General features: G+C 41.2%; 6 protein-coding genes, 5 long non-coding RNA genes, 3 other non-coding genes and 1 pseudogene across 57 annotated transcripts; 8 read left to right on the top strand and 7 right to left on the bottom strand.

Moving 5' to 3' along the window:
- The first annotated feature begins 24,981 nt into the window (after positions 1–24,981).
- PRIMA1 (proline rich membrane anchor 1) lies at positions 24,982–84,986 on the top strand. 3 transcript variants are annotated; one of them, XR_013386785.1, is made up of 6 exons: positions 25,131–25,264; positions 25,950–26,075; positions 33,348–33,483; positions 69,712–69,841; positions 78,975–79,143; positions 81,970–84,986. XR_013386785.1 is itself a non-coding variant. In XM_077910416.1 (5 exons), exons 2-5 carry the CDS (start codon positions 25,983–25,985, stop codon positions 82,070–82,072), a joined length of 462 nt encoding a protein of 153 aa, XP_077766542.1. In that variant the 5' UTR covers positions 24,982–25,111; positions 25,950–25,982; the 3' UTR covers positions 82,073–84,986. The 3 variants fall into 3 exon arrangements, 2 of the variants coding, with proteins under 2 accessions (XP_077766542.1, XP_077766541.1); XM_077910416.1 differs by lacking the exons at positions 25,131–25,264; positions 78,975–79,143 and adding an exon at positions 24,982–25,111; XM_077910415.1 differs by lacking the exon at positions 78,975–79,143.
- Positions 84,987–89,935: 4,949 nt separating this feature from the next.
- LOC144321063 (uncharacterized) lies at positions 89,936–91,206 on the bottom strand. The gene is made up of 2 exons (XR_013386782.1): positions 90,848–91,206; positions 89,936–90,768 (listed from the first exon to the last, which is right to left on the bottom strand). It is a non-coding gene; the product is annotated as an uncharacterized LOC144321063 (long non-coding RNA).
- Positions 91,207–95,909: 4,703 nt separating this feature from the next.
- UNC79 (unc-79 subunit of NALCN channel complex) lies at positions 95,910–334,574 on the bottom strand. 12 transcript variants are annotated; one of them, XM_077910403.1, is made up of 52 exons: positions 334,224–334,574; positions 297,100–297,220; positions 289,606–289,910; positions 286,264–286,434; positions 278,087–278,179; positions 271,081–271,136; positions 270,276–270,405; positions 243,946–244,010; positions 239,025–239,113; positions 238,353–238,393; positions 236,126–236,154; positions 230,656–230,885; positions 228,634–228,805; positions 227,076–227,306; positions 219,217–219,407; positions 218,509–218,632; positions 216,177–216,317; positions 213,836–214,057; positions 211,555–211,782; positions 207,462–207,603; positions 204,393–204,472; positions 204,157–204,305; positions 200,514–200,671; positions 196,366–196,547; positions 194,451–194,652; positions 193,634–193,813; positions 192,083–192,148; positions 183,870–184,156; positions 181,606–181,788; positions 180,843–181,005; positions 178,221–178,370; positions 176,456–177,640; positions 163,330–163,437; positions 159,651–159,767; positions 156,972–157,055; positions 153,337–153,439; positions 151,152–151,292; positions 148,268–148,306; positions 142,365–142,477; positions 142,191–142,276; positions 141,110–141,283; positions 138,087–138,155; positions 135,014–135,124; positions 126,670–126,774; positions 118,557–118,634; positions 113,059–113,148; positions 111,043–111,218; positions 109,998–110,184; positions 108,324–108,521; positions 106,318–106,395; positions 98,260–98,301; positions 95,910–97,091 (listed from the first exon to the last, which is right to left on the bottom strand). In XM_077910403.1, the coding sequence occupies exons 3-52, from the start codon at positions 289,850–289,852 to the stop codon at positions 96,891–96,893; spliced, it is 7,887 nt and encodes a 2,628-aa protein (XP_077766529.1). In that variant the 5' UTR covers positions 289,853–289,910; positions 297,100–297,220; positions 334,224–334,574; the 3' UTR covers positions 95,910–96,890. The 12 variants fall into 12 exon arrangements, with proteins under 12 accessions (XP_077766529.1, XP_077766522.1, XP_077766528.1 ...); XM_077910396.1 differs by lacking the exon at positions 334,224–334,574 and adding an exon at positions 334,039–334,167; XM_077910402.1 differs by lacking the exon at positions 334,224–334,574 and adding an exon at positions 334,039–334,167 and having other exon boundaries at positions 289,606–289,751.
- Positions 240,277–240,382, bottom strand: LOC144321390 (U6 spliceosomal RNA). Its single transcript, XR_013387054.1, has one exon. It is a non-coding gene; the product is annotated as a U6 spliceosomal RNA (small nuclear RNA).
- Positions 334,203–375,468, top strand: LOC144321064 (uncharacterized). Of its 2 annotated transcripts, none has more exons than XR_013386784.1 (3): positions 334,203–334,592; positions 335,512–335,577; positions 375,107–375,468. It is a non-coding gene; the product is annotated as an uncharacterized LOC144321064 (long non-coding RNA). The 2 variants fall into 2 exon arrangements; XR_013386783.1 differs by lacking the exon at positions 375,107–375,468 and adding an exon at positions 368,851–369,314.
- LOC144321062 (uncharacterized) lies at positions 351,738–381,252 on the bottom strand. Of its 15 annotated transcripts, none has more exons than XR_013386769.1 (5): positions 381,212–381,252; positions 380,246–380,706; positions 363,141–363,196; positions 355,052–355,305; positions 351,738–353,739 (listed from the first exon to the last, which is right to left on the bottom strand). It is a non-coding gene; the product is annotated as an uncharacterized LOC144321062 (long non-coding RNA). The 15 variants fall into 15 exon arrangements; XR_013386778.1 differs by having other exon boundaries at positions 351,739–353,739; positions 380,246–380,406; XR_013386775.1 differs by lacking the exon at positions 381,212–381,252 and having other exon boundaries at positions 351,739–353,739; positions 380,246–380,406; positions 380,496–381,020.
- Positions 380,734–492,014, top strand: BTBD7 (BTB domain containing 7). 9 transcript variants are annotated; one of them, XM_077910410.1, is made up of 12 exons: positions 380,738–380,972; positions 382,449–382,517; positions 437,854–438,041; positions 438,716–439,795; positions 468,766–468,974; positions 470,680–470,755; positions 474,497–474,657; positions 478,552–478,695; positions 480,227–480,416; positions 482,684–482,862; positions 484,461–484,907; positions 486,660–492,014. In XM_077910410.1, exons 3-12 carry the CDS (start codon positions 437,960–437,962, stop codon positions 487,470–487,472), a joined length of 3,381 nt encoding a protein of 1,126 aa, XP_077766536.1. In that variant the 5' UTR covers positions 380,738–380,972; positions 382,449–382,517; positions 437,854–437,959; the 3' UTR covers positions 487,473–492,014. The 9 variants fall into 9 exon arrangements, 8 of the variants coding, with proteins under 8 accessions (XP_077766539.1, XP_077766538.1, XP_077766536.1 ...); XM_077910406.1 differs by having other exon boundaries at positions 380,738–380,984; XM_077910408.1 differs by lacking the exon at positions 380,738–380,972 and adding an exon at positions 381,255–381,698.
- Positions 399,479–406,646, bottom strand: LOC144321059 (uncharacterized). 2 transcript variants are annotated; one of them, XR_013386765.1, is made up of 3 exons: positions 405,466–406,642; positions 404,197–404,335; positions 399,479–402,393 (listed from the first exon to the last, which is right to left on the bottom strand). It is a non-coding gene; the product is annotated as an uncharacterized LOC144321059 (long non-coding RNA). The 2 variants fall into 2 exon arrangements; XR_013386764.1 differs by lacking the exon at positions 399,479–402,393 and having other exon boundaries at positions 403,826–404,335; positions 405,466–406,646.
- On the top strand, positions 410,828–410,934 carry LOC144321509 (U6 spliceosomal RNA). The gene has a single exon (XR_013387152.1). It is a non-coding gene; the product is annotated as a U6 spliceosomal RNA (small nuclear RNA).
- Positions 492,015–501,373: 9,359 nt separating the features above from the next.
- UBR7 (ubiquitin protein ligase E3 component n-recognin 7) lies at positions 501,374–519,354 on the bottom strand. Its single transcript, XM_077910384.1, has 11 exons — positions 519,041–519,354; positions 517,133–517,266; positions 516,409–516,469; positions 515,288–515,383; positions 513,127–513,180; positions 512,804–512,909; positions 510,347–510,555; positions 510,018–510,167; positions 508,955–509,117; positions 507,798–507,859; positions 501,374–503,599 (listed from the first exon to the last, which is right to left on the bottom strand). Exons 1-11 carry the CDS (start codon positions 519,188–519,190, stop codon positions 503,507–503,509), a joined length of 1,278 nt encoding a protein of 425 aa, XP_077766510.1. The 5' UTR covers positions 519,191–519,354; the 3' UTR covers positions 501,374–503,506.
- Positions 503,801–505,059, top strand: LOC144321305 (mitochondrial import inner membrane translocase subunit TIM16 pseudogene; annotated as a pseudogene).
- LOC144321058 (uncharacterized) lies at positions 518,271–518,708 on the top strand. The gene is made up of 2 exons (XR_013386763.1): positions 518,271–518,346; positions 518,677–518,708. It is a non-coding gene; the product is annotated as an uncharacterized LOC144321058 (long non-coding RNA).
- Positions 519,355–519,378: 24 nt separating the features above from the next.
- On the top strand, positions 519,379–540,118 carry GON7 (GON7 subunit of KEOPS complex). 3 transcript variants are annotated; one of them, XR_013386761.1, is made up of 4 exons: positions 519,379–519,657; positions 524,211–524,297; positions 534,618–534,799; positions 539,414–540,118. XR_013386761.1 is itself a non-coding variant. In XM_077910391.1 (2 exons), exons 1-2 carry the CDS (start codon positions 519,450–519,452, stop codon positions 522,412–522,414), a joined length of 303 nt encoding a protein of 100 aa, XP_077766517.1. In that variant the 5' UTR covers positions 519,387–519,449; the 3' UTR covers positions 522,415–523,185. The 3 variants fall into 3 exon arrangements, 1 of the variants encoding a protein (XP_077766517.1); XM_077910391.1 differs by lacking the exons at positions 524,211–524,297; positions 534,618–534,799; positions 539,414–540,118 and adding an exon at positions 522,320–523,185 and having other exon boundaries at positions 519,387–519,657; XR_013386762.1 differs by lacking the exons at positions 524,211–524,297; positions 534,618–534,799; positions 539,414–540,118 and adding an exon at positions 522,320–523,185 and having other exon boundaries at positions 519,515–519,672.
- On the bottom strand, positions 532,940–535,734 carry LYSET (lysosomal enzyme trafficking factor). Of its 5 annotated transcripts, none has more exons than XM_077910390.1 (2): positions 535,710–535,734; positions 532,940–534,398 (listed from the first exon to the last, which is right to left on the bottom strand). In XM_077910390.1, exon 2 carries the CDS (start codon positions 534,380–534,382, stop codon positions 533,987–533,989), a length of 396 nt encoding a protein of 131 aa, XP_077766516.1. In that variant the 5' UTR covers positions 534,383–534,398; positions 535,710–535,734; the 3' UTR covers positions 532,940–533,986. The 5 variants fall into 5 exon arrangements, with proteins under 5 accessions (XP_077766516.1, XP_077766512.1, XP_077766513.1 ...); XM_077910386.1 differs by lacking the exon at positions 535,710–535,734 and adding an exon at positions 535,285–535,366; XM_077910387.1 differs by lacking the exon at positions 535,710–535,734 and adding an exon at positions 535,250–535,334.
- A 24,644-nt stretch (positions 540,119–564,762) lies between the features above and the next one.
- On the top strand, positions 564,763–564,869 carry LOC144321512 (U6 spliceosomal RNA). Its single transcript, XR_013387154.1, has one exon. It is a non-coding gene; the product is annotated as a U6 spliceosomal RNA (small nuclear RNA).
- The last annotated feature ends 11,847 nt before the right edge of the window (positions 564,870–576,716 follow it).

The raw sequence follows: 576,716 nt of genomic DNA, 5'->3' as shown, positions 1-576,716 counted from the left end.
TAACTAGACCACGTGTAAGAGGTCACCCCAAGTGTGCCTGAGGATTTGGAGAAATGGGAACTCTGGTGCATTGCTGGTGGGAACGTAAAACGATGTAGCTGCTGCAGAAAAATAGTTTTGCGGAGCCTCAGAAGGTTAACAGAGAATTCCATGTGACCCAGCAGCTCCATTCTTAGGTTTACGCCAGAAAGGATGCAAACGAGACTCTAGCAAGCGTGAATACACACATGTTCTCTGCACCTGGGCAGTTAGCTACAGACTCCTGATTTCAGCTCAGGTCATGACCTCAGGGTCATGAGATGGAGCTGAGTCAGGTTCACAGGGAGTCGGCTTGGGACTCTTTCTCCCTCTGCTCCTCCTCTGACACACACATTCTTTCTCTAAAGGAAATAAATACACCTTTAAAAAAACCCAAATACACACATGTTCATAGCAGCACTAGTCATGACAGCTAAAAGGTGGAGACAGCCCGGATGTCCACAGATGGATAAATGGGTAAAGAAACTGTGGTCTATCCATACATAGAACATTAATTAGCCAAAAAAGGGGTGAAATACGGGTGCCTGCTACAACGCCATGAACTTTGGAAACTGACTGGAAAAGATCAGGCACCAAAGGTCACATATGGTATGATTCTACTTATATGAAATACTCGAAATGGGCCAGTCCGTGGAGAGAACAGATTGGTGGCTGCCTGGAGCTGGGGAGAGGGCAGGAGGGAGAGTGACTGCTTTATGAGTTTGGGGCTTTATGTGGGGTGAGAAAAATGCTTTAGAACTAGGTTGTGGTGCAATATTGGAAGTCAGCTAAATAGCTCCAAATTTTTCACTTGAAAAAGTAGATTTTAGGTTGTGTGAATTTCTCCTCATTAAAAACAAACAGCGTTTGGCACGCAACGTGCCTGACTTGGTGGCGTCAGACACTTGACTTCAGGGCCTGGGTCAATCAAGCTTTTCAGAACTTTCTGCCCCTGAAGAGGAACAGAGAAATGGGTGTCCCCTGGAGGGGATGTGAGGTCAGAGGGGGACATTTTAAAGCTTGGCGATGCTCGCAAAGTCCTGGACAGGTGAGAGGGCAGGGGACCCAGCACACGACAGGGGCCCTTGCTTTGTGGTCACTGGCGGGAAGGTAAAGAGATTGGGTCCAGTGAGCACAGCTGGGCTGCTCAGAGGGCAAGGTGGTGATGGCGTTTGTGTCTCCTTGATTGCTGGGTGAGGCAAGTCCACCCACTGAGCGAGAGAACCGGGGGAAAATACGTGGGGCAGAGGGCAAGTGTGACATTGTTGACTCAGCCTGGAGGAGGGTGGGAGGATCTGGGGTGGAGGAACCAGGACACCCAGAGGCTAGGATGAGCAGCCAGGTTGCGGATCACTAGCCTTGGCTGGGTGAATATCCTTGCACACGAAGACATTTCATATTGCATGCACTAGTTTCTCAGAACTGAGTCCTCCCAGGGGATGTGGATGGAGACACAGGAACGTGTTAAAATGACACCAGAAGCATATTGTGAACTTGCTTTCCCCAAACAGTTGATCCAGCTCTTGCCACCCCAACAACCTGAAAGAGGGTTTTTATCCCCATGCACCATTCCAGAATGCTGGCATGTCATTAAAAAAAAAAAAAATCCTTCCTAATTTGATAGGGAAGAGGAGTATTTCGTTATTGTGCTTAGAGCTTTTCCATTCCTTTGATTCATGTTGGAATGAACCCTGTTTTCATAAGCTTATTAGCTATTTGTCTTTTCTCTTATACAGATTGCCCTTTCGTGGCATATTTAAAGAGTCTCCAAGGTAAATCTCAGTGAAACAATGGCCACACAGCCCATCAGGAGTGAAGCCAGGAGCAAAGCTTGCAGAGGGAGCAAGTTTGTGGTTTTTCCTTTCCCGGCAGCTGCGACAGCGTGAAGAAACAAAAAGTCAGTAAACTGAGTCAGGGCCCTAAAGCAGCATATTTTAAAGCTAATTTAGAATCAAAGGCTTTGTTTAAATTGTCGCCTCTTCCCTTCTGACATACACACAGACAAACACAAACACATACCAACAACAGTGAGGAATTATTTACAGGGTTCTATCTCAGCTGAGCTTTTTGTGATGACTTTTATTAATTATTGAATAATTCAATAAATAATTCATGATTTTCCTGCTGGGGAAAACATGATCAAAAACTACTCAGGAGTACAAGTCAAGTTAACCCACGGTTTCCCTGAAGCTCAGATAAACCCTGGTTGTATTTCCATGTATGTGTGAATGAGCTTGTGAGCATGGGTGTATGTTTGTGTGTGCGTGTACATGCCTGTGTGTGTGCACACATCTGTGCATATGCCAACGGGAGTGGAAGCCTGCGTGTAAACAAGTGGGTGAGTGAGTGTGCATAGGAATGTATGCAAGTGTATGAGGGGAAGCGTATATCCAGGAAAGAGTGAGCAGGAAAGATATTCCTCTGCTGGCTTCATATTCTGCACATTGTTCTAATTTCTTTGGTCTCTGGTGGTGGGACTGTAAGTTCTTTCTTCATTATCTGCACAGATGATTCTTAATAAAAATATCCAGAATTCAGATTAAAATAAAAAATAGGCATGCATTGGAGACCAGTAAGGAGCAGGGCAGGGGACAATATGGGAGAAGATAAGGAATATCACTTCCTTTTTTCCCTTTATTTCCCAAACTGGGTTTCTTAGTGCTGGGTGCATAATGTTACTGGATCAAATCATTGAAGAAAACAAAAGATAAAGGGGAGAAGCAGTTCCTTTGAAAAGGAAGGCTAAGCAGGCCATTCACCTTGACCTCCTCAGCATCAGCAGGGTTTCTTTCTGACCCCTTTGGGGAAGGGGCCTGGGGTGCAGCCCAAGAATGTGATGGCTATCCTGATAAATTTGAATACCCTGTGTCCTGCAGTTATTCCTTACTTAATGTTTCTGGGCTTCTACTTATAAAATCTTTAGTAAGTCCCTGCCTGGCCATCACTGGGGGCCATGATTAGAGCTTTGAAGATAAGTGAGTGTTGTGGGTCCAGGGTCCCCAGAACATCACAGGAGGTAGAAAGAATAGGAGATAAGGGATAGATCTAAGTTCCTATCAGGTCTCTATTTCTCCCTGGCTGTACAAAGGGGTGCAGTTGCCTTGTTTCTACTAGGTACAGTTTCCTCAAGTGGAAGTGGGACACTATTAATTATGAGGGAAGAACACATGAACTAGCAGGATCTCGGGGAGAATTCAATGGGCTGACCCTGACCCAGTACCTGGTACCCAGTACCTGGTACCCAGTGCCTGGTACCACTAAACCATAATGGTTTACTCATCCCCTGCTCATCTGAAGGGGCAGCACCTAGACATCCCCCAGGTCCCCCAGTGCCACAGATTGGCATCTGGTTGTATTACCAGTTACTGAGAAACACATGTTAAAATCTCCAACTCTGCAGATACAACACTTCTCCATTTAGTTCTCCGTACTGGCTTCATGCATTATGCAGCCACCATGTGCTAGCACATTTATGATTGCTCTATCTTTCTGTTGTATAGCCCACTTTATCATTATGAAATGTCGCTCTTTCTCCCAAATAATGTGCTTTGCTCTGAAATTTATTTTGTCTAATATTAAGATAGTCATGTATCAGCTTTCCTTAGATTAACATCTATGAGGTGCATATTTTCCATTCCTTTAACTTTTAACCTATGTTTCTATAGTTAAAGTGAATTTCTTATAGATAGCATGTAGTTGGGGCTTACTGCTCTGCCCAGCCTGACAATCTCTGCTTTTTAATTCAAGTGTCTGATCCATTTACATTTAGTATAATTTTTGTTATGGTTGAGTCTAAGCCTATGATTTTGCTACTTTTTCTGTTTATCTCAACAGTTTTTTACTTTTCTGTTTCTCTTGTACTGCTTTCTTTTGCGTTGATTTTATTTATTGACATTCTCTTTTAATTCTTCTACTGCATTTTTAGCTATCCTTCTTGTCTTTATTGTTAATGGCCATTCTGTGAATTCTAATATTCAATTTTTACTTACCACAATCCACTTAGAATCAATATTCCATCACTTCATCTTTCACTCTTCACATTTCTCAAATTTAAAATCATTACAAGAGTCCACTTATATTTACTTTTCTTTTATATTATTGCCATATACTTTGACATAGATAAACTTGATATTACAAAGATATTATTTTTGCCTAAATTGTGATGTGTCTTTTTTATAAAAAAAAAAAAAAGATTTTATTTATTTGAGAGAGAGAGAGTGCACGAGCACAGGAGAGGGATGGGCAGAGGGAGAAGCAGACTCCCTTGCAGAGCAGAAAGTCCAACATAGACTCAATCCTAGGACTCTAAGATCATGACCTGAGCTGAAGGCAGACATTTAACTGACTGAGTTAACCAGGGACTCCACTGTGATACGTCTTTTAAAAAATTAACAGAAGTAAAAGCTAGTATATTATATTTGCCTACATCTTATTTCTTTTAATATTTTATTTATTTATTTGAGAGAGAGACAGCTGGGGGGAGGGGCAGAGGGAGAAAGATTCTTAAGTAGACTCTGTGCTGATCCCGTGACCCTGAGATCATGACAGAAGCTGAAGCCAAGAGTCAGCCACTCAACAAACTGCACCTCCCAGGCACCCCTACCTCTCTGTCATTTCTGATGCTCACATCCCTATCTTCAGATCCAAGTTTTCCTGTAGATTCATTTCCATTCAGCCTGAAGAACTTCCTCTAGTATTTCTTGTAGCACAGGTCTGGTGGTGACAAACTCTCAGCTTTCATTTATCTGAAAATATCTTTATTTTCCCCTTTTTTAAAAAAACAATTTTATTGATATTTAATTCACATATCACAGGACTCACCCATTTAAAGTGTACAGTGTTTTTTGGTCTATTACAGTATTGATTTTTAAAACTCTGATCAATAATTAAAAACATAGAACTTTCCATTTTGGCCATTTTGAGTGTACAATTCAGTGGCATTAATTACATCCACAACGTTGTGCAACTATCACCACTATTTCTAGAACTTTCTCATCACCCCAAATAAAAAGTGTAACCATTAAGCAATAATTGCCTATTTCTTCCATGGTCTGCCAGTTTCCCCAGTTTACTTTCTGTCTCTGAATTTACCTAGTCTAGGTACCTCATGTAAGTGAAGCTGTACAGTATTTGTCTTTTTCTGTATGCCTTATTTTACTTAGCATGTATTTTCAAAGATCATCTTTGTCATAGCAGGTATAGTACTTCATTCCTTTTTAAGGCTGAATAATATATTCCATTGTCTGGATATAGCACATTGTGTGCCTCCATTCATTCCTAATGGACACTTGGGTTTTTTCCACCTTTTGGCTATTATGAATAATGCTGCTGTGAACATGAGTATACAAATATCTATTTGAGTCCCTGCTTTCAATTACTTTCAGTTCATCCGTCTTTTGGAAAGATACAGAGTTCTATGTTGACACTTTTTTTCTTTCTCTTCCTTAAGGATCTTATTCCATTTTCCTTTAGGTCTCCATTGTTTCTAATGAGAAGTCAGCCTTGATTTTTGTTGTTCCTCTGTGTGTAATGTGTCTTTGATTGTCAAAAGTTTGACTAAGATGTTTCTAGGTGTGGTTTTCAGAGGCTTGCTGCACTTCTTGCATCTGTTAATTCATGTTTTTCATCAAATTTGGGAATTTTCAACTATTAATTTCTTCAAATACTTTTCTGCCTTAGTTTCTCTCTCCATGCCTTCTGGAACTCTACATAGATGTTTGTTACCTTAATTGATACTGGCTCAGAGGTCATTGAGGTACTGTTCATTTGTCTAAAATTTTTCCCCTTTGTTTTTCAAATAGGATAATTTTTGTGGGCTGACTTCAAGCTCACTGACTCTGATCTGATGATAGAGAGTGAATATGAATGTGTCATATCACTTCCAACTGTATTTTTCAGTTCTAAAACATTCATATGTTTCTTTCATTTCCATGTCTGCTGAGATTTCTCCTCTGTTTACTAAATCAGACCATCTTTTCCTTTTAGTCTTTGAAAATATTTATAATAGATTCTCTAATGTATTTGTCTGCTAATTCTAACATCTGGGTATCTCTGGGTCTATTCCTACTTAGTTCTTTTTTTTTTCTTAATTATTCAACACACAGGGAATCAAATCACATCTCCTCCACTTTTGATCTGTGGGACCAGGAATGAATCAAGCAGAGAAGGAGGCAGAAGAAAAATCTAGGCCTAGGGATAAGGATTAGCAGGCCCATTGGGCAGCTGCAAATTAATCAATATCTCTGGACCTTAGTTCTTTCATCTGTAAAATGGGAATAATAACTCCCCCCCTCCCCCCCAGGATGGCTGTGAGGACTGAGAGGAGATGATATAGGCCAGTTGCTCAGCATGTGCTTTGGCTCCAACTGGTCCTCAACAAGTGACATCTTTCATTACCATTCTCATGTGGGTCAGCTCTCATTCCCTCCAGATAACCCGGGTTACCCCACCTGCCATATTTATCCACTCTTATCAAAGATGGTCACATTCCTTTTAAAAATAGCACTGCTAAGAGCTTTATGAACCCTAACACTTTGGTGTGACTGGTTGGGTCAGATATGTGCACTTGTCCATGGGGTCAGAGACAGCTGAGCACCATGAACAATCAGCTGAAAGAAGCCCTAGGCAAAGAGTCAGCAAGACTGGGCTTTCCTATGACCTTAGGCAAGTCCATCATTTCCCTAAATCCCCAGAGTCCTCTTCTGCTAAATGAGAACAGCGACACCTACCTCTGGGGTGATAAAGATTAAACAGAATAACATGCATAGTGTCTAGAGCAAATAATAATCCCTCAGTTCATTAACTTTAGTCTTCCTCATCTTGTTTATCATCTTAACCATCACTGATATCTGTCTCCAAGTTCATTGAAAAGAACAGTGGACCAGGAGTCATTCATGTATGTGAGTTAGAAGTGGGGGAGACGATTGGGAATGATTTCAGATAAGCGAGTGCCACATGGGGAGAAAAGCCTCCTGCATATACCAGGTATTTACAATCTTTACAATCTTGTGGCAGAAGCAGTGAGTCATAATGAGACATTGATGCCATAAAAATGGAATGTCAGTGGCATATTATAGGCAGAGTGCAATTGCACTTCCACAAGGCCTGATACAAGTAATGCTTAATGCAGCATGAGCTTCAATTATGGTTCTACAGGACTAGCGGCACAGGGGACCCCAGGTTTGCTGCCTGGGGGAGTTCCTGGAGCATTGCAACTTCCTCCTACATGCTACAAAGGGTAATAAGTTGTACAGACTATATAACTGCTGCTGGCTTCACAGAGAAGGGCTGCTTCTGTTGAGTGCAATGGATGTGCATTGGGGATCTACTGTGAGCCAGGGACACAGTAACGAACACAAGCTGTCCCTACTTTGAAGGATTCACAAGCTAGCAGGGGAATCTGGGATGAGCAGATATTGCAATAACGTGCAGTTGAGAGGTAAGCCCAAGATATTGAGGGCACAGAGAAGGGGCAACCAACTCCAGATGACATTATCAGAAAGAGCTTCTTGTGAGAGAGAGATCTTATGAGCCTAAGTGTCACCCTTCATTAAACACCCACTGTGTGCCAGGCTCTTTATATGCTTATTTGATCCATATGACAATCCTACAGAGTAACTGTTACCATTCTCTTTATATGGAAGGGAAACCAACTTTATAAGTGTTGTTAACTTGTTTTACATGGGTAAATAAGATTATATTTATATTTATATGACTGATCTCTACATGAGTTTGGGGAGTAGGACCTGGTCCTAGAAAACCAGTTCCTTTGGTGGAGGCCCTGAGACCCCTACTCTAGATGGTATAACCATCATTAACAGAACACTTGGGATCTTATCCAACTTGCCTTTCAGAACTGAGTTGTCAATTTCCCAGGTCCATCCACCAAGCTGAATTCTCTTAGGCATGGACACTGGCCCATATGGCATCCAGGTGCATTCTAATACCTGGATACTGAGTGTGGCTTGTAGGATCTGTCCTTGGGGCCAGTCCAGCAGGCCAAAGCAGGTTTATCATTATCCCTTTCCCCAAGTTTATGCCCAAGTCCCCCGACTCTGCTTTCAGGGGAACCCAAACCAAGACAGTCAGTTCACCTCATATCCTTGTAGGTCCCATTTTCTAAATTTAGAATGTTCTCTGCTGCTTTTCCCATTCATCAGACACTTTTTAAGCATTTGGTCTGCACCAGGCTCTGGGACTCAAAGGAAAAGCAGACATGATGTCAGCCCTGAAAGACCTCAGCCTCATGCACGGCAGTAGACAGAGGAATGGAAGATTGGGGTACTGACCTAGTGTCCCAGGCAAGGACCTGGTGATTCAGGATGTGATAGGAGCCCAGAAGAGGGGTCTCTAAATCAGACAGGGGCCTGGGAAGTCTTCTCAGATAATTTATATTTGAGCTGAGAAGTACAGAGGATGAAAAGTCTTTAGTGATGCAAAGCAATGGGTGAGGTTGGTTGAGGCCAAGGGAAGGGCTTGAGAGAAATACAAGGGAACAGCATTGTCAAGGCACTACTTCTCAAGCTCTTAGTTGTTGTTTGAACCCTTTCAGAGAGTTCTTCCAAATGCCCAGTCCTCCATGGATTATTTTATGTAATCTTCATTACAACTTTGTGTCCATATGCATAACTAACCCCATTTCATAGGCGAAAAAATGTAGGTAAGGGTTAAGTAGCTCTACCATGGTTATCCAGCTAGTAAATGGCACAACTACAGTTCAAATGCAGGTCAATAGGACTCTGGATCCCAAGGTCTTTTTTTTTTTTTTAAGATTTTATTTATTTATTCATGAGAGACACACACACAGAGAGAGAGAGAGAGAAAGAGGCAGAGACACAGGGAGAGGGAGAAGCAGGCTCCATGCAGGGAGCCTGACGTGGGACTTGATCCCGGGACTCCAGGATCACGCCCAGGACCGAAGGCAGGCGCCAAACCGCTGAGCCACCCAGGGATCCCCTGGATCCCAAGGTCTTAAGCTCAGAGTGCATCTGCCTCTCCAGGCAGTGGTGGATGTGGAGAGGGACGGGGGTGGTGGTGGCAGAGGTTGGGAGGAAGGAGGGAAGGCGAATAAAGCTGGAAGAGTAAGGGCTAGATCATAGACAGTAGCAGACTCTGAGAGTTTTAATGAGGGAGTGACGAGATCCTATTTGGGATGTTCCAAAGATAATTCTGGGCATTGCTAGAATATTCCATCCCATGTTCCAAAGTATGAGGGCAAAGCCCTTGTTTGTACTGGGCCTAGAGGAGCAAGGGGCAAGCAGCACCCCTAGGGGTTGGAGTAGGGTGGCATCGGCTATTGACATGGCTCCCCTCCCGAACCGGCGCTACTTGCTCCCAGCAAGGCTAAGCAACAGCCCCCCCTGCCTCAAGCAACTGCCTTCTCCCATATTAACCTTCCAGGGTCTAGGATTTTTATTAAGGACAATGACATTTTCTTTCAGGTTTATCCTTCTTGAAAGCGTAACAAGCATCACCTAATGAGCAACGAGGGCCTCCAGGGTGCAATGATATACACTATGACTATTTTTGACTCACTCTGCTCTTTTCCAGAACAATCTTAATTAAGTGGAAGGCGCCAGTAGCTCTAAAAGAATTTACCAACTGCCTCTCAAAGTAACTCTGATTAATAGCAAAGGCACAAAAGTGTCGCCATAACCAGGTCACATGACATAATACAAATGACTGTCTGTTGCTATTTTTAAGTAATGTTTATTAGAATCCCTTGGCGCATAATAAATTTAATTTACGGCCGCTCGCAGCCTGACTTACACATGGCCTCCTGTGGCTTAGCTCATTAACACACTCAGGGAAGAAATGAGTTTTCTCTTCAATTCTCCCATTCTACTTCTCCTTTGTAATAAGGCCAGATTGTGAAACTCTTCGGGAGAGAATTTCTCCATCGTCCCCAGTAAAAATCGTCTTAAATGCTCAAATTTTTTAATTATCACAGAGGCACACAGCACAAATTCATGTTAGATGGCTCAGGGCGGAGCTGGAGAAAGAGTGAATCATCCATGCCACGTGAGTGAGTGTGAACCCTTGGGAGGGAGGGCCAGAGTGGGAGGCCTGGAGAAGCCTGTGAGTCCCAGGAACGTTCCAGCTGGAGAGGTGGAGGCCTGTAAACAAATGCAACTCTTGTCATTGGCTTCTCTAGAGAGCAGTAGGAGAGCTCAGGGCGAGGAGACCAGAGACCCAGAGTCTGATTCTGTTTCTGAGTTTGGATTAGAAGCCCTAGGAGAGCCTTTTGTGCTATTAACAGTGTGCTTCCTTCTGTTTCTTGAGGACCAAATTCAAAGATCAAACATCACTGCCAAACTATCATACAGAACAGGAGTCAAGAAACTCGTTTTGTAAAGAACCAGGTAGTAAATATTTTGGGCTTTGCAGGCCAAGAGGTTAACATCAAGGATGTAATATAGATATTTACTTAGTAAGAGGAAACACATTTTCACAAATTATTACTGATGGAATACAAAGTATAAGAATTAAATACCGTATTTTGTAATTTAGGTCTATTCAGGAGAAGGATGGAATTCCTTTTACGGGATAGCGTTTGTTCAATTGGGGTTCAAAGGTAACGTTACCTATCATCACACTAATTGAAAATATTCCTCTGTAATAACCATTCTTAGCACACAGGCTGCACAAAACAGGTGGAGGACTGGATCTGGCCATAGTCTGCCGACAACTGGCATAGAACAGTATCTCAGAGCGTAAGGTCCTCAGTCAAACTACCTGGGTTCAACTGATGGCCGTTCCGGTGATTAGTTGGGAAGTTACGTCATCTCTTGTACCTGCTATCTACCATTATAAGAAGGCCACTCAACTTCAGTGGCGGACACTGCAAAGTATTTGTTTAGCTCCTGAATCTATGGGACTCCTTGATCTGGACCAGGCTTTGCGGATCTAGGTGGGCTTGCAGGCAGCTGTAGATCTGTAGATCCATGAAGGAGCTTTGTTGATCTTGGCTGGGCTCGCCCACAGGCCTGAGGTTATTGGATTTTGGCTGAAGCAAGGATGGCCTCAGCTGGAATGGCTTGAGCAACTTGCCTCCACTCCACAGGTCTTCTACCTTGCAGCAGGCTGGGCAGGGCATGTTCTTCACATAGCCATAGGGAGAGAAACTAAAGCAAGCAGACCCCGTTACGTAGCGCCCTCTAAGCTTCAGCTTGCAGCACACTCTCCAGCAAAGAGAGCATCCAGAGCAGGGCCCAGGGGCCGAGACTCAGAGAGGGAGGGCAGTGCCAAAGTTCCAGGGCAGCGGGTATGGGCGCAATGAGGGGTGGAATCATGGATACTGACTCACCATTCTTCACCTGTTTCCTTGTTCATAAAATGGTGACAACAGCAGTAGCTACCTTCTAAGGTAGGGAAGAAGGGATCTTCCCCCTACATGAGGTTGTAATGACGACTCTCCCCCCGTCCCCCGCATGGACTATAATGAGAAGTCTGTAACCCTGAAGAGAGCTCTCAGAAGCTGACCACGCTGGTACTATGATCCTGGACTTTCTACCTCCAGAACGTTTACCAGATGACAAATGGCTCCGGCCTGACACGAGTCTTATACCACACAAATTGCTATGTGATGTCCCCAGGATGGTCCTTCATGCATCAAAAACATGTTGAAATGTTAGGACTTCCAGAAAGCAACAGATCCATCACTTTTCAGTTTCCAAAAGGTTTCCTCGGGACGAACGATCTGCTTTGGGATATGGGGGGGACACCTGTATGTGAAAACAGTGAGTCTCCCCATGGAGAAAGCATACATGATGTAGAGGAAAGCAGAGGTGAGGAGTGGAGAGAGTCCTCATTTTAACCCAGGAGCCAACCACACCCGGAGGGTTTTTATTTCTTTGAGTCAATAGATTCCCCTTTTGGCTTAAACCAATACGTTAAGGTTTCTGAAATAATTCTAATTTTAGAAAATGTCCAGAAGCTGAATGGTATTATCAAATTGCTTTCTCCAGAAGCTGTATCAAATGCCCCACCACCATCAAAGATGTTTAAGTGCTTCTTTCATTGCATTTCTAGCATTAAATGTTGTTACTTCGAAAAAATTAGTAAGATTGCCATGAGGATATAAGGAAGAAATATTGTTAGGTCTTCAGAACAGAGCCTGGCACTTAGTAAACAACCAACATGTCATTTTTATTGCCTGGTTTACCTGCACTTGGTACCAGCAGCTTGATTCTAATATCTTGGTAGCATGCATGCATTCTAAGGATCTAAGGATAAAAGTGCCTGAAAGAATGATTTACTCTGGGCTCTTTCAAAATAGTCTCTATCTTCAGTTAAGTATGAACCATGGGTGCTAGAGGAGGTCCAGTGGTAGCTGGTTGCAGTTCCCTGCTCCACTCATAAAGGAAGTGCAGAGGGGCTGAGCAGGGATCTGGTCTTCCGAGGACACATCCCTGTGCAGTCTAGGTAGTCTGGCCCTACGCCATCTGCATGGGCTGGCTGCCTCTTGTTTAGAGTCCTCTTTCCCACTCTTAAAGCTCAGTCTTCATCGGTCATTTGTAGGAAAGGTTTGCTTCTCTACCAACTGTCCACCTGGCCAGCTGCTGCCATGGGGCACTCAGCCCCCTGCCTCCCTGGCCTGAGGCTGTTGTTCTCTATAGTGTTCATCATGATTATATCAATGCAAGGGGGCTTCTCAAGCCTCCCCTAAGGAGGTAAATGTCTCTTTCTGCTTGGAATATGACCCCAAAAAGGGCCCACATCATGGGAGGAAAGGGAAAACTTTGAACTTCTGTCTTTCTTTTTTATATTTTTTAGATTATTTATTTATGTATTCGTGAGAGTCAGAGACAGAGACATAGGCAGAGGGAGAAGTAGGCTCCTTGCAGGGAGCCTGATGCGAGACTTGATCCCAGGACCCCGGGATCATGACCTGAGCTGAAGGCAGACACTCAACCACTAAGTCACCCAGGTGCCCTGCCTTTGAGCCTCTTATGTAACATAATTAAGCATCCTTCCTGCAACATTACTTCTGGGGTTGCTGCTTCTTGTTCAATGTCCTGTGGGTGATGCATATTCCGCTTCTGAGAAATCTAGCTTATCAAACTCTATCGTGCAAATCATTAAAAAGATGTGAAATTGTTCTTTGTCTAGTTGTTCCCCAATATTAAAATGTTTGTTAATCATTCATAAGGGAATTTCTGATTTTTAGCTGGGCATGTGGCTGCTGTAAATAAGAAATGTGTTTTCCAGCTTCCCTTACAGCTAGGTGTGATCATGTGATTATGTCCAGGTCAGTAGGATATAAGAAGTCTCTTTTGATATTTCCGGAAGGTGCTCTCAAATGGAGGAGAATACCCTTCTTCTTTTTCTCTGCCTTTTTCCTGCTGGCCGGAATGTGAATCTGATGGTTGGAGTTTGAGCAACCACACTAGACCATGAGGTAAAAAGAAATCTATGTGCTGAAAATGGCAGATCAACCAGCTAGAGAAAGCCTGGACCCTGTTTTGTGGGGCAGCATATTGGCTCCAGACATCCTTTTACCAGAAACAAACTTCTATCATGTTTAAGCCTCTTCTGACTATTGATCAGTTTTAAGCCTTGCATGGCACTTTAGAGTTGATGAAACCCATTCCCTTATATAATAGTCTCTTGTGATCTTCCCAAGCAAAGAAGAAATATTATTCTTCCCATTTTACAGATGAGGAAAATGAGGCTCAGAGATTGTAGATGATTGCCCAGGATCATACAGCTAGGCAAAGCTGCTATTCAAATGTCAGACTGGTGACTCTAGGTGTAGGCTCTCAGCCCACCCTTGGCTTGCCTGCCTTCCATCTGCCCATCCCATACCCACGTCCCTCTTCCCAATGTTGCATGCATATGCACAGCGCCATTCTCTTGCTTTAAAACCATTCCGTGCTTCCCACTGCCCCCAGAGTGAATCCCAAATGTCTCAGCAGGGCTCACAAGTCCCACTACGGTTAGAGCCCTTCCCTTCTACAACCTCGTGTCTTGTTCTCTCCCCTCTCCCACCAGCCAGGCCTGAGAACATAGCCAGGAAACAACAGTCCTGAGATTCCAACCCAGCTCTGTTTGATTCCAGAGTCAGTATGTTTTCCTCCTAAATCATAACCCTCCCTGTTACTCATTACTCACCCAAGAGGTAAAAGGGCAGCTCTACAGACCCTTATAATGCAGACTACAGACAGCACAGAGGATGGGTGAGCTCAGTGGGAGTTGACACAGGGGAGGGGATGTTCCTTGGGCAAAGTGACATCAGCTGGGATCTGAAGGGTGAGGAGGATTTTGCCAGGAAGGCAGAGGGAAAGCTTCCAGACAGAGGAAACTACTCTTGCAAAGGCAAGGAGACGTAAACAGCAAATGTGTGCAGAACACAGGGTTGGTGAATCTGAAGCAGAAAGTAGAATTGTACCGAGACACTGATGCACAAGTCTGCAAATCTGCAGCCTACGCTTCCCTCCAGCACAGGTCTTCCCGTACCACGTCTGCCATCACCTCTACCTCCCCACCGGCCTGGGGCTCCTGGAGGGAAGACAAGGACTCTGTCTTGGGCAATTCTGATGTCCAGTACCCAAACCTGGCACATCATCTGCATTCGTGTTGGATGAGTGCCCGAAGAGGCACAGATTCTCTCAACCCTCAACCACATTTCAGGGACTATCCCCCAAATCAATCCCCCTACACCATTCTGTGAGGTAGGCATGCTCTTAGAAAAGTTACAACGAGGAGCTGAGTGCTGGGCTGGTCAGCTCAGGTGTTAGCAGGAGCTCCTCTAGCTCCCCGGACGGCTTCTGACATTTCTGACTAAAGTAAATGGCAAAATCCTCATTCCCTGAAAAATCTACAAAGCTCAAAGACAGACAGGTTTCCGGTCAGAAGCCACTCAGTGAAAATCCTAGTGTAAACACCCAGAAGCAGAGTTTCAGCAAGCTCTCCCCGTGATGAAAAGTCACCCAAATATTTCATCCTAAGACAAGACCCAAAATATAAAACTTTGTAAATCGTTTCTCTTTCATTCACTCACTCACTCAACAAATACGTACCAGGCCAGAGGTCACTCGCCGTTTCTTAATTGGGGTTCCCGCCAAAGCAGAGCATGGGATGAAGGACTCACACAGGTGATCGGTTTGGGAGGTGAGCCCAGAATGAGGGAGGAGCTGGTTAAGCTGTTAACCGAGACAGTCACTCTGTGGGTGATGGGGCCTCATCCCCTGGGGACCCCCTGGACATCAAACAGAATGAGCCTTAGAACTGTCTCCAAAGGGGCAGCCCTGGTGGCTCAGCAGTTTAGCGCCTGCCTTCAGCCCAGGGCCTGATCCTGGAAACCCGGGATCGAGTCCCATGTCGGGCTCCCTGCATGGAGCCTGTTTCTGTCTGCCTGTGTCTCTGCCTCTCTCTCTCTCTCTGTGTCTCTCATGAATAAATAAATAAAATCCTTAAAAAAATAAAAATTAAAAAAAAGAAGCAGCAGTGACTCCTAGGGAGAAAAAATAAGGAAGGGGAACGAGTAGAGCCAGCAGGCATGGGATAAAATTTTACGCAGGGTGGTCATAGTGGGTCTTGTTAAAAAAGTGACATGTGAGCAAAGACTTGAAAGGGGTGGGCCCTGCTGATGTGGGGAAAGAGTATTCCAGGCTGCAGGAACAGCCAGGCCAAGGCCCTGGAGCAGCTTAGAGCTGAAGGCTTGAGAAATAGCGAAGCCGGAGGAAGGGAGGACAAAGGAGAAATGAGAAGGTAAGGCTCCAGAAGTGAGGGGGGACCCTTCCCGTGAGGCCCAGGGGCACATGGTTTGTGCAGTTACTCTCAAATATTAATGGAGTTCCTTTGACATGTGGCATGCTGTGAACTCAAAGATGACTAGAACAGAGCCCCTGCCCCTGACAGTGCACAGAATGAGGAGAGGAGACAGCCTCAGCTAGATGGGGTTCCTGTGAGGCCTGCCCACAGCGGCCTGGGACCAAAGCTCTACATACTTTATTTCTAGGATTCCCCACTACAGCCCAGCAAGGCCAGAGCAGCATCCTTGCTTTAGAGTCAGGGAAGCTGAGGCTCAGCGAGGTTAAGGGAACTTTCCAGATTTGATCCAGATTCAAGTGACACCAAAGTCAGAGTTCTTTCCATGAAGCCCATCCCTGATTGCATGTGTCCTAATAGAGTCCAGTAGGATGGGTCCCATGATGGAGGGATACATAAGACGGAGAGAAGGGAGACAGGGGTGATGGTGTGGATATTAGCCAAGCAGACCAGAGGGGAGGGGTTCTGGGGAGACAAAACAGCGTGGTGAGCAGGGCAGGGAGATGTGAAACAGCAGAGTGGGTCCCAGGGAGCTGCAAAGACAAAGTACACAGGGGTGAAAGAGTGGGGGTGGGTTGCAGGAAGAGCCAGGGGCTAGGGGTGGTTAGGTGCTGTGTTAGGGACTCTTCTAGGGAGTTTTAAGCAGGCAGGAGAGATTCCCCCTACTTGTAGTTAGAAGACATGTATATTCCTCCTCCCTCTAACACAACGTGAGACCTTGGACAATAGGACCTCTCTCCTTCATTCTGTTGGCTCCTGCACAGCCCAGCATAGGTTGGTGCTCAGCTGAATTGAAGAGATGGAGTCAGCTTTCCTGGCTGGGCTGGCATTTCGATTTGACCAGCCTGACCAAAGGGGACGCCCACCAAACCATTCCAGTCAGATGTTATCTTGAGTCCTCTCAGTTTAGAACCTCTGTTGACACAGGGAAATGGCACCAGCGCAGGCTGTGCTTCCAAGCATCTCTAATCTCGATAATTTTTTCCAAAAATTTAGTCCTTTCTTAGGGTTTAAGAAAAGATGACAAGGGAGAGGAGATGCAGGTGGTTTTCAAAGTTTAAAATCTGGGCTTCTTTCTAACTCTCCTCCATGTCCAAACAACTGGCTTTAAGGGATTTGGACAAAAATATTCTTGGGGAATTCAAACTGAGTTCACTCAGAGTTTGGGGCAAGGCAAATCTGCCCACCTAGCCCGAATAATAAATCTTGCTCAGCTACGAAGTGACTGGGTAGGGCGTGGGACCAACCTCAGAAGGCCCAGTGAGGTCTTGGACAAAGTCTAGGAGAGACTGGGTTTCCCCCTCCCCCAGTGGTCAATCAGGAAAACATCCTTTCTGGACAGAGTCACAGCTGACCCATAAAACCTGACCCTGACAATTACATATTTAATTCAAGCTGAAGTAATGAATAATTTGGACAATCCCAATGTCTTTTTTCAATAATTGTGTGTTTATCTGCAGCTTTTCAAAACATAATTAGCCTGCGTGATTTCATGTTCGGTAATGAGTACTCGTAAAGCATTTCCTTTGCTTTCTTTGTGTTTTACTCAAAAAAAGATCCCTGATGTCAATGAGCACTCTTGGCAATGGGGCAGCATCTTTGCCCCTCTATCCTTCAAAATAATTAGAGATGGCCTTTTCTGAGCAGTTACTATGTGCCAGGCTCAGTGTTTCTATGAATTATCTCAGTTAATTCTTCCAAGAGCCCTGCAAGCTAATTAGAGTTGACCCTTGGACAACATGGTTTGAACTGCATGGACCCACCTACACACGGATTTTTTTCAATAAATACAGTACTAGTACTGTAGCTTTGCTCTAGCTTACGTCATTGTAAGAATATAATGCATAGAGCATATAACACATGAAGTATATGCTAATTGACAGTTTATGTTATTGGTAAGGCTTCTGGTCCACAGTGGGTTATTAGAAGTTAAGTTTTGGGGATTTTTGGCTGCATAGGGGTTGGCACCCTTAACCCTCCTGGTGCTCAAGGGTCAACTGTATATCTGAATGATATTATAATTCCTAAAAGACAAGGGAAAAGAGTGAGCTTTAAGAGTTAGGAAATACTCTAAGGGGCATCTGGGTGGCTCAGTGGGTTAAGTGGGTCTAGCTCTTGGATTCAGCTTAGGTCTTGATCTCAGGGTTGTGAGTTCATCCCCATATTGGGTTCCATGCTGGGTATGGGATCTACTTTTAAAAAATAGTAATAATAATAATAGACAAATAAAAGTTAGGGAATCCTTCAAAGATCAGACGGCTACAGAGAATCAGGCAGTCTGACTCCAGAGCTGGTGCCGTTGGCTGCCACCAGGCCCTTCCCACCTAGAATGTGCCTATATTTGTAGGAGAACAGTGACCTGAGGAAACTCATTTGCTTGTTTAAGGAACCACCCTTTCTAATTCCCTGCATTTCTATAGATGTTCCAGGTAGAAAATATCCTGATTGCCACGGCATGCTGCTTCATTTGATACATGCGGCCACAACTTCCAGAGACCTAGGCCTAGGTACCCCAAAAAGAAGGGATTGAAGCAAAGAGTATATAATAATACATTTGGGGGGGGGTGTCACCCCAAGTCAGAAACAGTGAAGCAGGCAGGCAGGCAGGCAGGGAGGGAAGGAAAGGAGATCGAATGAGCTGTGTTCACTCAGCCGGCCACAGCTTTGCCAGGGAATACAGCCAACTGCTCAGTCATACAAGATAAATTTGAGTGGGCCATATGGAACCAGGGACGGGGAAAGGGAGGTAGATTATCTACCAGGTTTTTCCAGACCCTTGTCTCTCATTGATCAAAGTCATACCACAGGAAGTTAACTCTACCACATGTGTAGGTCGTGTGCCTGGGTGTCTCCTGACGGCTGCTGGGGGCATCAGGTCCCACTCCTCACTGTGTGGAGCTTCATCTGAGTATAGGACTGGAGGTAGGAGTGAAACCTCCATGAGTCTGGTCAGGCTGGGCTTGGCCTCCACCGCTGCTGCCCCCCCCCCCCCCCCCGGCCAGGTGAGCATGGTGGAGGCCATACTGCAGCTCAGCTCTACCTTGATGGAGGCTGACATAGAGGGTGTTAGGACATGGGCCATTGGTAGCAATGGCCACCTTCTCCACTGAGCAGCATGATGAGACAGGTGGAGCCAAGCAAATACTATATAAACAGGATCCGATACAGTCTGCTCCTCGTGTTATTCGGAGTTGCTCATATATTCCTATGATACTTGGATCTAACCTGAGAACAAAATGCCATCAGTCTGAGAGTGAAGGTACAAGTTCAAGTTTTGAAGTGGTTAATTGTAATGTCCTTAAAGACACAAAGGATTAGCAAACCAAGCTATAGTCCCACTGCTGGAGCTGGTCTTAGGGCCATAATTGACATTCATCATCTCCCCCCATCCACACTTCCCATTTCAGATGTCTATGGACAACTCTTCAGCTGGTCTGGTGTTCTTCCCTGATGGTCATCTCTGAGTAGAGAAACCTCAGTAAGTACCAGCTTGGGCTGCCGAAACAAAAGATCAGAGTCTGGGTAGCTTAAAGAACAGAAATTAATTTTCTCACAGTTCTGAAGGCCGGAAGTCCCAAGATACAGGTCCAGCAGAGTTGGTTTCTGGCAAGAGCTCTCTTCCTCACTTGTAGACGGCTGCCTTATCCTCACATGGCCTTTCCTCTGAACAGGGCAAGAGAGAGAAAGAGAGAGCGTTTGCACCCTCTGATTTCCTCTTCTTATAAGGACATGAATCCTATTGGATTAGGGCCCCATCCTTATGTTCTCATTTAAACTTAATTTTCTCCCAAAAGCCGTATCTCCAAATATAGTCATATGGAGGATGGGGCTTCAAGATATGAATTTGGAATCAGTCCATAGCACTGGTCAAACTCTGCCCTTGTGCCCACCATGTAACCACAAGCTTAGATCCTCATGACAATCAAAGACAACCAGCCTACCAGTACAGCAACCCCTCTCTGACTGCTGCCTACAGGTGCGAGGAGCCCAAGGTGCTTTGTAGTAGTTACAGCTTCTGGTCTAGTGGAACCCTTACTGTGTTCAGTGCAGGAATAGAAGCACAGAGTGGTAGTTGGGCTCAGAGGGGCCAATCTTACTCCAGCTCCCAAATTTCTATGTTCTAGGTATTGGAGGCACGTCTACAGACTCACATTTCATCCAGGAGAATAATGCCCCAACCCAGCAAGCCACTGTCTCCAAGGTGATACCATGGCTGAACCTTCAGCAGACCATGTCGTCATTTGGGAAACACTAGGCTGGCCAGAGAGAGAGGCTGGTTGACCTCCACAGCATGTGTCATCCTGTCCAACTAATTGCCGAGAGCCTCCTTGGTAAATACTCTCTGGTGAGTATTAATATAGGGCAGACACATCCATACCCCTTGTGTCTACTCCCATGCGTTTATGCCTTTATTGTTTACCTGCGCTCTATGCCCTTGGATTTCTCTCATTCTTTCCTTAATCATAAACACTTACCCCAGTGTAGGATCCAGATGTATATCTGAACTTCCGGCCCCCTCTCCTTCCACCCTGGAAAGGGGATGTAATGCAACAGTGCTATTTCCAATGAGCACCAACAGAGTGTGTTGACCTGTGTGTAGATGAGAAACTGGTCCTTTTCTTCCTCTAGCAGACTGGCATATGAAAGCCCCCTTTGAGATTCTAGATACAAATTATGGAAGAAGAACTTAAATAGAAGTGGGTGAGAGGAGGATCTAGGGCACCTGTTTAGATAATTTACCAGTTCCTTCTGGACCTGTTGGAGCCTGGTCCTCCATGTACCATACCTTTCACAAGTCAAATCACCACTGGTGGTGACTGATCTTAGGACTCATTGGCATTGCATGCCCTTCAGAGGAACCCAGCCTCCCTTTCAATCAATGGGCTCTGCCTCGTGAAAAAAACTCAGATAATTTTCCACTGCAGTAGCTGATGTCATCTTTTTGCTCTAACGCTTTTGATTATTTTAAGGAAAATTCATACACATCGAACAATAACCTTGTCAGCTCTCTATCGATCTCATCCCTAGCGACACCATGACCTACTAGCCATTGACATAGACACCTATGGCTCAAGGCACCCTAATTGCCACTCCAGCTTTGCTTTCCACTGGGTAATTGCATCCCCTTTGCCTCTTGTGACAAAGTAGACCAGCTAGCTTTTGGTACTAGTGAATCTATGTCGCCACCTTGTCCCAGACACGGCCTTCAGAGGATTGCCACCACTGAGCTTCTCAAAGATGTTGGTTCTTCCCCTACTCCCACCAGGGCTTTTCTTTCTGGCACAATAAAGGGAATGCCCTCAGGGCCATCCCAGGAAACATAGCCAACTGGTAGGCTCTTGGGTCTGATGATTCTAATATTCCCAGCTCTCTGTGCCTTCTGTTCCTTTTTTAATTGTGTGCCAAAGAAGTTCTGGCATCTCACCTTATTTCCCATAGGCTATTGTCATGAGAACAAGCACCATGTTGCAAGGCACCTGCTACAAATTAGGTCATTGCTTGCTCTCTAGGCCAAGAGGAGCTGCTTTATTCTGACAAAGAAGGAAAGAGGTTCTTCTACCAGCCAACAGATTTAGGGACTTTTGTAGGTCCAAGATTTTCAGGGCTTGTCACCCAAATGTCTCTATTCCAGATCACAGGATCCAACTTTTTCCCTATCAGAGTCCTGACGTGGACATAGGACATGTCCTGTGTGGCTGCAAGCTGAGTTTTGCTTTTCAGCTCTGCCACCATACAATCAGATCCAGCCTGATTTTCAGCACAGTCTGTTTTGTGGCTGTCAAGAGCTAAGAGTGACCTTAAAGAGTTCACAAGCATGCCTTCAGTTGGCCAATGGTTTCCATGAACCTGTCCTTGTCTCTCCAGAAAACCTCCAGTACTGTCAGAAGCCATCAAACCCCACAATCCTTATGATGATCATCTCCCTCACACTGATCATGTGTGGCAGCCACATGACCTTCCAAAGTCTTGCCTTCTACTTGCCTCTCATTCCAAGTAGCCATGGGGGAAGCTTTAGAAATCGTAATATTCCTATATGCCATGTATGACCCTGGTTTTCATGAGTAATGGGGCCCCTATTGCTTTTAGAGAGACAGGAAACCCAGCTCCCACATCCCATCCTGAAAATCTGCTTCTTGGAGCCACTTGTGGTATCACTTGTCTGTAGTTCATGGGGACACAGAGCATGAAGCAATAATGCTTGCCCATTGACATTTTATTGAGGGTGACAAAAATAAGGGGGAAAGGGGAGGGAAGCAGGCCAGGTGGGAAGGAAACACAAGGTTGTGCACTTTTGAGCAGGCCATGTCTTCAGAAGGAAACACTGCCAGTTGCTTTGTCATGCCTATAGCCCATAAGGCCAGATGGGACCACTATGATCCAGATACCAGGTGTGTCCTCTCGTCTTTCATTGGTCAAAATTTACTCCGAGGTTTAACTCCCCTGCATATCTGAGTAGAGTTACCTGGCCCCCTGTAAGCAGATCCCAGGTCCTGTGGTGTGGGTGGCCATCTGAGTCCAGAAACGGTGGGAAGAGCCACAGCCTCCCACCGTCCTGCCAGGGCTTGAGGGGGCCCATGACAGAGCCTAGTCTTCACCATAATGCTGTGACATTCCACTTTGTTAGGAGGGCCAGGAGGCTATGGGACCAGGTGACACTCCAGAGGTACACAGATTGGATCCAGTACAGGAGTACTGAAGGCCAGAATGTTTAATGCAGGCTTTTCAACATATAAAATCTGCGTAGGTCCTCCCAAAGACGTGAACGGCTGTCTGGGGGTCAGTACCTCTGAATCCCAGGTGAGCAGCTGTGTGATCCTGGGCAAGTTCCTCACGTCTCCCAACCTGTCAAGTGGAGCAATTACCTTTGGCTCACAGAGTTGTGAGAATTGCGTTAAAATGTGATATAAAGAACATTTTTAAAAAAGATCTTTTAAAAAAAAAAAAAAGATCTTTTGGAGGGCACCTGGATGGCTCAATGGTTGAGCATCTGCCTTGGGCTCAGGTTGTGATTCTGGGGTCCTGGGATCGAGTCTCCCCACAGGGAGCCTGTTTCTCCCTCTGCCTATGTCCCTATCTCTCTCTGTGTGTCTCTCATAAATAAATAAGTAAAATCTTTAAGAAAAAAAATTTTTTAAGAGAAAAAGAGAATGGGGAGGGGCAGAGGGAGAGAAAGGATCTCAAGCAGACTCCCCATGGAGTGGGGAGCCCAACTCAGACCTTGTTCTCACCACCCTGATACGACCTGAACTGAAATCAAGAGTCGGGTGCTTAACCACCGAGCTACCCAGGAATCCCGAGGACATTTTTTAAGTGGTAAAGAGCTCCATATAGAAACATGACAGGTGTCGCCACATGGAAAGATTGATATCGTGAACTGAACAAAATACCCTGACTTGCTTAAGTAGAAAGGCATTACAATAATCAGTGTTATTTTGACCTCAGCTGACAAAACAGTGGCTCAATTTTGTGACTCATTCAACTGCTTCAAGCTAGTGGTAAAAAAAATTCCCCCGGGGAGTCCCATCTCCAGCATTTTCTTCCCATGCGTCCTCCCTCCATGCTGGCCCCTGCAGGCAGCACCAACATCTCACTTGTCCTCTGTTGTATACCCAGCCTCAAATGCTCTGTCTGGCCCTTAGTAGGTGCTCACGGATACTATGCATGGAATGAATGAATGAATGAATGAATGAATGAACAAGTATCACCACATCTCTTTTTTAAAAAGATTTTATTTATTTATTTATTTATTTATTTATTTATTTATTTATCTATTTATTTACAAGAGACACACAGAGGCAGAGACATAGTTAGAGGGAGAAGCAGGCTCCTTCCTGGGGAGCCTGATTCTGGACTCAATCCCAGGACCCGGGGATCACCACCTGAGCCAAAGGCAGACACTCAACCACTGAGCCACCCCGGTGCCCCTATCTCCACGTCTTTGCCCAAGAGTTGACATGGAGAACAACAGTCTTGGGGCAGCACTCTGCAGGAGAGAGGTCCCTAGGAAACCGGTCTGCAAACTGTTCTGCAGGGTAATTCATACTTAGAGTGTGCGTTTATGTGGGGTGACCTGGGTGCCCACAGACACTGAGAACAGGACTAAATAAATGTTTCTTTAGGAAATTAGCTACGGTGTCTGACTCTCCACTCCTGGTCCGGGGGCTCCTGGTTCCTTCCCTCGCTCAACCTAAAAATAGGATTGCCCATGCCTTGGGGGCCTTCTGGAAGGCCAGTCCACCAGTCCAAGCGCTTCCCAAGCGCTTCCATCCAGGGCAGCTGCGCGCACCTGCGCTGCGGGCTGGGAGGCCGGGGGCAGCGGGTTTCAAAGAAACGTGACAGGCCACTTCTCGACGACTTGTTGATAATCTTGCGTCCAACAGAGGAGTCGGAGAGGGGAGAGGGAGAGGTCCTCCCCGGGGCCACGGGCAACTCCCTCCAAGACGCAGCGAGTGGTCGGAGAGGTCCCCGTGCTGGGAGTCAGGAGGGACGGCAAGGGCCCTCGCCCCGGGTGGGGCGCCTCGCACCTTCCCGCCCCGGCACCCAGGGGAGCCTGCCGGTCCGCATGGGCGGGGGAGGGGAGGCAGTCCGCGCGCCCCGAGCGCAGAAAGGGGTCTCCTCGAGTCGGTCCCGGCCCCCTTCCCGCCGCCGCGGAGAACCTGGGGGCAGGGCAGGCCCGGAGCAAGTCCCCCGGGAGCCGGGAGTCTTCTTCCTCGCGGGTGAATAAATAAATTATTAAGCGCCCAGTACACAATAGCCTCGCTAGATGGAGACGAGGAATCACTGCAGCGGCGCTGGCGGCGGCGGCGGGGAGCGCGGGCGGGAGCGCAGCCCGGGGCGGGAGGCGGGCGAGGCTCCGGCGGGGCTCACGTCTGTTTTCCTTTTTCGTGCATTATTTATTTCGCCTCCGCCCGCAGCCCTGCTGCCCCAGCGGGCGCCCCGGGGCAGCGCCTCTCGCGGGCCAGCGCGGCCGGAGAGGGGAGCTCGGGCACCCCCGCGCCCCGGGCAGCCGCGCGGCGCCACCGGGAAGGGCGGGGACCCGGGGAGGCTCGCGCCGCCGGCTCCGGGCGGCTCGGAGGAGACTTTCCCCGCCCCCCGCCCCCCCCCCCCGGCTCGGCCGCCCCCCCGCCCGGGCCCCGGGCGCGGCCGGGAGCCTCCGCGAGCCGCCGCGCCCCGCGCCCCGCGCCCCGCGCCCCGTGCGGGCGCACAGCTCCCGGCCCCCGCTGGGCAGCCCGCGAGGCCCCAGCCGCGCGCAAACTTTTGCTCCGGTGCCCGGCGCTCCTCCCGGCGTGTGAAGCCCCCGGGCGCCCGCGCAGCCGCCAGGGTGAGGACCGAGGCCCCGCCTAGAGGGCGGGGGACCGGGGAGGCGGCTGGCTTTAAATGGGGGCCGTCCGGCGGCTCGGGAGCAGTCCGCCGCGGGGGGAGCGTGGACCTCCCTTCCCCGCGCCGAGGAGCGGCGGGGCCGCCGCCAGGCAAGGTGGCGTGAGGCCCTGGAGCGGCGCGGGCGGGGACGGAGACCGGGGGGAGGCTCGCGCCCCGGAGCGGGAGGCCGGGGAGAGCGCGCGAGGGCAACCGGGGTGCGCACGGAGGTGCCCATGTTGCAGTGTGCGCAGTGAGGGCCGGCGGGGCAGAGAGGGTGCACGCAGCGTGTGGTTTCCCGGGGCCGTGCATGCAGGGTCCGCGAGCGTGCGGGCGGGAGCCGGGGGGTGTGCACGGCCGTTCCTGTGGGTGTGCAGGCAGGGTGAGAGGTGCCCGCCCCGGGTTTGAAGTGTGCTCACCGTAGGAGTGAGTTGTGCATGACTGGGGAGGTTTCTGGGAGAAATGCACCGGGCTCGGTGAAGAGTGCCTGGCTGTTTCTGGAGGTGTGCACGGAACCAAAATGTGCACGCAGGATTCTGGGGGTGTGCACGGGGCCGAGGTATACACATAAGGTTCTGGGGGGTGTGCACCAGGGTTGAGTGTTCTGGGATGCATGGCTTCTGTGAATGTGCCCGAAGGGTCAGCCAGTGTGCAAGCTGGATTGAAGGGGCAGCTGGATTTACGAGGGTGCCCCAGGGTGCGGGGCGTGCCGGCGCACCTCCGACTGCTGCGTGTGCGGGTGCTCGCGCCGGCGATGGTGCCCGCGCGGCGCCCGCCTCACCCGGGCTTTGCTCCCCTGACAGTTCGCCCCGGGAGCGCTGGTGCCACGGGCCGAGATGCTTCTCCGGGACTTGGTGCTGCGCCGTGGCTGCTGCTGGCCTTCACTGCTGCTGCACTGCGCGCTCCACCCGCTCTGGGGCTTCGTGCAGGTGAGCGGCGGCGGGGCGGTGTGGGCTGACTTCACGGCTGGAGGATCTCCTCCGGGGCAGGACCTGGGGGAGGGGTGCCCTTCACTCCCACGACCCTGGCTTCCTGCAGCCGCCCCTCTGATTGCTCCTGGGGAGAGTTTACCAAAGAAAAGGTGCATGCCCTCCCACTATCCCTAGGCACCCCCTCCCCCAATACTGGGCCCTGAAAAGATGCGGGAAAAGTCCAAGGTAAAGCTCAGCCCTGGCCTGCTACGGCCTACAGGACAGGGCCTTGGAACAGTGCCGTCTTGGTAATAACATTCTGTTGCAGAAATGGGGGGAAAGAAACCTTAGAGCTTTTACAAACTTAAAAAGAAAATGATCCCAAGAAGGATAACATTCTTTATTTGCCACCAGCATCACTAGTAAACTTCCACTTGGCGTTCTCAAACTGGACTTACCATACCTAGGGCTGTGCTTCCTGCAGGCAGTGGAGTTGGGGACGTGGACAGATGGTGCATGGTGGCCACTCGTGGGGAAGTAGGAAGAAATCGTCCATCTGTAAGGACTGCCTGGGGCTGGAGCCGGGGAGACCCCGGGGCACAGGCCAGGGGGCCACCAATTGGGGTTACTTCTGTTAGGGTCAGAGAGAGGGTCAGACAGCATGGCCCCTGGCACCTCCTAGAATGTCCATGATCAGTGGTGCCATGGAGTGGTGAAGTGGACTTTGGTGTCAGCTTTGCATCTTGAGCCCCAGCTCTACCCCTCACCGGCTCAGGGCTTCAGGCAATGCCTCTCTGGGCCCTGGTTTCTCGGTCCTCACAGTGCTGTCGTTAAGCCCCCCAAGGGAGTAAAGATTGCTTAGTGTAGCGCCTGGACCATTATGAATACTAGTGGTGGCTGTGGCTGCCATTATCTATGGAGTAATTGTCACGCTGCTCTTCCATCTGGGTGGCCAGGTACTCTCTTGATCACTACACAGTCTGTTGGACATTTTTGAATTTTCAGCGGTTCCGCAGGCACTGGAGGACATTTTTACTGTTTGAGCATTGAAATCCCCAACTCTGGGGGTTTTGCGGCTTTGCGTTCTTCTGGTGGCATTTGCCAAGGGGGTGGGCGTTGGGGATCTTTCGCATGGTTGCCCTGAGTAGGGAGTGATACACCAAAGAAGGGGGGGTAGGATGAGACCACTTGCCGGTCTGCTGAGTCCTTGAGCTGCCCCAGACGATGGGGCCCCGCTGGGAACCAGCTGTCCGTCCTGCGCCCTGCTCTGATGTTCCGATGGTGACTGGGGTGACCATCCGGGAGCACCGGGAGCTCTCATGCTGGAAGCAGGATGTCGGTTGAGTGGGTGGGTCAGCCAGGAGTCCCCACTCCCAGCCCCAGCGCCCGGCTTCATCCTCAGCTCTCATCCCTGGCTTGCCTCTGTCTCCCTCACGATTGTTTTCCTTCCGTAATTGACAGCTTTGTTTAATGTGTGAAACGGCAGTTATTAAACTCAGCTGTGCCTCCTCAGGATTCCAGATTTTGTCACTTCTAAACACTTGGGCGGCTTGGGACCAGCTTCCCTTGTGCAAGTTTTTGTTGAGCCTCAAATGTTAAGTTCACTTCATTTTTCGTATATGTGCTGCTGAAGCGAGCACAAGTTCACTTCATTTTTATATTCATCTGTTTACAGTTTTCCCTAACACTCTTAGGGAGCAGCATGATGCTGTTGTCAGCCTCCAAGGCTGAAATTCTGTGGTATGGACTAGCAGGATTCAAACAGCTGACCCGCTACCTCCCCACCGTCGCCACCAAAAGAAATAATGTCATGAAAGCAGCTCAGTTTTTTAACAATGTCCTTCAGCCAGGCAGTGCTTACCCAAGTGTGTGTGTGTGTGTGTGTGTGTGTGTGTGTGTATGTGTTTCAGATGCTGTTACTCAATACAAATCAATTTTCGTGAAAATCAATTAGAAAAGGAGTCCTCCAGACAAGTAAAATGGGCAAAATGTTGGCAGGAGGCTCTGGAAAAATTAATCTACAAATGATAAGACACTGAGAAAGCCAAGGGCAGAGGGGCTCTCGAATGGATGGGTCTGGTTTTTAAGCAAAAGAGCTGAATCCAGTGGAACCAACGTGAGTAGAGAAAGCTACAAGTGCATGAAGCCATGTATTTCCCTCTAAGCGGAGAGACTGAAATCTGTCACATCCTAGGAATTTCTTGAATATAGAGAAAGAACTCGGAGCTCTCTGTGCTTTCATAAGCATTTTGCCAGAAGACTCCCCCAAGTTGTAAACATTTGCAAGAGTGAGACCAACATTTGCAAAGAGCTGTAATTAATAGGATAATTGGTGAAGCAAGAGACCTGTGGTCAGGTCCCCCCCCCGCCCCCCCACCCCCACCCCTCCCAGCAAAGCACCAGGTTCCCACCTTGGAATCAGCCTGAAGCCCCTGGCTGCTGCCCAGAGGATAAGAAACGTAATCATTAAAGTCAGATGACATTTAAATCGCCGCAAGGTTGGTGGGGGCATTCCTTAGCCTTTCCCTTTTCTTCTTTAATATGTCTAGAATTGAGATTCTAAGCTTTTGTGATTTGGGGTTCTTGTAAGTTCACTTCCAGATGATTCCTTTTTTTTGCAAGCAAAGAGGATGACAGGCTGGCAAATTTATTAGGTGTGACAGGAGTGTGTCTCATCAAGTTACTGTGGTGCTGGCCTGTCTCCATAAAAGATACCAGGAGCCGTCATCTTTGTGGACTTCCTCTAGGGAGACAGGCTCTGACCCCGGCCTATAGGTCTCTGTGCTGAAGAGGAGCCACCAGCAATGCTGAACTCCTCCTATGATCAGTCACTACAGCTTGGGTTATCTTGTCAGTGGCGTTTATTGGTCACCTGCTGTTTGCCAGGCCCTGTGTTAAGTGCAGAGGACCTAGTGGTCCCTGCCCTCATGGCACCGACAGTCTGATGCTGGAGAGATAATTAAGTAATTATAGGTAAGAGAACTCAACAGGAGCAGATGGCTTGGGGAGAGATCTTGTGGAAGAGTCCGAGAAGCCTCACAGATGTAGTGCTTTGGCTGAAGCATAGACAAGGACAAGACAGGAGTATGGTCAGCATAAATGAAGTGTCCACAGGAGCGAATGGGGCATTGGAAGAACCACGGAGGCGGAAAGTCCCAGATAAGGCCACTGTTATAAACCACTAACATTGTGCCTTACATCCTGGACTTGATCCTGAGGCCTATGGGAGCCATGGAAGGTTTTAAGCAAGAAATGACTCAGACTCAGGCTGGCATTTTCGAAATCTCGGTCTAGGCCCAGGGAAAAGACGGATTGGGGGAGGTGGGAGTGAGGCAAGGGGCAAAGACGCTAGGGAGGGGAAGGTTGCCAGATCTAGCAGGTAAAAATACAGGGCAGTTAAAATTGACTTTCAAATAAACAGCTCATGCTTTAGTGTAAGTATAGCCCATCCAATATTTGGGATATACTTACACTAAAAATTGTTGTTCAGTCTAAAATTTAACAAGGTGTCCTATATTTTATCTCGTGGTTCTGTGTGAGAGGCTGCTGCTGCCCAGTGGGAGAAAGGATGGCATCCTGGTTTAGGATGGTGGTGGTGGGAATGGGGAGAAATTGATGATGGATGCAGGGAGGTAACATCCCCTGAACCAGAAAGTTGGGTGGACTGGCCAGGAGTGAGTGGGAACTGATGGCCATGGAGCAGCAGGGTGACTGCGAGACTTACCTGTGCCTCAGCCCCCTCTCCATGATTGCAGCATTGACAAGATCCTGGTGCCAGGGAGATGCTACAGAGCAGGGACAGGAAGGCAGGGGACAGCAGGACTAGAACAAAAGCGGTCGCGGGAAGTAATGATGCCACCTTTGGTTCTGTGGGCCTTCGGCAAGTCATCGACCTCTCTGAGCCTCTGCTCCTGCTTAGCCACGTCCAGCCAAGAGCTGGTGGCTTCAGGGAAAGTTCCTTCTCCTTGTGGGACTCCCCAAGATGCAAACCAAGCAAGCCAGGTGTTGAGACAAGCTTTCAATGCTGAGGTCTCCCCACTACTGGTCTAAATACAACACCACCCATCCACAGAACCCCCAAGTGGACCCAGAGTTGGGGAGCAGAATAGATCCTGTGTTTCTCCACTGATGGGCAGACCATCCCCCAACACAGCTTTTCATTATGTACCAACTGAATGCAGGGCCCTGTGAAATCTTGGTACATGACTTAGCCTCTCAGGGCCTGGCCTCCCCCTGTCCCCCTGTAAGCCTCCATGATACCACTTGCCTCTCTCAGTTATCCTTGCCAGGAAACCAGAACCCCGTTCCCATGGCTGACGCCTAGCAGGGCTCAGGAAGGCGCACCTGATAGGACTAAGGAAACACAGGCCTACCCACCTGCCTGCCCCAAGAGGCTCCCTGGCTCAGTGTGGGGAACAGACATTACGAAACAGTGAGCAGAGCGCCACCCAGAGATTACAAGGTGAAGCAGCAGCCCTGGGCAGGTGGATCTAATGGGAAGGATGGGAGTGCGGAACATGGGGTTCGGGAAGTTGGCAAGTAGATAAAGGTCAGTGTAACCTACTGTCAGTTAAGAGCGGCTCAGTGGCCACAGGCTTGCGCTGGACCAAACTCCGGTGAACAGCCCCAAGTGGGGCCTGCCGCTCAGAGAGAAGTTCAGACACCCCAAACTGGACACTTTTGTGAGGGCCATTGGCTAAGCAGTTGTGTTTGCTCCCATTTCACTGGGGCCATTTTCCGAGAGACCAAGGAACCATAGATTGGTTTAAATGCCATGTGCTCCTTTGTTGTCATGCCTCCCCCTTCAGCCTTGAAACTTGGCCCCGGCTTCCCTGCAGCTAATTTTGTCACATTAAACTCTTGTACACATCTGCACCCTTGTACCCTCTCACAAAAATGGGTCATCGTGTTGGGCCAGGTTAAGCAGATGTGCTCCTCATGAACTCTCGCATAAATTGCCCCTCGGAGAGTGGAGGACCCCTTGTTTTGGCGGTGGCATTGCGCGATGTTTACATACTGGTAGAGTCCAGCAGAGAAGAGACTTAGAGGCCGGCATTGGCAGAATGGAGCCTTCGAGCAACCCCCAAGGTCTCAGAAGGTCGGAACCAAGAGGAGGGAGGCTCGATGAGCACGGGAGAACTGACAGGTGCCTTGGTGAGAAGCCAGTGGGGGTGCCTCTGCCATGTAGGGAGTTAGGCATCCCCGGTAACTAACTAGCAGAGGCTCACCATCCAAGGATCTGCTCTTCCCAATGGGAGATGAGATCACCTTTGGAGTTTGAAACACAGTCCAAGGCCCTCTAAGAACACTAAAAGGTGGTGAGCAGCAGCTTCTTGGTCTCCTAGAAATTAAGATAAGGCTGTAAATCAGCCCACCTCCAGCCGCCATCACCCAGTGGTCATCACCCAGCCTGTTTGCATTGGAGCCCCAGGGGCACTCTCTGCCGGCCCAGGACACTTGAGGTGGAAGGGCTGCCTTGACCTCCAAAGGCAGTCTATGGAATGCCCTTCCCGGCAGGCCACAGGTAGCTGGTTGCGGAGAAACTGGGATTCTGGGTTTCTACTCCCCGGAGATGAGCCAGAGAAGTTACTAGGGACTTCACTGAGGTTGGTGATGCCCACCAACTCTTTCCTTCATGCCTTTAAATCCGCTTGGTCCCTGGGACAGGCACACAACCCTAGGCTCATGGGTTAGGGCACTCTGCCCTCGGGAGGGGTGCTGGTGGTTCATCTAAACCAGCAGTGCTCACACTGGCTGTACAGCAGAAGTCTAACCTGGGAAAATGAAACAAAATAGCCATGCCCAGCTCCACCTGCAGAAATTCTGATTTAATTGGTCTTGGGAAAGGATCAAGCATGAGTATTTTTTAAGCTGCCTGGGAGATTCTCATGTGTGGTCAGGGTTGGGAACTGCTGGTCAAGCATAGCCCCATCCTTATTTACAGGTGAAGGACTAAAGACTGGTGTCGAAAAAAAAACACCAGATCGGGAGTCAAGAGGCATGGATTCTGGGCCAGGTTTTAATATTCATTCATTCACCAAATATTTATTGGATGCCAGGCATTCTCTTAGTGAGAGAAAAAAAAAAAAAAAAGGCGGGGCGCCTTCCTCCATAGAGCTTCTGATCCAATGGTGAAGACAGGTAGGAAAGAGATAATCACCCAAATGTCGATTTTTGCCCCACAGAGTACACACGGGTGCCAGGAGAGCCTATAAAGGGAGATCTGAGCTGCTCAGAGATGCTTCCCTGAGGAGCTTGTAGCCAGTAATAGAAGAAGTCAGAGAAGGGTGTGAGGAGAATGTTGTGGGATACTGGAGAAGCATATGCAAAGGAGGGGTGCTGTGGCCGGGGTCCAGGGCCTGGAAGGAGGGCGTTGAAGGCAGAACAGAAGCTGAGAGCATGGCCTCCTTGTGGCTCAGTCAGCTAAGTGTCTGCCTTTGGCTCAGGACATGATCTCAGGGTTCTGGGATCCAGTCCTGAATCAAGCTCCCCGCTCAGCAGGGAGCCTGCTTCTCCCTCTCCCTCTGCACCCAACTTGTGCGCGCTCTCTCTCAAATGAATAAATAAATAAATAAATAAATAAATAAATAAATAAATAAATAAAATCTTAAAAAAAAAGAAGCTAAGAGCATGGGTGAGGTGGGGCTGGAAATGTTGCCAGGGGCCTCTCAAGCACGGCCTCATGGCCACGTGAGCTCCGGAGCTGTGGGCAAGCGCCCAGGGATTATTGGGAGGATGTGGACGGTGCGGTCGGGTGTGTTTCCCACAAGACCACTTGGGCCACCTTTGCTCACTTAGCCTGGCTGGGCAAGCTTCCTCCCTCAGGTTGGGGGTGCCTTGGCCCTGTGTGGACACAGGAAGGCTTTCGGGAGCTGTGGGCGGAGAAGAGGGGCGTGCTTGGCCTTGCGCTGTAGCCCTGAGGCCTGCAGGAATGGCTGATTCAGGTTACAGAGGAGTCAGAATAGGCATCCTGTCGCCACCTGGGCGTGGGAACCTCGGGCAGCCACTCCTCTTGCCCCGTCTCCCTCTTAAAAGCCAAGTCACTTGCCGCCGTCTCATAGCAGGTCCCTGGTAGAGCTGGGGATAAGACGTGGGTCTCTAAACCTGCTAGGCCAGCCTCGCACACCATTATTCCCCTTTGAGCCACCCCGACTCCTGCCTTCCTCCATCAAGGGTCTGGGGGGCAGGACCCACAGTTGCAGCCTGGCTGGGTGTGTCGGGGTGGGTGGGCCTGTTTCTGCTCCAGTGGCCTCACTGTCATCTCTTGCGCACCTGCACCCATTTCTGCAGGTGACGCACGGTGAGCCGCAGAAGTCCTGCTCCAAGGTGGCCGACAGCTGTCCACACATCTGCCAGTGCCGACCCCCTCCCTTGCTGCCCCCGCCGCCGCCACCCCCACCGCCTCCCAGACTCCTCTCAGCCCCAGGTAAGGAAAGGCTCGCTCCGTCTCTGGGGTTTGCTTTGTCGCGGGGTTCTCTTTGTGTTTTCTGGGCCCGGGAAGGACCCGGGAGCAGAGCAGAGGACAGCCTCGCTTCCTTTGTATTTTTCCACTGGCCGAGCAGGAGGGAAGCCAAGGCCCAACTTTCCCTGCAGACTGCAAAACGCCTTTCCCACAGAATGTTCCTGCGAGATGGAGGAGGATGTTTCTCCATCGGTTAATCAGATAAAAGTCAATCTCCATTTGATGAGTGACTCGGCCTGGATGGTTCTGAAGGCCAGAGCTTGGAAGGGGAGGGGGAGCAGCCAGCGGACTGGTCTTAAAGACCCCACGCGTGCACATGCTTTCACTTCTCTATTTTAACTCACGCCTGAGGAAGGCGGTTGGTAATGACCTGACCCAACTTGGAGGCTCTGGGAGTGAACTCATGCAGATGCCTCACATCCATTTGCAGCGAGTTCTGCTCGAAACCTCCCTCTCACTGGTCTGCCTTGATTTCATCTATGAGCAATTTGATTTCCTGGTCATTCGAACAAAGGAGGGTTTCTTTGGCCAGAAATGGCCTCCTCCTTACTCCTGACTCGGAGGGGTTAAGTTGCCGCATGCTGACAATTGCGAGTTGAGAAGGTCTCTCTGAACAAGAGATCCTGTATCTTGGATGGGTCCCTCCGGGTTCGGCCTGTACGCTGCCTGTGGTAGTGCGTGGCTCTATCTCATTAAACACCTCTCCTTTGAATTATTTTGGGCATATTTTAAATAACGCTGACAATGCTCATTCTCTGGTAGACTGTGTCTTCAGGCTCTCGGGGTCCAGACAGTGATGCAATGTTCTGGAGGATCTTTGCCATTCAGATGCATTTCTGCACTTTGTCTGTAGGGCCCTTACCTGTCTCCATTTGTCGCTGACCCCTGTGGCCCTGTGCTTCTCCGAGTGTGGCCCTCAGTGTCACAGGAGCCATTTCTTTTAAAGTGTGGCTTAGGAATTGGCATGATAAGTTCAAAGATGATCCAAAGGCAAGTTAAAGTCAAGAAGCTTGGCCTACCCGGCCCTCTGCTCCTGGCCTCTGCAGGACCCTGTAGCCCGGGATGCTCACCTCCTCCTCTCTCCTGAGGGAATCCCCAGGCTGTGCCATGGGGCCCAGCCCCAGGCACCTGCCTCTGGAGATCACTCCCTTTCTTTAGAAATCTTCCCCTTCCCTCTGTTTGGGCTCTGGGCTTGTGCTGTCTGCAGGTGTGCTTGCATCTGATGGGCCCATATCCCCCCAGTGGGAGTCCCTTCTACAACCTGTGCTAACTGAGCTTCTGCACCAGACGTGGAGAGGAAAGACCATTCTGGTCTTCTGGGATCTCTCTGTCTCGAAGGGAAGGCCTTAGTGCCCGCAACTGGCAAAAAAGTGGCCCGAGAGAGCACAGGTGGTCTCGAGACCTTTGAGTACTTGGGCCACAGAAAACAGTACCATTCATCTGGCCCAGAAGGAATAAGTAGGATTATTCTAGGTTGATGAGAAGGGTATGAGAAAAGGACATCAGGCAGAAGGAACGGCATGGGCAGAGGCTCGGAGGTATGACTTTGTGAGACTCATCATGGGAGTCACAAGCCCCTCGGTGGGTTTGAAGGAGTGATCAAGGGGCGGACTGTGAGGGGCCTCGTGTGCCGAGCTATCACCTTTTCATCCTGTGAATCTGTTTGCCAAACGTGATTCACCCATATCCAAATACATCCTGTTCTTTGCCTTGGTTTTTCTTTAAATAGACTCACCTTTGTGTTTATACAAATTCATTTCCAAAGAAAACTTTATAGAACTACTGTCAGTGAAGAACGGGTATCATTTGCATAGTAGAAGGTGACCATAAAAACAAATGCAGCAAACACCAAACAATGTCTCAAAGCTCTAGCTTGTTGTAGAGGGTTCCAGGCTCAAGGCTTCCCCTCTTTTTGTTAAAAGGGATAGAAGCCAGTGGTAGACCGTTGTCAGAGCCCTCGTGGGACCACGTGGAGATTTTTCTCTATAAAGAAATCAGAAGGCTCGTGAGAGAACCCAAAGGGGCCCAAGTTTCTTGTTCTGTCTCAGTGTGTTAGCGTGCAGAGTCCATGTGCCATCTGCAATCAGCTCACTTGACTGCAGGGACAAGCACCCCATGCTTTAGGAATCTGCTACGGATAGCTGCAAGCCCGCAGAGGCGTTAAGCGGGGGAACTGGCATGATTTTGTGTTGTCTTCTTCAGAAAGATCAACTTCCCTGACAATGTGGAGAATGGGCTTGGGCTGAGCTGCCAGACTGGAGTTGAGCGGGGAACTCAGTGTCAGACCACCCACAAGGGCTTGGCGCCAGGCTGGGTGCTACAGAGAAGGGGAAGCGGGCAGGGAGTGCCTCTGGTGAGGGGACAGAAGCCTCCTGTTGGGCTTTGGGGCTGAGGGCTTCTGGGGCTTGACCCTATGGCAGGGCTTCTTCAGTTACACGGAGCAGAAACGCCTCTTGAAGTGGCTGAAGCCATGCTAAAACCAGGGCGAGAGATGTTAGTTCCTTGGCTCATGTGTCAGGATTTCCCAGCAGCAGACCTCGTATGATGGTGATACTAGATTTCTGTCTCTGCCTCTCTCTCTTCTGGTTTCTCCTGGGTTGCCTCTTCTCTCAGGCTGGCGTGGTCCCTGGGGCTCCAGGCTCCAGGACTCCATCACCCTTACTGTCAGTAATCTTCCCACAAAGGGAGCTTCCCTTTCTGGATCTCTCAGCCAAAGTCCTGGGGCTGACTTTAACTGGACCAGCTTGGGTCACATGTCTGTCCTTGGATCAGTGGTGGTGGCGGCCTACGGGAGGGAAGAAGCTGATTGGTCAGGCCTGGGCCACATGACCCCCTTTGGCCTTGGCCCACATGGAGGGAGGTCAGAGGAGGAGAGGTGGCTCTCCAAGGGAAGAGCCGGATGGAGCAGCGATAGCTCAAGGATGAGGACGTGGACACTTGGCAGGGATAGGACAGAGGATGCCGCCCTCAGCTGTGACCTACCTGCAGACATGGGAGGCAGATTAAACCAGTGGCAGAGAAAAGATTTTGTATATTCTTTCCATCCTGCTTGAGCTCAGCCTCACCCCTGCACACGAGCAGTACCCAATAAATATCAGAAAGAGATAGAGCCACATCCACAACCTCAGAGTGTTCTACAGTCCCCAAAGAACTAGCCCCCCACCCCCCAGCAGGCACTGGGCTTTGGTGCAGTGAAACCCCCCTGTGGTCACTTCATTCAGAAGGTGTGCACAGAGCTCGGCAGGTGCCGCGCACTGTGCCAAGGGCTAGGAATCAGCACTGAGCAAGAGAGGGGGAGCCCTCATGAACTTCAGTTTGCAGAGGGAGTTTGCAAGAGTGTCCTTTCCTGCCATCTTTCCGGAGATGCTGTTTCTAGGTGCGTGTCAGCCTTTTGCCCATTTGTTCCATGGATGTGCTTTGCACCCCTTCTGCTCACAAGGGCCTCTCCTTTGCTGGCCAGTGTGTGCCCAGCGTCTGCCTCGGGCACGCTGGAGGCACACAGAGGTGCACAGGGACGTGTCCTCCCCAGCGGGGGCTGGAGGGGAGGACCTGGGAAGGCGTGAAAGAACTCTCCAGTAGATGCTGGACGGGCTGGAGCAGAGGGAGGCTGGCCGGCAGGTGGAAGAGAGGGAGCAGCTGAAGCAAAGCTCAGAGTTTGGAGCCCAAGGATCAAGCGGAAGTCTCCCTGCTGAAGGAGTGTCCGTCTGCCGGAGTGTGGGCTTCTTTAAATAGACTCACCTTTGCGTGTATACAAATTTATTTCCAAAGAAAACTATAGAACTACTGTCAGTGAAGAACCGGTATCATCTGCCTAGTAGACGGTGACCATAAAAACAAATGCAGCAAACACCAAACAATGCTTCAAAGTTCTAGCCTGTTGTGGAAGGTTCCAGGCTCAAGGCTTTCCCTCTTGGGTCTAGGATAGAGGAAGAAAAGAGGAGAGAAAGCTCTGTGCATCTTTATGCAGACCTGTATGGCCTCCCATAAAAGTGACCCTTAGAAATTGTTGGGTGTTCTCCACATGGCCAGGCGGGCAGGCCTCCCTCCGCCTCCAAACAGCACGCTGCTGCTCGAGGTACCCAACTTGTCATGTTTTGCCCAGTGCTGAGCGTCCTGCAGCCTCACCAGGACAGTGGGTCTCCTTTTGGCTGGGCCACTCTTCTTCTGGCAAAGGCGAGGGTGGTTTGGGGGTGTTGATTTATTTGGTTTTGGTGTGTTTGTTTTGTTTTGTTGTGTCATGAGACTTTCAGGGACACTGGCACCCCAGTTTCCAGCTGGAACTCATGGCTCACAGGGGCAGCTCCGCGATGTGTTCCTGGGGGGTGGGGGTGGGTCCGGGCCGTTCCTCCCAGCCCCCCTGGGAAGTGTAGCGAGACAGCCGTGCCTGAGTCCCATCTGCCACTGGGAGGGAGCTTGGAAGAGCATCTCCACTCTCTGCTCTTTGTTTCTCAAGCTCTGCCCACAACCCTTGGCACTTAAAATGAAGTGTCATCTGCACTTTGTAAACCTGTGCAAGCTGTGGGCCGTCGGGAGACACATGACCAGGGGTTCTCAAATGTGAGCGCGGTCACAATCCCGTGGAGGGCTTGTTTCAACACAGGTTGCTGGACCCGATCCCCTGAATTCTTGCTTCAGTAGGTCTGGGTGGAGCCTGACGATTTGCATTTCTCACACATTCTCAGCTGCTGCTGCTGGCGAGGGGTACACACTTTGAGAACCAGTGTCCTAGCGAATGACAATCAGGTCAGGGGACTCTAGAGGCAGACCCGGCCCTTCCACTCCTAGCTCTGTGACGCTGGGCACATCACATTCCCTTTTAGGGCCTCAGTTCTCTCATCTGTATAGTGGGGCTGGTGGTACCCACTGGAGAAGGGATTGCTGGGAAGACTGGAGATGACACAGGCTGCATGTGGCAGAAACGACATGTTTGCAAAACCCTGTGGCTCCCCAGTGCCTCCCAGCTGGGCTCTCCTGCCCTCCTGAGCTGGTGGCAAATCTTGCTCACTAGCTAAGTGATTTGGTCAAGGTATCCTTAACTGCTTGGGAACCTCAGTTTCTGCATCTGTAAAAATGGGGCTAATGATAACACCGGCTGCATGTATGAGGGATCCGGGGGGATTCAGTGCCACAAAGTTAACACAGTGCAGAACCCAGAGCCCAAGCCACATGCAATAAATGGCCCCTAATAAATAATATTCACAATCCACAGTAACAGTAGTGATAATAAAAGGTCCCTGGCCTCTAGTTTGGGAGTGACTTAAACACGGTGCTGGCCCCTGTCTGCTGACAAAGGAGCATCAGGTTAGAAACTTGAGGATCAAGTTGGCTCTTTAAGGATTTGTAGGCTCTCCTAGGTTTTTTGCACGTACAGGAGGTTTGCAGAGAGTACCCCACCACCACCCCGGGACCCTTCTGGGGCCTCCCTCGCCAGGCTTATAGTCAAATCGGGGTCCCCCAGGCCCAGGTATTTCTGGCAGGTGTGGGCAGGGGTGAATCCTGGCAAAGGCAAAGCAAAGGCACCCTCAAGGGCCCCAGGAGAAAGCCCACGACAGCCTGCAGCGCTCAGGACCTGGGCTCACTTGGTAAATGTCAGAGATGCCCACTCGTCCCTGCGTGTGACTCAGACACGGCTCCTTCTCCGTGGAAGGAGACATGTACCAGCCCTCCGGGAAAAGCATGCACACCCCTCCATGAGACCTGCTTCTGAGGCTGATTGGTCCCAAAATAGCTGTAGCAGAACAGAGGCGTGAGCCTGCATTTCCATAGTGCCTGTCTTTACAGAGTCAAGTCACTGATTGAGATTTTATTTTTGCATTTGTTTTATTCTTAGAAAAGCCAGGAAAGGGGTTAAGTGATTTCCCAAAGGTCACACAGCAGTGGTAGAGCTGGGATGGGGTCACCTGGCTCCCCATCCCATGTGCCAAGGGCCAGGTTTTAACACAGAAACAAATGGGGCTGTGGAAGTTCTAGAATGCTTTTTTTTTTTTTTTCACTCACCCAGAACGCTGAAAGGAAAATGCTATTAGTTCCCAGTACTGAGGTGGAAGTTTTGCTTTCCTCAGCTCATTTAATCCTTAAACACGCCTCTGTAGTAAGTGGTATGATCTGCAATTTCTATGGGGAGCCTGGGGCTCAGAAAGGGTGAGTTACTTGGCCCAGGCTACCCAGCTGGTAAGAAGGGGTGGTCATTCCTGCTTCCTGCTGCATCCTTTGCCTGCCTCTGCCCCTCCACTGCGGACAGACAGCGTCAGGGCTCTCCCCTCCTTTCCTTGAATGGCCTGTGCTCCTTCCCATCTCAGAGCCTTCACACTTATGAGCCCTCCTGGGTGCCAGGCTCCCCCTCAAAATAGTTGACTTTAACTCACGCTTCGAATATCCTCCAGGAAAACCCTCCCTGACTCCCACGGAGGTCACACCATTCCTAGTTCTATCTACGGGTAAGGAATGAATCACTGCAAAAGTTAGTGGTTAGTAACGCATGGGTGCACTCGTGGGTGTGGGCTTGACAGGTTCCACCAAGAGGCTCTTCCTTGCAGTCTTTCCTGCCTTTGCAATCAGTTGGCTGGACCTGGATCCACCTTGAAGGCTTCCCTGCTCGCCTCTGATGGTTGGTGCTGGCTGTTGGTTGGGTCCCCAGCCGACTGTGTCCACCAAGCACACGAGATGACTCCCTGTGGCTTGGGCTTCCCCGCAGCGTAAGCATGGTGGCTGCGTGCCAAGCCCAAGAAGCAGGTGGAACATAGCTGAGGGCATCATGTAACACCGCTTCTACTGCATTTGTTCCTTGGAATCGAGTGACCAAAGCTGCTCACATTTAGGGAGTGGGGCCCAGCTCCCACCTCTTGATAGAGGAGTGTCAGAGAATTTGCCTACATTTGAAAAGCACACCACCCTCGATCTTCACGCACACACTCTTTGCACTATCTTTACTATCTTTTTCCCTTATAGCAATCATCCAACCCTTTAAATATCAAATCTGATCATTAGCAATTCATTAATTAACTGATCGACTAATGCCTGGATCCTTTGCTAGATAGAGCAAAGTTCCTTATTCCGTGCCTGGCATATCACAGGTCCTCAGTAGCTTCTAATCCGTGTCTTTTGCAAATAATTTTGACTATCTGCTATGGACAGGCCCTGTGCTAGGTTCTGGGATGCAGCGGTGAACTTGACAGAAGGACCTCTGCAATCATGGAGTTTACATTTTACCACGTGTGTGCTCCGGCGGGGCAGGGGGCGCTGGGAGAGAAAATAAATCAAAAACATCAAAGATAGAAACGCGTTAACTACAGAGGTCGTTAGAATCCTGTGATCTCGGTGATCACTTAGATTGCATGGTCTGAGGACAGGAGGTGATATTTCAGTGAAAGCTGATAGAAGTGAAGTAGTCAGGGCAGGAGAACCCAGGCGAGGAAGATTCTCAGGTAAGGGAACAGCGAATGCATGCAGGGCGGCGCTTGGGGTGTGTGAAGAGCCAGGGTGGCTTCTGGCTGCTGGGTAAAGGAAGGCAGGAGGAGGCGAGGCCCAGAGGGAGGCAGCACCCAGACCATGCAGAATCCCTGAGGCTAGGGAGGGGGGTTGGTTTGATCTCAAGTGCACCTAGAAGCCTCTGGACAGTTTGGAGCAGAGGTGTGGTGTGGCCTCATTTACACATTACAGAGACCAGTTCCCCAGTCAAGAGGCTGTCACTTCAGTCCAGGCCACAGATGGTGGTGGGGGAGCCAGTGGTGTGGCCTGGTTGGGGACAAGGGAGAGGTGACGGTGTCAGACCCCTGTCCGATTTAAGATGGTTTTGGAGGCAGGGTGATGGGACTCAGTGGTGGCTGTGGTTGTAGGGGAGGGTCGGGAGGCAGGGATGCCACTGGGTTTTGGGGGATAAAGGAGCAGAGAATCCATGAGATGTCACCCACACTGCTCTTCTCCTTGGTCCTCAGGATGCTGGTGATCTCACCAGTGGGGTGGTCAGGCTGACTCGGATGGCGCCATGAAGGGGTCTGCAGACGCTCTGATGTCCGGCAGTTTGAGCAGCTGCTATTTTAAGGACACAACCTCTGGGGCTTTAGAAATCCAAAGTTTAGCAACACTTCATTGCATCACCGAAGCCAACTAGATTTTCTTCCAGATTGTGAGGAGTTTGGGACCAGCAGAGGAGGAGACCCTTACAGACCTCTAAAGCTGAGGATGAGTGCAGGGGGTAAGGCCGACCCCGGGACCGGCCTTCTCCGTAGGGCATCGGGCTCCTTGGGAAGTGCGTGACTGCCATGGCACTGTCCTGGCCAAGGTGAGACCCGAGGAGGGACTCTAGGCATCAAACAGGAGCCGTGTCGCTTTGCCCGTTCCCGGCTTCAGGGGCTGCATTGGTGTAGCTGGTCTTCACTGTCACTATGGTTTGGACCTTGGGGTAGTAGACGTTCATCATTTGTAGGACACAGTTTCCATCCTGTCATCTTTGAGCTCCTTGCAGGAGAACCTGAGGTCTGGGCCCGGCTCTGGCCCTTGGCAGCTGTGCACCGGTCACTGCACCTGTCTGAACTTCCGATTGCTCGTCTGCCAAAGGCGAAGGATGATGCTGTCCTCTGAAGGGGGGGGGGGTGTGGGAGTAGAAAGAGTATGTAAGGGCTTGCCTAGCATGTGGTACACTCCCCACTCTCAGTACCCAGGGTCTCTCGTCCACGTAATCCTGGCTCGAGCAAATCTCTTATCCAAATTGGCCTCAGCTCCCCCATCCACAAAATGGGCTGGCTCTGCCTCGCCTTGTACTCCATACCAAGCACAGTGCGTGCGTGAGCATAACTTTTGTCTCTGGACTTGAATGCTCTAGCAGTTGTTGGCTCTTTCTTTTAAGTGATTTTATTTATTTTTTTAAGTACTGAATTTTCTTTTCCCAATTGAATAAATGGAATTGTTAGTCTGCCATTTATTTGCTTGTATCCGGCAAATAAAAGATTACACATTTATGTAGACTCTAATTTGCTCAACCAACCTTTATTTGTTGATTTACTGAGCAAACATGTGCCAAGAGGTTGTGCCTTGGCAGGTTCCGGGGCTGCAGAGATGAATTGTACACAGCCCCGGGCCTCTACGTGGATGCCTGAGCTCTGGCTGCTGGGAAGTGTTGGCATCACCTGGGACTTTTAAAGATGACCCATACTCAGGCCTACCCTGCAGGAAGATGATTCTTGCCGAATCAAGGTTGAGACCCTCGGCTGTCACTGGAGGCGCGAGGCAGGAAGGGGTCTGTGCTGCAAGAAGATGAACAGCTGTGTGCACTTGAGGCCAAAAGGCCAGTGAGACTTGCACGCCAGTGAGTGACATCCCGGTGCCACCACGAGCACAGGGAAGTACCCAGAGTCAGGACCCTGATCCTCCAAGAATCCAGAATCTGGGGAGGCATCTGGACTCAGCCCAGAGTTGGAGACGGGGAAACATGCATGTTGGCCGGAGCACACACCCAGCCCTGACGTCTACTTCCTGGGTGCTCTAAATCCATATAGTATAAAGTTCACCTTTTTGAAGTATACAGTTCAGTGCTGGTTCTAGTACCTTCACAATGTCACACAACTGTCACTCCCTGACCTAATCGCAGAGCATTTTCATCATCCCAAAAGGAAACCCCATTCGTCCTAAGACATTCCCTCTCGTGGTCCCTATTTGGGACATTTCACATAAACCTGGGTGTTCTTAGGTAGTGCGAGCCTCAGTTTCCACCTAGCGGGGATGAAGCCTCTTCCCTCAGTGTGGCTGTGTGGAGGAATCCGGACATCGCGTGCAGGCTCAGCCTGCCGCCCAGGGCAGGTGCTCGGAGAAGGTGGCTCCCATAGCAGAAAGGGACAGTGCATGGTGGGGAACATGATCCTGGCTGAAAGGCCCCTGCCTGTTGCATTGGGATCAAGAGCTGGTTCTGGCACCCCATAACTCTGGACCTCATTTCCCTCCTGGAGCTGTAGAGTGGGTCAGACAGGCTTGTGCTTAGAACAGTGCCCGCCCAGGGTGATCAGCCTGTCAATGTTAGCAATTTCACATTATTGCCGAATTCATATAGGATGCCCTGCTTGTGCCTGGGACGAAGCAGCTGGTCTGTCCTATTAAGTTTCTGATCTGATCCCTAAGGACTAGGACTACTGATTGATCTTTGTCCCCAGAGACAGCTCGGAGACACGCAGAAGGTGCATGCTGAGTGTTTGAATAAATGCATGACTTACAGGGAAGACAGGCTATAAGCTCTCCATGAGCAAGGGGGCGAGGAAGGTCTAATAGTTTTGAGCCTGCCATTTCCCAGGGGGCATCTGGGCCCATGACTGTTTGGCCTCCAGAAATGGATACTGAGATAAGACTTCAGGTACAGGTGGCTATTTGGGAGTTGACCTCAGAAAACACCAACAAGAAGTGGGTGTGGGAGACAGGGCAAGGCATGACGTCAAGCCAGTAATGCCTGTGGGGAGCTCTGGGAAATGGTGGAGGACAGCACCCGAGAGTCACCCGACCTGCGGGCCGAAGGGGCTGGGGTCACAGTGCTGGTCCCAGGGGGAGTGGGGCATCCACTTCCCCAGCAGTTGGCAGCCGAGCCAGTGAGCCCTGACAGGACACCAGCTACAGGCCACGGGCGCTGTCCCCTTATTCCACTGGGATTGCCGTGGGTGACCTCACACTCCTGGTCAGACCCAGATGGATCGACACCTTCCGAGAGTCCCCACCCCTCTTTCCCACTCAAGGAAGCACATCAGCTCTCGTGCGAGTGTTCTCCTATCATTGGGATTCCTGGTTTATATATTTAAAGAGCCGTAAACCATTCACAGACATTTACTCATTCAAAAATATGTGTAGATCTCTCCATTGGGGTCAGAGGCCAAGGACTTCACAGTGGGTAGGGCGGGGACAACCCACAGGGAAGGCTCACGGGGGAAGGTCGGGGTTCTGGTTTTTCTCATGTGGAGTTTGGGATGCGTGTGGACAGCTGGGAGAGGCAGGACACAGGAACAGCGGACTAAACAGCACCAGGAGTCCCCAGTCAGCTGAGTGGAGAGTGTCTGACCCAGGGCAGGTGCCCTGCAGGAGGCGATGGGGAGCTGAGGGGGAAAGATTCTCTGGGTGAGGGCTGGGAGTGCAAGTGGGGAGGGGGCATGCTCCTGGCAGGAAGTACGGCAGGGGCTAAGGGCTGGAGGCCACAGAGCGTCTGTCCTTCCCAGGACTGCAAGTGCACGAGCGGCACGAGAGCTGAGCCAGAGGAGCACGGGCGAGGCACAGCATGCACGAGTCCTGGACTTGAACCCCAGGCAGGGCAGAGCGTTGGAGGGTCTGCGTGGAGAGCTACCAGCTACGTTGTGGTCAGACAGCCCTGGTTAGGGGCTACGTGGCAGGAGGCAGAAGGCAGACAGCAGGAGAGGGTGGTGGACCAGGGGAGAGAATGGTGGTCTGGGCCAGGTGGCAGGTGTGAGCAAGGGGGTCGTGGGCTAGAGAACCTTCTGGACTCAGTGGCCAACCCCTGTCAGGGGAGAGCACCAAGGAGGACTCCCAGACAACAGTGTCTGATCCGATGCTCTTGTGGAAACAGGACACACAGGGAGAGTGCTCCAAGCGCTCAGAAGTTCAAGGTTTTGTCACATGGTGTTGGACGTGACATGCGATGAGGGGGCGGTCAGCCGGTGGGTCTGGAGTTGAGGGCAGAGGCCTGAGCTGGATGTAAGCCGGGGGTGGGGTGGGTAGTCGGCAGTGATAGCGATGATGCCAAAGCCACCAGAGGGTGGGGAAGACAAGCCCGAGGTTCTAGAGGAAGAGGATCCTGAGAAAGAGGGAAAGAGGACAACCAGAGACCTGACCTGGGAGGAGGGAGGCAGCTGAGGGCTGGCCAGAGTTCACAGGGTTAGTAACCAGGCACTGGTGTCCACCCTCCTGATCCACTCACCTGTGCCTCCAGAGTGGAGAGTGAAGGAGGATAGGTACTTAGAGCTGGGACGGGTGGGTGGCTCCCGCTTAGGGACCGTGGGAAGGCAGGTGGGGATATACACTGGTATCCTCGAGGGGGGCCCCAGGAAGGAGGCAGAGCTCACTGTGGGCCTGGAAGGCGGGGAGAGGTACAGCTGGCCTCCCAGGGTGGGGAAGCCCTGAGGAACGAAGGGGAGCTGGCTGCACGTGACTGGGAGCAACCAAGGGCCCCCGGGGAGCGTGCATTGCACAGGCGTGTGTGCGGCTGGCGGGTCAGAGGCAGAGTTCCTAGGACGCTGAGTGCAGCTGGGAGAGCCATGGCAGGGCAGGCAGCCCTTGGTTCATTCAGACATCTCTGGAGCATCCCTCCGTTCTAGGAGTTTGGGATACACCATGGAACAAAGGGATGCAGAGCGGACATCTCGGCAGGGGGGACATCAGAGGGAAGTGATCGGGATGCTCCTGGGAGCTGTGCTAGGAACAGCAGGTGCTGGGGGTGTGGGGAGTGAAGTGGAGCAAGTGGGGTGGGCCGGGCGGCAGCCTGAAGGCAGCGCGGCCTTGGAGCAAAGGCTCGTGGTCGGTGAGGGAGCAAAGCTGGCTGGCACCTGGGAGACTGTTCTGGGTGGAGAGCAGAGCTGGGCTGGGGTCAGGGACAGGCCGGGGGAGGCTGAGGAGCAGCCAGGGGCCCGTGTGGCCAAGCAGGGTATAGAGGAGGGGGCATCAGGGGACTTGTTCCTGATGGGATCGCTCTGGCTGTTGTGTAGACCAGCCCCTGGGGATTGGCGCAGAAGCAGGGAGACCGGTTGGGAGCCGATTGTGGCGAGCCAGGTGAGAGGCGATGGCCCCTGGAGCAGATGGCACCAACTGGGTGGTGAAACCGGCCAGACTCCAGGTGGGAGCCCAGGGCACGTCTGAATAAGCCAGGTTCCGAAGGGCAGTGTCGTGGGGTGCCAGGACGAGGAGCGGAGAGGGATGGTGGGACCCTGTGGTGGTTCCAAAGCCAGCAGCAATGGTGGTGTCTTCCCTGGAGCGGCCCCAGGGATGGTGGGGCTGGGGTTGTCCCGGAGCTAGGACAGAGCCATTTGGTTCATGTCCCAGACTCTCTGTGACAACTCTGATTCCCACAGGGTTCTGATGAGGTGGCCTCGCAAGTGGCCTGGTGTTGGTCTAATTAAAAGGAGAAATGAGCTCTGCATCTGATGGGTTGGGGAGGGAAATCCGCCACCTGGTCCTTCCAGGTGGGAAGCCCAGAGTCCTTCATCGCTGTCCTGAGTGCTGGGATCTGGCTGTGCAGCCTGGATCTGCTCCACATCTGCCCCCCGGCCCCCCAGTACTGGTGTTCCCAAAGCTGGCCTAGGGCAGAGGCCCATCGTGGAGGGACCGTCACGGGAGGTTTTTTTCTGTGGCTACTGGAAGAGAGTCAAAGTCTGTAAGACACATAGGGAAGGTTTCTCTAAAGTAAGTCAATGCTGAAAAATGAACATAACAATAAAGAGGCTACATATGCTCAGAAGCAAGCAGCCATTCTTGGTTTCGGCTAAAAAAAAAAAATCACAACACAGGGGCACCTGGGTGGCTCAGTCGGTTCAGCGTTCAACTCTTGATCTCAGCTCAGGTCTTGATCTCAGGGTCGTGAGTTCAAGCCTGCATCAGGCTTCACGCTGGGTGTGGAGCCTACTAAAAAAAAAAACAGAAAAAAGAAAAAGTTCACAACACAAAACTCTTCTAACTTTGTTAGTTAAGAAGCAAATGAAGCTAAAATCAGGATGCCCAGAGGGAGGCCGTTGCAGGTGTTCAAGAGGATCAGTCTCTCACTCATGCACTCTTCATTCAGCAAACACCTACTGAACATTTCTTCTGGGCCAGATGCTGTGGCAGGAGCTGGGATGTGAGCTGTACCAGTGGTTCTAGGCAGAAGTGGGGCCACAGGAGGGCTCCGCCTTGGACGGAGTGACCTTTCAGGCTGCCTGATACTTGAAGGAGGAGCCTTGTGCAGACGGGGGACAGCATTCCGTGGAGAAGGTACAGCATGTACAAAGGCCCTGTGGTGGGACAGCTATGCTGGGCACAGCAATCCAGAAGCAGCATGAGGAGGGTAGTACCAAAATCATGCAGGGCCTTATAAATCATATCTGTACTGTGGAAAGTTGATATGATATATATCCCTAAAGCCATGGGAAACCATTGAAACAGCTTGAGTCATGGATTTTTTTTTTTTTTTTTTTTAGACAGTCATTGGGGCAGCCCCGGTGGCGCAGCAGTTTAGCGCCGCCTGCAGCCGGGGATGGGATCCTGGAGACCTGGGAACGAGTCCCACGTTGGGCTCCCTGCATGGAGCCTGCTTCTCCCTCTGCCTGTGTCTCTCCCCGCCACCCCCCGTGTCTCTATGAATAAATAAATAAAATCTTTAAAAAAAAATAAGACAGTCATTGCTGGCCAAGAGGAGGATGGGTTGGAGGAGCAAGAGGATTGTGGGGAAGACTAGTTAGGAAGCTACAGCAGTTGTCCAGGTGATAGAAGATAGGGGCCTGGGCTGGGACAGTGGGGAGCCAGCAGGGATGGAGGAGGATAGAGAAGGAAAGGAAGGAGTCGAAGGGAGGAGGTCCGAAGATGATGAGTTGATGCCAACCAATGTCTGCCAAGAGCTTTGTGGCCCTGGGATCATCTGCTGAGCAAGGACGCTGATTTACCCAGCTAGCGTGGACTGAGCACCTCCTCCGTCCTGGGCTCTGTCTGGCTCGTGTAACCCAGAGATGAGTAAGAACTCCTCCAGGCCCTGGCTGAGCTCACCCGTCAGGGGAGGGGGAATGAGATGTTCTCATCCAGCACAGAGTGCATCGGAGGCAAAGTGCTGCAAAAGCATAGAGACAGCGAGCCCTGAGCCATCAGGGATGACTGCTTGGAGGAGGTGGCATTGAACTGCCTCAGAGAGCAGTTGGGATTTTGAAGAGCAGATGCAGGGAAGGATATAAAGGTGGATGAAAGAGGTGCTCCAGGGGAAAGGAATGGCCTGAGCAAAGGTGGGGCATTGGGAAGGTCCAAGGCCTTTTGGGAAACTGTTATTATCCCTTTTAGGAGTATAGGGTACCAGGGAGGGTAATGGGAGTGGAGGGGTCTCTGGGTGGGTGACCCAAGGAGTTTGGATAGAATAGCTGAAGGTGAGCAGCTGAGTTAAGCAACCTAGGTGGGGCTTGAAGACTATAAACCCTACAGAGATGGGAAGGAGGCTGGTTCCACTGCACATTTGTGTGTCTCTTTGGGTCCTGGCTGTGGCAACCATCTCTTTCTAAGATGGCGCCAGGACATTGGCCTTGTTTTCTTTCCCTTCACAGATCAATTTATGGGGACTCATATAGGTTGCCTCTCTGTCCCATTTCTCTCTCTAAATATGGTTAGGTTGCAAATGGGGATGGGGTCTGTCCTCCAGCATGGGCCTTCCTGCAGTCTATCAAGACTGGCTGTGACCTGGCAGTGGCATCTCTGCTGCCCTTTGCCCTTCAGCCTCTGGAGAAGGAATTCAGTAGAAGCTCAAGGTGTCTTGGACCAGCCTGTGTGGGAAGCTGCCAGTGTGTTCATGCTGGGGCCTCCGCCCACCTCAGGGCAGGGTGATGACACCTAGCCCTTCTTGGTTGCTGTTCTTCCGGAAGGGTTCCCCTCCCTGGCGTGTGGACGTTGAGATTATGAATGGGGCTGCAGTTGGCGTGTTGGGCTGCTGGGGATCAGAGCGGCTGCTTCCCTTCTTACTCCATCCACTTCCACCAGCAGAATGACTGAGTTTAGGAGGTTCTAAACTCTGTGCTGGAAATGCAAAGCTACCTTGAATACACTGAGAGTGTTTTAACTCCTCCCCTTCCTCCCCTCTGATGCCTTCCGTCGTACTTCAGGTTCGCACTTTGCCAAAGTCAGATGAATCTCCTGCATCCAACACACATGCACACCACACACGCTGGCAGGGAAACAAAAGGAAGGGATGAGGGGGATGAGGGGGGTGCTGCACTCAAGAAGACTTCAGGTCGCAGAGCTGTCATCATGGTGGGTTTGTTGCACTGTTCGAGATGGCGTCAGTCTGGTCCACACACTCTTTCCCTCTCTCACCTTGAGCTGACTTTTATCCTACCTGTGTCCCTAGAGTACATTTGGAAATGTGGGGGTATTCATTTTTTGTTGCTGTAGTGACTGGGGAGGTGAGTGCTACCTACACTTTGTGGGCAAGGGCCAGGATGATGAATGTCCCGCAAGGGACCATTTTACACAGTGAAGTCCCTCCCCTTTGTACAGATTGCAATCCTGCTGAGAATCTGCTTAGCCATTAAGCCTTGTTTCGAACCAGCCAGCTTGCAAACCCTAACCTGATATCTGGAGGAGAACAGATTCTTTCCATTTTTGGAAAACTCAGGGACCCACTTGGCTACTGTGGAAGACAGTTACTGTTTCTCTGGATGATTCTGTTTGACTCTCGTATGATGTCGTTGGACTAGTCCACATTAATTTTTATTTTTTATTTTTTTTAAAGATTTTATTTGTTTATTCATGAGAGACACACAGAGAGAGAGAGAGGCAGAGACACAGGCAGAGGGAGAAGCCAGCTCCATGCAGGGAGCCTGACATGGGACTCGATCCCGGGTCTCCAGGATCATGCCCTGGGCTGAAGGCGGCACTAAACCGCTGCGCCACCAGGGCTGCCCCCCACATTAATTTTTAAAGCATTTATGAAACACCTTGCCAACAACCAAGAAGCAAAATATCTAAGACCTGGGCCAGTCCTCAGAGGGCTTGTGCTTTGCCTCGCTGAATGGCGAGTCATCTTTGAGGACCCACTAACTTGCAGGCCCCTGGGAGTCAGAAAATGGGTCCACTCCATCCCTGCATCCACCCCATTGGAGCCTACCGCATGGTGTCTTGCTCACAGAATACTCAATAAATTTGGGTGTGTTAAACTGACCCAAGGGCTCCAGTCATAGCTGTTGACATTCTGGTTGGCTGAAGGACAGGGCTTTTGGTGTCTGTCACCAGGGCTCTTGTTCTACTCAATGCTTTTGAATGTTGATACATAAATTCAACTTTCACACGTAGTCTTATGAGATCAGGTACTTTGTTGGGCTACATCTCTACAGACTTCATGTTTTTCTTGATTTTCCTTAGTCATCCTGTCTTAGATTGGGTGCCCTGGAAGCAGAGCCTGAGGCAGGGGTTCAGGCGTGTGTTATCACAGAAGGACTGCTTTCAGGAGGAAGTGGCAGGGAAGTGAGGGGAGCAGCCAGCAAAGGGGAAGGAGCCCAGTAAGGGTATGACTTCCGTTGGAAGCTACCTTCAGGAGAACCCATAGGGAGTGCTGGATTGTGAACAGCTCCAATGAGGAAGCCTTGAGGTGCGGGGCAGCTGTTGATGCCTCCATATCAGTGAATCCTTGACCACTGACTGCACCAGGGGCCTGCAGGGTTGGGGGGCCAACAAGCAACTACTGCACACCCCTCTTAGATGTGAGGAGAGCCTCCATCCAGCTCGATCCTGTACCAGGTGCTCTAAATTTCTTGGCTCTGCTGCGGCACCATCCATCACTATAAAGACCTACCAAATTTCATCTTCCTCCTTTTGAGATGTCAACTTCTCCCCCATCTCGTTCCTTTTATTCCCTCCTTGCCCCATTGCCGCTGAACTCATCATGCTCCCCCCAAGCCAGAGCCCAACGCCCCTGAAGTGCCCTGGAGAGCCAGAAAGGCACCCTGTGGAGGGGGAGGTTGGGTCGGGCCGTGGCTGGTTTTGGTTTGCAGAGCCCAGCTGCTCCCTGCCCCTGCCCCCACCACCTCCGGGCTGGAACCCTGCATTCCGGCAGAAATACACAAAGGATTTCAGTCTCATCTCTGAGAACATTCTGGGCCTTATAACCAGCAAAGCAGTTTATCTCCTTACTCAACCCTAAGATGCTTTCTGCCGGGCCACTTAAAGCCTTGTGGGATTAGCTGGCTCTGACGTGTGCACCCAGCCGGCTCCTCTTTCCGGGACACCCAGCAGGAGTGAGAGCCCAGGCGCTGGCGGCTGATGTTTATCAAGTGCTGGGGCCTCCGAGGTATAGCCACTAAGTAAGACAACTAATTCCTTTTCTTACTTGCTTTTTTTTTTTTTTTTTTTTTTGCCTCTCTCTCTCTCTGTCTCTCTCTCTAACACACATCCCACAACTTATCCATCCTCCCTTTGGAAGTTATCCCACTGAGTGCTGGCCCCTGGCAGTTGTGTCACTGCCTGGAAAGTTTCTAGATTCTTCCCTACAAGGGTTTGAACCGGCCAAAATGGGGAGTGAAGTTTAGCAAAGACTGTGGTGAAAAGATGGGATTCTATTCTACATTTGGTAAGAAACTGGTGAAGGGGATCGAGCAGGAATATAATATGATCTGACTTACATTGTACAGAGAACCTTCTGGCAGTGATGGTGCCAATGGTGCTGAGTGTGGGTTGGGGGCAGGGAGAGCACAGCCAGGATGCTCTTGCCAGGGGTGGGAGTGAAGGTGGTGGACAAAGGGACAGGGCCAGGACCAAATCTGAAGGCCTAACGGACGGGACACGTTTGCTTGGACAGAGGGGTCCATGTGAGAGGTTGTCCGGAAGGACCCCTCATCTCTGAGTCAAGCCACGGGGTAAATGGGTGACTGGGAGGGAAAAGCAAGGAGTTCCGTTCGGGGCAGCCTGCGGACCATCCAGGTGGAGACACTGAGTCATAGTTGAATCTACAAATCAGCAGCTCGGGGGAGGTGCTAGAGCTGACGCTCTAAATATGGGAGCTGTTGGCATCTGGCTGGTCTTTGAAGCCAGGGGACTGAAGAGATCTTCTGGAGAAAGAGTATAGACAGAGGTGGGGGCCCGGGGACTGCAGCTGCAGGACCTTTGCCCCCACCACCTTCCGGGAAGAAGCTAAGGTAGGCCAGGTCAAGGCCAACCACAATCTCAGGACCTAAGAACACTGCATGCGCTCTTCTTCCCATTTTTCTAGATGACAGCTTCCTTTTCCTCCTTTATTCCCCAAGAGATAGATTAAAGCTGATCCCTTACCCGGGTCACTGCCCCCAGCCCGCCCGAGACGTAGGGGAACGGCAACCAGAGTGGATACCGCACCAGTGGGCTGGGACCGCAACCAGGGTTTGAAAAGAAAAGAAAGAAACAATATTTAACCATCAAAGATACTCCACATTTTGAAAATCCTGACTTCTGTATTCTCTTTTAAAAAATCAGCATCTTGAAATGCTGTTGAAGGGGAAGGCTGAGCCAACTCAGAGGGGAGTTCCTCAAGGTGACAGGGAGAGTCTGGGGCAGTGTCGGGTCAGGGAGGGGAGGAGCGAGGAGGGTGGCCTTTGGAGGCAGGGGAGGGGGACAGGGTGCCTGGAGACGGTTTCTGTTCTCTGGTTTGCTTGGTGGTCCTGTCCTTGCGTTGCCCCCAGGATACCTTCAGCAAATGCCTGGTTCTCATCACTGCAGATTGGCTGTGGGGCAGGGGGGCGGGCGGGTAGGAGGGATGCTGAGTTGGCCCAAGGATACATTTGGTTCCAGGACCCCATCACCTCTGGTTTACCTCACCTCCGTTCAACAGAAGTACTAGAAAAGCCCCATGCCCACCAGAAACTTGGAGCTAGGTGTGTTTGAGAAATCGGAATGCTTCAGATTCTAGAAAAGCAGTGTCACATACATCTACGGATTAACACTGCCAGCAGCCCAGCACCCAGTGATGTTTCTGCAGCGACATGTGTGGGGGTCACATTGAGACCATCATCTCACATCAAGAACATAGAAAGCCTCCCTTCCTTGCAGCTCAGGTTTTGCTACCAAACTACTTTGGGCAACAGCAGACTACCTTTGGGGTTTAGAAGTGACAAATAAAAGGTTGAGCTCCTTGCATTTGAAAAACAGCGTCTCCTGAACTAGCTAGATAAATCATGGAACAGCCATACAGTGGCATTCCATTCAGCTCTTAAAAAAAAAAAAAGAAAAAAGAAAAGAAAAGAAAAAGAAAAGAAAGAAAAGGGGGAAAAAAAAGCAGCTCAATTCATACCAATGTGAAAGCTTTGCCAAAATATACTAAGTGGAATATATATTCTAGGTCAGTAATGACAGCCTCCCTGGTGTGGGGGTGTGTGTGGAGGGGTGGGGTGCTGGTCTTAGTCTAGGAGGGTTGCTATAACAAAATATCGTAGACTGGGGGGCTTATAAACAACAGCAATTTAATTGTCACAGATCTGGAGGCCAGGAAGTCCACGATCAAGGCACAGGCAGGTTTGGTGTCTGGTGAGGGTGCCTCTCCTGGTTCATAGACGATATCTTATTATGGCATCCTCCTACGGCAGAAGGGGCGAGATCGCTCGGAGGTCTCTTTATGAGGTCACTAATCCCGTTGGTGAGAGCTCCACCCTCATGAACTCATCACCTCTCAAAGACCCCACATCCTCATCACTGTAGGGGTTAGGTTTTAACATATGAATTTAGGGGTGGGGGGGCATTAGAGGGGCTCTCACTTGGAATATATAAAAAAAACACTCTCAAAGGATACATCAGCAATTGGTTAGGGTAGTGCTGGCCTCTCTGGAGGGGAACTGGGTACCTGAGCTAACCCCTGGGCCTCCTTTCCCTTCACTGACCAGTTTCTGGATGTCTTGAGAACCCTCGGGGTTATCGATCATATTTTACAGTTCAGAAGATTCCTCAGAATTGGGGAATGTCTGCATCAGAAGAGCTTTTGAGGCTTCACCCTGTCTGTGTGAGGCGGTCCTCACCCCCAAGGCCCCATTAATGTCCCTGTCAAAGGAAGATGATGGGACGGTGGATTATGGTGACCTGTCTGGCCAGCTGTCAGGAAAAATAAAGAGCAGGAAGCAGCAGCGGGGTTCTTAAGATGCTCCATGTCCATTGGATTTGAGAACAGTGTGTCCAGGGAGCTCGTGACTATAAGGAATCCAAGGAGGGGAGAATTCATCCTGTATGTGATACAGAAAAAATTACTCCCTAATTTCTCTTGTGTGGGGAATTTTACTCCCCTTTCTCATCACTCATGGGTCCAAGGTGGGCATGAAGCAAATTTTGTGCTCCTAGGTCTTTGCCTCAACTCTTTCATCAAGTCGTGCCCTCTGCCCTCAAGAGGAGCGAGTAAAGGGCTGAAGGAGGCTGAGAGTTTGGCTAGGGACACCGTCGTGGAGGTCAGAGGTCATAGCATCTGCAGGCAATGTGAGAATCTGTTCTTCCAGCTGGATCAAGGTGCTGTGCCAGAAAAAAAAAATCTGGTCTTTATCAGATCAGTAATGGAATGTGGTAGAAAGATGGACTTTGGCATCAGATTGTCCTGGAATGCTGGGTTCTCTGTTGACTTTTCTGCTCACAGAGTCTGTCCCCACTTCTGTAAATGGGGACAGTGACACTCCCATCTCCCGATGGATCAGGAGACTTGACTCGGGTGGTATGCATGCATGCCGTGCGGCTGAACAAGTGCTCAGCAAGGGGGCTGCTGTCAAGACCATTATATTCTTACTAAGCTGCTTGAAATATTTTGAAAATATAAAGATATTCCTCCAGAGAATTTTCTGAAACCTCAGGCAATGGCTTGTCTGCCAGCAGATGACAAATAGTAAATACTAGTTTGAAGGCCCAGAAGGAGCCTGGCATGGGGCACCTGGGTGGCTCAGTGGGTTAAGCATCTGCCTTTGGCTCAGGCCCTGATTCCAGGGTCTGGGGATCAAGCCCTGTGTCAGATTCCCTGCTTAGCAGGAAGTCTGCTTCTCCCCCTCCCCCTGCCTGTGCTCTTGCTCTCTCTCTCAAATAAATAAATAAAGTCTTTAAAAGAAAGGAGGAGTCTGGCAGGCCCAGGCCAGAGGTTTGGCATTTTACACGAACAAGGGTGACAGCGGCACGATTGTGTAGGTGGCAATCATAGCATCTTTTTACGACAGCAAGGTGTTCCAGGCTCGCATTATGGGACTTAATGCTTCATGACATTTGGTATCCCACGCTCGGATTTGGGCCGGGTCAGAGAAGCCATGCTCCAAAGTGCTTTCCATTTATCAAGGGAAAGGAGGAAAGAGGGTAGGATCATTCCTCCAGTTAGGCAGAGGTGGCTTCCAGTGGCCTTTGAGAAGGACCCCTATGGCTGGGCCCTCCCCCTGGGAAAGACGATGAAGTTCTGCGGGTCAGGGAGGAACAGCCTCTGGCGTATGGTCCCTTCTTCCACCAGAGCAAACAAGACAAAAGAGCAGCGCCTCTTCCCAGCTTGCAAGTTGCTGTGTCGCCCTTGCCAGCCACCCAGGCCAAAGGCCACCATTTCCTGGAAGAGATGATGGCCTGCCCCCTGCCCCTCCGCAGAGTAAATGGGCTCCTTGTTCTCAGATCTAGAATGAACTGGCCTGTGGGTGGCAAAGGCACATTGTCTCCTGTGTTGGCAGAGAGAATTATGGATGCCTTGGAAAATAAGGCGTTCGACTCTTTTGGACTCTGTTATGGGCAGTTCCGCTGTGGAGCCTCTGAGTAGCGGGAGGTCATCGTGGAGGCAACTGGCTCTGGATCCCAGGTTCCAGCTGGAAAGCCATCAAGTTCGACTCCTCGCATCGCTGCCTGGGCTCGGCGAGGTGCACCCTGGGAGGCTGAGTCAGGTCTGCGCTGCCGGCCGTGGCCCCGTGGAAGGCATCCGGCTCTGCACCAAGAGTAGGAGCCAGGGAAGAGCCCTGGACACCTGCCAGGCCCCCAGTTTTCAACTGGGAGCTTTTGTTCCCTGGGGAACATTTGGGCATCGCAGTAGGGAGAGGGGAGCTACTGGCATCTAGTGGGTAGAAGCCAGGAATGCTGCTAAACCCCCCACGGTGCCCAGGGCTCCTGCCCGCCCAGGAACCATCCAGCCCAGGAGGTCAGGAGTGCCTCTGGGCCGAGGCTGGCACTCGGGTTGGGCAGATGGCCATTTGAGGTCCAGACTGATGAAGCGCTTGCAAAAGTCCAAAGGGTTTCCGGGACAGTGCCAGATGCCATGTTAGGTGGCTCCTTGGAGTGAGCCGCTTGTGCAGAAAGACAAGGAAAAAAATCCCGGGAAGGAGCTTGCTGTCAGTCAGGACCTTCAGGCCCATCCCTTGGACAGGCCAGTGTCCCAGAAGTTGTCCAGGGATAGTGCGATCGTGGGGTGTCTGGGCCGCAGGCTGGGCCTGTTTCACCGCAGTGCCGCACACTCATCACAGAGGGGCGACCAGGCCCGGCCTCCTGCTCTGTTAGCACCTCAAGAAGTGTCCGTCTACTCCCCAAGCTTTGGGGTTATTAAACGAGTGAGCCTGCGTGCCAAGCATGGCCTTAGAATCTGCACCCCACGCTTGGGGACCCTCCCAGCAGTGGCTTCGGAAGCTCTGTCACTTTCTTAGCAGCTCCGCAACTTTGCCTCTTTGGCCCTTAGGAATCCTCAGCATTCTTACCTATGAAGTGGTATTAATAATCCCTGCCTAGCAGCCTATTTCTGCAGGAGAAGATATGAGAATAAAAGAATATAACAAGAGGGGCGCCTGGGAGGTGCAATTGGTTGAGTGTCCGACACTTGGTCTTGGCTCAGGTCATGATCTTAGGGTTGTGAGATCGAGCCCTGTGTCAGGCTCCGCACTCCGTGCTCGGTGCAGAACCTGCTTGAGAATCTCCCTCTCCCTCTCCTCCCTCCCCTCAACTAAATAAATCTTAAAGAGAATGTGAGAAGGAAGTGCTTTGGAAACAGCTGTGTCAGCACTTATGTGATTCTTCCTTCCCTTTCAGAGGGGCACGAAACTGCTCTTGCTGCCCTTTTGGAAAGGGAAGCAGAGCATCTCACCTCTCATCACCCTGGACCAGTGCCATCCAAGAAACTTCCTGAGATCATGGAAATGATCTATGTCTGTGCTGTCCGGTGTGGTAGCCATTAGCCACGTGCGGCTATTGGATTTTTTAAAATTAATTTTGTTTTAATTCATTTAAGTTTAAGTAGTCACATGTTATATATATAATATCAGAGTGCAGCCATGAACCATTGGCATGGGTGGTTTTTTTTCCCCTCTTTAATACTACTGTGGTTTTATCCCAAAGCCACAGACATTTCAGACATTCCTTTTTTTTTTTTTTTTTTTTTTTTTTTTAACAAAGAGCAACTAAACAGTACTGGGTTTTCTCAGCTGTGTCACCAGCCCTTTGTAACACCTGGACCAAGATCATTCTTAGCTCATGCCAACAGGGACCTTTAAACAAGACTTAGGCTTTGTCTAGAGAACTAGCAAAGGGTGATTCTGGGAAGGAATCTGGAACATAGAAAGCTCCCATGAATCTCATTGGGATGTAATGTCATCTATCTGATGCTTGGGAAGGCAGGCCAGGACCTTTCACGTTTGGTGACCTGATGTCTGGGGTCACTGACATGGCACCTGTTCTCAGAGCCAGAGACAAGAATTCTTAAAGGAACTGTACCCAGGGGAGACTGGAAGGCAACACAAGAGGTGGGACTGGGAAGAAGAGAAAGCCAAGTGAGCATCCAGGAGGCCTGGGCCCCATCCTGTGGGGGGATTCTGGAGGATTCCTTATGTCCTACCAGTGGTCCCAGCTGGCAGCAGGGGGCTAGACTGTCCAGCCTAGCTGCTGTCGGTCACTGGTCAAGGACTCTCCTAGGTGTAGGGGAATAAATTTCCAGGCTCCCCACTGCATGTGTATCCACTCCAGCAGCCTGAGGCAGTCTTCCCAAGAAGGGCTCTAGGTGCCTGAGAAGGTCGTAATGTGGCTTCATATCCCCTGTACCCCAGCACAGGTGGAGAGGACCATACCTTCTAGTGCTCACCTCCATAGCCAAGACAGAGGCGGGTGGCTGCAGAAGCTGATGTTTGAGTGCCAAACAAACAAAAAGACCCCAAGATGTACTGAGGGGGATCGAGAGGAGGAAGGAGGGGCCAGTGGCTCTCCCGTGTGCTTGAAACTGCAGGATGAGGGATGGGATGGAACTGCCTGTCCTTCCTCACAGCTAAGCCAAGGGTAAGCTTGTCATCAGATTGGGAGCCAGAAAGAGCCTTGGAGGCTGCCGCCAAAGTGGCGGGCTGTACCTGCCTTAGAAACCAGCCTGTTCCATTGTTGGACAGTTAAAGGGTGTAGACAGTTCTTAGAGATGTTAGTCCTAAATCTACCCAAATGTCGTTGCTTCTGCTGTTGGGAGAACCACTGAACACATTGTTGTGGTGACTGCCAGGATGATACTTGACACGTTATCATGGCTGAGCCCCTCCATGGCTGAACCCCAATCTTCCAGGGAAGGGTTGAGGAGCTTGTATCGTTTCAGTGCACCATCCAGGGTCACTTCGCACATGTGATACGCGCAGGGCAATATCCAAACTCCGGTCAGTCCTCTGCGCTTTCGCCGTGTCATCACACTGTCATTGTTAAAATTCACAGGCCAGACAGAGCCTGAGCCCCATGCCTAGAGACCTCCCATCAAGGTATTGGTGTAACATTTGGAGTGAAGCACCCTTCCAAGAAATAATATAAGAGTGGAATGGTTACTAGCAAAATGAAAATTGGGGCTATAATTTCAGGATGCTCTTGGATCACTCTCCTAAGTTTGTCAAACAGTCTCAGGTTAAGACCACCCCAAGTTAGGTAGGGATAGACAAACCTTTTTTTTTTTTTTTTTAAGATTTTATTTATTTATTCATGAGCCACACAGAAAGAGAAGAAGGGACACAGGCAGAGGGAGAAGCAGGCTCCCTGAGAGGAGCCTGTGCAGGACTCAATCCCGAGACCCTGGGATCACGACCCTGAGCCGAAGGCAGACCCTCAACCACTGAGCCACCCGGGTGTCCCGGCAAATTCTTTCTGTCAAAGGCCAGATGGTAAACAGTTCAGGCCTTGCAGGGCCATACTGTCTCTGTTGCAGTTATTCAGCTTGGCTGATGCAGCCAGAAAGCAGTCACGACCATATGTGAACAAGTGGGTTTTCCAATAAAACTTTATTTCCAAAAACAGGTGGTGGGCCACATTTGGCCTAGGGATCAGGGTTTGTCAACCATTGGTCCAAGGTGATCGTGAACCCCTCTTCAACATGATTACAACTGTGTAGACGGAGCAGATTCTATCAGAGGGGGCATTCATGAGACCCCATCATGTATTACTCGCTGGGTGGGAGGGAAGAAAGCAATTCAACATCTGTTCAGTATCAACTAGGTAACTGGGGCTCTGCTGAGCATTTAATATATTCTCTTGGGAGCATTTTCCCACCCCAAGGTCATGAGCGTCTCACAAGTAAAGACAGGCTCATTATTCTCGATCAACCATGTTCAGGGCATTATTGTTTTTTGCTTTTTGGTTTCCCGCTGTTTGAACCTAAGGCATGTGGGCAACCGAGTGTCTCGGGGAGACCGGAATCAGCAGGCATCGGTCTGGGGGTTCCTGAATTTCTGTCCATTCTCTAGTGGACCTGAGCATCATGAGGGCAGGCCCCTTTCTGTTTCGCTGACCCTCCCATCCCCAGGACCTGGCACGGGGCGTGCACGGCACAGAGTAGCAGGCTCTTAGCAGACACGAGCGAGGGAATGGATTAGCACGGGAATGAGGAGTTGTCAGGGCCACGAGGGTGGGCTCAAGTGGTCACCCAGGGCCTTCCCCCTGTGGCATCATCTCGTCACTTCTGTGCCATTCTGAAGCTGCCAAGTGGGGACCTTCTGGGCAGTTGGGGCATCTGCAGCCCTGGGTGGCAACAGAAGGCTCAGGGCGTCCGGGGAGGGTCCCCGGGGCAAGGAACAGAGAAAGGATGGATTGCAGCTACATAAAGCGAGGAGTGCTGTTGACTAACAAGTCCTGGCCTTCAGGAGCCTCACAAAGAGGGCTGTTTGGGCGAGGAACAAGGGGAGGCGTGTTCTGCAGTGGCCACCAGAAGCATAATTAATTGCACCAGGCAGCGGCCTGCTGTTCTCAGCTCCTGCCCGGGCCTCCGCCCAGATCTTTCCCTTGCATCAGGAAAAGCCGTGGCTGCCCCCACCATGGAGACTGAAACCCAATTCATAATTTTCCTTTCCTAATTAGGCACGGGGATGATGGAGACAATTATTAATAATGTATTGGGTTGTTTTTTTTTTTAATGCCCCCCTCAGGAGCCGGGCCTGAGAACAGTGTCCTTGATGATAAGCAGCCACACCGCCACCACGCTGGGCTCCGTGCCCAGGACGCCAGGCAGAAATAAATAAATCAGAGAAGTGAGTGTCCTGTGGAGTTCGGGCAACAGGCTGGGAGTCACAGATGGAAGGGCATGGAGCCCCTCCCCAGGGCTTCAGCAGGGAGGTCCCGGACATTGGGGTCCTGGGGGGCAGCAGAGAGGCTTGGGTGCCCCCTGCCTGTGGCCCCCCTCCTTCCCCTGCTGACCTAGACCAACCCACATAGGACCTTTCCATAGGGCGGCCCCCTCTCCCCCACCCTGTAGGGCTCAGCCTAAATACCACCTCCTCAAAGAGGCTTCCCCGATGCCCAGGTAACACCGAGGTCCCCTTTCCATGCACAGCCTCCCTCCCTCCATGGGACCCTCCTGTCTCATTTTGTCCAAGGTGTATCTTTGGGCCTGGATTTGCTTGCTTGTTTCTGGGTGGGGGTTGCAGGTTGGCCCTGGAGCCAGATGTCTGGGTTCAGATCCCAGCTCTACCACCTGCCCCAGGACGTTGGGCACCTTCACGAACTGTCTGCCGGTCCTGGTCCGGCACTGCATTCACCCCCCAGGCACACCCTCAGCACCCTCAGCCCCAGGCCACCCTCCCTTCACACAGCCTGGGGAAAGCCAGCCTGACCCTGCAGTCCCAGGCATGGGGTGAAGGCGTGTGGGGTGAAGCGGCTGGCCCTGGACCGGACTCACTTTAGGGTCCCTGCCCACCCCACCACCCTGGACACCTGTCCCATCCTCGCTCAGCTGCTGACCCTGCTTCCTGCTTCGCCGAGACAACAGAAACCATTGGAAGGAAGGAAGCGACCCCTGAGCCCGCTCTGTCACCCACCCATACACTCCTCTCTCACCTTTCCTACATACTGGGGCGCCCACCTGTGCATGGGGCCCATCCCCTCTCCTGGGTCACACCCAGCACCCGCCCACACATCTACATGCACACACATCCACACTTCCGTGAACTTGACCTTCCAGATGTATCCAGAATCCACCCTTTATCCACACCTCCACTGCTGAGCCCCATCTGAGCCACAATCCTGTTCATCTTAGACTATTGGCAGTGACCCTCCAGCTTCCTACACACTCCCCCACCCTGCGCCACACACACACACCACACACACACACGTCTACTCTAAACATAGAGCCATTCAGTCAATGTGAAGTCAGACCTGACCACCCCTTCTCCAATGACACCTCATTTCTCAGTGTAAAAGCTTAAGGTTTTCTCATCTCTCCTGTCCTTCTCTTGCCTGCTTCATCCCGGTCACAAGGGCCTCTTTGCTGCTCCTCAGACCTGCCACATCCCTGCTGACCTCAGGACCTTTGCTTTGGCTCTTCCTCCAGGCACCTGTGTGATGAACCCCCTTTGCTCACCTGTTGCCCCTTGAAGCACCGTGGCTGCCCTAGTTCACATTGTAACCCACCCACTCTGCACCCCAGCACCCTCAGCCCCCCAAAGCTACTTTGTTTAGGGGTAAAAAAGGACATGGTGGTGTCCACGAGGAAAAGAGGCCTTCCTATTTCCCTGCTTCTCCCTTAACAGCAAGGAGACAGTTCTGGAAGCTGCCAGCAGGCTTTTCCTCATGTCATTGGCCTGATCTGCATGATGTGCCCATGTCTGAATCAGTTAGGGTCAGAAGGACTGGAACGACCAGACCTGGCTGACACCACTGAAAACCCACCTCCTGGGTGGACACGCCTTTCCAAAGCCTGAGCCTGTGGCGGATGAGGGGACACGGGAACCTCTGGCCGTGGGGGTGGGGGGATTGGAAAGACGTATCACAGGGGGGTTCTATCCCGTCCTCAAAGCCTGAGCCAGACTCCTATTAGCAGAGAAGGGGCGAAAGCCACCCCCTGGAGGTGAAGTGCACATGCTCACTGCTTTTATCGGGCACAGGTGCCAAAGGAGACTTTTCTCTCTATATGTAGGGGCTTGTTCCAGAGGTTTGCATGGTGTCAAGGTCTGATCTTGCACTTGTGGCTGTGAAGGCTGGCCACACGCCCTGGCACCTTGGGTGGGAGATGAGCGCGTGGCCCCACCCCCGAGCTGGCCCACGGGGGAGGGTGGACGGCCCTGGCACAGGCCTCCCCGTGGATGCCCTGTGCCCGGGAATGGATGGCAGTGAGCTGAGTCGGCCCCTTGTGTGCCAGGAACAATGGGCTCTGTGTGGGGGTGGGGCACGGGGACGGAGGCGCCCCCACACCCCCTCCTTCCGCAGTGGGGCTGGGGACACCGAGGCAGAGGCAGGGAACAGGCCATCAGCCATGAAGGAGCTTGTGGGAGCCGCGTGCCCTCTGGTTCCGGGGGCCGGATGTAAGGCAGGGCAGAGATGTGAGGACGAGTCTGCTTCTCTGCGCCCCAGACCCCTCCTTTGACCACAGGAGACAGGTTGTGTCCCCACACGAACGTGTCAGCAGAGCTCCTGGACCCCACCCCATCCTCGTGTTGGGCGAACAGGCTGAGGCGGGGGCCGAGAGTTGAATGGCTCCAAAATGCTCTTCAGACTTTTGGTAACCCGGGGCGCACTTTGCCCAGATGGCTGGGTGGTGTCTTCTAGACCCTTCCTGTGGGTGGGAGGGCCCGGCACAGAAAAGGGGCTCCCCTACACCCTAAGGGCCAGCTGTGCCAGGAGGCCATCCCTGAGAGCGGGGCCGCGTGACTCCTGTGTGGTGCCCGACACACAACAGTGGCAAGTCCCTGGCGGTGTCACGAGCCCTGGGCCAGCTCCCAACGGGGGACCCCAGTATGGGGTGAACGTGTCCTCTGGTTGGGGAGCGCATTCATGGGCATCAGCCTCTTGAGGGAAGCTGGTGGCAGCTCAGGGGGCCCTCTGCGCACCTGTGCTCGGTGGCTGTGACCCATTGATGGGCCGGAGCGTGACTGCGGGGAGCTAGCAGTGCAGGGGGGCTGCAGGCTGACCGGCCTCCCGCCCGCTCAGTCAAGGCCGACTCAGTGTGCTGCCATTTCAGCTCTCGAGTCAGTCGGGAAACAGCACAGGCAACCTTGGCGTGAGTCATCAAAGACTTGGAAAGTTGGGAGAGAAGTCTAATGATTCCCCTGGGGCCGAGTGAACACCCACGGTGTCACCGGCAGTGCCTGGCGCTCAGGCTGCGCTCGAGAAATGAGGAGCCGCGGGACGCGAGTGGTTGGCCACTCAGGGTGGCCACTCAGGGTCAAAAGGCCAAACCATGGATAAATCCATAGTCTCCATCACAACGGATAAAATCATGTTAAAACAAAGGACGGGGGGGTGCGCCTGGGTGGCTCAGTAGGTTAGGCATCTGCCTTCAGCTCAGATCATGATCCCAGGGTCGTGGGATCGAGCCCTTCCTCGGGCCCCCTGCTCCAAGGGGAGTCTGCTTCTCCCTCTCCCTCTACCCCTTCCCCGGCTTGTTCTCTCTCTCCCTCTCCCCCCCCCCCTCTCTGTCCAATAAATAAATTAAAATCTTAAGAAAAAAAAAGGACAAGGCTGTAACTCCCTTCTTCTAGGAACCATTGAAAAATATCTTGCAAACCCGAATTGTTTCTCCCCTGCTGGCTGCCCCTCTGATTCATTCCTGCCCCACTGCGTACCCCGCTGCCCGTCAGGCACCTCCTGTGTAGAGCTGGCAGGCAAGGAGATGGAAGTGGCAGGTTCCTGATCACACGTAAGCATGTTGAGTTGACCATGAATGCTGTCGCAAGCACACTTGGGTTCGAATCGTGATTGTTCTGCTGACTGTGTGGTCTGTTTCCCCACTTACAAAAGGGGATTTCAGTGGGCTCTGCACTGCCATGACCAGTCGCGTGCCTTGGAATCAGTGCCCAGCAGGTGATGATGGTTGCTACTCCTGGGACCCTCAAGAACCCTGCCCCTGCTGTCTCATCTGATGGTCACCAATACCTGAGAGCGATACAGGGAAGGTGCTGGTCAGCGGGAGCACTGGGGTTGGGGGCTCCTGCCTGACCTCACAGGCTCCCCTGGGGCACTGGAGTCCCGTTGGTCTGCTCAGGCTCCTTGATACCGTTCAGATGGGCACATTCACAGCTGCTTCTTTTCTAGACACTTCCACAAGATGACCTCCTTTTCATCTCTTTCTAGCATTTGCCACTCGTGCCATTATATATTCCTTGGTAGATTTCTTTGTAGGCTGTTGGCTTCCTCCCCTCTTCTGGAAGTACCCTGGGGGGAGACCATATCCGTCGTGCTCACTCCCTGGACTCCCAGTTCCAGCTCCCCAACTTCACGCAGATGTCTGGATCCTGCTGGCTTCTCCCTTCCAGGACCGCTCTTTGCAAACTCTCGGGCAGTGATCTGGGGCAGCCCGAACTCCCCTTCTTCGTTTCTTGTACTTCAGAGATCAGTGCCTTCTGTTGCCTTGATGTCTGCTATTTTGAAAACCATTGTCGTATGTATTTGGTATATTTTGTAGATGTTTCAGATGTGTGTTTTTTTGGGGGGGGAACAAATCTGTCCCTGTTACTGTATCTTGGCTGGAAGAAGTCTCTAATATGAGGGTTTTTTTTTTTTTAAGCTGTATTTATTTATTTATTTATTTTTATTATTTATTTGTAATTTTTATTTATTTATTTTTTGCTGTATTTGTTTTAAAGAGAGAATGCAAGCTAGGGAAGAGACAGAGGAAGAGAGAGAGTCTCAAGCAGACTCTGAGCTGAGCATAGAGCCCGACTCGGTTCTGGATCCCACAACCCTGAGATCACACTACCTGAGGCGAAACCAAGGGTTGGACACCCAACCAACTGAGCCACCTGGGCACCCCCCAAATATAAGTTTAAATGATACATTTCTTGATTAGAAAGAAAGCAGCTCCTTTGATAAAGCAAAACTGAGCCCAGGTGGTTCTACGCCGAGCTCTGTGGTTGTTACTTTTATCATCTTTATAGACGTCAGGAGTGTTTAATGAATACAGTAGACAGAGCTTTATTGAGTAGAGACAGGGAGAGAGGGGGCTGCAACCCCTAGAGGTCAGGACAGCTCCTGCCTTTCTGTCAGTGTTTGCAGAATCTTGGCCACAAACAAGGGGCTGTGCCAGAGGGAGCGGAGCCCCGGCAGTCTCATGTCTGGACTTCACACCCGGCTTGTCTCAGCCTTCCCTGCCTGACCATCTGCCTCTCATGGACATCACCCTCTTCCTTGATCCTTCGCACCAAATGGCCTCCTCTCCTCAAGCCACAAATGACCTGCACCTCGCACGTTAGCAAATCTGCATGTCTCATCTCCTCTTGGAGCCTGCTGGCCCCTTGAGCAAAGGTGACCAGGTCTCAGCCAGCCCTGTGATGATCTGTGGGCAGCTGGTACCAGACCTGGTAAGGGCATGGTTTCTAGCAAATCCATCTTTGCACTCCCAGCTCCTAGCATGATGCTAGAGCATGGCAGGTGCTCAGCAAATGCCTGGTGGATGAATGAATGAATGAATGAATGAGCACCTTCATGATGCTATCTTCTCAAATGTGCACCATCAGGCTGCTCACATGCTAAGCTTATCACATCTGCAAAGGAGTCCTGGCCACACCAGTAGGAAGGAAGTTCAGGCAGGAGCAGACCTGGCCTGAAGCCCAAAGCTTGGTGTCCCGATCGCTGGCCCCTGGGAAAAGTTGCTTCTTGATCCTGGGTGTCCGTGTGTGTCCTTTTGCTGAAATGATACTTCTCAGGCTTCCTCCAGCTCCAACAGTTCCTGATGCTTCTTAATGTAAAAAGAATGACTGGAGCTAGGAGACATAAGAATGCATTGTTTGAACACAAGAGCCGTTTTCTTGGCAAAATCCAAGATTTATGCCCCCAGGCTAGATTCACAAAATACCTCCTTCTTTGCTCATGTGTTAGCTTCTTGCCTGGAGTAGCTTCCTCACATGCATGTGCTGGGCAGCACGCTGCTGAATAATATCAGGGGCCCGACACAGAAGGACCCTCTCAAACCAGTCCCCCTGCTTTCTATGTCGATTGTGTTTGGGACGAGTAAGCAAGAAGGAGATCCCCACCTCATTACCAATGAACGTAAAGAACCTCAAAAGAGACACTCTGAAATTTGGTGTCAGATACCAAAGGCGGTTTCGGATCAACCCTTCTGTTTCCCGTTGATGGTATTTCTCAACGAGGGCCTCAGTGGCTTTTTTTTGGAGGGACAGTTCAATCTTGTAGGAATATCCAGGCCCCTGTTGTTTTCTGGAGCTCCTGGGCTCACTTACTGTGACAACCAAAGACAGCCCCCCTCCCCTTATTTCCAGGGACCCTCTGGAGAAGGGCTGCCCACAGCTGCTGTGAGCCCCGGCCCCCTGTGGGTCCCCTGTGGACAGGTGTGAGGGTCCCCTTGGGCTGCAGGCATGGCCCTTGGGACTTGGCCCGGAGGTGTTACAGCCTGAGGTACAATTGACAGAAGCCAAAATTGCTTCCCTTTGTGGCAAAAACAAGGAGGCAAGCCCTTTGGGGTTGGGATCCCCCTGTATCTGGTTGCACTCCTGACTATCATGCACTGACCATTGGAGGGAAAATGGGGCCTGAATCTGTGCTGGGTCACCCCAGGAAGACTCAGCCAAGCCAAATTTGGGACATTTGGGATACACCAAAATGTGGAACTGGGGTAGGAGAGCCAGGCTTCTCGGAGGTTTGCGTTTGATATTTCACAAAAACAAAACAAAACAAAAAAACCACTGAAGAAATTCATCATGGGAAAAATGAGAATCCTCTTGGATCTCCTTTCCCTTATTTTAGAGTTTATTCCTATCTTGAATTTCATATTCTGTATCTTTTCAGTGTTGGAGTTCTTAATGGCCTGACCCGGCCCTGGCTGAGAGCAGCCATGTGGCTCGGTGACATCCCTGTCCTGGTGTCTCTCAGGAAGCATTTCTGAACCAGCTTGGTTGTGTGGTGATCTGAGCCCCAGATCTAGGGACCTGACATTTGTTAAAGGGGCTTTAGCACCTGCTCCCTGCAAAGAGCACTTAGTGGCTTGCTGGGTCTCCCCACCCAGCTGCAACAACACCACAATCTGATAACAATTTGGTAACTTGGAACTACCCTGCTCTGCTTACTCCTCTTTAATTGTTCCCGGCAGGCATATACAAGAGAAAAGGCACTTGGGGAAACAAACAGGCAGCCTCTTATAAAGTTACTCACACACACACCATAGGGCCCAGCGAGCCCAGATGTTTATCCAGGAAAAACATGAAGACAGGTCTAGGGGAGCCCTGGGTGGCTCAGCGGTTGAGCTGCCTTCGGCCCAGGGCGTGATCCTGGGGTCCCGGGATCGAGTCCCACATCGGGCTCCCTGCATGGAGCCTTCTTCTCCCTCTGCCTGTGTCTCTGCCTCTCTCCTCTCTCTCTGTCTCTCATGAATAAATAAATAAAAATCTTAAAAAAAAAAAAAAAAGATCTAGACCACGTTTGCAGATGCTTCTAGCAGGTCTATTCACAAAAGTCAAAACCTGGAAGCAGCCCAGGAGTCCACCCCACAACAGGTGAACGGATAAACAAATTGTGGTTTCTTCATATAATGGAATACCACACTCAGCAATAAAAAAAAAAAGAAGGAACTTCTGAAATTTGTGATAACGTGGATAAATCTCAAAAACATCTTGCTAAATAAAGGGAGCAAAGATATAACATACTGCATGATTCCATGTTCGGACTTTCAAGAACAGGCAAATCTAATCTTTTATTTTATTTTATTTTTAAAGATTTATTTTTATTTATTTATGATAGACATAGAGAGAGAGAGAGAGAGAGAGAGGCAGAGTCACAGGCAGAGGGAGAAGCAGGCCCCATGCCAGGAGCCCGACGTGGGACTCGATCCCGGGACTCCAGGATCGTGCCCTGGGCCAAAAGCAGGCGCGAAACCGCTGTGCCACCCAGGGATCCCCTAATCTTTGATTTTAGAGAGCAGAATAGTGTTTGCCTGCAGCGCAGGGATTGACACAGGGCAACTTCCTGGGGTGGTGGGAATATTCTGTCATGACAGAGGTGTGGCTTAGGCAGGTGAACTCATTTGTCAAAGCGGATCACATTGGACACTTCAGAGGGTTAAGAATCACCGTGTGCGGTTTACACCGTGAGGAGTCAATTCTGAGAATGACGGTAGAGACGAAAGCATCTGTGGTATCCCCGGGAAACCATTCACTTACTCCCCATGTTCTGTGGCACCCCTGAAAGTATCGATTATTAAGTGGACACAGAGTCTAGGGCATAGTTTTGATCCCTTTACATAAAGCCACAGGTCTTGAAGACTTGCCCAAAGCTAGTAGTGTCTGTATATCTGTCCATCCGTCTGTCCCTCCCTGCCCCCCTCTCTCCTCCACTCCCTCCCTCTTCTCCCTTCTTTCTCTCTTTTCTCCCCTCCACCCCTCCTATTTCTTTTGCAATTCGGGGCGCTCCTTTCCAGCTGTGTCTGGACCTTTCAGGGCCTCTGGGATGAGGCTGTGTGATGTCTCCACGGTTCTCAGAAGAGTGAACCAGCTTTGCAGCGGGCCTCGTCCACCCTGTGCTGCGGTCTGCCCCGCACAGCTGGTGCCAAGTGTGGGGGGGCGGACAGGTTCACCCCGGGTACCCCTTCCTTGGATCAAGTAATGACAAAGGGGCCCTGTGGCACAGCTCAGGTGCTGTGTCAGCGACAGACTCTGCCGGGTTTCGGCCAGTTGAGACGGCTGTAGGTACTCCCCACATGGGCCGGATCCAAGCAGGGAGACAGGCTGCCTCTTGGCTTACCAAACTGACATTGATGGGCCTCCCTTTCTGTCCTCCCTCCTGGAGCGTGCCCTGTGCACCCTGCTCCCCACCCCCACCCTCGGAGGAAGTGGATCTAATGCCTCAACTGAGAGAATGAGATGTTCTGTTATTTTTCATGGGAAATTAAACCTGACCCTGCTGTCAGTTAGCTCATGCCAAGGGAGGATGGATGGCCCGGGCCTCAGCGTTAACCCCTGCTCAGAGCACGTGTCTGGCGGGGGGCCAGGCATGACGTCACCTGCCGCTGGGGTGGGGGTGGGGACGGCGGCCCAGGTCAGGAGCCTCCATCCCGGGGGCCGGATGACGATGAGGACACTGCCGTGTCACCCGCCACGGTCCACCTCCGACGCGGCCGACACCTGCTCCTCCGGCGGAGACTCAGCCTCTTCCTGTGTCTTTCAGCCCCCAACTCTACCTCGTGCCCCGCTGAGGAAAGCTGGTGGTCGGGGCTGGTGATCATCATCGCGGTATGTTGCGCCTCCCTGGTGTTTCTCACTGTGCTTGTCATCATTTGCTATAAAGCCATCAAAAGGTGAGTGCTCGCCGGGCTCTGAGCCCCGACGGGGCTCCGCCTGGGCTGGGGCCGCTCCGCCCACCCCCATCGTGTTTTTTGAAACCATAAAAATTGTTAAGCATTTAACAAGCAGGAAGGATGTACAGTGAATGCCCATCTTCCTTCAGCCAAGCAGTGAATGAGCGCCAGTTATGTGTTGGGTCCAGGGCGGTGAGTGTGTGTGTGTGTGTGTGTGTGTGTGTGTGTGTGAACAGTATCCCTACCTGGAAGTCACAGCCTGCCATCAGGAGCTCACTAAGGCGCCTGGGAGTATGGACATAATCCTTGCAGGGTGCCACTGGATGGAGCCACCAGGAGGGCCCACGCTGGTTTGGAGTAGGAACCGGGCTTTGGGGTCAGATCTAAATACCAGTTCAAACCGTGTGACCAGGAAGAAAGCGCTTTAACCTCTTTAGCCCTCAGTTTCCCTACTTGTAAAATGGGAGGAAAGAATGGGAATGCTCCAGGGGAGTCCTTAATTATGCCAACAGCAGACTGGCTTTCACAGACACTGCTGTCCTTTCTGTACCTACCAACTCACTTTACCTTTCAAAAGTGATCACCAGGGATCCCTGGGTGGCGCAATGGTTTAGCGCCTGCCTTTGGCCCAAGGGCGCGATCCTGGAGACTCGGGATCGAATCCCACATCGGGCTCCCTGCATGGAGCCTGCTTCTCCCTCTGCCTGTGTCTCTGCCTCTCTCTCTCTCTGTGTGACTATCATAAATAAAATTTAAAAAAAAAAACAAAAAATACAAAAGTGATCACCAGTCACCGCCCCCCCCCCCCCCATGCTGAGCTGGGGGCTGCAGCGGAGTGTGGCTAGCACTGGGGTCTGAGGAGGTTCAGGTAGTGTCTGGGGCCCTCAGTCTTGCCATGTTGTGGATGGCAGCCCCCCAGAGTTACAGAGCAGCAGGCCCTGACCTCCAGGCTTCCCAGCCTCCAGAAAGCACCCCCTCACCAACACCCCTCCTTCCTTGGAGGACAGAGGCAAAAGACAAAAATGTTGCGAAACCCCTAAGGGTCCTAAGCATTGTTCATCGATTTCTAATAAAGTTTTTGAAAATTCCTGAAGGCCCCAAGTTAGGGGATATATATTAAGAACAATTGTAACAGCTCAACTATTTCACTTTAGCCTTTTAATCTGTTGTTCTTTTGGACTTCACTTTAATAATTCAAAAGCAGGAAAAGTAAAATACTGAGTTAAAAGTCCTACAACGAATGCGCGTTCAGGCATGGAGGGTGAAGGGCCAGATAAGGCAACAGCCTGGGAGTGTCCTGGTGGCTCGGCGGCAGGACACGAGGGGGACAGGGCCCGGGTACAGCAGCTCCACGCAGAGAGGCCAAGCCCTGGGGATCTACCTCCCGGCCAAGAGCCCCCTGCACCCCTTGCTCGCAGGCTCCAAGGCTGACAGACAGTGTCCAAAAACAAGAAGACCTGAAGTGTCGCCAGCTTTGTTTTAGCGGAGCTGGGGCTCTTCCAGGAAGGCGTGTGGGGGCGCCCCCTCACTTCCCCTCAGAGCAGCCCGAGGGGCCTCCTGGCTGCCCTCTGTCCTCTTCCTCAGGCTCTGAGCTCTTGGTTCCTGGGTCTGTCAGTGACCCAGAAACACACGGAACTCAAGCCACAAGGCTCAGTTGATCCCTTCCAGGGGTGTGGGCAGGTCCTGGATGTAAATGGGGCTCGTGAAGTCCTCCAGGACTAGTAAGGGGGGGGCGGTCAGCACCCCTAGGAACAGGACACGGGGAGGAAATCGTGCCACAGGAACTAGAAAACCTAGAGAGCCTGAGACTCAAAAGAGGGGCCGCTTCGCAGGAGCTGTGATTGGAACAGATGGAGATGAACCCCTAAACAAGAAAGGAAGGGGAGAAACACCCCAACCTCTCTCCACCCTCCCTAGTCCTCCTGAGGGTGCATGTCATTGGCCAAACCCAAGGAACAGGGGAGCCCAAGACATGCAGTGGAAGGCGTCAGCCTCCCGGGACACAGGGCAGGGAGAGAGGACAGGATGGAATGGGTGGGTGGCCGCAGAAATAGAGACCAGCACAGTCCCTGCGCTGCGACAGCACCATGGTCCACACTGTCCTCCGCAAGCCTTGGGGCCTGGGAAGAAGGCCCAGCCCTCTGCTCCTCCAGACCTCATAATCCAGCAAGGGCATCCCAGCCCCCAGGGCGGACAGTCCGTGACCAGAGGGGGCTCCGTTCAGGGTCCAGCAGAGTCAGAAATAGAGGCTGGCACCCCAGAACCGGCCTGGAAGGAGGCCTGTGTGGGAGGCTCAACCCCTTGGGGGACGAATGGGCAGCAGGCCGGGCTACAGCTGGTGGGAGAGCCGATGCCCCCTCCTGTTGCCCAGGCTGACCTCTGCTGGGGGCTGTAAGAGATAGCACCATGCAAGCCAGCTGTCTGTCTGCATTTTTCTCCGGAGTCAACGGAGGATGTCTTGCTCACGGCCAATTCTTTTTGGTTAATAATTCATTTGAAACATGCCTCTTCTCTCAGGAAACAAAAGCATTTCATGTCACTGTAAAACCATTAAAAGGAAAATTCAGTGATGAACCCGGGTCTTTTTTTAACTCTCACAGCCTGGAGTCCTGGGGGAGGATTTCCGAGAGATCTTTGTGAAGGGCCCCCACACAGCCTTTGGGAGCCAGCTCACCGGGTGGATGGTTCTAGAATCAGCTGGGGTAGGAAGGTGGTTCTGGAGATCCCAGGTTGGTTTGGCATCTGGGGTGCAGGCCACAGGGCCCACAGCTTCTGCAGGAGTGGGAGGAGACGGGAGCAGGTGCAGAGCGGCACCCCGCAGAGCCCCCACCGGGCCTGACCTTGGTGGGAGATGGGGTCTCATTAGCACTTTGGACTCACAGACTCAGTGAATCGAACTGCAGCCTGAGTCAAAAAATGCATCCAGAGTCCCAACTCTGTGCTACATGATATGGTGCTCGGGGGTGAGGGGCTCCAAGGGGAGGAGCCCAAGGAGGAGCACCTCCCCCAGACCCAGGGCCCCAAGAGGTTTCTAGGAAGCGGGAGGGAGTTAATCAGACCAAGGGCCTGAGGAGGGGAGCCGCTCACATTGTGACTGGCGCATGCAGTGGCCCCCAGGTCCCCTGCCAATGACCCCAACCTCTGCAGGGTCCCCAGCCCAGGAGCCCACACAGCTTGCATTTCAGTGGCCTCCTTGCCTTGAGCTTGCTGTGAGCAACTTCTTTCTTTTTTTTTAAGATTTATTTATTTACATGGGGGGAGGGTGAGAAGGGCAGGGATGGGTGTGGAGCAAAGAGGGAGAGAGTAGCAAGCAGACCCCGAGGTGAGCAGTAGCCAGGACCCTGAGATCATGACCTGAGCCAAAACCAAGAGTCATACTTAACCGATTACACCCCTCAGACACTCTCAGCAGCTTCTTTATTCACAGCTGCAGGGTGATGGAGCCCCAGAGCCCTTGTGTGCTCTGCACCCTGTGCTTCCACCCAGGGCTCCTCCCCACCCCCAGGCCTGGCATGCACATGGCACCAGACAGCCTGGAGTTGTTCCAAGAACGCAGGACTGGGAGTCCAGAGCTCTGTGCCCCATTCCCAGCTGCCCCCCCCCCCCCCAGCTCAGCAGGTGTCGCTGCCCTCCCTGGCCTGTTTCCCTTACCTGTAGGGGAATACCTAGGGCATTTCACTGCTCAGAGGCATCCCTGCAGACGGAAGTGCCTGCCAAAGTCTAGGCCAGGCGGTGGGGCCGTGCTTGGCACAGGGGCTCCTATCCTGGGTGCTTTGGGCACCGTCTCTGCCCACGGGGTACCCACCTCATGGGGGGAGGAGAGGGTGTTCCACCCTCTGAAGGGGAGTAGCCGAAGGGACTATCAAGCAGAAATAAGTTGTAAGCAGACACAATGAAAGAAGCCGTTGGTCCAGGATGGGATGGGGACCTCAAACAACAATGATCCGTGACAGTCACCGAGACAAAGCTCCAGGGTGCAAGGTGCCCAGCGCCCAGGTAGGAGGGCCAGGCCTCAGACCCCTAGCCGGCCAGGGGAAGGAAGTTCCCAGGCCCCTGGACTCTTACGGGGGTACCGTGTGCTGCAGAGAGAGGACGCATCCCCATCCCCTTGGGGGCCCCTGCCTCGAGTCGCCCCCACACCCCCGGCCCACGAAGCACACCTTTCCTCCTCCAGCTGTCCGCAGCCCAGGCCTTCACCTTCTGCCATCGATTTGCCAATTAAGCCATTTGACGGCCGCCTCATTCTGATTTAAGGGTATTGGCTGACAGACGGAAGAGGCTACAGAACGGTGTGGCCACCAGTGTGGCCGGTCCCGCACACCATTAACTGCAGACAGTGAGCAAGCGTGCTGCTCCCTGGGGGTGGGCTCAGGTGCACATGTGTGTATGTGCGCGTGTGTGCCCTGGGGCTCCCCAGCTTGCTCTACAGATACTGAGCACCTACTGTGTGCTGGGGATGAGACTAGACGGCAGGGATGTAGAGATACACGAGGTGAGCTTCTGCCCCCTCACGAGGGGGGATGTGGATTAAATACACACACACACACACACACACACAAGCAAGTTAATAAATGAGGTGCTTGGAACACCGGGGTGGCTCAGTGGTTGAGCATCTGCCTTTGGCTCAGGGTGTGATCTCAGGGTCCTGGGATCAAGCCCCATGCTGAGCGGGGAGTCTGCTTCTCCTTCTCCCCCTTCTTACCCACCACCCCCACCCAGCTCATGTCTCTCTCACTCTCTCAAAAAAAAAAAAAAAATCTTTTAAAGAAAAAAAAGGGGGCAGCCCAGGTGGCCCAGCGCTTTAGCACTGCCTTCAGTCCAGGGCGTGATCCTGGAGACCCGGGATCGAGTCCCACGTCAGGCTCCCTGCGTGGAGCCTGGTTCTCCCTCTGCCTGTGTCTCTGCCTCTCTCTCTCTGTGTCTCTCATGAATAAATAAATAAAATCTTTTTGAAAAAAGAAAGAAAGAAAGAAAGAAAGAAAGAAAGAAGAAAGCAAGCTGTTACACAAATAAATAAATAAATGCTTTTAAAAAGTGTGAGTGCTGTGAAGGAGGGGGAGGACCAGGGTGCTGGAAGGGAGAAGGAGAAGGGGTCGGGGTGCTCCTCCCACCCCAAGGCTCAGGAGTGCTCGGCCTTCCTGATGCAGCTTTATGATCAGAGAGAAAGCTTAGGGTTTTGTGCACCCACCACTGCCTTTTTTAATGGTTATTGAGGTAATGCATGCACATAGCTTGAAATGTCAAACGTGCCACAAGCCTAGTGAGAAAAGCAGAAGCCCCCTGAAGGGCCCCCCGCCCCCCCCCCAGTCACACCCTTGAGAGACAACCACTTCGGGTGTCAGCTGTCCTCGTCCTCCCTCCACGCTCTAAGCGAGGACTGTGCCCTTATGAGAATTCTCTTTCCATTTCGCACATTACCTGTTGACGTGCCAAGATCGGACAGAGCGCCGCCCCGTCCCCACCCCTGCCTACAGGTGTCCCCGGGGGGGGGTGGGGCGCTGACTCGCGTCCACCTTAGCGGGACCGCGTCCTGTCTGCTGCGGAGCCCCCTCGTAGGTGATGGACGTGCTCCCCTGGAGTCAGCAGTGCCTCTGGAAGCGGCAGGTGGCTCTGTCCCCGTCCCCGGGAACTTGCACACTCGGCCCTCCCGCCCTCCCTCTCCCCTCTTCCGTTTCTCTCTCCAGCCTGATGCTGTGGTGGGGATTTTTTTCAAGATCTCTCTTGAATCACAGACTCCACAGCAGTCAGCCAGGGAAGTAAATGTTCTTTCCAGAATTGACTTTCTCTTTGGAGCTTTGGGCGAGGGGCGGTGGCCAGGAAGGGTCGGTTCTTACAGAGTGTGGCAGGTAGAGAAGACCGGGTGGCCTGGGGCCATGGAAGGCCACCGAGGGGTGGAAATGAGTTTCCTGTGGGGTCGGAGCCAAAATGAGCCTCCAAGGTCGTGGGAGGAAACCGAGTCCTGGCTGGGGAGGAGAGCGGCTCAGGTCACAGAGGTCCCCAGCCCTCCTGGGTGCTCTGGAGCTCGCAGGGAGCTGCCTCCGGCTGAGCACTGCCAGCTGAGCCCTTCCTGCTCCTCACTCAAGCCCCAGGCCAAGCGCCGCCTCCTCTGACGGGCTTCCTGGGCTGGTTTGGATCCTTCTCCCCAGCCCAAGCCCTGGAGCTGTCACTTTGCCTGATTCCCGTCTCTGCTTTCTGCTCTAGGCAGGTTGATGTTGGTGTCTACAGGTGCATGTGCCCCCGCGTGTGTGTCAGGGACTGCGTGCACACTTGCACGCACATGCGAAGGGGGGGTGGCCATCTCGCCTTCCTCGTCCCTCTCCCTGACTGTGTCCAGCACGTAGTCACTAGTCCATGACTTTCTGTGGCTTGAGTGGAGGCTTGTTTACATAGACTTGCCAGAGTCTACTTTTTATTTATTTATTCATCTATTTATTTGATTAAAAAGTGACAGCACATACCTGCGCAGAGAGGGGAGGGGCAGAGGGCCAGAGAGAGAGAGAGAGGGAGACTCTCAAGCAGACTCTGAGCTGAGCCCAGAGCCCGACACGGGTCTCGATCCCACGACCCTGAGATCATGACTTGAGCCGAAATCAGGAATTGGGTGCTTAGCTGACTGAGCCACCCAGGCGCCCCCAGATCCTACCTTTTAAGTTAGCAAACTCAAATAAATAAATAAATAAATAAATAAATAAATAAATAAATAAATAAAAATTAAAAAAAAATAAAAATAAAAAAATAAATTAGCAAACTCTACTGAGAATCTTGGTAAACTCGGTGTTTTCTCTCCCTCCGGGTGAAGTAAAATCTGCTTTTCGGGGGGCATGTGCCCGGTTCTCGATGCCTGGCCTGTCCCAGTTGGGGCGTCCTCCACCCTCTGCCCTCCCTCCGAGCCCTAGGCTCCTCCGCCTTCTTGCTGGGCTCAAGCTGGACTGCGTGCGTGCTCAGTGACTCAGCGGCCCCCCACCTGCGCCCCGAGTGACCCGGCCTCCCTCCCGCCCGGGTGACACCCTCGGGCCCCGCCATCTGCTGCCGCCTCCTCCTGCCCAGCGCGCAGGCCACCAGCCCAGCCCTCGCCCCCGGCCTCCCGCCGACCTGCACAGTCGGGATCAGAGCTGGGCGGGAGGAGGACGAGACCGCTGGGGCCCGGGGGCTGAGGACGGGAGTGGAGCCCCGCACCCAGCCGCCTCTCGCTGAGCTTCCAGGAGCGAGACAGTCACCTTGAGTGCGCCTGGGATCCCTGGGGTCTTGAGACTGGAGCTGTCTCTGCACCAAAACCTCCTGGGCCAGGTGGGGCCCGATGCAGACACTTGAGACGCAGCCGCTCCCATCTGTCACTTTTCCCTGCTGTCCCCCTCCGTTCCTGTAACAACACCGCGCCCCCAGGCGCCAAATCCAACCTCCCCGCTGCAAGTGGAAAGCACCGCGTCTAACTGTACCGGGAGCCAGGTCAAAGCTGGGGTGCTCCGAGGAGGGACCGCCTTTGGCCGGGCCCCGAGCACCGACACATGGCCGTGGCTGCTCCGGGACCATCTTCCTTCCTTCGGGACCTCGGCTGGATTCTTGTGCTTTGCTGTAGGATCAAGCCTCAGTCTTCCAATTTCAGCACCGGTGCCCTTTTCCCCGGGGCCCAGGCAGTCCAGGGCTTGCTTTTCCTCAGTGGGGGGTCAACACACAGGCTTCTTTTGAGTCCCACATGCCACAGTATCTCTTGATTATCCCCCGCCACAGTCCTCCCTCTGAGAAGAGATTGGGCCCAGAAGGGGCAAGGGCTCTGTGTGTCCCCATCTGCCTTGGGCTGAGATGCTTATTTGGGCGCATTTATCCCCCCTGCCCTGCCCCCGACAAGGCACCCACCTGCTGTAGTGGGAGATGGAATGCCATCCTGGTGGTAGGAGGCAGGCAGGGGTGAGCGGCTTTGTCTGCCTGGCATGCCTCGAGCAGTGGAGCCACTTGGCACCGCAGGCCAGTCATTGACAGACAGACAGGCCCATTGTGGGCATGCTCAGTCCCAATGGCTGGGAGACCCAGACGGGTCCTGCTTTTGGGGGGGCCCTTTTGTCACCAGGAAGCTCCATCCCTCACTGAACTCATCTCTGTAGACAGGCTAGGTGGAGGATGTGGGGCAGGGCCAGGGCTTAGACAGGAATCCCTGATTTAAGGAGGCCTCCGATGGCTCCCCGCTGCACTCGGAATGAGATCCAAACGCCTGGCCCTGCTGGCTGGGTCCCAGGGGCGAGCAGAAGCCCATGAGACTCACGGACGCCAGCCTTCGGCTTGCTCAGCCAGAGATGCCTGAACAAGGACACCCTAGGGAGGTGGTCCAACAGTGGGCTCAGCTGGAGCGCGAGGATGCTCGTCAGCTGCATCCCTGGCTCACCTTCCCCCAGGTGAGGGAGGAAGTGGCGCCGGGTTAGAAAGGAGTCTGCTGCTTCTCACGGTCAGCGACACCCTTGGTGGCTCACACGGGCTTTTCCTGGCTTCTGACCCAGGTTTGGAGACCTCTGCAGGCCACAAAGGCAGCTCATTGTGGGTGGATGTGTGTGTGTGTGTGTGTGTGTGAGGGGGTGGCTATGGGCGAGAGTGTATGGGCACTCGTGTGTGTGTGTGTGTGTGTGTGTGTGTGTGTGTCTGTGTGAGTGGGGTGTATTTGCATGAGTGTGTGTTCTGGGGTGCGGGTGGAGGGGAGGATGAATGCTTTTGGAAGGGGGAGTCCGAGGCCTCTGAACTTTGCTGAAAACAGACCCTTCCGTGGGGCACAGGAGGCAAGAAGCGAGCCAGCAGCCCTCCCTTCTCAAGCTCCTCAGAGCTGTCCCTACCTCCAGCTCCCACAGCAGAGCAACAGGATAAGGGGGGGACTGGTCAGATCATTGTCAGTGGGACCCAAGAGGGGTGCCTGGAGCCTGCCCCCACCCAGGCCTGCCACGCCGGCAAAGGCTGCTCCTGCAGAGGCTGTGGCTGGTGCACGCGCCCCCGGAGCTGCAGGCCCAGGGCTCTGTGCAAAGAACGCGGAGGGTCCACTGCTGACCAGCCCTTGGCCAGGGCACAGGGGTCCCAGGTGGAGAAGCCACCACCTGCAGGCAGGAACCCCAGACGCGGCCAAGGAAAAGCTCACTTCCCTTTCTCTTGGTTTTAGGAACCAGGCCTTGTAGGGAGTCATCTGTGGCCATCCCTTCCTGCACCAGGGTGCAGATGCCTTTCTTTGCTTTAGCGGGATGGCCCAGGCTGGCTCAGAGCGCCGCGGAGCCACGCTGGGTCCCAGCGAGCCTCTCTGGCATTTCCGGAGCCCCACGGGTACACAGTAGGTAGGACGTCTGTGCAGACGGCAGTGGAGCGTGCCCGGGCCCGCGCCTTGCTGCCACCCCTCCGGCAGCAGTACCGGAGCTAACAGACACTTCCGGAGCACTTCCTCTATGCCAGGTGCTCGTCTGAGTGCCGACCTGCATTAACGTCCCTCCTCCTCTCAACAAGCCTATGGGACGGACACCCTTATGGTACCCATTTGACCGGTCAGGAGACTGAGGCATAGACGGGTTAAGTGGCTTGCCCAAGATCACACAGCTCGACGTGGTGGGGCCTGGGTTTACTGAGCCGTGACCTCGCAGCCCTTGGGCAGCGTCCCCCTGAAGTGCCCTGCTAGTGGAAGGACAGCGCAGGGAGGGGCCAGGTGGAGCCATCTCCCGCTGTAGATAAAACCCCAGATTCCACTGGGCCTCCGTGAATCCCAGGAGGGCTTGGGGAGTGGGCTGGGGCAGCAGCCCAGAGAGTAGAGTGGTCGGGGCCTCAGCTCTGGTGGAGGAGGCAAGCAGACCAAGTCCATTTCTCAGGAGAACCTTCGAGATAGCGTCCCCCTCTCCCCTTGCCGTGCCCAGGCTCTAGGAATGCTCCCGGCGGTGGGGGGGGGGGGGGGAGGCTGTGCCAGCCACAGGTGCCACTCTGCTGGGTGGAGCCCCTGCCCCACCCCATCCCCGTCCTGTCCTGCCTGGGAAGCTGGCTAGGACCATTGACAAGGCCCTGGGGCTGTCCCCTTGCCTTGTCCTCAGTGTCCCTCCAGCCAGGCTTGCTTCCTGCCAGGCCCTCTGTGCCAGCGTTTCCCTCCAAGGCCCCGGGGACTGCAGAAGGCTCTCCTAGCCAGCAGGCTGGCCGTGGAAATGTCACCTCTTCTCCCGCAGAAGAAATCCCGCTGATATCCTCCCCTCACCCTAAAGAGGTGGAAACTCTGTGCCCTCCATGCTTTGCCCATTTCCATGGGGTTCCAGGCCCCTTTCTTCATCTCTCCAGTATCCCTTCTGGAAGGCTCTTCAGCGTTATCTCCCCTGACCCAGACCTGCCTGCTCCGGTTGATCTTTCAGACCTGGCCCAAGACTGAACATTTATTAGGGAGAAAGCCGTGTGGGTTTGGGCTCCGAGGTTTTTCCCATTCGTGGTTCCTGGACTCCTATTTCTGATGCCCACCCTCCCCCTCGAATATTGATGACAAATGTAGGATTCTGGCTGGAGCCCATCAGCGTGGGCTCTCCCTATAAGAAAACGCACCCCCTCCCCAATTTCCCAGACCCTGCAAACTCAGAGTCGGAGATGAAACCCACCCAGCAAAGTCAGAACTGCTCGAAGCCCCTGGGAAGAGGTAGGTGGGCAGAGGGGAGCGAGGAAGGAGACCCAGGGACAAAGGCTGGTTTCCACGAGCCCATAACAAACAAGGCAACTGTCTGACCCCTACCAACCCGGGGCCTCTGGGAAGTGTCTGTGAGTATCTCCATAAATAGGGCTTGGGGGATGTGCTGGGTTAAAGCAAAACTTTTGGAACTCTCCAGGAGGAGGGTGGTGGGAGGTGATAAGATCCAGACCCCGAGCCAGGGGACAACCCTTGCTGGGGGATGCTGACTTCATGAAAAGCTGTCTGGGCAAGGATATGGTAGGAGCAGGTAGCAGTCCAGGCCCAGACACCAACCAGCTCAGGGACCTTGGGCAAGTCACCGCTCTCCCTAAGCCTCAGTTTCTCCATGAGATGAATCCCTTAACCCCAGGCCTAGCTTCTCCAGGGGACCATTGGGAGAGGGGACAAGAAAATCTGTAACGGAGAGTGCTTTGCACAAAGCGTGATGCACCGCAGGAGGAAGTGCTGGTTTGCATCTCACATTTCTAGAAGCCACCATTTTGCTCACTCGGTCTCAGAGAAACTGAGAGCACACAGTTTCTCTCTGTTTCGTGAGCTAATTCTGCTGCAAGAAAAACGGGAAGAGTTAATAGCTATGATCTCAGGGTGTCGCCTCCGAATGGGCCTGAGAATCCCACCCGTGAAACTGCTAACAACCACCCTGCAGACCCTGCCTCCCCTAAACTAATTCACCTAAGACTCTATCCCATAGGCACCAGACTCTCAAGTCTGGAATGAGCTTCAAGTGGCCCAACATCAAGTGTTCGAAAACCACTAGGGTGCACTCCTTTAGTTTGAAACTTTACTACCACCACCTCTGCCACCGTCAACCCAACACCACCACCACCGTGACTAATGCCAGCATCAGCTGCACCATTACCATAACCACCACCATCAACACAACCACAGCCACCACTATTGTCACCACTGTCGTTACCATAGCCACCACCGTCACCACCTCCACCCACATTACTATTCCCACCACCTCAAACCCCATCACTGCCACCAGCATCACCTCCTCCGCCATCTTCTTCATCACGTTTTCCACTTACCTCTGATCACACAGAGGGGGCTGCAAAATCCAATCTCTGGCACCTCTCCTCTTTTCACCCCCAAATATTCATCCTCACATCTGCTTGCTCATAATCAAAGAGAGCAAAGCCTGACTACATGTCCTACTAGGCTGACCATACGTTCTCCATTCTCATTTGTCCAGAATAGTCCCAATCCATGCCTGTTGTCCCTGCTTCATTATTAAAAGCTCCCCTGTTTCGCCCTCAACCGTGCCCTGGTGTGTATGACACTTTACGTGGTCACCCTCATTGAGACCACCTCCAGCGTCCTATTGGCCCCAAAGAGGCCCAGCAGCCCAAGGATGCTAACCTGGAACAGAACCCGGTGGGCTCACTGGAAGGACACGATACCCCCACCCCAGTCACTGGTCATTAATGGATGTCCCTGCCTCCCCTCCCAGGAAACCACTGAGAAAAGAAGAGAATGGCACCAGTGTTGCTGAGTATCCCATGACCTCCTCGCCGAGCAACAAAGGGGCCGACGTGAACAGCGCCGTGGTGTGAGTCTGCAGACTCTGGACCTGCTGGTCAGAGGGGCACATTGGTGGCTTTAGTGAACACGGGAGAGCAGGTGACAGGAGCTGAGACCGGGCTTGTCTGGGACTTCTGAAGAAGACACCATCCTCTCCCCAGCCTTGCCCCAGGTTGCCCGTCTCTTTCCTGGCTTGTATTTGATTTACCATCTCCCAGCCGCGCTCTGACGAAGCCAGGGAATCTGTCTGTCTGCTGGGCTGGGGAGGCCTCCCACTTTAGCCAAGAGAAAGGTGATCCGGGGATCCCTCCCCAGCTGGAAAACCTCTCCTCCTCCCCAGCAAGCCCGTCCGCTTCTCCATTCACCTTGTATCCCCACGGAAGCCGTCGGCACAGCCATGAGATGTCCCCTTCCAAAGGTGCTTCCCACCCATCTGTCTGTCACCCCCTCTGTGACTGTCTCCCACCCGTTCCCACCACACCCCGACCCCTGGCTCTTGACTCCTGACCCCCTGCCACGGAGGGCTGTGAGCCCAGCCTGCAAAGCCCCCTCCTGACTGAGCACGCAGAGGGGCTCTTACACCCAGACCTAGTGTCTGACCTTCCAGGGGCCAAACAACTCCCCGAACACCAGGCCGAGGCGCCAGGAAGGACAGAGGCCCCTCTGCCTGTCCTCAGACTCATTCCCACACCTGATCCTCATCGGAGCTGATGCCTCGGTGTGAGCCAGGCCCTGCCTTCCCCCGGCGGAGGCCACCCTTGTGCCAAGCCCACCGTGGGCACTCTGGGCTAGGCTGACCCGGCCTGGCACTGGGTCACCCCTACGACCCCCTGAGGCCCTGGCCGGGTACTCAGCCCCCCTCTCAAGTGCCCTCGGCCTCCCCTCACCCACCAGGCACTGGTGTTCTCTCGAATGTCTCTTCCCGAGGTCCTGTGTTCTAAAAGTGCCGAAACCTCCAGAAGGCTTGGTGGACAAAGGGAAGGAAGGAGGATGGAAGGTGAGGCCTCTCCAGGCCTGGGAATCCCAGGTGGCCCCCGGCCCCGTGGGCATGTCACTAGCCCCGTGGAGACCGTGGCCTGTGGCTTGGCCTCCCCCGGTGGATTGGGAGGACATTCCCCACCCGAGGGTTCCCTCACGTCCCATCCAGTTGCTCAGAAGGAACCAGACACATTTAACGGCTCTACCCTCCCCGCGTGGGGACTTAGCTAGGCGGACCCTGCCTGCCGCCCAGGCCACCAGTGTAGTTCCCAGGAGGTCATTTGGGCCATGGTGAGACTTGCCCATACAGGTAAGCCTGACAGCACACGAGTCCCCATGTGAGCCCAGACCTTGGAAATCCATTGTCCTGGAGCCCTTGGGCCCCTGGAGTTGCCTGTGTTCCGTTGTGTTTCAGAGAGCAGAGGGGAGAAGGTGAGTTGCTGTGACTCCAACCCAGGTCCTCTCCCCAAGGTCAGCAGGAGGAGGCTGAGGATAGGCCCAGGCCCACACCCTCGCAGAAAGGGTCTTTCTTTCCAGTTCTCCTTCTGTGCGAGGACCTGTTTGGGGTTTGAGTTTGGATTTTGCTTTCCTTGCCTACCTTAGCGTGACACTGTGCCACCGTGACCTTGGCCATTGCCCCAAGCCGGTGAGTGCTCTGTGGTCCTCTCCGTCCATGCCTTCCACTTCCCAGAGGGATGCAGAGCCAGTGACAAGAGGCTAGAGGGTGCAGGTCTGCAGCAAGGCGCCTTCCCTCACGCTGAGTCCCCAGCCGTTTCCTGAACAGATACCCAAGCAGGACCCCCGCCCTGTGCACAGGCCACCCCAGGCTCAGAAGTGAGGGGGAAAAGGGAGAACCTGGTCTAAGGGGTCATGGAGCAGTGGGCAGCCAGCCTGGAGAGACATCCAGGGAAGCAGGGCACAGGCCAGCTTTGCACAATCCCACTGGCCCCACCTTCCCTGACCCAGGCTTCAACCTAGGAGGTTTTACAATTGGCCAAATCCTTCAGGCCCTGGCAAGGCTCCCCATGAGGAACCTTGACGACCACCCACCATGCTCTGGGGCCAGCATCCCCTTCCCTGGGGCCACAGCCAAGGCTCTGGGAAAAGCAAACATTTGTGCGTAAGTTCCCCCAAATTGGGTGTGTAAAGCCTCTTGCTCAGTTAGTGAAACCAAGAGAAGAACCCAGTTTAAAAAAAGAAAAAATACCCACATGAGAATTCAACCCACCAATCCTAGAACTGGCCATTTGGAAACTCTCCCACGTGCTGCAAGAGAACTTCACCGGATTTTTGGCTTCAGTGACAAAAAGTGTCCCTAAAAAAAAAAACCCCACAGCCTGGCATTTGAGCTCAGAACTTTCATTTAAGGAATGTATCTGCAGTCCCTCGACACAGACCAATCCTCAGACTTGCCCAGACTTTGAAGCTGAGAACGAAATGCACATTTCTTCTCTGCGTTTTCTCAAATAGATATTTTTTAACTGTCTCCTAGTTGAGCCCAGCTTAGAATGGCATATAGGATCTCCCAGAGTTTTTAGGTGTTCCTTAGAAGCTTCTAAAGCAAGTTTTGGAAGACTAATAGCTGTAAAAAATATAGACCTATATATTATATATAGTTATATATATATATATATTTAAAGAGATATCTATATCTATACAAAGTTCCCGTACTCTCTGGCTCCGTACAAAGGCCGACCTCGACACCCGGGTCGCGTGCGCTGTCTAATGCATGAATGTGAATACCCTGAGGCCTGCCTTCCCGACGGTGCGCCAGGTGCACGCAGGAAGAGGCCTCTTGTCTCTAGGAGTCCCGACTCCAGGGGCGGATGTCAAGTCTGTGCGTCTTGTCCACCAGCGAGCCGCTGCTGTGGCCGGAGCAGGACCGCCAGCACTGGGGGGCCATGGACGCTACTTACAAGGACGGAAGTACCATGCCTTTTTTATTTTCAATAAAAATGTACTTACAAAGATGATGGTTGGTTGTCTTCTGGGGTGGGGGCTGGTCCTGGGCGGTGGGGGGCATGGGAAGGAGGGAGGGTGCTGAGTGTGGGGGGTGCTTCTGCCCTGAGGCCCTGCTACAAACCCAGGGCCGGGCTAGGTGACTCGCCTGCCTTATTTCCGTTCAGTTTTCTCCTACTACCGCAAGGCCGGCGTCTATGGGGACTCTAAGGTACCCAATCCTGCCCCTCTCCCCCGACCCAGCTATCTTGATCCTTGACTCCATTGAGAAGAGGGTGACCAACTGTCCCAGTTTGCCAGGACTGGGAGGTTTACCTAAAACGTGGCTCTTCCAGGGCTAAAACCAGAGAAGCGCCAGGCAAACAGGACAGGCCAGTTTCCCTGATTTGCTAGGAATCGGGCCAGGCTGGAGGGGAGATAGGTCAGGCCTGTGGCCTCCGCTGTGTCCTCCCTCTGGCCAGACTCCAGCCCCTCTCCCCCAGAGTCGGTCCGCAGCACCCCTCCCCAGAGCAGCCGTAAGCAGAGGGAGCCCGAAGGGCGCAGGCTGGCCCCGGGGTCCCCGGCCCCCTGGATGGAGTGGAGGGTGAGCAGCCTGTGAGGGCGGACTCCTTCCCAGCGCTTCTGGGAGGTCCCTGTCCGATGGGCCAGCAGCAGTGAAGAAAGCAGGGCCTCTGCAGCATCAGCGTTCCCGGTGGAGGGGTGAGGAGCCGGGTCAGAGGTGGAGTGTGACGGGCAAGGGCACTCCTACGGGCACGCCGTCAGGAAGGCGGTGGGGTTGGCGGCTGAGCACAGATAGGGATCTTTGGTAGCAGGCAAAGGATGTGACTGAGGCGGCCCCTGCCCAGACCATTCCCCTTGGTTGGGTGGTGCTGGGTGCTGCCGCCCTCGCCTGGGTTCCCCGGGGGGCAGCAGCTAGGAGGGCCCTGTGGGGTCCCCACCCCGGCCCCTAGCCCTGGGGGCAGCCGCTCCGGGCAGGCCTCTGGGGCAGGCCCAGGCAGTGGGGGAGCCATGGAGCTTCTCTCCGAGAGCCAGTAGTGCCCACCGCCAACCCGAGATTCCGTAAGTGGCCACGTGCCCAAACTTGACACGTCCCTGCGTACAGTGGGTGGCAGCCATCACTGCTCTTAAGGCCACTGTTGTCATTACTAAAAGGCTGCCATGCCATCAGGCCCCAGAGAGCTCCTCTGCCCACTGGCCACCTACGTGGGTCCTCCCTGGGAGGCCGGTGAGGATCCGGAGGGATGCCTCGGGCCCCGACCCCACTCCTGTGCACTCTCGCCTGACTGCAGCCACCGCCGAGCCCTGAGGCGCCCAGGGCAGGAGGCCAGAGTGTGACCGGGAGGCTCGGACCCCCGCGGGTACCCCGGAACAGAGCAGAACCAGCCTGGGGAAGGGCCGGAGGGGCCCTGGGAGCTGTTGGCCCCTGCTAGGGGCCACTTCCCAGCTCAGCTCGGGTCAACCATATCCGGTCCAGCCACCCACCAGCCTCATACCTGCCTCTGGGTCCCGCCCCCCCCCCCCCCCCCCGGCCTGCTGTTGCCAAGGCGGAGGCCTGAGATGCGGTGGGCTGGGCTGGTGTCTCTGTGCTGCAGTCAAGGCCCCTGGCCCCAGGGCAAGAGGGAAAGGCTCCTCCTCCTTCCTGCCCCCGCACCCTGCACCCCACCAGCGCTATGTGGGGCCCAGAAGGTGGTCCCTTGAGGAAGGGTAAGCAGCTGCACTTCCAAGTGGGGGCCTCGGCTTTGGGCAGACTCACCGGCCCACCTAGCTGGTGACTCACCCCGCTGGACCACTCACTCCCCGCCCCACCATCCCCTGCCCAGCTCTGAGGAAAGTACCAAATTCCTTGACACCACTTGACTGCAGGCTCTCCATCCCTGGCTCCAACAGTGCCCCCCAGCCCCGGCTCCAGGCACTGCTGTGACTCCTCCATCCTAGTCCTGTGTGGCCTCATCTTATCTGCTGTCTCTCAGAGGCTGCATCTTCCTTGAACACATGGGGCGTAAGCCACACATGCGCAGAGCCAGGGAGACTTCGCCTTCTCGGGGTGACTACAGCCCTGCACGTGTTGCCCTGACTTCTACCCTCTTCTAGGGAGGCTTCCACTTGCTTTCTCCTCTGGCATCTGAACCCACCAGCCCCTTGAGAGCCTGAGTCCACTCATACCCTAGGCGTTGACCCTGTGGTGTCTTGGGGATTCAGAGAAACAAGATAGGACCCTGCCCTACAGAAGCCAGTTTGGTGGTAGTGATTGGACTCAAGATGGGCACACGGACAGTGACACCAGTGTGGAGTTGGAGAACACCCGGGGCCAGTTCCCCAGAGCCTCTATACATTACCTCTTTCCACTCACTCTGAAAGCCTAGGAGGCACCTAGATTGTCCCCATTTTACAGGTAAGTAAACTGAGGTTCAAAAGGATTAAGCGACTTACTAAGGGTCAAAAAAGCAGTATGGGGCAGAGGTGATATTCAGATCCAGTTCCTTGTGGCTATAAGTTCTAGGCTTTTCCAAACCAGACAGGCCCTCAGATTTGAAATGGTCCTTTCCATCTTGATTTACATCCAATTATTTAACCCGCACATGAGAAGCAAATGGGACACTCACCCTTCCCCCATCCCTGGAAGCTGGAGGCAAAGATTCATGGATCTGACATCTGCTAAGTGCCTTCCCTTCTGAGAGCCTTGGTTTTCACTGCTATAAAATGGGCATGATAAGCCCTGGCCAGCTCCCTCCCTAGAATGTGCACATGGAAGGGACTGGAATGACCCCAGCATCGCCAGATCATCCTTCTATCTGGCCTCCAAAGAGTCTTCCTGGAATGGCTTCTCTGTAGCTACAATGGTTGGTCACTCAGAGTCATTCCCTCGCCACAAGTCCCCGGCTTCAGGACCGTGCTGCTGCCCCCATGCCACACTCCTATTTCTTCCAGCAAGTGTCCTCAGGGGTCCTTTCCTGTCGATTAACCTCAGCCATGGGCCAACTCAGGCCAACAGAGAGCTTCTTCCAATGGTGAACCCTAAAAGGAATGCGGCCCAGGCTTCATTTCTCTTCTTGCAAGAACTTCTTGAGTGAAAGCATCATCCTTTCTTTGCCAAGACAGACATCCTTTCCCCAAGGCATGGAGCATCTACCTAACTCACGGCTAAGGACGCTCAGGAATTCCTCCTAGAGCCAAGATCTGTTCCGAGGTGACTTGCTGTCTCTACCATTAAAGCTAGAAGCAACTGGGAACTTCCCTACGCTGCTCCTTGCATCTCCACCCTACACCTCTTAATTTAAAAACAAGTGTCCTCCTTTCCAGACCCTCTGGCACACAGGGATCACGACTTTCTGAACAGGGATTCCTAGAAAGGCAAGGCCCTGCTCCTAAGAGAGAGGCTTTCTGATGGTGGCCTTGCAGGCTGACAGATACTCTGCTCACATGGGAGTGCAGCCCAGCAGGGAGCCCAGCCCGAGGAAGGGCAATCCCTGCCCAGGAACACGGAGGGGTCCTCAGGGTGGTGACAACATAGCCCACCGCACAGAGCCAGCAGTGAGGCGCTTCCGAAGCTGTCTTCCAAGAGCAGGGCTGAGGAAGAGCTGGTGTATGGGGCGCTTGTTCTATGAAATTCTAGGTGAGGCTAGCTTAAATGCCGCTGACTTTTGCCTGGAGGTTTGCCCTTAACCTTTGAAACAGAACATATTCTCCAGGGCTCTCATGTTCTTTACGGGAACTTAATTTTCTATTTCACCTTTTGTGCCAAACTTCAACAAAAGAGTGTGACAAGCCTGTTCAGATTATGGGAATACATACAGAGGTTTTTCAGAGCCCACATTTGTGTTCACAGCCGGGTGATGACAAATGGCCCTGCTGCAATCAGCGTGGGGGGTGAGAGAAGCCAGCTGGGCACCACGGCTGGTTTGGCTCCCCTCTGCCAGGCCTCGGCACCCATGGTGCCTGGACTCCGCCTCCAGCAATCTCCCTCCTCTGTCTCCCACACTGTCCCGGCCCAGGGCTGCTCACCCAGGCCCAGGGCTGCAAATCCCCTCATGTATATCTGACTCCAAGTGTGTATGTCCAGCCTCAACTTCCCTACTCATCTCCACACTTGGGGGTCTCCGGCGGCTCACTTCCTGCAAACAGGTGTCTCGTCGCAGCCTAGCATGACTCCTAGCTCCCCCTCCACCACCCTGCGACACACCATCTTCCTCACCTCCACCCATGGCTTCATCGGCCACCACTGCTTCTCAGCACGAATGCTGACGGTCATGCTTTAGGTCTCGGTGCCTTGGACCAGTGGCCAGTACAGCAGCAAGGTCTACATCTCCATCTCCAAATCTCTGGAGTCCACCAGCTTAACTCAGCCTCTCCGACTCCAGTCGAAGCCACCACCACCTCCTGCCTGGACTACAGGGAGAGCCCTGGTCTCAGCCCCATTTCTACCTCTGCTGTCCCCACTATCTCTACAAAATACAAGTCAGGTCATACATGGGCTTAAGACCTGCCCATGACTTCTGCGATTGTCATAAAAGCCACACTCGTTCCCCTGGCTCACAAGGCTCTTCCTGACCTGGCCCCTGCTTCTCTCTCTGCCCCAACCCCTGACCCCTTGTGCTGTCTCCCACTCCTCTGCTCGGCCACCCTGGCCTTCCTGTGGCCCCTCATGTGCCAACTGATATCCTTACAGTCATCCTTTCCCCAGCGATCACCTTGTGGCTTTCTCGGGCCACCTAGCCATTGTCTCTTCCACTGCCTTAGTTCATCTCCATATGGAACTTCTCACCCCAGGACACATGTGCATCTACTGTCTTTCTTCTCCCATTAGAATGGGAGGTACCTGAACAGGGCCCCACTCTGGCCTTTGGTCTTGGTCATTGCCAAATCTCCAGCCCCTCAAACATTTCCTGACACAAGAAATATTTGTAGAATTAATTAATTGAGTCATTGCGGGTTATGAATTTAACACCATACACACAGCATAAAGAAAACATAGAGCACTTTATTGCACATAACTCTTCAGAGTCCCCCCCCCCCCTCACTGGGGGTGGGGGTGGGACAAGTAGAAAAACCTGGATTTGCAAATTGATGGCATTCAGGCCTCTTCTTGTTTAACTAGTGTCTTTGGGATGACCCTGTCTCCTGGATGGATGCTCAGTCTTTGAGCCATCTTTCTAGGCCAGCTCCCCTCTAGAAGGCACCCAGGCCGCCCCCCAAGCAGGTGTCTGGGGTCTCTGGTGCAGAGGGAGCCAAACTCAGATGGAGCAGTTGAGGGCCTGGCAGGTCTGGGGGCCAGGCTGCGCTGCTTCCCCAACAGGCGACTGCAGGGCTGTGTCTGGGCCCTTCTAGTCTCAAGAGGGCAAGCGGGCTGCCCCCATGGCTCTAGAGGTGAGTGTCGGGACCGCAGCAATCTCTTCTCCTGACCATGGGCTCGGCCCAGGTTTCTGCTCTGAGCCCCAGTCAGGGGACTCCGGAATCTGCATCCTCATGCAGGCAGCCGGGTGCAGGCTCCTGTCCGTGGCCACCTGCCCCACCGAGGCCGCCCATGGCTGCGGGCACTTTTCCTGAGGTGTATGCACGTTCACCGGGGATGTAGACAACACCCCCGCCCCCGTGAGAGAAGGTACACACATGTCCGCCTGGCCTCTGAGCCCAGCCCTACACGGGTCTCCCTTTTTCTTTTGCCAATGATCCAGTCGGGTCCAGAAGAGACGGGCTCTCTGCTTCCTCATCCCATCTGACCAGAACTTTCTCTACATCTGACCCTCCTCCTGGCCCACGCCGTCCATGCAGCTAGACTGGGGGATGTGGTCTCCTGGAGAAGAAGAAAGAACATACCCGTTTATTATTTTCCAAATGTTATCCCCGTTACAAAAGCAAGGATGTGTTCGTACCATGTGAAGTCCAGATGACGACAGAACCTGCCGTCGGGAGGATGTCCCGGTCGCTCATCCAGAGGCACGTGGAGGGAGCCTGGAGTCCTCAGGAGCAGCACCGCAGCTTGGGAACGGCCGCACCCAGACCTGGAGCCCCATTCCCACTGCGAACTGGTTTCAGCACCGCGGGCGTCCGAGGAGCAGCGGGCACCCCTGGAGGGTTAGCTGTCACCCTTGTTTCCGACTCCCTCTCTGCCGGGGACCAGACACTGGCTCCCTTACTCTTTACAGAAAAGGCTGGAAGAGGGGAGTTACCGTCTCCGTTTTTGCTATTGACGACACCGAGGCTTGGCCAGGTCAAGGGCTCGGAGGACGGGTCTGCGTCTGAACCCTCGGCCCGGCAGGGAGCACTGGGTCCGCCCTGCTGTCTGGAGCTGCTGGTCCGCCCTGCTGTCTGGAGACTCCCTCTGCAGAGCACCCCGGCTCCGGCCTGATTGTCCTCACCTGCCGGGTTTCGTCCTTCACGCTTGATTGCTCACTGGCTCCTTTCTCTTCCAAGTGGCCACTTGAAGGAGCGGAAATCAGGGCGTCCGCCAGGCAGCCCTGGGAGGCTCCCCTCTCCATCCGTCTGCTGGGGGGGTGGGAGCTGTCTGGGCCACATAATTAAAAAGCCAGCTCTTTGTTCTACCAAATCCGAGGTTTCGGCCAATGTCCCGTGTACCCTCCAGGGGAGAGCCGGCTCCAGGGGCTCACCAGGCACCACCGGCTGACCTCCGGTTCTCTGAGGTCGGGGCACTGGGAGGGTGGTTGACTGGGGCGACCTGCCCCAACCTGAAAGGAGGTCAAACAGATGCATGGGCCCGTGGGGGGGCGGATAGCGCCCCAGCCAGTGGCCGTGCAGGTGGGGGCAGAGAAATGATGCCGGGGGAACAAGGCCAAGAGGGCCTGAAGATCAGCCCCAAGTCCTCCTTTGCCACAGGCTTGCAGAGGGAGCCCATAAAATGAGAGGTCGGTTGTAACTGGGTGGCCAACTCACAGGCGACAGGGCAGCACAGGCTAAGTGTGAAGAAGCAAGCCAGGCCTTGCAAATCAACCTAGAGACAACAGGATTTTGCTGAGAAGCTTTTGGGGTCTTCCTGTTAGGAGACAGAGGCCAGTAGTGGGACCCATATAAAACCGGGGCCCATGCGCGCCATCAAAGAGATTTCAAACCAAAAGGTGAAATGAAAAGTTGAAGCTCATCAAGCAGAACATGCTGCAGGCCAAGTTCAACCAGGAGGCTGCCAGGTGGTGACTTTTCTACGTTATTCTACCTCTGGGTCCAGTGAATGGTGACCTGGCACTAACTATCCGACTATGTATTAGAAAGAACCAGGACTTTGGAGGCAGATGGAGCTGGATTCAAATTTTGTTCTACCTTTTTACTCAGTGATAGCCGCAAGCACTGTCTCTCTGAGCTTCAGTTTTCTCATCTGTAATATGGGGTTGATAACGGATGGGCCTTCCTCACATCATTTTGTGAGGATTAGATGAGATGCCATATCTAAAGTGCCTGACATGTAGTAAGCCCTCCTACATGGCAGCTAGGATTGTAAGTAACTGGGGCAAGTGTCTGAGTGGACTCTCCACAGGCCCCCAACCTAAGGGTTCATCATCATACTCTTCAATTCAGAAATTTTTATTATTTTCCATAAAACTATTATATCTAAAGGAAACTAAATGTGATTTAATGTGAGAGCTATAATTTCTTTTTCAAATAAATGAATTCCCAAAGCAAAGGGGGAAAAGCTCTTGTCAGATGAAGCTGATGCTGGCTTGATGAAAATTTATGATAAATGATCAGCAAATAGGAACACCAAGGTGGAGCTGCTCCCAAGAAAGCCCTCAGACTTCTCTACTCCATGCTTGGCACATGTTAGCCAAAAGAGCCCAAAACCAGATAAAGGGAAGAGACATTAACCTTTACTGAGTTCTAACACTATCACAGCCAGCTGTATGACCTTGGAGAAGTCCTGTAACCTCTGGGCCTCAGTTACTTGACCTGCAAAATGGCAATCACAGTGTAGCAGCGCTAAGAGAAGAAAAGGTAATATATGTAAAGTGCTCAGTACCTAGTAGACACTCAATACATGATGGATCTTGGGGTTTCTCTCAAACTCTATTCAAGAGACTTTCTGCTTGTTGCTCCCATCAGTGGAGTGGAGTGGCCAACGTTTTATGAATAAGACTTCAGTCAACTCCTAAAGGGATCAACTCTCATGAAAATGGGGTCTGGTACTATTCCACTGAGTTCCAACCACTCATATTACTGTTAAAACACTCAGTCTGCCCGATATACATATTTGCAAATTAATTCTACTCAAGAAGTATATGAAATGATCTGCATTGTCCAGTTACCACCAGAGGCCTTCAACCCCAGCTCAGGAAAGAGTCTTGGTAGATAAACCTGTCTTCTCCAATCCGATCCAATCCTCATTTGGCCTGCTGTAGTCTGGAAATGGGGCAGTTGCTGCAAGCACTTGACCTCAGGATGAGACCTCAGAAGAGATTGGCTGAGAACATCCTGATGAGAGGCAGAATGACCCGCTTGCAAAGACAGGATGCACAGTGGAGACCGGACATCCTTGAATAATGATCACGTATGGCTCTCGTGGCCTTGCAGGTCTTGCTTCTGAGGAACTAGCTGAAGAAAAAAACAGGTGAGTCTGCAGATGGGAGCCGTCCCCTCGAGCAGTCTTCCTAAGGTGGTACGGGTCTTCCTGGTGGTCCACAGATTCTGGCAAGCCTCCCAAGTGCCATCACAGACCTCCACTCACATGAACTTTCCATCACCCCCGGGAGATGGGTAGATAGCTCCATTCACAGAAGGAAAAATAGAGGTCCTTAAAGGCTTAATAACTTGTCCAAGGTCACCCAACTAGTAAGAGGCAGGTCCCTTGCCAACAATCATGGAGTCTGTGCATTTGCAGATTTTGGCTCCGTCTACCCTTGGGCATCTTTGAATGTTCTGTTCACACTACAAAGCCAGTAGGATTCCACAGGGATAGGGAACACTGAGTCTATGCCTTAGCTCTTCTCCAAGCCAATGATCAGTATTAGCCAAGTCTCGATCAGGTAAAAATTTCTTGGAATCTCTGTGCCCTCTGCTTGGCTGTCAGGCTGCCACATGGGGCTGGGCTGTGGTAGGAACCAACAATGGCAGTGGTTGGGAGCACGGCCGTTGAGGTTAGACAGCCAGTGGTCAAGTTCCAGCTCTGCCTCTTACTAGCCATGTGACGTTGGACAAGTAGCTTTCCTTCCCTAGGCTTTAACATGAGAAAAAGAATAGGAAGTCATAACTTTCATTGAGTGCTTACCATGTGGCAGGCATTGCTGTCTTTCCTTGCATTCTTTTATCATCTCAACAACCCTACGAAGTAGAATGTGTCATTGTCCCCATTTTACAGATGAGGAAATATTAGTAACAAAATTTCAAAAGCCTGGAGGTGGCAGGAAGCTATATCTATGCAAGGGTTAGACGCGCTTTCTCTCCGTGGCCTTCAGACAGGCTAGGTTCAGCAGACTTTTTCTATAAAGGCCCAGATGGTAAATATTTTAGGCTTTCAGAGCCATGTGTCTCTGTCCCAGCTCTTTAACTTTGCCCTTATAGCAAAAGCATCACAGACCATATGTACATGGTGGGTGTGGCTGTGATCTGATAAAGCCTTACAAAAACAGGCAGTGGGCTGACCCCTGATCTAGATGATTGGCTTCTCCTCTTAATCCTTAGGGTCAATCTTGCTCAACTTCCATCTGTCCCCTGTCTTCCTAACTCTTTTCTTCTAAGAGGCTGAGTCTGACTTGCTGGGGGTTGGGGGAGGGCAGTTGACATTAAGGCTAGAAGAAGATGAGGACACTGGGGGATGGGCCTGAGGACAGTGTAGGCCAGAGAAGCTGCTTACTAGTCTCTATAAACCAGTGAAGAGCGGGGTCCCAGCAGGGACAGTATTTGGGTCAGGTTGGCAGGAAAGCAGGTCACGGTTCTCGGGGGCAAGGAGGAAGACCTGCCCGGGGGCGAGGGGCGGGCAAGACCCCAGATAGATTGTGACTGGGGTGAAAGAAACATTCCAGAGAGTAGGAAGCTTTAGACAGGAGCCCAGTCAAGAGGACTGAGTTGAGGGCTCCTCTCCAGAAGGAGAATGCAAATACAAAGAGAAACTGAGACAGCTGTCCGTTGAAAGAACAGGGGTTGGAGAAGAGCCTGTGGAGGACTCTGGACCTTGCCTCCTGGTAGGACGGGGCTGCCTGCAGCAGGGTGGACTTGGACCCAAGCCCAGCAAAGAGCCTGGCTGCCATTGAGCCACCACGGGCGTGTCAGCCAGACCCTCGTTTCTGTTACCACCCCCTCCAGGAATCGCTCCACAGAAAGAAAATGTCACAGTTCAGCCCTTGCTAAGTCTACTGGGGAGCTCAAGAAAGACCTGCTTTCTTAATCAAATCCATCCCACTCAATAGACTCTAATGAAATGAGTGCTGCGTGCCAGGCCCTGGGGATCCGGAGACAGGACACAACCTCAGAGCTGTCACAGTGTACACGTGGGATTGGTATGAGACAGAAAGTTCTTGGAGGCCTAAGCAAGCACAACTGGGAGCACTCTAACTTGTGGAGGCCTTTCAGAAGCACTCCTTCATAAAATAGGCAAAACGATCACTTCTCTCTTCTTAATCTAGGGACCAACACGTTCCCCGCAGGCAGGGATGAAGCTGTGCCATCCTGTTTTTCTAGAACTCATGTGAAACAGTTAAACACAGGAGGACTTGCTTCTCCCTGAGAAGCATGAAGGTATCAGAATTCCCAGCAGAAAAGAGAGACCTCTTAATAATAACCAACATAAATAAATAAATAAATAAATAGCCTTGTGCCCTCGAGTTCCTTCCTGGAGAACAACTTCAGATAAATTGTGTACTTCTCTTACCAAGTGACCTGAAAGAAAGGCCTTTCTTCTCGATAACTAGACTTTAGTTTTAAGGGAAGTTAGAAGTTTTCAAAGTTTACAAGAAAGGTATAAACTGATTTTAAAAAACCCCAGGCTCACAGAGATAATAAAAAATGCATTTAATAGCATGTCAATATACAGCTTAAATGTATAGTAAGTCTTCTTGTAGTCAGTGCATTACAGGGATAGAGAAGAGAAATATCATTTGTGAATGCACAGTCAAATGCTAAGTAGAAGTGCTGATAAATCTTGGTGCTCTTACACTATTAAAATTCCATTTTATGAAACATAACTCCGGGTGCAGTGCTCTGTGCCAGCGTGGGGAATCGTCTGGTCCAGTATGCAATCTACAGTTTTAAATTGAATTGTATACAAGTGTTAACAAAAGAATAAAATTTATTATTCACAAAACTAAAGTGGTTATCATAAAGCTTACAAGAAAAGTACAGCCTAGAACTAATGAGTTGAAAAATTAGTTTTAAAAATAATAAAACTTACTGGACAGTTTTGGAAAATGATATTATAAAACAAAGAAAACAATTGGCACAGTTTAACCACCTAATTTCTAAGTGCACTTTGTAATGGTCCTTGCAAGCTGCCACTTTTTCCCAGGATAATGACAAAAAGCTTCAGTCAAGTGTCACTGGCTTATGGTGACGGGTTTTTTTTTATTGCATTGCCAAGAGTGGATTTTAAGAAAAAACACTACAAAGGTTTCAAAAACCCTATTTATTCTCTATCATCAAAAATAGCAACAGGGGGACTTATACAACTTTTCTGTGAGTACCCACCAGTCTATTTTTTTTTTCTTAAAAAAAATAGAAGTTAGTTAAAGAAAAATGATTTGGTTTTTAAAAAATAATGTAAGGAAACACTTAATCAGATAGCCCAAGGAGTCATCAGAAATATGTGTAGCAAGAAAGCTTCATTTTGGCCCTCTCCGGCCTTTGCACGTCTTTTTACTAAACTAGAAAGAGAATGTACAGTACCAATATGTTCCCCAACCTGCTTGGATCAAATTGTTTTTGTTTTGAAACCCATTATTGCTAAACCAGAGTGTTGACACTGAGAGCCGAGGAGTCCACTCATAGAGGATAAAATTGGGAGGCCGCATCTGAGGACTGGATCTCCACCTGGGCCATTTTGAACTGAGTGCACTGCAGCCACTTGCGGAGGGCTGCCAGGCCGGCGCTGCTCGGGGCCGAGCCTGGGGGCGTCCTTAGGCTGTGATGGTTCACGTTGTTCTGAATGGCCTGGAGGCGAAGCTGGAGTCCCGCAGATAAGTGCTGTTAAGGAAGGGTGAGATAGCTAGTTTAGTTTCTTGCCTTCAAATGTTCCCGGTCCACCCAGGGAGTGCCAGCCTGGGCTTCTTCCGCAGGCAGAACTCAGCTGTGTGTGGGGCCGGTGACACAGGCAAGGAACCGTGACTCTAAAGGCCCAGATCTGTCTGAGTAATGCCACTCCCATCTTGACTCGTTCAGTGCAGCGGGAATCTGGAGCTGGCACGCCGTGTGTGGGCTGACATATACTCCTGTCCTCCTGGAGCCGGTCACCACACAGGCCTGTGCTCCGCTGCCAGCGCCCCAGGTTCAGACCCTAGCTCCTCTGGGGACAATTCTGGGAATGAGGTTTTTCAGTCTGTGTTTGGATTTTCTTATGGGCAAACTGGGGAAAGTCATACTTCATGGGGTTTTTGTTTTATTACGGATATGTGAGCTAATGGAGGGTTTAAGACAGAAGTGGGCACATGAGAGTCACTCATTACATTTTAATCATGATCACAGTCTCTCTGTTCTCATGTTTATGCACATGAAGAAGCTGGGTGGTGAGCCCTGTTGGCCACAGATTTCCCTAAAGCTGGGGCAGGGGAGGGGTGGGATGGAGGAGGGACAATCTGGAAGAAGGAATGGTTTTCACAGTAAAAGAATGACATGTGGAACGAGGGAGCAGGTCCCTTCCCTTCTGGCTCGGTTGGGTCATTCGTTCAATGTTAGCCTTTCTTAATAGAATTCTTCCTGTCACAAAAAGTCCATTTTGGTCTTTCTTTAGAGTTTATTTATTACATTTATTTTAAGTAATCTCTACACCCAACGTGGGGCTTGAACTCACAACCCTGAGATCGAGTTGCAAAATCTATCCGACTGAGCCAGCCAGGTGCCCCACAAAAAGCCTATTTTAGTGGCCAGGCCTGTATTCTGAGCCTTGCTCAGACTCAGATGCCCCTCCACCCACACCCTCATCGACAGTGAATAATACGACCATGGCTTCTGCTGTCACCTGGGCCTGCAGCCTCTTCCTGGGCCCACAGAGACTCCTGCTTGATCAGCCCCCTGAGGCCAGGAGCAGGGTGACTTCACCTTTCTCCAATAGTTAGTGGAGCACCACTGAACCCTGTGAATGTTATGACCTTCTCTGGAGGTAATTCAGCTTCCAGTCCACCCAGGGACAACTTACCTTGATATTTGACTGAATCATTGGCAACCACATAGGTATCAGCTGTGTGGAGAAACACAGAAGCCTTGTTATTAGCGTTCTCCATCCCCACCCCCATAAGCGTCGCTTACTGCTCAGGAAAGCAGGGCACACAGAACCCCTTTAACATCACAAAAGGATGGGACCCTGCTGCGGAGTGATCCATTATCGGAAAAACATCTTTCTGAGGCCAAATCCCGCTGAGAAGGTGGCATTGGGAGGTTAATAAGTGCCCCCATGAGTGCTTGAAACACACACTTTACAGTAAATGACTGATTGTCTCTTGAAAGCTACCACACACGGGAAATTAAATGTGTATTTATTTAATTAAATCCTCACTTTCTTGAAACAGAATTTCCTCCACAGGATCTCTAAAATTGAGTCTCTGAGTAGGATGGTGACTCTATTGTTAAGAAAATATCACAGGGAAGTGGCTGAGATGCTTCAGGGACAGAAAAAAGCAAGCCCTGAAGGAGCCTGGCTGTGATCTGGAAGGTGGGACACAGCAAGAGAGACGGGCCAGAGGTCTGAACAGTACTGTCACACACAGGCGAGTGGAGGGGCCCTGCTCGGGCCAGAGAGCAAGGCGCTCAAACTGTGGGCATGTGGGGAGCCTTGCCCTTCTGCTGCCTCTCTGCTGTGCCCTTCCTTGGAGGTCACAAGGTGTCCGTCCATCAGCAGCTCTCCTCTCCCTGCTCTGGTCTCTCAGCCATGGTTCTACCTTCTAGAACATAACATCTCATAAATCCAGAAGTTGGGGACAAAATAGTGTTTTCCAGAGTCTGTTCCACAGCACTCCAGTTTGGTGGGTTTAAATGGGGGTGGGACGCTGGTCCAACAAGTTGGGAAATGCTAGGTTCCTTATTACAGCACTGCTCAGATCTTTAATACACTAACATGCATCATACCTCTTCACTGTATTCCTTCCAACCCTCTGCTCCTGTTCAATAGAGGAGTACAGCTGTCATGGCTCAATTGTGCCCCCTCAAAATAGACACCGTAGTCCCTACCCACGCTGCTTTAGAAGGTGACCTTATTTGGAAGAGGGATCAATACAGATGTAATTAGTCAAAATGAGGTCATTTTACGGTAGGGTGGGGTGGGCTCCTAATCCAATATGGCTGATGCTCTTATAAAAAGGGGAAAATTAGGACACAGATATGCCCACAGGGAAAGCACAAGGTAAAGATGCAGGTAGGGGTCTACAAGCCAAAGAACGTCAAATATTGCCAACCAACCCCCAGAAGTTAGGGGGGAAGGATGGAACAGATTCTCCCTCACAGCCCTCAGAAGGAACAACTCTGCTGACCCCTTAGCCACAGTCACGGACTTCTGGTTTCCAGAACTGTGGGATAAGAAGTTTCCGTTTCAGCTGCCTAGTTTGTGGTACTAACTAGTAGGGCATGACTGTCAGGGCAGCCCTAGCAAATGAATACAAGGGCACACTTCAGGAAGCAAAGTGGCAGTGTGCCAAGGGGTGAGGAGGTGGTAGGGGTTCAGGTGATACTGAAGTATGGGCTCTCAGGAGAGGGTCATGAAAAACAAGTTTAGAAAAGCAGAGGTGAGGCCCCTCGCCATCCACCCATGATGATCTGGGTTGCCACATTAGGGGATTTGGATTTATTTCCAAATCCAATAGAAGTTCTGAAGAGGGGAGCCCTGTTCACTGTGAGCCGAAATGTGCTTCAAACAAATCATAGTGGCAGCAATCTGCAAGGTAGGGTGAGGAAGGATGTGGAGAATGGAGGCTGAGGCTTGAGTAGAGGCTGCCTCGATGGTCCAGGTAAGATCAGGGGTGGCTTTGGAGAGGGAAAAGGGTGGTTGGTGCCTGCAGACACAATCTGGGAGGGTCTGAGGACCCTCTTTGGAGTGAGGAAAAGGTCAAAGCAGAAGCTGAGGCTTCTAGCTTAGGCAAACGGGAGGAGCTGTGCCATGAAGGAAATGAAAGAACTAGCAGGAGGGCTGCTGGGATGAGGGGACAGTGTACCAATGACCTCTCTGTTCACTAGTCATGGCCACGGGCTGCAGGTTCATTTAACTCATCAACACATTCACACAAGCACACACACATAGACACACACAAAACTTAGTGAATTGAGAAATTACATTTCTCTCTATGTTTTTGTTCCCAAGGTCCAATCTGGCTGCTGTTTTGCTTTGAACATTCTGCTGAGACATACAATTTGCTAATTTGATTTCCACTGATGTTGGTTCCTCAACACAGTGCTCATCCTGGAGTCATGTAGCCATGTAATACTGTCTCTAGCATGAATGTTGTGTTTGGAACAGCATATGGTGTGTACCAGATGATATAACTGGACTAAAAGTCAAAATATCAGAAAATGTAAAAAATTAAAAAAAAAATCAGGAAATGACATTTTCTCTCTGCCTCCTCCAACCACCAACCCTTATTAACAAACTGTGGGATTACAAAGATCAGTGACAGTTAAGGCTATGTTCTCTGGCCATTAGCAAGACCGGCTCATGTAAACATTCTGATTGAGAAAAAGTAAGCTAGTCTAACCACTTCTTCTCCAGTCTGTACAGAAAAAAACAAAACAAAACAAAAAAAACCCTCTAAGGGCCCTAATGCCTACAAACTTCTTTTGTTGACTTCTAATCTATTTAATATGGAGCAGACCTGTATGCCTCTTATTTAGGAAAGACCCAAACTAACCTCCTGTTAAGATCCTGAGGGACCAAGCAGAGTAGGAGGCAGGAAGCACTAAGTACTCTGACCCTGGGAGGATACCTTTCCCAGTGCTATTGGGGCTAAAGGCCTGTATGAGGCAATCAAGAGGAATAGTGAGGTTGGTTTTAGAAGGGTTTTTGCTATTAGCCCATTTATGAAACATGTGACATGTCATTCTAAAATATAACTGCAAAGGACCTTCAGATTTGTGATTTATGAATCTCATAACTTCAAGTCTTCAAGTTAAATCTCATTATTATTGATAGCATTATATAAGCCAGCAGTCATCCTATTTCAGGAATGCTAATTTGACTTATTGAATAACATTTATTTCAGTTCTCTTTTGCTAGTGGCTCCTACAAAGCTGTCAGTAAGAATTAGATGTAATTTATTCTGGGTTCTGTAATGTTATAATAAAGTTGGTTGGGGTTTTTTTCCTCTCTAGAAATGATATCCAGAAAACTGATGTATATTAAAAAAAATGGGTTGTTTTTCACCAAAGTAAAATTGATACCTTTCCTCTTATCTTGGTTTATGCTACAGGAAAAAATTAAAGACTTTCTGCCCAGTTAGACTGCATTCATTTCACTCCATGCTTGTTCTAGCTCTCAAAACTAAAATTAGGTGTGAAATTCTCTCTTTCAGGAAAGATAGAATAACAAAGACCAGATTTACCCTCCTGCCTGGAACAACTAAAATTCCATATGGAGTATATGAAATAATGATTTTCAGACCGTGGGCATCAGCAGTGCAGCACAGTGATCCCTGAGGGAGAGGAAACAAGGCAAGCCCTACAGTTATCCTAGCTCACTGCCTAGAAAGCTTCCAGGACCTGGGCAGAGACTGTTTCCCTGTGTTGAGGAAAAGGAGCTGGGAGTCTAGAGAGACCGAGGTGTGTAGTTTGTCAGGCAGAGAGTACTGGAGGTGAGAGGGCTGCACAGAAAGATCCATAACGGGTCCCCCTTGAATCTTCAGCTAACTACTGACCAGTGCATGCATGTGAGGAAACCACCCAAGGCTGAAGACAAAACAACCCAAAAAGATGAGTGGTGATCACACAGTGCCAGCAATAATTTGTGTCTCCACAAACTAGTTAGAGTGGACAATTCTTTTTTTCCTTTTTTAATTTAAGTTCTTTAACAGAATATCAAGCAGAATACTCAGAAGGCTATTACCTTAGTAGTAAAGAAATATTAGCTCTAGACAAAATGCAGCTCTGATCACCTGACAAGGCTTAAAAGCAAGTCTCAAAAGGAAAAAAATCCTTCTAAATAATTTAACTGTATCATAGAATACAGCCCAAAAATATTTATAGGGATACAAAAATATCCAGTACCCAAGAAAGTCAACTTCAAAATCTCAAGAATGTAATAAAAAATTACCAGGCATGCAAAAAAGCAGGAAAAGATGACCTATAATGAGAATAAAAATCAATCAATTGGAGGGACACCTGGGTGGCTCAGTTGGTTAAGTGTCTGCATTTGGCTTGGGTCATGATCTCAGGGTCCTGGGATCAAGCCCCACATCACACTCTCTATTTAGCAGGGAGCCTGCTTTTCTTTCTCCCTCTGCCTCTGCCCCTCCTCCCTCACTTGTGTTCTCTCTTTCTCCCTCTGCTCTCTCAAATAAATAAATAAATAAATCTTAAAAAAAAAAAAAAAGAAAAAGAAACTAGAAAAGGAAGAGGAGATTACAGCCAAAATGTAATCGTCAAAAACTCAATCCAACAGAAGGCAAAAGGAAAAAAAAAAAAAGAATAAAAGATATAAAACAGATGGGAAATATAGAAAACAAATTGCAAAGTGATAGATTTAGGCCCAACAATGGCACAAAACACATTAAATGAAGACGGTTTAAAGACTCCCAATTAAAAGGAAGGGACTGTCAGACTGGATTTAAAAGAAATGCAACATCTAGCTATCTGCTGCCTTTAAGAAATAGACTATAAACATAAAGACACAAAGAGGTTAAAAGGTAAAATGATGTTAAAAAATAGACCATCCTAACAGTAGTCAAAAGAAAACTAGACTGCCTTTATTAATGTCAAAGTACTGTTCACTTTGATTCCTCAGATGATTCCTGAGAATGAAGACAGCCACTTCAGAATCCCTTTTATTAAGAAGACATACTAATCTTAAACATTTATGCACCAAATAACAGAGATTCATAATACATGAAGCAAACACTGGTAAACCTGAAAAAAATGAATAAACAAATCCACAGTCAGTTATGGAGATATTTCAATACCCCTTTCTCAATAATTGATACAATAAGTAGACAGAAGGAAGGACACAGAAGACTTGAACAACACTACTAATAAGCTAGAACCTGGCAGCATAGGAAACTACCCCCCCAAAAAAGCAGAAGGGATATTCTTTTCCAGTGCACACAGAGCACTTACCAAGATAGACTATGTTCTGGGCCATAAAACAAATCTCAATTTAAAATAACCAAAATTATATACAGTATGTTCTCTGACCACAAATGGAACTAAAAATCCATAATAGAAAATCCCCAAATATTTGGAAAATAAATAACATATTTCTAAATAACTGAAAATGAGTTAAAATAGAAAGCAAAAGGGAAGTTAGAAAGTATTTTTTTTTTAATTTTTATTTATTTATGATAGTCACACACAGATAGAGAGAGAGAGGCAGAGACACAGGCAGAGGGAGAAGCAGGCTCCATGCACCGGGAGCCCGATGTGGGATTCGATCCCGGGTCTCCAGGATCGCGCCCTGGGCCAAAGGCAGGCGCCAAACCGCTGCGCCACCCAGGGATCCCAAGTATTTTGAACTGAATAGAAATGAGAACACAATATATCGAATTGTGGGATACTGCTAAACCAGGGCTTAGAGGTAAATTTATGATAGACAAAAAAATATACTATTTATAATAGACAAGAGTGAATTAAATCTAAAGTAATCAAAAGAAAGAATAAACAGAAATCAATGAAATAAAATGCAGAGAGAAAATCAATGAAAACAACCCAAAAGCTGGTTATTGTTGTTTTTTAATCAAAAACTGACTAAAATTGATACGCCTCTATACAGACTGACCAGGGGGAAAAAAGAAAAGTCACAAATCACCAATGTCAGGAATTACAGAGGTGGCATACTACTGATCCTACAGATATTAAAAGTATATTCTGCCAATAAAATTGACTACCTTGATGAAATGGATAAATTCTTTGAAAGACATACAGTATCCTAAAGATTACTCAAGAATAAACAGATAACTTAAATAGCCCTATAGCTATTGAAGCAATTGAATCTGTAATTTAAAACTCTTCTGCAAAGAAAATTTCAAGCCCAGGCAGTTCTACTGGTGAGTTCTATCAAATATTTAAGGGGGGGAAAAAAAACCCACCATATCTACACAAACTTTTTCAAGAAGCAGAAAAGGAAGGAATACTTCCCAAATCATTCTGAGGCCATCATTACCCTGATACCAAAACCAAAAATAGTTATCACAAGCCAAGAGATTTACAGCCCAACATTCCTCGTGAACATCAATGCAAAAAATTATTTTAAAACGTTAGCAAATAGAATTCCACAAGATATAAAAAGGATAAATAATACACAGCACAACCAAGTATGGTCTGTCTCAGGAACACAAGATTAGTTTAACATGCAAAAATCAATCCATAAAGTTTACCTTGTTAACAGTCAAAAAGAATAGTCAAATAACCATCTTAATAAATGTAGGAAAAGTATCTGAAAAGTTCTACGGTTTATTCCTGACAAAAATTTGTAGCAGACCAGGAATAGAAGGGAACCTTGCTCAGTTTGACAAAGAGTACCTATGGCAGCTAACATTTAATGAGCAAAGATGGATGCTTTCTTCCTAAGATTAGGAACAAGGCAAGGTTTCCCACTCTCATGACTTCTATTCAACTTGGACTACAGGATCTAGCCAGAGCAATACAATAAGAAAAAGAAATAAAAGGCATAAAGACTGGAAAAGAAGAAATTAAACTGCCTTTATTTACACATGACACAACTGTCTATACAGAAAAGCTGATGAAATCTACAAAAAAAAAAACTAACACTAATAAATGAGTTTAACAGTTTGCAGGGTAAAAGGTCAATATAAAATCAGTTGTATTTCTAAATACTACCAACAAACAATAAAAAATTTAAGTATAAAAAGTCCATACCACTTATAATACCATAAAACTATGATATACGTAGGGATAAATTTGACAAAACTATGCTAGTCCTACATATGGAATCTACATGATATTGCTGGAAGAAGTTAATCAAAGCTTTTAAAAAATATATAGAGATATAGTGTGTTCATGGATTGGAAGACTCAATATTGTTAAGAATCTCAATTTTCCTTGGGTTAGGCAAAGATTTTTAAAAATACAACATTAAAGCATGATCCATTAAAGAAAAATTTGATAAATGGTACTTCATCAAAATTAAGACCTTCTGCTCTTCACAAGACACTGTTAAGATAATGAAAAGACAACTGCAGAGAAAATCTTTGCAAATCTCATATCTGATAAAGGACTTCTGCCTTAAAATTCAATTAAAAGAGAAAAAGATCCATCCCAATAAAAAAAAAAAGGGCAAATAATTTTAACAGATACTTTACCAAGCAGATACATGGATGGCAAATGAGCATATGAAAAGATGTTTAATGTCATCTGTCAACAAGGAAATGCAACTTTAAAGCATGATGAGATACCAGTACACAATTTGTAGGATGCCTAAAATTAAAGATCTTTAACTAATGATCAGTAAGACGGAGAGGTGGAAGGATAGAAGAAAAGGAAGAAGGGGGGAAGAAAAAAAAAAAGAATGAGAAATTAAGTTCTTTACTCTAAATTTATCACACTAGTATGTCTCTGATGTCCTTGGACAGATGACAAATACTTAAACTTTCATACACTAAACAGTGATTTAGAGTAGTAATATTGGAAATGAAATTAATTTACCTTAGAAAAAAGTTCTAGCTACAAAATCAAACAATGAAAGATTATTTTCCTTGGTTTTCTGGATATCTTGTAAGGTGAGGTGCCACCAACCAATTTATAGGACTATAAGGTCATTTTCAGATCAACGTTCTCCAGTAATATTTTCATTAATTGTGTTAACATGCAATCACAGTCCAACATCTTTAATCCAGCTAGAGTCAGTCACAGTGGTAGAGCAAGAGCAAAAATAACATGATAACCATTTGGGGAAGGGTTGTTATGTGAGCCTGAACTCTCCAGTCCCCAAATCTGATAGTCAAAATTAAATCAGTTTTGTTTTCCTCGTCAAAGATACATTCAAAGTAAATCCACATTTGTTTTTAGCAGCAAGAAACAGTCTATAAAAATCATAAGATTTTCCTACCTTGACAAAAATTGTTGAATTGCATTCTTGCAATGCCTCCATTAAACTAATCACATGGAGACACACCATTTCTACCATCTGAAACAACAAATACGAAAATCAGTTCCACTCCCAGTGATCCGGAAGCCTTGAAACCTCTAGAATTTCAACTAGAACCTGGCTTTAAGGAGCTCCAGAGGTTTTACAATCAGTTGTGCCCTCTTTATCTGACTCAGGGCTGCCAGTGGAATTCAGGGATTAATCTCACTCATCTGCATGCAATTCCTACCAGAGGATACATGCCTTTTGCTTCACTCCTTCCAACTACAGAATTTGGCTGTAGGTTCTTTTCTCCATCTTGACCCTTTCTCCAGTTTCTTCGCCTGGAGTGGCTGTTCACTTATTACACACCTGTCTTTGTGGCTTTGTTCTCTATAGAACAAGGCAGCCACGTTGATGATGGTTCAAAATACAATGCAGAGGATGCTCCTCATCAGAAATTCCTAAGGCTGGGGGCACCTGGGTGGCTCAGTGGTTGAGTGTCTGTCTTTGGCTCAGGTCATGATCCCAGGATCCTAGGATGGAGTCCCTCATGGGGCTCCCCGCGGGGAGCCTGCTTCTCCCTCTGCCTATGTCTCTGCCTCTCTCTTTGTGTCTCTCATGAATAAATAAATAAAATAAAATAAAATAAATTCCTAAGGATGGATTTTGAACACTCCAAGAGGATTTTATCAGACTGGCATATATAGTTTAATAAGTTTTTCAGGATAAAACTCATCCAAACTCATTACTAGCATTATTTGTACAAAATTCATTTGTAACAGATTCATTTTCTAACCTTTGCATACCAAGAGATTTGGAAGAGAGGTATTAATGGTGTCTAAAAACTAATGACAGTAGAAAGACACCAAATCTCTAGTTAAGGTCCCAGTTTCATTGCCTGTAAAATTACAGAACAGAATGCTTGCTCTCTAAGTTCTTCTTCAGTCTCAGACTCTATGATCTGGGAAATGTTTATCTCAGAACCGTGTGTGCACCCTAAAACTGTCACATAAATTTCCTTTAAATTGAACTAAAATAACCTCTCTCCATACAGAATTGCCTTATAACATTTGCTTCCCCAAAGACAAGGAAGTGCTTCACTGAAGGAAATATATAATCCCCTTTCCAATTAGAGCTGAGAGAAAATGTTTCTTAGACTATTATCAATCAATCAAAAGTCATTTCCGGGATGCCTTTTGTGGACAGTGCATCGTTGGGTTTCTGGGCATAGAGGAATCATCATTACAATACACTCTTCCAGAACTCCTGTCCCTCACAGATGAGAATTCGATTGATAAAGCCCCCACAACCAAGATACTAACTCCTGCTTTCCCAGCTGAGAATCCTCCAAAGTAGCAAACTGAATCAAAGAACTTCCTTGTCACATCTCCACATATCCTCCACTCTTAACTTCATAGGAGTAATCCAAGCTTGCTCAATGATGTGGGCTCATGCTAACAATACTCCAGGTATTTTCCAGCAAGATTTAGGGCAGCCCCTTTCTTGGTGAGCCATCCAAGTTAAAACTGAACTGGATTTGAAGATTGAGGGGCTTAAGTCCTCCCAGGGCAACTCAAAGAGGGGAAACTCTTTCCAGATTTTGAGCCCTGAGTGGAATGAACATATGTGGTTGATCTGCTCTTAAATACCACAAAAGGATGACCCAATTGGCTGGGGTTTTTCCAAATTGTCTTGGAATCCAAAATCTCCTGACTTTAAGGTGTGAAACAGCTCTTAGAGGTAGAAGTTTCATATAAATTTTCTTTGGCACTAAAGAGAGTGAACAAAAGTTGTTTTTACTAAATTGACTTGCTTGCTTTGTATTTCCATCAAAATTATTATGCAAGCAGAACATCCAGTTTATAACAGAAAAATCCCCCATCCATTGGTATATTACAATTGAGATCCTTAAAGAACAGGTAATGGGAGGACTGGATGTAGGTCACGCCTTTTAGCCACAAGGAGAAACTTATTCGTGGACTCACCACTTTGTTATGGGCCATCAGCTGGAGGATGCTGGGCGTTACCCTGCTCCAAAACTCTAGCGCGGTAAGTATCGCTGTGAAGCTGAATTCATTCTGACTTTGGATGTTTGTAGCTACGGCACTTTGTTCGCAATATACGGTCCAGAGCTGAGCAAAGATAAATGCGTGGAAGAGAGAGCACATGTGGAGCACGGAGGTCTGAAAAGGAGGAGACAGGAGCCGTTACCTCTCGGCGGGCTGCAGTGCTCCACAGGGCCTGCCCCACAGGGCCTTGGCCTCCTGAGCAGCACAGCCAAAGCATGTCTACCTCCAGTGATCTGAGGCAGAGGAAGTGATCTAGAAGTTAAACTCGTGATTTACCACCTGAAGACAACCTGCTTTTCACTTGGTCAGTGGGCTTGCGTTCAGAGAAAAATGAGCATCTTTTCAAAGAGAAGGCATCTTGGTTTCAGAACACATCTACCCACCCCTTTGTCCCTTAATGACGCTGATATTCTCCTCTCTAAACTAGATTAGGAAGGATAACCATTTTACCACCTTCAGGTATTTCCTTGTCTGTAACATGGGGATAATAGGACCCTCCTGTCGTCAGGAGGAATAAGATGGTGCATCTGAACTCACTGCCAGCACTTCTCAATCACACGACTACAAGTAGGAGAAATGGCAGCAGCAAAGACAGTATTCCTACCAGGGTAAGCCCCGACTGAGTGAGCAACAACAATGCCCCAGACACCGAGCTAAATAAAGACTTTTCAAAGATCACTTCCATAATTTTCAAACCATCTCCTCATCTATTTTACACACAAAAAGACTGGAGATCAGAGAGGTTGAATGACTTTTTCAAGGTCACAAATTACAAAGTACTATTGTTAGGAATCAAATACACATCTGGCCTGCAATACTGGGAACTGACTGCCTGATTCCTTCTGTAAACATCATTCAGGCCATTTGGATGGTGCTCTAGCTTATCACAGAGTTGGCTTGCTCTGGCCTATGTCCCAGCTGCTCCCAAACCCACCATGACTTCCTGGAACTGGCCTAAGCTTTCAAAGAAGCATCCTTGACTTCTCTGAACTGATTAGTACAGTGTGTCTGCTTTGCTTTGCAGGCTCATGACTGCAAAACCCCCGCCTGGGGTTTACTTTATCCCCTTAAGCACATCATCTGTCTCTACAATTTACAAAGTTCCTCTGTGTAGGTCACTCTAGTGTGCAGATTAGTGAGTTCCCAATTGGACTTATTTTCATTTTGTATCTTTATATATCTATCTCTAGAGATGTGAGCTGAATAGATAGCACATGAAAAATGATAGCGAAAATTTGCCTCAAACTCATATTGGGTTCCAAAAACTGATCATAGGATTTTTATTATATTGCTAGCCTCTTATTTCTCTTCATTATTTTGAGACAGAAATGCCCAGGAAGTTAATTCTTGCTTGCCTCCATACTTGATCTTCATAAAAGTAAACTGAAAGACAATTTAAGGGGGAAGCAAAGATAGTGTAGGAATTTAAACAATTTTAAATAAGGCATTAGCACAAAGCTGCTTTCCTAACATCCACAGGAGGGCAAGTGATAAGATGCATTTTCTTTTCAGAAGAAACAAAATTGGCTGATAAGGGTTTCCATTAGCAATTTCGATGCCTATGGTCTTCAGCTTGCAGAAATCACTTACCTTTGATTGCTCTGGAAATCCAATCAGAATAACAATAAGATGGTCTGCGATATGAGAGCCTGCATCCAGAGGTATGGGCAGGCACGGAGAGGAGGCATTTGGACACACTGCATTATGAGTGAGGGAGCCCAAGAGAAGCCAGGACAGAAGACGGATGCGGGAGACACACTCGATGAATTCTTTTGGCCTGGGAGGTAGAAGGAAGTGTTAGAGGTGATTTTATGGTTTCTGTTTTGTTGGGTGCTCACCAACTGCTTATTGACGGAGGGCATTAAAAGTGTGGTTTTATGGACAATTACATACAATAAAACACCAAGGTGACAGAGTGCCAACAAAGTGATGTATCTGTTTTTCTGGTTTCCGGCTCTGATCCCGGACCTTAGCTGCTTGAGAAAAGAGCAGCTTCTGGTGATATGGAATTAAAAATCATCTTCCACCAACCTGGCTGCCCTTCCGACAGGCTTCTTTTTCTAAATTCTTTCCTTTTTTCTCATTGGAAGGTTTGACATCCCCACTAGAGGGGAAGGAATAGAGATGGGCACCTAACACACAGCCACCCATTTTCCAGCCTTCTTGTCATTTCTTCCTGCTGCCTTCCTGCCCTCCTCACCCCGACTGTCAGCCTCCCCTCCAGCCAGGAAGCTGATCATGCAAAATGGCAGCCTGAAACCAGCCCAGCACCCCTCTCCCTTGTGTCTCCACCACATCATCTCCTCTCTGCTACGGGTTTTGTTTCAGCTGCAATCCGACATGCTCTTTGAAGGCAGAAGCTATGTATGTGTTTAACTAGTTCGAATTAAGAGTTAAAATGGCACTTCTAAGCTCCAAGTTTTCACCATCCACCAGGATATGGCTGAGGTTTTTGTGTGAAGGCAAGTTCCTTTCATTGGCAGCATATCAGGAAGCGCTTGTGTCCAAAAGTGCTGCCAGGTCAGCAAGGATGAAGATGAGGCTCGGTTCCAGTCTTCCCAACTAATCACATCCCACTTCCATAAATCTTTGATACGTCTTCTAGCCCTTGCTGCTGAACTAATAAGGACCTTACCCTTGCTGCATTGCAGAAGGGGGATGATAGAGCCAAGGCAGATAGCGAATCACAGCTTTGTTATCTCTGTGGTTGCCCCGTGAGATTTCCATGGCTGCAATCTGAGCCAGGCCAACTTTGAGATGTCCACCAAAGGTATCTTCATGCAGAGGCTGGGAACATGTCTTCATGTGGCTCTGCAAAAGCAAATGGTATCTCATGACTTTGGCAGAATATCTGAAAACCTTCCAGGTCACTCTTTAAAAAAAAGATCAGGCTGTCATTCCCTCACCTTCTACCATGCTCCCAAGCATATAACCCAGATTTTAGCTCAAGTGTCACTTCCTCCAGGAAGCCTTCCTTGACTTCCCTGGCTAGGTCATGTCATCCTATGGGAAGTTCCTGTACTACTGTTTTACCCTTCTTCATAGCAATTATGAAAGTCACACTTTTACTTTATCTTGTATGAAATTTTCATTAAAATTGGCCCCCACTACCAGACTATAAATTAAATGAGCACAGCTACCGTGTCTTTTTGCTCACTTTTGCATCCCTACATGTCTAGAACAACACCAGGGATATTATAGGTGCTCAATATATATTTGTTGAATTAATGCAGAAAAACTCCTTTCCTCAGTGTGGCTTAGTGGAAAGACCACTGAACTGGAAATTGAGACCTATGTTCCAGCCCCAGTTCCTCCCTAATTAGTCATATGGCTTTAGTTAAGCCATTTGCCCTCTCTGATCTGCCTCCTAATCTATGTCAAATTAGAGTGTTGAATTATACCTCTAGTCCCCAACCTTTTGATCATCATGGATTCTTCTTATTGTGTTCTCTGTATTTTGAAAGTGACTATAAAACTAGCTTAAATGTTTAGGTAACAATGCTTCCTCTTCTTTATACTTTTTTTTTTCCTCTTCTTTATACTTGATATTAATGTCATTTGAGCATGGGCAACCAGACTCAGCAGTTAGTAACCAGTGCATGGTCAAGGGCCAGGGGATTTTGCTTAGGAACAATTGGGTTCAGATACTGCAAGAAGTCAGCAGTTTACATTCTGGGTCTACTTTCCACCTAGCATTTGCAAATCTATCCCTATTCCAAGAAAGATCTGGATCATCCGAGCAGAGCCTGGAAATGTAGTTGGGAGATAGAGGAACTGCATTTGTAGCTGATGACGTTCTGAGACAACTAGATCCTGTTTATCAAAAAGGCATCATTTACCGCCAGCTTGCAATCTGCTGCTGCTTGGACCATGTTTGGATTTCCTTCTGCCCTCTGTCTGGGGCCTTCCCCAGATCTCTGAGACTATCAATCTTTTAGTTCCCTAGTTGACTTCAGGCAGGGAAGTTGACTTGTATCAGCAATTCGCCCCACCCTGCAAAGCAATCAGTCAAGGAGCTCAACAACTTCACTGGGATTTTGTCCATATGCAAATCAGATTTTGTTCTAACCCTTGTCTTTAATTATTTCCTTGAAGAAGAGAGCTTTGATGCAGATCACCATGAAAGGCTAATGTTTGCATAATGTGTTATGGTTCACAAAAGTCTCTTCACATGCACAATGCCACGTCAAACCTCATAACCTTCGACAAAGGTAGATTTTAGGCTTTTCTTGCAAACTGAGGCTCAAGGTAGTTAAGTGACACTAAGTGTCATAGCGAAAAGAGAATGACTGGGGAGCCACTACAGTTTTAGGTCAACCCTGACTCCACCCATTATCGGTACAGCCACCTTGAGCAAATTACCGTATCATCCTGGGCCTCAGTTTCTAAATCTGTAAAACTGAGGCATCATGAGAACCAAATAAATGGTAGAATTAAAGCTATGCACATAACTCCTGCCATGTAAACATCCTTTCTTTCTTTTCCCTCTCTGCACAGGCTGGAAACTCAGTGCTCCAGACTCCCAAGGGTCCAGGCTGGTTAGACAGCACCCCAGCTGCTGCCCCAGGGAATAATAAATCCCATCCGGTCTGCTTAGTTCTCTAAACATCTCTGTGTCTTGTTCAGAGACGAGCTTTGGAAGCCCTCTTACCTTCAGTTTGGTGAGCGTGTGCATGTCTGCCATGAAGTCCAGCACTTCGTTGATGTACTGCCGCACACACTCCATCGCAGCCGTCCCACACTGAAACACAAGGATAGCGCTGGGGGTGCCCTCCCAAGTCATGGCCTTTCACTGTGGCCCTGCCTGCAGTCACTGTCTCGTTCTGACTTCACACGGTTTACTAATGAGTTGTGTCAGTTTCTGGGGTTCTGACTCACTCCATTCCTCTCCACAGTCTGTGACTAACTGCCTACCGCTTGGACAAAAACTGATGAAAGGCTGGAGGTGGAGAGCTAAGACACAGGGACAGCCTAGGGTAGACAGCGTTAACCTGCTTTTTCTCCACTGGGTGATCTAACTGGTTTTTGTGTGCTTGTTCTTCAACTGGACTGGATACAGAGATCAAACCTCTGTAAAGCCATTCGGATCAGAGAGTTTAAGACATGAATCACCCTACAACTAGAGTAACCCTTATCCCTCTGGGGAGTCCTTAGGTACACATCAAATATGTGCCACCTAATTCCAACACCAGAAGCTTGAATCTTTTCCCATCGAAGAAGAACAGGATATAAACAAACATCACATGTACTGAAAGAGCCCCAAATTCTTATATTCAAGTCATTTATCATTTAGCTCCTTATACACAGTAGGCGTACTATTAAATAGATAAATGTATGATTGCTGTGTTCCTGCCACGGATAAAGAGAGAGAGAAAAGAAATGATCATCTTCCCCACACACCAGCAGCATGTTTGAGAAGTTTTCAAGGAAAAGAAAGCATACTTGCATCTCCCGTTATTAAATGGCATAAGCCCGCCCAGGGCAATGCAGTGAATTTAGGATTATAAGCAAAGAAAAGGCAAATGAACAGACAGGCTGCTCCATCAAAGCTGTATGAGAGAACCCACACATCAGGCTGTGTATAATGTGGATCAAAAGCAGGCCGTCATCTTTGAAGCCATCTGAATACTATGCTAAGGCCTTTCTTAGCTTTCTTTTGGAAAATCTGGAACATTATAGACTTAACTAGCTCACCCAGTGGCTCTCATTTTCCCATATTCATGTAAATCTGCACAGCCCTGAACTATATCACCTTCTATCTCTTCTAGAATGTTACGCCTGTCAGTTCCTCTGACAGGATAACAAACAGTAAAATAAGGTCATTGGCAGTTCTGTCAGGGTGTTTTCCAAGCATTTTGTATGTTCTAAGGTTTTCTTCTTTTAATTTAAATCAAGTGAAGGAATTATAAAAGGTTATTGTGTTCCTGCTTTTGGAATATTAATCCTTTAGTGCAAGAAAGGATTTCCCCCCTATTTATTTCATTTTCTCTGACCTTTCACATGTCATGCAAATAGGAGCATACACTCTGTTCTTTAATTTCTTCAAAGGGATTTGTTTCTTTCATAGGCAATATTTTATACCATTTCAGTGAGGCAAATGTCAAGGAAAATAATTACTAGGTGCATTATTCAATATTTGTCTTTTCACTTTAACTTTCAAAAAAATGAGAGCGATGAATTTACTAATATCCAGTTACTTTGGCTCCAGAGACAGCATCTATATCTAATAAAAGCCTTCAAGTGCAGGATCATCTTAGCCATCTACCCTTATAAAACGAAGCATATCATTTCCAATCTCCCCACCCACCTTTTTTTTCTTTTTTACTTTGCAAAAACATAGGCATAACCTTAGGTGTGTTGTTTTTTAAAAAAGCAAAAAACAAAAAAAATAAATAAATAAATAAAAAAAAAATAAAAAAAAATAAAAAAATAAAAAATAAAAAAAATAAAAAAGCAAAAAACATAAAGAGTCAAGCTCCACTTGTTTCAGAATGCCCATATTCATTTCAATAGGGAAACTGATGCTAAGGTGCTGAAAAGCGATCTAAACGTAAAAACATGAATGGAAGTGACTCATACCCAATTCTTCCTTGAAACTCATATCTCATTTCAAAGTTATGTTTTTGAGATTGTAAAAGTGACACATTTTCAATTTGGAAAATAGAAATTAACAAAAGAGAGAAAAATCACTGTCCTAGTTCCTGTCTTCCATCAGTGAGACAGTCACTATCAATATTTGTTTCCAACATTTTTGAACGCATATAATATACACATATACACGTAATTTTTATAAGGCTGAGATCATTTTTCTAGCCTGCTTTAAAATTAAATCCTTCATAAGCATTTTCCAACTAATTACTCTTTGGAAACTTGATTTGGTAGCCACAAAATAATCTATTTTATGGAGGTAACTTACTTTATTTAAACAATACACTAATATTAATCAACACCAAAAAAATCTGATTAAAAAATGGGCAGAATATCTAAAAAGACATTTCTCCAAAGAAGACATACAGATGGCCAACAGACAGATGAAAAGATGCTCAACATCACTCATTACCAGGGAAATGCAAATCAAAATCACAATGATCTTTAAAAAAAGAAACAAAAAACCAAAACAAATCCGCAATGAGATATCCACCCCACACCTGTCAGAATAGCTAAAATAAAAAAAGATAAGAAATAACAAGTGTTGGCAAGGATGTGGAGCAAAAGGAACTCTTGTACAGTGTTGATGGGGATGTAAACTGGTGCAGCCACTGCAGAAACAGTATAGAGATTCCTCAAAAAAATTAAAAATAGAAACACAGAGTGATCCAAAAATTCTACTACTAGGTATTTATCCAAAGAAAACAAAAACACTAATTCTAAAAGATATACGCACCCCTATGTTTATCGCAGCATTATGTATAGTAGCCAAGATGTGAAAGTAATTCAAATGTCCACTATACTCAAAAGAGTTTTTAAAAAACAATATGCTAGGGTGCCTCGGTGGCTCAGTCAGCTAAGTGTCTGCCTTCAGCTCAGGTCATGATTCCAGGGTCCTGAAATTGAGTCCCAAGTCAGGCTCCCTTCTTAGCAGGGAGATTGTTTCTCCTTCTGTTCCTCCCCCCTGCTTGTGCTCTCTCACTCCCTAATAAATAAATAAATAAAATCTTTTAAAAAGTAAAAAATTAAAAACAACATGCTAATGTTAGATCTTAATTTTATTTTCATATTTTTACTATTTTAAATGCTACTTTAATAAATATATTCTTTATGTGTATATTAAAGTATTTTATTTTATTTATATTTATTATTAAATTATTTTCTCAAACACAGTACTAGAAATAAATTCTCAAATTGTTCTTTGGCAAGGGGGTACCATTTTTCACTACCACTAGCAGCTTAAAAGAATGCTTGTTTTACATCATCAATAAGTTTAATCATTAAGAAAGATCTGCTGATTTGCTAGCTGATTTCAATTTTTATGTTTTTAAATATTATAATACTTTGTATTAATTTATAGTTCACCAATTGTTAGTGACGGTAAAAGGCATATTTTGTCTGAATGGCTTACTGGGCACTGGAAAAGATTCTGTATATGGATCCTCTAACTTTTTGCTTTTCTGTTATAGGAATGTTTGTCTTTTACTTAATGATTTCAACAAAATTCTTATTTATTAGGTATATTATTTTTAAGCTATCATGTAGGTGGCAAATACTGAGTTTTAAAGAATTAATAAGGAAACTAGTGAGTGTGCAGCAGACTGGCTAAGTCCTTATAGAACTGCTTCTCTTCTTCCCTCCCATGCAACTAGACCAAATTTCCCACCATCTCTTGCAGTCAGGAGTGGCCATATGACAGTTCTAGCCAATGAGTGTGAGTAGAAGAAATATGCATCATTCAGACCTGGCTCATGAAAACCTTCCATGTACAATATTCTCTTCTCTTTCCCACCTACATGCAGATTGCAGAGGACTGCACATGACAGAAGGAACCTGATCCCCAAACTTTCATATGGGAGTCCTCCTCCTTCTACTAATCAGGATACCCATTTAAACTTAATATGAGCAAACAGTCAATTTTCTGTGTGTTAGGTGGCTGGAAATTCATCTCATGGCATCTTCTATCACCCTAACTACTATTAAGATCTCTTTAAAAAAACATAGTCTAGTAATTCTACTCCCAAAAATTTATTATAGTCTCAAAGATAGATGAAGACTTAAGCACAAAGATGTTTCTCACATATTAGTTATGACTGCAAAATATTGAAATTAACAAAAATATCACAAAATAATTAATGTTAATATATATAATAGGTAATGTTTACTTAGCATTTACTATATATCTGGCATCATGTTAATATGCTTTCTGTGCATTATCTCATTCAATCCCCAAACTAGACATTGGGCCCTATTATATCCCATTCTATAGATAATACAAATCAAAGAATTATAGGTTAAATAACTTTCCTGATCACACAGCTAGTAAATGGCAGACCTCAGATGCTGCTGTGAGTCTAACCCACATCCACTTAAGCACTATTCTATGGTGCATTCACAAGACGTGAGCCATCAAACTTTGGAGATAATGCTTGGGATATATGAAACCAAAGCTGCATCTATATTATAATTTAATTAGGTTTAAAAAAATATGCAGAGAAAAAGTGAAAGAAAATATATTAGTATGGTGGCAACAAAACTATCTCTGTGTTGTGATTATTATTTCTCTGTCATAAAATTTTTCCATATCAAAAAAAATTAAATAACTAGTATTTTAATAAAATAATGTTTAACATTGTAAATAAAACTGGTATACTTATAAATGTAAATTAATAAAAACTCTTTTAGAAAACAATAGGAGAGTACATAGCATTAAGACATTCCTACTTTCTAAGGAATTTATGCCAAGGATATAATTCAAAATAAACATGAGGATTGTCTTTGTAGGAATATATATATACATACACACACATACACAGTAGCAATGAAAGTGGCAGAGGGATTATAGGTGATCCTTTTTCTTTAAAAATTTCCCTACTGAAAATTTAAATAATTTAAATAATTTAAAACTTAAATACTTTTTTTTCAACTAACAATAAATATCTCTACAGTTTCTTGAGTTTCGTTGCAGTCAACTTACTCTCAATGTTATGGTGGTTTCTCATTGTTAGCTCTGTCAGTGAAAATCTTAACCTATTTTACCAAATAGTTCACTGGTTCATAATAATGGGAATTTTTTTTTAATTTTCAGAGGAAATATTACAAAGAAAACCAAAGTATCATAATGCTTATTTCTTTCTGGCAGTGGTTAAATTGAGTTGGTTAATGGGAGCCAGTAAAAGAAAATTGATTCTGGAAAAATTGAATTGTAATCAAATGTATTTTGTATGTCTGGTAATTTCTTTCCTTCCTTTAACTGGCTGCTTCAGTTTTACTGATGTCTCCTGGAATTAAAAGTTTCCAGGGACTGCGATTAACTTAAATTTTCACTAGTGCTTTCTTTCTTTCTTTCTTTCTTTCTTTTTTTTTTTTAATGTTAATATGTTCTCAGTTTTACAGTGTTTATCAAGAGTGAACCAGGACACAGACCAGAAATGCCTCTTTACTAAATGGGGAAATGAGAAGAAATATAAAACACAGATAGTTAATTCAGCCAGGACTTACTCCAGGTACAGAAGCAATCATCTGCTTGCTCAGGATTGTTGACTCCGCTAGTTTGGTTCCAGCATCTGCACAAATAAACTAATAAGAAATTGAAAGCATAATTACTTTTAAGAGCACTTGGACAGTAATAAGTTATTTATAGTTTTATTAACTTGGCTTAAATGCATTAGTGTTTACTCTTGTGACAATCTGCCCTGGATATGTGGGACTTGCTAATCACAACAGCTGGTTCCTATCAGAAATTCAGAATTGTAGAATTGAGATTGACACACAGATTCTTACTTTTACCCAGACAGCTACATGGCAGTGAAATGGTGCACTCAGTCAAAGGGGAAAGACGGCAATGCTGTCAGACTTATTCTGAAGTTATTCTGTTTATTCTTTAGTGCTTCTCGACAGTTCCTGAATTCACATAGATTTTTCCAGACTTCATCATTACATTATACATTTAAGACAAAAACAGAAAAACAATCAAATTCATTGTAAGTAATCTACCTGTTTTTTCCCCATCTGAGGACCCTCAGCTTCTGGTCTTCCCTCTCTCACTTCACCCACACCTCCCCTCTGTGCTGATAACGACCCCCACTCCCGTCCTTGCCTCTTGACACGCTTCCACTGGATAGTCACGACATGAGACTGCAGTAACCTAGGAGTCTATTTTGCAACCTGCTACAAGCTTTCTGAGGGCACAGACTCCATGCACCTGACCCCCAGCACTAGCTTCCTGCCTGACATCATCGAGGGGCTCAGCAAAACTTTGTGAAAGAATCAATTAATCACAGTTACGACAAGATCATGATGGGGGATGGATTTGCCAGGTTACTATTTAATTTGCTTCATTACAGATTTTATAAGTGTTTCCCACTTCATGCAATACCCAACTATATACTAATAGTTTCAGGAAAAATTTAAACATGAAGTCTGCAGAGTTCGCTGTGAGCTATTAGGTCCTGCTTAATTTCTCTTCCCTGGCCCCTGGCCAGTGGCCCCAACTAGTCTGGGATCCAGAGCTGCTTTTCTGCATAGTTCAGTGGCTCTGAAAGAAGCTTTGACACTGACAACTCCTCCTCCTACCTCATTCCACTCTCACACTAGAAGAGCACAGAAAAGTTAGGTAGGTCATGATGATGAGTCGTGTAAGGTAAGTCAGGACCCTGGCAGACCGGGGAAAAGTAATATGGGTTCAGATCATAGAGAAAAGCTCAAGGGAGCCTGATGAAGAATACAAACCAGCATATTGTCAGGCTAATCAGGGCTCAGAATTAGAGCATTATTAATAGGGGCAGGTTCTGGCTAACAACGCAGAGATTTCAGCCAAAGACCTTCTGAGGGCACCCTGAGACTTTTTGCTCAAGAGCTGCTCTTCAAGTGTGGTGCTCCAGGAGGAGTATTTCATTGCAGAACTGAGCTGCAGGCCAGAGGACAGCAAGCACAGTTGTCTCTGAAAGCCTCGAGGCAGGTGTAGTTCCATATCTCCATTCTCCATTCTCACACAATCATTTCCATTTGCCTCAAATACAGTTACAGAAAACTGAAGGATCTATTTGGCCATTAACTCTGAATCTGGCAAAGAAAGTACCAGCTAGTAGCATCCAGGAAATCCTAAAATGTTCCATTATTTTATTCAGAAATGCTCATGCAGCCCTCCAACTTGGACTTATTCCTAATATAAGAAAAAAATAAATAAATCAGGATTTTTTTTTTTTAAGAGAGAGCCTATAACTTTGACCAGAACCTTTCAGTAAAAAAGTAAAATATTGGCTAGAAGTACAGGGCCAAAAGAAGAAACAGTCCCAATCTCCTGGCAGATACTGCATGTTTTCCCATAAAATGTATTTTCAAAAGCTATCTGAGTCTGCAATCTCGACAAACTACTCATAACTAAGTTTCAAAACCTCTGCCAGGATACCAACACTTTAATTACTTTCTTTACAGCAGAAATGAGAGCCGAGAGCCAAGGGGTAGACAGAAGTGTATGTAAGTGTGAGGGGAGGGAAGCCCAGGCAGCAGGGATGCTCTGCGGTGGTGTCAGAGCACAGCATGTGCTTTTGTATGGCCCCCTCGTGTGTGCTTGCACAGCCTGGCTGTGTCCTTGAGAGCAACAGAAGATCTGTGGAGAAGCAAAACTTCAATGTCTCTCCTTTCAGCAGAAGTCCTCCTCACCTGCCATACTCAGAAAAGCCAAATGAGCAGCATAATGGAAGTCGGTTGTCAGCTTACTAATGTCAATTATGTGAGGCCAAATTAAAATGTCTGATTTGTGGTAACTTTTAGAAGTCAGAATTAATAAAAAAATCCACCCCAACATTTATGGAAGTACCACAGAGTCTCTGGTGTATCAAAGTAGATAGGGCCTCTAAAATTATGTATTATTTGATTTTTATCAAATACATGCATTTAAATCCAGTTTAATTTAGAAGGTGTCTGGCTGGCTCAGCTGATAGAGCATGCAACTCTTGATCTCAAGGTTGTGAGTTCAAGACCCGTATGTGGTATGGAGTTTATTTAAAATTAAAAAAAAATTTTTTTCTTAAATAAAAATACATAAATCTAGTGCAATTTTTACATAATATATACAATTAAAACCTCAATAAATACTTTTGTCTTTTTACACAGCTGCCAACCATAAACTGCAAAACCCCATTATGATTTTATAGAACTGCTCACAATATAAAGATATAACTAAAACCAGAGAAAGGATGTTTATTGCAGAAAGAAGAATTCTATACTTTGAGACAGAAATATGTCTAATGAAACACGCACTCCCGCATGAACACAAAAGAATACAAAAGAAACACGACATCCATTATGTGTCATTACTAATTTCATTATCAAAGTGAGACTCAAAATAATATCTCCATCTTTCATCCAGAGAGTGATCAGATTATTACTAACTCAACTAATAATAATAGCCCCACGTCAATAGTATCTTTAACTTAAAGACAACAGCTATTTCTTTGTCCTCCAGCCCACCACTCACCTATCTTTAAAAGAGAATCTTTCACCCACATGGTTTCTCACACTTGACTGTACAGGTGTATCCCACACAGTGGGAGTACCAGATGCAAATTAGCAGAAAGTCTACTCTTGACACATAATAGGAGCTGAGGAAATTTGTTTTGATTTGAGCTTCTATAGCTTTCACAGAGGCTCTTAGTGAGTTATCTCTATTATGAAGACTCTGCTCTAATCCAACTAGAGAACACTTACAATAACCTATCACATATAAGATATTACAGCAGGCCATCAGAAGAGAAGATATTGTGGGTGAAAGCAAAAATGTCCACATGTCTGAATTAAAAAAACATAGGGCATCTGTCCAAAGTGCAGAAGAGCTATGTCCTAATGGTTGACAACCTAGATTCTGAAGAATGGACCTTTTTACTTTTTCAATTTAGCAAATTCTTTCCTATCTCAAAGCCACATTTCTTTAAAAAGTAAAGAATCCATTTGCATGTCTAAGACTTGATAAGAAAGTTGAAACAAGTATTAGGAGTCACAGCTAGATGACCACAGTGAATAGGTGGGAAATTTCCCATGATACCAGGCCTCCAGAAAGAATTTCTAGGAATTAAAAAAAAAACAATTGGTACCTATCCTACCTTGAAACATTAAAAAAAAAAAAAAAAAAAAGAAACATTTAAAACTTGGGTGGCCCCACATCCCTTGGGAAAATGTTCCATTGTTCTTTAAGGGCAGAGTATTTGGCAAACAACAGAGGTCTCTATCTATAAGAAGACTAGCAACAGCTCCATGTCCATAAACTCATCTACCTAGTACGGGATTAGAGAAGTACTAACGGAAGTACCCTCCTGGTCCCTGTGGGAGGAAAGAATGAAGGGTAAATCCAAGGTCTGAGCAACTGACTCTCTTGTCTCTAAAGGAACCAGTGTCATTCATGACAGATCACTGGGGCATTTTTTCCTTCCAACCAATGCTTTCCTTCCCGTTTCCAAGTTGTATCTTGAGTTAAACAAAGCCACTCCCACTGCCATCAGATGATGATCACTGATACCTATGGAGGAAGGCATTGTCAGCCCCAGACATGTTATCTGTCCATACTGTGAGACTGGTCCTCCAGGTACCAGGAGCTGATGTCCATCAGTAAAGAGGAAAGCTTCTCTCGGACTCCAGACTAGATTCTCTGGCCTAAGAGAAGCTACCAGACAACAGGCTATCACCTCCGATATCTTCCAGAAAACCCTGCAGGAATACTTCAGCCAAGGGCAAGAGAAAAGGAACTAGGAAAAATCTGTAGAAAGATGTCCTATTCATGAAGAGAGATGAAAGATCCCTTTCCCTCAGCCCATGAGGAGCCCCAGGGAGGACCTCTCTCCATGGCTTAGCCAGAAACCATTGGGAATATAAAGAAACTACCTCAGGTTTTTTAAGTGTGCTTAATTTTTATTTCTCTCAGCAATGAAAACAGTTTATTCTAAGAGTACGGAGAACAAAAATATATTACTTCAAAATGGCGTAATGTTTACCATTTTCTAATTGGGGAGACTGAAATATTATTCATAAAGTCGGTTCTCATGGACATGACCTCTAAGTGTCTCCGAAATATCTCTCCAACCTAAATAATCTTACAACTTGATTCTTAAAATTTAATGATTCAATGACAAATGCATACTTGTTCTAAAAAGATGAAAATGGTATTTATTTGAAATGGTATATGAGAATCCAAAAAACCATACTCAGAACAACTTACTTTTTTTGGCTTCTTTATTCCTAAAGCTAATTTGTTTTTGTTATTTATTCACCTAGTGGTGATGCAATAATCACTGTTTTCATGGTTTCCTTAAGTACCGGGCAATTTAAACTGTCAGTGTTCTTTTGCTGTCTTGTGACAAGTGCTTATTATGGTTGACTTCACAGAAAACCAACCCCTGGCAGCAGACACTGCATGGGGTGCTAGACCCCAAGAAGATCAGCCACAGAGATCAGCTCCATTCATGACTGAGGGCAATTAAGGGAACATGGAGGCAGGAAAGCACCTGTAGGGCCTGGAAACCTACGCTGTTTTGAGGTGGCAGGTCCCCATCCGGAACACCATCGGAAGCAAGTTACTCCCAGACACTGTCAACCTGCTAGCTTAAATCCCTAAGCCCAGTTCACCTGCCCTCTTCTCCAAACCAGCGTGAATACCATTAATCCTTATGGTCAGTTGGTGTCAAAGTTGCTTATACTCAAAGGCAGTGAAACTGGGGTGCCTGAGTGGTTCCATAGGTTAAGTGTCTGCCTTTGGCTCAGGTCATGATCTCAGGATCCTGGATCAAGCCCCACATCAGGCTCACTGCTCAGTGGTGAGCCTGCTTCTCCCTCATCCTCTGTCCCTCCCTCCCACTTGTGCTCTCTCTCTCAAATAAATAAATTCTTTTTTTCTAAAGTGAAGCTGCTGAAGCTTAAGTAGGAGAGGCTGGCCAATGGAAGAGATTCAGAGTCAGCCCCTCCTTAGGAACACAGGTATTGGGCAGCCCTGGTGGCTCAGCGGTTTAGCGCCGCCTTCTGCTTGGGATGTGATCCGGGAGACCAGGGATCGAGTCCCACATCGGACTCCCTGCATGGAGCCTGCTTCTCCCTCTGCCTGTGTCTCTGCCTCTCTCTCTCTCTGTCTGTCATGAATAAATAAATAAAATCTTTAAAAAAAGGAACACAGGTATTTCCTGGCTGTGATTTTTCTTGTCTTCCTCTTGGGCTATCTAGCATTCTGGCACAACGCAAGGCCTTTCGTTCTGACTGCATCATGCCTGACATTCACTGCTGGCACTGGCCAGCAATCACTGCTCTCAGAGGGCTTCAGTGCACCCCGGAAGACTAGCCCATGGCTCACTGAAAGCACACCAACTTCTCATTAAGTTTCATGCCTTTGAGGAACATTCAATTCTGGTTCTAAGGACTAGTAGTATATGGTGGTGGAGGAGGGAGACCAGTAGTGAATATTAAAGGCTAAATGACAGCTGTTGTTCCTCGTTGTCTCCTGGGTAAACTCCTAAATTTCTGCACATACTTCAAAGTCCACACAGTCCGTCTTCCACAACCACTTCCTTACTCAGTGGGTACCGTATTGTACCCACTTCACTGTACTGGAAATGTCTCTTTACATGTCAACTTCACCTACTGCAGAATAAACTCCTGGAAGGAAAGGGCAATGGCTTATTCACTTCCCCAGCACCTGGGCCAGGTCAGGGCTCCTACTGGCTTACTGAGCCTTCTTCCATCTCCCAGGCTGAGCTGGCCACTCCCTCTGCTCTAGTATTCTACATACTAGGTACACTTCCGGTGTAGTGGTTAGCATACTATCGGGATAGGGTTAATGTCTTACATCACCGTATCTCCTCAAACCTAGCCCGAGGTAGGTAGTCTGTAACTATTTGTAGTGAGAGATAGTATTGAATAGTCAATATGGCTATTGGCCAATGGCCAGTGTGGCCAGGTGATGGAAGACCTCGTTGTTCAGGTCAGTGTGGGCTTTCGGTACAGGAAGTGATCTGATTAAAAAGCAGAGTTTGAGCAAAATTCCTTTTGTCAGCCAGAGGCCAGAAGACTGCATTTGTGTGGAGAGAGGGGAGAGCAGTGCAACAGCTAGGAGTTGAGAAGGTAAGAGGGGCAAGTGATGCTGGGAACCTGACTAGGCAGGGCTCCACACTGAGTAGACTGTGGCAGAGGTGGACACCACTTATGTCAGCTACGTGGTCTTCGGCAAGTCACTGAACCCCCACTGATAGCTTCAGTCTCTCATCTGCGATACGAACTAATACATCCCATGGTTATAAGGATTAAATGCGAGGAGGATGGAAAGCACCCAGCATAATAACAGGTGCTTATAAGGTCTCCTCCCTCATCTTTCCAAATGGCACCCATAGTACCTAAGATCCAGGGTCACTTATCTAGTTCCTTGATCTCAAGCTCCTATTTTCCCCTGGTCATTTGACCAACCTTGTAGGCCCAGACTCTGGGACTGGTCTTACCACTCATCAGGAAGAAATACAACAGCTATGACTCATTTCCTGCGCACTTTGCGCAAAGGCAGTCTGAATGACAGACAACCTGGTCTCAGCTGTAGCTCATGGCCACGTCTTTAAGTCTAGCCTCAGCCCTTGGAGTGTGAGGTGGGATCCCAGTCTACCCAATGCTGATGTCTCTAGCACAGCCAGCCTGCTTTTCTCAACTCTATCCTTAGGTGATCATCCCTAAGTTTATTCCACCTTCCTCTTGAAGTCTCCCCCCATTGCTTAGCCCCCAGTGCTAAAACCCAACCTCACAGAAAGACTTTTGCCTGCATCCACCAGTCTTTTGTGGCCCAGCTCAAATGCTACCTCCTTCATAAAGTTTTCCCTGAGTTCACATCATAAGAGATGGGATGCCTCCTGTTCTAAACTCCCCCCAGGATTTTGTTTATATATATCTCTCTCACCTGTCAAAGCCTGTCTCATGTGATAAAAAACCTGCACACTTGTCTAAGTTGCTGAGCTAAGAATGCCAGGGATGGAGGTCTTTGGTCCCTCATCAGTAACCCTACAGCCAAAAGCATTGACACTGTAAGTTCTCCAGAACCTGCCTTGTATGCATTCCAGTCCCTCTGCCTCAGGACTCCTATGGGTGCTGGTGCTTTTCACATCCACTGGCTACCCCGGTCGGACTACACACGTCCTGCCACTTGACTATATATGGTTGGGCCCACCCTCAGCTTCATTTCTGCTTCACAGAGATCTGACAACCCATCCATATGTAGGTAATTCTGCATCCAGATCTTAGCCTGGTCCCTTATTTGTGGCTTCATTAATCCCATTCCAGTTCTAGTAGCTGTTAATGATCTGCCCTCTGACCTACCCAGATGTATATTTCTTGAGGACAGAAATTACTATTCCATTCTTCTTTTAGCCCCTCACAGAACTAGTTCCACCATAGGAACAAAATAAATGCTCCTTTTTCATCTGGTTTAGCCAGTGCAAGTGCTGAGTGCATAATATTGCTTTGATTATGGCTCATATAAGATAGATTATTTCTCATTTCTGGGCAGAGTTATTTGATTTGTGCAATATCCCCACACCTTCCTTAATCTTTCCAAACATAGTGGATCTCATGGAAAGTACAACACACATAAGCCCACCTGGACAAGCAGGAGGAGGTTTGTATCTGGTAAAGGGGACTTGAGCTTCAGGGCCTGCAGGAGTTCCAGAACAACACCACGAGACAAGTAGAATTTATCCCGCTCCTAAACAGAACAAAAGAGAAGTTTTAAGCTATGTCTAAAAACTTGGTTAGAATAGATCTATGTCAAAAGAACTTCCAAAAGTTCCATAGACTGGAAATGAAACACAGTATTTGAAAATGCATAATGAACGGTCCTTAAGAAGTAAAATTAAAACTAAAAAGAAATAATTTAAAAGGCATTTTTTTGTGTGTAATGAGTTTACTGAAGGACTGAGAAAACATAATTCACAGATAAGAAAAAGACAGGATATCTCTTAAATGCCGAAACCAATAGATTTGGTCCTTATTTACAGGAAATGGTAAGTTCCAAGAAATGCAGAAATTAAACAAATCGAAGGGCATTTTTTTCCAAAAGAAAATGATTTGAGAGAAACAGCTGTCTCACATCCTCTCTAAAGAACTTACTTTTCAAATGGGCGCTTAAGCAGGCAGAAAACTAGAGATGGAATATACTGTGCACTACCACCCAAAGTGTCAAATCATAACATTTTGCTTTACTTAATATTTTTCACAATAAATAAAAGATCAGAGGGGCATCTGGGTGGCTCAGTTGGTTAAGTGTCTGATTCTTGGTTTCTGCTCAGGTCAGGATCTCAGGGTGGTGAGATTGAGCCCCATGCTGGGTGTGAAGCCTGTTTAAAATTCTCTCCTTCCTCTGTCCTCCCCCTCAACTCCTGCACATGTGCTCGTTCTCTCTCAAAAAAAAAAAAAAAAAAAAAAAAAAATCACAGAAACAGTTGAGGCATATGGTGCTCTCTTTTCTTTCTCCCTTCCTAGAGGTTGCCACTATTTGGAATCTGGTTCTTATTATTTCGTGTATATTTTTACTATATATACATGCCTTCGTCACAAGGCATAATATTATTTTTGCGTGTCTTTTTAACTTTCTATAACAGTACCATTCTGTGCATCTCTTTCTGCAACTTTTCATTTCTCACTACATTATATTTTTTAAAATTAGTCCCTATTGATACATGTAGCTCTAGTTCTTTCAACTAAACGGCTTAATAACATTTTATTATATGAACATGCCAAAGTTCATTGATCTGTTCTCCCATTAATAGAACATGAGATCATTTTCAAAGTTTTTTTTATCGCCAACTACAATACACATGAAGAAACGTACATAAAACATAAATGTGCAGATAAAATGGATTTGTATCGACTGAATGCCCAGGTCAAAGAGCAGCAGCACATCACAAGTAGCTTAGAATGTGTGTCCTTCCCTGATCATAACCAAGTAAATGGAGACCCTATGGATCTGCATCCATTTTCTTTCTCTTTATTTTTATTCATGGTATACTGCCTCCTTGAATGTCTGATTATCTTTGCATGCTGAATGCTTTCTTAAAAAATTATTTCTAGGGGATCCCCGGGTGGCTCAGGGGTTTAGTGTTTGCCTTCGGCCCAGGGCATGATCCTGGAGAGCCAGGATCAAGTCCCACGTCAGGCTCCCTGCAGGGAGCCTGATTCTCCCTCTGCCTGTGTCTCTGACTCTCTCTCTCTCTCTCTCTCTGTGTGTCTCTCATGAATAAATAAATAAATGTAAAATCTTTAAAAAAAATATATTTCTAGAAATTATTTGAGGCTTGAAATGTTCTCTTCATCCAAAAAGCTCTCTGTTCGATTTTCACCAGGTCCCTGAAGGCACTAGTCTGGTCCAGGGTTAAACACACAAGCCTTGTAATATCTTATCTTGGGCCACTGAAGGGTCTGAAATTGAGCTTGATCCATGTGAGGGCAATTTTACCTCTGGATTATCTTCACTTTGTGGTCCTGACAAACAGGGTGGGGCGGGCTGGCAGGGGTACAGTATCAGACTGAGTCCCTGCTCCTGGTAGGTCCTGCATTAACTCTGTTCACCTCCTGGATCTTTCAGAATTGCAGCTCAACCTCTCAATCACATCTCTGCACTTCTGTGGTCTCCCAGATCTTAGCCTGGTGATTCATCTATACCTGGGTTGGCATTTTGATGCACTTAAATGTTCAGAAATTATTTTGTTCACTTCTTTTTTCACTTTTTAAGTGGAAAGATAGGTACAAATGATCTAGCCTATTATTATCAGGAGAGAAGTGTAAAATTTTTATTAAAATTATACTAAATTTATAGGTTATTTGGTGAGAATTAGCTGTCCTTATTATGCTGGGTTCTCATCCACAAACATGAGAACTGTCTCCATTTATTTAACATTGTCAAATAAGACTTTCTGCTTATCTCCATAAAGTTCTTGCACATTTTTGTTAGATTTATTCTTTGTTGACACTATAGGTGACATTTTTAAAGTACACTTTATAATAATTCGTAGCTGAATATTAAAGGTGGATGAGTATTCATTTGTAGTGAGCATCCTTGCCGAGCTCTCTCACAAAAGTTATAAAGAAGTGTCTACAAGTAGATTTTCTTTGGTTCCTCTGTAATCACATCATCTATCGAAAGTGAGAGTTTTATTTTTCCTTTCCAATCCTTATACCTTTGATGGTGTTTTTCCTATCTTACTGAACTGAGTAGGCGCTCCTGGATCATAATGAATAGAACAGTGATAATGGGCATTCTTGCCTTACTTATTACTATTTTTAAGGGACTCCGTTGGCATTTCACCATTAAGTATAATGTTTCCTAGAGATTTCTGGTAGGCACCATAATAAGTTAAGGAAGTTCCCATCTTTTCCTAGTTTAACAAAAGTCATCCCAAATGGGATAGAATGCTTCTCTTTTATCTGCCGTATGATACAAATTTTTCACCTTTAACCCGCTAACATGATGACATAAATCAATGTTCTAATATTTAAACCATTCTTAGATTTCAAGAAAATCCTCACTGGGCCATAAGGCTTTATTTTTTTTTTAAGGTTTTATGTATGTATGTATGTATGTATGTATGTATGTATGTGAGAGGAGTGGGGGACACATGCAGAGAGAGAGGCAGAGGGAGAGGGATAAGCAGACTCCCCACTCAGCAGGGAGCCCAATGCGGGGCCTGATCCCAGGACCCTGAGATGATGACCTGCGCCAAAGGCAGACACTTAAGTGACTGAGCCACCAGGTGCCCCAAGGCTTTATTTTTAACACATTAATTTGCTATTATTCATTCAGAATTTTTATACCTTTGAAGTAGAATTGGCCTGTGATTTTTCCTTTTCCCACTGCCCTTGTCTGGTTGATAACAAGATGCTACTGCGTTCATAAAAGATGTTGGAAGCATTCCCTTCTTTAGATTCTTTGTATTAGTTTGCACAAAGTCGAGCTCAATCTGTTCCTTCACTGTTTAATAGAACTTATCTTTATAACTGAACAGTTTTTAATTATGGATTCCATTTTTTTAATCCTTTAGGTCTAGTCATCTTTTTTTCCTGGTTGTCATACGTTACATTTTTCTAGAAAACTGTCCCTATTGTGCAAGATTTCAAATTCACTAGCATAGAGTTGTTTCAAAATCTCTATTATGTCTGCAGTTACATTCCCTTTTTCACCACTGATACTCTTTATCTGTGCCTTTTTTCTCTGCTTCTCTTGATCAGTCATGCTAAAGTTTTGTCTTTTATTAGTCTAACCCAAGAGCCTTCTTCTGGTTGTAATGATCCTCCACTGTGGCTATGTTTTCCATTTCATTAATTCCTGCTCTTATCTTTATTATTTCCTTCCTTTAAATCCTCTGATGGTTACTTTATTACATTTATTTCACCCTGACTTGTTAGCTCATTTCATTTCTCTTTTTTTTCCAACAGAAGTATTTAAAACCATACATTTTCCTCTAAATAGCTCTGTGGCTATATATCTTAAATTTTAGAATGTAGTATTTTCATATTTGTGTAGTTCTAAATATTTTTCTAAATTCTCTTATCTCCTTTGATGAATCATTTAAAAGCATATTTCAAATTTCCAACTATATCAGGTCCTAGACACCATTAATCCATTCAGTACTTTTGTATAAATTTGAAAAAGGACACACACACAACACAAACATACATCACATTAACACATAGCTGCAGGGATCCCTGGGTGGCGCAGCGGTTTGGCGCCTGCCTTTGGCCCAGGACGCGATCTGGAGACCCGGGATCGAATCCCACATCGGGCTCCCGGTGTATGGAGCCTGCTTCTCCCTCTGCCTGTGTCTCTGCCTCTCTCTCTCTCTCTCTCTCTCTCTCTCTCTCTCTGTGTGTGACTGTCATAAATAAATAAAAAATTAAAAAAAAAAACACATAGCTGCAAACCTGTGCACATTAACCCTGGATGTGTTTGTGCACATGCCCTGTTGCCCACTCACATATATCCTCAGCACTACACAGGAATACATTCTACACACACCCCATTCCTGCAAAGTGACTGGGTCAGGGTCAGAATCTGGCAGGGAGTCAGGATTTAGACATCTGAGCAGAGGGGACTGTCAAGAGAAGAATCTCAGGCCCCTAGGTGGTAGCTAAGACAGGGCACAGCCGCCTGCACATGTGTGCCAGGAATGTGTGCATATATGCTGTTCGTGTGTTTAAGGGCCACTGAGCTGGTGTGACTTCATGTAGGGGGTGCCTATCCCAGCTGCTCTAGGATTTAACCAGGAGGCCCCAAATCTCTACACCTGCCTCAATACTCACATAAAATGTAGTATGTCTAAGATGTGAGTGGTGTCCTCTTTAATGTGGAGCCTTTCTTTAGGTCACCCTTGAACACCTATTATGTGGTTATGATTTTGTTATTGATTTATAATTTAACTGCATTGTGATTAAAGAACTTGATCTCTCTGAAATGAGTATTCCCCAGTGTATGTGTTAAGACTTTATTTGTGGCCTGGGATTCCTGGGTGGCTCAGTCAGTCAAGCATCTGACACTTGATCTCAGCTCAGGTCTTGAGTTCAAGTCCCATACTGGGCTCCACACTGGGCTTGGAACCTACTTAAAAATAAAATAAGATAAAATAAAATAAAAGACTTTACTTGTGGCCCATTACCTGGTCTACATTTATAAGTGTTATGTATATGCTTTTTCTTAAATATATTCTCAAACTGGTGGATTTTAGATTCTTTATATGTCTATTGGATTCAATCTGCTCATTTATTGTTCAAAACTAGTAAGTTTTATTCATTTTTTATCTACTTGACCTATCAATTACTGAAAGAGATGTGTCAAAATCTCCCATTAGGAGTATGAATTTGGCAACTTCTCTTTGTAATTCTATTCATTTTTGGTTTATATGAGGCTGTATTATTAACTCTACAAGTTTTAGAATTGTCACATTTTCCAAGTGAATTGTTCCTTTTATCAACAGAGGGTAACCTTCTTTATAATACTTTTTTTTAAAGATTTTATTTATTTATTCATGAGAGACAGAGAGAGAGAGAGAAAGAGAGAGAGAGAGGCAAAGGGAGAAGCAGGCTCCATGCAGGGAACCTGACATGGGACTCGATCCTGGGTCTCCAGGATCTGGCCCTGGGCTGAAGGCAGCACTAAACTGCTGAGCCACCCGGGCTGCCCTATAATAATACTTTTTAACTTAAATTCTGTTTACTGATTTCAACTTTCTTTTAATTAGTATTTGCCTGGTATATTTTTAAACTCTTTTTCCTTCATACCACAATGTCTTTACATGTGTTTTATATTTTAATTTAATTTAATTTTTTAAAGATTTTATTTATTTATTCATGAGAGACACAGAGACAGAGGCAGAGACATAGGCAGAGGGAGAAGCAGGCTCCCCAAGGGGAGCCTGATGTGGGACTTGATCCCAGGACCTCGGGATCATGACCTGAGCCGAAGGCAGATACTCAACCACTGAGCCACCCAGGCATCCCTAAAAATAGAAATATCATATGATCCAGTAATTCCACTACTGGGTATTTACCAAAGAAAACAAAAACACTAATTCAAAAAGACATATGTACCTTTATGTTTACTGAAGTATTATCTATACTAGGCAAGATATGGAGTAATCCAAGTGTCTACTGATAGATAAGTGGATAAAGAAGATGTAGTATGTGTGTGTGCACACATGCCATACATGTGCATCTGCTGGAATATTACTCAGCCATGAAAAAGAATGAAATCTTGCCATTTGAGACAATACAGACAGACCTAGAGGGTATTAAGCTAAGTGAAATAAGTCAGACAGAGAAAGAAAGTACCACATAATTTCACTTATATGGGGAGTCTGAAAAACAAAACAATAAAAAAACAGACTCTTAAATAGAGAGAACAAACTGGTGGTTGCCAGAGGGGAGAAGGGGAGAAGGGTGAGGGGACACAAGGAATAGATAAAGGAAATTGAAAGATGCAAAATCCTAGTTATGAAATTGATAATTCACAGAGATGAAAAGTACTACATTGAGAATATAGTCCATAATATTTTAATAATGTTGTATGACGACAGTGACTGCACTCACCTTATATGCTTACCACTCTGGTTCTCAATCTCCTCCACAATTTTGCCCTTTTCATTCTTAAAAAATTACCTACACATTTAAAATCACATTCATTATATTTTATCTAGCATTTCTATCATGCTAAGTGGGACAGTTTTCAATTATCTAGACTCCCAGATTGCCAAAAAGAGAAGTCTCCAAAGCCCCTGCCTTTCCATGCCTTTTCTCTTGATTGAATAAGGGAGAAGGCTCACTTAGACACTATTCTTTCTTAAGCTGTTTCCAATAGCTTCCTATTATTGATAAGGAAGGTGGGAACCCCCTAAAACTGAAGCTTTCTACAAGAAACATTTCAAGTTCAACACCTGGGAATGGGCAGATGACAACAGGAAGCAGGAGGCCACTAGAGTGATGACTGGTTTGGAAAGCATGTAATATATAATGAATGTTCAAACCTAAGAATATCTTGACTTCAAAATAGTGAAGGTCCTCTGTAATCAATCTCTGCAGTACACAGCACAGAAAGCACAAATTCATCATTATGGCCCTTACCCTAAAAAAATGTATCATTTAAACAAACCAATCATCAAGAAAATTAATAAATAAAATGATTTGTTTTCTTTGTATTTGTATGTCTTTACATTGTATCTGGTACTGTGTCCTACAGATCTATTGTTTTAACTGACCAAAAAAAAGGGAAGAATTTATTTTTCAGGAAAGATTTGAAAGAAGAAAAAAATGCTGATTATTTGGATAGTGAGAAAACATATTGTTCCAGGCAAAGTAACAGTTTGTAATCATAAAGACTAAATAGAAGATTATCATGGGACACTTAACATGGCAGAATGGATGGAAGACGGTAAGAAAAAAAGACGAGGGTGTTTTAAATAGAGTGAAAGCCTTGATATAAAATTATTTTCTGGGCACCCCCGGTGGCGCAGCGGTTTAGCGCCGCCTGCAGCCCGGGGTCTGATCCTGGAGACCCAGGATTGAGTCCCGCGTCGGGCTCCCTGCATGGAGCCCGCTTCTCCCTCTGCCTGTGTCTCTGCCTCTCAGTCTCTCTCTCTCTCTGAATAAATAAATTAAAAAAAAAAATTATTTTCTTAATGGGGAAAACAAAAGGCTTTTAGAAGTGGACAATATGAATAAAGGAATATTCTGAAGGTTCAAGAGAGAACAACAGAAACAGAGACGCCACTGAAAATAAACTTGGAACATTTGGAAATTGGAAGAGTAACACTGCACATTGTTCTTAAGGACAGAGACGCTCCCCGTGGGCCCTGCCTCTCCGTTGGGAGGGTCTCCCAGTTTCACCGAAGCTACTGGGTGCACTGGGTAAGCAGTACTTTTCCACTTCCTCTGTAGCAGGCCAGGGGAGACTAAAGATGATGCAATACAGAAACCATTATAAAGGGCAAGATGACAAAAGATGAGATTATAATCTCAGAGGCTAAGAATCCAGAAGTGGGGAGACAGACAAGTGATGAGAATTAAGGAGCACTCCACAGGATTTTACAAATGACAAGCTGATACTTTTTCTACTTTGGGTATAGCAATGACATACTGTGATGGCTTGCCCACTAAACATGGGATGGTGAAATTGAAAGGGACCATAAGAGGTCATTAAGGCCACTGGCTCATTTCATTTACAGTTATCTCTTCTCTTCTAAACCACAGAACCCTCATTTCTCCAAATGTGTATATTTAAGATACAGTTTGTATATATTGGCACAAGATGTTTCCTTCCAGGGGTAATTATTAGACTTCAGTAGAATTGCTCATGTTTAACTATATTGAAGCAATTAATGTAACAAGCATTGACACTGGTTAGAAAGAATGTCCCTGCCAGTTTTCAGTTTCCCAGAGAACAAACACGTAGGCGGGCTTACCTTTGTGAAAGCTCGGTAACACAGACCACACACCTCCACTAGGTAGGCCAGAGTGAAGACGGCATTCTGAATTACAAAGCTGAGCAGTTTTGAAAATGGCTCCAGCAGACTCTGCAATGAGATTGGGGCCAAAGAAAATCAACTGCGGATTCTTTCATTTAAAAAAAAAAGGGGGGGGGATCCCTGGGTGGCGCAGCAGGTTAGCGCCTGCCTTTGGCCCAGGGTGCGATCCTGGAGACCCGGGATCGAATCCCACATCGGGCTCTCGGTGCATGGAGCCTGCTTCTCCCTCTGCCTGTGTCTCTGCCTCTCTCTCTCTCTCTCTGTGACTATCATAAATAAATAATTAAAAAAAAAGTATTAAAGTCTTCTGATACTTTAACTAATGGGATTGTTCCTTTATTTAAAATCTGTAGCCAGGTGGCTACTGGAGCCACTCTGTTGATGTAACAAGAACAGAACTGTACCTTCAATCAATGCCTGAAAGAGTATGATTTAATCATTTTATTGTTAGAAAAGGAAATCCATTTTCCCAGGTGGCATCATTTATAAACCTTATCAACTCCAACACTGTCTTCATGTCCACCCCAGCAACCAAGACTCTGTGAGGTTTGTATTATGATTTTCCATTCTATATCTCAGAATCTGTAGGCATCTATGGGCTCACCCCTCCAGCTCCTTTGAAATCTGTCATCTTGGTTAAGTAGCACAAAGCACCGTGCATGTAAGTACAAAGCACTATTAGCTTAGATAAAACTCATCACGACCCAGCTTCTTGCCAGTGTTTATCAGGAAGGCACAGTTTTGGTGTCTCCATCTGAATCCCACCCATAAAGGGTCAGTTTAAGATCCATCTGCTCTCTAAAGTCATTTAGAAACATTTATTGAGAACCTACTAAGTATCAGGCAGTTAGGTGCTTTTACATAATTTATATTGCTCAAATTTCTTATGACAATCCCAGAGGGACAGTATGTTATAATAGTTAATGACACAAAGTATAGAATCTCACACAATTATTTTCAAACTCCAGCTCTCTGTGACCTGGAATAAGTGATTTAGTTCTGGACTTAGTTCTCTCCTCTGTAAAATAAGGATAATCGTGGTCTCCACCTCATTAGTGTTGCTGTCAGAAATTGGGGAGGTAATGTAGGTTGGCAGCAGTGAGCCCTCCGTCACTGTTAGTCGTGATCTGCATCAGAACTCTGGAACTCTGGTGTCCCTATTCTGCAGCTGAGGCTTAAGTAGGCAAGCAGCTCGCCTAAGGCCATACAGCTATTGAATGGAATTCAAATCCAAATTCCAGGGCAATTTTCCAGAGGTAGAACTGCTCTTTAGGGAAGACAGAATTTTAACGGGGCTCCAAAAGATTTTCATGCCATGATTTCCACTACTTCTCAACCTCCATAGTCCTAGTGGTCTGGATTATAAAAGTTTTATTTAATTATTATTTTATTATAAATAACATTCCAATAAACATGTTTTGTGTGAAATTTACATTTTCATTTTTCTCATTTAGAAGAGATTCCCAGAAAAGGAATAACTAAATCAAAGGATACGAGAATTTTTTAGATCCTTTTTCCTTATTGATATAAAAATGTATTTGTTACATGTTAGTCATGCCGGAGGATAGGAATTATGCCCTTTATTTGTTTATATTCCCTACAGAAACCCGTATAGCACTTTCCATATAGAAAATCTTAGAGGAACCCTTCAGAATAGTACTGTTGATTCAGTATTCTTTGCTCTGTATAAATGTTGTTGCCCTGAAATACGGATAATAGATGAACGGCAACAGGACTATATCTCCAGTTGATATATAACGCATCTTTATTCACCAAAAAAAAAAAAAAGAAAAGAAAAAAATCTGAATTCAAACCTAAATAAGAAACCTTGTTTTTTTTAATCCAGCAAAGCAGCTAGTGATGGGCCGGTAGAGTATACCAGAAAAATCAAGGAACTTGGAATCAAAGGATCTAGGTTCAAGTCTCAAACCTTCTACTAACCAGCTATATAACCTTGGCCAATCCAATTCCTCTCTTTGAGCCTGTTTCTTTATCTATAAATGATCAGATTAGACCAAATGATCTCTTTGCAACTTTTCCTGCACAAACTACTAGTTTATGAAAGCACAGTCAAGGTATAAAGTTACAGGGGATGTGGCTTCTTGGTATATTAACTAGTAGTTATAGCCATTGCTATGCAAACTACTGCATCATTCTATATAATTCAGCCCAGAAACATTGTATATAATGCAGCCCAGGAATACACAGTGAAGGAGACACAGTGTGGACTTCATGAAGCTCACAGTCTCACTGGGGAGACTTTCATACAATGTAAGTGTTGGCATAGAGAGCTCTATCAAGTACTGTGGGATCTGATATGGGAGAAAGTTGCTACAGAGAATTCCAATTCACTTTTTTAATTTAAATGGGATTCAGATTCTCATCTTGAAGAATGAGAAGGAGTTCACCTCATCAGCGAGAGAATAAAGCATTTCAGGCAGAGGAAATGGCTGAAGCCAAGGCAAGGAAGTATGAAATTAAATAAGATTATAAACATAAAAGAGTTAGCATGATGCCTGCCATATGGTAAGTGCTCAACAAACAGTGGTTGTTGTTTTGATGATAATGATGATGGTTCTGAAAGTAGGCAGGAGGCATGGGGGATGGGACAAGGAGCTGAAGCTGAAATTAGAAAGGTAGGCTGGCAAATTAATGAAGTCCCTTCTTGAATGCCACATTAAGAAATTTGGACACTATCCTAAAAGAAATGAGATGGGATCAAAGATGTTTAAGCAAGGAATCAAGGCAGTAAGATCTGTGTTTGGAAGGATCACCTAGATCACAGTGTGGAGGGCAGACTGTTGGCCATAGCCCAGAACTAAGAGGGCCAATTATAAAAAATGATATTGTGACATACTAGAACTCTTTATACTAGACACTTTCACCATGTTTGAAAGTGAAACATTCAGTATGCAATAACTACTTCAAAATTATTAATATACCTGTCTTTTTAGGTTAAAAAATAATTGAATAACCAGTGGGCTGTTTTACTGAAACATATAATACATACCCTTGTGGCATTGGTAGAGGGTATCTTCAAGAGGCAAATCATAATTCTCAAACTGGAATCTAAAGAACACTGTGAACAAATATGAAAAAAGTAAAAGTCAGTACCCTTCTTTAATATATCTTTTGCTTCATGTATTTTTTTATAAGCATTTATTTTAGGGGGAAAAAATCTCAAATGCTGCTGCCTCCTTACAGTTTTCTATGCCATATATTCATGTTGAAAAAAAAATCATTCTCAGGTTTAAAAAACTTAATCAAACCATTAATTAAATAATATTAAACAGCTAAATAATTAAGCATAGCTCCTAAACTATTTCTCAAAGATATATTTTTAAAAGTAAATCAGAGAGTGAGTTGGATAAAGAATTGAACAGATGGATGGATGGATGATGGATGGATGGATGGATGGATGAATGGACAGACTGATAGATGGGTAGGTAGATATCAAATGTGTCCAACTCTAAAGAGATAGACTAATTTGTCAAGGGTCATATTGGGGAAAAAAAAACTACTCAGATGTATTTGAAACCATTAGGCTTATTAATCCAAATAAGAACCAGTTTCATCTGCCCTTCCTCTGCTACTAAAAGACATGATAAAAACCTGCAAAAAAGCAGGAAAATTTCTACAAGAAAAAAACTATGCTTCCCAAATCTATTAGAGTTGTATTTTGGCAAGATTCCACATCAAATGTACTTTTTAAATTGAGTTTACTTGGGGGCGGGGTGTTACAACAAAAATAAGCAATATTATTTCACATTGTAAACATATCACATTAGTAGGTTACAATCCCTGCAGCTGTATACCATACTAACCTTTAGTAGAAGGGAACAAACTAAGCCAGTGGTTCCCCAAGTATAACCCCCTGAACCAGCAGCACTTTGAATTACTTAGAAATTTGTCAGAATGTAAATCCTCAGGCTGTACTCCCCCCCCCCCCCCCAGTGCCAGTGAATCAGAAACTCTTAGAATAAGGCCCAGGATATCTGCTTTTTAGCAAGCCCTGCAGGAACACTGATACACCCTGAAGATTGAGAACCACTTCTCTGAACTGATAAGATCAAACTACAGAAGGCTTTTTAACAGCTTAATATTTTCCCCAGATATTAAAAACAAAACAGAATATGATCAAAGGCAGTACCCAGATCTGATCTAGAGGGAGAGTTTTTACATAAATTCTGAAAGTGTTTTACTGGTCCCTTCTAAGGGAACTATTGGCCTAGTTCCAATATTATTGGTTTACTTTGCTAAATACCAACCGGAGTTCATGTGACATTTACATTACTTTAAACCAGAAGCTGAAGACTAGCTGTTCATCAGGTCACCATGGTGTTTTAAAAATCAGGAAATATCCTCTTCAAAACCATGGGAAGACCAACAACAGTAGGCCGGCATTCCCATGTGACAACTGGCTGGTATGCTGCAGCAGCTGGACTTGTTAGAGGGACTGGTGCTTTCCATTTCTCAAGGGTCTCAGTTCTCTGTATTATCTTATCTTACTCCACTCAATACCCTTGCAGTCAGGGTCCCTATGGGCAGGGTTGACCGTCACAAATTAGGCTTACCAGTTGTTTGCAGGTGGCAATAGTTCCAACTGGTCAGGGATGAAGTTAAATATTTTTATTATAGCATCAACTTACAGGCATCTGCATTTGCCATGCCTGACCCATCCCTTCTCTTCAATTCTGTGACCTTAAGCAAGGACTAGCCCTATATGGCTCTTGGTCCTGGAGAGATTCTATGGGACCATGTTAAAATGCATCACTTGACTTCCTACATGTGCATTTACAGTATCTATATGCACACATGGTCTCAAAGTACAATGCTAACTCTCTTTGCTTAGATTTATTCAGCAACTCCAGATTTGTGAGCAGACAGGATCATGGGCTGTGAGAGATGGTCAAGATCTCAGTATTCCCACTTCTCATACTAACTTTTAAAATCAGAGAAAACAGCACACAGCACACAGCTATAGGCCTCTGAATTATCCTTACAGACCCTATTTTGGGGCTATATATTCCAAATCTACTAATTTGGAAAAAGGCATTGTCAGGGTTGGTTTGTCTTTATAAAACACTTTCCATACAAGTGATACTTGTTTCAGAAATGGTACTGCCAACATGTAACTTCACTGGTCAGATCAACAAGTGATTTATTTTATTGTGAGTTAAATATTTCTGTGGTATGTATAAAGCACAAAAAGCTTATAGAACAAATAAGGTTCAGGGACCTAGAAATGGCCACGACCACCCACCTCCTTTCTCCCTACTAGGAGATTGAATGCCTTCAATTCACCCCTGCTTTAGAAGGACTCTAGGCATCAGTTATTGAAGAGGACACTGGACAGGAGTCAAGAGACTTGAGTTCTAATGCTCACACTGCCACCATCAAAGGGATGGTTTTTATAAGTCTCTCCCAGCTTGTACAGTTTAGAGTTCTGCTTCTACACTTAATGGGCTCATGTTGAAAATGATCCTTAGGTTATCAGATTCATAGCTAGGTAATTTGTGTGTATTCTTGGAGGAGGGTATGGTGGCTACGGGAGTGGGGGGTGTGTGGGGGGATGGTAAAGTAGCCAAACAGAAATATAATATCATCTTGGTCCTGCAAGTACTTCATTCACAAACACAATCAATCATTTCTCTTTAGATAGTTCTCTGAAACTTAGCTTTACATTGTATGTCCAGTCTCCTTTTAGGTAAAACTATATATATATTTACTTACACACTTACTTATTTACTTATACTGTAGTTCCACTCATCTCTTGAGAAAAATTTGTATATGAACATAATCTACTAATATCTTAGATGTCTAAAAATCAACTGGAAACATGAAATGACTATGTCAAAATGCCTATGGCAGATTGCTGTAAGCTTGTACATTTGGAGAGCACAATCTACATCACAGTCTGCATTTGGTGGCTAACAGAGATTCTGTATAGCACTTTATGAAACATTAAATCTCTATAAGCAGATGGCAAACTCTAAGATCATAATTGAAAATGAAATCCTGGACTCAGCTTACCTTCAGAGGCAAAACACAAGGCAGCTTGGCAAAAAATGTCTGAAACTGGTTGCTGATTGTGGTCCAGAGGCTGCTAGGAGAATCCATGGGCAAAGCTTCCATGAAGGTAGCAATGTTTTCCAAACAGCGTATCATAGCACCCCCTGCTGGTAAATTCTTTTTGTTATTTAGACCCTAAAAACACAAAAGCATAGGCAATCAACTGCTGAAACAATGTGGGGATTCAGACAGCTATTTGTCAAAGATCAGCTCTAAAAATCATATATGCACGGCTTAAACACGTGTTGTGTGCCTACTATATGGGCTATTCATTGTAATAGGCAGGAGGAACACAGAGAAGAAATGACAAATTCATAGAAACTTGGGGAAAACTGTTGACTTTAATTCAGTGAGAGAAGATGAAATGTGAGTGAGAAATAAGAAACATCTTTTAAGGATTTGCAGTTAGGGTGCTAAGAAGATACAATAAATGATTCCTGCTGGAAACTCTGCTGGCCAAAGCCTGAGCATAATAACTACAGAAGCAGCAAAGTCTCTAGGGTCATCTGCCAACCCTCCAAGCTAACTGAGAAAGCTAATCATAATAAGCAGAGGACTGGACACATGAACCCAAGCATTGTGATACAGTGAACAAGCAATGGAGGTGAGAATTGACTTCAAGTCCTATGACTGAGCAAAGAAATAGGATTTGAATCCAAACCTCATGATGCAACAAAGAAGCAGGGAAGCTGAGACTTGAATCCAAGTCTCTTGATACACTGTACACTGCTCTACCCACTGCACATTCTGAAGGCCTGAATGTTGTATGGGGATGAGTGTGCTTTACAGCTGCCCACCCACTCCTGAGTTGAGGGTGTCTAGAAACTTTAAATAGAGAGTAAATCCACACAAAACAGCAATGTCCAGCTGAAACTCTTCTATGCATTGGCAATTTTTATTTTTAATTAACTTTAACCCTTTAAGTTATTTAAGATTAACTTGACATTTTAATATTTAACTCAAATTTAACTTTTAAATTAAAGGACTGAATTAATTTCTTAGGCACGATTTCGGGAGGGGTGGGTCATCAAGTTAGGCCTACCTCCAAGAGCTGACTGAGAGCAGCAATAGAGCTCAGTTCATTGAAGTCCATCAGAGATGTGGCTAAGGTCCGTAAAAAAGTCCCATCTGGAAAGTCAACAATCAGATTTAGTAGTGCTCAGGTTTCAGCGACTGGGCACATTTGTGGTGTCTGGATTCCCTGTGGAGGAATTACCTTTGATAGTGCTCTGGAACAGCTGCGGGAAGATGCCATTGGGTGCCAGCTGATGGAAGATGCAGCGGAGGAACTGCTTGGCCACCCCTGCAGCGTTGCCAGGAACCATCATGCTGGGGTTGAATAGGGAGAGAGAAAAGACAGGGACTCAGGGAGCACCCAGCATGAATTTACATATTTCTGTACCTCCTTATTTAGAGTATTTACACATCAATTCTCTTACAGAAGACCTCACTGTCATTTGCATTAGTAAGATGAAATACTGTAGTTCCACAGAATCCCTGTTAACAATAAGTTTCTAGAAAGAGAGAACCAGGAAATGTCAGAGTGGTTCCAGTCTAACTAATTCCAGCCACCCCAAAGTACATACAGCTGAGGCTTCTGAGGCCCAGAAAGAAAAGGTAGCCTACAAAGGCTTCAAGTCCAGAACATGGCAGAGTTCAGGATGAAAACCATGATGAAATTATTAGCAAGATACTCCTAGATAGTGTCATTAGCTCATGGAAAGCTGATCTGAGAGGAAATGCAGGCAGAGAGATGTTCATAGCTATTGAGAGATAGGAGAACTTTTCTTGATCTGTGCAATTCCCCTTACATTGCACACCACCTCTACCCATCAAAAAAGGGAGCCAAGAGATGATTATGCACTCCTGAGGCCTAAGTATCAGGAAGGACATTCCCAGAGGTGATTAGGGGGTAAATTAACAGAGGAAGAAAGTAGAAATCAAAGCACCCAAATAGGTAAGTGGCAGAAAGTCCTTCTTACCTAAACCGTGTAATTATGCTGTGTCTACCCTGAAATGCTGATTCAAACTTGTAGGTCATGCAGCAATGACACCAAACTCACAGAAACTCTTTCAAAAATTAGGGAAGTAGGAAACTCTTCCCACCCTATTTTATGAGGCTAGCATAGCCCTAAAACTAACATCAGATAAAATCATTACAAAAAAAAACAAATAAAACCAAAGCAAGAAGGAACAAAAAAGAAATGAAAACAAAACAATACAAATCAGTAGTCCTTATGGACATTGAATCCAACTACAGATAAAAAGGATGATGGTTCATTACCAAATAGTTTATCCCAGAAATGTATGAAGGACTTACTTAATATTCAAAATTTCATCAATGGAATTGAATATATTAAATAATAAAGGGCAAAAACCATACAGTTATTTCAACAGATATAGAAAACTCATCTGACAAATTTAATTAATATCTGTTCATGATACATACTCTCAGGAAATTAGAAACAAAAGAGAAGTCCTCAATCCAGTAGAGAGCCCTTATGGACACCTACAGCAAACATAGCTAATGGTGAAACTAAAGGCTTTTCTGTAAATGCAAGAATAAGGCAAGGAGGCTCACTGACTTCTTTATTATTGTACTGGAGGTTCTAGCCATTGCAATAGGACAATAAAAAATAAATAAAAGGCATAAAAATCAAAGAGAAGAGAAACTGTCACAATTTACAGAAATGACATTTTTTAACATACAAATGCTTTTAGATCCTAAGAAATCTTTAAAAGCATCTACTACAACTAGTAAGTGAACCCAGCTTATTACATGTTAATGTTTATAAACTAGCAGCAGAAAGTTAGAAAATGATTTTTTTAAAAAATTCCATTTACATTGGCATTGAAACACCCAAAATTCTTGGAAATAAATTTAACAAAAGATGTGTAAGATCTCTACACTAAAAACCACAAAACCCTGCTGAAAGAAACAAAAAAGACTGAATGAAATAAGTATACCATATTCATGAATTGACAGATTCAGTATTTTTATGTTGTTAGTTATCACCAAATTAATTTATAGTCTCAGTACAATCCCAACAGGCTTTTTGTCCCCAAACTGAGAAGTTTATTCTAAAATGTATACGAAAATTTGGTAAATCTAGAATATGCAAATCAACTTTCTTGGCAAAAATGAGCAGAGTTGGAAGATTCATACTCTCGGACTTCAAGACTTATTATATAGCTACAATATTCAAGAAAGTGTGTGGTGCCAACTCAAGCATTAATGAAACAGGATAGAGTCTGGAAATAGATCGACCCTAATACTTACTATATTTAATTTTAAGAGAAAACAAAGTGATCCAGTGGAGAAAGAGAAAGTTATTATTTTTTTTAACGGTGCTGCAAAAACTGGGTTTCTACATGGATAAAAAGGAATTTCAATCCCTATCCTCACACCATTATACATAAAAATTAATTTGAGATGGATCACATAAGTGCTAAATATAAACTTTTAGAGAAAACACTGGAGAATATCTTCTTGATTTGAGGATGGGCAATGACAACAGTAAGAAATAGTCATAAATTAAAAAAAAAAAAGAAAAAAAAAGAAATAGTCATAAATTATTTAAAAATTTTAAAACATTATGGGGCACCTGGGTGGCTCAGTTGGTTAAGCATCTGCTTTGGGCTCAGGTCATGATCCCAGGGTCCTGGGATTGAGCCCCTGTGGGCTCTCTGCTCAGTGGGGAGTCTGCTTCTCCCTCTCCTTCTACCCTTCCCCACAACCTCAAGCTCAGGTCTTCTCTCTCTCATTCTCTCTCTCTTGAAGAAATAAAATCTTTAAACAAAATTTTTAAACATTAGATTTCATCTAAACTAAAAACATCTCATCAAAATATATATTAATAAAAGGAACAGATAAGCCTCAGACTGGGTGAAAATATTTAATATATTTAATAAAGGGTGGTATTCAGGCTATATAAAGAAATCCTGCAACTCAACCCAGTTAAAAATGTGTGAAAGATTTGAACACACACTTCACAAAAGATTTATAGAGGGTCTTCAAGAGCACTGAAAAAAGACTCAACAGCATTATTCTATCAGGGAAATGCAAACTATCATGTGATATTCATCAGAATGGTTAAAATTTAAAAGACCCAACACCACCAAATTTTGACAAGGATGTCAAACAACCAAAGTCTCATACATTATTGGTGGGAATATAAAATAGCACAACCACTTTAAAGAGAAGTTCTGACAGTGACTTACAAAATCAAACACACACTATCCTCTTATGCCACAATTTCATTCCTAGCTATTTATCTAACAGAAATAAAATAAAATAAAAAAAAACTTGGTTTACAAATAGGCTTGTATAAGAATGGTCATAACAGCTTTATCTATAATAGCCACAAACTGGACACAATGCAAATGTCCATCAAGAGGAGAATAAAGAAACAAACTATGGGATAGTACTCAGCTCTAAAAAGGAAACAAACTATTGATAATACGCAACAACATGGACAAATTTCAGTATCATTTCACTTATATAAAGTTCTATGGTAGAAAAAAAATCAGGCTATCATTTGCTTATGTGGGTGGAGCTGAGGAAGATACACAAAGGAACCTTCTGAGGGCGACGGTAATGCTCTGTATCTTGACAGGGATTTAGGTCATGCCAGGGTATGCATTTGTCAAAAAAACAGTGAATGTACAGTACACATAAAATAAGTGAACTCTCTAGCATGGAAATTTTGCATCAAAAGAAAAAAAGCCTAAAACAAAGTCAAACTTTAGTTAATGATAACTTGGCCAAAGAATATATGAAGTATGTTAATATCTGAAATTTACTTTGAAATGCAACCGAAACTAAAATGGATGGATGGAAAGCTAGAAGGATGGATAGATGATAAAGCAGTAAAATGTTTGCTGTAGAATCTAGGTGATAGGTATGTAAGTGTTCACTATAATGTTCTTCAAATTTTGCAGTATATTTAATTTTTAGAATAAAATATTAGGGGAAAAAGTAAAAAAAAAAAACCTCTATAAATAAGCATGAAAAGGAAGAGCAAATATTCCTAAAACCAAAAGTTACAGAAGTACAGTAACAATAGCACCATCTTATGTTTGCAGGAGCTGCTACAGTTAAGCTTCACATATACTTAATCACTTGGACCTCACAGCAAGTACCCTCTGAGGCACAAGAAGGCTATAGATAGTATCTCTCTTTTATAAATGAGAAAATTAAAGCAGAGAGATCAATGTGTCCAAAGTCCCATCCAGTACACATTCCTGCCGTCCTCTGGTCCCCTCTCCCCACTGCAGCTAAAGTAACTTTTGTACATGCTACACACACACACCTCTTGCTGCTTAAAAATCCTTCAGCAGCTTCCCAATGCTGCTAGAAAAACCCAAAATATTTCATATAATTTATAGGCCCTGTATAATCAGGAAAGCCAATCTCACATCTCTGGGCTCTAGCCACACTGGCTTTTTTATAGTTACTCCTATACAATGTCCTTACCACCTCAAGACCTGGGATATGCTTTTTCCATAGCTATTTGCATAGTTAAACCCAACTCATTTCTTTCAGATCTTAGTGTAAACACCACTTCTTCAGGGAAGCCCTTCTATCCTTCCCCCTTCCTCCTAATGCCCAGGCAACATCAGACCTGCCATCTCTCAGCTGGGCTTGCCCATCTCAGTAAATGGCCCAGCAGCCATCTACCCAGCTGTCTGGACAAAACTGGGAATCATTCCTGCCTTCTTTCTCTCAAACCCAACATCCAACCAACAGCAAATTCTGTTGGCTCAACTTTAAAAATATTTCCTGAATGTATCCTTAATGAGACCACTTCTCACTACCTTAAACCAAGTCTTTATTATCTTGCACCTACCACTGAAATGGTCTTCACACCGGCTTCCCTGCTTCTACCCCTGACCTGTTTTCCTGCATGACCTACTTTCAACACAAAAGCCGAGGGTTCTTGGCAAAACAGAAGTGAAGTCATGTTGCTCCTCACTCCCTGCTTACCTCAGTAAAAGCCCAACTCCTTACAATGACCTCCCGGGCCCTACCTGGAATGCCTTGCCCTCCCCTTGTCCGCTCTTCTCCTACCTTTTACTCTGCTCACTCTGCTCCGGCCTGCCTTAGTCTCTGGCTCCCCAAATATCCTGGGCACTTTCCTTACTTTGCATTTGCTGTTTCTTCTGCCTGGAACATTCTTTCTATAAATTGCCACATAGATTTCTCTCCTCCCTTTTCAGGTTTTGTTCAAAAACCACCTTCTCAGAGAGGCTGTCCGTGACCATTATTACACCCAGAATATCATCTCCATTTGTTCTGTATCTCCTGGACTTAACTGATTATTTTTTATAGCGTTTAGTTCTGAATGATATTAAATTACATTATCAGTTTTTCTGTTAATTTGCTTATTGTCTGCCTCCCCAGCCAGAACATAAGCTCAGGAGAGCCACGACTTGCTGTTTTGTTAACTAGTATCCTCAGTTCCTAGTGGTCACTCTATAAATACTCGCTAAATAAATGAATTTTACAGTCTCTCTATACTTGTGTCCATAGCACTAAGCACTGTTTACAATGACAAATTTGTGCAAATATTTTATCTGTGTTTGCCTCCCAGACAGACTGTAGGTTCCCATAGGGCAGGAATCATGTCACTTTTGCCCCTAATTGAAACCTATGTACTCAGCCTATTGCCTGCTACAAAGCAGGTCTAAAATAAGTATTTTGTTGTTGTTGTTTAAGTATTTATTTATTTATTTATTCATGAGAGACACAGAGAGAGAGTGAAGGGGCAGACACATAGGCAGAGGGAGAAGCGGGCTCCTCGCAGGGAGCCCAATGCAGGGCTCAATCCCGGATCCCAGGATCATGACCTGAGCCGAAGGCAAGTGCCCAACCGCTGAGCCACCCAGGTGTCCCTAAAATAAATATTTGTTGACTAAAATGAGTGAATGCATAAAAAGATTAAAAATAAAATGACTGAATGCACGCATGAATTAATGAATGACCGGAAATGTTCTCTGGAGCTGCAACTGAACCTAAAGACATTCCTTCTAGGTACACACACTGGTGTTTTAGAAACAGGACAGATATACACAGAGGACAAAAAGAAAGTGACATTTGGACCCACTTTAGGACCTTACCTTTCTGCTTGATTAGAAAAAGTAGTGCTGGATGCCAACCTAGGAGAAAGTAAACAGAGTTATATGAATATATTCAGTTTTCAGGAAGAAATGCATGAGTATTGCAGCAGGACCCACTGTGGTCCCAGCTCAGATGGGGACACAAGGAAAACCATTGACAAATTCCCTGGTTAGGGACAGGGGGCCCACTTGGTGGTCAGCCTCCGGGCGTTCAACCTAGCCCAGTTCCTGAGATCTGCTTTCTGCATCAAATCAGGTGTTTCAACGGAGACACATACAGTTAAGCTAGTTTCCTCTATCACCAGGCCAAATTTACAAACTGGCCGCTGCAGCCAAGTTAGTCAGCAGAATAGCACTTGACCCAGTCCATCTCTTTATATTTGAACTCAACTCAAAATTCATTTCTTTGTATTTCACCTTTGAAATGTAACCACAAACTGCAAAAGCCTCTGTAAGACAGTAAAATAAGGTAATAGGGGTATTTGTCAACTACTCTGTCAATGAACTGAAATGACATACTGAGAAATGTATCAAGTAATCAACATATAACATGTAATTTTTAATAATTATATGGCTCATCCACATGGAAATATTCTATATGTATTAAGAAAGAGAATGTCTAAACCTGCTAAATCAGTGGGGTTAGAAAAACTTGTCTTGATCAGTAAGCCATTGAAGAAACAAATAAGGAGAATGCTCATGTTCATTTACTTAAGACCACAAGAGTGTGCCTGGCCAGGAAGGCATTTGGAGAGGACTGGAGGGACCAGCAACCACTAACACGAGATACCATTCCCAGTTGCTTTGGTTAATGACACTACAATCAATCAATAAACATTGGCAAATGACATAGATAGTCATTAAGGGTGCAGCAAATGCAATCTTGATGGCTCTATCTGCAAAAAGGGATGAGTAAATTTTAAGAGGGATCTAAGTAGAGAGCAAACTACACAATCACAAAAGTCTTGGGTGATAAATGCTGAGATTACATATGCTTAGAATGCCCTAGAAATAGCTCCTGTGGGACTAACAAATAAACTTAAGTGTTCATAAGTCCACATGACCTCATCTGGAATTATGGCATGCAAGAAAGTCCTGAATCATTTGATTGCTGAATCCATTTCCTGGTAGGTTTGGTGATCAGGCTACTGATGGCTACTTTAAATGCCCCCCTCACACCCCCATCTCTTACCAGTCTAGCCAAATGAGATAGGGATTTAAATATATGTATATGTAAGCAGGTAAAAATATATCTGCTACTGTTTTGCCTTTACTTCTCTTCAAAGCCTTTTGCCTTTACTTATCTTCAAAGCTCACATCTTTTCATCCTGACAGCGGGCAATGCTTGAACATTTATTTATTCTCACTGATGTTAGACAAAAACAAAATAAAACCCCTCTATATGGCGGCTACAACTTAGATCAGTTCTTTTAAGGAGATGGTACAGATCTAACCAATAATTTTATCTATTCTAAATCTGAAATCTGAAAAGTATTGATAATAAAAACTCTCAATTCTACAAGCTGATACTTTTATTCCACGATTGATTGCTATGATTAGGTTAAAATCAAGGACTTAAATGAAATAATTCTTCTTTTCTTATCTCTTCATCACCCACTGTTCATCACTGCACACCGGCTATTTCTAGGTATTACAGGTGGAATAGTTATACCATCTAACCATTTAATGCTTTCCTGTTTGACTAAATTGGAAATCAGCATTTCTTCTTAAAAAAAAAAAAAGATCAACTTTTAGCTCCATTACAATTCATTATCTTTCCCTCTGTCAAATGCCAGGAATTTGCAGAATTCTGTTTTGTTTTGTTTTGTTTTGTTTTGTTTTCCCCTACCTCCTCCATGGAGATCTTCCCAAAGAAACTGTTTCCATCCTTAGCTTCTACAGCACTTACCACTCACACTACTTATTACGACTCTTAATCAAGACTGGAAACTCAGGACATTCATGTGGAATTCAGTCTGATCCTCTCCTATAAATTGTTCACACTAGGACTACAATTTGTTACTGAATTTGAGTTATACATATACCCATGAAATATATATCACTCTCTTTCTAATGTCCTATCCACTAAATGGAACCTTCCTAATGTGAAGATTCTCAAAGTATCTTAGTTTAATCTCCCCTCAGTTGAGGTAGAAGCCCTGTTCCCAAAATATGTGCAGCCTTCTATTTTCTGAGCCAAAAGTGTAAAACTATACTCCATCTCCCCCTCCCATGACAATGCCTCATGATTGCAGGACGCCTAGAGAACCCATCTTAAAACACATAAAGAGATAATACTATCTAAATCTTATAAATAATAATATCTAAACCTTGTAAACTGTCTAACTATGAACTGTGCACAGTTCTGAGTACTTATGCCCCACACAGTAGCCCAAGTAGTAACTAACACCAATAAACAGTGGAGTTTTCTTAGTGTAATTTTCTCTAGCTTCATTCTGACACTGTGACATTGTGGCTCATGACCCAACACGGCTGGGAAATTCAATCAAAAGCTTGGTCCAGGGGCCCTGAATGGCTTAGTCCATTAAGTGTCTAGCTTTGGCTTGGGTCATGATCTCAGTCAGGGTCCTGGGATTGAGCCCTGCATCTGGGTCCCTGTTTAGGGTGGAGTCTGCTTCTCCCTCTCCCTCTGCCACTCCCCTCTGCTCATGCACACTTACTTTCTCTCTCTCTCAAATAAATAAAATCTTTTTTAAAAGTTTGCTCCATTCAATTTTAAAATTAGTCTAGGTTGATCCATCCCACAAATTATCAAACATCTATAAGGTTACTGAATGTTTTACTTTTGAACTGATAGTTTCTATTTCAAGATATAGATGGAATTAGGCTCCTTCTTTCCAAACAAAACTGAAGTGATATTAACCTTCCCACAGATTGCATTATATCCAGCAACAGCGGGGCTGCCAGATCTGGGCTTAAGTGAATGAATGTGGAGAGAACCACAATGGCAAGCCCAAGGGTTTCCTCATCATATTCTTCAAGAATGGCCCCACAGTCATGGCATCTGCAAAGAAAACAGAGGAATGATGTACACGAAAGTCAACAATGGTTTCAAGATATAACAAAGTATATACAGCTATTTTTTGTGAGTCTTGAAAAAGTCCCCAAAGGAGGTCAGTGGTCCCACTTTCACAATAAACAGTTGACTCCAATGCCACCCTTACCCTAAACACAGAAACAGCACACATGGCAGAGATCAGGAAGGTTCTTTAAGTCACTGAAAACATTCAATTCACAAGTGTCTGGCCTATATGTACATGAATTATTGTTCCCTTTTACAGCAAGCGCCAGTTGAACTAACAGTTTGAAGCTTCTGATTGAGGGATTTTATGCTTGTAAAATTATTGCTAGGGATAGTCAGTAACAGATATTTTTTCATTTGTTGAAATTAAACATGAAAAATGTCTGGACACAAATGGAAACCCTCCTACGCTCTTAGATTGAAAAATGTCCTATTTGTGGGTGAGAGATGGGGTAGTTAAGCCAAGAGAACAAGAAAGCCTGGGGAGTCTGGATCACAGTCTCTTCTCTACCACTCACTTGGATCAGTCTTATGTACTCGCCATGCCTACTGAGTGTAATACGTAAAAACACAATGGCACCCGAACCTAACTTCCAACACTGCTCTTTACATTATCAAATATAGGTTCAATTTATTTTTTTTTCAAGTATAGGTTCAATTTAATTCATCTCAGCCAAAGCCCTTCAGACAACTTTACAAAGTGAAGGGAAAGTCTACTGGGAATAGTGAGTGGACTGGAGCGAAGAGCACTATTGAGAACTTTCCGTCTGGAAACTTCCTAAATACAAACTCTATATATGGAATCCCTGACAAATTGGCCTTTTTAAAAAATGTAGAATTCACATCTATAACAAAAAAAATGGGGGGGGGGGGAATGGGACACACACAAAGATTGGGACTTGGAGGAGAACACAAAATGGGGAGGTTGTACTCAAGGAGGAGACAAGAAGAGCCTCCCCCACACAGCTAGGGGCTCCCTGTGTGGACTTTCCAAGGTAGCCCTCCAAGGTGGGCAAGTCACTTCTTTAGAAATGACTGTGGCACCAGCCCTTTGCACCTCATACTCTTCTCCCTTTATCACAAGCCTACCCAGCGCTTGGGATACCAGGAAGTCTCCCCAGCCCAAAGGGATCTCTCCAAACTTGAAATCCTGCAAGTCTTATTCTTCACCATACTCATTAAATAAGCATTTGTGTGCCAGGCAATGTATAGGGAGCTTAGAGTGTAAAAGTCAGAAGAAAGGGTCCCAGTCCCTATGGAACTCACAATCTGTTGAAGAACCTGTATTTATGAACAATGAAACAATTAAAATGCATGGTAAGCGGTAGAACAGAATGGTATAGTAACTACTATGGAAACTAGGAGGATATATGACTAATTCTGCTGTGTGCTTTAAGCTGGGTCCTGAAGCATGAAAAGGAGCTCACCAGGCAGAGGAAGGACAGAGAGAAGGGTACCTATGAAGCCACAGAACAGAGAACACCTCAGGCATACTCTGGAGAAGGTGAGGGGGCTGGGGCAAGAGCTCCTGGTGAAGAGTGGTAAGGCCATATCTCCACAAATCTAGAGGGCCTTTTGTCATAAGCAAAGGCATTTGGACCTTATCCTGTATGAAATCTGGGGATACCAAAGGCTGCCAAACTGCGAGGTGCTATAACCGGTCTGAGGTGCAGAGAAAGGATTCTGCTGGCAGGATGGGACTAAGAATCAAATCTCAAACTTAGTCTCATCCTACCAATCTGAAGCTTCTAATAATCAGTAAGTGGATAGGATTTGCATTTGTCCAAACTGAAAAGGGAGCATGCTTTGGTATAAATAAAACCTGAGTGTACAATGATACCATGTTTCTAAAGTAACAAATGCACACCAACGCTTAGCTTATAACAAATGCACACCAACGCTTAGGGAGACAGCCACTTGACGAACAAGTTATGACTTAAAGCATAACACACCTCCTCTGATACTTTCTTACAAGCGTGGTGCACAAACTCAAATTCTATAAATCTGGTGAAGAGTGTGAGCTTACTTGTCTGTCATCACCGTCGGCTGTTCATCTGTGAATTCCTCGGGTGCTGGCACAAACATACTGACAATGCTGGGTGCTGACAGCAGGCTGGATTTCGTGGCGCCTGGATAAGCAGCAAGGAGACATCAGGTGAGTAAAGGTCTCTTCCTGGGGGCCAGGCAAAGGCCCATCCTCCTCTTACAAATCCTCCCAAGATCACACTCATGGGATGTGCTATGATCAAATAAACTGCATTGTGAAAAACCCTCAAAGGTAAAATGAATTCAAGAAAGATGGCTATTTGTTTCTGTTTGTGTGATTTTAAGAGCTAGACTCTTACCTCTCTCTCCCTTTGCTTCTTGACTTTGAAAAAATCAGAAAGGGTTCAGTGTGCCAACAGGAGACAAAGACAAAAGTGGAAAGGGGGGGAATCTATTCAAGAGCACCCTTAAATAAGTTCACAACTTGAATTTGCTAGGTATACATAGAAGCTGCCCTTACTATCTATGTTTCTAAAATCACAAATGCATATCAACCCGAAAATGCTGCTAATTTGAGAAGAATAAGGTCCCAGAACTCACTTAAGCAAGGGGAAGGATTTGAGCTAAGAAATATCAGAACAACTTTTTACTTTAGAAATATCATAAGCCCCAAAGCAAAAGCCTTCATTTTTTCAAACTGAAAATATTTATGAACAAAAGATTAAGTGTTTTGAAGGAACCATCCAGGGACTTTAGCCAATCAAAATCACAGAGTTTAAAACTCGGGGTTTTGATGCCTTCAGAAACATCAAAGGCAGGAACCTTGGCATATGCTCTAGCGATGAGTAAATCTGACTGTTCTCTATTAAAAAAATCACCAGTGCCAGATAGATTCTCCAGGAATGGTAGACATGAGATACTCCAAGAAAAGTCCCAGAGGGACAATCCAGGATAATACCATGTTCTACAGAGCAGTAACTGGGACTCAGAGTTTTCCAAACGGGAAAGAAGGTAGAAAAACTCAATGGTCATTAAAGAGTCTGTTTCTCATCAAGGAACTGGTAATTTAGTGCTGAAAAACAAAACAAATGATCTGTTCTTAAATAGGAGATATGATCTGTTCTTAAATAGGAGAAAGATAATGATTTGGAGAACTGGCTTTTAAAAGAAGTAACAAAAATTTTAGGAACCTAGCAAAGTAGGCAATCTGTTTCAGTGTGAGGGAGGAAAAAAAAATGGTATTGAAGCCTTTAAGGTATCAAGATGCTGCCAGACTGTACACTCCCTTGCCTGATCAAAGTCTACAAAGTGTTTTTTATGAGAAACAGGAGACCTGCAGACTCCAACAGCAAAGGAACATATCTAAAAATATCTTTATGTCACTTCCAAACATCCCAAATTGGTATCTAAATTTTACTACAATATTTATCAGCTATTTCTAACACTCTCTTCTACCTGTACCCCAGCGCATCACTAACAAGAATCTCCAATTGTTTCGTCAAGATGGTGCTTTGAGTGGAACCAACAGTATTTATTACAAGCATAACTATGAATTAATTAATAATAGAAAAGCCAAGAACTAAGCCAAGATAAAGGGAGATGACTGATTATTAAACACTAAGGTAAACAGCATGAAGTTGCTTCAAGAAACCAAAACATAGAAAGTTTAAATCTAATATTCTGTTTCTCAAACATTGACAGACCATGTCTATTTAGATGCCAAAATGCCTACACTAAAGATAGAAAAATTCAGCCCATAGGATGGTGATATGTTTACAGTCTTCCTAGAAATAAGAAATTAAAAGAAAAAAAAAACTCTCTGAGTTGTCTCTCAGAAGACTATGACCAATTACTATTAAATAGAATTCACAATTCAAGTCAAGAAAAGGGATGGAAACAAAGTCATTTGGGTGGTTTCAAGCCAATAATTACTCAATACAAATGCCAAGAAACAGGTATTTTTGACAATAATACCACTATGAAGCTGTTTATTCAAGTGACAACCCAAAATGTGTCATCCAATATTAATAGCGGTCATCTATAAAAGTTATTGGGTGCTGCCCATATAGCAAAATTAGCTAAATCATTGGATTTCTGAAAATTGCTAATAATTTGAGAGCAGAGTAAGGTAGAAGAAGAAGGTGGGAAATGCAAAGGAAGCCATGGACCTCAGCTACCTTTTGTTATGCTGAATTATAACTAAGTCTGCAAGATTAAAGGCAGTCCCATTGTCCCCCAGTTGTGGGCAACACTTCTAATGGCACCACTACCTAAAGTGTACTCTGTATGGAACTAGGAACAGAAATGGAAGGTTCTGGGGGCTCAATTGGTTAAGCATCTGCCTTTGGCTTGGGTTGTATGTAACCTCGGGGTTCTGGGATCAAGCCCCAAGTTGGGCTTCCTGTTCAGTGGGGAGTCTGCTTCTCCCTCTCCCTCTGTGTTCTCTCTCTCACTTGTGCTTAAGTAAATTAATAAGATCTTTAAAAAAATAAAAGAAATGGAAGGTTCTTAGGAACTTAAATAAAGAGGAGACCTCTTCCAAAGTCCAACTCCAAAGCTGGAGATTTTGATTGAAGCTCCTTTGGGAATTTTAGAGATAGGAGGCATTGTAAAGGTGCTGGTCTGTTCAAGGCATGTAAACACCCATCAGTCCCTCAGCTGCATCAGTGGACTTCTTCAGTTTATTGGGAAAAAGATTGTTTTTGTTCCCATTACCTTATTCCATTTTTGCTGCTACGAACTTAGTCACTGGATCGTGGATAAGCACCAAAGTTGTTTGACCACCCTGACTTTGTTCATAAAAGCTTTTCCTAGGCCCAGAAGTGAGAAGAGTCTATCAGATACAGGAGTTAAACTGCTACTCATTGCCCAATATATGTCAGCAAAAGCTGAAGATAAAGATATCCTCATTCCTAAGGAAAATAAGAAGAGTGATATGGTCCTAAATAATAGGTCTGCTTGATTTAGGGAAATAGCTAAGAGATGCAGTCATAGTTCATTTTTTGTTTTACGGCTTTTTTTTCTTTTCTTTTCTTTTTTTTTTGTTATTTACAAATGATAAATTAACCTGCTTTCTGAATTAAAAAAGAATAGAAGTAATTATTAACTAGCTATGAGATGAATTTTGAAAATACATATTCTGATGATCTTGGCACAGATTTATTCTCAGCTTACTCCTATCAGCACCATAATGCCACGTGTATATTTTCTGCAATTTCAGGTTTCATATTTCAAAGAAGTTACTCAACTATGATCTCAACATTCTAGGATGAACACAATTAAGCTGGACCATGTTGAGAGAAGATACCCAATAATATGGATGGCTGATCTGTAATAAGAGGAATACCAAAGGACCTAGGGACATGTGGTCTAAAGAAGATTGAAAGAATAAGTAATGTGTGGCTATTTTCAAATGTCTAAAAAATTATGTGAGAGACTAGACTCATTTTATGTGGCCCCAATAGTTAGAAAGTCACTGTAAAGAAGAACTTTCTGTCAATAACGTTCAAAAATGAGATGTCATGCATTCCCAGTCCCTGGGAGTGTTTGAGCAGAAGTTGGATTCACTTCATGGAGCTGCTGAAGAAGAGATTTCAGCACCTGCCGGGTGACCGGGTGATCGACAAATACAGTGTCTTTCAGCTCGCACAGACTGAGATTCACGACTCAACTAACCTCTCATTCTCAATGGCTGTCCCTCCAGGTCAGGGTTTAGGCACATTGGCACATTGCACTGGCGTTTCCCAGGCTGTATCTGTTCTGTGGATAAATAGAGCATTTCAGTCTTCAATGCAGTCAATTTAGCACAATTCACAATACAAAGAATTTAACCAATAATCTCTTGGGGCCATTTTTGGGGTCACTGTTATTACTGATTATTAATATATGTAGGGAACATCCTAGATTTTAGGGTAGGGTTGACTGGGGTTTCACTAAAAACCTGCCATTCAGGTATATGAAATGCAATTAAAAGCAGGAGAGCATCTAAAACGATCCAAAAAAGAAAAAAAAAAGTCTGGATTCTCCCCACTGAAAAAACTCAAATACCATTATCTCTTGATATGAAATGAAAAAACTGAAAGGTTAATGTCAAAGCCATGAAATAAATGTTTTATGCAAATCAGTAAATACATAAGCAATCTTTGGGGCAATGGCCAGAAAGGTCATACAGAAAACATGTGGAACTGGTAGCAAGGAAATGGCAGGTATCTCACTGAGGGCTGAGGAACAGGGATGAGGGACAGGGGAAGACACAGAGGAGTAGGGCTTCTGGAACATTTGTTTCCTATGAAAGATGAGACTAAGAGCAGCCATTAGATGTACAAGGATGGAGAAGAGGCAGGTATTCAGCGAGCAAGCAGGTGCATGCTGAGGTGACTCAATCCTAACTCGTGTTTTAGACTGCTTCTTGCGGTGTCTACATGATTAGTTTTGTCCCTTTGGAGACCAGTGAGTCACTGAATCGATACATGTGGTATAAAGTGGCATGCCACCTAACACTGACCTATGCCTACATCAACCCTCCTGTGGTCTTAGATCTAGGGAAAACTTTTTGTGGCACTAATGAAAACAAGACTATTGAGATGAAGCTCTAGTAGGGCTTGGTGACTAGAGAACCAACTTGGAGAATGGAAAACAAGCCCAGGAAAATGGGTGAAAGAAATTCAGACAGCATGTAAATGGCAAGTATTAAGTGAGAAACCAGGGTGACATGAGCGAGACTGAAGTTTGGTTGAATGTGAAAAATTCAGTTAAATGGGTTATTTGGCATCATGTAGATTCTGTTTTTAGATTAAGATTTGGATTGGAAATTGAGATCTATTTGCCTTCTTATAAATCTACTAAGTCAGTCAAACTAGGTTGCAATGGTAATCTGAATCTGAAATGGTTGGCTTCGACTGAACTACTTGCCACAGAAAATAGAAGCATGGTAAAATAATCTTCAGAGTCCCAGGTCAACCTGACAAAAGGGAGGCATTTAATTACCAGAGAACTAACCAAAGGCTCCTATTTTCACTTCCTCACATAGCTTCATCAGTAAAGAGAGAAATAGAGTCAGTCCTCTTTGGTGTGGATGGAAAGACTCCATCCAGATCCAGTAGGCTATTGAGGTGGGTTATCCTGTCTTTCTCCTTGACTCTCTTGCTGTTGGCTTTCAGCCATAACATGATTCACTACCCCTTATCACCAAAGAAAGATAAAACACGAAACCTTCAAAATGTTAAGAACCCTTATAAAGGCCAGAGAGTTGAAACTATCTGCCAAATGTAGGATTGGGTATGCTGTGTGGAACTTAAATATCTAGCTCTCCTTTTTTGGAAGAACAATTGGGTGGTTGGGGTGGGGGAGATAAGATAAAATGTGTATAAATATTATGGTTTTAGAAAAATATGTCTGTCAATATTTTGGTTTTGTGGATATTATCATTCCTGGTCATATTGAAAGATATTAAAATTAAAATAATAATCTCATATAACAACAGCCAGAGTGTACTAACCAAGAGATTAAACTAGTCTGATACAAACAAGTGTTGGCCCCCAGAGCATATCACAGGAACAAACCGTGATATTTGCATAGTGCATGCATGTTGCAAAGTGCTTCTACATCTGTAATCTTGTAACTCAAATGACCCATTTAATTAAAAAAGAAAAAAAGAAGACCCACAAATGGCAGGCACTCAAAAGAGCAAGACTGTGGCAGTACTACTGGCTTGAAAAGTAGTACGTGTGCAGCACGTGGTAACAAAGCTCAGAAGATGCACAGTGATCATGTTTAAAATAGACATGTCATGGCAATCAAGTCTTACTTTAAAATTGAGGTTAGATGCAGTTCCACCATATGAGCATGAGGGTGTGCGACTGCAACCTGGTGACCCTGCCAACTAAAACACACAACTCATATTCCCAAACCTACCAGTAGACTATAGTGTCGATAAGCTACATTTGTTATTATAAGTATATACTATTATGAGGCCCTTATTTTGGGGTACATCACAAAACAGAGAATATTGATAAATCCAGCAATTTTGTTTTGGTAATTTGCATTGTGAAATCATAGTTCCAGTCACTCCTTTATGCATTCACGTCACTCGTCCCCCAGATAGATGACCTAGTATCTAAGATCTGGGTCTTAGAGGAGAAAGAGTTGCACCAGCCTAAATGGACAAACGGCTCTAGAACACTTGGAAAGTTTATGTAGACTTACTCATTACCTTAGGGTTTTGTTTTTTTTTTTAATTACTTGAACCAAAGAACATAAGAGAAAACCTAATCCTTCACACGAGAGCAGGGAGGACACAAAGAAAGTGGCAGTAGCTAATGTGAGAGGTAAAACAAGAGAAAAAGCTTGACCCACCAGTGTCCCAGCTGCTGATGTTATGGGGGGCGCTAGACTGATGTTCCAGCTGTCGCTTCATTAACTGGCTCATTGTCAGAGCTCCCAGGGATCCCCTTTTCATCTGCCTATACTGAGCTATATGGAGGAAATTAGGACATGATTACTGGGGGGAATAAATTTCCAATGCACACAAAGGCTCTACAAATCCATATAGAATCTTAACTGAACCTTCATTGGCTATTTGTAGTTGTTTGATAAATTGTATGCTCCCATCCAAAGGAAAAACTAAGGCACACTGCTGTTCTGGGTGCCTTTCTTCCTTTACTAAAGAATGAAACAGTGCCTATGAGTATTTATCTGTATCCTGTCAATATCTGCTCCAGTTACAACAGTATGATTACTTTCATTTACTTTTTATTGATATATTTTATGTTGTTCCAAAAAGAATTTAAGGCAGATAATACTATTTTGAATTTATAGCTTAATTGTTTTTAATGGTGCTTGTGAATCCATGGTTTCAGGCTCCATTATATCCCCACCAAAATGTCCCCATGTCTGTGTGTGTGTGTGTGGTGTGTGTGTGTGTGTGTGTGTACGTATATATTTTGGAGTAAAATGACATATCAACCCCAATTTTTTGAGAGAGAAACTGAACCAAATGATATTATTTTACTTGGGAACCAACTAGCAAATGAAGTAGCCACAGAATCAAAACATGCTGACTCCAAAGTCAATACCACTTTCAATTTCCATATGAGCCTCTGCCTACTGTTTGGGAAGATGTGAATTGAATCACAGTCCATCAAGTGTGTTCTAGTATAAATCTTTGTTTTAGAGAGTAGTGGTAACATTTTTATCCTGCAATTAAGCATTGACAAATATCCCACCAATGAAATGTCAAGTTATGAGCATTTCCAAACCAGAAACCAGAATTTTAAAAAAATCACTTCTGCCAGTAGACTGTTGAGTAAAAAAGCAACCTGCCTCCTATCCTCCTATTCCTCTACCAGTGGTCCCATTAGTGCCTGCTACCAGCCCACTAAGAAAAGCAGAGAATTCGCTGCTGTGCCTTTTCTACATGATCCCATATTCCTGGACATTGGAGAGCATGTGGTTATGGTTATTCTCTTTCTTTTAGGAGGATGATTTCAACTTCTTACGTACATGCCCTATCAGGGGATGGTAGAAACTGGGATGACTGTATGGCTCCTGGAAAGCCTTAAATGTTATACATAGGTTTCACAATCACCGTACCAAGACCACAACTTGGTGAGATGTGAAATCAATTATAACATTTTTAATGTAATTAGCATGCTGTTTGATTCATGGTAGTCACGACATGGTTAGCTACAAAATGATCAGCTAGCAAACTGATCCAAAGAGGGGAGTGTGATGGGAATTCTTGTGTCTTGGAGTCCACATCAACTAAATCCACAAAAATGACTATGCAAACCAACACAGAAAATCTTTGAATCTTGTTGATTGGTAAAATTTACAATATTATGACTCATTTGAAACGTGGAACTTCAGGTAAAATGCAAAAGCTGAAATTTTTTAGAAGACTCAACCAATTTAAAAATGGGCATGCTCAAAGGAGGATTTAAGACCTCTGGTGATTTCATGATTTCTCTGATTCTCAGTTGTGTGTAAAGACAGCAGAATTCCCTGAGAGTAAAAACCCTTGGTGTTTAGCTCAGTGTGTGAGGTGCCTGGCATGACGCCTCCAAGAACACACCACCAATAGCCATCCAATACATGCTTTTAATGGAGAAGAGGAAGAAGGTGGAAATCTAATGATGAATTCTGCCGACTACAGAAAAGCTAGAGACAGTCATGACTCTAGGATCGTGAGACACGGGATACACTTATTTCATGACACATTTAACTAGCACTGAAGTTGAGCTGACTTAGTCATCCTATCTCAAATTATACCCAACTTGGAATTCTAATTAGAATTCACTATCGTGGGATACCTGGGTGGCTCAGTGGTTGAGCCTCTGCCTTCGGCTCAGGGCATGATCCTGGGATCCAGGATCGAGTCCCAGATCAGGCTCCCTGTGGGGAGCCTGCTTCTCCCTCCACCTATGTCTCTGCCTCTCTCTCTCTCTCTCTCTCTCTCTCTCTGTGTGTGTCTCATGAATAAATAAGTAAATCTTAAAAAAAAAAAAAGAATTCACTACCTTCGTCTTGTGTGTGTGGGGGGGGGGAGAGATTCATGTAAATTAGGAGAAGAAAATGTATTTTCATGATTCTAGTATTCAGGCTCAAAAATAGGTGTTCTATCATATTATTAAACAGATTTTAATGATAAAAGAATAATTAAATTCAGAACTACCTGTCCTTCTTTGCTACCAAAAGGGCAAGTAACAGTCACTTGAAAATATTTTCTTAGAATTTCTATAATCTCTATTATAAGTGATTTTGAGTTATTCCAGGGCAGTGTGTGATACCAAAAGAGAGCATGGACTTGCAAATCAAACAGAACTGCCATCAATCCCTGTCTCTATCACTCAGTAGCTATCTGACTTTAGGTAGGTGAGTCATCTAGCCTCTCTGACCTTTGTTTCCTAGTCTATAAAATGGGGTCAATAATATTTGCCATGCAGGGCTGATATCAGGACTAAGATAACCATGTGTATAACCATTTGGCACAGTGCCCAGCACATGGTAAGTGTCAAATAAATGGAAGCTATATTATTACTATTATGACTATGAACTCCTTGAACAAGGGGTATCTCTTATTTATTCACTTTTAATCCCCAGCAGCAAGCACCCAGCAGACAATAAATAGTTGCTGAATGAATGAATGCATGAATGAATGAATCATGAAGATGACGATGTTTTTCCATACTACCAGTCCAGCATTTAAGTTAAGCTCTTTTATATGGTTTTTAGGATCATCTTCATTTCAAAAGACGGTCAAATACAAATTAACTAGCTCCTCACGCAATGTCCAAATGGAGCACAAGGTAGACCAGCATGTGACAAGGGCTTGCAGGAGCCCTGTATCTCTGACTCCTGCTGAGAACCTCCTATGCTACAGTCTCTCAATGGACTCCATTGAGCCAGGTGGACACCCTTACCTTCACCTCAATGGAACTCACACTCCTCAAGGACAAAGTCTAGGACCCAACTACAGCAGGCAGTTTCAAAATAGTTCCCTCCCACAGATCCTGTAGAATTTCATGTCATTTTTATTTTCAGATCCAGAAGGGCTAAGATTCAATCATGTCTCTGGGATCATGATCTATCTGTTACATTTATTTTATGATAACCTAGATAAAATTCTGTCAATGATGGAAGTGATTCAAATTAAACAAAGGTGTTCAATGTAAACTTCTGTCATGAACAATGCTTTTCACTTGTCCCTAAACTAGTTCCATGCCTTATGCTTAGGCTAGTCATGTACAATTCTTATTTTATTGAATTATGAGATTCAGTGATTACCCCTTAACAAATTAGGATTCTTGGCCAATCAGTAATGGTACTGATTTATATTAAACATGTGAGAGGTTGACAAAACTGAGCCCTTGCATCAGGATCTCTAAGATCTTACAGCAGAGCATCACCTAGGACGCTAACACAATGTGTATAAAGAAAAAACACCAACACCAGGTGTCTGAAAATTGAAAACGGTGTAGCAAATATTGTTCCAAAATCAATGTACAGGTGAAATGATCACCAAAGGAAATCTTACTTGATATTGAGGAATGGCTGCTTGTTTCTGGCACACCTGCTTCTAATGTGGGGGCAGATGAGGATTCTCGTGGCATTTCCAAAGTTGAAAGTCCTTTAGTAGAGGGATCTACAAACAGAAATATTATTTAAAGCTCAGAACATTGATTAAAAGCAAGTTCAAGAACCTTTTCCATCTTTTCCTTCTTGTCTAATTATCCATTCAAATCATTCTATGTGTTCTGGTACTACTAATTACTTTAATGGAAATGTATATATATGTTTCAAAATTCCATGGAGAGGTGCTTCCATATGTATATATGCCTCTCAGAGATTAACAAAAGCACAGTTACAAAGCTAAAGCTCATCGTGCCCCCAGTGCATATCCTTGAGCAGGTCACATCACCCTTCCAGAACTGAATTTCTTTTCATCTATTACCTAAAGATGCTTACAGTTCATGCCACCTAACATCACTCCACCACTCCACTTCTTTCTGGTAATTTGTTACTCATTAATTACATCTCAATTATACAGACAGTTCCTCCTCCAAAAGGTCTTCAAGGAACCCTGTTCTCCCAAAAAACACCCCAAAATGGGTCATGTGATACTCTTATGTAATCCCAAACACCCTGTCCTTAACCTTCCCCAAACTTAACACACTATAATGTAATTGTCTATTTAGTTGTGTAGAACCTTTGCTAAACCATAAGTAATATAAGAGCAGGGACTGTATCCAACTTGGTATAAATAGATTTTCTATTTTATTAGGTAGGCAAGAAACAGACTATATCACTGGCTCCTTCCATTTGACAAATGTATCTAAGAGGAAATATTTTCCGCATATACTATTGTCTTACTAATCTATCAGTAATGGGAAACAAGCTGTTGCACGCTATTCTAGGTAAAGATTACCCTTTATAACTTTTGAAGAGTTTAATGGCTTATCATAGCAAAGCCCCTCAATTCTTTACAAACTTCCTTGCCATCTTAAGCAACACTATATACTGAACAGAATGAGCAGCCTGTTACCCTACAGACTTCCATGAATGGTCCATGCTATGATTTGAGGATGCCCCTCCTAATGGCTTCAAGTTCTCATGCTTCAAGACTATTCTGTCTCATTCTTTTTATATCACCAATTTTTTTCTTGTCACAGAGCAAGTCACCATACATTCATACATACATATAACTGAAGTATGCAGATGCTATTCTCTTGGATGAACACTAAATTTGTTGGGAAATAAAACTGATCCTAGGTGAGAGCCTGAGAGGAAAGTTTTCACGCACTGATGCTGGAACATCCAGTTTTGAGAGGTCTTTCTGAATAAATAAATATGGTTGCCAGGTTAATAATTTCTTGATGAAAAAAAAAAGTATAACTGTTTCCTGAAACCTCTTGAGTAAATGCAAAATAATGACCTGTTTTAAATTACCTTAGTCACTAAGATATTAGTGGTTAGGCTATTACTTTTCTCTAAGGTATTCCCCCAAACCACTAGTTCAAAATACACACAGTCCAAAAAAATTAAAAATTAAAATTAAATAAATAAAAACATGCACAATCACCTCTCTTCACCCTCATCTGCCTCTGTTTCGTATGCTGCTCCTAGGGCATAATAATCCCCCCAATATTGTAGAATGAGAAAGCTTAAAGCTCACTTTCAAGAATTTTTTGAAAGATCATTGAGACTTTTAGAGTTTTGCTATGCTTACTGAAATCTTTGCTGTATCTTTAATTTTAAAGAAATGTCATTACTATAAGGTAGCTGGTAATAATTGCTTGTATACAAAGGTTCCACAAGCCAGACAATTTTTGTTCAATCCTAAATCATTTCACAAAGCCTTTCATTTGTATACAGTTTAAGACAACAAACACTGGAGTAGACCTATATACTTAGCTTAAATTATTTTCACTCATTTTTTTATAGTGATGTGTAGAAAATGCCACAACCATTCATTCATTCATCAAACATCTGCCAAACTCTTCTAGGCACTTGAACAAACTAGGCAAGAAACCTTGCCTTTGGGAACTTTCATTTCAGTGGGGAGAGACAGACAATAATATACATAAAATTAAAATCATATAAGAGTAATTCTCTGTAGAAAAGAAACAGAGAAGAAGAGATTCCAAGATGCCAGACAAGGGTGGAAAGGTGGGGTGGGGTTCAGGCCTCACTGAGAACCTGGTGTTTGATCAAAGGATCAACAGAAGTGAGAGATGGAGCCAGGCAGACATGTGGGGAAGACAGTTTCAGGCTGAACGAGCAGCCAGTGTAAAGGCCCTTGGGTGGATTATGTGGGGACCGCTCAGAAAATGGCAGGCGGCCACTGTAGCTGGTAGAAGCAGTGTGGTGAGAGCAGTACAAAATGAAGTCAGAGAGCTAATGAGAATCGAGACCCCACATAGCACTCCAGAAATATAAAGGACCTGAGCTTTTACTATTAAAGAAATGCGGAGCCAATGGGGGGAGTTTTAATCAGAAGAATGGTATAATCTCACGTTTTAAAGGATCACTCTAACTGCTGTGTTGGGAAGGTATGAAGGCAATTAGGGTAAAAGGCAGGGGACCAGTTAGGAGGCTATAGCCACTAACCCAAGTGAGAGGTGTGGGGGCTCAGAGCAGAGTGAAAGCAGGGGACCAGATTCTGGATATATTTTGAAGGCAAATTAAGGTGACCAGACAAAATAGAAGATCCCCAGTTAAAATTTAATTTCAGATAACCAATAGATAATTTTTTATTATGAGTACATCCCATGTAAAACTTGAGAGATACAGCTCCAATTCTTTACTTCTCCCTGAATGCATGCCCTTTGCCATGTGATTTAGAAGTTCCTCCTTCATAAGAGGCAGGGTATATTTCCTCTTGACTTTGGGTTCCCTCTTGACTTTGTTTTGGCTGATGGAATGTTTGTAGGCATCACATGACCAAAGGCTTGAAAAGTGCCTGTGCATTTAGACTTGCCCTTTTGTGTCTCTGCCATCACCATGAGAAGATATTCCCAGGCTTCAAAGGTTCCAGGAAGAAACTGGCCACCTGGCCCAGCTCAGCCTAGATTAGCCAATCCACAGTGTCCAATTAAATAAATACTTATTACTTATTATTATATGTTGCTAAGATTTTATGCTTATTTGTTACACTGTATTATTCCAGCAATAGGCAACTGAGTGAGTTGCCTCAGCATTCAGACAGTATGTAAAATCATAAAGTAGATGAGATCACCCAAAGAGCGAGTGGAGTCAGAGGACTCAGACTGTAGGACACTCCCTCATTAGAGAGAAAAGGAGGAACCAGCCAAAGAGATTGAGAAGTAGGGACCACTGAACAAGCAGAAAACCGAGAAATTATGGTGTCCAAGAAGCCAACCAAAGTGGGAGGTAAGAGCTAAGAACTGACCACTGGAGGTCACTGGTCACCTCGACAAGTGACATTTGGGTGAGCCACTAGGGAGGAAAGCTTCATAGGAATGAATTCTTTTTAGAAAGAATAGAATGGGAGAAAATTAGAGATAATGATTATATAGGCAATTTTTTAAAACGTTTTGCTAAAAGGGGAGGAACAAAATGAGATAATAACTGGGAGAACTCAGATCAAGGGCGCTTTTTTTAAAAAAGAAAAAAGATTATGAGGGGAGGAGCAAGGTGGCGGAGGAGTAGGGTCTCCAAATCACCTGTCTCCACCAAACTACCTAGAAAACCTTCAAATCATCCTGAAAATCTATGAATTCGGCCTGAGATTTAAAGAGAGACCAGCTGGAATGCAACAGTGAGAAGAGTTCGCGCTTCTATCAAGGTAGGAAGTCGGGGGAAAAGAAATAAAGAAACAAAGGCCTCCAAGGGGGAGGGGCCCCGCGAGGAGCCGGGCTGAGGCCGGGGCGAGTGTCCCCAGGACAGGAGAGCCCCGTCCCGGAGACGCAGGAGCTGCACCGACCTTCCCGGGCGGAAAGGGGCTCGCGGGGAGTTGGAGCAGGACCCAGGAGGGCGGGGATGCCCTCGGGCTCCCCGGGACAGTAACAGCAACTCCGCGCCCAGGAGAGTGCGCCGAGCTCCCTAAGGGCTGCAGCGCGCACGGCGGGACCCGGAGCAGCTCGGGGGGCTCGGGCGGCGGCTCCGCGGAGGGGGCTGCGCGGCCCCGGGAGCAGCTCGGCCGGGCTCGGGCAGAGGAAGAGGCTCCGTGCAGAGGGGCCTGCGCGGTTCCAGGAGCAGCTCGGAGGGGCTCGGGCGGCGGCTCCGCGGAGGGGGCTGCGCGGCCCGGGAGCGCGAATCCACCAGCGCAGGCTCCGGAGCACAGGGCGCCGGGACACAGCCCAGGATCCCGCCTCCCCCGGGACAGGCAGAGGCCGGGAGGGCCCAGGACAGCGAGGACGCTCCTGCCCCGAGCTGAGCAGATCAGCGGCCCCGCCCCGGAGCCTCCAGGCCCTGCAGACGGAGAGCTCCGGAGCTGAATCCAGGTTTCCAGAGCTGCCCCGCCACTGGGGCTGTTCCTCCTGCGGCCTCACGGGGCAAACAACCCCCACTGAGCCCTGCACCAGGCAGGGGCACAGCAGCTCCCCCAACTGCTAACACCTGAAAATCAGCACAACAGGCCCCTCCCCCAGAACACCAGCTAGACTGACAACTTCCAGGAGAAGCCAAGGGACTTAAAGAACACAGAATCAGAAGATACTCCCCTGTGGTTCTTTTTTTTTTTTTTTTTTTGGTTTTTTTTTTTTCGTTTTTTTTTGTTTTTGTTTTGTTTTGCTTTTTGATTTGTTTCCTTCCCCCACCCCCCCTTTTTTTTCTCCTTTCTTTTTCTTTCTCTTTTTCTTCTTTTTTTTTCTTTCGTTTTTTTTCTCTTCCCTTTTTTTTCTCTTTCTCTTTTCTTTCCTTCTTTCTCTCCTCTCTTTTTCTCTTTTTCCCAATACAACTTGCTTTTGGCCACTCTGCACTGAGCAAAATGACTAGAAGGAAAACCTCACCTCAAAAGAAAGAATCAGAAACAGTCCTCTCTCCCACAGAGTTACAAAATCTGGATTACAATTCAATGTCAGAAAGCCAATTCAGAAGCACTATTATACAGCTACTGGTGGCTCTAGAAAAAAGTATAAAGGACTCAAGAGACTTCATGACTGCAGAATTTAGAGCTAATCAGGCAGAAATTAAAAATCAATTGAATGAGATGCAATCCAAACTAGAAGTCCTAACGACGAGGGTTAACGAGGTGGAAGAACGAGTGAGTGACATAGAAGACAAGTTGATAGCAAAGAGGGAAACTGAGGAAAAAAGAGACAAACAATTAAAAGACCATGAAGATAGATTAAGGGAAATAAACGACAGCCTGAGGAAGAAAAACCTACGTTTAATTGGGGTTCCCGAGGGCGCCGAAAGGGACAGAGGGACAGAATATGTATTTGAACAAATTCTAGCTGAAAACTTTCCTAATCTGGGAAGGGAAACAGGCATTCAGATCCAGGAAATAGAGAGATCCCCCCCTAAAATCAATAAAAACCGTTCAACACCTCGACATTTAATTGTGAAGCTTGCAAATTCCAAAGATAAGGAGAAGATCCTTAAAGCAGCAAGAGACAAGAAATCCCTGACTTTTATGGGGAGGAGTATTAGGGTAACAGCAGACCTCTCCACAGAGACCTGGCAGGCCAGAAAGGGCTGGCAGGATATATTCAGGGTCCTAAATGAGAAGAACATGCAACCAAGAATACTTTATCCAGCAAGGCTCTCATTCAAAATGGAAGGAGAGATAAAGAGCTTCCAAGACAGGCAGCAACTAAAAGAATATGTGACCTCCAAACCAGCTCTGCAAGAAATTTTAAGGGGGACTCTTAAAATTCCCCTTTAAGAAGAAGTTCAGTGGAACAGTCCACAAAAACAAGGACTGAATAGATATCATGATGACACTAAACTCATATCTCTCAATAGTAACTCTGAATGTGAACGGGCTTAATGACCCCATCAAAAGGCGCAGGGTTTCAGACTGGATAAAAAAGCAGGACCCATCTATTTGCTGTCTACAAGAGACTCATTTTAGACAGAAGGACACCTACAGCCTGAAAATAAAAGGTTGGAGAACCATTTACCATTCGAATGGTCCTCAAAAGAAAGCAGGGGTAGCCATCCTTATATCAGATAAACTAAAATTTACCCCAAAGACTGTAGTGAGAGATGAAGAGGGACACTATATCATACTTAAAGGATCTATTCAACAAGAGGACTTAACAATCCTCAATATATATGCTCCGAATGTGGGAGCTGCCAAATATATAAATCAATTATTAACCAAAGTGAAGAAATACTTAGATAATAATACACTTATACTTGGTGACTTCAATCTAGCTCTTTCTATACTCGATAGGTCTTCTAAGCACAACATCTCCAAAGAAACGAGAGCTTTAAATGATACACTGGACCAGATGGATTTCACAGATATCTACAGAACTTTACATCCAAACTCAACTGAATACACATTCTTCTCAAGCGCACATGGAACTTTCTCCAGAATAGACCACATACTGGGTCACAAATCGGGTCTGAACCGATACCAAAAGATTGGGATCGTCCCCTGCATATTCTCAGACCATAATGCCTTGAAATTAGAACTAAATCACAACAAGAAGTTTGGAAGGACCTCAAACACGTGGAGGTTAAGGACCATCCTGCTAAAAGATAAAAGGGTCAACCAGGAAATTAAGGAAGAATTAAAAAGATTCATGGAAACTAATGAGAATGAAGATACAACCGTTCAAAATCTTTGGGATGCAGCAAAAGCAGTCCTAAGGGGGAAATACATCGCAATACAAGCATCCATTCAAAAACTGGAAAGAACTCAAATACAAAAGCTAACCTTACACATAAAGGAGCTAGAGAAAAAACAGCAAATAGATCCTACACCCAAGAGAAGAAGGGAGTTAATAAAGATTCGAGCAGAACTCAACGAAATCGAGACCAGAAGAACTGTGGAACAGATCAACAGAACCAGGAGTTGGTTCTTTGAAAGAATTAATAAGATAGATAAACCATTAGCCAGCCTTATTAAAAAGAAGAGAGAGAAGACTCAAATTAATAAAATCATGAATGAGAAAGGAGAGATCACTACCAACACCAAGGAAATACAAACGATTTTAAAAACATATTATGAACAGCTATACGCCAATAAATTAGGCAATCTAGAAGAAATGGATGCATTCCTGGAAAGCCACAAACTACCAAAACTGGAACAGGAAGAAATAGAAAACCTGAACAGGCCAATAACCAGGGAGGAAATTGAAGCAGTCATCAAAAACCTCCCAAGACACAAGAGTCCAGGGCCAGATGGCTTCCCAGGGGAATTTTATCAAACGTTTAAAGAAGAAATCATACCTATTCTCCTAAAGCTGTTTGGAAAGATAGAAAGAGATGGAGTACTTCCAAATTCATTCTATGAAGCCAGCATCACCTTAATTCCAAAGCCAGACAAAGACCCCACCAAAAAGGAGAATTACAGACCAATATCCCTGATGAACATGGATGCAAAAATTCTCAACAAGATACTGGCCAATAGGATCCAACAGTACATTAAGAAAATTATTCACCATGACCAAGTAGGATTTATCCCTGGGACACAAGGCTGGTTCAACACCCGTAAAACAATCAATGTGATTCATCATATCAGCAAGAGAAAAACCAAGAACCATATGATCCTCTCATTGGATGCAGTGAAAGCATTTGACAAAATACAGCATCCATTCCTGATCAAAACTCTTCAGAGTGTAGGGATAGAGGGAACATTCCTCGACATCTTAAAAGCCATCTATGAAAAGCCCACAGCAAATATCATTCTCAATGGGGAAGCACTAGGAGCCTTTCCCCTAAGATCAGGAACAAGACAGGGATGTCCACTCTCACCACTGCTGTTCAACATAGTACTGGAAGTCCTAGCCTCAGCAATCAGACAACAAAAAGACATTAAAGGCATTCAAATTGGCAAAGAAGAAGTCAAACTCTCCCTCTTCGCCGATGACATGATACTCTACATAGAAAACCCAAAAGTCTCCACCCCAAGATTGCTAGAACTCATACAGCAATTCGGTAGCGTGGCAGGATACAAAATCAATGCCCAGAAGTCAGTGGCATTTCTATACACTAACAATGAGACTGAAGAAAGAGAAATTAAGGAGTCAATCCCATTTACAATTGCACCCAAAAGCATAAGATACCTAGGAATAAACCTAACCAAAGATGTAAAGGATCTATACCCTCAAAACTATAGAACACTTCTGAAAGAAATTGAGGAAGACACAAAGAGATGGAAAAATATTCCATGCTCATGGATTGGCAGAATTAATATTGTGAAAATGTCAATGTTACCCAGGGCAATATACACGTTTAATGCAATCCCTATCAAAATACCATGGACTTTCTTCAGAGAGTTAGAACAAATTATTTTAAGATTTGTGTGGAATCAGAAAAGACCCCGAATAGCCAGGGGAATTTTAAAAAAGAAAACCATATCTGGGGGCATCACAATGCCAGATTTCAGGTTGTACTACAAAGCTGTGGTCATCAAGACAGTGTGGTCCTGGCACAAAAACAGACACATAGATCAGTGGAACAGAATAGAGAATCCAGAAGTGGACCCTGAACTTTATGGTCAACTAATATTCGATAAAGGAGGAAAGACTATCCATTGGAAGAAAGACAGTCTCTTCAATAAATGGTGCTGGGAAAATTGGACATCCACATGCAGAAGAATGAAACTAGACCACTCTCTTGCACCATACACAAAGATAAACTCAAAATGGATGAAAGATCTAAATGTGAGACAAGATTCCATCAAAATCCTAGAGAAGAACACAGGCAACACCCTTTTTGAACTCGGCCATAGTAACTTCTTGCAAGATACATCCACGAAGGCAAAAGAAACAAAAGCAAAAATGAACTATTGGGACTTCATCAAGATAAGAAGCTTTTGCACAGCAAAGGATACAGTCAACAAAACTCAAAGACAACCTACAGAATGGGAGAAGATATTTGCAAATGACATATCAGATAAAGGGCTAGTTTCCAAGATCTATAAAGAACTTATTAAACTCAACACCAAAGAAACAAACAATCCAATCATGAAATGGGCAAAAGACATGAAGAGAAATCTCACAGAGGAAGACATAGACATGGCCAACATGCATATGAGAAAATGTTCTGCATCACTTGCCATCAGGGAAATACAAATCAAAACTACAATGAGATACCACCTCACACCAGTGAGAATGGGGAAAATTAACAAGGCAGGAAACAACAAATGTTGGAGAGGATGTGGAGAAAAGGGAACCCTCTTACACTGTTGGTGGGAATGTGAACTGGTGCAGCCACTCTGGAAAACTGTGTGGAGGTTCCTCAAACAGTTAAAAATATACCTGCCCTACGACCCAGCAATTGCACTGTTGGGGATTTACCCCAAAGATACAAATGCAATGAAACGCCGGGACACCTGCACCCCGATGTTTATAGCAGCAATGGCCACGATAGCCAAACTGTGGAAGGAGCCTCGGTGTCCAACGAAAGGTGAATGGATAAAGAAGATGTGGTTTATGTATACAATGGAATATTACTCAGCTATTAGAAATGACAAATACCCACCATTTGCTTCAACGTGGATGGAACTGGAGGGTATTATGCTGAGTGAAGTAAGTCAGTCGGAGAAGGACAAACATTATATGTTCTCATTCATTTGGGGAATATAAATAATAGTGAAAGGGAATATAAGAGAAGGAAGAAGAAATGTGTGGGAAATATCAGAAAGGGAGACAGAACGTAAAGACTGCTAACTCTGGGAAACGAACTACGGGTGGTAGAAGGGGAGGAGGGCGGGGGGTGGGAGTGAATGGGTGACGGGCACTGGGTGTTATTCTGTATGTTTGTAAATTGAACACCAATAAAAAATAAATTAAAAAAAAAAAAAGAAAAAAGATTATGTTCGTATATCCTAGTCAAGAATATCTTAGGGGAAAAAATAAAAAGAATATCTTAGGGGGGAAAAAAGAATATCTTAGGAAGAAAAAACTAAGGTTTGGGTGGGGGGAGAAAAAAGAGAATTTCTAGGCCAATATTCTTGAGTAGGTAAGAGAAATGGAATCTTGTTCACATGTGGAAAGGCTGGCTTTAACCAGTAAAACCAGACCCTGCCACAAAGGCCAGGTGTACAAGTACAGATGCTGGAAGGCAGGCAAATGAGGTGGTAGGAAGCTGTGGAAAGTTCTTCTGATTACGTCAAATAGGAAGATTTAAGTTTGGAAAGACAATTGAAAGTCTATAGAGTTTGGAAAGACAATTCACCATGAAATAGTCACTTGGGAGAATGGAAACGTGATTTTACCCAGGGAAATATATGATTGACAGGTATTTTAAGGCCTCATTGAGATCTATGGCCATGAACTTAAAATGAGACCTAGTCAATATTATGTGTTTTTCTCCAGTCACACTCATTGGATAGGTACGGGTGTTGGTAGATGGAAAGATGGATATGACAAGGATTGTGTTTAAGTAAGAGTCTGAAAAAGTGAAGGACAGAGAGGGTTCAGGGACGGAGAGCTATACTGATTGACCTGAGTAAGGAGGACAGAAGACATCAAGTAGGAGAGGGACATGAAAGATAGTAGGACCAACACAGGGTTGTCCAGAGAGAGAGGAAATGGAACTCAGAGGACAGGAGGCATGAGAATGACACCGTAGAAAGGCTGCAGTTGTTAGTAAAAACAAGGTCTGTGTTATGAACATGAGAACAAACAGCTGAGCTAGGGAGTAGGATAAAAACAAAATCACTATAGAAGATGAATTCAAGGAACTGAGAAACCAGAGCATCAGAAGGGTCATCTACTCTAATATTGGAATCAATAAGAATTTAGCCAGAAACAGTTTAGACAAGAGTGAAAAAAGAGACAGGGGTCAAATTGTCACCCGATTTTCAAAAAAAAAAAAAAAAAATCAAGGGTCAGTAAGATGAGGTTCAGAGTTGGTTTTGTTTGTTTGTTTGTTTGTTTTGGGTTTTTTTGAGACAAGGTAGGAATGGTCTGAAAGGGGCAGCTGTAAGCAAGGAAGGTGCTGACCTCTCACCCAAGCCCAGGGGTAGTGAGGGAAGCAGTGTCCTTGGGGGCAGAGTCGGGTTTCCTCTAGACTAGGGTGTGAAGAGAGTAGTCAGATGAGAGAGCATATAGGGACTTTGCTCATGAAGGATGGAGGAAGGGTTTCAGTAGCTAGCATAAGGTAAGACAAAAGTTCAGAACAGGAGATGTGTAGCGCCTTATGGAAATTAGAAAAGTGACCTGAGTCTGATACAAACAGAGAGAAAGTGCATGATGCAATCAGACCTGGTAGCTCAAGGCAATCAGCAGTGAGTGGCAAGGCTCTGAGTTTGGAAGGACTAGAAGCTGTAGATATCTGGGCCTCCCTCTACTGCAACTGACAGAGGCAAGAAGGTCTAGGGAAGCCTGTGTCTTACTCTGAGCCTAGGCATCCTTCCAGTACCCAGTAAGGGAGGGAGGACAGATCAGTGTGTCTGTGGCAGGTAGGACACTACACAGATATAAAACTATTATGACAGTATCACATATACATATTTAAAAAACATATTATCATAATTATTAGATGCTTTCTTCTTGTCCTGGTAACAGGCATATTAATATGAAACCAATCTCCTCCCTGGTAGCCTGGGAAACAATCTGATATAGGATGGATAAAGGAGGCAACACACACACACACTCACACACTACAACCGATATATCACACACACAGACTCTATAGACTTACATGGTTTCTTAAATATCCACTCTATAGACCTCTATAGTCTGTAGGTCAATGCTTTTTTCCATCTATATGTAGCAATTTTCCTGGCTCCAAACAATAAGAAGGTATCCCAGTTTCCCTAGAAATCTTCTTAAACTCTATTATTACAGGCTCTTATTCTTCCACCTGCCTGGCTGGAGCATAACCCTTTCCAAATATACTAACGTTCATTCAACAGATTTTTACAGAGCACCTTTGAGGTACACAGCTCTGCTCTGGGAGGTAGTGAACAGCTGGAACTCTCAGGGAATGCCGGGGCAAATCAAAGATCTGAATCCCTTGTCTTAGGAGTTGCTTTTGTGTGGAGCAGTGGGAGAGGAAGGACTAGAATCAGGACAATAGTCCTGGTACAGCTACTCCCTATCCGTGGGACCCAGGCACGTTACTTCCTCAGAGCGTCCGTCTCCTCTTACAGAAAAGGATAGATTTTACACTATAAATCTCCAAGATCTTTGACAGTTCTCAGCGGTCCACAAGTTATGAATCTATTACAATGATCATTCCTGGCCAATTTCATTTTTTCTAAAGAGTCACATTCTTTTTTTTTTTTTTTTTTTTTAAGATCAGAGCTGAGACATGAAGTGTTGCAATCAGCATTATGGTAATACTACAAAAGACTGCTTTAGAATGAAGTACACCATGAGCTTGCTGCTTTTTTCAAATTATCTTTCTTAAAAACAGTGCCTCCAAGGAGAGGCAAGAAATGACCCCTGAGGCAGGAAATCCACGTGCCATAACAACTTCACCATCAAGTGGTGCCCGTGAATGAGGGGGTAGGTTGCAAGTGGGGTTTTCAGTTCCTGAACACACACAATGTCCACCAGACTGCTGACATTTGGTTAGAGTATGTGATCCACTGTGGACCCTACATGATTATATTCCATTCTTAACCATTCTAAGCACTCTGTGCTTTATTTTAACTGTTCATGTTTGTTCCTTCTTTGGACTACGTATCAAAGCTTGCTAAAGCATGAGAAAACAAAGAAGGCAGAAAGAATTCAAATTGATGACTTTTGCAATTTGAGGAAGGCTGAGATGATATCTGAGATATCTTGCTATGAATTAACCACTTCCTCTTAGTGCCAAGGATGGTCAAGAATGGACGATAAAGTTTAGAAACAACGATTCAGAAACATTCATGGAGCCAGTAGAATCACATCTGAATCCAACATGCTTTGGGAAGCAGGAAGGATTCAGAGTGACTCCAAAGCAATTATAATGTCACTGTCTGACATTATAAGATTGAGAGTTTGATGCATACCCGGTGCTGAGACCTGAATGAGAAAGATGCACAAACCTGCATGTCGGGCTGGGAGGAAGAATAGAGACGAGCTTACCTGGATCTTTCTGCTCTCCCAGCTTGTCTAGAATGTTGAAGGAGATGTCTAGGTACTCTCTCTGGATGGCACTGACAGCGATCTTCCTCTGTTTCCTCTGCCTGGGAACAATCTGGATCTTGAACTCAGATTCCTCAGCTCCCTCCTCTTCTGCCTTCCTCTCAGGATTCTGCTCTGTGTCCGACTCGGCACTGGTGTCGGGCTTCTCACTTTCTGTTGGGTTCTCGGTATCCTCGGGGACTTTGAGAAGGACGGTTTTCGTCCCTGAACTTGGCATCAGCTCACCGGGCTTCTCCTCCCCGATGCTGGGCTCGGGGTTGTCGTCCAGGGACACCTCAGGGAGAGCATAGGACTTCTGAAGGAGGTCTCGCTTTTGTTTGAGCGTGAGTGGGCTGCCACAGGAAAGGTCCTGTGGCTCCTCCTGCTTCGAAAGTTCTTCAGAGTCCGTGGCACCTGCTGACTGGTTATTTCCTGAGTCCTTGGAAGAGAAGTCTTTGGAACAATCCTCCACACTTACTTGCACGAGCGGGGCTGTGCTGAGGCTGAGGACAGAGTGGGGGCTGGGGGCGGAAGGGGAGGAGGCAGCGTTTTGACCGGAGGCACCATCATTTCCCTGGTCCATGGTCTCCTCTTCCTCGTCGCTCTCTACAATGCGGAGAGGGGGAAGAGGCTCGAACACAAGAGAGTCGCTGTCGGACGTGGACAGCACCGAGCACTTTTCAGGTCCAGATGTTGAGTCAGAGGACAAATCTATCAGGTCTAAATCCTCTTTCGGAGCAGGTTTAAGAGGAGAATCTACTTTGACCTCAAACGTCTCCATGCAGTTTAACCTAACTTCGGGTATGACAGGCCTGCGAGTCTCTTGGAAGCTTTCCATTGCTGGGTTCTCGGGGCCTTCAGTGTCGTCAGGCCTCGTAGCCGAATTCTGCCTGGGGCGACCATGGTCATGCCTTTGCATGACATAAGCAGCATGGGCAGGAGGCTTATCTATGTCGCACCGGTCTATGCAGGACTTCCTCCGGTGCTCGTCTAATGTAAACAAGAGGGAGTCTGCATTCCCTATATCAAGAGATTTTTGTTTTAAAGAGCGCAGCTTTTTTTTCTGAATGCTTTCTTCTCTCACACAGTGTAGAATGCTGTCTTGTAATGCACCCGTTTCTCTATATTCGGCCAATTCTATTTCACCTGATTAAAACAGAAAGAGCTAGTACTATTTTACTTGGAGATGCCACCACTCTTTTCCCCTCATACTTGGGCATACAACTGGCATAAATCATAATCACAATCCCAGCTCCAACAGGAGGTAAAACTGACTTTCTGGCCAAGTTTTGTAGTTTCATTCTAATTGCAAAAACCAGAAAACTCTGGAATGAGAGAACCCGAAATGGCAGTTTAAGATCTTATTTCCAAAATAAGACTTCAGGATAATTCCTCAGCTCTATTCATTTGTGCATAGGAGAGGGGATCGCTTTTGGGCTGAGGCAGATCTGGGAAACTGTATTCAATTCGTGTGGAAGAGAAGCAAACATTTTGCAACAAATCAAATCAAGCAATGGCCCTCTAAGACGATCATGACGTTAATGATGTATCTGTCAAGTCACGTATATATATAAGTGTGGATATATATATACTGTTTGTGCATACATATATATAAAATCAACGGTATTAAAATGTGTAGTAACATAATAAAATTAAGATTTCACCCCAAACAAACGGTAGAGTACAACATTTCTGCATAAAATTACTAAGAGGAAAAAATTCATACTTCTCTGAACATTCATCTCAACCGGCTGATATTTCACCATTTTGCTGCCGCCTATCCTTTTCAATCTTGCAAAAAAAGTTTGAGACTCTTTATTGCAGGGTCCAGTAGGTGTATCATGAATATCAGATTCATCAAAAACACTATCTTCTTCTAATTGGGGAGAGAAAGTCAAAATTACACTTGGGAGGTTACTCTCTCTTAGGCTGTGTCTACACAAGCATTTCAATGAAAGGGAACAAGTCTGGGCTAATCACTACACCAGCTCAAGTTCTGGCCATTGGTATTTCATTCAGATGTCAAATTATCCAAATGTTGATTGAGCAACCTGTTACAAGGTTGCCTCTCGTTTTCCATGTGACAACTGGCAGCATTTTCAAGAGAGGCATGTCAATATTCCAATAGGGCCTTCATGGGGAAATTTTTCCACTGCTCTTAAAATCAGATAACACACACACATTTTGAGAATCTCTGACACTCCTTGAACATGCCTGCTTTGAGTGAATTTCAGACTAATTTGGCAAAAGAAAATTGAACAAAATGAGTAGATCTCGCCCTTTCCAAAAATATATAAGCCTTCCTGGGATGTGAGAACTGGCATAGACACAGCCTAACAGTACATGCACCTTATACTTTGTGAATGCAAAATACTGTACTCTACACTTGGTAATGAAACACACAACACACAGAAAAGCTTAGAAAAGCCACTGGTCATTTCAAAAGCTCCACAAATGATTATGGACTGAAAAAGTAAACAAAGGAAAAAGAAAACAAAAAATAACATTCCCCCATATTAAAGTCAGACCCTTCTCTGTGGAGTTTGCCACATGTAACTATTATGCATCCTAGAGACTCTTTGACGATACTGAGGCTCTGTAGACAAATCTGTCACTTAGAGTGCCTAGCAAAATTATTTCTGTGTACTCTTTTATCTCTATTTGGCCACTTTTAAACCAAAGGTAAAGTCATAAATACATTAATGAGGAAAGGGTTGCTATGTTGCAACCCATAGAGTTCACTTAATAATATTTCTTCTTTCATCCTTTGGAAAGGCCAAAATTTGGTACAAAGTAGAATTAAAAAAGCTACAAAAATGCACTTCATACCACAATAAATGGAATTCAAGATGAATATCATGAAGCCATAGTATTTGGCCTATTTTATATCTATCTATATGATAAAATGAGGCTCAGGTGTGTGTGATTATGACTAAGATTTCTTGAGTATTCAGGGAGTTGTATAAGAAGAGAGCCAAATTTTAAGGACTAATCCTGTCCTCAAACACAAGACTCTACAACTAAGTAAAATTTGAAGCAGCAGATGATAGATAAAATAATCATACTAATCTTTAGTCAAATAAAAAAAATGAGTGTTAATGATCAAAATGATACAAAACTCCTGGTGAACTTCTGCAAAGATGACAAAGCCTATCAAGTTCCCATGTTCCTGGGAAGATGCAACACTATAATCTGTTTTATTTCTTTATATCCTTTAAAAAATATATTCCCTTTTGAAAAATACAGTTTTTCAAGGAAGTGGTTGTGTGACTTCCATTACATGATTTTGAAATAATTCTCAAATGTCCTAAATGAGAGATGGAAGGACTTGGAGATGGCTCCTCCCCTTCAGAGAGGCTTTTCTGAGATTGGTCCAAACACTGAGCCTGGATTGAGGACAGCTATACTTTGATGCACTCTATCCAATTTTCCAGAAACTGGGACCTAAGCTGGTAGACAAGATATTCTTCAGGAAAGTTCTGAATTGCACCAGAACTTAAAGAACTTCGTTCTCACAGTTCTGTCTGTGGCCAACCTAGATTCTTGGATCTTTTAGCAATAAATGAACACTAGCTTCGATCCATCCTAGTGAGGTTATTTCTAGAGCAGTCCTACCAAGTCAGAATCTACTAAACCACAAAGGGTCATGGGGTGCTTGGCTTTCTCCCAGGATTAGATTAGATGATGCCACCTTTTATAAGAGTCTAGACACCTTGTGACTTATACTAAAGACAGTTCTCACCCGAAAAAATCCTGGTTGGGATTTTACTCTATCTAAAGTTTCATTTGACTGCCTCCTTTGCAGAAAAGCTATCAATATAAAAGGTGTTGATACTAGAAATAATTTAAACCTATGCAGAAAAAAATTTCATTATTGTTGCCTTAAACCATTTTCTTATTAAACAAGGAGGATAGGAAGAAACATTTCAGCAAATTTAAATTCCATTCAAATCTGTGAGCACAAAGTTCAGAAGCAAACTAGAGACAAGATCATGGCTCCACCGAGTACCAAGATTTACTTCACGGCCCAAAACAAGATGCTTCCAACACATAGGGCAAGGCTTACAAAGGCTCCTTAACCAAACAGCAATTTTTTTTTTTTTTTTACAAAACATTTCTCATGAAATGGGCTTCAGAAGCATATCAACTATTTCTCTTGAATGCTCATTTAAAAAATTAAAGCAGAGACATACATGAGAAAGTTGGAATATTAATGATGTAGTAGGTGATTTTTTTGATTTCAGAATGATATCTGCGGGTGCTCCACTATCTCCTAATAAAAACATTATCCAGAAATGTACTACATATACAAGCTAAGTTTGGGATAGAATTGAGATATGTAAAGTACCTTTTTCTTTTTCGCTGTATCTGCTTATGTTACTGTTGTCACTGTACAAAGGTCCTGCCGTGGCATGTGGCTTGCAGCTATGATACTGTGCATTGAGTGTATTGACTGTGATGTGAATCAGATGCAGCAGGACCTTGCTGATATCACAGTCTCGATATGGATACTGCTCAATAAAATGGAGGGAGAAAAATATAAATGGTTATTTTGAAGGGTAAGTTTTTCCACATGATCTTGCTAGATACTTTTCTTAGTACTTCTTGGAGTTAAAAAGAAATATACAGAAAAGCAAAACCAGAAATTTTTATCAGGGCCTTATTTTGACAAGGGACTGTATTCCCTTACTCTTGCACCAAACCACAGACGGCAAGGCATGCCAGTTCACAGTTACAATTTCTCTCAAGAAAATTATCTGGCATAAACGCTTGGTGTATGAATACAATTTTAAATATTTTCCTTGCTTTCTGACAGAATGATTTACACATAGATAAAATAAGAGATGCTGAGTGTGGATTGTGGATCACAATCTCTTACGCCTCATCATTTTTGTTTGTTTCAAACACTTGTAGCACGTACATTGACATGGTCTCTACTGCTGTTTGCATTCCAATGATCCTTTACTTCTCAACGCTAATTGTACACATCATGGTTTGTCCCCTGGAGGTCAAATTTCTATCCTACAAAATTCTCCATTTAGATCCCTTAAGTGTTCTCCTCTCTAAGAGAATAAAGTTCACCCTACAAAAGACTGACCATAGCAACTCACCTTGTAAAGGATGACAAGCAAGGCCTTCAACCACATCTGCCGGATATGAGGTTTTAGGGACCAGAGAGAACAACGAGGAGGCTGCTGGAAATAATGGCGCAGTTGAGGACAAGAGCAGTATTTGAGCACCTGAACCACCAGAGGGAGAAGGTGTTTTCCTAAGTTAATGTTATAGTCCATTACCTGAAACAGGAAAAATATTAAGAATTGAAGAAAAACTATAGAGAACACCCAGAAGCCAAAAGGAAAATCTGAACCATCAAACAACAGGCAAAATACTGAAAAGGCATCTCACAGAATGTTAACATAATGGCCAGTTACCACAAAGGGAGAAATTTAAAAAAAACTTATAAATTAAAATAATTTCAATCCACTTAACTACTTACTTCATGTATCTACTGCATTAGCTACTGAAAATAAAACTTTATCTATTCAAGTGTCCTTTGAAGCTATTAACTAGAATTATATTAGAATCAATGAAAACACCTACCATTGGTAAACACTGTGGGAAATGGGCATTCTTAGATGCCACTGGCAAGAGGATTACTTAACACATACTGCTAATTTCAGGAAAGCAATTTAGCAATATCTACTCAGAAGGAAGGAAAAGTACATAGCCTGCCTTTAAATGTATATATCCTAAGGAAAAAGTCAGACAACTATTCCAAAATGGATACATAAAGATATCTAGCCTTATAGTCACCCCGGATCAAAAATAACCTCCCCATTCAAAATAACCTCCATGTTCAACAATACGAGATGAAAAGTATGAAAAGTGAAAGAGTATTTGTATGACAATAGAATACTATGTAGCCATTCACTGGGATATGATGCTAATTTATTTACATGATATCAACTTCATAATCAATTTTAGGCTTAAAAAAAGGTTACATATATTTATCAATACATATAATATGATCCCCTTACTGTAGAAAATCTGTGCATACACATATACATGTATATATGTAAATATGAAAGTAATAAATTTGTAGCCAGCAATATGCATCAAAATGTTAGTTACTTATTTTGTCATGGGTTTCGTGGAGATTTGTATTTAATATTTTACTTTATTAAATAAATATGCATAATTTAAATATAGAAAGAGCAAAGTGAGGGAAGAAAGGAGGAAGACAGCGTTCAGTATCTGAAATGGTGCATCCTCTCTTCACACATCACAAACAACTGAGTATTAGTGGTGATCCATCTAGTCACCAGCATTGACAAAAGACAACTATGTACATATTGCTCCTACTTTACTTATCTGTGTTCATTATATTATAATCTATCTGAGCAAATTTATAACAGTTACTATTATAGCTCCTATCATGAAACAGGCACTGATTAAATGCTCTGCAATATGTTATCTCTAATCTTTCAAAACAAAAACTGTAACCCATGGGCAAAGAAGCAGAGGATGCCTAAGGCCACAACAGATAATAACAGTGGCAGAGTTGAAATTCATATCAATTTCTCTCCAGCCTCAAGTTCTACACCCTTTGCAGACTGCTGCAGCCATTCTGGAGAGTGAGATTTGTAGCACTGGTCAAGTTAGGTATACAGAAAAAATAATCCATTAATTCTGCTCTTGCATACATATGTCAAAGGAATTCCGTGGTGGATTAGGTGCATGTGCAAAATATTCATTGCTGAGCTGTCTGGAGTGGTAAGTAGTTGGGAGCAAGCAATATGGGTGTTCATCCCTGGGAGAATGGATAGTTAAAGCATGGCAAATGTACACCATAGTATAAAATAGCCATTAGGAGTAGCAGACAAACCTAGAAAAAGCCAATGATGATAATGTAACACAAAATAAGTTGTATGATTAACTCAACTCTCCATTTGAAGCCAAAAAGGATAAAAGATTTTTTTTTAAAAACCATACACAACAATTCTACACTCCCCTGTTGTTTAGTGGATAGAGTTTCAGTTCAGGATAAGGAAAAAATTCTGGAGATGGACAGTGGTTCCAGTTACATAATAATGTGACTCTAGTTAATGCCACTGGAAAAAAAAATGTCACTGAATTATATACTTTAAAATGGTTAAAATGGTAAATTTCATGTGTAAGGTATACTCTACTCTCACTGCCCCCCCTAAAAACAATTCCTGTTAGTCTTATTCATCTTATACTCCCTTCCACATACCCCTGCCTAATAAAGTAACTTGCACAAACCTCTACACAGAACCAATGTTGGCTAAATGGAATTTAATAATTTGTTTCTACTAAAACCCTAATGGTATGACTCCTGAAAGCTTACACTTACTTGGGCAATTCCAGCAATAAATGCATTAAAGCAAGTTGACAGGCGCATTTTTTGTGGTGCAATCATGAAGCAACCTTCCTGTTGGTCATAGCCGAGTAAGACATACAGGTGCCGCTTGACTGTGTTGAAGGCCTTCGCACTGCTGATGTCTGATTCGGCACTGCTCTCGTCCTTCGCCATGAACTTCATGAGCACTGTAATCAGCTGGTGAACTGTCTGGTGGTCAATCCCAGCATCTTCTGGGAGCAAGTCCTTGATGGTGTTGTCATTCTCAGGAGATTGTTGTCCTGTCAGTACAACAAAGGCCATCAGTGGGTGGCTCCCTCACAATAAAGTTAAGTTCACACTAAAATCTCACCTATGGATACAGCATCCTTCCTTCTGCTTCCACTGAATATTTAAAGGTTGTGTTCTGGACAAACTTAAAGGCAAAATATGTTCTACTAAGCAAAGTCCAGGGATGGAAGTTATTGTGTTCAACAACAACCAAGCAATTTGGGGGTAATAAGGGAATAGAAATAGAAATAAGGCACTATATATAGCAAGGTTCTCTTCAAATGGCAAGAAAAATATCTAAATAAACTTTGTATTTAGTGATTTTTAAAATATCTTGGCAAAGTTTTATCCTCAGTGATAAAGAGAAGTTTCTCCTCCAGCTTTGTAAAATAAGTACATAAAAATAACCACAAAAATAATATTCTGAAATCCACTGAGAACAAAAGCATCCACTGAGCTATTTTGCTTAAATTATTATCTCAATTCAGTTATGTTCATAAATCAGCTGGTGGGGGGGAAAATGTTTTCTTTTCCAAATCCTGAGATATTAGCAGTGGGTACTCTCTGAAGAATATAGTCAAAATTATAAATAGCAAATTATAAGCCCTGCTGGATGAAATGAGAAACACATAAGGGAGGGGTCAGACAGGAAGAAAGAAGCATGAGCTTTTAAAAACAGAAAAACACCACATGAAGGTGAGCTGAAAGTTTACATGAAAAGAAAAAAATACCTTAGCACTGGACTCACTCTTAACAAATAATTGTATCTGAGAATCTCCCTGACTTTGACTTTCTCTCTGTTATTGGTCAAAGTCAGAAATTATACCCTATCTCCGCTTGTTTTTCTCACTCTCCTGATCTGGTTTAGTTGAGGACTTTTGGTGAAGGAAGAATGAGATTTGCTCTTCTCTATGTTTGGGGACTTATTCAAAATACGCTTTGCATTCTTATCCCTTCTTTGACAAACAACATCAGAATTTCTAGACTGAAAATAAGGTTTTTGCTGGGAGGCTTAGGTGACACCCACCACAGTTCTCATCTCCTACCCTGCAAGGAAAATTTCTGCTAAACGACAGGCTTTGGTTATGAACCATCCTAAACCAAACCATGTTTATATCATATATCATATAATATCATATAATTATGGCAAAAAGACACAAAAAGGAAATAGGTGGTAATTTATATCCATTAACTCCTCAACTAATTTAGCAAAATCTCAATCTTTCAGGACACAGCCAAGGGAGGTAGGATAGAAGAAATGCTTCTGGAGACTGTGGGAATTAACTGTCTCAAGGTCAAACACTTTTCTCTGGAGCAGTGGCATGAAGGTAATGTTAAAAAAATGAAGGTAATGTAAATTCAGAATTTACTAGTCTAGAACTACATGTGAGGTAACAAGCTTGGTTGTCTAGTTTTCCCTCAGGTGCTCAGAATAATGTCCATCTGGCTCAAAAGTGATCTACTGAGAAGGGACCATTGATAGTGGGTGAAAAGCAACAAAATCAATTAAATCTAAGAGCCTCCCATTTAGAGGAAACCATCTGATAAACTTCAATATGACCCTAGGACATTAACATTTTCTGTCTCCTAGGGTCTGTGTATGAAAAGTAAATGTGGGTGATATATGTTAGGGAAGCTTTTATCCAAAATCATTCAAATAAATCTTAAGGACTTGTTTATTACAGCGTTCTACAGGCATCAATGACAGTGATCAGTAAATTGTTAATACCCTCATTCCATGAGGCACACATCAGCCACCAGGATAAAAAGTCAATTTTTGTGGAACACCCTATTTCATTCACCAAAAGGCCAGAAGTGTGAAGCATTGCTATGTACTATAATTAAATGTTTGGAATAAAAGATCAGACCAAATGCACTACTAATGTAAATCCCCCTAAAATAAAATAGAAAAAGTTTAGAGAACTATCTTTCCAGCACTGAGAAATATTTAATCTTGATTTCTTTCTCCTACAGAATATTTACTTTACAACTAGAAGGAGTTATTGCTTTGGGCGAGCTTGGGCCAAGAATGTGACAAGTGTGAGAATGCAGGCTCCCTGCAGGATTCAATGTTATTACAGCAGCAAGGATGGCTATTAGAATATAGCTTCACTCCTCCATTTGTTTCAGTTCTGGGGGGGTAAGGTTTAAGAGACCCTGTAGCACTGCCTGGCTCAGTCCCCTCGAAGTTCAGACTGGCTAGACTCCAAAGTCTCCATGTTAAAAATGGAGCTATGGAGCTGTAGGGGAAGGAGCTACCCCTTTGTTTTATAGCCCTGAGAATCCAGGGAGCTCCCACACAAGGCCCAACACTAAGACACTGGCTCCTTATTTGATTCTATCCTAGCTCTGGTCTAGAAAATAAGTCATTAGACTTCATCTCTAAATATTAATATTTCAAAATTCTTTTTCTCGTTGCAAGTAGACATTCATTTAAAAAGTGTGCAGCCTGAGGCCCCTGAGGGGGCTCAGTCAATTAAGCTTCTGACTCTTGATTTTGATTCAGGTCATGATCTCAAGGTCCTAAGATTGAGTCCTGCAGCAGGCTCTGCACTAAGCATGGAGCCTACTTGAGATTCTCTCTCCCTCTCTTTCTTTCTGCTGCACCCCTCCTCAAAAAAAAAAAAAAATAGTAAATTAAGATAAAATGTGCAACCTAACTTTTCCCATAAAATCATATTTTCCTAACGATTAAGTACCAACTTCATAAGTGTCCTATTTTCATTTGAAGTACGTCTTTGCTGATCTTCCGTGTTTTAGCTTTAAGTTTGCTGCTCTTTGCTTTCTCTGAACAGGCAATAATGAATGATCTTTAACAAACCATTAAATGTAGTGAAGAAAAAAAAAAGAACTAGTGGATAAAGCCTTTTGCATTAAGTGAAAAAAATCTTCATTCCAAAAATATACTCATCTAATTGAGGGCTTTGCAAGTCTATGCCTTATCTATTATCTTTCTTTAAAATAGCATAAGCTTGTCACTGGTATACTCTTCATAAAGGAAAGTTTCCTTAATCAACTAAGAAAAAATTAGCTTAGAAAAGCCAGAATTTTCTTTATTCATAAAGACAGTATTACTGCTTTAGTTATCTACAAAGGGTATGAAATTTCCATTTTAAAACTTAATGCCTACGGTATTGTCTCTAAGATAGAACATTTAAAACATTTTTGAATTCTAGTCTATGAAATTCCTATATGTAACCATAGATATTTAACTTGTTAAAATTTTTGATTTTATCATTTCTCTAAAGAAAAATGTAAGCATTTTTAGAATCATGAAGCAGTTATTCCTACTGTAACTTTATCATGGACCAGGTCCATCACAATCTGTCTACAAAGTGGCACAACTGATTGAAGCTCCAAAGTGTAATATGATTTTATTTCTTTGATGATTTGAAACCAGGCAGGATCAGGATCTGCTTTTCCAGACTTATCTCTTATTATTCCACCCCAAATGCTCAACGTTCTTACAAGCTGGGCTACTCATAGATCTCAGAACAATAGCCAACACTTTTCCACCTTTGTGTCTTTGCTTAGGGTGATCTATTCTCCCCGCACCCACACCCCTAGCCAATCTCAACCTGTGAATTCGGTCCTCAGAAGCCATTCTTACTACACATTCCCACCCTCCTCTCAGGAATTGGGTGTGATCTCTAAATTCTATAAATCACCAAAGACAAGAAAAGAGGGAGGATGAGAGAGAGAAGAACAGAGGAAAATTGCCTTTACCATTTCCTAACATGTGGCAAATTGCGAGGCAGAACTCTCAATATACTCATTTACCAATTTCCCCAAGGAGACCAAAGGCTCCTTGAAGGTGACTTGCCATGTTTTATTCATTTTTATATCCCTCACAGAATACGGGGCAGTGTCTGACATATATACTAGGTGCTTATTAAGTGTCTAAGTACACTGGATTCAAATAAACATCTCAGATAAATATTACTTCTATATATGAGAAAAACTGATGAAGTCCCCAAACAGCAAGGAAATGGGGAATATTCATCTGTGTAAGCCGACTCACACCAAGCCCTCTGTTAAACCAACAAATGCAAATTAGGTAGAGGGAGGAAACACCACTTCCATGAGCTTACTCTGCATTTGTTGCAGAGAAACCAATGAACAAGCACCATAAATGAATTTGCATTATGTTGCTAGCTCTAATTACACCACCTCACTGATCTCCCTAACCCATTAATCCAATTTAAAGCTCCACTCACAGCAGTTCTGTTGTGTGCACACACAGTAGAAGGGCTGCAAAGCTGTGGCCAGTGACTAACTCCATATTGTCCCATGCTCCTCATCCTTGCCTTTGCCTCTTCCTATCCCACAAACATTCCTTTACATCCTCCACCAGTCAAGGCCTGGCTGGAAAACCACCTCTCTACAAGACTGTCCCCGTTGCCCCCAGCTCTCTTCCCACTGTGCCTGATGTGAACCATCCCATAGCACTGTCACATTCACACAAGATGAGTTTACTCATGTTCACGCTTTATCTGCCTTCCTTGACTATATCAAGTTGAGAATATAGAGATTTCCAAGGTATTTTTGCATTCTTTATATTTCCTAGTATCAAAGGTGCCCAATAAATATCTGTTCAATAGAAATTGCCATTTCCCAAACTATTATTTCAAACAAGGGCATTCCTATTAAAATTATTATTAAACACTAGATCTGAAACTGATGATGTACTACATGTTGGCTAATTGAATTTAATTTAAAAAAATAACTGTTCTGAGTTATTGAATCTTCATGATCAATAGGTATTTTGCAAGTTACTGAAGATGTGAGTTGTTGATCACCTCTAGAAAGAAAGAGAGAGCCCAAAGAGAAGTAATTTGGAGTTTTATGCTGGGACACTAACAGGAGCAGGGTGGAGGCAGGGGGTGGGCAGGAAGGGGGCAGGAGAGGCCCATATGAGAAAGGCCCATACAAATTCAGACCAAGAGACCTTCTCAAGATTTCTCTTCAAGCTGGAACTGAGAGTATCCATGTTGTTTTAGGGAGTAGGACACTTCTAGACCAATCTGTAGGTCCTAAATGGGAAGGTCTCTTGGTGTGGACGCTCATGATCTTTAAGCACACTGTAGCAGACATGACTGCCCACATTAGCTCTAAAACCAGACTGGTGTCTTCATGTGCCACAGGACAGGAACGCCCTAATACCAAGGCATCAAGAGGTAATTATAGTGGAAAGAAAGCAAATCAAGTCTTCTAGACCCAAGCTTTAGTCAGCAGCTAGTCAGTTATATATGATCTCAAGTTATCTTAGTAGAATTAATTAATCCCTCAGGACCTCAGTTTTCCTGTCCATATGTAAAACAAAAAAAATCATAATAATACTCTACATATATCCAGAGTCATTGTGAAATCAGAATTAGATTATTTGTATTAAAAACACTCTTAAGAGATAAAGAGGTACTACACATACATCAAGTGTTGTTATTATCATTACTATATACCTACCATTATTTATTCATTTCAGGGGCTGAGGAACAAGATATAATTGAATTCCCTGTGACCACATGGAGTGGATACCAGTCTTTCAGTGTTGTGCTATGAAAACCTATCAAAACTGTTATATTATACTAAATTAATATTCAACACAGACTATTGTTATTAATAACCAATAACCTATTGATTAGGTATAATCAATAACCTATTGATTATTAATCAATAATTATTATTCTGAATCACCAAAGATAATTCCTCGTTTTCACAGAATCAGTGGAAATACACCTTATAAGTAACTATAATACCAACTTCAGATTAGCAGGTGAAACTGTATATTTCACCAATCAGGATTAAAGAAAAGTAGTGAGCTCTTATTGGCATTTACCATGCATGCCTTGCATGAGAAATCAAGATGCTTGGGCTTGAGACCCAGATCTACCACCAACAACTTTGTCAAACATGTTTCTTGTTAGGAACTTCAGTTTCCTCTTCTGTAAAATGATAACGTTAACATATCTCTAATATTCCAGCTGTAATTTCCTATGAATCTCATTCACATGAGCAAAGGTCTTTGATTTTACTCATGCAAATCATAAAGGAATGCAGCTCTTCACTAGCCTTGTGGAATATACCTTTAGATAAGTGTGCTTCTGATGCAAAATTTCTTGTAGGTAATATGTAAAAGCTATGATCAGAAAGCCAGTAGTTGTAAGTCCAATGCCAAAAAAGCTCAGCCTAAACAGCTGTTAAAATGAACTCCTGCTGTGTAACTAGAGGGAACAGGCTTTATTCCAGGCCCAATCAATAAGAGGTCCTGTCCAGAGAAGACTTAAACCAAATAAAAATATGTTTGGTGAGTATCGGGTTCTTCAGCTTCCACGTAATTACTATCTTAAACCATCCTCTATGATCTCATGATTATCCTGACATGTCTTTGTTCCCAAGTTAAAAAATTTACTGTCTAGTAAATAACATTACAAAAATAAGAAACTAGTTTGAAATGGCCTTAGAAGCTAAGCCAGTTGTTTCCAAATCTAAGCAAGGTTTTATTAGAGCGGTGGTGTGTAAATTATCTTTCTAGAAGCTTTAGCTTTATATTTTAATATAAATAACGCTGTTATCTGCCCCATTTCCATCTGGTCACATTTGGTGGGACAATTAAGAGGCCCAAAGGCTTTTTTTTTTTTAACTTCAGGAAACATATGAATACATTTTCCCACAGAGATGTGAGAGGGCTCTTTTGGATTGTGAAAATGGGTAATAATAATAATTAAAGGCTTTAATTGAATAATTAATTCAACTAAGCCTTAAAACAGAAAGATGGGGTAAAATAAAGATAATTTATGAAATTGCTTACGATGCATCTCCAAATGATCTCACTGAAGGGGAACTACATGGATTCTGCGTTGTGGCAGAGCTCAGGATCAGAAGACCTTACTTTTACTCTCTTTTTTTTAATCCCAGTACATTTGAAGCCCGACTGATACAGAAAACAAGGTAGGGAGATCAGGCCAGGGATTTGCTAATCCTTCTTTGTCAACAATTTTAAAGGAGAAAATACACTCTGGCCAACACCTGCTGTCAGCATTCATCATCTTTGGGGCTCTCTCTTCCCATCACCCTCATCCCTAATTGCCTCTCTTTCTGGCATCAGGTTTATAACATTTAGCAGACTTGATCCTAAAGGCCTCCTTCTCAGGCCATTCTGAAAAGTTTACCTTAAAACTATTTTTAGATGAAAAACCGAATGTTCTTTCTATAGCATGACATGCAGGTGGTAGTTACCAAGTTTGTTTTTGACAAATGAGCAGCTATTCAGACCCTTCACAATCTTCCCAGTGCACTGTGGCACCATTTGCATAGATAACATTCAGCCTGTAATAGTCTTGCCAGTATCCCTTCGATCCTTAAGATCCTTCATGATAAACTACAATCTTTCATGGGATATCGAATGGTAGTTACACTGTACCAAGTCAAACATGATCCTTGGGTTCTCCAAACAATCAAAATCCTCCTTTCTCTGAGAGACAGAAATGCATGTAGAGTTGCAAAGAATCAAGAATGGCTACAGGGATGAGTGAATGATGGTGGCTCAAATATATAGCCTTTTAAAATGTCAATGAAATGTATGTTTTTCCTATAGCGGATATATATGAATACAATATTTGTATGTACAAATACACATACAAATATAAGTACTATGTATAGTTCTGGTCATACTGGCTCTCTGGGGAAAAGTGCATATTCAGTTAACGTAATACCTCTTACTGGACCAAAAGTTAATGGGATCAAAAGACATCTGCCCATGTTAAGATAGAAAGAACTGCTATGTCAGGGGCTCAAATGCTTGAGCATCTGGGGTAAGACCCTTCAAGTTTGCAAATTCTAAATATAGCACTCTGGTCCAGTTAGAGACACTGCATTCTTTACCTTGTCCACCTGGGATAGACACTTGCATACAGCCCTTCCACGTCAGAAGTACCCACCTGGTGTCTGTTCAGGTGTCCCACCGAGAGCTGGAGCAGACTGCTCATGCCTGGTCAACCTCATAGCTTAAAAATCAACAACAACTCTATTTAAATAAGCATTAAAAACAACTTGAGCCTAGAAAATACACTCAGTGCTAACTCACTGGATAGTAGGGGCATGTTTTAAGTTTAGTTTTCCTATTTGTAATTAACATCTCACAAAAGATGTTTGCATCACAAAAGCTTTGTGTTTTTCTGTGAATCTCAGGAACACCTTTCAGTGTTACTTAAATTCTTAGTCTTCAAAATTGTTATGTGAATCAATTAACAAGAAAAGAACAGGAAGTTAACCTTATATCCCAAAGTGGCTGGTTAAGTTATAAAAGAACTGGGAAATTCATAGAAATTATAATTTATTTAATCTAGATATTGGCTTCGAGGATCTGATTCGGTCTTCCCTGGGGCATAGGACTACCACAGGTTATTCTTAAATGGCCACCTACTATAATCTCTGCTCCCTGATAAACTGAGTTATTGATTGCTGAAGGGCTTTCACTGACTTCTTCCAAAGTTCACAATACCACATTTTTATAGCTTGTCATAAAATAGAGAAAAATGTAATAAAAAAAATCAAATCATATTTGCGATTAAAAATGATTATGTTATATAAGGTTGTCTTCTAATACAATGCCAATGAGAAAAGCAAACCTTTCCACTTCTGACAGGATAAGAAATATGTTTTATGGTTTTGTGTAATGAATTTCATAGAAGTTATTTAAAAATTAAATCACTTGATAAAGTTTACAAGTTAGTAACATATTTAAATATACTCATTCACTAATATGGTTATTTAGTTATGAATTTTTATTTGTCACTCATGAGCCACTGCTAATCATTAGAGTTCATTTAGTCATCTGGTAATTTAGGGAAATTTTTGTTTTCTTTCAAAGCACAATATAAAGAAAGACCTTTAGAAAACAAGTATACATGGTCTTTTTTTTTTTTTAAGTTGCCTATGAAGCTTTTTTTTATTTATAAATTATCTGGTGGAGCTGCACAGAAATTCAACTTCTCAGCTGGTTTTTCCTTTTCAAAAGCAACCATTATTTTTGGTTTGTCTGGGAGCTTGTTTGGCTGTCTCCATCATATATGAAAAGCAAATCCACTCCAAATTTCCACTCTACCTCCTCAGCTGCCATGGGTCTGACCTGTCCCAAATCTTTTTCAGGAAGCTCTTAGGTTACAAGGCTGGTAGTACCTACACTTATGTCCTAGGACTCAGGAGCAGATGCTGCTTCTATGTTTCTGGCCAGGTCAGTGGATATGCTGCCTTCTGCATTTCAAAACAATCTACTGCTGGACCAGGGCTTTGCTTCACCCACAAACTGGTAAAAGCCCCCCAGGACACTGACATTCTTGGGGGTGACCCTCTAGGGAATCTGAAGCCCAAACCTATTAAAGGAGCTTAGTTTGCTAAACATGCTACTCTCTATGAACACTCAACAAGACAAGTCAGCCTCAGAAAGACATTAAACAGATTTAAAGGAAGGATGGAAGAAGATACTCAACGAATTTTGGAGGTCAAGGTCTCAGGAAGAGAGAGTGCCCTCTTGGATTCCACAGGCCCCTTCACGCTGTCTCTCAGAGAACGCACACTCTTCTGACGGTTCCTCGCAAAACGAGCCCTCTTGATCTTCCACAGTGCTGCATCACTGAGGTTAGCGACATTAGTCCTTACAGCAGTGATAGCTTTGCAAAAGGAATTAGATGTTATTTTCTTTAATGGGTCATGCAGCACAACTAGTTTAAAACAATCCCTCTTTGTGTATTTTCAAGATTAACCTCTTTCATGGACACATGAATCATTCATCTCTCTTTATAGTGAATCTTACATAAAAAGTCATCACTATTACCTATCATGACCATTGTCTATGATTTTTCCACTTAGACCATAAGATTACATTGTCTAATTTTTATTATCATTAGATAGTTGAGTGGACAATTCTTCCCATCTATTTAGAGCTGTAGGTAACCAACTTATTAATAAGCATGCAAAAGTGAATTTACAAGGTGCAAATTTATCTCACAAAATTGCTCACAAACACTGTAAACATGACAACTGAGTTAAATTTAAGAAATATACAGTCAAAAATGGTTATCAGAGGTCCTCAAGGAAATGAGCAGAGTTTCACTTTTGCAATGCCAGAAACTAGTTCATCTATTATGGATTACTACAGTTACTCAATAAATACTTGAAAAACTGAGTTCATGAAGTCAAGGCATCCTCCAGAATGGGAAATTAAGCTACATACATAGTATGGTCTGCCTAGCGAGCAGATAGAAGAGGAACTGTGACTGTTTAAACCAAGTTCTTTATTTTGCTTACTTGTAGGAAAAGGAAATTCTTTGTTACAATCCAAATGTAGCTGAGCTTCCAAAGAAAGTGTCTCAAATCTGTTGACAAAGAACTCCCAGCTCAAGGCAGGAATATCTTGCTTAAGAAAATGCAAGAGTAAAAGCTTGCTCAGTATTGTGGGTCGATCTTTAACCACAGTATCAAACTGGAAATCAAGACAGAGACACAGGCCCTGGGGCGGGTGCGGGGGGAAGAAAGGTTAAGTCAGATGTAAACGTCTAAGTTATTTCAAAGGAATTAAATACACTATGCAAAGTCAGTGAAACAAGGCAACCACCACAATTCACACATATCATGTAGAATAATCCAAATGAAATCTTTTATTACAAGTTTGGTAGAAATAAAGTGCAGAAGAGGAACTTATTCTAATTATAGAATATCTCTTGACTTTTAGTTCAGGAATCTAAACTAAATGTATGTTACTGGTTTTCAAATGCATTCATTAATAACCACTTAATCCAAATGCTCTCAAACTCATGTTTCTTTTTTCAATGTCTATAGTTTCTATTAAAAGAAGCATGCTTCCAAAGCTACATTTTAGAATATACAATACAGTTTTCTAATTCCTCTTCAATGCTAAATGCCATGGTTCTAAAAGAAAGTAAACTCATTTTGTCTTCTTGGAATGTTAGTGATACACAGTCTCAAAAAATCAAGTTTGATTGGATTGAGCATCCATTTTTCCAGTATATGAGCCTGCTTACCATTCTCATTTTTTTTCTAACTGAATGAAATTTAAAATCCATAATTCATCCAGGAAATTCTATTAATTCATGCCATTCTCACCTATTGAGTGCTTTCTACATTACAGGTCCTGGGCAGGGGTGGGACACACAACTACCTAATCTTAAGACCAACAGAGAAGGAGTATACAGAAGATAAGTGGGAATTTTTATAAGAGGGAGTGTGGGTCCACAGTCAGCATAACCACCTAATTTCTCAGATCCTGCACTTTCTTCTCGGTCTCTTTTACAGGAAGAGCGCTTATACTGGATTGGAAGCAGTGTATAGACACAGATACAGTTAAGAACATGGACATTATTATAACTCAGAACCTGAGTTTGCTCTGCCACATACTAGCCACGTGACTTTGAAAAAGTTACCTACCTCTTCCAACCTTCAGCTTCTCCATCTGTAAAATGGGAACCCACAAGATTATTGTGGGAATTAAATGAGACAATGGATAATGAGAAACTTAATACACTATCCTGGAAAGACAATACCTATTTGGCCAATTTTAGCTCTTGCCATTATTATTAGCTTTAATTACAATGATATAGTAATAAACAAGATGCCATTGTGGGAAGGCAGGAGACTAGAACGTTGGAAGTCCTAGTCTTGGTTCTTCCACTAATTCACTTTGTGTCCTTTGAAGGCTCACATTATCTCGAGATCTGGTTTCTTCAATTATAAAATAAAGGCACCAAATAAAATAAATATACGACTCTCTCCAGGTCTCATATTTCACGCTCCTTTGACTTTCCTTTTGGTAGGCATATTTGCCTTCTCAGGTCTTGCTTTGATTTATACTATAATTCATTGTGGAGATGATTTCTCTTAGTATCTAGGTTCTAATGACAAGAGCTCCCAGCCCAGGAGCTAGCTAAATAGTAGAAGATAAATCAGCCTAGTTAAAAAATCTGCCACACAAAAAAAGTTATAGAAGTATTGTATCTGTCAAAAGTGGTATCACTATATGGACAAAGACTGAAAAGAGCAGTGAGAAATAAAAACAAGAGATCTGTTAATAAGGTGTGGATTTGGGATGTTTTTCTCCATTTAAAAATTCCCACTGTTCTTGCTGTCATCATCATTAGTACTGTATGTGTTTAGTAGAGCAGAGCACCATCCACAGAGCAGATAACACACATCTGAGGGACATCACCTGCAATGCTGGCCTCTTTATGGTGTCAAGCAGGAGACCGGCCCTGGTAGCCACTGCTGGGTTGACATCTTCCACAGCTGTGAGAAAGCAGCAGAAGGCATGTGCCAAGGAATACTTCAGCAGGTGGTTTTTGGTCACTGAGTGAATGTCCAAAAATCTACAAATCACAGCCACTTTTTCCACTGCAATGTAAAAGGCAGAGGACAAAAAAAAATTGACACTTATTTAGACAAGAACTTAACCCACAGAGAAAAAGTTATCGCTGGGGCTCCCCACACCCTGTTTTGAAAAACCAAAAGGAAATTCTAATGCCACCTTCTTGAATGTCCCATTTCATCTGTTCAACAGAAAATGTTTCTACTTACTGCAGTACTTTTCTGCTGGGCAGCCTTGATTTAGCTGTGACTTGTCTTTTTTTTTTTTTTTTTAATGGTCCTCCTCATTACTTAATTCAAACTACATTTCAAAGTATTCAAAATGCCTCCATGCTCATGTCTTTGTCCATTCCAGGGCCCTTCTGTGGACCACACAGGAAGACAGGAGGTACCCACTAGGCTGACTTTGGATTCTGGACCCCTTGCTACATTCTTAGTGTATGATGATGTGAAATGATAAACAGACTTCCTAGGGCTATAGCAGTCACATGTTTGTTTGTTTGTTTGTTTGTTTGTTTTTAAGATTTTATTTATTCATGAGAGACAGAGGCGGGGAGGGAGGGAGGGAGAAACACAGGCGAGGGAGAAGCAGGCTCCATGCAGGGAGCCCGACGCAGGACTCGATCGTAGGCCTCCAGGATCACACTCTGGACTTAAGGCTGTACTAAACCGCTGAGCCACCAGGGCTGCCCTTATACACAATATATGCATGCTTACTTAATAGATTTCTTTTTTTTTAATTAAGTATTTTTTTAAGATTTTATTTGAGAGACGATAAGGTGGGGGGAGAGGGAACAAGCAGAAGGAAGGGAGGAGGGAGAAGCAGACTCCACTGAGCAAGGAGACAATGCAGGAGTCAATCCCAGGACTCGGAAGCATGACCTGAGCCAAAGGCAGATGCTTAGCCAACTGAACCACCCAGATGCCCCTAATTAAGTTTCTTATTTTAATTCCAGTATAGTTAACACTCAATGTTATATTAGATTCAGGTGTATAATACAGCGATTCAACAATTCCATACATTACTCAGTGCTCATCATGCTAGGTGCGCTCATTAATCCCCATCCCCTATTTCCCCATCCCCTACCCAACTCTGTAAGGCAGTCAGAGATGGATTTCCAATCATTCTGCAAATCTGTTAAGTGATTCCAGGTACTCTTAAAACATGGCTTTATAAAACGTTAAAGTAGCTAGGGAAGTAATCTAGTGCCATGAAAACAAAACATTTTAGTACTTTACTTAAGCTATTCCAGTAGCCTGGAATATTCTTTCTGTTTCTCTCGCTTATTGATGTTCTTACCATCCTTAAAGAACCTGCTGGTAAAATTCTATCTGTTCTGTAAAGTCTACTCTGACCTAGAGTGGCCTTTTGGTCCCATGAGCTCCTGAAAAAATACTATTTGTTTACAACCTGTTTGTTCACATAAGGCATTTGTATGTTCATATGTAGCTACAGGACATGTTTTATTTTTTGTGCTCTTGAATTATATCTTTAGTTTCTTAACCTCCTCCATGTTTATATTTGGTTTCATCAATTAAATACTTCTTTTTATTGGTTCCATAGTGCCTAGTACATGTAATATTTATTCAGTAAATTTGCCAGTTCCCTTATTTAAAAAAAATACATTTTTCTAGATATATACATATATATATATTTAAAATATATACTTAAAAAGATGTACACACACACACACATATAAAACTAAGAAACTATCCCAGTTACTTGGAGGATGGAAGTAAATAGAAAAATGAATTGTTAAGGACTCAGTGTTTGTGTTTCTTCTCCTCCTGCCACCAAAATCCTTATGTTGAAGCACTAACCCCCAAATGTGATGGCATTCAGAGGTGGGGTCTTTGGGAGATAATTAGGTTTAAATGATCTCATGAAGGTAAGACCCCCCGTGCTGGACTTTGTATTCTTTTAAGAAGAGGATGGGAATCTGAGCTCTCTAACTTTCTCTCTGCTATGTGGGGACACAGAGAAGAGAGTAACCATATGTTCCTGGCACCATGATCTTGGACTTCCCAGCCTCCAGAACTGTGTGAAATAAATGTCTGTTGTTTGAGCCCCCCATTTTATGGCACTCTGTTACAACCTGAGCAACCTATGAATCACTCCCAAGTCTTGGTGTAAAAGTTGACTAAAGAAATAAGACAGGTATGGCTATAACTGAAATGTAATATAAAAAGCTATAGATACTACTAATGGGGTATAAATAAAATGCTAGGGAGACCAAGGGACAAAGAAATCACTTTCCACCGGGGGAACTGAAAAGGTGGAACTCACTGGTGGCATGTGAAGGTAGATCCAATGGAGGTGGCATTTGAATGGACCTTGAAGAGAAGAGGATGTCAGACAGAGAGTAGAGTGGCCAAGAAAAAGGTGAGGGAAGCAGGAAGCAATGGAGAAGTTGCAACAGGGTGTCAGAAAGAGCAGGAAATGAGGCTATAAACACAGACCAGAAGATGTTTTGATTGTCCGTGTAAGTACTTTATTTTGAACTTTATTCATTCCATAGGTATTTTTGAATAGAAAAACAGCATAATCAGAGCTGTGATTCAGAATAATATAATTATTAAATTGGAATGAAAGAGCATAAATATTTATTTGCTTTACTTGTATTTAAATACCTGTAAAATGTTGCCAATACCAGGTGTCCCCAAGGCTAGGAAATGTTATTACTCTAATTCTCTACAACAGCTGATGTTATCATATAAATCAGCCCCAGGGATTCTCAGGGCATCAAAAAGTAAGAACTCTTTGAGGGGGCCAGATATTATGGAATGCATAATAGTTAACTCACCTAATGGAACTTCCATTTCTTTGCCAAATTTTGGAGACATGGAAATACACAGAGCCATTTTGATAAGGTACACCATGGCATGCGGGCCCTGTTTGCTGCTCCCAAGAATGGGAATACTAGCAGATTGGGGTGACAGTGAAGGCAGCAGATGTGAGGCTAAGAGAACACGTCCAGGTTCCTTCCTCACCATGTTCCTCTGAGAACTTGCAATTCTAAGCACCAGGAAATTATACCCATCACTGGCCCAGATTTGATCCCTGATGCTTCAGTGGAAAAGGTATAACAGCAGAGATTCTCAAACTTGAACTCAATTATCTGGAGACCTTGTTAAAGACGTAGATTCCTGTCCTTACCCCCTAAGAATCTTTTTTTTTTTTTTAAAGATTTTCATTTATGTATTTGAGAGAGAGAAGCAGACCCCCCACAGAGCAGAGCCTGACTTGGGCTTGATTCCAGGACCTGAGATCAGGACCTGAGCTGAAGGCAGACATTTAATGGACTGAGCCACCCAGATTCTAATTCAGTAGGTCTAGAAATGGTGAGTGTTTAACAAACATTCCCAGTTACTTTGACGCAAGTCACCTATTGTATCATGTCATATTATATATTATATAGACTGCATAATATCATGTATTATGATGACTGTATAATTTCTCAATCAAGCCAGGATCATTTGAGAATAAATAAGCATACAATTAATAAATACAATTGGACAACAAGCATAAACTAGGACTATCCTAGGCAAACCTAAACAGGGTCATCCTACCTGAGGGTCACTCTGCAAAATACGAGTATAAAGGAAACTCAGTTAAAGTAGAACCACCAAAGGACACTAGCAAGGAAGGCAATACTCTTTAAAAAGAAAGGGAAGGGGCACCTGGGTGGCTCAATCTGTTGAGCGTCCAACTCTTGATTTTGGCTCAGGTCAGGATTTCAGGGTCATGAGATAGAACACCACATCAAGCTCCATACTCAATGCAGAGTGGGCTTGAGATTCTCTCTCTCCCACCTCCCCACTTGCATGTGTACTCTCCCTCTCTCTAAATAAATAAATAAACAAACAAATAAAATTTTTTAAAAGTTCTAGAAAGAAAGAAGGAGAAAGGAGGGTCAACAAGAGATGTCATGACTGGACATCTGGTTTACCTTGTGACCCCCCAGAGAATTTTTAAGCTCATAACAGAGGTACCTGCTTCAAACCTCATCTTCCAGTCTTTGCTGTTGAAATTGCCATTTATGATTGTCCAGAAGATGTCAGCACCATGAGGAAGTGACAAAGCATGGAGAAGCAGAGGGACTGCCAATGAAGAAAGTTGGGAGAACTCAGATTTGACGACTCTCCACAGGCTGAGGAAGCGAGAAGCAAAGTGGTTACAGTTATGATAACCTTTCTAGAAAACAAACACAATTATCTCAGTTTAAGGGAAATGTTGCTAACAGGCAGCTGTGAGAGATGCTTTTGGTGAAATTACTCTCATCCACAAGACTATAGTCCTCTGACAAACCTTTCCTAAATCTCTGTTCTGTTCATTTTTTTAAAGAAATTACTCTTATGTAACAATGGTGCAAACACCATTTAATACTATATCTTAACATAAAAAATAAAAATTAGATATTAGATATTCAGGTATATAAATGAGCGATACAAAATTGATATTAGTTCTGTTAAGATGATGAGTGAAAAGTGATTTTTAAAAAAATTTTCTTACTGTGAACATCTGGAAAGCTTTGTTGGGTTTGCCTGACCAGCAGCCTTTTTCTCTTATTCTAGCAAAGAACAAGTCTATTTTTATTAAGAACAGCCTCTCCACCAACTGGCAAGGCTGTCAGTCAAGACCCCTTCCTATATCATAAGAGTGAACACAAAACCCAAGCTGATCAAAGTAGTTGAAGGAAGCAAACCATATGCAGCATTGCTAGAAAACTATCCCAGTAACAAAAAAGCCTGGGTTTCACCAGTCCCATATGGCTTTCCCAATTTTCTAGAGCAGCCTTGTTTGAAACCAGGAAAATAGCTTCCTTCCCCAGGTCCCTTCATTGCTCATCATAGCTTTTGTGTCAGGGTGGTACTTTGAGGAAAAAACTGGGATATGTACCCAAAGGCTGAGGCAGAGATCCCACAGCACTGGCAATCCACTTGGCCTGGATAAATGTCCTATAGAGGCTGTGTTTGTTTGTTTGTTTGTTTGTTTGTTTAGGGAGGCAACGGGTGGGACAGAGGGACACAGAGAGAGAATCTCAAGCAGACTCCATGCTCAGTTAAGAGCCTGATGTGGGGCTTGATCTCAGGATCCTGAGGATCATGACCTGAGCCAAAATCAAGAGTCAGACACTCAACCAAGTGAGCCACCCTGGTGTTCCCTGTAGAGGCTGCTTTAACAATAAAAGTTGGCCTATTTAGTATTCCCACTCCCACAGAATGAACAGAGCTTCTGCCTAACTCCCAACCCTACTCCTTTATGGCTTTTGCTTAGACTTACTCATCCATCTGTTCAGATCAGTCCTACTCTTCCCCAAATCCAGGTCAGCCAGGTCTACCCTTCCACCAGCTCCTCCCATTTCACCTGTAGAATTCCCATTTTATCATGAGGAAACTTCTGGAGACTCTTCACTTTTCCCATTCTATGCTTCTGTACTGGGCTGAACAGTGTTCCCATCCAAAGTATTCCTAATACTAAGACTTCTTTTCCCTCTTTTCCATACTCTTCTCCCAAACATCAATCCTTTTCTGATTTCATTTGCCTCCCACCTTAGACTGGATCTCAGAGTTAACTATTTCCTCACTCCAAAATTCCTCATCCCCCTGACTTCCAACATAATCCAATCACAACTCCCTACTCCTGAATAAATCCACACTGCCCCCTTTTCTCATCCATTCCCAGACCCTGAAATTAACTTGGTCCTACTAATTCCTACTAACTTGGGCAACCACAAACTAGTGCTAGCTAAGTTCAGTTTCACCCTGAAGCTGGCCATTCTTAGACTATTTTTTGTTGACACCTTATTGCTTTCCTTCATGAACTATACTTTTTCTCATGTTCCTTGAGCTCCCAACCCAATCCCTATCCTCCTCCCTTTCACTAAAGACATCAGCACCCACTACCCTTAAGGTTCAGTAATGAGCTCCCCCTGACACTTTATTTCTCTTTTCTTTAAAATATATCTCCTTTCAAAGGAAAGAGCATCCCTCCTCTTTTCTACTCACCTTTTGTTCTTGATCACATATTCTAGCCTTCCAGGGCCTGGCTCTACTCACTCTTCCCTTTCCTCTGATCCTTTGCATTGACCATACATAGTTTCAGATCTTTATCCTAAAAATCCTTAACATCCACTCCTTTTCCCCCCTCTAAATATCTGATCTCTCTCCCTTCCTTTTCTAATAAACTTTACAGAAGAATGTTCTATGTTACATCTTGACATTCCCAAAGCCACTGCAACATGCTCTTTGCATTCCCTTAAAGGTCTCTTTTTCTCCATACTCCTGTTACTAAAGTACAACTCTGACCCTGTTCATTGTTTTAAGATATCCATAGATCTCCAAACATCATCAAGTGAAACCCTTATCTTTGAGACCCTTTACACTAGGGTCCCAACCTACTTCTCCAGCTTCGTTTTCCATTACTCACCTAAAACCATATCACACAGCAAAAAAAAAACCTTGGTATCACCTAAGTATGCCCTACTCACTTCTAATTCCTTCATTCTAACTCTGCCATCTTTACTCTTAACATTCCCACTTTCCACAAAATGTCCTGCCCATCTCAAATCTCTACCTGTTAAAATTTTATCATTCTCTCAATGCCCATTCAAATCCTATCTGCTCCTGAGCCTTTTTCTAATCATCCAGACCTCTCCTACCTCTGAACTATACAAAACAGTCATCCATCACACATATTTCAGATTGACAGTGACTCACATAAACACAGGGTGACCATATATCTTAGTTTATCCAAGATCTTGGTCTACATTATACTAATTGTTTGAGGTCATTATGAAGATCATCCCTCTTTCACTCTCAAAAGTAGACCAATAGGAAGAATAAATTATGTGGTCACCTTTTGTATAAATAACATTCACCCCCTTCCAAATTAGATTGTAAATTCCCAAAGTACATAGAATAATAACATATATAGCAAGCCCCCAATATTTGTTGAATGAATGAATAAAATGAGTAAAGACAGAGAGAGCCTCAAAGTGGTTTTGTCACCAAGTTAACCTAAGCCAACATTTTCTTTTTTCTTATTATCTCATTCTCTTACATTTAAACAAGGATAGTATTTTTCTGACTTACTTCCAGGAAGACCGTAACAGTTATTTTAAGCTTTGTGGAAGAAAAACTCTACATAAAGCCTGGGCAATATTTTATTATTTTTCTCAAAATGCTTCAACAATCTCTAAAGATAGTTTATTAGATGATATGTAGAGAGATTTTTTGATGTCCACAAGCAGTTCCATTTCAAGCAAGAAATTGAATAAGTCTTTGGTATTAACATTGTACTAGATAATACTAGGTAAATAGTGACTTAATGCCTTTGACATTTTTCTACGGGACACTATACTCTTAAGCTGTCCAACAACTGATTACCAAATAGTCCTTATTTTCCCTTTTATATTTCTATAGTACCTAGCAAAGAAAATTATTATTCCTCATGTTGACTTATTTCTTTTACTGAGTCTAATGTTTATGTGTAAGTCATTCCCATAAGTGATTAGGCTCTCCTGGCTAAGAGAAATGAGCCAAATGAGTTTGTAAATCTTGTCCTAACTTTGATTTTCACAGCTAAAGCCTAAAATTTAAACAACAGCAACAAAAAACTGTTAGGAAGACCTACCTTGCAATCAACATATGATCCTGAATGTAGGCTAAAAATTGAGGGTGGTCTTTTCTAGCAATATATAAACACTCTCCATGTAGACAGAGAATCTTCAGGCAATTGAGCATATTAAAAAGAATGTCTGGCTCTTCAAACTTCGCCATTTCCTATGCAAAGAACCACGGGGTTACTACTGAGTTATCTAAAATAGCAATGTCACCACACCAAACACTTAAATATCTCAAAAAATATACCTGGAAAATGGTGTATATTAGCCTCAAAGTTACTGGAAGCTGTTGGTAGCAAAACTTTCTCTCAGTGTCATTCTTTATTGCTGTGAAGAAATAATTACACAAAGGTTAGCATAGCTCCTCCTTTTCCCCACCACTCATGACCTGATCACGACCATAAAACCAAGAGGAGTGAAAATAAATATACAAATGTTAAAAGGTATTTTGTGTCATGTTTTTATTTGCTCTCCAAGGTGGCATATACTCCTTCTATGATGCCATTGCAGGAAACCTTCTATATACAGGGATCTCAGCTTCCATGTAGCTCACAATATAGTCAAACATCCTCAGCTCCCTAAAGCAACCCCAGCCTGGCCCCATGGGCAGCAAGTTCTGCTGCTACCAGGGGCCTGGCACCTGGCCAGGTATGCCTTCCTTATTGAGAGGGAGATAAGAAGGTATTAAAGAGAGGTATTAGAGTTGCATTAGCACCTAAGGAGGAATTTATCCCATGGACTCATGCCAAAGGGAGCGTCTTAAAAAAGTTAGGCATAGTTTAATCAGAACAACTACTCATGGCTTTAATCTTCTTGTGAGTCTCTCTAATACCTTCGCCCCTACAGGTAGGATGGCAGTATATGGTACATGAGGCACGCTAGAGAAAAGAATTCACAAGTTAGCCATATGTAGAAGCTAGTGTAAAACATTTTTAAATCACCATTCTAAGTTTTGGCAATTTTTTGCCAAAAAAAATTACTGGAACTAGAGACAACAGGAGTCAAACTCTCTTGGCATATATACTGAACAGTTCATTGGTGAGCTTCCACTTTAATGTATTTCAAATATATGTCACCAGCCCTCAAATCTATTTTTTCTAGTGTGAGAGTTTTAAAGAGTATTTTTAGTGGAGGATATATCTGACTGTTATAAGAAACAGGCACCAGGCCACAAAATGCAGAAACAGGAAATACTCTCAAAGGAAGAAAGAATCACAGAACACATGCAGATAGAACACATTTGCTCTGACAGAGGTGCTCGAGACCACAGCCTGAAGGCCCACAGAACAGAAGCAGTATTGGGCTCAGAGTAGCAGGCAAGGCTGGTTTCAAAGGAAAATTAAGGGAGGCTTCCCTGAGGAGACAATTTATAACTGTGACCCTGTAAGATAGCAGAGCATAAAAGCAGGAAAATAGCCTGGAAGCAGTGACAGGAGCCCAAAGTAGTGTTTGAAGGAGACGAATAGAACAAACATTTAAGCAAGGAAAAGACTAATTTATAAAAAGAAATTGCTTAATTTTCACCACTGTTCATATAAAATGTTACAAATAAATCAAAGTGGCAGTTAATTGATTTGTGTGCCATCTGAGATCTGAAAAATATATTTGTATATAAAGAGTACAGGTTATTGGATTATAAGTGAAATCCTTGCTTCCTTTAGGCATTAATGCCTGATAGAAATAAGCCCTAGGCCCAGGTCTCAGAAAGTCATTAATTCTAAGTAAACCAAGACACCCGGATTCTTGTCTCAATCTTGCCACTAACTAGTTGTTCAATATTTGGATTTCCAATTTCCATATCTTCTCCCAGATATACTCAGAATTGGGGGTGGTGGGTGGACCTCATTCATTTTATTTTTGTTTCAACTCCTCAGATGATCCTGTTGCTCCATTATAGCCTGGGCAGCATGTAAGCATAAAGCGTAAATTAGGAATGAGAAATACAAGCTACATGACCATGGGCACATTTAATCCACCTGGGATATATTTCCCTTATCTGCAAGGTGAGAAGGCTGAATTAGATCAGCAGATTTCAAAGTTTTTTCTATGGAATACTCTGTTTAAAGAAACTCACTCAAAACTCCAACATATGAAAGAGAGCAAGTTAGAGCACTCGGAGTGAAACAGGGTGGGCAGCCTGGGCTGTTCGTTATTACTTGCCCATGCCTTCCCACCACTTGCCACCCTAAGAAGGGAAGGTCCAAAGGAAACAACACAGAGCATGTACAATTCCAAGGACATGCTGAAAACCAATGAAGTCAGTCATCCCAGGTGTTCTTTCAATTTCTAGATTTCAATGGTTCTAAAGAGAGTGATCCGAGATATTCATATCCAACTAATCATTTGTACAATTCATGCAGAAGCAGATCTGACCAAGCATTTCACACTAATGAGACTAACATCTTAATCAGACCTTGATCTGAATGAGACACCCCCAGGGCTGTAACAGATCCCACACGATAGTCACTTAATGATGTTTGCTGTTCACGGAAGGAGTGCTGGAAAGCCCATGATTCCCAAACTCTAATTCTAGGGGTGGACCACTTGGTTCAGGATGGTAGAAACAGGAAGATTAAAAAAACAAGTCTTATTTACTCAAGGTCCTGTACAAATTCCCCAAGTGATTCCCCAGAAATCAAGATCCAGAAATCAAGCTTTCCCAAAGGCATATGGGGGCCATGTCTGAAACTCCCAAAACTCCTTTAGACCATGAAGAGCTAGAATAGGATTCCAAGCCAGCCTGACTGCCATTTTGTAGTCCCCAACTAGCCCACACAGAGACTGTAAGCACTGTGGAAAGAAGCCATCCTTCCTCCAACTCTGAGTGAAGCCAACCAACCTCAGGGCACAAGTCATGCAGCTGTACACAGTGAGCCTGTCCAGAGACCTAGTCAAGCCCCTGGAACTCAGAAACTTAAGTTCCATCGGCTCTATCCCAAAACACCCTGCCTTGGCCAAATGCCCTAAGTGGCTGTCGAGAGTGCCAGCACCCTCTGTTCAGTTGTTTAGCCTTGGTTCATAGCTACTTCTCAATGAGAAGATGATACGCTGTAAGTAGGTAGGAAGGTGCTAAACATGGCAGGATTCTACTGATAAGAAGCAACTGCCACCAGAAAGAAGCTCAGTGACCTCTGCTCTACAAGAAGCACATCTCGGATCTACCTGTTTATTTCACAATCTGAGGGGAAATGGTTCATTTGCACCAGTCTCTACTAGGAATGCCAAGCCTGAACTTGCCCATGTTGACAGTAATCTAAAAAACCAGGGTTCTGAACGTCAGAACTGTGCTATCTAGGATATGCCAGAGTCGACTTACCAGCATGTTCCATGGGCTCAGTGCAGTTGCCTGGGTTCTCCCCATGCTTGGTTGCTGGATTCTCCTCCTCCTCACCTTCAGGGCCTATAATGAAGTCTGGTCTGGAAGAAAGGAGGCTATCCTCAAGACTGTCTGTGGGCTCCTAAAACAAATATGACAAACAGCCAGGTAAGCAGCCTGTTGGGGGTGTAAAGAATGGGTTTCCTCAGATCCATAAAGGATCCATCCATCAAGGACCTGGTGTGTCCCAGCCCTGTGCTGAGCACCAAAGGCAAAGGTACCTGCCTCTGAAGGTATGTGAGCTTATTTCCACAATAATTAAAGGGAATTTGGATTAGCTGTTACTAAAACATTTTCATTACCTTGAAATAAATATGGAAACGTCTCAAAAACATGATTAAATCAGTGTAGGCCTGCTTTTCCTATGATCATGTCCCACTCACAAAGTGATTCCAATCCATGCATATTTTATTCAGCAACAGTACTTAATTAGCAAGGAATAATATGGAATTCACAGCAATGTCCATCAACAGATGAACAGACAAAATGTGTTATATACAGGCAGTGAGACATCAGTCAGCCTTAAAAAGGAAGCCTGAAACCTGCTACAGTGTGAATGAACCTTTAGGACATGGTGCTAAGTGAAATAAGCCAGTTGTAAAAAGGACAATTATTGCATGATTCCAGATATATGAAGTCTCTATGGGATTCAGATTCAGAGGCACAGAGAGTAGAATGGAGGTGTCCAGGGGCTCAGGGGAGTGGGGAACAGGAAGATCTTGTTAGCATTCCGGTTTTGCAAGATGAAAAAGTTCTGGAGATTAGTTGCACAACAATGTGACTATACTTGACATGATACATTTATAGACAATACATGTCAGGTATAAAATCAGCTGCAGAAATTGCTGAAATTGGGAAGATTTTTTAAGAGAGAGAAAGAGAGCACTAGTTATGGCTGCCACTTAAAATATCCATCTCCAGTTAAGCTCCTATTCCAGCTTTTTCTTTCCTTCAAGTCCCACTTTAAATATCCTCTTTTAAAATCATACTCTGAGCTAATTGAACCAGTACACATTTTTTCCAAGAACTGTTTGACAGCCAGCTCAAGAATGATGAAGTGCCAGAAGCACAGTGGCTGGGAGAGCCCTGAAGAATATCTCTGCCAACTTCACAGTTTTTGCTAAGCCCGACCCTGTCCCTAGGTTACCCATGAGCAAGGCACTAAATCAAATAATGAACTGAGTTTCATCAAATTCGATATGGTCAAGAGTTCCCTGCTGTGTACTGACTCTTCGATAACCCATGGGTTCAGAATCATCCTCCCATGTCGCAGGGACTGGTGAACTTAAGACTCCTGCTGTCCCCTCCGCCACATCCTCACCCTCTTGTCCCCCTGCTTGTCCCAGGAAGAGAACTAAAGGGTGAAGGGGGCTGACCCGCACAGTGGAGACCATGTGTTCTAAGGCACAGCCGCCTTCTATTGATGAACATCTCTCCCATAAACCTTTGAGAGAGAACAGAATCCTTCAGCTTCACCTCCAAATGTGTTATTTTCAGCACATGACAAGTGTCCAAAGCATCATGCAGGTGGGAGGTTGTTTGGATGGCTCAGTTTTTCTATACTTATACTTACTCTTCCCTGTTTCCCAGATAGTGCTGAGAAAATGAACACAAAACAGAAAGCCTGCTGGAGACAGGGCACGGGTCAGGGCATCTGCCTCCAACCTCTTCACTCTCTCATTCTCTCCCTGAAACATAAGTCTGTACTGGACGCAGCCACATCAAAAGCTGATTCTGCTCTTAAACCACATCCCACCGGAACCCAGGGTTACTCCCAATCCCCAAGGGCACAGAGGATTCCCCCATCTCAGGAACCCCGGGGTTCCTCTCTTCCCCTGATGTGATCAGCTATTTCTACCTTTTCTAAATTGCCTCCTACCTTGGTTTTGGAGGGCTTGCTCTCCTTCGGTTTTTCCTGTGTCTGGCCTCTTCTCAATTTATTTCTAGTCTTCGCTTTCCCTGTTTGCCCTCTCAAGAGCTGATACTTCCTAGGTGCTAGGTATGGCTCTTTCTTCATTCCACACATCCCAACACAATATGCTGGCAGCTCCAAACTTTTACCTACTTCTAACCTTCCTTCTAAAAACCAGATCCACATACCTGACAGGGCATGAAGACCCCACCTGAATATCTAAAAGGCATCTCAACCTGCTATGTCTGACTGTGCCTGCATCATACCCGCTCCTGGCCCAAAATCACTTTTACTACTGTAATAATCTTCTATAAATGGCAAGGTCATCAGCTCCCAAGCCAGAAAACATAGGTTTGCCCTCAACTTTTCCATACCTCAACACCAGCTAAACACCAAGGGCTGCTGATTGTCTTTCCTAAAAATCCACCCGGTCTGCCCCTTCTCTTATCCTCACCACCATTGCTTTATTTCAGACTTCTTTTCCTCCCTTTTTCAGACCACATTAACCTAACTAGATGCCTGTCCCCAGGGTCCAAATCCCCCAAACCCTCTTTGCTCAAATTCATCAAATTATATCACCACCTCAATTAAATTCTTCAGGATTCCCTCATTCACCAAGACAAAACCCAAACTTCTGAGTCTAGCAGACTGAGCCCTTAATGAATGTGAAAATAAGACTGCGTCTGTCCTGCTTGACTCAGCCTTCACTATGTTCCCATCCTGCTGTCTAGGAACACTGAAGTGCTTGCAGTTTCCTGAATATGTATGTCATCTCCTGCTTTCCTCTGTATCACTTAAACAGGGTTTTCTGGGTCTCAAAAGTGCCTCTCCCCTAGTGTCTTCATTTCATTAATGAAACTCCTCCCAATATGAGCCCAGGAGCTCTCTCCTCCCTATCACACCTCAAAGCTGAATCTGCTCTCCCTCCTCTGCCCCCATAGCTCCCTTATTCAGAACTCTCCCAGCTTGCTCTTTACTCTAATGGTTTTTCATTTAATTAAATGTCTCCGTGATTAGACTAAGTTTCTTGATTTTGATTTGTTTTTATATCATGTAGGACTATGTTTTTTACTTAAGTACCCAACGACAATGCTGAAAGACCATAGTACAGGGATGTTATTTTGCAACACACAGGACAAACAAGTTTAGTAGGCAGAAAGGTATTCAAAAACTGAAGAAACACTTTACTGCATGTATGTTATACCTCAAAAAAAGTTTTTAAGAAGTCACTTTCTACTTTTGAGGTGCCAGGTGGTTTAGTCAGTTAAGCAGCTAATGTCAGCTCAGGTCATGATCTCCAGGTCATGGAATGGAGTCTTGCATAGTGCTCTACACTTAGCAGGGAGTCTACTTCTCCCTCTTCCTCTGCCCTTCCTCCCTGGCTCATGCTTACTCGCTCTCTCTCCCTCTCTCTCTCTCTCTCAAATAAAATCTTTAAAAAAATAAAAAAAGAAGTCACTTTCTATTTATATTAAATATTAAGGGAAAGGAAGAAATAGAGAAGATAGTAAACACATGACCAAATAATTCAGATTCACCTACTTTTAATGGTGTGAGAGTATTTTGGTGATATGTATATGTGTCTTAAATGAAAACTGGCTAAACAGAGGATAAAGTATGGAGTAGCTAATGTGTGGCATATTATTAGTTGTTCTCTATTGAAACCACTTTCTAGGAAAGCAGAAAATGAAATGAAGTCTTTATTGGTTGTTGATAAAGTCCATGGGTTTTACAGACCAGTATTACCTAGGAATTCTTGATATCTGTATCCAATCTACTTAGTATTTGATATGTATACTTTGTAATATTCATTGTTACTGAACTTTATAATAAAAGTTATTTCAAGATTACCAGTAATGCTTTGTATTTATGAAAATTATATGACTGGATGCACCACAACCGTAACTCAAGACTCAAGAATTCTGTATAATGTAGCTCCAGCTCATATCCCTTTCCAGGAGCATTAGTTGGTGGAAGAAATAGGAAAACTTTCTTTTTAACAGTCTCACATATGACCCAGCATGGAGCATAAGATGATATTGGAGGAAGACCCCATTACACCAGCTGCTATAGTCATTATCACTATCAGACATGGGACACCTCATTTCTTTGACTTCTTACCACCAGCCGGCTTTCTTCTTTAGGAGCCAGTCTCTCCAGGAGTTCACAAGCAAGCTGATAGCAGAGAATACTAGACTGACATAAGTTACACTCAATTGCTTTTTCTTCCTTCTGGCAGGTGTGGGAGCCCCCCCAGGGGGCTTGGAAGACATTGTTTATAATGGAAATAATGTCCTTTGATAAGCTGTGCTCTAAACCCATCGTGATCCCATCATCTTGCAACTCCATCTGAAAGACATCAAAATGAAGGCAAAAAAAAAAAAAAAAAAAGAAAAGAAAAGAAAGAAACAAAGAGAAAAGAAAAGAAGAAAGAAGAAGGAATTTGGTCCTTTGTCCAATATACCATTGGCATACTAATTGAGGATAATTTTTACTAACTGACAAAAATATTAAGTTATTTAAAGATAAGGATTATAGACTATGAATATCTATTGCTTTCCACAGATTCTTTTAAAAAGAATATAAACACAAGACAAGCAATGGGAATTATTTTTAAAATCACGCAGAACATTTAAAAGAGAGTTGTTTTTTAAACTTATCACTCTGTGAAATTTTACACATTTTAAAAATGCTACTCTTCACCTAGCGTCCAGATCTTAGTTTCTAAATACCGTTATCCATTATCCACTAAGAGGAACCAGGGCTCCTTGGAGAAATGGCTGATTTCAAGGTTGGGGCTAGGAAAATAGAAAATGAGCCTGGAACATCTTGTCATGCCAAAAATTAAGGAAGTGTTCAAAGAATGATGAGGAATATGTCAAAAGAACACAGGAGCTGACTGACCTGAAAGGATTCCCACTGGTCAAATATGGGACCATATGAGCATCAAAATAAAAATAATCATAGTAACAGACTTTAACTCACTGAATAAAATAAGAATTCATGAGTACATGCAGGTATAAGAAGATGAGCAAATATAGAAGTGGGAGAGAAGGGAAACTGTTTCTTCAGTAGAGTGCCAGTTAATATAAAAGATAATGAAATTAGAAAATTATCATTTGGTTACCATCATCATAACAACTGATCCAGGTAGGAATCAGCCCTGGATGCTAAAACTAGTAGGTGAAAGTCTAATGAGAAACAGGAAATCTCAGCCTGCAAGTTACTTATTAATTACAAAGGGGGAAATAGTGACTCTGGAGTACAGAAATCTGGTAGAAAATCACCTTAACCAAGTTATCATCACCAGAAAGGCAACATTATCATGTCATGTGCCTCTTGATATGATGTACTGAAAACGATATAACATCATACTAGTGGCATTACTGCCAAAAAATGCTCAACCCAAATAAATTCGTAACATCAGACAAACTCAAATTGAGAGATGTTCTACAAAATAACTGGACTGTACTCTTCAAAAATGTCAAAAACATAAAAGATGAACAAAGACTTAAGACCTGCTCTGGATTGAAGAAGAGAAATGAGACAGGACAAATATTTGCAATGAGTGAGACTAGACTGTGTTCTAGATCAAAAACATTTTTTTCCTTTACTATAAAAATATAATTATTATGTCAATTTTTAAAATGATTAACTTCTGTGAGTCAGATAATAGTATTATAACAATATTAATTTCTTGATTTTTATTGATTTCTTGATTTTGTACTTGATTATATAAGAGAATGTCCTTATTTTTTAGGAAATACATTCTGAAGTGTTTAAGGACAAAAGGGCACCATATTTGCAACTTATCCTTAAATATTTATTTTAAAAATTCTATAACTCATACATACATATACAGATTGAGAGAGGGGGAGAAAGAAATATGATAACTGTCAATATCTGGACAATCTGAGGGAGGAATATTTAGGAATTCTTTGTACTATTATTGCAACTTTTCTAATTGCAACTATTATTGCAATTGATAAGTCTTAATTATTTTGGAATAAAAAGTTAAGATGAAATGTTCTCCTAATCAAAGACTTTTATACTTCTCTTCTTCAATTACCTTCAAAAATCAATTTATGGAATATATTTAAATCAGCCTACAACTATAGAGTTGTATCTTGCTCTTCCCAACAACAGCATTACTCAGTTCACCAAATTTGTTTAACAGAACCAATTCTAATGATGCTAGAATGTTTCTAAAACTCATATCCATTCTCATATGTGAACATCATTGCAGATATTCATAGAGTATTTTTCAGACTCTTTAGGGAATCCTGAAAGGAGTTTACAAAATGTCTTGAGTGATGTTGCATCATTTCAGTAAGTATGAAGATGTCCAACACATTCCCTTACTCTTCACCTCTGAACTAAAGGAAGCTCATGCTTCAGCTACCTGCTTCAGGAGAAGATCAAACATGAGGATGAAACAATTTAGATTCATTTCATCATCTTCACAATCAAAGTCAATAGTCCTTCCGCCTGGGTGTCCAAAATTCTTGAAAGGGCTACGAAATGGACTACGCATAGGACTCCGAAATGGACTCTGGAAAGGACTATGAAATGGACTCAGCATATTGTGCTGAACTCGTCGGCCAGGATCAGAGGCAACACTCACCTAGAAGAAAGAACATCAATACCCATAAGTGAACTCACAGAAGCCAAAATGGCTAGATAAAATATCTGGGGACTCATGGAAGGTACTCCCAGCTGTCACACTGATTTCCTTCCTTAGTCAATAGCATTAATACCTCCAAATAGTATGGATCTTCTCAAAATATAAAAATAAGAAACAAAATCACTGATGCCAGGGCACATGTCTAAAAAAAAAGGAAATAAAACCATCCGAACTTTGTGACTGTCAGGTGAGTGAAACATCAGCACCCTGAAGAATTAAAGTAGCTGTCTTTGCCATTATATTGTTCACACCATCCACATTTCCAATTAAACTAAATCATCTGCATCTACCTAAAACTATAGTCTGAAAAATAAGACCTTACAAAAATAAACTATTACAAGATCAGCTTTAGGAATGATAAGCACAAAATCTCAGTTTAATGTGACTGGTTAAAGAAGAATGGCATCTGGATATTAAATTATTAACTACCGTGGAAAAATAATATATGTCAAACCTGTTGTACTGGTCATTGTCCATTTACCTAACCCAAGACCCTCACTGCCCACCTCTGCCTTGCCCTATGCTCAAGGATGCCAAGAACAGAGTGTCCCCCAGCCTTCTTGCTGACTGGCTTCTAAGTAGATTCAGTCAATGGGAGGTACCAGCAGAAACTCTACAGCTGAAGGAGAGAGAGGCAGAAGTATATGTCCCACTCCTCGCCTGATTTGAGGTTACATCTTTAGCAGTCTCTCCATCTCTCTTCCAGTCAGCCCTTCCTTAAAATTTCAGTTCTCAATGGGCTAGAACTCTTTTCCTTGTTCTTTCAGCCCTGGGGGTATAATGGCTTCCTGCTGAGCTGTTACTGGCAGTTATGTGCCTCAACAACCCTTACTGCCTTCCCCAAAACTCTACAGGCTGAGTCTCTATGAAAGTCTCCTCATTTGAACTATCTGGGATAAATTCTGTAGCAAGATGCAGACTGACATACCTGTACTGTATATCACTCTGAAATCAGATGTTTCTCTCTTAAAGATCTCTCTAACTACCAGCAAGTGCCTGTGCACCGTACTGAAGTTAAAAAAAAAAAAAAAAAAAAAGTACCCCATCAAGAATCAGAATACCTGGATATTGACAGTGTTACCTATGGCAAATCACTTCAGCCCATTGAACCTCAGATTATGTATTTGTAATATGAGGATAATGACTTCTCCAACTGGCTCACACAATTCTGTGATACTGTTCATTGTGAATACATTGCACAGTATAAGGCACCAACTAAGTCATAGAACATTAAAGATTACAGAAGAAAGAAACAAAATATAAATGTTTCCCAGCTGGTTCCTATGAGGCAGATGAGGAAAGAATGATTAAAATCAAAAGAAAGCAATGGATGCAAACCATGAGCCCATGATTCTGATGTATGTATTTCCTAATTCCTAGATATCAAGTAGGAATGACAGTAGGAAAAATGGTTTGGAGAACCTGACAAGGGAAAGTTGAGAATAGTTCCTGCCTACAATCACTTGATTGAACCTTTGAACCTTTCCAGAACTGATCCTGATCTGGGAATGTCAGCACATCAACAGAAGTTCTATCAGGTGCTCCACAGAAAAATTATCAAAAATTCCCAATAGTTTTTCTACACTTTGGACTAGACTATGTTGACTTTTTTCATTCACAAGGCACAAATAGGTCCCAAAATATGGGCTCACTTAGTCCATAGTGAAACATCACTTACAGTCACCATCAAATGATCACATCTCAAAACATCCTAACTTCTGATCCCCAAAGTGAAGCACTCATCTGCCTAGCAGCTGGCAAAGAATTCTTATTCACCAGAAGACCAAATAATATCTCAAAGCTATTCTTTTTGCTTTCATCAAGGGTAAGAGATAGCTAATAGTTATGTGCAGGAGAAAAAATTCAATAATTTATTGACCACATAGTATACAAAACATATCTTAGATCAATGTTTTCTATGATTTAATGTGTTTAAAATATTAACAGAGTGAGATGGGATGAAAATGTATTTTCAGAGAAGTTTACTATGGTATTACTTTTAGAACTGGTAGAATTGACAAAATCTTAACAAGACAAAAACAGTTGTAGCAATAATTACCCTTCGAGCTGCAAGGTTCCCTGCCAGTTCACTGACTCTTGATTTTCTTTGATTTGCCAGTTCTTTAACAGAATTAACTCCATCAGAAAACATACTTATCAATAGTTGAAGTGGAACCATGATGTCTAACTCCGATAACACCTGGGGAAAAAAAGGCATATATCCCCCCCTCAAAATACAAACTTTAAAACTCAAAACAAACAAAACCAAAAAAACCCCACCAACCCTGCATTTAACATTTTCCCCAAAGTATATGATTAAACATAAGGATGCTTAACCTTATGTATATTCTATCAGCCACCCTCAATTTTTCATACTAAAAGATAAAGTAATTATTGAACCTACCATCTTTCCCGCTCTCCACATCCCATAAATCACCATGTGATTCCTACTAAAACTTCTAAGTATCTCCTCCGTTCCATAGAATAGTGCCTTAGTTCAACACCTTCCTTTTGGAATAGTGTAACCTGCATGCAATCCTCTTTTAGTCCATCCCCCCCTCTGATCTGACTGCCCTGGCTGATTTTGCTGATACAAGTTCAGGTATCCTGCCAAAATCAAGTTACTCTCTATCTGTAATGAATTTTTAGAAATAGATGCGCCTTCCTTCAGACAGAATTAATCCATCTCTCTTCTCTGCTTCCTTAGAACTCTGTAAATACATTTAGTAGAGCAATTGTCGCTTTTCATTATAGTTGATTGTTTGATACTATCTCTCCCACTGTGAGCTCCTTGAAAAAAGGAAGTATGAAGAAAGGACTATTTCTTATCCCATTTTCATCCCACTGCCAATTACGGTGCCTCCACAGAGGAACTCTATAAATGTCTCCACATTAAATGAATCAATTCCTATCACTATACTGTTTGCTCTATTCCCCAAATAGTTAGACCAGTGGTTTAAAACCTCGTTCAACTGCAGCACCCTGTCTTCAAACCAGCACTATGGGAAAGTCCTGTCCATAAAACATGTAGCTGTCATTGTTCTAGCCATGGTGAGGACAGAGGTTTACAGCCCTGTCTGCTCACCCCTACATAACTCAGCCTAAAGGGTGTGTAACTGAGTAACAACACCTAGCCATCTGTAGAAGGACTGGCTTTTCTAAAATGAGAAATTGTCTTACTGAGTTCTACCCAGGTATGCAAAGTATCCAAAAGATAACTATTTTAAAAACCGCCCCTTTACTCTTTGTCAGTTGGAAAAGAAAAAAAAAAAAACTGTTTCTCAGTTTAGAACCCAGAAAGGCATCTTCACAATTTGAAAAGCTTTTGGTATCACATCCCTCTGTGCTTTAGCAATGTAACGATGCTCACAGTTCATCTAAACATTGACTCTATCCTCCTTTTTTGAAACTGACCAAACTTTTCGTCAGGCATTCGACTCAATTTAATAAATGTTTAGGTACATTCACTAAATAAATACAAGGCATGTGTCAGATGCTGAGAGGAAAAGATGAAGGAAGGCATGAATTCAAACATGAAAAAGGCCTGCCTGGTCCCTGCACTCCAGGCATTTGTAATCAGAAGAGACAAAAATGAACTAAATATTGACAGAATAACATCTGCACAAAGAGCTTGTATGAATACTGGGGGGAAGGAATAATGAATTCTGAAGGGAAAATGGGGGTGTGAAGCAATAATAAATTTCATAGATGAGATAATTTTTGAGTTGGGCTTTAAGAATAAACTGGAGGGACACCTGGGTGGCTCAGCAGTTGAGAGTCTGCCTTTGGCTCAGGGTGTGATCCTGGTCTCGGGATCGAGTCCCACATCGGGCTCCCTGCGAGGAGCCTGTTTTTCCCTCTACCTGTGTCTCTGCCCCTCTCTGTGTATCTCTCATGAATAAATAAATAAAACCTTGAAAAAAAAAAACCTTAAAAAAAAAAAAAAAAAGAATAAACTGGATTACAAATGCAGACCAGAGAGAAAGGTATTTATTCCAGGCTGAGGGAACAGCAGGAGCTACTCCCTATATCAATAGCTCTCAACCTTTCCATGTAAAGGACCTATTTAATATGAAAAGATTTATCAGAATCCGACAAGATAGCTACTATACTTTTAGAATCTTTTCATGGAAAAATACATAAGGATCAAAGCTATTACGAATTCAGAAATAGCACTGCATAAATCTGTGTTTTATTAAACATAACTATAGGCACATATATTTGAAATATGGTTATTCATCTGTGCAATGAATTATTAGCCTATAGACAGTCCTCAGCAAACATGGAATTTATGGACTCTTTGCAATAACTTCCCGCTCCTCTCCCCAGGGATCTCAAGTTCCCAGGCTAAGAACTATTGCCCCAAATGATTAAAAGTGTCATTTACTTACATGAAGCCACAGTAAAGCTTGCTCCTGCACAGAGGAAGGGTATCCTGTGAACCGACAACTAATAAAGCCAAACATTTCTTCCAATGAAAAAGGTAGAGGACAGAGCTCAATGTCAAACATTTTGCTAGAAAGCAGAGCAACAGAAGTAAATGACCAATGGGCATGTATCAGAGTCTACTGTTGCATTTTTAACTATATCTTATTTGGGGGAGCCAAACATTTTCAACTGGTCTGTGTTCTGAATGTTATCATCATGTTTCATTTTACTATAATAGTTTATATCATTAGAATAGATATGAAGACTTCATGCTGTTGTTAATAACATTAGCTTTCATACTCATTCTAGGCTCAACAGAAGGAACTACATTTCTAAGGAATTAGAGTTGCTCCCCAGCATCTAAGAACATTTTCCCTTTGCACGTTCCCCACTTTATCCAAATCATAATTATATTTGAAAATAAGCAAATAACATGGTGTATGTATTATTCCACAAGAACAAAACCTTTTTTGAACAATTACAAGTCATCTTAGCACAATTTATAGCAACTACTTCATTTTGCACCTTCAAATTTCTCTACAGGGTTGTTAAAAAGTAAACAAGATTATATAAAATGCTTAACAGCGCCTGGCACACATTACATGCTTAACAAACATACAAATGTCAGACATCATTATAATTACGGTGACTTCATTAAACTACTTACCCACCTTAATACTTCCCTGAATTCTTTTAACTGGTTATCTGGGACTTCTGTTCTGATGGCTTCCAGCCACTCGGGCATAATACACTCCCACACAGATTGAGTGATCACATTGTAGGGTATCAGGCAGAGGATTCGGTTGAGACCTTCCTTCAACTGAGTCACTGTGCTGCAGGATTTATCCCAGTATCCACCAACCTTTCCACAGCCACAGGGGAAAAGAGCAAAATGCACCAGTTAAGATTACACTCTAAGGACTTCCTAAAGGAAATGGGTACAAAGAAAGCCTACAATCCATTACACCTGAATCCTGGGCCAAGTAGCTGCAGAGTAAGATTTGTAAGAGCCTGTAAACCACCAGGATCCATTAGTTACAAAAAAGAGACCATAATTACAAATATACTGAATTTGAACTATTCTACTGCAGCCTTTCCAGATCACACATGAATTAAAATTCTAAAGATTTATTCCTAACAGGATAAGCATACTATTGGAGAATTATTATTTCTAAAGCTTGACAAACCCCTTACAAATATATTCAGTTATACCTGTGTTTCAGAGGAATATAGATTTCTACTACTGTACACTTTGCATTGAATATTTTTCATTAGGAAAAATACAGTGGCAGAGAGCACTGTTTCCCTATGCTGCACATTGTACCACAATTTTTTCCTTAAAAATGCTCTAAGGAGGTCAAATTTATGAACAAAAAAGACAAATTTTTATTAATTAAGGTAGTATATTAACTTTCTAGTGCAGAAAAAATTGAATCACAAATTTGGGTTCTGTTTATAATTCCAATTTTAGATGAAGAACTTATATTTTTATTAAACATATCAAAGTAACAAAGGCTCAACTTGTCCTGAATCTTTACCATGTAACACAAAATTTGTGGGAAACTACCTTATTTTAAATAAGTCCAATTTTAAATGTTTAATTATTACACCTAGAATTCTAGGGTATTCAAAACAATTAAATCAATTCCATTTAAAGCTCAAATATCTACTTGGTATCATATTGTCCAAAATCCTAGATGACTGGCTGGAGGGCAGCCCGGGTGGCTCAGCGGTTTAGCGCCGCCTTCAACCCAGGGTGTGATCCTGGAGATCCTGGATCAGGTCCCACATTGGGCTTCCAACATGGAGCCTGCTTCTCCCTCTGCCTGTGTCTCTGCATCTTTCTCTCTCTCTCTCTCTCTCTCTCTGGTGAATAAATAAATAAAATCTTAAAAAAAAAAAAGATGACTGGCTGGATATTTTCAGGAAGTAACTACATTTCTGGGATTGTCACTGTTGTCATTAGTTCCATAGACTCAGAAGAGCACTGATAATATTGACAGGGTGCTAAGTATCCTTGCTGAGGTTCCTTATAATTATTGATGACCATGTAATTTATGGTTGAGCCACATAAAGGCCTACTGGTTTTGAGTCGTATTTTGGAACAAGTATATCCTTGGTGCTCCTACACTATCAATAGCCAGACAATGGATTCTTTGATTTGGAAAAGTTGTTAACATTTAAAAGGATTTTTAGAAAGTTCTCCCCCTAAACAAATGTTCCATTACCAACATGCGGGGTTCAAATTGACAAGACAATTTGATAAGACACAAAAAAGATCATAGCCAGCCTAAAAGACTCCCGCAGCAGAATTCTAGAAGGGAAATCAGATTTAAAACAAAAATTAAAATCTGCCCCCACGGTGAACTCCCCTCTGCCACCTCCTCCTCTGAATGACCCAGTTGGAGGCCCATTTCAGAACCTGATAGGAGCTATTATAGAAGCCTTCCCTCCAAAATTTAATTGGGCTAAAGTGGATGATGTACTCAGAGGGAATGAAAACATCAAGCCTTTGTCAAATAATTTATAAAAACACTACAAAGGTCCACTACTCTAAATCTATACGCCTTAGAACATAGGAATCTTCTGTTTTCCCCCTTAGCTGGAAATCTTCTCTCATTGATATAAAGAATTCAAACAAATGCAGTTGAGCAGACAGGCCAGCTCCCTAATTAATGTTATTATCAAGACTGTCATCTCATGCTTTGGAGAATTAAAACTAACTGTCCTTGCCTTACTAATTGGATCTTTGTGAAAACATAATTGTGGTTCTAGAAGTATACCAAAGCCCACCCATGCTTCTTACCAATCCCAAAACCTCCCCTATCATCTCAAGATACCTGCAGATACTATAAAAAATCAGTACATTGGAAAAGAGGCTTCCTGCACTAAAGAAACACTTCAGTAGCAACCAGTAACCATCTCAGGCCTCTTCCTCAGGCCCACTCCTCTGAGCCCTTGTCTCCACTCAGGCCTCCACCTGGACCTGCCCAACACTTCAGACACTGCACACACAATGCTGCTCACCTCCCACACCCCTCCTGCCTTGAAATGCCTGCTCATAAAAGCTCCAAGTTACCTGGAGAATTTATTATTTGTTCCAATCAAAACCTAATAGACAAATTCAACCCCCAAACCTTCTAGGACCAGTGACACTGAAACATTAATTATTAAATATAAGTTCATCTACTTTTGGATTCTTATTTCAAGAGAGAGACTAAAGATATTTCAATCTGTTAGTAAATATGTTCTTTTTGCCATACTGAGAAATTATACTGAGAAATTATATGAAATTATATGAAGCATAGCTCTAGAAGTTATAGGTAGTTTATTCATAAAATTTGCCAATATGCTACAAAATGCTGGTAGGTGACTGGCAACTCACAATCTGTCTACCTCCTGGTTTTCTCTGAAAAGTAGGGTTACTAAGTGTTGAAAAGTATAATCAATATATATAAATGAAACTATTAGATATAACAAGAGTGGAGAAAATAACTCTGTATGAAAAGTATTCAAGGAATGTTATGATGTGTTTTTGGTAAGGACAAAAAGAGAATTCTGCCCTAACGTCATTGTTTGGAGGTTGTGTGAGGCTTTCCGGAATAAAAAAGAGTAAAGTGAAAGACAAAAACCTGAATGGAAATAAAAAGTTACAAAAGGATGAAACAGAGGGTAGGGGTGAAAGAGAGGGAGAGAAACTCTCTCTTAGCAGTCAAACTAAGATTGAATGTATTTATTATAAGGTTTTTTAAATGAGCTTTAATATTAATAGTGTACCAGTACAAAACTTGAATTTGGTTTTCTTTCTCTAAAAATGACAATGTTTCTTGGGTTACTGGTCTGGTCTTAATAAGAAATTACAAAAGGGTTTTTCTTTACCTTTTCAGTAATGTATCTAGGAAACAAAGATTCTGTGCCTTACCAAAATTTCCTGTGTTTTATGTCATCTTTATCATGTCCTCAATTATTTAAGAGAACCACGTCTTCTCAATTAAAAAGAAAAAGAACTAATTTTTTTATAATCATGTCACAAGCTATATTTGCTTTTGAAATCTTTATTGTCATTTTGGTTAAATGGATGACTATTATTTCACAGTGACCCTGTGATCCTGGTTAATCAAGTGTTTAAACCTTTTAAAATTTTTTACAACTTTTTATATTTTGCCTTCCCAAAATCAAATCCTAAATAAAGTCATGATCTCAAACTGAATTTGAGATTTCTGACAGGTCCTCTAGAAAAATCCCAAAGGATTTTTAATTTTCTATTTTAAAAAATATGTTAAACTAACTAGGTTTACTTGATGTTGAATTGCATGAAAAATATCATTAAATACAAAGAGATGCTTAACCTTCCCTAGCTTATATTTGTATAGGTAAATGTTTTTAATACAAATATTTCAGGAATTCTATGAAATTTCTAGAAATTTGGCAATGCCCTTCCTATTCATGACACATCCTCATGCTGCTTTGCCCGGTATCAGACAACAGCATAATGTGATCATAATTCCAGTTACTCTCATCAGTTCTTTGATTACAGCCATTTTAAATCTTTGATCATTTACAGATTGTTACTGTTTCATTCTGATGCTTTTTTATTTTTTAAAGATTTTATTTATTTACTCATGAAAGACACAGAGAGGCAGAGACACAGGCAGAGGGAGAAACAGGCTCCATGCAGGGAGCCTGACGTGGGACTCCAGGATCGCACCCTGGGCTGAAGGTGGCGCTAAACCGCTGAGCCACCTGGGCTGCCTTATTCTGATGCTTTCCTGAAAGCTCTTGCAATTGACACTAGCTCTTACAAAGCCACTAGACAATGCTTTGACTTCAGCAAAAAGGACTGTCTCTGCAAAGCCATGGAAAGGACTATGGCATCGCACACCACTGGCCTGAGAAAGGATTCCACAATTCTGGTGGAAAAGCTGATGGGTTCATACAACTGTTAACCTAAGACCAAGTGGGCTGAAAATTAATTACATTGGGCTGAATGACCTAAAGAAAAACTATGATCATTTTTATGTTTTTTTAGTTTGGAGCATTACTGGCTCTTTACTGTTCTATTTTCTGGATATAAGGTTTGTTTTATGCTATCTATAATTCACAACAATTTAGTAGATTACATCTTTGTAAACAATGAAACACTTGTCTTTTTTCTCCCCGTGTGTGATCCCTCCAGAATTCAGACACTCATAATGAGTGTAAGAAATCTATTCTCCTTGTAATAGAACTTAATTGGAAAAACTGGTTATATCACCAAGGCTTTGACTGGAGTGTCATATTTTAGAAGGATGTGCATAGAATCAGATATGACTAGACAGTTTTAAGGAACTATGGTTGACATGAAGAGCCAATGCTTGCAAAGCCCTCTTGGAAGAACCAGCCTGGTACCTGGCTTATGGGAATCCCAGCCTTCAAGCAAACAAAAAAATTGTCACTCTCTGGCCAGCAAAGGAAGCTTAGAATATTTAGGTGATCTCAAAAAGAGAGAAATTTACCCAAATCTACAGGTACTGTAGATGAAGCATGATGACAAGTTACTGGCTTGGCGTCCTAGCCTCTAGAGGTATATAAAACCCAATCTGAGATTCTCCATAAAAATTCCAGCAAAGAAAACATTAAAAAGGCCTATTTGGTTAATTACCATTCTTGCTGCATTTACATAAATAATTAGGCTTATTTAAGGATACTAGTCTAGTTTCTTACTTTATCTTAATCTTACTTTTGATTATCTTTGATCAAAATGGGGGTGATTAGAGAGAGATTTTTTTTTTTTAAGATTTTATTTATTTATTCATAGACACAGAGAGAGAGGCAGAGACACAGGCAGAGGGAGAGGGAAAGCAGGCTCCATGCAGGGAGCCCGACGTGGGACTCGATCCTAGGTCACCAGGATCATACCAGGCAGCGCCAAACCGCTGCGCCACCGGGGCTGCCCAGAGAGAGAGATTTTATATTTCAATGGACAACTATAACCCACCCTTGAGTTATCAGATTATAGTCCAGCTCGTTGTTTATTTGTTTTAAAGATTTTATTTATTTATTCATGAGAGATACACAGAGAGAGGCAGAGACAGGCAGAGGGAGAAGCAGGCTCTCTGCACGGAGCCCGATGCAGGACTCAATCCTGGGACTGGGATCACACTCTGAGCCAAAGGCAGATGTTCAACTGCTGAGCCACCCAGGCATCCCCTTGTTCATTGTTTTTGAGTTATTTTTCACCTCTTCATAAACTGAACACTGCTGTCTTGCATATTTTTTTAATTTTTTATTTAAATTCAATTGAATCAACATACAACATAATAATAGTTTCAAAGGTAGAATTTAGTGATTCTTAGTTGCATACAACACCCAGTGCTCCTTCCATCACGTGCCTTCCTTAAAGTCCATCACTCAGTTACCCCATCCCCTCCAGCAACCCTCAGTTTGCATCCTAGAGTTAAGAGTCTCTTATGGCTTGTCTCCTGCTCTGATTTCATCTTATTTTATTTTTCCTTCCCTTCCCCTACATTCATCTGTTTTGTTTCTTAAATTCCACATATGAGTGAAATCATATGTCTTTGTCTTATACATTGTGTCAGTAACTAATTTTTCCAATTTTTCTTCTACCCTGCTGACTTGGTGTCACTGAAAATTAAAACCTGACTGCCCAAATCCTTACTGAGACTCTATGTTGTCTTGTCCCAAAGCCTTGCAAGCTACAGCAAGACAACTTACTAAGAACTTCAAAGGACTTTTTACTAGGGCAACAGCCAAGGCCAGTCAGGAGGCTCACCAAACACCCACATCTGACATGCTCTGCTCCAGGGAAGAATCATGACTGAGATATTGAATGTCCGTACCCCATCATCTAAAGTCGAACATCTACAAATCTTGACTGACTGCTCTCTGGTCTCAGAAATAGGTTTATAGTCTACTCACACCATTAACTTTAGTTTTTTTGTTTGTTTGTTTCCTTGTCCTAATCTATGCCCTCTTCCTCCTTTGCAGATCTCTCACCTGGAAGTCCCTAACCCAAATTCACAGCAATCGACCTTGCTTTCTTTTTGCATGAAACTTCTCCTAAAGTTACAGATGGGAGAGAAATGTGGGGAACCACTCAGACCCCCAAACTTGGTATAAAGATTATTTTAATGAAAACACTTGAGCTAAAGAAGATACAGAAAGAAACCTGACCCCAACTTGCCTTGTCTAAGGCAGAGCTTCTGGAAAATATCATCTCCATTAAAGGGAATTGCCTGTGAATTCAATTCCTATGGAGACAGACTGCCCACCCAGTGCCACTAGCACCAAAAGGCCCAAGAGAACTTTCCATATCTTCTCATTCCCGCCCCAATCCCCCAAACACACCTTTTATCTCTGGCTCCTGAGGGAGTTACCCATTACTGAGTATTCAGTGATGCACTGAGTACTGAACATAAGTGTAAATAAATTTTGTCTTTTCTCTCCTGACTAGGTCTTGTTGCTGGTTAATAAGCAGGCCCTCACCCACTTGATCCATTTTAGAAGGGGAAAATTTTTCCTCCCAATATAACTATTTCCTCTTATCTTCCAAAATCAGATCAGACCAATCCTTTACTATATCAAAAGAAATAATAGAAAACATATCAACACAATCAAAGAATATCACGAAATAAGGAATTTTCATTGTGTAAAAATCCAATTTTATATGTGAGTCAGTAGGTGGCACCAAAGAAGAAAGAAGTGTATCTTGATAAATACACATAACTGCTGTGTCCTAGAAATCGTATAAAAGCTACTCCCTTAGATGGTCTACGTCTGATTCTTTTCCTGAAATGTCTTAATCAGACTGAAAAAAATGCCTCAATATCTCATTGAAAGCAAACCAAAAATCACAAATAAAATAAAATTCAGAAAATACCTTGAAAAAATTTCACATATTCCTGCCAAAAACTGATTCTGGACATCCACCTTGCTAGATTGGACACAAATCATATTGGATTTGAAAAATATAGGGTCTTACTAGCTGTAAATATGGAGCCTATAATCCACTGAGACAGAAGCAAAAGAATGAGCTCAGAGAAACTTGTCCTGTAAGCCAGAGAAAAAGGAGTAATTCAGTACTTCTTATGCCATTTTTAAAATCCCAAATGGAAGGGCAGGGATTTCTACCATTCATCTCTAGGAATACATGTGAAAACGCAGAAATTGCTGCTAGTCAAATGTAAATCTTTCCACAGACAGTTGACCAGCAAAGGACTGAGCTCTAACAGACTTAGAAACTTTTTTTTCCATTACTTAATTTTTAAAAAATTCAACAACATCAAGGAAGAATCCTCCCTTAAATTCTTAAAGATACTTCACACCTTCATCTTGCCATTCTTCCCCATCCCAAACCAACATCAAAGCAGCACATCACCTAAAATGTAGCTGCTCAACTAACCTCGTTCAGCTGTATCAACTAAAATAAGGAGAGACACTTGCCTTCCACAGACACTGATAACATGCTAAGCTGGGCAGTGCTTCCCCCAAATCCTCTTCAACAAGGTCCAAGCTGAGGGCCTCCACTTACCCTGGCGAATTCCATTGGTTTGGGAAGAAGGCACATGACCATGACATCAAAGCGAACATCACACACTGTCTTCAACCACTTGGTGACAAACTGAGGCTTCAATTTTTCCACCAAACTTCCAACTTCGTCATCCATCATATATGCTGTGGAGTGAAACCACTGAAACACCATGGCCACCAGCCTGGCCAAGCTTTCTGTAGGCGTGTTCTCACTAGGCGTGCAGAGGCTCACCTGCAAATGGACAGATTGGACTCTGCTTCAGCATCCATCGATCTTTACATAATTATTACATATTCGTTTAAAAGGGAAAAAAGTTCTCAATAATCCATTTGGAATAGGCAGTTTTATAAACGATGGAGGGTCGGTTAACCTAGAAACTGCATTCTTCACAGGAGAGACAGACTGCAACAATAATTTCCTCTCGAGATTATACCTTTCAATAGGACTTTTCCCCTACAAGAATTCTATTTTGTAACCTACACTAGATAAATGCTTTTTTAAAAGTCTGCAAAGTAAGATTTCATAAATATCGTCAATGAAAAAATAATCTACCTACATTCCCATTCTAAAGTTATCAGATTTAGCTAAGAGTTTTCTATCAGTAATAATTCTGAAAGCTTAAAGCCTCCTAATTCATTGCATTATAAATTGGCTTTTAAAAAAACCCAGCTCATCAGTTATTCATTATGCATTCTGCAATAATCTTTTATTAACCACTATAGTAGGGGTCAGGAATGTACAAAATAAACAAAATGCTACCCTTGCTTTCAAAGAGTTCATAATAGCAGTCAGTATGTCATTAGATAATAAGTTCTAGGAGCAACACATGTGAAATTAACAATTAAATATCCATTTGGCAAGACAAAACAAAGCACGACTTTTTTGGGTAAACATGTAAAAACATGAAAGAGATATGGAGACTTACTCTATGTCTTCGATGGGCAAAAACAAAAGTCTGCTTCTCTACACAACTGGCAGGTTCAGTTTACGTGGAATTTGGGAGCAGAATGTTTGATCTTTACTGGATGAATGTTGCTATTGAATAAGTCAAAAACTATCGAATTCGTGTCAATACAGCTCTAATTTTTCTCGCTGTATGCAGACTTGTCACAAATGCTTATTCAGAGTGCCACAGAGACTGAATTTTCAAGAAAAATGTCGTGTATATAGATGGGATGTGAAACATCTGTACATTACATTGACTCCACGATCTTACAACATACCCTAGCAACTTTCCCAATTGTTTTCTGTCAAAGGTGCATTTCGAACAGTCCAGGGTCTGGTCCACTGGTTTTGACACCTGGCTATTCACTAGAATCAATCAGGGAGCTTTTTTAAAAAGTTCCCAAGATTCTGGGGTGGGATCTGGGCATTGCTATTCTTTAAAAGGCTTCCCCAGGGAAATCTACTGCACCACCCAGAGTTGTCCCAGAATAGAGTCCCACTGCTCATGTTAACTTTTCATTATTTACTGTTTCCTTCTTTAAAAAAAAATACTCCTCACTGGTGCAATGTTGTGAGAAATAAAGAGCAGAGAATAGTTAAGGTATTTTCTTACTAAAAACCATATCCCAAATTGACTGAGAAGCCTCTGGTCGTGTTTATCGTCATCCTTGTTGTCAAAGTCAGTGTTATCCAGGGAATGGTGGGAAGATGAAAGGCCCAGCTGCCTACGGCGGTTCAGTTCATATTCGCGCTGCTCAGCATGGAACTCGGCTTCTTTCAACAAGCTGCCGAAGACAAGCAATGTCAAGTCAGACTCCAGAAAAACACATTCTAGGTTATGACCTATTCAGAGTAACTATTTCCTAAGTACCGACTCAAACATTCCTGATGGCTCTCCTTTCAAATGGCAGGAGTTCCTCCCATAGGCCTAATTTTGTTTCCTTCCTTGAACTCCATCCCCATTTCAAAAATGAACAAACTGAGACACAAAGAGACTGCTTTCTCCAATCAATTGGAATCAAGCAGAACGGCTGCGTTCTGGCTTCCAATTTACCAACCATCCCACTAGATGTCAATACTTCCCCTGTAACTAAATGAAATTATGTGGACATCAAATGCATGATACAAGGAGAGACCGAGGAATTTGTACCCCAATAGAACAATATTCAATATCTAATATTCAGAGATCTGAAAATGAACAATTTTTTTTTTCAATCTGCTAAACAAGTCATAATTTTTAAAAACAAAACCAAATGTTGGGGACATCTGGGTGGCTCAGCCGGTTAAGCATACGACATTGGCTCAGGTCATGAGCTCAGGGTCCTAAGATGGAGCCCTTGGCAGGACTCCCTGCTCAGCAGGGAGTCTGCTCTTCTCTCTGCCCCTCTCCTTCCATGCTTACTCTCTCTCTCAAATACATAAAATGTTTTTAAAATATTTTTTAATCAAAAAATTAAACCCAATGTTGGCAAGGGTGTATCAAAAACTAGCCATTTCATACAGTGCTGTTGGCATTATAAATTCATACACACATTCTGAAAATCAGTTTGGTAATGTATCAACAGCCATCAAAATATTCATACCCTTTGACCCAGCCAACCGTATCTGTCATCTACCATAAGAAAATAAAAAACACAAAAACAGCACTATTCATAAAAATATCTATCAGAGTAATTTATAATAGCGAAGAATGGAAGAAATCTAGAAATTTAAAGGTGGAAGGAAATAAACTAGATGACAATTGTGTTTCTGCTAAAAATGGTAAATATGGAAACTATACAATGACATGGAAAAAGAGCTAATGGCATAAGGTTTTATCAAAAAGAACTGTGGATACACTGTGATTAGAGTTACATAAATAAGAAATATATTTGAATACAACTAGAAGAACGTGTAAAACTGACCATAATGATAGCAGTATGATTTTTTTGACTTCTAAAATTTCTGTAATATTTCATTTGACAAACATTTATTGTATTTCTACATGTATTAACCAATGGAATAAGAGACACAACAGAAAAGAGTCCCTATCTGTAAAACATTCTAATACTATTTCTTTAATTTTTAAAAATCCTGACTCCGTGAATATTGTACAAAATGAGAACAAGTCTGGAAGTTATCATTTCCAAAGCTCCTTTTACTGTCACGTGATAGGACAGAAAGCCAGCAGCAGTCTATAGGACCGGACTCCTGGCTTACTGCAGAGCTGCTGGTTTACCCCAGTACCAAATTACCTAGATTTTTCCTGTACTTCACTGTGTGCAGGTTGGGCTCAGGCTCTTTCCACCCATCACTCTGATGGGTGCCTGTGCTTCATTCCCCCAACACCCTCGGCTCTGTGTTCCCAAAGTGCTTACCATAGTGGATCACAGTTCTGTGCTTCTGTTTTTATAGTCCCTGCAGGGGTAACCTGAAGGCAGAGACTACATTCTGTTCTCTCCTATCTCCCAAGTGCCTAACACATGCCTGGCATACCATTAAAAATATTGGTTGAATGAATGAATGAATGAAAATGTCACTGCATCATGGAAGGTGGGAGGCTAGGCTGGTTGAGGGCACCATCTCAGGGTACAAAGGGGGACTCAAAGCTAAGGCAGTGTTTTGGGGCGGGCCAACCAAACAAGCTGCCTGTTACCTGATCACAGCCTCCACTGCGCAAACAAGCTCCTCAGCGCCACATTCCCGAGTGTTGATTGGTGGAGGGGAGGTCTGATATAGGTGGGTCTCTGAGGCGGCCCCCACCTCATTGCTATGATGATTCGAGTGGCATCTTTTGCAGTACCGAACCGGCCTGTTTCCGTGACGGCCACAGCACCCTGCTGAAAAGCAGGTGACAACCGCTCTTCTTACGTGAGAACTGCAGTTCTAGAGGCAAAAAAAAATCGGGAAGGGGGAATCAACTAAAACTGATCAATGAAGTAAATTTGGCTAGGAATCAGAACATCAGAATGGAGAGCTAAGAAGCCAGCAGAAGAGGCCGCAAGTTTCCTAAAGATCCTACAAGACAGGTCATCTCTAATAGGTTAGATTTCAGGCATAGTTAAAAATAAAGATAAGTAGTCTCTATTAGTGTGAGTGGCAGAAACATCATAGATATGAGTGGAACCATGTTTGAAAGCCCTCTGTAAAGTTATCTCAGTCATGGGGTGGGAGTGGGAGGTAGGGTGCTTTCTGGATTCTGAATCCTCAGCAGAAAGGTAGAAAAAAAAGCCTGAAACTCTGGTCCAGAGAGAGTGCATCACAGCACATCAGAATAGGAAAGGAACAGTTTTAACCGTCAGATTAAACTTTCAAAATTACCAAATCCACCACTGAAAGAGCAGTTTTCCAGTGCAGCTCTTCTGTCCTTGCTGTGTGACAGGCAGGGGGGCATGCTGCCCTGAGCTGATGGCCCAAAGCAGGCTGCCTGCCCACTCCCACCAGCACTCTTTCCCTTGAGACCCAAAGAATATGTCAAATATGTTGACTGACACCACGGGAACATGGCAAAACACAGCAAGAACCATTCATAGAATCACCTGACATCAACTACAGGCAAGGAATCCACAAAGGAAGAGATGCCAATGAGAAAAGTAGGGGTGCGGAGAGAATTCAGAGTCCAGGGGGTGCTGCTGTCAGAGCTGCCCTGACAGGAGGCAGAGGAAAGAGGTGCACCATGCATATGAAGTCATCTAAGGAGCTGTCAGGAAATGTTCCTGACCTCCATAAAAATATGTGTCCCGGGCCTGTTAGAAATGCCACACCACATACTCAATATCTTGTGTCCTGAGAGCTTTTCAGTCTTTCAATAGAGCTTATAAAGATGTGAATACCTTCTCTAGGGGATGTCCTACCCTAAGCCATGACAACGCAGAGCTCAGTAAAGATCTGAGATCCCTCCATGACAGATCTCTTGAGGAGATAGAAGAACGAAGCAAGCATAAAACCTAACTCAAACCACTGACAACATATTGAACTGGCTATCCAAATGACTATTTCAAAGTAAGGTTTGTTTCACTTCGATTTTAGCATGAGGCTCCGTGTACTAGTGTGGGGATATCTCATTCTCTACATAGGACTCGGGCCAACAAATTATAAAAGCAAGGCTAAAGTTTCTGTAATCTTGTTCTTTTTTTTTTTTTTTAAGATTGTATTTATTTATTCTTAAGAGACACAGAGAGAGAGGCAGAGATACAGGCAGAGGGAGAAGCAGGCTCCCTGTGGGGAGCCCGATGCGGGACTCGATCCCAGGACCCCAGGATCATGCCGTGAGCCAAAGGCAGATGTTCAACCACTGACCCACCCAGGCATCCCTATAATCTTGCTTTCTATTAATACGTTTTTAAAATTTATTTGTTAAAATACAGTTGTGTTTCTTCCGCAGCTGAGGTCCAAGTCTTGTGAGCATCCAAGTCAGTCATGCCTTCTCCAAGTGGTATATTTTTCCCTGCTGTGTCTTTTCTTTCTCATATGCTAACTTTTATTCTGGAAGGACATGAATCTTTATTGGCTTAGGGCTTCTGCTCCCCAACCAAACCAATATCACACTACTAGCAGTGTGGTATATATCAGAGCACATTCTTAGTGCTTAATTTTTTCTTCTTGGTTATAATTAGTCTTTGTTCCTCTGGGATTCCCACTATTCTATAAACAAGAGGATAAGGATATGGGTTTAGTGGGTAGTTATTCACTATAATAAAGTCCTGAAGTTTAAGGCCTGAGATTAACTATCCTATCTCTGGTCCCAAACTATTTACATTCTTCCCACATGCAAATTCTTGGCTAGAGGTTTAAGGTCTTGTCATTTAAATCAAGTCCAGTTGCAGACGAGGCCCTTTGGGTTGGCATCCTTAGGTATGCATCCATTTGCCTTGAATCTAGATGAGCTCCTGGCTGCTTCAACCAAGAGAATATGGCAGATGTGATATCTATATGACTCCTGAGGCCAGATTTCAAAAGACCTGCAGCTTTCACTGGCCCTCTTGAAATGTTCTCTCCTCAGATGGTTCCTTATTGGGATACTCAGAACTCTGCCATGGTCAAGACATGTGGAGAGGCACTGTGTAAGTTTCTTGTCAATGTCACTGGCTAAGCCCAGCCTTCAAGTCATCCCCACCCAGAGCCCAAACAATGATCTTGGAAGCCTCTACATAATCCCAGTCCCCAGTTACTCAAGTGTCCCCAGATGAGGCCTTAAATATCACCAAGCAGAAACGGGTTATGGACTGTGCCCCGTCCAAATCTCTAACCAACAGAATCAAGGAACATAATTAAATGGCTGTCATCTTATGCTGCCACATTTTGAGTGATTTTTTATGCTGTTATCTGGATTTACTGCATATTCTAGCATCAGAAATATCAACAAAGAGTCAACCTGCTTTCTCACCATTGCCATCAGTTCTAAGTAATATCAGCAATAAAATACTTTGCCCCAAAATAACCTTTAGTTGATTCAAGTTCTAAACAATTGTTTTAACAATTAAAACAAAACAATTAAAACAAAAGTTTTAATAATGTATTTCCAAGCCACAGTCTTCCTCAACCCAGGTGGACTCACCTATATGCATTCATTTCAAAAGCAAACTAAAGAGACTTCCCTTAGATTCAGATTCAGCTGAGCATGGTTTCCCCAGCTACTCAGTTTCACTGCTTTGAATTTTAAACATAAAAAAGTAACTCCAATGTGTCTCATAGAATGACAGAATGGAAACAAATCGAAGTCTGTCTCTTTACCTTTACCATCTTGATTCCTATTTCAAACCTACTATTCAAATGTCAGAATCTGTCCTCCACAAGAGGGAGACACAACTGTACCCAAAGCAAGCTCAAGCAATTCTGAACTATTATGAACTTAATGAATGCTCTCCAAATATACAATATCATATTTAATAAAGGATAAGTAATAAAAATGTGCTAATTTGAAGCTTATTATTAAAAATAGTTTTGTTGTAAAAAGGAGGGCAGTGTTAAAAAAATTATTCACTCTGGATGCCAAATATGTTAGGCATATAACCAGAGCCAGGACATGCAGTTTAAAATATAAAACTGTTCCTTACCCTTGTCTCTCTGATTTATAAAAGATTCTCAAAGTAGGAAAATAGCCTCAGGATAAAAATCAAATCAAACGTATGCTGACTGGCTGCATGATCCTTTGTTAAAACTTCAGAAGGATATAAGGTAATGCCTCATTGAGCCTTTCAGCTAGAACAGGGCTTCTAATAATTTTAAGGGCAGACCAAAATGCCCGAAGTATAGAAAAGACTGCCCCCAAAAGAATTATGGATGTGCTTTGGGGGCACTGAATTTCAATGAGATTTACTAAAAATCCAGAGTTTTACAGAAAGTCTTACTAGCAAAAGCACCACCAATTTAAAATAAAGGGGGCAGACACAGTTCAATATGAATGGAAGTCTGTGGGATGGCATGAAGGGGACAAGCAAAGGGAGTCTCTCAGCTGCAACATGTACCATTTCTTCTTGGAAAAGAAAGATGCCTAAGAGTAGAGCAAAGAATTCAGGAGACCAGCAACGGATTAGGGAACAACGCCCAGGAAGTAAAACCAGATCCTAGTCAAGGACATCTGCCGTCCCTGGAGATGGAAGAACTGTTGACATGTTCGTGGCTGGAACTGTTATAAATCTGCTGACAGCGATGTACTTCCACTTCTGAACGGAGGTTCAATGCTGTTATGCTGTCCCTGTCTCATCATCATGTGTAGGGGGTGAAGGGGGCAGATATCTTGCCTTTTTAATTCACAGGTCTCTGGATCAAGAGAATTTGCACCCAAGGAGTTTCATCAGGAACTAGACCATATGCAGATCACAAGATGATGAATTGAAGCCATAAATGGATTTAAGATTTTAGGAGATTTTGTAAGGTGGTGGAAGTATTTTACATATGAGAAATGTAAGTGATTATGTCCAGAGGGTGGATTATGGTAGATTAAATATGACCACAGAATTCTTGTCACTCCTTCTCGAAAGGGGAGAAGTCTATTGCTTCTCTCCTTGAATCTGGGCTGCCCTTGGGACTTGCTTTGACCGGCAGAATGCCACAGAATTGCCATGATGCAATGTGACTTCGGAGCTTTAGTTTCAAAGGCCTTGCAACTTACTCTCTCATTCACTCAGAACACTGCTGCCTTGTGAACAAATCCAGCCTTGCCCCCTGGAGGGTGCCACCCCTGTCATCCCAAGCCTCCTAGCTGCCCCAGCTGTGGCCCTAGATGTAGGAGTGAAGTCATTTGGGACCAGCCAATCCCCTGACTACCCACCAGTTGACTACAGGCACATGAGTGAGCCTGGAGTAGTTTATAAAAAGCACTGCCTAGTTGAGCACTGTCTAGTTGACCACAGATCTGTGAGCAAATAAATATCTGCCATTACAAACCACGACTTTTTAGGATTATTATATGACAATAGATAACTGAAATAGCCCTCTAAAGGTGCTCATTCATGACCAAGTCCTAAAAAGTTTAAATGACTTGTACATGGCCTCACAGGTAGATGGGGACAGAGCTGGCCAGCAATCAAGTGTCTCAACCAACTAAGCCAGAGTTCTTTGTATGACACCACACTACCTTGTCTTGTACTTTTCAACTAGAACAAGAAAAGAGGATGGAAATAGCTTAGGGAAATTGTTATGAAAAATGGGTAAAGGAAATCTGAAGGTAAAATCTTTAACTAGAGGTATCATTCAGCTTACATATAAATGAATATTTTCAAACAGTCAGCTGGGTATGTTTGACACACATATATTGGACTATTTGCATTCCACTTCAAAACAAGAAAGACTTTGAGCATACAAGATACATCCTTTTCCAAAGTTAAGTTGCAGGTTCTGCAGGGTCATTCAAAGCTTTTTGTAATTAGAGTTACACATATGTTTTTATTTCCAATTACTTATCAAAACACTGTGCATATAAGATGGGTGAGCAAAAGCAGAAATGGAAACACACCATTGGGACACAGCGATCTTACATGCTAAGTTATTTCTTTTCCCCCTCTGCAAATACAGTGACATGTACATACTGGGAAACCAGGAGGCAGAAATGAGGCAGATGTCAATGAATGAATTTACATACACACAGCAAATCATGCCCCACTACACAGATAGTTTGCTCTTACCTTCTTCTGACATATAGCAGATATTTCAGCTGTAAGGGGGAAAGTACACAACATATCAACAAAGAAAGACAGCCCATTTTATATAAGGGCAGCCACAAAAGGGAGTAAAAACAAGCTTAGTAACACAATATCTAGAATAGGCCCAAACAGCTTCTCTCTTATCTTATTAATTGTCATCTACCTGTGTTTAATGAGGTCAGGAACTCCTGCATGCTACAAATAACTTCACCTGTTCTTACAAGAAATTCAACCTCTTCGGACATGACTTAGAATTCAGATCATGTCATCATCAAATTAAAATAACATTAATCTCATCTCATTTGACAGAACAAAATCAAGATTTGCATGACTTCTTCAGCATCACATAAGCTATCAATGATAAAGGCAGATCTAGAGATAATGTCTCTACATTCCCCATTTACTGCTCTTCCATTACACTATGACACCGAGTTGATGTGATATATTTAGAGCTTCACCATGGAGATGATTTGCTATTTCAAAACTGTAGAAAAAACTTACTAACTTGGATTACTCAGACTTGAACTATTGATTTATATCAGTCCTTAACTAGTGTAAAACCAGCTGCATGCTCATTTCAGAGAAAGTAATTTTCAAACCCACGGACTGGCCAGTTGGAGTAAGAATGTCAAACTACTGTCTACTTCGGGATTGACCTTAACAAATGGATACAAACTCTTTTCAGTGGGCATATCAATTATTTCCATGAAAAATAATGCATGAGAGTACCTGAAAATAATTTTTCCAAGAATATGTTAACACTCCCCCTGAAATATTAAGTGTTCAAAAAATGAACTAGAGCATTACTTATAGTATAGTCTAGGTTGTAATTTTTTTAAAAGATCAAAGGTAAATGTCTCCCAAACTGTCTGGAAATTATGAATTAGTGGATGCCAAGTCAAAAAAATTTATAACTCAGTTTTTAAAACTGGTTTTGTATAATTAAAGGTTATTTGCCAGTTTGATATCCAGAGTTTGTCTTAACCTGAAGTTAGTGTCACATCTCCAGATAAATAATTAGAAGTCATTATAAATTTTCTTCCAAAGATGAGTATCATCTGGAGAAGGTGACCAGAATTCAGCAACATATCCAATATTTAAAAATATTGGATAGTTTGGATCCTGACCAAACCTTAAATTATAAGGTTTGGGTAGCCTAATTTAAGGGGGGAAAATTTACTTTTACCCATACATGCCCAAATCATTTCACAGACATCTTTATACAAATTTTCAAAATGCCTTTTTGAAGGATGTAGAGGCCAACATTACTGATCCATTTTACAAATGGAGAGCACTCACTGAACTAATTTATTTCTAAAGTTGAAACTACCTAATATTAAAAGACTATAAAGAAATCGTGTAATCAGGAAAATGGCCTTAAGTTTTTTTCTAATGTTCACAGAATTTAGTTAACATAAGGTCTTTACTTTTCTTTTTAAATATGGCCTTTCACAGAAAGTCTTTTATTATCTACCGCTGAAATCATGTATCAGGTTCCTCCTATGGGCTTGATCTGTGCTCAGTGTATCCCCAGCTTTTTCCACCTTTCATCTTTCCTCTGCTTTCCTCAATACTTCCCCCAGTCACTTCAGCCTCCACTTAAGTGGCTGCAATGCCTGCATACAGAGGTGTAAAGGAATGCTCTGTCTGGGACCTGCCAACTTATCAGACTTGGCTTTCAGAATGCTAACAAACAGCGAGAATCACACATCCCATCTTTCCACTGAGATGAGTCACGTATACTTTATCCCCGTTTCACTGGGAGACTGAGTCTCAGAGCCATTAAATGACTTTCCCCCAAAACACAGAGCTAATAATAGTGGTAGGAGAAAGACCTATTATTCAGTATTCTTTCCATTCACATTCTCTATTCTCTTTCTGACCTGGCACAGCAAATATTGGCAATGCCTGTTATCTACACAGAATATCTCTCAAGACATAATTCAGCAAGGCTTTTATCATATGGAATCCTAATTCCAACATCTACTCTTAACTTAGGTTGAGATTATACCTCTTCCTTTATTATTAAATGTGTGGCTATAAACACGACATTGATATAATGTTTCGTATCAATGACTCTTCATAGCATATAATACTTTGATTACTGTCTTTGTAAAATAATACAAATAATACAGTATAAAAGGAGACAAACCAACCATGCCATTAGTCATGATTACTTCTTACTCATCCTTTCTGAAGTAAACCATACCTTGTGGCAGAAGAACATCAATCAACCATTCACTGTGGTCCCTATAAAGAAAAACAAAATTCATTTTTTAGCTTCCTTGCAACATTACCCTTCCACATGAATGTTCATAAGCTGCATGCTATTGCTAGAAGGCTTCACTAGAAAGTAAATGTAATTAAGAGCACTGTCATAATAAACTTTTTAAATGTCTAATGGATTTCAGCGAAATTATAAATTATAGGCATTTCATCATATTCAGTTAGCTTTAAAAATGATACTTTCCAGATGCTAATTAAGCAAACCAAAGTACAGCATGATTTGTACAACGCTAAGTGTGAGTCTGCAGAACTAACAAGCAAAGAGAACCCATTTGAATTGTATGTCATGTTTGAAAGCCACGATTTTCTTTTATTTTTCTCTGTGGCCTTTTTTAACAGGGTCACTTGAAAATTGGGGCTGCTTTATTACATGGAATTGCTTTCTCTTATTGCACGGGGAGAAATATTGCAATTTTTCAAAGCTGAAATCTCTCAAATGAAAGTTTGCTATATATCAAATATCTGACAAATGAACCTTTAAAAAACAAAGAGACTAGTGGGAAATGGGAGTAATGTGGCCAATTTAAGTCCAACTGATTTTTCTTATCTTCCCTTGTTGCTCTATTTCCTTTTCTTGGAGTATACTTATACCTACCCTGCGATCCTCTGGCTGCATTCTTCACAGAGATACAATGGGGGTGGTTTATCCCCCAGAGCCACTGACAGGGAAGGGTCTATACACATCTGAAACACAGGAAAAGGCAGAATGAACTTTCCTTTGCTGTTTATTACACCCCCCATATTGTGAATGCAAAGGTTTCAATTGTGACGGATTTTCAAAAGCAAATAGAATAAATATTTTTAGTAAAACCCACTTAACCTATAGATGCTTTTCCTGCACTGGCTGATGAGTCCACACTGGAGATTTAAATCCACCTACTGTGGGATTTCATTTCTCCTGTTATCTGCAATTAAGTAACAACTAGTGTCAACAAATCCACCCTCATTCCACAAGGAGGAAAAATCTTGTTCAGTGGTGGCTGGAATTGCCTCTATGTTACGGGTGCATTCATTCCTGCTTGAAAATGGGAAACAGGGCAGCCCCGGTGGAGCAGCGGTTTAGCGCCGCCTGCAGCCCGGGGTCTGATCCTGGAGACCCAGGATAGAGCCCCGCGTCAGGCTCCCTGCATGGAGCCCGCTTCTCCCTCTGCCTGTGTCTCTGCCCCTCAGTCTCTCTCTCTCTCTGAATTAAAAAAAAAAAAAAAATACTTATTAAAAAAGAAAAGAAAAGAAAAGAAAGTGGGAAACACAGCAATCTCTCTTTCGGAAAAGGAAAATATATTAAAATTTAAAAATCACAACTGATACCAAAATTCTGGCAGTGGAGAATTTTGCTTCTTAGAAGTTTCATTCAAAAAATTTCATGTGTGGCCTAACACTGAGCAATTTGCTTTTCTTACTCTGAAACGAAGTTCTATATCAACCATCCAATGTCGCACTTTTAGGTGTTTTTATCCTTCCATGCATAACCTGTAGTTCGTTTAACCCTGCTGTGCCCTGTTCAGTTTTGCATTATATATGGCTGAGTTTCCATGAGCTTAATGACACAGATGAAAAGCGTTTGTTTTACTGTTGAATCAGGGTATTTCAAATACCTGGATGTTTAAAATCAAGTGAACACAACTAGCTGAACTTTGTACTTTACATCAGGTTTAATTTCTATGACTTACCAAAGTCATTTTTAATTTTGTTCCTGTCCTACAAGAAATAATCCATGCTATAGCTGACTGTATAGTTAATATGCCTATGACACAGATCCTTCTGGAATTCTGTTCTGCCTTTTCTTTGGTTGTTTTTACTGATTAGGGAGGAAAAATGAACCAAATTTATAACCCAAGCAGCCTGTCATTTAAAATTAAAACCTGAAGAGTTTTGTGTATCATCTTTGTGCAGGGGCCAAGCAGATTTTCTCTAGATCATTCCAATTTTAATGTATGGCTGCTGAAGTGAGCACAATGACTGGGAAACCAAGAGTTGGAATTCCTAAATTTCAATTGTTATATCATCAAAATCTGTAAATTATATATTCCTTCATGCTAGAGGGCCAGTGTGAAAATTTTCATAAGTTTCACACCTCCTTTGATGCAATGAATAATTACTTTTTGGTGTGTTAAATGAAGGGTTAGCAAACTTTCCATAAATGACAAGAGAGTAAATAGTTCAGGCTTTAGGGACCATACATTATCTGTCACAACTACTCAACTCTGCTGTTGTAGCATGAAAGCAGCCATAGACAATACACAAACAAATGTGCTCCAATGAAACTTATTTACAAAAAAAAAAAAAAGAAACTTTATTTACAAAACAGCAGGCCAGATTCGGCTGTGGGCCATAGTTTGCTAACTCTCGTTTATATAATTATCTGGGCTATAAAGTATTTTATAAAGTGATCTGCAAACAAAACCAAGTAAAACCAAAAGCAGAGTGTGATATAATGAACTCTTAAGTAACATATTTTCATTTTGAATACTGTCACACCTCTTGGCTCTTGCCTAAAAAGTACATTTGGGGGGCATCTGGGTAGTTCAGTCAGTTAAGCATCTACCTTCAGCTTGGGTCATGGTCCCAGGGTCCTGAGATTGAGTCCCTAAGCAGGGAGCCCACTTCTCTCTCTCCCTCTGCCCCTCCTGCTCTTGCATTCTCTGTCTCAGTCTCTCTCTCTCAAATACATAAATAAAATCTTGGGGAAAAAAAGTATGTTTTTGCAGTGTATTGCAACAAAAACAGATAATACATTTCCATTTGGCAAATCATCACTGCCTAGTGCTAAAACTCATGAATACGGAGATAATATGCATATTGTGAGGATAAATTCATTTTCCCTGAGTCTTTACCATGTACCCAGTGTAGACCTGTTCTTCAATATACTTACTTCACTTTCATTTCCAATGAGTCATTGATACTCTTGTCAGGTAAAGACATTTTTTCATTCTGTTCAAAAGGAAAAACTCCTACATTCATAAGACCCATTTGTGGACAGTCTGAACAGGTCAGTTTACATACACATTAATATGTTCATATCTGACTGCTGCATTAAAAAATAGTTATTTTCCATTTAAAATACAATTAGGCCCAATGTAGAGGCTCAGGAAAATGGAGAAAAGAGGAAAATTTAAATAACTCATTAACCTGCCTTCTCAATGTAATCACTAATAACATTCTGATGAGCTTTACTGGTTGTTTTTCCACTATGAATATGAATATAAATATACATCTATGTGATTTTTAAATTAAATTGGCATCATACTATAAAGGATGACTTCCTTTTCATTTAATATTCTTCCCTAAGTATCTAGATGTTGGATACCCTCGACCTATATGTCACATAGTCATATATACATGGGTTTGGGGAGTGTTCATATTGCAATGAAAAAACAATACTGAGCCAGACCTGGTGTCATGCAAAAACAGCCCCAGCACAAGAGGCACTAACAAAAATGTTACCTTCCCAGGGAAGCAGAGTAAAAATACAAAAGAAAATTCTTTAGGAACACTGGAGTTCAGAAAGTAAAATTGGGGGCAGGGGGGTGAGTGATAAAAATGTTTAGGAACTAGATAAAGATGATAGTGCACAGCATTGTGAATGTGCTAAATGCCAATGAATGATTCACTTTGAGGGGGGATGTGGAGGATGGGGTAGCTGGGTGATGGGCATTAAGAAGGGCAAGCGATGTGATGAACACTGGGTGTTGTATGTAATGGATAAATCTCTGAACTATACATCTGAAACAAAGGATGTACTATATGTTGACTAATTGAATTTAAATAATAATAATAATTTGTAAAAATTGATTGAATTTATGTTATGTGAATTTCACCTCACCTAAAAATGGGACAAAGGTAGGATGGTTTTGCCTGTCCTGCATGACTAGCTATGGGGAACAGCCTGTAGGCAAAGCAAAGCTGGGCCAGAGGGGTGGACTAAGCTGTTTGTGTAGAAGAGACGGAGAAAATCTAATTCATGATGACTTCTGTGAGTGGAAAACCAAAAATCATTTACTAATAATGAAGTCAGAGAACTCCTGAGAATGCAGTATGACATAAGGTCAAGGAAAAAATAAGTGGAAAAATCAGACAAAAAGACCTCCTTTCTGTTGACGTCTGAGTGAACCAAAAGAGGGCATTTTAACACAAGCAGGAAGAGGAAACAGATAAAGAAACTAAAGTGAGGAAGCTACGCAATTCTCATCACCCAAAGAATTAAGCTGAATTCTATAAATAATACATGAACTCACAGGTATTTAGCTCAAAATGTCCTCAGACCAAAGAAAAGTACCTTTGAATCCCAAATGTCTGTGGAAGTTCAGAGGAGTACTCATAATAGAATGGGTGAGACTATACCACCATTGGTAGTTTACCCTCACTTGCTCTTCCTCAACATAAATTCATTCAATTTGCCTTTATCAAAACCAGAGATCAAGCATAATAATACAAGAACGTCCTCTGCCGGAAGATATATCTGGATGACAATGTTAGTAAGATACATCTAGATGACAATGTTATTATTGGCATTCCTGACATTTCTGGTATATGAAACACATTTTGGGGTCCATTTACATTTCTTTTCATTCCATTTATATTTTTTATATCTCATTTTAACTTTTCTCCTCTGTTTCTATAAAATGATACTATTATGTTTCTATTATTTGGTAATCTTTACAGTCTTCCTGTCTATAGAAGAAGGGAGGTAAACCCCCAGGATACTAGGTCCTAAAAAGTATCTGTGAACTCTAATGACTTGACCTAACTCCCACTCTTCATAATATAAAAGTTAATCCTTGCAAACTCAGACACAATCTCTTCAGCCAAGTATTGTATCCAACAAATATACCATAAATAATTTGGTTAAAAGGTGTGATTATTTTTCTTAACATTTAAATTCAAAGATTCAGGGTTATAACAAAACAGGGGAATTTGTGGTAGTAGAAAAAGAACAAGGCTGAGAGCCAAGGTACCCGGTTCTGGCTTAGGTAAGTGTCTTGGCCATTCTAAACCACGGTTCCCTTACCTCTAACATACCTTTCCATGTGTTTGCTGCCCAACTACCTCTCAGTCGTTCTGACTAAACATATCTGTGATCTGAGTCAAGACTTAACAATTTTATCTATTTGTGTCGTAGGACTCTTGGATTCGCAGTTATACACCAGACACTAATAATTTGAAATTAGTGAAACTGGGGCAAAGTACATCTCCCTGAGTTTATTAACTCAGATAGAAGCCAAGTAAGGACTATGTAAGTGTTTCACCAGGATTATTCTGATAATTACTCATTGCTACACAGCACTTGACCATGAACTCGTCGCCAAACATCCAGTCACCACTATTCATTGCCCCATCCTGAACCAATCCACCAAGTACAGTCAGATTGAACCTGGAGGTGCATGAGTGTACTATAGAGCACTGGCCTCTCTGCTTTACAGAGAAGGATGGAACCTACTCCATTTCATTTAGCAATTTGCTCTTGATAATCTGACCACTGACAATACAATATGGCACCAGGTCTAATAAAACAGTACCTTCACAGCTGGCTTGTTAATTGCATTGTGGCATTCAATGTGCTGGCAGTGGATAGGATTCCAAGCTGTAAAGCAAAGTATAGATGATAAATACTTCTTATTTAAGTTATTGGTGCCCTAGTAAAAGCATAGTAGATATTACACTAGGTTTCTTCTTCCTAAGTAGAACCGTCATCGAGAGGCTTCCTAAAATAAACATTTTTAAAATCTATGACAAATTTAAAACTTGAACAAAGATATCACAACTCCATCTATTTTCCCATGGGGAGAGACAAGCTAGTATAAGGTGGCATACACAGTACCATAATATTACCTCACAATGATATATCATTAATAAGTTCTCCAAGGTTTTTACCTCTATGGTTTCACTTCATCCTGCCAACAACTCTGTAGAATAGGTACAGCAGATTATTAACCTCATTTCATATATGAATAAATGAAAGTTAAAAAGGCTAAGTAGCCCACTAGGGTCACAGAGTTAGTAAATGACAAGCTAAGACTAGAACCTCTATCTCTTGGTTCTCAACATCGCACTTTTCATTTTAGTACATACTAAGCTGTACATCCTCAATTTCTGGCACCAGAAGTGTTTCAAACTGATAATAATTGAAATGAATGGTAAGTCAACCTCCACTATTCCATGTCCCACCCCATTCCCATCAAATGTGGAGAGTGGAAAGATGAGTTTCTTGCCCAAAATGAAATATATCTCTCACACACCACAGACTGTGACTCACAGACTAACCCCTGCTAGTTTGCTAATACCCACTCCTTAACACAGTATGCACAGAGAAGGAGGATATAAGAACCAAGCGATCTGGGATAGATCAGAATGAAAGTCGCAACAAGTAATTATCATCATCTAGATGATTCAGTAGTCCAAAGCACTTAGCTAACAATACTCCATCATTTAAAATGCAATAAAATTACATGTTTAGAAATAGGGCACTGTTTCTAAATTGCCATATTTAGATCTTACATATAGGATTATGATTGGCCTAATATACAAGAATTTGTAGATGAGATGATATTCTTACTTAGTTATCTATCCCATTACAATTCAAAAATGTTTATTAATAATACTCCAGACCGTATAAAGTTTTTTGTCCAGGGGTGTTCCAACTTCAAATCTTCTAGTCTGTGGTTAGACCAAGTATAAGATTATGTGCTTGAAATATAGGAAAAGAAGGTCAACAGAGCCACTGGCTTTAAAAAATACACAATGGATTGATTTATTTGAAAGAAGATAAGAAGTACAGACCAAAAACCATTACTCTAAAAACACAGCATCATACTGATTATATTTTTGGAGAGAAAGAAAGAATAAATAAATAAGGATGGATAAATGAAGAAATAATTTGAATATAGGCATTCTATAACTATAAAATGTTTTCTACATGTGGAAAAGTCAAGATGAATATAGAGAGTAGTGATAAGTATAATTAGAGAAACCTAGAAAAAAAGACTGCCTTTAACCAGTATAGGAGTTGCAAATACACAGGACAGGTCTCATTCCTTCAATCCCAAAGTCCTGACAGATACTACTAATCCATAAGATCATACCTTCCTGCTGAGTCCAGAACTGGTTTAGGAATCATTCTCAACACAGAGCTCCAGAAAGTTACCATTAATAAAACAGAGTTGGTACATAAGATAAAATCTGCTAGCCATTAATGAATTCCTATATTATGAGAATATTTGCAGACTACTTTATAAACATTAAGAAGTCTTGACATTGAGATAGAAGTAATATTCAAAATATATAACAACTGCTATGGCAAAGGTATAAGGAAATAAGAATGTACCATAGCCATAGTACTTGATCAGGGCCCTGAAGACTCATGCTTTGCCAGAAATTAATGCTTTATACGTAGATAGTGGGGATATCCAGGAGGTCCTATTCCTATAGTATTTTATTTCATTTTTATGGTGTCACTGAATTAAAAATAAATTGTGGGATACCTCATTTAGTTTACCAAAGTCATACTAGATTTACACTTACCAGAACAGGGATTCTTAGCTTTTCTTGTGTATCAAAATTCACTTGTCAAGTTTCAAAAATAAGATACCTGAAACTCATGTTAAATCTGCTGAATCAAAATCTTTAAAGGTAGAGAACAGGTATTTGTAATTGGGAAAAGAATTACAATTGATTCTGATATAGGATCAATCTACATATCTTACTATATGGCAAATATAGTCATGATAGAGCTCCCTTCATTTGAAAATAAAAAGAAAAAATATATAATATAAAAACATAGCAGACAAGAAATACGTTTCCAACCATAACAGAGTAATTGTAACTGGTATTAGACTTGCCATCCCATCGTAAACAAGTAGAAAACTGGAAAATATATACAAAACAACTGTTTTCAGAAATTGGACTACAGGTACTGTAGGACAATCATCCTTGAGACAAGAAAAACAATAAAGTCAGCCCTACCATCACCCTGGCTTTCGTCCTGGTAGCAGTTTCTTCCCAGATATGGAAGAAAGAGAAGCACAGTAAGGTGGTTTCATTGAATTGAGGGGACAAAAACTAGAGTTTAAAGAGGCAAGTGGATTTATATTTGCTGGGTAGTATAGCAAAGAAGAGGGAGTTATGCAAAGAAAGAGCTCCAGAAATCTGAGTAAGAATCCTTTTAGGGCTTTGGCTTTATAATAAGCAGAACATGTGTACGACAAAACTCCATAGGCTGCATAGAGAACAACTATAGGGGGTCTGTAGGTAGAATAACTCCTACATTTCATACAGGTCTGGGAGATATTCAAGCTCCACCCAGAGTGAAGGGAACTCAGTGGAAACCTGAGGCATTCAGTAGAGACTCTAGGAAATTATACCTTAGCAGTAGGGCTAAAATAACATTAGGAAAAAAGCTATTCCAGGCTCACCCTAACAAAGCATAAGAACAAGCCCTAGAAGGGTCAAGGTGATCCACCAGTAACTTGACAGCCAAAACAAACCTCTTGAAACATAATAATGGAAGACAACAAAATCCAGATACTCAATAACGTAATACTCATGAAGTCCAACATCCAGTAAAAAATTATTTGATATTTGAAAAAGGAAAGAAATGTTACCATTAACTGGGGAAAAAAACTGACCAATAGAAATAAACCCAGAAATCATAGAGACAAGGTGGTTAGCAAGCAAGGACTTAAAAACAGCTATTATAAACATATTCAAAAGAAAACAGAACACAATGAGGATAGAGATGAAAGATATAATAAAAGAACCAAATGGAATTTCTAAAATTAAAAATACAATATAGAACATGGAAACATCACTGAATGGGCTTAATGGCAGATTAAACAATACACAGGGAAAAAAATCAGTGAATTAGAAGACATAACCAAAGAAACTACTGAAACTGAAGCATTGGAAGAAAAATAAACAGAACTTCAGTGAGCTGTGGGAAAATATTGGGCAGTATAAAGTACTTCTGGTTAAAAGTCCAAAAGGAGCAAAAGTGGGGAGGAGGGAGATATTTGAAGAAACAATGACCAAAATTTTTCAAACTTGGCAAAAACTATAACCCCACAGATCTAAGAAGCTCAATGAATCTTAAGCAAAATAAGAGCAAAGAAAATCACAGCAAAACTCTTTATAATTAAATTAATGTAAAGCCACAATAAAGAGAAAAATCTTAAAAGCAGCCAGGAAAAAAAGACACATTACTTACAGGGGAACAAAGATAAGAATGATCGCTGATTTCTCGCCAGAAACAATGCAAGCCAGAAGACAATGGAACGACATCTTTAAAAGGCTGAAAGAAAAAAACTGTCAACCTAGAATTCTATACCCAGTGAAAATATCCTTCATAAATGAATATGAAATAAAGACTATCTGAAGACAAATACAAGATAAGAGAATTCACTGCCAGCTGAGCTCCACAACAAGAAATGTTAAAGAAAGCCTGAAGGAAAATTATACCAGATAGAAGCTAGACCTATGAAAAGACATAAAGAGTTCTACAAGTGGCAAATACAAAAGACTTTCTACCTGTATCTGCATGTTGTTAAAAGATTATTTACTGTTTCACATAATTACAGCCATGTATTGTGAGAGTAATAATTACAGAACTAAATATTTGATAAGAAGAACAAAAAGGATGGGAGTAGATAAAAGTGCATAGGGTTCTTTCATTACATGTAAACTAGTATAATATTATTTGAAGGTAGACTGTGAAGTTAAAGGTACATATTATAAACTTTAGAGTAATTCTTCTTAAAAATGATATAGCTAATAATTCAGTACAGAGGTAAAATGGAATACTAAAAACATTTAACCAAAAAGAAGACAAGATATTAAAAAGAAAAGGAACCTAGATGGGACAAATAGAAAATAACTGTAAGATGACAGACTTAAGCCCAACCATATCTGTAATTACATTAAATCTAAATAGTCTAAACAATAATTACATGGCATGTAAATGGTCTAAAAGGCAGAGATTGTCAAAAAAGGATTGAACTTTTTCAAAAAAAAATATGCCTGGGAGAAACACAATTGAAATATAAAGATAGATAAGTTAAAAGTAAACAGATAGAAGGGCACCTGGCTAGCTCAGTCAGAAAAGCACGTGAACTTGATCCCCACATTGAGTATAACGATTACTCAAATCATTTAAAAACAATTTTTTTAAGATTTTATTTATTTATTCATGAGAGACACAGAGAGAGAAAGAGGCAGGAACACAGGCAGAGGGCCCCATGCAGGGAGCCCAACGTGGGATTCGATCCCGGGTCTCCAGGATCACACCCTGGGCTGAAGGTGGCACTAAACTGCTGAGCCACCCAGGCTGCCCAATAAAAAATTTTTAAAAGAGTGAATAGAGAAAAAGTTACACCACACTAATATAATGCTAACTACAAAAAAGTTGCAGTGTCTATATAAATATCAGACAAATAGGCTCCAGAACAAAGAATATTACCAGTAATAAAGAGGGATATTTCATGATGAATCAATTCATCAAAATGACATAACAATCATGAATATGTGGGCATCTAATGATAAAGTTTCAAATTAAATGAAGCCAAACTGACAGAACTTAAAGAGAAATAAGCCCATGATTATTGTTGTAAATTTCAACAATCTTCTCTCAGTATTGAGTCAATATTCTGGTCAATAAAATAAAGTTCAAAAATTTAGATAGAATGAAATCATAGAGTAAATTTTCTGAGTACAATGAAATTAAACTAGAAATAAATAAAAAGATAACTGTAAAATCATCAAGTATTTGTACTCTTAAACAAACACGTTTCTGGGATCCCTGGGTGGCGCAGCAGTTTGGCGCCTGCCTTTGGCCCAGGGTGCGATCCTGGAGACCCGGGATCGAATCCCACATCAGGCTCCCGGTGCATGGAGCCTGCTTCTCCCTCTGCCTGTGTCTCTGCCTCTCTCTCTCTCACTGTGTGCCTACCATAAATAAATGAAAATTAAAAAAAACAAACACACTTCTAAACAATCCATAAATAAAAAGAAAAATCATAAAGAATATTAGAAAATACCCTATATTGAAATACAGTGAAATCATAGCATACCAATTTGTAGGATGAAACTAAAACAATACCTAAAAGTAAATTTATTGTTTTAAATTCTTAAACTAGATCATATAAAAGGTCCAAAATAATCAATTTATGCTTCTATCTTAGTAAGACAGAAAAAGAAGAAGTTAAACTCAATATTAATAGAAGTAATAATAAAGGTAGAAGCAGTAATCAATGAAACTAGAAATAAAAAAACCAGTAGAGAAAATCATAAAACCAAGTGCTGATTCTTTGAAAAGTTCAATAAAAATGATAAGCCCCCTGTCTGGTCTGATTTTAAAAAAAGAGAGACAGAGAGAGAGAAAAACAAATTACCAATACCAAATTACCAATACCAAAAATAGAGAGACAGAGAGAGAGAAAAACAAATTACCAAACAAATTACCTACCTTTCAAAAGTGAAAGGTAGGAGGACATCCCCACAGATCCTACAGATATGCCAAAAGTTTGGCAAGTTGAACAAAATGCATAAACTATTTATTCCTCAAAAAACAGATTATAAATATGACTGAATAAAAAGTAGAAAACCTAAATGCCCCATAACATTAAATTGAATTGATAATGTGAAATCTTCCTACAGAGAAAACTTCAAGTCCAGATAGACTCACCAGTGAATTCTATAAACTATTTAAGGAATAAATAATACAAATTTTACAAAAACTCTTTCAGAAAACAGAACATGAGGAAATTCTTCCCAACTCATTTTATGAGGCCACATTACTCTGTAAACAAAACAAGATGACAATTATAATTAAAGAAAACTAGATTAATGTCCCTCATAAATGTAGGAGTCAGAAAATTTAACAAAAACTAGCAAACTGAATCTGGCAACATAATATAGCTGACAATGTGGAACTTATCCCAGGTAATATAAGGTTGGATTCACAATGCAAAGTAAATGAATGTAATTTACCATATTAACAAAATAAAAGACAAAGTCATGTGATCATCTCAATAGAAGAAAATGTATTTGACCAAAACTGACATTTGTGCAGTATAAAACTCTGATTAAAACTCTCAGTAAACTAAAAATAGACAGGAACTTCCTTACTCTAATAAAAAGCACCTGTAAAAAGCCTACAACCAGTATCAGATTTAATGCTAAAAGTCCAAATACATGCCCCCTAGAGACTGGGGGGAGAAAACAAACATACTCACTTGTAGCACTTCTATTCAACATTGAACTGAAGAAATAAGCCAGTGCAATGAGAAAAAGAAAGAAGGAGGAGGATAGGTGGGAAAGAAGAAAAGAAGGGAGAGAGGGAGGCAGGAAGGGAGGAAAGGTAGCAGGGAGGCAAGTTAGGAGAATGTACAAATTAGGAAGGAAGAAGAAAAAATTTTATTTGCAAGAGAGTATAATCATGTACACAGAAAATCTTAAGAAACTTACAAATAAGCTACAAAAACTAATAAATGAGTTTAGCAAGATTGCTGCATATAAAATCAAAATACAAAACAATTACATGTTTATGTAATAGCAATGAACAAATAGAATATTAAATTTGTAAATACTGTTTACAATAGCATCCAAACTGATAAAGGATTTAAGAATACCTTTAACAAAATATCTATAAGGCCTACACACTGAAAACTAGCAAATATTGCTGAGAGAAATTAAACAAGGCCTAAATAAATGGTTAGATATGTCATGTTCATGGATCAGAAGACTCAATATTTAGACTTTCTCAAAATGTCAAATTCTCTTTTTCTTCCTTTTAAGTAGTTATCCTGGACTTTCTTATGATATGTACCAATAAACTTTCTTTTGTTAAGTCAGTTTTTATGTTGTGTCATTTCCAACATAAAGGTATCCTGATACCAGTTCAGAAGAGAAAAAAAATTCAGAATTCTTCCTGTCAAACTAATCTTAATTTAAAGTTTATATGGAATAATGATGTCTTGGTCTGTTAGGTCTACTGTTACAACTTACCACAGACTGGATAGCTTCCCACATTCATTACATTATAGTATGTACTACCAGTATGCATTTTTTTCATGCTGAATAAGATAAGAACTACTACTGAAAGCACTTCCACTTTCACAGAATTTCTCTCTAGTTTGAATTCACTGGTGTATAATGAGGTATGTTTTTCTACTAAAGGCTTCCTGGCAGAATTTGCATTCATAGTGTCTCTCACTCGTATGAGATCTCCTGTGTCTAGTAAAGGATGATTAATCAGTACTTTCCCCACACTCATTATATCCACAGGGATTCTCTTCAGGGTGGACATTCTGGCATCCAATTAATTACACATTCCCACATTCATAAATTTTCTTACCTGTATGAATATTTTCATGCTTGATTTGAAATTAACTATAACTGAATGATTTTTCATCCCCATTAAATTCATAAGGTGTTTTTCTTCTAAATCAAGTAAATCTAAGTTATCTTTCAAATTCCTTCCACCTAAAACATGCTCATGGAGTTTTTGTCTTGATGGAATAAATATCTTCGCAAATGAGAAGAGATGAAATATGTTTGTAAATGCTTTGTGTCCATACCCTTTCTGTTCAGTAGGTGTTTTATCATAGATGCAATTCACTTGATTCAAAAGTCTCTCTTTATATTCTTGGTGTATTTCTATTTGATTACCAATTTCCCAAACATCTCCTAGACAGGCTGGAGGTAGTGTTCCCTCCCCCACCATCCACAGCTCTTCTCCTGGCTCCAATTTGAAAATCACATTGGACATGGAAACAGGGCATCCCACTGATGTGAGGTTTCTATCTTTCTCTAGCATCACATCCCTAAAGGCAGTCCTCAATGCAGAATCAAGCTTCTGCCACTCTTCCAGAGTTAAGTCCATGGCCATATCCTCAAACATCTAAGATCCAGCACAGAGAGCGTAAGTAACTGGACAAGGTCACACAGCAAGATCATGTTGGAGCTAGGATGGAACCCATGCAGCCTGGCTCAAGTCTTTGCACATACATGGAATGAACATAGCAATCAGACCACACAAACAATCTAGTTGATAATGCAGGGGTGGCCAGTGGTCCAGTCGACTGGCCACAGCCTCCTCATTAACATGGATGAGGTTGGCTTAGGTGAAGACACATGTGTATCTGGTCTCAGAGCCCCAATACTACTTGCCTGGCTCAGGTCTCTGCACCCTCAGGGTGAAGAGATGAAAGCCAGGCACAAGATGATCCCCACTGATGGGACTTCAGTCTGGTTCAGGCTCACCTGGCTGTAACATGGGCCAAAACAGCACACCATGGGGCACAGTACAGACTCACTTGGCCACTAACAGAACCAGCAAAATTGATTTTAAAAAGAAAAAAAAAGAAGGACCAACCAATGTATACTTCAAATAAAAGAAAATATCATGTTGACACCTGAGAGAAAATATGTCTGAAAACTATCTAGTCTATGAATCAAAATATTTTAGGAAGGTATTGTAGTATCTGCGACTCGATGCAAGATCACGTGGCTTCTATAAAAACAGGAGTAGAAAGTCACAGAAATTCATGGTAAGATGGGAAGCTAACAGAATGAGATAAAAATGAATTTGGACAAAAGATATGATAAGTATAATTAAACTAAAAATAAAAGAGCAAAATTAGAAACCTGAATTCAAAGCAACAAACAGAACTGATTTGGGGGAAAAGTCAAGTAAGTTATGTAGTAAATCAATCTGAGAGGCTAAGAATATAGAAGATAAATATATGGAAAATAGTGGTTAGAATAGCTACACAGCACAGAAACAAAAATCTGACCAATGAATTATGGTATTCCTGAGAAACATACCAAAACTATTTGAAGAAAGCAATAATTTAAAATTTCACTAAAGAGAAATTTCCTTAAAAAGACTGAGAAAGGACCTGAATTTCCAGATTGAAAGCATTCCTAATGTTATAGGCAAAAGTCAATTAAAAAATACTCATATATAAAAAATATTTAAGAAAAGGGTGCTTGGGTGGCACAGTCAGTTGAGCCTCTGACACTTGGCTTCAGCTCACATCATAATCTCAGGATATCCTTGCTCAGTGTGAAGTCTGCTTGAGATTCTCCCATTCTCTCTGCCCCTTTCACTCATTCTCTCTCTCTCTTTCTCTCTCTCAAATAAATAAAGCTGTAAAAATATATGTGTTGAAGAAAAGTGTTTTTAAATACATAAATCTCCAAGAATTAAGAACCAGAAAGATATTCTGTAACAGACAAATCACAGTGGTCTATGATTTGCCTTCTATTAATTCTAAATGCCAGAAAACAATGAAGCAGTATTTACATATTTTTCACAGTGAAACAGTTTGTTTGTGTGTGTAAAGAAATAGATATTTTTATATATGCTGAACTCAAAAAATATACGACCTACATTCCACTCTTGAAAATATTACAGAAAATGAGTTTAGATTCTATTTCCCCAAAAATGACAGACAAATCAATTCAAGCTGATTGTCCTACTGAGAACAGTTAGAAAGCTGGACAAGATTAAAAGCAAAACCAACCAACCAAAACCAACCAAACAAAAAAAACAGGGAACTTTATGGGAGAATTATGGGTCCATGATCCAAAAAAAGAATGAATCATCAAAAAGTGAAACTGGTATTTGAGGCCATGCTTCCTCCTCTGCCTATTTCTCTATCTGCTAATTCCACAAGATGAGCAGATTTCAACAAACTCTTTGAAGTAGGGAAGCAAAAATTGAAATTTGGGGACAACCAAGGAATGGGAGACCTAAAAATCTCCCTAGGATATGAGCAGAGGTCCCAAAAGGCCATACCATAGAGTAAAGGGGACCAGAATTAGGCCAACCCTCAAAGGGACTGAAGACCAGCCTCAAATCATCTTAAGAATGGATCATGAGTCTTTGTTTTGAGCTGCATTAAGGTGACCTGGATTGCTAATGTCCATAACCTCAAAATTTTCAGAGGCAAAAGCAAACCTTATTTGAAGAAATGTAACTTTCTAAGCTTCAAATTAGCTCCATAGTTTTTCTATATATTGTCTTGCACGTAATATAAATATATATATACATACAAGTAATTAAGAAAATGGCAATAAAATCAGAATTTCTAGAGATTCAGAAAATTGAATTATCAGAAACAAACTTTAAGATAACTATGGGACAGCCCGGGTGGCTCAGCGGTTTACCACTGCCTTCAGCCCAGGGCCTGATCCTGGAGACCCAGGATCCAGTCCCACGTCAGGCTCCCTGCATGGAGCCTGCTTCTCCCTCTGCCTGTGTCTCTGCGCCTCTCTCTCTCTCTTTCTCTCTCTCTCCTCTCTGTGCATTCTCATAAATAAATAAATAAAATCTTTTAAAAAATAATAAAAAATAAAATAATGAAATAACCATGCTTAATATGTTCTATAAAGTAAAAGACAAGTTAGGATATATAATCAAGGAATTGGGATTTCTTTTTTACAGCACTAAATTGAAATTCTAGAACTTAAAAACATAAATAACAAAACTAAGAATACAATTGAGAAGCTAAAGAATTAGTGAATAGTAAGAGAAGTTGGAAAAAGATTCAGGATGAAGCACAGAAAGACAAAATGGAGGAGGAGAATACAAAAATTATTTATAGGCAACACGGAAGAAGTTCTACTATATGTTTCACTGGAATTCCAGAAAGAGAGATGAGAAAAGCAAAATCAACCAAACAAACAAAATGTGCGTGTGTGTGTGTGTGTGTGTAATTTAATAGACTTTTTAAAAAATATTGGGCAGAGCAGAAGAAAGGATTATTAAACTTGAAGACAGGTTAATATAAACCCAACTAAAGCACAGATAAACTTTTCTCCCCCCAAAAATCATAAGGGTGGATGGAGTACCTAAGACCTTTGAAACAAAAACAACTTTTTAAAAAATACCAAGATGAGAGAAGAAAAAGAAAGGGAGAGAATAAATACCTGGAAAGACTAACACTCAAAATTTTTCCAATGATGAAGAACATGAAACCACAGATTCAAGAAACTTGACAAACTTCAAGCAAAATAAATAAATACAAGACCATTACACTTATGTAGATCATATTATATTACTACTATTAAATACCAAAAATAAGGAGAAAATCTTTAAAAGAGGCAGATAAAAATATCATATTACACTTAGGAATAAAATCATAAGAATGGTGTCAAATTTCTGTCTGATAATTTGTTTCATTATCAGAAACAACAGCATGACATACTTTAAGTATTAAAAGAAATTCACTGATTATAGTGAATAACAGTAGAAATCAAAACAAAAAATTACTAGAACCCAAATATTTGGAAATTAAACAGCATTCTAAATAACATAGGCAAAAGAAGATCCAGTACTAAAAATGTTTAAATACTTTTAAATGAATGATAGTAAAAACACAATAAATAAAAATTTGTAAGATATAGCTAATGTAGAGCTTTACAGGAAACTGTAAACCTAAAATGGATAAATACCACCAGCATTTTTCACAGAGCTACAACAAATAATCCTAAAATTTGTATGGAACCAGAAAAGACCACAAATAGCCAAAGCAATTGTGAAAAAGAAAAGCAAAGCTGGAGGCATCACTATTCCAGACTTCAACCTGTATTACAGAGCTGCATTCATCAAGACAATATAGTACTGGCATAAAAATAGACACATAGATCAATGGAACAGAATAGAAAACCCAGAAATGGACCCACAACTATTTGATCAACTAATCCTTGACAAAGCAGGAAAGAATATCCAATGGAAAAAAAGACAATCTCCTTAACAAATAGTATTGGGAAAACTGGACAGCAACATGCAGAATAATGAAACTGGACCACTTTCTTACACCAACACAAAAATAAATTCAAAATGGATGAAAGACTTAAACGTGAGACAGAAAAACATCAAATCCTAGAGATGAACACTGTCAGCAATCTCTTTGACCTCAGCCCTAGTAACTTCTTACTAGAAATACATAACTTCTATTTTTTTTTGTCTGTTGTTTTAGTTTATCCAAATATTTGTAAAAATTTAACATCTACTTGGGATAAAAGCTCTCAGTCAACTGGAAATGAAACTGAAACTTCTTCAAACTGACCAGAAAGGATATTCACAAAATCCTAATGCTAAAACCACTTAATGGTGAAATATTCCATAAAATTAGAAACAAAGCAAAGGTGACCATTCTTACAACTTCTATTCAGCATTGTTGTGAAAAATCCTAGGCAATGAAACACACAAACATCAATAAATGGTATGAAAATTGGAAAGGAAGAAGCAAATTTGTCTTTATCTACAGATGGCACCATCGTTTATATAGCAAATCCAATGAATCAACCAACTACTAGAACTAACAACTAAATTTAGCAAAATCATGAGATAAATATGAATACACAAAAATCAACTGAATTTCTCCATACTGTCAATAAACAATTGGAAAGTAAATTTTTAAATAATACCATTTACAACAGTATCAAAAAAAACCCAAATATCTAGGAACTAATTTAACAAAAGACATAAAAACTCTATACTGAAAACTACAGAACTCTGTTGAGAGAAAATTTTAAAAGATCTATACAATGAAGAGATGTATCATATTCATGGATTAGAAAAAAATAGTTTAAAAAAATTTAAAAATAGTTTTACAATGTTAATCATTTCCAAATGGAATTATAGATTTAACACAATCCAGATCAAATCCCAGAAGAATTATTTTCTGTAGAAATGAAGCCCAATACTGAAATTTATATAGAAATGCACTAGACCTAAAATAGGCAAAGAAAAACAGCCAGACACTTGCACTATCTGACTTTAAGACTATACAGTGAAAGTATTTAAGATAGTTTGTACTGGTATTCAGATCAATGAAACAAAATACAGTCTAGAAATATGCTCACATATCTATGACCAAGAGACCAATACAGGTCAGAGGATAAACTTTTCAACAAAAAGGGTGCTGAAACAAACCACAAGGAAATAAAGGAGCCAGGGACATCTGGGTGGCTCAGCGGTTGAGTTGAGCGTCTGCCTTTGGCTCAGGGCGTGATCCCGGAATTACAGTATTGAGTCCCACATTGGGCTTCCCACATGTGTATTATACTGTTGTTGGATAGAATGTTTTGTACATGCTTATCATGTTCATTTGGTCTCTCAGCAATGGGTAGATCACCCAGGCAAAATCAATAAAGAAACAGCAGATTTGAACACTACAGACCAAATGAACGTGATAAGCATATACAGAACATCCTATCCAACAACAGTATAATACACATTTGTCTCAAGCACACTTGGAACATTTTCTAAGAGAGACCATGTTTAAAGGTCACACATATACAAATAAGCCACAAAACAAGTCTTGGCAAATTGAAGAAGACTGAAATCATACCACATATCTCCTCTAACCACAATGGCATGAAACTAGAAATCAATAACAAGAAGAAAACTAAAAAATTCACAAACACACAGAAATTCAACAACACTCTCTTGAACAATCAATTGACCACAGAAGAAATTAAAGAGGAAATAAAAACGTTTCCTGAGACATACAAAAATGGAAGCACACCTATGGGATGTGGTAAAAGCAATTCTAAGAGGGAAAGTTCATAGCAATAAATGCCTACATTAAGAAGAAAAATCCCAAATAAACAACCTACCTCCATACTATAAGGAACTAAAAAAGGAACAGACTGAGCCCAAAGTCAGGAAGAAAGAAAATAATTAAGAGTAGAGCAGAAATAAGTGAAATAAAGAACCGAAAAACAATAAAATAATTAACCAAACTAAGAGTTGGTTCTTTGAAAAGATAAACAAAATTGGCAAATCTTTATCTATACTAACCAATAAAAATAGGGAGAAGACCCAAATCAATAAAATTATAAGCGAAAAAGGAGACCTTACAACTGATGCCACAGAAATAGAAAGGATTATAAGAGGCTACTGTGAACAGCCATATGCCAACAAACTGGACAACCCTGAAGAAATGGAGTAATTTGTAGAAACATACAATTTACCAAGACCGAATCAGAAAGAAATAGAAAATCTGAATAGACTGATTATGAGTAAGGAGATGAATCGGTAATCAAAAACCTCCTAATAAACAAAAGCCCAGAACCAAATACCTTCACTGATGACTTTTCCCAAAAATTTAAAGAAGGAAACAACAATCCTTCTCAAACACTTCCAAAAAAATCAAAGAGGTTAGAATACTCTCAAACTCATTTTATGAGGCCAGCATTATCCTGAAACCAAAACCAGAAAAAGACACTATTAGAAAATTACAGGCCAATATCCCTGAATAATATAGATGCAAAAATTATCAGTATAATACTAGCAAGCCAAATTCAGCAGCACATAAAAGTATTATTCACTATGATTAAGTGGGATTTATCCCTGGGATACAAAAATCACTCAACATATGCAAATCAATTAACATAATACATCACCTTAATAGAGTGAAATTATCATATGATCATTTCAATAGACAGAAAAAGCTCTTGACAAAATTCAACATCTATTCATGATAAAAACTCAAACTAGGCATAAAAGGAACACATCTCAACATACTAAAGGCCACTATGACAAGCCCATAGTTAACATATACTCAACAATCAAAGGTTGAAAATCTTTCCTCTAAGATCAGGAACAAGACAAGAGTGCCTATTCTAACCACTCCTATTCAACACAGTACTGGAAGTCCTAAGAGAGCAATCAAGCAAGAAAATAAAAGGTATCAGAACTGGAGAGGAAGAGGTAAAATCATCTCTATTTGCCAATGACATGATTCTATATAGAAAATCCTAAAAACTTAACCAAAAATCTGTTACATCTAAGCAATGAATTCAATAAAGTTGCAGGATACAAAATTAACATACAAAAATCAGTAGCATTTCTATACACTAACAATTAATTCTCTGAAAAAGAAATTTAAAAATTGATCCCATCTACAATAACATCAAAAACAATAAAATACTTAGGAATAAATTTAACCAGAGAGGTGAAAAATCTCTACTCTGAAAACTGTTAAGACATTAATGAAAGAAATCAAAGATACAAATAAATAGAAAGGTATTACATGTTCAAAGACTAGGAGAATTAATACTATTAAAATGTCAATACTACCAAAAGCCATCTATGAGATTCAATGCAACCCCTATCAGGATCCCAAAGGCATTTGCTACAGAAGTAGAAAAAACACTTCTAAAATGTATATGGAAATAAGAAAGGAGAACAAAACAGAAGGCATCCTACTCTCTCTCTCTCTTTTTTTTTTAAGATTTTATTCATTCATTCATGAGAGACACGGGGCGGGGCGTAGGGACACAGGGAGAGGGAGAAGCAGGCTCCATGCAAGGAGCCTGATGTGAGACTGGATCCCAGGACTCCAGGATTATGCCCTGGGCCAAAGGCAGGAGCCAAACCGCTGAGCCACCCAGGGATCCCTGCATCACGCTCTCTGATTTCAAACTACACTAACTATAAAGTTATAGTAAACAAAACAGTATGGTACTGCACAGAAACAGACAAATAGAGCAATGAAACACAATCAAAAGCCAAGAAAAAACAGAAACGTATACAGCCAAGTAAATATTTGATAAGGAAGCCAAGAATACCTCAATGGAAAAAGGATAGTTTCTTCAACAAATCGTACTGATATAGTTTAATATTCATATGTAAAAGAATGAACCTGAACCACTATCTTAGCCCACTCACAAAAATTAACTCAAGTGGATTAAGGACTTAAATGTAAGATCTGAAACTGTGAAACTCTTAGAAGAAGACATAGGAATAAAGTTCCTTAAAATGGGTCCTGGTAAGGATTTTTTGGATCCAACACATAAAACAACAAAATCAAAAATAAACAAGTGGGACACGATGTTTATAGCAGCAATGGCCACGATAGCCAAACTGTGGAAGGAGCCTCGGTGTCCAACGAAAGATGAATGGATAAAGAAGATGTGGTTTATGTATACAATGGAATATTACTCAGCTATTAGAAATGACAAATACCCACCATTTGCTTCAACGTGGATGGAACTGGAGGGTATCATGCTGAGTGAAGTAAGCCAGTCGGAGAAGGACAAACATTATATGTTCTCATTCATTTGGGGAATATAAATAATAGTGAAAGGGAATATAAGGGAAGGGGGAAGAAATGTGTGGGAAATATCAGAAAGGGAGACAGAACGTAAAGACTGCTAACTCTGGGAAACGAACTAGGGGTGGTGGAAGGGGAGGAGGGCGGGGGGTGGAAGTGACGGGCACTGGGGGTTATTCTGTATGTTAGTAAATTGAACACCAATAAAAAATAAATTAAAAAATAAATAAATAAATAAACAAACAAACAAACAAGTGGGACAATATATCAAACTAAAAAGCTTCTATACAGCAAAAGAAACAACAAAATAAAAAGACAATCTATAGAATGAAAAAAAATATTTGCAAACTGTATATCTGATAAGAGATTAATATCCAAAATATATAAAGAACTCATAGAACTCTATACCAAAAACAAGAATAACCCAATTTAAAAAATGGGCAAAGAACTTGAATAGCTGAATAGACATTTTTTAAAAGCAGATATATAAAAGGCCAACAGGCACATGAAACAATGTTCAACATCTAGTCATTGGGGAAATGCAAACTAAAAAAAATAAAATAATAAAATAAAATCATGGTGAGATATCATCCCATACCTGTTAGAATGGCCATAATCAAACAAACAAGAGATAACAAATGCTAGTGTGGATGCAGAGAAAATGTATTACTTGTGCACTGCTGGTAGGATTGTAAATTGGCACAGTCACTAAGGAAAACAATATGGAGCAGCCTCAAAAAATTAAAAATAAAACTACGATAAGATCCAGCAATACTACCTCTGAGAATATATCCAAAGGAAATGAAAACATTAACTCAAAAAGATATCTGCATCCCCCAGGGGCACCTGGGTGACTCAGTTAGTTAAGTGTCTGCCTTTGGCTTAGGTCACAACCATGGCATCCTGGGATGAAGCCCGCCTCAGGCTCCCTGCTCACTGGGGAATCGGCTTCTTCCTCTGCCTCTGCCACTCCCCCCAGGTTGCGTGCACGATCTCTCTCTCTCACTCTAATACATAAATAAAATATTTTTTAAAAATATCTGCACCCTCCATGTTTACTGCAGCATTAGTTATAACAGCCAAGACATGGAAATAACTTAAGTGTACAACATGGATGAATGAATAAAGAAGTACATACATGCAATGGAATAAATGTATGCAATGGAATATTATTTAGCCATGAAAAATGAGGAAATCCTATCACTTGCAACAACATGAATGGATCTTGAAGGCATTATGCCAAGTGAAATAGGTCAGATAAAGACAAATACTGTGATCTTACTTTCAAAAAACACCTCATAGAAAAAGAAATCAGATGTAGTTACCAGAGGAAGAAGAAGATGAGGGTAGGGGGAACTGTTGGAGGAAATAAGTTATAAGACAAATAAGTACCAGGGGTGTGATGTACAACTTGATGACTACAGTTAACATCGCCATACGATATACAAGAAAGTTGTTAAGCATCCTCATCACAAGGAGAAACTTTCTCTTTTCTCTTTTCTTCTATCTTTTCTTTATATTGTATCTATATGAGATAATGGATATTACCTGAAGCTATCACAAGAATTGCAATTTATGTAGATCAAATCATCATGCTGTATGCCTTAAACTTATACAGTGATATATGTCAATTATTTCTCAATAAAACTAGAAAAAGATATTTTTAAAATTTCAGCTAAACAGGGGTGCCTGGGTGGCTCAATCGGTTAAGCATCTGCCTTCCACTTGGGTCATGGTCTCATGGTCCTATGATCGAGCCCCCATATTAGGTTCTCTGCTCACAGAGAGTCTGCTTCTCCCTTTCTCTTCTCCCTCTGTGCTCTTTCTCTCAGATAAATAAATAATGCTAACCAAATAGAAAAAAAAAAATAAAGACAAATTTCAAAATAAAAAAGGCAATTTACCTTCAAAAGGGCAACAGTGATAGCTGACTTTTTAATAGAAACAATGAAAATGAAAAGATCATGAAATACCTTCAATGTGTGAAAAGAAAATTACTGCCATAAATCTCATATACTGAGAAAATAGCTTTAAAAAAAATCAAGTCAAGGGATGCCTGGGTGGCGCAGCAGCTAAGCGTCTGCCTTTGGCTCAGGGCATGATCGCAGATCCCGGGCCTGGGGATCGAGCCCCACATCAGGCTCCCTGCAAGGAGTCTGTTTCTCCCTCTGCCTGCATCTCTGCCTCTATGTTTCTCATAAATAAAATATTTTTTTAAAAAAATCAAGTCAAAATAAAGATATTTTCAAACACTGAGAAAATTTATTCCCAGTAGAAGGGCACTAAAGGAAATATGGAAAGCTCATTATTAAGGAAAAATAAATACAGCTGATGGGAGCTTAGGAATATAAAAAGAAAAAAAAACAGAAAAAAAATTGAATATTGACTGCAAAGAACAATAATAATTACATGTTTTAAAACTGTAAAAAATAGAGCACAAAAGCATAGCATGGAAGTTTGGAGGAGCAAAAAAAAAGTTAAAATCTTCTATCATTTTATAGGAAAGGGTAAAAGTACTAATTTATAGAAGACACCGACAAGTCATGAATGCATGGTATAATCTCTAGGGTAATGATTAAGAGAGTACAGAAGACTGAGTAACTCAATAAGACAAAGAAAGAATATTTAAATATGCTCAATCAGTACAAAAGAGGCAAAAAGGAGAAGAAATAAAGAGAACACAAAAGAGGCAGGAGAAATAAAAAGCAAATAGAAAATGGCAGATTTAAAATCAAATATGCCAGTAATTACATAAAACATATAAATATAAAATATATATAATATATGATATTATATATGATAATATAATATATAAAAATATATATGTTTGGGGATCCCTGGGTGGCGCAGTGGTTTGGCGCCTGTCTTTGGCCCAGGGCGCGATCCTGGAGACCCGGGATTGAATCCCACGTCGGGCTCCCGGTGCATGGGGCCTGCTCCTCCCTCTGCCTGTGTCTCTGCCTCTCTCTCTCTCTCTCTGTGTGTGTGTGACTATCATAAATAAATAAAAATTAAAAAAAATATATATATATATATATATGTTTGAAGTGCTTCAAACATAAGGCAAAAATCATGAAAATTGAGTTTAAAATATAGAACTGTATGCTTCTTACAAGATACACATGAAATATAAGACTATAAAATAGTTGAAAATAAAAGGTGGAAAATTATACTATGCAAACACTCATAAGAGCTGGCATAGCTATATTAGTCTAAGACAAAGTAGATTTTAACACAAATAAGCATTACTAGAGATAAAGACATGCATAAAGTTTCAATTCACCAGAAAGATGTTGCATTCTAAATTTGTATGCACCTAATAATGCAGCCTTCAAATTTATACAGCAAATACTGATAGAACTACAAGCAGGAATACACAAATCCACATTCATAGATTTTAAATTCTATTCTTGGTAACTAATAGAAGAAAAAGACAAAAGTATAATAAAGATATAGAAGATCTGAGCTACACAATTAAATTTTATTTATTTGACATATATAGAACACAGTATCTAAAGACTGCCAAATACAAGTGATTTTTTTTAAGTACACGGAACTTTACAAAATGACCATAGGCTCAGCTCTAAACAAAGTGTGAAAAGTGTTAAAGGAATGAAATAATACAAAGTATGTTGTCTGGCCACAGAGGCATCAGCTATAAATCAGTACAAAACTTCACAAGGAAAATCCTCATATGTTTAGAAATTAATCATTATCCTCCTAAATGAGTCAAGAGGGAAGTTAAAACTCAGCATAGCACAGAAGATTTTTAGCCAGTGCAATAAGTCAACAGACATAAAAGACTTAAGGATTGAAAAGGAGAAAAACTATTATTCAGCAATAATATAATTGTACATATGTACACTTTCTTAAAACTTCAATAAATTATTAGAATTAAAAAGTGATGTAACAAGGTTGCTGGATACAAGACCAATATACAAGAATTAATTGCATGTCTATATACTAGCAATGAAGAGTTAGAAAATGTAATTTTTTAAAGATATATCATTGACAATAACATCAAAAAAATAAACAGGTAGGAATATACTATGTGAGATATAGGCAAGCCATCTACACACAAAAAAAACCTATAAAACAGCATTAAGGGAGCCTAAAAAATGAGATATACTTCTAGCACATGAATTAGAAGATTTAATATTATAAAGGTGTCATTTCCCAAAACTGATCTATAGATTCACAGCATTCTCAGTCAAAATCCTAATAGTTTAGGTGAGTGTTTGCGTGTGTTTAACTTAACAGACTCTTTAACTTTGCAAATAGCTTGGAATAACCTTAAAAGAGAAAGAAGAAAATCAGGAGAAGGAGAAAGAAAGGGAAGAAGAGAAAGCAGGAGTAGACAATGAAAACAATACAAGATAGAAAGACTTGTACTGAAGAATATAAAGTTTTATTATTAAACTACATTAATTCAGACAGTGTGATTTTGAGAAAAGGAAAAATACACCAATTAAACTAAATAAAGAATCCAGAGAAAGAACCATCCCTAAATAGACACTTGATTTATGACAAAAACAGTACTACAGAGCAGTAAAAAAAGGACAAGTTTTTAAATAAATGATGCTGAGTCTACTATCCATAGAGAAAAAAAAATTGACCCTTACACCTCACACCATTCAGAAAAATAAATTTCAGATACATCTAAATTTAAAGGGTAAAAAAACAAATATTCTAGAAGATAACAATATCATAACTTTGGTATAAGGGAAAAATTTTCTTAGGATATAAAAAAGATTGCTAATTTGATTACATTAAAATAAGAATTTCAGCTAATCAAAAGCCATTGATAGAGTAAAAAAATAAGAAAAGATATTTTATAACATCTGTAACTGACAAAGATTATGTAAAGAGGACATCCAAATAGTCAATAAACGTGAAAAATTGTTCAATGTCATTAATAATCAGGTAAATGCAAATTATAATCATGGTAAGATACTTCTACATACACTCAAAAATGACTAAAATTTTGAAAACAAATAAAATAAAGTATCACCCAAAAGTATCACTTTTTGGAATATAGACAAAAAGAACTTACATACATGGTAATGGGAATATAAATTAGTACAACACATCTTGGAAAACTATCTCAAATAAAATTGGATATATGCAGAGGAGAGTGTGAAGAAAAAAAATTAGATATATGCATACCCTCTGATTCAGTAATCCCACCCTAGGCATATATATCTAACAGAAATGTGTGCATGTGTGCGCCAAAAGATATGTAGAAGGATATTCACAGCAGCATTACTTGTAATAGCCAAAAGGCAGGAACAACCCAAATATCCATTAATAGTAAAATCAATACATATACCCATAGTACATTCATTTTGTAGTATATAGCAATAAAAATGAATGAAACATAGTTATGCTCAACCCATAGACAAATCATACTCACGCGCATGCACATACACACACATAAATAATGTATGATTCCATTTATATACAATTCAAAAATAAGCAAAACTAATCTTTCATGTTGGAGGTCAATTTAGTAATTACCCTTGGGATAGAAAGAGAAGGTAATCATGGTGGTAGACATGGTGGGCAATGTTCCCATTACACTTATAATTTATGTGGTTTTCCACATATGTTGTACAAATATAAAAGGTTTAAAACACCTTTTAAAAGTCATGGAGATAAAATAACAAAAAGATAAATAAGAAGTCAACAATAGAGAAGTGACAACATAAAAGGTGGACCTTCTTGCACTTGTATACAACTCAAGAATCCAACAGTACTATGTCAAGTTAGATATCTGGTAGCGTAGACTAAAGTCTAACCTTGTAGTGCTTATCTTTAGTTATTCTTTATCATGTTTCCAACAAACTCTGTCTTGGAAATGTGTATCTTGTGCCACATCTTTTGTTTCACAGTTCAGATGGAAACTATACAACAACTGGTGCTGATCTAAATTATTTACTAGTTGAGACACCATCACAAAAAAAAAAAAAAAAAGGCTAAATAATTTATTTTTCCCCACAGAAGCTGAGCTTTATAGAACAACATAATAGCTATTTCCATTGCCAAGAAATTTCCTATAATTTTTGCATCTCTAAGATTCACACTTAATGACCAAATAAATGAAGCAGTCTTTGTTCTTCATAAATAGCAAAAGAGGTAAACACTGTAGATTACCAAATCTTCACTATTTGATCTTCTTCATAGGAGCTATAATTATTCCTGTTACTATCCTTAAAAGGCAATAAACAATTTATATATACATAAATGTACAGTTAAACTAATGGTTAATTACTAATAATTATTAAATCTATTATAATAAAATAATTATTTAATCTATTAAATCTATATATATTTAATAATCTATTAAATACTAATAATATATTAAATCTAAATCTATATGAGCTATAAGTATGCTCATAAAGTTAATCTTTAAACTTTTCTGTATTTTTAAAATGTCACAACACAAGCTTGGGAAGGAAATCTTGTATAATTATATACAATATGATCTCTATTTTGTTTTAAAATATGCACCAAAAAAAACTAGAGAAAAATATACCAAAATATTAACACCAGTGATTTCTGGGCAATAGTATTTTTTCCTTCTTATATATTTCTATAATTTTTCTAAAAGCAAAGTTTCCTTTTAAAAAATTACTTGTACTTTTTAAAAAAGAAATAAATCACTCAGAAAGCATACAAAAGTTGCTGGTCCTTAACAAAGTATTTTATTTTTGTTTCCAAGCCCATAAAATTCTATACTCATATAATTTTTACTATTAAGAATAATGTATAGAGTTGAAGTGCCATCTAAATACTGAGGATACTCCTCAGTGCATCTTTCATTGTAGCAAATGTTGTCAAAAATTTCTAATGTTCCAGCTAAAGTTTAATTAAAGGACTGAATTGATAGAAGTAATGTCATACTGTTAGGACAGTAAAATGTGAATTTTCAATGAAGATAATCCAAGTTCGAATTCAACCTGTGCTCCTTTCTTCTCTGTATGAATTTAGGGATGTCATTCAAACTCTGTGTATCGCTCATCACTTGTTAACACTGAAATAAGAAAATCTACCTCTCAAGATTTTTGTGAGGATTAATTGAGAAAATGTCTATGAAACCCAGTATGATGCTTGGTCCATAATTGTGTTCAGTTGGGAGAAGGCTATAATATTAAGTGAGACAGAAGCAACTAGAACAATGCCTGACAAACAACTGCTAGATAAATAGTAACATATAAGCTGGAACGATTAATTTTTTTCCATGATCTCTTGTTTCCTACACAGAATGCCACAGCCCACTAGAACGGGGGCTCCCAGAGAGGTGCTTCCCCAGGGCCTTGGACAGTGCCTGGCAGGTAGCACACACATAATAGCACCCTGTGGGAAGAATGGAAGTGGGTGGAGGTATGATCACAGGAATGGACTGAAGGACAGAGGCCGGTAGACAGAGACATCTTGTTCAGATGAGCCCAGAGAAGATGAAAGAGTCACTCTGATCTTAGTAGGCACAGACTGAGCTATTCTGGGGAGATGGGTTTCACTGGCTCTTCTCAGTGGGTACAGGCATGGGAGTAAATGGAAGCTATTGTCAGTTTGTAAGGCTTCTGGGCTACTCTGAACAGTCAAAGCTTATCGTATGGCTTCTCCATTTTAAACCTGTCTGTGGTTTCCCTTTGCTGTTAGGATAAAATCCCAAGCCCTTCACAGGCCCTACAAGGCTTCCTGCTTATCGCTAGCAGCTCTCCTCCTGTCATTCCATTGTCTGACTGCACATAACCTGTTCCAGCTCCTACATAGGATCATGCTGTCTCTGACCCCCAAGTCTGAACCCATGCTATTTCCTTCTGCCTCAAATCTACATTTCATCCACTCATGATTCACTCTCCCTTTGACACCTAGAGTATGCATTATCTTTCAGCTATCAGCTTATCTGTCACTCACTCAAGAATGTTCCTTGACAATTTAACCCTCCCCAAACCTGCCCACCATCAGGGTAAGGTCAGAGGCCCCTGTTGCATATTTCCACAGCTCTCTATATTTGCTCTATCTTAGCACTTACTATACTATAGTGGTTTCCTGGTCTTTCCCAGAAAACTGGAATGTACACACCAAAATATTAGTGATTTTAGTCTGCTTTTTTCATCGTTTACTAGTCAGTGCCTAAACTAACACCTGGCATAGAAGGCACCTCATAAATATTTGTTGAATAAGCAAATCATTTTCCATATCCAGACTGCACTAAGCTCCATGGGGTCTGGTTCTGAGTTGGTACTTACATCATCAAGAAATAGTGCCTGGCACATAATAGCCACTCTTCAGATATTTATCAAGTAAATAAATTTCATTTGATACCAGTTCCCCATTCATATATCACGTAAGTGCTTATTCAGGGATTTCCTGAGAAGAAGTTGAATATTTCAGTCCTTTCATCTGTTTTATTAATGCTTCCAACTTTTTTCCTGTTTTTACAAATTATCCACTTAGCAACTCTTAAACATTCTCTACTATCCATGATTTAAAGCGCCAATGATACCAATTTCCATTTTTTAAAAAGGTATTTACTATTTACCTTCATTGTTTTAATTAACATTATTGCTACTACTAAAGCCAGTATTATTTGTTCTGAATTTAGAAAAAACCCACCAAAGACATGCAAAGCCCAAAAAACAGGTGTTATTATTTCTAACATTTGGCTTTAATCAGGAACATAAATGAGACACCTGAATTAAATTAAATCCCCTTAGAACCACCTCAAATCACGTTTGAAAAGACAAGTAATACCAAGAAAGAAGGAGATTCTCAGAGCATCAGTATACAATCTCACAATAACCAGAATAAAAGCTAACTTTGCCAAAATATCCACCTCCCCTATTTTCATAAAAATCTGCAGAGGTAGTGAAGAGAGAGGGTAGTCAGGGTTATCATCAGAAACTCTGTTAGCCATAGGCTCCTTCTTTGATTTTACAATATGTAAACATAAACAACACATAGGACCTGACGCTTGTTTGTTTTTTGGTAAGTATAGGTCTTTACATTCAAATTCAACATCTACTTATTGGTTATTAGTTATACAAATATTCACCAATTGTTGACTCTTCCTGCCCAACTAGGCTCACAAGGTCACTTAATTTTTATTTAGCTTATGAACTGGAAATGTGGAATATGCAAGTCTTATTCGAGCAGAATTAGCCAGTTGGGATTTTACCAAATGGTGGGCAAATCTGCAACAACACTCACAGTTCACACCTCTTTTTTTTTTTTTTGGATTAATACTTTTATTTTTTATTTATTTTTTTTATTGGAGTTCAATTTGCCAACATATAGCATATCACCCAGTGCTCTTCCCATCAAGTGCCCCCCTCAGTGCCTGTCATCCAGTCACCCCACCCACCTCCCTTTCCCCTACCCCTTGTTCGTTTCCCAGAGTTAGGAGTCTCTTATATTCTGTCATCCTCACTGATATTTTCACTCATTTTCTCTCCTTTCCCCTTTATTCCCTTTCACTAATTTTTATATTCCCCAAATAAATGAGACCATATATACAGCTCACACCTCTGATTAAGGTTAGCCACAGTCAGGACCCCAGTCCAGATGAGTGACACTGAGATTTGAGCAATTTGCTATGATGTCATAGAGGCTTTTGAAACCAATTTTCATTCATGTATTTTATACCACCCAGTTTCAGAAAGGGTTTATGACAATGTCTAAAGGCACATAATCCAGCAAGATTTTAAAAAATAAGTAGGTGAGGTAAATGTGGCATAAGAGAAATAAAATGGGGCATGACAGGGTTATTCCCTTCTTACCTGTGTACTGCAAGCCCCTGTATTCACTTATTGCCCCAGGAGGCTTTAAATTGGGCCAGTAATGGAACAGCATTTGCACAGCTGGAGGTTTCACTTGTGAAGGCCCATAGGCTATCACATACAAAAGATCCTAAAGGAAACAGGAAGTGTACTTTGATTTAGCATCATCAAATAAAGATGAGAACAGCTCATTCAATATTACCAAAGCAATGCAAATTCTAACAGAAGGGCTGGGTGGTTCATTTCCCTGGTATCTCATCATCCAGGTATGCTTCTCAGATGAGACCATATGAAAACATTATTTTTTTATTTGCTTATGGGTCCTATAAATAAGCACCTCCCCTCCCTTCCAGGTAAAGATCAAAATTACATTGTCTTTTAACAAATTCTTCTCTACTTGGGAAATGTTAAAGGAAGATTTTAGAATAGAATGAATCAGTTTGCCAAACACTGCATTTTTCAAATATTTTCCTAAAACCCATTTCTTAACAATTCACATCTCCTATTTGAAAAAAGACAGGTTCTTGAGCAACATTTCAAATGAAATAAAATTGCCATGTAATATAGTATTTGCTAAATTCTAAGAATAGAGCCATCCAATTATTTTTTTTCTGTCAGGCCACTGCATTCTTCAAGTATCATTTCTGCTTTAAATAAGTTAACCAGGAAGGAAAGAATTTCAGGTTCTGCCATACTAAAATAATAAGACATCAATAAATTTGGCCTGTTTGAATAGGCCAAATATTCTTATTCTGTTATATAAATTGAGTTTGTGGCTATGAGTTAAATTTGGCCTAAAACTTACTTTCCAGACTTCTTGCTTATATTTCATGAGGCATTCCAATAATTGACAATGATACACTGTAAGGAAGAAAATAGAATTTGAACACAAATTGTAAATGTCAGATAAAATATCCTTTGAGACGTAATAAAATATATTAGTATGACTTTTCATCTAATCATTAAACTAGAAGTTACCTATTTCCAGAAGAATGAAACTGGACCATTATCTTACCCATACATAAGAATAAACTCAAAATGGATTAAGGACCTACATGTGAGATCTAAAACCATAAAACTTCTAAAAAAAACACAAGCAGTAATCTCTTGGACATGGGTCTCACCCACGTGTTTATGGATATGTCTCCTCAAAGGAGGAAAACAAAAGTAAAAATTATTGGACCACACCAAAATAAAAAGCTTCTGCACAGCAAAGGAAACCATCAACAAAATAAAAAGGCAACCTACCAAATGGAAGAAGATATTTGCAAGTAATATATCTGATAAGAGGCTAATATCTGAAACATATAAAGAATTTACACACTCCAATACAAAAAAAATCTGATTAAATATGGGCAGAGGACTTGAACAAACATACAGATGGCCAACAGACACATGAAAAGATGCTCAACATCACTAATCATCAGGGAAATGCAAATCAAAATCACAATGAGATACGACCTCACACCAGTCAGAATGGCTAGTGTCAAAAAGATAGGAAATGACAGGTGTTGTTAAGAACATAGAAAAAAAAGGAACACTTGTATACTGTGGGTGAGAATGTAAACTGGTACACCTTCTGTGAAAAACAGTATGGAAGTTCCTTTAAAAATTAAAAATAGGGATCCCTGGGTGGCGCAGCGGTTTAGCGCCTGCCTTTGGCCCAGGGCGCGATCCTGGAGACCCGGGATCGAATCCCACATCGGGCTCCCGGTGCATGGAGCCTGCTTCTCCCTCTGCCTGTGTCTCTGCCTCTCTCTCCCTCTCTGTGACTATCATAAATAAATAAATAAATAAATAAATAAATAAATAAAATTTAAAAAAAAATAAAATAAAATAAAAATTAAAATTAAAAATAGTAAATATCTTATGATCCAGTAACTCCACTAGTGGATATTTACCCAAAGAAAACAAAAGCACTAATTTGAAAAGATATATGCAATCCTATGTTTATTGCAACAGTTATTACAATAGCCAAGGTATGGAAGCAATCTAAGCTAAGTCTATTAATAGCTGAATGGATAAAGAAAATGTGGTATACAATATATATACAGTGGAATATATACAATATACAGTGGAATATTACTCAGCCATCAAAAAGAATGCAATTGGGCAGCCCGACTGGCTCAGTGGTTTAGCGCCGCCTTCAGCCCAGGGTTTGATCCTGGAGACCTGGGATCGAGATCTGGGATCAAGTCCCATGTCAGGCTCCCTGCGTGGAGCCTGCTTCTCCCTCTGCCTGTGTCTCTGCCTCTCTTTCTCTCTCTCTCTCTCTCTCTCTCTGATGAATATAATAAATAAATAAATCTTTAAAAAAAAGAATGCAATCTTTGTGACAACATGGATGGACCCAGAGGATATTACACCAAGTGAAATAAGTCAGACAGGGAAAGACAAATACCATATGATTTCACTTACATGTGGAATCTAAAAACAAAACAAACAAACAAAAACAGACTCATAAATACAGAGAACAAACTGGTGGATGTCAGAGGGGAGGAGGGTAAAGGATGAGCAAAGCAAGTGAAGTGGATTAAGAGGCAGAAACTTCCAGTTATAAAATAAATAAGTCATGGAAGTGAGAAGTGAAGCATAGGGAATACAGTCAATAATATGGTAATAATATCATACGGTGACAGTGGTAACCCCACTTATCACAAGCATTGAGTAATGTACAGAATTGACAATTCTTCATCTTGTTAACAAAAGAATTATTAGGGACAGTCCCTAGTAATAATAATTATATAACATAAACTTACATCAGTGTAATCAAGAACTATATAGGACAAAAAAATTGTCCAATAGGATCATAATAAAAGCTCACATTCACTGAGTGTTCATTATGTGTCGGGTATTGTGCTAAGAACCTTAAACGTATTATCTCACAACTGCCATGTTGCAGTGAGAAAACTTATTTAGCTTAGTTCCCTATCTTGCCCAGGCAAGTGACAGACTGATGGATAAACTTGTATTTCATCACTCAGGCACCAAGTCTGTCTCGTTGAGGAATTCTTAGAAGCTATGAAACAGTAAGCTTCATTAATTTGCCCACGCTTGGGAAAAAAAGGACACCTCCACCTAGTTAGATACCTGTTTTATATCTTCCTGAATCTGTCATCCAACCCTGTCATAGCCCTGAAGCAGGTATCACTTTAGTCACCAATGACCTCTGTGTCATTCAATTCAACAGACATACTGTAATCTACTTCTTACTTGACCTTCAGCAGCATTCAGTGCTGCTGACCTGTCTCCTTTCCAAAACACTCTTCCCTTGACTGAATGACTAACCCTCTCCTATAACCGTGGCAGACAATGCTGTTGCTACTCAGCTGCTACCAATAACCCTTTCTTCCTGATCCATCCCCCAATGCACAGACTACAAAGCAAGATACTTGCTCAAAGTCCTTCGCAGCAAGAGATGGCCACATGACTCAGTTCTGACCAGTAAGACATAAGAGAGAATTTGCTGGGACATGGGGGGGGGGGGGGGGGGGGGGAAGGCGTTCTCAAATATTTTTTCTCTGTGATAAAAGAGGCACTAGAGGAGACCTTTCTCTAATTACCCTGATTGATCCTGTTACTTGTTTGCAGATGTGATTGTGTAAGAATAAAATGATCCCCACTGTGGCAGCCACCTTGCAAACCTGAGGGAAAGTCCAGGAGAAACACAAAGGCACCATCTCAGGCCCCAATACTGTGGCACTCTCGGCAAGACTTCCTACTGTGTAAACAAAGTAAACAACGAATGTTCTTGTAGTTGAAAACTTGTGCTAGTCACCCAAACTCATCTAACAGTTTTATAACCTCTCCACCTTTTTGGCAAGCTCATCCTCTTTCACTGGAGTGGAATTCTTGAAAGCCTGATCATAAGCCCACTCCACTTTTCATTCTATGCTCTCTCCTACGCAATCTCACACTCATACACAACTTTAGTTACCATCTATATGCACTTTCATAAAGGCCACTGGACACTTACATGTAGGTTCTATTTCACTACCTCTAGTCCAGAGCTCTATACTGAGTTCCAGGCTCACAATACAACTTCCTAATTACCATTGCCTTTTTTTTTTTTTTAAGGAAGCCAATTTATTTGCATTTTTGTGTTTTGGACACACAGAATTATTACTGAGATTACGTGAGGGTTTTTTTCCCCTTTCACTGAGATAAAATTGACATGTAACATTGTATTAGACCAAGGAATACCATCTCCTCTTAAGTGCCTCAGAAATATGTCAAACGTGATGTCCAAAGTCATGTAACCTTCCCTCAGAAACCTGGTATTCTTCCAGCGTCTCCTTTCTCAATTCCTAGAAGCACCAATTCATTCAGTTTTGCAAGCCATAAAGGCACCCTACCTGATATTTCACCAAATCCCATCAATTTTACTTTCTAAATACTTTTCTTAGGCTCAATTGCCTCTACCTTTTTGACATGCCAAGACAAATGCAATGGCTCCTCATAGATCTACATCCACTTGGGTTCATTTTTAATCTACTCTCAACTACAGTCAAAGTGACATCCGCACAACCACCCCTAAGTTCTCCAGTGCCTTCCCATTAGACTCGGATAAACAAACACAAGCTCCCAAACAGAGTCCACACATCCTGCAGGTTCTGGCCCACAGACTTTCCCAGTCTCACTTCTCTTGAGGCAGCCCTCACTCTACGCTCCAGCTCAACCAATCTCTCAGCTTGACAGCTCCCTCCTGACACAGAAAAATCTTCCATCTGAGTCCCCTGCCCTTTGTAGGCCTTGTTAATGCTCATCAGCCTTCAGTCCTCAAACAAAAGGTTACTTGCCCAGAGAAGCCCTCTCTGACCTCTTCAGTAAAAGAAAAATCCCCTTTTATAGGGTCTTTTTGCGCAAAATACATCTTTCCAAGTGCTTGTCACAGCTGAAACTTTACATTTGCTTTTTTTTTTTTTTTTTTTTTTTAGAGAGAGACAGGGGGAGAGAGAGGCAGAGGAGAGAAAGAATCTGAAACAGACTCCACTCCCAATTCAGAGCCTAACACCAGGTTCAATCTCATAACCCTGAGATCATGATCTGAGCTGAAATCAAGAGTCGGACACTTAACTGACTGAGCACCCCCAGTGTTCCTTTACATTTACTTTTATAATTATTTAACTAATGCCTTTTCCCATCACTACCATATAAGCTTCAGAAGGCAGGGGCAGAGGTCAGTTCTGTTTTGCTAACCATGATGTTTCTGGTGTCTGGCATAGACGAGATATTCAGTGATATTTACTGAATATATAAATAGCCATCTAGAACTGGAATTTTGTTCTTAAGTCATCAGTGAGTTCTCAAGTACAGATGTTCCAGACCACTCTTTCTCCATACGTATGTCACATGAATCCAGTGCACAGTAGTCCCCTGACTACCCCATGAACGGACCTGGAGAATCCCTTTGTTTAAACTGCTTGCCCTCCCAGATTGCCCCACTTACTCTATTAATCAAAACTGTATCCATATTTTAAGACTCATACTTGGCTCAAGTGGCATGAAGCCTTTCCTGGTCATTTCAATCCACAGAGTTCTCTCCCTCTGATGAATTAATACTATCTATAATATTTATTTTATACTTTTCACATACTACCTTACATTATAAATAAATGATTTATGTGAATATGCCTAATATTTCCAATTAGACATAAGCTCCACAGCAAGCACCATATCTTATATCTCTCGATGGTTTTCACAATGTCTAGTTCAGAGCATGAACAAAGGACTTACTCAGTTGAATGAGGTCTATGCTCTGTCCTCGATACACCATGGACTATATACAAGAACCAAACTGCCATCTGCTGTCTCCCCCAATAAAAATTCCAACAACAAAATGATGCCGCCCTATCACTAGGTCCCTGAGGGTCCCCTGGTGGATATAGCTTCACTTTTAGCAGTTTCTCCAACACAAGACTAGTTTTGGGTCCCAAGTATAATTTTTAGAATGGAATAGTTGGCCACACACATTCCCCATGAACAGATGAAGATACAGATTTGGAAATAACAGAAGTAATACAATCTGATCATAGTGGCTTCCCAGCAAAACATTCAACTCCAGAAAGAAAAGGGTAGATTGTAGCAATGTGCGTGGCTCTTCATTGAGCATTTACAATGCACCTGTCACTGTGCGAGGTAAGCACTTCACATACACTGAACTCATCAAATGCTTACCACATTTTAAGGCACCATTTTAGAAATGAGGAAACTTGATCTTAGGGAAGTTCAACAACTTGTGCAAGGTTAACACTAACTGGCAATTTACTGGTGAGCTCAGATATGAGCCCACAGACCTTTAACCTCAAAGCACAGGATTTTAGGCCCCCTCTTTACTGCCTCCCAACTTATCAGGACCAAGCCTCAGGAGGAGACTTCAACTTACTAGACTCCAAATAAAGTATGTTTTTGAAATATAATGTATAATAAATATAAATGACATTTTGAGGGCTCTCTAGCCAGAGTGACATATGAGATAAAACTTCCAAAAAATTATACATTTTAATTACTCATATAATGATTCAATTACTCATGACATCTCATATTTATTTTTTTAAGGCACTCATATTTAAAGGGTAACACTCCAAACAAAGAAGCATTAAGATTTAAAAATGAAATATTTTTTTCTGGGGTGCCTGTGTGGGTCTGTTGGTTAAGTATCAGACTCTTGGTTTCAGCTCAGGTCACAGTCTCAGGGTTGTGGGATCGAGCTCTGCATCAGGCTCCATGGAGCGTGCTTGAGATTCTCTCTCCCTCTGCCCCTCCCCCCTTTCTCTCTCTCAAATATATAAACAATTCTTTTAATGATACATTTTTTCCTTATCTTACATCAAAAACTTAATTATTATTTATTATGCAATTATGTTGAAGGTTGAAAACAGTGCCACCAAATTTGTTCACTTTTCAAATAAACAATAAATGAAAATTAAAACTGAGTTCACATACTAGCATGTGATATCAGCCAACAGTAGGCCTTTTTAGGTCAGTTTCCCAAAGTTCATCTATAGTTATATGATGAAAGGAAGCGAAACCTGTCCAACATCACTACTCATCAAAGAAATACAAGTCAAAACAAGATATTATTCTTCAACAGTCTACCAGAATACAAATTTTACAATACTCAATGACAGGTTACAATGGACTCTCACATATAATTAGTGAGACTACTAAAATTTTTTCAAGTCCCTTAATTCATTAATCCCTCTTTTATGAATTTATTCTAAGGAAATAATCAGAAACATAGGAAAAGATTTATGCTCAAGGATACTTGTGTGGCATTAGAACAGCATATTCACAAAATATTAATAGTCATTACAATCCCAGTGATTTTTTTTATATTCCTAATTTAACTTACTCCTATATACTTGTATTCAATTTCTAGTCAATGTCCTAAAATTGTGTCCCCAAATATACTAAAAATACTAGTCAACAAGATTACTGCTAATAGCAACAGGTCAGAGAAAGTTATTTTAACTCAAACGTCTGTCTTAGGACACATCTCAAGTTATCTATCTACCAAGAAGAGCTCTTCTTACATGAGAATTTCTACTTATTTCCTATCTTGTTTAACAATTGTTTTTTAGGGATCCCTGGGTGGCTCAGCGGTTTAGCGCCTGCCTTCGGCCCAGGGTGAGATCCTGGAGTCCCGGGATTGGGATTGAATCCCACATCAGGCTCGCTGCATGGAGCCTGTGTCCCCCTCTGCCTGTGTCTCTGCCCCTCTCTCTCTCTGTGTCTCTCATGAATAAATAAATAAAATCTTTTTTAAAAATTGTTTTTTAAATTACCAAGCCAATCAAATTTCCACTGACCTGGGTTGGATGTGTATTGCATTGCAATCATTAACATAGATGATGCAGACAGATTAACATGAGCAGGAACACCTTCTCTCCTTGAGGATCCCACTGAAACAAAACATTATTTCATTAGATTCAATTTATCTATATATAATTCTTATTTTGCATACAGCAGGAGAGCAAAGAAAGCACTTAAAAAAAAAGCCTCGAGCAATTCAAAGGATGTTTTGCACAAATAAAACCACAAAATATGTCCTAGCATTCAAATGCCATGACTGTTATCAACAGCAAACATTTTGTAAGAATCTACAAGGAGCAGAAATAGTGCCAGAGCATGATGTAATGGCTTTATCAGAGAGGCACTTAGATGTGATTTCTGCTCCCAGGATGTTTATATCTAAGTGGAAAAGAAATTTAAGAAAACAAAATTTTCCACAAACCCAAGTATAAAGGCATGTTGAAGGTTATCCCAATAAAAGAAAAAAAATAAAAGGTTTATTTATTTTGAACCCAACTTGAATATGCTAACTTTCAGAGATGCAGATGAAACAATGTGGGGACCTTATGAATTCAGTCACACACACTAATTCCAAATTGCATATTATAAAAAATTATATATTAATTTAAAAATTATTTTCAACTCCCACATATCATGAAACAATTTTATTCAAACCTTCACATGTAACTCATCAGCAGCATCTCCATTACCGTAAGAATAATTTTCTTAGCTTTTGAGAGCTTACCATCTTCACATCCAACCAAGTTGTTTGAAAGAAAGCACTTTTTGAATCTGTGAATAACACTGTCACTGAACATTTTATCCCGTGGCACAAGTATTCAGTCACAAAGCAAGCTGGTTTCTTCAAAAATCATGTATCCATGGTCTCCACATGACAACCACTTATATCCTGCTTTTAAGACATCTTTAAGTGGCTTGTTTACGATGACATCCAACACTTCATTACATTTCTTTCTCTCTCATTTTCAGTGGCATATCAGGTAACTCTAATAAGCATTCAAAACTAGCACCGATGGAGGTCATTCAAGATAATACTCCAGAGAGTTGCTGTCTCCAAAGAGTACTTTATTATTCTAACCAGTAATTGAGAGAGGGCTCATACAGGAGAAACTTTCAAAGGACTCAGATATAAAATGAATTCCTTTTCTCAGGGATAATTGCAGAAGTAGGATAAACCTCTCCTTATGGTTAGGCTTACGTGGCAAATTGTCAAGAAAGCATGAATAGAATGATGTAGAGTGAGCAGGACACCCTCAATCAGCCAACTCTCAATTTCCTACACGCACTGGAGAAAACCACTAATGTGGGCAACAGCAAAAAAAGCAGATGACCCACAAATCTGCCTTATTTTATTTTACATTAAAGTACAATATATGGAAATAATCTCACCTCCATCCATAAAGAATAAGGCAACTTGTAATAAAACACATGTATGAGAGAACCATTAAAACACTAATATGAGATTTGTCATATAATAGAGAAAACAAAGAAAATTTAACGTGATTCTATTCTTTTCTTTACATAAAAGACTTTGAGCACCACAATGGATGGTGACCTTTACAACAGCTTTACAGAAATAGGCAAGCAAATAAAACAGATCATTAGGTTCCATTTACCTGAATCTGCTTTTATTAATCACTTGCAGCTGGGCTAGTTTGGCTGTGCAATATAAATGAGTATTGATAATTATACAAAGATGTGCAGATCATGTCAATGCTCTTAGATGGTAAAGTTGATCAAGTGTGATTAATCAAGGAAAGAGAACTCTGAGTCGAATTCTAAAGAACAAGATGCGGTTGCTCTCAGACTTTAGCCAGGAGCTCTGGGGCCCATATCTAGAGTCTAACTCCATCAGTTTGGAAGCAGAAAAGGTAGATGTTTGATAAGCATATCAAGTGGTTCTGATGCAGGTGGGCCCTGAGCCTCGTGGGAGGAGCATTACGAGAGGGACAGGAAATAAGAAAAAAAAAATTCAACAAGGTGTCCGGGTATGGAAGAACTGTGTGCCCCTCCCTGTGCCCTTTGTTTAAGGAGGAGGAAAGTCTTATCTCTGACATACTCAAGGAAAAATAATTACATGAATTTAAGTAATTTTAATTTAATTTAATACACACTTAATTTAAGTGTGTGTGTGTGTATATATATATATATATATATATATATATATATATATATATATATTCCTCTTGGGACAAGTGTTTGTAACCTTTGTTGAAATTCACTGAAACTTTTTAATAATAATGTTTCTTAAAAAAATAAAAACTACTATAAAGGGAGACTGAGAATCCCTGTGCCTGGAGGCTTTTAAAAATGGGAGAGATGCCCAAAATGTCTTGATGATTTAGGTGAAGTCTATTTGGAGAATAGCCCAAATGGCTCACTGACCTTTGGCTGTCCCTTTTACCCCTACAAATCCATGCTCTCCCTCAAGTGTGGTCAACCACAAAGCCAAAAGCATTCCCCTGGCTCAAGCCCCAGGAAACTGGCTCCAGTACCTCTATAAACAGACAGTGTCTTGCAGTTGCTTAGCCTTCTAACAGACTGAGTAAAATCACGCAATTCTAATTAATAAACGTGCACAGGCACACATCATTTATTAAATCTTCATAAAAAGGCATGATGTAAACAGATGTGCAGTTCGTCCCCATGAGGGTATATAAAGCCAAAGCTACATACAAAGAAAGGAAGAAGAGAATTAATCAAAATGAGAAAATTTTACATTTAATATTGTGCTCGGGGAATACAATTACAAGTCTGAAGACCTATTTCCTGATCCTCCTAGCACCACCATAATCACCATATCAGCATCCCTTTCCTCTATGAGCAATAACAATTCCTTAATCTGTTCCTGCATTTTTATCATTCCAAGTGTACTATCATGCCTATGCATCTCTTATAGGATTCTCACCAAAATAAATAAATAAATAAATAAATAAATAAATAAATAAATAAATAAATAAATAAGTAGGGGTGCCTGGGTTGTAGCTCAGTAGGTTATGTGCCTGACTCTTGATTTGACTCAGATCATGACCTCAGGGTTGTGAGATCCAGCCGTGTCGAGGATAGAGCTTGGGATGGACCTGCTTAAGATTCTCTCTCTCTCCCTCTCCCTTCCACCTGCTCCCACTGCTCACACACTTCTCTCTCAAACAAATAAATAAAACTTAAATAAATAAATAATGGGGAAATCCACTATATAAAGAGAAACCAGACTATTTGTATTAAGAGCACCAACTTAACTATTAGGACTTGAGCCCAAGTCACTTGATTTTATAGCCAATGCTCTAGTGGCTATTCATTCAAAATTCATTTAAAAATTCAGAGTATTTTTTCCATACCTTCTATGTACTAGGTATTTCTCTACCCCTTGAGACACAGCCGTAAATAAGCCAGGCAAGCCTTTGTCTTTATGGAGCTTAAATGTTCAAGCTGTGCCATCTAATATGGCAGCCAATAGCCTTGTGGCTATTTAAACTTAAATTAATTAAACTTCAATTAAATTAAAAAGTCAGTTCTTCAGTCTCATTAGATACATTTTAAGTGCTCAGTTGTCATTTGTGGCTAGTGTATTAGACAGCATGGAATTTTATAAGACATTTCTATCACTATGGAAAGTTCTATAGACAGTGTCGTTCTAGCGGAAAAGGCAAACAAATACCCATGAAGAAACAGAAAGCAGGGCAAGGGAATAGGCAGAGTAATGGAAGGTCCTCTTTTACCTTGAGGGTAAGGAAAGGCATCTTGAAAAATGAGACACTTGAGCTGAGATCTAAAGAGAGTGAGGAAGAATCATATAACCACTTGGAAGAAGGACTACAGTAAGAGAGGAAAGCCAGTAGAGCATGCAACTCTTGATCTCAGGGTTATAAGTCTGAGTCCAGAATCACAGAATTTGTCAGATTCTATGAGATCAAAGCCTATTATAGCCATTATTGTTTATTACACAACAAAGTCTAGGGGTGTTAAATCCCAAGCCCCAGAGGCTGGGCCCTTTTCTCAAGCAATATTTAAGATAATAAAACTTCAGGGCAATATGTAAATTTGAGCAGAATATTGGAATTAATTGTAATGAGATTTGACATGTCTGTCATAGGTATATGGGTTTGGTCTGTTACACATTTGTCTAACATGATAAAATACTCAAAGGCCATTCCTGTATGTTATCTCATGATCATCACTCACAACAAACATGGAGTAGAAGCAGAGGAGATCAAAATTATTCACAATTCTACAGCTAAGGAAACTAAAGTTTGATGAGGTTAAGAGATCTAATAGTCAAAGGACTAAATAATTCAGTTCTTCTATTTCTATTCTGAAACATTTCCACCGATTGAACAATAAAGCTCTTAGAGTATAAAAGACCTACTTTATAAAAATGATCATTAGCTAATAAAACATTTTATATATATAAGACTATTAAAATGTCACCAATGTGTTGAGTTCTGTCTTTTTCTCTTATATATTTATTAGTTTTTGGAAGATCATAGAAACATCACATGCATCCTCTGTAGTAGCAATGGAACAAAAATGATCCAGAGCCAATGGTCTAAAACCAGGTATTTGATTAAACCACACAATTGCTTTGAAGTCAGTACAAAGATCTGAATGAGCCTTTATTTTTCATAAGGGCAAGTGACTTTTTGAGGAAAATTAAGTTGGATGGGACTGCCCAGTCTTGGCTTCCAAGATATTACAGGTATCATTGCTCAGGCTTATTATCATCTTTGAAATACATAGCCAACATCAATTAATGTTCATTTGGAATCAGCTTTTCTCTTCTCTGCCAACATCTATATCATCTTCCCAACATCCATATTTCAATTTAGTCCACAAATCACAAATTCTTTATTGGAAAAAGAGAGGTTTCCATGGTGAAATGCTAATAACTTTTTCAATTCTTAGTAATCCTTTCATTTATATATATATATAAATATACATATGTGTGTGTGCAGGTATACATATTAATAAACAAAGCCTATACACACACTTGGAATAAAAGTATATCTTACTTATGGAAGAAATTTAAAAAAGGTTATATCAAAGGATATTTTTATAATAAACTGCAGTTTTCTCTACAGCACCTCAAAAAGAGTTATTTAAAATAAAAGCACAGTACTTGGTTTATTGACAAAAATGATAAGAAGGGCATAACTGATAAACAAGCATGGCCCTCACAGTGAAAGAGCTATAATACTTCATTAGATCCACTTTAGAGCTCAGAGCTTCATATTCTAGGTTCTTAATGATACAAACATTTAACACCTGAAAAACTGTCCACATTTTACATTTGACCTTGTGAAGACCATCTCAAAGAGAAAAAAACCTTCTTGTCATGAAGACTTTATCAAATACTCAGAAAATACAACATCCTTCATCCTAACATCTCAGTCCTGAAAAAAAATATTCTGGAAGAAGTGAAATGCTCCTCTCACAGTTTGGTCAGAATTTCGAGACACTGAAACAACTTCCAAAGACAGAAACGACACAGATGCAGGCAACAGACACATATTCTTACGTAAGTTCATTTTTATGTGATTAATTTTATGTGAACCCACTCCCTTCTCTCTTTGGGTCTGTGTCTTTATAAAAAAGCAAATACAAAGGAAATACCTGAATCATTTAATAGAATGTGCCTTTAAAGGGTACTACTACCATATACTTTCAAGGATTTAAAGGTAACAAAGGCATGCCTGGGTGTCTCAGAGATTAAGCGTCTGCCTTCGGCTCAGGGTGTGATCCTGGAGTCCTGGGATTGAATCCCACATCAGGCTCCCTCCTGGAGCCTGCTTCTCACTCTCCCTATATCTCTGCCTCTCTCTCTGTGTGTGTCACTCATGAATAAATAAATAAAATCTTTAAAAAAAAAAGTGACAAAAATTGGCTACTTGTCAACCCACAGGAATAGTGACAAGAAGTGGAAGTCAGAAGCAAGAAAGTAAAACCAGAGTGACGAGATAAATGAACTAGATCAACAACTGGGTTAGAGGAAGATGTGTGCCTCTTACATAAAATAAGATTGATGTTATTTAACCTAGAATTAGTAAGCCAGAAATAACTTTAGAGGTGGAACATGTTTTCCAAACCCCTCCTTTACAGCCAGCAAAACAATGAAATCCCAGAGACAGAAAGAGCTTGTTCATAATTTAAATGAGCACCAAGTCACTCTACTAATAAGTATTAAAATTCACACTAATTTTGTAAGCTCAACTTACTATTTTGTTCCTCTTATGGCCAAGGCTCATACATTTAAATAAATAAGGATTCTAATATGACTATAAGGCATGTTTTGAGGTCTATGCTTCTAATTAAGTAGAAATTAATGAAGATTAAGGATGAAGAACAAATAGCTAGCTGTCACAATGCTGGACCAGTGTGAAGCCTAACTTCAGGGGCCTAATATATTCAACACCTCTCTCTTAATTATTAACTTATTCCTAAGAAGGAGAGTACAATGAATTAGATTAATGATTACAAAGATGCACCTCAAAAAAAAACCCAAAAAGCAAAGATGCACCTCACTTGTAATTCTTAAAAAAATAAATAAAAACAAAACAAGAATTCCAATGCCTAAATTCAACAATGAACACAACTATACAATCCTAAGATTGTATTCATAAACGAGGTGCTTGTCAGGTTACAAAGAACAAAAAGAGAAAGATGATCCAAATACTCTATTACTTGAACCATATAATCAGTCTGCTAATTCTTTTGAATCACTATATAATTTAGGCACAAGTCAGACTCTTTGCTGAAAAGACATGAAAATTTTAATTCCAGAGCTAAAATTTGGCTTAACTGTAAGATAAGTAATGCAACTTAAAGATACATATGTTTACCAATTACTATTTCATAGCAATGACTTTAATAAGATCAGAAGTACATAAAATTAAAATGGTGAAAAATGATCACTAGGAATGGAATGTGACCAATAAAGTATTTAAATGGAATAAGAGTTAAGGGAAGGAGAAAAGTAAACTAACACTTAATGAACACCAGGCACTGTGCTAGCCAGCACCTTACCAATGTTCCAGGTAAATTATCTCAGGTATCACAACAATCCAGGCAGCCAGTATTAATAATCTCCTTTTACAAGGAAGAAAAAGAAAGGTTAAGTAATTTGCCTAGGGCCACACAGCTAGTTAGGTAGCAGAGCTGTGATCTGAATCTAGATCTGCTTGACTCCTAAATCCACAATCTTTTTAGGTTATCCACTGAAGCATGGATGAATTCATAATCCATTTCTTTTTTTTATTTTTTTATTTATTAATGAGAGACAGAGAAAGAGAGAGAGAGAGGCAGAAACACAGGCAGAGGGAGAAGCAGGCTCCATGCGGGGAGCCTGACATGGGACTCGATCCCGGGACCCCAGGATCACACCATGGGCTGAAGGCGACGCTAAACTGCTGAGCCACCTGGGCTGCCCCATAATACATTTCTTTAAAAAAAATACTTCAGAAGGATTTTTATCATGAAAACCACAACCCAACCTGTTTTTTCTCTTTGCTCATGTCCAGAAAACCTACAGAATTAAGTCAATAAAAGTGAAATAGAATACAAATTATCTCCACATTTATAACAGAACCTTACACAAGGGTTGTAAGCTTTAGCTTTTTTCAAAGTGTGTTCATAAATTTTGACTCTTTTTATCATCGCAATATCCCTGGGAGAAGAAGCTACTGCTAGCGCCATTCTGGATATGAGGTGTCACCCATATGAGATGCCCAACATCACAAAGCACATGTACAGATGGAGCTAAAATGAGGATTTGTATATCCTAACTTTGTCCACTCCTCTTCCCAACACAGTCTTCTGCCTTGAGATGCAAAAGATAACAATTTATGTATCTGAGTCAACACTCTCTCCACCTTTTTTTCTTAAGTGACAAAAAATACCATAATTTCTATGTAGGTAATATAGACTGTGCCTTCATATGTTTTCTTCCTATTCTATAAGATCAAATTATTCCAATCAAACAATTCCAAGGTATAATCATCATTCATTTCTTTGATTCTCACCATTATAATCATACTGAAATGACAATTTAAATCATAGCACCTGTATTCAGCAAGTGATTCCATTTTAATCTTAAAAATCTACAGCCTAAAACAGCAAAAGCAATTTCCATTCATACAATACATTAAAATAATCCAGTATTAGGTAAGATTGAACTTACATATAGCCATTGGTAGAAAAGATGTGCTAAGATATTCAATAATATCCTTGTGCAGAAATGGAGGAAAGGTAGCTAATGTTGATATCATCGTGTAGGGCAAAGTACTCAGAATATCATCATTGAGAAAGGGTAGCAAACATGTAGTTGTATAAAATATCGACTGTCCAAGATCTACAAAACAAAAGTAAGTAATCAATGAATATTTTGCCATTTAACAAAATACGCTAATTCTACATTTTAAGTTCTTATGAACTGGCTTAAATTATAACCAACTATTGCTCCCTTCCTACTAGAGCTCTGAAACATAACACTCAATAGAGTGCATATACAGTGTTTGTTCAGTAAATGGCTGGTGAATACATAAATACCTATTTTATGAGCTTTTCCTCAACCCTTTATCAATCTTCAATAATACTTGGCACTCATGTCATTCCTGGGTTTCAGAAACTAAAAGCACTTACCATGTGATCATGAATCCAGAAATATCCTCTACATTCTTAACTCCATTACATTGTACACAAGGTAACTGTGGCACAAAGCCATTAAATTATTTTCCCGCTGGAAGTTTTAGAAAAGTCAAGGGCAGGACTGGATATGAAGTCAGGCTATCTCTGCTCCATCTACCACAGCACAACCTTCCTACATCTGGAGTTTTGGGCAACAAGGTAACGTGTGACTTCCAGCACAGCAGCCAATTCCACACACACCAAAGCAAAGAAGCTGTAAACTGATGCTACATGACCCTGTGCATTTAGTTATGAATTCTCACGGAAGGATGTGCCACCTAATGATAATCTTTTCACCAATATTTTTAAATGGGGATAGGAACAGTACCTACCTCACTTCTAGATGGATTGTTAGAAAGCTTAAATGAGATTAATATAGAGTGCTTAACAAAGCACATGTGTGCTCCACAAATATTAGCCATTATTATTAATATGAATAATGTTACTATTATTACCTGTATAAGGAGTAAAATTAGAAGACATTAAAAAAACTATAACTATTTAGCTTTAGAATGCATGTATGCCAAATCCCATTATACTTGAATATATCTTTTGAAATTTCTGGACCTCCCAATATATGGGCTATCAGTCAAGACTGGACAATGAAGACTGATCATCTTCCTACCCATTATGAAAGAGAATTAATAGATTTTTTTGTTTATCAGATTTACATTCTTAGTGCAGTTTTGATGCCTGATGTGATTTTGGATTATCATTAGAATTAACATGCCATCTCAACAAGCACATCAACTGACAAAGAGAGCATTGAGGCCACAATGCACCCTGGCAAGCAAGGGCCAGTCAACTTTGAGCTCAAGTGGCTGAGACACAAAATCCACAGGTGTTTTACTGAGAATTAACTGAGGCTATGCATAAAAGACACCCCAGCTAAATTATAGCCTTGCTATAGAACATTAGTGCTGAAAGGGGCCTGAGAGCCAAACTGGCGTATTTTTCAAATGAGGAAACAAAGGCCCAGAGAAGAAAATGGATTGCCTAGTTGTAGCTTAACTGTGACACAAATGCAGCTTTGGCCAGCGCCACTACCCTGCCCCCCTGTGAGGACACAGCCTCCAGCCCTAGTACAGTGGTTCTCAAATTCAAGATAGAAAAGAATCACCCAGAGAACTCATCAAAAATTTGTATCCTCAGGACACACCCCTCAACGATTCTTATTCCTAAATTCTGGCTTAGGACCCAGGATTCGGTGTTCAAGCCCCCTCAATGATTCTGATGTTGGAAAGACACATAGCTTTTTAACCTCTAAGGGATAGTCTAGTGAATTTTTCCCCTCTTCAAAGCTCTGTCATGCAGAACAAGAAGAACATGGTGTACAGATAACAGTGAAGAGTAAAGTTGCAAAATAGTTTTGTTATAAAAGTAAATACATAAATCACGCCCCCGAAAATGTCATAATTTAACATATTAATTACAGTTAAATGGCTTGTGAGTTACTGAACCAAATACTTTTATCTTAATCAAGGGGCTTTCACACAGTGACACACCCAGGACCAAGCAGGTCTATAGTGACCATTTGTCACAAAGGAAAAATACCAACAAGTCCATGGCCACAGTAAGCTCTGCCACTTATGTTCAAAGAGTCGTCTCCTTTAAGTTCTGAGGGGGATGAGATCCCAATAAAAGTAACCAGGGCTTAAACAACTACAAAATTATACAACCAGCAAATTTATAAATTTGTACATTTTTTAATATTCACTACAATACAGAACTGCAAATATAAGAACAAATTCAATAATCATTATCTCATCATTTTTATGAAAGTAGATTTTAAAAAATTTTTTTCACGAGGTACACACTTTTCTAAACAAACCATTAGGCATTGTCTTAAGAGAGTAAGCCATAACTACAAAGTAAAAGAACCCCCACAACCCACTCACTTCCCAAATGCCCAATTTTTCTGTACAGTGAATTTTTGGTATCATATAGAGTCCAAGTTGTCAGTGCTTTAAAGTTAAAACAACTGATGTTTTAAACATTCATCCTCTGCAAAAATGCCTTCTCTTAATGCATGGTTTTCCATTTGATTCTCATATAATACCAGATAATTAAGCAAGAGATATTATTGTACTCCTTTTTATGGGTTTATAACCATAAACCATTCTGGTAAGCAAGCAAGATAATTACATTGACTAAAATGTACTGTAGAAAGGGAAAGCATTAAGAAAAGAAACATGCTTTCAGGCTTTTGTCATGAAGCACCACTAATACTGTACAACAGATACCATATTCAGCTTATAGCACCACTATACACTGTACCAATTCTGTAACAACATTCTGTAATAACTATCGGTGGCTAGTTAAATTTGGGAGAGTTCTTAGAGATTTCTCCTTACTGAACCTCCTGGGTTTAAAAGACAAGAAAAGTAAGTCCCAGGGAGATTCTGTGATTTGCTCCGAAAAATCACAGAATTAGTCTGTGGATCTGACCTGCTCTTCAGGCTCCACTTCTTATATTTTATGGTGGGCGTGGAGTGGGGATGAGGGGCAAGTTTCTAAATCTTAGCTCTCAAGTCATAATTTCAACATGAATCTCCATGATAAGCAGATGAGGAGAAAAGCAGTAAATTTACATTAGAGCCTAACTCCTCTCGCCAACCCATTCCCCTCAAATGGAGGCCCACCTGGATAACATCCCTCTAGCCATAAAAGAGGGGAAAAAAAAAAAAATGACAGGATGGGAAATGCCATAATAAATTTCCATGTAAGCAAGGCTTTAGCCACACAAAGACCTCTTAAGCAATTTATTACAATAACAAGTCTCCAGCATCTACAAACATATATGTACGTTCTCAAAGGTTTATGATCAAGTGCTCACCATGTTGGCCATGCTGTAGTAAAGGAACTAGATCCAGGAGAGTCACCAAAGTCACGTAGAGGCCTTGATAGTCCAGAGAAGGGTAGTCTGACAAGTGAGCATCACGACTTTGCAGGCCGCGTTCAGAGGGAGCATCTCGCAGGACGCTGTAAAGGAGGGAGCGAGTAACAGTAGGGTTGATGGAGCTGACCTGCGGTCTTAGAGATGGGGTGAGTGGGAATGGCACAGGAAAAAGACACATGGTCATGGGCACTGTCAAATTGGAGGCATCTTGGTTTTCCTTCTTCCCTGTGCGGGACAAAATGCTGTTGGGGGGACAAGGAAAAAAAAGAGACAACAAAGACACAAAGAACAGCACATTACATTGAAATGACACTCTAAAACAAATAATAAAACTCCAGATACATCCCACATAAGATGCAATTGCTACACCAGCAGTGTCTACAAATCGAGTATGGGTCACGTAGCTTCGTGCTCACAGATACCAATAACGCGAGGTTTCTTTTGTGGAAGTTGCATTGCATCTCATGTGTTATCTGGTTAGTAAGGAGCAAAAATATAAAAATGCATGTTTCAGTGCCAAACCCATGTTTTACAGCTTATTAAAATCTGGTGAAGGAGAGGTTTCCTCAAAGGAAAACCAATGGCTTCGTCTAATGAGTTAGGGCTTTTATTACTAATTAAAACGAGCTTTCAAAGCAAAGGAAGTTTTCAGCAAGACTATCTTAATCAGGTAAGTAAAAACCTGCAAAATATAGGTATGGCACTTGCAGAAACATGTTTTAGCAAAGAATAAACATGTGTGTTTATTAAGAAAGTCTTAAAAATCACATGTTTATTGCATCAAAATAATGTCTATATGTATATTATGATACTGTTTCATGACATTCTGTCAGTATCATTTGAGATAATGAAGTTTAAACAGGCATATGAATTTAGAAATAATACATATTTCTAAAATGTTAGCTAAACTACATTGGAAAAGCTATAAAATAATATATAGTAGATGGTCCATAGCATATGTTTGTGAACTAATGATAATGGTTATTTATGTGTGGGTTTTTATTTAATTTTGCATGTTGGGGAGGAAACATTTTATTCTCTGAATATAAACAGTGGTTTATTAAATAATTACCTTCAAAATTCTAAAGACTAGGCAAGCAGTATCTGTCATATAGCTGCACATCATACAATAAGATTTCACGTATTACTGCTGCTACTTACGTTATTATTCAACAAAACTCAGGAAAGATAATTTAGGAAGTTAAAAAAAAGTTTAATGGGAATAAAAATAAACTCCAGATATAAACTGGCTTTCTTTTAGCCTTCCTTTTTAAATGAAAAACTTTTAGTAAAAAGCGATAAAGTAGAAAAGTTAATTTAAAAATAGAAGAAATGACTGCTTGGCCAGATATTTAGGTTTTTTTAAGTTAGGTTATATTATTTATCATTAAAGACAACAGCTATACGTTATAATGATAGTATCTGCTACACTTAAAAAATGTTTTTATATAGTATACTTATATGATAATCAAAATAGGTAACAATTTATAAATGTTCCATTCCATAAAAATAACCTTGTTTTATACTTAACTCTATGTGCATCAAACATTACTAAGTTCTTAGTTAATGATATTGCATTTACCATTTTACAGTGGTGTGAAGAATCGGTTAGTGTCAAGCATGCTTGCTATTTCAAATTTACATTTATTTCTATTTACTCTTAGTGCAAAATATGTTACAATGTAAGGAAAATGACTACATGCTTTTAATTTTCCATGTGCCTAATTTACCTCAATTTCCTTTGTCTTCTGTTACCCAATGTCCAGGGAAAAACAATTAATAATAATAAAGATAATTTCAGAATACTTATGTAATACTTCTTAGCAAGAAATAACTTAAGATTTAATGTAATTTTTTTTTTTACTTTTAAAGGGATTAGATTTACCTTTTGTGTATGTGTGTGATGTATTTAACTTAAGTTTATACTTCACAATGGGATATCAACATTCCAGTACCATCAGATTTTCCATCAGACTTTATACTTTCCTCATATAACTTGATTATTCCTAAAAGTACCACCTTTAAATGTTATATTTTTGATAAGCCCAGTCACCAAAACTCTGTTTTAATCCTATAGGATTCTATCCCACTGAAAATTCCTTTAGAATCACAACAGATATAAGTCAGAAATATTTCCCAAACTTCAGCCCTAAGTTAGCCTACTACCAGCATCATTTCAAAGTTACAAGATGCGGATCTTATAGAAGTGATAGAAAAACGACATTTTGCCTTAGAGAATAAAAGCAGCTACATATCATATATTAATGCTGTCCTTTAAATTAAATACAGTTCTGTCATCAGACTTTTCCTTGGTGGGGGAAATACAGCACATTATTTTTTTTTTTCAAGTATACTTTAGTATTGTCCCAAAGTTTGACATAATTTAACAGACACTAGTCAAATCAACTTTGGAGACTCTGTTTTGGTATTTTTCCCTTCCTGTTATAAGTGGGGCTCCCAAATGATAGCAGCAACAAGTTTATACATGCAGGGAGGGAGAATGTCAGCATTGAAACAGTCAAACTTCTCTCTCACTGCCTCTAGATTTAATAAGTGAAGTTGAGAAAAAAATGGCTGAAGATGAGTTATTCATGAAATCAGTTTTATATTACCATTCATGTTTCAATGTAAGGAAATGTTTTCATTTGTGGAAAAACTAAAGAAGGGCTCATGAATCAATGTACAATGCATTGTGATTTTATGATGTTTTGTGAAGTTTATTCAGAAAAAAAAAAAAAACCTTATTTCCCCAACCAAACTGTCTAACTTGGGAATGATAAAACCATCTACCCCATCTAAAATTTTTCCCCAGACGTCTGTACACCCAACCAAAAAGAATATGCAGAATGCCCTGCTCAGAAGAGTCTGACCCAGCAACCAACTTTTCATCTTTCCTTCTCTCTCCTGAGATCCTCTTTATTAAACATTTACTTCCAACATCAAGAGGAACCAAGAGAAGAAGACCCCTGTGGGTACGAAGAAAGATGAGAAGTTGCCCTGAGGCATTTATAGCACAGAAAATTAATACATCAAATAAACTTTCTGTAAGATTATGAATTTTTACATTTGAGTTGAATCTCTACACTAAACAAAATTTACTTGACCATGTTATGCTTTAAAGCGACTCCGTAGGCCTGAAACCAATAATTATACGGTCTAGGTTTTCTTCCTAAGCAATTAAAAATTATAATTCAATGAAAATTATTGAACTGAGACTAGAATCCCTTTTCAAAATATATCAAAAGTGTTGTTTCCTAAAGAGTTAAGGGAAAGTAGCTTTCCCCAAACTTAATGATTTTTAAAAAGATCTTATGTGCTAGCAGCTTGAATGGCACCAGTAGAGAGATTTAGGGGAAGGAATCCTAAAAGACTGTATACATAGGAAGACTGGAAACCTTTAAATGTTGGGCCAGGTAATATGCAAGATCCTTAAAGAAGACCTTAGATTTAAAATATGGCCCCAGAATATTTCCAATGTAAAATAGGCAGACTCCTCTGTAGTAATAAAGAATTAAAGCAGATGATCTTCATAGGTCCTTCTAAATACTAAAGCAAACTAAAAACTAAACTTTGAATGAAAAAAAAAAAACACCTAAACTCTGAAGTTGTGTGTAAAGTGTATGTCTGTTCCCATATTTAGGCTCCTGCTAAATGAAAATAAGTACAGCCCAGCACTCAGATAAAATGTTACCTGGTACCCCAGGTCACTGCTAGATGAAGTAAATGCTCTAGAAGGATGGCTGCAATGGACGAAATCTGCACCAAAGACAACTCAGTTCAACAAACATTAGTTGATCCTTTCTAAGGACCAAATTCCACTCTAGGCTCAAGGGCTAGAAAGATGAATAATGCACAGGATTCGCCTTCTATTAACCTAAAGTTTAGGAGGCCCCCATGAACTTTTCTTTTCCCCGTGAACTTTTTAATGTGAGTCTAATTAAGAGCTAAATGGACATATGTGGACTATTCAATGCTGATACAGTCAATTATGGTAACTTAATTTCTCCTTTCCTATGGATTAAATTGATTGAAGTTAAACATCTAGGCTAATCTCTGCCTTTGGGAATAGGTACAAAACTCTACTGAAATCAGTAAGAGTTACATGCCATGCATAAAAAAAACAGGACTACTACTCTAAAAATTGCAATCCTGACTCAAATGAAGCTGCCAGTACTTGAGGTTGCAGATTTTAATAAAAATAATAATTCTGACTTCCTTGAGACTATCCAAATAGAAAAAGGGTTGCTCTGTGAGAATTCATCTCCAATTCTTTCTTCTTGTTTCTTTCCAAGAATCTGAATTCTGAAAGTGAGAGGTTTCTGAATGTAAAAATCATCTAAAATGCAAAAGGAACCATCTTGTTAGTAAGTAGAAAATTTTACTTCAAAAATCTTGAACACCAAATACCTAGACCATCTCATTTGTCTTGAACTTTCTAATAGTGTAAACAAAATGAAGAAATATAAATATGATTGTTATATATACTAACAGTTAAAGTGGTCATAACTTGGTCAAATACATGGGCAATAGTTTTAAGATCTATATTTCCAGTAAACAAAAGAGGGGCAGCCCAGGTGGCTCAGCGGTTTAGCGCTGCCTTCGGCCCAGAGCGTAATCCTGGAGACCTGGGATCGAGTCCCATGTCAGGCTCCCTGCATGGAGCCTGCTTCTCCCTCTGCCTGTGTCTCTGCCTCTCTCTCTCCCTCTCTCTCTCTCTCTCTCTCATGGATAAATAAATAAAATCTAAAAAAAAAAAAAAAAAAGAAATTGAAAAGAGTTTTGAGTTGCTTCTGTTTTTAATGCTAAGATAGGCAAAAAGAAGAAAGAAACTGCATTGAGGGGAGCCTGGGTGGCTCAGTCCGTTAAATGATTGCCTTTGGCTCAGGTCATGATCTCAGAGTCCTGGGATCAAGCCCCATGTCAGGCTCCCTGTTCAGTGGCAAGTCGGCTTCTCCTGTCTCTATGATCTCTCTGGCTCTTGCTCCCTCTCAAACAAATTGAAAAAAAAAAAAAAAAGAAACAAACAAACAAACTGCATTGGGGCCATATTTAAATCAGCCCAGGAGTTGAACCTGTAAGTACTAAAATCCAACTTATGACATGTTATGCTGCTTAATGTTTTCCCTCTTCCACTACATGTGAGTGTGTCCTATAGGCTATCAACTCTTCTCTGACCTGTTACTATCCACAACAAATTGCTAAGTGAGAGAAAGATAAAACACCTGGAAATTGAAATGCTATCCACATCACCTCAAGTACAGCTCAATTTAACTCCCAAAAAGTTGGCAAATCTTTGCACAAAAGCACTTCCTTTCCTCCCTTAGTCTCAAGGACAGCCTAAACTAGGCTATAAACTCAAAATGGATGCTGGTATTCCCAAAGGCCAAACCTGAAGAAGAAGTGTCTCTGTACCATGATAATATACTAGGGAAAAGCAATGTACCGTAATTATTGAGAGTGTGTGCTGTAGATTAGGACCACCAGGGTCCAACACATACTAGAAAAACAACTTTGAGCACTTCGTCAAATGACTCTATGCTTTAGTTTCACTATTTGTAAAATGAGTATAAGACTACACTCATCTCATAGAATTATTATAAGGGATTAAATAAGATAATATGTAAAGTTCTTAGAATAGTGCTTGACACCTATAGTTACTGATATTACCATATAATATTGCTATGATAATGGCAGCTATTTTGTTAATATTACCATTAGGAGTAGTTGCTGATGTGGTCTCCTTTGAAAATGGACTCAGCTCAATTGCACAGAATCTTCTCCAACAGCTACTTGAACAAACTATCTTAACTGCAGTTTTACCATTAAAATGTTATCACCCATGATCATATTTTAATGATCCATTGCACAAGAAAATGGAAACATGTCTTACAAACATGACTTCAGTATCCCAAATTTCCAAACTTTCTGACACAATGACGAAGACTTAGCAGTAGGCTTCAAAGTGCCAATGAGAATGTCAGTTTCTTCACAAAGTGAATGCAAAATTTACTTCCTACTGAAAAACGGTTCTCATTTTGAGAACCCCAAGAATTTGTAATCAAGGAAAGTGCTTGCCTTTGAGAACCCTGACCTCAAAGACAAAAGGAGAATTCAAAAAAACAAATCAGATGCTTGTTATATAAACTTAAACTGATTATCACTATAAAAATTGAACAAATGCTTCCCCTGCAATTTGAATAGAAGAGAAATTGCCCCTAACAAGGTTCTCAACTTGCTGAGCAAGTATGAAATCTATGATAAACAGAAGCCCTTTAAAAGAGAACAGGGATGGGGCGCTTGGGTGGCTCAGTTGGTTAAGCGGCTGCCTTTGGCTCAGGTCATAATCCTGAGGTCCTGGGATGAGCCTGCTCAGGCTCTCTGCTCAGCAGGGAGCTTGCTTCTCCCTCTTCCTCTGCCAGCTGCTCCTCCTGCTTGTGCTCTCCGTCAAATAAACAAATAAAATGTAAAACAAAAACAAAAAATAAACGGGACACTAAAGGTTCTAAAGAAGACAAGATATTCCAAAGAATAAGAAGAACAAAGAGCAGTGCTACAGAAGATGAGCATGAAGCTTCTTTCTGCAAAGCATTCAGTCAGCCCATAGCTGAGCCATGGACTGCTGGGAACTCTAGGGACACCACACTCATTCCCCACCAGTGTTCTTTCCCTAATTCCTATCTCACAAAAATATGGCTCTTCCACAGCTAAATGAAGCAGTAGCAAGTCAATTTGTATGTTTCCAAAATCAGATCCAGAGTGAGAAGATCATGGTAACTAATGAAGAGACCAAGCCTTAGAATTTAATGGAAAGGGAATCATTCCACTCACATCATGGCTGTTTTTTTCCCAAACAACTGAGTGGCTCCCCTGTCTGCTTGTTCTTCCTAATGAGAATTGGGTTACTGTCTCAGTCACAGTAAAAGCAAGCCAATATGTGTTTTCCTCTCCTTGTCTTCACAGAGTGTCCACATCAACTGCCAAGCATGTTGAATGCCTGAAGTGGTGAAGATTGTTTCTACCACAGATGATACTTTAAGAAATAGGAAATACTACAGATGAACCTAAAACACTACTTAATTCTGATTTAAGACCATCTCCTATTCTTAATTTTAGCAATGTAAATTCTCCTTTCTATTCCACTCTATAATAGTGTCAGACATATAACCTTTATCACTGTACAAATCTTTTGGAAAGATGTAAGATGGAGGAAAGCAGGCAATAGCCAGGCAACCCCTTCTTTTTTTCCAGTTAGGCCTATGATGTGATCTGCTATATACACCCAGAGAACTTGGGTCCAGACTCTTCTGGCAGAGCACAAGAAAACAGAAGGCCCTTCAAAACTTTCAGTTCAATAAAAGTTTAGGTCCCAATCAATAGTTCAGCAGTACTATCTAATAATTCTTTCAAAGTAGAGGATATTTTAAAGCTTACCTTAACAAGGTCTGGGAAAAGTATTTCAGGGTGTTTGCAATATCTGTCCCTGAAGGTACAGGATAAATGTTGTGAAGAACCCGGTTATGATATTCCTGTAAGTACCGGATCTTGGAAGCAACTAGATAAAAGCAAAAAAAAAAAAAAAAAAAAAAAGGCAAAAAAAAAAAAAAAAGGAAAAATCATCTTGTAATATGTATTAGGTATACAGTTTGTTTTTTTAAATGATTAGATACAGGAATTTAATTAGTATTTTAAGGAAAATATGTGAAATTTTTACTGGAATTCCATTAGAAACCATTTAAAAGACCTTTAATTTCTTATTATTATATTCAGGACACAAAACTTTTTTAGTTATCTGACTTAATATCCTTTCAGAAATTATCCATTACTTTTTTTTATCACTAAGAAAGGCAGTACTCCAAATCATTTTATAATCACCCTCCAAGTTAGCTTATTATTAGCAATAATAATAGGTATAAATCTCTGCCACTAGAGAATTATATTTAAGACTGCTGAACTAAAACCGAAGGAGAAAACTCAAAGGTCTTTCAACAACACTCCAAAATCCTAAAATATAGGGAGTCCCTTGCACAGCGGCATCAGTCAAAACCAAATTTTTAACTCAATCAATGATCATAAAAGCATGTAGCATGTTTAATGAATGCTTGAACTGTGAGAATATGTTAAGAGGAGAATAACTTGGTGAGTATTAAGTAAGAATATAATGATTGGGTGGTAATTAAAATATAAAAAGTGAATGTCACATTTATCTTCTAATGAGTTTCATAAATTAGGAGACTTCCTAATAACTTTTCTGAGCACAGCTGCTCAGATCTTCAAGACTCAGGAGGGACTAAATGGGCTTGTTTACCCTCCTAGACCTACCTGGAGTCATCAGCATTGTCCACATTCCTGACCTGACCTTTGACCTGGCTGCAGTGAATGGCCCAGTTCTAGTCACTCCTCTTTGCAAATCCCAAGGGGCCATGATGATCACCGTCTCCTCTTCCACAGAGCTCTCAATACTGTCCATTTGTCCTTTCAATCTTTACGGCTACCAAGGGAGCCTTTTAGGTGGTATGGCTCACTGTCAGCAGTTAACAGAAGACATATCAAGTCCTGGAGAAGCAAGGTCCTGCTGTTCCCAACAGCCCATGGAAACAAGCTCCTGGATGCATTCTAACTGAAATGCTGGTGCAAGCAACTTAAGAAAAGTCAAATGCTTTTGATAGGCGTGGGACGTAGAATCACAGAACGATTAAATATCAGAACTGGAGGGACCTTAGGGACCTTTCCCTATAACCGTTTCATTTTAAAGATGGGGAAAATGAGGCACATAGATAGTCAATGGCAGAGCTAGATCAGAACATATACTCTTGGTCCCCATCCAGTGCTCTTGCCACTGTGACATACTCTAGAATATGACTCTGAGATGAAGTCAATATGCAGATTCACTGTATGATATCAAAGCAATTCTCAGCTGTTATTAGTTTAATCATTGATTCTAAATCCCACATATACCATTGATCAAATCTGCCTTTTCTCCCTCCTACCACCTGCACTGTTTCCATAATATGGTTAGCATTTTTCCCACAAAAATAAGTCTACATTGCTGATAATAATACCTTGAGTTTTATTTATAGCACATAATCTCTGAAGAAAGCAACGACGAGTTTATGTCCATTGTCTCAATGAACCCCAAAAGTATTTGGTTGTAAATAACTTTTTTCCTGAGATAAGGTAAAATGGAAGGATACTTGAAAATGTTTCAATTACATAGTTTACAAAAAAACCATTTTCTTCTCAGTGTTTCTTATCTCAATGCCATTCACCATTTTAAAAATCATATCACAGGGAATCCCCATATAGTTCCAAGTCCCAGATATTTGAGATCTGTGCTAGGCAGTGTATGCTTTCTGCTCATCCACTATCACAGTACTGCTTTTTACTGTGACTTGTCTCCAGCTTTAATATTCAGCAGGTTTCTGTCAAGTATTTCAGGAATACCATTAATCACTCACCACCTAAAAAAGGTGTTGATGGTGAAGGCTGTGGACAATAAACTCATGTGAAGAAAAAAAGCCATAGATCCCAAACTCACCAGTTGCTCATAATTTAAGGACTACAAAAGTGTCACTACACAACAATGACAAGCATTTAAAACTGTATGTGAAATGAATAAATATCCATTCCCAAGTTCCTTTTGTTAAAATGCAACAATGCCTGCTCTAAACAGGTATCCAAACATGCAAGGGATAGCAGAGACAAGAATCACTCCCTACTTGGAGACCTTCTAATATTTTTCAAATGTCACATTGCATTGTCTTTGTTTACTTACCTGTTCATGTTTTCTATACCAGGTTGCAAGTTTCTTGAAGCCAGAAACTCCATCTTACTCCTGTCTCTATCCCAAGCCTAACACACTGCCTGGCACTTGGAAGGTACTCCATATATTTGCAGGATAAATGAACAAATAAATCATCACTTTAATAATACCTTTCACTGCATATATACATTTCTGTCTCCCACACTAGATTGCTGACCCTTTTTATCCCTAGTGCCAGACATCTAGGAGGTGGTCAATAAATAACTGATGAGTGAGGAAAGGAAACAGGGAAGAAAGAAAGAGTAGATAAAGAAGAACAAAGAGAGTGGTGAGTAATCATGAAAGACAACTAGAACCGATTGGAAAAATGTTCAAGCTAATTCTTACATTGGTGAATGCACCAAAATCTTAGCAGTCACAGATTTATTTAGTTTTTATGTTTTCAACTATTGGGGAACATCCAGAAAGGTCCCTGACATAAGAGTACTTTGTAATTGTGCTGAGGATGTGAATAGAACTCATTTATCTTTCAACTTTGTGCACAAAAAAAATGGTCATTTGGCTGGTTGCTAAGCCCATGTGAGCAACCAGCAGCCTAACTGTAGCACAGAGGTCTTATTCTTTACTCCAACCATATACCTGAATATTGCTGCAGAAACTCAGATAACTGAGATATAAGCAAACAATCTCCAGGTTCAACTGACCCTCAGACTACATTTCTCTAGTAAGCTCCTTTTCTACTTTCTTCAGTCACTGTTTCATCCCTTTTCACGTTTTCCAAAACTCCCCCACACCCACTCTTTTCCTTACACTTTTAGGAAAATGAGAAGCCATCTGTTACAGATTGTATTGTGCTCCCCACCCCCAAAATCGTATGTTGAAGACTTACTGTCAAAATGTGACTGTATTTGGAGATAAGGCCTTCAAAGTGGTGATTAAGTAAAAATTAGACCCTTAGAGTAGGCTCTAATCCAGTCTGACTGGTGCCCTTTAAAGAAGAGGACATTAGGAATACAGGAGAGACACCAGGGATATGTGTACACAAAGAAAAGGCCATGTGAGGACAGGGAAAAGCTGGCCATCTACAAGCCAAGGAGACAGGCCTCAGGAGAAACCAAACCTGCCGACACCTTGATCTCGTACTTCTGGCCTCCAGGACGGTGAGAAAATTAATTTTTGTTGTTCATGCCACCTAGTTTGTTGGGGATCCTGTGATTGCAGCCCTAGCAAAACTAATATATCACCATAGAGGAAATTCTCCAATAGTGTAAGTCAGAGCTAAGAGTCCAAGCTCTGAAATCAAACAGTTCTGGATTAAGACTTTAACTCTACCTCTGCTTAACCCCGTTTCCTCATCTGTAAAACAGGGATAATCATACCAACTTCATGGGGCTACTGTGAATATTAAGTCCCTGTGCCAACCACCTAGCATAGCACAAATTCAACACAGAGCAGACAGCCAAACTTACTTCCATGTCCTTCTTTCCTTCTCCAATCAAACATCATCAGTTGGATCACTAGTACTCTCCCTCCTACTAAGTCATGTCCATAAGCATTCAAATAAACTCTAGAATGTCCTTTGCTAAAAGGAAACAAAAAAATCTCTCCCCTGACTTGACATTCCCTCCAGCACTGGCCTCTCTCTTCAGAGTTAAGATTATAAAAAGTTCTGTACACGCTTATCTCTCCATCACTTCTAGTTCTTCTACTCAGTCTAATTGGTCTTCCACCTCCACCACTGCACTAAATCCCCTTCTCCCACCATCATATGGAGCTTCCATGTAACCAAATCCAACGAGCACTTTCCAGGCATCGTTTTACTAGAACTTTTAGCACATTCTATACGGCCAATCCCTTCCGCCTTGACACTCACCACCAGTGGTTTTCTAGTGACCCCACATTCTCCTAGTCTTCCCCCTCACCGCTCCATTGCATCCTTACAGAGAGCCACCTCCCCCATTGCTTGAGGTTTAATATCAGGATTCCTCAGGGTTCAGCCCTGGATTCTCTGCTCCTCTCTCTCCATATTCTCCTTACAGCCAGTCCCATTCATCAATAGTGCCTACAGCATGATCAGTGCCAGTGATTCTTAAATGTCTAGCTCTATCCCAGAAGGATAGCTCTTCTGACTAACAGACCTCATCTATTCAACATCTCCCTAGTAATATTACAGATATTGCAAGGTAAACACGTCCCACACTGAACACTTATCTCATCCTGTACCCCTCCAAAAACCCACTCCACACACACACACACACACACACACACACACACACCCACTCCACCATCTATGCAATCTACCAAGTCACTCCAACGAAGTATTCTGAAAATCATCCCTGAGAGCTCCTATTCCCTTTCCCTCACACCCTTAATCCAACCTGTCACTAAGTCCTGTCAATGCTACCAGCAGTGTACCTCCAATCTGTCTTTTCTTTATCTTCACTATCTTTACTGGTAACCATCATCTCCTGATAACTGAAAGCCTCCTGACTCATCTCCCTGGTTTTCTCTTGCCTCTCTCCAGTTCTTTCATCTCAGAGCAGCCAAAAAGATCTTTCTAAAACAAACTATTTCATACAAATCCAAACTATTTCATACAAATCATACAATGGCTGCCCATTGTCCTCAGAACAAAACCCAAAATCCTTAATACGTTATACCAGGCCCCTGCCTACTTCCCAAGTTCATGTCATACCTTAAGAGGCAGGCACATTGGTTCTTGCTCCAGTTTTTTGAACCGGCAAAGGTATTTTTTTTTTGCCTAAAAACCTTTATATGTGCCTGTTCCTCTTCCTAGAATGCTTTTCCCTCCATGTTTATCTGACTAATTCCTACTTCAAAGCTGACTTAAAATATCACTTCCTTATGGAGGTCTCTGCTGACTTCCTATCTAAACAAATTCCCTTTCCTCCACTCTCATTTTGCACTGTCATAATACCTTATTCTTTTTTCTTCCATAGTAGCTCACACAATTTTTAATACTTATTTGAGTGCTGTTTTACTGTCTCTCCCAAGTGGACTGTATCTCTTGTTCTGCATTATATACCCACAAGTGCCCAGTGGACACTGAATTTGCTGAGTCCTAAAAGGATGAAAGGAAAGAAAGGAAGGGAGAGGGGACAGTGGCTTTTCCCAAAAGTTAAACTTTATTTCCTTATGAAAATAGCCAAGAAAGCCAACTGTTAAAGTTGTGGTGAAAATAAAGAAAACACAAAAAGGAGTCAGAGAAAGTGATGAATTTTATCCAGGCATACACGAGTCTAGTCTCTGCTCTACTGCTTCACGACATCCCATCCCCATCATTTCCTAGAAGCTTTACTACATGTTGAGAGAAAGAGCCAACAAAAGCAAAACTTGGTCATTCGTTGTAGGCATAAGATATAAAAATACCTTAACAAAATTGGGATTGTATATCAGTTTTAAATCATTTTTTCTTTAAATCTTAAGCATCTTCCTATGTCACTAAGTATTTTGAATAACGACCCATTCTTATTTTTAAATTTGTATCCATGTATGCTTATTACCATAAAAGTCAAAAATTCAGGTAAGCCCAATGAAAAAAATATAAATTATCTAAAGATCCACTACTCAGAACTATAGTTAACATTTTGATGTATTACCCTTCTAGGAAATTTTCTCTGAATAAATATACATTTACAAAATTGGGATTAGACTGTATATAGTTATAGAATCTACTTTCCTCTATTTCTATATCAGAAATATATTTCTACATCACCATTTTAATAGAAGTACATTTTATTTATCTAAAAAATTGTAATTTTATTCACCAATCATCTATGTGTAAGATTTGGAGTTAATTTTCACTCTTCTAGTAAACGTTGCATGAAATAGCCTTTCAAACACGTGCACACATCCTTAGCTATTTCCTCAGAATACGTTTTTAGTCATAGAGTTGCTGAGTCAGCAAAGAAATACTCATTTTTAAAGCTTTTTGATAGGGGGGCCCCTGGGTGGTACAGTTGGTTAAGCATCCAACTCTTGGTTTTAGCTCAGGTCCTGATCTCAAGGTTGTGAGATCAAGCCCTGCATTAGGCTCTGCACTCAGTGCATTCTGCTTGAGGTTCTCTCTTCCTCTGCCTCTCCTGCTTGTGCTCTCTCTCTCTAAAATAAATTAATTCTAAAAGAAAAAGCTTTTGATAGGAACTGAGACTTTTCTTCAGAAAGATTCTTTTTCTTTATACACCAGTAGCATACATACGAATAATAATTAACAATGTTGACTGAACATCTGCTATTTATCAGGTGCCCCATCCACATTTTTTTTAATTTTCACAATAACTTTTTGGAGTGATTTTTATCATTGCCATTTAAAATTGAATAACCAGGGATCCCTGGGTGGCGCAGTGGTTTGGCGCCTGCCTTTGGCCCAGGGCGCAATCCTGGAGACCCGGGATCGAATCCCACGTTGGGCTCCCAGTGCATGGAGCCTGCTTCTCCCTCTGCCTATGTCTCTGCCTCTCTCTCTCTCTCTCTGTTTGTGACTATCATAAATAAATAAAAATTTTTTAAAAAATTAAAATTGAATAACCCAAAGCTCAAAAGTAATTGACTCAAGTGAAGGCACAAAGCTAGTAAACGGTAGACCTGATAGTTTAACTGGCCATAAGCAAGGCCTCTCCACCAGGCCCTGCTGTTCTTTAATTACTTTTGCTAGCTTAATAACATTTAATTTTATGAATATAGCATGAAATATTAATACTGCCCCTATTTCACTGTTTGATAATAGTGTTGTTTCTAGTATTTCATTAAGGAACAGTGCAATGAACAGATGAAATGTTAACCTAAATGTGTTTTGTGTTTAAACACACACACACACACACACACACACACACACAACAGAACTTGTGTACTTTACTGGTCCCACAATTTTTTCCTGGAAAAATCAAATCCCTTTAATCCTTCAAGGCCCATCTTCAGAGTCACACCATTCATGAAGCCTTCTGTTTGACTCCAGTTTTTATCCACCACTACCTTTTCTGACTGCTCAGAGCACTCATTATCTACCTTAAAAATTCTGTCACTTCATTATATAAATTTATCACTGATAATAAACTGCTCCAGATTGTTCTAAAGTAGTTTCATGTCTGCAAACCTAGTAACCCTAACAATACTTTAAAGAACGTGGAGGATACTAAAAAAAGAACAACAACAACAAAAACAACTTTGAGGATAAAACTGTTTTATGTATGTATCATTTAGGTGCATAGCAGATGGTCAACCTTAACACAGTGGTTAAAATGGATTAAAAATTTAAATGTCAACTATGTTATATCCTATAATGCTCTTTAAAATTCTAGTGTCATTTATACAATTAAGTCATTTCTAGATAAAATGTGTTTGTATAAAATGTAAATACTGCAGAAATTTTTTCACAATTTATTTTCCTCCTGCATCTCACTCAATAGAACTCCAAATAATCATTTCCCTTGATCAAGTCCAAAAAATTTTAAAGACTCTTCATTATCATTTGCAGAGTTTACTCATTTTTTTATTCACACAGGCCACTCACCTTCCCTTTCATGACTTAGACCCTTACACATTCTGGGTAACTGCCATGGAGCTATCAAAATGTCCTGCACAGAGCCCTGGGTTGCAGTGTGAATTCCCACATACAGCTATGTGTGACCTCAAGCAAAGCATTTAATATCTCTGAGCCTCAGGGGTTCTTGTTTGTTTTTGATTTGTTCTGTTCTGGTTTTGCCAAATGAGAAGTTAAAAAATGCTTCTCCCCCATTCTTCACAAAAGCTGGTGATTAACATTCTAGATTTGAAAGCATATACCCTAATTCTATCTTATTTTTTATTGGTTTCTTCTTCTACTATATAAAGAGCAAGACTTTATGAATTTGCTGTCATTGCTCCCTTTTAAACTATTCATCTCCTTTTCAGCTAAGCTTTCACTGAGAAATGACAGACATAAATAAATAGGCCTGGACATACTTCACAAATTTGGAATACTATAAATATTTACCACAATGGTTAAAGTAAAAAAATATACCTGTGCCTTTTTCATTTCTTCTCTTGATTAGATGATCAGTAAGGAATCAGACATCCTTCTTCACCACCTTGCATGTATTAATTCACCATTTTTGTGTCTCCCAGGCCCAGAAGATTCTACTTATTGGTCCATATGATTCTACCTATAAATCATCTCTAAATAAAATCTACTCTCTTCTCCAATTACATTGACATCACCTTAAAGGACTGCAAAATCTCTTTTCTAGATTATTGCTCTGACATCCAAACTGAACCCTTATAGTCCCTTTTTCACATGATCTTCCAGAGTGATCTTTCTAAAATGCAAATCTTCCTCATTTCCAGCTGGTTGAAATCCAAACAATTAGCTAGAAGAGTCCAACATGAACAGATCCCTGCTCATCTGTCAAGCTTCATCTGTCTTTTCCATATGTATCACAGTTCAGTCATAATGACTTGCAAAAACCTCAATTCATAATGCTCTTACCCTTCTGTGATTTTGTACACTATTCTCTCTACAGGAATGAAATCCATACTTGACTGCTTGGCCAACTCCTAATAATTCTTCAAATTCAGCTGCAACCACTTACACTGTAGATAACTAATTCACCCTACCACAAGATGCATCTCCTTGAGGCTTTCCTAACACACAGGGCTTCCGTCTATCATAGCACTTACCACCAAATGCTATAATCATTAACTCACTCACTGTCTCCTCCACTATGCTATCAGGTCCTTGACATCAGACACTGTCTGTTTTATTTTTGCATATCCAGAATTTAACAAGTGTCTGGTTCTAAATAAATGTCTGATGAATGAGAATGAATGAATGAATGAATGAATTCACATATCATATGATTTTTGGTATAACAAAGCTGTGTAGAACTTCTATTCCTTTCATAGACTGGTTTTGGATCTTGGCCATGACACTAACTTCCTCCAACCCTTCTTCCTACTTCTTGTAAGAAGGACAATTTGTATCACAAGAACTACTCTATCACTTTCTTCCAAAGTCGCCAGTTTCACCACTAGCCATTTGAAGGTCTGGTTGAAAGCTGACTAAAGGAGTGAGGATGGACTTGTGTCTATAAAGACAGAAAGAGAACAAAAGAATACCTATTCCAAGAGTCAGAAGGGCAGAGTCCCACTCTAAAGAATTAACCATATGAGAAACCAGGCATGACCTTATAGTCAAGGGACAATATGTGCCCTACTCCATCTGACCAGCTCAAGGAACAGAGTCAGGACCGAGGAATATTATTAATACTCCTCATCCCCTGAGTCAGTCTCACCTGAAGATTACAACTATGTACCTCTAGGTGCAGGAAAGTGAAATACCCGTCTTATAGGCACACACACAGCTAAAGCTGGACCCATTCTATTCAGAATGATTTAGAATCCCTTCCTCTGCTGTGTAAGGACCACAGAGAATTCCCAAGGGCAGAGCTGCCTGTGCTACCTCATTTGAAGATACAATTTGAATCTCTGATACTGGAAAAGAATTCAAACTGAGGGAACTTGGACAGCTCAGGTGGCTCAGCGGTTTAGCACCGCCTTCAGCCCAGGGTGTGATCCTAGAGACCCAGGATCCAGTCCCACGTCAGGCTCCCTGCATGGAGCCTGCTTCTCCCTCTGCCTATGTCTCTGCCTCTCTCTCTCTCTCTCTCTCTCATAAATAAATAAAATCTTAAAAAAAAAAAAAAACCAGAGTGAACTTTGGTTGGAAGATAAGGCTATACCAAAATACCAGAATTTGGAGTCTTGTCTACTGTCCACTGAGCCTAAATTTAGCCCATCACATTTAAAAGTCCTCATTAGTATCTAACTTCTGTCTATCCTTTATTTTTACATGGAGTTTTTTGGGGTAGGGTTTGGTTTTGATCTTTTTATTTGCTTACTTTTTACTATGAAAATTATAAATACATACAAGTAGAGAGAAAAATAAAATGAAGCCATGTACCCAACACTAAACTTCACTATCACATTTTTTATTTTCATCAGATCATTTCACTAATAAATTGTTAAGTATAATCTACAACTAAAAAGACACTTACAATCACAATACTACTAGCACATCCAATAAAATTAACTAATAAATCCCTTAATATCAGAAGCCAAATAAGATTTTTGAGGAACATTTCACAAATTGCATGCTCAATCCCTTCCTCAATCCCTTCTGGTATCACAACTTCAGTGTGCACTCACCAGGCTCCTAAGGGAGGCTCAAGAACACAGAGAATATGGGCCTGTGGTCTCTTTATTCCATTTCTGCCCCATATCCCAGCTTCTCCAAGCCTCTCATTATTCCTTTCATTATATATCTGTAATTTTCTGTAGCTACTACAAGAGTCAATTCAACCCTCTTCCTTACCTCACCCCCAACAATTGGAGCTTCTCACACACAAAAAAGTCCCATTTTACAGATAGAAAGATGGAAGGACCAAGAATTTAAAACATATAGAAAATTAGGGTCAACTAAAACTAAAACCCAGCTGTCATTTGAATTCAGGCTCTTCTACTTACTATGAGAACTCAGGTAAAGCAATGAATTTCTCTGAGCCTCTATTTCCTGACCTATAAAATGGGGATAATGATATCTATCTCACAGGGTTACTATAAGGATTTTTAAATATTATGTAAATAAACCACATAGCACAATGATTGGCACATGGTAGACAATAAATCACTACTATAATTAGCAGTTACATGTGTGATCCTTCTCCTTTCCTTTTCCCAGTCCAATACTCTGAATCTTAAAATTGAATAACCTGTGGAGTAAGGAAAACACAGCAGTGATCTTCCAACAACAAAATCAAGCATAACCTCCTACACACACACACACACACACACACCCATATGTCTGTACACAATCTACTACTGCATTTGGTACTGAAATCCAGTTTTAGGAGATGTGGGAAGAACAATTATTTGGGAGATCTAGTGAGAAACCAGAGTTCTTCACAAATCCTTGATCAAAGAATGATCCTTCTTCTTTGTGGAAGGTCATCCTCTTCAGCTGAAAGCAAAACATCATAAAAGATACAAACGAAGGGTGATGGGAAAGGATACGCCTATTTAGAGAGCTAAATCCATCAAATCTCCCCTTGAAAGCAAAAAGATGCCACAAATCTCATTGTTAATTTGTCCAAATATTCATATACTTACATATATGTACTTCAATCAGTTTTAGTTCCAGGTGGCAAACTTTACCTGGGCTTTCGCAGACAGGGGAGATCAGCGAAGAACGTTCCCATTCTTTGGCAAGTGATGCCAACACCATCAACATCGTTACATTGTATATCATTACATTATCATCATCAATTACATTCAGTATAGCCATTTACATTTCCACATACATTATTCAGTTACATTTTTGAGCAATTAACTTGTAAGAAACAATATGTCAGGAGTTATAGAGAACTTCAGACATCATGTAAAAGTTAAGCAGCAGAAGAGAAGGAAAAGGTATCAATATTCTCACTTGTTCATCAGATTTTGATTGAACACTCACTATGTGCCAAGCACTTTGAGGTGTAGATAAATCAACAATAAAAAAGATATAATCCTCATCCTATGAGTCATAATAATCCCAATAATAATTCTAAATTCTGAGTGTTTACTTTGTGACATAAACACGAAAATAACAAATTATTATTCCCATATTACTGATGAGAAAACAAAGGCTCGGAGAGGTTAAGTAACTTGCCCAAGATCACAAAGGAGACAAATGATAAAGCCACTTTCTGACATGTCACCTATAAAGAGAAACAACTGAACTAGTTGTGTACCACCATTCATTTTTTAGCACATTCTAAAAAAAACAAATAGATACATAAAATCATCCTATGCTTCCATGTACAAATTAGTGAGACCTAACCACCTGCTAACTGGAAAGAGTCTTTTTTTTCCACCTAGAAAAACTTTAACATGGAAATATTTCATTTGCCAAAGATGGGGCACTTGTAGTAAAGAAAAGGGGAAAAACTATTTATTTGAGTCAAAAGAGAATATTGCTGTTCCAGTTTCTATTGCAGTACTGGTCAGGAGAGCTTGTTCTAAGAACTGTGAAAGTCAGATTTCATGGTGTGATAGGGAAAATGATAAAGATGGTGAAGTTTCTTCATATTGAGTGTTTCTTGGATATTAACAATGGTTTGACAAGGAATATGGAGCTCTTTTTTATACTAATGCAATCAAGTTTGGTTATAGAAGCTTGTTTATAAAACTTTATTGGGCAACCTCCTCAGAGCAAGATTTTGAAATTGAAGAACCTAAGAGGCCAAATTTTAAGTACCTCCCAACCGATCCAAAAAGTACTCACAAACTTGTACCTTCCTTTTGGTGTGACAAGATATCTGAAGACTATACTTGAAACTGAAAGGATGAGGTTGGGGAGGAACAGGAGTATTACTGATTTGTTCAAGGAAATATAAATCCAAACATAGACTTAGCAGATGAACACTAGAGAATGTTATAATCTCTCATTGCTAAACTGTACTGAGCTCTCTATAATCAGATTTTTCAGGAACTGAGGAGCTATTTGGTGGAAATTAAATAATTTCAGAGATATACAGAGGCTGATGACTATGAATCATACTTTAAGTTTCTATATCTAAGCACAATACTCAAGACACATTCGAATTATCAACCATCTATCCAATCAATGTGGCTCCATTTCAAAAGAGAATGATTGCACTAAAAATAAATTATACTGCCTAAGAAGATACAGATAACTCAGAATTGCCTAAATAAGAAGATGAATTATAGACACCATTGTCTTAAAATGTAAATATCTGGCTATGTGGGACAAATTCTGGGAAATTTCTGGGGTCCTGCTTTCCTATTTAAAGTACTGTATTCTATGACAGTGCTAAAGTCCAAGCTGAAATTCATGACCGATCAGGAGTTAAAAATTTAGACATGCTATGACTCAGAACATATGACACAATACTCAAGAATAATTCAGTCCATCATGTAACATTTTCTCTAACTTGACCAAAAATGAGGACAATTAAATATAAAATCATAGCTCTTTAGAGACTTTAAAAAAAAAACTCTTAAAATTATAATATTTCTTTAGTATTTACTATGTGCCAGGGACTGTTCTAAGTATCTCAGTCGTTTAACTCTTGTAAGCCTCACAACAAGCCTATAAGGTAGGTGTTATCTTATTCTCCCTGTACTTTTTTCTACATATGGAAAAACTGGAGAATTTATTAGCAATTTTTTAAAATCATGCAGTCTATAAATAATTTGTTCCTTCACTCACTCAGCAAATATTCATTGCGGGGGTCAATGATGTGCCAAATACTGAGGGATCTAACAGTACATGAGACAACTACAGCCCTTGACCTCATGATGCTTATGATAAAGTGGGAAAGATAAACCAGAAGGGTAAAAAAAATTATTCTACACATCTATAAAGAAACATATAAAAAGAAAAAAAGAAACACACAAGGAACTACAATAGAGAACAAAGGTGGCGACAAGGAATGCTTTCTTTACATAGGGGTTTGGAAAGGCTTCTCAGAAGAGATTATTCGGAAGTTAGGACATAAAAATGAGAAGATGCTGGGCATGAAAAAGTAAGAGAAAGTTTCTGGGTCAAGACCACAAAGTGAACACAATCATCCAAATCATAATACCCAGAACCCCACCAAACTACAATAAAAGGATTTATTTAAGGGCAGCCCCGGTGGCGCAGTGGTTTAGCGCCGCCTGCAGTCCAGGGTGTGATCCTGGAGACCCGGAATCGAGTCCCACATCGGGCTTCCTGCAGGGAGCCTGCTTCTCCCTTTGCCTGTGTCTCTGCCTCTCTCTTCGCTCTCTCTGAATGAATAAATAAATAAATCTTAAAAAAAAAAAAAAGGATTTATTTAAGATTCATTTATTTATGAGTGAAAGGACAGGGGGGAGAGGCAGAAGGAGAGAGAGAGAGAGAATCCTGAGGCAGACTTGATGCTAAGCACAGAACCCGACACACAGCTCAATCTCATGACTCAGATCATGACTGAGCCAAAACCAGGAGTCGGACACTTAACCAACTACACCACCAACGTGCCCCTAGAAGATTTTTTTAAAGACAAGAAGATAGGGATCCCTGGGTGGCGCAGCGGTTTGGCGCCTGCCTTTGGCCCAGGGCGCGATCCTGGAGACCCGGGATCGAATCCCACGTCGGGCTCCCGGTGCATGGAGCCTGCTTCTCCCTCTGCCTGTGTCTCTGCCTCTCTCTCTCTCTCTGTGACTATCATAAATAAAAAAAAATAAAAAAATAAAAAAAAAATAAAGTTTAAAAAAAAAAAAAAAAAGACAAGAAGATAAGGGACAACAGGCAAGAAGGCAACCAGCAACATAATTCTGGAAGCCTAAAAGACAACAGGTAAACAATTGGCTTGGCACAATCCCAGGCCAGCAGCAAGGAAAGCTGAGAACCAATGACATGCATCTCAGAATTCTCTAAAAGCATGGAATTGCCAGTACCAGATAGCCCAGGTACTAGAGGTGTGGGGCAGGAATGGGAGCTATAAAAAAAGGGATTGGCTGAAGGTTATTGAAGAAGCACTTGGGGGGACTCCGTTGGTTGAGCCTCTGCCTTCAGCTCAGGGCGTGATCCCAGGGTCCTGGGATTGAGTCCCACACTGGGCTCCCCACAGGAAGCCTGCTTCTCCCTCTGCCTGTGTCTCTGCTTCTCTGTGTCTCTCATGAATAAGTAAATAAAAGCTTAAAAAAAAAAAAAAAGAAGCACTTGAGTCCCTACATTTTCTCCCCTACCTCATCCCTGAGATACCTCTCCCTAACTCAGTGGATCTGAGGTGTATTATCTAAAGAGAATATACATCAGACAGTCTCTGGAATGGAAGAAATCAAACATGGTCAGACCAGAGTAACTGATCTAAACCAAGAAAATGTGGTGGCTATGTGAAGTGTGAATACAGAATACAAAACCAAACCAACTCCTGACCCCCAATACCTAGCAGCCAGGTCCTTACTCTTTAGGCTGGAGAATGGAAGCCTCTTTTTTTTCTCCTTCCTTCTGTGAATCTGACCAATCAAAGAGGAAAGACCTAAAGATAGACTGTGATATGAGGGATTCCCCCAATGAATGGCTCATTGACATGCACAGGTTAGCTTTGTAGTCCCAACTCTTAACCATGAGCAGATAGCAAGGAATGGTCAACTACCTTTAAAAAGTCTCTAACATGGAAGACAGACCAGAAGGAACAAAAAAATCAACTTGGAGAAAAAGAATCTGTGTAGAAGAAGAAAAGCTTTAAGACTATTTTTTTAAAGATTGATTTATTTATTTACTTATTTGAGAAAGAGATAGAGAGCATGAGCAGGGGGAGGAACAGAAGGAGACAGAGAAAGAGAAGGAGAGACTCCCTGCTAATAAGCATGGAGCCAGATAAAGGGCTTGATCCCAAGACCCTGGGATCAGGACCTGAGCCGAAGGCAGACACTTAGCCAACTGAGCCACCCAGGCACATCAAAGAAGGGAAAAAAAAAACTATTATTACTATCAGAACGATGAGAGGCTCTACCCATGAATGAATGTGGACATGCTATAAAAAAAAATCACAGAACAGAATAAAACAGAGTTCTTATAAATTAAAAAACACAATGTAGAAAATACATAATAACTAACAGTAGGGCTAGAAGTTATAGTTGAGAAAATTTTCCCAAAGTACAGCAGAAAGAGACAAAAATAAGAGAAAAATGATCAATCCAGGAGGTCCAACATCAGAATAAAGTAGTTCCAGAAAAAGGCAACTGATGGCAGAGGAAATATTCTACAGGCTTTTAAAGATTTTATTTTTCCAACGTACATCAGAAATCAGAATGGCTTTGGACTTCTCAAAAGCAATACTGGAAGCAAAACAAATAATGATGCTTTAAAACTCTGAAAAAAAATTCGCAAAGTAGAATTCTATATTCATGCAAACTATAAATCAACAATAAAGCAGATTTAGACATTCATGGTTTCAAAAAACATGTATTTCCCACACATCCTTACTCCTGGGAAAGACCCAGTTGTGCATCAGCACAGAGGGCAATCAGTATGAAAACACTGTATGTAGTTCCAGAAACAGATGGTTGGAAGATGTCACCACCAAGAGTCCCAAAGCAATATACTAGATTTTTAACCCAAGCAGAATAGTTGAGTGATGGTAGCCCAGATTTTATTTGTTCTTGAGTAAATAAAGTTCATATTCACTTCCAGTCTCCTAAATCAGCTAAGGACACTCTTTTTACTCCCAAAGAAGTGTTCTTCCTTGACTTACTTCTAAGAGCTAGGAAGAGATCATGTTGAGTTTAAGTAAAAAACACAGAATAACCCACTCTCTCATCATATTTTTGAAAGAAGTCCAGTACCTGGCACACACTGCCATAGCTGCCAAAAGCTCCAACTGTGGTGAGCCCTGCTATCCTTGGACTCACTCCTGACCTTGCTCGGTGATGTCTCAGTAAGGGCTCTCAAGGATACTGAATCCACACTATGTCCTAGACACTCTGTTTGGCTTACCTTCATGATATGAAAGTGGGCACAGAATTGTGTATATGATTTCAAATTAACAATACAAACTGGTGTACCAATCTCTCAGATTAAAGGGCCGTACACTCCCTGTGTCTTACCTGTATTCAGCTCTAAATTCATCGCCCTCACTCATCACAGGAGTCAATACTTTTCTAACTTGGCTTTCTTTATCATTTTATCCCCTGAATGTGTATAGGCTATATATAAACACTGCATTATTTAATTTCAAAAAAAATTGAAGAGCAAGCACAAACCCCGTGGTGAAAGGAGAGCACAATACTGCCATTGATTTGGACACTCCCCTATTTACAGGCTATGGTCATCTCTTAATGGCAACAAGAAAAAACAAAGAGTAAAGGGGCTCTCAAAACTTCATTTTGACACAAGCATAGAGAATGGATTAACAGTCACAGTCTGGTTCTAAAAGCAGCAGTCATTTATTCAAGAAATAGATCTTTAAATACCAGAAAATAGGGTTTTGTTTTTGTTTTTGTTTTTTTTTTAAAGTCAGGTAGAACACCTCAGTGGCTCAGTCAATTAAGTGTCTGATTCTTGATTTCATCTCAGGTCATGATCTCACAGTTGTGGGATCAAGTCCCACATCGGGCTCCACACTCAACGTAGAGTCTGCTTAAGATTCTCTCTCTCCCTCTGCCTTTGACCCTCCCCCTACTTGCATGTGTACTCTCATTCCCTCTCTCTCTTAAATAAATAAAATCTTTTTTTTTTTTTAAGTCAGATTAAGTATGTTAAAAGAGGATTCTGGGAAGAGTATGGTGCCTCTTTTAAATCTCCCCAAGCCTCTCCATTAAAAACAGGCAGATCAATGAGGATGACAAACCCACAGACTGGCTGACAATATCTACAACAAAACTAAGTGGCAAGGTGGCCCCATGAACCAATTCTGACAGCTACATGCCCACATGGTATCAGCATCCATGCTAGAAGACCCAAAAGGAAAACTTTGAATCTCTCATGGTCCTCTGGACAAGAGAACTCCCAAACTATGTACAGATAGATATTCACTAGAAACTGTGGTGGCCAAATCCGAAAATCAAAGTCAAAGCAAGAAAAGTGTTTTTCAGATGATAAGACCTGATAGTGAAGATGGCACAGAGTCTCAGCTCTAAAAACTAACAAACCAAGGCTACCTTCAAGATAAAGCCCTAGCTCAAAAGAAGGAACTGAATCCCAACTGAACACTGTAAGGATATTAGATGCCAAAGAGAAAATCTGAATAAAACTGGGGATGGGAAAGCAGTTCTCAGAAAGTACATGAGGATATTTTGTATCACTTTGCAAAAACAAAATGAAAGAGAACTAAACAAAACAAAAAAAGAAGAGAAGCTAAAGCTATCCTGATCCCTCCTCTCCCTCCTGAAGTTATACGAAAACTCATTTTGCTTAAAAAATGATGGGCAGCCCAGGTGGCTCAGTGGTTTAGCGTCGCCTTCAGCCCAGGGTGGAATCCTGAAGACCCGGGATCGAGTCCCACCATTGGGCTCCCTGCATGGAGCCTGCTTCTCCCTCTGCCTGTGTCTCTGCCTCTCTCTCTCTATGTCTATCATGAATGAATGAATGAATAAATAAATAAATAAATAAATAAATCTATCTATCTATCTATCTATCTTAAGAAAATAAAAGAGCAACAGGGGCAGCCCCGGTGGCCCTGGTTTAGTGCCACCTTCAGCCCAGGGTGTGATCCTGAAGACCTGGGATGGAGTCCCAGGTGTGCTCCCTGCAGGGAGCCTGCTTCTTCCTCTGCCAGTGTCTCTGCCTCTCTCTCTCTCTCTCTCTCTCTCTCTGTCATGAATAAATAAATAAAATCTTTAAAAAAAATGAGCAAAAAAAAATCCCATACAAATTTATCATAGGAAGAGAGAATATGCAGCAGAGACATATCCACTAAAGAGATAAAAACTATAACCTAATATTTCAAAATAAGCTAAAGGAAACTGAGCTGTGTTATTGAACACTATGAAATTAGGTGATTAGAGAAAAAGAGAGATTTTTGAAAAAGGTGAAAGAACTCTGGAGAGAATTAGAAATATAAGAAAAGATTTTTATGTGTTTTTAAGATTTATTTATTTATTTTAGAGAGAGAGTGCACCCAAACTGGGGTAGAGGCAGAGGGAAAGAGAGGGAGAGAAGCAGACTACCCACTGAGTGGGGAGCAGATCACAGGGTTCAATCTCACCCCTGAGATCATGACCTGAGCCAAAATCAAGAGTCAGATGAGTGAAAGAAAAACAAAAAGAGTCAGATGAGTGACCGACTAAGCCATCCAGATGGCCAAAAGAAATTTTTTATTTTTTAAATTTTTTTTTAAGATTTTATTTATTTACTCATGAGAGACACATAGAGTAGAGAGAGAGACACAGGCAGAGGGAGAAGCAGGCTCCATGCAGGGAGCCTGATGTGGGACTCAATCCCGGGTCTCCAAGATCACGCCCTGGGCTGAAGGTGGCACTAAACCACTGAGCCACCTAGGCTGCCCCAAAAGAAATTTTTTAAATGAAGATTAAACCAGTAGAAACACAGGAATAAATTAATAAATAATAATAATAAATAAACACAATGGATAATGCTTTAAAAAATAAGACATGGAAAGGAGAGACTCTTAAAAATTAAAAAGAAATGAAGTGACTTGGTTATGATAAATAATCCTCTACCAACCATCCCTCTTCCTCTTCACGGAAAACAACTACAAACCTTAGACATAATGGAACAACAACAACAACAAAAAAAAAAAAAAAAAAAAAAAAAAAAACCCTGCCTGAATGTACAGGAGAAAGGACAGACTCAAAAAGACTCTGCTAGGGATTTCCAGCCACCAAGAAGAAGAAAAGACAGGCAGTGAAGTAGTTAAGTTCCCATCTCCATGGCTTTTAGCCTGGGGCTAAGCACAGTCCACTCAGCATGTACAGTGGTGAAGGCAGACATAGAAAACCCACAATTTTTCTGACCAGGAACCCCAGAGAAGGAATGTTGGCAAACCCTAAATCCTGGGGAAGCAAGGGGAGGGAGCCCCACCAGAGAAAAGAGCTAGACAGGGGACCTGAAAATTCCAAATACTCACCTTCCCTGACTGACACCTGAACCACAGAAATACAGAGCCGATTCAAAGCAGCCTACTTAAAGGCAAAAGACCTGAACAGAGTAAGAAGTTACTGCACAAGCAACAATGTCTGCAGTCCAAGCCTAGCCAAGCATATGCCCCACTAAAATAAAGAAAAAACTATTCGTCACTGAAAAATGACAGAATCCAAAGTATCCACAACTGCACATTTATAATGTCCAGGATACAATCCAAAATTATCCAACATGCAAAGAACCAAGAAAATGAAACACATTCTGAGAAGAAAAGAAAATCAGTCTAGTTCCATCATGAAATCAAACAGATGCTGGAACTAACAGGCAAGGTATATGTGACTGCTTTATAAACTATCCTCAATGAAATAAAATAAAACATGTTTTTAATGCATTAAACTCTCATCAGAGAAATAAGAAGTCTCAGAAGGAAAATAAAAATAATTAAAAAAAAGAACAAGATGGAAATCCTAGAACTGAAAAATAGAATTTCTGAAATAAAAGAAATTCACTGGATATACTTAACAGCTAAATGGACATGACAAAGGAGAGTACATGAACTTGAAAACAGATCAACAAGGTTGATCTGCAAGGTTAAAGGTTAAAGAACAGAGAAAATAAAAGATGGGGGGGATGAACAGAGCCTCAGAGACCTATTAGATAATAAACACTACACAGTAAAATTATGGATGTGTAATTGGAAGGAGAGAACAAAAAATAGAGCAAAAAAAATACATGAAGAAATAACAGCCAAAGATTTCCCAGGCCAATAGAAACCCATATGATATTCAAACTCTTGAAAGTCAAGGATAAACAATGTATCTTGAAAGCAGCAAGAAAAAAACAATGTATTACATATACAATATGGACATATTGAGATTGATGGCTAAATTCCCCTCTGAAACATGAAGGCCAGATGAAAATTATCTTTACAGTACTGAAAGAAAAAAAAAATAATAACTCTCGGGCGCCTGGGTGGCTCAGCAGTTGGGCGTCTGCCTTTGGCTCAGGACATGATCCCGAGCTCCCAGGATCGAGTGCCACATGGGCTCCCTGCATGGAGCCTGCTTTTCCCTCTGCCTATGTCTCTGCCTCTCTCTGTGTGTCTCTCATGAATAAATAAAATCTTAAAAAAAAAAAAAAAAAAAAAACTCTCGGGGCAGCCCTGGTGGCCCAACAATTTAACGACGCCTTCAGCCCAGGGTGTGATCCTGGAGACCCCGGGTTGAGTCCCGCATCGGGCTCCGGCATGAAGCCTGCTTCTCCCTCGGCCTGTGTCCCTGCCTCTCTCTCTGTGTGACTGTCATGAATTTAAAAATACCTTAAAAAAAAAAACCTCTCAAATCAGAATTCTAATTTCAGCAAAAATATTATTCAAGAATAAAGGCAAAATAAAGACATTTTCAGACAAAAGAAATCCAAGAAATTTGGTCACAAGCAAACTTGCACCACAAAAAAGGATAAAGGAAGTTTGGGGGCTGAAGAGAAATGATACCAAATAGAAACCTGAACATTCAGAAAACAATGAAGAGCACCAGACATGGCAAATCTCTTGGTAAATACAAAAGAATGTATTTTCTTTTTCTTCTTTCTTTTTAACCATATAATTTTAAAAGTAAAATGGTAACATTGCCTTGTGGGGTATATAATGTGTATATAGATGTATGTATTTGTATTACATATTATAACTATAAAATAGTGATGTAAGCGTCTAAGGTTGCAAGATTTCTATATATTAAGTAATGTACATAACTAACTGTATGTTAACTGTGAAAAATTAAAGATGTACATTCTAAACTTTTTTTTTAAGATTTTATTTTTAAGCAATCTCTACCCCCAACATGGGGCTTGAACTTACAACTAACTTGGAGATCAAGAGTAACATGGTCACATGCTCCACCGACTGAGCTGGCCAGGTGCCCCCAGGGAATGTGCATTCTAATTGCTAGGGTTTATCTTTACTTAAAAATGCAAAATACAATACTTCAGAAGCTAATGGAAAATTTTTAGATTGCAAAAAAAAGGAATGGGAAATATACACCACATAAACAGCAAACAAAATAGGCTAAAGTAGCATTATTAACATCAGACAAATAGATTTCAAAACAAAATATATTAACAAGAATAACGAAGATACTTCATAATAATAAAACAAAAGATTCAGCAGGAAAACATAAAATTATAAATAAGTACAAACCCAATAACAGAGCTTCAAAATACATGAAGCAAGAATCAACAGATTTAAAGGGAAAAATAGACAATTTGATCATCATAGTTAAAAACTGCAATATGCTTTTATCATCAACTGACAGAAAACAAACAGCAAGAGCATATATTTGGACACATCACTCAAAAATTGCAGAACACTCATTCTTCTCAAGTATATGGAATACTTACAGTATAGACCACATTTTGGACCATAAAACAAGTCTCAATTAATGCCAAAAGACTAAAATCATATAGATTATGTTCTCTGACAAAAATGGAATTAAGTTAGAACTCAAAAACAATAAATAAAATAACCAGGAAAAATCCCAAAAATTTGGAAATTAACACAATACTAAAGAAACTTGGGGTCACAGAAAAATTACAATATTAATTAGAGAATATTTTGAATTGAACAATTATGAAAATACAACCCATCATAATTTGTGGAATGCAGCTAAAGTAGGATATACAAGGAAATCTCTGGTTTTATGTGCCTACATCAGAACAGCAGAAAGGTCTCAAATCAATAATACAAGCTTTCACTCTAAAAAAACAGAAAAAGAGGAGCAAATTAAATCCAAAGCAACCAAAGGAAGGACACTGCATAGATAAGTGTAGAAATCAATAAAATAGAAAATCATTAGACAAAATAAAGCCAAATGCTAGTTCTTTGAAAAGACTGATAAACCTATAACCACACAAGTCAAGAAAAAAGACAGAGATATAAATTGCCAATATCAGAAATGTAAGATTTTTTTAAAAAGATAAAGGGATAAAAGGATGGTTACAAATAACTTTATGCCAATAAATGGACCACTGGACAAATCTGACAAATGAACAAAATGGATATATTCGCTGAGGGACATAAAGAAGTATAAAGAAGAAATTAAAACAACAGTTACAAAAAACTTGAACACCTCCAAATCAATTAAACTGAATTTAAAATTTGAAACTTCCTAAAAAAAGAAGAAAGAAAAACAGCCTTTAGGCCCAGTGGCTTCAGTCATGGATTTGATCAAAAATTTAAGGAAGAATGAGTATCACTTCTATACAAACTCTTTCAGAAAATATGGGAAAGGAGAACCCTTCCCAACTCATTTTATGAGGACAATTTTATTCTGATACCAAAACCAGACGAAGATACAAGACCCATATTGATCATAGACCAATATCTATCATGAAATAGAAAAACTTTTAACAAAATATTAGCAAAGGGAATACAACAACATTTTTTAAAGATATACATAGTAACCAGATGTGGTTTATTTCAGGAATGTAAGGTTAGTTTAATATCATGAAAGGCTCAAAGCTTTCTACCTAAACATGAATAATAAAGCAGAGATGTATACTCACATAACTTTCATTTACATTGTTCTGGAGGTCCTGGCCAGTGCAATAAGGCAATAAGAAGAAATACAAGGCATAAAGACTGGAAAGGTAGATATAAAATTTTCTTTATTCACAGATGACATAATGATGTGTGTTTAAAACCTTAACTAATCCCCTCACAAAAAAGTTATCAGGCTAATAAGTAACAAGCATTGCAGCAGTGCAGAATATAAGCTCAACACAGAAAACTTAACTGTATTTCTCTATACTAACAGCAAATAATTAGAAAATGAAATCTGGAAAACAACTCCACAAAAATACTAAGGAATAAATTTAATGAATGATGTGATAATTGCAAGACATTAGAAAGGGAAATTAAACAAGGCCTAAATAAGTGCACATACAAATCATTCCAAGGATCAGAAAACCCAGTTGCTAAAATAATAATCCTCCCAATACTGATCTAGGCCAAAGATCCAAATAAGTTTCTTTCAAAAAAAATCACATTGGTTTTTAAATTTCCATAGAAAGAAAAGGACCTAAAATAATTAAAATATTTTTTAAAATAAGAACAAAGTTGGAAGACATACTACTGGGTTTCAAGCCTTGCTATAAACTTGCAATAATAAAGAGAGTATGTCACTGGCATAAGGATAGACATATAAATGAATAAACAGAATAAAGTCTAGAGATAGACACAATCATATATAATTGGTTGATTTTCAACAAAGATACCAAGTTAACTCAATGGAAACAAGATAGTTTTTTTACAACAAATGGTGCTGGAAAAACCGGATGTTATATATGGAAATAATGAATCTCAAATCTTACCTCTTTCCAAACAGAAGAATTGACTCAAAATGTTCATAGACCTAAAGGTTAGAAATTAAACGACGATATTTCTAGGAGAAAACCTTTGTGTCATTAGAAGAGGACAATATTTCTTAAACAGAATATCAAAAGCATTAAAAATAACAAAAGAAAAAAATTGATAAAATGGACTTCATGATTTGAAAGTTTTGCTTCTCAAAAGTCATAGTTAAGAACACACAAAGGTAAGGCACAGACTGGAAGCAAAAATTTTCAAGACAAAGAGCTTGTACACAGAATATATAAAAACACTCAATGAGAAAACCAAAAAATCTAATAAAAGGTGACAAAAGATTGAAAGAAACATGTCCATAAGAAAATATAGAAATGGCCAATAAACCAAAAAGATGCTTGAGATTAGTAGTCCTCAGATAAATGCTAATGAAGACCTTAATGAGATACCACTACATACACCCACTAGAACAACTAAAGTTAATACCAAATCAATACCAAATGTTGGTAAGGATGTGGGACAACTAGAACTCCCTCCTATATTGCTCGTTAGAATGCAAAATGTTACAGCCACTTTGAAAAGTAATATGGCAGTATCTTAAAACTTTAAATATTCACTGACCATACTGTCAAGCATTTCTACTCCTAGATACTCACTCTCGAGAAATAAAAAAATACGCACACATGGAAATAGATATGCAAGTACTTTTAGCAGCATTATTTGTAACAGCCAAAAACTGAAAACAATCCAAATATTATATGCATACATGAAATATTATGGAGCAATAAAAAGGAGGAAAATATTAATGAATAACATGAATTAACCTCAAAAACATTATGCTAAATAAGTCAAACAGAAGACTATGTTCTGAATTATTCCATTCATATAAATTCTTGAAAACTCAACACTACAGCAACAGAAACCCGATCAGCATCTGTCTGAGACCCAGCATAGAGGAAGGAGATCAAAAGCAAAGGTGCAGGGACTCCTGTGTGGCTCAGCGGATGAGCATCTGCCTTCGGCTCAGGGCATGATTCCAGAGTCCTGGGATCTAATCCTGCATCAGGTTCCCTCTGCCTGTCTCTACCTTTCTCTCTGTGTCTCTCATGAATAAATAAATAAAATCTTTAAAAAAAAAAAAAAAAGGTGCAGGTAAATTGGTGCAACCACTGTGGAAAACAGAATTGGAAATTCCTCAAAATATCAAAAATAGAAATACCATACGATCCAGTAATTCTACCAACAAGTATTTACCCAAAGAAAACAAACACTAATTTGAAATGATATATTCACCTGTATGTTTTTGCAGCATTATTTATAATAGCCAAGACATGGAAGAAGCCCAAGTATCCATAGAATGGACAAAGATGATATGCATATACATATATATATATATACACACACACACACACACATATATATGTAATGTAATAATACTCAGCCACATAAAAGGATGAGATCTTGCCATTTATGACAACATGGATGGACCTAGAGGGTACTATGATAAATAAGTTAAACTGAAAAAGAAAAATGCCATATGATTTCATTAATATATGGAATTTTAAAATAAAAACAAATGAATAAACAAATAAAAATCACAAACAGACCTATTGATAAAGAGAACAAACTGATGGTTGCCAGAAGAAAAGGGAATGGGGGAGATGGGCAACATGAGTGAAGGGAAGTAGAAGATACAGGTTTTCATTTATGGTGTGAATAAGTGAAGAGACTAAAAGGTACAGCTTGGGGAATATAGTTAGTGGCACTTTAATAGCATTATATGGTGATAGATGGTAGTGACACCTGTGGGGAGCATAGCATAACATATAAACTTGTCAAATCACTATGTTGTACCCCTGAAACTAATGTAACATTGTGTGTCAACTATAATTTTAAAAAGAGCAAAGGCACACAAGTTATCTTTTTTTTTTTAATTTTATTTATTTATTCATGATAGACAGAGAGAGAGAGAGAGAGAGGCAGAGACACAGGCAGAGGGAGAAGCAGGCTCCATGCCGGGAGCCTGATGTGGGACTTGATCCCGGGACTCCAGGATCGCGCCCTGGGCCAAAGGCAGGCGCTAAACCACTGAGCCACCCGGGGATCCCACAAGTTATCTTTTTAAGATAAGGGGACTATTCTTTATACTGGTTAGGGTAGTGGTTACACTCTTGTATATACTTGGCAAAAGTCACTTGAAAATTGGAGAATATTTTATATATAATTATTTCCATGAAAACAAAAACAAAATAACATGTATTCCAATATGTAGGTATATGGGCACGTGTACACTAAAAGACTGTAATGACATAGTCAGATGCTTGTACTTGCTTATAATGAATAAGGTATGAGAAATATGATATTGAACTGAATAGTTTTACTTTTTAATTTATATTTGACATTTCAAATTAAGGGTTAAATAAATATATTTCTATATATATGCAGAATCACCATGAATAGGCTGGTTCACATATAGAGTAATAAAAATGCATGAGTAACTCTTAAGAAGCTCAAAAGAAATGAAGAAAGCAATTTTTAAAATATTCCCCAAAAAGTGATCCATATAGAAGATAAGCAAACAAAAACAAAAACAAAACAAAACAAAACATGATAGGGACCACAGAGAATGTCCAACAATAGAACAAAATAAATACTAAAACTATAATTCTAGAACACCTTCCTAAAATTTACTTTTTTAAAAGGTTTTATTTATTTATTTAACAGAGAGAGAGAGCATAAGCAGGGGGAGCAGTAGAGGCAAAGGGAAAAACAGACTCCCCGCTGAGCAAGGAGCCTAATGTAGAACTCAATCCCAGGACCCCAGGATCATGACCTGAGCAAAAAGCAGATGCTTAACCAACTGAGTCACCCAGGCACTCCTTTCCTAAAACTTAAAAAAAAAAAACCTTGAAATTACATATTGAAAAGATACACCAGCATTTCAGCATGACCAACACTGAATCATATTATAGTTAAAACTTTTTTTTTTAAGATTTTATTTATTTATTCATGAGAGACACAGAGAGAGAGAGAGAGATGCAGAGACACAGGCAGAGGGAGAAGCAGGCTCCACGCAGGGAGCCGATGCAGGACTCAATCCGGGGTCTCCAGGATCAGGCCCTGGGCTGAAGGCAGCGCTAAACCGCTGAGCCACCCAGGCTGCCCTAGTTAAAACTATTTTAAAGGAAAATTTTAAAACCTTTGGGCAATCAGGCAAAAAGGCTTAAGTACTTGTAAGGGAAAGAAAGTAAGACTGTCATCAGACTTTTCAACAATTCTTAATGCCCACCTCCCCCCAAAAAAACAGTCTAACAAATTTTAAATACTCAAGGTTGGGAAATAGGAGTCAAGGATTTTATATCTAACCAAAGCAATCTCCAAGTACAAAGCTGCAAACTACAATAAACTTGCCAAACTTTTGGGTACATTGGTCCTGTGAACCCTTCCTAAAGAATCTATCAGAAAAGGACATTCAGACAATTGAAAAGACTGAGAGACAGTAACATAAGAATCAGTGGTGGTCACTGGATATAAATATACCTGTAGAACAAAGCTAAACTGTGGCTATAAAGGAGAGAATATAGTAGATATAGTATAATTATCAACAATAGGGGTGGAGAAATAAGGAGTGCAAATGAATACGACTAATAGACATTAATTGGAAATAAAAGGCTATTGCTTTAGATCAGATCGTGAGATGGAAGGAGTAAAGGAGAAGAGGTTACCAGATAATTTCAGTGTTGTTTAATGTAGGTAACCAGTAAGTAACCCCCCTCAAAAAAATGGACTAATGGTATATAAATGTATTAGTAAAAAGTTAACCAGTAAACAAACAAGCAGATAAAACCCATTACATGATGCAAAAGCATAGATACAAAAGACAAAAATAAAACAGTGTGACAGAACTGAGGCCAAACATATTAATAATATCAATAGATGTAAATGGGCTTAACTCACCTATTGAAAGAAAAGGATTTTCAGATTGGCTAATAAAGCAAAATCCAACACTATGCAGAATACAAGAGACACACCTAAAACAAAGAGATTCAAAAGAGTTAAAATAAAAGGATGGAAAAAGATATATTAGGCAAACACAAATAAAAAGGAAATAGGATTCATAATCTTGATATCTGACAGGGTGGAATTGAGACCCTAAAGCATTAAAATATATAAAGAAGGACACTTTATAATGCTGAAGCCTACGATTCACAATGAAGATATTACAGTTATTAATATTTATGTACCCAATAACACAGCAATAGCCTTCATTAAGCAGCAACCTACAGGAGATGCAAGGAGAAATAGACAAAAACACATTAATAATAGACTTTAACATACCTCTCACAATCCAAGATCAGGCAGACAAAAAATTAATAACGGTACAAAAGACCTAAACAACATAAATAAGATAAATCTTACAGATCTATATCAAACTCTGAATCCCAGATAAAGAGATTACAACTTCTTTTCAAGCACACATAGAACACTCACAAAAACTCAAAAATCTTAGGCCACAGAAAAAACCTTAGTAGTTCCAAAGAAAAGAAATAATGCAAATGTCATCCTCAGATTATAATACAATAAAAAGAAAAATCAATAACAAAAAAATTTTTTAAGTTTCCTTCCACTTTTGAACAACTCTTGGATCAAAGTCAAAATACAAAATTAAACTGCATGATTTCTTGACAATAATACTAAAGACCTGACATTATCTGAATGTAGGCTAGAGCTAAAGGAAGCATCAAAGAAAAACATTGCATAAAATGCCTGTATCAAAAATATTAAAACTAACACCCAACTCGAAAACTTTCTAGAGAACACCAAAATAAAACAAAGAAATCAAGAAAAAGAATTAATCATAAATGGCAGAAATTTAGAAACCAAAAAACAATAGAATCAATATCTAAATCCAAAATCTAGTTCCTTAAGAAATTAACAATGTACAAACTGCTAACTCACTTTATCCAGAGAAGAGAGGTTGGAAGCAGGCAGGGCGGGGGGATGGGGCAGAGAAAAAACACAAATATACAGCATTAAAAGCACAATATTAGCAATGACAAGGAAATAGAGAAAATATCTGATTGAATTGAATATCTGATGAAAATTCTTTTGCATAATTCTATACAAATTTGAAAACTCAGATGAAATGAGTTATGTTTTAGAGAAATAAAACTTACCAAAATTGACCCCAGTAGAAACAGAAATTCTAAACAGAACAAGGGTCATAGAAATACAGAAAGAAGTAAAAAATTCCACTACAAAAGTACACCACACCAGACAGTTTTACAGGGGAACTAAAGCAAACTTAAGGATCAGATAACCCTCAGTGTTACTTTCATTACTCCAAAGCATAAAAAAGAAGGACAACTTTCAAACTCATTTTCCACAGTGAATAATAACATTATTCTCAGGTCCTGACTAGATCTACACCCAACCCCCACTGCCTACATAAATAGATGATAGGTGGATGATAGATAGATAGATAGATAGATAGATAGATAGATAGATAGATGATAGAAAGATAGAAAAAACCTGTGAACCAATCTAACTCATGAATATCAATGTAAAAATTAATAAATTAGGACGAAATCCAGCATATTGATAAAATTAAGAGAAGTCATATGGTTTCCATAGATACAGAAAATTCAGCACCAGTCAGGTTTTTTTAAGACTCAATAACAAAGAAATTGATGGATACTTCCTTAATATATTACCTCAGCCCCAAATAATACCTTACTTAATAGAGAAATACTTGAGGCTTTCCTACTAAAATTAAAAATAAGACAAGAATACTCATTCTCTATGCCATATTTAACATGGTGTTGGAGATACTCACCAATGCAATTAGAAAAGAGAAAGCAATATGATATATAAGAATTGGATGAAAAGAAAGGATAAAAGTATTTCCTATTCACAGATTATATATCTTGAAAACCCAAAAAATAAATGGTAAATCACTACAGAAAGAAAGTAATTTAGTAAAGGAAGGTTATAAAATTGGCATACAAAAATCAATGGCCTTCATGTAAAAAGATGGAGGACAGACCCGAATTACGATAGAAAAAGATAAAAGAAAATACTAAAGTAAGCTTTAACAAAAAATTCTAAAAGCATCCCTGAAAAGGCACCAAAAGACGTGAGCAAATGGAGACATATCATGTTCTTAGATAGTAAGATTCAATATCCTAAAGACTTTAGTTCTCCCTAAGTAAGTTAGTTCCTGATTTTAATGTGATACCTATAAAAATGCCATCAGACCTTTTTATGGAGATCTATAATTTGAATATAAAATTAACTTGGAAGAATGAAAAAGAATAACCAGAAAAATCTGGAAAATAAGAACAACGTTGAATGGGGAAGGCAGATTCTAACAACAATCTCTAAAAAAATTTTTAGCCTACAATAGGGAAAAAAAAAAAGCAATAAGGTCACAAGGAGCAAGTACTGGCTCTCTATGAATAAGTAATGATAAATTCACTTCAATTTCCTATTGGTTTTAGGGACCTAGACAAGCATATCAATGGAAAGCTGACAATAGAGTATCTACAGCTCAGCAAAGTATGATGCCCCTGGGTACTTAAATGTAAGCTCCTCCAGAGCCGGAAACATTGTAAACACCCAATAAATATTTGCTGAATAAATGAATGGACAAGTTGATGAAATACAGATTGCTTGGTACCACAAAAGAAGAGAAAAACAAGACAGAAATATAACATATGAATTGAAAAAAGCTAAAAATTCTAAATAAAATAAATGGCTGAGCTTTCCACACTACAGAAAGCAAGTGTATTGATAAGGAAACATTTTGCTTAATGTACTTCTTGGTGCAATAAACATTTCAATTCTAAACCAATATATATGCCCATTTACACAGAGCTACCCACATCTTTTCAGAATATAAGCAATGAATGTATCCGAGTTTGTAACACAACACTACAAAATGAAAATACAACTTAAAGCCTACTTATTGCTTGAGTAATCAATACATAAAACCTGAACAGATGTATTATCAAAAGATCCACGTCAAATTACAGCATAAAGAGTCCCTGACTTCAAATGTACTGTCACTTTTTCATAAGAAAAACAGTTGGCTGCGTGCTAAGATGGCCTACAAATTAGGAATCATAATTATTATGTTGAATATAGTAACAAAATTTTAGCTAATAAGAAATAAAAACACAATGTTCAGAAAAAAGGGTAACTTGTTATATAAATATCATAAAATTTATCTTGGCAAATGTTTTACATATTTTTTAAGTATTTTTATTTACTTGTAAATCCATTTGAAAAGCATGCATTCTATACAGTTTATGTTCATATTATATTAAAGCAGACCTTCACATTAACAAAAATGTGATGTCTTCAAATTAATGATATCCAAAAATTGGCTTTGTAATCCTTCCTTATAAAAGACATTTAATTCATCTTCAATCATTTTTTACTTTCAAGAAACAATCTTTTGCACATACATGTGCATTAGATGATAGTGTTTGCACACTGGAGACACAGAAACAAACATAATACAGTCTATACACAAAATAAATGAGCACACCTGACCAGAAAACAAATTATTCAATACAGTGTGAGCACATGAGTGGGGCATACGAGGGAAGACTGGCAATCGGGCAGGGCTTCCAAGCTAAATATTGAACTAAAGAAAGGCAAAGAAGAGGACATGGAGGAAAAGAAAGCATTTCAGGCAAAAAGAACATGGTACATTGGAGGAACAAAAAAAACACAAAAACAAAAACAAACAAAAATCCAATGTAGGTAGATTAAGGAGTTGGGCACCAATTTAGTTGAATGGGCTAGAATCAAAAAGTGTTAGTGATTTGTTGAATAGTAATAACAGACAGTAGGAGTAGTTTAAGAAGACTCAATTTTTTGACTTGGGTGAATGGGCAGGTGGTGGTGCTACTCAGCGGACAGTGGTGCTATTCATTAATAAGAGTAATACATAAAGGAGTACAAGCTTGGTGGGGAAGACGATGAGTTTGGGTTTGAGATGCCTTATAAGATACCTAGATGGCGAGAGAGGCTTTTGTTCAAGAGACATGTTGAGACTAGAAAACTGTATTTGAGTGCCATCCACATAGAGGCAATAGCTGATACCATGAAAGCGAATGAAACCAGGAATCTGTGCAATTAAAACAGGAGGGGACAACTAATTGCAGAATTCTGTTCATAAAGGATAAGTAGAAGAAAGTAGCCCAAGAAAAAAAATCTGAGTAGGAACAGCCAGAAAAGAAAGAAAAGGAAAGTTTAAATAAAAAATGTGGCAACTACTGTCAAATGATGCAGAGAAACTATGTAAGACAAGAGCTAAAACCATGTGCTCTTTTTGCTACCACAAATATAGTTAATAGCCTACTCCAATTTCTGCATATATGAATAAAACTAGTTTTCCTATACAAGAAATTAGCAATGTTGCTGTGCCCAGATTTCTAAATGGCTGCAGTTTGCAGAGCTATTCAAAGCGCTTTTCTATTATAATATTAGCAATATAATGATAGTCTATATAGTAATATAATGTGTATAAACATGTTTTTAAATACTCTATTGATTTCTCTAAACATGGCCTTTAAAGATGCATGGGAAAGGGCTAAGTTCAACTTAAAATTATAGTGCTAATTATCTCTACTCTTAAAAGTGTTTCTTCTTCATATAATCAAAAAGATTTTTAGTTACTGAGATAAAGATGTTGAGTAGGATAAATACATTAAAAATCACATTTATTTGCATTTCTATAATTAGCTATTTTAAGCTTATATTCAAACTTTGAGGTTAATTTCTAAATTTGGCAAACATTTTGATGGATATTTACATAAGTGATTTGTGTTTATCAGCTGCTACACTGTCATCATAATACAAAAGCTGATGGATAGGTAAATCATGCTTTAGAAATGTTCTGCTTAGGCGATTAGCCAGTGCCTTGCTAGATATACCAAGTCAAGGAATTGCCGTGCAGAGATTCCTTCCCACCTAAAAATGGATTAGGCTGATTATTGCTATAGAGGAGACTCAGAGAAGAGGAAAGGAGAATAAAAAATAGTCCAATAGCCCATGTCCCATTTAAGTAATATCATGGTTACTCTTTTTTTTCCTGCTACACTCTGGGGGGCTATGTCCAAATTTATAATTATCCTCATTTTAGCAGCAAGCACAAGATTTTATACTTGATAATGATGATACTAATAGCTAACATTTATTAACTCCACTTTATGTGCCAGAATTCTGTGCTAAGCACTTTCGTGGATCACCTCATTTAATCTTTACAACTATGACTATCCCCATTTTATAGATAAGGTAGTCGATGCTTAGGTTAACTTGTCCAAGGCCACAGAGATTGCAAGAAACAGAGCCAGGATTCATACCTAGATTCTAGAACCCCAGCTCTTAACTTCTGCTGTTATTAAAAGCAAGCTTCTTGTGAAAGAGCACATCTAAAGTACTTGGGATTATTCAATTTTAACTCTTAGGAGACAAGAGGAAAGGAAAGGAGATGGACTCCTTATAACCCCCTAAAAAAGAATGACAATTTCTTATTTTTATCATTTAAGACTCCATATCAGCTACAAAAACATTTTCACTACAGTGAACTTTGTAAGAAAAAGAACATTTGGAGGAAAAAAGTTTTAGCTCTGTGCAATCGCCTAAGAAATTGCTAGGAAGCTTTCATCTTCTGTTATGATGTTCTGCACATTACACAGGAAACAGACTGAATGTATAAAAACAGCTCCAAACTATATCTTAGCTAAAAGTAGCCTTTCATCATTATTACTTATTTCATACAAGAAAATACCACTACATAAAAAGAAAACCATTTTTCACATATCTGTGATACTTTACATTTCAAAGGTAAATCACGTAATCTGTTTGGGTTGAAATGCAAGTGCTTCCTCTTGCTGGTTCAACCAAACTATGTCCACTTCCTGCACCACTGAAACCTCTACCTACATCAAGAGGCCTCAGGAAGAAGAGAACAGAAATAATATTTTGACATTATATTAAACCTAATTCTCCACCTTTGGTCCTCAGGGAGTGGTATTGTGCATAATACTCCTGAACGCAGAGGATAAATGAACTCTTTAGTTCTCTCCCGTTCTGGTGGTCTTCACATCCAGTAGGAGAAAAATCTCGTGGCCTTCCCTTCTCTTTCTCCTTCCTCCTAACCATATTCCTAACAAGTCCAAATAAAAAAGATCACAGATCTGCAATTTCTTTTTATTAAAAAGTATTCACCCTTCATGAACAACCACCATGCAGCTTTTCTTGTGTTTGCTCTATTTTCAGGTATATGTGCACTAGAGTGACAATCCATTCATATTAATGCATGTAAGAGAGAAAGAAATTCTTAACTTCCCTTCACTCTAAATAAAGACACCTAAAAACACTCAGAGCACCGTTATTCTTTTCACATTTACGACCTTTGCCCTCTACAACATTTAGGATTAAACAAAGACACCTGGTACTATTATTCCTTACTTTATAGATGGAAACTCTGAGGCACAAAAGTATTAAGTTAATTGCCCGATGTCTCAGAATTAATCAGAAGGGCATACAAAATGCAAATCCACATGTTTTAGTTTCAAATATGGTGTCCTTTCCATCATCTACAGAGCAAAAACAATGTTTTATAAACAATTATAAAATAGCTTCTTAACTACAAACCACCTGCACTACACAACCAAATCCACTTGTAGATTTTATCGATCCTGGTATTAACTGCCCAGGAAAGATATAAGACAAAGCATTCAGTGCATCTCAAAATATAACAAGGAAGAGAAAACACAGAATGAAGGCAGAAATACTCGCTGGTTTCAACCTGAAGTTACGTAATGGTAACTATAAAATCAAATGACAGGTGGTGGTTTTTTAACAACATACTATAATAAAACCTTCAAGGGTGTGATATCCTCAAGTGGGAAGTTCACACTGATTCCAACTATGTTACCATTACTCAGAATATAATGCATTCAATTTTTTCGAAAGCCTCTGTAGAAGCAAAATTTATCTTTGAGGTTTAGATTTAATTTTCCAAAAAGGCCCCAAAAAATCACAAAAGAACTTTCTATTTAGAAGAGATGGACTATTAAAAGGGAAATAACTATGATTTATTGAATACTTGCTATGTGCTAGGCTCACTACTCAATCTTTTGTATGTATTCCCTCACTTGTAATCACAACAACCCCCCATCTGCACTATTACCCACAGGTTTACAGATGAGAAAATAAAGTTTAGAGAAGTCCATTATCTTCCCAAGGTCAAATAGTAAATGGCAGAACTAGGATTCAAACTCAGATGTTCCAGATTCCAAAAATAACATTGTAAAGAAATACAAGCACTGAATGGTAGGTGGGCATAGACTATCTCTAATGAACTATCAGTCTGGGAATTCTATGAGCCTTCAGTTCATTGCATCTATCTGGTGAATAAGTGACACACTCCTTATACATACCATTTACAACATACTGCCCCAAAATAATGAGACTACTATTTTGGGTGTCTCACAAAATGGCCTTAACAGCCATTCCAAAGAAGAATTACAAAGACTTTTAAGTAGTGACAGGACAGCATTTTCAACATAACTGTGTACTTCTTTGAAAGAAATGAGTCAATTAGATGAACAAGTTCTGGCATGTTTGTTAAAAATTCAAACTCATTGCTTAATAAAAACATCTTTTATTTACAAACACAAGTTCCTGAATCCCTCAAGAGCAGTCAGGAAAAGGTTTCACATTAATCAACCTACCAAGTACATAACAACGGCCTACAAATGCGCACTACAATAAGAGAGGCTATATAGAAAGCATATCAGAAACTTCCTCTGTCCACAAGGAGTTAGCTGGTTGCCTCCAACCAAACACACAGTCAATCATTACTAGGACAACTAAAATCCCCCTGCTATTTGTTTTAGCTTGTGTGAGCTGTCCTACAAAGGAAACCTCTTTGGAAAAATAATTAGATCATTTTCCCAGAGCCCCTTTCACCTCAACGCAAAGCAACAACTCTTGCTTTTAACCTAAGAGTGTGCTTAGTTTTTGCATTAGTGCAGGTATTTCGGAGTTGATTTCCTCGCCCTGGTCCAGAATTCTGCCTGACTCCTGGCTCCCTCCCCCTTCTCTCCTTTCTGGCCTCTCCAGCCCGAAGTGGAAACTGCAGACTCAAAACTCCCCTATGGCTCCAGCACCTAGAACTGGGCATGCTCAGAAGGCCAGGCAGGCTCTGGTTACATTGACGGTTCCCCGCCCCTGATTTGCCGCTGCCCCCCCTTCCCCCACTCCAACAAGAGATACTGAAATGTTTATCTGAAAGATATGAGGCTTCTTTCTCCCGAGAAGGACCCCATTTTAATTTCATTTCGCAGGGTCTTTCAGCCCTACGAAACCCCACCACAAGCCCGAGGAAGACCGCATTATTTTTCAGCACCGGGGACAGCGCCGCGTTGCCATTAACGTCCACCCTCCCCCACCTTCTCTTCCGCCCCCCGCCCCCCACCCGCCCCAACCTCAGCCCCCACCCCCGCACCAGCACGATGCCAAGGTCTCCCGGCAGCCGCAAACGCCGCAACTGCAATAGCTCCCAGCCGGAGGCCGGGCCGGAACGCCGGGCCGGCTGCTACTTACACTGCTCCGCTTTGGTGGACATGGTGCTGTCCAGATGGAAAGGCTTTGCCCCAAAATCTGTGTCGTGTGAGCTCCCTCGCTCCGCCAGCGATGTTGCGAGGAAAAGAGCGCATACCCCCCACCCCCCACCCCCTCGCTTTCCCCCTCCCTTAGGCCCGTGTCGCTACCATTCGGACAAAACGCACATCAAATTGCAGAATTCGGTCCCGGAAGGTTAGGAAATCGCCCCCGGAGAAATGGGTGGGATTTAATAGGCGGCCAAAGGCTTCCTGTCCGTCCCCTCCTGGAGCTGCCCGAGTTGATGTGGGCGGGGAGACCGAAAGGAGAGAGCAAGCTGCGGCTCCTGGTGAAATGGGAAAATGGGCTCGACCGGGGGAGGAGTATTTCCATTCATAAGACGCTCGGAGGGGACGGGTGTTTCCCAGAGAAAAGCCTCTTAAAGTGCCGGAGTCCCCGACCATTTGGATCTCCCATTGGCGTTCTCCGGGCCTGTAAATCCTGCTCCGGGAGCAGCCCCCGGTGTGCCTCAACGGGGCGACCGGAGAGGGACACAGGTGCGTCCCACGCTTGGTCTCAACCTTCGGGAGGAAGGAGGGGGAGGCGGATCCGGGGCGGGCTGGAGACTGCCGGGGCCGGAGGGCGGCGAGGACGCTCCTGAGGACCGCGAGGAAGGAAATGCAGAAGTAACCCTCAGCATGGCTTCCCGGCGTGCTGCGGTCCATGCCCTCTGCCTCCCCTCTCTGATGGGCTCTCCTGCTGATGATTAGGATGGGAGGTCCCACTGCCTGGGGGCTGGGAGAAGACTTTAGAAGTTGGGGCTAGGGAAAGGAGGAGATTTCCACGGATGGTGAAGCTGGAAGGGCCACAGGAAAGAAAAACGAAAGACTGGAGACAGAAGGAACCCAGGTGTGCTCCCTTTCAACTACCCAGGATGGAAACAGGAACGTTAGGAAGCCCCTGTGCTGAAAAAAACAACGAAGCCAATGGAAAGGAGCATCATGCATATTAATAGGAAGATACTTAAAAGAATCAACTAGAGTGGAGGGACGTTCTGAGCCTGCACTTGGCAGTCGGAAGAAACAGTTTCAGGATCCAGTTCTACTACTTACTCATTTTAAGACCAATCTTTTAATCTCCCTCAGCCTCGGGTTCTTATCTGTAAAATGAGAAAAAAAAAACAAAACAAAAGAAAAAAAAACCCTGCTTTGTCACTTAAAGAGTGCCACTAAAGAGTTATTGGGCAGATCAAATGGTATCATCCATGCAAAAATCCTTTTAAAATTAAAGCACTGTACATTTGCCAACTGTTATGGCCACTTTTAATTCAAATAACCTAAATTATGGGAAAGCTATTGAGCAGATTGATTTTACAGAAGCTATGGAAATAATACTGTAAGAGTTGACCAACAATTTTTAATAGCTTTAATAATAACTGTGGGTGACTAAATCAGTGTTTTTCCACCTCATTTTTAGGACGCTTGGCTGGCTCAGGAAGAGCATGTGACTCTTGATCCTGAAGTCCTGGGTTCAAGACCCATGGTGAGTGTAGAGATTACTTAAATAAATAAAACTTTAAAAAATAAATAAAGAATAATCCTTATTTTAGGGAAACGATAAATTCTATATGATATGTGAAACACATTCAAAATAAATCTGTGACAATTAAAAAACTATGTGGCCACATATCAAGAAAAGAGGTTTCTGAGTAGCCAAAAAAAGTCTTCAGACAGCAAGGCAACTGCCCATTATAATACACAAAGTGGCCAAGCTTCATAATATTAGCAAAAATGTTCATAAAATCTTAGTGATTTAGACCTTTAGGGTTTATACACAACTGGACTATGTCACCTCACTGATTGACAGGTTGGTCTGGCTAACCAGGCATTGTTCATTCCCAAAAATACATCCTGAAGAGAAGTTCATTCTTCAAAGATAAATAGTCATGTAAAGAAAGATGGTGAAGAGTTATTTTGGGGTAAAAAGTTGGAATCACTCTGAAAGAAAACATGAATATAATATAAAGCTTTGAAGATGTCAAACATTCTGTGTGATTAAAAGAAAGCTCAGGGGCACCTGGTAACTCAGTTGGTTGAGCATCTGACTCTTGATTTCAGCTCCTGTATTGAGATCAAGACCCCACATGAGCTCCTTACTCATCAGGGGAGTCTTCTTAGGATTCTCTCTCTTGATCTCCCTCTGCCTCACATCTCCACTCTCCTCTCTCTCTAATAAATAAATATATAAATCTTTTTTTTTTTTTTTAATTAAATTTAGGGCAGCCGCGGTGGCTCAGCGGTTTAGCGCCATCTTCGGCCCAGGGCGTGATCCTGGAGATCCAGGATCAAGTCCCACGTCGGGCTCCCTGCATGGAGCCTGCTTCTCCCTCTGCCTGTGTCTCTGCCTCTCTCTCTCTCTCTGTCTCACATGAATAAGTAAATAAAATCTTTTTAAAAAAATTTTTAATAAATAAGTTCAATGATTTATTCAGAAATTTGGGGGAGGCTTGAGACTTTGATAAAGCAGACAGTAATTGGAAAAACAATTTAATGGTATCTTGAATAACCAGAAATAAAGCAACAAAGCATGTGTTGGAAACTACTCCCATGGCCTGCTTACTAATTTTGATGTTTGTCATCAGTTAAATCTCCTACTACCCCATTTAAAGAGTATAATATTGTTAAGGGGTATGGACTCGAGTTAGGTAGCATTAAGTTTGAATCCCAGGTCTGCCTCAGTGTGACCTTGAGCAAGTTAACTTCTCTATGTCTCAATTTCCTCATCTACAAAATGCTCATAATAATATCCCTACCTCAAGGTGGTTGTCAGTATTAAATGAATTTACATAAAAAATCTAGAACAATCCCTGACACATTTTTTTTAATTTTTTTTAAGATTTTATTTATTTATTCATGAGAGACAGAGAGAGAGAGGCAGAGACACAGGCAGAAGGAGAAGCAGGCTCCATGCAGGAAGCCTGATGTGGGACTCGATTCCTGGACTCCAGGATCACGCTCTGGGACAAAGGCAGGCACTCAACCACTGAGCCACCCAGGCATCCCCCTGACACATTTTAAATGACATGAGAATCCAGAATAATTTCTGGTACATATGAGTGTTTGCTTTTGTTAGCATTACTATTCAAGCCATTCAAATGCACCCATTCCATTAAGGTTAGTCCTCTTTCAAACCCTTCAAGACTGAAATCATCCATATAATTGATACCCTAAATAACAACCTAGGCTCTTATAATCTCCACCTTCTAACATGTCCATTGAGCTAATTCACTAACCCAGATTGTATCCATTATCCAGTTTCTCAACTACAACAGATGGCCTAAATTACTACTTCAAAGAAACAAAGATGAACTTCTCCCTCTCTTTGTCTCCATGTATGTGTCAACCTTTCTTTCTTTTATTCTATTGCAAAAGGAGTCATTGCCAGGTGCATGCCCTTCTCTTCTAAAACTATACCTCTAATTAAAAGTACTCCCATGAATTGTCCTTTCTTTCCAGCATTTTAAGTCTTTCTTTCCAGCATTTTCATTAAATACTTTATTTTTAAGAAATAAAACATTTCAGGAATGCCTGGGTAGCTCAATGGTTAAGCGTCTGCCTTTAGCTCAGGGTGTGATCCTGGAGTCCAGGGATGGAGTCCCACATCGGGCTCCCTGCATGGAGCCTGCTTCTCCTTCTGCCTATGTCTCTGCCTCTCTCTCTGTGTGTCTCTCATGAATAAATAATTTAAAAATAAAAATAAAAAATAAATTAAAAAAACATTTTAGATTCATGAGACACCCCCATAAAACTTATCTAAATTTGTGGTTAATCAAACCGTCATATATTTATACTATTCATTTGTTCATTCAGCAAATACTTATTGAGTACCTATTATATATTTATGCCTGGGGATACTACAGTGAACAAATAAACACCAATTTCTGCCTTTATTGAGCTACTTGTCTGGTGGAGAAGACAAACAAAATAGTTAAATGAGTAAAACATAGTACATTAAATACTGATAATTACATAAAAGAAAAAAATACTAATAAACCAGGGAAAAGAGATAGGAAATGTGGAAAAAGACTGGTATTTTGGAATGGGTAAAATTTTGCATAGGGTAACTACAGACACGATATATATTGTTTCACATGCTTAACATCATATAATTAATATTATACCATACATATCTTTCTGATACACTTTTTACTCAACATCACATTTTACTTTAATCATGTTGGCACCTATAGCACTAACTTACTCATCTTCACTACTGTATCGCATTTCATTTTATAACTATCCCACAATTTATTTACCTACTATCTTATTGATGAACATGTGGGTTATTTGCAATTTTTTCCTATTACCAAAACCACTGTAGTGATCGTTCCTATACATGTGTATATGTGCAAAAATTGTTCTAGGAAATTCTCAACTTCAACTTTTACTAGATATTGCCAAATTATTTACTGAAATGATTGTGTCAACCTATACTCTCTCCAGGTCCCACTTCCACTATGACTAAATAAATGACTCCTGGACCCATCCTTTCAAAGATAACTTCTATAAATTAAATAAAGTACAAAAACAAAACAAAATCTACCTGAAGCAACTGGGGACTAACCAAAAGCTGTAGATTCTGGAGAGGTGTTAACACTTGGAAGAAGTGAATGGCACAAGAATATGGGTTTCCATTCTTTATCACTTTTAGCCTGAGGGATAATGGCATTAATTTGTTCAACACAATGTGGTTAAAATTCCAATAGCTTGCTCACAGATTTTTTTTTTGGTCTGAATTACTAAAACACATAACTTACAACAACCATATCTACTGGAAACAGAAAGCAAATCACTAGAAAGAGAAAACCAGAGAGAAGGAAATATAAATTATCTGTCTCTGTACAAATCTCTAGCTTATCCCTGAACCATACACATACATACAGGACTGTGTGCAAACAACACTGCAACTAGGGATAAAAGAACTAAACTCAGATTTAAACTACCACCTGAAAATAAATAAAAAATAAAAATAAACTACCACCTGAGTTAGTTTATAGTTTAAGTCTATTTAAATTGTCTATTAAAACAAAAAAACAACTTATAGAGGAAAGTAACAAAACACAGAGTCTTCACAGCATAACATTCACAGTGTCCAGAATACAATTCAAAGTTATTTGACATATATAAAGTAATAGGATCTTTTCTCAAGAAAAAAAGACAACAGAAAAAAACAAGACGCAGAGTTGAAATTAACAAAGATCTGGAAACGTGATTCTGCTCTGTGAGGTAAAAGAAAATATGTTCTTTATGAGTGAAAAGATAGGAATGCCAGCAGAGAAAAAATTGTTCGATTATTTTGTTTTTAAAGAGCCAGCTGGAAATTTTAGAACATAAAAATACAGGCTTAATGACAGAAAATAGATGAAACAGTCAGTAAATTTACATATAGATCTCTGGAAATTATCCAATATGAAAAACAGAGAGAGGATAAAAATGGAGCAAAATAAGAGAGCCTTGGGACCTTTGAGTCAATAGCAAAATGTCTAACATATGTGTGATATTAGTCATAAAAGAAAAGGATAGAGAGAACAGGCAGAAGAAAAAAAAAACCACTTAACGAAATAATGGCTAGGGGAACCTGAATAGCTCAGTTGGTGAAGTGTCTGCCTTCACCTCAGGTCATTATCTCAGATCCTGTGATGGAGCCCCTGTCCTGTTCCCTACTGCACAGGGAGTCTGCTTCTCCCTCTGCCTCTCCTCCCTGCTCTCTCTCCCTCTCAAATAATAAATAAAATCTTTAATAAGAAAAAATGGCTGAAAAATATCCCCAACTTGGTAAAATAAAATTTACAGATCCAAGAAGTCTTGGAAACATCTAAGCAGGAGAAATACAAAGAAAATCATGTCCAGGTACATCAGATTTCAAGTGACAAAAACCAAAGATAAAAAGGAAATCTTGGAAGCAACCAGAGAAAATGACAAATACATACAGGAAAATATCAAATTCTATTAGTCACTGGTTTCTAGTCAGAATTTATGGAGATCAGAAGATCACATCTTCAAAGTACCGAAAAGAAGAAGTACAGTCAGTGCAATATTCTACACCCAACAGAAATATCCTTCAAAATGAGCACAAAGGGGGCAGCCCCAGTGGTGCAGCGGGTTTAGCGCCACCTGCAGCCCAGGGTGTAATCCTGGAGACCAGGGATCAAGTCCCACGGCGGGCTCCCTGCATAGAGCCTGCTTCTCCCTCTGCCTATGTCTCTGCCTCTCTCTCTCTTTCTGTGTCTCTCATGAATAAATAAATAAAATCTTTAAAAAAAAACAAAACAAAATGAGCACAGAGGAAAAGAAGAGAATTAAAAGAATTTGTCAGCAACAGATTTGTACTCTAAGAAATACTGAAAGAAGTCCTTCAAGCTAATGAAAAATGATACCAGTTGAAAACTCAGATATTCTCCCTGGCTCTTGCTTGCCTTTTGTTTGTTTAAACAGTCTTTATTGAACACAAGCTTTAAAATGTAAATTTAGCCAAATCTATCAATGTTTTTCTTTATAATTTGTGCTTTTGTAGTTCAAGAAATTATTTCCTATCTCCAAGGTTGTAAGATTTTCCTATATTTCATTCTAAAAGTTTTAAAGTTTTGCTTTTACATTTAAGTGTTTATTACAAATTAAGTTTGTTTTGAAAGTATACTGTGAGGTAGGGTCTACCTTTTCCCATATGGATAAATATCATGCTGAACTATTTATTAAATTCTTCCCTAACAAATTCTAATCCCATGCCAACTGTATCATAAATCAACTGTTTATATATGCATGAGACTGTTTTCTCCTTTTCTCTCATCTGACTTTAATAAAAAAATTCTTTTTCCCTCTGCTCATAGAATCTGCTTCTAGTCTTTCACCGATTACTTTTTCAGATTTTAAAATGAAATGCAGAACTAACGATTTTTCTAACAAACTCAAACTATCAATATTTCTATCATCTTTGCAATTGAACATGATTCCCCCATTTTGTTATTGTTATTTAGAGTTTCTTAACGTTGGGCTCCCTGCATGGAGCCTGCTTCTCCCTCTGCCTGTGTCTCTGCCTCTCTCTCCCTTTCTGTGCTTCTCATTAATAAATAAATACAATTTTTAAAAAAAGAACTCATTAAAATAAAACTTACTCATTTCATCAACATATTTAACAATATATTTTATCAATTTCTATGCTCACAACTATTTTTTGCATGCCATATTTCTGAGTTCACTCTTCTTTCTTACTGAAGCACTTTTTTTTCCTAAGATTTATCTATTTATTTATTTATTTATTTATTTATTTAAGAAAGAGAGAGCAGGGAGAGAGACAACCAGACTCTAGGCTGAGCACGGAGCCTAACAAGGGGCTCAATCTCATGTCCCTGAGATCATGACCCAAACCAAAATCAGGAATCATATGCTTAACCGACGAAGCCCCCCAGGCACCGCACTGAAGTATATTTTTTTTTTTAAGTATGTGGCTAGAGAATTTCCATAGACTGAAATGTTTCTCTTTTGACCCACACTCTTATATGTATTTAGCTGGGTAAAAGATTCATTTTCCTCTCAATATTTTGAGGATATTATTTCATTGCTTTCTGGGATCCTCTATTGATGAGAAGTTTACTGTCACTCTAATTGCCTTTTATTAAATAATCCATTTTTCCCTCCCAGTAGCATTTAAGACATTATTTTGATCATCAATGTTCTACAGATCTACTATGAAGTGTCAACACATAAATATTTTATCCTGTTTGGTATTGAGAGTACACTTTCTGAAAAGTCGTGATATGTTTTAATTCTGGAAAACTGTCTGCCATTTCTCTTAAATATTTATTTAATGCCTCTTCCTTTTTCTTGTTGTGGAACTTTTCCTCTTTTTTAAGATTCATTTATCCATTTTAGAGAGAGACTGAGTGAGAAGGGCGAGGGGCAGAGGGAAAGGGACAGAATCCTCAAGTAGACTCCCCACTGAACATGGAGCCTGATACAGAGCTCAATCTCATGACCCCAAGATCATGATCTGAGCTGAAACCAAGAACTGAATGCTCAACCGAGTCACCCAGGCACCCCCTTGTTGTGGAACTTCTATTTGATGTTTCATAACCTCTCATTCTATCCATATCTCCTAATTGCTTGTTCATATTCCTCATTTTTTTTTTACCATTCATGGCGCATTCTGAGTGAATTCCTCAGAATTATCTTTTAATTCACTGATTCTCTTTGTGTCCAATCTGGTGTGCATCTCTACTGAAATTTTAATTTCAGTGATGTAATTTTTTCATTTTCATACATTTAATTGTATTAGTCATATCCACCTGTACTCATTTCATGTATCTTTGATTTTTGCTCATAATTTTTTCCTATGAATTTTAGTCCTTCATTTAATCCTAAACTTACTTGCTTTAAGGTTTTTGACAGCTTGCTCCATAAATAACAATTTTATTTATATTGAATTCCTCTTATTATTTTTTGGCCATTTTCCTGCTATTAGATTTATTTGTGGAATCTTTGTTTCAATGTAGCTTATGTAAGAGGCTTTGTTTGTTTTTTTTTTTAGATTTTATTTATTTATTTGACAGAGAGAGAGACAAAGCACAAGCAGGATGAACAGCAGGCAGAGGGAGAAGAAGCAGGCTGGGCTCTGAGCAGGGAGCCCAATGTGGGGCTTGATCCCAGGACTCTGGGATCATAATCTGAGCCGAAGGCAGATGCTCAACTGCCTGAGCCACCCAGGCACCCCTTATTTTTTTCTTTCTCTTTTCCTCTGTGTTCAACCCTTCGTATCTAAGCAATATGTACTTTGTTTCTACATAACTTCCTGGACAGCCAGAACTGAGCCAGCTTGTATGCCAGCAGATAAGATTATTAAATAGAGATATCACAAATCTAGCAACAAGTAATTGGGCAGCTTTGATTCAGTCCAAGTCCCAAGGCTGTATCAATATCTTTCTGAATCTCTATACTTACAATGTGCTCTAAGCTCTATGTATCCCAAGCAGAAGCCAACAGGTTTTCCAGACTCTTTTCCTGAGGTGGAGCAGGGCTGGGAAAAGCAGGAGACTTCAAGTAGTAAGTTTAGTTCTAGTTCCTGTCTTACATGAAACACTTTAACCCCCATTACCCTGCAAGAGCAGGCAAAGTACAAATGCCTACTTTCAGCCTGGAATCCAGCAGACTTGTGACATCAACCCTATTCACAAATTTGTATTTCAGTTGTTTCCAGTATAAATTGGGATTTATCCTGTTTTGAACTCAGCCATGTTTTATCTATCATTACTATAAGTTTAGACTGAATTCATAAATTCATACCATCTTGGCCAAGCAGAATCTGACTACTTCTCCATTGATTCCTTCATCTTTCACATCCTAGCCCCCTCCCCAAATAGGAGTCATTTCTCAAAGCATCACCCTTAGAATTCTTATCTTTCCTCTAAATCTCTCCCTCCTTCAGATATATCATCTACTCTCATGCTTCAACTACAACTAATTGAATATTCTCAAATCTTTCTTTTTCCCCAGCCACTCTGCTAGTTTCAAGCTTATATTTTCAACTATTTGATAGATATTTATATCTGGATGTCCCATTAGTACCTTAAATTCTTTTTTAAAAAATTTTATTTACTAATGAGAGAGAGAGAGAGAATGAGAGAGGCAGAGACACAGGCAGAGGGAGAAGCAGGCTCCATGCAGGGAGCCCAATGTGGGACTGGATCCCAGGACTCCAGGCTCACGCCCTGGGCAGAAGGCAGGCGCTAAACTGCTGAGCCACCCAGGGATGCCCAGTAACTTAAATTCAAAATACACAAACCAGGCATTATTATTCTACCCCCATCAATACCTCTTCCAGATTTTATTTATCATAAGGGGGCCATTATTCTCACTGTCCCTTAGATTTGAAATCTCAACATTATTTTATTTTCCATTATACTTCATTCATATACTCTATAATCAGGCTTTGCTATGGACTGAATGGTGTCCCCCCCAAAATCCACATGTTAAAGCTCTAACCCCCAATGTGATGGTATTGGGAAGTGGAGCCTCTGGGAGGTAATTAGGATTAGATGAAGCCATGAGGGTGGGGCTCTTACGACAATGTTAGTGTTCTTATAAGAACAGGAAGAGGTAGACCAGAGTTTGCTCTCTTTCACCCTATTTCTCTCACACATGTGAGGACACAGTAAGAAGGTAGCTATCTTCAGCCACCCTCACCAGGGAACTAAATTGCTAGCAACTTGATCTTTGACTTCTCAGCTTCCAGAATTATGAGAAATAAATTCCCATTGTTTAAGCCATCCAATCTATGGTATTCTATAGTATTATCAGGCTAATACAGGCTTTAAGTAATATCATTTCTCTTCTAGAATCATCCTTGAGTTCAATTCTTTCTTGTCATATTTTTTTACCAAAAGACTAATTCATTTCTTCTTAATTCATCTCACATCTGAGTCATTGAAACTTCTTCCTTAGTAGTTCCCCTAATGTTAATCTCACTCTATTCTAATCTATCCTTCATGCTATTCCCAGATTAATCATCCTAAAGTAGTATGTACCACAGATTTCAGTACCCTATCCAATACTCAAATTGATCATTGTGACTTCTCATCATTAAGCCTTTATTCATGTCATTCCCTTTGCCTGGAATTCTTTTCTGTACATCCCTACATATTAGAAGCCTAACTCTGCTGTTCAATTGATTATTTTAGCCATAATCTTCAGCATCCATTCAGAAAATAATTCTCCTTCAGCTGAACTCCCAGAATGCTCTCCCTGTGCTATTCATATGGCATTTATCTGCTAACTTATTCTACATACTTATACCATCTACTTATTGTTTGCTCCTTGGGGATAGGGTCATTTATATACCCAAATCAAACCTAAAAAAAGAACATAAAAAGAATATAACCTTTGAGATAAATTGTCATTCAAATGCTTGCTCAGCCACTGCTTAACTCTGAGCATATTAAATTTCTCTAAGTACTAAATCTGTCAAATACCGTGCCTGATACACAGCAGCTTCTTAGGTATACTTACTCAGAAAAGCCTCTACTAAAGGAATTTAAGACATTCCTTCCAAAAAGATTCCCCCTCACAGAAAGGTAAATAAAAATGTTTAAAAGATCAGCAAGTTAATCACAGCAAGTGAAGAGCACAGATACATTCATAAGCAAGTAGGGATCCCTGAGATAGGTCAATGACTGAATACCACACAAAGACCCACAGACTCTGTTTCTAAGGCCCCTAAAACTCCCAAGAATTATGAATGACCATCTCATTCCAGGCTCTATCTCAGCTTGTCATGGTTCCCATTCTTCCTGAGGCCTAGTAATTTAGCTTTTCCTAGACAACCATTAACTAAGATTCCTGTTTCCTACACACTCGCACACATTTCCTTAATATATTTGCATATCTTCTTATAGTTGTGCAAATATTGTTATATTATTATATCAAACTATTAACATATTATGATATAATATATTATATTTTATATTAAAAAGTGGAGCCATGGGCAGCCTGGTTGGCTCAGCGGTTTAAGCGCCTGCCTTCGGCCCAGGGCGTGATCCTGGAGTCCCGGGATTGAGTCCCACATCAGGCTCCCTGCATGGAGCCTGCTTCTCCCTCTGCCTGTGTCTCTGCCCCCCTCTGTGTGTGTGTGTGTCTATCATGAATAAATAAAACTTAAAAAAAAAAGTGGAGCCACAATTCCCTTTGGGAAGTCAATTATATTACTCTAGTCTAAATACTCTGACAAATGCTTGGGAAAGGAAAGTCTAATAGATTTGGGTATGGGGAGAACTATCCTGCCATGGAAAAAAGGAATTTTCCTGTTATTCATGATAAAGGGAAGGAAAAGAGAAGAAAAAGGTGGAGACAGAAAAATAGAAGTCTATCCAAAAAAAAATGTCAGTCCAATGCTTGATCTTACTTTTCTATGCTCCCCTGAATCTTCAATAAAGTTAGCTAAGAAGAAAAAGTCTTGGTGCAAGTAGATATTTTGTGAAAAGAAGAGTCTGGGCTTTGTGCTCAGTATAATATGAGGTAAAACATGTCAGAGATGTCAGGGTAGAGTCTGAGAGAAGCATGATGAGAAACATGACAAAGGAACAAGTAAGTACCAAAGAAAAGCTAATTTATTCAATTTGACCAGATCTCTACTGCAAAGAAAGACCCCAACTAATACCTGGATTGCCCCCCACAATAAAACTGCCACTACTTATGGTAAATTTTGGTTCCATGGAAACAAAGGGGCCATACTAACACACTAAATTACTTATATCTATAAACTGGGTGACGATGACTACCTCAAAAGGTCAGATGTGAGGATTAAATACACATGTAAAGTGCTTAGCATGGTGCTTGGCACATACTAAGTGTCTAATAATAAAATCAGTCCTCTGTTTTCCTCAAAAATTGTAGGACATGAACAGGAAAACAATACCATAAACATTACTGTATAGAACAGACCTACCATTAATTCATGTTGTCTAATTTGAATAGGGCCCAGCAATCATTTCACATAGTAGCCTTTCATCATTCTGTTCTGGACAATTTCCTATTTTAAAATTTTCTTATTCTTGGGGCAGCCCTGGTGGCTCAGCGGTTTAGTGCCACCTTCAGCCCAGGGCCTGATCCTGGAGACCTGGGATTGAGTCCCATGTCAGGCTCCCTGCATGGAGCCTGTTTCTCCCTCTGCCTCTCTCTCCTCTCTGTATATCCTCATGAATAAATAAATAAAATCTTTATTTAAAAAAAACTTTCTTATTCTCCAATACTATTTCACCAAGAAATTTGATGTAACTCAAAATGAGTTCCCATGCACTTTCCATTTCATATTCATTTCTACCTTTATGTCTGCAGGTACGCAATGCAATTTAACTTCTTGACTATCCAAACCGTGTTATTCAAAGAGCAGTTTTGGGGCACCTAAGTGGCTCACTCGTTAAGCATCTGCCTTTGGCGCAGGTCATGATCCCAGGGTCCTGGGACTGAGCATCACATGGAGCTCCCTGTTCAGGCCATGATCCCAGGATTCTGGGATTGAGCACATCAGGATTCTCCCTCTCCCACTCCCCCTGCTTGTGCTGTCAAAACAAATAAAATCTTAAAAACACACACACACACAAAGAATAGCTTTCACTCCTACATGAACACTCTCCTGACTACTGCACCTATTATTGATTTCCCTCTCCTCTAAAACCCTTCACGGGGGATCCCTGGGTGGCTCAGTGGTTTAGCACCTGCCTTCAGCCCAGGGTGTGATCCTGGAGTCCTGGGATCGAGTCCCACATCAGGATCCCTGCATAGAGCCTGCTTCTCCCTCTGCTTGTGTCTCTGCCCCCTCTCTCTCTCTTTCTCTCTCTCTCTGTGTGTGTGTGTGTGTGTGTGTGTGTGTGTGTGTGTGTCTCATGAATAAATAAATAAAATCTGGGATGCCTGGGTGGCTCAGCGGTTAAGTGCCTGCCTTTGGCTCAGGGTGTGATCCTGAAGTTTCTGGATCGAGTCCCACGTCAGGCTTCCTTCATGGGCCCTGCTTCTCCCTCTGCCTGTGTCTCTGCCTCTCTGTCTGTGTCTCTCATGAATAAATAAATAAAATTTAAAAAAATAATAATAAATAAAATCTTTTTAAAAATAAATAAATAAATAAATAAATAAATAAATAAATAAATAAAACCCTTCAACATTTATAGACAAAAAAATTCAGTAAATCCTAAAATATTCAATGCTTTGTTATGGTTTTGCCTTGACAATCAAACTACGAGTGATTAACCTGTTGCAACTCCTATAAGCCACAATACCTGTACCACACTTCCCCCCAGAACATGCAGTGGACATCAGGTACATAGAGCTCTCTAGTCCAGTTTACTACTCAAAGTCTCAGACTTAAACTTATCACTGGGCCTGCTTATGTGATTAGGCTCTACCAATTACATGATATGTTCTTCTATGTCTGCCCACCTTTCCAAGTTTATTTGTAAAACTTATGTGCCTTTCCAAATTTATGTGCAATATTATAATCTAAGCACCAATTTTGGCTTTCCCCATAATGTTGCTGCTTCACTATCCTCAATGCCTTACCTTGAATTCCCTTGGCTAACTAAAGTCTTCTGGTTACACTCAATCTTGTGCCTGGCAACATCCCACCTAACTCGTTTAACCCAATCCAGTAGATAGGACCAAATCACAAGATTCTCATGGCACACAAAAATATGTATCTTATGCTTCTATATACCCACATCATATAAAATAGAGCAGCTATGTTCTTCATAGTTACAGAGAAGATGTCGGTGAAAAGAGGGAGTAAGAAGTTCTGAAGACAGAGTAAGAATTTCTAAAAATTCTTCTCCATAGGGATCCCTGGGTGGCGCAGTGGTTTGGTGCCTGTCTTTGGCCCAGGGCGTGATCCTGGAGACCCGGGATCGAGTCCCATGTCGGGCTCCATGCATGGAGCCTGCTTCTCCCTCTGCCTGTGTCTCTGCCTCTTTCTCTCTCTGTGTGACTATCATGAATAAATAAATAAAATCTTTAAAAAAAAATTCTTCTCCATAGAAGCAAGAAGAAAACTAGCAAAAATGGTCAGAATCATTTTCTGAACTCTGGAAAGTAAAAGGTTTGCAGCAATCTGGGCAGTATTTAAAAACAAAAACAAAACAAACAAAAAAACCCTGAGTCTAGGTAAGAACAGAGAGCTTTGTGGCATTTTAACTTGACTTAGGGCCCTTCTCCACTCCTGCTCTGAGGCAGCCATGAAAACTAACAGACTGCAACTATAGTGAAAACTAGCAGATGGCAGCCACTGGATGGGGCAGAATCAGCCTGGGGTTTCTTCAAAGCCCAATTCAAGAGGAATCTCATTATTTTAGCTGCCTGATGGTTTCCTGGAAGATCCCACTTACAAAGTTTTCTGGATTTGACCTGACTTGGAGCTTGCCCAAATACAAACTCAGAAAGATTTTTCCTGAGGTACTTGGCAAAAACAATCTCTGGCAACTGTTTAATTTCACTGATGCCTGAGGGGGTGTATAGCATTTGGGGCAAATAATAGACTATCCAAAAAGCTTAAAAGGAAAAGATGGAGAATGAAGTGATATAGGGGCTTTGAAAAGCTCCAACCTACTCTTAAGAATCTAGAAGACCATCCACACATATAGAGCTGTGCATATACTAAAAGGTGTGCACATGATCAGGAAATACCTGAGAAGGCCCTAATCTCTAATTTCTGGCTGATCATAAGACCTTATATAGGAGGTTAAGGCTAAGATAGAGTTTTCAATTGCCCAGCTGAGAGTTAAAGGTATACTCCCAACACACACACACACACACACACACACACACACACACACACATCTTCAGCAAAGACTGGGAGACTTATTAGTTCCAAATAGTTAGATCTCCATCCAATAATTAGCTAACCACTAAGCTAACAAGAGACTTTAGTGGCCACATACAACAAAGAATACAGACTTTACATATTTAATTAAGAAAATGCATTAGCTAAACAAGCTATAACAAACAATGACAAAAATGAACCCTGGAAAGAAGAAAAACCTGATTCACAGTTACTACGTTATTTTAAGTGTCTAATTTTCAACAACAAAAAAACTATGAGACAAGTCAAGAAACAAGACTGTATGACCCATACACAAGAAAGAAAAAGCAACCAATAGAAACTGGCCCTGAGAAAGCCCAATGTCTAGACAAAGACTTAAATCAGCACTTTTAAGTATATTCAATGAACTAGGGAAACCACATGTAAAGGACTAAAGGAAAGTATGAGAACAATGTCTCACTAATTAGAAAATAGCAATAAAAAGGAAAACTTTGAAAGAGCCAAAGAGAAATTTTGGAGTTGAAAGTGACAGTAACATGGGTGCTTGGCTGGCTCAGTCAATTGAGGGTCTGACTCTTGGTTCTGGCTCAGGTCCTGATCTAAGGGTTGTAAGATCAACCACTTCATCAGGTTCCACACTCAGCAAGGAGTCTGGTTCAGATTTTTTTCTCTCCCTTTCCCACTGCCCCTCCCTCTGCTCACATGTGATAAATTAATTAGTTAATTAATTAAAATTTTTAAATAACTGAAATGAAAAATTCACTACACAATCTCAGGAAAAGATTTCAAGAGACAGAAGAAAAACATCAGGTAGCTTGATAAAGGTCAGTTCAGAGTGCCCATTATGGGGAAAAACAAAAAAAGGAATTTAAACAACTGAGCACTGCCTCAGAGATAATGTGGGACGTCATTGAGCATACCAACATATGGATAATGGAAGTCTCAAAAAGAGAATAAAAAAATACAGAAATATTTGAAGAAATAATGGCTGAAAATTTCCCAAATAGGATGTAAAATATTAATACCCATCCAAGAAATTCAACAAACGCCTAGTGGGATAAATTCAGAGAGATCCACACCTAGACATATACATTACAGTCAAACTGTCAAAAGCCAAAGATAAACAGAATTTTGAAAGTAGCAAGAGGCTCACTTATATGTGGGCCTCAATAACATTAACAGCTGATTTCTCATCAGAAACCATGTATACCGGAAACTGAAAGAAAAAAAAAAAAAAAACACCCTGTCAACCAAAAATTCTATGTCCAGGAAATCTATCTTCTAAAATAAAGGTAAGAAGAATCTGGGTGGCTCAGTCAGTTAAGCATTTAACATTGGGGCACCTAGATGGCTCAGTGGTTGAGTGTCTGCCTTCAGCTCAGGTCATGATCCTGGGCTTCTGGATACAGTGCCGCCATCAGACTCTTCACAGGGACCCTGCTTCTCTCTCTGCCTCTGTCTCTGCCTTTGTGTTGTCTCTTATGAATAAGTAAATAAAATCTTTTTTAGGGCAGCCCAGGTGGCTCAGCGGTTTAGCGCCGCCTTCAGCCCAGGGTGCGATCCTGGAGACCCGGGATCGAGTCCCACGTCAGGCTCCCTGCATGGAGCCTACTTCTCCCTCTGCCTGTGTCTCTGCCTCTCTCTCTCTCTGTGTCTCTCATGAATAAATAAATAAAATTAAAAAAAAAAAGATGAAACCTTCTTTAAAAAAAAAAAATCTTTTTTAAAAAAGTGTCTGACTTTGGCTCAGGTCCTGGGATTGAGCCCCATGGTGTGTCTGCTTGTCCTTTTTCCTCTGCCACTCCCCCTGCTCGTGCTCACTCTAATAAATAAATACAATCTTTTAAAAAAAAAAAAAATGAAGATGAAATGAAGATATTCACAAATAAACAAAAGCCTAAAGAATTCACCACTAGCAATCATCCCAGAAATATTAAAGAGAGTCCTTGAAAAGTAAACAAAGTACTCAAATCCACAAGAAGAAATACAGTACTATAAAGGTAATCACATAGATAAATACAGAGGGCAGCAAAACTGCATTTTTTTGTTTGTAACTCTTATTTCTCATATATAATTTAAAATGAAGCTGAATAAAGCAATAATCATCAATCTGTATTGATATGAGGATAAAATGAGTTAATACAAGTAACTTATTAAGTACTTAATGATGAAGTATCATTATTATTATTATTATTCCAGTGTGTGTGAAACTTCAGTGCAGATAACTACCTAGCTAGCAAAAGCTAAACAAAACTGATGATCAATGAGATAATAGATTTTTTTAAAAGATTTTATTTATTTATTCATGACAGAGAGAGAGAGAGAGAGGCAGAGACACAGGCAGAGGGAGAAGCAGGCTCCATGCAGGGAACCCAACATGGGACTCAATCCCAGGTCTCCAGGGCCATGCCCTGGGCTGAAGGCAGCGCTAAACCAGAGCCACCCAGACTGCCCCTGAGATAATAGATTTCATAGCCAAACAGCCTTTCTCTCTTGAGCATATTGAATAGAACTATTGGTGGAAACTGGGGGTTTGAAAGAAATTAGTCATGGGTTATAAGAATTGTTTAGAAGACATTTAGCTTGAAGTAATGGTAGAATGGAACATTTACGCATCCCAAAGAAATCTAAAAAAAAATTGGACTGGAGTTTGAATGGGAGGTAAAGCCTAGAAATGATGATCATAAAAGTGATGGCTGAGAGGCGCCTAGGTGGCTCAGTCAGCATGATCTCTGGTCTTGGGACTGAGCCCCGCATTAGACTCCCAGCTCAGTGGGGAGTCTGCTTCTCCCTTTACCTCTCCTTTTGCTCATGCACACTTTCTCTCTTTTCTCTCTCTCAAATGAATATTTAAAGTTTTTTTGAAAGAGTAAAGGTTTAACAGTAGCTCCCTAAGTGAAATAGCATGCATAGAGAAGAGCAGAGGACCAAGGATTGAAACTTTAAAGAAAACTGAGGAATGAGAGGAAAGCCAGGCAAAGTATAAATATTTTCTAGGGAAAAACTAGCCAATCACACAACCAAAAGAAAAATAATTCTTTTTTTAAAAATATTTTATTTAAATTCAATTTGCCAACATATAATACCCAGACATAGTTATCTATGCTATCAAGTGCCCTCCAAGAAAAAGAATTCTTGAATTTCTAATAACAATGTGGCTTTTAAAAACTGGCTCAATTTAATTGTTTCTAAAGAAGATTCTAAAGAAAATGCTAAAATTGAGGATTCTCTGAAGTCTACCCAGAAGAGTTGTTGTTTTGCTTTTAGATTTTATTGTTAAGTGATCTCTACACCCAACGCAGGGCCTGAACTTACAACCTAGGATCAAGAGTCACATGCTCTATCAACTGAGCCAGACAGGTGTCCCTACCTAGAAGAGTTTATCCATGCATACTTCACATGACTGTGCTCCTGAAATGCAATTTCACCTAGAAAAATGGCAAGCATACTTAAGCAATACTTTAATGTCTTTATCTCAACATTATTCTTATAGGTAAAAATCTTAGAAATAAGCCTATGTCATTTGGCTCACTTCAATAAAAAAGGGAATCTTATTTCCTATGTTAATTATGAAGAACTGTTAACGTTTATTCTCAATAAAATATTAACTAAAGTCATCAAATGTAAGGACCAGTTTCTGAAAAGAGCCCTATTTAATGACTGAGTCCTAGGTTAGTCCAAGAAACACTGAATCCTGCTATGTGAAATAGATTCTGCTTCTCATTATCTGGAAAATCAAAGTCTCTCTCTGCTACTGGATATGTAGGTATCTAACCACAAACTGGTATGCTACTTATTATATATTTTTCTTCAAAGAATATTTCAAAAATACTAACCATACTATCTCTTTATCTTCAATGAAACCAATTCTAATAAATCAAATTCACCAAAGGTCTAGAAGATCATTCTAACATTGTCATCTTTAAGAAGATATTTATAGGGGATCCCTGGGTGGCTCAGCGGTTTAGTGCCTGCCTTCAGCTCACGGCGTGATCCTGCAGTCCCGGGATTGAGTCCTACATCAGGCTCCCTGCATGGAGCCTGCTTCTCCCTCTCCCTCCCTCTCTGTGTCTCTCATGAATAAATAAATAAAATCTTAAAAAAAAAAAAAAAGATATTTATAAAACACATAAACTGCAATTATTTCCTCCCAAGTTCTTTAATGCCATCTGCATTGTGAAAAAAAATGCATATACAGGGGCGCCTGGGTTGCTAAGTCAGTTAAGTAAGTGTCTGCCTTCAGTTCAGGTCATGATCTCAGGGTCCTGGGTCGGAGCCCTGCACTGGGCTCCCTGCTCAGCGGCAAGTCTGCTTCTCCTTCTCCTTCCGGCATTGCCCCTGCTTGTGCACACCCTGTCAAATAAATAAATAAATAAATAAATAAATAAATAAATAAATAAATATTTTTTAAAAATACACATATAGGAAAGTATGTAAAACATAAATGTGCAGCTTAATGAACTGTTACACAAGCAAACACCCATGTAATCATGATCCAGGTCATAAATAGGATATTGCCAACACTACAAAAGCCTGCAAAATGCCCTTTTGAATCAGAACTCTTTCTCACCCTCTAAAAGTAACAATTTCCTAACTTTTTTAGTAATTACCTTCATGCTTCTCCTTGTAAGGAGACATAAGGGTGATTTTTAAATAACAGAATTTTATTGAAAATTTAGTCACTAAATAAAAATATTTGAACATAAAGTCAAAACTAAATTATAAAGGAATTATCACAATATCATTTATACTTTTACTAATCTTCAAAATTATTCCCATAATATATATCAATCCTGAGGGCTAATTTAGCCCAAACTCTTTGTAGCCTATCACCAATGATGAAATGGTGGCCATAATGCAGTGCTTCCAATCTTCAAGGATGTAAGTATTGGGTGATACAACACAAAGTTCTCAGTGTATCCCAAGAAATTTGGGTTGCCACTCATCCACACTCACTGTTTCAAATAGAACATACAATACTAATCCGTGAAATATTATTTTTGTATTTATTCATTTTCTCAGAGAAGATATTAAGGAGCCAATAGAAGATGTGATAGAAATGAGGTGAAAAATCAAGTTGTTAGAGATTTCCTGTGCCTATGGGAGGAAAATACTTCTTTACCTTGTTTAAATATGGAATCCCTGTCACTATGTTCTCTATAAAAAAAGAATGTATTCAAGACTCATTATGTGTATATTTAGACATGAGAGGAAAAAAATCTAGTTTGGTGAGTACTGTGTATCCTAATACATAATACAGTTACTGTGTAATAACTTTTTAAAAGGTTCAATTTTTTTAATCACCCTGTACCCCTCCCATTAAGTATATATCTCTAAACATGATATTTTCATTTTGCTTAATTTTTAACCTTACCTAAATAAATGCACATAAATAAATGCATATAAGTATATATTTTTTTCAGTCTTGCCTTTATACCTCAACACTGTTTCTGAAATGCTTCCATGTTGTTGAATGCAACTATCTTTTGTTAATTTTCATTACTATATTGTGTTTCATTGTGCAAATATACCAAAATCTTACTTCTCAATTTTTGGTGATAAGTGTTTGAGTCATTTTAATTTGAAACTATTATAAATAACACTATATACATTATGACTCAGGTCTCCCTAGACAAATGTAGATACATTTCAGTTGGGTACATACCTAAATGTGAAATTTCTGGTCACAGGACTGCCTCATTTTCATCTTTACTACACACTAAACTGTTTGTACCAATTATATTTCCATCTGCTCTTGTTGCTCCATGTCCTTGCTTCTTACTGGATATAGACGTTTTTAAAAATTTAAGTCATTCAAGTAATTGTGTAGCACGTTTCTCTTTTAATTTGCAATTCTCTAGTCACTAATGAGTTGAACACTGAACATTTCTTCATTTGTCTACTGGACATTTAGATGGGCTGTGAAAAAAGAAAATTTCTATGAAATAAGAGGCTCAGGAACATTGAACACCACTGCTTCCTCTTCCCAGAGGAGATTTTATGTTGGTAATACTATCTTTTGGTTAAGAATCAAGAGAGCCAAGTATTTGTTCCCACTGATGGAAGCACATATATTATTTCTGACGGTAACCTCAACCTCAAGAATAAATGGGCAAATGCACAGGAAGGCTTGAGTTTTCCCAGATCCAACAGTACCTTTTTCTACCTGAATATCATCTCCAACAGCTGCACATCCCATTAAGAATCTGAGGGCCATGAAATGATGCACTAAGATATATTCCATCAGCTCTGCTCCGTGCAATCACCTCATTCATAACATCACCTGTATCCTTAATTAATTTAGAAACTTAAAAAAAGATCTTTGCATGAGCAAGAAAGGAAAGGATCATTTTCTACAATCCACAACCCAACTGAAATACCCCGAGTGGTAAACTTTGAGGCCTTGTACGTTTTTTAAAAATCTTTATTTTTCCCTCCCACTTAAGTGATTTGGGAGCTAGGTACAATATTCTGATCAGTTCAAAACTAATTTTCCCTATCTTTAAAAATGTTGTTTCATTGCTTTCAAAGACTGTTACAATAAGACAACTGATTATTTCTCTGTAGATGCCTTTTTTTTCTGTTTGAAAGCTTTTTAGAAACTTCTCTTTATCCCTTGTCTTCTCAGATTTCACCATAATGTATTTAGGTGTAGGCCTTTCATGACTTATTCTTATTTGCACTCGTTGCATTGTTGTAGTGTGAAGATTTTGTCCTTTCAAGCTCTGGGAAAATTTTCTTCTTTGATTCCTTTCTTTCCTCCCTTCCATTTTCTCTATTCTATCTGGAATTCCTATCAGACAGATACTGAATTCCTGAATCTATATTCCATGTGCTTTTTTTTTTTTTTTCACCATTTCTAATCCCTTGACCTTTCCTCTATGTTCTCAAAGAATTTCACAGCTTGCTCTTACAACTATTTTATACTTTGTGTCACTCTGCTATTTAGCCCAGGTATTGTTCATCTTAACAATCACAATATCCAAGATCTGTTTCATAGTCAAAGATGCAATATTCTCAAATCTGTAAGAATACAGTTGTTCTAAAATCTTTCTCTGCTTGCTATATTAACTGAGTTTTTCTGTATTAGTTTTTTGACTTCTTAAAGTTGGTAATTCTTTTCATGGTATTGATTTTTCTCAAGTATTTGGTGAAACTTGGTAGCCTGATCATTTCTATACTTGAAGATTTCTATGCTTTTATTTTTACTGTGACCTGACTCTGATAAAGAAAGGGGAGGGACGCCTGGGTGGCTCAGTGGATGAGCATCTGCCTTAGACTCAGGGCGTGATCCTAGAGTCCCAGGATCAAGTCTCACATCAGGCTTCCTGCATGGAGCCTGCTTCTTCCTCTGCCTATGTCTCTGCCTCTCTCTCTCCCTCTGTCTCTCATGAATAAATAAATAAAATCTTAAAAAGGGGGGGGGGGAACAGAGTATGTCACATTTAGGGCCAAACAGTGATTGTAGAAGCTCTCTATCCTCTCTAAAAGTCAGTAGCTACCTGGAGAAAATCCCAGTCTCTTTAGGCCCAGTGACCATGTTTACAGCTATAGCAAAAAGCCAATGCCAGTCAACTGTATGGTATGTGAATTATGTATCAACAAAGCTGCTTCTTTAAAGTCTATTGGGAGGGGAGGGGACTGACATGCTAAGCAGCTAAGTGGAATTCCTCTCCAAAGCGCCCTGAAGATTATCCCAGACCCTTTTCCCACACCTTGTATATGTTGAAACTGAGCCTGGAATTCCCTACTACCAAAACATCCATCTATTGTGACTACTGAGGTGAATTTTTCTGCAGATTTATTTGCAATTGGAACATATGTATGCAGTCCACCTTTATCTAATTTTCTTACACCTACAGTAAATCTATTTAGATAAGGCCTAAATGACAACATGGGATAAATTTCACATACATAACACTGAGTTAATGAAGACAGAGTAATATATTATGTTCTGTACTATTCATTCACATAAAGTTCAAACAAACAGGGATCCCTGGGTGGCGCAGCAGTTTAGCGCCTGCCTGAGACCCAGGATCGAATCCCACGTCGGGCTCCCGGTGCATGGAGCCTGCTTCTCCCTCTGCCTGTGTCTCTGCCTCTCTCTCTCTCTCTCTCTCTCTCTCTCTCTGTGACTATCATAAATAAATAAAAATTTAAAAAAAAAGTTCAAACAAAAAAAACTAATCTATGCTGTTAGATGTTAGGATAGGAGTTATCTTTAGGAGCCTAATGATTGGAAGGGAGAACAAAAAGGGCTTCTTGGAACTTGGTAATCTGTTTCTCTGAGTGCTGGTTACACAGCTATATTAACTTTGTAAAATACATGAGACATATACTAATGACTTGTACATTTTTATGTTATACTTCAATTAAAACTTAAAAAAAAACAAATTTAGAGAATTTTGAATTCTCCATTTTTTATAGAGAGAGCACTTTTTTTTAAGATTTACTTATTTAATGTCGGCAAATTGAACTCCAATAAAAAAAAATCTCCACATTAAAAAAAAAAAAGATTTACTTATTTATTCACGAGAGACACACAGAAAGAGGCAGAGACACAGGCAGGTGGAGAAGCAGGCTCCTTGCAGGGACCCTGATTCGGGACTCGATCCCCAAACCCAGGATCATGCCCTGAGCCAAAGGCAGACACTCAACCACTGAGCTACCCAGGTGTCCCTAGAGAGCACTTTTCACTTACTTTACCCATAGTTTTAAAAACAGATTAATAAAAAAGAGAAAAAGAAAAAAACAGATTAATAAATATGTCAAAATCTGGAAAATTAGATCACAAGGTTATATACTGCAAAACATATGCCAGAGCCTCTACTTCTAGAAATGGCAACATAGTGAAGTCAGACCAACATTTCTGCTGAGCAAGTAGACAAATGGAACAAAATATTTTAAACATGTTTGAAGATACTGAGGAAAGTAGAAGACTCTGAAGACTTACCAGATTAAAAACTGCAAAATATGGAGATTAAGAGAGGTAACCCCTGCATTTGCCAATTCTGGAAGAGGTGCTTTTGACACCCTCTCAGGAGTAGGGAGATAGGAACTAGAACCCAGAATCAACCAAGGTAGAGCAAAAAAGGAAATGCGGTACAGGAGAAACACAGAGGAAACAAGGGAATCAAGCAAATGGGTGAAGCTCCCTTTATTTGGGATGAGACTTCAAAGAACTGCAACCTATAAGAAAGAGTAAACCAGAATTAGACAAGTTCTTGAACAGAGTACATCTATATTAAGAGTAAGCTGAGGATATCATAGGAACAGAAGCTGGACAAGTTTCCCAAAGGACATGTTAAATCTGAGACTTGAGAGAGGAACAGAAGTGAGTAATTTTCCAAACCAAATTGGAAATTGGAGAGGTAAAGAGTAGAAGGAGGGAGAAAGCATTCTAGGGACGGTAGTTATCTGTGTCAAGGCTGGAGACAATCTAAAAACTCACATACTAGTAGGATAGTATTTGAATATAACTAGAGCACAGTTAGGAGGACAGTTAAGAGATGTTATGAGGTGAAGGTGGAACTGGGTGAAAGTGGCCAATGTAAGGTAAGTTAAAAATGTAAATCCAATAAGACATGATGAGATTAGGGCTATAGTAAAGAAAAAGACCATCAGGACGTCTTGATGGCTCAGCCGTTGGGCATCTCCTTTGGCTCAGGGGATGATCCTAGAGTCCCGGATGGAGTCCCACATTGGGCTCCCTGCATAGAGCCTGCTTCTCCCTCTGCCTGTGTCTCTGTCCCTCTTTGTGTCTCTCATGAATAAATAAATAAAATCTTAAAAAAAAAAAAAAGAAAGAAAAAGAAAAAGACCATCAAGGACAGTTAAATATATATATATATATATATATATATATATATATATATATATATATATATATATTCTTTTTTTTTTTATTTATTCATGATAGACATAGAGAGAGAGGCAGAGACACAGGAGGAGGGAGAAGCAGGCTCCATGCAGGAAGCCCGACATGGGACTCGATCCTGGGACTCCAGGATTGTGCCCTGGGCCAAAAGCAGGCGCTAAACCCCTGAGCCACCCAGGGATCCTCAAGGACAGTTCTTATGTTCATTTCTGGTATAGGCAGCTAAAAGAGAAATCGTGGTATCTTGCTTTTGAGCTTCAAGGCAAACATGATTAACTTCTAATTATATTTAATAAGCTTAAATTACTTGTGTTATATTCTTAAAACCAGATCCTATCATTTTTGTGTTCAAAACCCTTTAAATAGCTCTCTTGTACATTTAATAAAAATGTTAAAATCTGTAATATGATCTATAAGGCCATCTATGATTTGGCTCCCCCCTACCCCATATCACCTTCTCACAACACTTTGCCTCTTACCAAAACACTTTAGGTTATATAGCTTTCTTAAGTTCTATAAAATGTCAAGATCTTGCTACACAGTGTTTCCTGCATGATGTTCCTTCTGTATAAAATTTAACTTCCTCCTCCACTCTCCACCTCTTTATCTTTTAGGTCTCAAATTATTTATCATTCCATCAAACATATCTTCAATGACTCCCCCTGCCCTAACTTCTGTTAGGTCCCCTGGCTATTCTTCATATCTCATTTGTGATTATATATTTAAGTTTACATGTTTGTCTGTCTCCCCCTCTAAACTGAGTTAGGGCAATGATGTTATTTATTTAATTCCTATTATATATCCAATACCTAACAGTGGTATACATGAGGTGTTCAAATACTGAATGAATGAATGAATGAATGAATGAATGAATGAATACAGGAAGAAGAGGAGAGAAAGATTTCAGGTTGGATATTTTTAATGTGAAATATCTATGCAATAACCAAAAGAAAAATGCTAGGTCAAAAGACATAACTATCTGGATTTCAGAAGAAAGTTCTAGGATAGAGAAATTGATTTGGGGGGATCCCTGGGTGGCTCAGCGGTTTAGCGCCTGCCTTCGGCCCAGGGCATGATCCTGGAGTCCCAGAATCAAGTCCCGCATCGGGCTCCCTGCATGGAGCCTGCTTCTCCCTCTGCCTGTGTCTCTGCCTCTCTCTCTCTCTCTCTCTCTCTCTCTCTGTCTCTCATGAATAAATAAGTCTTTAAAAAAAAGAAAAATTGATTTGGGAGTAATTAACAGATAGTAACTAAGTCACCAAAGGGATGAGAATATATAGATAGAATAAATTTTAAACAGAAGGAAAGAGAGGCTAAGACTAACAGAATAATCAAACTTTTATTTGACTTAGTATTGGAAGTCCTAACCAGACCAATTAGGCAAGGAAAAAAAAATGAGGCATTCAAAATTGAAAAGAAAAAGTAAAAGTCTTCCTAATTGCAGACAAATGATTTTATGTATAGAAAACCCTGAAGATACACACACAAGAAATGGTTAGAATAGACAAATTCAGTGAAGTTACAAGGTACAAAATCAACATACAAAATCTGTTGCATTTTTATATACTAACAATGAACTATCAGAAGAGAAATTAAGAACAATCCCATTTATAACCGCAAAAAAAATAAGTACCTAGGAATAAATTTAACAAAGGAGGCAAAAGATCTTTACACTGAAAACTGTAACACATTGATGAAAAAAAATGAAGACACAAATAAATGGAAAGATATTCCTTTTCTATAAATGGGAAGAACTTATATTATACAAATGTCCATATTACCCAAAGCAACCTAGTTTCAAAGCTGTCTCAATTCCAATGGCACTTTCATAAATAGAACAATCCCAAAATTTGGATGGAAACACAAGAGATCTCTAATAGCCAAAGCAATCCTGAGAAAGGATAACAAAGTTAGAGGCATCATGCTCCCTGATTTCAAACTTTATTACAAAGCTATGGTAATCAAAACACTATGTAATAAGCATAAGAATAAACACATAGATCAATGGAATAGAATAGAGAACCCAGAAATAAATCCATGCATATGTGCTCAATTAATTAAAGACAAAGGAAGCAAGAATATACAATGGAGAAAGGAGATTTTTCAACAAATGGTATTGGGAAAACTGGACTGTCACACACAAAAGAATGAAACTAGACCACTACCTTATAGGATACACAAAAATTAACTCAAAATGGATTAAGGACTTTAATGTAAGACCTAAAATCATAAAACTCCTAAACAAAGAAAACTCCTATGTAAAGTAAACATAGGCAGTAAAACTCCTTAACATTGGTCTTGGTGATGACTTTTTGGACATGGCTCCAAAGGCAAGGTCAGCAAAAGCAAACACAAACAAGTGGGACTACATCAAACTAAAAAAGCTCTGCACAAAGCAAATCATCTAGAAAATGAAAAGCCTACCTGCTGAATGGGAGAAGATAACTGCAAACAATACATCCAATAAGAAGTTAATATTAAAAGCATATAAAGAACTCATACAACTCAATACAACAACAATCCAATTTAAAAATGGGTAGGGAACCTGAATGAAAATTTTTCCAAAAAAGACATACAGATTGCCAACAGGCACATGAAAGGATTCTCAACATCACCAATCATCAGGGAGAAGCAAATTACAGCCACAATGAGCTATCACCTCATACCTGTTGGAATGGCTATTATCAAAAACATAAGAAATAACAAGCGTTGGCAAGGATGTAGAGAAAAGGAAACCCTCACACACTATTGGCGGGGTGTAAATTGGTACAGCCACTACAGAAAACAGCACGGAGGTTCCTTAAAAAGTTAAAAATAGAACTATCAGGGTGCCTAGGTGGCTCAATCAGGTAAGCACCTGACTCGATTTTGGCTCAGGTCATGATCTTAGGGTTGTGAGACTGAGCTGACATCGGGCTCTGGTGTTCAGTAGGTATTCTGCTTGGGATTCTCCCTCCCTTTCCCTCTGCCCCACCTCCTGCTCATGCACACATACTCTAATAAATAAATAAAATATTTATAAATAAATTAAAAAAAATAGAACTACAATATAATCCAGGAATTCCACTTTTGGGCACTTATCTGAGGGAAAGGTAAATACTTCAAGACATGCAATCATAAATTTGCACCCCTATGCAGCATTATTTACAATAGCCAAGATAGGAAAACATCCCAAGTGTCTATTGATAGATGAATAAATAAAATATATATGCATATGAGATATGGTATATATACATAAATACATACAATGAAATACTATTCAGCCATTAAAAATCAATAAAATATTGCCATTTGTGTGCAACATGGATGGACTTTAAGGGTTTAGGCTATTAAGTGAAATAAGTTAGACAAAACCAAATACTGTTTGATTTCACTTATATGTGGATTACAAAAACAAATGAAACAAAACAAACCAAAATTCATAGATACAGGAAACAGATTTGTGGTTGTAGGGATGTCTGAAGAGGATCAAGAAATACAAAATTCCAGGGGCGCCTAGGTGACTCAGTTGGTTAAGTGTATGCTTTCTGCTCAGGTCATGATCATGGGGTCCTGGGATTGAGCCCAGCATCAGGCTCCCTGCTCAGCAGAAAGTCTGCTTCTCCCTTTCCCTCTGTTCCTCCCCACCACCACTTGTGCTCTCTTGTGATTACTCACGCATGCTCTGTCTCAAATAAATAAATAAAATCTTAAAAAAAGGTACAAAATTCCAGTTATAAATAGCCATGGAAATATAATATATAGCATGGTGACCAAAGTCCATGACATTGTACTGCATATCTGAAAGTTGCTAAGAAAACAGATCTTCAAAGTTCCCGTCATAAGGAAAAAAAAAATGTTATGATTCTGTATGGTGATGGATAGTAACAAGACTTACTGTGGTGATGATTTCAGTGTTTCCAAGTATCAAATCATTATGTTGTACACCTGAAACTAATATAATGTTATATGTCAATTATATTTCAATTTAAAAAAAGAAAGAATAATCAAAATAATGGGAGGTAAATAAAAAGTGTGATATATATGATACCACTGAAGATATTACAGGCATACCTCATTTTACTGTGCTTCAGATTATGCTTTCACAGATACCGTGTTTTTTTTACAAATTGGGAAGTTTGCAGCAACCCTGCATCAAGCAAGTCTATCAGTATCGTTTTTCCAATAGATTTGCTCACTTCATATCTCTGTCACATTTTGGTAATTCTCACAATATTTCACTTTTTCTTTTTCTTTTTTTAAGATTTTATTTATTCATGAGACACAGAGAGAGAGAGAGAAGCAGAGACACAGGCAGAGGTAGAAGCAGGCTCCATGCAGGGAGCCCGATGCAGGACTTGATCTCTGGACTCCAGGATCATGCCCTGGGCCAAAGGCAGGTGCCAAACCACTGAGGCACCCAGGCATCCCTATTTCACTTTTTCATTGTTAATGCATTTTTTTAAAAAGACTTTATTTATTTATTTATTTATTTATTTATTTATTTATTTATTCATGAGAGACACAGAGAGAAAGAGGCAGAGATATAGGCAGAGGGAGAAGCAGGCTCCATGCCGGAAGCCTGATGTGGGACTTGATCCTGGGACTCCAGGATCACGCCCTGAGCCAAAGGCAGACACTCAACCACTGAGCCACCCAGGCGTACCACGTTATTGCCATTTGTTATGGTCATTGTCTGTGATCAGCGATCTTTGACGTTTCTATTGTAATTGTTTGGGGATACCATGAACCATACCCATATAAGATGCCAAACTTAATCAATAAATGTGTGTGTATAGACTGTTCCACTGATGGGCTGTTCCCCCTCATTTTCTTCCTCCCCTTGTACCTCCCTATTTTCTGACACACAACAATACTTAAATTTGGCCATTTTGATAACCCTACAATAGGCTCTAAGTGTTTAAGAGAAAGGAAGAGTCACACATCTCTTACTTCATACCAAAAGATAGAAAGTATTAAGCTTAGTGTGGAAGGTATGTTAAAAGCTGAGACAGACCAAAGCTAGGCCTCTTGTGCTAGTTAGCAAAGTTATGCATTAAAAGGAAAAGTTTTTGAAGAAATTAAAAGCACTACTTCAATAAATACATGAATAATGAGAAAACAAAACAGCCTTATTGCTGATATGGATAAAGTTTTAGTGGTCTGGATACAACATCAAACCAGGGGTGCCTATGTGGCTCAGTTGGTTAAGTGGCTGCCTTCAACTCAAGTCATGAACTCAGGGTCCTGGGATAGAGCCCAACATCGGGCTCCCTGCTCAGTAGAGAGTCTGCTTCTCCCTCTCCCACTGTCCCTCCTCCATACTCCTGCTCTCTCCTCTCAAATAAATAAAATCTTTAAAAAATCAAAACCAGCCACAACATTCCTTTAAGCCAAAACCTAATCCAAACCAAGGCCCTAACCCTGTTCAATTCTATAAATAGGCTGAGAGAGGTGAGGAAGCTGTAGAAGAAAAGTCTGAAACTAGCAGACATTAGTTCATTTAATTTAAGGAAAGAAACTTAACAGACACAAACAGGTTTAGAGTAGGGATCTGATGAAAGCCTGGAACACAATAGAGGTGACTGTTCACTTTACTGTGAGGGCCTCCTGAACAGTGGCTGAGGTGAGTTCCCCTCCCTGGGAACAAAAGGGCAAGGTAATACCATCTTCCACCCCTCTGCCCACAAGCACAGTTGGACTTCAAAGAGAAACAGTGCCTCCAGGAGAGGCTGGAGTTGCTTACAACAAACCCCATCCCCCTGCACCCCACAGGGCATCTTTACAAAGGCAAAGGCTTTACAAAGGCTGAACCAACACAGCAGGCCTCTCTCCCTCAAGATGACCTAGGCCCCCCAGCATGTACTAAGTCAACTGATCACAGAATGCTCCAAAATTTCAGCTTCAGTTCTGGTGGAAATATGACCAGGCTTTTTTCTTTTTTAAATTTTATTAAGTTTAATTTTGTTGTATTATTTTTCTCTGGAATCAGGCTTATTGGTTTTGTTTGTTGATTGGTTTCCTTTTCTCATTTTTTGAATCAGGCTTCTTTTTCTTTTTTCTTTTTTCCTTTTTCCTTTTTCTTTGATATCAGGCTTATAGTTTTCTTTGCTTGCCTTTTCGTTTTCCTTGGATCAGGTGTTTTGTTTTGTTTTAATCAGACTTACCTTAACAAATCGAAGTGCACCTAGGGAAAGGTCCAAACACTCCCTACTGCAAGCAAGGAGGAACTCTGCAGAGGACTAACCTGTGGGAAAGAGTAGCCAAAACACAACAACAGAGTGCACACAGCACACATCAGAAACACTTCCTGAAGCAGCAGGCCATGGACAGTATATGACCCCTTCCTGACACAGTATACTCTCAGGAGCAAGAAACATTAATAAGCTTTCAAAACACACAAAAGGCAGAAACCTAGACATAATGATGAGACAGAGGAATTCTCCAAAACGAAAGATCAAGAAGAAATCATAGCCAAGGATTTGCTCAAAATAGATATAAGCAATATATCTGAACAAGTACTTACAACAGTCATGAAAATACTAGCTATGCTTGAAAGAAGCACAGAAGACACCAGAGAAACTCTGACTGCAGAGATAAAAGACCTAAGAACTAGTCAGGCTGAAATTTAAAAAACCAAGATGCAAAACCAACTGGATGTAATCACAAGGATGGAAGAAGCAGAGAATTTAATAGGGATACAGAAGATAAAATTATAGAAAATAATGAAGCTGAAGAGGGAAAGAAGACTATTAGATCACGAATATAGACTTAAGGAATTCACTGATTCTACAAAGCATGTTAATATCCATATCATAGGAGTCCCAGAAGAAGAGCAGGAAAAAGGGGCAGAAGGTTTATTTGAACAAATTATATCTGAGAACTTCCCTAATCTGGAAAAGGACAGGCATTCAAGTCCAAGATGCAAAGAGAATATTCCTCAAAATAAACAAAAAGAGGTCAACACCAAGACCTATAGTGAAACCTGCAAAATACAAAGATAAAGAGAGACTCCTGAAAGCACCTAGGACAAAAGGTCCTTAACCTACAAGGGTACACACATAAGTTTAGCAGCAGACCTGTCTACAGAAACTTGACAGGCCAGAAGAAAGTGGCATGATATATTCAACATGATGAATAGGAAAATTATGCAGGCAAGAATACTATATCAAGCAAAGCTATCATTCAGAATAGGAGATATAAAAAAGAGTTTCCAAGACAAGCAAAAACTAAAGGAGTTCATGAACACTAAACCATCCCTGCAATAAATATTAAAGAGGACCCTCTGAGTGGGAAAGAGAGACCAAAAGCAGCAAAGCCTAGAATGGAATAGAGATGATCTACAGAAGCAGTGACTTTACAAGTAACACAATGGCACTAAATTCATGTCTATCAATAATTATGCTAAATGGAAATGGACTAAATGCTCCAGTCAAAAGACAAAGAGGTATCAGAATAAGTGAAAAACAGGACCCATCAATATGCTGCTTACAAGAGACTCATTTTAGACTCAAGACACCTCCAGATTGAAAGGGGGGGGGAAGGCATTTATGTTAATGGACATCAAAAGATAGCTAGAGTGGCCATACTTATACAAACTAGATTTTAAACCAAAGACCGTAATAAGAAATGCAGAACAGTATATCATAATAAAGGGGTTTATCCAACAATATCTAACAATGCCCTTGTGGCCAATGCTCTGTGGTATAACCTTGTTAAAAATCAAGCTTCCATATATGAGTGGGTCTGATACCAGGCTTTGCAATTTGCTCCAATGTTTTATTTTATTGTTGTTCATCTCTCCACTAATAACCACTATCTTGACAGCTACAGGTCTATTATAAGTTTTATGTGGGAAAACAAGTGACTCTACTTTATTCTCTTCTTGGCTATGCTTGGCCTTTTTCACTTACATGAAAAGTTTAGAATATCTTTGAATTCAACACACACACCTTTTAGAATTTAACGGGGATTGTACTATCAATTAGGAATTCAAATGTCTATATCTTAGTATCTAAATATATATCTCTTTATGATATCACACATATCTTTACAATATCATCTTTCCATCAACAAGCATGATATTCCTTCTCATTCATTTAGTTCTTTTTTTTAAAGATTTTTATTTATTTATTTATTTATTGAGACAGAGAGAGAGGCAGAGACCTAGGCGGAGAGAGAAGCAGGCTCCATGCAGGAAGCCTGATGTGGGACTCGATCCCAGGATTCTGGGATCACGCCCTGAGCCAAAGGCAGATGCCCAACTGCTGAGCCACCCAGGCGTCCCTCATTTAGTTCTTTTTAAATGTCATTCAAAAAAGTTTTGTTTTTCCCATATGATAAAAAAAACTAAAAGGCACCCAATTGAATGGGAGAAGATATTTGCAAATGATGTATTGGATAAAGGGCAGGTATCCAGGATCTATAAAGAACTCATCAAAATTAACACCTGAAAAAATAAATAATCCAGTTAAGAAATGGGCAGAAGACATGAACATTTCTCCAAAGAAGCCATACAAATGACTAACAGACAAATGAAAAGATGAACATCACACATAATCAGAGAAATACACATCAAAATCATGATGAGATACCACGTCACACCTGGCAGAATGACTGAAGTTAACAGCTCAGGAAACAACAGATGTTGGTGAAGACGTGGAGAAGGGAAACTTTTGCACTGTTGGTGGGAAATGCAAACTGGTACAGCCATTCTGGAAAACAGCATGGAGGTTCCTCCAAAAGTTAAAAATAGAACTACCCTATGACCCAGCAATTGCATTAATAGGTATTGACCCCAAAGATACAAATGTAGTGATCTGAAGGGGCATATGTACCCCAATGTTTATAGCAGCAATGTCTCCAATAGCCAAACTATGAAAAGAGCCCAGATGTCCATCAAAAGATAAATGGATAAAGAAGATGTGTGTATATATATATATACACACACACACACATACATACACACACACCATGGAATATTACTCAGTCCTCAAAAAGAATGAAATCTTGCCATTTGCAAGAATGTGGATGGAACTAGAGGTTATTATGTTAGGTGAAATAAGTCAGTCAGAGGAAGACAAATATCACATGATTACACTCATATGTGGAATTTAAGAAACAAAACAGAGGGCAGCCCCAGTGGCGCAGCAGTTTAGCGCCGCCTGCAGCCCGGGGTGTGATCCTGGAGACCCGGGATCGAGTCCCACGTCGGGCTTCCTGCATGGAGCCTGCTTCTCTGCCTCTCTCTTCGCTCTCTCTGAATAAATAAATAAATAAATCTTTAAAAAAAAAAGAAACAAAATAGATGAAATAGGGGAAGGAAAGGAAAAATAAAGACAGAGAGGGAGGCAAACCATAAGAGACTCTTAACCTTAGAGAGCAAACTGAGGGTTGCAGGATGGGAGGCAGGTAGGGGATGGGCTAAATGGGTGATGGGCATTAAGGAGGACACTTGTTGGGATGACCATTGGGTAATATATAAGAGATGAATCACTAAACTCTACTCCTGAAACCAAAACTATACATTAACTTGAATTTAAAATTTGTTTTTTGTTTTTGTTTTTTTTACATTTTTAAAAATATTTTATTTATTTATTTATTCACAGAGATGCAGAGAGAGAGAGGCAGAGACACAGGCAGAGGGAAAAGCAGGTTCCATGCAGAGAGCCCGACGTGGGACTCGATCCAGGGTCCCCAGGATCACGCCCCGGGCTGCAGGCGGCACCAAACTGCTGCGCCACCAGGGCTGCCCTAACATTTGTTTTAAAAGGCTTCACAGTCATCAAAAACCTCCCAAGACACAAGAGTCCAGGGCCAGATGGCTTCCCAGGGGAATTTTATCAAACGTTTAAAGAAGAAACCATACCTATTCTCCTAAAGCTGTTTGGAAAGATAGAAAGAGATGGAGTACTTCCAAATTCGTTCTATGAGGCCAGCATCACCTTAATTCCAAAACCAGACAAAGACCCCACCAAAAAGGAGAATTACAGACCAATATCCCTGATGAACATGGATGCAAAAATTCTCAACAAGATACTAGCCAATAGGATCCAACAGTACATTAAGAAAATTATTCACCATGACCAAGTAGGATTTATCCCTGGGACACAAGGCTGGTTCAACACCCGTAAAACAATCAATGTGATTCATCATATCAGCAAGAGAAAAACCAAGAACTATATGATCCTCTCATTAGATGCAGAGAAAGCATTTGACAAAATACAGCATCCATTCCTGATCAAAACTCTTCAGAGTGTAGGGATAGAGGGAACATTCCTCGACATCTTAAAAGCCATCTATGAAAAGCCCACAGCAAATATCATTCTCAATGGGGAAGCACTGGGAGCCTTTCCCCTAAAATCAGGAACAAGACAGGGATGTCCACTCTCACCACTGCTATTCAACATAGTACTGGAAGTCCTAGCCTCAGCAATCAGACAACAAAAAGACATTAAAGGCATTCAAATTGGCAAAGAAGAAGTCAAACTCTCCCTCTTCGCCGATGACATGATACTCTACATAGAAAACCCAAAAGTCTCCACCCCAAGATTGCTAGAACTCATACAGCAATTCGGTAGCGTGGCAGGATACAAAATCAATGCCCAGAAATCAGTGGCATTTCTATACACTAACAATGAGACTGAAGAAAGAGAAATTAAGGAGTCAATCCCATTTACAATTGCACCCAAAAGCATAAGATACCTAGGAATAAACCTAACCAAAGATGTAAAGGATCTATACCCTCAAAACTATAGAACACTTCTGAAAGAAATTGAGGAAGACACAAAGAGATGGAAAAATATTCCATGCTCATGGATTGGCAGAATTAATATTGTGAAAATGTCAATGTTACCCAGGGCAATATACACGTTTAATGCAATCCCTATCAAAATACCATGGACTTTCTTCAGAGAGTTAGAACAAATTATTTTAAGATTTGTGTGGAATCAGAAAAGACCCCGAATAGCCAGGGGAATTTTAAAAAAGAAAACCATATCTGGGGGCATCACAATGCCAGATTTCAGGTTGTACTACAAAGCTGTGGTAATCAAGACAGTGTGGTACTGGCACAAAAACAGACACATAGATCAGTGGAACAGAATAGAGAACCCAGAAGTGGACCCTGAACTTTATGGTCAACTAATATTCGATAAAGGAGGAAAGACTATCCATTGGAAGAAAGACAGTCTCTTCAATAAATGGTGCTGGGAAAATTGGACATCCACATGCAGAAGAATGAAACTAGACCACTCTCTTGCACCATACACAAAGATAAACTCAAAATGGATGAAAGATCTAAATGTGAGACAAGATTCCATCAAAATCCTAGAGAAGAACACAGGCAACACCCTTTTTGAACTCGGCCACAGTAACTTCTTGCAAGATACATCCACGAAGGCAAAAGAAACAAAAGCAAAAATGAACTATTGGGACTTCATCAAGATAAGAAGCTTTTGCACAGCAAAGGATACAGTCAACAAAACTCAAAGACAACCTACAGAATGGGAGAAGATATTTGCAAATGACATATCAGATAAAGGGCTAGTTTCCAAGATCTATAAAGAACTTATTAAACTCAACACCAAAGAAACAAACAATCCAATCATGAAATGGGCAAAAGACATGAAGAGAAATCTCACAGAGGAAGACATAGACATGGCCAACATGCATATGAGAAAATGCCCTGCATCACTTGCCATCAGGGAAATACAAATCAAAACCACAATGAGATACCACCTCACACTGGTGAGAATGGGGCAAATTAATAAGGCAGGAAACAACAAATGTTGGAGGGGATGCGGAGAAAAGGGAACCCTCTTACACTGTTGGTGGGAATGTGAACTGGTGCAGCCACTCTGGAAAACTGTGTGGAGGTTCCTCAAAGAGTTAAAAATAGACTTGCCCTACGACCCAGCAATTGCACTATTGGGGATTTACCCCAAAGATACAGATGCAGTGAAACGCCGGGACACCTGCACCCCGATGTTTATAGCAGCAATGGCCACGACAGCCAAACTGTGGAAGGAGCCTTGGTGTCCAACGAAAGATGAATGGATAAAGAAGATGTGGTTTATGTATACAATGGAATATTACTCAGCTATTAGAAATGACAAATACCCACCATCTGCTTCAACGTGGATGGAACTGGAGGGTATTATGCTGAGTGAAGTAAGTCAGTCGGAGAAGGACAAACATTATATGTTCTCATTCATTTGGGGAATATAAATAATAGTGAAAGGGAATATAAGGGAAGGGAGAAGAAATGTGTGGGAAATATCAGAAAGGGAGACAGAACGTAAAGACTGCTAACTCTGGGAAACGAACTAGGGGTGGTAGAAGGGGAGGAGGGTCGGGGGTGGGAGTGAATGGGTGACGGGCACTGGGGGTTATTCTGTATGTTAGTAAATTGAACACCAATAAAAAATTTTTAAAAAAAATAAAAGGCTTCAAACCACAGGATGGCTCTTCTCTTGTTAGGGGCAAATGGAGCTGATGACTTTAAGTTGAAGCCAATGTTCATTTACCATTCTCAAAATCCCAGGGCATTTAAGAATTATTCTAAATCTACCATGCCTATGCTCTATTTTATAAATGGATCAACAAAGCCTGGATAACAGCCCATTTGTTTACAAGATGGTTTACTGAATGTTTTAAGCCCACTATTGAGATCTACTGCTTGGTAATATTTCAAAATATTATTACTCACTGCATGCTACAGAGTAATGATTTGTAAAAGAAAGAGCCTATCAATGAGGCAAACTTCACTGTTGCCACTGCCACCCCAACTTTCAGCAGCCATTGAAGCGAAACCCTTCACCAGCAAAAAGATTGACTCACTGAAAGCTCAAATAATGGTAAGCATTTTTCTTAAAGATTTATTTATCTATTTGAGAGAGAGTGAGTGTGCAAGAGGTAGGGGCAGAAGAAGAGGGTCTTAACCAGACTCTGCACTGAGAGCAAAGTCTGATGCAGAGCTCAATCTCACAATCCTGAGATCATGACCTGAGCCAAAACCAAGAGCTGGAGGCTTAACCAACTGCACCACCCAAAGGCCCCAGTTGTTAACATTTTTGGCAATAACATATCTTTTAATTAAGGTATATACATTGTATTTTTAGACATAATGCAATGGCACATTTAAGAGACTACACTATAATATAAACATAACTTTTTCATGCACTGTGAAACCAAAAAATTTGACTTGCTTTATTGCAGTGGTTTGGAAACAAACAGACAATATCTCCAAGGTATGCTTGAACACTTAGCTATAATCAAAACGCATTGTGTACATGAATCAAAATTTGACAGCAGATCTGGAAAACCATTAAAGGGAACCAGTGAGCAGTAAGTTGAGAATTCCTAGTCCCTTGGAGCTAAGCTTACCTTCAGAGTATACCACATTATTCTGATTCCCTCTTACTGCATAATTAATAGAGACTTAACCATATCTTGGCTTTCTGTCCCAGGCCAACTCTGCCAGTGTTTATAAACAAAGCGTGGATGAAGGCACATCTGTTTACAACATGGTTTTCTGAGTATTTTAGGCACATTGCTAGGAATTACTGCTCAGGGAAAAAAAATTTCTTTCACAATATTACTGCTCATTGACAATGCAACTGGTCAGCCACAGCTCTGATGGAGGTGTACAAGGACATGAATGTTGTTTTCATAACTGCTAACATAACATCCATTCTGCAGTCCATGGGTCAAGGAATAATTATGAGTTTCAAGTCTTACTACTTAATAACATGACAAGCTGCAGATGCCACAGACAATGATTCCTGTGATGAATCTGGGAAAAATAAATTGAAAACCTGGAAAGGATTCATTATTCTTTGCCATTAAGAACATTCATGATTCATTGGAAAAGGTCAAAATATCAACATTCACAGGAGTTTGAAAGAAGTGGATTCCAACCCTTATTGATGACTTTGAGGAGTTCAAGACTTCAGTGGAGGAAGAAACTGAAGATATGGTGGAAACAGCAAAAGAATTAGAATTAAAAGTGGAGCCTGAAGATGTGACTGAATTCCTGCAATCTTATGATTAAAGTTTTAAAAAAATGAAGAGTTGCTGCTTATGGATAGGCAAAGAAAGTGACTTCTTAAGATGGAATCTACCCCAGTGAAGATTGTTGAAAAGATAACAAAAAGTTTAGAATATTACATAAACTTAGTTGATAAAGCAGTGGCAGCATTACAGAAGAATGAATCCAGTTTCAAAAGAAATTCTATTTTGAGAATAATGCTATCAAAAAACATCACATGCTACAGAGAAATTGTGAACAGAAGAGCCAATCAGTGGGACAAACTTCACTGTTATCTTATTTTAGAAGTTGCCACAGCCACTCCATACTTAAGTACCAGCACCCTGGTCAGCAACCATTCACATTGAGGTAAGACCCTCCTCACCAACAAAAAGATTTTGACTTGCTGAAAGCTGAGATTATAGGATTTTTTTTTGCAATATTATTTTTTACATTAAGGTATGTGCATTGTTTTTAAAGATGTAATACTACTGAACATTTAATAAACTACAGTGAAGTGTAAACATAAATTTCATTATGAGCTGGAAAATCAGAAAATTCATTTGGCTTATTTTATTGTGATGGTCTAGAATCAAACCCTTAATATCTCTGAGGTATGCCTATATTTCAAAAACAGAATAAATAATACCAACTACTGCAAAAAAGGACTAAAAACTATCTACTAGATTTAGTGACAGAACCACTGATGACTTTGGATAGCAGCATCAATGGAATGATAGAAGCAGAAATAAATTTTCAATTACAGGCTAACTGGATATTTTGGCTTCACTTCCAGGCCACCATAATAAAGCAAGTATTACAATAAAGCTACCAAAAAACTTGGATCCTTATATTAAAGGGGGATCTTAGGGCTTTTTCTTCTTTTTTAAAGACTGGAAGCTGAGCATACTTAAATTATATGAGATAGAATCAGTAGTGAGGAATCAAATTTAGACAATTTCTAGAGCTTTGTATCCCATAGGATAAAGATGTAGGACCCAGCATAGGCAAACAGATCAGCCTTATAATGGTAATTCTCCTTCTACTGCCACTAGAGGAAAGATGGGTAGAATTCAACTATATTTATAAATAGGGGGCAATAACTAAGGAATAGTTACAACTTCTCTATAAATAAGAAAATGAAATAGTTCGCTAAGATTGAATAGAAAGCTAATAAAATAAAAAGTCAAGATACGTGAGATTTAAATTAGCCACTTTGACCAAAAGAAAAACAGAAAAGAGTTTTAAGAAGCACTGCAGGGTTATGAGTTTAGAGACAATGGATTTCTAATAGCACTAATAGTCTGATTCTGTGATCTCCTGTGCAGCACTTGCCCAAGCCAAAATTGAGGGACTACGATTTACCCATGGTTTGTATTTTGGAGGGCACACAAACAAAAAAAAAATAAAAGGGCAAATAATTTAAAGGTATTGGCAATAGAACATTTAAATAAAGTGGATAAGGTAGAAAGGCTGAAAAAGTTAAAAAAAAAAAAAAAGAAAGCAAGGTCTTGATGGAGGAGAATCGAGTGGAAGTCTAAGTGATGCCAAGTAAAAGTATGATGGCAACAGTGTAGTGATGAACATGAGAAAATGAAGGCTAACATAATATAGATGACATTAGAGAAGTCATTTTACCCACTGTAGGGCCAACCCAACTATTATAATATTATGCATACATGTTTATTCATGAAGAATTGTAAATAGGATCAATTTTATATAATTATTAATTCTTAAATACTTTTAAATACATTAATACTTGATTTACAAAGTTTAATTCTTACTAACTCGGGTTACTATTTTATTTTATTTTTTTTTAATTTTATTTATTATAGTCACAGAGAGAGAGAGAGGCAGAGACACAGGCAGAGGGAGAAGCAGGCTCCATGCACCCAGAGCCCGACGTGGGATTCGATCCCGGGTCTCCAGGATGGTGCCCTGGGCCAAAGGCAGGCGCCAAACCACTGCGCCACCCAGGGATCCCGGGTTACTATTTTAAAAAATCAAAATGCCCTGTTCACATGGAAAATTGCAAAATATTTCAATAATGATATATCAATTCGAATAAAGAAGAAAGTTAAAAATCACTGGTCTAGGTCAACCTGTTCATTTTACAGAAAAGGAAACAGAATTCTAGAAGTGATTTACCCAAATTCAGCAATTTGCCATAGCAACAGAACTTTAAAAATAAATAGAACTTTCTACAGAAAATGGTTTTTCTGTATTGAAAAATAACTCACTTTACCCTTCTAAATAGAAATATTTCATAATTATCAACCTTTCTTTTAAGAATCTAAGAATATCTACCACAAATACTGTGTATACACCATGCTTAAAACTTACTGTGTTCATTACGCTTAAAAATTAATAAATTATGCAATTCTAAGTCCTTACATAAAGACCTTAATTTACAATCTCTATGAATTTCTTTGCCAAACGTTATCAAAGAAAAATTGATATGCTGAATCAGTATAGATGATATATTTTATTTACACTGCTGATTGAAGTTATTCCATTTCTTTTATAATCTTCCTCAACACAGCACTACAGAGAGCCATTACTAGAAAAGATGAATTTGGCAAGTGAGATGAATCCTATTTGTCTTACCAGCAGCTTAACCACTCAATTGGTATATTAAAAAACAAACAAAACAAATCTCACATAGTTTTCAGCTATGTGCTATAAAAACAACAGAATAGGAACTATCCATACTCCTATGTATAGACTACATAATAGAAGCTCAATAAATACCTGTTTATAGCAAAGAGGGAGTCATTTCAGTCTTCTGATCAAAGCAAATATTTTTATTTATTCACAATGCTACACCTAAGGATTAAAAACATTATCATACCTTACCCTTCCTCAAGGAATTTTAAATTTGGCTGTGAATATGAGACAGATAGGCAATATATATAACCACTAACGAGTAACTGTTTTTCAAACGTAGGCCAATAAAGTACATCTCCGGGAAATGGATAGTGAAAGTTCTATCTAATCCACCAATGATACCACTATCAAAATATTTTACAATCGTTTTGTAGTTTCCCTCTGTCAGTTTCACCAGGTCATTATCAAATCTCATTTTAGGGACACCTGGGTGGCTGAGTGGTTGAGTGTCTGCTTTCAGCTCAGGGAATGATCCTAGGTCTGGGGATCAAGTCCCACAACTAGCTCCCTGTAAGGAGCCTGCTTCTCCCTCTGCCTATGTCTCTGCCTCTCTCTGTGTCTCTCATGAATAAATAAAATCTTTAAGAAGTAAATAAATAAAAGTTTGTTTTAAAAAACTTCATTTTGGGACACCTGGATGGCTCAGTGGTTAAGCTCTGCTTTTGGCTCACAGCATGATCCTGGAGTTCTGAGATGGAGTCCCACATTGGGCTCCCTGAGCGGAGCCTGCTCCTCTGCCTATGTCTCTGCCTCTCTCTCTGTGTGTCTCTCATGAATAAATAAATAAAATATCTTTTAAATATCATTTTAAGCCAAAAATTGCACTATTTCATTTATTCCCCAAAGTCAAACTCACATTTTTAAAGTTAGTTCTCAAAAATCCAACCTCAGGGGATGAGGTTTCTCCACTTACTTCTTCTCAAAAGAAGTTTTATTTAAAAATAAAACCTGGGCAGCCCAGGTGGCTCAGTGGTTTAGTGCCACCTTCAGCCCAGGGTGTGATCCTTGGGACCCGGGATCAAGTCCCACTTTGGGCTTCCTGCATGGAGCCTGCTTCTCCCTCTGCCTGTGTCTCTGCCTCTCTCTCTCTCTCTGTGTGTCTCTCATGAATAAATAAATAAAATCATTAAAAATAAGAATAAAACTTAATCGTCATTATTTGTAGGTACTATGTCTACAAATACTCCTAAACTCACTAAAACTATTTTCAAACCCAAAACCAATGCAACACTTTTCACATCACTCACAGACATGCAGAGTGACAAAAAATTTTGAATCATGCAATGTTGAGGTCAAATAGCATTTTGGGTTTTGGGGGGTTTTTAAAAAAGATTTTATTTATCTATTCATGAGAGACACAGACAGAAAAAGGCAGAGACACAGGCAGAGGGAGAAACAGGCTCCATGCAGGGAGCCCAATGCGGGACTCGATCCCGGGACTCCGGGACCACGCCCCGAGCTGAAGGCAGATGCTCAGGCGCTGAATCACCCAGGCGTCCCATTAATACATATTAAATAAGGTAACTTTTAACAGAAACACACATAAAACAAAGTTATATATTGATAGATTGACAAAAATGTTGACCAGCGGCTCACAGGAATGTAACCTGGTATTTCTCCTAGGAGCAATGGTTCAGTATTCACTAATTCAGTGTTCATGGTAACTTTATAAAACACAACTACCCCAAGTAATAAGAATCAACTTTACTTTGAATGTGACAACTTTATGTGCTAAAACTTAAGTCACATGATAGGGCAATAGAGTTCAGTCATCAAAATGAGCTACCACTTCCCAACACAGCATTATTCCATGAAAATGATAAATGTCAAATAAATGGTTCAGAAAATTAGGTGCTAAAGTCTTTTTTACGGTAAAGACTCCTATAGTTCAATAGTCCTCCCTAACCAAGACAAAGATAAACCATTTTCCTGTCATTAGCTGGAACACATAGAGGCAGGCATCAGAAGCTTAAGCACAAAGTCATCCAAGTCAGAGAAGAAAAAGGTTCAAAATGGACAGCAGAACATGGTCTTGGTGGAACAAGAAACCAAAATATTAAGTCTGTGTCCTGATGGGCCAGAGTTCTTTAAAGGGTCTAAGAGTGGACTTACCACCAGTGAACAAAGAAGGTAAATCTTTTTGTTTCTTTAAGATTTTATTTATTTAGCAAGAGAGTGTGTGGACATATGCATGGGTAGGAGGTAGAGAGGGAGTGAGAGAATTCCAAGCAGACAACCCACTGAGCACAGAGCCTGATGCAGGGCTTACTCTCCTAACCCTGAGATCACGACCCAAGCTGAAATTAAGAATGGAAGCCCAAGGGCAACCCTGGTGGTGCAGCAGTTTAGCGCCACCTGCAGCCCAGGGTGTGATCCTGGAGACCCGGGATCGAGTCCCACGTCCCGGCTCCCTGCATGGAGCCTGCTTCTCCCTCTGCCTGTGTCTCTGCCTCTCTCTCTCTCTCTGTGTCTCTCATGAATAAATAAATAAAATATTAAAAAAAAAAAGAATGGAGGCCCAACCAAGCCACCCACATGTCCTGAGAAGGTGAATCTTAAATGGATAAGATTTCAATTTCCCACTGTATTCATACTTCTAAATTTTAGAGGTATCAAATCCTTTTCATGGTTTCCCTCTGAAAATTTATTTTACTCCATCATGACAGTTTAATTCTGTCAACTTAGGTAGGCTGCAATACCCAGATATTTGGTCAAATGCCATACTAGATCTGTGAAGGTAATTTTTGGACAGGAATAACATTTAGATCAGTAGACTCTAACTAATCCAGATTGCCCTCATGATGCGGGTAAGCCACATCCAAGCAATTGAAGGTCTTAAGAAAAACCCTGACTTCTTCTGAGAGTTTAATTCCACCAGCTAACTGACTTCAGATTCAAACTGCAACTCTTTCCTGTCTCCAGCCTGCCAGAGACCTCTACCTAGATTTTGAACTTGCCAGCATCCACAATTGTAAGCCAATTCCTTAAAATCAGTCAATCTCTCACTCTCTATATATATATATATATAAATATACACAATTGGCTCAGTTTCTCTAGAGAAACGTAACACACCAACATAAATTTCAAAATGCAAATACAATATTGAAGTAAACAGAATCCAAGTCCTCTACACTCTATAAAGACAGAGATCTATTTTCAGTTCATTGACAATACTTGGTACATAACATAAATATGATACTTGATGAATGAATATTAACATACACATATTTCTTAACAATAACTTCTATTGATTACTCTGTTTCAGGCACTATGCTGGGGGGTGTTTTATCTTTGTTCAGTGTTTTATTCCCCCACAACATCCCTTCAAGAGAGTAATTTTAAGTTCCCATTATATAGATAAGGAAACAGGTTCAGAGTTTAGGTCGGTCGCCCACAGTCACCATAATGGGCAAAGTGACCAAAATTCAAATAAAGGTATGGGGCCCCTGGGCGGCTCAGCTGGTTAAACGTCTAGCTCTTGATCTCATCTCAGGTGTTCATCTCAGGGTCATGAGTTCAAGCCCTGCACTGGGCTCCATGCTGGGCATGAAGCCTACTTTAAAAAAAAAAGTGAATAACATAAAATTCAAAGGTGTATGTGATTCTTCAAACTTGAAAGGCAATTTAGAATAACAAAATCAATAAACAATGAGAGGTACAAATAAAGTACAATGAGACTAAATCCCAGAATGTACAGGTAAATTGAAGGCAAATTAATAAAAACTTGTATTTTCACAGTGAAAAGTAAAGTCTGGATCTCATTAGAATAAGGGGTAGTACTAATGGAACATAAAACTAGTTAAGATTCTTTTAACTCTCACCGCCACCCCCCACCCCCCTATGGCTCAGTTGGTTAAGCGTCTGCCTTCTGCTCAGGTCATAATCTCCTCCTCCTGCGAGGCAGCCCTGAATTGTACTTCCTGGTCAGCAGGGAGTCTGCTTCTCTCTCTCTCCCTCTACCCCTCCCCGCTGCTCATTCTCTCTCTCTCTCTCAAATAAATAAATATTTATTTATTTACTTACTTATTTAGGATTTTATTTCTTTATTCATGAGAGACACACAGAGAGAGAGAGAGAGAGAGAGGCAGAGATACAGGCAGAGGGAGAAGCAGGTTCCATGCAGGGAGCCCGATGTGGACTCCATCCCAGGACTCCAGGATCACGCCCTGGGCCGGAGCCGGGGTCAAATCCCTGAGCCACGGGGGCTGCCCTAAATAAACTTTTTTAAAAAAGAAAATCATTTAACTAAACTTACCTTACCAAAAAATAAATAAATAAATAAACTTACCTTACCGTTATATACATACCCTCCTAATGCTGGTGTCACTAAGATACATGCATTCACTCCTATAAAATACACTTGATGTCCGGATCTCCGTCACCCAGTCTGCCCTCTCGCTGCTGTTCCCACGGTCGTGGTCATCATCCTGAAATTCTTTATCAGCTTTCAGGACGCTCAGAAAATAATCTGTGATCACAGACCGTGCATGAATGGTTCGGCTTGATTTAACATTTTTAAGTGGGTATACACACTCATCTTCACGCAAGGCACAGTACCAGAGAAGTGCGAAACAGGGACCAGACACGCACGGTCATGAAGCCGGATCCCCACAGTGGTCGTGCCGTCACCCCCGCTAAGCAGGGTTACTCACTGACAGCCGCCGGATGGGCGGGGCGGCACCCCACGGCCTCGCATCTGCCACCCACCGTGCGGGTAGGCGCTGAGGAGGTCACAAACAGCACCTCGAGCCCGCCCGCCGGTGCCGTCCTGGGAGGGAAGACCGGAAGCCACGTCGGTGCGTGCGGCTCACCGGCCCGGCCACTCGCGGCCCAACCGCGTCCGCGTCCACCTGAGGAAGCGGGGCCGCCCGCCGTGCTCCTCAGGCCGCCTCAGGGAGAGCCTCGGGGGCAGGACCTCCTTTTCCAGACGACGCAACCTCGATCTTTGGAAGGCAGCGCCTCTCTCTTCTAACGGTTCCCCCACAGCTCCGACCTCGGAACCCCGGAGCGCAGAGGCTGCCCAGGAGTCCCCCGGTGAGAGGGCAGGTAACGGGCGTCCGCACCGCTGAGGGGCATTCGGGGGCGGCAGGCGCCGGGCGGGCGGGGCGGGGCGGCCACGGCTCTGCCCTTACCGTCTGCGCCGCTGGGAGGCGGCCTCCCGGGCACCCCCGCCCCACACGAGCCCCGGGCCCTCAGGTCCCCGCCCGTTGGGGCGCCCCTCGCCCGCCCGCACCCCGCTCCGCGCCGCCCTGAAGCGTGGGCCTTCCCCTCACCAAGGACTATTTGGGGCGCTGGCGGCGGCGGCGGGGCTGCAGGCCCGGGGGGTCACGCGGCAGCTGGGAAGCCGACAAAGAACCAACAGGCGGGCGCCGCCGAGGCGAGGCGAGGCCGACGACACCGCACGCGCCAGGCCAAGCGAGGGAAGGCAGGACGGCGTGAGCTCCCACACATCTGGTTTGCGCAGGCGCGCTGGATGCAAAGGGCATCCCTCCCCTCCCCCCTGTTCATCTTTTCCCCTTGCCCCGCCCCTTCCGCTCAGAAACATGCTAAGCTCCGCCCATGTCCCCACTCCTTCCGCTCAACCCAAGCCTCACACTCGTTTGCTGCCGTTTGACACCCGCCTCCCTGCAGATCACACCCGTTAGCCCTCATCCCTGTGCACCTGAGCTCAGTGTCTTACCCTTCCCAAGCTGCCCTCTCCCCTGTTCTCCCTGCCCAGTCCTCCAACCCCGCGCACAGCATGTCTTAATTTTCTGCTCGGTAAGGCAAAAGATTCAACACCCTTCACTTAACTTCCCTTTGTCTTTCTGTCCTCGGCACCTGTACCTCTCAACGAGCATTACTTCTCATTGGCAGAGTTTGTAACATTTATATTCTGTTCTCTAATGTTAGCTACATTTTCCATACTTTTGTCTATAATTTAATTCCCAACATTGAAAACCAAAGAAGAATTACCTCTAGTGCACTGATAATATAAAAAAAACATTCGTGACAGGATCAAATAAGAGTGTGGACCTAGTGGAGAAGGTGGCATCCCAGACTTGTAGCTCTGGAAGGAAAAATGGAATATACTGCGGTTTTTAAAATGTAATACTGTAATAAACCTGTTTCAGTCTCTAAGAAGATCTGATTTCTTCACAGTTTCCTTTTCAAGCCTATTGCATTCTAGGATTTCCTATGATTGCCCAACTCCTTCAACCTAATTATCTTCCTCTTTTTTAGATGCCTATTTCATTTTCCTGTAGTATACCCTTAAACAGTTCTTTTAGGAGTGATCTATAAATGATAAATTTCCTCAGTCCTTGGAAGTAAAAAAAGACAACTTTATTCTGCTCCTCACTTAAATGCTAATTTGCCTGGCTATAAAATTCGAGGCTCAAACTCATTGTCCCCCAGAAATTTTAAAGGCATTATTCCCTTGTGTTCTAGTATATAGTGTAACTGATAAGAAGTGTGATGCCAATATTGTTCTCAACTTCTGATTTATTTTTCTTTTTGGAATCTTTTTAGGACTCTTTTATCTTTGGACTTGTGAAGTTTCTCCAAGATATGGCTATCATTCAAATGGATTAGCACAGGGTGAGACCTTTCTATTTGAAGACATGGAGCTTTCCTTTCTGGGAGATCTACTTTTTCTCTACTCTCAATCTGAAACTCCTATTAGATGTATGTTGGCTCTTCTTTGTGGGTCATCTCTGCATTTCAATATTTCTTTTTGTCCTCTTGCTCTACATTCTGAGAAATTCCCTTGACTTTTTTCTCTAGCCTTTCTGTTGAGTTTTCCATTTTAGAATTATATTTCTAATACTTATTACTTATTTGGGTTTTTAAGTAATCTCTCCACCTACTGTGGGGCTCAAATTCATGACCCTGAGATCAAGGGTCACATGCTCTTCTGACTGAGCCAGCCAGGCACCCCTATATGGGGTATTTTTTAAGAGTCTCCTATTTATATTTTATAGATGCACTGTCTCCTCAAATTTCTCTGAGAATATTAATTTTAACTTTTTATTTTTTAAAGATTTTATTTATTTATTCATAGAGATGCAGAGAGAGAGAGAGAGAGAGAGAGAGGCAGAGACACAGGCAGAGGGAGAAGCAGGCTCCATGCAGAGAGCCGGACGTGGGACTCGATCCAGGGTCTCCAGATCACGCCCTGGGCTGCAGGCGGCGCTAAACCACTGCGCCACGGGGGCTGCCCAATTTTAACTTTTTAAAAAGTTCACCACTGTTCCCTGAACTATTTCTGTTCTCCTAGGGTGAAGTCTTCTTCATTTTGGCTCTGTTGGTTTTGTGCAACCATCTTATGGCCCTCGGTTGTCCTTTTGTGTTTTTTTTCCTTTTGTGTTTTTGAATATGAGGAGCCAGATGAATTACTTGGGTTCTTTTCTATCACCAATCTCTTTCCAGAATGAAAATGCTGATTATGTGATCTGTATGTGCAGGCTGACTACTTCAACAGGCAGGCAGGAAGACTTCCTCTCTCACCCCCATGCTAAAGCTTCCTTTTTTTTTTTTTTTAAGATTTTATTTATTTATTCATGAGACACACAGAGAGAGAGAGAGAGAGAGAGAGAGGCAGAGACATAAGCAGAAGGAGAAGCAGGCTCTACACGGGCCCTGATGTGGGACTCGACCCTGGGATTCTGGGTTCATGCCCGAAGCCAAAGGCCAATACTCAACCACTGAGCCACCCAGGTGTCCCAAGTGCATAAGGTTCTACTCTGGGCTTTTTTTTTTTTTTTTTTTAGATTTTATTTATTTTTATTCATGAGAGACAGAGAGAGAGAGAGAGAGAGAGAGAGAAGCAGAGACACAGGCAGAGGGAGAAGCAGGCTCCATGCAGGGAGCCCGATGTGGGACTCGATCCCAGTTCTCCGGGATCACACCCTGGGCTGAAGGCGGTGCTAAACCCCTGAGCCATCCGGGCTGCCCTACTCTGGGCTTTTAACTACTGCCATCCCAGGACATAACTTGGTTTCTTTAGAAGAGTTCTCTAGCTACTGCCTAGGACAAACACTGCCAAAATATGCACAAAGTTGAGGGAAGAGAAGAGAACCAGCTGATCCACACATACCTCCTACACACTGTTTTCCATCAGTTACCTTGAACTTGTGCCTTTCTTCCCACTCTAGGTCTTTGTAGCCAATCATTTAAGTATCTGAGATCATTTAAATGGAAGGCATCTCTCTTTTCCCCTGCAGCTTCTTGTGTACTTGAAGCTGTGGCTCCTTCTTCTCTGCTTTACCAATCAATTTTGTTGATTTGCCTTCAATCTTAGAGAAGCTCACCAAAACTTGATTTGCTAATATAGCCCTGCTCTTCCACCTCTACTTTCACTCATGGATTGATTTCCTCTTATACTTCTTTACTATCATTGTAATGGAAGGAAGAAATATTGGTAAACATGGGAGCTTTTCATCTGCCTCAAAGTGAATGTCCCACTTGAGTCATTGGGATTTACTAAATGTCATGGGAAGCCACTAAGGGCTCTAACCAGGGACAATCGCCCTGGCTGTTCTGTGGAGATATATAGAGTGAGAAATCATTGCAGTGATTGATACCCACTAGCCACATGTGCTATCCAATACAATATCTACTAGCTTTCTGTGCCTTCTGAGCCCTTGGAATGTGGCAAATACCACTAAATAACAGAATTTTTCATATTATTGAATTTGAATTTGAATATTACTTAATTTTAATTTTATACCTGATTAATTTATTAGAGAACTTCTATATTGGTAAGACTGTGGGCATTTCAGTCTACTTTTTCAGCTATACATTTTATGAAATCTAAATATAGTGGAAGTATTTTGGATGAAAACTAGCTTCCAAATTGAACTGTGACTGTTACTGCCAAGTACAAAAATTTGGTGCCTTAGGCTGTTCAGGCTGTTATAACAAAGTACTGCAGGCTGGGAGGCTTAAGTAACAAACATTTTTTCCTTATGGTCCTAGAGGCTGGGAAGTCCAATATCAAGGCATAGGCAGATTTGGTGTCTGGTGAAAGCTCACTTCCTGGTTCATGGAAAGCTGTCAGACCGTGTCTACACAGGGGAGAAAGGGGATGGGAACTCTCTGGGATCTCTTCTATAAAGGCATGGATCCCATTCATGAGGACTCTACCCTCATAAGCTAATCACTTTCCAGAGGCCCCACCTTCAAATATCATCTCATTAAGAGTCAGGATTTCAACATATGAAACTGAGGGAGGGGAATGCAAGCATTCAGTCCACTACATTTAGTAAGAAAAAATAATGCAAAATATATCATTAATAAAGTTTTTATATTGATTACATATTTGATGTGATACAATTTTAGATATATTTGGTTTAAAATACACTATAAATATTAATTATAGCCATTTCTTTTTAGTTCTTTTAACATGGCTGCTAGAAGGTTTAAAATTATAAATAGAGTTCACACATTTCTCTTGGACAGCTCTGCTCTAGAATCTTACCCTGAACAGTTCAGGCCCCATATAAAAGTACCTGGCTGGGACACCTAGGTGGCTCAGCGTTTGGGCATCTGCCTTTGATCTTGGGATCCTGGGATCAAGTCCCGCATCAGGCTCCTTACAGGGGGCCTGCTTCTTCTTCTGCCTATGTCTCTGCCCCTCTCTGTGTGTCTCTCATGAATAAATAAAATCTTTAAAACAAATAAAAAAATAAAAGTACCTGGCCACTTCCCTAACCTCATCTTCCTGTCTCCACTCTCTCCTTTATTGCTCATGTCCAATCCGCACTAGCCTCTTGAATCCACTTAGCTTCTTCTGTCTTGCTTGCTGGTCCCTCCCTGGAAAATCTCCCCAACACATTCTCACAGCTCGCTACCTTAAATCATTAAGTCCCTGGACTACCTGCAAAAAACACCCCTAACCTTACTCCCAACTGTTCTCTTTCCCCTTCTCTGCTTGACTTTCTTCATGGCCCGTAAGCACCATTTGAACTTACACATTTTGTGTGTTCGTTGTACATCTCTTTGGCTAGGAGGTAAATGTTGTGATGGCAGGAGTTCTGTCTGACTTGCTTACCAGAAAGCACTCCAAAAAGCACCTTACACATAGTGGGTACCCAGTAAAAGTTTGTTGAATGAATGAAAGCTCACACCTCTGTGCTCTTTTTCTTTCTTTACTAAAGACATTGTCTGGAGAGAGTGGAGGATTAAATACTGAGAGGAATTATACCCTCTCCCACACAGCAGACGCTGTTAAATAGGCAAGGGACATACTGGATTGTGAAAAGAGGGAATGAATGCATGGTGGGAATTTAAACATTGGTCATCTCTTTACAGCCGTAAGATTAACTGCGGGAGAACACAACTCGATGCAGTCTATTAATGTATAATTGCTCCCAGATGTTTCTCTCCTTCTATGGACCAAAGAGGACTCTAGTTTTGCCTACTCAATTTCTTTCCCTCTATCACCCTCCAAGAGGGTCAGAAACACTCTTTTGAAGATACTGTTGGGAGCAATCTTCTGAAGAGTTGAAAAGAAAGGAGTGTGAACAGTTACACTTTGTAACACAGAAGGAAAAAAGGAGAATTTTGAGAAGGATTGCTATAGTCTATGAGTCCCCTTTTGGATATCTGAAAAATTGAAATGGAAAACTTGAAATTTTGAATTTTTTTCAAATTCTAGGTCTCAACTGACATATCTGAGCCTGGACCACATGGTTGATGACTATAAAAGTTATGTATGTTTAGACCTTTATATTAAACACAAATAAATATAAGTTATAAAAAGCAAAGGCTGTCAGCTTAGATTTTTTAAAAAACCCAACTATATATTGTCTAAAAGATGAAGATATAGGGCACCTGGCTTGGTTCAGCGTCTGCCTTCAGCTTGGGTCATGATCCCAGGGTCCTGGGATCAAGCCCCTCATGCAAATAGTGATTAGAGAAAACTGGAGTGACTATACTGTTAGACAAAGTAAATATCAGAACAAGGAATATTAGCACAGATTAAGGGAGAACAGTTCATAAGAGGATGTAAATGTGTATGCATTAATAACAAAACTTCAAAATATTTGAAAAAAAAACTGAAGGAACCAAAAGGAAAAATAAACAAAGCTGAAAATATAGTTGGTGGGGTACCAGGCTGGCTCAGTAGACAGAGCATGCAACTCTTATCTTGGGGTCATGAGTTCAAGCCCCACATTAGACATAGAGTTTGCTTTTAATAAATGAATAAACAAACAAATAAGTAAATAAAATATAGTTAGAGAATTCAAAAATCCTCTCTCAATAGCTGATAAAACAGACAATGTGATCACCACCATCACATTGAAGTAATTGACATTTATAGAACTCTCCACTTAACCATACTCAAACACACACTTCTTTTCAAGTGTACATACAATATATTCCAAGACAGAACATATTCAATGCCATAAAACAAGTCACAATAAGTTAAGAGGATTGAATTCAGGCACAGTATATTCTTTGACTACAATGGAATTAAGTTATAAATCAAAACCAGAAAGGTACCTGAAAAAAATCCTCAAGTGTTTGAAAATTAAACAACACACTTCCAAGTAACCCATTGTGAAAGAAGAAACCACAAGGGAAATTAGAAAATATTTACAACTGAATAAAAATTAAAACGCAACACACCAAACTTAGTGGGATACAGCTGAAGCAGTACTCAGAGGGAAATTTTTGGCATTAAATGCATATATCAGAAAGGACGAAGATACATGAAAAGATGCTGAACATCACTAATTACTGGGAAATGCAAATGAAAACCACAATGAGAGGCACCTGGCTGGCTCAGTTGGTAAAACATGACTCCATCTAGGTGTTAGACTCCCATTTTGAGTATACTTAAAAATAAAATCTCAAAAAGAAAAACCCACAATGAGATAGCTCCTCACACCCATTAAAATAGCTATCATCGAGAAGACAAAAGAAAATAAGTGTTGGTGAGGATGTGGAGAAAGGGAACCTTGTGCGCTGGTGGTGGGAATGTAAATTGGTTTAGCCACCATAGAATTAAAATACAACTACCACATGATCCAGCAATCCTACTTCTGGGTATTTACCCAAATGAAATGAAAAGAGGAATCTGAAGAGGTATCTGCACTCCCAATTATTGAAGCATTATTTAATATGGAAATATGGAAACAACCTAAGTGCCTGTCAAAGGATGAATGGATAGAGATGGTGATACACACACACACACACACACACACACACACACACACACAATGGATTATTATTCAGCCATGAGAAAGAAGGAAATCCTGCTATTCACAGCTACCTGGATGGAACTGGAGAACATTATGCTTAGTGAGATAAGCCAGACAGAGAAAGACAGATAACATAGGCTATCTCACATGGTATCTAAAAAAAGCTGAATTCATAGAAACAGAGGGTAAAATGGGGGTTACCAGGGGCTGGGGGCTAGGGAAGTTGGGAAGATGCTGATAAAGGATACAAGCTTGCGACGAAAGGATGAGTAAGTTCTGGAGATCTAATGCACAACACAGTGATTATAGTCAACAACACTGCATTACACACTTCAAATTTGCTAAAAGACTAAACGTCTCACTATAAGGAAGAAACGATCATTATGCAATGCGACAGAGGTGTTAGCTAAAGCTATGGTGATGATCATACTGCAGTATATAAATGCATCAAATCAACACACTGAACACCTTAATTTTATACAATGATGTAAATTAAATCTCAATTTTAAAAAAAGAAAAGAGGAAAGGTGTGATTAAGCCTTTCATCTCTAACTGTGAAATAGAAGGACTATTTATTTCCCTCTCTTTAGTAGCAAATGGGATGGGATACTGGGAAGATGTTGGACTCCATGGTCTGACAAATCCAGGTTTAATTCCTGGCCCTGTTCCTTTTTAATTGTATCACATTGAGCCACTCACGTTCCTTCTCAGCCTCTGATTCCTCCTTTGTGAAATTGAGTTAATATGTTTACCATTCAAGTAGCCCCGGTGGCTCAGCGGTTTGGTGCTGCCTGCAGCCCGGGGTGTGATCCTGGAGCCCCAGGATCGAGTCCCAGGTCGGGCTCCCTACATGGAGCCTGCTTCTCCCTCTGCCTCTCTCTCTGTCTATGAATAAATAAATAAAATATTTTAAAAATCTATGTTTACCATTCAGGATTGCCAAGAGGACTAACCGCTGTCTTTGGCACCTAGAGTGTCACCTACAAGTGTGCATCATACTCATCTGTGTATCACTAACAGGGAGGGCCAATTGAGGGTTAGGGACAGCAAATACTCAAAGGAGATGTAAAGAGAAGCCACATGGGGAAAGTTGGAACCCTGACACTTAGCTTTAGCTATCACATCATTGTCAGAGAAACTCAAATTACTGAATCAAGATATAGAACCCAAGTAATGAGAAAATTTCCACCCTTGCACTTCTTTTTGTGTAGTGCCTTAACACAGGATCCTTGATACTTTTGTATGATTTCTCTGAATGGTTATATTTTGATTCCAATGTTGTTGACATTTCACATAGTCTGTGAGCCTCTCTCTTCTGAAAACTGCCTCTCTCCCATCCACAAGGTGGTGGAGGCTATTATTATTATGATTTAACCCTCCTACAACACTGCTCTAAGTACTTTATAATTAACTGTTTTCATCCTCCAATATCCCTATGAGATAAGCATTGTTATTACCCCCATTTACAGATAAAGAAATTGAGGCTTAAAGTTTCCATGGATACATTCATGATTCACAAACTTACTGAGCTCAGGATTACCTTAAAAATTATTACCTTAAAAATTATTCTAAAGAGCTTTCATTTATGTAGGTTATAACTTTTAATATTTACCATACTAGAAATAAAAATTAAGAAATGTTTAAATATTCACTTAAAAATAACAGTAACAGGGTGCCTACCTGGCTGGCTTAGTTGGTAGAGCATGGGACTCTTGACTTCAGTGTTGTAAGTTTAAGACCACACTGGGTGTAGAGATTACTTAAAAATAAAATCTAAAAAAAAAAAATAACAGTAACAAACCCATCACATAGTAATATAACTAACATTTTATGAAATGCAATTTTTTTAATAGTGTAAAGGAACATTTTCAACTTTTTGCATTTTGTGGGCGCTGCTCCTGGGACCCCAGGGAAGCTATACTTTAACTTTTACCAAGGTCAGAATGACTTCAAAGCATGAGCTCTATTTCTGCCCAACCACACACTGTACATCTGCTTTGTTAGCAAATAACCTAAAAGAAACATTTCAAACTAAAGATAAGAGTAAAAATCTCCCTAAGTTCCATTCCCATACTCTCAGAGCCTGTAACCTTGCACAAACTAAAAGCATAAGATAAAGTTTATAATTTTCTGGAATGTCCTTCATCCTGATGACTTGTAACTCTTGATGTAACAAAAAACATATATAACCCTGTATTAAACATTCCTTCTCTGGATCATTCTCTCTCCATCTCTCTCTCTCTCTCAAGATTTTATTTATTCATGAGAGACACAGAGAGAGAGAGGCAGAAACATAGGCGAGGTAGAAGCAGGCTCCTTGTGGGGAGCTCAATGCAGGACTAGATCCTAGGACCCCGGGATCAGGTCCTGAGTCAAAGGCAGAAGCTCAACCGCTGAGCCACCCAGGCATCCCTCTGGAGCTCTCTCTTACATGTGAAGATTATGTATCCTAGGCAGCTATCCTCACTTGGGTTTCAATAAAACCCTCTTCCTTTTTTAAAAGAAATTATAAAAGGCTAGTTCATTTTGCATTGGCAATAGTGAGAAGCATAGCATATTTTTAATTTCTAAAATCTCTTTAATGTCCAACTTAACAGAAGATGAGTCCACCTGATTTCTCACATCTGCTTTTGCATTCAATCTATTCTGATAGCCTATATCATGCAGCAACTGGAAAATTCCACTGCATACTCTTCAGAGAATGAGTGAAAAAGTCAAATATCTTAGTATTATTTAAAAAGTAATTTTTTATTTGTTTTTAATGAAAATAATTTTGACATTGTAAGACCCCCCTAAAAGTATGGGGGACTCCTAAATCCCCAGATATAGTTTAAACACTAGGTTACATAATGAATCCCAAAGACCTGATTTAGTATAGCCTTGCCCCATTTCCTGGCCTTGGTTGATTAGCTTAAAGCTGGGTTCCTGACAAAGACCAGGCCAAAGAGCCCTTCTCCAAGGATGTTATGCTTGGGACCAGCAGGCTAGAACTCAGACTGCTTTATGCAATGCATGGTTTAATTTAGGAGCCATGTGGTATTTGTTTGGGTTTTTTCCTACCTGTGGAGAAAGCCCTTTCATGGTGAGTTAATAATGAAGGCAGGCCACTGAAAGAAGCAGAGATAAGGGACAGAAGGAACATTCAGACCATATTCAAATCCCTGGTTCTTACTGTTCTTAAAGCCAGGAGGAGTGTCTCGTCCTCATGTTTTGGGCCACTCTTTATTTTCTTTATAGGAATCCCACTTCGGGCTTAAACTAGTAGGAGCTGGATTTCTATCACTTGCAACCAAGAGAGTCTTAATGGACTATATTAGTCAAGTCTTTTTCTCCAGGTTGTTCCCTCTTTTTTTTTCTCAAAAAAAAAAAAAAAAGATTTTATTTATTCATGAGAGACACACAGAGAAAGGCAGAGACATAGGCAGAGGGAGAAGTAGGCTCCCTCTAGGGAGCCTGATGTGAGACTTGATCCCAGGACCTCAGGATCACGACCTGAGCTGAAGGCAGATGTTTAACCACTGAGCCACTCAGGCGCCCCTTTTTGCTCTTTTTTAATTAAAAAAAAGTGACAAACAATGCTGAAAGAAGCGAAGAACAAGCTCCATAAGAGACAACCCTGGCTGAACTAATCCCAATCTTAAAAGTTTAGACTAGAATGCTGTTGATGTGAGAATCAAACATTTTAGGTCTTCCTCTGTGACAAAACTTTAAATTACTTTTGACAGTGTCGGTAAATCTGACTCCAAATTCAGCCACAACACAATTAAGCTCCCTGCCGCCTACCCCTACCCCAGGAGGTGGCACTTTTAGCTTCTCAAATTATAGGTTCAAACAACCTTCCTTAGTTTAATTTTTCCAAGTCACAAAAGACTAGCACTGTTAACTCAAACCTCTACAATTTTCAATAAAGGGCTTAGTGGGCCCTGGATTCAATATATTCTCAGCGACCTATACAACATGGGACCTTCCTGCTGCAGTTGTATAAAAGGACCTAATTAGAGCTGTCGCCTAGAGATCAGTTTTTTTTTTTTTGAGCTCTATGTATATAATGAATAAGAAAGACACACTCGCCCACTGATTTCTTTTTAATGTGATTTTTATAAATGTTCATGCTCTAAACAAACGGGTGTTAAGGTTCTAAAAAATTGTATAATGAATTAAGACTGCACTACCTCAGGTCCAAACATCTTGACTTCTCTCTTTCTAGAAGAATACATTTAATTGCTTTCAAGGACCAAAGGTCTTTGCAGAATGCAGTGCATCCCTCTGGGTCTATTTGTGTCTGTCTTTACCATTGCATGACCTCAAAGACAGAGAAACTCAAATAAGCAAGCAACAAAAGCAGAAGAGTCACAAAGGTGGGGAAAACAGAGTTATGCAATTGGTAGCATCAGTAACATACTTTTGAATTGCCAGCACAGCCCTAATGAGAGAGCCAACAAAAGCCTCTATCCATTATTACAAAAAACCCTGAGAAAGAACTACTCTATTTTTTTGGCAAAAAATTACATGTGATGAAAACTTTTTAAATTTTTTTCTATCACCTTTTTGTTTTTAAATTTGACATTCCTTTTCCTCTCCTAACCATACCCAAAAATTCTCAATGGATTTCTGTTATGCTAGAGTGGAAAGACCTTGGCTGTTGAAGCCAAAAGACCAAAAGTCAGTCCTGAGCATTATAATTTGCTAGTTGCAAAGTCTCAGACAAAGTTGGTATAATAATAGATGATGTTCATTTCATCTCTATCTTAGCATTCTAAGAGAACCATTATTATATATATATCAGTCAAGATTACTTTGAATGAATGTTACAGAAAACCTAATAATAAAATTAGGCTCAGATAGTCTCAAAGGCCAAAAGTAGGACTAGTTTCAGGTAAAGCCTGATTTTAAGTATCTCTAATGATGTCACAAGGATGTCAGTTTTTCTTATTATCTTAGACAGACTTCCCTTGGTAGCAAGATGGTTGCAAAGAGCTCCTGGGGCCACACCGCTTTTCAGTCATATTCAATGGAAGAGGGGAAGACTCTTCCAGCGTCTCCTGTGGAGGAAGAGATTTTCTCTTCCAGAAGCCCTAGCAAATGTTTCACCACATCCTGGTTCTTGATGGGGTTACATTATCCTCCTCTGACCTGATCTTTAAAGTCATGGGAATAGTTTTTGCTGAAAATTTCAAATCAGGAAACCAGGTATAAAACATGGGATTGATCCCACTCAGAACACTTGATTGGGAAAAATGAGGAGTTATGAAGAAAAAGGAAGGTGGGAAATGGATGTAAGATTATGACAATGTGTGAGAATGCACCTAGAGGTAGGATGCTGAGTAAACTGAGGTGAATTCCATCTCTAGGTTTTGTGAGGGAAAGATATCCTTCCAAAGGATTAAGGATTGGCCTCAACCTTGCTAATTAGACCTTCAGAATATTCCATGGCATCTTCAATACTTGAGATTTTATTACCATTACTCATCCTTGCTTTTCCATATAATTTAGGGTTTATATAATCTATAAACCAAATGGTTTAGCTTCACCTGTTCTTTTTTAAACTGAAAAATGCTAAGTTTTATTTTAAAAATTTTTAGATTTATTTAAGTAATCTTTACCCAACATGAGATTTGAATTCACAACCCCAAGGTCAAGAATCACCCACTTTTCCAAATGAGCCAGCCAGGTGCCCCAAGCTTTGCTTTTTTTTTTTTTTAATTTTATAGAATTTAAGATGCTATTATTTAATATCTCACTCAGAAAAAGGAAAATACCTTAACCAAATCAGGACCTAAATGCTAAGAGGTCATCAATTTTATTTTTTTACATTAAAAAATGTAAAAAACAAACAATAAAAAAGCATATCTTAGGATGGAACACAATAATACAACACATGGCATTGATCTTGTATGATCACCTCTGTATCTTGCTTCTTTGGCTTAACATCATGTTTTTAAGATTCATCTGTTTTTTTATAGCTTAATTTCATGTAATGCATGAATATACTACATTTTTATCCTTGCTCTTATTTATAGATATTTAAATTACTATCAGTTTTTGACTCATATAAGCAATGCTGCTATGAACCTTCCTATTATATCTCTTGTGTACATGGGCTTAGTTTCTCTATATACCTAATGTTAGAATTTCTGAGCCATAGAACAAGCCAATTTTCATCTTTCCTACATAATGTCAAACTGCTTTTACAAATGGTTCTTCCTAGGGGTGCCTGGGTGGTACAGTCAGTTAAGCGTCCGACTCTGGTTTGGGTTCATATTGTGATCTCAGGGTTGTGAGATCAAGCCCTGCACCAGGCTTCATGCTCAAGCCTGAGTCAGCTTGGGTTTCTCTCTCCTTTGCCTTCTGCCCTTTCCCTCACATCCCCATGCTCTCTTTCAAATAAGTAAGTAAATCTTTTTTAAATGGTCTTCCTATTCTCACTTTTACCAGCAGTGTACAGTTCCTATTAATCTATATCCTCATCAACTCTTGAATTGTTTCTTTTTTTTTCATTTTTACCAATCTGATGAATAAGTCATTTTATTTTATTGCAGTTCTAAGTTGTATCTCCTTTATACTAACATAATTGAACACCTTCTCTTATTTGTCTCATTTGGATTCCTCATTTGTTCAAATCTTTTTTTTTACATTTTATTTATTTAAATTAAATTTGACAATATATAGTATAACACTCATTGCTCATCCCATCAAGTGCCCTCCTCATTGCCTTTTACCCAGTTAACCCATCCCCTAAACCACCTCTCCTTCTGCAACCCTCTGTTTGTTTCCCAGAGTTAGGAGTCTCGCATGGTTTGTCTCCCTCTCTAGTTTTTCCCACTCAGTTCCACTCCTTTCCCTTATAATCCCTTTCACTATTTCTTATATTCCACGTATGAATGAAACCATATGATTGTCCTTCTCCAATTGACTCAGCATAATACCCTCCAGTTCCATTCATGTCGAAGCAAATTGTGGGTATTCATCTCTTCTGATGGCTGAGTAATATTCCATTGTGTGTGTGTGTGTGTGTGTGTGTGTGTGTGTGTGTATATACACATACTGTCCTTTTGTATTCATATAGACATATATACTGTCTATTCTATTCATATACACTGTCCTTTTTCCAGTGGATATTCTTTCCTGCTTTGTCAAATATATATATATATATATATATATATATATATATATATGCATATATATTCATCTTTATATGTATATATATATATGCATATATATTCATCTTTATATGTATATATATATACCACATCTTCTTTATCCATTCATCTATCGAAGGACATCATGGCTCCTTCCACAGTTTGGCTATTGTGGACATTGCTGCTATGAACATTGTGGTGCAGGTGTCCCAGCATTCCACTACATCAGTATCTTTGGGGTAAATACCTAGTAGTGCAATTGCTGGGTCATAGGGTAGCTCTATTTTAACTTCTTGAGGAACCTCCACACTGTTTTCCAGAGTGGCTTTACCAGTTCATATTCCCACCAACTTCCTTGCTGGTTATTGGCCTGTTCAGGTTTTCTATGTCTTCCTGTTCCAGTTTTGGTCAAGAGGGTTCCCCTTTCTCCACATCCTCTCCAACATTTGTTGTTCCCTGTCTTGTTAATTTTTGCTATTTTCCCTGGTGTGAGGTGGTATCTCATTGTGGGTTTTATTTGTATTTCCCTGATGGCAAGTGCTTTTGACCATGTGTATGTCTTTTTGGAGAAATTTCTGTTCATGTCTTCTGCCCATTTCATGATTTGATTTTTTGTTTTATGGGTGTTGAGTTTGATAAATAGATCTTTAGGAATGCCTGGGTGGCTCAGCGGTTAAGTGTCTGCCTTTGGCCCAGGGCGTGATGCTGGAGTCCCTGGATCAATTCCCACATCGACCTTCCTGCATGGAGCCTGCTTCTCTCTCTGCTTGTGTCTCTGCCTCTGTGTGTGTGTGTGTGTGTCTCTCATGAATAAATAATTAAAATCTTTAAAAAAAAAGAATATTAGATCTATATAGATTTTGGATAATAGCCCTTTACCTGATATGTCATTTGCAAATACCTTCTCCCATTCTGTACGTTGTCTTTTAGTTTTGTTGACTGTTTCCTTTGCTGTACAGAAGCTTTTTATCTTATTAAGTCACAATAGTTCATTTTTGCTTTTGTTTCCCTTGCCTTCATAGATGTATCTTGCAAGAAGTTGCTGTGGCCAAGTTCAAAAAGGTTGTTGCCTGTGTTCTCCTCTAGGATTTTGATGGATTCTTGTCTCACATTTAGATCTTTCAACCATTTTGAGTTTATCTTTGTGTATGGTGTAAAAGAATGCTCCAGTTTCATTCTTCTGCATGTGACTGTCAATTTTCCCAACACAATTTATTGAAGACACTGTCCTTTTTCCAGTGGATATTCTTTCCTGCTTTGTCAAATATTAGTTGGCCATAGAGTTGAGTACCCATTTCTGGGCTTTCTATTCTGTTCCATTGATCTGTGTCTATTTTTGTGTCAGTACCATACTGTCTTGATGATCACAGCTTTGTAATACAAGCTTGAATTCCAGCATTGTGATGCTGCTGGCATTGGTTTTCTTTTTCAATATTCCTCTGGCTATTCAGATTTGTATAGAATCATACAAATCTTATTTGTTCCAACTCTGTGAAGAATGTCCATGGTATTTTGATAGGGATTGCATTGAACATGTACATTGCCCTGGGTAGCATAGACATTTTCACAATATTAATTCTTCCAATCCATGAGCATGAAATGTTTTTCCATCTCTTTATGTCTTCCTCTATTTCTTTCAGAAGTGTTCTGTAGTTTTTAGGGTATAGATCCTTTACCTCTTTGGTTAGGTTTATTCTTAGGTATCTTATGGTTTTGGGTGCAGTTGTAAATAGGATTGACTCCTTAATTTCTCTTTCTTCAGTCTCATTGTTAGTGTATAGAAATGCTACTGATTTCCATGCATTGATTTGTATCCTGCGACATTGCCAAATTGCTGTATGAGTTCAGCATTCTTGGGGTGGAGTCTTTTGAGTTTTCTATATACAGTATCATACCATCTGCAAAGGTGGAGAGTTTGACTTCTTGTTTGCCAATTTGAATGTCTTTTATTTCTTTTTGTTGTCTGATTGCTGAGGCTAGGACTTCTAGTACTATGTTGAATAACAGTGGTGAGAGTGGACGTCCCTGTCACGTTCCTGATCTTAGGGGAAAGGCTCTCAGTTTTTCCCCACTGAGAATGATATTCACTATGGACTTTTCATAAATGGCTTTTAAAATATTGAGGAATGTTCCCTCTATCCCTGTACTTTGAAGAGTTTTAATCAGGAATGGATGATGTATTTTGTCAAATACTTTCTCTGCATCTATTGAGAGGATCATATGGTTCTTGTTTTTTCTCTTATTGATGTGATCTATCACGGTTGTTTTATGAGTGTGGAACCACCCTTGCATCCCAGATATAAATCCTGCTTGGTCATGCTGAATAATCCTCTTAATGTATTGTTGGATCCCGTTGACTAGTATCTTGGTGAGAATTTTTGCATCCATGTTCATCAGGGATATTGGTCTATAATTCTTTTTGGTGAGGTCTTTGTCTGTTTTGGAATCAAGGTAATAAAACGAGTTTGGAAGTATCCCTCCCTTTCTATCCTTTGAAACAGCTTTAGTAGAATAGGTATTATTTCTTCTTTCAACGTTTGATAGAATTCCCCTGGGAAGCCATCTGGCCCTGGGCCTTGGGAGGTTTTTGATGACTGCTTCAACTTCCTTGCTGGTTATTGGCCTGTTCAGGTTTTCTGTCTTCCTGTTCCAGTTTTGGTCATTTGTGGATTTCCAGAAATGCATCCATTTCTTCTAGATTGCCTAATTTGTTGGCATATAGTTGCTCATAGTAGGTTTTTAAAATTGTTTGTGTTTCTTGGTATTGGTTGTGATCTCTCCTCTTTCATTCATGATTTTATTGAGTCTTTTTTCTTTTTAATAAGTCTAGCTAGTGGTTTATCTATCTTATTCATTCTTTCAAAGAACAAACGCCTGGTTTTCTTGATCTGTTCTACATTTCTTCTGGTCTCTATTTCATTGAGTTCTGCTTGAATGTTTATTATGTCTCTTCTTCTGCTTGGTGTAGGCTTTATTTGCTGTTCTTTCTCCAGTTCCTTTAGGTGAGAGTTTAGCTTGTGTATTTGAGTTTTTCCAAGTTTTTGAGGGAGGCTTGGATTGCGATGTATTTCCCTCTTAGGGCTGCTTTTGCTGTATCCCAAAGATTTTGAATGGTTGTATCTTCATTTTCATTAGTTTCCATGAATTTTTAAAATTCTTCTCTGTTTTCCTGATGACCCATTTATCTTTTAGTAGGATGACCTTTAACCTCCATGTGTTTGAGTTTCTTCCAAATTTCTTCTTGTGATTGAGTTCTAGCTTCAAAGCACTGTGGTCTGAAAATATGCCTGTTTCCTTACACAGATTAGAGAAGTTCTCAGCTATGAGTTGTTCAAATATATTTTGTGGTCCTCTCTCTCTCTCTCTCTCTCTCAGCCTTTTCTGGAATCCCAACTAGACATATATTCTTCCTTCTCAAGCTATCATTTATTTCCCTAAGCCTTTCCTCCTGTGTTCTTTATTTATTTATTTATTTATTTATGATAGTCACACAGAGAGAGAGAGAGAGAGAGAGAGAGAGAGAGGCAGAGACATAGGCAGAGGGAGAAGTAGGCTCCATGCACCGGGAGCCCGATGTGGGATTCGATCCCGGGTCTCCAGGATCGCACCCTGGGCCAAAGGCAGGCGCCAAACCGCTGTGCCACCCAGGGATCCCTCCTCCTGGGTTCTTAATTGTTTTTCTCATTTTTCTTCAGCTTCCTTCCTTTCCATCAACTTGTCTTCTATGTCAGTCACTCTCTCTTCCACCTCATTAACCCTAGCAGTTAGAGCATCCAGTTTGGATTGCATCTCAGTTAAAGTATTTTTAATTTTGGCCTGGTTGGATCTCAATTCTGCAGTAACAAAGTCTCTAGAGTCCTTCACACTTTTTTTCCAAAGCCAACAGTAACTTTATAAGTGTGCTGCTGAATTGAATTTCTGGCATTGTACTTAAATCCACATTCTGTAACTCTGTGGCAGAGAGTATTGCTTCTGGTTCTTTCTTTTGTGGTGAATTCTTCCTTCTAGTCATTTTGTCTAGTGCAGAGTGGCTATATGAGTGAACCGATTAAAAAATATCAACCAAGACCTAAGTGAAATATACCCTGGATGATTCCAAAGAGGCCAGAAAACAAAATAAAAAAAAAGAACAGAACAGAACAAAATCAAACAGAAGGACCACAAAAGTGTAAAACAAATTTTAAAACAAAGTAATAAAAATAAAAAACCAGAAACCAAAAACAAAGAAGAAAAGAAAAGAAAAAAGGTAGGGATGATGGTGGTGAGGAAATGGTAGTGGAGAGAGAATGTAGTCTCCCTCTGAGGGAACTTAGAGGACGATTCTCCTGGTTCTGAGGGTATTTTGTTCTATACGTTAGAAGATGCTCAATCCCAAATTTATATAAACCAGCAATACTTATATAAAGACTCAACATCGACCACAAAAACATAAACCAGATAAAAGATGGGGGCAAAATAGGAAGTAAGAGAGAATATAGTCTCACAGAATGAACCAACACAGAATGAATGAACGGTGCTTGGTTCTGGGTGTATTTTAGTTATGTGTTAGAAGGTACTAACTTCCATCATTGTAAGACAAAACAAGACAGAAAATACAAAAAACAAAAATCCATATCTCATATATCCACCAAAATTAAATCAAATATGTTGAAGGGAATCCAGAAGTGAAAAATATATCTATATATCTAAGACATGTAATTGTGGAAATATGAAAGTCAAAAAGGGAAAAAACTTAAAAACGAAGAGTTGGTAAAATACTGTAGTTAAGGTAGAAAATGAGAAAATATATTGGACATTTTTAGCCTGATATAAAATGAGTCGTTAAAAAGACCCTCCAGTTCTAGATACTATTTTCCCTCAGTCCTGGTGCTATCCAGTGCTGCTTGTTCAGTAAACTTTCTTTTCCCTTGTTCTTCGAGCAGTTCTTCTGGGAGTAGGGTCTGCTGCACTGATTCTCAGGTGTCTGTGCCTGGGCAGAGATGCCCCACCCATTGCCAGGTGCTGGGCTCAGTATGAACTGTTTATCCTTTGAAACCTTTGTTCCCTAGAGTCTCTGCCCCTCCCAGGAGCAAGGTGAAACAAAGAGAAAAAACAAAAATAGGCAGTAGCTCTGGATTTGAGCTCCCCTCGAGTAACTAACCACAGTCTCCCAGTCTACACTGACCTAGATGCTCCTGGGGGCAGGTGTGGGTGCTCTGATCTGCACAGCTTGTCAGGCGCCCAGCAGCAGGAGAGTTTTTGCTTTCCTGTGCCCTCCCTGCTTCCACCTGTCCCAGGGGGAACGGAAGACAGCTGGCTTTGTCTGCTTCAGCACCTTCAGATCCAGGGCCCTGTGCCGCTGGACCTGTGCTCCTGGTGACTACTGTGTCCATCGCCGGGCTCTAGGGTAAAGGTAGCTTCGGGGCTGGCCTGTGTAACCAGCAGGCTTCTCCCAAATGTCCTGGAGGGCTGTGGCGCTCCAGCTCTTTACCGAGATCGGTCCGTGGTTTGCAGTGAACTTTTTCCCCGGCGCTCCAGTCTTATACTGTCTCTGGGAATCTTCATGCTTCACTGCCCCTCTTGTGATTCTGCCCGATTTCCCTGATAAGCACTTTTCCATCAGATAAAACTCAGGTGAGTATTTTTAAAATTTATTTATTTATTTATTCGTGAGAGACAGAGTGAGGCAGAGACATAGACAGAGGGAGAAGCAGGCTCTTCACAGGGAGCCTGATGCAGGACTCAATCCCAGGACTATGGGATCATGCCCTGAGCCAAAGGCAGATGCTCAACCGCTGAGCCACCCAGGCATCCCCCCCCCCCCTTTTTTTTAGATTTATTTATTTATTCATGAGAGACACAGAGAGAGGCACAGACAAAGCACGGATTTTTAAAGTTACCGCTTGTCCAGGGCTGAGTTTCCATGACCTGGAGGCTTTTGCCATTCCACTTTAGCCCTGCTAGTCATGGTTCCCCTCCCCCACTTTATTTCTTTTAAAATTTTTTCACCTTCCTACCTTGTTAGAAGTAAAAACTTTTCTCTCTGTAGCATTTCAGCTGTTCTCTCTTTACATCTTAGGTTGAATTTGTAGGTGTTCAGGATGTTTTGAAAGATATCTAGGTAAGGTTGTGGGACCAGATGAATTGAGGGCCCCTACTCTTCCATCATCTTACCAGTCTCCTATAACCATTTGTTCCAATTATTGGTCCTTTTTAAAATTATTATTATTGGGGTGCCTTTTTCTTACTGAATTGGAGGAATTCTTTATATATTTTGGATATAAGCCTTTTTGTTTTTATGTAGTGCAAATCTCTTTTCCTGTTGGATGGCTTGTCTTTTCACTCTCCTTATTGTGTATTTTGTTGAACTGAAGTTCATATTTAAGTGTAGTTGCATTCATGTGTAGGGTAGGCAAAACTTTACCTCTACCTCCTTAGGATCTCTGGCTGGGACTAAGAATTAAATCAAATAAACAGATCAACAAGAGAAAGTTTTCATGTACATGAAACATGTACATGGGAGCTGATTTAGGAATGTGAAGACCCAAAGAAGCGGTTGGAGCCAAACACCCACATACTAACCTGGACAACGAGTAGTAAATAGAGAAAATAGGACAAGACAAAGTATCTTGAGTTAGAGCAGTTAATTATAAAATGACTAGAAAGATAAGGTTTAGTTGAACAAGATTTGTTTGTATACAGTTCCCCCAATCTTTTACTCTTTGAACTTTCTGTCTCTGGTGATAAGAATGTTTCTTTCCTCCTAGGATAGGGAAGAAATCTTTTACATCTTTCAAGGTACCAGTCACTCTCCTGGGCACTTTGACACGTGTGTTTTTATTTCACTTAATATTTTAGACTCCAGGAGATTCATAAAAACCCTTGCAAACAAAATCATTATAAGCAAACTATAAGAAGAAGTAGAATTTTCCTTTTTATCATGATTTCAAAAACTCAGATTCCTCAGGTGCCTGGATAGCGGCTGAGTCAGTTAAGCATCCAACTCTTGATTTCAACTTAGGTTGTGATCTTAGGGTTATGAGATTGAACCCCATGTTGGCTCCACAATGAGAGCATGGAGCCTGGTTAGGATTCTCTGTCTCCCTTTTCCTTTGTCCCTTCCCTCATTTGTTCACTCTCTTTCTCCATCTGAAAAAACAAGCAAACAGAAAACAGCTTCCATACTGTATTCCAGAAAGAAGCCTTAGGAGGGGCTTCAGTGAATGGTTATGTATGGTAGAAAAAGTATGGAACAGAATGGAATAGCAGAAAACAGAATACACAGTTAATGCAAGGAATGACTCAGGTTTTCAGCACAGGTGTCCAGGTGGATGGGGTACCATTTGTTGATGGAGGGAGCAGAAGGAGGAACAGAACACAAATTCAGGACTCTTGATGCCAAGTGACAGAATCCCACTATTTTTACCCACTCCCAACCATTTTAAGATTTTAAAAAGGAGGAAGTAAGGGTAACTAAATGGCTCATAAACATGAGAAAATCGGAGGTGGATTGGTGTAGGGCACAGCCATGCCGGAGAGTTCACATGATGTCATGGCTTCCCCTCTAGTAAACTGTTTCTTCTTGTGGTCTTCATTCCTACTGCTCTTGACTTTCTCCTCAGAGCTGAAGAAGAAAATCTACATTGTCCTCTAAAGTCATAATCCCAGAGAAATAGATTAAGAGGAAACATATTCTAGGATAGTCTGGCAGAAATTTCCAGAAATGATTTTGATTGGCCTGGTTTGTGTCAGATGTCCACCCAAATCTGCATGTTTCTAGCACCCATTCTGTTCACCACTACTGAATATTATCTTAGTATTAGCCTTTCTTTTTCCCCCAGTCTGTCTTCCAACTCAGACTCTTAAACTCCTCAAAGGCAAATAATCATTTACTTTTTAGCCCGGGCATGGACACTGTTCTTGCACATGGTATTGGAGGTTTTAAAAAAATGTATTGGAACTAAAATTAGACACATACAAATTCTGAAGGATGTATAAACTGAGTTAATTAAGCATCTTGAGAGTGTAGCTAAGTGGTATAATAAGAAACTAAAAGGTGGATGAATTAAAGTGGAAAAAAATCATGGTACTCTTATGCTTGGGTTCTGTGAAGGTGAATCATACCCAACTAGTCTACTAGAGTTCTCTGAATGTATAGATGGACAGAAGGATAAGGTAGAACCAGCAGACCTTACTTGGTGTTTCAAAAAGCCTCTGATAGGGGTGCCTGTGTGGCTCAGTCAGGTAAGCATCTGACTCTCAATTTCTCCTCAGATCATGATCTCAGGATGGTGAGATCCAGCCCTTGCCTCTGCTCTATGCTGGGTGTAGAGCTTGCTTGAGATTCATTTTCTTTCTCTTTCTCTCTCTCTTTTCCCCCCATCCCTTAGAAACAAAAACAAAAAGCCTTTGATAGATTCCCACATCAAAGGCTTTTAGAAAACTGATATTATCCTGGAATTTTAGATTTCTATCGTTGTTGGTTTTGTTAATTGTTTTTAAATTTTTGTCTAGGAAACAGAACCAAAGTCAAATAAGGAGGGTCAGGAATAAGTGAAAAAGTGTAAATGATGGGCACTGATCTTATTTAACATTTTAATGAATTATCAAGAAGGGTATGGACAATGGAATTTTTAGTTTGCATGTAACAACTCTTTCAGTTAGTGCACTATTTAGCTGATTAAGACAAAGATAAACTGATAGAAAATACCTTGCAATATGCCCCCCCCCCCCTTAGCATTCTTAAGTCAGGACAACCCAGCCAGGCCACGTATGTCAAGGGTCTGCAGGTCCCCGCTCCATTGTTTCTTTGGTGATGAAGAGGGTAACACGGGGCATGTGCTGGCTTTGACCATGCTTTGCCTCACGGAAGGGGCCAAAGATAAGTGTGATGTGATAGAAGTCGTGGCCCAGAATCATGACCACCAGAAGATTGCAGTCCCTGTGACCAACCTCAAGTTGTCCTGCCAACTCATGCTCAGTTGGGTGGACTTCCAGCTCCAACCACCTATAACCTTCTGCCTGAAGTCCAATTTTGGTCCCATGTAGTTCATGCAGTAGCACCAGGTTATTGCTGTAAGCAATGACGTTTCTGAGGAAGAGAGCAAAGAAGAGGGTAGTAAGGAGGTGGAAGCTGAGTTGTCCCCCATTTTGCCTGCCAAGAAGCAAGGGCATAGGCCTCTTTGGTCAGCTAGCTGCCTGTCACATATGCCACGGACCAGATTTCTATGCAAGTTTCAGTAATTTTAAATGAGTCTTCTCCATTGAAGAGAAGGGTGGGAGGTGGTGGGATTGAGCTCAGAAGAGAAGAAGGTCTCATTCTCTATAGGACCCTGGTGTTCTACTAATCTTATACCATGCCTGGGGCTTCTCTTTTTTACTGGAGTGGAAGGAACTCTGAAATTCTATCCTGATCCTCTCTCCCCATTTGCTATGAATTTAGAGGTCAGCATCTGAAGCTCAGGATTACACATTTTTAACACTTTTTACATTTTTTGATAAAGGTTGGAATAAAGTGGTATGGGTTTTGTTTTGTTTGCAAAACAGGAAAATGACAATAGGTGGCTTGAATTTAAATAAGGTTCCATTATGCATTTATGATGAGTATAAAAGTGTGGCTAATAGGAAGTGGCACCCAGAGGTTTTTTGGGTTTTTTTGTTTGTTTGTTTTTTGCAGAGACACAGGAGGAGGAAGAAGCAGGCTCCATTCCAGGAGCCCCATCGCGCCCTGGGCCAAAGGCAGACACTAAACTGCTGAGCCACCCAGGGATCCCCAGAGTTTTTGGTCCTACTAGACGGACTTATTTCCCTTGTATTTTCTCAGTTTTCCATGTATTTTGTCCACTGCCTACACCTATGTGCTCAGTTGAAGAGACCCTTACTGGCTAGAGGAGAATTCTATTTTGGACAAGGGAATACTACAATCTCAGAACCTTCAAGGATTGGGGGAGGGGAGATATATGGGGTGATGGGGTAAAATGGAGTAATACAGATTGGAAAGAAATAACTTTTTAAGGAAGTAAAGAGGGAATGGTATGAGCACAAAAAAGATATAACAAATCTGAAGGAAGTTCAGAGAAAAACAACGATATTCACAGAGATAAAGTCCATCCATTGAAGGATGTCAGAAACAACAACAACTTGGGCAGCCCTGGTGGCTCAGGGGTTTATCTCCACCTTCCGCCCAGGGCCTGATACTGGGGACCCGGGATCGAGTCTCACCTGCATGGAGCCTGCTTCTCCCTCTGCCTGTGTCTCTGCCTCTCTCTCTCTCTCCCTCTGTGTGTCTCTCATGAATGGATAAATAAAATCTTAAAAAAAAAAAAACTTAAATTCTCCAAACACACATGAAATGGATAAAATAATAAAGGACCAAGAGATGATTAAACACATCACAAAATTCGAAATTGCTCTTATTCTTTGCAGCTTAGAGGTGGTTTGAGAACAACAGACTCAATGTTACTTGGAAAACTTGTTTCTCAGAGGATGGGTAGAGATTAAAAACGCAAATATTTTAAAAAGGATTTTAAATAAACAAATACATCAGGTATCTCTAAGACCTCCCTGAGAACTGTGAGGGGTGATGCGCCTGGCGACCAGGGTCAGGCTGTCTGGAGCTCTAGTCTGGGCTTGCCACGACTCCCTCATGCTGCGCGTGTGCCCCGGGGCAAACGACTGAGTATTTCTTAGCCCACGTCTCAGCTGTAAACCGGCCACAGCCGTAATACCCGTCGCGGCTACTTCAAAGGGTGGTTTGGTGTTCAAACGAAGCCATGTATTTAGCGGTGTTTTAAAGTACTACGAGGTGCTTCATAAATATAAGGTGTTTTGGTTACGGCGTTGGCTGGAATGATCGCAAACTCCCAGACGCGGGGCCTGGAGGGAAGCGCGATTTGGGTCCTGCCAGGCAGAGATCGGTGCGCTTGCACCATTTCTTGTCCCTCGCTTACGGAAGCATCTTGAGGAGGAAAACTTTTCTGTGTTTTTGAGGTGTTGTTGTTGTTGTTGTTGTTGTTTTAAATCGGCTTATAGCAAGGAGCAAGGCGCTGTCTGTAAAAGTACCCCTGAGAGGTGAAGATAAACCGCCCAGTCGTCACCCAAGCGCCAAGACCGTCAGGAAGGAGTTTTCCGCGGAAGCGCTGTCGTCTCTTCGGCAAGGATGCAAGACGCGCGCTCCATCAGGACGCCGGCGGCCGAACGGCAGCGTGAATTGGTAAAACCGGTCGTCCAGTAACGCGGTTATTACAATTCCGTTCTGATGCCTTGAGTGACGTGTCACAACTCCCCGGAGTAGGCAGGGGGCCGCGCGGCGCTTCAAACTCGGAGCGTCCCGCGCCGCGCTCCCGGCGCCGGGAGGGAATAATGCGCGCGCACTCGGGCCCGGCCGCTCCCCTGCGCGCGAGCCCGCCTCTCCGGCCCGGCCCGGGCGCGCGCGGCCGCGGGCGCGCCGCCGGCCCACGTGACCCTAGGCGCGGCGACTGGCGGGGGCGGGCGGGGGCTCGGGCCGGCTCCGCAGCGCCGCGCAGGCGCCCCAGGGCCGCGCCGAGCCGAGCCCCTCCTGCTCCCTCTAGGAGTCAAAATGGCGGCGAGGGGAACCTGGAGCAGCCCCGGAGCCTGAGCCACTGACAGGAGCGGAGAGGGCGGCGGCGGCAGGAGGAGGATGGCCGGGGGCGCTGGCGCCGGTGCGGACCGCGGTGCTGGTGGCGGCGGCGGGGGCGGCGGCCGCGGTCGCAGCGGCGGCAGCAGCAGCAGCAGCGGCGGGAGGAGCCTCCGGGGTGAGCGTCCCTCGGTGTCTGTGAGGCTGGGAGCCGCGGCTGTGCCCGGCGCGGCGCGGGGCGGGAGTCCCGGCACGGAAGGGGCCGTGCCGAGGAGGTGGGGGCGCCGGGCTGGGGCTGGGGCTGGGGCTGGGGCTGGGGCTGGGGCTGGGCCGCCGCGGGGGGCGCCGGGCCGCGGGCGGGGAGGGGGCAGTCGTCCGTCTGGGGCTGAGGCGGCTGAGGCGGCTGAGGCGGCGGCGGACTGACCGGTCCCCGCGCGCTCCCAGGGGCGGACTGGGCTGTGCGCCGTGGTCCCGGGGACGGAGGCGCGAGGTGTGGCGCCTGGGGCGGGGAGAGCGGCCCGAGGTGGCCGCGACGGCGGCTCGGCCGGCTCCGGGCTCCAAGGGGCGGGACCCGCCGCTCCCAGGACGCCGGGAAACCGCTCCCGAGACTGGGGCGCGTGTTTACCCGGCGGCGGGGCTGCTGCCGCCCCGGGGTGGGCGTGAGAGCGGCGGGCCGGAGTAGGCGGGGGAGCGGGCCTGCGGACGGCGGCTGCGGGGAGGGGCAGAAGTTAGACCGTCCGGGTAAGTTACTGGCCCGGGATCCAACTGGAATCGCGTTTTGACAGGTTGGGAGGAAGACAATGCCTGGTGTTTGATAAAGGACGGTGAGCTGGGAGTGCTCGAGTGGCGAAGAGCGTGCGTTTCCAGTGCCCTGTCGTTTCGCACGGCTGTTTACCAGCCTTACCCCGAGGATGGGAACTTTCTCACCGTCTTTTTGGAGAAGCTCTGAGTGTTGCTTCTGCTTTGAACTACAGTAGCACCCTCTTCACACACCAGCTCAGATAATACTCTGGATTAGGTCATATTTACAGAAGCGCTCTTGGTTATCTTTACCAGAGAACTGTTCCCTCTGCCCAAAACATCTTCCTGTAATGAGGAAATGGGCATTTTTTACAGAAGTACTTCGTGTTTTGTTTTGTTTTGTTTTGTTTTCAACGAGCAGAATCTTTTGTCTCTGAATAGCATCCATTTCTTTCAGATTGTTGAAATACATTACTTTCTTCTGGAACTGGGGGAGAAAGATCTGAAATAGCGAGAACCATACATGTTAATAGAAGCTATGATTAAACTTGTCTTGGAATTTTGGAGTCAGGAGAACCTTTAGAAATCTGGTATGACTTGTTTTAGAGCCGAGAAATTAGGCCCAAGGAGATGAGTGACTAGCCGTGGGTCCTACAACTGGCCGAGGATTGGGCCAAAACTAGGATCTGGGCTTCTCTACGTTCCTATTTATTTATTTATTTATTTGGGCTTCTCTACGTTCCTATTTATTTATTTATTATTTTTTTAAGATTCTATTTATTTATTCATGAGAGACACACAGAGAGAGAGAGAGAGAGAGAGAGAGACCGAGACACAGGCAGAGGGAGAAGCAGGCTCCATGCAGGGAGCCCGAGGTGGACTCGATCCCAGGTCTCCGGGATCGCTGAGCCACCCGGGCTGCCTTATGTTCCCATTTTAGAGAACTCTTTTCACTCCAGTCCCGAGCCACTTATTCTTCGTTGATTGCATTCTTCACCACCAGTACTAGTGCCCGTCCCTAGGTCTTTGTGCAGTAAAGTTGAAAGCAGAAACGAGAGAGCCTCACTCTGATTCTGACAGCTACCCTCAGTTACCACAAGTTAGCTGATGAGATTTATTTTTTTCCCTAACCTGAATTTAATAAAACTGACATTTCATTTAGAATTTTCATAGGCCAGTAACTATAGTTTCACCCAATTACAGGCACGGTTCATTCTTGCATGCATTCAGTAAAATCCATAGGTCAATATTCTGTCCCACAAAGCCTTAACTGCTCTATTGTTCTGTGCCCCAACACCAGCATTTAAACAAGTTTTGTATCAGACTCTGATTTTAAGATTTAAAACACCTTTGTTGCATTTGCTAGGTTATACCACCTACCTTTCATGTATTTTCTTTTTGAATTACAACAGTTTTCTTTGTTGTGTGTCACAAATTAACCTTCAGAAATGCAATAATGTCAATTAATTCTGATCATGTTCTAGTCAATGAAATTCACGTATCAAAGTTGTACCTTGTGTTCAGTTACCCTGGTGATTATTGAAAATCTGCTTTGCGTTTTACATTATATTAGTCGCTAGAGGAGAACAGAAAGAAGTATAATATATAGACTTTGCCCTCAGGAAAGATAAGGTTTACCCTTATGAGTGTAGGAGACAATCTTCTACATTCTCTGAATACAAAGAATGCTGTAGGTGTTCTGGTTAGAGGGAGATGAGTGAGGCCTCAGGAGTCTAAAGAACTTCCTGAACACTTGGGACTTGAGCTAGCCTATGAAGGTTTAGATTTACAGAGATGCTGGAGCAGTTACTCTGAGGGAAAAGTGAGAGTATGATGTGGAGATTAGCTTTGGGTGAGGGGAATGGAGGGAAACTTGGATGAGCTGATACCTGAATTTGAAAGGCTAAAAAGAAAAAATCACACAGTTGGAAGGATATCTGTCTGTGGAAGAGTTTGATTACTAGATTGAGGAGACTTGGATTTGCATCTTCTTGGGCGAGATATGGGGAGCCTTTGAAAGGTTAGAAGCCAGATATTAGTGTGATAAACCAGCAAGATGAACCTGTCAGTGATCTACAGATTGAGTTCCATCAGGGAGAGAATGGAACGAACCACCAATGACTAAGTAGCTGTTGTAGTTAATTAAATATGAAGAGATGAGACTCTGGACTAGGATAGTCAGTAGGAGGGATCCATGGCAATTGTTGTTTTTGTTTTTATTGTGGTAAAATATACATAAACATAAAATTTGACATTACCAGTTTTAAGTGTACAGTTCTGTGGCATTAAGTACATCTATATTGTCGTTCAACCATCGCCGCCTTCCATCCCCAGAACTCTATTTTCCCCACCTGAAACTCTACACCTGTTAAATACTAACACCCCATTTACCTATACCCCTAACCCCCGGCAACCATTATATATTTTTTGTCTATGAATTTTTTTTTTAACATTTTTTTATTTATTTATGATAGTCATACAGAGAGAGAGAGAGGCAGAGACACAACAGGCAGAGGGAGAAGCAGGCTCCATGCACCGGGAGCCTGATGTGGGATTCGATCCCGGGTCTCCAGGATCGCGCCCTGGGCCAAAGGCAGGCGCCAAACCGCTGCGCCACCCAGGGATCCCTGTCTATGAATTTGAGTACTCTAGGTACTTCATGTAAGTGGAATCATACATATTTATCATTTTGTGGCTGGCATGATGTTTTTAAGGTTCATTTGTGTTGTATTTGTCAGAATTTGCTTCATCTTAAGGCTGAATATTATTTCATGGTATGTATGTACATCCATTTTTGTTTATCTGTCAATGGATTCTTGGTTTGCTTCTACATTTTGGCTATCAAGGATAATGTTGCCATGAATATGGGTGTTCAAATGTCCATTTGAGTCTATACTTTTCATTTCTTTGGGGTATATACTCCCCTAATTTTACATTCCCACCATGCACACAGGCTCCAATTTCTCCATATTCTCACCAAGACTTGTTTTCTGTTTTTTTGATAATAGCAATCCTAATGGGTATGAAGTGGTTTGTCATTGTAGATTTGTGGTTTTTTTTTTTTAAGTAATTGCTACACACAACGTGGGGCTCTAACTCAGAACTCATGACCAAGAGTCCAGTGATCCACTGACAAAGCCAGCCAGATGCCCCCATTGTAGTTTTTATTTGTATTTTTCTAATGTTTAATGATCTCTTCTGGTGCTTATCAGCTTTTTGTATATCTTCTTTGGAGAAATATCTATTGTGCTTGTTTTGGCAGCACATAGATTAAAATTGGAATGATACAGAGAAGATTAGCATGGCCCCTGCACAAAGATGACACACAAATTCGTGAAGTGTTTGGACTGTTGTGTGTCTTGCTCACTTCATTGTGCCCAGGACTTGCACAAATACATGAAATGATTAAACAAATACTTCAAGGATCTGATTTCTGGTAACTGATGGCAGCATATTTTTCAGGTTCTTCAGATACTCATCAACCATTAATGTCTCATGCCATATTGTAATAGTCTTATTAAGTTTTCTACTTCTAAAAAAGAGAAATATGTATTAAGTTCTTTTACCATTTTTTAGTGTAGTTGTTTGCTTTTTTTGTTGTTGAGTTGTAGGAATTCTTTATATATTCTGGATATCAATCTCTTATCAGGTACAGGATTTGCAAATATTGTCTGTGATTCCTTGCATTACCTTTTCACTCTGTTGAATGTCCTTTGAAGCACAAGTTTTTAATTTTGATGAAGTCTAGCTTACATAGTTCTTTTTTGTTGCTTATGTTTTTAGTGTTATATCCAAGAAATTGTGTGCCAAACCCAAAGTTATGAAGCTTTCTCCTGAAAAAACCCTTACGTTTAGGTCTTTGCATGCAGATATCCAGTTTTTCCCAGCACCATTTGTTGAAGAGACTGTCTTTTTTCCATTGAATGGTTTTGGTATCCTTACTGAAAATGACTTGATTATACCCTGCAAGGGTTTATTTCTGAACTCTATTCTATTGGTGTGTGAGTCCGTCTTTATGCCAGTATCACATTATTTTGCTTACTGTAGCTTTATAGTAATTTTTGAAATCTGGAGGTGTGAGACCTCCAACCTTGTTCTAATTCAAGATTGTTTTGCCTGTTTGTGATCCTTTGAGATTCCAAATGAATTCCAGGATGCATTTTTCAATTTCTGCAAAAAAAAAAAAAAAAAACAAAAAAACAACTTTTTTTAATGCCATTGGGATTTTTTAAATAGGGATTGTATTGAATCTATAGATTGGAGCAGTGTTGACATATTAAATCTTATAGTCCCTAAACACCAGATATCTTTCAATTTACTTGTATCTTTAATTTCTTCCCACAACATTTTATGGATTTCAGTGTAAAAGTCTTTCATCTCCTTGGTTGAGTTTATTCCTAAGTATTTTATTTCTTATTTATCTATTTTTTTTAAGATTTCATTTATTGATTCATGAGAGACACAGAGAGAGAGGCAGGCTCCACGCAGGGAACCTGATGCGGGACTAGATCCCTGGATGCCCAGTATTTTATTTTTTTTGATGCTATCATAAATAGGATTGATCTCTTAATTTCCTTTTTGGATTGTTAATGTACATAGCTCATTTTTGTGTGTTAATTTTGTTTTCTGCAGCTTTACTGAAAGCATTTATTCAAACAGGTGTGATCACACACATGATCTCAAATTTTCTACGTATAATGTCTTTTTGAACAAAGATAATTTTACTTTTTCCTTCTGATTTGAATGCTTTTATTTCTTTTTCTTGCCTAATTGTTCTGACTAGGACTTCCAGTACTATATTGAATAAAGTGGTGAAAATATACATCCTTGTCTTGTCCTGATCTTAGAGGAAAAATTTTCAGTCTTTGACCATTCAGTATGATGATAGTTGTGAGTTTTCCTTTATTATGTTGAAAGTTTCCTTATATTTCTTGGTTTGCTAAATGTTTTAGCAGGTGTGTTTTAATGAAAGAAAAAAAAAACCTCAGTTAAGGGTGCTGATAGTGTCTCTAGCCTAGTGACAGGGCAAATTCTGCTGTCATTGGCAAAATAACATTAATGCTCAGCTGATGTTTTAGGCATCTGTGTACATTTGCAGTTATGTTTTGGCTGAAGAAAAGTAGTACTACAGTTAATTCAGCAGGGAGGACTGACACTAATCAAATAATCATACAAGTATATGCCTGAATAACTATAGTATGATTTTGCTCACAGCTGTATTCCCAGCATCTAGCATAGTTCCAGGCACACAGGTGCTCCCTACAGCTATTCATTGAATTCAGAAGCAGAAAACTTAAGATTTAACCCAATAAGCTAAAAACTGTATTGCGAATAATTTTTTAATAGAAATGCATTTATTTTTATTTTAAACTGTCTTTCCTGTTAACCCAGTCTTGGTACAGTAGTAAAATAAAATCAGACTTCTCTACTCTTTTTTTTTTTTTATTTTTTTTTTTAGACTTCTCTAAAAAGGAACAAGCAAGTGACTTTTTCTAAAACAAGTGTCTTTAAAAGTGAGGCAACATCTTTTTAAGTTGATGGTAGTGGAAGTTGGTTATCAGAATCCAAGATTTCAGGGGCACTTGCGTGGCTCAGTGGTTGAGTGCTTTTGGCTCAGGTTGTGATCCCAGGGTCCCTGAGGGGAGCCTGTTTCTCCCTCTGCCTATGTCTCTGTCTCTCTCATGAATAAGTAAAATCTTAAAAAAAAAAAAAAAAAAAAAAGAATCCAAGCCAAGGTTTCAAAGGGAGACATAACTTAGAAGTGACTTTTCAGCTGCCTGTTGACTCCAGATTTATAATGCATTTCAAATATTTAGTATTTAGTTTATTTGCAGAACAAGTTCAAAATTCTTTTAATGCACACTGCAGTGGTTTTTAGTATCCTTTTTTTTTAATTTTTAAAATTTTGACAGTCTGCAAATTTGACATTACAAATTGAGTTTTCATTAACATCCTTATCTCAAATAATACAGAAACTTCAAAAACGTATAATGTACTGTTATGTAAATTGATAGTGAATCCTTGTAGTGAACAATATGTTAGGATTGGAATAAATAGGAATCACTTTAATCCAATACATAGAGCATCCTTTACATTACAGATTCAAGAAAGTTTTTTGAGCATTGTTGGAATTTTTAGGTATAGTTAAGTAAAAGAACATTGTACTGGAAATCAAATCTCTGTTCAGATTCTGACTATGGTTTATAGGTTTGATCTTAAGCAAGCTATTTAATCTGTCTGGGGCTTAATTATCCTCCAGTGTGTGTGTGTGTGTGTGTGTGTGTGTGTGTGTGTGTGTGTGTTATACATCGATACATAAAATACAATAGTTTACAAAGCCATCTTGTTTTTGCTATTTAATTCTTCCCCGTCCTGTTGTCACTTTCTTATTAGTGTGAACTATTGAACATCCTACTGACCACTTCTCTGCCGTTTGTTCTCCCACTCTCCCTCTCCTTCTATATTCTCTATATTGCTACCACATTTATGTTTCTAAAAAACCCAATTGGGTTAGGTAATCTCCCTACTTAAGAAAAACCTTGTTAAAACTTCCCACTGCTTATAGGACAAAGTCCAAACTCACAAGAGTTTGTAGACTGTCTCCAGCCTTAGATTTCCCATCACTCCAGACATACTAAGCTCTTTCTTGTTTCCTGTGCTTGTGTTTTTCATGTGTTTATTCCAGTGCTTGGAGTTCTTTTTCTTTGTCATCCAGGAAACTCTGAGAAGATGATTCATCACCTACTCCAGGGGTAGATTTTGATTACTCCAAGCCAGTCAGCTCAAGGCATTTCCCTGTAAACTCTTATTTGTCCCAGTCAGATTGAAGGGAAGGAGACATTTTTATTTCTGGGGACGAGGACTTTTTTCCCCCTATTGTATATGAACAAGAGAATACGTGATCCCAGTTGCCACTGGCAGCTGTCTTGTGACTGCAAGGGATGATAAAAATGCCTGGAGAATGGTAGATCAGAGAGAATGCACGTAGGTCCATGATAACATCATTTTAGACACATACTGTACTTGTACTGGAGCCTGGGGCTTTCCCTTCCATGGCATTTCGTCACCTGACAGATAAAATCCTTATGTTGAAGCCATTCCTTTGGAGTTATTTGCCATCAAAAATCACCTTATTGATACAGTCATGTTTATGCTTCAGGACCCGGTTCAAATATGACCTTTACCCAGTACTCACTCATACACTCACTCCCTTACTTCTTTGGCCCACTTCGAGCTCTATTGCACTGTACTGTAATCACTTGCTTATATGTCTGACTCCTGCACTTAACTCTGTTTACTTTGAGCCAAAGCCTACTGGATGGAGCGTAGTATCTGCTACATTATAGATACTCAGCAATGAGTTTTTGGATAAAATAGAAGCATGAAAAAGGGTTTTTGTAAACAATTTTTAAATAAACATGAGGTATGTCATTGTCTTTAAAGAGAAATGGAGAAATCAATTAGACTAGATATACAAAGTGTTCTTTGCTTGCTCTTAATTATTTTCTAAAAATGTTCACTTAGATAAAAAGTTTGACAGTTTCTTCTGACCACAGTCCCTTAAATTTATGAAAAATCTTACTAGTGTCAGAGCCCTGGAAGGAGCAATAATGAATTGTGTTGTTACTGTGCAGTTTCCTTCCTTCCTTCCTTCCTTCCTTCCTTCCTTCCTTCCTTCCGAGACTTGAATGCCAGAACTAACTTGAAGTATAATATATGTATTTTTCCCCTGTATTTTGAAAGCATATTCAGGTCTGTTTTATCTGGGATTTATTTGTGAATTGTTCTTTAAAGAAAAATTCCATAATATGGTTCATAAGACCTACTTATTCTTGTCTTCAGACTTTCCCAAAATATTTCTTACTTGCTTGAGACTACATGAGAATTTTCTGGTAAGCAAAAAAAAAAAAAAAAAAGCTTTGTGGCAGAACTAGATGAATTGTAGCAAATGTTAGTAATAGCTTACGACAGAGAGATCTCATTATAGCCTTAATTACAAAGTCATAGTTTTGTCGCATGCTCCCACAATGAAGTCTAACAGAAGAGGAAAGATGGGAAAGGAGAGTTAAGATTCCTGTCTCAGTATACTTCACCATTTGTTGGCTTGAGTCAAATAAATTAAACTTCAACATAGTAATTTGTAGTTACAGTAGCCATCCCCACCCTTGTCCACAGGGGATATGTTCCTAGACCCTTGGTGGATGCCTAAAAGTGTAGATAGAACCCTACATATAACCATACATATATTAAATTTTTTCTTATATATACATACCTGGGATGATATTTAATTTATAAATTAGGCACACTAAGAGATGAACAATAATATACTTGATCTTAGCCAAAAGGCCAAGAACTGGTCAACAACAATAATAGAACAATTTTAACAATATACTGTAATGAAAGTTATGTGAATGTGGTCCCTCCCTCCTTTGATATATCTTATTCTATTGTACCCACCCTAGTGATGATATGAGATGATAAAAATGCCTGTGTGATGAGATGAAGTGAGGTGAGGGACATAGGCATTATGATGCAGCATTAAGCTGGTGTTTACCTTCTGATGATACGCTTTGGAAAGTGAATCCATGGATAAGCTACTGTAGCTATGCTTAAAAATTATTTCTAATAATTGAATATCTCTTTTAATGATTCTTTTACTGGTTTAGTGTTTGTTTGTTTTTTAAGATTTCATTTATTTATTCATGACAAACACAGAGAGAGAGAGAGAGAGAGAGGCAGAGACACAGGCAGAGGGAGAAGCAGGCTCCATGCAGGGAGCCTGACGTGGGACTCAATCCCGGGCCTCCAGGATCACACCCCAGGCTGAAAGGGGCGCTAAACCGCTGGGCCACTGGGGCTGGTTTAGTATTCTTAATTGAATGATGATCTGTGAGATTTCCATTGTGACTATTCCTAGGTGGTTCATGACTCCTCAGAGATTATCTTTAAATCACTTAAACAGCTAAGAGATAACAAATTTTAGACCATGTGAGATATACATTTATAAAGTAGCCATTTTTTTTAAAGTAGCCATTTTATTTAAGAAGTATTTCATAACTGGGGGCAGCCCGGGTGGCTCAGTGGTTTAGCGCCGCCTTTGGCCCAGGGTGTGATCCTGGGGACCCAGGATCGAGTCCTGCATTGGGTTCCCTGCATGGAGCCTGCTTCTCCCTCTGCCTGTGTCTCTGACTTTCTCTGTGTCTCTCATGAGTAAATAAATAAAATCTTAAAAAAAAAAAAAAGTATTTCACAACTAGAAATTCTAAGAGAACACTAAATATATAGTTTTGTTTTGTTATCAAAAACTCAAATACCGGGACACCTGGATGGCTCAGCGGTTAAGTGTCTGCCTTCGGCTCAGGGAGTGATCCTGGAGTTCTGGGATCGAGTCCCACGTGGGGCTCCCTGCATAGAGCCTGCTTCTCCCTCTGCCTATGTCTCTGCCTCTCTCTCTCTCTCTCTCTCTCTCTCTCTCTGTGTCTCTCATGAATAAATAAATAAAATATTTTAAAAAAAACAAAACTCAAATACCCCCACCCCCAAAGTCAAACTATGACTCTCTAGTAGAGCCAAAGTTCTAAGAACCAGGCTCATCTCCTCATCTCTGCATTTTTTTCTCTCAGTTTCTAGTTTAAAATTTTTAATGGTTACACTTAAAAGAATGTTGCATAGATTAGTGGAATGTGATGTACTTTTATATTCTTTTAAGAATGCATTTTTAATAGGAAATAAAAGTATCAGCAGGAACTGACAGCTGTTTTGAATTACAATAGGTTATATTAGAAAAAGCCCACATGGGCTTAATAAGATTCTCCTAAGCAAAACTCTAGCACGTAATCTCCATGTACAGTAATACCCTGGAATTTTATAGAAAAATGCCATTTTAAAAGATATCTTCATGGTAACTACACTTACCATGGTGAACATTGGGTAATGTACAGAATTGTCAACTCACTATGTTGAACACCTGAATTAATATGTATGTCATTAAATTTTTCATTTAATAAAAATAAAAATGTTTTCTGACTTGACTTTTTAGGTGATGGTTGGTTAGGGGAAGTACCATTTTAAAAAAAATATTTATTTATTCATGAGAGACACAGGCAGAGGGAGAAGCAGGCTCCATGCAGGGAGCCCGACACAGGACTTAATCCCGGGTCTCCAGGATCACGCCCTGGGCTGAAAGGCGGCGCTAAACCGCTGAGCCACCAGGGCTGCCCGGGAAGTATCATTTTTTTAAAAAAATATTTTATTTATCTGAGAAAGAGCAGAGCCAGAGAAAGAACTTGCATGCCTGAACATGAGCTGTGGGGGGGAGGGCAGCAGGAAAGGGAGAAGCAGACTCCTTGCTGAGCAGGGAGCCTGACGCTGGAATTGATTCCAGGACCCTAGATTCATGACCCATGCCGAAGGCAGAGGTTCAACTGACTGAGCCACCCAGGCACTCCCAAAATAACTATTTTTAATAGATGATCATGTTAGCTACTAACTATAGGTCCACACTCTTTTATTTATAATTTGAATTTCCAAAAGTTCTGAAAACCATTTTTTAGGGAGACTCATTTGATGGCAAACACTGATATGACCTGGATTCATTTGGCAATGAAACCTGATCTAAACTAACATAGAGGGCAGCCCCGGTGGCGCAGCGGTTTAGCTCCTTCTGCAGCCTGGGGTGTGATCCTGGAGACCCGGGATCGAGTCCCACATCAGGCTTCCAGCATGGGGCCTGCTTCTCCCTCTGCCTCTCTCTTGCTCTCTCTGAATGAATAAATAAATAAATCTTTTTTAAAAAATAAAATTAACATAGATTAGTTTAAATATTTAATATACTGTGAAATATTAATTTGTTTGATTATGGGGTACTATGCTAAAACTAACTGGGCATGTTTACATACTATACAGTAAATAATTCACATACCTCATTACTTTCTTAAGAAAGAGGAAGAAAGGTCTAAATTAAAGAACATATCCAGCTCTAGAGATTTCTGCCTGATAAGAGATTATGACCCTGTATTCTGAATAATACATTTAAACTGGTAATGGACATTCAATATATTTAATTTGTTAATGGTGGAACTAAGATCAAAAGACAGTATAGTATGTAACACTCAGTAGTTTAATTGTTGATAAAGTTTATTTAACCAGAATGTAGGGAGAATATGTAAAAAGTAGAATAAACTCACTGATTACCTCATTGGTTTAACTGTAAGTAAAAAATATATTATTTAAAATTAGATGCTGGGGCACCTGGGTGGCTCAGTGGTTGAGTGTCTGCCTTTGGCTTAGGTCGTGATCCTGGGATCAAGTCCCACTTTGGGCTCCCCGTGGGGAACCTGCTTTTCCCTTTGCCTATGTCCCTGCCTCTGTGTGTGTGTGTGTGTGTGTGTCTCATGAATAAATAAATAAAATCTTTAAAAATAAATAAAATCAGATGCTGGAGTGGTGTGTGTGTGTGTGTGTGTGTGTATACACACACAAAATAGAATACTACTCCGCCATCAAAGAATGAAATCTTACCATTTGCAATAATGTAGATGGAACTAGAGGGTATTATGGTTATTATGCTAAGTGAAATAAGTCGATCAGAGAAAGATAATTATGTGATCTTACTCATGTGTGGAATTTAAGAAGGAAAACAGAAGATCATAAGGAAAGAGGAAAAAATAAAACAAGACAAAATCAGAGAAGGAGACAAACCATAAGAGACTCTTAATCATAGGAAATAAACCAAGGGTTGCTGGAGGATAGAGGAGTGGGGAGATGGAGTAACTAGGTGATGGACATTAAGGAGGGCACATGATGTAATGAGTACTGGATATTATATAAGACTGATGAATCACTGATCTCTACCTTTGAAACTAATAATATATGTTAATTAATTGAATTCAAATAAAATTTTTTAAAAGATAAAGGAATAAAATAAAATTAGATGCTGGAGTAGACAGGAGAAGGAAGTTACTAGATAATTTCATTATTGCTCCTAGTAGAGAGCCAGTGGATAGTAGACAAAAAAGAGGGAATTTGGGGTATTGTATGGAAGTGTTAGTAAAGGTGACTTTTATATGCTCATCTGGTCCCAAGATTATTTTTTTAAAAGATTTTATTTATTCATGACAGACAGAGAGAGAGAGGCAGAGACACAGGCAGAGGGCGAGAAGCAGGCTCCATGCAGGGAGCCTGATGTGGGACTCGATCCTGGTTCTCCAGGATCACACCCCAGGCTGAAGGCAGCGCCAAACCACTGGGCCACCGGGGCTGCCTCTGGTCCCAAGATTATGGGCAGAGGAATATTAGGGTCATCAAGAGTAATTTGAAGGTTGCAAGGACCTGTTTTTTTTAGAGTGTTTTCAAGTCTGACCTAGAACTCTTACATTTGTGGGTGGAAAAAAGTATTAATGAAGTTACCTATGGAGCAGGGAGTTAGAGTAGACAGGGAGAGCATCTAGTCTTTGAATATATTTTGTTTTGTGGTTTTGACTTTTTTTTTTTAAGATTTATTTATTCACGAGTGACACAGAAAGAAAGGCAGAGACACAGACAGAGGGAGAAGCAGGTTCCCTACCAGGAGCCTGATGAGGGACTCAATCCTAGGACCCCAGGATCCCAGGATCACGACCTAAGCCAAATGTATTTAATTAGCCAAAGGCAGATGCTCAACCATTGAGCTACTCAGGCACCCCTGTGGTTTTGACTTTAAACCCAACTAAATATTTTACAGAATTATGTAATAGTTAAATTAAAAATGAAATGCCTAAAAATCAAAAGTAACATAAAACTTATCAAATGTTCTTCTAGTTAGTGATATAATCACACAGACTAAACTACTCAAAAAAAAAAAAAAAAAAGAATAAACTACTCAAGTGACTCACATGCATTTGTAGGTAATTGTAGGATATCTTGAGTTGGATAGTATCCTAAGGGTAGAAAGAATTGCAAAAAATAAACATAAAATGATTTTATCATATTGTTGATGGTAGATAGTACTGACATTTTAATTCTCAGCTGATTAGTCAATGAACAGTTGTGTAGGCAACTTTGACATGTAAAAAAGGAGAAACAGAAGAAAGATTGATGAGATTAAGTAAAAGTCTTATAAATCTGAATTTGAGTTAGAAGCATCAATATAAACTCCTATATATGTTTGGATCTATGTATGTGCTTATATAGATATATGTGCATAAAATTACCTGTCTCTATGTACTAAAAAGGCACTTAGCTCCCCTAGCACTCAGATTGTGGTTTCTAAATACCATTTCCCACTGAAAGAAATTAGAGCTTCTTTAAAGAGATGGTTGAGGGGCGCCTCAACTCAATTGGTTAAGCATCTGCCTTGAGCTTAGGTCATGTCATGATCTCAAGGTCCTGGGATCAAGCCCTGCCTCAGGTTCCCTGCTCAGCAAGGAGCTTGCTTGTCCCTGTCCCTCTGCTCCTCCCCCAGCTCATGCTAGCTCCTCAAATAAATAAGTAAAATCTTTTTTTTTTTTTAAAGAGTTTTATTTATTTATTCATGAGAGACACAGAGAGAGAGAGGCAGAGACACAGGCAGAGGGAGAAGCAGGCTCCCCTCAGGGAGCCCAATACAGGACTCAATTCCTGAACCTTAGGCCCCGAGGGAACCTCGGCCCTGAGCCAAAAGCAAAGCTTAATAACTTAGCCATCTAGGCATCCCAATAAGTAAAATATTTTTTAATAATAAAGAGATGGTTGATTCCAGGTCTAAAGCAAGAAAATAAAAGATATGTCTGGAATGAGATGTAACCCCAGAAAGCAAAGAAGCTACAAGAGACCAGTAGGATGTGTCATAAGGTCCCAGGAAGCAATTTGAATAAGTTTCCAGTGTCCAAATATGGGATAATTTGAGCCTCAATAAGGATAACTGCAAAGGATTGAAACCCATCAAATATATTTAGATCCATAAATCTCCTTTAATCTTGCTGCTGATGATCTTTAGAAAATACTGGGAAGTTCATTGCTTTGAAAATTAGTAAATAAAGGTAAGCAATCATTGATTATTCTGCTTCTTCTACACAAAGTATGTATCAGAAAACTGAATAGTTGATTAATTTCTCTTTCAGAAGTTTTCCAGCTAATGAACAAAGAAGGGATGATAGAATATCACCATGTTGCAACTCCTCATTAATTAATGACCCTAGTTGGTGATCATTGGTAATTGTTAATATCACAGACAGAGAAGTAGACATTTTGTACCTATTGTTGGAATTACACACCACCACCTGTGGAGTAGTCTTGAGAAAATAAGCTTTAAGAAGTATAAAAATGATCCTGAATCTGATCAAGTCACTAGTTCTATCAATTACAGTAAATACAGATCCAGAGGAACATACTAAACTATATCATGGTGATGCATTTGGCAAAATCCACACCTGGAAACTCTAGATAATCTGATTTTTTTCAACAACAACAACAACAAAATGGCAGGAGGGGGAAAAAGAATGAGTGAGTGAAGGAACCTATTTAAGAAACATAGTCATGCAGTCACAATGTATAGACCTTATTTGGATCCTGAGTCAAACTAAGAAGAAATAACCTAGTTGGAGAAATGTGAACACTGAGTGGGAAGTTCATATTATGGAATTACTATTCATTACTTTAGATGTAATAATGGTACTACAGTTGTCCTTGTATCTTTTCTCTTAGAGATGTATAAAGATATATTTACAAGTGGAATAATATATGCTATCTGGAATTTGTTTCAAATAATCCAGAGGGATTGCGTAGAGAATGAGTTGGGATATAGTGATACAAGACTGCCACAGATTGGTAATTATTGAAACTTGGTGATGGAATGAGATTGTTTTACTATTCTCTTCTACTTGTATAAATTTTTTTCTTTAGTACAGAAGTTGCAAAAGTATCTTCTGCAAAGAAGAAAAAAACAATAGGAAGGATTGAAAATAGAAGCATAGACACTAGGGAGGGTTGATGTTTATGGAGTATAATCCACAATCCAAAAACTTTTAGTGTTCACCAACACTGCAGAACACTGAAATTAATTTAAGATTGTCCCTTAACCTTCATTGAGTGATAAAGTAGAAACTAACAATTTAAGACTTGAGTAGCAAGAATTGTATGCAGTAGATATAGAGAAGCTTAAAGAAGACATGGCTGTTCTCCTTGGAAAGGTTGATACGGGACTGAAGACTTGAGATGCTTTCTTATTGAGACAAAAACAGTAGGTTAGAGATCAGAATGCCTAGGATCTAGTTTTGGCTTTGTCATTTTACAATATATTTTACTTTGGATAAGTCACTTCACCTTTCTGCCTTCCCTGCCTCATTCATCAGTCAGAGAATGAAGCCTATCCTGTAATGTGAGAATAAAATGAATTGCTGTGTGAAAAGCACTTTGTAAACTGTATGGTCCTCTTATAAAATACTCCCACTATAGTTATTAAAAGAATATAAGGAAAGGCAAGACATTGTTTTTGTTTCAATGGAGATTTTTCGACTTTTTAAAAATTATGGTTAAAAATACATATAAATTAATATATATATATATGTATTATATAAGTAACATATTTACCATTTTAACTAGCTTTAAGTGTATAGTTCTGTGGCTTTAAGTATATTCACATTGTTGTGCCAACATCACCACCATCAATCTCCAGAACTTTTTTTCTTTCCCAAATGAAACTAACCATTAAATACTAACTCCTCAGCCCCTGGTGACCACCATTCTACCTTCTGTCTCTATGATTTTGACTACTCTGAGTACCTCATATAAAATAGGATCAGGGATCCCTGGGTAGCTCAGCAGTTTAGCACCTGCCTTTGGCCCAGGACAGGATCCTGGGGTCCCGGGATCAAGTCCCACATTGGGCTCCCTGCATGGAGCCTGCTTCTCCCTCTCCCTGTGTCTTTGCCAACCCCCTCTCGAATAAATAAAATTTTTAAAAATAAATAAATAAAATAGGATCATACAATTTGTTCTTCGTTGACTGGCTTATTTTACTTAACATAATGTCAAGGTTTATGCATATTGTAGCAGGTATCAGAATTTCCTCCCTTTTAAAGGCTGAGTAATATTCCATTGTATCTTATGTATCATTTTGTTCATCCGATTATCTGTCAATGGACAGTTAATTTGGCTCCACCTTTTGGCTATTGTGAATAATGTTGCTGTGAAGATGGGTATACAAATAGCTGTTTGAGTCCCTGTTTTCATTTTTTTAATAGCCAGAAGTGGAATTGCTAGATCATATGGTAATTCTGTGTTTAATTTTTTGAGGAATAAGTATGGGTTTTTAAAATAATTGTGTATTTTGAAACATCCCAAGAATGTCATATTTAAGGCTGTGTATATATCCTGTGATTCAGGGGAAATGTTGGGGGGTTTTCCCTCCCAAATACTAGTACAGTTTTTAAATCACAGTCTTCTATGAGGCTTAGATTATATCCAGTGGATCTGAGAGACAGTTTTTGGATTGAAAAGCTTGAAGAATAATTACAAACACGTCTTTTATTTTTAAAAAACTGATTTCATTCAGCAGTTTTTAACTCAATACTTCATATTTGTCAGGCATTGTTCTATGTGCTGAGAATTTAATGTTGACTAAATGAAATCCTGGCTTTCCTGGAGCTTAGTGTGAGGCTATTAGCAAAAAATAAGTATATAGTTTCAAGTGCTGCAAAGTGATGTAGAGAAAAATAAGCTGAAGAAAGGGGATAGAGAATGATGGGCTAAGATGGCATGTTATTTTTTAGACGATGATTAGGGAAAGTCTCTTTGAGGGCATGACACTTGAGCAAAGATCTGAATAAAATGAGGACATGAGGGGATCCCTGGGTGGCTCAGTGGTTTGGTGCCTGCCTTTGGCCCAGGACGTGATTCTGGAGATCTGGGATTGAGTCCCACATCGGGCTCCCTGCATGGAGCCTGCTTTTCCCTCTGCCTGTGTCTCTGCCTCTCTCCCTCTCTCTCTCTCTCTCTCTCTGTGTTTCTCATGAATAAGTAAATTAAAAAAAAAAATGAGGACACGAACCATTTGAGGACTTTGTGGGAAAGTTTTCTAGGCATAGGGAATAGCAGGCCCTGAGGTAGGGGCAGGAAATGTAAAAAGACGAAATCAGAAGTCAAATGAAGACCTGTGTATCTCAACCGGTATCTAGTACTCATCTAAAGAAATGGGTAGGTTTAAGATATCTTATTAGAAAGAAAAGTAAGGGAAAGCTTAAGATGGAAAAATGTTAGGGAAATTTATTTGTATATTCTGTTAATGATTCTAGAAAATATATATCTATTCATTTGTGAGGTGAAAGATGCTGGCAAAATATTACTGCTGACAAGACATTCATTCCAATAATGATTACCACATGGAAGACATATCCTCTTCCTCTAAGGTATAATTTTCTTGGCACAGTGAACCCGAAAGGTATTATCTTTGTTCAGAGAAGGTAGAAATGAGACTGATAAAGAGAATGTGTTTCAAGAAGTGATGTCTAAAAATCTTAGTTAATAAAATGTTTTAATATCCAGTATATCAGGCAGCCCCGGTGGCACAGCAGTTTAGCGCCGCCTGCAGCCCAGGGTGTGATCCTGGAGACCCTGGATCGAGTCCCACGTTAGGCTACCTGCATGGTGCCTGCTTCTTCTAAAGCCTGTATCTCTGCCCATCTCTCTCTCTCTCTGTGTCTATGAATAAATGAATAAAATCTTTTTAAAAAATATCCAATATATCTTAGTGATAGCATATATGACTATTACACAGATAGTATTAGGAGAACACATGGACTCAGACATGCTAAGGATTGGAAGAGAACTTCAGTATCACCATTGTTTCACCAGGCACTATGCAATAATGCTGTTATGCCCAAAATGGCCTTAGGCCTCAAAAAATGAACAGTGTCAGGGCACCTGGCTGACTCAGTTGGTAGAGCATGTGACTCTTGATCATGAGGGTATGAGTAGAAACCCCACATTGGGTGTAGAGTTTAAAAAAAACCTGTCACTTCTTAGATGCTCTATCTTTGTGAACATCGATAGGACCTTTATAAATCATATCCCCAGTCAGAAATAAATGAATTATGGAGTGCCTGGGTGGCTCAGTCAGTTTAGCATCCGACTCTTGATTTTGGCTTGGGTCATGATCTCAGGGTCATGAGATAGAGTGCTGTATCAGGCTCTGCATTCAGTGGGGAGTCTGCTTGAGATTCTCTCCTTCTCCCTTTGCCCCTCTCCCCTACACATTCTCTTTCTCTCTCAAATCTTTTTTTAAAAAGGGAGTAAATGAATTGCCAATCTCCAAAGAATGCCATATTGTAGTATGTATTTGAGTGTTACCTCTAGAGTTGAAAATATTAGTATTAGGAAGCTCTTGTTTTCAGACTTCTTCCTTTACATCTGCTCTGTTTGCATTACTTCTTCCTTGGTATGTCTCTCTGGAACCCCAAACCTGTTATCCTTATTACTCCCAGTTCACCCATAAATTACATGTCCTGTGTTTCTTCTTCATTTATAGCATTGCTAACCACCCGGTCATGCAAGGTAGAGACATGATCATTCCCTTTTTCCTTTCCATTTATCCCCTCACCAGTTTTGTGCTATGTTTTATAATAAGGATTATCTTAATTTTTTAGTATAGATATCTTAAGCAAATGCGAAATAGTGTTTTAACATGCAGAAACTGGACCTAGAATATATGTTTCAGTTTTATATATCTGGACTGCAATATCCTCTTCCTGTGTTTCTATTACAGCAAGCGGGTGGCACAGGATGAGCCATGGGGTTGAGGAAAGAGATAGGAAAAATTTTTATCACAGTTCCAAGAAAGTCTCTACTAAACATTATGAGAGTAAGAGTTTTGTCTAACTTTCTACTTCTCGTTTTACCTAAGAGGCGTTTTTTTGTGTCTCTGCTAAAGGTCCTTCATAACTGACATTTCTCAAAACTTGTTCATCATCAAACCCACTTCTTCTACTGCCACCTCCATACAAGATTCTTTCTATAGACTTCGGAAGATACTTAGGAGGAACACTCTTCATTCGTCATGCCAACAAAGTTTCTGTAAGGTTCAGAATGGAGAGGCCCTCATTAAGGCTAATGTCCCATTATAGATAGCTTGCTATCCCTTTTCACTGAAAATTTAAAATAATAGGGTTTTCTTCTATATATTTGTACTCTCTTAGTCTGAGCCGTGTGAGGAAAAATAAAATTTTAGTACAGAATTCTCTCTAACTTATAAACTGTTATTATCTTCCAATTTATAACAACTTGAATAATTTGTGGGACCATTCACGTGACTATTCCCTTGATGATCTAGTACTTTAGAATTTGATGCCTTTAAGAAGACTGCCTTGGATGAGGATACCTTTGAGTATTTGGCCTCACGTTTCTGTTTTGTTCTGTATTCTGCTTTTTTCCATGTGGAGCCAAAGTCCCATAGCTTACTGTCGGGCTCACTCAGCATGTTTTCCTATCTCTCCAGCCCTACTGCTGGAGCCCACAGAAACTCATCAACAAGAAATACGTCTTGTATTTTTTGTTTGTTTAAAATTTTCATAAGTTGGTTTTCAGAAAATGTGAGATATTGGCTTTGAATGGAATTTATGAGAAATTCCGTGTTTTTCTTTAAATTCAGTTGCTTCAAATATATTGTCTGGTTTCAGTTCTATTTCTCTGTGTACTTCCTTTATAAACTCAAATCTAGATTCAGATTTTTTTTTAAGATTTTATTTATTTATTCATGAGAGACACACACACACAGAGAGGCAGAGACACAGGCAGAGGGAGAAGCAGGCTCCGTGCAGGGAGCCTGATGTGGGACTCAATCCTGGGTCTCCAGGATCACGCCCTGGTCCAAAGGCGGCGCTAAACCGCTGAGCCACCCAGACTGCTTTTTAATACACCATTAAGCCAACAGTAAAAACAGTTGTCCCTGATTAAAATTGTGATTTTATTTATTCACCCAAATATTGTATACTTAGCTCAAAACTAGTCTCCCTGTCATGAACACAAAAGTACCAAATTGCACCATTATCTTATAATACAGTTGATTGGGCAGTTCTGTAATCTGTCTTAGAGGGCCTCGTAATCATTTCCACCTTTGGGTTACAGGCCCTTGTTCCTAGCTGTTGGAGAAAAATTTTCCCATTCCTTTGAGAGGTACATCAGTCTGGGGATATAGCTACTAGGAGAAGGCAGCAAAGGCTTGGGTGTCAAGGATGGCTGGGGCCACGCAGCTCCTGCTCTGGTTGCTGTGGATGTTACTACTCTGGCTCAGGCTGCCCCATCAGGTCTCAGTCACCACTGCCAGAGGCACAGACAAGGGGAATAAGCAAAAGCCCAGGAGCTGAGAGTCAGGCTTCCAAACCTTTTCAGCCCTATTACCCATTTTTCCACCAATTACTTCAGGAGGCTTTTATTCTGAGGTTTTAGGTCTAGATGAAGCATTTTGTTTGTTTGTTTTTTTAAGATTTTATTTATTCATGAGAGACACAGAGAGAGGCAGAGACATAGGCAGAGGGAGAAGCAGGCTCCATGCAGGGAGCCTGATGTGGGATTTGATCCCAGGACTCCAGGATCACGCCCTGGGCCAAAGGCAGGCGCTAAACCGCTAAGCCACTCAGGGATCCCTAGATGAAGCATTTTGAATGTGAGCCCTGAAGTAAAGGATACAGAGTAAGAGGCTTATTCACATTTTCACTCTGCAGCCACATGGGTCCTTTATCCACCTCTTTCTAGGAATTGGCCTCAGCTTTAAATGTCGAGACACTGAGTATTTCAGGATACCTCAACATCTCTAAGATGTAGAATGAGAATTCAGGCCAGGTCAGACCTGGCACAAGACCAGGCCAGGCCCGTCATGAAAACCCTTATGATGGGCTACTTCTGCTTTCCACTGTCAGTCCATATTATCTTATTTAATTCTTAACGTGAAGCACGTTGATAGTGTCCTCATTTTAGGGATTAGGAAGGCTAGGTCCTTATTTACTCTTTCCTGGACTATAGCAAGAATCCTCTAATAAGTCTTCCTGCATCGAGTATCTTCTACCTTCAGACCATCTAGTAGTCTTTTAATACAAATACTAAGTGTGCTTCTTTCCTACTATTTTTTTTCTTTGTTCCAGTAGTTCCCCCATTGTGTTCTGAATAAAGACTCAACACTTCAGTGTGGAATTTGAAGCTTTTTTATCCAACTCCTACCCATGTACTTTAACATATATACTCCTTAAGGCCTTAGACACATTATTTATCAATGTTAGTGATAATAGCTAACATTTATTTGTCAAATGTATCATCTTTGTGTTCTTTGGTAGATGGTAAAAAAGATAAAGCTGCTGAGCACATACCGTTGGGAAGCATACAGTTCAGTGGAAATGTAATTATGCTGCAGTATTAGCCAGATAATTGAGGTGTGGGGCTGGGGTGGGACACTGACTGGGACTGGAGTTACTCCCACTTATTCATCCTTTTTTTTATCTACGTTGAATGCCCTTTCCTTTTTTACTTGGTGCACTCCTGTTAATTCTTGAAGGTCTGACTCTAAACTAGGAAGCCAAAATAGTAGCCTTTCTTTTAGTTTCATGAGGAATCCTCCTACTCAATATATAACCACTGCTATATTCCCAGGCCTATCAAAGTGCCTTGCACACGTCAGGTGCTCAGAATTGGATGGGTGGATGAATGGTTGATCAGGCATAAACAAGTGTTGTCCTGCCATCAAAGAACATGCAGTCTAATGTAAATATTCAGAAAGGCACTTTTGCTCTGATTTTATAAGCTACCCTTTCAGTTAAGTCATTTTTTTTGCTTTATATGAGAGATCCTTTTAAGTGCCAAAAGTAATACTGTCAGGTGTGTACTCACTTCCCATTTCTGGAATGGAACTATATTTGTCTGCTCTGGAAATTTTTCCTTCAAACGTTTGGGGGGAAATTTTTGCAAAGATAACATTGTTCATAGATAAAAAGCCTGAATGTCAAGCCCATTTCTGGAACTTACCAGTTCTGTGACATTGAGGAAGTAACTAAGCCTTCCATGCCTCATTTTCCTAACCTCCCAGTTTTTCCTTATGCAAGGGGGAAATAATAATAGACCCACACCTCACATGAATGAAGAAATTAAAGGATTAATGCAGGCACACTGCTTAAGAATGGTTGGCTTATAGTAGTTAATAGTTACGATAATTGTAATCATACATATATTTAGTCAGATTTTTATTTCTATAAGAAGCTGATAACAGACATTTAAATTCTAGCAATAAACTTTACATATCAAATTTAAGGATTTAAATATAAGCCAAAACAATTTTGATAATTCTGGGATCTGAGTGATACAGGTTTGGGGGCTCAGTATACTATTACCTTTGGTATATTTTTGAAAACTTGTATGATATTTAAAATCAGAAATGTGTAAATAAATACAAATAATATTTTTTTATTATTTTTTTTAAGATTTTATTTATTTATTCATGATAGACATAGAAAGAGAGAGGCAGAGATACAGGCAGAGGGAGAAGCAGGCTCCATGCTGGGAGCCCGATGTGGGACTCGATCCCGGGACTCCAGGATCGCGCCCTGGGCCAAAACCAGGCGCTAAACCACTGAGCCACCCAGGGATCCCCACAAATAATATTTTCTAAATATAAAAGTTAGTTAAAGTATAATACATTATTTCTGGCAAATATAATTTTATGAAATATTGTTTATTTCATTTGACATTGAAATATTTTTTCCTTTTTTTAATTTAAATTCAATATGCAAGCATATAGTGTAACATCCAGTGCTTATGACATCATGTGCTCTCCTAATGCCTTGTTACCCAGTTACCCCATCCCCCCACCCACCTCCCCTTCAGCAAACCTCCGTTTGTTTCCCAGAATCAGGAGTCTCTCATAGTTTGTCTTCCTCTCTAATTTTTCCTCACTCAGTTTCCCTTCCTTCCCTTATGGTCCCTTTCACCTTTCACTATTTCTTATAATCCACATATGAGTGAAACCATATGATAATTGTCTTTCTCCAATTGACTTATCTCACTCAGCATAACTCTCCAGTTCCATCCACGTTGATATGAATGGTAAGTATTCATCCTTTCTGATGGCTGAGTAACATTCCAGTGTGTGTGTATGTGTGTGTGTGTGTATCTTTTTTATCCATTCATCTAAGGACATCTTGGCTCCTCCACAGTTTGGCTATTGTAGACATTGCTGCCATGAACATTGGAGTGTGAATGTCCTGTCGTTTCACTACATCTATATCTTTGGCTTAAATACCCCAAATAGTCCAGTTGCTGGGTTGTAGGATAACTCTATTTGTGACTTCTTGAGGAACCCACACACTGTTTTCCAGAGTGGCTGCACCAGTTTGCATTCCCAATAGTGTAAGAGGGTTCCCCTTTCTCCACATGTTCGCCATTTGTTGTTTCCTGTCTTGTTAAATTTAGCCATTCTCACTGTGTGGTATTGCATTGTGGTTTTGATTTGTATTTTCCTGATGACAAGTGATGTGGAGCATTTTCTCATGTGCCTACTGGCCATGACCTAGGAATATTTGTGTATATTTTATTAATGGTTGATACAGTGAAACAGTCCTGAAATGAAAAGATTTTTCCTATCTAATTTTTTTTTCAAATGAATTCTCTGATGCTTGAAGAGAAATATAGTAATAATTAATCTGTTTTACTTTATCTGGAAAAGGAATTTCCTTAGATAAGTCAGTTTTGAACCTTAACCATAAACTTCAAAAGTGAATGTTTTTTGATGACAATAGTTTTTTGATGGCAATGTTTATAATTCTTTTTTAAATTGTAGACTGTATAATACATATATGTATAAAATTTGCCATCCTATTTTAACTGTACAGTTCAGTGGTATCACGTATATTTGTATTGTATAACTGTCACCACCATCCATCTCCAAAGCTCTTTTATCTTTCCCAGCTGAAACTCTACCCATTAAACACTGACTCCCTACACTCTCCCTCCTTCCAGCCCCTGACAGCTATCATTCTGCTTATGTCTCTATGATTTTGATTACTGTCTCTTTTTTTTAAGATTTTATTTATTCATAAAGAGACACCGAGAGAAAGAGAGGCAGAGACACACAGGCAGAGGGAGAAGCAGGCTTCACGTAGGGAGCCCGAAGGATCACGCCCCGGACTGAAGGCGGCGCTAAACCGCCGAGCCACCAGGGCTGCCCTCTGAGTGTCTTATATAAAAGGAATCATAGAATATTAGTTATTTTGTAACTGTCTTACTTCACTTCTCATAATGTCCTCAAGGTTCTTCTGTGTTGAAGCCTAGATCAGAATTTCCTTTAATTTAAGGCTGAATAATACTCCATTTTACGTACATACTACACTTTGCTTATTCATCTGCTGAATAATATTCCATGTATATACACCCCATTTTGCTTATTCATCCATTTGTTGTTGGACTTTTGGGTTGCTTCCACATTTTAGCATAATGCTACTATGAACATGGGTGGACATGTCCCCTGCTTTCATTTCTTTTGAGTATATAGCCAGAAGTGAAACTGCTATATCATATGGTAAATCCAATTTAATTTTTTGAGGAATTTTTCAAACTGTTTTTCACAGTGGCCATTTCCATAACATACGTTTGTTCTCACGAAGTATACACAAAAGTTCCAATTTCTCCTTGCCAACACTTGTCTTCTGTTTTTTATTGATAATATCAATAAAATATCACTCCTAATAGGAGTGAGGTGATATCTCATTGTGGTTTAATGATTTGCATTTCCCTAATAATTAGTGATATGTTTTCATGTGCTTATTTGGTGATCCATGTATCTTCTTTGACGAAATATCTATTTAAGACCCTTTCCCATTTTTTAATGGGTTTGTTTTGGGTTTTTTTTTGGGGGGGGGGTATTGAGTTGTAGGAATTCTCTATGCATTCTGGATATTAATCTCTTATCAAATATATAGCATGCAAATATTTTCTCTCATTCTGTGAGGTTATAGTTCACTTTCAAAAACAAGGTTGACCAAAAGAAAATTGAAGGCCCTTTCCAGCTCCATAACTCTGGCATCTCTGCCTTAATAAATATGTTTAATGAAACATAGTTTTGCTTTTGTTTAATAAGTTGCTGCTATAAACACTTGTTTTCTGTTATTGGAATGACTGAGGTTTGTGGTGCTGGGTGGAGATCCTCTGCCTCTGTATTAGATGGCCCCAGAGGACACATATGAGCCTAGTTCATGGCTTTCTGAACTCCCTTCCAATCTGGTCTCACCATTTTGAAGAGATCTTCAAACAGCAAGGGTCTATTGCTGACTCGGCTTCTCACTTAACTGTTCACAGTTGCCTTTTGTTTTGTTCTTAAAATGTATCCAAGGATAGAATTGAAGATTTACAAAGTAATCCTGGCTCTTTCACTTAGTATCTCTGAGACCTTGGGCAAGTTACTAACTTCTCAGCCTCATCAGTAAAAGTTACTGGGAGATGTTAGTATATGTGAAGCTCTAAGAACAGAGTCTGGCATGTATTAAAATCTCAATAAGGGGATCCCTGGGTGGCTCAGTAGTTTAGCACCTACCTTTGGCCCAGGGAGTAATCCTGGAGTCCCGGGGTCAAGTACCACATGGGGCTCCCTGCATGGAGCCTGCTTCTCCCTCTGCCTGTGTCTCTGCCTCTCTCTCTCTCTGTCTCTCATGAATAAAAAAAAAAAAAAAAAAAAAAAACATATATATATATAAATAAAATATATATTATATAAAATATATATATTATATATATATAAATATAATATATATATATATTTTTTTTTTAAAGAATAAAACTTCAATAAATATGAGTTGTTATATTGGGTAAAACATGCTTGGGGAATGAGGTGGACATAAAAAGTCTTACACTTCTAACTTAGGAATTTTTTTTCTTTTTAAACTTTGCCTTATTTCTAGCTCTGGAAGTGTGAGACTTGTCTGTAGGGGTGTCCATTCAAACCACTTGGCCCCACTAGACCCAGGCTATACATGTTCTGGCATCTTGTCTGATTTGTACCCCCTTTTCACTCTCAAGCATCCTGGTGTGATGGTATGTTATGTGATCACCTTAGATTTGACAGGGCTGAAGGATTACCATAGGTTTGCATTTCTCTTTCATTATGAATTGTTTTTTATATTTATATGTGCCCCACATTCCTATCTTTCTATTAACCATAGTTAATAATCAGTCTAGGAAGAAAACGTGTTTAAAACGCAAAATCCAATTGCCTCCCCACCCCCTATACACTAACATTTAATATAAAAATTACTCCCTTCCCCATCCTCATTTTCCAAACCAGTAAGTCATACAACTTCATTGAATTTTAGGAACTCTATGTCAACTTTTTATTTTACAGATGCTGAGACCCATACATCTCAGTTTTAGGATTCATAGAAGTTAAATGTGACTTATCCCGTGTACGTGATACATTAGTGACAAGATTACACTATCCCAGGACGCTTGATGTCGATTGTTCTCTCTACTGAGTAAAACAATAAAAAGTGTTTTTATGGCAAAGATTAAGGTTTTCCAAAGTGTATCATATAAGCACATTCCTTTAATGCTCTGTGGGGCAAAGGGGCTCCCTTAGATTATGCCAAATACTTCCTCTTGGAGGTTCACAATACACCTTAGCACTTTAAAGATGCTAAAACATTCTGGAGTAAAGAGACCTATCAGTTTTTGTTTAATCCTGCATTTTCCGGACCTTGGGTAAACTTTGGAAATGTTGGTCTAAGGGTTTTTTGAAAGGCAGAGAGGTTGATGTTTTGTTTTATTTTGTTTTGTTTTTTCTAAAAATATTTCCATGGGATTGTTAATTCTGTTGCCTTTGGTATCATTTCTCCCCCACCCCCTCATTTGGGGGGGAATCTGCTATAATCACTGAAACTTGTTTTAAGCCAGTTAGATCATTTGATTGAGATTGGTCATATTAACAGAGGGATCTCTCATAGAATGGTGATTCTAAATCACCATTTATCAGCTTTCTAGGGCCATTTGCATCCTGAGCCCTCTCTTTTCCTTTCTTTCCCTGCCATATCATCCAAAGATTGGATTTCATCCTGATTTATATAAGAAACCGACATTGCTTGCCTAGAATGAAAACATCCTTGGAGAGATTTAGCTGTGACTTATTTCCAGCATTTAAAGGCAGTGGGTTAGATTAAGAACTAAATAGCTTAACGCTATGTTCCATATGGTATAGGGGTTTGGTTACTTAATAAATAAAATTGTTCCCTGAGAATTTTGAGAAATACGGTTTTAGTAGTATAACTGTACAGTCAGGATTACTTCCAAGATTTGAAACTAGGGACACAAGGTGGATTTAAGAGTTATATCTAATCCTAAGAAATCTCTCCCACTAAGTCTTTCCAAGACGTATGTTTATTTTAGTATAAGAGCTCCAGTAGGAAATATGCATGTTGTCCAAATCAGTTCATCTTGAAGGGAATTCCCAATGACTAGGAGCTGCTAGAAAGAGACTCTGTCCCAAAGTCCCCAGAACATTTTTGTTTCAAGTCACCTCACCAGAGTGAGACCCCAGCTGTCCCTGTGGTGCTAATGACAGTGGCAGTTAGCCAAACATCCTTATCTCAGCTCATGACTTCCCTAATGCTTGCTATATGGTCTTATGTCTCCAGTGGGGTTGATGATGTTTTGTATGGTTGCTTTAGAATTTATAATTATACTTATAAAATTGAGCTTTTTTAAAAAAGAAGAAAGAATAAAGAAAAAAGGTGTTTTTGACATGATTTAAATTTCAAACAGACCAGGGTAACCATTTTGTGTCCCTATAAACCTTGCAGAATTCTCAGACGAAAATAATTCTAGATGTATGTGCATACTTTGTCACAGTGTGACAAAGTGAGAGTAGGAACTCTGTCCATTACTGTAGACACTGATTATTCTTAATCTGGAAGCGTGACGCCATATTTGTTTGTTTCAGCCACATATTTTGTGCGATGTTAGTGAGTTTACTCTGTAGTCCTTAAAAATTAAAAAGCAAACCACCTGGTTGGCTCAGTTGGTTAAGTGTCCTACTCAATTTCAGTTCAGGCCATGATCTGAGTTGGGAGATGGAGCCCAAAGTCAGGCTCCACACTCAGTGTGGAATCTGTTGGAGATTCTTTCTCCTTCCCCCTGTTTGCACCCCCCCCCCACCCAAAAGAATTAAAAAGCAAACAAAATAAATGTAACTTTAAGAAGGAGTAAAGAAGGAAATGAAAAGAGACCTACCATAGGAGGGACACTTTACCAGCACTTTTTACCCAGGTTCAAAGCTCATCTTTTTAATCCTTTTTTCTCTCATTTTAGTAAAAGGCTTTTATTTTACATAATTTTTTGTTCTGCATTTTTCTTAATTTCTTAAAATATTTTCTTAATATATTTTCTTAATCTCAAATAAATTTGAGAAAGAATTCTCTGTGCTGTTTTTAACTACAAATTTTCAGTGATAAAAGGATTTGACTTGTAAATGAAGCCACAAACTTGGCTTCCAGGACCCTAGTTTCTTCTAAAGAACTACTAAAGGGGGGATCCCTGGGTGGCGCAGCGGTTTGGCGCCTGCCTTTGGCCCAGGGCGCGATCCTGGAGACCCGGGATCGAGTCCCACATCGGGCTCCCGGTGCATGGAGCCTGCTTCTCCCTCTGCCTATGTCTCTGTCTCTGTCTCTCTCTATCATAAATAAATAAAAAATTAAAAAAAAAAAAAAAAAAGAACTACTAAACGTACCTGATAGAACCTTAAAACTTTTAAGAAGCTCAATTTGAAAACTAAGATTTATTAGACTTACTGTTTAAGTTTGAACTGAAATTAACACAGGCAGATTTAATTTCTGTTTTACAAGAATTGACAATATTAACTATAATGATAAATTTTTTTGACAGTGTTCAAAATTACCCCAAAAAGCAGCTTTTTTTTTTTTTTACATTTCTAATATTTAAGAATAAAAAACTGTATTTACTTACACTAAGCATCAGACTTTAAAAAAAAAACTGACTTTGGTAGAAGAAATAATTTTGACAATTTAATGTTTACAAAAATAATACATTAAACTCTTTGGGTTCCTTGCTGGTTATTTCTTATAGAATGCACTGTCACATCTCTGTCTACTCATAGCCTTTCTGACTTCAGTAGCAGGCACCCAGAGTAAAAAGTTGAATGACATGCTGTGTTTTCCTTGGTAGGTAGATAGGTGAATTTCAACTAGGAAATTTGTTTGTGTGAATGTATGATTTGATTGGATCATACACTTACCTCCACTTTGCATAATACCCACTTTGTAGAATGTTTCCCAGTCTTGAACACTATAGGTAGATCATTCTATGCTTAAATTTTCATATTTATAGTGGAAAAGTTGAAGGAAGCACAGATGTTAACAGTGATTTTCTTAAACTTGAATTCCTGTGGTTATGCTGTATCAGTAACAGAGATTAAAAATTTCAAGAATCTTGACACACTTCTGTTTCTAGCAGATTTTTTTGTGATTTTGCTTGTGTGTGTTTAACTCTATTTGTTAAATCATTTCTTCCTTCATTTTGAGACTAGATTATGTCCTGATTGGTTTCATAATAATTCCAATAATAGATTTTGAATTGTGTTTTCTCTTAAAACCATTATCCTTTTTAGTCAGATAAACTTTGTATGTCCTGATGCTATACCAATACCAATATATGTCCTATTAACCCTGTTCTCTAATCTTAGAGTGTTTTGTTTTTGTGCATATATCTTTTGCTGGTAGTTCTGATAGTTAAGGTTCCATGGTATGGAATTTACTCTATAATTGTTCAAATTGTCTCTTACTGGTGCTGCTTTGTCTGTGTTAAGTCTAATATCAGGTAATAGAAAGCCATATTTTAATTTCAGGGGTTCACGAAGAGGATAACCTCTAATATCAACCTCTTTAATGTATATAAATTGCTTAGAATGTTAGATTATAATGACTGGCAGTTGCCTCTAAGAAGTAAGAAAAAAATTGAAAAAAATTTTAGTCCTCTAAATACTTTTCCCTGTAATTTGAAATACTCTTTCCATAATTATATATTTAAATTAGTCTGATTTGTTACTTTATCCTGCCTTAGAAAGTATGTAATTGGTACATTTTATGGTTCAAAATTGCAGCTAACACTGATTCATAATTCAAGCTTAACTATTTGTTTACGTTTTCTGAAATTTTTACATGTGAATTTGACAGCCTGTCATTTGCAAATAAAAGCAGTTTTCAGTAGCCTGCTTTTTTTTTTTAACTGTGTAATTTGAAATACATTTGAAAAAATGAATAAAATTATTTTTGTTTCATATCAAGAAATGGATGAAAAGAGGCTGCTGGATCCAGGGTTGAAAGTTCGTAAAGGCCTCTGGGATTACACTCTGAAGAACCAGCAGATGGAATGCCTGAGTGACTGAAGAAAATGGGTGCTAATGCATCTAACTATCCTCATTCATGTTCCCCGAGGGTAGGGGGAAATTCTCAAGCCCAACAGACTTTTATAGGTAACTGTTTCCGTTTTTCTAATTTCACTTGCTTTTGTGAATATTATAAATAGAATTTGTTTTCAGTGGCCTTTCTGGATGAAACTGTGAAAAAGTTATTATAGATAATAATTCTGCAACATCCAGATTTTTTCCGAAACAAATGTAAATCTGGCTTGTATGATTTTTATTCTGACCAAGCTGCTATAGCACCATTGATCTTTTCTTCGGTGTCTTAACCATAATTGCCATTGCCCTCGGAAAACTGGCAATCTCCATTGGTGTAAAAATAGTGAAATACAGGACATCCTTATGTCCTGGTCCATTTATTTTCTCTAGTACAAACCACTGCTAGTTAAAAAAAAAAGTCACAATTATATACAAATAGTATTCTTAATTTACAGATCTGCTTAACTCTCATTTCCTAAAGATCCATGATTAAAATCTGTTAGTATCTGGTTTTTGATAGCCAGAGAACCAAAAGCATTTTGTCAACTAAAGAATAAACTGTCAGTCTCTATTTCTTATTTAATATAGAAGGGAATTATTTGAAATTTATAGAAATAAAAGTCAGTTTTATTTGAATGGTTCAGGAATGTCTGTTTATAAAAATTTTAGCATAAAATATGTGTTAAAGTGACGTTGAAAATAAATGTTGAGAACAAACATTTTCATTTGTTTGATTTCCTTCTTAGGGACATCATCCTACTCTCAGCAAGGCTATGGTTGTGAATCAAAATTATATAGCCTTGACCATGGCCATGAGAAACCACAAGACAAAAAAAAGAGAACCTCTGGCCTTGCCACCCTCAAAAAGAAGTTTATCAAGCGTCGAAAATCTAATAGGTCTGCCGATCATGCCAAGCAGATGCGAGAACTCCTCTCTGGGTGGGATGTTAGAGATGTTAATGCTTTAGTGGAGGAATATGAGGGAACTTCAGCCTTAAAGGAGCTTTCTCTACAAGCCAGTTTGGCTAGACCAGAAGCTCGGACATTGCAGAAAGATATGGCCGATCTTTATGAGTACAAGTATTGTACCGATGTAGACTTAATATTTCAAGAAACTTGTTTTCCTGTTCATCGTGCCATTTTGGCAGCAAGGTGTCCGTTTTTTAAAACACTGCTTTCTTCCTCACCGGAGTATGGGGCAGAGATCATTATGGACATCAATACAGCTGGTATAGACATGCCCATGTTTTCTGCTTTGCTACACTACCTTTATACAGGAGAGTTCGGAATGGAGGACTCAAGGTTTCAAAATGTTGATATCCTCGTTCAGCTTAGTGAAGAATTTGGAACACCAAATTCCCTTGATGTAGATATGCGTGGACTTTTTGATTACATGTGTTATTATGATGTTGTCCTTAGTTTTTCTTCAGACTCTGAACTGGTTGAAGCTTTTGGTGGAAATCAGAACTGTTTAGATGAAGAGCTCAAAGCTCACAAGGCTATTATTTCAGCACGGTCCCCATTTTTTCGGAATTTATTACAAAGGAGGATACGGACTGGTGAAGAAATCACAGACCGAACTTTGAGGACTCCCACAAGAATTATATTAGATGAGTCTATTATACCAAAAAAATATGCGAAAGTTATATTACACTGTATGTATACTGATATGGTGGACCTTTCCGTCTTACACTGTAGCCCCTCTGTGGGGAGTCTCAGTGAGGTTCAGGCTCTCGTCGCAGGGAAGCCAAACATGACCAGGGCAGAAGAAGCCATGGAACTTTACCACATAGCACTGTTCTTGGAATTTAACATGCTTGCACAAGGTATGAAATTCTGGCTTTTAATTTTGATTCCTAGAATTACATAATTGTTTTCCAAATTCAAAACACAGCCAGTAGGTTCCATGATTTGGCTGTTTGGGATGTGCCAGGTTGTTATTTTGAATCTGTAGTTATGAAATCTGAGAAACAATTGAAAGTCAGTATTAATATGTGTGTTCATTTAGTACTAAAACCAAGCATTCAAAACTGCTAAGAGCAATAGATGAGATGAGAGACTCTTAATTCTCTAATGTAAGACAGTAGGTATGGGATATCTAACTACCACCTGCACTGTCTGCACTCAAGCTTTGAACTAGCCTCGTTTCCCAGATATCATGGTTATTCTTGATTTTATGACTCCTGGGATAACTTAGGTTGTCATTTTTATACTCTGTAACTTACTGATGTTTAAATGTTTAGAAAGAGAATGAAAATTCCTTCCAAAAATGAAAATAGTCACATTTGGATACAAGTTTATTTGAACCAAAGAATTAGGCAGTTTCTGATTTAAATTTTTAGGCATTATGTATCTTCTTTTCAAGCTTAATTTTACATTAACCAACAGCCTCCAGTGGGTAAGGCAAGGTCAGTGCTAGACTCGAGCCTTCTTTATTTAATCTAAACTAAAACTTTTAGGTTATGAAAGCACATTTCTGGGGCTACAGGCAAATAAATACATGAAGATAACATCAAAAGAATTATGTATCTATTGGTAAACATTAGAATCTTAACTTATCAGAGCTGGAAAGAGACCTTCCACACAGAGCAAAGGGAATTTGTGGTCTTGAAAGAATGCACTCTTTGCTTTCTGTGGCCATATGTTAAAAGAAAACAAGCTATATGACATGAAATTACTTAAGAAATTTAGCCAATGAGTATTTCCTAAAAGAACATTAGAAGTTGCCAATTAAAAGAAAATGTTGGGATGCCTGGGTGGCTCAGCAGTTGAGCATCTACCTTCGGTTCAGGGTGTAATCCCGGGATCCAGGATCAAGTCCCACTGTTGGGCTCCCTATGGGGAGCCTGCTTCTCCCTCTGCCTATGTCTCTGCCTCTCTCTCTCTCTCATGAATAAATAAATCTTTAAAAAAATAAATATAATTAAAAGAAAATGTTAATGTCTATGGCAAAAGACAGGAATTTAATGAAATAAGGAATCATGAAAGCTACATTTTTCTAACTTGAAAATAAAAATGTGTGTTGTATGGCTCAACCAACAAATTAATAGGACTTTGAGAAATAAAAGCCCCAGCTAAATTGCAATAATTAATTTCATGAGAGGAATTATACAGAAGTTATTGATAAACCTGAGTAGAAAAGGTTGAAAAGGTTTACATAAAGGATCTTTTAAAATCTTATTTTAGGGGCAGCCCTGGTGGCTCAGCGGTTTAGTGCCGCCTTCAGCGCGGGGCCTCATCCTGGGGACCTGGGATCGAGTCCCACGTAGGGCTCCCTGCATGGAGCCTGCTTCTCCCTCTGCCTGTGTCTCTGCGTCTCTCTCTCTTTCTCTCTCTCTCTCTCTTTGTGTGTGTGTGTCTCTCAAGAATAAATAAATTTTTAAAATCTTAAAAAAAATAAAATCTTATTTTACCATGATATTTCTAGTGATAGTACTAATTTAGTTTTGTTACCACAAAGTGTTGTTAAAATATTTTTATTTAAAACAAGAATCATTACATTGATGATAGTAGTCTATTTTGATGTCAGACTATAGGAAAATAATGTTATCAAAATAACCTAGCAGCTTGACCTACCACTATTTTATTTCTGTAAAACCAAATTCATCAGAAAGTTTGAAGGTTGCAACGTTCCCTAAAAGGTGTAATAACATCTATTTTCTCAAATTGGCTTTGTTTTTTGACATGTTTAAATACTAAGAAACCAAAGTGTATTGTATACACTTTTCCTGTTTTTAAAAAACAGGAAAACATCCCTTAATACACTTCTTTGGGAGTTTGTTGTTTTTGTTGAATGAAATGAAAGTAATGAAAATTAAAATGAAAAGTAAAATTGTGAGCCTGCTCTTGGATCTTAGGTAATACTTGATCTAAAATTATTTTTATGTTACATGAGTTTAAATATTTTTTTTATGATTTAGCTAGAAATTATATTTTTTGAGTACATTTAAAGATATAAAACAACACTCCTTGTATTACCGTAGTTTTGGTTACTGTAAAAACTGTATGTATATTCCCTTAATATACACATGGTTCTCTGTTTCATTATTCAAAATACAGAGTTTAGGTTATTTGGTGTTTTGATTTTTGATTGTAGGCCTTATGTAGGCCTTATGTTTCCCCCATGACCATAATACTGTTCATATTAGTGTTTATAACAGACCATACCTGCAGCATAATTTTTACCCCATTTCTCTGGGAAGAAGAATATTCGGTCACTTGGAGAGGAATTTTATACTATGAAGTTTAGAAGCTCAGTTCAGGCTCTGGAACCAGACAAACTGGATTTGAATCCTTCACTACCAATTTTTAATGTGCTTGACCTCAGAGCAAATCACCCTTTCTAAGCTTCTGTTTTGTCTATAAAATAAGAATAGTAACCCTTGAAGTAGGATTGTGAGAATTAAAGGAAATGATGTATGTTAAGTGATCTGACTGGCACCTGATACAAAGTTAGCATTCAATAAATATTAGTTGCTAAATGATAGTCTTCAGAACACATTTCAGTTTTATAATTCTATTGATTAAACTTAATACTCAGCATATTTCACAGATTTTTACTAAGTTATTACTAATTTTAAAACTTTCTTATAATTTTATCACTAGTGAGATGGTACATGCTACTTATCAAAGTATTGTAAATATCTGGCTATTTGGTTTTTCTCAGCAGGAGTTCTACAAGTAGATTAAGCCTGTAGTACTCTGAGGCATCTATTATATATAATGAATTAGCATCTCTCTGATGCATCCAGCATGGTTATAGTTATGTACCATTTTGGAGAGAATTAAGAAAATAATCACTAAAATCATCTGTGTTCTATGATGCAGACAAGGGCTTAACTTCCAGTTAAGAGATGCTGTGAGACTAGCCTGGTGGGCAGTGTGAAGCTAGGACCTTATTGTTCTCATCTTTGTGTCCCCTATGCTGAATAGTGGGCATTCAGTAAATGATTCTGAATTAATGATGGTTACTTTTTATCCCTAAACAGATTTAACTTCCAAAGTTAAAGCCAAGTTTTAGAAGGAAACAAATTCTGTCAAGGGAGGCTGGGGACCTTGAGACTAAATATGTCCTTCAAGACGGAGAGGTGATTTAATAGTTTCAAGAGCATTGTAAAAAGAAGTGATAATAGGCAGACAGCCAAAATGGTTTGGATCAAAGGACAGATTCCTGACCTACACTGAGAATTCGTTTTATTCAGACAAGTAGGCAGTCACATTAGGGAGGTCAATCAATAGGTAATGGGGGGCCTCAACTTACTGGCCTGGCATTTTAGGATAAGCTTTAATTTCATTTGATTTCCTACATAGCAGATTAAATATAAGTTTATTTCTGGCTCCTCCAAAGCCCTAATGGTATAGTAAAGAACTAAAGTAAATATAAACCCTTAAGGACAAACATATCCAAGAAGAAAACAACAGTGGAGAAATACTGAAATTTTTAGAAGCCAGAAAGTAGATAAGGACTTATCACTGGCTTAACACAGAGGAGAACTCTAGAGCCTATAGAGGGAACCACTGAGGATAAGAGAGGCAGTTCACAGTACTTAGTACACTGGAAAGAAGGAATAAGTGAAGCAAATTAACTGAAAAGAGAGATTTGATAAGTCTGAATACTGACTGGATCAACCCCTTCCTCCACTCTGGAATTCACCTTTATAGGTGGTGTCAGAAAGGAATGAGATTTTGTTTTCCCCGTATAGTGAGCTGGTTTTCTGAATACCCTCTATTTAACAATCCATATTCTCCTCTGTTGTGTGCTTTTTTTTAAAGTTCCCCAGTATGTATGGGTCACTACTTTTTCCATTTTGTTTCAATAGCCTGTCTGTCCCTCCATCAGTATCACGTGTGCAAGGTGGCAAATCCTAACCTGCCCCTTTAATTCCCTTCTCTACCACTGCTCCCCTTCCCCCCAACCCTGCCCATAGCAACCAAACACAAGAAACCTTGAGATTTATTTTCTAAAGAAATTGAACTAGAGAGATTTCAAATCTGGAAATAGCTACAAAGAAGGAGAGTGGAGGTGTGGGGTAAAGCACAAGGTTAAAATCTGAATTTATGTGAAAACTTACAAAGTAAATGGCAAAATCTTTCCTCTTCCTCTGCTCTCGTTCATGCCAGGCAGATACAAGATAAAAAATTGAAACTTTAGAAATAGTGAACAGCCCAAGGGTATATAGACTGGTGGAGACTGATATGGTGGAGTTCCATGAAGAAGTTTATGCTCAGGAGTTACATGGTGACAAAACCAGTTTGCCTTCCAGTTTTTCTACAGAGAAAACCATAGTCAGCAGTCCTGCTTTTGCAACAGAGCTTCCACACAGTAGTTGAGTGCTTCATTCTTAGATATGAAAACCCATCTAAGGCTCACTGGACTTTTGAAAAAAGCTTCCAAATTGAGACAGAGGTCAGAACAAAAAGAACAAAGTGTTAGCAGAAACCTTGAAGAAAGCAGAAGAGAACTTCAGCAGAAGCAGAAATGCCCTTAAGTTAGAGAGCTGTTGCATCAATGAGATATAAGTAGGATGCTGTAAGAGTAAAGACAGGAGCTCTTGGAAATAAGGTAGCAGAAATGAAAAATAGAAGAATTGAAAGATATAATTGAAGAAATCTGTAAAGTAAAACAACAGAGATGGACAGCAAAGTATAGTATTGGTCCAGAAGATATAACAATTTAACAAATGGTGGTCTTAGAAACACACCAGAGAAAATGGAAGAGCAGCAGTATCTAAGGAGTAATGTAAGAAATACTGTTAAAGCTAAAGGAATTTATTAAAAGCTTCATCCTGGGGCGCCTGGGTAGCTCAATCAGCTAAGCCTCCAACTCTTGATCTCAGCCTGAATCTTGCTCTTGGGGTTGTGAGTTCAAGCCATGTGTTGGGCTCCGTGCTGGACTTCTACTAGAAAGAAAGAAAGAGAGAAAGAGAGGAAGAGAGAAAGGAGAAGAGGAGAGGAGAGGAGGGGAGGGGAGGGGAGGGTAGGGGAGGGGAGGAGCTTATCCCTTCCCCTAGGGAGCCATAGGGAAAAAGAGAAGATTCTAAAATGTTGCAGAAAGGAAAAAATTAGATTCCATACAAAGAAACAGGACTCCAAATAGTATTGAACTTTTCAATAGCACCAGCTAAAACACTCTAGTACAGTGGCATAGTGCCTTTAAAAAGCCGGTAGAAAATTATTTTCAACGCAAAATTCTATTTAGCCAAACTGTCAGTCAAGTGTAAGGCTAGATAAAGGCATTTTTTTCAGTCTTGCCTCAAAGAACTGATCTCCCCTGCTGCCCTACTGAGGAAGTTACTAAGGATGTGTTCCACTAATTGATGAAATCTGAGATCCAGGAAATGGCATCAAACACAGAAAATAAGAAAGGGAAATCTTAGTATTCGCTGTATAATAGGTGTAGTAGGCATCATGTCTAGACTAGACCAGGAGGGCCAAAGACTCCAGAAACATTAAATGACAAGGGGCATTGAAAGAGATTTCATTTATCTTATGATACTTTTATAAAGAATTAACAATAGAGTTAAGAAAATGAAGCAAATGGGAAAAGAAAAAAATTAAAACTGAGAAAAATTTAAAATTACACATGGAAGAAAATATGATTCTGGTACACTGCTTGGCTCAGCAGTAATCAGTATTTAAATAAGGACACTGAATATTGATTTAATAAAAATTATAATACAGAGTGGTGAATACCAGAAGAAACAACTAAGAATTGAGAGTAGTTGCCTCTGAGGAGCAGGACTGGGAGTAGAAAAGAGAGAGGAGAGAGTTTTGTTTTTAGAATAAGTTTTTTGTTACTACTAGCTACAGTACTTTTTAGATTATGAGCATATACTGCTTTGATTATAATTTTTAATACAATAAAGATATGAATGACATCTGTGCTCAGAAGAACCAGAGAGAACTAGATAGAATAGGCCTTAATCCTAAAGAACTGGGGGATTTGTCATATGTATCAATAATGTTAACTAATAAGATCATGCTTATCATTTTAGGTTACAAAGGGCTTTTACTTTCTCATTTGGTTGCCCTGACAACCTGAGTATGGTGGGGCACAGAGATGAATAACTAGCCTTTTCTTGAGATTATGAATGATAAGGTTGTGACTCATACCAGCCCCTCTGACCCCAACCCCAGAAATGTGGGCATTTTGAGAGAGGGGAGCAATATGAGAACCATTTTCCAGGGCTGAAGGTGGGAAGCCACTGTGACCTAGTTGTAAGAATGAAATAGCAGACTAGTGATTGAAGCATCAATTCAAGAGTCTCAGCCATGAGCCTGGTTTGTGCTGAACCACTTGGGCAGGAATACTTGAGGCAAATGTGGGCCCAGCTAAGAGGTTTTAAAAACAGGGGGAGGGGGGACAGGGAGAGGGGCAGGGGCCTGAGTAGGTCACCACCCAGACTGCTTCAGAACACTTAACCAGAGAACAGAGGGCTTTGTATTGAGTAGGCCATTCTCTCCTGAATAGATGAGTGTTCTTGTATCAGTTATTTGACTTTTTTGGCTATCAGCATTACAACCTTCCTAGTTTTGAGAAATTCCTCACTGTACAGGTCTTTTTGGATGGCAGAGCCCAACCCCCAGCATAAAAACTCAAAAGGTTACATACTTGGTTTCTCAGCCTCTTTTTGAGTTAGGAACTGATAGGACAGGAAAGCAGGGACTGTAGAGAACTCTTTCTGTAAGCAGGGTGGAAGCAGCAACATCTAGTGGGAAAGGAGAGAGGTCAGTGGCAGTGATTCCACTGACAGCATCCACCATCTGTACACCGAGCAGGAACTGTGTGGCCAGGGACCCAGGATAAGCTCTTTTCCTGACGTAAGCCTCACCTTACAGCCTTTCTCTGCTCTTTGTTGTTTTCTGAGTCTGGTCTTCACTTTCTCAGCAACTGTGGGCTAACAGTATCCTTTCAGATAAACTCCTTTTCTGTTTAAGCCAGCTAGAGTTGTTTTCTGCAGTTGCAGCTTGAAAGCCTGGTTGAAAACAGTACCTATATTAAAAAGACCAGTGTATAAAATTCCAAAATAGATGGCTAGATTGGAAAAGCCTCAAAAGAAGGACCAGGTGTTTTGAGTACTGACTTTCATAATGATTTTAGCATGCACTATACTGTGTAAAAAACACCTCTGAAAATGTGAGTACCATGATGAGAATATATACTGATTCCTAATTTTTTTTTAAAGACTTAATTTATTTATTCATAAGAGACACAGGCAGAGGGAGAAGCAGGCTCTATGCAATGAGCCCAATTTGGGACTTGATCCCAGGACTCCAGGATCATGCCCTGGGCCAAAGGCAGGCGCTAAACCACTGAGCCACCCAGGCATCCCTGACTTCTAATTTTTTTAGTAAAAATCCACTCTTTAGGAGAACTACAGGTTTTCTTACGAATTTTAACAACTCTTGGGCCTACCATATGAACTTATGTTTCCAGGCGCCTCGGTGGCTCAGTCAGTTAAGTGTCTGCCTGCAGCTCAGGTCGTGATCTCCTGGGATCAGGTCCCATGTCTGCTTCTCCCTCTGCCCTACCCCCCTCGTGCTCTTGCTCTCTCCCTGTCTCTTTCTCTCAAAAAAATAAAATCTTAAAAAAAAAAAAAAAAAACTTCTGTTACCTTGTCATAAATATTATTGACCTCAGAACAAAACAGCCCAGAATTAGCATCAGTATCTACATGTATATTCCAATTTAGGACACTTTACAGTAGTATACTTTAAACTGCAGATTTTATTTTTTCATCTTGATCAAATGTGTACTTTTCAGTCTTTGGAATATGAAAATTATATATAACATTAGTTCTAAAGTAGACTCTAATGCATTGCCCATATTTTTAGTCATAGTGCATGTGATTATATTTTATTGAATTAAAAAAATCTAACAGAAACAACTGAAAGCAGTGAGTGACCTAATTTTTCCCCTAGCAACTTGGTCAGATTTCAAGAGTGTGTGTGACTTGAAACAAATGCAAAGTAGTAAAGACTAACTGTCCAGACTCACTAAGCCCTTCGTCCCTCTTCCCATCCTCTCCATTGTCCTTGTGTTGACACTCATCTTCTGTTTCAGTTCAGTTGACTTGGCAGTTCATTTTGCTTCTGTCTGTAATTGTTTCCTTTTCAGCAAATTAGTCTGAATATGCTTTCTAGAGAATAATGGAGCTAAGTTAAAGACCATTATCAACAGATCAGAATACTAAGTGAAGATTTCAGTTAACTATACAACATAGATGAATTAATCTCAGTTTCAGGAATGATAATTCAAACAACTCTCAAATTATACATCTCTAGTCATAATGACACTTAGCACTTAAGAAAGTCTTTACTCAAAATTATGGGTGAGCTCTAAAGTGTAATAATATATTGCATTTTTTATTTTAGAATTTAAACCATTTTTCATATAGACTATAAACTCTTCACCTCTGACCCTCTGCTCACACTTTGCTTTTGTCTTAGAATATCTTTGCCTTTGACCACTAAATGTCCCAGTTCTACCTTACTCTTAAAGACGAAATTTACATGCTACTTCCTTTTGTTTTGTCTTAGTATTCCAAGTTAAAAGCATTTTCCACTTCCTGCAAACTACTTTTACTTTTCTTTTAGGTTCTTACATATAACTTATTTTGTAATTACCAATGTACCTGTCTCATTTCCTCTGTCAGTTAGTGTATTATATATTCCCTAATGACAAGGTCAAAATCCTCATCATCCTGAATCACCCCAAGAACCTAGCACAGTGCTTTGCTCTCTTAGACTCTCCGTTACATTTTTTAAAATGTTTTATTTAAATTAAATTTAATTAACATACACTGTTATTAGTTCCAGTGTTAGAACTCAATGAGTTACATATTTTGAGTTATCTTAATACTTAGGAAAACTGAATGACTTTTTCTTTTTAAAAGGGGGTGTGCGTAATAAACATTTAACTGTATAAGTTGCATTTCCATCTTGGAGATATGAAGCCTTATTTTTAAAAATAAGTTTAGAAGTGATCTAAATGGTATGTAATTCTGTACCATTGAACTCAATTTTTTTTTTATTAAAGATTTTATTTATTTATTCAGGAGACAGAGAGAGAGAAGCAGAGACACAGGCAGAGGGAGAAGCAGGCTCCATGCAGGGAGCCTGATGAGGGACTCGATCCCTGGTCTCCAGGATCAGGCCCTGGGCTGAAGGCGGCGCCAAACCGCTGAGCCACTCGGGCTGCCCTGAACTCAATTTTAAGTTAAATTTCAAATAAAGGGGGATCCCTGGGTGGCTCAGCAGTTCAGCGCCTGCCTTCAGCTCAGGGCATGATCCTGGAGTCCCAAGATTGAGTCCCACATCAGGTTCCCTGCATGGAGCCTGCTTCTCCCTCTGCCCCCCCCCCCCCTCTCATGAATAAATAAATATTTAAAAATTTCAAATAAAATCTTATCAACTCTTTATTTTATTGTCTATTGATATGTAATAGTTGAATTTAACATATTCTTGGAAGCCAGTCAAGGCTATTATTAATCTTTTGAAGCCATAAAGTTTAATATAAGGACAATTAGGAGGTTTTCTCAACAATAAGCAAAATCTTTTCTCTGTCATACTAAAATCCCAAGGATGCCACAGTCAAGGAAAATGATAAAACAGAAAGACTTGCTTGGTTTGATTTGATTTTATTCCCCAGCACAAAGCATATGTTGGTTATAGTTAAGATCTGAGAGATTTAATTAGAAATGTATAGACATTAACATAATCAGACAAAAGATGAAATGTTATATTCAGGTCATTATGGATATGAACACAAAACTGAACAACATAGGGACAAGAAAGAGCTGAGCATTTATTATTTGAAGAGTATATGGAACTCTAGACACCATGAAGATAGCAGAAAGCATCTGCAGTGTATTCTGAAGTAGAGAGAAACTTGATTTCAGATTAGCATTTTTTGAACACCATTACTATACAAGATGCAATACCAGGGAGAAGAGAATTAAAAGGAGCCATGTTTGAATGTCACTAACATTCAAACTAGCTTCATGATGGGCACCCCATATATGTCTTTTTATTTCGTCTTCACAACAGCCCCATGGAATTTGGAGATTTGCTCAGGTTCAGAGATAAAGAACGGTATCCAAACTTAATGGTATTTTATAAATACGAAGCCTGGGGTTAGATCTGTGCTCCAAACCTGGTTCTGCTACATACTCACCATATAAATTCTCCTGGGTTCCTCAACTTGATTTTGTTCCTTTCTCTTCATAGAAGTGTGGGCGTCAAGCACTATGCCTGACTTGCAGCTGGGAGGGGCTTAACAAATGTTTTTAAAACTGAATTTACAGGGTACCTGGGTAGCTCAGTCTGTTAAGCATCTGCCTTTGACTCAGGTCATGATCTTGGGGTCCGGGGATCCGCCATGGTCAGCTCCTGCTTAGTAGAGAGTCTGCTTCTCCCTCCCCATCTCCCCTCCACTTGTATTCACGCTCTCTCTCACTCTCAAATAAATCTTTTTTTTTTTAACTGAATTACGTTAATTCTTTGGCAAACAATTTCTAAAGTTAAGAATTGACACATCATCTGATAGCATGGTTCCAAGTTTCCAAAGTCTAAAAAATTACCAAATTCAGACTTGATTTAAACAGTGATACATAGGATTACAATTGCAGAGAACATTCAACGTTGGATGGCAAAACAAAACCATAAAAAATGGCCCCATAGAGCTTTCCCATGGTAGTAGGCTATTTGGTATAAATTCCCATTCCACTTTGATTTGATTATGGTCCCTTTTTCTCTTTGAAACCCTAAGAGAAGTGGCCTAATTGTGGCCTTTTCCTGAAGACCCAACTTATTTTTGTTTTTCTGATTCTGCCTTAGTCAAATTTTGACTACTCTTATACCTTCTATTGCCAAGGAGTACAACAAACTAAGGCAATCCAAGCTGCAGGTTATTTGGAGGAAGGCATTAATGATCAAGGAAGGAAAATGATAGATGGAAGAACCTCAGCATTATACAGATATCCTGGCTTTTCAAACTCAGTATTGAGATACAGAGTTGGAAGTTTCTGCCTTAACACCAAATATTACACTTATCTCCTGAAAAGTCTAGGATAGAAGGGACTTTGACCAGACACAGGTGTTTGTCTCCTTCTGTTTTTGGAAGTAACTAGAAGTTACTCCAAGAATTAAGATAGATTAATAATGACCTTATTTAGCTATTACTGTGTGGAATACCCCACTTAATCTTTACAGTAACTCATATGATAGCTCCCATCGTTCTTCCCATCATAGAGATGTGGAAACAAATACTTACGTTGTTTCTTCCCCAAGGCTACTTCTACTGATCACATCTACTTTATATGTATATGAATGTGTGTGTGTATTTCACATGCATAACTTGTTCTGTTGTAGCATAAATAGCACCACACTATACTTATTATTGTCTTGCCTTTTTCACACCTAGCTTTGCAAAAATTATATCGATGTGTGTGGTTATTTTAATGTTTTGTTTCTAAAAATATAAGATATACTAATGTTTAGATATTGAGATAATACAAATGCAAAAGGTGTTTAAGAACCTTTTTGTCTCTTTCCAGTGAAAAATACTGCTAACAAATAGTATCACCCTATAAATACCTCCTAAAGACTGAGTCTGAGTTTGGAGTGTATGTAACTGACCAAAAAGTTTTGCCTCCAACTATTTTTTCATATATTTAGGTGAAAAAAAAAACCAGTTTCTATTACAAATTAACATGGGCTAGCCTCACTAAATATATCTCTACGAAGGGAATGACTTTGATTTATTAAAAGACTTTGAGCTCTGTTTTGGTTCTCTTCACTATAACATTTTTATATACCTTGTACTTTATATACCTTGTACCATTAACATGGCTATAAAACTTCTTGTATATGCTTTACATGTCATGGCACTTGAAGGTGAAATATCCACACATCTGAAAGTTGTGCCAAAAACCCAAAAACAGTTTGCACACTTACACATCTTTGTTTCTAACCATATTCCTCTTCAACCATAATGGCATTAGACCTTTTCCAAAATGGGTTGGTTTTAATACTGTTTCCAGTGTCTGTGTTTCTTCCTAATGGAAACTTATATTGAAGAACAATGCTGAATTTTGAGACTGATTCACTCAGATATTTTTAGAAGATACACGGGCATCACATTGGTTCTCTAAACCTATTGATATTTAAGCTGGTATCTAATTGTAAGAGGTTCAGAAGAATTTCTAAACTAACCTATGATTAAATAACTTGTTACTCTAATGCATCATCTTAACTTTCAGATTGATAGTTTTTTTGTATATAAATGTAAGCAGTAAAAATATTAAGTATCTAAAGTCTTCATTGGTAGGAGCCCCTCCTTCTAAAACAAGTTTTGATGTCAAATTTTTAGAGATACTAAGTTAAATAGAAATGGATGGATATAGTGTTATAAATCTGATAATAGGTCTATAAACCTGAGAGAATGGTAGCTGCATGAATCTTCAGCAAATAAAGGTGAAAATGGGATGTTATAGAGGAGAATGAAGAAAATAACCTGTTGATTCAAATAGACCTTTTTATAGAATTAGCTCTGTCACTCCTATACTTTATCCATTTAGTACTTACTGTATGCCAGAACCTGAGATTGAAGTAATGAGTAAGATCGTCTAGTGCTAAGTACCAATAGGCAGTTACAGTATTAAGTGTAGAGCAATGCTCTAGGTAGTAGGGGAGCACACAGGAAGATGAGCCTCAGACCTCAATTTAGGGAAGGGAAACCATATCAGGAGCTTCCCAGAGAAGCTGAAACCTGGAGAATGAATGGGAGTTAAAGATTGGAGATAAAGGTTAGGCAGAAGGAAAACAGGTAGAAAGGCCCAGAGATAAATAAGAGCCAGGCACTTTGGGTTGGGATGGGGGGCAGAGATAATAGAAGTGTGATGAGAAACGAAGATCCAGAGACCAGTAGGGCTGTGCATTAGAGAGCTTGGTATATATACCATGTGGAGCCATTGGGCTTTATCCTGAGCACAGCAAGTAATATGGCCTGATTACATGTGCATTTTCTGAAAGATCTCTGGCTGAGACGGTAATCAACATGTAGACACCATGAGAAATGTTCCAGAAATAGTGGGATTTTTTTAAAATACATACATCCTTTAAGCAGATACAGTCTATAAATTACTCATCAAAAACTACTAATTCGTTTTTAAGGTTTCTTGCTATATTTATTAATTTATTTAGTAGAATTTTTGGGCACCTGCTTTTTGCCAGGCACTGTTGCTAGGCTCCTAACTCACATTGTCTGTGCTAAGTATTCTCTCCATTTTATAGGTAAACAGATGCTTGAATGTATTGTTACCTGGGGTTTCAGCTAGAAAATGTGAAGTCCAAAACTTGAATCCTGGTCTTTTGAACTGCAGGGCTTACTTATTCCCATCATGGGGGAAGAGAGAGAATGGTCTCCATGAGAAGAGATCATCTGTGATGTACATTGTTTGGAAGGGAGACACAATTATATTTAAGAGATAACTAACCAGTAAATACCAAAAAGTTTTCTGAAAATCAACATGGCTCTATCCCAAAACCTTTGGAGTTTTCCTATTGTAACAGAATTAAGGATACTAACTTACTATTGTGTCACAGTGGGAAAATGGTTTAAGGATGGTAAACTATAGGTATAGATGGGTGGGTTTTGTTTTTTAGTTAAAGGTATGTGAACCTCTGAGTTTTTCACAGTTCTGAGACTACTAGAATGTTTAAGATTTTATTTATTTTAGAGAGAGAGAGAGAATGTGCAAGCAGAGGGAAGGGAAGGGACAAGTAGACTGCACTGAGCGCGGAGCCAGACATGGGGCTTGATCCTAGCATAGCACCCTGAGATCATGACCTGAGCCAAAATCAAGTCGGACACTTAACCAACTGAGCCACCCAGGTGCCTCTAGAATTGTTTTTATTTAACATTTGAATAAGTGACGTGTGAGTGGAAAGTAAACAGTACTTTCAGGTCATCAGCATTTTGGTTCCATTTATTTATGTATGTATGTATATATGTATGTATGTATTTATGTATTTATAATATTTTATTTATTTATTCATGAGAGACACAGGGAGAGAGAAAGGCAGAGACACAGGCAGAGGGAGAAGCAGGCTCCATGCAGGGAGTCCGATGTGGGACTTGATCCCGGGACCCCAGGATCAGGCCCTGGACCAAAGGTGGCACTAAACGGCTGAGCCACCCAGGGGATCCCCTCTGTTCCCTTTATTATCTTTGAGTTGCTCTCCTCTCCTCCTACCCTCTCCAAGTCCCCACAGATCCTGTGCTTGCTTCTGAATTAGAATATACCAGTATAATGGTACTCAAGGAAACTTAATTACAGTAAGAGATTTTTGAGGAGTAGGGAACATTTTTTCAGATGAGGAAACAGATGAAATTTCATACATCGCACAGTAACGGGAATTGGGGTCGAGTCTCTGGTCAGTCTGACTGTTAGTATGCCACATCTCTAGTCAGATGACCTCAGAATGTGTGTTCAGTTTCAAGGAGTTTGGGTGTCCTCTTCCAGAACTCAATCCCCCTGCTTCTAGTATAGCAGAAGCTTAAGTAGGGTGTCTGTGTTTAGAGAACTGACATCCCTTTCATCGTGCTGTTTTCACTTATCCCAAAAAACACTTAAGCCTAAATATTGAACATACCATATCAAATATTAATTTATGAAGTAAACATTAAAACAATATAAATATATATTCAAATAGGTATCAAGAGTTCTTAGTCTTGTCTTTTTCCTTTTATGTCTTCGAGAAATCTTTCTGTTAGCCTCTTCCTTTAGCCTCTTCCTTTATGTACCAAGTTACTACAGTAACCTGTTTCCTATCTTCCTCTCTGTCCTTTCTTTTCACACAGCTTGGCAAAAGAATCAGAGTAAAGAATTCAAGCGCTCCGGATACATTTTCATACACAAGCAACATGAATCTGTGATTGCCTCTTTCCCATCGGAAGAGGAGTAGTGGGGCAGCCCCAGTGGCGCAGCAGTTTAGCGTCGCCTGTGGCCTGGTGTGTGATCCTGGGGACCCGGGATTGAGTCCCACGTCAGGCTTCCTGTATGGAGCCTGCTTCTCCCTCTGCCAGTGTCTCTGCCTCTCTCTCTCTCTGTCTCTATGCATAAATAAAATCTTAAAAAAAGAAAGAAAGAAAAGGGAGTAATGTTCTCAAAACAGAGAACCTTCTCATTTCCTTCCCAATATATGCTTGGATTCTGTGGTCAGTGATTGATTTTATATTGGCACTGACAATCCAGAGGTAGTCTAAGTATATAACTTTTAAAATATATTGAAAGAAAACATAAGATATTTGGAATAGATCTATAATATTACTAATGCCCTCTGGCATTTAACGATTGCAAGGAACTTGTAACACTATTAAAAGAGATAGAAACTTGGAAGATATCCTTCTGTGTAAATAAATATATTACACTTTAAGACTCTGCCTCTATTTTATGTTTAGAGGATATTTTTGGTATCTACCAACAGGAACAATGAATTCTGAACACTAGCCAAAAAAGTATGAGAAATAAAACCCAGAAAAATTCAACTTACTTTTCCTCTTTTTTTTGCACTGAAAATAATTTTTTTAAAGATTTTATTTACTATTTGAGAGACCATGAGAGAGAGAGAGACCACAAGTGGGAAAGGGCAGAGGGAGAGGAAGAAGCAGGCTCCCCGCTGAGCACAGAGCCCAACGTGGGGCTCAGTCCTGAGACTCCAGGATCATGACCTGAGCTGCAGGCAGATGCTTAACCAACTAAGCCACCCTGGTGCCCTTGAAAATAAGATTTTAATCTAGATTTCTTTTTGTTTTTCTCCCTCCCCCCCTTCAATGAGATGTAATTGGCATATAGCATTGTGTTAAGTTTAACGTGCACAGTGTAATGATTTGATACGTGTGTGTGTGTATATATACACACACACACACATTTCACTATACATATATATAGTGAAATGTTCACCACTGGTAAGGTTGGTTGATGCTTCCTTTCCATCACACAGTTAACATTTTGCAGTGGTGGTGGTGAGAATGCTGGAGCTGTACTCTCAAAGCAACTTTCAAGTATACAGTACAATATTAACTATAGTCGCCATGCTGCACATTAGCACTCTGGGCCTTATTCATCATATAACTGAAAGTCTGTACCCTTTGACAAGGCTCTCCCCATTTCTTCATCCCTCAGCCCCTGGAAACCACCGTTCTGTTCTCTCTCTGTGAGTTTGACGTTTTTAGATTCCACAGGTAAATGAGGTCATACAGTATTTGTCTTTCTTATTTCACTTAGCATGATATTCTAGGGTTCATCCATGTTGTTCCAAGTAGCAGGATTTCCTTCTTTTTTATAGCTGAATAATATTCCATTGTATATATACCATACTTCAGCCATTCATTTGTTTCTACATCTTGACTATCTTTAATAATGCTGCAGTGAACAATGGAGTGCAGACATCTCTTTGAAGTAGTGATTTCATCATCCTCAGAATACATACCTAGAAGTAAGACTGCTGAATCATACGGTAATTCTGTTTTTAATTTTGTGAGGAACCTCCATACTCTGTCTGTCATGGCTGTACCAGTTTGTTTTCCCACCAACAGGGCACCCAGGTTTCTACATCCTTGCTGGCTTTTGTTATCTCTTGTTTTTTGCTAACAGCCATTCTGACAAGTGTGAGGTGGTATACCGTGGTTTTGATTTGCATTTTCCTGATGATGAGTTACGCTGGGCACCTTTTCATGCACTTTTGGCCATCTGTAGGTCTTCTTTGGAAAATATTCAAGTCTTGTGCCTGCTTTTTAATCAGATTGCTTGCTTTTGAGTTGTAGGAGTTCCTTATATGCTTTGGATATTAACACCCTATCTGATACATGGTTTGCAAATATTTTCTCTCATTCTGTATTTTAATCTTACCAAATGTTTCTTTGGCTAGGCAGAAGCTTTTTAGTTTGATGCAGTCCCACTTGTTTATTTTTTTTGTTGTTGCTTGTGCATTAGGTATCCTATCCAAAAAATCATTACCAAGACCCATATTAAGGAGCTTTAGTCCTAATCTTTCTTCTAGGAGTTTAATGTTTCAGGTCTTACATTTAAGTCCTTAATCCATTTTGAGTTAGTTTTTGTGAGGGGTGTAAGACAGAGTCCAGTTTGACTTTGCATATGGAAATCTCGTTTTCCCAGTGCCATTTATTGAACGAACAGTTTTTTCCCCATTGAGTATTCTTGACTCCCTTATCAGTTAGTGCCTCTCTCTCTCTCTTTTTCTTTTTTCTTTTTTTGGCCAAATTATAATGCACCTTTGCCTAAAATATTGATAGAAGTTTTTCTTACTCCTATTCAGAGAAGTGGTAAAATTAGATATGATCTGAGAAAAGACCTGAAGTAGATCAAAGAAAGGAACACTCAAGACAGATTAAAATGATTAGGATTGTCCGGTATGTCAGAAGCAGTATTACTGGAATGGTCATAAACTTACTGTGACAAGGAGACCCTAAGGTGACGCCTAATGATCCCCATCTTCTGGTATTTATACCCTTCATGCAGTCCCTTCTGCTTTAGTGTAAGCACAGCTTCTGTCTTATTTCTAACCAGTGCAGTATGGCAGAGGTGGGATGTCATTCCCGTAATTACATTACATTAGAGAAGACTCCATCTTAAAAGTACACTTGCTCTAGAGACTTCCCTTGCCGGCTTTAAAGAAGTAAGCTATCTGTTGTTGAGCAGACCACAGGACAGGAAGTTCAGGAAGTCTCTAGGAGCTGTGTGTGAACCACCCCCTCCCACAGCCACAGGATGCTGGGCCCTTCTGCGGGCACAAGGAAAGGATTTCTGTCAACCTGAATGAGCTTGGAAACAAATTCTTCCCCAGTTCTTCAGATGAGAAGGCAAGTCCAGTTGACACCTGATTGCAGCCTGATGAGACCCTGAGGGCCCGTGTGACCTGTGCCCAGATTCCTGACCCACAGAAAACAGGAGATGAGTTGTTTTAACCTGTTGTGGTAATTTGTTACATACCAGTGGAAAATTAATACATTATTTAATCATCTGAGGTTATTTTCATAGGTCAAAATGGTTTAATATCAACAATTTGATGTGATTTAAATTAATGAGGAGAAAACAATAATTTAGATCCAGTTCATCACAGAGCCTTCAAGGTGATTACCAGCCACACCTCTACAAAAGACTCAGTTCAGGAAAGATGGTGCAATTAGCCACAGTCCCCACTGCTGCAGCTGACTGGAGACTATAATTGATATTTTCATCAAAACTTTATCATTTGGGTGCCTGGGTGGCTCAGTTGGTTAAGCAGCTGCCTTCAGCTTGGGTCATAATCTGAGTCCTGGGATCAAGCCCCACATTAGGCTTCCTGCTTTTCCCTGTCCCTCTGCCCCTCTCCCAGCTCATTCTCTCTCAAATAAATAAATAAAATCTTTAAATTAAAAAAAAAAAAAAAACAAAAACGAAATGAAACAGGGATGCCTAGGTGGCTCAGTGGTTGAACATCTGCCTTTGGCTCAGGTCGTGATCCCAGAGTCCTGGGATTGAGTCCCGCAGGGAGCCTGCTTCTCCCTCTGCCTATGTCTCTGCCTCTCTCTATGCGTCTCTCATGAATGAATAAAATCTTTAAAAAAATAAAAACAACCTCTATCGCTGAGTTCAGTTAGGGAAGCAGAACAACTATGACTTATGGTATAGGGGAATTCTTTTAGGAATTGAGCCTCACACACGGCAGGGGGTGGGGGTAGCTAGGGAAGGGAAGATGTGAATGGGAGAGTAGTAGAATGCAGAGGAGCTACCAGCCAGTCACCCTGAGAAGCCAGGCACACTGAGCCACTGACAGGAGGCTGTTCAGGGGAGGGGAGAGAGTGGCTCTTTGGTTTGTGGCTCTTCAGCCAAGCATCTGGTGGTGGCCTGGGGTCAGTGTTGTCACCAGGGCTGCAAGTGGGAGGGAGAACTAGACTTGGAACAAGGGAAAGCAAGGATAAGCTAGCATCCACAGATGCCTCTGTGACTGCCTGTCACCACATCTAGTTATGGTGACTGGCTGCTTCTGCCCTCCCAGTTTCACACATTTCTCTTTTGACCAACCTTGCTTGGAACCCTGTAGGAATGGAGATTGTAGGAAGCGGTTCTAGGCTTAAGCAAGTTGGAACAGTACAAATTACCACAATCTCCCTCTTCTATCCCCCAACCTAGATTTTCATTATCCTTTGCCAAATATTTCAACAGATCTGGGTGGCCTGCCAGGTAGGGTAACCCAGATTTTCATCCCAGAGGTGTCTAAGCTCTTAGTTGCTTTATCCATGGTTGCTATAGTGGCTCAGTCTCTGTTATCACTGGGCAGAGAAGCAACACAAGATGCCCTGGTGAATCCCTTGGATTCCAGACAAATACCTTCCTGCTCTTGTTGTATTGCCACAGACCTAGTAGCACCCTTGTCCAGCACCCTCAAGAGTCACTCCCACAAAAGGTCTTAGAGACCCTGCCAGTACATATCACTAGGTCTTGCAATTCTTGGGTGTGTGTAGTCTTTCCTCCCAGAACAGAGACTGTACTTTCTTGTTCAGACTGTGATCATGAGTGATCAGATCCTGATTATTGGTTTGGAGCTAGTGAGCAGAGGCAGAGGCAGACCTTGAAGAGGGCAAGCACTGTCTTTGCAGGTACCTGTTGGGTCTCCTGACAGGAGGAGGCTACTGTCCTCTACAAAGAATGAGGAGAGCTGTGTTTCCCAATCTAGAAAGTTCACCAAATCTTGGGGTTTCACATTCCTCGCTCTTCTATCCAAATAGCCCCATTCCAGATTTCTGTCACCAACTATTTGTATGCAGATCCAGATTTGATCATAGATTTGTCAAGGCTTTACATTCAAGTCTTTGTAGGTCTGATATCTTTAAAATTAAATCTGGAGCCTGAGTTTTGACAGTCTGTTCTGCACCTGCAGGGAATAAGGATTGTTTTAAACACCAACCTAGAAGTCTTCTGACTTTGACAGAATGCCTATATTGAGGGGTGGCTAACCGGAGCCTGTTTCCTTTTTTCTCGACTTGATAAGCAATTAGCTAAAGCCAACCAATTTCAGGTCCCTATAATTCCTAATGTTCCCATTCCATTCAAGTGCCTCCTCTACTACTAAACTAATACTTCACTTAGGGGAATCCATAGTATTGTGATGCTGCTGCATGCAGGAGTCACTTACCCCCCCCCCCTCCACCCCCTTACCATTAGCAATCGGAGTCCTTTTTGCTGTTTCTTCAGTGAGTGAGCTAGTTCCACAATCTCACTGGAGAATCTTGTTTTCTAGGGCCTCTTCTGTTCCTCTCATGTATGGGTATCTCTTCCCATTGCCCCACAAGCTCTGCTGAGGCTGCCTAAAACAAAGGCTTGCTTGCATGAGCTTATCTGCTAAGTAAGCCCTTGTACAGGAGTGTAGGCTTAGAGAGAATGAGATAGAGGAGGAGAGAAAGGTCTTGGGCTGGTTGCCGCTGGAGACACCAGGGTTTTAACCCTGCCAGGATGCTCTGAGGAGCTCTGTAAAATCTTTAGAATGGTCCTCCTGAGGAGTAGCAGAGAGGAATATTTATCCAATCAGCACTCACAAGTTGCAGAGTCCAAGGACTGGCAGTTAAAAACACTGCAGCACAGATTGACTTGTCTTCTAATTCTTACATGTCTGACTCTCATTTTCTGCCTTGGCTCTGGAATTCTGGTTGCCTGTTTAAAATAGAGAAGATGCAGGGATGATGGTGGAAAACCTTTCTGCCGTGTGCTCTGTATGGATTGGAAGACTGAGGGAGGTAGACAGCAGGAAGCTTCTCAGTGTTTGATGTGTGAAGTACTAAGGATTTGGACAGAGGTTGCATTCCTGGGGATGGAAAATAAAGAGGCTAATCAAAGAGCATCTTGAAGGAAGAATCAGTAGGACGCATCGACTAGTTCTATCTATATGTCAAAGGAGGTGGAGTTGGCAAGCTGATTGAAGATTTCTAGCCTAGAACGGTAGTGTCGATGGACACACGGGCTCCCTGATGTTATTTAACATAATCCTTAGAACTCTGATGGGATTATTTCATCCTCTGTATGAGGAAATGAGACTCACAGAGGGTGTGCTCTGATCCTGCACAGGACTCTAAGGGAGAGTCAAGAGTTAGTAAGATAACTGCCCGAATTCAAAGCCTATAAGCTCTTTACACTGTCCTCCGTTCCCTCTCATTTCATGATTCCATTTCCTTGGGAACTGGAATCAGTTCCATACAGGTTAGTTGGAAAGAATTAAAGAAACTTTTTTCTCAAGCCTGCTTGCACTTGAAGTCTTCTATTTCTAACAGGCCACTGAAGAGCCACCATGCCTGCTGTAAGACCAGCCTTCCTCTAAACTTATTATACAGTGTGTGTTGCTTAGCAAGCTGTGATCACCCTCCACTGTTCCCTTCACTTCTTTCCCCTTGCCTATGTTCTTCCTCTTCCTACCTCAGCCCCAATATGAAACTCTGAATCTAGAAGCTGATTACATGTTTCCTGATAGACCTGAGTTAGTGAAAAAGTTTCCCACTAGTGCTGGTGGAGAGAGTATGAGAGTGGCAAAAAAGACAAATCCTGACTGTTTTCAGGAAATCTGTATATATTGAAGCTTATTTTATAGTCATCAGAGGAACATAAAGGGGGGAAAATGTTAATAGTAAAAACAGAAAATGGTCCTATTCAACATGCAGCATTTGTATTACTAAATGAACAATCATTTGTATTACTAAATGTCAAATTAATACGTTGTACTTCATATCTCTGCCTTGATCATTCATAGTGTTTAGCTCACATTTTTAAAAAGAGGCATTTTTGCCAACATTAAGTATCAGAAAGAAAATATTCTGGTAAAAAAAAATAGAAGAAGGGATTAATCAAGTAAGCAGTGGATCTGTAAAATGTAGTTTTCACAGAAGCAAAAAAAAAATCATGAAACGTTAACTTCATATTTCATCTGCCAATCTCACAACTGCATCATTGAAAATCTACTACCTGAGCAGAATGCATGAGCACCTTTGAGCCATTCAATGTCTTGCCTACAGATGAATTTTTCTGTTACAAGGAAACTGGTAAAGGCTTTTGAGTTCATCTAAAAATGTATGTGGTGTATTAGTCAATCACTGCTATGTAACAAACAACTGGGGAATCTCAGTGGTATATGACATGAACATGTATTTCCTACAAATCTCCAGGTCAGCTAAAATTACAAATTTAAGTTTGTAGCATCTGGGGTTATCCTGATTGCCACTGTGGTTTAGCAGAGCTGGCTGGCTCTGTTTCTGCTACTGCTTATTTTTCTCCTAGGATCAACAAGCTAGCCACACACAGTATCTTCTTACCATGGTGGTGGAGAAGGCAAGAGGGCAAGCCCAGTTCCCAAAAGTATTTTTGAAGCTTTTTTTCACATCATATCCACTAACGTTTCATTGGTCAAAGCAGATCTCATGGCCAGTCCCAAAGTCTTGGGCTGGGGATGTGTACTCTGCACATGGGTAGGGGTTGAATCGGAGGACTGGTGTTGGTGAATATGTACAGTGTTGTGCCGTATTTGGATAATAGTCTTAAGCACTATATTTCTAGTTTATTTTTATTTTTATTTATTTATTTTTGTGTGTGTGAGTAAAGGGACAGAAGTTTATTAAGTAAAGATACAGAGAAAGCTCTCAGGAGTGAGAGGGGTCCTGACAGGGTTGCCCTATTTCTAGTTTAAAAAAAAAAAGAAAAAGAAAAAGTAGGGTGCCTCGGCGGCCCTGTCAGGGTTAAACATCCAACTCGTGGTCTCAGCTCAGGTCTTGATTTCAGGGTTGTGAGTTCGGGGCCTGCATTGGGCTGCACACTGGGCATGGAGCCTATTTAAAAAATAAAAAAAAGTAGTCATTCTGATTGTGTATTTAGTTGTCTTTAAAGAAATACAGATACTGTTTTATCTATGGAGTCAGTAAACTCTATAAGAAACCAGAAGAGGGAAAAAGAGGTCCTTCTGAGAGTTTATTAGTACCAAATGGGAGGAAATAAACTTAACCTTCATATATCCTGAAACTGGCATAGAGAAAGAGAAGGAAGTCTAGCCAGAGCAGTGCTTCTCAAAGTATGTCTGTAGTGAGGGAAGTACAGTTACTGAGAGTAAGCATATAGAAACTTTTTGGCAATTTGACATCGCCACAGTATTCAAGCAGCATTTTTACTGGTTTCCACTAAAGTATTGGTCCATGACAGATTAGAAACTTAAAAAAAAGCAAGCAATAACAAATATTTCTTGACCCAAGATAGTTTGAAACATGGCATTCTGCTCACTAGAAGTGAACTAAATAAATAGTTGCACTGCACATAAGTGGACCTTTTGATTTATACATTGGTCTTGTGGGGTTTGGGTTAGTATGACTTTGTCAGCCACCTTCGATAGTGTGCTGGTAATGTTTCTGGACCAACGAGACTGGTCCAAAATTTATCAAGGAAATGACATTGCATGAAGCCTTTTTGCATCTTTCTTACTGGCCTTTCTCTGCCAGCACCCCTTTGGCCTTGTTGCTATATTTACATTTTCATTCCAGTATTGATAACCGTGACAAAGTGCAAATTACCACTAATTGAAATCCTTTACTGTAATATGAAAATATTATATTTGACGATATTAGATAAATTTCTTTTTAAAATATACCTTTCAGGGACACCTGGGTGACTCCGTGGTTGAGCTTCTGCCTTTGGCTCAGGTCGTGATCCCAGGGTCCTGGGATCGAGTCCCACATCAGGCTCCCTACAGGGAGCCTGCTTCTCCCTTTGCTTGTGTCTCTGCCTCTCTCTCTGTATCTCTCTTGAATAAATAAATAAAATCTTTAAAAAAATGAAAGTAAAACATACCTTTCAGCATTCCAATTTTTTGCCTAATTGCCTTCCTTTCACATTTGTGAGTTAATGTCACCATGTTTGGTATTTATAAGATGCTTTTCTGCTTATAAGAAGAGTGGTTATAAATGAAAAAGTTCTAAGGAGCATTAATCCAGGTAAGACCTAAGCTTAGAGACATAAAAAAGAGGGAAATTTTTTGGCAGGAGGGGAAGGCTATGTTTAGTTAAGTACAACTTGTCTTCTTCCTAGCTGTACGACTTTGAGCAAGTATATTAATCTTTGTGAATCTTAGTTTTCTCATCTGTAAAATGGGAATAATAAAACTACCTTCTTTGAATAGGAGTGCAGAAATTAAATATTCTAAGTTAAGTATAGACTTGGCACATAGTAAGTTTCAAAAGTATTAGCTATTATGTTTGTTTTTAAAGATTTTATTTATTTATTCATGAAAGACAGAGAGGCAGAGACATAGGCAGAGGGAGAAGCAGGCTCCATGCAGGAAGCCTGATGTGGGACTTGATCCCGGGACTCCAGGATCACGCCCTGAGCCAGAGGCAGACGCTCAACTGCTGAGCCACCCAGGGACCCCCTATTATGTTTGTTTTTAATTGATTAGCTACTAGATGTCCGGCATTGTAGAATGACAAGGTGGGGGGCCTCCACCCCAAAAGAGCTCTTAGTCTGGTAGAGGATTCAGATAAATATTACAGAAATATAAAATACTATGAGAATTTAATGCTATTGTATATATAGAGAAATAGGGCTGCTTTTTTTTAGGTAGGAGGAACACCTGACCTCAGCTTTTGGGGAACAAGATCAAGATAGGGTTTTGAAAGAGGCAACATCTAAGCTAAGTCTAAAAAAAGTGGATGAGTTAATAAAGAGAATTAAGAGCATTTCAGAAAAATGGAACAACATATGCAAAGGCCTGGAGGTGAGACAGTTTGTTGGAACTCTAGGAAATGCTAAGTGATGAATGATTGCTATGAACAGGAATGGGGCTGGAAAAGTTGGCAATGACCAGACTATCAAGAATATGTAGTTTGGATTTTATCTTGAAGTTATTTGCAAGCTATTGAATAATTTGTTACATATATAATCTAATTTACATTTTAAAAGATCATCTGGCAACAGTATGGAGAACAGATTGGAAGGGAGAAAGATGGGAACTTTTTGAGGCTATTTCAGTGATGCAGGGTTTAGAAAGTATCAGATTCTGAAATGGGGAGGTGGTAGAGTTTCAGTGGAGGGGATGTATTTTTTTTTTTTTTTTGAGGGGATGTATTTAAGAATAGAATGAAAAGCATATGATGGTGATTGGATGTGGGCTTCAAGAGAAGGAATCACTAATAGTACTAAGATTGCTGGCTTTGGGAGGAAGCAGGGGTAAGAAGTCAGAGGGGGATACTAGGTTTCTCAGAGGAAACGAATTGATTTGCCTTTAAGAGGTCTGCAGAACATCCCCATGGAACACTCCAATGGGAAGTTGGACTGAGTCTGGGAGTCAGGAGAGAGCTCTGGGTTGGAACTGTATGTAAACTTTTTTGTAGAGCTTGAACTCACAACCCAAGATCAAGAGTTGCATGCTCCTCCGACATGGCGAGGCACCCCAGAACTGTAATACAGACTTACAAGTCATGAGAATGCTTTGGGAATTAAGGCCATGTGGGCGAGATAATATCACCCAGGAAAGTGTGCAGTAAAAAGAGTGTATTCATAGTGCTTGGCAAGTAGGTACTGCAGAATGTTTGAACAAATGAAGAATGTCAAGGGTACCATCTCATTTAAATCTCATAACAACCCTGATTTAGGAGTATAAACTTAGCTTTACAAATGAGAACACTTCAGGCTCAAAGAGGCTAAGGATTTAAGCAAATGACTTTGCTTCTGAGAGGCCAAGGTGGGATTTCGATCTGTTGATTGCAAAGCCCACTTTTTCTTATCACATCTCACTTCTTTGAAAACCTCAGAAGTTTAAATATATGATGTTGTTATTAATTCTCTTTTCTTCCCTCTGCCAATATCTTGGTTTCGTAGGATCGTGATACATCTTTTTGAATAACCACTTTTTCTCTAACTTCACATGTTTCGTGCCCAAACATATCCATTATATTGCTTCATTCTCCTCCCCTGCCTCCTTTAAAGCAGCAGACTGACAAGTCTTCCTCTGGCTACTGGCATTCAAGGCTCACCAAAAGATCATGCGGGCAGCTTACAGCTTTTCCATATTCCTCACTCTTCATCAGTACATACTCACCTCTTTGGGTGTTGTTTACATGCAGATTCCATTGTGGTGGTCTCCATGTCCTTATCAGGATCTCAGGTTAATATTGAGATTAAGTCAATTAATCTTTAATCTTTAGATTAAGTTACTCTCTCATTGATACTCTGTCACCACTTTTCTAAAAATGATTTTATCTTTGTGATAGAAGCAACTTGGATGCTATCTAATGTTAGCTCCATATCCAGCATAGGGGTTCTTGGTACTCTATCTCATATGTGATGAGCCAGCCTTTGCTCCTATATTTTTCTATTCTTTTTTTGTCAGAGGGGACAAGAGGAGAGCAATCTAATTGTTAGAGATTTCTTAATATTGAGGCAGTATCTCCCTTCTTCCAACATCCATTTAACATCCAGGACCTGCCCTTGGAACAGCAGGGAAGTCTGTCATTTCTCCTCTGCCTCATGAAGGTCTGTCAGACATTTAAAGATAGCGGCCTATGGTCTCCCCTCAGGTTTCTCTTCCGTAAGCCTAGTAATCTTGGTTGCTCAGAGCGCTTCTCCTGTTACAGTTCTCAAACTCTCTACTGTTCTTTTGCCCTCCTCTGAGAAATCCTGCATCTGTCAGTGCCCCATCTAAAACATAGGGCCTGGAACAGAACACAGCACCTCACATGACAGCAGTGTGACATTGTACCATTGATTAGGACTCTGCTTTAATCATAAAAGCTTGAGCTTGTTTCAGCTCTACAGCAGCCATATCACAGTTTGTACCCATTCAGCATGGGTTATGGCTGAGGTAGCTCTCCCATCATCTTTTGTGCCGTTGATTTTCTTTCACTAATATATAGAACTTCCTAATTTTCCTGGTTCTATTTCACCTTCATTTTGACCCATCTGTTTAGCCGGTTTTGATCCTGTCATCCAGTGTTTCCCAGTTTTAGATCATCTGAAGATTTTTTTTTAAAGATTTTATTTATTCATGAGAGACACAGGCAGAGGGAGAAGCAGGCTCCATGGAGGGAGCCCAAAGTGGGACTCGATCCTAGAACTCCACGGTCACGCCCTGGGCCGAAGGCAGGCCCTAAACCGCTGAGCCACCCAGGGATCCCCTCATCTGGAGATTTTAAGATTTACTTATTTATTTATTCATAGAGACACACAGAGAGAGAGAAAGACAGAGACACAGGCAGAGGGAGAACCAGGCTCTATGCAGGGAGCCTGACGTGGGACTCGATCCCAGGTCTCCAGGATCACACCCCGGGCTGCAGGCAGAGCTAAACCACTGTGCCACCGGAGCTGCCCATCATCTGGAGATTTTGAAGCATATTTTCCCCATCTTCATTCAAGTTCTTAATTAATATCACAAAAACAGAGACTCCCCACTCCCATCCCCCAGGTTAATCAGTGCTACTTGCAAACGGTTCCGGTAACCACTGTTCTGTCACCCATATACTGCTCTTTATCTTATCTGCAAAGATCTCGTTTGCACACTCAACAAATTTTTATGTAGCACCTCCCATGTGCAAGAAGGTGCTAGACATACAGTGAAGACAGCATCCCTGTCTTCTAGAGACTTCATAAAGTATTTTGTTAAATGCTTTGCAGAAGTCAGGTTACACCATTCTTTATGATAGTCTGGTTATCTGGTACTGTATCAGAAAAGAGAATGAAGCATGACTTCTTGTACCCTGTATTGTCTGCTAATGATCTCATGTCACCTGAAAAAAGGGTAATCAGTCATTACCTTTCACTTTTTGCCTTTCATGGTTTCACAGTAACATTGAACTTTGCAAGTCTCTGGAGTTCATTGATGTTCTTTATTTTGGCTGTATCTTTCAAAGCTGTGAGCTCATTAGAGAGCAGCCTCTTTAGTGGTAAATGCCTCTTTTCTCCCCCAAATTATCAGGGTTTCTTGTAAATAATTATAAAGAATTTCTGTCCAACTTCAATCATTTTCCCTTCCACAGTTTTTATCACTCAGATTTTACATTTTTTATCTTTATATTTTGAAATGATCTCTCCTAAGGAAAATAGTTGACTATCCTCAGGTTATCTTCACTTTTTTGAGTCCTTACAGTGTCATAATCACTTTCTCCAGAAGCCTGGTTCTTTTCCTTAAACTACTTATTTCTTTTAAATCCACCAGAATTCATCTCAGATGAGCATAAAACTATATTGTCTCTATTCTGAGAGTTTAAGCTATCAACAATGCAAATTGTTGTTTTATTAGAACATATATTCTCCTACTTCAAAGAAGATAGCCTACTTGTCTTCTCTATCCGGATAGAGACGGATTCTCTATCCGTCAGGTGTCATCCGTACCCATTCTCTGGCCAATTCCCACAACTGTGTCAGTTTTCCCTTCTCTTCTTTCCCTTATGATCCAGTCCTCTCTGCTGTAGTGTCTTACTTTAGGTTGTTGGATTTGCACATAGATACTGATTTTCTTAAACAATTATGAGGATTCTCTGCCTCTTTCTATGGATTTGTCTCTACTGGACAGCAGATTTCCTATAGATGTCATAGTCTATTGTTACCTGTTGTTACCCCATCCTACCAGGTCTTGGTAATTTCTCTTGAAATTTTATTTATCTCCTTGTTCTTTTTTTTTACTATTGCTACTTTTAAATATATTATCTAACATACTAATGTTCAATAAGGAATATTTATGATTAATTTTAAGAAGTATTTGCCTTCTCTTTTAGGCTGTGAGGATATCATTGCTGAGAGCATCTCATTAGATACCTTAATTGCCATCCTCAAGTGGAGCTCTCATCCATATGGCTCTAAATGGGTACACCGACAAGCTTTACATTTCCTCTGTGAGGAGTTTTCCCAGGTCATGACTTCGGATGTTTTTTATGAACTCAGCAAAGACCATCTGCTCACTGCTATCCAGTCTGACTACCTACAGGTAATCATTTATATATACTTGTCAAAGTAATTGTCATCCATGTGTTCACCAGGAAACCCATCTATACTCTGTTATTCTACCATCTAGGGAGATCAGCCCAGCCAGGTATGCCCTTTTCAGATTTGTACAGGAAAAGCCTTCTGGCTCTCTGGCCCTTTGTGCACTTGCTGCTCTAACTCCACACTGTGAACAAGTTCTGGTCTCAACCAACTATACACCAATGGGGTTGAGGCAGTAGGCGAGGTCAGAAGCATATCCCAACAATGATTTTCTTGGCTTCCATCAATTCATTATCACACTTTCTTGTTTTTGATGGAGTATCAGGTACTTGGACTATAGACAGTAGCTTACTCAGCACAAAGTAAGAGTAGTATTCAATTTCTGACTACTCAAATGCTTATAAAAATTTAGTATATGTGTTTTACCAAAATACAGTAATGTTTTGAACTACTTATTTTTAATCAGAAGTAGTTTTTAGCAAATTCTTCTGTCATTGACTTATATGTCAATATAATTTGGTAACTTAAACTAACAATAGATTTAAAATATTGCAAAAAATACTTTGAAGTAACATATGTTCAAGTTTAATTTTTTTGGCATTGTTATACGAATTTTATGCCGAAAACTATACAACAGTTTTAATGTTATAAAAATATAAACCCACTGAGCCATTACCTATTTCTTTATATTTATACTAGGAAAATTATAAAATGCTTCCATCCCAGTTAGAAATTCAGTGACGTGGGGATCCCTGTGGCTCATTGGTTCAGTGCCCGCCTTTGGCCCAGGGCGTGATCCTGGAGTCCCGGGATCGAGTCACATTGGGCTCCCTGCATGGAGCCTGCTTCTCCCTCTGCCTGTGTCTCTGCCCCCCACCCCTTTGTGTCTGTCATGAATAAATAAATAAAATCTTTTAAAAAAATTAAGTGACAAGTTAAATAATCAACGTAGCATCTGTGCTTTGATTGCAATACAAATGATGTCGTAATTGGATTTTATTTATTTAGGCTCTGTGTTCATTAACCTCGTTTCATTGTCCTGATCCAGACTGCATGCATTATGGGGATTAGGATTTGTCAGTTCTCTCAGATTATTGTCTTTAGAAAGTTTTGCATTTCTATTTAGAAAGTAAAAACCTTGGACTGCAGCCTAGATTTGCTCTAAGATTTTCAGTAAAGTACAAAGATTTGAGGGGCACCTTGCCATTTCACAGACTGCTTGAAGGGCCCTCACCAGTCAGTAGCATACCTTGTGCAGATTGTAGTTTCTCTGTCAAAACAAGTCTCTGTATCTGTATTTTCTGTTCTTGCAACAGAATCACTTGGTATCTATATACATTTACTTTCATCTATTCATCTCTTCCTATCCCAAGAAGAATTTAAGGCAGCTGTATAGAGACCATATAGTAGAATAAAATAAGTTTAAAATAGGTGAAGAGAATAGGATAAACAAAACATAAAGATGAAAGCAAGAATAAAAAATTTAGTTGGAGCCAAGAGGTAAGTTACTGGACAAAACACATGGAAAGCAGTTGTGTGTTTGCTGCTGGTGGACCTCAGCTTTAGTGGAACATTTCAAACAGCCAGTGTAGCATGAAATGTGGTAAGTTGCATACTGTGTGTAAATTATGACCTAGGAAGTCATTAATGAAATTTGCCATTTGTCTAATTTCACTAAAATGAATATAAATCATTTTTTATTCTAGGCAAGTGAACAAGATATCCTTAAATATCTGATTAAATGGGGTGAGCATCAATTGATGAAAAGAATAGCTGACAGAGGTAAGCTTACAAAATTAGTTTATACTGTAAGTTTTTTTATTCAGAGACATGCTATGTGTCAGTCTTGACAGTAGCCACTATTACCTGCTGGAAATAGAAATTTTTATGATCTGTAAAATCCTTTAGTGGAGAAGGGTATACTTTATTAGAAACAAATCTACCAGAAATTTTTATTTTACAATTTTAAAAGTGTACTTTTAATGTTATCTATGTGCTAATAAGAAATGTTGACTGATTTATAGAAGTATTAGAGTGAAATTTTTCATTTAATGATTAAAGTATTACAAAAGCATATTGCTGATGAAAATGTTTAGGAATTAGATAGTAATGTGTGTATAACATTTTAAATATACTAAAAACTACTGACTGAATTGTATACTTTAAAATGGCTAAAATGGTGAGGTTTATGCGAACTTTACCTCAATTAAAAAATGTATGACTGATCTCCCCACCTCCTACCCCGGCCCAAAAAGCATGCTTGTTTATTTTTAAATTTTGTGGAAGGTAGGGACACCTGAGTGGCTCAGTGGTTGAGTGTCTGCCTTTGACTCAGTGCCTGATCCTGGGGTCTAGGATACAGTCCTGCATCAGGCTCCTTGCAGGGCCTGCTTCTCCCACTGCCTGTGTTTCTGCCTGTGTGTGTGTGTGTGTGTGTGTGTGTGTGTGTGTGTGTGTGTCTCATGAATAAATAAATAAAATCTTTAAAAGAAATTTTTTTGTGGAAGGTAAAGGAAAAATAATGCTTTTGGATGGCTTCCAACTGGGGATACTGCAGAAGAGGTAGAAACATCGCACGCATGCTCCTTCCCTCAGAATGTTTGTATGCCTCTATATAGCAAATCCAAATCAAAACATTTCCTTTCAAAACATTTTAACTAGAAAAATTAAATAGAGATTTCTGTTGCCTGTCATTTCTTGTTGGCTTTTTTAGATATACTTTTCATACCATGAAGTTCACCTATTTATAAAGTGTTCAAGTTGGGACACCTGGGTGGCTAAGTCGGTTAAGCTTTTGACTCAGGGATTGGGCCCCACATTGGGCTCCTTGCTCAGCAGAGAGCCTGCTTCTCCCTTTCCCTCTGCTACTCCTCCTGTTTATGCTTATCTCTCTGTCAAATAAATAAATAAAATCTTTTGAAAAAAGTGTTTAGGTCAATGATAAATTTTTAGTGCATTTATAGGGTTTGCCTGTCATGTTTTAAAATACATAAAAATTTCAAACTAAATCTGACTTTCAAAACCTCTAATTTCTCCTACTAATTTATTTCTCTATGGCCTGCAAAAGCCTTTTAGTAATTCTCAGATAAGAATTGTGTTGAAGGGCAGCCCCAGTGGCTCAGCAGTTTAGCGCCTGCCTTCGGCCCGGAGTGTGATCCTGGGGACCCAGGATCGAGTCCCACGTCAGGCTCCCTGCATGGAGCCTACTTCTCCCTCTGTTTGTGTTTCTGCCTCTCTCTCCCAATCTCTCTCTCTCTCTCTTTCTGTGTCTCTAATAAATAAATAAAATCTTAAAAAAAAATAGAATTGTGTTGAATATTAAAGCCACTAGTTTTAATTTAGGTCTTTTTGAAATGCCAATATACCATCTGTCTTTACTTGCAGACTCTGTATTTGCAAATTCATCTACCTGCTAAAATTTATTTATAACCCCAAAACCAGTACCCACAACACTTTCATGGTCAACTACAGACATGCTCAGAGTGACAAAACATTGGAGTCCCCTGATGCACGTATTCCCAGCTTCGGGTGGAACAAGGTGCCGCTCTGCCTTCTCATTTCACTTCTCATACTGCAAACAAGTGTCCTTTTCATTCCATTCAGTGCCAAGTTTTTCATATTTTATGGGTGGGTGTTGTTTTTGGTGACCTCACTGATCCAGCTGGCCTCCCATTATAACTTCTAGTGCTGTATGGTGTTTCCAGGCACAGGAAGGCTGTGATGTCCCTTCACAGAGAAACTAGGAGTTAAATTCAGCTTCATTCAGATATGAGTGGCAGTGCTTGTTGGCTGCGAGGGCAAATCAACAATATATAGTAATAAGGTGTCTTTAAACAGAAACACACCTAAAACAACGTTTTTGTCTTGACCAGGTAATAAAACTGGAACCAGAGGCTTATAGGAATCTCACCCTGTGTTTCCCTTAGGAGCAGTGGTTAAGTGTTTGCTGATTGTTGACGGTGACTTTATAGAACAGGATTCCTCCAACAACAAGAATTAATTGTATATGATGCTGCATAATCATTGTAGGCCATAGGCCTGTTCACTGGTGTAAGGTTGGTTATGATAAAATGCCATGTTTATGAGCAGATAATGAGCATCCTTGATAAGATTTCCCTTAAATAGTAGTTTCCCGATGGGGTTGGAGCAGAAGGCTCTTCCAGGAATGAGCAGGAACCTGAGCATACCAGGCAGCTCTTTTCAGCCTCCTTTCTGTATAAGGTTCTGCCCTTACCCATTACTTACTTGGGAGTTTTATGTAAGATTTCGTATGAAAACAGGATGCCACTATTTTAAGGGGGGAAAAATTTTTTTTCGAAAAGCAGTGCTTTGTATAATAAGTATGAAGCCAAATCATAGCAAGGCAAGGAAAAAAAACCCTTTTCCACATGCTTGCAACAATTTTATATTGAATGATGCCAGAAGAAGCTTAGCTTCTCAAAAACAATTATTTCTTATCTCTCTATCCATGAGAGATTTGATGGGATTTACACATGATTTAAGGGAAATACTTGTTTGCCTATAGAGTGTTTGCAAAAAATACAGCACTTATATTTGGGAATGATAAGGATCTTACTTTTTAAAGAAAAAATATATAACCACTAGATTATAGATATGATTAAAGATTCCCAAAATTTTAGTAATTTTTGTTTTCCACTCAATGTTGTAAGCTTATATATACTTAAGATCTTCTTTCATTGATACCTAATGAAGAAAACCTTTACTCTCTGCTCTGGACAGTGGGAATATATTTTGTGTCAGAGATCAGAGTGTTCACTTTTATGCAGTAACATTCCCATATTAGGGAGATTTAGGAGACTATCATAAAAATCAAAGTTAAATACAGTGCACATTAGATTTCACTTAAAAAAAAAGATTTTATTTATTTGAGACAGAGAGCAAAAGTGCACAAGCAGGGGGAGTGAGGGTGGCAGGGTATGGAGAAGCATAGACTCCCCACTGAGCAGGGAGCTCGATATGGGGCTCCATCTGAGGACCCTGGGATCATGACCTGAGCCGAAGGCAGATGCTCAACTGACTGAGCCACCCAGGTGCCTTAGTTTGCTGCTTTAGATACCAGGTAATTAGTATTTTATTAAATTGCTGGTAAACATATGGTAGCCTAATCAGTATCCTGATAACCCACAGTTACCGGAAATAGCATTTGCCATGTAATGCCCTTAATTGTACTAAAAACTGGTCACAGCAGTGTAAAAGCTTAAGAAAAAGCCCTTGGTCAAACTAGATTCTAATAGATTGTCATCTTTTCTCCTTTGTGTTAGTATGTGGAAAAGAATTCTTCTTATTCTTTAGTGCAAAACAATAAAAAAAAAGTTATACTGTTCACATGCTTTATCTTTGTAGAAGAACATCTCTATTAAGAAAACTTAAGACACAAAAGTAATTTATAATCCTTTTTAAAGCAGATGCACTTAAGTATAAAGCATGTTACTAAAAGTGTACTAGAGAAAAAAAGGTAAAAATTTGGATTTGGTAGGAGACTTTTCGTTTTCTGTCTCATAGAGCCAAACTTACTAAGTGGCACTGCCCATAGTGTAAACAGAAGAGGCGTAAAAAGACGAGACCTAGACATCGAAGAGCTTAGAGAGATCCTTTCTTCTCTCTTACCTTTTGTGCGAATTGAACATATCTTACCTATAAACAGTGAAGTCCTAAGTGATGCGGTAAGTACGTTTGTTCATTTATCTCTTTCATGAAAAGAAAATGCGCCAAAATGTAAAGACTTCTTTTTTTTATCATTTTACGTAATTTCTACTAATAAAGTATTGTAAATCCACAAAGTCCATGAGAACAGAGACAGATGTGTGTTTTGTACCATATTGTGTCCCTCATGTTGGCCAATGGCACAAATAAATGCTTGGTGAATGAGAGTTAAGTGGGTAGAGCCGTCTTACTTTTGCAAAAGATAGTGTAGGAGGATCAGTGTAGATCAAGTAGATCCTGTTCACAAAGAAAAGGGTAGAAATTACCTCTGGAGACTTCTCAAACACAGCAGTAAATCAGGGAGAAGAGAAGGGTTCAGTGTGAAAGGGATGACTGAATCTTATGATCGTATTTCAGTTAAAAATTAATGGAGCTGATCATATTACTTTCATAGCTTTTTTAAAGTGAATTTCTTAAACTAATAGAATTGCTTGAATTAATGGATGTGAGAAATAAGTATTATAAATATTACTTCTTCACACATTGATCTATAACTTTATTGCAATGCTTATAGACAGTTTTTTCAGCTGCTCAGAAACATAAAAATCATCTGGAAAAAAACTGATAAGAATTTTTTTTTTCATTGCATGCGACTGTTTCATTTATTTATTTTCTTTCCAAGTTTTTGTTGAAATTCCTGTTAGTTATCATACAGTGTAATATTCATTTCCGGTGAGGAATTTCATGATTCAGCACTTATATACAACACCCGGTGCTCATCACAACAAGTGCCCTTCTTAACCTCCATCACTTGTTTCCCCTCTCCCCCTTCTACCTCCTGTCTGGTTAGCTTCACTTTGTTCTCTGTTAAGAGTTTGTTTTTTGGTTTTCCTCCCTCCCTCTTCCATATTCATTTATTTATTTGATAAGAATTTTTTTTTAAGTTCTGTAAAGCGAATATAATGAAGGAAGGATAACTATTCCAGAATTTAAAATATATTTTAAAACTCTAGGGATGGGGCAGCCTGGGTGGCTCAGCGGTTTAGCGTTGCCTTCGGCCCGGGGTGTGATCCTGGAGACCCGGGATGGAGTCCCACGTTAGGCTCCCTGCATGGGGCGTGCTTCTCCCTCTGCCTGTGTCTCTGCTTCTCTCTCTCTATGTGGGTCTCTCATGAATAATAATAATAATAATAATAATAATAATAATAATAAAAAATAAGTAAATAAATAAAATTTAAAAACTCTAGGGATGCCTGTCTGGCTCAGTTGGTAAAGCACGTAACTCTTGATCTCAGGTTTGTGAGTTCAGGGCCCACATTGGGCCTAGAGCTTTAAAAAACAAAAACAGAAACAAAAAAAAATTCTGATCTGTGATGCTAGCAAAACAGACAAGACCAAATAGCCCAGAAAAAAATCCTCATTAAAAAAAAATTCCTCATTAATATATAAGAATTAAACATATCATAATCTATCAGAAATCAGTGAATCATTTTGCTGGACTAGATGGTGAGTTAGGGGGGAATTTGTTTAAAGTTAAAACCTCATTTCACTTGCACACAAAATTAATCGCTATTAGATTGCAGAATTAAATATTAAATTGAAACATGGGAAAACTAGAAGAAAATAATTAAATATTTATATTTCTAATTAGAAAAAAGTGTTCAGTCTCACTAGTAATCACACACACCAAAGAAGGCAAAGTAAAACCATAGGTTACCATTTTTTTCACCTATTAAGTCACTGTTTTTATTTTAGTAGGAATTATCTTTTTTTTCCAAGATTTTATTTATTTATTTGAGATAGAACAAGACAGAGTGAGAGAGAGTTGGGTGAGGGAGCAGAGGGAAAGGGAGAAGCCGAGCAGGAGCCTGACATAGGGTTTGATCCCAGGACCCTGGGATCATGACCTCAGTCGAAGGCAGACACTTAACCATCTGAGCCACCCAGGCGCCCCAAGTCAGTATATTTTGAAATAATATTACCATCCCATAGGAGAAGTATAGCTGGTACATTAGTAGCATATCCTTAAATATTTGAAACCTGCTCGAATGTTTAATAACAGAAAAAATAAAAGTAAACTGTAGTACACTACTCAGAATATTTTGCTGCCCTGAACAATGATTATAAAGACTAATATAGCAACAATGAAAAATGCTAATGATAGAATATAATTTCAGAAAGAATAATACAAACTAATGTGTTTTTATGTATTCTAGAATTCAGTTATGTAAAAATCCATTGAACAAGACTGACAGGAAATATATCAGCGTTATTACAGTTAGAGTAGGTTAGAGTTATGAGCTTTTCTGCTTTTAATACTATCTAATGCTGTATTTTATTAGTTAAAAACAATTTTAACTAATGGAAGAATTAACAAGAGTAATATTAGACACAAAACAACGTTGAGGGCAGCCCCGGTGGCGCAGCGGTTTAGCGCCGCCTGCAGCCCAGGGCGTGATCCTGGAGACCCTGGATCGAGTCCCACGTCAGGCTCTCTGCATGGAGCCTGCTTCTCCCTCTGCCTGTCTCTCTCTCTCTCTTTCTCTCTCTCTCTCTCTCTGTCTCAATAAATAAATAAAATCTTTAAAAAAAATGTTTAGTTTTTGTTTTGCCTGTTTTACAATGTTTGGTTTTGTTTATTTTTTTTTTAATTTTTTTTTTTATTTATTTATGATAGTCACAGAGAGAGAGAGAGAGAGAGGCAGAGACACAGGCAGAGGGAGAAGCAGGCTCCATGCACCGGGAGCCTGACGTGGGACTCGATCCCGGGTCTCCAGGATCGCGCCCTGGGCCAAAGGCAGGCGCTAAACCACTGCGCCACCCAGGGATCCCTGGTTTTGTTTAAAACATGGGACACAAGCCAAATTGAACCCTGAATTTGGTTTAGAAAAATAATTTAGAACTTTGTTTAGTAGACTTAGAAAATACATATCTCTATTCTTAATTCTGTGCTTCACACAGAAGTCCCTGGTGAAAGTTTGCTAATAATGGCTGTTAAGCATAAAACACTCCTAGTGTGTGCTAAGCACTGTGCATTACTGTCATTAATCCTCACAACCACTTTATGAGCTGTAGGTATTTGATTTATTTTCTCCTAGCATACACGAGGAAACAACAGGGCCACCACATTTAGTCATGCAGGGTCCCATCTCCAGGGCCATCGGGGAGCCCTTTAAAGTCAGGTCTAGCCTAAAAGGACATATCCATGGTCATGCACCTGTTAAATGGGGAGTTTGCTATTTGTGTCCAATCTGCCTCCCCAAGAGCTCCTTTCCCTTAACCACCAGGCAGACCACGTGCATCCTTGTATTGTAGATACAGGCCCAAGAAGATGTCCTTGTTTTGTTTTGGGGGGGGTGGAATGGGTATGGAATCCTCTAGATGAGTAAGTAAAAAAAGGTAGAAATTGGTTTTCATTGAAAGTTCTGAAAGTTAATCCAACTAATTATATTTTTAATTACTATAGCTCTTGTTTTAAAAACATCATTCCTGGGGATCCCTGGGTGGCGCAGCGGTTTAGCGCCTACCTTTGGCCCAGGGCGTGATCCTGGAGACCCAGGATCGAATCCCACGTCAGGCTCCCGGTGCATGGAGCCTGCTCCTCCCTCTGCCTGTGTCTCTGCCTCTCTGTGTGTGTGTGTGTGTGTGTGTGTGTGTGACTATCATAAATAAATAAAAATTTTTAAAAAAACCTTTAAAAAAATAAAAACATCATTCCTCTATATAAAGAAAAGTGGTATATTGTAGTACCTCTTTATTGCTGAGTCTTTTAAATAATCTCAAACATTTGGAGTATTTTGAAATTTCGTGTATATTCCTAAGTTTTCATGATTTATAGGTGTAATTTTTCATCTTAGTAGTATTCTAGGTCTACATAAATCATTAGTTCATCTAAAAAAAATTTTTTTTTCAAGATGAAAAGAGGCTTGATTAGTACTCCTCCATCAGATATGCTTCCTACAACAGAAGGTGGAAAGTCCAATGCTTGGTTACGGCAAAAAAATGCTGGAATATATGTTCGTCCTCGACTATTCTCTCCCTATGTGGAGGAAGCAAAGGTAATGAAAACCATTTTAAGATATTGGAATACATTTTATGAACTATAAGCACAAAGATACTCATTGTGGTATTGTAAAAGTATATAGAAGTCACCTAAATATCCAATAATAGGAAAAGTGAAATAAACTCTAGTGTGACTACTCATGAGAATATTTTTCTGAAATGTTTAATTATCAAGCATGTTTTTATAACTTAGGTCATGTTGAATTGCATTTTACATTTTTCTCATCTTAGTTGCATTGCAAATTGTTAATTTGGAAAAAAAATTAACTGAAATTATTATCAGTATATTGTGATCTTCAGGATGGGAAAAATGTTCTAAAAGAAGATTGCACACATTTTGTCTTTATTAAACTAAAGAAATGACATGATTTCTTGTAATGTGTTTCTGTAGTGGCTGACTGTTGGAAATTTTATTTAGTTTTAGAATAAGTGCACAAAACTAAGAGAAAATTTCAGGCTTATTAAGTAAATTGTGTATCATAATATGAAGAACTCCAAGAAAATGTGGTAATGTAAAAATGGAATACTGTGATATTTATTAGCCATATTTGGCCATTAGAACTTTGCGATGGACTTTTGAGGAACTCTTTGAAAGTCAGAAATCACCCTTAAGCTTTGTGAAACAAATTAACAGGCAAAATGTGTTTGGATATAGAATGAAGTTACCTTAATTTTTTTCTCATTTTGATGTTTAGAGCTCCTCCTAGCTTAAGTTATGTAAAAGGATTTGTGAGAAGTTAATTTTATTGGCTAGGTGGATAATCTACCTCTTACTGAGTGATTGACAATATAAATAGTCCAAAATAGGAAAAAAAACTAAATGATTGGGTCTGGTTTTTTGGAAATAAGTTCAGTGCTTAACAGCATGCAACTAGCAGAGGCCTTTAGCAGAGGTGGTATATGGTAAACAAAGGTCTGTAAGAAATGACCCTGCATTCTCCTCTGTCTCAGAATGTGGCAGAGGGGAGCTAATCACATAGTCCTCCTGGGACTTCCTGTTCCCCGACAGCTGAACCCACACATCAGTAGGTAATTGCCCTCAGAAAATGTGGAAGAGGTTTATACATTACATCATTTTGGCCACTCTGCAGTTTGTTGAGATTCATCTGAAACTAAACAGTTGGGTTTATATACGTCTGTTGAATTTAAAATTGATCTTCAGTATTTTGTGTTTTGACCATTTCATGTTGGATCTGATACTTAGCCCATGTATAGATTGTTTTCCTTCTAGTAACTTTAGGTATAATTTACTTCTGAATAATTTTATACCTTCCTTCAAATTTTGAATACTTTAATTAAAAGCAAACAACCAGAAGATGATTATTTCTTTTCAAAGATGATACAGAAAGATTCTTTAAAAATTAAAGAAGTAGGGGTTCTTTCTCCTTTCACTATTAATTTTAAGCTTCATACACTGAAAACAATAAACTAGTTCCTTTTTTATATGATAAAGGTTATAATCTTTCTCCAAACATGATTTCCAGAGATGAGTTGATGGATTCTCTTAATACTGAATTGTTATTTCAGTCAGTGCTGGACGAGATGATGGTTGAGCAAACAGATCTTGTGCGTTTGCGAATGGTTAGAATGTCCAATGTGCCAGACACACTTTACATGGTCAATACCGCTGTACCACAGTGCTGTCACATGATGAGCCACCAGCAGATCAGCAGTCACCAGTCAAGCCCTCCTTCAGTCGTAGCCAATGAAATTCCAGGTGAGGCAGTAGCTTTGTGTCAGGCATTTATATTTAAATGATTAATCTGATCATTTTTGTAGCCTTTTTACATGTGCTAATTCTCTCTGCTTTCCAATACCCATTATGCATTGTTCTAATTAAAGAATTAATACTTAATAAGCTAGGGTTTTTGTTTCATATTTTATTTTCCTGTAACAAGTATGTACAGGTTTTCTGGTTAGCCCAGGGTTTCTCAACCATGCCATCTTGACATAATTCTTTGTTGAAGGGGCTGTCCTGCACACTGTAGAGAGTTCAGCAGCAGCCCTGGCCTATACTCACTAGATGCCAGTAGCATGTGTGTGCAAAAACACACGCACACACATCCTTTATGACAACTTTTCGGAAACATTTTTCTGTTTCTAGACATTGCTAAATATGCTGTGTGGGGTAAAATCGCTTCCTGTTGAGAACCACTAGTTCAGAGGAATTCTGATTTTTCATATCCATAAACCATTGCTCACATAAGACACTTTGAGGAGAGTTATAAACTTGTATATTTGAGTCTAGGCTTGTGCCCCCAAATGTGATCACTGTTGGTTTCCTAGAGATCCATTCAGCCTCCCAGGATCTGCTCTGTGAATTCTGTTGTAGTACATACAGGCTTATGTCTTGACTTTGAGAAAAGTGACCATAGATAGAGATACATAATTGTTACACCCAAAAATTTCTGAGCATCAGTTAATGTTGATTTTAACCAAAGGGCTCTAGTGTTAGTTTTTAAGGTAAGAAAATCCGCAGTGATCTGGGGGTCAGAAATTTATAGCTCTTGCCAATTACCACTGGAAGATTCAAAAAGATCAGCAAATTATAGCATTATTAGAAATGGTATCATTCATTTTCTGCTTATAAATGTCTGTTTCAATTAAGGACAAATAGAAGAATAACAACTTTTAATTGAACACATATATTTTATTCTGGGACTAATGTCTGTTCAGTTGCTGGCCTTATCAGATTTGGCCACTACTGACAAAACACTGACAATCATTTATTTAAAGTATACATTGGACAACAGAAGAGAAATATCACTAATAGCTGATTTGTGCAGATATTGAAGCTATGGTCACTAGCCCGGTTTTTATCAGCTTGAGTTAATGCAATTGAATAGCAGCATAGTTTAATCTTAGAACTGAATCTAAAAAGCCCAGAGATGTTCACAAGAAGACTTGGCTTTGTTGTCTTATTTAACAAGACCCGGTCCTATTCTGGTGTTCTCTGATTCTTCTCTCTTCCTTGCCCACCTCACTCTAAAGAAGACAATATAGCCTCTTGGAGAAGACTCATGGGCTCATATTCTGGCTCTGCCACTTTATTTGTGTGACTTTTGACAAGATAACTTCCCAGAGCATTAATTTCCTTGTCTACAAAATGGATATATCTCCTTTCTAGGGTTGTTATGAAGATTTGAGGAAGTACTGTGAGTAAGATGCTTAGGAGTTTGCCTGGCACAGAGTAAGCACTCAGGAAGTGGTAGCTCGCCTTTCCCCAGAAAAAAGAGCCGGTGGCCAGTCTGGTCAGTTTGTCTCTTAGATATTTGTAGACTGTGTCCCCTATTCCTCAGCCCCCTGTTACAGCCTTAGTCTAGGTTCCTAACTGCTCTTCCTGCCTCTAACCTTACTCCCACTCTGGCTTTTACACCAGGACTCAGCAGACATTTTCTGGTAGGGCCACTTGGTAGATATTTTAGGCTTTGTGGGCTCTGCAGTCTCCATCGAAGCTACTCAACTCTGCCATCAGAAGCAGCCACAGACACTGTCTGAACGAGTGGATGTAGCTGTGTGCCAGTAAAACTTTATTTACAAACTAGGCCGCAGGCTTGGTTCAACCTCCAGGATGTAAATTCCTTATGATATGCTGGGTCATTTGTGATCTGCTCCTACCTATCTGTCTCGCCTTCTCTTAATATACTCTTCCTGCTTGTACCTTTGAACCCTAAGTTCTACTAGTGGTACCAGCTACTCATGCCATGCTGTCACCTGCCTGTTTGACATATGCCTGGTCCTTCTGCTTGAGACACATGCCTTCATGCTACTTTACCTGACTGGTTTTCTCTCATTTTTCGAGACTCCATTCAGGGTCCCCCTTCTCTAGGCAGCATATAAGTTACTATGTTTCCAGGAAATTAAAAGGCTATCACCAAATATTTAAGAAGATTCTAAGCAGAACACATGCTTTCTTTCTCATGCTCAGTGAGTGGGTTTTCATGCAGCTCAGATATTTTGCCTACCAACCTTTTCTTTTTTCAGTTCCTCGTCTCCTCATTATGAAAGACATGGTCAGGCGTCTGCAGGAACTACGGCATACTGAGCAGGTGCAGAGAGCCTACGCACTCAACTGTGGAGAAGGTGCCACGGTCAGCTATGAGATACAGATTCGAGTGTTAAGAGAATTTGGTCTTGCGGACGCTGCTGCTGAGCTCTTACAGGTGGGATGGCTTTTGACAATGTGTGATAGGGAGCCTTGATCATTGTGCAGACAGTAGTTCAGACATCTTAAGGAGCCCTCACAGCATGTGCATCTGTTTCTTAGCGCATGCCCTTTCACTGCCTTGAGGGTCTGTGATAGCCTGGAAGTCGTCCTCTGTACCCCCACCCCCACTCCCAACCACCGCCTCCCAGGTAGAGGCAGTGTGTCGAGTGGATGGAGATGGAGCACACAGACTTTGGAGGGAGAGCTGAACTTATATCTTGGCTCTGCTGCTTATCAATTAGTTAGTTAACCAGGGCCAACCACATAAGCACTCTGAATATCAGTTTCCTCACCAGTAGAGTGGATGTTGTGAAGATAAGAGGTGCTGTATGTAAGCAACTGTGTCTCCAGTGCCTAATAGGCTTGCTAAAAGTTAATAGCGTGCATCCTCATCAAAGGTGAAAGAAGAAGTAGGAAATTCTGACCCTCCACTGCTCTCTGTCCCTCATTGGGTCTCTAGGTTTCAGTTTGTGGCCTACTACCAGACTTAACAGATCTGCCAGGTGCCCTTCTTCTTCCTCTCTCCTCCTCCATGTAATAAAAATGTTTTTGCATGAAGTTACAAATCCTGTAGGCATGAGAATCAAGGAATGAATTTTTTTTTTTAATAAGCAGGGGGAAAAAACCTAATTTCTTACCAAGTACAAGAGCAGTAGCGTCAGTTTTGCAATGAAGAAAGAACGTGTAAAGTAGTCTGTTCACAGCCGCTAAATCAGAGCCTAAAATAAAATTTAATTTTGTCTGGTTAAGTGATTGCATTTTTTTTTTTTTTTTTTTTTGCCACTGACTCCAGACTTGTTTAGCCTGAGTTTTCAAAGAGGAATGTAGTGTGGTGTTTCTAGGCAGGGCAGCAGGCCGTTCTTGATTTTTATTTTTTACCATGGTTTCCACCCCTGAAATAGAGTCTTGTTTCCTATTCCTTTCTTTTAAGTCTTCGCCATTCTAAATTGTATCTTAACTTGATATCTTAAATTGTATAAAAGTTTTATAAGTTAATTACTATATAGTATTTATCAAAATACTAATCAAACTGAGTGATATGTAATAAACAGGTAAGGATTAGTATTTTATAGGTTTTATTTCAGACAGAGTGCGATGCTTTGTCAGAAAATTCTAGGAAGATCCTCACTTGTATGCCTTTTTTTCCTTTGGTATTTAATTTTATTTTCTCAGCAAAGACATTTGAATTAAGTTTTATTTCCTACTTTTGCATTATCACATAATCTTGCAAGGGATTACTGACCTGCTTGCTGGAATATTTAGTTAAACAGCTCTCCTTGATAGCTCTGTCTTAGGCTACAGAGACTCTGCTGTATCCTTTTGTGCTGTTATTTTCCTTGGGCTTCTGGCCTAGAGAAATATGTTGTGCCTTTTTCTCTTGCCAAATGTATGTTTATTGCCATCTTTTTTTTTTTTCAAGATTTTATTTTTAAGTAATCTCTACACTTAATGCAGGATCTCATTTAACGCTCTCAGCCTGTAAATTTCTATCTAGGAAATTTGCTAATAAATGTCCATTTTGTTTATTTGTTTCTTTGTTTAAATCTTTCTTAGAATCCTCACAAGTTCTTTCCGGATGAACGCTTCGGGGACGAAAGTCCACTCTTGACAATGAGACAGTCTGGGAGATGTCGAGTTAACAGCACCCCCCCTGCAGAAACCATGTTTACAGATCTGGACTCTTTTGTGGCCTTCCATCCACCCTTGCCCCCACCACCACCTCCATACCACCCCCCAGCCACCCCAATCCATAACCAACTCAAAGCAGGCTGGAAACAAAGACCTCCCAGCCAGCACCCTTCACGCTCATTCTCTTATCCCTGTAATCATTCACTGTTTCACTCCAGAACAGCCCCTAAAGCTGGTCCCCCTCCAGTCTACTTGCCAGGTGTTAAAGCAGCAGCACCTGATTGCACCAACACCACAGGACTAGGGAGACAGACAGTGGCCGCTGCCGCCGCCACCACCACCTCAGCAACAGTAGCATGTGAGAAACAAGTGGTAAGTTAGCACTTCGCTAATTTACCTAAAATAAAATGTTCATGGAAAATTAGAAGCAATTTCCCTGACCCTAGGAGCCGTACTGGGACTCGGCAGTGCCCAGAAGTGTTACTGACAGGCTAAAAACCTAGACTGCAGGGAAAGAGAGAAGGATAGTGGACCAGAGCGAGAGCCAGGGGGAGAGATGGGATGTGTGTTGGAAGTAGTTGGTACCTTCTTCGTCTTAGTGCTCATTGCAGGTACTCAGAAGGGGTAGTGACACAGGGCAGTGCCAGTGGATCTTACCAGTTTTGTGATGCTCCATTCAAGCACATGTCTAGAATCTGCCCTAACTTCTGTAGAATCTACTCTTCTATCAGATGCTTTGATGGGGCGGGAAAGGGAAGTTATTTATAGCTGTATATACTGTCAGGAGCAATGTGGGGAAGACTCCTGTTCAGAAAATGGACAGATAATCAGTCCTCATGCCTGTGTCTGCCTCTGGCAGGCTGTTCCATCTGAGCACTCATTTGACTGGGAACCGCAGTAGCTAGTGTTAGTAGCTAATAAATTAAGCAAGAATTCCTTGATCAATTTTGCATTGTATTAGAGGTTCAATTTCTGTTTATATAATACCTTTGGGGAAAAGTAGTGATTTTTAAGTCTTCCTGCTCAGTCACACACATTGTCGGTGGCCTTCAATAAAAAAACAAAAGATACATATATTACTTCAGGGAATATTTTTTAAAATATTTGGAAACTGGACTAGTATACACTTCAGAACAAATTATGATCCTTCCTTACCTTACACCCTTCTACCTACTTTGCCTGCAGTCTCCCCTCTAAAAAAGAAGAAACAACAGAGATTGATAATGTTAGATAAGCCAAATTCCCACCCTATTGGCCTTGCCCTCGATTTTACAATTTCAAAAGTTCTACTACTATTTATTTTAAATAAAATTCCCTTTAAAGGTAATTTATTTGTAAGTTCATTGCAGTCTTTTTTTTTTTTTTTTTTTTTAAGATTTGATTTTTAAGTAATCTCTACATTCAGCGTGGGACTCAAACTCAGGACCTCAAGGTCAAGAGTCACACATTCCACCAACTGAGCCAGCCAGGCACCCCATTACAGTATTGGTTATAATAATAAGAAATTGGAAACAACTTTAATGTCAACAGTGGAAGAAGAATGGCTAAATAACCCATGACTCCTCAATACAGTGGAATATTATGCTATAATTTAAATAGTAATCTCAAAACTTATTGACAGGCTTAATATTCACTACATTTTATGAAAATTAATATATGAGCAGAGAAAAAATGAGAAAAATACCTCAAAATGTTAATATTGACTATCTCATAGGGAAGATTAGTGGGTTTTTGTTTTGTTTTTTTACCTTTATGGTTTTCTATATTGTTATTGTTTCTTTTTTAAGTTTTTTTTTTTTTTTTAATTTATTTGAGAGCACAAGAGCAAGCAGGGAGGGGGGCAAGCAACAGAGCAGAGGAAGAGACAAGCAGGCTCTGGGCTGCCCTTGGAGCCTGACAGGGGTTTCAGTCTCACAACCCTGAGATCACCACCTGAGCCAAAATCAGGAGTCAGACACTTAACATACTGAGCCACCCAGTGGCCCCTATAGTGTTACCATTCTTAAAAATAAGCATGTATCACTTTCATAATGAAGAACCAAAATTGGTGAACATCATTTTTACAAAGAGGGAGTCGTGGGTCTTTTTCTTTTAACCCTCCCTTCTCTTGTCTCTTGTTTGCAGTGTACACAACCTGTGCTAAATGACCTAATGCCAGACATCGCCATGGGTGTGTCCACACTGTCACTCAAGGACAGGAGGCTTCCAGAACTGGCTGTAGACACAGAATTAAGCCAATCAGTTTCTGAAGTAGGACCAGGGCCTCCCCAGCATCTGTCATGTATTCCACAGAGGCATACACACACGTCTCGAAAGAAACACACACTAGAGCAAAAAGCAGATGCTCGAGAAAATCAGCAGGAATATCCGGATTTCTATGACTTCTCAAATGCTGCATGCAGACCTTCTACTCCAGCTCCTGGCAGACGCACCCCTTCCCCTTCACAAGGTGGATATTTTGGTCCCGATTTGTATAGCCACAATAAGGCATCACCAAGTGGCTTAAAGTCAGCCTACCTACCTAGCCAGACCTCTCCTAAAAAGCAGGAAGAAGGTAGGAGAGAATATCCACTTTCCCCTGATGGGCACCTTCACAGACAAAAGAATGAGTCTATCCACCTTGACGTCGTTGAACAACCTCCCCAGCGGTCAGACTTTCCTTTGGCGGCCCCCGAAAATGGCAATGGTCCAGCCCACGTCAGGGGACGAACAGCAGTAGAAACTGACTTGACTTTTGGGCTGACTCCCAACAGACCCTCACATCCTGCATGCAGCTCTGAAGCTCCGGAAGAGAGATCCAGTAGGAGACTGGCGGACAGTGAGTCCCTGGGCCGCGGAGCTCAGCAAAATACTGATTTAGAAAGGGAAGATTCAATAAGCAGGGGAAGGAGGTCACCTAGCAAGCCAGACTTCCTCTACAAAAAGTCTGCCCTCTGAGAGCAACCTCCAAGTCGTCTGTGCCTGAGATGTGAAACATCCCATTTTATGATGTAACCCGACAACTTAGAGACCAGTTTATTGATGCCAGCTAACTCAGTTTCACATTATTTTATTCTAGTTTTTGTATATACATGTTTATGAGACGTGGCATGCTACGAGGGTTCTTTTGAATGCTGCATCTGTCTATTTTGTGTTTGAACAGTTGTGTGGGGAAGCATTTTTAAGAGCAAGCAAGCTGGCACTTTTTTTTCCCTCTTTACAAATGATGGAATTTTTTTGCACTTGTACATTTATTTTACCTGTATTGATTTTATATCAGTATGTCAAACTTTATTGCCACATTTAAAGGAACCGTATTTTCATACTTTTTTGCATTTTACCTTTCATCTACCAGTTTCCACGTGCATTGGACTGCACACTGAGATGTATTTTCTTATGAAATAGTTCTGTGCTTATTTTTTAATTATAGAAATTCCAAAGAACAGCACATCAAAATGCTCCTCTCTCTTCGGTAATTGTTTTAGTTCAGAAATCTTCCTGCTCAGTCTCCATAAATCTAATATCATTCTTTTCTTAACAAGTCTTGGGAGCTGGTCTTCATTCCTCCAGCGAGAGAGTCCAGTCAGGATCCTGAAGTTTTCTGGTTCGGTAAAGAACCGAAAGGAGCAAAGCCTTTTGTGCCCGGGCTAACGCCGTAGCTTTGTTCACAGTGTGGACGCTGCCAGAATCACTGCAGGTGCTGGTCATGTGCATTAGCGTAGCCCTAGAGGAGGTTTCAAAGACATTGGATTTCTTGGAATCCTAAGGCAGTGGAAATAGCGAAGTAACTTAAAGGTTGCCCGACGGGATTTCTGGTTCTGAGCTTCGACTCTCCAGCTGAGATGGGAAATGACTGCTTGCTGCCTTCAGTTGTCTTGCTCTCTGTGGGAAAAAAAAAAAAAACCAAAAGGGCTTCAGTCTTACGGATGTCATTTTGGTGTTTGTAAGCCTGTGTTTTCTTTTAAATGTTTTTCAAAGTTTGTCTGAATTTTGGTGTCCTAAAAAGTTGTAGAATGCATAATGCTTTGTCACCAAAAAAGAAAAAGAAACTTTTTCTTTCTTTCTTTCTTTTTTTTTTCCCAGTGAAACACTACATGTCCTACTTGAACTCCACTGGGGACGCTGGTTTAGGATTTTACTGAACCACTGAGCACATGGGATCTTGTAAGATCCTCTCCCTTGGAAGGGCAATGTGTGAGCTAAGGACTGTTTTTTTTTTCTTACTCTCCAATGTAAATATATTAGTATTTGAGTTTTTAAATCACTTCAACATTATTTGAGCATTCACTTTGTATTTTTACAAACACATACACACACAGCCGTAGCACTTAGAAGAAAAGAGACCTGCTGAACATTCCTTTGTGTGAAGGATGTCTGGGAGCCTCTTTTCTACATATGTGTGTATATATATATATACACACACACACACACACATATACACACACACACACACACACACACATATATATATATATATAACTATGAATCACACTCACTCTAAAACTATGCAGGGCTAGGGAGCCTTATACAAGCTACCATATAAATGAATTACATGCACTTTTAAGTAAATAGGTTTCTATTGGGCGTCAACAACTCTGATTTCTCCCGAAGCTGTAGTTTCTCTTAACAGTCTTTCCTACTTTACCCTGTGGATATACACTCAGGAATAATCTGACATTTTAAAAAATCCTAACAGTAGGTAGTCTCAAAGACGGGGACCACATCCATCTGGTTACACCGGCAAACCGCTGCCCCGCATCCTGCTGCCTGCCTAGTTAGCTGCTGCCAGCGTGTCTGGCGATGCCAGCAGTGTTGTATGCTGAGCTCCATGCCTCCCAGAGTGAACATTCATCCCCTAGGAGGCCGGCTAGCATTGCCTCTGAGGCTCCTTTTTTTTAAAAGATAGAAAAACATAGGACTCTGTTCTCATTTTTCGGAGGTTTGACTCTTTATTATAGATGATGGTGTCTTTTGAAGCCAATCTGAGTCCATCTCTCTTCAGAAACAAAAATTAATTCCATGATATTCTTTAAGGTGTATTTATATACATGTGTTGACATGAATTATATTGATGCAGTTTTAAATTTCTGAATTCAGACTGTACTGTGCTGGTACTGCAAATAAGAGTGAGTAGAGCTAAATAGGGTGGGAAAAAGTATTCTCATCTCTGACCTGTATTTTTTAAAATGTTAGACAAGAGCTATTTGATGTCACAGACTCATTTTCCTGAAAACTTATTAAATATTCTTTCATATCCCCCAAACATAAAAATAAGTGACCACTGTTCCTACTTTAATTTATGAGGTTTGTTTTTAATAATGTAGTAGCTGATCTGACTAAATTGTGTACAGAGAGGAACTTGCTTTAATCTGTGGGATTGTGGACTGGTGTGACTTGGAGAAGGTAAGCAGGTGTGTGTGTGCTAGGGTAGGCGTCAGTGGACTTCTAATATATCTTGTGAAGTGTGGTGGCTAGGGTAGATTAGCTGTGTGCCTCTGGGTTTGGAACCCACCTCTCCAATCTTCTGTATTGCTTACTTGGCATTAAAATCTGTTAATGCTGTACTAAGATAAATGTGAAGTCTGGGTAAGATTGCTCTTAGGAAAAAAGTGTATGTATAATATAAAATTTAGGCTGTAGGACCTGGCATTTCCCTTGGTTTAGAAATTTCAGGAGAACTATATCTCAAAATACCAGATCTCCTCTCAAGGCTGCAGACAATCAGGCTGTCAGTCAATCACCACCTTCGTGGTTTAGAGAACTACCATTTAGCTCCTGGAGAGGGAAGAGAAGGTCCATGTTTCTTCAAGAAGCTGTTGGTCCTCTACTTACATTTTTGGTTTTAGTTTTGTGATTTTGATGGCTAAGTTCAAAGTCCCCTGTGGCTCAAAAAGAAATAGCAGCATGAAAGGCAAAAATTATCAGTGAAAAGCAGCTGTTTCAGATTCCCACGCACCATGGCCTGTGCCCCATTAGCTCATTCTAGGCACACGCCCCTAGACCTAAGCTCTCCCTGCATTTCCAGAACCAGTTGGATATTAAGGATTTTTAACAAGATCTTTATATTTGAGTCTTTTTTGTAGAGCTGTAAAACTTTACCTAATTCTTGGTTTTGCGTCCTCAATAACTTTTTATTGCAATTGCCACCTATTAATTGGGTTTTCTTTTGACTGGCTGTTCACCTTCCGCCAGCGGGCAGCCCTTGTCCATGAGAATGTGTGGGTGGTGCTGCAGGGCCTGGGGGGCAGCAGGGGCCACAGGAGCTCACGGCTGACATTGCCATGTCCCAATCTCCACAGGGGAAGGGTGAATGTTTCTCAGTAACTACTCAGCAAAATAGGGATTTTCATATGTGTAATCCACCATTCATGGGGAAACGCGTTTCATGAAACACTTGTAAGACACTTGTTTTCCAGTTCTGAGGCATTCATGTTTTTACCTTAGGAACGAACTCAAAGGGAAATGTTTATTTGACTCTTTTTTTTTTTTTTAATTATTATTTTGTTGACCTTCAACTTTCAGTTGAAAGTTACTATTAAAGCAGCAGTGATGGGTGCTATTCCCGGTTCTGCAGTGGTTTACTTTGTCTACTAAGTGGTTTACTTTCAAACCTCATTACACATAACATTACTAAAAGAGTTATCATCACACACTAAAAGATATTTTACTCTTTTCCATTAACACTGTTGTATGAACAATGTTTTATGAAATGTTAAGTTGTCTTTTTGTCCTGTAGATTGCAGTAGCTGTTATATACTTGTTTTATTGGCAAGTCTTCAGATCTTTTTTTTTTTTCCTCTAGAAAACCCTCAGACCATGTGTCATTCTTCCACATTCTGAATATTATAATGCTGTGGCTGTTCCTATAGAAAGATTACTTGCAGGTGTGTGTCTTGAAAATAACCTCTCGTGTTTGTGTGTTTATGTGGGTTCTAAGAGACAAGATAAGCTCTGGAAGCTTCATTGTGTACCTACACGTGACTGTGTATCTGGGTTCCATGGGCAGGTGGTATGGAATCCTGCTCTTAGATGGGGTGGCTGAAAGCTAAAGATTCCTGAACCCCACTTGCTGTTTATGTACCACATCTGTACTTCAGAGAGGTGGTATCTTCTACAACACTGCATTTCTTGTGGTTGTGCTGTTACTGGTATAAAGTCAAGTGCCTTCAATGCTAAAGGCTCAGAAATTTTTCTTAAACTGATTTCATGTCCTATGCAAGTGTTTTCTACAACCTGCATAACCAGTACTTTGTAAAACTTGTTTACGCTTCAATTGTACATAGTGTTTTTTAAAGAAATATATAGTATTTTTATTTAGGTACCTCCAAACTTGAATTCGTCTGTGTGAAGCATTGTAAAACGATAGATTTCTCTTTTGAGTATCATTACGGTTGTACAAAGGTTTCCACTGGTTCTATTTTTCTACTGTTACTGATAAGCATGTAGCACTGACTTTATCCTACACATAGTTGGCATTTCAAATAAATGGCTTGTATAGAACCTGCTGAGTTGGATACAGTCTGTTTTAGCCCTATAGCATGCAGACCTCAATTCTAGAGGCGATTGTACTCCACTAAGGGTAGAATTGGGAGTTTTCCAGATTCTTTTCTATTATTTCAGTAGGACACTTCTGAGAGACTTCAGTTTACAAATTCTAGCAGAGAATTAATTTGCACAGGGGTCTCCAAAGGAAGTCCAGCATTCTGCCCACCTGGACCCAAGCCTGGAAGGTGCCAGGCATTGGTCCAGCAGCAAGATACCCAGATACATCCAAGACTCAGGTCTCCCAAGTATCTGAGCTTTTTTCCTCTTTCAAACTCAGGGTCCATTCACTTACTATTTGAAAGGGTAAGAGAGTCATGATCTAGTCTAAGTTTCTGAAAAATGTGAAATAGGAAGTTTTCTAGTTTCCATTTTTTCAGTTGCTATACAATCAATGTCATTTTATATTGTAATCATTTCACTAATAAGTTCCCTTCTAGCATTTCCCCTTGCATGTCTCACTAAGGTGACTGACTATATCTTGTAACCATCTTAGGTTTGACTGTGGACTCTCAAGATAAAATCTAAGGGCGTTTTTGTATGTGAATTGCTTAAAAATCTAAAAAAGAAAATTGAGTAAGTCAACTTTCACTCCTGTACTCGCAGATGACCCCTGGGATAGTGGGTTCAGGCCACCTCCTTAGCCATGGCAGGCCTTAACCTTTCCTCGGTGCATTGAGGGATATCTCTCGATCTCCTCTTTCCAGCAGACAGAGCCAACAGGATACCTACTCTCAGAAACTCTGGACTCTCGATGGAAAGGAGTTTTGTCCCAGAAACAAAGCAGTATAGAGCAGTAGGAGATTATCATGGCTGAGAAGACTGGCTTGACATGGCTCAGGAATGGATGGGAGGAGGAATACATGCCAGATTCAATCCCGGCACTTTTTTTTTTTTAATCAATGAATTCGACATTATTTCCTTTAATCCCCTGTGAATTACATACTATTATTAGTGCCATTTTATTACAGATCAGGAACCAAAGCACAGAGACATCCAGTAACTTCTCCAAGGTCACACACCTAGTAAGTTGGTAGAGCCTAGGCTCAAATCCAGAAAGGATGGTGGCCCAAGCAGGCACAGGCATGGTAATCGTTTGTTTCACAAACATTGACTTATTCAATAAGTAACTTCTAACTGCCAGACACTGCCAAGTCCTGTGGTGACAGTAATGAGCAAGACACAGTCCTGCCCACAACAATTTTAGGGTGTCAAGGAATAAAAGACACTAGATTATTACAGAGGTAAGGCTGGGGATCTAACTGGCCCCAGGATGGGGAAGACTTAATGTGGAAGTGACCTTTCGAGTGCAGGTCAGGGGAAAGCCAGAACCGCAAGGCTGGGAGGAGGGAGTTTCGGGGGAGGGTTTCCAGGAAGATGCGGAGCACTGAGGAAATAAGCTTCAGGGAGTGAGAGGCACATCGGGCATCTTGACCTTAGCAGCAACAGGAAGCTTCCCTGCCAGAGTTGTGAGGCAGGAGGCTGGTGCAGCCCTCCCTAGAAGAGCCCAGACGGCTGACCGAAGACGAGGAAGGTTCTGGATAGGATCCTGAGTACCCTGTGACAACTGCAGGTACCAGCAGCGCCCGCTGGTTTGGGGGAGAGCAAGAGAAGTCGGGTCGGCAGGAAGATGAGAGTTTAATGGTGATCATGTGTGCTTGGCAGTTGGGTGCAAGCTAGGAGCTCAGAGGAGAGGGTCCAAAGGGGGTGGGGGTGCTAGGTGGTAGCTGTCCACCTCGGGAGTAGATAGCGTGGCTTCGGGGGAAGGTTTAAGATGCAAAGAAGGCCCAGGAATCAATTGGAGGAGCTCCAACCTTTACAGTTCAGCTAGAGGGAGTTTCCAGCCAGGGCAGCCCAGCAGGTGGAAGGAAAGCAGCATGTGGGGCACCCGGAGGCCAGGTGGGGGGACGCGCTCAGGGAGCAGGGAATATGACCTTCAGAATACAGGAAGTGAAAGAAGTGAAGGACAAAAGAGCGCATGAATCTGCTCCCACTCGAGAAGACAGAAGGGGTCCGCAGCCCACTCGCAGGGACGTGAACATGTCTGCAAGCACCGTGCAACGTCCCCAGGACAGCCTCGAGGGGCACCGTCGTCAGGTGGGGGCTCAATTGCACACTTTAAGTCCTGGTTGAATTTTCAAGGTATGTGCACATATTACCTTTAAAAAAAAAAAAAAAAGATTTTATTTATTCATGAGAGACTCACACAGAGAGAGAGGCAGAGACACAGGCAAAGGGAAAAGCAGGCTCCATGCAGGGAGCCCGACGTGGGACTCGATCCTGGGTCTACAGGATCACGCCCTGGGCTGAAGGTGGCACTAAACCACTGAGCCACCAGGGCTGCCCACGTATTACCTTTTCCAGCTAATTACACACACGAGATCGGGGACCAATCCCACCCCTCCTCAAAACCCAACGGCTGCTGTTCAGAGGGTCGGGGAGGCCGGGCCCGAAGCTGCTCTGGGCTGGCAGCGCGGAGGAAGGGGTGCAGGGCCCGAGCTGTGGGCTGACTGGGACGCTGCAGAGTGGCGCTGTCCTCCCGGCTGCCCTGCTCTTCATCTCCGCTTGTGACGGCGGGTGCAGCCTGGCTGGGGCATGTCCCCCACTCGAGGACTGCTGACCCCATCAGCATGGGAAAGGAGGCCAACTCAGCACAATTTGTTCTCAAAAGACCCCATTCCTAACCCAGCTGCTTTCGGCCCGAGTACGGAGATCATTCAGCACCAGCTGGTGGCTCGTCTTAGAATCCCCGAGGGAACACGGATGACAGCGGCCTGTCCCAGTCACCAGAACCTATCCTCCCGCCCCTTCCCAGGCCCTAGGCATGTGAACTGAGACATTTGGTCACTTCTACTATTCGCTCATCCTGTACAGATGACAGTCACGTGCCACTTCCCAAGTAGTGACCCTCAGGGTCCCCAGACCCTCCCTGTCACATTTGCTCAGCTCATTAGGGTTTGGAGGGCGTTCCCTTTGACAAAGGATGGAAGCGAGGGGCATGGTTCTGCTGTCCGTCACCTGCTAACCTTGCACTGTCCCTGCTCCAAACACAGCCTTATGCGTGACACTGATAATGACATCGGGATCTTTCATGGGCTTCCTTTCAGTGACCTCCATCTGCCTATTTCTGGCCCAGGGGCCCCTTTTTATTCAGTCTCTGGAACCCCCCTGGAGCTGGCCGGCCCACATAGCCGTGTGCATTTCCCCAGATGCCAGCCCTGGGCTTTGTGTCAACGCCAGGGCGAGGTTGCCCGCCTCTGAGGTCTCCCCAGTGCGGGAGAGCCCGGGATCTGGGGGCGAGCATCATATGTCTCCACCCTGGGGAATCTGCTGGATGGTGGCTGGGCTTCAGAGGGAGTGAGGAAGCCAAAGCCAGGAAAACCCGAGGGAAGAAAGGCTTGTGTTCCCAAGGAAGGAACCAGAGCGCCCACCAGGGCACGTCCGGGCCTGAGGGACCTAGAGCTAAGCACCTAACCCTAAGATCCTCATCCTTCAATGGGGCGACAGCAGTTTACTCCTTGAGCCCTTGATGGGGCCTCATAATCCTAAGGCACCTGAGCCAAAGTCTTCTTGTTCCCGTTCACAGAGCAAGGGCTGCTGTGAGGTACCGTGGGCAGCTGCTGCCTTGGGCACACTCCTCCTGAAACCCTTCACCCTACACTCTTCAGCTACACAAATATCCTGCGTATCCAGAATCTTCTCTCGAAGGTACCATAAATACTTCCTCACCCTCTGTGCCTGAACTAATTTCTGTATATTCCAATAGGTGCACCCAAACTCCTGAGAGGCCAGAGTGCCCCCACTTCCCACCACCCCAGGGCTACCCAGACCCACCACACCTGGCCTGGTCCCCAGCCGCCCTCAGGTCAATAAATTAGGGTGGACACTACCCACCTCGTTTTCCCCATGTGGAGGGCACTTGGGAGCACTGTTGACTGCTGGGAGTTGGTGTTAGGGAACAGGCAGGCAAGGCTCTGCCTGCGGGCCCGCCTCTCCTCTCCTTCCTTTCTCAGGAACCAGCTACCCAAAGAGAGCAGAAACTCTCAAAAGTCCCCAGGCAATGGGGCCAGCCAGCCAAGCAGTAGGCGACCCTGCTTGCTTGTCCTGCAGGGGGTTGCCTGCCAGTGGCTAAGTGGCCCATCCTGGGGCTCTGGCCCAGGAGCCCATAACTCCACAAAGAAAGCCACATCACCCAAATAAGCTTTATGAGGAATGAGGGGGTGGCCGGGGGGCAGAAATCCACCCATCTTATCTCTTTGTCTCTTTCCTCGATTGGCTTAGAGCTTGTCTAGATCTCAACAGACACTTTATACCTTATGTGATTTGGCAACATTGACCCCATGACAGCCCTAGCTTCTGTGCCATGACTCCTGGGTCTGCTCTCACCACTTTGGCAGCCTCTTGGCTTCCTGTTTCAGGCTCCTCCTTTCACCCTTGGCATTCCCTGGCATCCTCTCTCCTACTCCTTACATCCGTCCGTGAGGAAGAGCTCATCCGTCACCACGGCTGCCATAACTAAGCGTGCTGAGAACTCACAGATCTACCCCCGGCCTTGACCCCTGGACTTCAGGCCCATAGATGGCACCTCCTCTCCGATGTCCAGCAAGTGCCTGCACCCAACCCAGCACCTCCCTGTTCCTCCCAGGCCTACCCTGTGCCACCCCAGGACCTGGGGTCCTTCCCACACTCTTGCCCACTCAAAGCCCCGGCTGCCATGCAAGGTGGAGGCTTGATCCCCACAGTGTCCCACCAGGACTCCCAAGTCACTAGCAGACATCGCGGTCTTCCTTGGACACCCTGGACTCCGACAGACCCTGTGTCCCCAGATCTCACATGCCGCGAGCTCCATTGACCCCCCCACTTAATCGTGGTAGGACTTCGTGCAGCCTCCAGCGCCCTGAGGACAAGGGCATGTTGACAAGCACCTCAGCCCCGTCTTCCATGAGTCCCTTCCCCTTCCCCACCAGGTAGACGGAGTTATGCTCGTGGAACACGCAGCACTGTCTGTGCGAACACCCTCAGGATACCGTGACGGGCTGTGGAGACACGTCCCCCAGGTCTCGTCGGGCTGTGGGCTACAAAGGCTCAAGCGCCCAGTATGACAAAAGCTGCCGCCCTTGGAGAGGGGAGGCCTGTGTAGGCCGCACCTGCTCTGTAGGGTGCTCATTGGGTCATTTAGAAGCACTTACTGTGTGCTGCCTGCACGCCAGGCCCCGAGCTGGAGACAAAGAGCTGAAGGACTCGGCGGAGCACATTTTCTTTCTTTCTTCTTTTAGAGAGTGAGACAGTCAGCGGGACATGGGGACAGAGAGAGAGGACCCCAAGCAGACTCCGCACGGAGCCCAGTGCAGGGCTGGATCTCACCACCCTGAGATCATGACCTGAGTGGAAATCAAGAGTCAGATGCCCAACGCCCTGAGCCACCCAGGCGCCCCACACATTTTCGTTTTCAAAGTGCTTTTACCCTGATTATGTCGTGGACTCTGCTTCCTCTACTAAAAACACTCAGCAAGGTGCACCTGGTCGGCTCAGTCAGTTAAGCGTCTGCCCTTGGCTCAGGCTACGATCTCAGGGTCGGGACTGAGCCCCACGTCAGCCTCCCATTCAGCAAGGAGTCTGCTCCTCCCTCTCCCTCTGCCGGCTTGTGCTCTCTCTCAAATAAACAAATAAAATAAAACACCAACTCACTGTATGGAATCCGTGCAAGGGCCCTGGGGCCTGCGCCGCCCCACCGAGTTACCTTGGGCCGGTCTCTGTTCCTTTACCTTGTTGCCTCGCCAGCTAAGTGATGGTTACCACCTGGTTAACCGCTAACCGTTACCGTCTGCGCCAGGCCCCCACTTGTCACAACCCGGTGAGGCACCTAAGTATCCTGACCCCGGTTTAAGGCTCGGAGCTCAACGGCCAGGGTGAACTGGGGACGGGTCTGTCCAGCCGCTGCCCTCGTCCCGGGTCCTCACGGGAGCCTCACCCCCTGAAAGGATGCTGCTCTCTCAGCGCTTCCTCGAAGGTGGTGAGTGGCAGCTTCTGCCCCCCCCCCAGGCCGCTTTCTCTCTTAGCGGGGGGCCAGGGCCTGTGCACCCCAAACCCCGGGCCCTCCTGGAAGGAGGAAGCAAGTCCATTCTGGCACGTGAGTCTAAGTCGTTTTACCAAAACCAAACAAGAAAAGCGTCAGTGTCCCTCGTGCCCTGGGACCAAAACGTGGCACGCTGGCCTGAGGGAAGCTGCTCCGCCCTGCGGTTCTCCCCGGAGGCTCCCCTGCTCCCAGGAAGCAGCGGTGGGCCGGGCGGGCCTGGGGTCAGGCCTGCCTTTGATACCGGGTCTTGGACCCCTCGGGGAGCCTCCACTTCTCAGAGCCTCTGTTCCCACATCTCAGGACGAGGAGGAACTCATGTTCTTAAGGCCACCGTGAGGGGCAAGTGAGATGGCGTTCGCAGAAGCTTCCATCTCGTGGCCCTGCTCAGCGCTGCCAGGCGCCTGCGAGCTTTCCAGTCTGCGTGCGCCATGGTGGGGCCCTGCCATGGGCCAGGCATCGGGCCAGGCATCGGGCCAGGCTCCAGCACTTTCCTAATGAGCTGGAAAGACAGTCCCTGGCTCACCGACTTAGGGCTTAGCGGGGAGGGCAGATATTAGACCCAGGAACTCCCAAGTAGCTCCCTGCTGCCTGCCCTGATGCCAGGACGACGTGAGATCGTGAATAGCGCCTCACATCTCTCCATCCCCCACCGAGATGTCATGAAATGAGGGACCTTTGACTCTGCAGTAAATAAACCTGTGGAGAAGGTGCATCTGTGCTTCCAAAGTGGCTCATTTTCCCAGTTGCTTCCATTTTACTCATAGCTCCAGGCCTAGACTAGGGGGCGCCCTCCTGAAGGAGCTGAGGGACCCCCTCCCCCACACACCTGAGGAGCCCCCAGTGGGCCTCTTACAATGGGAAGAGCTGGGGCAAGAGCGAATGTGACAATAGGCAGAGCCCAGGCCTCCGTTCATCCCAGGGTACAGCCCCCAGGACCCCGCAGGCCCCGGGGGCCTCCATTACTCCACAGATGGGCCGTGGGGTGGTGTGAGACAAGCTAGACAGGTTGGCTGTCGTGACGGTTAATTTTGCATCAACTTGACTCAGCCGAGAGGTGCCCAGATGCCTGACCAACATGATATCTGGGGGGCTCCTAGGGTGCTTCCAGATGACGTTAGCATTAGAATGGAGGAACTGAGTACAGCAGCGGGCCCTCCCCAGGGTGGGATGCGGGTATGATCCCATCTGTTGAGATTTGGAATAGAACAAAAGGGGGATCCCTGGGTGGCTCAGCGGTTTAGCGTCTGCCTTTGGGCCAGGGCATAGTCCTGGAGTTCCGGGATCAAGTCCTGCATCGAGCTCCTGGCATGGAGCCTGCTTCTCCCTCTGCCTGTGTGTCTGACTCTCTCTCTCTCTCTCTCTCTCTCTCTCTCGTGTATATATATATATGAACAAAAGGGCGGAGGAAGGAAAAAAATGTCCTCTTGGTCTGACGGAGCTGGAACACTGATCTTCTCCTGAACTGGGAGAGTCCATGAGCTCTCCCCTTGGTTCCTGGGTTTTAAGGCTTGGACTGGAACTACACCAGCTTTCCTGGGCCTGCAGCTGACAGCAAATCGCGGGACTTCTCAGCCTGTGTGAGCCAGTTTCTTGTGATATATATAGGATAATATATCTCATATAGATAAATACATGCACACACATATGTAGACATACATACCTAGAGACCCCATAGGATAGATTTCTCCAGAGAACCCTAACACAGTGGTAAAACTTTTCAATCTAATTACAGGTGAGCTGTATTGAGGAGGCTTCAGGCCTGAGGCAGAGGCAAGAGAGGGAAGCCAGGGGACTGAGATGCGAGTGGGGGAGCAGGAGCCACAGGAGCCCTTACAGGAGGAAAGATGGCTGAGGGGAAACCCAAGGGGGAGTCTCCAGCTGGGGGAATCAGGGCGGAGCCACCAGCACAGGTGCCCGAGAGTGCCAGGAACAGCTCTCCCAACTCCAGCCAGAGCAATCCCTGGGGGAACACCAAAGATTTGGATGGGAAGCCAGTGGAAAAGTCCAGAAGCAGCAGCTAGCCTTTCTGTCCAGGAAGATACATCAAGGACTGGGAGAAAGAGGAGGAGTGCCATGTGAGGCCGTGAGCACTCTGACACTACAAGCGAACGTAGAAAGGTCTGCTGGTTGCACAAGCCTTGGGAAAGGCTTAGCCCAGCGGCTCGATGTCTAAATCACCGAATCTTTCTCTTCGCCTTCCATGGTGTTGACCCCCTGCAGTGCCCACACGATAGATGCCAGCAGCTGAGAGCGCTGTGGTCAATGCCCCTCAGATCATGTGGCAGGCGTGGCAGGCCAGAGACCACCTGGCCACTGCCAGGCCACCTTGGGCCACTGCCACCCAAAGCATGGGAGACCTTGGGACCCAGTGGCAACGAGCAGCACAGGTCGCCTATGAGGTACATCCGTGAATGAGGGCCTCCTGTCCTGACAGAAGGTGAGACTGGGGCACTTCTCAGGTCCCTTCCAACTGAGTGATCCTGGGATTGTAAGCGGAGGACACACATCTAACACCCCGTGGTTTGGCAGGGGGCAAGTGAGGTCCATCTGGCTTTGGCCCAGTGCCAGATGCCAGATGCCTCCTCAGACCAAGGCTTGCATCCAGCAGCCACTTCAAGGTGACCTGACTGGGAGACAGTCTTGCCGGCCTCTGGGAACCGGGCTGGTTTGCTGTACTTCCCACGTTCCCCAGACCACACTCCTCTTCACTGGGGAGCTGACCAAGGTCACCACCAAGGTCCTGCGGTACTTGGATTGCTCTCAATTTCCTCCCGCCCCACTAGGGTCCTTTGGTCTGGGAGCAGGAGAACTGCAGCTTTGCTGGCATTGAGGATTATATAATCCTGCGTCTTCAGACATGTGGCAGCTTCAGGACTGGAGACAGCACTTTAGCTGCGCTCGGCTCACCATGGTGATGACCACACCGGTCTGAAGAATTCCCATGGAAGCAAGAGCAGGGGAGAGGCCAAACATGGGCCTCTACATTGGCTTTCTGGGTTGTTTTCATGTTTGCTTTTGAAATAAGGAGGTTGTAAAGCCCGGGCAGTCCAGGAAGCCTGCGGCCGGACCTCAGATCGGGCCACGTCTCCTAGAACAGCAGGAGAGAAGTCCCTGCCTGAGCAGGACCCCAGGGCGGGAACGGCTGCTATGACACTCACGTTACATTCATTTTTTCTTATAACCTGCAGAGGGAGGCTGCGCACATTTCAAGATTGAATACAAACAACCTGTAAGGCTGCTATTTTGTTGAACTGGCTTTATTTAAATTTTACAGAAACCTGATTAAAGTATGTAAGTCCAGTAACAATTCTACAAAAATGCACATACAATGCCAGAATTCCTTAAAAGCAACTATCGTATTCTTGTTTTGCATAAAACATGCATTTATCTCAACTGCCACATGTTGGCCAGAATCAGTCTCTACAAGAAGAGACCGTCCGTTATGGTCAATAAGAAAACTAGTTGTGAACATAGGTAAGAAAAAAAAAAAGAGGTTTTCTGGTTAATGTAAAAGAAGGATCAGTACCTTTCTAAAAGAGCCCTTCTGCACTGGGTGATGCGTACGTTGGGCTGTGCAGTAACGCGTGGCCTCTGAGACTTGGCCCCGACCTGTCACAGGTGCCAGGAACTTCATGGCAGTTAGAGCAAATGTCTGTGAAGACGGTAAGTTACAAGCCATGGCTGTGTGCTGGCACAACCCTGCAGAGGGCCCGCGGAATTCCTCAGGCTTGGAAAGGAGTTCCCAAGCTGGGGCTGACTGTTCACGATCTCCCAGATGCCCTCAGCTTGGCAACTTCACGGGTCTACACGGCCAGCTCAGGGCACACCAGCATCTCCTGGGCCACAAGACCTTCCAGCTCTACACATCACACAAGGGGATCTGGAATTAGGAGGCTTGATGCAGAAAACTGGGGGTTGGACCATTTTCTTTGAGGTTCTCTAGGCCAAATTCATCTCATCCAGGGATTGGTATTTGCAACTGGACACATGAAGGAAAATTAATGTACACTTTATGGCCTCAATGCCTCCAGTACTTAGGGCCACATACCTGAAGGCTTGTCATCTATTGTCACAAGAGACCGTGTTGCTCCACACAGAGGGCAACTGAGGGCTGTGTTTAGCAAAGCTGTTGTCCACATAGACTGAGGGCCATAGAGAGATTTCCTACCAACTGAAAGGAGACTTCCCCTCAAACATGGGGTTTTATACAACATTCCACAAGGTTCTTCAAAAGCAGATTTCATGGTCATTAGAGAACCAGCTGTGGACACGAACATTTATTTACATAAAGCTCATCATTTGTGCAGCTGGGGTCTAGTTTGGAATCTCTTACGCAAGTCTGCCTCTTCCGGAACAGGGCACTCACCGCCCTGCTCGCTACAAGCTAAACCAGGATCTTTTTTCTTCAACACAGATTTAAAGGGAAAAATAATAATTTACTGGGGTTCTAATAACATTTTCATAACAGAACAATATCAAAATAGGTCCGTTTTTACTATACGCTTATGAATATCCCTGATAATAGAAAGAAATCCAGAGGACTTCGTAAACCACCAAGATTTCACAGGGTAGTACCCGGTCTGTTTTCTAAGCAGCAGATGAGGGACTAGCACACGGGCGAATTTTCTCCAGGAAGCCCTGCGAGCACTACAGTACTGAAATCCTAATGTTCTAGTGCCAGGAGAACTGTGAAGGAAAATTTCACTTTGAATTTATTAGTAAAAATTGTAACAAAGGTTGGTTTCCTCGATCCTACCATGGGCCAACCTCCCTGCCTGTGACAGGCAACCAGCCCAGAAAACCCTCAGCCTGGGCTCTCCTGGAGGCTGGGCCCAGGAGAAGCAAGTTTCGAGATGCCTCCCACTGTGACCACACTCGAGAGAGCAGGGGTGTGGGAGGAGGCAGACCAGGCCCGAGGAGGCTCCAACCCAAGGCACCGGGCAGGGTTCTGCGGACGGGAAGGGTGCCCCGCCTGCCCCGCACAGCAGGTCCCGGAGACAACAGCTCTGTGGCAGGGCGGACACGTCAGGAGTTAAAGAACCAGTCGTTAGAAAAGAAACTAGTTTACTTTCTCAAAACCCAATCAAACTTCTTCAAACTTCTAAGCAAATAACCTGGGGGTTATTTGGTAGTCGGGTGGCGGGCCTGCAGTCTGAGGAATGAGCCGTGTTTGGCGGAGTCAGGGTGCTGGTTGTCAGATCGGCATACACCGTGTGGCTAACTGGAACTGGGGAGAAAAGGAAGCTCAAGGTCGGAGGGGAGGCCTCTTTAGGGAGAGGCTGGAACAGGACCAGATGTGAGATACGCCTCTTTTATTCCTGGCACAGTAAATGGCCTTCGAGTTGGCCGCGCTGAGAAGGCGCCAACCCCCACTCTAGCTACAATAGTACTGCATCCCATCCACTCTTCTTCTCTTTTTCGACTGAAATTCTTCAAAGAACTGCTGGATGTCCTCTCTCTTAACAACCTGTTGATGGGAAGCACAGATTAGGAAAGGGGCACGCATTACAGGTTGGCAATAACTGGTCATAATAGTCACAGACAAGGTGAACAATACTGCGGATATGAATTATTTTAATGTGATCTCTCCCTTGACCTTGGACACACCGGCCACCCTTGAGCTGGGGCCACGGGGCCAGAAGGCCGGAGCCTGTGATGCTGAGGTAGAGCAGCCACCAGGGCCAAACACCTGGCCCAGATCATCGTGATGGGGGTGCAGTGGTAGGCGCGGCCTTTGCATGGAGCCCTGTGGCAGGAGTTTGCAGCCAGGATGGGCTTGACACCAATCTGTGGCTACCTCCAACGTGTCCAGCCTCAGCCTCCAGGAGGCCCAGCAGAGTCCCCAAGTCTCCAAGCTGAGCCCCAAGGAGATCCAGAAGAACTATGAACACCTATTCAAAGCGAATGATGTATCTGTGGGTGGCTCCTACCTGTGGTCCAAGGTGGCCTGAGCTGAGGAGCTCAGGATCCAGGCCCAGGAGGACAGAGAGAAGGAACAGATGCCTAACACGTGACCACTCAGCTCCTCCTATTATACCCTGCCTACCCCTTCTGATTTACAATTTGATAAATAAATGTCCTTTCCACACACAAAAAATTATTTTAATCTGTGATTATACTGTCTCCATCTTATAGAGAGCCTCTCCAGGTGCACAGACGCAGGCCTGGTCAGAGTCACACAGTAAAGAGGAAGAGGAGAGCAGGGCTGAGCACGGGTGCCATCACCCACTCTGGCCCCTTCACATGAAATGAGGTAAAAGCAGCACCTATCTGACTAACAGGGTTGTTGAGAGATCAGATCAGATTTAATGCCTGTAAAACATGGCCTGGCCCATAGTAAGTCCTTTGGCTGAAGAGAAAGTGGCAAAGTCAGCATATAACCGAGCACCCTGAAGGTCTCTCAAGACCAGCGCCCTCTCTCGTGACCACAGCTGTCTCTTGGGAAGATCCTTCAGCTCCGTGTGAGTGCCCACAGAAAACAAAGTCTGTTTTGCTTTGAGATTTGTGTTTTCTCCTTTACTGGAAAAAAGGAACCAAAAATGTCGCCCTCTTCATGAGTCCAAAATTAGAAATGTTTGCTACATAAAAAGAGTAACTGGCCAAAAATAAAGAAGTGTTACTCTTAGGAAATAGAATATCCATTTTATGCAAAGAGAAATTTATCTTCCATTTCCTTGGAAAAAGGATTATTAGGACATCATACAAAGGTGTTTATGATATTAGCAAAATAAGATACTAGAAATGAGAAAATAAAGTAAGTGGGGTAATATGGATGAAGAAGTGGGACACCCTGGAAGGAGTCTCTGCTCACAAGAGTGTCTAGCCAGCTGATGGGACCTACCTGTTGCCTGAAGTCCATCAAAAGAGACAGGTTGTTCATTTACTTTTTAAGTACAAAGGTAACACATTCTTACTGTTATGAAGGAACGAAGGTGGGGCAGGTAGAGGGAGGGAAAGAAAAAGAGGAAAAGAAAGCCCAGGGAATACAGGTGAGCAAGAGGGAGAGAGGGGGGAAAGGTAAGAAAGTAGATAAATACTTGTGTATTAACTGAAACTCTCCTTCTCACTCCCCAAAGGTAAGTGTGGCTAAAGTACACAAACAGCCATGCCTACTTGGATAACTTCCTTGGGATGACAGGATACTTATTAATCCTCTAAATGGAAGAACGACACAGACTAGTAACTGATACACCAGTTTTGCAAGCACCAAGAGTGAGACAGCTGGTCAACTAGTGAGGAATCAGAACCCCTGATTCAAGATCTAGGTAGCTAATCCACTCGAGACACGGAAGCTCAAAGCTCTAATACATTTGCTAAATGGCTTGGGAATTCACTTATAAAAATGCTAATATACAGGACATGTAGAAATTCCAACTCAAAGGATCTACCCTATGCTGCATTACCAACACTAAACACTGAAAGGCATTAAAAAAAAAAAAAAGAATTTTACCTACAAGGATATTGGGAGAGGGGAGCAAGCAAATTAGAGGGTGCAATTTTTAGCTTCTAGACTCTCAAATGGTCATAGCCAACATGCACAGTAGAAATGTTAAAGAATAAACAATGATAAATCATTTTCTTGGTTTGTCTCAGAAATTGTGTAGTTTTGGGATGCCTAGGTGGCTCAGTGGTTGAATGCCTGCCTTTGGCCCAGGGCATGATCCTGGAGTCCTGGGATCAAGTCCCACATCGGGCTCCTGGCATGGAGCCTGCTTCTCTCTCTCTGTCTCTGTCTCTCTCTCTCTCTGTGTCTTTCATGAATAAGTAAATAAAATATTAAAAAAAAAAAAAAAGAAATTGTGTAGTTTCTAAGTGTTCTTTTATAGTCAAACACAAACAGAAAATAAAAGGCAGTCCATCATCTGAGAACATCTAGAACTTTTTATCTTATGTGGACAAATACAACCAAAGCAGATTAACTTGATTGTAGCTGAAAGCTCTTATTTGTTTTTGTAAAGATCTAGTTAGTAATGTCATGGAACAAACAATAAAAAAAAAATATTTTGGCACATGTGAAAGACCTCAAATTTCTATTAATAGTGCAGAGGTTAATAAACATCTGAAATAAATGTAACATTGTATGTCAACTACAATATAAAAAAATAGTGCCAACGTTAAAATAGTTACACCTGTGAACATTCTTAGTTCCTTTTTTTTTTTTTTAAAGTAGGCTCCACACCTGGTGTGGAGCCCAATATGGGGCCTGAACTCACAACCCAGATATTAGGACCTGACCTGAGATCAAGAATCAAATGTTTAACTGACTAGGCCATCCAGGAACCCCATGAATGTTCTCAGTTCTAGCAAAAGAGAAACATGAGTCTACATTAACCAGAGGAACAGCAATAACTGTAGTTTAAGAACTGCTGAGAGGCAGGATGATGTTCATAGGGTCCGTGAAGAGCATTCCCTAAAACATGAGAACACCAACTAGGAAACTTCTGACTTTACAACTCATTTTGCAGAAAGGCAGGGCTGTGACCCTGTCCAGACATCCAGGCAGCTCCAAGTTCTTGCCACATTTATGAGCAAGGAGAAAGTGGCCTCAAGCGAGCTGGCCAAGTCTCCTTCCAAGACAGCAAGTATCAGCACACTTCCTCAGCAGCTGTTAGGCCCATGCCTGACTTAAGTTGTGTCTAAACACAGAGAGCAAACCAACTATAAGGATACTTTTAGGCCAAGAAAAGAAAAGTTAAATTTTGTTTAATATCTGCCTTTGGAAGATAGAAAAGTATTTCAGAAACACTTTTTGTTGGGATGCCTGGGTGGCTAAGTGGTTGAACATCTGCCTTTGGCCCAGGTCATGATCCTGGGGTGCTGGGATCAAGTCCCACTTCGGGTCCCCCTGCCTCCTCAGGGAGCCTGTTTCTTCCTCTGCCTATGTATCTGTGTCTCTCATGAATAAATAAATAAAATCTAAAAAAAAACAAAAGAGAAAGAAAATTTTTTGTCACCAGTGTATGAATAGTAAAGAGCCAGGAGGTATCTGTAAACTCCTCAGGGAGACTATTTAATTTAATTTTTAAAGATTTTGTTTATTTGAGCAAGAGAGAACATGAGCAGGGAGAGGGAGAAGGAGACTCCTCACTGAGTAGGGAGCTGGATGCAGGGCTTGATCCAGGACCCTGGGATCATGACCTGAGCTGAAAGCAGACGCCCAACCGAGTCACCGAGGCACCTCTGAAACACTATTTTAAATATACACATCTTAGAATCAGTGTCACCCTTAAAAGTGTATAGATCCTCTTACTAGCAAGAAAAAAGTTTTAGTCCCAGTTTTGAAATTCTTTTATTCTCAACTATAGAATCTATAATCCAAAAAAGGGGTCTGGCATTAACTTTTCCCTGCCTGGTCATTTTTCCTTCTTCATCCAAGGATCTCTGCCTGAAGGTTAGGATAGGCCGAGTCAGGATGGCTGATGGCCTTCTCTTCAGCTACATGTACTCTCTCCAGACCCGTGTGGCCCTTTCACCCCTCCTTCCCTCTGGTCTTTCAGCGTGGCCAGGCCATTCCTTCACCACCTCTCACTGATTTCCTTTAGCTCTGCCCGCATTCACCTCCTGAGCATCCAGTTTAAGATGGACCGTCATTTCTTCATCCGAGAAAATAAACAGTTTATTTAAAACATATAGGGATATGATTAAAGTTCTTTAACTTAACATACCGTGCCTTCATCAGCAAATCTCTTGAGATAGTCTTTGAGTTCAGTCTTCAAGTCATTGTATTCTAAATCAAAACAACAAAAAAGGGAGTAGACTTTAGGCAAGTCATTTGCTTTTAGAAACAAAGTACTAAAAAACAAAACAAACAAAAAACAAAGTACTTTCCCACTAACATTTGAGTATTGTTAATACCTTAAATTTTTTTCTAAGTGAAACATGCATAGAAACTTGCTCCTAATTTCTCCCAAGTTCTTTCACTTTGATATCTAGAACTCTACTTCTTAGGAAAAAAAAAATCCTCAGGTCCAAAAAGATTAGCTAAGAAAATTTTTTTTTTTTTTAAAGATTGTATTTATTTGACACACAGCACAAGCAGGGGGAGCGGCAGGCAGAGGGAAAGGGAGAAGCAGGCTCCCCTATCTCTCTGGAATTCTAATAGTTGAAATAATCCTGAACTTGTCAAATACTAAATTTAAAACTCATTCACTCACTTAATAGTTTCTATTATGTATGAGGCACCCTGAGGGCTACAAAATCTTTCAGATGCAGCCTCCATCCTTGAAAAGCTTTTAGTCTAATACAGGCAAAGGAAATTAAATTGTTAAAAATAAAAGACAGAAATGATCAATGCCACAGAGGTGTTGGCATCCAAGTAGAGACCGGCTGGGATGGAAATTACTAAAATCTGTCTGGGATGGAAATTACTAAAATATGTCGGGTATGCTGGGGGAAATATGCAAACGCCTGCAATGAAGGGCTTAGGGATGCTTTTCCCCTCTGGCGGTTCCCTGGAGCAGCCTGAGGGACCGTCAGAAAAGAGGACCTGTAATGTTCAGTGAAAACTATTTCAATGGATGGAAAAGACACTGATTTTCTTATTATTCTTTACTTGTACATCTACTATGAATCAAAACAGCATATGTTAAGGTTTCTCAAGCATGTAATAATTATCCTAGTACAGAACTCGGACTCAGTGCTGACAACAGCTAAATACCCAGCAACACTACAATTAGGCAAGTGTAATTGAGGCCTACTCTGCATTTCCGATTTTAAATTTTGTATTAAACAAAAATGACAGGTATTAGTGGTCCTCCTTATACATATTTTAAGAGTGAAGGAAACTATGTACTTCATGAATTTTGGTTCAAACAGCATTTACCACAAATAAGTTCCACTTGCTGGACTCTGTCCATGCTGTTAAGGGTGTCCATTAAAGGGTCTCTCCTGTCAGCTGCTTGGTCGACCTTGCCCTTGTTTTCATAAGCCAGAACTGTGTCATGTTCATCTGTCAGGAACAGGACATCTAGCTCGCCATACATTTTCTTCAAAAAATAAAACCAGTTTCCCATTAGAACTGTATGTCATTCTTGGGAGGTCAACTTCATGAGAATCACTAAAAAGTCATTTAATGTTTTTAGATGAACTTCCAGAAAACCTGAACCTTAGTACAGAATTGGAGTGATTTCTTCTTTTTGCCCAAATCTCTTCTAGAAATCTCCTCAACTTCCCAGTAGGTGTTGTATAGTCTAAGAGATCTTTACTTAAAAACCACTGACTTACTGTAACTTTCAGCCAATTTTCATTTCTTTTTAAAATTTTATTTTATTTATTTATTCATGAGGGACACAGAGAGAGAGAGAGTCAGAGACACAGGCAGAGGGAGAAGCAGGTTCCCTGCAAGGAGCCTGGTGTAGGACTCGATCCCGGGATCACGCCCTGGGCCAAAGGCAAATGCTCAACCACTGAGCCACCCAGGTTTCCCCCAATTTTTATTTCCAAGTAAATTCTATGATATAAAAATGATAATTTCTATTTTCCACTAAAATGAAGATAAGTAAATAAAAAGTACCGTATGAGTCTTAATTACTTCCACAAGCGATTGCCAGTAGCATTCCATAAATTTGCTTAATATAATATATCTCGGGATCCCTGGATGGCTCAGCGGTTTAGCGCCTGCCTTTGGCCCAGGGCATGATCCTGGAGTCCCGGGATCGAGTCCCATGTCAGGCTCCCGGCATGGAGCCTGCCTCTCTCTCTCTCTCTCTCTATGTCTATCATAAATAAATAAATCTTTAAAAATAAATAAATAAACAAAATAATAAAATATCTCACTGTTCTCAATAGTCCTAGCATCACTTTCATAAATATATTTTTCAGATGGCCTTATTTGAGGCATCGGTCCATAATAAACACAGTGACATTGACCCTGATGAGGTACTCACCATGCAGTCTTTGCAGGTACATAACTTGCTACGCCAGTTCACGGGCCAATAGGTGGCAGTGTCTTTCTTTATAAACTGCTTAGCATTAAGCTCCTGAAGTTTGCAGCTAGACTGTGATTCCATGTTGAGATGTTGATTCTTAAATGCTGTCTGAAATAAAATTAAGTTTTGAAGTATGTTTTTTTACAGTTTAACAGTTTTCTTAGCTTAGATTGTAGAGAGGAATTTCTTGAGACAAAGGGTACAGTTGAAATCCAAAGCTATAGAGCTTACAGAATTAATTTTGCTTAAAGCTTTATTTCTTTTGTGGCTCTTATTTCATTGGTTACCTGGAGATCAGATTCAGAACTAGAGCTGGTACAGGGTTCACTAGTCTGTTCTGCTTTAACTTCCTTGACAGCATCCTTTCCATGTTCTGGAACATCCTCTTTGAGGGTACTATCTTGATGATCTCCATTTTCAGGTTTGAGGACTTCCTGATCACCTATTCCATCAACATTCAGCACCAACCCATCATCCTCTGCAGATACTTTGGTTACTGTGGGTTCAATGAAAAGAAACATACATATCCACAGACCTATTTATTAAACAGTGAAATCACTTAGTCTGATTGAAAAATATTTCAGAATATGGGGCGCCTGGGTGGCTCAGTGGTTGAGCGTCTTTCTTTGGCTCAGGTGTTGTGATCCCGGGGTCCCAGGATGGAGTCCCATATTGGGCTTCCTCTGAGGAGCCTGCTTCTCCCTCTGCCTATGTCTCTGCCTCTCTCCCTGTCTCTCATGAATAAATAAATCTTAAAAAAAAATCAGGGATCCCTGGGTGGCGCAGCAGTTTGGCGCCTGCCTTTGGCCCAGGGCGTGATCCTGGAGACCCAGAATCGAATCCCACATTGGGCTCCCGGTGCATGGAGCCTGCTTCTCCCTCTGCCTGTGTCTCTGCCTCTCTCTCTCTCTTTCTCTCTCTGTGTGTGACTATCATAAAATAAATAAATAAATAAATAATCAATCAATCAAAATGTCAATCAATACTTAAGCACTTTATATGTAAAGGAAAAAAAAACATTGCAGATGGTAAAAGGAGGTGGGGTATCTCAAGAAGCAAGAAGCAGGGAGAAGTTTAACTGCAAACACAGGTGGTAGGGTAGTTTTGAAAAACAACCAGCTTCTCTATGAGAGCAAGAAATAAAAATGGATGGATATAGAGGCAGAAATACTGTCAAAAAGACAAGAAAGGCACCTGAGTGGCTCAGCAGGTTAAGCTTCTGACTCTTGGTTTCGGTTCAGATCATGATCTCAGGGTCCTGAAGCCCTAGTCAGGCTCTGTGCACAGCAGGGGAGTCTGCTTGGGATTCTCTCCCTCTGTCCCTCCCCACACTGGCACATTCTGTCTCTCTCTCTCTCCTTCTCTCTCTCTCTAATAAACAAATAAATAAATCTTTAAAAAAGAGAAGAAGAATGATAAGGGAGCTATTCCAATTGGTATTTCAATTCAACAGAACACTAGGTCATCTGTTGATAGGGAAGTAAACGAAGAGATGGGAGATGGGGAGGATCCATCAAAAAAAACCCAATGAGTAAGAAATAGATACAGGTCTAGTGGAAAGTGGGAGATGTAATGGAAAAGAGTATGAACAGAAAGAAGGTGCGATGAATTTAAGAATTTTGAGACACAACCAAAGAGTAGGGTGAGATTTTAGGCATGGCTATGTTGTTTGTAGTTCATATGGTAAATGTTCCCTTAAAGGTGAGAAGGGCAAGACATGAGGGCAGAGCAGCAGATACTATGAGTAACTGCCACTCTAAAAATAAATTAAGTAATGCATTTGAATTAAATTATTTACTGCCTCAAGATCATTCATTGCTGATTAGTTAGTTGTTTGGGGCCAATTCCTTAGTGTATAATAAAACACTACATAACAAACTTTACTCCACCCTTCCCAACCAATAACATGTCTTACATTTAAGAACCATTTCTTTTGGTTCTATTTATCTTTCAAAGTCCCATTCAAAAACTGCCTCCTCCATTTTTCCCTAATTCTGGTCTCCTCCAGCCTCTGTTATCATGCTACTTAAGTACAAATTTGTTCTTGGTAGTTTCCCAAGCAATCTAGAAGCACTTTGTGGTGTATCTTACACTTTTTCTATACCTCAGAGTCCTATTAAAAACAGTTGCTAAAAAAAATTAAAATAAAAAAATAAAAACAGTTGCTAAGGGGTGCCTGGGAATCTGCCTTCGGCTCACGTTGTGATCTCAGTGTCCTGGGACAAAGCCCTGTGTTGGAGTCTGCTTCTCTCTCTGCCCTCCCACTGCTCGTGCTCTCTCAAATCAATCAATCAATCTTAAAAAAAAAAAAAAAAGTTGCTAAAAGACTTTTTTTTTAAATTTTATTTATTTGAGAACCAGAGCACAGAGGGAGTGGGAGACTCCGACTGAGTGGAGAGCCTGACATGGGGCTCGATCCCAGGACTCTGACATCATAACTTGAGCCAAAGGAAGTTGCTTAACCAACTGAGCCACTTAGGCCCCATAAAAGACTCTCCATTATAGGAAACAAACCGAGGGTTGTTGGAGGGGAGGATGGGCATTAAGGAGGGCACATGATGTGATGAGCACTGGGTGTTATATAAGACTGATGAATCACTACCCTTTGACATGAATAAGACACTATATGTAAATTAACTGAATTTAAATTAAAAAAAAAAAAACAGTGGCTAAAAATTCTGGACTGAATGTAGGAATTTCACAAGCACAAGTCTGTGGCACACCAATGCCATAGAGACACCTACCTGCCAATTGTGCAGCATAAGCCCACAAGAAGGAGCAGCGCTTCATACAAGCCTGGCATACCATCTCCTGGAAATCCCCACTCTCGGGAGGAGTGGCACCAAGATGCTGTGAATACAAAAAACTGAGTATTTTTCTTGTGGTCTCCAAGTGTCCAAAATGCTCATTAATTAATAAACAAATATTGCAATAGAACACTGATCATATCTTCATAGTTTATTTTTAGAAGAGTAATTATAATGTAAAATATAGCACAATTCATAAAGAAAAGAACTTTTCTCTTTCTATGAAGACAATAGCCTTAAAAAGTAAAAGCTTTCCTTACCCTTCCATGAAACCAGTCTTCACAGACTACACACTGGATCATCTCATCCGGAATCTAACATGGAAAAGCAGTTTGTATGTTAAGGAGTACATACAATGAATTCTGGGATGCAAGTAAATCTGCCCAAGAGTAGAACTAGATATTAAATAATTGTCTACTGATTCTGTGAAACTGCTATCCACATGCCAACAGTCAAGAAGACAGGGAGAAAGAGCAGGTCACAAGGCCAAAAAAGCTCACTTTACAGGAACTGGTGTTGCAGAAGGGTTACATTGGGATGAGCACTTTGGAAGCAACCGTCATGGGACAGCTGGGTGGTTCAGTGGTTGAGTGTCTGCCTTTGGCTCAGGTCGTGATCCTGGGGTCCTGGGATTGAGTCCCACCTTGGGCTCCCTGAAGGGAGCTTGCTTCTCCCTCTGTCTGTCTCTGCCTCTCTCTCTGTATCTCTCACGAATAAATAAATAAAATCTTAAAAAAAAAATTATGGAAACAACCATCAAAGCTCATTCACTTCAGTTACTTGGCATCTAACTCTTACAAAACTGTTTAAGTAATGTCTTCTCATTTTATATGTAAACCAAGACCCAGAAAGGTAAGGTGAACTGACCAATGTAGAATGTGGCAACCCTATATTCGTCAACTCCTTCATTTCACTGAAACCGAAAAGTGAATATTATTAACAGTCTTTTGATAACATGGACAGCAATTTCCCTCACTTGAATTAGTTAAATCATTAAGTAATTAAATTATGCTAGGAATATGAGATTCCTAAGGGCATAGACTGTTTTTGGGTTGGTTTTCCTTTCATTCCCAGGCTTTCGCATCTACGGATTAATATCCCAACACTGTTCTGTCTTTTCCCTATTATAACTCCTCAAAGGGGAAAAACGCGTATCTTCAACTTGTTCCTCTATATAATTTGGTTCAATAATTACAGTTCCAAGACAACTAGAAAGCAAGAAGAAGGCAGAAGGTTAATTTCTCTAAGCATAAAAACACTCCTTCAAATCTGTAAATACACAAACAAAATCCAAGCCAGTCAAAATATGGGCCAAGAATGTGAAAGGACATTTCAGATAGGTAATTACAAATGTTCAATAAGCTCATGAAAGATCCATAACCTCACTTATGATCAGGGAGAGAAAAATTTTAAAAGATAACTGCTCTTCACCTATCAAGATGGCAAAATTTTAAAAGATTGCAAGTATGTAGGGCTGACAAAGAATGTGGGGAAAGATACACTATCACCTACTGTTGGTGACTGAACTCTTTTGACAGACATGACTGCAATTTGAAATATAAATATCCTATGTCTTACCAGTTTTATGTCTAGGTATCCATAAATATCGGCAGGAAGATGCTCAGTCATATTACTGTATAAGGATGTTCACTGCAGCTTTCTTTACAATACAGAAATGAGACACCATCAGTCTGCTACAGGACGTTTAGGTAACTAACTTACAGCGTGTCGCATTAAGAATACTGGTTGCAATCAGAATAAGGTGGATTTGTGCTGTTTTGCATGGACAGATGTCTATGATATACATAAGTGAGAAAAGCAAGTTGTAGAACTGAATATACCGAATTTTCGCTTTTGTTAAAATTACAAATTGAAACACACATCCACTTATGTGCGCACAGAAATAGGGTAAAAACATATACCCCAAAAAAGTGTTAACAGTGGTTATACCGAGGAAATAAGAAGGTGGAGTGAGGAAGAAGAAAAACTTTTTATAAAATTCTGTGTATATTTTCTTTTTAATTTAAAATTTTAAAAAATTTTGTATATATTGAAATTTTTTAGAGGATCCAGTCTGTAAACCACATTTCTATTCTTTTAGGGAAGCAAGAAGTTGAAGGTCATTTTCTGGACAGTGTTTGGGGGAGTGGAGCAGGCAGGCGACAAGAAAGAAGAAGGAAGAAAGTGCTGGCCTTGAAAAAGTCCTGTCTGGTATTTCATTCTCATGCTGTAGAGTGAGAAGAATAGTTGAGATCTGTACCAGTTACAGCTCCAGCCCAGACTCCCAAGAAAGGATAAACCTAGAATCCTTTCACAATCCCCCAAATCCCCTCTGAACAGCTACAGAGATCCAGACTGGACAACAGGACGAGGAGTGCAAACTGAAGGTATTAACCTCCAATTAACCTCCCAGTCTCTTACCTCATCATCAGGATCAGGATAAGGTCTCTTACAAATGCAATATAATCCAAAAAAGTTGTCATTGTACTTATTGCCAGAATTTATCTTTGCTTTGTCCTGAAAGAAATTAATTTCAATATATAATATGGTCTAATTTTAACTATAATTTCAAGTATCATGAAAGTATAAATTACTTTCATATAAATATCATATATATGACATATTACACTTATAATATATTATCAGTATAATACAGTAAGATACAAGTAATATGAATATAATATCATAAATGTTGTAAATGTCATGTTGCATGAAGTTAATGCATTCAATAAATTTCTGCACTAAATATCTTCCTCCCCAAAAGTTGGTCTTTAACTTTCAAAGAAAAAGAATTCACTCCTATTAAAAGGATACTTTTTCCAGGATACAGAGAATCAATACAATTAATCTTTTGTACCTTCTTTGTAGTAATTGAGGGAAACCAAATATATCAATAATGAAATGCTCATAAAAATGTATTATAATTATTAATGATTGGCCTATATAAACTAACATTGACCTAGAATTTCTAAATACTTCTTAATGCCCAGCTTTGATAGCCAAAGCTCCCACATTACTAGAAAGTAAAAAGCAGGCAAGGAAATTGTCCAAAAATAACTTTCAAAGGAGGGAAATAGCAATTATGACCAAACAATATAAAATCCCTTACTTTCTACTTAATTTCTATTACTTCCATAAATGTTACTATAAGTATAGTTTTTATTATCCAAAAAGCAGTGAAAAAAATCCTGTGTCCATCTAGCTCACGTTCATTATTTTCAAGTTTTTTTTATTAATTGTATTTAAGGTCATACCCTTTGCTTTAAAAGCCTTAAACCATGGGACAACATAATCAAGCCTGAGTTACTTTAAAGAACATTCCTACCAAAATCTTTCATATTAATTGCAATCTGTAATGTAGGCTCTGAATAGGTTAGTTTTCCAACAAAATAAAAAATGGAATACAGTCTAATACTGACTTGCTTATTTGCAAAGAATAAGCATGAGAACTTCTTTTTTCGGAAATGTATGGTTTTTATCCACTCTGGCAAATATCAACCTGAGCTATTTTCAATGCATTTTAAGTTACAGTGCTTACTTACAGGAAATAATTTGCATTCCAAATTTTTAAACTTGCTGTTTCCACAATCACAACGAAAGTTTCTGGGAAAAAAAAATGAGGAAGAGCCAGTTTAAACTTTTCTTTTAAATCTAATGAGTTACTCTTTAAATCATTATCATAGCCCCTTCCCTTTCAATGCGTTTCTAGGATCTAAAAAGTGACCTTGGTTGCTGTTCATGGATCCACTTTGAAACTTCTCCAAGCACATAACAATAAAAGATTTAATAATTCTGGAAATTAACATGCAGAGACAAATATTTATTATCACACACATACACAAAAGTAAAATAATGGCAGAGAAAGATGACTACTTTGAGTTTGTACAATAATTATATTTTAAAAGGCCCTTTGGAGGAGGAATGCCTGGGTGGGCTCAGCAGTTGAGTGTCTGCCTTCGGCTCAGGGTGTGATCCTGGGGTCCTGGGATGGACTCCTGCATCGGGGTCCCCATGGGGAGCCTGCTTCTCCCTCTGCCTATGTCTCTGCCTCTCTCTGTGTCTCTCATGAATAAATGAATAAAATCTTAATAAATAAAATTTAAAAAGGCCCTCTGGAAAAACTGTTCTCTCCAGTTATAGAAAACGATTATATTAAATTTTACCAGTGCACAACTACTTTATATGGAAAAACAAGAAAAAAAGTGCAGGTGGGAAAGAATCAAAACATTTAAAAGACATTCAGTACCAATCTCTGACTGTCTTTACCTTTTTGTGTATAGCTCAAATAGTTTGTGACTTCCATGACATTCATAACTGCAAGCTAGGCAAATCCCTGCTGGTTCTTCTCCCTCTGGGGTGCAGGTACTACAGGCATATAGTGCTTGTCTCTTTACTGAGCCCTAAAAGACAGCCCCAAAATGGAAAGAGAGAATAATTACACAAGAATGCCAAAACACTGTCACATGTTTCAAATCATTACGTATGTCCTATATTAGTGCTTATTTTCATCTTTTTTTTCTTAAAATTGATAGTTTAAAATTCCCAGCCAGTTGAAAATAAGAATAAGCTGGCCTGCATCAACATTTTAAGACATGAAAATATAGGAGAATGTGTATAGGTTTATGTTAGCAATATCATACTTGTGACTCCACCAAAGAGGAAATCAATGCATTAAAAGAATCCTTTTGATTTCAGGAGAAGCATGCTGAAATATTTAGCATGCCCCGATGTCTGCAGTGTATTTTCAAATGATTCAGGGGGAAATATATGTATTATATAGAGAAGAGCGATAAAACAAGTGTGGCAAAAAGTGAATACATGTGAGAGGTGCAAAACTGTTCGTATATTCTTTCAACTTATCTGTAGATTTAAAATCTTTCAAAATCAAAAGTTGGGAGAAAAAACAGGCAAAACTTTTAGAAGTCTTGACAATGGTTACCCTCCTCTAGAGAGGAGGGAGACAGAGAAGCTTCTGGGATGCCCATGATGTTCTTAATCTAGAGGGGGTAGGTACATGCATGTGTTCACTTTTTTCCCCAAGCCAGAGACAGGATTTGTGCAATTTTCACGTATTTTCCTACAATAAAAGGAGAATTTTTAGGAAGTCCGTTTCATAAAGCTAACTACATTTCAAGAAGGGCTTATACACACTTTCCCCCCTTCAAAGGAAAGCAGGAAAAGAAGTTGTTGTAGTGGTGACCAAAGGTTTTTAAAATACCCACCAACATCAGGGACTATCTGTAGATACCAGGCTAATTCAACCACCTAACCCCTGTGCAGGGTAAGCTCCACGGGCCAACAATGACAACTAGTATTATGAACTCAGGCCGCACCACATAATGGCCCCAGGTCTCTCACCGCATCCCCCAATGTTCCACGCCGCACCCCCTCCTCCCATAACCTTATTCTTCCTACCAATTCTCATCCTGTGTAGTTTCCTTCTACCCACCTTGCTCCATTTTTGTACCTAGAAATACAACGTGAGTCACCCAACACTACCAGGCACCCCCTCAAGTCCTGATTCATAACGTCTTCCAAATGCCAAATTTACCCTTCAAGCGAGTCCCCCCCCTCCCCTCCCCTCCTTTGCCAGTGCCACCTGCTGTCGTGGTTCCGGTCTATTCCCATGGCGGGAGGGGGGAGGCTGCAGAGACTCTGTACTTGCTTCGTCTCACCTAAAAAAGCCACGAGCCAGCACTTGTCCAACTAAATTGTAGGGGATTAGGCGTCAAGGAGCCCAGCCGAGGGGGGGGGGCGGATTTTCAAATCCAGAGCTCTCTCCTTTAACTCTGGATCGGCTCTCCCACTAGGTTCCTAAATAAACACTCTCGGGATGGGAAAAGTAAGAACAAAGATGTCGGGATCCGAGAGGTCACAGCAGCCGAGGCACCAAGGAGAGACGGGAGAGGAAGGAAAGAGTAGGCGCCCCAGGGCCAAAGCCCGGAGAATCCTAAGGGGCCGGACCGGGGAAGACCGAGGGAGGAGGGGAGCCCTGCGGGTCACAGGCTGAGAAGGAGGGCCCGGGAGGCGGAGGTTTCAGGGCAGCTGGGCCTGGGAAGGGAGCGCCTCCGACCATCGGCGGCCCCGCACCTCCACCGGGAGGAGGGAGAGTCGGGTCGGCCAACCGGGGTTCGGCGGGAGCCCGCGGAGCCGAGGCCCGGGCCGCGCGCCCACCTGAGAGTAGGAGCACTTCTCGGAGTCGCTGCCGCCCAGTACGGCGCACGCCTCGTTCTCCAGCTCCTCGTCCTCCTCTAGAACGTCGACCAACGACACCACGGGCTCCAGTTCCGACTGTCGCCCCGCGGGCCCCTCCGCCCCAGCCATCCTCAACTGTCAGAGGGACCGCCGCTCGGCCCGGCGGAGGCGGGAAAAGCGGCTGCGAGAGGCGGGGCCGGAGGAGGCGGGGCCCCGTCCCAAGAGCCAATCCCGAAGGAGGGAAGCGAAGGAAGGAGGAGGAGCGACCCCGGCAAACGGAAGTCACTCCTCTCCCTCCTCCGGCCTGCGCGCCTGCGCACGCCGCGCGCCGGTTTCCGCTTCCGGGTGGCGCTTCTCGGTCGCTGGCTGTGGAAGCCCTGCGGTCGTCATGGAGCTGCTGGGCGAGTACGTCGGGCTGGATGGGCAGCAGCGGCTGTTGCGGGTGCCCTGTGAGGCGCCGGCCGACGCTGACCCTTTCCAGGGCCTGTTGTCTGGCGTGGCCCAGATGAGAGAGCTGGTGGCCGAGCTTTTCGACCCCTTGGTACAGCAGGAAGCGCAAGACCGGGAGGCGGCGGCTGCGGAAGAGGCCATGGACGGTGAGCCCTGAGAAGGTGCAGGAGCGGCGGGGGGCGGGGCAGGGGGCCCGGGGGAGGGGGCGGCCTGGGGAAAGTGAGCCTCGGGGAAGGAGGAATCCAGCTAAACATCGTTGGCACTAGGGCAGCGCGGATGGCTCAGCGGTTTAGCGCCGCCTTCGGCCCAGGGCGTGACCCTGGAGACCCGGGATCGAGGCCTACGTCGGGCTCCCTGCACGGAGCCTGCTTCTCCCTCTGCCTGTCTCGCTCTGCGTCTCTCATGAATAAATAAAAGTTTTTAAAAAGTAAAAAAAAAAAAAAGAAAAAGAAAAAAAAATATCGTTGGCCGGCACTTAACCGCCATATTATCTGGTCTCCTCCTACTTAAGCGTTTTCGCGACTCTTTCCATCTGTATCACAATAAACGTGCCAAATGCCTACTCCTCTGTGCCGGGCCCTGGGCTGTGCTCTGGAGTTAGAATGAGGTGAATGCCACGCAGTTCTTTGTGGAACTCTCAGGCTGGTGGGAGTTAGACAAGCGAACACTCACTACAGATTGGAAGTATGACCCCGGGGCCCTCCAACTATTGAAAAGAGGACCCAGGAAGGCTTTAGAGTTTTAGAGACGGCATGACTTCTGAGCTGCGTGTTGAAGGATGAAAACGAGTGTTATTACCGGGGGTGAAATTACAGACCAGTTAGACTGCCAACCATCATCGCACAATAGGTTCTGAAGATTTCAGTTGAAGGAATCAACTCCCCTCTAACTCCCAGGCACTCGTTTCCCATATCCCATTTTATTTTATTTTTGAGATTATATTTATTTATTCATGAGAGACACAAGAGAGAGGCAGAGACACAGGCAGAGGGAGAAGCAGGCTCCCTGCAGGGAGCCCGATGCGGAACTCGATCCCAGGACCCCGGGATCACGCCCTGAGCGACGGCAGGTACTCAACCGCTGAGCCACCCGGGTCTCCCCCCAGATCACATTTTAGAAAGTACAATTTGGAAGGAGAAATATGAAAGTTAAGTGAATAGAAAAAGAGGTAGGTACATTTTCTGTCCCAACCTGAAGAACCTATGAATTAATTATTGGAGTCAGGACTTAACTCCTCTAAAGAGGGTCTTAAACTGTACTATACTTTCCTTTTTCATTCCATCTTGTTTACATCTTGATAGTTCCAGATAATGTGAACTCAGACCATTACACTGAGTTCAGAGAATACATTGGTTCCATGAATTGTTAATTGGGTGTTGCCACATGGGTTGAAAGTGAAATCCTGGCCAGCCCTGGTGGCTCAGCAGTTTAGCGCTGCCTTCAGCCCAGGGCGTGATCCTGGAGACTCCAGATCGAGTCCCACACTCCCCCTGCATGGAGCCTGCTTCTCCCTCTGCCTGTGTCTCTGCCCCTCTCTCTCTCTCTCCCTCTCTCTCTCTGTGTGTGTCTCTCATGAATAAATAAATAAAATCTAAAAAAAAAAAAAAAAGTGACCTATTTCTTGGCTCCAGAATTACTTCTCTCTGTTGAAAATGTTATTGGAATAGGATGAGTGTAGCTAGAACCATTTTTCTTCCTTCCTCCCTCCCTCCTCCTCTCTCTCTCTCTCTCTCTCTCTCTCTCTCTTTCTTTTAGAGATTTTATTTCTTTGACAGGGAATGAGAGAGAGCACAAGCAGGCAGAGGGAGAGAGAGAAGTAGACTCCCTGCAGAGCTGGGAGCCTGATGCAGGGTCTGATCCCAGGACCCAGAGATCATGACCTGAGCCAAAGGCAGACGGTTAACCAGCTGAGCCACCCAGGTGCCCCCAACTAGAACCATTTCTTAAAATATCATTACTTATCAGAAAAATGACCTATTCTATTAATGGCAGGTCAGTAGTATCTTTGTATTGGAGGACATGTTTTTGTATATTAAATGAAGACCTCATAAAGCTTAGGTTGGGGGCACCTGGATGGCTCAGTGGCTGAGTGTCTGCCAATAAACAATACAACGTGAATGAGCCTCAAAAACATGTTGAGTGAGGGAAGGCAGACAAAAAGGCCACATGTCTTATGATTCCATTTATATGAAATATCCAGAATAGACAAATCTCTGGAGATAGAAAGTAGATTACAGATTGCCAAGGGAAATGGGAAGTGATTGTTAATGGGTGTGGGATTTCTTTCTAGGATGATAAAAATGTTCCAGAATTACATAGTGGTGACAGTGCTGAACCTAGGGAATATACTACAAATCAATAAATTGAACACTTTAAAAGAGTGAATTTTGTAGTATGTGAATTACATCTCAAAAAAAAAGTGATACATAAGATTTTATTTATTTATTATTATTATTTTAAAAATTTATTTATTCATGAGAGACACAGAGAGAAAGAGAGGCAGAGACACAAGCAGAGGGAGAAGCAGGCTCCTTGCAGGGAGCCTGACGTGGGACTCAATCCCATGCCTCCAGGGTCACACCCTGGGCTGAAGGCGGCGCTAAACCGCTGAGCCACCCGGGCTGCCCGATACTTAAAATTTTAAACACCAAAATTCTTGAAATCTTTTTATCCATACACTTTGAATCTGATGTATGTATGATTTTATTAATCCTTAAAAGTGAAATGGTCTCATTATCAACCATTTTAGCAATCTGTTTCTTTGAGCTACTGAACATATTGTCATACAACAAATGTTTATTTTAAAAGGTGATGATGAAGATGATGCAGAAGATGAAAATAACATTGATAACAGAACTAACTCAGATGGACCATCTGCAAAACGGCCCAAACCACCATCTTAACAGTAGCTTTTATGAAATTTTAAAGACTGCTACTATATCTGAATTATCACACACTGACATTAGGAAAGACTTGTGCTCTGGTTTGGAAAAGCATTTGTTTTATTCCCCTAGGACAGTTTGTCAAAGAAAAAATTGTTTCTTTCCAGCAGAGATAAAATAAATGTTTAGAAATTAATCTGTCTTGAGTGAGAAATTTCAGACCATGGAAATAAAATAGAACACTCAATGATGTATAAAATCCTCTAAGTTGGCAACTGAATTTTTATTGTTTTCTACTTTTTAAATAGCTACTGAATTGTGTGATCTTTTGGCTTCTGCTTGTTATTAAAAGTACTTGTCAGATCTTAGTAACATTTCAAAGAGCCATGTGACATGAGCAAGTGGTGAAAATTGGATATTAAATTTGAGAATGGCAGTTCTGTGTAAGAAGAAGGAAAACAGGAAGAGAGAGAAGTACTGAAGAAGGAAATGAGCCCTTGAGAGAGACCCAAGGAAACCTGGAACCCACACTCAAACGAATAAACAGACACCCAGAGATAATATCACTCAACAAATATGTATTTAACTTCTACCTTAAGAGAACAAAGTTGGGTGTGCTTTTATGCTGTAACATGTTATATATATAAGCATGTTATGTATATAAACACAAATCCAAGTCTTTAAACCATAGATATTGACTATAACTTAAGATATTCTCATCCTGTATCTATGCTTTGATTTTGTTTACTGAAGTACTATTGAATCCTTTAAAATACATATATATTTCTAAAATGTGTATGTGTTTTCCTTTTCTGCTTGTCGGTGGGACTAAGGCATTTATTATTTACTGTGCATGTTTCCTGATTCATTTAGATCGCAAAGAAATCAAGTGGCATGTACCTAAGGAAATGCAAATAGTTACAGAATTTTAGAGCTGGAAGTAACCTTACAGATTATATGATTCATTTCCGAGGTGAATTGAATCTTGAAATAGATGTTGGCCCTGAATTTGAGCTAATCATTTGCAGAGCTGGGTCGTACACATAGCCTTTAAAAGAGTACCAAAAGAAAAAAAAAAGATTACCATAGTACTTTCCCAGGTACACATTCTGAAATCTATAGCTTACAAAGTACATGCTATTGAGGAAACTGAACTTAGGTACCTTTTCTTATCTTTAAAGTATTGTTTTACATCAGCCTTCCACTAAGTGCTCTTATGTAATCAAAATACCAACTAGAAAAGTTTTATAAATAGAAGTTTCCTCGTTTAGTTTGTGATAATGTTTCTAATGTTGGCACTTTGACTCAGTTATTGACATAATTGTTTTCTTCATACAATCCTTAAAACCTACCAACATTGTTAAAATAGTTCATATATATATTTTTTTAGATTTTTTCTTTTTTAAAAGTTTATTATTTTTTTTTTTTTTAGTAACCTCCACACCCAACGTGGGGCTCAGACTCATGGCCCTGAGATCAATAGTCATATGATCATCTAAGTCAGCCAGGTGCCCCTAAAATAGTTCATATTTTGGGGTACCTTGGTGGCTTAGTGGTTGAGCGTCTGCCTTTGGCTCAGGTTGTGATCCTGGGGAATAAATAAAATCTTTAAAAAAAAAATTGTTCCTATTTTTGAAGTAATAGCTGAACTTTGCTCCTGAATATTGTTCCCTTCTTTGTTTAGTAAATATATTTATAAAGAAGAAACTTCAAGATATTTGAGCTTGTGGTCCAGTGCTTTAAGGTCTGGGTTATAGGTTTGATCTTTTCCTTAATTTTAATACTGATTCTAACTCTAATACTGTCTTCTTCATAAGTGAGCTACATATGTGACCAGTATAGAAGAAATGCCTTGCCAGGTTTTCTGATCTGCTGCCTTCTAAGGGTACAAACATAAGCCACAGGTAAGCAGGAGAGTTAATCTGAATTTCTTTTGAATTTACTTTTGTAAAGGAAAGTCAGCCTCACGATACTAGCTAAAAATAAGCTTGACACTAGACTTAGTTCAGTAATCTTTTAAAATTTGAGACATGGAGTGTGGAGTGTGAAATACATGGATATATGCAACATAATGGTTTTTCTTGAAGTGCTTTTGGGTTACATTAAGAAATAATATGTATTTTTTTTTAAGATTTTGTTTATTTGAGAGCACAAGCAGGGAGAGTTGCAGGCAGGAGGGGGAGAGGGAGAAACAGACTCCCCACTGTGTGAGGAGCCTGATGCAGGGGCTCCACCCCAGGACCCTGGGATCATGACCTGAACCAAAGGCAGATGTTTGAGCCACCCAGGTGCCCCTAGAATCAAGATTTTTAATGTAAAAAATAAAACACAAAAGTATTAAAATGGAGTAATAGTTTTTACAGTCTCAGAGTGAGGAAGGTTTCCTAAGCAAGATTTTTTTTAAATCCAGAAACCATAATAGAAGAGATTGGTTAATATGACTATACCATAATGAAAAACAGAACATTCTATAAGGTCGAAATACAAAGAGGGAAAAGGGGCAGCCCGGGTGGCTCAGCGGTTTAGTGCCGCCTTCAGCCCAGGGCATGATCCTGGAGACCTGGGATCAAGTCCCACGTCAGGCTCCCTGCATGCAGCTTGCTTCTCCCTCTGCCTGTGTCTCTGCCTCTCTCTCCCTCTGTGTGTGTGTGTCTCTCATGAATAAATAAATAAAATCTTTAAAAAGAGAGGGAAAAGGTATTTTGTATTTTCAGCACAAATGACTAAGAACTATTGCCTTTTATCAGACCATAGAAGTGGACAAAGGAAGGGGATAGGGAGATCACAAGAAAAATACACATGACTTTTAAATGAAAAAAGATGCTACTTCAATAAAATGAATACCACTTTTTACTTTTCAGACTGAAAGATCAAAAGTTTTGATGCAATATTGAGCTGGAAAGGACTTGAGGGTTATGTAGTACTGATGGTGTGATTTGGTATAAGCTCTTTGAAAGTCAAATTGACACTTCTTGTACAGTACAAAATGTTAGATGTACTGTTCTTTGAGCAATTTCACTTATAGAAATTTATCCAGTGATAACAGAATACATGTGCACAGTTCTATAGCACTATTCATTGTAGCATTTATTCTAGGTATTACTACTGTAAAGAACCTAAGTGTCCGTTCACAGAAGACTTTAGTTAATTAAGTAAAAATAGAAGATTAATACAATAATTTTGTGCAGCCATGATAAAAGACCAAAGTATAGCTCTGTGTGTTAGAGACCAATCTCTAAAATATAATGTTAAATGAAAACTAGCAAGATACAGACTAGTGTGTTGAATGCTACTATTGGAGAATAGATACACATGTGGTATCTAAAAGGATAGCCAGACTGCTGCTGAGCAGAGAGTTGGGTTGAGAATAAGAGGGGGGATATTCTTAAAGAGAGAACAAGAACACTCTTGTTCTCTTTGCATTTAACATATTTTGGAAGCACCTGGGTGGCTCAATGGTTGGGCATCTGCCTTTGGCTCAGGTCATGATCCCGGGGTCGTGGGATCAAATCCTGCATCCAGCTTCCCATAGGGAGCCTGCTTCTTCCTCTGCCTATGTCTCTTCCTCTCTCTGTGTGTCTCTCATGGACAAATAAAATCTTTTTAAAAAGTAAGCATATTTTGTATTTTTCTATACAAATACAGAAAAAGTTACTGTTCCTGCAAAGTTACTGAAACTAAACATTTTTTTTTTAAGCTGTATACTCAACATGAGGCTCAATCTCATGACCCGGAGATCAAGAGTCACATGCTTTACTGACTGAGCCAGGCCGGTGGCCCAATTTTTTATTTTAAAAAGTCATGCTTTACATTTAATAAGGGCAGACCAGCCAAATGAATAGTTTAAAACATTTGTCATGTGAGTAATTCAGGGCAAAAATTAGCTAATCTAGACTTTAAAAATCAAAACAGGAGTGCCTGGATGGATCAATCAATTAAGCATCTGACTGGATTTTGGCTTAGGTCATGAGACTGAGCCCCAGGTTGGGCTCTTTGCTGGGCATGGAGCCTGCTTATGATTCTCTCTTTTCCTCTCCCTCTCCAAAAAAAACCCAAAACACAAAAAACAGCTGGGGTGCCTGGGTGGCTCTTTGGTAAGCGGCCGACTCCTTGATTTTGGCTCAGGCCATGATCTCAGGGTCATGGGCTCCACGCTTAGTGCAGAGCCTGCTTGAAATTCTCTCCCTCTCCCTCTGCCCTCCCCCACTCCCCGGCTTATGCGTGTGCATACTCTCTCTCTCTCAAATAAATCATCTTTTAAAAGAAATCCACATTTCCCATATGACTACTACTCTGTCGAAAAGGGAGAACATGACCTCTAAGGAGATTAAGAAACTGAGCTAACGTTTAAAAAAAAGGGAGGAGGGGTTTCTAAAACTGATGTGCCTAGCTTTCACCTTGAAAAAAATGCCCTCTACCCAGTGCATTATTCTCAAAATATAAAATGAATTTAACAGTGTTGCCCTAACTATTCCAGTTCTCAGGTGACCTTTAGGATCAGAATTGCCCTAAAGACATGGCCCAGAAAACAGTGAATGCTAGAATGTAAGCCTCTATTTAAATTTTTATTTATTTATTTATGATAGTCACACACAGAGAGAGAGAGAGAGGCAGAGACACAGGCAGAGGGAGAAGCAGGCTCCATGCACCGGGAGCCCGACGTGGGATTCGATCCCGGGTCTCCAGGATCGCGCCCTGGGCCAAAGGCAGGCGCTAAACCGCTGCGCCACCCGGGGTTCCCTATTTAAATTTTTTTTAAGAAGTGGCAGCTCACATTGGGGCAGCAGCGAGGCCATTGAGGTACAGTTTTATTTTTATTTTATTTTTTTAATGTTTGTGGGTTTTTTTTAAAGATTTATTTATTTATTTATTTATGATATAGAGAGAGAGGCAGAGACACAGGCAGAGGAATAAGCAGGCTCCATGCCGGAAGCTTGATGCGGGACTCGATCCTGGGACTCCAGGATCGCACCCTGGGCCAAAGGCAGGCGCTAAACCAGTGAGCCATCCAGGGATCCCCCGGGGTACAGTTTTAAATAGAAATTTACTCCAATGCAAAAAGAAAAACAAATTTACTCCAATACTCAAAATTATGCTGGAAAGACTTGTCTTCTTTTTAAAATTTTATTTATTCATGAGAGACACAAAGAGGGAGGCAGAGGGAGAAGCAGGCTCCATGCAGGGAGCCCAATGCGGACTTGATCTCACGACCACGGGTTCACGACCCGAACCAAAGGCAGATGCTCAACTGCTGAAGCCACTCAGGTGTCCCTAACTTGTAAAACATGTTACCACTTTAAATGAGTGATTTACAGGCCCAAAGTATTGCCTTAAACACCAGAGTACTGCAGTTGTGTGCTGTAGCTCTAAGAGGTTGGCATGACACTTGATGCATATGTTAGGGGTTTAGAAAACTTATCTTAAAGATCGTAACTTGAGAATTGCTCAAGGCTGTAACCACCACTTGTTTGTGAATGTGGTTTATGTATTTTTCTGCATGAATGAGGAAAATCCCAGGACAACCATCACAACCATTGGCAAAAATAAATGGACTCATTTTAAATCTTGGCCTCAAAATATATCACTACATGCTGAAACCTGAGAAAGCTTAACCACTAAACTTGAACATGTGAAAGATTAGACTATGCACTTAGAAAATGTTATCTTTAACCTTTATTCTCTCTGGAGAGCAAGCTAGATTGTTTTGCAGTCTAATGAAAGAGGTATCCAGTGGCAATAAGAATCACTCATGGGAGAATTAATTATGAGCACCTATGTGCCAGGCACTGTCCTAGGCATGGGGTGTACAACAGTGAATAGACAAAATTGCTGCACTCGTGGAGTTTAGATTCTTCTTTTTTTTTTTTTTAGGATTTTATTTATTTATTCATGAGACACACAGGTAGAGGGAGAAGCAGGCACCCTGTGGGGAGCCCAGTGTGGGACTCAATCCCGGGACCCCGAGGTCACACCCTGAGTCGAAGGCAGACACTCAACCGCTGAGCCACCCAGGCATCCTGGAGTTTAGATTCTGACAAAATGTGTAAAGTGTCACATGATGGTAAGTGCTGTGGAGAAAAACAGGGAAGGAGGATAATTTAAAATAGCTGGTCAGAGGCAGCCTCGTGAAACTTGACAACTGAACAAAGGTCTGAAGATGTGATCAAGCAGGCCAGGGCTGAGCACTCAAACAGAAGGTCCGTGCAGTGTAGAAGTCCTGAAACAGGCTTTTCTGGCGTGTTCTAGAATCAGCAGGAAGATCAGTGGCTAGAGTGGAGTGAGGGATGGAAAGTGGTAGAAAACGAAAATTGTCGAGGGCCACTTATTCAGGACTTTGTAAGCCATGTTAACTTTGCCTTTTATTCTCAGAAGGGAAGCAAATAGGAGGATTTTTGAGAGGAGTAACATTTTAAAAGAATCCCTTGCCACTTGTCTGATAGAGCTTAAAGGGGCCTTGATCAGATTTTGGTGGGTAGAGAGATGAGGAGCTTGGTTTAGGACAGGTTAAATCTCAGATTCCTGGCAAGACATCTTAGTAAATATCAAATAGATGGTTGAATATCCAAGTCTGGAGCTCAGGAGAGACTCAAGATAGTAACATAAATATGGGCACTTAAAGCCATGAACCTGGATAGGATGAGCAAGGGGAGTAGGTATAGAAATGAGAACTGGGGTATGTCAACATTCACAAGCTGGGCACAGCCCACAGAGAGGAACCAGCAAAGGAGACAGGAAAAGCTAGTGAGGAAGAAGGCAAACCAGGAGAGTGTCTAGAAGTGGGGTAACATCTGGTAGCTGCTAACCGCATGTGGCTATTTGAACCAATTAAAAATTAAAATTCAGTTCCTTAGTCACACTAGCCGCATCTCAAGGGCTCATTTCATGTAGCTAGTGGCTACTGATTTGGACAGTACAGATAGATATCAAACATTTCCATCATCACTAAAGCCCTACTGGGGAGTACTGGTCTGGAAACTAATTCAGGAAACTGTCTCAAGGAGGGTATCAAAAACGGCTAATGAGGCTACTGAGCCTTGACCACTGGGTTTAGTTGGGTGCAAGTGACCAGGGACCTCTTTACAAGAGAGCAGTTCTGGTAGAGTGGAAGGAAAAAGCCTGATAGAAGTATGTTCAAGATCATCTGTAGGGAAAAAAAAAAAAAAAAAAAAAGATCATCTGTAGGAGAGGAACTAGAACTAGAAAACACACTTTTCCTTGACCTTGGGCTCTGGCAGGCAGCTAGCTGTCTGTATGGTCATGTCCACGCTGACACTGCTCCTAGACTAGAGGGCCCGATAGGCCCAGCATGGAGCTTCCGGTGCTCCAGATCATCCCACGCTGCCCTAGGAACACCTCAGGACCATGACTATCACCAGAGGACTCACCTCTTGCTTTGTTTTCTCCTGCCATGGGGCTGGGTCTTGTCACATTTGGAGAGCTACAGGAAGCAGGAGTGAAGGGGACTGTCCTCTCCTTCACCTTGTCACTTGACCATGCTTAGTCCTGATCATACCTGCTGAATTCTTAGCTGGCCTCCTAGGATCATGGCCTTCAATTACAGTGACCTCTTCTACAATCACGACATCTTTATTTCTCCATAGTGATATCCTGGGACCACATATATCACTTTATAAGGTCCCACTCTGTAGGGCCCTGCTTGTAACAATAAAGTCTATTTAAGCCTCAAAAACAAATAAACAAACATACAGACATCTCTCTAAAGATTTGCAATTCAAATAGCTGGGTGAGCTTGCTGCAAAATATTTGTTGAAGCTGCTCCAAAGACAAACACAGCTGAGATGACAAACAGTTCAATCTTTATGGTACATAAAAATCCATGGCCCAGTGATTCTCAACCAATGATTCCAAAGCAATCATGTGAAGAGCTCTAAAAGCACAATTGGCCTCTTCTCCCCTCCCAGAGATTGATAAAATTGGGAAGGGACCTTGGCATTATGTGAGGAGTTTTGCTTTGTTTTTCATTTGGATGATTCTATGATACAGCTCTAGTTCAAGACCTATGCACGGTCTTAGGCCAAAACAAAAATACTAATGCAGGATTCCCAATCATGGTCCAGAACTTGATGGAACTTTACAAATATGTTGGAGAATTTATAAAGTGATGGCACATGCTTGATCCAAAAGTGAATCATGTGGTATCATAGTAAGCTTTCTAACAGTGTTTTGGAGATTGAGATTATTAAGTCCTCAAGAAGGAAATCAACACTAGATAATAAAGACTATAACACTTCCCATTGTGAACAGACAAACCAGTTTGATTATTATATGTGTGCAATTACTCTCATAGGAGTGCTTTATCTGATGATTCCCCAAAGAAAAGCTTTTTATTAATTATAAAAGCTTTGAAATAGAATCAAAAATTCTAAACTTAGGAAATCATATTTTTTACTTTAAATCTGGTAGCATCTAAGGGTGCTACCCAGGCCACCTTAAGGTGGCACCCTTAGATGCTACCAGTCGGTTAAATGTCCAACTCTTGATTTTGGCTCAGGTCATGATCTCAGGGTCATGAGATCAGGCCCCATGTTGGGCTCATTGTGGCAGCAGCTTGAGGTCTCTCCCTCTCCTGTGCCGCCCCCCAAAAAATTAAAAAAAAAAAAAAACGGTGGCATCTTTAAAACTAGAAGTTACATGGTGACTCCATGAATTAGATGTTTCTCCAATTTAGTTGCCTATTCTCTATCCTCGCACTTTTTTTTTTTTTTTTAAGATTGCATTTATTTATTCATGAGAGACACAGAGAGACAGAGACATAGGCAGAGGGAGAGGCAGCCTCCCCACAGGGAGCCTGATGCAGGACTCAATCCTGGGCATTTTCCATGAAAAACACAACAGGCTTTATTTCAGATGTGGTTACAAGTAAGGTGACTTATTAAGCAACTAGGGTACATAATTATTTTTCTCATTTCTAGAAGCAGATATTATTGACTAGCATGGATACTAGGATGCTTGTCCTTTCTCTGAAATCCCTGAAGAATTTCCTGTATTTGCCACTTATCTAATCCTGTACTCACTGCTTATTGTACTATGATGTGCATTTGAAATAAATAACCTGACATAATACACGGGTCTCCTCTCCACCAGCTTAATCTCCCCCTCAATCTAACAGAGCTAGATTAACCCTGCAATCTGAAACCTAATAATTTTATTTGGAAATACTGAATTACTCCCACTCTACTTCTTTTTTAAAAAATTTATTTATTTGAGAAAGAGAACACAAGTGGTAGAGAGTGAGAAGCAGGCTCCCTGCTCTGCCTGCTTCATCCCAGGACCCTGGGATCATGTGGGCCTCCATCCCAGGACCCTGGGATCATGACCTGAGCCAAAGCAGATGCTTAACTGACTGAGCCACCCAGAAGCCCCTATTTTAATATTTTTACTACCAAAGCAATCTGGTCTTGAAAACTAGAAATGGACCAAGCACTTACTTAGCAAATCTCAAAATGCTAGAATTTGAAGTATAAAAGATAAAAGTCCACTTCAATAAAAAGGAATTACTACTTTATAAGACAAATGACAAACTCAAAAACCTTGCATTATATCAAGCATTTATGAAATGAAAAAACTGAAATAATTCTCTTAAATCATTTTTAAAATACCACTGCCTCAAGAGTAATCAAATCAAGCAAGAAAACTGCTCAGTGATTTTCCTCAAATTATTATTATTTTTTTTTTTTCCTGAGAAGCAGTATAATGGAGTAATAGAGCTAGAGATCTGAAGCCAGACATGGGTTCAAATCCTGGCTCTTCCATGTCCTTGTTGTGTGACTACAGGCAAGCTAATTCCTGTGCTTCCTCTTCTGTAAAATGGCGCACTAGCAGCAGCACAAACCTCCCCACAGGCCTGTTTTGAAAAATGTAAATCACTCAGAACACAGTGCCTGCAATGTGCATACTACTAGTTAAGTACTCAAAAGATGCCAAGTGATTTGGTTATCTGACCCTCACAGAAACGGTATTTCAAACTGCTGCCTACTTTGGAGATTCAGTGTATTGTAGCAAAAGATAGATCATTTCAGTCTCTAGCCCTCTGGAAGAAGTGAAGGGAAAGTGAGATTGATTACCTGGAGAAGGACCTGATCTTGCTGCTTTTGAGTTACAAAGGTACCTGCTCCATCTTTCGAGTAAAGCTTGCTGTGAAATGTTCAACCTTCCATTCTAGTCAAATCAGATTTAAATGCTGAGGTTGTTAAAACACTTCAATTTTCAATAGCTCCTATGAATTGAGAAAAACCTTTAAGTAATGCCATTTCCATTCTTTGGCATGGCTAGGCAGACAATATCCTGAAATATGTCATTTGTGAGAAGCACTACAACTCAGTGGTTAGGAACAAAGGCATCAGATGCCTGGTCATACCTCTGGCTCTGCTGCTCACCAGGTGTGTGACCTTAACAGGCAAGTTACTTAACTTCTCTACCTCAGTGTCCTTATCTATAAAATCTGGATAATAATTGTTTCTTAGGGTTGTTGAGAGGATTAAAGGAGTTCATTCATGTAAACCTCTTAGAACAGGACCCGAAAGAATAAGCACCAAAAAAGGTTATGATTATTATTAAAATCCATCAGTGTAAAACATTTCCTTGGTGTTAATGACATTAACTGTATAAAAAATACATCTTGATCTCACCCAGAAAAAAAAAAATCCTAAAATCTGGTATTTCCATGTTTTAGTTAATTGTATTGGTACCAGACATGAGGTAGTAAGTACAGAAGCAAAGGAAGAAGTACAATGATCACATCTTTATGCAATTAACCTGTTGCCTGAAGACCGGAAGACTGGACCTTAGGCCAGAAAAGAAAATCAGAAGGATGATGACTTGGTAATATTTTAGAGGAGTGTCTCACATCTGACAAGGACCAGACTAAATATTTTAACTGAATACCTCGTTTCCATCTTCTCTGTGTAAGATTTCTCAACTTTCAAACATTTACTTTCTTCCCAAGTAATCTTTTAAAAAACTAGTAGCATTAATAATGCTGATAGTGCCAGTAGCATTACCAAAAGGAAGCACAAACTTTGCTTATCAATACAGCCATCACCTCAATAATTTTATACCAATTTCTCACAAACTGACAGTAAGCAAGCATAAATAGTTGGCCTAGTTACAACAGGTTGATGTGGTGTTTTAGCCTGAAGAATTTTAAAGCAAGCCAAGTAATTGTATAAAATTTAAATTTTATGACCATGTTTGGACCTTTTTACATTAAGCACAATGGAAATGTTCATATTCATTTTTCCCCATAGGAAAAATTTCTGAATCATCACTATGTTGCACAGTAGAATAAAAATAGGAGTTCAGGTACTTATTCAAGTTTCTAAAGAATGCAAATAACAGACACGATTTTACTTCCAAAATCTGAAGTCATCAACATGATTTTGTAGTACTGTATCTCGGGCTTCACTTAAAAATTCATTATTATTCAGATAAAGACAGCCCCCTAGTCACACTTTTTAGAAAGCCGCTGTCCCACCACAACTTCCTGAGGTCTGCAAAGAAACTGCAGTCTTGTGATCGGGCTCCATATGGTACTGGCAGTTTTTTAACTGTAATGAAAAAATGGTGACTGATTTTACGTGTCAATCAGTTGTAGTCTGCTGATCTGATTAGAAGCCTTGACAAATGCCTGGTGGCGATTGCAAATAACTGCCAAGCATATGGGGATAATACAGTAGCCCACTGTTTTGGGGTCAGCTCTCGTACAAGAATAAAGGAACAAAAACATCTGTAAGTAAGGTATCAGAAAAATAACTGTCCAAAACCAAAAAGGCAGGGAGAGTAAGCGAGCTTTCAAGGAGTGTGTCCATGTGGTTCCTTCAAGGGGCTCCTCCGGGTGCTGCTGAATGTGTTCCAAGGCCAGCCTGTTGTAAGTCTCATTGATTTCAAAAACATAGTAAAACGCTCCTGCGCTTGCTAACAAATACAATCCCACTCCAATCCATCCCATCCTCTGGCGGAAGTTCATCATTCTCCATGCTCTGTGCCTTCACATTAAGGAAAAAAAAAAAAAAAAAGTTAGGGTGTAGTAAATGGTGTCAGGGCAACTAGTCCCCATTAATGCATTTAAGCTGGGAAATAACTAAATCGACATTTACTAAGAAATGTAAACAACTCACAGCTTGTTTTAGGTAATAGTTATGAAAAAGTGAAGTTTCAGTATATATATATATATATGGACAGTGCTTTCTATGTGAATCCCACAGAATAGACCAATCACCGAACATCCGGCTGAAACAGGTCCAGCACACCTTCCGTGAGGAACTGGGACTAAACTGGTTTCCTCAGAAGACTTCGCTCCTACAGTCCCAGTAGTTTCTGACTGAACAGTCCCGTTTGGACGTGAACGCTCGATGCTGCAAGTCAAACCAAAGTCGGAGCCCCCACGGTAAGACCGCAACTCTTAAACACTTACAGTGGTCCCGAAAATCTTCCTGTCCCCACGGCAAGCGTTAAAGAGTCACTCAGTTCTGAATAATCGGGCGGTTTGGGCATTTCAGAGAAAGCCACCCTAAGAGAAACCCCCGGGGTCACCGGCTGGGAGACACGGGAGCGCGGCCGGCCCGGAGCACAAGCTAATTGTGATCAAGCACAGCGTGACCGCGCCAGTCACGCGGCGGCCCGGCCCCTGTGGCGGCGGCCGGAGCCCCCCCGAGCCGTGTCAGCGGGCCGGGCCCGGAGGCTCCCCAGCCCCCCCGCGGGCCTCCCCGGCAGCCGGCCCCGCCCCCCGCCGCGCCGCAGCGCCCGCGGCCGCGACCAGAGGCGCGCGGGCGGCGCCGGGCCCGGGCCTCTCCGCCTCGCAGCGCCGGGAGCCCGGGGCCGGGCAGCGGCCACCCACCGAGCCTGCGGAGACCGGCAGCTCCCGGATCTCACCTTCCTGTCCCGTTTGGCCCGCCCGCCCGCCGTCCCGGATGCTGCCACAGTCGGGACTTCCGGCTCGGGCCGGAAGCCGCGCGCTCCGCCCGTCGTGACGCCGGGTCTCCTCCCGGCGCGCGCGCCCGGCCGGCTCAGGTGGGGACCGGGGCGGAGGCCGCGGGCGTCTTGCCCGGAGCTGCTCGGTCCGGCTCCGCGTCCTCGCCCGGCGCCTCGCCGCGGGCCGCCGTCCCCCCGGTCGCCCTCCGAGTGCGGGGAGGCCGGCCCCCGCTGCGCCGGCGAGGGGCGCGGGCGCGGACGACTGCACGGCCGAGGGGGAGACGGCCCGGAGGTCGCCCTCCGGGGGGCCTGGCGGGGGCGGGGTCACCGGCCCCCGCCGCTGACCCGACTGCCCGGCGCTCGCAGGCCTCCGACCCGGACCTCACCTGGGGGCTGGCGCGGCGCCACCTGTGCCCCGGCCGGATTAGACTCGGCATCCGCTGCTTGGGGCACCACGACGCGAGGCTGAGGACTGGCGCGGGGGGACGGATGTGCGCCCTCGGAGGGCATCCCGCTCCCCACCCCGACCTGTGCCATGGCGGAAAGCGAGGAGGCTCTGCGGGCCGCTTTGGCGCACTTGGGCGAGCACGGACTGCGCGGGAGGCTGTTCCGGCGGGACGAGAACAGGAACGTAGCCCTGGTCGGGCTGACCGAGGAGAGACTACTCGTTCTCTGGTCCCTAAGGAGATACCCGGACGAGGGGGTGTCTGGAGAGTGATCTTTAAGCCGCCAGACCTGGATAATGAGTTTTTAAGCAGATTAAATGGATTCTTAGAGGGAGAGGGCACAACGTTGAGTTGACCAGAGCTCTTGGATATGGAAACGACCCTTTTGACCTAGGCCAGAACATGATCCCAGAAATACAGACCCCTATGTTGACACAAGCATTAGAGGGAGCCCTTCAGCCTGTACAAAAAGCTGAGAGTGTTCTCAGGCAGTGAGCCTCCAGAACCAGGAGAAGAAGAATTCGAATCCCGGCAGTTTCTTCATACTCCTCAGATGACGAAGACATGGCCGGTGTCAGATGCAGAGAAAAGAAGGCCATGGCTAGAGAGCCTCAGAGGCCCAGCATTTGATGTTATTCGTTTCCTCAAGATAAACAGTCCTTTCGTTACAGTTGCTTAATGCCTGCAGGCTCTTGAGCAGGTGTTTGGGGTTATTGAGAATCCTAGGGAATTGCAGATCAAGTATCTGACCACTCATCGGAGAGATGAAGATAAATTGTCTGCTTACCTGCTAAGGTTGGAGCCTTTATTACAGAAACTGGTAGAGAGAGGAGCAATTGAGAAAGATGTGAATCAGGCTCACCTAGACCAATTCCTGGCTGCAGCCATCCACGGAACCCTTCGCAGGAAGCTTGCTCTGCCACAGGCCGGCCCAGCCCCTGGCTTACTGATAAAGGATGAAGAAGCAGCTGAGGAGGAGGAGGCCCTTTTTCAGGCAGTATTAGAAGGGCATTTCTCCTGAATCTTAGGCAACCAGGAAGGGGTAGCTGGCAGCAAGCAGAGCATGAAGGTAGAACAGTCAGTGTACTCATGATAGATATTAATCAGTCCCTTCCTTGTGCTGCTGAGGAATTCATTCTGTACAGTTCCCTGTCTAAATCCTTTGTCATTTGTTTTTTTTAAGATTATTTATTTATTCATGAGAGACACAGAGAGAGAGAGAGAGGCAGAGACACAGGCAGAGGAAGAAGCAGGCTCCCTGCAGGGAGCCCTATGTGGAACTCTATCCTGGATCTCCAGGATCATGCCCTGTGCTGAAGGTGTGGCTCAGGCACCAAACCACTGAGCCACCCGGGCTGCCCTCCTTTGTCATTTCTGTGCCTATTTAATGTTTCCCTAATGTGTCACAGACTAGGAAGGATGTAGTTCTGCACTAGCATTTATGTATTTAAATTTACATCTGTGAATTTACCATACAAAATTGTCCAGAGGGTCTGTCGCTACATATGTATGATGCTCTGAGAGATGTCAGCTTATGTGATAACAGGTGCAACCATAGCATGTTGGATGTGATGATGTATCATAGATGGTTTTTAGGTGTGTATTGCCCTATATTTATTATCAAAATATGAGCCAGTGGTTAAGATGCTAAGTTATTTTCTGTTTGAATCACAACTGTACTGATTCTGTGCAATCAAAACAAGAGGCAGAATCAAATGCTGAGGTTGATAAGTTTGCAGCTGTCAACTCTAACCCTGGATTTCTGATATGTGTCATCAGAACATTCAGTTCTGAACGTCATTCTAATAAGTGTTATAAAATGATCTATGTGAACTTATAAAATAAAGGAATGCTAATAAAATGACCTTCTTAAAATGTCTTATTTATACATCACAATTCCAAGAGATATTTCATTTGAACAGAGGGTTCCAAAAACATAAAACTGAAAACCACTGAGGTCACATAATCTTAGTCCCTTGCATATTTTCCTCTTAGTGACCAGAGGATAGAGAGTAGTTCTTTTTCATTTTTTTTTTAAGATTTATTTATTTATTTGAGAGAGAGAGAGAGAGAGAGAGCCTGACCAGGGGGAGGGACGGAGGGGGAGAGAATCTTAAGCAGTCTCCTTGCTGAGCACAGAGCCCGATGCAAAGCTTAACCCCACAATCATGAGATCATGACCTGAGCCAAAACCAAAAGTTGGATGCTTAACTGGTGAGCCATCCAGGCACCCCTAAGGAGTAGTTTTCTAACAGATTGCTGAAGGGACCTTCTGACATGGGGGAATGAAAGAAGATCAAATACAAATTAATGCAAGGAGTAGGTCCAAATGCATCAGTGTCGAGTTTGGAAAGTGATAGGGAAGAAATAAAGGTTGTATGCTTGTCTATGACAGATTAGACTAAATGAAAGCTTTCCCGTGTACTTTCTCAATTGAATCCTCTTAAAAATCTTGCAATATAGGAAAACTCAATTTCTCACTTGTAGAAATGGGCACAGAAAGGTTAAAAAATACTTGTCCAGGGCAAAACAACTAGTAAGCGGCAGGTCCAGAAGTGTATCCTCTGCCCTGCTGCAAGGCCCATAGTCTTCCATTGCCAAAGAAGAGAAGCAATCACAAGGGTATGAGAACCCAACAGCCTCACAAACACGGCAGAAACACAACAGATGTTAACCATATTTCATACCTGTCTTGTATGCGTTAGTGTAGAGTTTGTTATTCTGAATCATTACTACAAACTAGACATTATGAGAAGCGGGGAGTATGAGAACCTGTAAAACCAGGCAGCCAGGAGGTTGGGCATGATTTAATGATTTGGTCCCTAAAAAAAAAAAAAGTCAGTATGAAGAAAGCTTGAAAATTGTGGAAAAGTAACGTCTTCCTCTTTAATAAAAATACCCCAAAGAACCAAATTTGGGATATACACCATTGGTTTAGATTTAGAGGCATTGCAGAGTATTTCTGTTAAGACTGAATATCATGGTTTCATTCTTTATTAAGTCCTCCCACTATGGGAAGCTAAACACAGATCAAGCCGTCACATTATGCCCCTTAGATATATATGATTTTTACTGGTCAAATTTACCTCAATAAGGTAAGGAAAAAGAAGCTAAATAATAGATGGCGTAGACTAGATACATTCAAAGGTATAACTGATCTTGTTGGTACATGTAAGATACTTACTTTGATACCTTAGTAGTGGGAAGTGGTATACCTGCATTTTGCTGATAGATACTGTGTGTGCACACTTGGGTGTTAATACACACTGCACCTCTCTACGTGAAGCACTGAGCCGGAGGGTTTAGACTGTATAGTGAAATTTAGGTTATGTGGGCACATGGGTGGCTCAGTGGTTGAGCATCTGTCTTCAGCTCAGAATGTGATCTCAAGGTCCTGGGATCAAGTCCCGCATCGCGCTCCGTGCAGGGAGCCTGCTTCTCCCTCTGCCTATGTCTCTGCTTCTCTCTCTGTGTCTCTCATGAATAAATAAAATCTTTAAAAAAATAATAAAATAAAAACTATGTTTCAAAAATGTGAACAACAAAATACTAAAATGCTAACTGGTTGTGTTGGGATGATGGAATTATAAAGATAGTTTTCTTGCTTCCTAAAAGTATTTTTTTCTTTCTTTTTTTTTAAGTAGGCTCCACGCCAAACATGAGGCTTGAACTCATGACCCTGAGAACAAGAGTCACATGCTCTCCTGACTGAGCCAGCCAGATGCCTCTCACCTCATACCAGTGAGAATGGTGACAATTAACAAGACAGAAAACAACATATGTTGGAGAGGATGTAGAGAAAGGGGAACCCTCTTGCACTGTTGGTGGGAATGTGAACTGGGATAGCCACTCTGGAAAACCATGTGGAGGTTCCTCAAAGAGTTAAAAATCGACCTGCCCTACGACCCAGCAATTGCACTGCTGGGGATTTACCACAAAGATACAGATGCAATGAAATGCCGGGACACCTGCACCCCGATGTTTATAGCAGCAATGTCCACAATAGCCAAACTGTGGAAGGAGCCTCAGTGTCCATCGAAAGATGAATGGATAAATAAGATGTGGTCTATGCATACAATGGAATATTCCTCAGCCATCAGAAATGACAAATACCCACCATTTGCTTCGACGTGGAGGGAACTGGAGGGTATTATGCTGAGTGAAGTAAGTCCATCGGAGAAGGACAAACATTATATGGTTTCACTCATACAGGGAATATAAGAAATAGTGAAAGAGATTATAGGGGAAAGGAGGGAAAATGAGTGGGAAAAATGAGAGAGGGTGACAAACCATGAGAGACTCCTAACTCTGGGAAATGAACAAGGGGTAGTGGAAGGGGAGGCGGGTGGGGGGATGGGGTGACTGGATGACAGGCACTGAGGAGGGCACTTGACAGGATGAGCACTGGGTGTTATACTGTATGTTGGCAAATTGAACAATAAAAAAGTATATATAAAAAATAAAAGTGTTTTTTTAAATGAAAAATACATATGCAAAGGAAGTACTCAGAAAACAAAAGGGAGGTAGAATGTCAAAGAGACAAGAACCAGCCTGAAAGAGCTCCCACTGGTAAAAGGTGCAATTTGAACAAAACCAATAGGATTACATTGGATTATAACCCAAAGTGTAAAATAAATATCTACAAGTTCATGCTGATATAAATACATGAATGAATAAACGTGAGAGAAGAGTTAGATTTTCCTTAAAAGAATTTCAAACCATTTATATGGATGCTTCCCCTTCAGGAAGTGGAGTCTAGGGATGTCTGGGTGGCTCAGTGGTTGAATGCCTACCTTTGGCTCAGGTCATGATCCCAGGGTCCTGGGACCAAGTCCCACATAGGACTTCCTAGAGGGAGCCTGCTTCTCCCTCTGCTTGTGTCTGTCCCTCTGTGTGTGTGTGTGTCTCTCATGAATAAGTAAATAAAATCTTAAAAATAAATAAATAAATACATACATACATACAAACATACATACATAAAATCTTAAAAAGAAGGAAGTGGAGTTTATCCTCTTCTCCCCCTTAAGTTAGGCTGAATTTAGGAATGGAGTAATGAAAGGGTGAAAGAGTCACTTTTCGGGGGAGAAACCTGGCAAGTACTAGCTTGGCTAGTTAACATCAAGATTAATGTCAGAGAATGCAGTCTAGTCTATTGTGAAAAATTTATCAGACAAACCCAAATTGAAGGACATTCTACAAAATATCCGACCAACAGTCTTCAAAACTATCAAGATCATGAAAAATAAGGGAAGACTGAAAAACTGACAGACTAGAGAAGACTAAGGAATCATGGTAGCTATATAGAATCTGGTATCCTGGAAGGGCTTTTGGGACAGGTCAAGGACTTTAGTGCAAAAGTAAAATCCAGAAATAGTCTGGAGTTTAATAACTAGTACTATATCAATGTTGGCTTCTTTTTTTAAAAATTTTATTTATTTATTCATGAGAGACATAGAGAGAGAGGGAGAGACACAGGCAGAGGTAGAAGCAGGCCCCATGCAGGGAGGCCGATGTGGGACTCGATCCCAGAACTCCAGGATCACGCCCTGGGCTGAGGGCAGGGCTAAACTGCTGAGCCACTCAGGGACCCCCTCAATGTTGGCTTCTTGGAGGTGACAAATGTACCATGGTAATGTAAGACGTTAATGAGAAGGTGAATCTAGGTGAGTATACAGGAACTCTCTGTACTAACTGTATAACTTTTCTGTAAGTCTAAAGTATTCGAAAATAATATGTTCATTGAGGGGCCCTGGGCTGGCTCAGTTGGAAAAGCATGTGACTCTTGATGTCTCTGTGTTGAGTTGGAGCCCCGCCTTGGGTGTAGAGATTACTTAAATAAATAAACTTAAAAATCAATCAACCATGTGTTCATTGAAAAACACACACAGATACTTACATACATACATATATACATGCACAAGCAAATAACAAATGACCTGGTACGCCGACCAGTGAAATAAGTCACTAGGGAGTGGATAACTGTGGAGTACCCACCCTTCCTAAAAGTGGTTATTCATCTAAACACCACCAGGTGACAGTAGCACTCAGTGTAGCCCACAGCCAGGCCAAAACAGAAAGGGATTATTTTTTACATAAGTGGAGTCACACTTCTCCCTTCAAAGACTGGAAAATTTCTCAAGCCTTTATGTAGAAAAATATTTAAGTACTCAATCTAGGAAGTGACTTTCTCTTCAGTCCCTGTGACACTTCTCGAATCTTCTAATTAACTTGAGAGGCCGGGCCTAGACAAATGAATACATCTGTGTAAATGAGAACATCCTCGAGGATTCCATTTCACTTCCAGTCAGAACATTTCATAAAACTGGAAACTGGATGGTTTTAGAATTCAACTTCTGGGGGATCCCTGGGTGGCTCAGCGGTTCAGCGCCTGCCTTTGGCCTGGGGTGTGATCCTGGAGTTCCAGGATCGAGTCCCGTATCAGGCTCCCTGCATGGAGCCTGCTTCTCCCTCTGCCTGTGTCTCTGCTTCTCTCTCTATCATGAATGAATGAATGAATGAATGAATGAATGAATGAATGAATAAATAAATAAATATCTTAAAAAAAAAGAATTAAACTTCTGAAAGTCTCTTATTTTAAAGAGAATAACATGTAGGTCGAAACTTCCCTTTAATTATGGTGGGTTTCCAATATACTATCCTGCCTCTACTACTGGCAAGCCTAACTCTGCTTTTAGAGATGTTGATTTTCCTGATTTTCCTTTTATATATATCTATTTATTTTTGTTGAAGTTCGATTTGCCAACATATAGTATAACACCCAGTGCTCATCCTGTCAAGTGCCCTCCTCAGTGCCTGTCACCCAGTACCCTATCCCCTCACCCACCTCCCCTTCCACTACTCCTTGTTCATTTCCCAGAGTTAAAAGTCTCTCATGGTTTGTCACCCTCTCTCATTTTTCCCACTCACTTTCCCTCCTTTCCCCTATAATCTCTTTCACTATTTCTTATATTCCCCATATGAGTGAAACCATATAATGCTTGTCCTTCTCCGATGGACTTACTTCACTCAGCATAATACCCTCCAGTTCCATCCACGTCGAGGCAAATGGTGGGTATCTGTCATTTCTGATGGCTGAGGAATATTCCATTGTATACCTAGACCACATCATCTTTATCCATTCATCTTTCGATGGACACTGAGGCTCCTCCCACATTTTGGCTATTGTGGACATTGCTGCTATCAACATTGGGGTGCAGGTGTCTCAGTCTTTTACTACATCTGTATCTTTGTGGTAAATCCCCAGCAGTGCAATTGCTGGGTTGTAGGGTAGCTCTATCTTTAAGTCTTTGAGGAATCTCTACACAGTTTTCCAGAGTGGCTGTGCCAGTTCACATTCCCACCAATAGTGCAAGAGGGTTCCCCTTTCTCCACATCCTCTCCAACATATGTTGTTTCCTGTCTTGTTAATTGTCACCATTCTCACTGGTGTGAGGTGGTATCTCATTGTGGTTTTGATTTGTATTTCCCTGATGGCAAGTGATCCAGAGCATTTTCTCACGTGCTTGTTGGCCATGTGTATGTCTTTGTTAGTGAAATTTCTGTTCATGTCCTTTGCCCATTTCATGATTGGGTTGTTTGATTCCTGGGTGTTGAGTTTAATAAGTTCTTTATGGATCTTGGATACTAGCCCTTTATCTGATATGTCATTTGCAAATAACTTCTCCCATTCTGTAGGTTATCTTTTAGTTTTGTTGACTGTGTCTTTTGGTGTGCAGAAGTTCTTTATCTTGATTATGTCCCAGTAGTTCATTTTTGCCTGTTTCTCTTGCCTTCAATGGTGTATCTTGGAAGAAGTGGATGTGTCCTCGTTCAAAAAGGGTGTTGCCTGTGTTCTCCTCTAGGATTTTGATGGATTCTTGTCTCACATTTAGATCTTTCATCTATTTTGAGTTTATCTTTGTGTCTGGTGTAAGATAATGGTCTAGTTTCATTCTTCTGCACATGTCTGTCCAATTTTCCCAGCACCATTTATCGAAGGGACTGTCCTTTTTCCAGTGGATGGTCTTTCCTGCTTTGTCAAATATTAGTTGACCATAGAGTTGAGGGCCCATTTCTGGGTTCTCTATTCTGTTCCATTGATCTATATGTCTGTTTTTGTACCAGGACCACACTGTCTTGATGATCACAGCTTTGTAGTACAACCTGAAATCTGGCATTGTGATGTCCCCGGCTCTGGTTTTCTTTTTCAATATTCCCTTGGCTATTCGGGGTCTTTTCTTATTCCACACAAATCTTAAGATTATTTGTTCCAACTCTCTGAAGACAGTCTGGTATTTTGATAGGGATTGCATTGGACATGTAAATTGCCCTGGATAGCATAGACATTTTCACAATATTCTTCCAATCCATGAGCATGGAATATTTTTCCATCTCTTTGTGTCTTCCTCAATTTCTTTCAGAAGTGTTCTGTAGTTTTTAGGGTATAGATCTTTTAATTCTTTGATTAGGTTTATTCCTAGGTATCTGATGCTTTTGGGTGCAATGGTAAATGGGATTGACTCCTTAATTTCTCTTTCTTCAGTCTCATCGTTAGTGTATAGAAATGCCACTGACTTCTGGACATTGATTTTGTATCCTGCCACACTGCCGAATTGCTGTATGAGTTCTAGCAGTCTTGGGGTGGAGTCTTTTGGGTTTTCTACATACAGTATCGTGTCATCTGCAAAGATGGAGAGTTTAACTTCTTCTTTGCCAATTTGAATGCCTTTTATTTCTTTTTGTTGTCTGATTGCTGAGGCTAAGACTTCTAGTACTATGTTGAATAGCAGTGGTGAGAGTGGACATCCCTGTCGTGCTCCTGATCTTAGGGGAAAGGTTCTCAGTTTTTCCCCATTGAGAATGATATTTGCTGTGGGCTTTTCACAGATGGCTTTTTTCTTTTTCATTATTTTTAAAGATTTTTAAACATTTATTTATTCATGAGAGACACAGAGAGATAGGCAGAGACACAGGCAGAGAGAGAAGCAGACTCCATGCAGGCAGCCCAATGTGGAACTCAAGTCCCGGGACTCCAGGATCACATCCTGGGCCAAAGGCAGAGAGGTTCAACTGCTGAGCCACCCAGGCATCCCTCACAGATGGCTTTTAAGATGCTGAGGAATGTTCTATCTCCACACTCTGAAAAGTTTTGATCAGGAATGGATGCGGTATTTTGTCAAATGCTTTCTCTGCATCTAATGAGAGGATCATATGGTTCTTGTTTTTTCTCTTGTTGATGTGATCTACCACATTGATTGTTTTACGAGTGTTGAACCAACCTTGCATCCCAGGGATAAATCCCATTTGGTCATGGTGAATAATCTTCTTAATGTATTGTTGGAGCCTATTGGCAAGTATCTTGTTGAGAATTTTTGCATCCATGTTCATCAGGGATATTGGTCTATAATTCTCCTTCTTCATGGGGCCTTTGTCTGGTTTTGGAATCAAAGTGATGCTGGCATCATAAAATGAGTTTGGAAGTATCCCTCACTTTCTATCCTTCAGAACAGCTTTAGTAGAATAGGTATTCTTCTCTAAGTGTTTTTAGAATTCTCCTGGGAGACCATCTGGCCCTGGACTTTTGTTTCTTGGGAGGTTTTTGCTGACTGCTTCAATTTCCTTGTGGTTATTGACATGTTCAGGTTTCTATTTCTTTCTGTTCCAGTTCTGGTAATTTGTGATTTTGCAGAAATGCATCCATTTCTTCTAGATTGCCTAATTTATTGGCATATAGCTGCTCATGTTTCTTTAAGTGTTTATTTTTCCTTGGTATTGGTTGTGATCTCTCCTCCGTCATTCATGATTTTATTGAGTCTTTTTTCTTTTTAATAAGGCTGGCTAATGGTTTATCTATATTATTAATTCTTTCAAAGAACAAACTCCTGGTTTTGTTGATCTATTCTACAGTTCTTCTGGTCTACATTTCATTGAGTTTTGCTTGAATCTTTATTATCTCTCTTCTTTTGCTTGGTGTAGGTTTTACTTGCTGTTCTTTCTCCAGTTCCTTTAGGAGTGAGGTTAGCTTGTGTATTTGAGTTTTTTTCCAATTCTTTGAGGGAGGCTTGTATTGCAATGTGTTTCCCTCTAAGGACCACTCTTGCTGTATCCCAAAGATTTTGAATGGTTGTATCCTAATTTTCATTAGTTTCCATGAATCTTTTTTTTAATTTTTTTAAATTTTTATTTATTTATGATAGTTACAGAGAGAGAGAGAGAGAGGCAGAGACACAGGCAGAGGGAGAAGCAGGCTCCATGCACCGGGAGCCCGACGTGGGATTCGATCCCGGGTCTCCAGGATCGCGCCCTGGGCCAAAGGCAGGCGCCAAACCGCTGCGCCACCCAGGGATCCCTTCATGAATCTTTTTAATTCTTCTCTGTTTTCCTGGTTGACCCATTTATCTTTTAGTAGGATGCCCTTTAACCTCCATATGTTTTAGTTTCTTCCAAATTTCTTCTTGTGATTGAGTTCTAGTTTCAAAGCATTGTGGTCTGAAACTATGCAGGGGACAATCCCAATATTTTGGTATCAATTGAGACCTGATTTGTGACCCAGTATATGGTCTATTCTGGAGAATGTTCCACATGCACTTGAGAAGAATGTGTATTCAGTTGCATTTGGATGGAATGTTCTGTATATATCTGTGAAATCCATCTGACCCAGTGTATCTTTCAAGGCCCTTGTTTCTTTGGTGATGTTGTGCTTAGAAATCTGTCATTTGCAGAGACTGCTATGTTGAAGTCTCCCACTATTAGTGTATTATTATCTAAGTATCTCTTTACTTTGGTTATTGATTGATATACTTGGCAGCTCCCACATTAAAGGCATAAATATTCATGATTGTTAGGTCTTCTTGTTGGATAGACCATTTAAGTATGATACAGTGTCCCTCTTCATCACTTACTACAGTCTTTGGGATAAAGTTTAATATCTGATATGAGGATTGCTACTCCAGCTTTCTTTTGAGGACCATTTGAATGGTAAATGGTTCTCCACCCTTTCATTTTCAGGTTGGAGGTGTCCTTAGGTCTAAAATTAGTCTCTTGTGGACAGCAAATATATGGGTCTTGCTTTTTTATCCAGTCTGAAACCCTGCGTCTTTTGATGGGATCATTTAGCCCATTCACGTTCAGAGTAGCTGTTGAAAGATATGAATTTAATGTCATCGTAATACCTATTCAGTCCCTGTTTTGTGAATTATTTCCTTGGGATTCCTCTTTCTTTTACAGAGTCCCCATTAATATTTCTTGCAGAGCTGGCTTGGTGGTCCCATATTCTTTCAGTTTCTGCCTATCTTGGAAGCTCTTTATCTCTCCTTCCATTCTGAATGACAGCCTTGCTGGATAAAATATTCTTGGCTGCATGTTATTTTCATTTAGTACCCTGAATATATCATGCCAGCCCTTTCTGGCCTGCCAGGTCTCTGTGGAGAGGTCTGGTGTTAATCTAATATTTTTTTCCGTATAAGTTAAGAATCTCGTCTCTTGCTACTTTAAGGATTTTCTCTTTGTCTTGGAATTTGCAAGTTTCACTATTAAGTGTGGAGGTGTTGAATGGTTTATGTTGATTTTTTTTTGCGGGGGCGGGGGGAGCCTATCTCCTGGATCTGAATGCATTTCCTTCCCCAAATTAGGGAAGCTCTCAGCTATGATTTGTTGAAATATACTTTCTGGTCCTTTCTCCCTCTCGACATCTTCTGGGACCCCAATTATACATAGATTCTTCTTTCTGAGGCTATCATTTATTTCCCTTAGCCTTTCCTAATGGTCTCTTGTTTTTCTCTTTTTTTTCCTCAGCTTCCTTCCTTACCATCAGCTTGTCTTCTATGTCACTCACTCTTTCTTCCACCTCATTAACCCTAGCCATTAGGACATCCAGTTTGGATTGCATCTCATTTATTTTTAATTTTGACTTGATTAGATCTAAATTCTGCAGGAACGAAGTCTCTAGAGTCCTGTATGCTTTTTCCAGAGCCACCAGTAGCTTTATAATCATGCTTCTGAATTGGCTGACATCAAACTGTAATCCATATTCTGTAACATTTTGTTCAGTGCAGAGTGGCTGTATGAGCAGGCTGAGTCAAGAATATTAACCACAACCTAAGTAAATTTCACCCTAGATGATTCTGACAAGGTCAGAGACGAGAAAATGAAAATGAAGATCAGAAGAAAATAAAACAAAAGGACCACTAAAGTGAAAAATTTTAAAACAAAGTAGCAAAAAATGAAAGGCCAAAAATCCTAAAGAAGAAGAAAAAACTAAAAGAGGAAAAAGAGAAAAAAGAAAAAAAAGGGGGGGGACTTGGAGATGGTGGTGGTGAAGAAGTTGTAGTGGCAGGAGAATGTAGTCTACCTGAGGGGTCCTAGAGGGTGATCCTCTTGGTTCTGAGTGTATTAAGTTCTGTATGTTAGAAGATGCTCAGTCCAAAATTTATATAAAGCAGAGATACTTATAGAAAGCCCCAACACTGACCACCAAAACATAAACAAGAGAAAAGGCAGGGGGAGCAGAATAGGAATGAAGAGAGAATATAATCTCACAGAATGAACCAGCATGGTATTCCACTTGGTTCTGAGTGCACGCTGGTCATGTTTTAGAAGGTATTAACTTCTGCCATTGTAGAACAAAACGACGCAGAGAAAGCAAAAACACAAAACAAAAAACCCATATCTCGTATGTCTCCCAAAATTAAGTTGAGTATGTTGAAGGGAATCCAGAAGTGAAAAATATATCTAAGACATGTAATTATAGAAATATGAAAGTGAAAAAGGAAGAAACTTAAAAATGAAGACCTGGTCATTTATTGTAGCTAAGGTGAGAAAAGAGAAAAAAATAATTGAAATTTTTACTCTGATATAAAAAGTGAATTGTAATGGAAAAAGGAAAAAAAATTTTTAAAGGGGGGACCCTCTAGTTCTATATACTATGTTTTCTCGGTTTCCCCTTGGTCCAGAAGCTTTCCAGCGCTGCTGGGTCAAGAACTTGCTCTTCCCCTGTCCTTCCAACTGGTCTGGGGGAGGGGCTGCTGTGCTGACTCTCAGGTGTGTGCACCTGGGGGGATGCCCCACCCCCCGCTGGGTGCCGGGCTCAGTGGGAGCTGGTTACCCCGTGAGGCCCCTGTTCCCTGATGGCCCCACTCCATCCCAAGCACACGGTGTCACCAGAAGGAACAACACCACTGGCGGCAGCCAGCTCTCCAGCCCTGGAGTCAGCTCCCGCAGTAACCACCGCAGCTCCCTGTCCACACTGGCCTGGATGCTCCCGGGGTGTCGGGGGGCGCTGACCTGCACAGCTCTGGGGCGCCCGGGGGCAGGAGCGTCCTCGCTGTCCTGTGTCCACCCGCCTCCACCTCCGCCTGTCCCGGGGGGATCTGGGCTGTGTCCCCCGGCGCCCTGGGCTCCGGGGCCTGCGCTGCTGGAATTGCGCTCCCGGGGTGCAGCTCCCGAAGGCAGCAGGTGCAGCCCCCTCCGCCTGGAGCCCCCGCCTGACCCCCGGCTTCTCCCCAAGGCCCCACCCGTGCGGCTCCAGCCCTTCACCATGCTCGGCCCGAGGTGTGCGGTGCGCTCTCCCCGGGGTGCCCCTCCTCTGTTAGTGACCCTGGGAGACTGGAGGCTCCCCTGCCTCTCCCTTCCTGCTGAGCACTTTATCACCCGGGAAAAATTTGGTGCAGATTCTTAAAGTTCCCACTTCTCTGGGGCTGGACTTTCCTGTCCCCAAGGCTCTTGCCGCCCCCCTTAGCCTGGCTCCTCGCGGGGCCCCTCCCCCACTCGATTCTTTTTTATTTTATTTTTTTCCGCCTTCCTACCTTGCTAGAAGCGAAAACCCTTCTCTTTGTGGCGTTCCAGCTGTTCTCTCTTTAAATCTCAGGTTGAGGGCTTCTCCCTCTGCCTGTGTCTCTGCCTCTCTCTCTCTCTCTCATGAATAAATAAAATCTTCAAAAACAATTCTTAAAAAAAAAATAAATCTCAGGTCAAATTCGTAGGTGTTCAGGATGGTTTGAAAGCTATCTAGGTAAGTTGGTGGGGCCAAGTGAGGTGAGGACCCTACCCCTCCGCCTTCTTGCCCCGGCCCCCAGAACCAGGCTCTCCTGGGGGGAACCCTTCGGCATGCCCACCCTCACAGCTGAGGGAGGTTAGCAGCTAGCTCCACCCTCAGTGGGGAAGGCGCAGGGGAGATGCCAGATACTTCTCACTGAGAAAGCAGCTTTCCTGGCCTGCAGCTGACCACGAATCTGTCACCGCGGTGAGTTGGCACAGCCTCTCCACAGTGGTTGTGGAGGTGAAATGACCCCAGGACCTCCTAAATGCTGAGGAACTACCATTCCTTGAGGGAAACTTTCAGCGAGCCCCTCCCAGGTGGGAGGTAGGCCCTGGCCCCACCTGAGGTCAGAGACCCAAAGGAACTCGCTGTCCTGAACCCCGGACCCAAGGGGCCAGTGAGGGCAGCTTTCCACCAAGAAGGGCTGTCTCCAAGAAGGGCTGGAGAAGCCAGCTTCTCAGGCAGTTTCAATGGGCTTTGGAAGGGGCTGTGCACCTGTAGGGGATCTAGGCCTTCCTGGAGTGTCCCCTAGTGGCTAGCTTCTCACCTCAGAGAATGGGAACAGGTGTCTCAGGAGTGGTGCCGTGCCAAAGGAAATCAGGCTACTTTCCTCTGAGGACCAAGCTCTCCCTGAATATGCTCACCACTAGGCCTCCCTCTCCTAGAGGCCTGTGAGACCCGGCCTCCTCAGCAGGTGTATGGGGCATAAGGGAAATGAGCTGGCTTGAGTGCTGAGGCTAAGATCCTCCTAGAAGGATAGCTTCTTGATGAAGGGAGTTCAAACCTGTCTCCCCACAAACTGTGGAGGAGCGTTCCCAGGGCGCTGGTGGGCCTCTGGGACACCACAGTTCCTTGAGTGCACCTTTCCACTATCCTCTCATCTACTGGCATTAGAACCTACATCAAAAGAACCTGTGGAGGCTCAGAGGGACATGTTGGTCTACTTAACTCTGAGAAACAAGCATTCCTTGTAGTCAGCTTCTGACAAGCCTCTAACATAAGGGAGTTAGAACCTATGTCCCCATTAGGTGTGGAGGCCCAATGGAAGGGCCCTGTGCTCAACTCTCAGAGGCATTCCTTGAATGCAGCTTTCAATTAGCCTCTCACCGATGGGAGTTAGAACCTAGCTCCACTATAGGTGAGGACGTGCCATGGAAATGTGCACATATAGGTATGTGCAAATGGATGGATTAGTGTGTCCCCTCCCCCACCTCTGCCCCCTGAGAGGTCACAGAACCAGTAATAATCCAGGAATAAGCACATCTAGTGCCCAGATCTAGGTTTCTAAATCAGAGTTAAGAAAATAATATAAAATACTGCATTATATGTAATCCAAATATAAGATACAACGTTTATTTAAAACAAAAACTGAGGGATGCCTTGGTGGCTCAGTGGTTGAACATCTGCCTTCAGCTCAGGTCATGATCCCGGAGTCCTGGGATCAAGTCCCACATCCGGCTTCCTGCAGAGAGCTTGCTTCTCCCTCTCCATGTGTCTCTCATGAATAAATAAATAAAATGTTTAAAAAAATAAAAAGTAAATAAAACATAAAAACTGAGAAAACAGACCAGAAAATTAATAGCAATTATATTCTGACTGAGAATAATAGCTGTTTGATTTTGTTATGTTCCATAAATTTTACAATCAGCTTGTATTAATTTTATGAGACAAGTATATTTATTTTTTTAAACAGCTGTTTTTTTTTAAAGATTTTATTTATTTATTCATGAGACACACACACACACACACACACACACACACACAGGCAGAGACACAGGCAGAGGGAGAAGCAGGCTCCATGCAGGAAGCCTGATGTGGGACTCGATCCCGGGTCTCCAGGATCACGCCCTGGGCTGAAGGCGGTGCTAAACCACTGAGCCACGGGGGCTGCCCAGAGACAAGTATATTTAAAAATATTATGAAAGATATTTTTCATAGTTTTTTTTCCTCTAGATGAGCAGATTTTATTTGGAGACATTGATGATGGGAAAATTATGGTGATTCTTGGTTACAGCGCCTTATTGCTGAAAACAGGGATAAGCAGAATGCTCTGACACTCATCACAATGTCTAAAGAGCATAAAGAATTGGGTAACCATCACCATAGTCTGATTTTAGAATATGTCATCACCTCAGAAGGAAGCTCATACCTGTTAGGAGTCATCCTTCATTCTGTACCCCCAGCCCTGGGCAGCCAATAATCTACTTTCTGTCTCCATAGTTGCTTTTTCTGGGCATTTTCTATAAATCGAACCATACAGTCGGTGATCTTGTGAGACTTGCTTCTTTCAGTTAACAAAATGCCTTTTAAGCTCGTGTATGACTCAGTACTTGATTCCTTTTTGCTGCTAGATAGTATCTTATTATATAGATATACCACATTCTATTTAGCTACTCATCAGTTCATGGACATTTGGGTTGTTTGGACCCTTTGGCTCTCATAAATCATACTGCTGTGAACATGCAAGTGTTTGTGTGGGCGTATGTTTTCATCTCTCTTGGATAGATGCCTTGGAATAGTAGTGCTCAGTCATATAGGACCTCTAGGTTTAATATTTTGAGGATGCGCCCTACTGTTTCTCAAAGTGGTTGCATTGTTTTTGCATTCTCATGATCAGGGCAGAGGGTTTCAATTTCTCCACATCTTTGCCAACACTTTATATTGTCTGTCTTTTTTATTGACATCCAAATGTGTGTGAAACAGTATCTCAGTGCAGTTTTGATTTGCATTTGCCTAATGACTACAATGTGGAGAATTGTTTTGTGTGCTTATTGGCCATTTATTTATCTTCTTTGGAAAAAATGTCTATTTGTTGGAAAGACTATTTTTTCATATAGGTGACTTTTAATAGTAAAATTTATTATATATGTTCTCATTATTAAAAACTATAAACTTGTGGAAAACTTGAAAAATACCGAAAAGAATAAAGAAGAGAAAAAATCCATACTGCTACTACCTAAAGATAACTAGTTTTAAGTGTTAAAATATGCAACGTGTGCATATATATATTTGACTTGAATGGTATTATGCTGCAGATCTCATTCTGTGTCTTCCTTTATCACTCCAGATTTTGTTTGGTATACACCAACTCTGTTACTTTTAACTGTTGCATAGTCATTCATATTATAAATGTGCATTTACCACATTCTAGGTATCCATTCCCCTAATGATAGAACCTAGATTTGGCTGCAATGTTGCAATCCATAAACACCACCACAGCAAGCATTCTAATTTTATGCTGCCTTAAGGGCAGAGGTGCCCTTATATATACCACTCCCAGATATACACACCTAGACATGGATTTTTCTCTGCTGAATCAAAGAGAATTTGTGTTCTTAATTCCATTAACTACCTCCAAATGATTATTTCTAGAATGTCCTAACCAGTTTATACTTTCATCAATACTACAAGAGTTTCCATATACCTTAACACTGAGTAGCATCCATCTTTTTTATTTTTGTCATTCTGCTGCAAACATAGTTTTAAAATGTATCTGCCAGATTACTAATAAATTTGAGTATCTCTTCATATACTTGTTAGCCAATCAGGCTTCTCTCTCTATTCATTGCCTTTTGGTATACTTTGCTCAGTTTTCTGTTGAGTATCATTGTTTTCTCTGTGATTTGCTTGAGCAAATATCAAATGGTTTTCACTGTTTTGCTCATAATTGACAGTAAGAAGATATTTAACATTATAATAAACATATACATTATCTATAATATATATCATATTAGTACATATAAAGATAATATGTTAACAGCATATATTGATTATAACGATGTTTAATTGTATATTAAATTTTTGTAATTAAATGTGATTATGTTACTATGTATTAATATATTACATGTATATATGTAAATATAATATTCTCCACCAATACACACTGTGTATGATGTACATTTTAATTTACATTTTATTTATGTAACTTAAAATTTGATGAGTATATTTTCCTAATACTATAATCTGACATTTTCCATTCTATTCTACTTTATTTTTTAATACTCATTGCAATCACTACACTGAATTTGTTCCCCAATAATGGTCTACAGATGAGAGTCTACAATCAGTACTCCTTGATGTAATCCCTAGTCAGTCTGTCATGTCTCTGTTAATTTTGCCGACAGGTACATTGTTTATCAGAAAAAAAAAATTGTTTCACTTTGTTGTGCTCAAATTCATCCACCGTTTGAGTCTGGGTTAGAAAGTTTCCCTCCATTTCTAGTTCATAGATATTTTCCTACATTTTCTTCAATTTGATTTATAAGTTTAACTTTTTGAGACATCTCCCCCCTTTTTTAATTTTAATATAAGGTAGGGATTTAACTTTATTTTCTTTATTTTTCTCCATAGAGTGAGCTAATTTGGCCAATACCATCAATTAAACCATTTTTTATTTTTTGCCATTCCTTTGTGGTGCCTTATTTATCACACATCAGATTTCCACATAACATGGATTTATTTTTGTTTCTTGGTCCATTTGTTGGTTTTGCACTAGTTCTATGGTTTTGATCACTTTTTCATGCAATTTATGTCCAAGACAAAAATTAGACAGGTAAGGAGATTGGCATTTTTCAGGTAATGGGTGGAACATCCAAAATCCAAAGATCAGAGTGTCTCAGCAGGATGTTTTTGCCTTAGACTTTTATAGGGAGGAGTAAACAAGTTGCAGATGGAGTGATTTATAGTTGGGGTTGTTTTTCAAGCAGAAGTCTCAGTCAGTTATGTGAACAGGAAATGTTTTTCTCTGTGGTTAGCTAGTTTGCGGGACAGTTTTAATCTTAGCAAATCTATCATGAGACAAAGAATGGGGAGTTGGAGGAACAATGTCTGGCCTTGCCAGTGCCCCCTCTTGCGCAAGATAGACATCATTCATCGTAGAACACTCTTAGGGGTTAGAATAATCTCTGTGGAGTCTTGGTCAAGGCTCAGTGAAGCTGTCCACAGAGTCAGCAGTTCCTTGTTGGCACTCTCGTTGGAGCACTGGCTAAACCATTTGTTGAGGTCTGATGGTGGTCCGGAGCTGAGAAAGGGTTCTGGAAGCAAGGCATTTGGTTGGGAAGATAATTACAAAACAGAGGAGAGAAGCAATAGAGGCTGTATTAAGAAGCAACCCAAGACTTGAGGCCAATGGGAACGCATCTAGTGGATTCAGAGAAAATAGTGTAGAGAGGTCCTTTGATAATGGGTCAGGACCACGGTTGCCATCCAATGACTTTCTCGGTTAGCATCTCAAATGTTCTTGCTTATGATGTGGAGATCAGGGAGGTTTGAGGGAACATATGCAACATGGAGAGAAATGTGCAGCAACCAGAGGCCTTGAATGTTTGTAGGTAGATGAAGAATAGAGAAAAAATGAAACAGAAAGGAAAGGCATGACTCAAGGAAGTCCTGGAACTAATGGACAGTACACAATGAATGACAAAGATATGAAAGAGACTAAGTGGGAGAATCTGAGGGACTTGTGGACAGAAGCTGACCCCACTCTGATGTCATCTACTTGTTCCAAATCTAGTGAGAAAGTAGTCTGTCTCATGTCATTATCAAAAGAGTATCAGTTTAAGGTCTCCTGTTGGGGTGAATTTCCCCAATCTCCAATTAAGAGTCATGGGTTGTTTTTTTTTTTTTTAAGATTTATCTATCTATCTATCTATCTATCTATCTATCTATCTATCTATTTACTTATTTGAGAGAGAACACAAGTGGGGAGAGGGAGAGAGAGAAGCAGACTCCCCACTGAGCAGGGAGCCTGATGTGGAGCTCAATCCCAGGACCCTGAGATCATGACCTGAGCTGAAGGCAGACACTTTACTAACTAACCCGCCCAGGTGCCCCAAGCCTTGTGTTTTTCAAATTGTGAAATATGAACCCAAAGTTGTACTCCTTAGAGTTTATAGAAGTTGGTGGTTAGGAAGACAGTACAATTGATCCTTGAACAATATCGGTTTGGACTATGCAGGTTCTCTAGTACACGGATTTTTTTCAAACTGTACAGTACAGTATTGCAAATGTATTTTCTCTTCCTTATGATTTTCTTAATAAGATTTTTCTCTAACTTGCTTTACTGTAAGATTATACAGTATATAATATTATACATATAACATATAAATTATGTGTTAATTGACTATGTTATTAGTGAGGCTTCCAGTCAACTGTAGGCTATTAGTCATTAAGTTTTTTGGGGAATCAAAAGTACCCCATGGATTTCTGACAGGAGAGAAGATCATTGCCCCTAACCCCCTACATTGTTCAAGGGTTAACTGTATTAGTCCTAAGATTAGATTCAACATTGGTCTTTTGGTGATATCTCTTCCAGAAGACTAGATCTTCAACCTAAAGGGCTGAGGTGAGATGACTGGGGGAAAAATAGACTTGAACTACTGGTAATAAATAGAAATAATAAATTAAAAAAATAATAAATAAAACCAATTTAAAAATAAATAAACAATAAATATTGAATAAAGACTTGGCAGTATTTAAGAATATTAGAAGCGATCAGATTTTGAATTTTCTATGGTCAAACAAGAGTAAGGAATCTTCACTGGCTTGCCAGTAATTATTTCATAAAGGGATAATCAATGTTGAGAGAATGAGGATCAAAGGACCAAAGGTTCATGGCAAGACCTTGGGCTACGTCAGGTTGAGTTCCTCAGAGGTGGACTGGTTTAAGTGTAAGAGCACCCTTGGCACATTCTGATTTAAGGGGATAGAGAGTGATAAGGACCATGCAGTTTTTGTAAATGAACAAACTCATTGAATATCTAGAATCACCTGAACAATGAGGTGAGTTCCTCTATCCCTAGAGAGCAACAGAGGGATTCCCCCAAGTGGGGAAAATTCTTTCTAGCAGTGACTTAGCCAAAGTTAGGGCAATAGCCTATTTGTAGGGAAAAGCTTCCAGACACCCTTTTTCAAAGGCAGACTATCATTAGGATATATTTGTACCCATGAGACTTTGGAAGTTTAATCAAATCTATTTGCCAGCAGGGAAAGGGAATCAGAGAGCTGGCTGTCATCCTTGCTTCATCTTTACATTTTTACCACGACTGTGTTTCTGGAAGATGGGACAAATTGAGGTTACCTGTTCAATATGAGAGCTGAAGTGTCCTCGTTCTTTTTGGAGAAGATCCATTTGTGGTGGAGGCCTTTAAGACTTTCACTCTCATGGGGCAGCCTGGGTGGCTCAGTGGTTTAGCGCCACCTTCAGCCCAGGGTGTGATCCTGGAACCGGGGATAGAGTCCCAGGTCAGGTTCCCTGCATGGAGCCTGCTTCTCCCGCTGCCTATGTCTCTGCCTCTCTCTCTCTGTGTCTCTCATGAATAAATAAATAAAATATATTTTTTTAAAAGTCTTCCACTATCACAATATGTAATATTATGGAGAGGGTGGGCCAGTTTGGGAACTATTCACAGATAGGGAAGTACTTGAGCCACTAGGTCTAACGTGACATTAAGGTATCATAAAGTCTGGTGGCTTGTTGTGTTCTTGAGTGAGGGTGCTTAAAACATGTCCTTCCCTTTCATGTTTATAAAGAGAAAAAGGTTATGGGTTTTCATTTAGGGTGGAGAAATGGGGCAGGGTGTATTGTTGATCTGTACATGTGAAGGCAAAAAAAAATATTGCAAGCCCTCCCTGCCTGACTCTCAGCAAACCAAACATTCAGTGGACGTGGGTCAGATGATGAAAACCATTAAGAACAAAGCAGGACTACCTGCTACTACTCTAATGCTCCACATATTCTTGGAAGTTGTAACAGGAGCTCTAGGACAAGGAAGTGAGGGACCTGATATGACCCTGGAAAAGCAAAGATAAAAACCATCTGTTTGTTGCTGATATTACCTTATAACCAGGAAGGCCAAGAGATTCTGATAAGAAAAATGTATTAGAATCAATAAAATTCATGAAATTCATAAGGTGGCTTGTAAGTTAAATGCACAAAATAGCTGTTCTCTATTTTAGTAATACTTTCCTAGGAATAGAAATGGGGGGATTTTTCCCATTCATAGTAGCAACAAAAACTATTAAATACTTGAAAGTAAATGTAACAGGATTAGAATCTATATGAGAGAAACTTATAAAAACCTTTTTGAGAGCCAAAAACTAAGATTTGAGCAAAAGGAAATACATATCATGTTCTTGACTGGGAAAAAATAAAAAATGTCAATCCTTTAACCCATCAAAGGAATAGACAAATATATCAGTAAAATGTATTGTCCCTAGTATAAATATAATAGAATTCATATTGATAAAGGTATTATTTAAAATAGGTGAAAATAGTGGATTGTTTATTAAATGGTGCTGGCATAACTGGCTAGCCTCCTGGATGAAACTCACTAGCCTTCCTAGCACCATCTCCAAAAATAAGTTCTATATGGACTAAAGCATAAATATCTTTCAAGAAAACATAAAATTCCGGGGATCCCTGGGTGGCTCAGTGGTTTAGCTCCTGCCTTTGGCGCAGGGTGCGATCCTGGAGTCCCGGGATCGAGTCCCACGTCAGGCTCCTGGCATGGAGTCTGCTTCTCCCTCCTCCTGTGTGTCTGCCTCTCTCTCTCTCTCTGTCTATCATAAATAAATAAATAAATAAATCTTTAAAAAAAAAAAGAAAATATAAAATTCCATGTGTATACTCTAGGGCCAGGAAAGACAATAAACCAAACTGGGGATATGAGAGCTATAAAGAAAAGGTGAGCATTTTGAATACATAGAAATTAAAATCATGCTTTGGGAAAAATACTATAATCAAAGTCTATATATATACATATTATATATACATATATAACAAATTTAGAATCATCAGGGAAGTACAAATCAAAACCACAATATCACCTCACACCTGTCAGAACGGCTAAAATCAACAACACAAGATGAGGCACCTGGGTGGGCTCAGTCGGTTAAGCATCAGACTCTATCTCAGCTCAGACCTTGATCTCAGGGTCATGAATTCAAGCCCTGCATTGGGCTCCATGTTGGACGTGGAGACTACTTTAAAAAAAATAGTAAGAAACACACACACACACAAGCAACAGCAAGTGTTGGCAGGGATGTAGAGAAAAAAAGAATACTTGTGCACTTTTGGCAGGAATGCAAACTGGTGCAGCTACTCTGGAAAACAGTATGGATTTCCTCAGAAAAGTGAAAAATAGAACTACCCTGTTACAATCCAGCAATTGCACTATGAAGTACTTACCCCCAAAATACAAATATACTAATTCAAAGGGATATATGCACCTAATGCTTATAGCATCAGTATCTACGATAGTCAAGTTATGAAAACAGCCTAAGTGTCCATCTACTGATGAATGGATAAAGAAAAAGAGGCATATATATATATAATAATAGAATATTGCTCAGTTATAAAAAAGAATGAAACCTTGCCATTCATTCTTTAGATGGAGCTAGAGAGTATTATGCTAAGTGAAATAGGACAGTCAGAAAAAGACATACCATATCATTTCACTCATGTGTAATTTAAGAAACAAAACAAACAAACCAAGGGGGGATAAAATAGAGGCAAACCAAGAAACATGATGGTTATCAGAGGGGAGAGGGGTGAGGGTGGGTGGGTTGAACAGGTAGGTGATGGGGATTAGGGACAAAACTTGCTGTGATGAGCGCTAGATATTGTATGAAAACATTAAGTCACTACATTGTAACTAATACTACGCTGTATGTTAACTAATTGGAATTTAAACAATTTAAAAAAATAAAAAATTTAGAAAATACCTTAAAAACAGAGAACAAATTACTTATGATCTCGAATATACAAAGAACTCTTGCATTTCAACAAAAAGAAAAAAAAAAGGGATCAGTCAGCCCAATGGAAAAGTAGATTGTTCACAGACAGGCAAATCCAAATGACAACAAACATGAAAAAGTGCTCAAATTTAAAGATACTCAGGGAAATTCTAATTAAGATAACAATCAAATGATCCTTTTATTAGCAGCCTGGCAAAAAGTAAAGAAGACATACAGCATGTATTCCTTTTAGGGCTATGCAGTCGGAGTAGTCTCAGATACTGCTGGTAGAAATGTTAGCATCAGACTTTCTAGAAAATAATCTGACAACAGCCAGCAGTCCCTTTCCTGGGGACCCAGCCCATAGAAATAAAAGAATATATGTTCTATGAACTTTATTGTAGCATTATGTTAGCAGAATTAAAACAAAGTGAATGTGTGTTAATAAGAAAATAGATACATCCCCCAAAACATGGAGTATCAGACAGCCTTTATAAAGGCTGAAGTAGAGATATACTGGCTAACTTGGATGAATTTCCATGAGATATTAAGAAACGTAAGACGGAGGTAAGAGTGTTTCATTCTAGTTTTGTAAAACAATATATGTTTACAAGTGTATGTTTATTTTGTATGTGATTAAACATAAGGAAAAGACAGGATGACATCAATTAAGTCATCCACATCAATTACCATGGGCCCTGGTGTAAACTAGGGAAGGACGTAGTGGGGGAGAAGAAGGAGAATGAGAAGGGGAACAACCAAGAAGCTGAAGAAAATACTGCAGTTTTTAAAAAAGTACATATTTTTGTAAAATCATAAGTGGATGTTTTATAATTTTATATATAGTCTATTCTTATTTTTTTAAAGATTTTATTTATTAATGAAAGACACAGGCAGAGACACAGGCAGATGGAGAAGCAGGTTCCCTGCGGGGAGCCTGATGTGGGACTTGATCCCAGGACCCCAGGATCACACCCTGAGCCGAAGGCAGATGCTCAACTATTGATCCCCAGGTGTCTCTATAGTCAATTCTTATTATTTGCAGTGTCTATATTTTCCAATTTGCCTACTTACTAAAATGTAATCATAACTGCAAATCAATCGATAGAAACATACACTAACACAAGGTTATGATCAATTGATGAAAATGTAACCGGAGGCTCACAGGAACCTATGCCTATGATTCCTCTAGAAGTGGTGATTCAGGGGACCCCCGGATGGCTTAGTCGGTTAAGTGCCTGACTCTTGATTCCTCCCTGGTCAGGATCTCAGGATTAGGAGATCCAGCCCAGCATCACGCTCCATGCTGTGTGTGGAGCTGGCTTAGGACTCTCTCCTTCTCTCTCTGCCCCACTCCCACTCCCCCGTCTCTTAAAAAAAAAAAAAAAAAGAGGAAGCAATGATTCAGTCTTCATAAACTCTGTTTGTGGCAACCTTCAGGAATGTGTCCAGCACACATAACGGGAACTGATGTGTGTTTAGTATCCAGGTTTAAAAGATGAGGTAAGGGAGACATAATCTTAGGTTTTCCGTTCTGAAATCCTTGAGTGACCTTAATAGCTGTATTTATCTTGTTCGCAGTCATTGTATTAAATCTTCTAGTTAGTTCTGTGAATTTGCTGATTCCTTTGGGTTGTATGCTCAATACAATGATGTCACATCTTAGCCTCACCATTTCCAACAGCTACTTCTTGTAGTTTTTATGCCTTTATATATTACAAATCCTTCTTAAACAACAGGAAAAAAAATATGGTGAAAATGAGCTTCCTTGCACTTTTTCTGAGTTGAGAAGAAATAACTTTGGAGCACAGGTCACAAACTCCAGTTCCTTTCAGGGCCAAGCATATCATTTTGCCCAGTCAAGTGTCCTGGAGGCGCCCCCTCGTGGAAACTTCATACAGGCATTGCAATTTTCTGGGTCCACAATTTTTTTTTTTTTTTAATTTTTATTTATTTGTGATAGTCACAGAGAGAGAGAGAGAATGAGGCAGAGACACAGGCAGAGGGAGAAGCAGGCTCCATGCACCGGGAGCCCGATGTGGGATTCGATCCCGGGTCTCCAGGATCGCGCCCTGGGCCAAAGGCAGGCGCCAAACCGCTGCGCCACCCAGGGATCCCTGGGTCCACAATTAATAGAGAATTTTTGAATGGGGTGTGTGAGCGAGACGTAGTGGAAGTACCACCAGTTTACCGTCTACTCTAGAATCTTGCAATTGAGTAGAAGGTCGACTTTTTTAAAACTTAGTTATTTTTTTCATTATCTTACCAGGTGAGCATTAATAGTTGTTCCATGTTCCATAGCAGCTGCTGGTGCATTGTATTCAAGTGTTAGTTGAAAATCTAAATGTGCTTAAAATAAAAATGAAAGATTAGAGGCACTTGGGTAGCTTCGTTGGTTAAGTGGCTGCCTTGGGCTCCCGTCATGATCCTGAGGTGCTGGGATGGAGCCTCATATTGGGCTCCCTGCTTCTCCCTCTTCTCTCCCCCGCTCATGCTCTTCTTCTAGCTCGCTCACACTCTTTCTCTCTCAAATAAATAAATAATGAAATCTTAAAAAAAGAAAACAAGAAAATAAAAATTATATGGATGATATTGCCAGCTACATAGTGAAAATAATAGCTTCTAGTGAACTCTACCATCAGAAACCTGTCTGCCTGGTTCACAACTCAATATTAAAAAGAAAAAACTTATTTCTCATTTTTAAAAATTTATTCATGATAGACATAGAGAGAGAGAGGCAGAGACACAGGCAGAGGGAGATGCAGGCTCCACGCAGGGAGCCCCAAGCGGGACTCGATCCCAGGACCCCAGGACCATGCCCTGGGCCAAAGGCAGGCACTAAACCACTGAGCCACCCAGCGAACCCCCTATTTCTCATTTTAAAAAGAAAAAAATGTCCTTGGTAAGGATTTTGGATTACTTTGATTCAATTTTTAGTTTTAGTTAGATTTTCTCACATCCTTAGCAAAAGAAAAATGAATTTAGGTAAGCAAAAGAATTAGGGAACTTCAAAAGTGATTTAAAAAAAAAAATCACACAGCCTAGAAGAATTTTCATCCATTTGAAGTCTGCTGAATTTCTGGAACTTAATTTTCCTGCAAAATGTTTGTTTGTTTTAATAATTTTTTTATATGCTCATTTCACAGAGAGAGAGAGAGAGAGCACATGCAGGGGGAGCCCCAGGCAGAGGGAGAGGGAGAAGCAGGCTCCTCACTGAGCAGGGAGCCTGACATGGGGCTGATTCAGGACCCCAGAGTCATGACCTGAGCTGAAGGCAGATGCCCAACTGACTGAGCCACCCAGGAGCCCACCCCACCCCCGCAAAATATCTTCAAATTGCTCTTCACTTGCTAGCTCATCTGCACAGAGTTATGTCTTAACTGCAAGGTACTTACTGCTTCTTCTAAGAATAGTTAGAAACGTCAGGGCTTCTAGGGCCAGGCCTTGATAAGGAACAGGACAAGTGAACCCTGACAGGTGTGTGCACCCTCTCTAAAGCTGCTTTCTACTATGTGTCACCTACCTATTGTCCTTTCGTGGAAATGAGAGCAACGTGACCAGATTTCCCAATCCCTCAAGAGAAGTCAGAAGTCCAGCTTTTTATGTAGAATTTCCCAATTTTTAAACTCTGCAGGCAAATGTAAATAGGTCAGTGAACTGGATCTGACCCTTAGATTAGTAGTTCATAACCCCTAATCAAGGGTTAAAAGGTTCTCCTGGTAAAGAACTTACGAGGTAAGTATGCAGAAAGCAGAAGCATGTTGGTTACTAGACTTTAACCTAACATGAGTGGTCCCATGGTGGAGGACCAGAATCTCTGTTCTTTATCACCTTCTCCTCCATTTAGGAATGTGAAGACATCCTGAATTTCGAATGTCTTTTGAGAATGCAGCTCTCTTTTTTTTTTTTAGAGTTTATTTATTTATTTTTAAACATTTTTAAATTTTTATTTATTAATGGTAGTCAGAGAGAGAGAGAGGCAGAGACACAGGCAGAAGGAGAAGCAGGCTCCATGCAATGAGAGCCTGATGTGGGATTCGATCCCGGGTCTCCAGGATCGCACCCTGGGCCAAAGGCAGGCGCTAACCTGCTGCACCACCCAGGGATCCCTAGAGTTTATTTATTTATTCATGAGAGACACACAGAGAGAGGAAGAAACACAGGCAGAGGGAGAAGCAGGCTCCCTGTGGGGAGCTGATGCAGGACTCGATCCCAGGACCCTGGGATCACGCCCTGAGCCAAAGGCAAACGCTCAACCACTGAGCCACTTGGGCCCTGAGAATGCAGCTCTTTGCCAAGCATTATTACATATAGTTTATCAAAAAGAGCCAACACTCCTTTAATGTTGGTTCTATTACTTAATGGTCTAAAACTCAAAAAGTCAATTCCATTATAAATTTTCAAAAAGCTGTCAAATTAAAAAAGATAATGTTGAAATTCTGGGGAGCTGGTGGAGGGCATAGAGGGGTACCCACTCTGATGAGAGCCATCTTCATTTTCTGGCTCAGAGAGGAATGCAACAGAGAACAGTACAGGGAGCCATGTGTGCCAAGGCACTTAAGGAGAGAAATCATTTTGAAATGAGTATAAAATTGGAATTTCAGTATGTATACACATTGATTAACTGCTTATAGAAAAAGCTCCAAGGACGGCATGAACATTCAGGTTGCTCTGGCAATCTGTGTTCTATAGAAGGGTCGTCAGCCTGTTCTCAATGGGTCTCCAGTTCTGGAGCAAGTGTTGCTAGCATTTCAGAGATAACATGCCCAATTTCCACACAGCTTTATTTGCTTTTGTAAGGAAAACACAGTGCCCATGTAATTACTCTCTCTTCTTTGGTAACTGGATGTGATCAGGGGTTTTAGAAGGTGATGCTTAGGGAAGGTAGAGGAATGAAAAAAGAATAAGGAAAACCTAAGACACATTGCAATTTGACCTAGAGCAGGCCTGACCATGTCATACAAATTATCTTGTGAATATTTTAACATGTGTTTCATTAGTTGCCAGTCTCTGTCAAAAAGACAGAAGAGGGGCACCTGGGTGGCCCAGTCACTTAAGTGTCTGCCTTTGGCTCAGGCCATGATCCCGGGGTCCTGGGATGAGCCTCATCTGGCTCCCTGCTCAGACAGGAGTATGCTCCCTCCCTCAGCTTGTGCTCTCTCCTCCTTCACTCTTTCTCTCAAATAAAGAAATAAAATCTTTAAAAATAAAAGACAGAAGATAGTGCTTGCTTTGGCAGCACATAGACTAAAATTGGAACGTTACAGAGTAGATTAGCATGGCCCCTGCATGAGGATGATACGCAAATTCGTGATGCATTCTGTATTTTTTCAACTGTGCCATTTTTATTTTATTCCTTTTTTCTCTTTTCGCAGAGAAATAAAGGTCTAGAAATTAAAGAAGACAGAAGATAAAGGATATCCAAGTACTATTCCTTGCTTGTAATCCTATGATTTTTTTTCAATTTTATCCTGTATTCTTCAGGACTATTCAAGACATTTTAGCTTTAAAATGATCTAGTATAAGTAGAATCCCAATATTAAACACCTAGTCGGTAGCAAAACTGTCTTTATCAGGTCCATATTCTGTTATAAAACTAAATCTGGGGGCGCCTGGGGGCTCATTCAGTTAAGAATCCAACTCTATTTCAGCTCAGGTTATAATCGCAGGGTTGTGAGATTGACCCCATGCAGGGCTCTGTGCTGGGTGTGGGGACTGCTTAAAATTGTGTCTCCCTCCCCCATTGCCCTGACTCTCCCAAAAAACCAGATAAATAAAAATAAAATAAAAAAGTAAATCTGTTGCTAAATTGTATGGTAGAGTGAGACAAACTTTTTTTAATCTTTAAAATAAATATTTGACATTCCCTCTATATATCCTGTTAGGAAACAAACATAAATACGGTTCAAAAAAAAGTAACAGAGGCACATGGATGGCTTAGTGGGTTAAGCGCCAGACTCTTGGTTTCAGCTCAGATCCTAATCTCGGGGCTGGGGATCGAGCCCCATGTCAAGCTCTGCACTTGGCGTAGAGTCTGCTTGAGATTCTTTCTCCCTCTCCTTCTGCCCCTCCCACTCAGGTGCTCGCTCGCTTTCTCTCTCTCTCTCTCCCTCTCCCCCTCAAATAAATCTTTTAAAAAAGAAGAAAAAAATAACAGAATATAGTTAGCTCTCCTCAATGTATTACCACAGGCTCTTAATAAGAGGGCTCCTTTAGAAGTATTGTATTTGTTACTTGAAGAAGAAAAGTTATACACCTTTTTGATGAGTAGCTTCCCATGGTAGAAAGAACAATGAATTCAGAGTGCAGAGCCCCACCTTCAAGCTTCAGGCTTCCAGCTTCATCTTCTCTCTCACCAGCTAGGAGAACCTCGGGCAAGTCTCAGTTCTCTTTCAACATCATTTTAATCATCACTAAAACAAGAGGCTTGGATTTATGATTTCTGGGGTTCAATCCTGCCGTAACCAGCTTTTATTAGATTTTTTATTCTTAAGAGTGTTTCTTAAATATTGTCAAGTCTATTTGACAAAAACTGTAAATTAATAAAATACCAATCCTTTTTCAGCAGACAACACATAGCATATGAAATTGGGAAAATCCCTTTAAATACAGAGTTATCCTGTGAACCATCATATCCCTAGAAACTTTGAAATACAATAATTTTAGGAGGAATGCCATGCTTTACATATAATTTAAATTCCTTCAGGCACCTGAGTGGCTCAGTCAGTTAAGCATCTGCCTTTGGCTCAGGTCATGATCCCAAGATCCTGGGATCGAGCCCTGCATCAGGCTCCTTGCTCAGGGGGAAAAGTCTGCTTCTCCTTCTCCCTCTGCCCACATGTGTGCACTCTCTTTCTCAAATAAATAAATAAAATATTTAAAAAATAAATAAATAAATTCCTCTTCAGAAGTTACAGTATTTTCAAATAATCTTCCAAGATGCAAAATCTAAAATTAAACATGGGAGACACAGACTTCCAGTTATGGAATAATAAGTCATGAGAATAAAAGACACAGGTCAGGGAATATATAGTCAATGATATTGTAACAGTGCTGCTTGGTGACAAATGGTGGCTACACTTGTGTTGAGCAGAGCATAATATATGCACTTGACTAATCCCCATGTTGTACACCTGAAACTAATGTAAGTTGTGCGTTGACTCCGATTTTTAAAAAAATTCTATTTAAAATTAATATTTAGGGGCATCTGGGTGGCTCAGTCGGTGAAGCGTCCAACTCTTGGTTTTAGCTCAGTCCACGATCTTAGGGTCATGAGATTGAGCCCCGAGTCAGTCTCCTGGCTCAGTGGGGAGTCTGCTTGAGTTTCTCTCCCCCCTTCTGCCCTTCCCCCTACCTCATGCATTCTCTCTCTCCCAAAATAAATAAATAAGATCTGTAAAAAAAAAAAAAAGTTTAATATTTAAAAATTGTTTAAATTAAACCAAATATGAACCTTTTCAAATATGCAAACAGTTGCTGAACATAAATTCCTGTCATTCACAGACATGCTACTAATAGAATGACAACTTTCAAACACATTTCTCCTGTATATGTTTATTGGGTTTTTCATTTAGGTAGGTCAGCAAATTGGTCTTTGCCTAATGTGGTTGTGTAATTTAGACTGCTCAAAGACATGTCACTATTTTAACAAACCATATTTATAAAAAATTGTGTTTATAGAGACAGGATTCTATGCAATCTTAGCAGTTAATGCTAGCATTTCAAATTCCAGTTGATCAATATTCTATTTGATCTTACAGTCTGCTGATGTTTAGCATTTAACATCCTTTTTCCTAAAAAAAAAAAAAAAAAGACTTCACCTTTTTTCATTATAAATAGTCCGAAAGATATTCTTACAGTAAAAATTTGTATACTGAACTTTGTCCTCTTTAGTTGGCATCGAATGTAGTTCAAGTATGACTTTTTCCCAGGGCTTAACATCACTTGCCTTAGTTACAGAAGGGCATCACCTGAATGCTTTGCATCAATTGCCTGAAACTTAAAAAGTATCTATAGTTAATGTTAAAACTTTACATTTCATTTTCAGATAGTCTGCTCTTTTAAATGATTGGGAGAGGGGCGTACACCAAGACTGTAATTGTTTCAATATGATGAAAACCACTGTCAGTAAGAATTTAAGTAAATTAGGGCACCTAGTTGGCTTAGATGGTTAAGCATCTGCCTTCGGCTCAGGCCATGATCCTGGGGTCCTGGGATCGAGTTCCGCATCAGGCTCCCTGCTCAGAAGGGAACCTGTTTCTCCCATTCTCTCTCTGCCTCTCCCTCAGCTTGTGCACTCTCTGTCGAATAAATAAATAAAAATCTTTAAAAAAAAAGAAGTAAATTAGATTTAAGTAAACAATGCGTATTGGTGATGTAAATAGTAAGCCATTCTAATCTAGTCCCTTTTCTCTGAGATGCTTAAAATCCTTTATGACTATTTTATATATTATTTATATTATTATTATAGAGTCTATGCATGTGTGTATATATATATACACATATATAGTATGTATAGAGACTTTTAAAACAATTTTTAAAGATTTTATTTGTTTATTCCTGAGAGATGCACAGAGAGAGAGAGAGAGAGAGAGGCAGAGACACAGGCAGAGGGAGAAGCAGGCTCCATGCCGGGAGCCTGATGTGGGACTCGATCTCGGGTCTCCAGGATCACGCCCTGGGCCGAGGCAGGCGCTAAACCGCTGAGCCACCTGGGCTGCCCTGAGACTTTTTTTTTTTTAAGATTGTATTTCGTAATTCATGAGAGATACACAGAGAGAGGCAGAGACACAGGCAGAGGGAGAAGCAGGCTCCCTCCGGGGAGCCCGATGCGGAACTCGATCCCAGGACCCCGGGGTCACACTCTGAGCTCAAGGCAAATGCTCAACTATTGAGCTACCCAGGCATCCCAGAGAGAGAGACTTTTTAACACTTGCAATTTAGCCAGGCAGAAATAATGATAAAACAATATTCAAATGAATTTTTAAATGACTATTATTCATCCTAAGAAGATGTTATTACAAGACAGATGATACCTAATTTTATTTCGTATCATATCACCTATAGTGGGCTCCACGGTGTTCCTTAAAAATATATATCCATGTCCTAATCCCTGGAACCTGTGATGTAATGAAGTTAAGTATTTTGAGATGGGGGATTACCCTGGGTTACCTGAATGAGACTTAAGTGCCATCACAAGTGTCTTCGTAAGAGGAAACAAAGGGAGATTTGATCCACATGGAAGGGGACTAAGCAGTGTGTCCCCGGCTCGGAGATGGGAGCGGAGTGGTCCGGTCACTAGAAGCTAGAAGGGGCAAGAAACAGGTTCCCTGTCCTAGTGCCTCTAGAAGGAGCACCACTCTGCTGACACCTTGATTTTGGACTTCTGGCCTCCAGACCTGTAAGAGATGGATTTCTGTTTTAAGCCAGTTTGCAGTGATTTGTTGTGGCGGCTCCAGGAAATTCATGCATTATCTCAGAGCACTTTCAGATGCGTTTGTAGGACATCCGCTGCTTTAAAATTGTCTGCTCCCCATTGTTGCTTATCTTTATTTGTCTTAATAACAGAAGCTTTAAAATAGTACTTAAGAAAGGACTATTATGTTCTGGATTCAAAGATGATTTAATCCGTGACAAGAAATTGTAATATTTCCAGATCTTACCAAGTGAGGTTTCAATTGTGCATTGTTTCTTCAGATCACATTGTTTCACTATGTAGAACTTGGTAGCTACTAAGAATGTTGTATCTATTAATTAAAAAATAAAAAGATACCATATGTTATCCTATCACAGAAAGCTAATTTATATGGTGAAAACAACTAAAAATTGGTGAGTAAACATTTTTTAAAAATCTCAGTGGCAGGGGCACCTGGGTGGCTCAGTGGTTGAGCATCTGCCTTCGGCTCAGGGCATGATTCCAGAGTCCTGGGATCGAGTCCCACGTCAGGCTCCTGCAGGGAGCCTGCTTCTCCCTCTGCCTGTATCTCTGCCTCTCTCTCTGTGTGTCTCTAATGAACAAATAAATAAAAATCTTTAAGAAAAAAAATCTTAATAGCATAACCAATGATAATAGAGTAAGAAATTATAAAGCCAAAGGGAAGAGAAACCAATTCCTCGGAAAAGGACAGAATCAAAGCCCAGAACATTAGGAGGAAGTCGCAAGGGACAGGATGGACTGTAAGTGGAACATCCTTCACAGGATTGTAGCCAGTTTTCAAGTCACTCTGTTTGACAAAGTGTTTCTAAAGCCCTAAACTTCCTTTAAGGTCCTTCTTAATTGGTAGGAACTGAGGAACCTGACAGAGGCAAATGCAGCTCTTCTTAAAGTACCTCCATTCTTGGCCTCAAATTATTTTTTTAAAAGATTAAAAAAAAATCATGAGAGACACAGAGAGAGGGGCAGAGACATAGGCAGAGGGAGAAGCAGACTCCCTGTGGGGAGCCTGATGTAGGACTCGATTCCAGGATTCTGGGATCACACCCTGAGTTGAAGGCAGACGCTCAATCACTGAGCCACCCAGGCATCCCTTGGCCTCAAGTTATATCTACAAATAATTTTTTGAAGATTTTATTTATTTATTTCAGAGAGAGAGAGAGAAGGAAGGAGGGAGAGGGATAGAGAATCTGAAACAGACTCCATACTAAGCACAGAGCACAACGTGGGCTCTTACGACCCTGAGATCCTGACCTGAGCTGAAACCAAGAGTTGGATGCTCCACCAGCTGAGCCACCCAGGCGCCCCTACAAATAATTTTCAAATACAGTGCACAAACTGTAGCCAAAGAATATCAGGAACCACCCCGGCCCCAAATCAGACTCTCTGAGCAAGAGAAAGTAGAAAAACAAATGAAGCAACTACAAAGCCTTTCAGGCATTGAAGTTATCAGGCACAGGCTATGAAACCTTGTGCAAGCTAAGTCTAAGTAAGGAGCAAGTTTGGAGATAACCCTAGGAAAAGGGAGAGTTCATTAACTGGATCACAGATTGTTATAACTAAGCAGTCCGGTTAAAAAGCAAAGAATGTCAGACTAGATTAGAGACGCAACATGATGGAAAATACAGAAAATATGGTAGATCTAGAAGTGCTGGTAAGAGAGAGTCAGATGGAGTTCCCCAAGGGGACAGTAAGAGGGCAGAGGGCAATGCTTGAGGAATGATGATCAAGAATGTCACAACAGGTGATCGAAAATAGCATGTTAACGAACTGTAGCCAACTGTATACGGTGGTTACATGGGTTGTTTGCCTCTTACTAGCATTTTTATTAAAATTTTTATTTTGAGAGACTTACAGATCTACAAGCCACTGTAAGAAATAATAGAGAAGGATCCTGTGTAACCCCAAACCCACTTTCCTCCAAGGAAATGACTTGCAAGTTATATATAGTACAATATCGCAATCAGGATACTAACACAGATGCAGTCAAGATACACAACATTTCCATCACCACAGAGATCCCTGCTCTTGCTCCTTTATAACCACACCCACTTCCCTACAGCTCCTCGCACCCACTTCTTTAGCCCCTGGCAATCCCTATTCTGTTCTCCATTTCAACCTCTGTATCATTTCAAGAATGTTCCATAAATGAGATCCTAGAGTATGCAAGCTTTGGGATTGGCTTTTTTCACCCAGCATAGCTCTCTGGCTATTCATACAGGTCATTGCCCTGCTTTCTATTGGCAAATGCTGTTCCAAGGTAGGGATGGACCATGGTTTGGTTAACCATTGACCCATACAAGAATATCAGGGTTGTTTATAGTTTGGGGTTATTACAAAGAAATTGCTATAAAGACTTGTGAATATAAGCTTTCAGTTCTCTACAATAAACATCCAGGAGTGCAATTGCTGGCTCATAATTAGTTTTTATTTTTTTAAGAAAATAACAAAATGCTTTCCAGCAGTGATATGAGTGGTCCCATCTCTCTGCCTCCTTACCAATGTTTGGTGTTGTCACTACTTTTTCATCTTAGCCATTAAGTATATAGAGACAGCACATTGTAGATTTGATGTGCATTTTCCTAATGGCTAATGATGGCGAACATCTATGTATTTCCCATCTGTACATCCTCTTTGGTGAAATGTCTGCTCATATCTTTGGTCATTTTTAAAATTATGCTGTGTTGGATTGTGCAGTGTTTCTGTGTGTGTGTGTGTGTGTGTTTCTCTGTTTTGAGTGTTCTTATATACTTTAGAAAAAAATCTTTTGTCCAATATTGTGGTTTGCAAATAAATTCTCCTAGTCTGTACCTTATCTTTTTATCCAGGATCTGTCACAGAGGAAGTTTCTAATTTTGATGAAGTCCTATTTATTGATATTTTTTTCCTTCTTACAGATTGTGTTTTTGGTGTTGAGTCCAAGAATTTTTTTCTTTCTCCTAGTTCCCAAGGAATTTTTCATATGTTTTTTTGCTAAAAGTTTTATTGCTTTACATTTTACATTTAAGGACAAGATCCATTTTTAGTTAATTTTTTGTAAGATGTCAAAATTAGATCAAAGTTCTCTTTTTCTTTCTTTTCGACTTCCGTCTCCTTCTTCTCTTCTTCTTCTTCTTCTTCTTCTTCTTCTTCTTCTTCTTCTTCCCTATGGATATCCTTTTTTTAAAAGATTTTATTTATTCATGAGAGACAGAGAGAGAGAGGCAGAGACACAGGCAGAGGGAGAAGCAGTCTCCATGTCCTAATGCTCCAGCATCATTTATTGAAAAGGGTATCTCGCCTCCGTTGAATTATTTTTCCACTTAAAAAATATATCAATATGTTGGACATGTTTGTGTGGGTCTATTTTCTGCATCTATATTTCAATTAATCTCTTTGTCCCTTCACCACACAATCTTGCTTACTGTGGCTATATGTAGAAGGCTGAATGGTGGCTCCCAAAAAAGAAATGATCACATCCTAATCCCCAGAACCCACAAATATCCCTTTAGTCGACAAAAGAATAATCTTATGACAAAAGATGTGATTGAGTTAAGGATCTTGACAGGAAGTTTCCAGTGAAACCATCTGGGCCTGAAGATTTCTTTTGGGGGAGACTTTTAATTACACATACATAGGGTTAACTATCACAGAGCTATTCAAATGATCTATTTCATACTGGGTAAGTTGCAGTAGTTAGTGTTTTTCAAGGAATTGGTCTACTTCATCTAAGTTGTCAGATTTATGTATATAGAGTTGTTCACAGTACTCCCTACTACCATTTGGATGCCCACAGGGTCTATAATGATATCCCATTTCATTCCTGATATTGATCATTTGTGTCTTTTTTTTCCTCCTTTGTCAGTCTTTTGAGAGGTTTGTCAACTAAACTGATCCTTTCAAAGATTCAGCCCCTTTTTTCATTGATTTTTCTCTATTATTTTTGTTTTCAATTTTATTGATTTCGGCTCTAATCTCTATTCCTTCCTCTTTCCCACATGCTGTGGATTTATTTTGTTCTTCTTTTGCTAGGTCTTGAGGTGAGAGGTTAGATGATTGATGTGAGAAACTTCTTCTTTTCTAAGATATGCATAACTATAAATTTCCCCTCCACTCTGCCTTAGCCATGTCCTATACATTGTAACATGCTATGAAAATTTGTATTTTAATTTTCATTCAGCTCTTGGGGAATATAAATAATAGTGAAAGGGAATAGAAGGGAAGGGAGAAGAAATGGGTAGGAAATATCAGAAAAGGAGACAGAACATAAAGACTCCTAACTCTGGGAAATGAACTAGGGGTGGTGGAAGGGGAGGAGGGTGGGGGGTGGGGGTGAATGGGTGACGGGCACTGAGCGGGGCACTTGACGGGATGAGCACTGGGTGTTATTCTGTATGTTGGCAAATTGAACACCAATAAAAAATAAATTATTTTATTTAATAATTTATTTAAAAAATTTAATTTTTTATTATTAAAAAATAATTTATTATTTTATTATTTATTTAATTAATTAATTAATTTATTATTTAAAAAATTTAAAAAATTTATTTATTTTTATTATTAAAAAAATTTAAAAAATTTATTATTTATTTAAAAAATTTAAAAAATTTCATTCAGTTCATTTTTATTGTTATTAAATAAGGTATTTTATTGTCTCTGTTCAATTTCTTAAATTTCCCTTGAGACTTATTCTTTAATACCTGGGTTATTTATAAATGTTTGTCTCCATTTGCTGAAGACATACCTATTCTCTTTTCGCTATCGATTTCTAGCTTGAGTCCATTATGATTGCAGAACACACACTGTATGATTTCTATTCTTTTACGTTTACTGACGTTTGTTTCAGGGCCCAGGATATGGTCTACGTAGATACATTTGGTGGGCACTTCACTTTGTTGGATGAAATTCTATACATGTCAATTAGATCCTGTGGGTTGATGGTGTCGTTGAGCTCTTCTACAGCCTTGCTGATTTCCTGTCCAGTTGTTCTATCAATTTTGAGAGGGGTGTTGAAGTTTCCAGCTGTAATCGCAGTGGTGTTTATTTCTTTCAGTTCTAGCCACACATTCGAAGCTCTGTTGTTTGGAGCATACACATTTAGGATTTCTGTCTTCTTGATGGATTGACCCTATTATATCAAGTCACTGTCTCGGGAAATTCTCTTTGTTCTGAGTCTCCCTTTCCCCGATCTGTGGCCATGGTGGCTTTCTTTTGTTCATTTGCACAACAAATGTTTTTTTCTCTCCCTGTCTCTTGAGCTGTCTACACTGATATGTTTAAAGGGAGATTCTTATAAATGCATATGGTATGGCTATTTTTAACCCACTCTGCCAATCTCTGTCTTTTAATTAGTGTATTTAGACCATTTATATTTTATAATTGTTGATGTGCTGGCGCTTGAGTCTGCTATTTCATTTTTTGGTGCTCCGTTCTGTTTTCTTTCTTTTCCTGCTATTCTGTGGGGTTTCTTGAGTAGTTTTTAGAATTCTATTCTGATTGATCCATAGTGTTTTAAGTGTGTCTCTTTGTAAAGCTTTTTAGTGGCTGTTCTGTATGTACTGGCTGTCCTTCAAATTGTTTTCCCCCTGTCGTTTTAGGTGTTCTTTCTCTCTCCCTGCTTTCAAAACTTTGTAGTTTTCAGAAGCTTGACTCTCATGTAAATGGTGTGATTTCTTTAGGTTTACCCTGTGTGAAGTAGCCTCAGCTTCCTGAATCTGCAGGTTTACGTATTTTACCATACTGGGGGGAATTTTTGGTCACTGTTTCCTTGAATACTCCCTGTCTTTTGACTCTCCTTTTAGGTCTCCAATAACATGAATGTTAGATCATTGTGATGGTCACAGGTCTCTGAGACTCTGCTCATTCCCCGCCCCCAGCCTATTTTTCTTTGTTGTTCAGATTGAGTCATTTCTATTGTTCTGTCTCCAAGGTCACTGTTTCCTAGATGCTTATACTGAGCTCATCCATTGAGTTTAGTTTTTCACTATATTTTTTATTTCTAAAAATTTCTAATTGGTTCATCTCCATTATGTATTTTACTTCTTTGTTGAGACTATTTTTTCACTTGTTTCAAGTGTATTCATCATTGTTAGTTGAAACATTTTTATGATGACTGCTTTATAATCTTTGTCAGATAACTCTTTTTTAAAAGATTTTATTTGAAAGAGAAAGTGAGAGAGCTCCAGTGAGCGCATGAGCAGGGGAGGAGGAGTAGAGGGAGAGGGAGGAGCAAACTTCCCCCTGAGCAAGGAGCCCTGATGTGGGACTAAATCTCTGGACGCTGGTATCACCTGAGCTAGAGGCAGACACTTAACTGACTGAGCCACCCAGGTGCCCTGTCAGATAATTCTAATATCTCTGTCATCTCAATGTTGGCATCTATTAGATGTATTTTTTCCTTCAATTTGAGCTCTGCCTGGTTCTTGATATGACAATATTTTGTAACTAAATCAGGATACTTTGCATAATATGTTATGAAACTCTGGCTCTTACTTGGACTCTCTTTTTTTTTAAGATTTATTTATTTATTCATGAGAGACACAGATAAAGAGGCAGAGACAGGCAGAGGGAGAAGCAGGCTCCCTCTGGGGAGCCCAATGCAGGACTCAATCCCAGGACCCCAGGATCACGCCCTGAGCTGAAGGTAGACGCTCAACCACTGAACCACCCAGGGGCCCAAACCCTCTTTTTATCTGGTTTTTCAGACCCCACTTCACCAGGGGAAGGGAGTGCTGTCTCATTACTGCCAGGTGGGGATGAAAATACAGGATCCTACTTGACCTTCTCTGAGTTCCAAGCTGGGATGGTCTTCATTACTGCTGGGTAATGGACTTCCAGCATCCCACTGATACTTTCCCTATGGGAAGGGTAAGATTACTTGAAATCCATTCCTTCCCCTCTCTACTCACTGGAACTGCTTTATTTATTTATTTTTTTTAAAGATTTATTTATTTATTTGTGTGAGAGAGAGAGAGAGAGAGAGACACACACACAGGAGGAGGGAGAAGCAGGCTCCATGCCGGGAGCCCGACGTGGGACTCGATCCCGGGACTCCAGGATCATGCCCTGGCCAAAGGCAGGCGCTAAACCACTGAGCCACCCAGGGATCCCCTGGAACTGCTTTAATTCAATAATTTGTCATTTCTTGCCTAATTTGGGGCTGTTAAGTTACAAAGGGACCCTCCTACTTTGATATCACCTCTCTCTAATTGGTCCTCCACATTGCTTCCAGAGTGATCTTGAAAAAACACAAATCCAGTCATCACAACCCCCTACTTCGAATCCCTGTGCCCTCCAAAATAAAGTCCAAAACAAAGAGAAGCCTTCAGGATTTGATCCTCACCGATTCCAGCACCATCTCGCTCCACTAAAGACCCCTGCACTCCAGCCATATCAAACTACTTGTCCCTGACAGAACCGAGGAGAAAAAAAGAGGACAAAAGAAAAAATATCACAATCACTTTTTCCTCGTATCTCTCTGCAACCCCCAACAATCTCATGCAATTCTTCCTATTCTTCCTATTGACTGAGCCCAACTAGATAAAAGAAGCCATGGGGCAAGAGAGCCTGGGTGAAATACTCTCTGGGGATCAGTTCCCAGGCCACAGATCCAGAGGAAGCAGTCAGATGAAGAATACCTAGCACATTGAACCGCAAGCCAAGCTAAGGCCTAGAGTGGCTATAAACCAAAAGTCTTATCTTGCCAAATCCCCGTTCTTATCATGAAATTTTCTGGCAAGAGTTCATCTGTGTGAATACCAGCACC

This window comes from Canis aureus, chromosome 9 (genome assembly GCF_053574225.1).
Source record: "Canis aureus isolate CA01 chromosome 9, VMU_Caureus_v.1.0, whole genome shotgun sequence".
Lineage (NCBI taxonomy): Eukaryota > Metazoa > Chordata > Mammalia > Carnivora > Canidae > Canis > Canis aureus.
Note: the sequence above shows the minus strand (reverse complement) of the source record. Positions and strands in the feature narration are given on the sequence as shown.

Coding starts and splice junctions, on each gene's coding strand:
- GON7 (XM_077910391.1), top strand. CDS start 519,450: ATGGAGCTGCTGGGCGAGTACGTCGGGCTGGATGGGCAGCAGCGGCTG. Junction 519,658..522,319: donor TGCGGAAGAGGCCATGGACG/GTGAGCCCTGAG, acceptor TTATTTTAAAAG/GTGATGATGAAGATGATGCA.
- PRIMA1 (XM_077910416.1), top strand. CDS start 25,983: ATGCTTCTCCGGGACTTGGTGCTGCGCCGTGGCTGCTGCTGGCCTTCA. Junction 26,076..33,347: donor CGCTCTGGGGCTTCGTGCAG/GTGAGCGGCGGC, acceptor CCATTTCTGCAG/GTGACGCACGGTGAGCCGCA. Junction 69,842..81,969: donor TGCTATAAAGCCATCAAAAG/GTGAGTGCTCGC, acceptor CTCCCCTCCCAG/GAAACCACTGAGAAAAGAAG.
- UNC79 (XM_077910392.1), bottom strand. CDS start 298,135: ATGGACAGTATTGAGAGCTCTGTGGAAGAGGAGACGGTGATCATCATG. Junction 214,058..216,176: donor GGAACCTTGCAGCTCGAAGG/GTAATTATTGCT, acceptor TCTTTCTTCTAG/GTGAGTGTTGCCTCTGATCC. Junction 184,157..192,082: donor GACACCTGAACAGACACCAG/GTGGGTACTTCT, acceptor TTGTACTGACAG/GACAACAATCTCCTGAGAAT.
- UBR7 (XM_077910384.1), bottom strand. CDS start 519,190: ATGGCTGGGGCGGAGGGGCCCGCGGGGCGACAGTCGGAACTGGAGCCC. Junction 517,267..519,040: donor AGAAGTGCTCCTACTCTCAG/GTGGGCGCGCGG, acceptor GCTGTCTTTTAG/GGCTCAGTAAAGAGACAAGC. Junction 513,181..515,287: donor ATCCTGATCCTGATGATGAG/GTAAGAGACTGG, acceptor TTTCCATGTTAG/ATTCCGGATGAGATGATCCA.
- BTBD7 (XM_077910410.1), top strand. CDS start 437,960: ATGGGTGCTAATGCATCTAACTATCCTCATTCATGTTCCCCGAGGGTA. Junction 482,863..484,460: donor CTGCTGCTGAGCTCTTACAG/GTGGGATGGCTT, acceptor AATCTTTCTTAG/AATCCTCACAAGTTCTTTCC. Junction 484,908..486,659: donor TAGCATGTGAGAAACAAGTG/GTAAGTTAGCAC, acceptor TCTTGTTTGCAG/TGTACACAACCTGTGCTAAA.
- LYSET (XM_077910385.1), bottom strand. CDS start 534,906: ATGCCCAAACCGCCCGATTATTCAGAACTGAGTGACTCTTTAACGCTT. Junction 534,399..534,826: donor GGAAGATTTTCGGGACCACT/GTAAGTGTTTAA, acceptor CTTAATGTGAAG/GCACAGAGCATGGAGAATGA.